This window comes from Anolis sagrei, chromosome 6, assembly GCF_037176765.1.
Source record: "Anolis sagrei isolate rAnoSag1 chromosome 6, rAnoSag1.mat, whole genome shotgun sequence".
Taxonomy (NCBI): Eukaryota; Metazoa; Chordata; class Lepidosauria; order Squamata; family Dactyloidae; genus Anolis; species Anolis sagrei.
Window position 1 is genome coordinate 52,163,632 of NC_090026.1, and position 575,086 is coordinate 52,738,717.

General features: G+C 41.4%; 9 protein-coding genes and 1 non-coding gene across 16 annotated transcripts; 4 read left to right on the forward strand and 6 right to left on the reverse strand.

The window, feature by feature from the left end:
* Positions 1–9,811: 9,811 nt before the first annotated feature.
* POLR1A (RNA polymerase I subunit A) lies at positions 9,812–77,093 on the reverse strand. The gene is made up of 34 exons (XM_067470116.1): positions 76,966–77,093; positions 72,800–73,004; positions 72,094–72,243; positions 71,927–72,025; positions 68,809–68,894; positions 66,878–66,987; positions 63,529–63,615; positions 61,379–61,481; positions 60,372–60,519; positions 53,996–54,169; positions 51,427–51,549; positions 49,379–49,606; positions 46,417–46,671; positions 44,415–44,606; positions 42,140–42,289; positions 41,015–41,198; positions 38,338–38,420; positions 38,082–38,240; positions 35,933–36,031; positions 34,210–34,362; positions 33,399–33,481; positions 30,610–30,775; positions 28,842–29,063; positions 27,478–27,692; positions 24,321–24,488; positions 23,722–23,857; positions 22,289–22,446; positions 20,805–20,940; positions 18,622–18,732; positions 16,795–17,043; positions 16,511–16,711; positions 15,357–15,474; positions 12,680–12,844; positions 9,812–10,082 (listed from the first exon to the last, which is right to left on the reverse strand). The coding sequence occupies exons 1-34, from the start codon at positions 77,037–77,039 to the stop codon at positions 9,982–9,984; spliced, it is 5,091 nt and encodes a 1,696-aa protein (XP_067326217.1). The 5' UTR covers positions 77,040–77,093; the 3' UTR covers positions 9,812–9,981.
* Positions 77,094–77,118: 25 nt separating this feature from the next.
* PTCD3 (pentatricopeptide repeat domain 3) lies at positions 77,119–119,114 on the forward strand. The gene is made up of 24 exons (XM_067470117.1): positions 77,119–77,245; positions 81,162–81,211; positions 81,875–81,914; positions 82,462–82,507; positions 84,263–84,331; positions 85,170–85,274; positions 87,264–87,387; positions 87,976–88,091; positions 88,542–88,615; positions 92,204–92,291; positions 92,385–92,445; positions 94,799–94,881; positions 96,260–96,404; positions 97,912–97,962; positions 102,770–102,859; positions 104,466–104,494; positions 106,751–106,857; positions 109,477–109,555; positions 109,656–109,746; positions 113,079–113,164; positions 113,650–113,798; positions 114,163–114,204; positions 118,409–118,567; positions 118,776–119,114. Exons 1-24 carry the CDS (start codon positions 77,145–77,147, stop codon positions 118,834–118,836), a joined length of 2,046 nt encoding a protein of 681 aa, XP_067326218.1. The 5' UTR covers positions 77,119–77,144; the 3' UTR covers positions 118,837–119,114.
* Positions 92,836–92,979, forward strand: LOC132769683 (small nucleolar RNA SNORD94). The gene has a single exon (XR_009631865.2). It is a non-coding gene; the product is annotated as a small nucleolar RNA SNORD94 (small nucleolar RNA).
* A 13,136-nt stretch (positions 119,115–132,250) lies between the features above and the next one.
* On the reverse strand, positions 132,251–163,506 carry IMMT (inner membrane mitochondrial protein). 2 transcript variants are annotated; one of them, XM_060781325.2, is made up of 15 exons: positions 163,371–163,506; positions 152,797–152,870; positions 152,261–152,450; positions 151,306–151,429; positions 149,293–149,424; positions 147,031–147,138; positions 146,566–146,702; positions 145,935–146,038; positions 145,069–145,204; positions 143,284–143,413; positions 142,099–142,113; positions 140,511–140,734; positions 139,169–139,300; positions 137,029–137,158; positions 132,251–133,218 (listed from the first exon to the last, which is right to left on the reverse strand). In XM_060781325.2, the coding sequence occupies exons 1-15, from the start codon at positions 163,410–163,412 to the stop codon at positions 132,611–132,613; spliced, it is 2,286 nt and encodes a 761-aa protein (XP_060637308.2). In that variant the 5' UTR covers positions 163,413–163,506; the 3' UTR covers positions 132,251–132,610. The 2 variants fall into 2 exon arrangements, with proteins under 2 accessions (XP_060637308.2, XP_060637309.2); XM_060781326.2 differs by lacking the exon at positions 142,099–142,113.
* Positions 163,507–163,686: 180 nt separating this feature from the next.
* MRPL35 (mitochondrial ribosomal protein L35) lies at positions 163,687–168,764 on the forward strand. The gene is made up of 4 exons (XM_060781328.2): positions 163,687–163,800; positions 166,831–167,005; positions 167,827–167,971; positions 168,416–168,764. Exons 1-4 carry the CDS (start codon positions 163,767–163,769, stop codon positions 168,602–168,604), a joined length of 543 nt encoding a protein of 180 aa, XP_060637311.2. The 5' UTR covers positions 163,687–163,766; the 3' UTR covers positions 168,605–168,764.
* A 9,752-nt stretch (positions 168,765–178,516) lies between these two features.
* On the reverse strand, positions 178,517–276,175 carry REEP1 (receptor accessory protein 1). Of its 2 annotated transcripts, XM_060781330.2 has the most exons (9): positions 276,014–276,175; positions 222,966–223,038; positions 218,213–218,289; positions 214,597–214,717; positions 212,233–212,346; positions 206,401–206,590; positions 201,402–201,437; positions 187,350–187,501; positions 178,517–179,989 (listed from the first exon to the last, which is right to left on the reverse strand). In XM_060781330.2, exons 1-9 carry the CDS (start codon positions 276,043–276,045, stop codon positions 179,918–179,920), a joined length of 867 nt encoding a protein of 288 aa, XP_060637313.2. In that variant the 5' UTR covers positions 276,046–276,175; the 3' UTR covers positions 178,517–179,917. The 2 variants fall into 2 exon arrangements, with proteins under 2 accessions (XP_060637313.2, XP_060637312.1); XM_060781329.2 differs by lacking the exons at positions 187,350–187,501; positions 201,402–201,437.
* Positions 276,176–279,639: 3,464 nt separating this feature from the next.
* LOC132778412 (charged multivesicular body protein 3) lies at positions 279,640–324,418 on the reverse strand. Of its 3 annotated transcripts, XM_060781333.2 has the most exons (8): positions 324,294–324,409; positions 323,367–323,641; positions 314,215–314,354; positions 287,981–288,041; positions 287,066–287,245; positions 285,227–285,348; positions 284,768–284,882; positions 279,640–280,140 (listed from the first exon to the last, which is right to left on the reverse strand). In XM_060781333.2, the coding sequence occupies exons 2-8, from the start codon at positions 323,590–323,592 to the stop codon at positions 279,995–279,997; spliced, it is 990 nt and encodes a 329-aa protein (XP_060637316.1). In that variant the 5' UTR covers positions 323,593–323,641; positions 324,294–324,409; the 3' UTR covers positions 279,640–279,994. The 3 variants fall into 3 exon arrangements, with proteins under 3 accessions (XP_060637316.1, XP_060637315.1, XP_060637314.2); XM_060781332.2 differs by lacking the exons at positions 314,215–314,354; positions 323,367–323,641; positions 324,294–324,409 and adding an exon at positions 292,169–292,298; XM_060781331.2 differs by lacking the exons at positions 279,640–280,140; positions 284,768–284,882; positions 285,227–285,348; positions 287,066–287,245; positions 287,981–288,041 and adding exons at positions 302,948–304,972; positions 307,226–307,341 and having other exon boundaries at positions 324,294–324,418.
* A 12,630-nt stretch (positions 324,419–337,048) lies between these two features.
* Positions 337,049–363,323, forward strand: RMND5A (required for meiotic nuclear division 5 homolog A). Its single transcript, XM_060781334.2, has 9 exons — positions 337,049–337,348; positions 346,835–346,977; positions 350,120–350,254; positions 350,405–350,505; positions 354,511–354,677; positions 355,572–355,737; positions 359,083–359,185; positions 360,580–360,734; positions 362,366–363,323. The coding sequence occupies exons 1-9, from the start codon at positions 337,207–337,209 to the stop codon at positions 362,427–362,429; spliced, it is 1,176 nt and encodes a 391-aa protein (XP_060637317.1). The 5' UTR covers positions 337,049–337,206; the 3' UTR covers positions 362,430–363,323.
* An 11,929-nt stretch (positions 363,324–375,252) lies between these two features.
* Positions 375,253–394,917, reverse strand: CD8A (CD8 subunit alpha). Its single transcript, XM_067470558.1, has 6 exons — positions 394,752–394,917; positions 391,379–391,720; positions 389,927–390,028; positions 383,097–383,204; positions 381,058–381,091; positions 375,253–377,323 (listed from the first exon to the last, which is right to left on the reverse strand). The coding sequence occupies exons 1-6, from the start codon at positions 394,915–394,917 to the stop codon at positions 377,281–377,283; spliced, it is 795 nt and encodes a 264-aa protein (XP_067326659.1). The 3' UTR covers positions 375,253–377,280.
* A 28,736-nt stretch (positions 394,918–423,653) lies between these two features.
* Positions 423,654–458,895, reverse strand: LOC132778416 (zinc finger matrin-type protein 1). 3 transcript variants are annotated; one of them, XM_060781335.2, is made up of 7 exons: positions 458,733–458,895; positions 436,073–436,179; positions 433,367–433,450; positions 431,092–431,239; positions 427,783–428,049; positions 426,416–426,515; positions 423,654–424,849 (listed from the first exon to the last, which is right to left on the reverse strand). In XM_060781335.2, the coding sequence occupies exons 1-7, from the start codon at positions 458,845–458,847 to the stop codon at positions 424,060–424,062; spliced, it is 1,611 nt and encodes a 536-aa protein (XP_060637318.2). In that variant the 5' UTR covers positions 458,848–458,895; the 3' UTR covers positions 423,654–424,059. The 3 variants fall into 3 exon arrangements, with proteins under 3 accessions (XP_060637318.2, XP_060637319.2, XP_067326219.1); XM_060781336.2 differs by lacking the exon at positions 433,367–433,450; XM_067470118.1 differs by lacking the exons at positions 433,367–433,450; positions 436,073–436,179 and having other exon boundaries at positions 458,733–458,810.
* Between the last annotated feature and the right edge of the window lie 116,191 nt (positions 458,896–575,086).

The following is a 575,086-nucleotide window of genomic DNA, read 5'->3' on the forward strand; positions in this document are numbered from 1 at the left end:
GACTAATCAGGCAGCAGCAGCAGCGACCAAGCAGGCAGAGGCGCCCCTTATGGGAAATGGCTCCTCACAAAGCCGCAGAACCAGAAATTCAAAGGACAAAGGTCCAAGAACAGCGTCAGGAAAAGAAGATCCGCGGGCGGCAACAGCAGGAGCCCCTCGTCCTCCCAAGGCAGAAGAGCCAACATTCATCACCCGCATGGCCCCAGGCCACAGAGGAGAAACATCTCTGTGCTGGGTTTGCCCACCGGCTGGCCAAGGTCGAAGAGGCTGAAGTAAGGAGGCAGCAGTCCTTGCTGCTAAAGCTGCCTCTGAATGGAGAACAGTGGAGCCCAGGGAAGATGATTCCCCTGCCTCGAGCAGGTCCATGGCCTCCTCCGGCTAAAACTTTATTGCCGTGTACTCCTGCCAGGCCAGTGCCCCAGCCTTGCCATGTACCAACCATGATCTGAACCGGATACATTGTGGACCATGATCACTCAGACCAATAGGCAACTCTCCGGTGGCAAAGTATCCATCTTAGCAAAAAGAGGCAATTTTGCTGTTACCAGCATAATCCCAATAGAAAACATCATTGCCAATCTTGCATCAGTGGTTGATCATCCCCGAGGAAGAAGCGGCAGAAGTTAGAGGGTAACAGCGAGGATCCTGAGAAAGCAAAACTTCCCTCCAGCTACAAAACAAGAAAATAAAGCAAAGCCATCAAAGACCTCAGTTCAGATCCAGAAACCATCCTTCTCCCAGCAGGCAAGAGGAATGCCATGGTAATCATTAAAACAGAATACGAAGAGAAAAAAAAAATCAGAACTCCTGGATCCTACAACATCCGCCCTGTCCTTTTTACATTTTTTGTGGGATAAATAAATAAAAAGTCTCCCCCGCCATGCAACAAGTTTGAGTGCTTCACATATTTATTTAGGACATGTGATTGGTGATGGAAATTGTGCAGAAGTTATTAATACTTTGCATGTTTTAAACTGTATATATATGTGTGTTTGGGTTAGCTACAGTAACACTGGAGCAGCCTATTTCAGAGAACCTCAGTCAGCGTTACCATGGAGACCAAGGCAAGCTGGCAGAAGGAGGAGTGGGAGGAGCCAAGTGAAGAGAGTTTTGAAAACAGACAGTTGGAGAGTCAGTTAGGAGTTGATTTTGTATCTGAGAGGAGTGAAAGAGTGGAAGTGAAGAGTAGAGTGTGAGAGTGAAGTGTGAAGCAAAGAATTGTGGCTTTGGGAAGCCTGAATAGCTACTGGAGGTTTCTCAGTCTAAGGAGGCTGAAAGGAGAAACATAGCCAGTTTTCTTTAGTCAAGGGAAAGGCTAAAGAATAAGCTTGTTAATTTATTTGATCAAGGAAAGATCAAATAGGGAAGATATTCCTGTACTGAAACATTGTTTAGTAATAAGAGCTTCACCTCAGTGAGATACTGTGTAACCTGGAAGAATGAAATGTTTAACTAACCAAGTATTATTCAAAGTTCTATAAATTAAGTTTCAACTTGTAACCACACGCTTTGTACTCAATAAACCAGTTATTTTTTTTGTTGGAGACAGTCTCATCTCCATCCATTCTGCGTCTGTATTGCCATATCTCACAGTAATACCTCATATCTCACGTTGGTGGCAGTTACCATAGATTACATATAACAATTGGACTCCACTATACCAGTTGGTGGCAGAATTCAGAGAAATAAACAATAAATCTCCCTCTACTCTGCTGTCACACGACAGCAGCGTGTGCTTTTTTGTCCACTCTGAACGCCTCCTCGCAGAAATATATTGCCAGAGTTTAATAAGGTGGAGGCTTTTAACAATTGGACCAGGCCTAAAACTAAGAAAGAAATCAGGACATTTCTAGGGGTAGTAGTATTTTATACACTTCTATTTGAGTGTTTCCAAAAGAGTAAACCTAATATAGTCTGGTGGAATGAGGAGCATACGAACTACTAAAGAACGCATTGATGGATAGACCGGTATTGAAGGTACCTAAATTCAATAAACCTTTTTTACTTACTACTGATGCATCAAAGACAGGTTTAGGAGCTGTATTAAGTCAAAAGGAAGCAAATTGAGATTTGAGGCCCATCTTATATCTAAGCAGGATGTTGATAGAAAGGGAACAGCATCTGGCAGTGATTGAAAGAGAATGTCTGGCCATAATTTGGGCTATTGATGTTAAAACTTTGGGGAAGGGAATTCTCAATATACACAGATCATTCCCCACTAAGATGGTTGAATCAAGTAAAGAGTACCAATAGCAAACTAATAAGATGGAGTTTAATGTTACAAGATTATCTATTTATTTAACATAAGTCACATTAGAGGGAAAGATAACATCGTAGCAGACGCACTATCCAGGATCCCAGGAGGAGACAACTGAATAAAAGGGAAAAAGGCAAATAATCCAAAGGAGGTAACAAATGGTAAAATATAAGGTATACAAGGTATATTTATGCATTATAGTTTTAATGTGTTACTGTTATTTGATGACTAATGACTAAGTAATGAATAAGATTGTTATGAACATGGTTATCAATGATGTTCCATATTGCTAATGATTAGTATTTTTTTCTCATCTCTAGCAATATTTTTAAGGGAAGGGGCATAATGTAGCGAAATGTCTAATTAAAATGTAAGTTTTAGATTTGTTTATTAATGTCAGCTGATGGGTGGCTTGAGCTAGGTCATTGCCTTGCGACACAGCTCCCTAGGCTGTGAAAGGGGAGGAGCCAACTGTCACTAAAAGAAAGAATGTTGGTTTGAAAAGGGTCAGTTGGTCAGTTAGCTGGAGTCAGTTAGGAGTTAGCTGAAGTCAGCTGGAGAGTTAGCTAGGGAATAGCTAAGGTAGTTGACTGATAGCAGGAAGCTAGTGACAGTAGAGAGGTTTTAAAGTACCAAGTGGTCTTTTTGCCATCGATTCTTACCATAACCACTAACGTATCCCATAATCCTCTCCTTTGCACCTAATCCCATATCCCATAACTTGGTCAACCCAAACCCTGTGGATACGGAGATCCAAATTATCTCCTTCACCTACGGGTCCTTTTGGCGTGCGTTTCCCTTGCTGAGAGGGGTCAGCTTGTCTGGATTTGCTTGCCTTCACGGGACCCTCGTGCGGACGTTTATCTTTCCTTTCCTATTATTTTTACCTTTCTTCCCCCATGGGTGCCCAAAGGGGTTTGGGTCCTTTCATTAGCCTCATGTGGCTCCTCACGTAGGTTTCCATATGTCTCTTGGGTGGAGGATCTCTGTGGATCAGGTCCCCCTCTCTCCTTGGGACCCCTTTTGTGTGTGTACGTTTAATTTCCTTATGCTTTATTTTATATAAAATTTTGAAGAACCAGCCATCATGGTGATCTTTCAAATTGGCATGTCTTCATTCAGAGACACCTTCAAGCCACCTCCCTGAGCTACATCTTGATAAACATTGGACTGAATCACCCAGCAATTGTAATCCATGCCCCAGGCTGCATGGAACAACAGACTGCAGATCCTTGGATATCATGTTGTCCTACGTCCTTCAGCCCTGCATCCTGTTCTTTCCTGTTCTCTTCCAAAACTGTCTCTCCTCTTGTCCTTGCACCTTTTCTATGGCAAAGGACAAGACTCTTCCTTAGGCTTTTATAGTTTTCAGCATTTTCCCAATAGGCACTAATAATTTCCTAATAAGCTCTATTCACCCCCTTCAACTATTTAGTAAATTACTATCCAGTTCACTATGGAAAAAGAAAAGGAAGGAAGACTGCCTTTTCTAGATGTCCTAGTGATCCGTAAACCAGATCAACAATTGGGTCACACCGTTTACAGAAAACCCACACACACAGATAGATATCTACATAAAAACTCCAACCATCACCCAAGTCAAAAAAGAAGCACCATTAAAGCCTTGGCAGACCGTGCAAAAAGAATCTGCGAACCCCACCTCCTCCAAGATGAACTGAACCACCTCAACTGGGCTCTCCAGGCCAATGGATACTCCACCTCAGACATCAGAAGAGCAGCAAGACCAAGAACAAGCCACGAGAGTCAAGATGAAGAACCACCCAGAGGAAAAGTGTTCCTGCCATACATCAAGGGAACCACTGGCCGCATAGGGAAGCTGATGAGGAAACACAACATACAAACTATCTACAGACCCACCAAGAAAATCCAACAAATGCTACATTCAGCAAAGGACAAGAGGGATCCTCTCACCTCTGCAGGAGTCTACCGTGTACCATGCAGCTGTGGACAAGTCTATATAGGGACCACCAAACGCAGCATTGCCCAAACACGCATCAAGGAACATGAAAGGCACTGCAGACTACTCCAACCAGAGAAATCAGCCATAGCAGAGCACCTGATGAACCAACCTGGACACAGCATTTTATTTGAGAACACAAAAATGCTGGACCACTCTCACAACCACCATGTCAGACTACACAGAGAAGCCACTGAAATCCACAAGCATGTGGACAATTTCAACAGAAAGGAAGAAACCATGAAAATGAACAAAATCTGGCTACCAGTATTAAAAAATTCTAAAATTGCAACAGCAAAAACAGCAGAGAGAAAAACAGGCAGGGACATCTAATCACCTTTCAAGAAGAGTTTGCTCCAGGCACAGTCAGCCCATTGTATGCTAATCAAGGTGGTCAGTTGAAAGATTCACACCTAGCCCAACTTACAAAAGCCATTTGTCTCACCCTGGTCATTCCACAGATATATAAACCCCTTTTTTTCCCAGCTCCAGCAGACCTCACCTCTGAGGATGCTTGCCATAGATGCAGGCGAAACGTCAGGAGAAATGCCTCTAGAACATGGCCATATAGCCCGAAAAAACCCACAAGAACTGAGTGATTCCAGCCATGAAAGTCTTCGACAATACTATTTGGTGTCTTCTAATCAAACCTATGACAATCAATATTAAAATAGTTTATATTTTGGTTGGATTGTGATGATCCTTAAGGATTGTTGTGCAAGGCAGAGTGGCAAATCTTTTATTATTTTCAGATTGCTCTTGTGATGCTCCTAAAACATAACACACCTCATAATGCCTGCAGTGTGTGATATTTAGCATGCAGCCCCTGTCCCCCCCCCCCCCCCAATCAAATTATCAATTTCTATGTACTTGTTGCTGTGGTGGAGGGTTCCGCAGATTAACATAGCTTTTGCTTTTGATCCAGAATTGTACTAGCATCTGGAGGTCTGGAGAGATCCTGCAGCAGCCACCAGCGCCCAGAGAACACCCTTGACCCCTTTTATTACATTTGAACTCTAATAAAATGAAGTTATCTTTATATTTTCTCTCTCTCTCTCCTTTCACCTTCATGGGCCTTTCTCCTTCACTTCAGCATTCCTCAGCTGTGCTGGCAACGGCCCGGGACACATGGCCCACAGCCCATTGCGGCCCTCCACAGCCCTCCAAGGCCCTGGGACAGGGCCAATTCATGACTTCATCGGATAGTCCCTCATAACCACCCCAAGCCCCATCGCCAGTTCTTAGCCACTTTGGGAACCCCTAGCAGGCTGCCAAGCCCCATTTTGCCTCCTTTTGCCATTCATTCCTATCATAACCACTAACCTATTTCATAATCCTCTCCCTTGCGCATAATCCCATATCCCATAACTTGGTCAACCCAAACCCCTGTGGATACAGAGACCCAAATTATCTCCTCCTTCACCCACGGGTGCTTTTGGCGTGCGTTTCCCTTCCTGAGGGGGGTCAGCCTATCTAGCCACTTCCTAGCCTCTTTGGGAACCTATATTGGGTTTCCTATATTGGGTTTGTGGCACGTTCTTGCTGGTATGACCATACCAAATCACCTTGTCTCTCTCCTGAGGAATCTGTATGATGACCAAGTAGCAACAGTAAGGACTGACCACGGAACAACAGACTGGTTTATTTTATATAAAACTTTGGCAAACCAGCCATCATGGTGATCTTTCAAATTGGCATGTCTTCACTCAGATACACCTTCAAGCCACCTCCCTGAGCTACATCTTGATAAACATTGGACATTTTGAATCGGGGTATAGGGTGGCTACCTGTGTTGGACGGGGTTACACTCCCCCTGAAGCCACAGGTCCGCAGTTTGGGAGTCCTCTTGGATTCATCGCTCACACTTGAGGCTCAGGTGTCAGCGGTGTCTGGGAGGGCCTTTGCACAATTGAGACTTGTGCGCCAGCTGCGACCGTACCTCGCGAAGGCTGATCTGGCCGGGGTGGTCCATGCCTTGGTCACCTCTAGAATGGATTACTGCAATGCGCTCTACGTAGGGCTGCCCTTGAAAACGGCTCGGAAACTCCAATTGGTCCAGAGGGCAGCAGCCAGGATGCTAACCGGGGCTCACTATAGAGAGAGGTCTACCCCTCTGTTTAAGGAGCTCCACTGGCTGCCATTTATTTTCCGAGCCCAATTTAAGGTGCAGGTGCTCACCTACAAAGCCCTGAACGGTTTGGGACCACCTTACCTGCGTGACCGCATCTCCGTCTACGAACCCACAAGCTCACTTCGGTCATCTGGAGAGGCCCTACTCGTGATCCCACCCGCGTCGCAAGCGCGCTTGGTGGGGACACGAGACAGGGCCTTTTCTGTGGCGGCCCCCGACTTTGGAACGCCCTCCCAAAAGATCTTAGACAGGCCCCTACTTTGGCAGTTTTCAGAAAGAACTTAAAAACTTGGCTGTTCCGATGTGCCTTCTCAGATTAGGAATCCCCATCACCAAGTCCTAGAAGCACTTTAGTAGAATTAAGATCGCTGCACACCGCACTTATTTTATAATCCTACATTCCTCCTGCCACTTCAGCACTTTTAATCCTGTACCCAATGCTCTGGCCGGCCCAGTTTTTAAAGTGTCCTGATGTATTGTTACTGTTGTTGTTTATTTTGCTTAACTATTTTGATTTGCTTCTGGTATTGCTGTTGTATTATGTTCTGTTGTACTGTGTTTTTGAGGCTTCGGCCTGTGTGAGCCACATCGAGTCCTTCGGGAGATGCTAGCAGGGTACAAATAAAGTTAATAATAATAATAATAATAATAATAATAATAATAATAATACTGTATAAACATGCTTGTTTTACCATGTATTTATCTCAGCTCATTTTGGCGGGATACCGCAGGCTCAGATCTCAACCATCTGATTGAATAAAATACTTTGGTGGCTTCAACTTGGTGACCATTATTTCGGAGCGACGGTTTCTCTTGTAGCTTGCCAGGCACATGGACTCACAAAATGGCTGTCAACCAGTACCAGCGGCCACTTAACAAACCTGGTATCCACACCTTTTGGTTCTGGTACCACGGCCCAGATCTCGCCATCCGTGACCATTTTAAATTGCTCTATTTCATGTGCAGTTATAAATGCATCAAGAGTACATTACCTGGTGCTGACATGTTGCTTTTATGGGAGACAGACTAGCCTAGTTATCTCTCCAAGCACTCCAGTTTGTAAGCTTTGGTCCCTTTTAAACATTTTTTACTGTTTCTGGGACAAGTTTGCAAACTTAACAATGCCCTTTCCAGATAAACAGCTTTGAGACAGAGAAGGCTGTGTTGTTGTCTCACAGAAAACACTGTGCTGGATTTGATGATATTGGAGAGAAAACAGGCCCAGTTTCCTTTTGTTTTCTTACAGCTTCTATTCTTATTGGCATGATCTGGCAATTTTACAACGACATATCATGGCAGATATTCTGCAGCTACATTGCTATTATTTCTCTGTTTCATTGATTTATCTTTCATTGATGTAACTGTGACATTTCACATTTTCTTTATGGCCCTGGTATTGTTTCTCTTTAATGGTGTTGGTTCTCTTTAATGAGAAGTGCCTTTCAGTCATAGGAGACATATTACAGAGATGTTTTTGGAAAAGTTACTGCTGATCTCCTAATCCAAAGAAAGATTTTAAAAATCTTAATTATTAGTCCTATTGACTTACATTGGGAAACTAAAATTCTACAAGTACACATCCCTGTGGGATAGTTTCAACATACTTCTTGGCAGTTAAAAAAAAAAAAGATAACCAAACCCACTTAGGAGCATTCGGGGCCAAGACTCACTTGAAAATACTGTATTTCTTTATAAGCCCAAAAATGCAGCTCCCATCAAGTTGGAATAATAACTAATGCTCTGGCCAGAGTGAAGACAGAGGGAAGCAGAAGACATTTCCATCCTGTCTTTACTAATAATACAGGGTTAGTCAAAATGAATAGGCCAATTCGGCTACAATTAATTTTCTTATTGGCCTATTCATTTTGACTAACCCTGTATAATATAGTATATTGTATATACATATATTTATATTATAATGTAATACAATATAATGCTAGTAGTAATAATACAATATTATAATTATATATTTATATTACATGTAATATTACTAATAACATTATAATATAATGGTAGTGTTGTAGTACAGCGTGATAGTAACGTTACTACTACTGGTAGAAGGGAGAAGAGGGCTGTGCAGGTGTTGGAGGAGCAGCAGCAGAAGCAGATTAGAGACATATTCATGGCTCCAACTGATTCTGAGTCCTTCGAGGGTTTCTCAGATTGTGAAATGGGGGAAGGAGAGGAAAGCAGGGGAGTTAAGCGGGCTACTCGAGAACAAGAATCAGATGAGGAGATCCAAAAGAAGCGTATCCGTGATATACTTAGCGCTCCAACAGAAGATGAAGACTTTGTGGGTTTTGAAAGGAGTGATGGGACTGGGAGTGACGATGGGGAGGAAGATGCTTTAGACTGGACCCGTGTGCAGGAGATTAGGGACATCTGTACTCAGCCTACATCCAGTGATGACTTTGAGGGGTTTGCAGAGGACTGGCAATCTGGGAACACTTGGGAAGACCTAAGTCTTGAAAGACTCTGGCAAAGGTGGAGGGATGGGCGTCAGTGCTCAGCTGCAGGTAATGGGGCAGCTGAAAGTGATGATGAAAGGGTGGGGAGCAGTTCATCCTCTGATGAGGAGTTATAGGATATAAGTTGGTTTGATTCAATGGGTCTTTGCAGAAGGCAAAGTGTCTTATCGGGTTTGGATCTTTGTTACTGCCATTACTCTCAAGTTTGGGTCCTTGGACTACAGATCTCTGTGTTTCCGCGACTTCTGGCTGGAACTCCGTATGTGCTGACTTCAACGTCCCCTTTGACCCTGGACTGTGTTTTGACGACGACTTCACTTTTTGGACTGCTTCATCTCATTTTGGACGTGCCTGGACTTCGGACTGTTTTTGAACTTCGATTTTGCATACTTGTTTTCTTGTGCTTTTTGGACCTTTTGAATTTCAAGCAGATTGCTGTAACTTTTTGTTATCCCAGATTATACTCCAGTATAATCCAGATTATATTTAAATTGGTTTTTTTGCTTAGCGGTTGCTATAGACTCTTAGTTTGTGCTAGAGGCACTGAGTTAAGTGTCTCTAAGCCTTTTTTGTGTTTAATAAACCTTTGTTTGGACCTTTTATACTGTGTTTGGCATTCTTGAGGCTTCTGGGTCTTGACAGGTATAGTGCAATATAGTAATATATAATACTGATATTGTACTATGCCAATAATATAATATATTGTAAGATAATATATCTTGTAAACCGCTCTGAGTCCCCTTCAGGGTGAGAAGGGCAGCATATAAATGCCATAAATAAATAAATAATGTAAAAAAAAAACCTTTGACGATCCTTATGTGACTCAACAGTAAAGCCTTGAGTATCAGGAGTTGTGTTTAGGCTTGACTTTTTTGTGTATACCTTTTCGGCACGTGCCAACAATCCAGACACACTTCTAATTTCACTATATCAATTGGGACAACTTCATAAGGAAACCCACTGGTCACAAAATAAGGAACAGGAATAACACAAGATATTTATTATTTAAATAAATTCCTGAAGATCCCAAGGCACGGGTGATTAATATATTCAAGAAGTATTTACATTCGAAGATTAGAAAACAAAAATCAAAAAGCAGCATGTTTATTTCTCAAAATAAACCAACTTTAAAAGTCTCAGGAACAAATTATTTAAGGGGTTGTTTGAGTTCAAACAAGCCAGTTCCTCCCTTGACAACTTTCCCTACAACCAGGCAGGCGGAAGGAGATTGAAGTTCATCATGTGAGCCTAGAACAAAAGAAATGGAAACGGTTTATTCATATTTTAAAATATACAAAGATATTTCACACAAAAGACTCATTTAATGTAATTGTCAGTATTGTGGCACTGAATGCATTCATGTTTTTAGAATATAAAAATGCAACATGTGTAGTGACTCTACTTCCAGTGAGGCCTATTTTAGACCTAGAAAAATGGTAGGCCCAAGGAGTCGGCAGCCATCTTAGAAGAAGGTGCTGAGGACTCCATTTTGGTGGCTCATTTTCCAGGAGGGGGCGCGTGTATTTAAATCAGCCTTTGGAGGGAAAATGAGAGAGGGATTTGATTGGCTGAGTCAGAGGAGGCGGAGCCTGGCTTGCCAAGAGGAAAAAACTTGCTTTTAAAAAGAAGTTTTTGAGATCCCTGAAGGAGTTGGAGTTTGGGGTTTGAAGAGAAAGGGTGTTTACTTGGATCTCTCCCCTAGAAGCGAGTCAAAGGAGATTACTAGGTTGGTCCGAATGGCCAACATACAGCGACTTGTTAATGAAGAAGGAAGGGAAAATACAACTAAAACCACAAGAGCAGATAACATCACAAAACAAAAACATATCCTGGTTCCAATTTTTACCAATAAAGGAACATTTCAGTAAAGACTCAAAGATAGGATTCACGGATAAGGATGATTTCTGGGAACCCCTGATAAAGAACGGAAAGACAATTATAACTAAGATCTATTCAAAACTACTACAATGGTCCACTGAGACCGAATTAATAAAGGAATGCATGATCAAATGGGCCAGAAACATTGGAAGACCGATACATTTAAGAGAATGGGGACAATTATGGAAATTGAAACTAAAATACACATGTGAAGTCTCGGCCTAGTATTATTTCCCCGTTTGCCTGTTGGACTGTTCCATTTTGCCAAGTTTAGGGGAGAAGCTTAGGTTCCCCCTAGAGGCCGAGCTTGGTTGGTGCAGCCCATTCTGACTCAGAGCCAGAATGGGCTGGTGATAGAACTTCTTATGGCATTCTTTGTTGGTCATAGCTTGAAGTTAGTTAGCCAGATAGTGTCTGGTCTGGCCTAGCAATTTGAACAGGCCATCCTTATCACATATTTGCCTTATAGAGAGTTCATAGATAATACATATTTGCCATAGAATAGTTATATTTGCCTTATAGATAGATAGTTTATATACATGTAATAGTTAATAGTTATATTTGCCAAAGTTTATAGATTTTAGATTAGAATATATTTGCCCCAGAGTTTATAGTTTGTTACCTCAGAGTTTATATTTCACTGTTCTAACTCTATCAAATTTGTTACCTCAGATTTACACCTCTGTATACTTTGTTTTATTTCACCCTGTTTATTCAGTAAACTCAATTTGGTTAATTTAGTCTTGTCTATAGAGTATCATTTTTGGGGGCATTAAAGTAATTTAGGGCATACCGATGGTCACTGGGAAAATAGCCAGACACATTTAGTTTCTCATTAGATCTTCCTGATCTGAAGAAGAACTGGTACAAAATGTTCTTTCGATGGCACATGACCCCTACAGGAGCTGGGCCTAATGTATAAAAATATCCAAAATAAATGCTGGAAGTGCCAAACACATGTAGGAACATTCTACCATATGGGGTGGACATGCCCCAGACCTAGAAAATACTGGAAAACAATCCAGGGAGCCTCTCAGAAGATATTACAAACAACAATGCAATTAATACCAGAATACTTCCTTCTAGGCATTACGGATGAAGACATTGCGTTTGAAAAAAATAAGGACAAACTGTTCACCTATCTGACAACAGCCGCAAGGATAATATATGCTAAGAAATGGAAACTAAAAGAACTGCCAACCAAAGAAGAATGGGAAACTAAAGTATCCGAAATCATGGACATGGACTTATTGACATTCTACCTAAAAGACCCGGGGGGCAAACCTATAAATCCAACAGATTGGACCCGGTATAAAATTATAAGGAATCACAACGAAGCCCACGAGGACTCGATACTTCCAAATGAGTACGAGATATATAACCTACCCCGGGAAGATAAAGGTGGAAGTCAACAAATAGAACCGACTTCAAATCTGAATTTTACTCGTTATGTATATTTCTCTCTCTTTCTCCTAACATTCCTTCTTTTTCTCTCTCTCTTTCTCCTTCTTCCTTTCCTCCTCTATCTTCGACTGTTTGCTTTTCCCCTCCACTCCCCAATACATCCTTAACCCCCTTATACCTAACCCCATCCTATCACCCTTTCCCATTGTGATCTTCTTTCTGCTTTTAACCTCAGTAACACAAACCTTAGGGCTGACACAATCACACTCTTTCACCTCATATAAGCCAAGGGCTTAATAGCACTGTGGAGTGGGTGTGTGCCAGTGATCTTTCAAAAGGGTTTTGTATTTGGCCAGGAAGAGAGTTGCCAGCTTTCTATATATCATATCAGCTTTTTGATTTTTGGGATTTTTGTTATCGAATAAATATTTCCCTGAATAAGTTCCCTACATCATGTGATAATTGGTGGAACAGCGTTGGGATTATTCTTCTTCCCTCAAGAATAAGTCTACTACTTATGATAATATGCAATAAAAACAAAGTGATATTGTGATAATAGTTACCCAGCATGGTTGCTTCCTTTAGAAACTTGTAGCTTGTCTCAAATGTCATTTGCTGCAAGGGGGATGAACTGGACTGTATTCCATGCCGATTGAGTGGTTTGTAAACACCTTCGAAACACATGTAGTCAGACACCAGAGAGAGATGTCGAGGATCTACAACAATTCCTGTTAGCAGAGAGAAGGAATATAGAGACTATGGCTATGGTGAGAGGTAAGGTGAACTTCAACAAAGCCTATCACCCCACATCTTCATTTAAATCTCATTAATAAAATATGAAATCCTGAGGTTACTGTATCATATGCTGGGAGGAAAAACCCAAAGCAGCCAATACCCATTATATGCTACTTTATGAGCACTATATCCCAGCAACAAAAGTGAGTCTTGATTACATCGAAGGTTGACAACTTTCTGAAGTTGGGAGCTTGCACTGGTTCTTCTCACAACCTGTATGGGGGTCACATCTTATTAAAGCAGTGGTTCTCAGCCTCCCTAGTGCCGCAACCCCTTAATACAGTTCTCTCATGTTGTGGTGACCCCCCAACCATAACATCATTTTTGTTGCTACATCACAACTGTAATTTTGCTGCTGTTATGAATCGTCATGCAAGTATCTGATATGCAGGATGTATTTCATTCACTGCACCAAATTCGGAACAAATGCCTGATACGCCCAAATTTGAATTCTACTGAGGTTGTTGGGGAGATTGATGCTGTCATGTGGGAGTTGTAGTTGCTGAGATTTGTAGTTCACATACAATCAAAGAGCATTCTGAACTCCACAACGACTGAACTGAACCAGTCTGGGCACACAGAACTCCTATGACCAATAGTAAATACTGGAAGGGTTAGATGGGCATTGACCTTGAGTTTTGGAGTTGTAGTTCACCTACATCCAGAGAGCACTGTGGACTCAAACAATGATGGATCTGGACCAAACTTGGCACAAATACTCAACATGCCCAAATGTGAACACTGGAGGAGGTTAGAGAAAAAAGAACTTGACATTTGGGAGTTGTAGTTGCAGGGATTTATAGTTCACCTACAACCAAAGAGAATTCTGAACTCCAACAATGAGAGAAATTTCCTACACGGAACCCCCATGACCAATAAATACTGTGTTTTTTGATGGTCTTTGGCGACCCCTCTGATACCCCCTCATGACCCCCCCCCCCCCAGGGATCCCGAACCCCAGGTTGAGAAACACTGTAATGAAGCTTCTGCTGGGAGGCACAATGCCCAAGGAATATACACATTGTTTTACAGCAGAATTGCTATTCTGACTGTTTACTGGACCCTGTTTTCAGAGGCTACAGTTTAGGCTATGAGACAGGTTTTGGTAACAATCGGGGATGCAGGCGCAATGCATGCAGCCCACAGCCATTTAACAGGAACAGTTTAAGCATTTGGGGCTGTGGAAGGGAAGTGGCTGATATGGTAGTATTAATCTTTCATGAGTAGTTAGCCTCTCCCCTCCCGACATCTCCGTTGCCTCGGCAATATAAGAGGGTTTCACGGGACCAGTCGCTCTCGTTGCAACGGTGTAGTAATGGTGAGGCCATAGACCATATTTTCATTCTAGCGGACCACTGATGGTCCTTGGACCGCAGGTTAGGAATCATTGTTCTAAGGCATATGTTCTCTATCTTATCTAAGAGTCATGAGGCAACACTAAGCCTGACACTCAGTTTGCACAAACACTATCAAAATATGTAAAACAGCCTGTGAAGCCTATGATCCCTTATATTACAGAATACAACACAAAGCCCTCTAATAATAAGGAGTCCAAAGTTTATTCTTAAACTCTTTGCTTGGTAGGCTGCAATTCATTGACACTAGAGGTTTTTTTGTGCCAGAAGCAACTTGAGAAACTGCAAATTGCTTCTGGTTTGAGAGAATTGGCCATCTGAAAGGATGTTGTCCAGGGGATGCCCAGATGACGGATGTCTTACCGTACTGTGGGAGGCTTCTCTCATGTCCCTGCATGAGAAGCTAGGGCTTGAAAGATGGGAGCTTACCCTGCCCCGGAGATTCAAACCGCCAAAATGTCAGTCGACCAGTCCTGCCGGCACAAGGGTTTAACCCAGTGTTTCCGAAATTTTTTTGTCTAGGGACCACTTTGACTGGGGACCTCTCCAGCATTAGTACCAAAAGGGTTACAAATCAGTTTTTGGTCAACTTTAGATTTGGTTCGCTTATCTGAGGTGCTGATTCAGAAAATTACATTGGATAGACCATATCAGCTCTAGTTTCTGATACAGAACATATGCCATGGTCAGTGATACGGAAGGAATGGCAGGTGGAGCAAAAGGAGTGGAAATAAAATAAAATGAATGAATGAATAAATAAAGAGGAAGGAGGCTCGCGGACCAGATTTTTGTTCTTACAGCCCACTGGTGGTCTGCGGCCCATAGATTAAGAACCACTGGTTTAACTCATTGTGCCACCAGCAGCTCCGACACTAGAGTGACTGCATAAGGATGAGACTGTGATTTCTCCCTTTGTTGATCCTGCATCTCATTGTGTACCACCCTCTTTTATGATCCTGCATCTCATTGTGTACTACCTTCTTTTAATTAAACAAAACAGAAAGCTGCATAAGAAGCAAATTCAAGTTTCTCCCAGCAGCCCGTGGTTTGAATTTTGAATTCGATCTCATCTGATTTACAACTGTCTTACCGTAAGCAGCAAAGACATCTTTAATCTCTTTCTCAAGGACTTTCAAGGCGGCTTCAATGCCATAGGTGCTGGACATTGCATGAATGTCATTACTATAAAGCTTGTTCACATCTATAATCTAAAATGAAAGGAGTAAAGAAGGTCACCGCTGAGTTAATGTCCATAATATCCCTCCCTAATGAATGATTTTTGTGAATAGATAAAAGTATGGTGAACAGAACATAAACATAAGAAACGTGTGCGATTTCTCTGCAAGCAAAACGTATAGCAAGGTAACGAGCAATGGGAATTTCCCTGTAACTGAGTGCCAAATTGTTTTCATGTTTGTATATTTGTAGATTTTAAATGATATTGAAATGCTTTTAATGTAAGCCATTTTGAGTCTCCTAGTGGAGAGAGAAAGTGGGGTATAAACAACAATAAGAACAACAAGAACAAGAATAACTCCCCCCACAGAAACCTTGATTCAGTTATTCAGAGCAGGAGAGGGGAAGCAGAATGAGAGGTGGGACATCGTAATGATTTATGATGACTACCTCAGGTCTGGAAACTGAACTTTTCATGTTCCAACCTTAAGAGATATTTGCAATCTGCCAGTTTGAATTTATCCCTTTTCTTCAACTTCAAGCTATATTACAGAGTATGAGCTGTACATAACTCCGAGAAAAAGGAAAAATAACACTACGTAACACAATTTTTGTTCCTGGGTTGTAAATATCATTTTCCAATTGGTCCTATCATAAAAAGATGGAAAAGGTTTATTAAACTGCAAAAACTTTGTTTTTACAGCACTCCCCACAGCACATTTTGCTATAGTTTTTCAATGCATATCTCACAGTCTCAACCAATTCAACAACGTTTGTGGCAGCCACAAAAATGGAGTGTCTACCGTATAACAACTATTCTCAAAGTAAGTACCACAAAATTAAACAGGAAATAACACTTTCAAACCAGGAACAGAACACTTTTCAAAAAGATAGTGTTAATACATTTAGGAAGTATTTTAAGCAGATGTTTCAATATTGTGAGTTACTGTCTGTGTTCATCAAACATTTTATGATGGCCTTTAAAAGCAGGAGTGGAAATGGCAGGTTCCATCACTGATTTTTCTCTTTGTCACTCTAATGGGAAACACAGAATTTATCATTACTTACATCAGCGTAGCGGAAAAGCTCTGGGAGATTTATTCCTTCAGTCTGTAAAGTGAGCACCACCTCTCCATTTCTATTGCTGGTTTCATTGAGGAGACACCGAGTAATCCCCTTTGTCTCATGGATAACAGTGTTATTGGCCAGAGATGTCACAAGTGAAGGAAGATCAAAGTACTCCTTTATCAGAGGAAGCTTCAGTGAGATCTAGATTCAAACACAAAGTTATTTTGCTCTTGTAGCCTGAGCACATCTATGTATACATTTTCCTCCCTTTTCCAGAGCCTTACCTCACACCACAGTTCATTATCAATGTCATATGTGTAGTTCTCTATAGCTTCGTGGCTCTCTAAAACAGCATTAATTCTTTGTTGTGCCAAATCATTTGGCTTCTTTTTTTTATGGCGAGTCCTTTGACAAGAGGAAGGAGCTGAAGGCTCATCTTGACTTTCAGACGCCTCTGGATTCAGTTCGTTCTCTTCTTCTTCTGGAATGTCCTCATCCTCTGCCTCATTATCATCATCACTCTCATAATCCACCTGTGACAGAAAGACTCAAATCATATGTATACTAGTGTAAAACAAAGCACATAGGGATTTTTTTGTAGTTATATATCCATTTATCATTTTATTGATGGCCTCCATAGTATGGTTTTATATACTTAACCCCTGAACCCCAGTATGAATGGAACAAATAAATATAGGACATCATCAAAGCATTCTCACCAAGAGTATCAAATTAAAAAAGATCTATTAAAAATGCAAAGTGCCCTTGGTATTCATAAGGGTTAAGTCATGCGATGTGCGAGGCTTGACGAATGCAAGGCTGGGGTGAAAATTGCTGGAAGAAACATTAACAACCTTAGATATGCAGATGACACCACATTGATGGCCGAAAGCGAGGAGGAGCTGAGGAACCTTCTAATCAAGGTGAAAGAAAAAAGTGCAAAAGCTGGGTTGCAGCTAAACATTAAAAAAAAAACCAAGATTATGGCAACAAGAATGATAGACAACTGGGAAATAGAGGAGAAAACATGGAGGCAGTGGCAGACTTTGTATTTCTAGGTGCAAAGATTACTGCAGACACAGACTGCAGCCAGGAAATCAGGAGATGCTTACTTCTTGGGAGGAGAGGATGACCAATCTTGATAAAATAGTAAAGAGTAGAGACATCACACTGGCAACAAAGATCCATATAGTCCAGTGGTTCTCAACCTGTGGGTCCCCAGGTGTTTTGGCCTTCAACTCCCAGAAATCCTAACAGCTGCTAAACTGGCTGGGATTTCTGGGAGTTGTAGGCCAAAAACATCTGGGGACCCCAGGTTGAGAACCACTGGCATAGTCAAAACAATGGTATTCCCCATAATCACCTACGGATGAGAGAGCTGGACCATAAGGAAGGCTGAACGGAGGAAGATAGATGCTTTTGAACTGTGGTGCTGAAGGAAAGTTCTGAGAGTGCCCTGGACAGCGAGAAGATCCAACCAGTCCATACTTCAAGAAATAAAGCCTTACTGCTCATTGGAGGGAAGGATAGTAGAGGCCAAGATGAAGTACTTTGGCCACATCATGAGAAGAAAGGAAAGCTTAGAGGAGACAATGATGCTGGGGGAAATGGAAGGAAAAAGGAAGAGGGGCCGACCAAGGGCAAGATGGATGGATGGCATCCTTGAAGTGACTGGATTGACCTTGAAGGAGCTGGGGGTGGTGACGACCGACAGAGAGCTCTGGCGTGGACTGGTACATAAAGTCACGAAGAGTCAGAAACGACTGAACGAATGAACAACAACAACTCTTTCAACATGGGAATAATGTCCTTCGAAAGTTACTTTTTTGGACTACAGTTCCTAAAATCACTCAGCCAGCACAGTATGCATGATTCTAGGAACAATACTTTAAAAATGTGCATCTTGCAAGCTTTTTCTTCAACTGAACCACAAATAGGACTTCCACTTAGCTAATAGTCACGAACAGTCCCATATATATACATTTTCCTCAGATCCCAATTCAAAACTGGATATATATGTAAATGGTATCAGAATTTCTGTCAAGGATTTTCTAAATGTCTCTTTGGCCGCATGAGGTCCTCAAGACCCAACTTCAACAGTATGTCATTACCTCCTCTTCCTGGTTAGCTTTTCTTTTTGCATCTGCTGCATCTGCATCCTCTTCACCTGTTTCACCATCTGGAACTCTTTCTTCTCCCTCAGGTTCTGCTTCATTGTCATCCTGTGCCAAAAGACAAAGGACTGAGTTCTGTTTGAATTCTGATCTTTTCATGGTGAAGATTGAAAGCAGCTTTAGTCAGCTAAAATCCTCCATTAAACAGACAACTACCTGTGCCAAACTTCCTTAATTTGAAGTGGCACTAATATTCAGAAGAGGAACGAAGAACATTTTTTTCAGTCTAAGTACCGTATATTCCAGCATACAAGACGACTGGGCATCTAAGATGACCCCCAATTTTTCCAGTTAAAATATAGAGTTTGGGATATACTCGCTGTATAAGACTACCCCTCTTCCAACGCACACCAAATAAAAATTTAAAAAGCATCACATTTGATTTCAATATGGTAATTTTCCTATTACTGTACCTCCTTCTCTGCCTCTCAGATCTCGCACATGTGCACCTGCACTGCTTCACTGCAGTCTTCAGGAGCGAGATCTGAGAGGCAGAGGAGGAGGTACGGTAATAGGATACAAGAGTGGGCCAGACAGGCAAAAGAGTTGTGTTTTTCTGGGCCCAGAGCCATTCTCTTTTTTCCATACCCTGGGCGCCCCGGACGCCCCGGACGCCCGCAGCTTGCTCTGCCCTTCACTTACACCTTCCTGGCGAGGCGCCCCTTCACCTCACCATCAGGACCGCATTAATGAATGGATTTTCTACTACCGTACTTGTACAGCGTCACCCTTAATGCTTTCATACAGTCGCTGCATACGGCAAGGACATGGCCACTGCCATTTTTGAGCTACCCCCACCGTATGTGGCAACCACAGATTCTCCAATCCGATTGGAAGTTTCAGCACCCGCTCTATAAGACTACTCCTGCGTATAAGAGTACTCCTGTGTATAAGAAGACTCCCATGTATAAGACTACTTCCATGTATAAGACTACTCCCACGTATAAGACGACCCCACGTATTAGACAACCCCTGACTTTTGAGAAGATTTTCTTGGGTTAAAAAGTAGTCTTATACACCAGAATATAAGGTAATGCATTCCTTTATTACAGGCAAACTCTGTGCAAAGAAAGGTATTTATCTAGTCCTGCAATTAGGCTTGAAAATTGGGCTTGTGTTTTGTTAGTGAAAGACTTCCCACTCCAGTCTAATTGCTGCATCCATATATATGAAGAAAGAGCTGTCGTGACAATTTATATAAATATGTGCAGAATAGAGGCCACAAACACCAATTTTCTGTCCTGTTTAGCAGCCAACTTATTGGATAGACTAACAGCTTATACAGGGTGAGGCAGCATAACTTCTTTTTTTAAAATGTGCGCCATTCAGTTGGTTGAAGATGTAGCGGAGCGCTAGTGTTATCGTTCGAGAGGCGGGATCATAAAGTTTTGTCCTGACACAGTTCATTCGCCATCATGCATTGGAACAGTGAGGAGCGTGCTTTTACCATTGAGGCCTACTTTTCGAGCGGATTTGGAGTGGCCAGCCTGCTCTCCAGATTTGGCCCCTTGTGATTTTTTTCTATGGGGTTTTTTGAAATCCCATGTTTATGTGAACCGTCCTAGGACCTTACAAAATTTGAAGACCAACATCCAGGAAGAAATTGCCAACATAACGCCTGCTATGCTGGCAAGAGTCATGACAAACGCCAGAAATCGGTTTACTCAGTGTATGGAGAATGGGGGACATCACCTACCTAATTTGATCTTCAAAACTACGTAAAACAAAACTTTAAGCATGTGCCTACATTATAATTTTTTTTTATTCATACAATGGGTTTTATTAAGTTTTGAAAAAAAGGAAGTTATGCTGCTGTACCCTGTAGTTGTTCTTTTCAACTACAATGCTAAGACACCAGCATTTTCTTTAATTACATTTTTAGCCTTGCATTTGTATGCTTCTGTAATATGCCAACAATAGCGCAAGACATTTTCAGGAGGAAGTGTATTAAAATATTTTGAAAATTTTATTGTCACCCATTCACAAACATTATTCCGAAATCAAATGGCATTTTATCAGTTCAAGACAGACAGAATGAGCCATGGATAAAATTATTCATAAATATTAAATAAATGCAGGCTATTCAGAACACTGCTTATTCAAGTGGACTAGACCTTTACCTGGTTTTCCTGAGAGGCATCATTTCCCACACCACCTTCTACGTCTCTCTGAACTGCTCTTCGAGTGCTGACAGTGTTGTATAATGCCAACTTTGAAGATTTCTTTTTAATTGTTTCCAGCAATGTTTTAAAGAATCTATGTGGAAGAAAGTAAGAAAACTGTGCAGATCTCAGTTGTTGAACTCCAGACTACATACAATCACAATCACAGCACAGTGTGTTCTCTTCTTGGCTCCACTGGACAAAGGAGGAAGAATCTTTGCGGCATCAGCCCTAATATCAGTATCACATTTATCACCAACCTTTAGGCTAGACAACTTTCAAAGCATCTCATTAAATAGTAACTTTACAGGATTGGCTAGGTTCACATTTTGTGTATCTACAGAATATAAAATCTAGTCTATTGATGGGCTGGTGAGAAAACATTGAAAGAGTTGTGGTGAATATAGAGTACTATATAAAAATTGAGCAAAATCGGGAATTCCTAGTGTAAATTCGAAATGAAGAAGGATAGTTTTCATCTCATTATCTCACTATTAGCTCCACTGGCTGCTGGTCTACTTCTGGGATAAATACAAAGTCCTGGTCATTACCTTTAAAGCTCTAAACAGCTCTGGTCCAGCCTATTTGGCTAATCACATCTACTCCTATAAACCAACTTGGGCACTGAGATCAGCAGTGGAGGCCCTGCTCTCGGTCCCACCCCCATCCCAAGTACGGTTGGTGGGAATGAGAGAGGGGGCCTTCTCCATGATCGCCCCCCCACCTCTGGAACTCCTTCCTGAAAGAACTGAAAACTGCCCTCCTTTCCTTTAAAAAACAACTAAAAACTTACTTTTGCTCATTAGCATATGAAAAGGAGGAGGATTAGATGATGAGAGACCATTACCAGACCTCAGATTGGAAACTATTATTATATTTGAGCTTCGTTAGACCATGTTAGCCCAGTTAACAATACCAATCACAAAACTAACCCACATATCTGAGTGAACCTTTGTTGCAAATTAATGTGGATGCTTGATATTTATATTTCGGTTTTATGTTAGATATAAGTTTTTTTTAGATAGGTTACATTTTATTTTATCTATACATATTATGTTATATGTTACTTTCAAATGTGGGGCTGTTTTGGGATATTGTCTACATTTGTTATTGAACCGAGGCATTTAATGTTTGCCTTTTTTGTTTGCTGGAATCTGCCCTGAGTCGCCTTTGGGAGATAGAGTGAAATATAAATAAAGTTTATTATTATTATTATTATTATTATCATTATTATTATTCTCTGATTAAATTTCCTATTATATTTCAATAGCTGGCAAACGAAAACTACAGTTTCGTGGTTAGGAGTCATACATCTATAATTTTGTGATTCAAGACTTCACTGAAACTTATAAAGGAACAGGCAATACCAAAAATGTTTTTTTAAAACTTCTGCAGCTTGACAGCAAAGTCTGGAGAAGAAATAAACATGAGTGGATACTGACCGTGACTCCATAAAGCGCAAAATGTCACTTGACTTCACATATTTCTCTTCCCGGTAGCATTCATATGGTAGAAAACTAAATCTGATGGTGTAGAGACGGTGCTTGCTATGCATTTCCTCCAAACGCAGAGACTCTTTGGTGTCAATCTTTTCTAATACCTGAAACAGTAAGAAGAACAAATAAATTCAGGTGAATGAAAACGGTGTCCTTACAAACACAAAAATACACTTTTCCTTCCTAATGCTTAAAAACTATGTCTTCGGCAATATTGGAAATGGATTCACTGTCCTACTGACATGTGAACCACTGCTGCCTAAATCTCCTTAAAGGCACACCAAGGATATACCATATATACTCAAGTATAAGCTGACCCGAATACAGGGTTAGTCAAAATGCATAGGCCAATAAGCCATTCAATTGAATGGCTTATTGGCCTATGCATTTTGACTAACCCTGTATAATCCGAGGCATCTAATTTTACCACAAAAAAATGAGAAAACAGATTGACTCGAGTATAAGCCGAGAGTGGGAAATGCAGCAGCTACTGGTAAATTGGAAAATAAAAATAGATACCAATTAAATTACATTAATAGAGGAATCAGTCAGTTATATATTTTTGAGTATTTACAAAAATGGTAATTTAAGATAATACTGTCCAACTCTGATTAAATGATTATTTACCTTCTTCAATGTAAATGTGCTTACGTATCCTTCCAATAATAATAAAGAGAGTAACATAATACATGTAATAACAACAACAATAATAAAAAGAGTAAAATAAGGAATGTAGCAATATCAACAATTATACAGTAAAATAATAAATTTATAATAGAGTAAAATGATAAATGTAATAATAATAATAATAATAATAATAATAATAATAATAATAATAAATGAAAATAATAATAATAACAACAACAACAGAGTAAAATAGTAAATAAACTTGACTCGAGTATAAGCCGAGGGGGACTTTTTCAACCTGAAAAAAGGACTGAAAAACTAGGCTTATACTCGAGTATATACAGTAACTAAAATGCCTTCCCAAGCCTCTCCTGAATGCTCGCTCTCTTACCCTATGAAACCTTAACAATACAGTAAAAATAAAGTTATGAGTTGGAAAATCCAGTCAATCGATGTTCCCAATTTAGCACCTACATGTCCTTGGGAAAAGGAATCAGCAGATATTCCTACCGATGTAATTGGTTATTCCTATTATTGTTATTAGATTTATATCACACTTCTCCTCTCCCACAGGAGACTCAATATGGCTGTGTTGTGTTGCAAGTACACAAGCAACAAAATGCCTCTATCTTGTTCTGTTCTAGATATATATGCAAACAAATACCTTTTCTCTTCAGAGTTCCTGTTATGGTAATTGGAGTGATTCTGATTAATCAATTCTATGAAATGGATTACTATGAACCGTGACTTACCTCCCCTAAATACACTCTTGTAAGCTGTTTCTTGAGCCGTTTTGCCCTCTTGTGAGCTTTCACAGTATTCAGTACAGGGACGCTCATCATTGGTGTTTTAATATTACCACTGGCCACCATCAGGACCTCCCTCAACCTATTGGAAAGAATTGTTGCACATTTATCTGCAAAGGATGCCAAACACTTTAACTCATATCAGACAAAGTTTCTGGTAAATGTAATGTTATTTGTTATTTATCTCATTATAGAGTTTTTTTTAAATATTTTATCCTGTTACTGAGATTGTGTTTATTGTAATGTTATTTTGTTACTGTATTCATATGCTTTTTTAAATGTAATTTTGATGATGTTGCTTGTTGTTTATGTTTTGGTTTTATTTTGCTGTAATATGTTGCCCAGGCTTGCCCCTATGTAAGCTGCTCCGAGTCCCCACTGGGGAGATGGTGGCAGGGTATAAATAAAGATTATTAATATTATTAATAATTTGCATAGCTAAGAAGAAATTTGATGTATCTGGGAGCAGCAAGATAGGGGAGGAAGAGAAGCTTTGTCATTTTCAAGAAGTAGGTGAAGCACACACAAAGCAGACATGATCTTACCTGGGGATACCAAGTGTGACATTCATTTCTCCTCTTCCAGCAAAGTGAAATGTGTTCAGAGTCATCTGTGTGGAGGGTTCCCCAATACTTTGGGCTGCAAGGAGACCCACGGCTTCTCCTGGATCACAGAGGGATTGTTGCCACTTTAAATGCAGCAAGTCCTTTAATCTGAAGAAACCAAGTAAAGAGTGAGTTGTTTATACAGTATAATACATTTATAAGATGCATTTTCGGATGAAATGAGTGGACGAGTGTGACAGGGGTCCTATTTGCATCCACTAAGCAGATCATACTCCCCAATTCAACCAAATGTAACCTATAGGTAGAGTACAACCTCCATATCTGCAGGGGGACATGTATCTGAATTTACTGTGGAAACAGGAAACTATGGATAATAGTGAAACAGGAAGTTATCAGACTGGCTCTGAAGGACCTAGAAGATTCCTAGAGAGGTATCTTCTCTAAGAATGTGCTAGGTTCTCCAACACAACTTTATGATTTTCTTGGGAAGAGGTATACCATAGAGTTACCTGGAGGATCTAGAACAGGGGTCCTCAAACTTGTTAAACAGAGGGCCCAGTCACAGTCCCTCAAACTGTTGGAGGGCCGGATTATAATTTGAAGAAAACATGAATGAATTCCTATGAACACTGCACATATCTTATTTGTAGTTCAAAAAACACTTAAAAATAATGCAATAATTAAAATGAAGAATAATATTAACAAATATAAACGTATTAATATTTCAATGGGAAGTGTGGGCCTGCTTTTGGCTGATGGGATAAGATTGTTATTGTTGTCGTATGCTTTCAAGTCATTTCAGACTTCGGTTGACCCTGAGCGCCCGTACCTTGGGAAGTCTGATCTGGCCACAGTGTTCCACGCTCTTGTTACATCCCGAATAGATTACTGTAACGCACTCTACGTGGGGTTGCCTTTGAAGACTGTTCGGAAACTTCAATTAGTCCAGCGGGCGGCAACCAGATTACTCACCGGAGCGTCATACAGGGAGCATACCACCTCTACTATGTCAGCTCCACTGGCTGCCGATCCAGTTCCGAACACAATTCAAAGACCTACAAAACCCTATACGGTTCTGGCCCAGCGTATCTGTCCGAACGCATCTCCTTCTACGTCCCGCCTCGGAGTTTAAGATCTTCTGGGGGGGCCCTGCTCTCGGCTCCACCTCTATCACAAGTGAGGTTGGTGGGGACGAGGAGCAGGGCCTTCTCGGTGGTGGCTCCTCACCTGTGGAATTCACTCCCTGCGGAAATTAGGACATCGACATCCCTCCTTTCCTTTAGAAGGAAATTAAAAACATGGATCTGGGATCAGGCTTTTGGGTAGTCTGGCAAAGGACAAAGGACAATAGACAAAGGACAAGCAACGACTAGACCTGATGGATTTGACAGACTCTGAGCTGAAATCATTGAGCACTAGACTGATTTTATGGATTATGATGTATAATGGAATGTTTTAATTGTTTTAATTACTGCTTATATGTTTTATTTTTATCTTATTGTTGTGCTGGCATCAAATTGTGCCTTTTGTAAGCTGCCCTGAGTCCCCCCTCGGGGGTTGAGAAGGGCGGGGTAGAAGTGCAATAAATAAATAAATAAATAAATAAATGAGCGAAGCCGGGTAAATGACCTTGGAGGGCCGTATTCGGCCCTCCGGAGTTAGTTTGAGGACCCCGATCTAGAAAATTCCAAGAGAGGACAGTTTTGTCAGATGCAGGTAGGAAAAACCACAGACACTGTTGATATAGTGCTACAACACAACACTAAAACGTTTCTGTCTTGCTAGCCTGCATTCACTATCCTGCTGTGAAGAAGTGTCGTTATTAAACTGCTGCCACCAATTGTAACGATGACCGTTTTAATGCCACCGAATACCACCAATTGTGAAGGTGCACGTGGTAAAACACCCACTGCCACCTAATCTATGAGGGAAGCCGGGCAACGATCAATATCAGCCTAGGAACTATTTTATAAAGGGACTGTTTCTGGCTGACTTTATTATTGCAGGCTGTTCAACTTAGAAGAAACTGTATCAGGCAAGGCTTGAGGAAAACAGCAACAAGTTTATTTTAACAGGAGTATAACAATGTATAACTGTTCTTCAAAAGAGGCATAAATCTTGATGGTTACATTGGAAAGGTTTCATGAGTAAACTCAGGCAAACACTTCATAAGGTTTCACAGCTGGCACAACAGGCTTAAACCCAGCCAAACCTTGATTCTTAATTCAGAATCAACAACCCCTGTACCGGGTCCTTCTCTGCAACCACTTTGGTCACCAATTGATTCCCTGAATCTCTAAGAGATTCAGTTTTTCCCTATAGCACACTGGCTACAGACACATTCCCTGAATCTCCCCCAAAGGATTCAGTGTCTTTTTCAGCAGCTCTCCGGCCACTGACTAATTCCCTATTTCTCCCACTAGAGAAATTAGTCTCTTCCTGTAGCTCACCGGCTACAGACTGGATTTTTAAAACACAGCTGCCCCTGAAGAGGCGGTTGGCTCCGCCCCCGTTGCTATGGCAACTTAGCTAACATCAAGCCACTCCCACAAAACATAACCTCCCATACTTACCATCCCTAAACCATTGTCCAAACTACACATAACCAAAGGAATAAAATTTACACATCGTCACACCTGCCAATGCTGAAAAAAATCCAGAGGGGCAGGAGAAAAAAAAAACAGCTCTGATTGGATATAAAAAGGCTTTGAAAAAGAAGCTTCTCTGTCACTGGCTTTGTTAACAGAGGTATGTTTGTATATTGTTTCAAGCGTTGAGAGGCAAACAGCCTTGTGAATCTCTGTATTAACTTGGAGATACCAACATGTATATGCTAAACCAGCCCTTTGAAAATTTAGGATTAGTATTGTAATTGTATTCTATCAATGAATCTAAGGAAATGGATGTAAGCCAATGCCTAAGTAAAGCTTTAGTCTTAAAGGTGGCTCAATACTCCTGTTTTTCTTCTTCTCCACTTCTTTTTACAACTGATTTTTTCCAAATCAACCAAGGTTTCTGTTGAGATTCTGCAACAGGATTTTCTCATGTCAAATAACAGAGACCCAAGGTACTATTCAATAAGTGTGTCAATCTGGGCCCCAACTAAGAAAGAAATGCCTATACTAAAAATTATTACCTCTGAGAAGAAAGTTCAGAACTGCCGCAGCTGTGGTCATTCTGGATGTCCCACTCTCCAGTAAAATTCTCTACTTTATTTTCAAATGTTTCTGATACAGAGCCAAAATGGATGTCTGGTCGCCAGACGGAAAGGCAAGGATCAGGGCATTTTGTTGTCTTTTTCAGATACTTCCCCCGACTCTTCTCATTGAGTTCATACCACATCTTCAACAACTGAAATTGACAACAGAATTTTAAAAGAGCAAAATAAGATCCTTTTTTTCCTCTCAGAAGTATTCTATCACAGTTCTAAGACCTGAATGTATAAAGATCTGCTTTTACTATTGGACATACAGTTTGTAAGCAACTAATTTTATGATTTAATGTGGTTTAATAGTTTTACTTCATAGTTATATGTTATTGTTATGTTATTGTCTCCAGAGTATATTCCCCACCTGTATGAAGGTCTATATTTATGACCCCGTTCCTTTATGAGTTTCTCCCCCACAAATAATCTGCTCATCCTGATTTTAGTATTTTTAGTATCTTTTATCTTGCACATGCGGCCCACTCATTGTTATGTTATGTTATTTTATTTTACTGTGTATGGTTTTGCTTTATCGTCTTTGTACTCATATGTTGTATGTATTTTACTTTGTTGTTATTGTGTTTTGGTTTTAGGTAAAGGTAAAGGTAGTCCCCTGACATTAAGTCCAGTCATGTCTGACTCTGGGGTGTGGTGTGCATCTCCATTTCTAAGCCGAAGAGCCAGCGTTGTCCGTAGACACCTCCAAGGTCATGTGGCCGGCATGACTGCATGGAGCAAAGTTACCTTCCCGCCGGAGCGGTACCTATTGATCTACTCACATTTGCATGTTTTCGAACTGCTAGGTTGGCAGAAGCTAGGGCTGACAGCGGAAGCTTACGCCGCTCCCCGGAATCGAACCTGCGACTTTTCGATCAACAAGCTCAGCAGCTCAGTGCTTTAATCCACTGCGCCACCGGGGGCTCCCATGGTTTCGGTTTTACCTTATTGTAATATGCTGTTGGGCTTGGCCTCATGTAAGCCCCCCTGAGTCCCCATTGAGGAGATGGTGGTGGGGTATTAAATAAACTTTATTATCATTATTATTATTATTATTATTATTATTAATTGTTGATTTTTTGTTTTGGTTTTTCACATGTATGTTTGGTATTAAATTTTTGCTGTGACTATGTTGGAAAGTGTTTTGAGTCCCCTCAAGGGTGAGGAAAGTGGTATATAAATACAGTAAATAAACAAAGAAATAAATAATTTTCCTGAAAATTACAGGACAGTTTATTTTCCCATAAACTTTCCATCTGTGAATTCAGGTACAAATTTTCCATTGCTTTTGGAATAACCTGTAGAGTTGCAGGATCTCGGCCATATACATGGTCTCCTGTAGGGATCTGTGCTCTTATACCAGCCGACTTTTTCCGACAGAACTGCAGAAAGCCCCCTTCTCTTTGCAATGGCATCTGATGCTTGGCTTGCCATCTCTTGATGCATCTGAAGTGTCCATTTGTTTGCTCAGGGTCCATTCTTGACAGAATTTCATCAAAATGCTTGGATTTCTCTATCACCTATGAGAATCGTACAAAATCAATAATTTGAAGTTTGAGAATTTTCTATTCTTCGGTAGAAAGATCAACAAGCATCAGTCTCCAACAAGGGACTCTGCTTATCTTGGAACAGGACATATTTATAAGGGAAAGGCTGGGTTTACTTTGCCAAAAATTAGAACATCTAGTACAATTGAAGTTGTAGCGCTACTACCACTGTAGGACCTTTCTAACTTAGCCAAATCAGCTTCACAAAGAGCAATTGTCATATCTGTGGCTCCCAAACATCCATTTCATGTATTCTGGATATGGTTCTGTAGAGATTCAATGCAGGATAAATGACTGATTATAGGAAGAACATGGGTGATGTTTCGATCCAATTCTGACCAAAGTGTTCTAAGTAAGTTGCCTCCTATTTGCCAGAAGGGAGATCAACACAAATCCCTGGACCAATTGATGGTAACAAGTTAGGAAGTGGGAGAAAGTATTGGCTGCTCAAAACAAAACACGAAGTAGGACTAACTGCCAATATACACCAAAATCAGCTTTTAACTTCTAAGTAAAAGAGGAGACACTGATCTAGAAAGGAAATGTTTATTATTGTCAGGAGTCAATTTCTGACGGCATGAAGACATCACAAATTCCCTCTGTGACATCCTGACTGAATCATCCTGGCTGCCTCAATTCTCTCTCTGTGACATTTTGAAGCCAACAGAGAGTGCTGGAAACCTTGTATTGGAACTTGTGAAGCAACAAGCTCTAATAAGGAAACTGAGAAGAGGGGGGAGTTGGGCAGGAAAGGTGTATAAAAGGAAGTGGTGGTGGGAAAAAGTCAGTAGTGTCTTTCTTTGCTGCAGAGATACAAGCAATATATCAATTTCAAAGCAAAACCGGCTTGTGAGTGGTCATTTAATATTGCTATATCGATCCTACAATCTTACAATTATGTGTGTAACTGATTAAGATGTTCTCTTGAACATTCCTTTGAAGGAACCTTTTTGAAAGGCAAGAGACATCAACAAAAATACAATTGCGCATTAGCTCTGCAATCATTCCTTTTGTATTTTACACAGACCCTCTTCCTAAAAGAATATGTCGTACATGCATCATTACAAAAGCTAGTGGATTCAAATGTGGAGTTTGTTTCTAAAAGGTACCAAATCCATCTGAACCAATTTTACAGAAATTAAAGAAAACTTGCTGAGGATATGCATTATTTTGCTATAAAATGCAATTTTCCAAGCCCTGTGCTGAAGTCATTCAATACATTTTGATAGTTTTGATCTGTATGCATCCTACTCCTAGCCAACAATGAGCTGCCACCTATAACACATTCTTTGATGTATTCATTTATTTTGGATTTTGTACTTTTTGGAAACAAACTCCGCAAATGAGGTGATACATCAGAAGAAGCAGGTGGACAAAGGATGAAGTCTTCTGCCTCCATCTCTAATGTGTTCTGCTGAAGGCAGCCTCAAGCCAGTACTTTATTATTTGATTTTGTTAAGAAACATTTTATTATTTCAAAAATGTATATCTAGAAGAAGATAATGCTTCACATTCCTACCTTGTGGTTTTCTGCAATGAAAGGAAACTGCTTGGGTTGTAAGAACTGTGTCTTGGGGATATCTAACCCATCTTCTCCATAGAGAAACTGAACTACGCTGCCATCGCTGTCTCGCACAGTCAGGTCATAATGGACGATCAGACCTTCCAAATGTTTTATGATACACCTGTGGGCAGATTAGCACATGTTAGTGAAGGACCATAAGAGCCCTTGGTGGCGCAATGGGTTAAACCCTTATGTCAGCAAGACTGAAGACCGACAGATCAAAGGTTCAAATCAAGGGAGAGCATGGATGAGCTCCTTCTGTCAGCTCCAGCTCCCCATGCAGGGACATGAGAGAAGCCTCCCATAAGGATAGTAAAACATCAAAACATCTGGGCGTCCACTGGGCAATGTCCTTGCAGATGGCCAATTTTCTCACATCAGAAGCGACTTGCAGTTTCTCAAGCCACTCCTGACATAAAAAAGTGAAGGACCATATTGGATATATGACATGTAGTCTTGTTCAAATAAATATTAAAAACCTCACAAGCCAATGTCTTGAAAAGTGTGACCAGGTTGTGGCGCAGCTGCTTGGGAGTCAGCTGCATTAAAATCACTACTGACCGAGAGGTCATGAGTTTGAAGGTAGCCCGGGTTGGAGTGAGCTTTCGGCTATTTGTCTAGCTTGCTGTCGACCTTTGCAGCCCGAAAGACAGTTGCATCTGTCAAGTAGAAAAATTAGGTACCGCTTCTGTGGGGAGGCTAATTTAACTAATTTACGACGCCATAAAACTCTCCAGCAGTGTGCAAAGAATGAGGAAGTATTCCATTGGTGTCAGAAGTGGATGGTGAAGCGACAGCTCCCCCAGTGACCGGAATTTAAAAAGCATACCCCCATGAAGCTGGAAAGTTAAATAGCCTCTGTGTCTCTATCTATATATGTTATGTGTCTGTGGCATTGAAAGTTTGCCATATATATGTGCATTGTGATCCATCCTGAGTCCCCTGCGGGGTGAGAAGGGCGGAATATAAATACTGGGAACAAATAATAAATAATTAGAAAAGGAGCAGTAACTGTTAAGGCCTGATCTAACGAGAAGAGGATCCTTTGGTGGTGGGGCCTTGTGCTCCTAAATTAAGAGTCTGAATTGGAGCCCACCACTCAAGAAGAAATTAGCTCTTCTCTGGATAGAAATTACCTCACAGACATATCTTCTTTTAGTGAGAATGCCAGAGGCTCTTCCTGGCGTTGGGTTGTTGCCTCTAACTCAGTGCCTCCAGTTTTGGATAGTACCAAGGAAAGGCAATTCAGGTTTTCCCAGCATTTGTAAGATAAGCAGGGGGATTCCAGGTGTTAGACTGATAGCATCTCCATGGGAATGAATTTGATTTCTTAAGTTAGCCCCTTGAGTTGCTCTGTGTGAGAGCAACTTTGAATTTCCAAGAGAAAGTCACCTTTTTCATGTGCTCTGGGATAGGAGCTTCTGGACTTGTTTCATGTCATGTTTTCTTGTTTGGTATTGGGGAATTGAGTATTGGATATAATTCTTTGTCTAAGTTATATGGATTTTTGGCTTTACTTTCAGTATTGGACTCTGTTGTTTGCTGCATCAAGAATATTATGACTGTAAAAATATTTTGGAATGATTTTTAAAGCCAGTATTTGGGATGTATTTCTGCTTTTGCCGTTTATGTATACCTTGGAAATACTTTTCTATTTTGTACTCTGGAATGTAATATTAAACTAGCTTTTTCTTTAGAATAACACTGTTCTACAAATTTTCAGTTTTTCTCAGTTACGGAAACGAAATGTGCCGTTTCTTAATAAATTTAACATGCTGAATTCAAATATAATAATTAAATGTGTTAATTGGCTCTGGTTTTTATGCAACAGCTATTTCAATTTTCTCCACAATAGGTAATTTGTTAATATTATGATAATGCGTCTAATCTTACTGCATGTATATAAACTGTGAATATTTACTAAATTTTAGTCAAATTATATTGCCAATAGTTTATACATGAGAAATATTTATTTAATTAGTCTATTGTTTATGTTTGTGCAGCAAGAAACTATATTAGTAGGCCTAATGCAGTTGAAAAGTCTGAAAGTTTAAATGTCGCTTTAATCGTGACTTTAGTTTATACCCTGTTTGCTTCTCTTGACTTTTCTTTTGTATTCAAGGAAAGGATTGTCTCTTACAATGCTCCAGCAGTAGTCTGACAGCATTGACGGAGTCCATTTGCCTTGATATCTTTTTTTCCATAGTGCTTTATTTACACACGTCCGAGGCATAACTACAGTCAAAAAAACAATGTAAAACGATGTTTAACGATAGTGTCTCAGTCTTCAACTGACTGACCCTCACCATTCAAAAGTCTGGCCTTATATAGGGCTTTCTGGCTTTTGCACACGGCACTAATACTGCGTCATCAAACTTTCTAGAGTATTCTAGAATCTTCCATAGTGCAAGTCGCAACATGCATTTTTTCAACCATACGTGATCACGTGATTGCTTATATCATAAAAACTAGAGCCAATATACATTTTTAAATGTCATTTTTGTTTTCAGCACCCCAAAATCATAAAAGAACAACTATTTTCAGGCTCAAAACTTTTTCTCCGTTGAACAGTGTAACCTTTTCTTTAATAAACAATAAATCAGTTGATTGACTCCTGTTGGCTGAGCTCTATTTGGACTAATTAGCTCTTATTTTGAGTGAAAAGGTGTCACATAGGTGACTGGCTAAAACAGTAACTCTCATTAGTCTGAAAATCAGAAAGACTGGAATAGAACCGCTCTTACCTTTGAAGGTATCCTGATCTGCTGGTTTTAACAGCCGTATCCACTAGACCCTCTCTACCGGCCATACAATGGAAGAAGAATTCCTAAAGCACAATTACAACTTCTGTGAGAAAATGATATGAGCTCCACCTAAGCATGCAACCACATGTGATTGCTCCAAAAATCCCATACTCCTAAAAGCAATTCCTTATATTCTCTATGGCGTTATACAAATGCATATTCAAGGAGGAAATAATTAATTTATATTGCTTTTTATATATGAATATCATGTTGTTGTTTATTCATTCAGTCGCTTCCGACTCTTCGTCACTTCATGAACCAGCCCATGCCAGAGCTCCCTGTTGGCCGTGGCCACCCCCAGCTCCTTCAAGGTCAAGCTAGTTAGTTCAAGGATACCATCCAATCCAATCCACTCCACCTTTATTGGCATATACATAGCAAAGAGGTATAAAATACAGTACAAATCATAGAAAAGGATACCATCCATCCATCATACCATCCATCGATTCATCTTGAATATCATATAATAATAATAATAATAATAATAATAATAATTTATATTCCGCTCTCTCTCCTCAAAGGGACTCAGGGCGGATTACAAATATAAAAGGCAAACATTCAATGCCCGAGTACAACAACAATACATCCATATTAACAAAATTTATACAACCCAACATATAAATACGAATTATAACTTAACAAACTAAAATTAAATAAAAAGCACAGCCTGTTGTAACAGACTTAAAACAAAACATCATCTTCTCTGAAATTAAGTAAATCCATACAGAAGTACTAAAGTAAACAAACTTACCGGAGGTTTGATACCAGTGAGAAATCGGCTTGCCACAAACCCCCCTGATTTGGGGGAAAAATCATAAGGCTGGAAACACGGCAACGATTTTCCAGATGGCATCAAGGGAGGCCTTCGACCTTCTAACTCAATCTGGCCCAGCAAGCAGGATATCTTTATGGAGCCGAGAGAAAAGTTGTAAGACGTAACCACTGGTAGAAAGGTAAGCAACACAGCTGAAACTAACCTAGCCTCTCAGTTAACACAATGAAGGTGGCTTGGTTCTCCACACAGAACAATAACCATTGAGAAATGGTTATTGACCATATTATTTCTGTTAAATCCTCATTAAGCATCATAGAATCATAGAATCAAAGAGTTGGAAGAGACCTCATGGGCCATCCAGTCCAACCCCCTGCCAAGAAGCAGGAATATTGCATTCAAATCACCCCTGACAGATGGCCATCCAGCCTCTGTTTAAAAGCTTCCAAAGAAGGAGCCTCCATCACACTCCGGGGCAGAGAGTTCCACTGCTGAACGGCTCTCACAGTCAGGAAGTTCTTCCTCATGTTCAGATGGAATCTCCTCTCTTGTAGTTTGAAGCCATTGTTCCGCGTCCTAGTCTCCAGGGAAGCAGAAATCAAGCTTGCTCCCTCCTCCCTGTGGCTTCCTCTCACATATTTATACATGGCTGTATTTAATCCTCAGTTGTGTGCAAAGATTTCCAGGGATCACCCTACTACAAGGGACAAAAATTATTCCAATTTCTTCTTTAAGTGCTGCCAAGAGGTAATGAAGAGTCAATGTGGCATTGAGTGCAGATGAAGTCTGCATTTACATTGTGGAATCAATGCAGTTTGACCCCACTTTAACTGCCATAGCTCAATACTATGGAATCATGGAAGTTGTAGCACTATTTGGAAGTGATTGTTAAAGATGCTATAAAGCTAAAAACCTCATTATTCAATAGTATTGTGCCCTGGGCCTTAAAGTGGGATCAAACTGCATTAATTCTACAGTGTAGATGTACTCAAAGTCTCTGAGAGATCAGAGTTTAAACTGTCACTGTGCAAAGAATATCCACCAAGTCACCTTGGCTCAGTCACATTTTCTTACGTCTCAAAGGAGGGTGATGGCAAATTTTACTAAGACAATCCAGTGACAGTCACAGGATCACCTTAGTGTTGCCATTATTCAAAAATGAATGGAAGGCAAAGAAGAAAGAGCAATGCAACTATAGGGGAACTGGTGATGGTGATTTTGAATAGTATAATGATGTCTAGCAACACGTTTTAACAAAAGGAATTACGAGCTTATAAGCAAATTTCTGTGACAACACTGCATTACTGCGAAATTGCTCATGTATGCTACAATAAGCTATTATTCGGCCTGAGACCTTGTACGGAGGTAGAGAAGATCAGGATTTAAAAGTTTTAAATAAATAAAATAAATAAATTGAAACTGCCATAGTATTCCTAATAATTAAATGTGCATGATATACAGAAACTCTCCACTCCCTTTTATACATTTAAAAACATTAGGAAATTCTACATAATTGCTGAATTTATTTATTTTTCCTCCCTGTGCCCTGAGAATTTTATTACAGTATGACCCATAAATAGCTTGGATCCAGCCCACTCATATTCAGAATAACCCATATTACCTATAATAATATGTCCCACTGAGACCAATGGGTCTACTACTTTTGGATTCAAATTATTTTCAGCACAAAACCACAACATACCTGCATAGTATTCACAGTAGAGCCTTTGGCTCCTGACTGCACCATCAACTGCAAGTTATTCTCTGGAAAACTCCAGTGAAGTCCAAGAGGCATACACACCTAGTTTTTGGAGGATTAAATACAGACATCATTTAAGATATGCAATGCCTACCTGGAGCAGTGAGGAAAATCCAAAGTCATTTTTTTCAATTTTGGAGTTCTGACATTGTAAAGATTTTGTCTAATAGATAAAAGGTATCGGGACTGTAGTGTAGGAAGGTCTGATGTCAATTTTGATCTATGAAGCTAGACAGTATTAAAAACAATGACAAGGGAGTTGCAGTGATTAAATGTTATTTTGTGTTATGTGACCTTGCATTCATGAAGGAAGGTTAAGACAGAGAAGGTTATTCATTTCCTAGCAAAGAGTTCTGGGAATTGCGGGCATTTAAAAAACATTGGGGTACTGTGTGGTTTCTGGGCTGTATGGCCGTGTTCTAGCACAATGCTCTTCTGACGTTTTGCCTGCATCTGTGGCTGGCATCTTCAGAGGCTATTCTAAAACTAAAGTACAGGCAGTCTCCAACATACAAACAAGATAGATTCTGTAGGTTTGCTCTTAAGTTAAATTTGTTTGTAAGTCAGAACAGATCCGGTAAATAATGCACTTTGTAATTTGGCCAAAAATATACACATCAGAGTTCCTGTATGCTTAGAATCCTTCTTCAACAAAACTCTAAAGCTTCCAAATAATTGAAAGGAAAATCACAGAAATAGATAACCCTTTCCTTCTGTTTATCCTGCCCAGCTTCTTTGGGGTGCACTTATGCTGTGGAGTGAATGTAGTTTGGCACCACTGTAACTGCCCTGGTTCATTGCTATGGGATCCTGGGAGCTGTAGTTTTACAAGGTTTTTAGCCTTCTCTGCAAATTAATATTATTGTCTCGCAAACTACAAATCCCAACATTGCATAGCATTGAGCAAGGGCAAATAAAAGTAGTGTCAGAAATAAAGGAAAGGAAAGGAAAGGCGGAGAAATACAAGGAGGGCAAAGGAGAGACTGATAGGAAGAAAAAAGGGGATTTGGAGAAATAGATAGGAAAAAAGAGGAAAAGGTTTTTGGAGAAATGGATAGCACAGTATATATACGGCAAACATTCAATGCCGGGACACAAATTCATAAACACATACATAAACATTAAAAACATTTATCATAATATTAAAATACACCATTTAAAACCGTCCTAGTCATCTGTGTCAAATCTAATTGGCCTGGTAATGTTTCCCATAGCTGCTTTACTGCCCTGTCCCAAAAGATTGGTCCCACAGCCAAGTTTTTACCATCCTTCTAAAGGACAGGAGGGAGGGGGCCGACCTGATCTCACCAGGAAGGGAGTTCCATAGCTAGGGAGCAATCACCAAGAAGGCCCTGACTCTCATCCTCACCAATCGTGCCTGTCACAATGGCGGGATAGAAAGCAGGGCCTCCCTGGAGGAGCTTAATCTCCGCGATAGTTCATAGGGGGAGATGCGTTCAGACAGGTAAATTGGGCTGGGGCCGTTTAGGGCTTTATAGGCCAAAGTCAGCACTTTAAATTGTGCCCGGTGGCAAACTGGCAGCCAGTGGAGCTGGTGTAACATGGGAGTTGTATGCTCCCTGTATGCCGCCCCAGTTATTAACCCGGCTGCCTCTCATTGGACTATTTGAAGCTTCCGAGCAGTCTTCAAAGGCAACCCCACGTAGTGTGCGTTGCAGTAGTCTATCCTAGATGTAACGAGAGCGTGGACCACCATGGCCAAGTCTGACTTCCCAAGGTACGGGCGCAGAAAAGAGAAAAGGAGTTTGGAGAGACTGATAGGAAAAACAAGAAAAGGGGTTTGGAGAGATCCATAGGAAGAAAGGGGAACATTGGTCTGGAGAGATATGTATAGGAAGAAAGAAGAAAAGGGGGTTGGGGAGATTCATGGGAAGAAAAGGCAGAAAAAGGAAAGAGGGTGGAGAGATACACACGCTTCGACTCCGCGCTAAAATGTCATGGCAGGGAAGGAGAGGAGAGGAGAGGCCTGTTCATAACTATGATTGTTCATAAGTCAGATGTTTGTAACTCAGGGGCTGCCTGTGTATGAATAAACAAATATGACAATAATATCACATCTCTTCAAACAAACCTTGTTAATGTCATTGCTGCAAAGGTTGACAACTTCTTTGAATTTCAGATCAACCATGTTAAAATCTCTTTGGTCTTTGTGAAGATGTGCATCTTGCCATTTGCTTCGGAGCTCCTCCTCTGGTGCAGTATGGGGCAAATTAAATGCATCTTGAATAGCCTAAGAGAAACAAGGTATTTTTAGCTGCCAACTCATTCATATAGTACAGGAGCCTTGGTGAAGAGATATACTTCAGTCCTTCAGAGTATAAGCTTACCTTTGTACCACAGTGGCCACTTTCTTTAATGATCTTGCACCTCTTGCGATCTGCATGGTGTTTGACCAAAATATCTTCAACTCCTAATAATGGAAAGACTGAGCACGTTAATTCCCTCAAGATTCACTTTTGACTTGTTCAACTTTGTTTTGCGATAAAATAATATTCTCACAAGTTCATGCACATTTTGTGTTATGGTTGGCTAAATAATTACTTTATTATGAACTCTCCAAAATTCAAAAAGTTATATCTTTCAAAAGGTTTATTAGCAGGGGAAAATCAGTATTAACAAATGTTGTCACAATCATTATTTATGGTCAACTTTTTACATTCTGTAACCATCTAAGTCAGGAATGGGCAACTGAGGCAGATCCAGAAACCAGCTTTCTGCCCATGGTATCTTCTGAGTGTTGTCTGGATTGCTATAAATATTTTAAAAACCAAAGAGTAAAGCCAGGAGAGCACAGAAGTCCACTTCGAATTTTGAAAAAGAAGCATTTTGAGTTGTCACACACAAGCGAGTGCCCCTTTAATCTATTAAAATGATGAAAAGCTATTCATCAGGACTTTTGGGCCACCAAAATGGCATCCAAGGAAGTCTGGAGTAATTGAGCACCACAAAAAAGAGGCTTCAAGGATCACATGTGTCATGAGGGCCACACTTTGCCGCATCCCTACTCTAAACAATATCCACTAACATCTCATTCCATTCTTAGAGAAGTAATTGTTAGCTGCCCACTCAGGCAATGCATTTACTATGAGTTCAACCCACAAAAACCCCTCCCACTGCATCATAAACAGAAGTGGCTGGAGTCCTTTCAAACTAAGGAATAGAGCTCTACTGTTTTGCAGCTCCCTACGAAGGGATACTGCAATCACAGTCATCTGACTCAACAGTTAGATAGTGACAGGGCTCCTGAGTATTGATGGCATGGAAAAAATCTGGGCAGATCATTTGAACTTATTAGTTGGGGGACCCTCCCCCCAGCACCAACTGCTGCTCTGGGCCAGAGTGAAGAGAGAGAGGGGACCAGAAGACAGTTCCACCTTGCCTCCTGTGCTATACTAATAATATAATATAGTATAATATAATATAATATAATATAATATAATATAATATATTGTATATACATATATATTTAATATTATAATGTAATACAATATGATAATAATGATAATTATAAGATATTATAATTATATATTTTATATTACATGTAATATATAATACTGATATTGTACTATGCTAATAATATAATATGTTGTATGCATATATATCTTGTAAGCCACTCTGAGTCCCCTTCGGGGTGGGAAGGGTGGCATATAAATGTTGTAAACAAATAAATAAATAAATATTGCTCTGCTGTGTAGCCAAGTACAATCATAGACTGAGCCCTGCATTTGTCAGAAAAATCCAGATGCAAACATAAGCTCTGACCAGTAAGTGAGATCACTCTACATAATTTCTTATCCAGCACTGGATCATAGCTTGGTAATATGTCATAGAATCATAGAATTGGAAGAGACCTCATGGGCCATCCAGTCCAACCTCCTGCCAAGAAGCAGGAATATTGCATTCAAATCACCCCTGACAGATGGCCATCCAGCCTCTGTTTAAAAGCTCCCAAAGAAGGAGCCTCCACCACACTCCGGGGCAGAGAGTTCCACTGCTGAACGGATCTCACAGTCAGGAAGTTCTTCCTCATGTTCAGATGGAATCTCCTCTCTTGCAGTTTGAAGCCATTGTTCCGCGTCCTAGTCTCCAAAGAAGCAGAAAACAAGCTTGCTCCCGCCTCCCTGTGGCTTTCTCTCACATATTTATACATGGCTATCATATCTCCTCTCAGCCTTCTCTTCTTCAGGCTAAACATGCCCAGCGCTTTAAGCCGCTCCTCATAGGACTTGTTCTCCAGACCCTTGATCATTTTAGTCGCCCTCCTCTGGACACATTCCAGCTTGTTAATATCTCTCTTCAATTGTGGTGCCCAGAATTGGACACAATATTCCAGGTGTGGTCTAACCAAAGCGGAATAGAGGGGTAGCATGACTTCCCTAGATCTAGACACTATGCTCCTATTGATGCAGGCCAAAATCCTATTGGCTTTTTTTGCCGCCACATCACATTGTTGGCTCATGTTTAACTTGTTGTCCACGAGGACTCCAAGATCTTTTTCACACGTACTGCTCTCGAGCCAGGCGTCCCCCATTCTGTATCTTTGCATTTCGTTTTTCCTGCCAAAGTGGAGTACCTTGCATTTGTCCCTATTGAACTTCATTTTGTTAGTTTTGGCCCATCTCTCAAATCTATCAAGGTTGTTTTGAGTCCTGCTCCTGTCCTCTGGAGTATTGGCTATTCCTCCCAATTTGGTGTCGTCTGCAAACTTGATGATCTTGCCTTCTAGCCCTTCATCTAAGTCATTAATAAAAATGTTGAACAGGACCGGGCCCAGGACGGGACCCTGCGGCACTCCGCTCGTCACTTCTTTCCAGGATGAAGAGGAAGCATTGTCATGTTTCAAGATACTGTATCTCCATCTACCTTTCCAGCTTCCAGCAGCTATGCTGACTATGAGCTGTAATCACACACAGCTACATTGGCCAAGTTTTGCCTCTGTGATGTTGAACAATTATGCGTTTTATTTTTTGCCTGAGGTCCAGGAAAGTAAACTGTCTCACTCACCCATTGTAAAACCCTTGTAGAACTGCAAGTAGGCAGTGAAGAGCCGAGCCAGCGCTGTCAGCACCTTTCCACCAGTCTCCCCACCATAAACCTCATGGCAGCAGTGGACTAAACCGTAGGCAGAGCTCCCGTACTGAGCTTTATCCAAGACCCCACAAAGCAACTCCCCATTTCGAATGATAACCTGGTGGGTACCAAAAAAATAGTATAAGTCAGTAGAGTTAGATCTTTTTTTTTTTTAATTCTTAAGACCTTTATTAAGAGATGCTTGCAGTTTGACTTGAAAAAATCAGGTTGTACATTTCATACAAATTAAAAATGAGCTTTCTTAAAAATTCCCAACTTTTCTGACCAGATATATATATATGAAACAATTTAAAAACCTTGAAAGGTGTGTATTGAGAAAAAACAGGCCTTTGAGTTTTTCTTGGGTATCCATTAAAAAACATGTTGCGGCGGCTCCACCAAAGGGAGCGGTCACGGCCGGAGATACGAAAAAATAAATAAATTAATAATAATAATAAAAATCCCATGCTGCATAGATAGAGACAATCTATCATACATAGATAGAGACAATCATAGATAGAGGGGCTGCCGGGCAGGGGGAGATCCCCGAGGGAGCCGACAAGCAGGGGTCCGGAGAGCAGGGCCACCCCGTCCGGCAGAACATGTATCTGCCGGTACATGTTCTGTACCGCAGGGCCCCCCCACTGCAGGGCCCCACCATGCCAGCGCCAGCCCCGGGAGGAAGGCACCAATGAGGAGGACAAGGAAAACCAGGGGGAAGAGGCCAGGCTGGGCCAGCAGACCCCACAGCGCTGCTACTGCTGCAACTTCAACTACCGGCGCAGACGCCCCGATAACCCCTGGCCCCAGTAGAGTTAGATCTTGATAGGAATCGTTCCTGTTCATAACACTTGGAATACATACACAAGGGAAGCATATCTGCAGGGATAATTCCCACTTTTACCCTCAAGCAAAAACTCAAGATTGTCCTTTTCCTCCAAGCAACTATGACATTGAATAATATGAACTTTTCTAAGTAAGGCTGCAACAACCACACACATAAAAATAAAATAAATAGGTTGCCTAGACTGACTGAAAATTTTAACAATTGAACTATACCTCAGATTCACACATAAAGTCAACATTTGTTCTGTAATTTTTATGGGAGGAATGCTTGATCCAGGCTTTTGCACCAATCTTAGCTTTTCCAGACAAATTCAGTGGAATGTGATCCTCTGGGATTACATTTATTAACAATGTAGAAACAACCTGAGATAAAGACAAGATGGAAGAAAACTTAAGGAATGAAATTGATCCTTTCATGACAGTTACCTTTCCTTATATGTCTCAAATGATTATTTCTCTAATGCATAATATATTGAACCATGCGAACACATCAGAAAACTTATTTTGGCATTATTTAGTATCATTAGAACCACCACAATTATAAATTATGTATTTTTTTTAAAATCTAACATGCAACTGGTGCTGTACATAGAATAGAACACATATGTTTTGCTCTCAAGAACCCAAATCTAATATAAAACTAAGGCCTCTTCTACACTTCTATAAAAATACATATTATTTGCTTTGAACCGGGTTATACAGCAGTGTGGACTCATATAATCCAGTTCAAAGCAGATAGTGTTCCTTATCTGATTTGATTATATGACAGTGTCGATCCAGCCTTAAACAAAGAAAAGGGGAGTTTAGGAAGAGTTATATAGGAGTAACATATGAATGTAAGACAAATAAGAATGCGTAAGAGATGGCAGAGAAGCAATAATGAGAGGAAACTGGATCAAAAGAGACAAAGTGGGTTTAACTGAAGGAAGAGAAGAAAATGAAACCAGCAAGAGAAAGAATAAAACAAGACATGAAGCAGACGAATTATTAGAATATAAAACTAAATTAGGACAATATGAGAGACGTATAGAAAAACAAAGACTGAGTGAACTTCTACCAGTAAGGCCAACTTGTTGTTCATTTGTTCAGTTGCTTCCGACTCTTCGTGACCTCATGTACCATCTCACGCCAGAGCGCCCTATCGGCCGTCACCACCCCCAGCTCCTTCAGAGTCAAGCCAGTCACTTCAAGAATACCATCCATCCATCTAGCCCTCGGTTGGCCCCTCTTCCTTTTTCCTTCCATTTCCCCCAGCATCATTGTCTTCTCTAAGCTTTCCTGTCTCCTCATGATGTGGCCAAAGTACTGCATCTTGGCCTCTTCTATTCTTCCCTCCAATGAGCAGTCGGGATTTATTTCCTGAAGTATGTATTGGTTGGATCTTCTTGCAGTCCAAGGCACTCTCAGAACTTTCCTCCAGCCCCACAGTTCAAAAGCATCTATCTTCCTTTGCTCAGCTTTCCCTATGGTCCAGCTCTCACATCCGTAGGTGATTACGGGAAATACCATTGCTATAACTATGTGGATCTTTGTTGCCAGTGTGATGTCTCTACTCTTCACTAATTTATTGAGATTGGTCATTGCTCTCTTCCCAAGAAGTAAGTGCCTCCTGATTTCCTGGCTGCAATCGGCATCTGCAGTAATCTTTGCATCTAGAAATACAAAGTCTGTCACTGCCTCCACGTTTTCTCCCTCTATTTCTCAGTTATCAGTCAGTCTTGCCATAATCTTGGTTTTTTTTATGTTTAACTGCAACCCAGCTTTTGCACTTTCTTCTTTCACCTTGATTAGAAGGCTCCTCAGCTCCTCCTCGCTTTTGGCCATCAAAGTGGTGTCATCTGCATTTCTAAGGTTGTTAATGTTTCTTCCAGCAATTTTCACCCCAGCCTTGCATTCGTCAAGCCCTGCACATCGCATTATGTGTTCTTCATACAAGTTGAATAGGTTGAGGAGAGTATACAACCCTGTCGTACACCAGTCTCTTGTTCCATGGTCAGTTCTTAGTTGCTACTTGGTCCTTATACAGATTCCTCAGGTGAGAGACAAGGTGATTTGGTATGCCCATGCCACCAAGAACTTGCCAGAATTTATTATGATCCACACAGTCAAAGGCTTTAAAATAGTCAATAAAAGAGGCCTATACAGTAAGGCCTATATACAGTCAATAAAAAAGAAGCAACTGTGATTGCAACAAAATGCATGAAGATGAAATATTTCTAGTCTCCAAATTCAAGTGAAAATTTTCTGACTAGGATAGTATATAGTGACTAGCAATGTTTTCTCTTTCACGCTATAACAAACTGATCTCATGCCTTTTTCAGCAAATTAATTGATGACAAATCACTTTCAAACTGTGATGGATAAACGATATTTAGATAAATAGAACGTCATTAAAATGATCTTCACTGTGAGAACAAACTTTGACTAAACCATGATGCTCAACTTTGAGTAGATTTTCTATGTAAAAAAGTGTAGTAAACGGATCTACCTGCTTTCCAGTCCACAAACGTCGCGGTTTTAAAATGGAAGGAGGAAGGAGTTTCACTTTCCCCTTTTTGTCTGTCAGCCCTTGATATACGAGTTCTGCATATTGCTCACGAGTGAAGAAGCAGCCCCTTGTAGTCATGCTGGTACCAGAAACCATGTGATCTTGGATCAAACCTGCCAATGGGGTCCCATCCTGGGAAATATACCACAAAGACAGAAAATAAAACATCACAAGATGTGTCACCCACCCTGATGGGAAATCCTGCAGCTTCTCCAAACACTATGGTTAAAGGATAGCTGACAAAATAGTTTGAAAGCCATCTTGGATACAATCAGCCATCAAATATAAAAGGATACCAGTATATATTAAATCAGGAATTAAAAGCTAACTCAACCACCTGACAGAAGTCATAATTCATACAGAAGTAGAGAAAGGAGACTCTTGAAAGTGGAGCCAGGACAAACACAGAAACCACAATACAATTAGTGTAAACTTAAAGCCTTCATAAAACTTACTAATAGATTTTTAAAATCAAATTTTAAATACAATATAATTCCATTTTCAGGGTGAGTGCTATTTTGCAAGGTGGAAATAAACTCAAGAGATTGGAAAAGTTCCTTTTTTGGATGATACATTCCAGAATCCTTCAGCCAGGATGACTATCGGAAGTGCTGCAAATTTTTCAAGTTGTGGCAACAGCATAATGGGAAAGAAAAAACCCAGCCTCTGCTCAAAATCATAACAGCCAGCAATAGGTCTCTCTTCCTGTCTCCAATAACAATACAGATAGAGAAAATAAGTTTTATTTATAACTTATGTATTATTTTAAAAGATCAATATAGTCAACTTCACATTGCTGGTTGGGATGAAATTATGGCCTCATCTATACTGACCACTTAAATCAGTTTCAAATTACCCCGCATTTTCCGGCATATAAGACAACTGGGAGTATAAGACGACCCCCAACTTTTCCAGTTAAAATATAGAGTTTGAGATACACTCGCCGTATAAGACTACCCCTCTTCCTACGCACACCAAATAAAATTTTTAAAAGTATCAGATTTCATTTCAATATGGTAATTTTCCTATTACTGTACCTCCTTCTCTGTCTCTCAGATCTCGCACATGCGCACGTGCACCGCTTCACTGTAGTCTTCAGGAGTGAGATCTGAGAGGCAGAGGAGGAGGTATGGCAATAGGATACAAGGGTGGGCCAGACAGGTAAAAGAGGTGTGTTTTTCTGGTCTCAGAGCCACTCTATATCTTTTTTTCCATACCCCGGGCACCTTGGATGCCTGCAGCTTGCTCCGCCCTTCACTTACACCTTCCTGGTGAGGTGCCCCTTCACCTAACCATCGGGACGGCATTAAGTCCACTAATCCTGATGAATGGATTTTCTTCTACCATACTTGTACAGTGTCGCCCTTAATGCTTTCATATAGTCGCTGCATATGGCAGGGACGCGGCTACTGCCATTTTTGAGCTCCCCCTACAATATGCAGCAACCACAGATTCTCCAATCCGGATTGGAAGTTTTAGTACCCGCTCTATAAGATGACTCCCGGCGTATAAGACTACTCCCGGCGTATAAGACGACCCCTGACTTTTGAGAAGATTTTCTTGGGTTAAAGAGTAGTCTTATATGCCAGAAAATACGGTAGTATTGAAGAAAGTGGCTTTGTTGTGCAAATCACTACATAGGAAATCCTGGAACTAGTTTGAGGTCTGAATGGTGATAGCCAAACCACAGAGAAATTATGCACATTAAGGGCCTTCTTTCACCCACTTTTATGGGTGTTTGTTGTCTGGCCACTTCCGCTTGAATCCGGCTTCAAACTGCGTTAAATGGTCAACAACCATGCAATGTAGCACAACGTCTATACAGCAGGTCAGAAGCAAGGCTGAGGCAGTAATGTCGTGTTGTCAATTCAAAACCACTAAATTGTTGAAAACAGAAAACACAAGGGAAGAGCTCCATTGGATCCTCGGTTGAGTGACTCACCTTAGGGACAAGGTACTGTTCATCGGTACAGGCCAATATATAAGCTTCAGCTCGGCCCAGCTCATTCTGAGGAAAGTGCGCATTCATTTCATCACCATCAAAATCTGCATTGTAGGCTTTGCAATTGGCATAGTGGAGCCTCAGAACCTTCTCTCCAGGGAGGATCCTTGCTCGATGGGCTTGGATGGAGGGCCTGTGAAGGGTAGGCTGCCGGTTCAGCAGAAGGACATCTCCGTTTTTAATGTGCCTGCAGACCTGGGAAAGATTGAAGTTTATCCATATGAGATGCTTTCTTTCCAAGAAAACTCACAATTGCCACAAGTTTAAAAAATGGAATTGTTGGAATGTTTTGATGGAAGAAAGGCACTACATTTTCAGTGGCATAGTGTCAGTGTTCTTTGTATTTTGTTATTATTTATTTATTTATTTTGCTGCATAGCCAACACAGCCTAAATGCATTAAGGGTATGTAAGGTTTCTTTTTTAAAAAAAATATTTGAGAAGAGAAAATACAATTATAGACATATACTTTACATTTACCTCTCTTTTATTTACATTCAACCCTGTGCTCCCCTTCTCCAGAGCCATCTCTTTTCCTAAAGTCCCACCAAAAAATCAGTTCTTCATTTGGAGGTAAATTCCCATCTTCTTTTTCCAATAATTTTTCTAGAAATTTTCTCCAGATACTTTCAAAGTCATTTTTTACATAATCCCTTCTTTACTTTTAAGTTTGATGATAGCTTATCATTCAATGCCATTTTCCAGATTTCTTTATACCATTTATTAATCTGTATTTTCATTGCCCCTTTCCAATATTTTGAAATTAATAGTCTAGCTGCTAATAGCATGTCTATTAAATTCCCCCCCCCTTATCTTTCCCAATATTTATATTTGTATCTGATAGTCTCAAACAATTCAACAAGTTCGTGGCAGCCACAAAATGAAGCTTCTAGAGTATAACAACTACTTTCCAAGTAAGTACCACACAATTAAGCAGGAAATAATACAGGGTGAAGCAGCATAACTTCCTTTTTTAAAATGCGTGACATTCAGTCGGTTGAAGACGTAGCGGAGCGCTAGTGGTCTCGTTCGAGAGGCGGGAGTATGAAGTTTTGTCCTGACACGGTTCAGTCTCCATCATGCGTTGGAACAGTGAGGAGCATGCTTTTGCCGTTGAGGCCTACTTTTCAAGCGGATCTGGATTGGCCCCTTGTGATTTTTTTCTATGGTTTTTTTTTTAAATCCCGTGTTTATGTGAACCGTCCAAGGACCTACAAGATTTGAAGACCAACATGCAGGAAGAAATTGCCAACATAACGCCTGCTATGCTGGCAAGAGTCATGACAAACGCCAGAAATCGGTTTACTCAGTGTATGGAGAATGGAGAATGGGGGACATCACCTACCTAATTTGATCTTCAAAACTACGTAAAACAAAATTTTAGGTATATGCCTACATTATATATATATAAAAAAACTCTGATTCATACAATGGGTTTTATTAAGTTTTGAAAAAAGAAAGCCATGCTGCCTCACCCTGTACTTTCAAATCAAGGACAGATTTTTCCCCCAAAATTTTGTTACATAGTGTAATATGAAGTAATAGAAAAAAGGGATGTCTCGGTCATCTGGAGGAGATGAAAACCTCGCGCTCCTGCTTTTAGATCTTAGCAATGTTCGTTAAGGACAGGGAAAATATACACAGAAATATATATATAGAAAGATTGTGAAACCAGGTGAACACTAGTGCATCAATATCCTAAATTATGGTTGGAATACTTCCAAAGAGTTCATGGGACTTCCTCCCTCCCTAAAGAGATCAGGCAAACACCTACCTTATCCACCTTCCGTAAGGATTTAAAAATCTGGATGGTCCGTTGTGCCTTTGATTAGGTAGTTCACTAGAGAATTAGTTCGACCTTATTTATGTTCCTGCACTTTAGTTTTACCCACCCACCTCTGATTCTCAACACTTTATGGCCAGAGGTATTCCCTCTAGTTTGATATACCTGAACTTTTGCACTTTCCCCCCAGCTCTACATAGGAATTCATTGCACTTACTTGAGCCTGGACCCAGTTCTGATTCTGTTTCAACCATTATATTGTTTTTATGATGTTTTATGATGTTGTTGTAGTTGTAACTGTGATATGTTTCTATTTGACTGATTTTAATACTGTTATTTTATCTGTGATTTTGGGCTTCTCCCCATGTAGGCCGCCATGAGTCCCCTTGGGGAGATGGTGGCAGGGTATAAAAAAAAAGTTACTGGTTATTAGTTATGGGCCAAATTACCACCCTCAGGGCCTACACATATCTTGATATAATAACCATAAACGTAACTTTCAAACTGCTAATTACCTAAAAATGCAAATACCAAAACATCTCAGGGAGGTATTCACTCGAGCCAGATTTGATCAGCTCGAGACAATGGTTAGATACGGGAGATTTAACAGCATCCCTTATAATGAACGGAGTTGTATCTGCGGGGCACCTGAAATTGAGGATATGGCACACATATTGTTTGATTGCAAATTGTATCAAAAGGTGAGAGACTTCCACCTTGGTCCATATATCAAACGGACAATGTATTGGGATTCTCACATCAGAACAACATATTTTATGTGTGGCCAAGACCCAAAAATAACGTATAAAACAGCTCTGTACTTAAGCAAAACAATACGTCTGAGAACCACATATGTAGGGCTGATTGGGGTAAATTGTAGGGGTGATAATGAAATATGATGTATATACTCAGGTTGATCAGTTTATCAGTTTTATCATGTCTTATCATATGTATTTACTGTATTATTAGAAGTGTCTTATTTTAACTTTCTACGTGGAGTGTGATCAGGTCTTGTCAGGCCTTGTTGTTCTGTTTCTTATTGTGATATGGCCTAAGGGCTAATCAATAAACTATTCTGTTCTGTTCTGATATAATAACCATAGGTTTGGCCAGTACTCACAATTTTTATTCCTGGTTTTGGTGTCCCAGTTGAAGGAGTCAGGAGTTGCTTTGCTATGGCTTCCCTTTGGGTCTCATTGGCTGCGCTCAATATTGTGCGAGACCCATCTTCATTGATGATCATGGAAGCACCAGGATGCTGATTGGGACCATTGATAACAGCCTGCCTCAACTCCTGGACATTCCAGGGAGTTACAGGTTGAGGATAGGTCAATTTGGTAGCAAACACCTGCAAGAAAGAAAACACCAAAATCAAAGTACTATATATACTTGAGTATAAGCCTAGTTTTTCAGCCCCCTTTTTAGGCTTAAAAAGTTCCCCTTGGCTTATACTAGAATCAAGGTTATTTATTACTTTATTTTGTTATTAGTTATGTTTTAATTGCACTGACACTGTTTGATAATTGTACCATGTAAACCGCATTGAGTCGCCTGTTAAGGGCTGAAAAATGCGGTATAGAAATAAAGCCAATAAATAATAATAAATAATATCATTTTATTACATGAATTATTTAAATATATTTATTATTATTATTATATTTACAATATTTTACTCTACAGTATTATTATTTTATTACATTTATTATTTTACTCTATTTATTATTAGTATTATTATTTATTTACTCTTTATTATTGTTACATTTGTTATTTTACTTTATTTTGATTGTTACTGCATTTATAATTTTACTCCGTTATTACTGTTATTACATTTCCATTATTTTACTCTATGATGATGATGATGATGATGATGATTATCCTGACACAAAAACACAGTATGACACAGCAAATGAGGTATATATGCTGGATTTCATTATTATTATTATTATTATTATTATTATTTTATTCTATTATTATTGGAGGGATACATAAGCACACTTACACTGAAGATTAGAATAATGATTTAATCAGAGCTGGACAGTCTTATCTTAAATTACAGTTTTATGTAAATATTCAAAAACATTTAACCTATTGATGCCTCAATTAATGTAATTTTATTGATATCTAATTTTATTTTGAAATTTACCAATAACTGCTGCATTTCCCACCCTCGGCATATACTCAAGGCAATAAGTTTTCCCAGTTTTTTGTGGTAAAATTAGGTGCCTCGGCTTATAATTGGGTCAGCTTATACTCGAGTATATATGGTAAACACTTTCTTTGCATTTAACCCCTCACATCACAAAGTACCACCATTTCCTATCATCAGCCAATTTTACTACATTTACCCAGAATATATCCGTTTTACTAGAAAAAGAGAAAAATATTTAAAACACTGATCAATTTAAATTTAAATATTAAATTTAAATATTTAAAACACTGATCAATTTGTTATATTCAGATTAGTATAACAGTTGTCAAAACCTTTCCTTTGAACTATGTGGCAATGACAGCAATTAAAAATCTACTTGATTGAGGATCTAGATCAGCCAGTTAATCTGCACATAGTTCCAGGAAACATTCATGAAACCAACATAGTATGTCACAAAAAAAATGTCATGAATTATATTGGTTATTTCTGAAAGTGCAACCAATTTATTTATTTATTATTTATTATTAACTGCATTTCTATACCGCTTTTCTCACCCCTGGGGGGACTCAAAACAGTTTACAACATAATAAATGGCAAACTCAATGCTTCACATATCTACAAAAATATCACATATCCAAATCAATAACATATAACTGTAGAAAATAACCATCAAAACTATAAAAACATCAAACATATACACAAACATATTATTGCTGCAATATTATTGCTGCAATTCAGGCACAGATGTCTGGAAAACTCTTTATTTCATTACTATGCGGTACACAGAAGTGCATACCTTGCTATTTGGTTTCCTCAAGCAGATTTTATGCAAGGAGATTATGACTAAATGCAGGTCTATTAAATCACACATTCGTAACCTAACTGCTAGTATTTCTACATGATGAGAATACACTGGGTTCTGATTTCCACATGTTAGTGTCAACATCTACTGAACAAAGGATTATAAAGATACCAAATCAAATGCTTCCAAACATATACTGTCACAGACCCGTTCTTACCATAGGAATGCCAATTTCATTGGTTCGAATGTACATATCGGGGCAAATGACAGACCGAGCAGCATAATCCACGCGCTTTCCCATCATATGCTTACGGAACAAGCCATCTTTTTTCTCCAGAAACTTATGTTTCCCAAAAATAAAACAAGGACAATCATTTGAGAAAAACATGTCAATTTACTATTTGAAATATTTTTGTTTTCAACAAGGAAGTGCACAGAAATGTTCTTCACTTATACATACCATAAGTGCAATTATGTCTGAAGACACTCAGAAACTACAACTAGCTAAGACCATTTCATGTTCAAAGTACTGATGCTGACCAAAACTGTACATACTGCTTCTCTATTTAATTTCAGAGTATTTAACAAATCACAACTTCAGACAGTCCCCGAGTTACAAACAACTCCTAGTTACAAACTGATTATTTTTTTTGTGCCAGGAGCAACTTGAGAAGCTGTAAATCGCTTCTGGTGTGAGAGAATTGGCTGTCTACAAGAACGTTGATCAGGAGACGCCCAGAAGTTTTGATGTTTTAACCATCCTTGTGGGAGGCTCTACATGGGGTTGCCCTTGAAGACTGTTCGGAAACTTCAACTGGTCCAGTGAGCAGCAGCCAGAGTACTCACCGAAGCGTCATACAGGGAGCACACCACCCCCTTGCTACGTCAGCTCCACTGGCTGCCGGTTCAGTTCCGAGCACAATTCAAGGTGCTGGTTTTGACCTACAAAACCCTATACAGTTCCGGTCCAGTGTATCTGTCCGAATGTATCTCCTTCTACGTCCCACCCCGGAGTCTGAGATCATCTGGGGAGGCCCTGCTCTCGACCCCACCGCTATCACAAGTGAGGCTGGTGGGGACGAGGAGCAGGGCCTTCTCGGTGATGGCCCCCCACCTGTGGAACTCACTCCCGGGAGAAATTAGGACATCAACATCCCTCCTCTCCTTCAGGAGGAAAGTAAAGACGTGGTTGTGGGACCAGGCCTTTAGGCAATCTGACAACTAGATAAGGACAATCAAACGACTAGCACTGACAGGACTGACAATGTGGAATTGGAATTTGGACTATGAGATAGCGAACGCTGACCGTCTGTGAGGAGTAATTGGGTTTGTATTGTTTTATTGGTTTTATCGGTTTTAGGGTTGTAATGCAGGAATTGTTGTTTAACTGTTCAACTGTTTAATTGATGTTATTTTGTTTTACTACTGTTATGTGATGCTGGCATCAAATTGTGCCTTTGTAAGCCACCCTGACTCCCCTCCGGGGTGAGAAGGGAGGGGTAGAAGAAACCGAAATAAATAAATAAATAAATAAATAAATTTTCTCATGTCCCTATATGGGAAGCTGGAACTGACAGAGGGAGCTCATCCGCACTCTCCCCAGATTCGAACCTCTGACCTGTTGGTCTTCAGTCTTGCCGGCACAAGGGTTTAGCCCATTGTGCCACCAGGGGCTCCTATAAACTGTGATGAGACAACAAAAAGTGAGTGGAAATCTACCCCTAGGAAGGGAAATCCACTCTTATAAGTTACTAGCGGTCGCCTGCCACGCGTTGCTGTGGCCCAGTCTAGTGAACTGGAAAATAAACTAATGAAAGTGTGGGTTTCTAATATATGTAATTTCTCTATGCTTGTGGGTAAACAGTATTGTTTCTTTGTCAGTGTTGATGTGGAGACTGTCTGATTTGCCTACTCTGGAATATGCAACATATAATTGTCCATCTTTAGGGGTCTCTTTCAAATCTATGATAATATATCTGTGCGTGTTTGAATCATATATATCTATCTATATTTATGACTGGATGACTCTTTGTCAGGAGGGCTTTGACTACATTTTCTTACCCTGGTGAAGAGAGTTGGACTGGATGGCCTTAGTATTTTCTCTTGGTCATGGGGGTTCTGTGTAGGAAATTTGCCCCAATTCTGTCGTTGGTGGGGTTCAGAATGCTCTTTGATTGTAGGTGACTACAATTAAAGTAACTACAAATCCAAAATGTCAAGTTCTATTTCCCCAAACTCCATCTATGTTCATATTTGGGCATATGGAATATTTGTGCCAAGTTTGGTCCAGATCCATCGTTGTTTGAGTCCACAGTGCATTGGATGTAGGTGAACTACAACTCCCAAACTCAAGGTCAATGCCCACCAAACCCTTCTAGTGTTTTCTGTTGGTCATGGGAGTCCTGTATGCCACGTTTGGTTCAATTCCATAATTGGTGAAGTTCAGAATGCTCTTTGATTGTAGGTGAACTATAAATCCCAGCAACTACAACTCCCAAATGACAAAATCAATTCTTTTTGAGTGAAGGACATACATTGGGTTGTTACGTGTATGCTGTCCAAATTTGGTGTCAATTCACCCACTGCTTTTTGAGTTCTGTTAATCTCATTTATTTATATAGATAAGGAAAAGGTATCTCCCCTGAAGCGTTATTTTTTTTGCTCGTTATACTTATATGCCTTTTCTGACTTAGATACAAATTCGACTTAAGAACAAAGGTATGGAATCTACCTTGTTTGTAACGCGGGGACTACCTGTACTTAAGAAATACTTTTCCAGCTCTTACCTGACGCACGCCAGGGTATTTCTCTGTTATCACCTTATCCATGTCACTATCAAACACAATATTTACACGGCTCTGCAGACGAATCCAGATTGTGTAAAGCTTATCTGCAATAGTCTGTCCTGGGATGGTTTGTAGAAAGCTGCGGTCCAGAGGCTCTGAGGTCTGTTCTGTTTCCTGTGGAATATCAAATGAAGTCTCAGCAGAAGATACAGTGGGGGTCCTGGTTTCACTGAAGACATATAGAAACACCTTAAAAGTTATGGTTCAGTGATGAATTTAAAATGAGAAAAAGAGCTAAAGGGCTTGGGGAGAAGGACACACCCAGGGACTCTATTGTCCCAAACTTAGAAAGTGTTCCTTCTTTCTCAAAAGTACATGTGGCTGGGGAAAGGGGGGAACAGGCCTGAACCCAACGTTTAAAATACTGACTTGTTTACAAAATGACTTCATTTTGAAGACAGCCCACTATAATGTAGTTCACTGCACTAGCAGCCCTTTAATCGGCCCCCCTCTAACCTGCGGCCTATCCCCAGGTACATCTGTGACAGGCAACCAGTTTCCTCCCCTCCTACTCTGGTGTTAGTGAATGCTAGGTCCATAAGGAACAAAACTGCTACCATCAGGGACTTTCTTAATGATCAGGGAGCTGACCTAGTGTGTATTACAGAAACTTGGATCCAAGAGGGGGATGAGATCCTACTCCAGGAAATAACATCTCCAGGTTATGCAATCACTCACCAGAAGCGGACTGGGAGGCGGGGGGTGGGGTGAGGTGGCTATGCTCGCCCGAGAAAGTTTTTCTCTTAGGGCAGTTCCTGTGCCGAGCATCTCTGGCATTGGAAGTGTTGGCCTGGTGTGGGATTCCTGTGAGAGCATAGCCTTTCTGCTGGTGTACCGTGCGCCCAGCGCACCAGCGGACAGCCTATCCCAGCTGCTTGAGACTGTGTCGGAGTGGTCCCTGAGGTTCCCCAGACTTATCATCTTGGGGGATTTCAATATCCACGCTGATGCAGACTCTTGTTCATTAGCGGCTGTGGACCTAGTGTCTACCATGGAGACACTAGGACTCTCCCTCTGTACTACTGGGCACACGCATCGGGCGGGGCACACGTTAGATTTGATTTTCAGCGCAGGAATTCAAGTGACCCAAGCCTCCACAATAGAGGTTCCATGGTCGGATCACTGCGCCCTGAGAGTCCGGTTGGAGCATGCCTACCCACGCTACAAGGGCGCCGAGCCAATTTGGGCTCGCCCAAGGAGACTTATGGAACCCAGTAGGTTCCGGAATGCTCTGAGGGATCTGGAGCCAGCGACTCGATCGATGTGCAGGTGGACACATGGAACATCAGGCTATCCAATGCACTTGACGAGATCGCCCCTAGACGCCCTCTCAGACCCCGCCGAAATCGGTCTCCTTGGTTTACCGAGGAACTTCGACTGATGAAGCGGGAAAAGAGACAGCTGGAGGGCGTGTGGCGAGAACTCTGTGACGGAGCATCGAGATCAGCTTATGAGGCATTCAGGGAATCCTATGAGCATGCTATCACTGAGGCAAAGCGAGTATATTATTCTTCTTTGATAGCGTCTGCTAGCTCACGCCCGGCAAAATTGTTCAAAATAATTCGATCTCTAACGACGGTTCCTACCGTCCCAAAAAGTGGTAATCAGGCCCCTCCAGCCGAGGTTTTTCAGAGCTATTTTGCAGACAAGATCTCGCTACTTCGCCGGGACCTCCCCGCCACAATTGATACAGTGAGAGAACTTGAGACCCCGTGGCCACTTGCTGGGCCCATCCTCGAAAGGTTCATCCCGCTGGATGCAGGGACTGTCGATAGGCTCATAGCTGCAGCTAGACCGACCACTTGCTCCCTCGATCCGTGTCCCTCTTGGTTGGTGAAATCCTGCTTGGAGGGATTACGTGACCCTCTGTTGAAGATCATAAACAGCTCCCTTGAGCAAGGAGTCTTTCCAGAGGGTTTAAAAGAGGCGGTGGTCTCTCCTTTGCTGAAGAAACCAGATTTAGATCCCTCGGTTCCCTCCAGTTACCGCCCAGTTTCAAATCTCTTGCTCCTGGGCAAGGTGATTGAGAGGGCAGCAGTGGAGCAGTTGCAGGAATTCCTAGACGACACAGCCGGACTAGATCCCTTCCAATCCGGCTTCCGTGCGGGGCACGGGACAGAGACTGTACTGGTCTCCATCACGGATCACCTTCGATGCCAGCTTGACCAGGGCGGGTCAGCGCTGCTTGTGCTATTGGATCTCACAGCAGCATTTGACACAGTCGACCACAATCTCTTGACCCACTGCCTTGCTGTTGCTGGAATCAGGGGGACAGCTTTAAACTGGCTGTCCTCCTTTCTTCACAACCGTGGACAGCGAGTGGAGAGGGGAGGCCTGGTCTCTGAGAAGTCCCCTCTATCTTGTGGGGTTCCTCAGGGGGCCATTCTCTCCCCTCTGTTGTTTAACATTTATATGCGACCACTTGCTCAGCTGGTTCGAGGTTTTGGGCTTGAGTGTTATCAGTATGCCGATGACACTCAGCTGGTGCTGAAGATGGAAGGCCGACCGGACTCTGTACCCGATTGTTTCCATCAGTGCCTCGAGGCCGTTACTGGATGGCTGCGTGCCAGCAGGTTGAGGGTGAATCCAGCAAAGACGGAGATCCTATGGCTGGGTGGACCGGGCAGTGGGGACATCCATCTGCCCACCCTGGATGGCGAGGTGTTACGCCCATCATCATTGGTAAAGAGTCTGGGAGTCCTTTTGGACCCTCTGCTGACAATGGAGGCCCAGGTCTCCGCCGTGAGCAGAACCGCCTTCTTTCACCTGCGGCAGGCTAGACGGCTGGCCCCCTACCTGTCCAGGGACGACCTAGCTACAGTGATCCAGGCCACGGTCATCTCAAGACTGGACTACTGTAACGCCCTCTACATTGGCCTCCCTCTGTCGGTGATTTGGAAGCTCAAGTTGGTACAAAACGCAGCTGCTCGGCTTCTTGCGGGAATTCCGATGAGATGCCACATAACACCAATCTTACTACAGCTGCATTGGTTCCCAATTGAGCACCGGATCACTTTCAAAGTGATGGTACTCACCTTTAAGGCCTTGCATGGTCTGGGGCCAATGTATCTGAGGGATCGTCTCACCCCCTACCAACCCCAGAGATCCCTCCGTTCTGAGGACCAAGATCTATTGGAAGTCTCCAGTGTCAAGACCTTGCGTCTAACGGCAACCAGACGCAGAGCCTTTACAGCAGTGGCACCATCAGTCTGGAATGCTCTGCCACCTGAAGTTCGTGCCCTGCGGGACTTACCCGCTTTCCGCAGGGCATGTAAGACATACCTGTTCCAACAGGCTTTTAATGTTTGATACTGTTGTTTTTAAATTGCTTTTAAACTTTGTTAGATTTTAGCTATTCTTGTAAGCTGCTCCGAGCCCCAGGGGAGTGACGGCATATAAGTTTAAATAATAAATAAATAAATAAAATAATGTGGTGCTCAGCAGGAAAACAGAATAAGTTATTTAAAAATGTGATTGCACTCTCTCATTGGCAGAGGAAAAAAAAGGCAATAGACTATGGTTCCCCTATGAACCATCTAGGACAGTGGTTCTCAACCTGGGGTCCCCAGATGTTTTTGGCCTTCATCTCCCAGAAATCATAACAGCTGGTAAACTGGCTGGGATTTCTGGGAGTTGTAGGCCAAAACACCTGGGGACCCACAGGTTGAGAACCACTGATCTAGGAGGTTAAGATCATCTTGGGAGGCCCTGTTCTCGGTCCCACCTTCATCGGAAGTGCGGTTGGTAGGCATAAGACAGGGCCTTCTCAGTGGTGGCTCCTCGGTTGTGGAACTCCCTTCCTGCGATATTAGGACAGCCACCTATCTCCTGGTGTTTAGAAAGAGAGTCAAAGCCAGGTTCTGGGAGCAGGCACTTGAAAGATAGAGCACCACAGGAATATTCATTATGGAAACAAGTATTGACCACGGAATGACAGACTCTGACTTTGTATGATGTAATTGATTGATTGTATTTTAAACTATGATTATTAAAAATATGTTTAATTTTAATTTATGCTTTTAACTGATGTTTGTACATTTTTAAGCACCGTGGTGGTGCGATTGTAAGTTTCCTTGAGTCCCCCTCGGGGTGAAGAAAAGTGGGGTATAAATAAAGTAAGTAAATAAATAAGTAATTGCAAGCATCTTCTTAGTACTCCACTGTGAGCTCTCACTATGTTGAAAGAACAACAGTACTATTGCTTGGAAATCAGGGATTGCCTGAAGGCCTTTCAGCTGCTCTTTCTCCATCTTCATGGGAATAGAGATACCCAAAGAGGATGGAGACAGGTTGCTCAATTTTCTTTATTTCAGTTATATCCTACTTTTCCTCCAACATGCTCAAGGCAATATATAGTTTTCTTCCACTTAGTTTATCATCACAACCACTGTGTGACAGGTATAGTCAAACTAACTGGCCTTTAGTGACTTTCATGGCTGAGTAGGAACTTTAAACTGGATCTTCCAAGTCCAACACTTGAAACCAATATACAACACTGCCCTCCAAGGATCATACAAGGGAAAGACTTTATGTACTTGTAAATGTTAAAACAAACAGCAGTAAAAAGGCTCCTGGATATAAAGTAGGAGAAAAAATATTATATTGATAGCAAAACTACAAAAATCGGTGCTTGGCCGCTGTGTCGGTCTGGATGAGGGTGAACAGATTGAAACTAAATCCAGACAAGACAGAGGTACTCCTGGTTAGTCGAAAGGCCGAACAGGGGATAGGGTTACAGTCTGTGTTAGATGGGGTTATACTCCCCCTGAAGACATAGGTTCGCAGTTTGGGGGTGATCCTGGACTCATCGCTGAGCCTGGAACCCCAAGTCTCGGCGGTAGTCGGGAGAGCTTTTGCACAATTAAAACTTGTGCACCAGCTGCGCCTGTTCCTTGAGAAGTCTGACTTGGCCACAGTGGTCCATGCTCTTGTTACATCCAGAATAGACTACTGCAATGCACTCTACATGGGGCTGCCTTTGAAGACTGCCTGGAAACTTCAACTAGTCCAAAGGTCAGCAGCCAGTTTCTCAGGGACGTACAGGGAACATACAAATCCTTTGTTACGCCAATTCCACTACCTACCGATCAGCTTCCGAGCACAATTCAAAGTGCTGGTTTTAACCTTTAAAGCTCTAAATGGTTCCGGCCCTGACTACCTGTCCAAACGTATCTCCTGCCACAAACCATCATGAAGTTTAAGATCTTCAGGAGAGGCTCTGCTCTCGATCCCACCACTATCGTAAACACGGTTGATGGGGATGAGATACAGGGCCTTCTCAGCAGTGGCCTCCCGTCTATGGAACACCCTCCCTGAAGATATCAGATTGGCCACCTCCCTCTTGTCTTTCAGAAGGAAAATCAAGACCTGGTTATGGGACCAAGCGTTTGATCAGTGAGCAGCAAGTGGAAGAACTTATGGCAATGAATTGACTCAGACTGGTTTTTGGATATCGATTTTAATGGATGCGTATTAATTAATTGTTTTAATTGTTGTTTTAATTTTTAATATTTTGATTGTACTGTGGTTGTTTTTATGATGCTAGCCTCGTATGATGCTTTTGTTAGGCCGCCCTGAGTCCCCCTTCGGGAGGAGAAGGGCGGGGTATAAATATAGGAAATAAATTAATAAATTAATAAACAAAACTGACAAAAGAGAAGCTGGAAATCCACTTTTAAAACTAATGTATGTGTATTTTGCTAGTTTTAGAGTTATATGTAGAGTAGAGATGTTAAATAATAATTGTCTAAGTATGTGCATGTTTATGCACTAATGTATCATTACTTTTCTTTTTGTGTGTTTTTAATTGTCAAAAAATTTAATTAAAAACATTGGGGGGAGTATTTTTTTTTTACAACTGGGCCTTCTGGCTTAGAAGTACAACAAAAACAGCTTCACCTGGCTCTCTCTGAAATTAATGCTACAATACATAGGCCCCTTCTACAGTGCCATATAAAATCTACATTATCTTCTTTGAACTGGATTATATAGCAGTTTAGACTCATATAATCCAGTTCAAAGCAGATAATGTGGATTATAATCTGGATTCTATGGCAGTGTAGAAGGGTCCCCAGATGATTCATCCCATGCAGATAACATCACCACTGTTCAATGGTAATCTCCTTAAATATGGAGAAAACCTGCTAAGGCAACTGTGGCTCTTTGATTCTTTCCTTGCGCTATGAACAGAACTCACAAACACCATCTTGGCTTACAAACTGAAGTTCCACCCTGTGTTATATTTTTGGTCTTTAAACAAGTAGAGAAAGTGGATGCTTTTCCTGCTGGAAAAAGGGCTCATGAAACAAAATCTTACCTTCTTGAGATCTTCCATCTGACACTCTTCTTGAGCAATAATAGCCAGAACCTTCCGAGTCAGCTGAGCATCCTTCATGACAGCTTGAAGGTTCACTGTTTGACCATTTGCAAACATCTGGTCCCTCACACAACTCACAGGGCGGTACCTATGCAGAGCACACATTGATTATGCTGAGAAAAGCAGTAACTCTCTTTGTCACATTTGTTAAATCATTAAAACCTTTCAAGGTCATTTAGAATACAGTTGTCTTTCCACATTAACAGATTCTGCATCCATGGATTCAAACCCACTATAAATAAGATTGAAATGTTATATAAATAAAAATGTTCATTTGAGGGATTAACATAACTCAGAAATCACTGGACGAATTGACACAATTTTTTGACACAATACACCTAACACTCCGAGTGTTCATCACTCCTAAAAACACACACACACACAATCCAGCAGAACGGACTTAAAACCCCCAAAAGTACACCATGTATACATACACTCATATTCACATGCACACACACACACACACATATACCCAAGCACACACAAATATACACACAAATGCATATACATACTCACACATATATACATATACACACAAATGCACACATACATGTACACATATATACAGACAAATATGCATATAGACAAGCATGCACATGTACACAATATACATATACACATATAAACACACAAATATATACACACATATATACAGACAAATATGCATATAGACAAGCATGCACATGTACACAATATATATATACACATATAAACACACAAATATATATACACATCTACATATACACATATGCACACACATATATACACCCATATATATATAGAGAGAGAGAGAGACAGACAGACACACACACACACACAAATACACAAATATATACGCACATATAAACACATATATACACACACAGAACACATATATACAGACTGGGCTCAGCAACGTGTGATAGGGGTGGCTAATTGTGAAATAAAGTTCAGACACATTTCATTACCTCGCGGGAGGAACAACAATCTGGTCGAGGAAGAACATATCAGGATTGAAACTTGAATCACCAGCGATAGTCATACCGGAGAAAAGCTTAGACAAGAGAAATCCTGAAGAGAACAGAGAGCCATCAGAAAGTTTACTTAAGACAGAATCAAATTAAGTTCCAAGGAATTTAAAAAGGACAATCCAGTGACCCATAAATGTGTTTCTATATATCCATTAGTGATTTCATTGTGCATTTAAGGCTGCACTCCTAAGCAGCCAGTGACAAAATTTATATTCTCATAGTATGTTTTACAACGATTTATTAATATAGTTGCACTTCTAACAACACAATATATAATCTCAACCACAACCCGAGCAAATTCAACTCATAAGGCATTAATTCAATAAGGTGTTTTCTGGCTGACTTCTTAATCAAATGCACAAATCCCATCCATTTTAATTAAGCTTATTTGGGGAGACATTTCACTGGATTGGCCTCATGTTAGTTGATTTCCACTTCGCCACTCTCACAATTTGGCAGAGTCATGAGATATTGTGACATGATTCTGGATATAATATAATATAATAAAACTATATTTATATTCCGCTCTATCTCCCCAAAGGGCGGATATACGACACATTATTCCACTAGTAAGGTATATTTTAGAGTAAGGTGAATGAATTGTTTGGTTCTTCCCATCCTATAAAAACTAAATACCAGTGCCATGTATTTGGAATGGCAAATGGTATTTGGAACAGCAAATGTAGTGCCTCTCTGCTCAAATCTTACAATCTGTTCCTCCCACTACCCTCACAGGTATATACACTGATAATAGAGGAGACAGTCGTCTTAGGCCCCTTCTACATGCATATAATGCAGATAATTCACTTTATCTTCTTTGAACTGGATTATATGAGTCTACACTGCCATATAATGCAATTCAAAGCAGATGTGGATTTTATATCAAAGTGTAAGGTAGAAGGGGCCCAAGAAGGCTGTCTCTTGTATTATCACCATTAGCTCTTTTTTCTATTTTCTTTCCACTGCTGAACTGGATTATAAGAGTCTACACTAATATATAATCCAGTTCAAAGTAGATAATCTGGATTTTATATGGCAGTGTAGAATGGGCTTTAGAGTCTCTAGGGCCTCTTCCACACAGCTGAATATAATTTCCCACAATATCTGCTCTGAACTGGAATATATTTATTTTTTTACTAGCCATCCCCTGCCACGCGTTGCTGTGGCCGAGTCTGTGTATATGTATCTTTTGTGAGTATATATTTATGTATATGTGTGGTTTTGCACATGCACTGTAATTTATTTTTATTATTTGGCTTTTTAAGTTCCTTCCACAGTGTTTTTCATTATTTTTATGAATGATGGTCACTCGTTGGCCGGAGAGGTGTCTTGTGTTGAAATTTGGTGTCAATTCGCCTAGTGGTTTTTGAGTTATGTTAATCCCAGAAATGAACATTACATTTTTATTTATATAGATTTGCTATATTTATATACTGCCCCTCTCAGCCCGCAGGTGACTCGAGGCAGCAGGGTGGACTCAGATAATCCAATTCAGATAATCCAGTTCAAAGCAGGTATTGTGGGATTTTCTGCCTTGATATTCTGGGTTATGTGGCTGTGTGGAAGGGCCCTAGGTCCTCCAGCACAATTCTTCTAAAGAAACTTGACCATAGTCATCCTGAAGAACGAGAGATTATTAAAGAGGTATTCTCTCAGATAGAGGCCTACTCTATTCTTAACAAACTGAGGGCCTTTCCATACAACCCTTTATCAAGGCAGACGATCCCACAATATCTGCTTTGAACTGGGTTATCTGAGTCCACACTCAGAAAATGTGGGATCTTCTGAATTGATATAATGGGATATAGGGCTGTGTTGAAGGGCCGTGAGGCCCCTTCTACACAGCCGAATGAAAGCCCACATTATCTGCTTTGAACTGGAATATACAGCAGTGTGGACTCAGGTAACCCAGTTCAGAGAAGATATTTTGGGATTTTCTGCCTTGATATTCTGGGTTATATGGCTGTGTGGAAGGGCCCAGAGTCCATGGATTTGACCAAATACAACATACATCGTCAGGTGCAACATCACTAATGCAAAAGTTGGAGGGGTTGTTAAAAGGGGGTATAAATAACATTATTCATTACCATCATTTTTCCATAAAGCTTCAACATGTTGCTTGGCAGTCATAGGTGTCAAATAGCCTCGCTTTCCCAGGTGGGTTTCATCTACAACTAAAGAATTAAATTTTTGGAGAGATGAACAACAAAATCTGGATCAAGTCACTTGTGTAAAATTCTATACTAAAGAACTAAAAGGCTTGTTCAGTATCAGGAGCATGAAAGAAAAGCCAATTCCAGCACAATATTGCACACAACAGAGAAAGAAACACAGCATTGACAAAAAATGAATAGATATGTCACATAATTACATAATTGTCAGAATAGCATCAAGCTATTTTTAAATTAATAAAAAATTGCCAGGGCATAGTTGCGGCATACAACAAAGGTGTTCAATTCTTAGGTGTCTAAATGCACATTTTTTTCCCTCAGGGAAAACAGTAGGGCACATCATTGCCCAAAAATGAAAACGTAACTGGCCTGGGCTCATTTCACAACTATACTCAATTATAGTAGTAGGATCCGACTGAACAATTATGGCTTCATTTTATGAATTCCTAAAATTTGTAGAACGATGTGAATAAGGCTCATTCTCTCACACACAAAACTAAAAATCCTCAAGTTCCACAGGAGCAAGTATAGTATGAATAGACCTTGGAAATCTACTTCTGCTTTTGTTAAAACACTTCTGAGGCAAAAGAAAATGGAAGGGGCCTTACACCTTCTTTTGAAGAACTGTCACATCAAAATCAATATTTTTATCATAGGGCATCTCCATAAAGACTAAAAGTGACCTGTAGGCTATGTATTATTAACACTGCCGAGGCACACTGTCTACTAGAAATCAAAGAACTCATTATCAGATCAGTTGAAATCATAGTTGGCTCATACTCATTGGGGGATGCGTGGCTCGAGAGCAGCAGTATGTGTGAAAAAGATCTTGGGGTCATCATGGGCAACAAGTTAAACATGAGCCAACAATGTGATGCGGCGGCAAAAAAAGCCAATGGGATTTTGGCCTGCATCAATAGGAGTCTAGTGTCTAGATCCAAGGATTTATTTATTTATTTACTTATTTCTAATATTTTTACCCCGCCCTTCTCAACCCCCTGGGGTTGACTTCCAATTGGCAGCAATTCAATGCCTCAATATATACATAGTAAAAATAAACAATCAATAGTAAATAGTTAAAAACATTAAAACAATACAATTAAAATCTACTAAGAATTATCACTCTGGTGGCCATTTTTAGCCAAAAGCTGTGGTTGAATGCTCCATCAACTTATCCATAATCAGGGAAGTCATGCTACCCATGCTCTATTCTGCCTTGGTTAGACCACACCTGGAATATTGTGTCCAATTCTGGGCACCACAATTGAAGAGAGATATTGACAAGCTGGAATGTGTCCAGAGGAGGGCGACTAAAATGATCAAGGGTCTGGAGAACATGTCCTATGAGAAGCGGCTTAAAGAGTTGGGCATGTTTAGCCTGAAGAAGAGAAGGCTGAGAGGAGACATGATAGCCATGTATGTGAGAGGAAATCATAGGGAGGGAGCAAGCTTGTTTTCTGCTGTCCTGGAGACTAGGATGTGGAACAATGGTTTCAAATTACAAGAAAGGAGATTCCATCTGAACATCAGGAAGAACTTCCTGTGAGAACTGTTCAGCAGTGGAACTCTCTGCCCGGCGTGTGGTGGAGGCTCCTTATTTGGAGGCTTTTAAACAGAGGCTGGATGGCCATCTGTTGGGGTGCTTTGAATACGATTTTCCTGCTTCTTGGCAGGGGGTTGGATCAGCCAGCACGTCAACGGCTTAAATCAAGAAATAGTTTTCTTAGATCTATAGAGACACTCGCTGGAACACCTCAGCAAGCAAGAGTCCAAAAGTGGCAGGCTCAAACCCAGCACCTCAATCCGTGGGTGATACCAGATGAGAGACTCCCCCCTGGGCACACAGAAGACTGGACGACTTGGAAGGCGCTGAACAGACTGCGCTCTGGCACCACGAGATGCAGAGCCAATCTTAAGAAATGGGGCTACAAAGTGGAACCCACGACATGCGAGTGCAGAGAAGAGCAAACCACAGACCACCTGCTGCAATGCAACCTGAGCCCTGCTACATGCACAATGGAGGACCTTCTTGCGGCAACACCAGAGGCACTCCAAGTGGCCAGATACTGGTCAAAGGACATTTACTCAACTACCAAGTTTGCAAAATGTGTGGGTTTTTTTATCTGTTCGTTTGTTTTGTTCTGTTAGAAATGTAATACAATGGTATGGTTGCTGATGACATGATAAATAAATAGGGGGTTGGACTGGATGGCCCACGAGGTCTCTTCCAACTCTATGATTCTATGAATGAATGGCAACCAACAGCCCTGTCACCATTTTTCAGAATGGTATAATAATAATAATAATAATAATAATAATAATAATAATAATAAAACCTTTATTTATACCCCACTAACATCTCTCGAAGGACTCGGTGCGGCTTACAAGAGGCCAAGGCCAAATACATCAGTGAAACAACAACATAACAAATACAACAATCAATAAACTCATAAAAACAAAGCAATAAACACAAACCAATAACAATAAACATTACACAATAACATCACAACACAATTTAAAAACTATGGCCGGGCCAAATGTAGTGGTTAAAAGTTTTTTAAAATGCTGGACATTACCAGGTGAAATGGGTAGGTTTTTGGCAATAGGTGCAATGTGCAGACAATCTTAAATCTCTAGTAAAGTGCATGTGGGACATGATGCTTGGAGTTTCCTATTCTGGGAAGGCACACTGGAACAACCACGTCTTCAAGCTCTTCCTAAAGATAACAGCACAGAACTGGGCAAAATCTGACTTCGGCCCCTTCCACACAACTGTATAAAACACCACATTATCTGCTTTGAACTACTTTATATGGCAGTGAGGACGCAGATAATCCAATTCAAAGCAGACATTTTGAATTATCTTCCTTGATATTCTGGGTTATATGGATGTGTGGAAGGGCCCTGATTTCTGACCTTGTAATAATCAAATACACTATTTGGGCAATATTTTGCATATTTTATTTGGCTATGTGGCCGGGGCTGGGAGAAGACTAGCTTGCATAAAAATAAAAGATAGCAGAGTGTTTCACAAGCCCTTAGCATATTGGTTCAAAACTCCCCAGGAGTTTTGGCTTACAACTCCCAGAAATCCCAGCCAGTTTACCAGCTGTTAGGAATTCTGGGAGTTGAAGGCCAAAACATATGTGGAGCTACAGGTTGAGAACCACTGCTTTAACATATGACACCAGGTTTTCTGTGGTTTAATGTGGCATAATGTTTATTGGTGTGAAGTTTCTGTAAGATATCAGTAGAACATACATACTTGCTGCTTCTTCCACTATTTTCTTTTTGCCCGATTTCTGGATTATGACACTACAGTTTGTCACAGTGAGTTTGCTATTATGTTCTTTTCGGACAAGTGATCTTCCAGCTCTTGAAGACAGTAAAGGAGGAAAAGACAAAACCATTATTAATCCTCAATTTTCTCCTGTGGCACCCCAGATTTAGAGGCCTGTTTGGTGCCAATGCATATCAATGAAACTTTATAATCTGACTCCTTAATCAATGCTTTTGAAATCTAATCATTTTGTCCAAATCTGTTTGAAATCATTCTAATTTGTTTAACATGTTTTTAACAAATTTCAATGGTTATACTATTGAATTTTTTCTAAATTTTATTTTATACTGTAAAGCTATTTTGTAAATAAAGCGAAGCAATCAATTCACTTGAATCCAGTGTTTCTCAACCTTCCTAATGTCGCGACCCCTTAATACAGTTCCTCATGTTGTGGTGACCCCCAATCATACAATTAATTCTGTGGCTATTTCATAACTCTAATTTTGCTACCGTTATCAATCGTAATATAAATATCTGATATGCAGGATGCATTTTCATTCACTGGGGGGGGGGGGGGGGATTGATTTTGTCATTTGGGAGTTGTAGTTGCTGGGATTTATAGTTCACCTACAATCAAAGAACTCCACCGACGATGGAACCGAACCAAACTTGGCAAACAGAACTCCCATGACCATCAGAAAATACTGGAAGGGTTTGGTGAGGATTGACCTTGAGTTTTGGAGTTGTAGTTCACCGACATCCAGAGAGGACTGTGGACTCAAACAATGATTGCTCTGGACCAAACTCTACACCAGTGTTTCTCAACCTGGGGGTCGGGACCCCTGAGGGGGTCGCGAAGGCGTGTCAGAGGGGTCACCAAAGACCATCAGAAAACAGTATTTTCTGATGGTCATGGGGATTCCATGTGGGAAGTTTGAGCCAATTCTATCGTTGGTGGAGTTCAGAATGTTCTTTGATTGTAGTGAACTATAAATCCCAGCAACTACAACTCCCAAAAGTCAAAGTCTATTTTCCCCAAGCTCCACCAGTATTCACATTTGCGCATATTGAGTATTTGTGCCAGATCCACCATTGCATGAGTCCACAGTGCTCTCTGGATATAGGTGAACTACAACTCCCAAACTCAAGGTCAATACCCACCAAACCCTTCCAGTGTTTTCTGTTAGTCATGGGAGTTCTGTGTGGCAAATTAGGCTCAAATCCATCACTGGTGGAGTTCAGAATGCTCTTTGATTATAGGGGAACTATAAATCCCGGCAACTACAACTCCCAAATTACAAAATCAATCCTCCCCCGACCTCACTAGCATTTACATGTGGGTGCATTGGGTATTTGTGCCCAGTTTGGTCCAGTGAATGAAAATACATCTTGCATATCTGATATTTACATTATGATTTATAACAGTAGTAACATGACTGTTATGAAGTAGCAACGAAAACAATATTATGGTTGGGGGTCACCAAAACATGAGGGATTGTACTAAGGGGTCGCGGCATAAGTAAGTTGGAGAACCACTGCTCTACACTAATATTCAATATGCCCAAATGTGTACACTGGTGGAGTTTGGGGAAAACAGACCTTGACATTTGGGAGTTGTAATTGCTGAAATTTCTAGTTCACCTACAATCAAAAAGTTTTCTGAACCCCACTAACAACAGAATTGGACCAAACTTCTCACGCAGAACCCCCATGACTAACAGAAAATACTGTTTTTGATGGTCTTTGGTGACCCCTCTGACGCCCCCTTGCGACCCCTCCAGGGGTCCCAACCCCCAGGTTGAGAAACACTGCTTTAATCAATTCCAAAAAGTGAACAAAATTGTAACAGTATATCAGGCTTGGATTTGGATAAATAAAGGGAGATAATTTCTATAAAATGGCATGGTTATACTCACTTGCAATTTGGACATTTCTTTGAACTCATGTGCGATTTCCAAAACTGGGAGATAAGTTTACTTCTACATTCACATACTGTTTTTACCTTTAAGGGGTGAGAGGTAAAAAAAGGTTACAGAAGTTTAAAAAGCTATGTATTAATCGAATTAATTGTAAACATCAATTCCGAAAGCAGTATTAATAAAACACAGACCTATAATTATATTTTAGAATGTATATTTTCATTTGAGAATGTAATTTGTTTGTATTCTTGCTATAAAAGATTTCCCCCCTCAAATTAAATCCCGATGACTGAAGGAAAGGAACATGTTGGGACATAATGTAAAACTGAATTACAAGGGGCACATATTTCTTAAGAAGGTAAAGAAAACTATTAGCAGTCCCACATACATGGGCAAAGAAAAGTACAAATGAGTCCATTACATTACCTAATTCTATAGCACTTTTTGACCGTTCTAACAAAATATTTGCTGACCTTATCTTTTAACATTCAGTTCACATTTTATATCCGCTGTCCAAAGAGCACAACTGTTAAAAGTCGGGACAACTCACATGGATGAAAATGCATTATCCAAAGGCATAGCCACATTACAAATATTACTTGAGTAAACTAAAATTAGCCACATAATATTTGCAATATCCTCTTTTTAAAATGAACTTATATATTGCTTTATGGCATGGTGCCTTTTCCAATTTTGCTAATGTTTTATGCCTGTCAAACCTTGATTCTCCAGTCAGGAAGAACAAAATGTTACAGTAAAAACATCTATAAATCTTTTTATACAGATTTCAACTGAGAACACTGCTTGGCTGATTACAACTATAAATCTGCATATCTATTGTTTCCTTGGTATCAGCCCAACATCCTAAATATACTTTGTTGGACTACATAGCAATCTTGAAGTCTAACTCAACATTCAAAAGATTGTGATTTGGAAAAACATTTCTGTATTTGAAAAAACATTGAATATTATTTTATATTTATTCTCTTTTTTTGGCTTGATTTTTTATTTACAGTATTTATATTCCGCCCATCTCACCCCAAAGGGGACTCAGGGTAAATTACAATACGCATATACACGGCAAACATTCAATGCCGTTTTTTAGACGTACAGGCAGACGGAGGTATTTTTGGCATTTCCACTTTGGCGCCCGGAGGTTATGCTCTATTCTGGCCACAGAGGGTGCTGTCACTTCATCCACTATGACACCAAGTCATTTCGATTGTTCCACCTTGTCTCCTGTGCTATACTAATAATATAATATAATATATTGTATATATAATATTTATAATATGTGAAGTCTCGGGCGGGGAGTGTGAAGTCTCAGCCTGTTTAATTCCCTGTTTGCCTATTGGACTGTTCCATTTGCCAAGTTTAGGGGAGAAGCTTAGGTTCCCCCTAGAGGCCGAGCTCAGTTGGTGCAGCCCATTCTGACTCAGAGCCAGAATGGGCTGGTGATAGAACTTCTTATGGCATTCTTTGTTGGTCATAGCTTGAAGTTAGTTAGCCTGATAGTGTCTGGTCTGGACTAGCAATTTGAACAGGCCATCCTTATCACATATTTGCCTTATAGATAGAGAGTTCATAGATAATACATGTTTCATAGAATAGTTATATTTGCCAAAGTTTATAGATTTTAGATTAGAATATATTTGCCCCAGAGTTTATAGTTTGTTACCTCAGAGTTTATATTTCACTGTTCTAACTCTATCAAATTTGTTACCTCAGATTTACACCTCTGTATACCTTGTTTTATTTCACCCTGTTTATTCAGTAAACTCAATTTGGTTAATTTAGTCTTGTCTGTAGAGTATCATTTTGGGGGGCATTAAAGTAATTTAGGGCATACCAATGGTCACTGGGAAAATAGCCAGACACATTTAGTTTTCTCATTAGATCTTCCTGGTGTGCCATTATATAATATTTTAACATAATGCAATATAATACTAATAATAATACTGCAATATTATAATTACATATTTTATATTACATGTAATATTCCTAATAATATTACAATATAATGGTATAGTACAATATAGTAATATATGATACTGATATTGTGCTAGGCTAATAATATAATATATTGTATATACATATATCTTGAAAGCTGCTCTGAGTCCCCTTTGGGGTGAGAAGGATGGCATATAAATGTTGGAAATAAATAAATAAAACTTGATTTTTGCATATTTTTGTCCACTGAATAAACAACAATGCCAGTTTGCCTAAAATAACTAGACCAGGGGTCCCCAAACTATGGCCCGGGGGCCGGATACAGCCCTCCAAGGTCATTTACCCAGCCCTCATTCAGGGTCAACTTCGGTCTGAAACAACTTGAAAGCATACAACAGCAACAACAATCCTATCTCATCAGCCAAAAGCAGGCCCACAAATATAAACAAATAAGTTTATATTTCTTTAAATTGTTCTCCATTTTAATTTTTGTGTTGTTTTTAAGTGTTTTTGCACTACCAATAAGATATGTGCAGTGTTTATAGGAATTCATTCTTTTTTTTTTCTTCAAATTATGATCCAGCCCTCCAACAGTTTGAGGGACTGTGACCTGGCCCTCTGTTTAAAAAGTTTGAGGACCCCTGAACTAGACTGTCATTATATCAAGTTACTATGGTCATGGACGGTGGATAACAAGTGATGTCTGTTTCTGATTTGTGAGAGCTTTTCAAAAGGCTACCATTTTTATGTTTTGTGCAATTTCAATAAAAGTTCACATTCATTTATTTATTTAAAACATTTATATTCCGCCCTTCTCACCACGAAGGGGACTCAAGGCGGAGCACAGCATATATACGACAAACATTCAATGTCAGGACAAGAATTCATATACGCATACATATATCTCAATATTAAAACACACAATTTACAACTGTCCTGGTCATCAGCGTCAAATCTAATTGGCCTGGTAATCTGCTTTATTGTCCTGTCCTGAAAGCTTGGGACAGGGCAATAAAGAGGTAATAGTGTTTATACTATTAATTATGTCAAAATAACCAGACACTATAAGGAAAACTCTGGTAGTATTTCAGATATGGAAATGCAAGCAAATTGCTCATTTCAATCCATGCAAATAGTACTATGTAAAAATGATTTCCTCACTTACAGGTGCACCTTGATCTCTAAACTGGTTATTGTGGAGCACTTCTTCTACATGCAAGCGTAATGCCTCTTCAAAGTCACCATCTGGATTATCTTCTAAAAACTGAAAGAACAATATAATTAGACACTTTCAGGAAGCTCCCAAAACAAACCAAGAGAAAGAAAACTCACCCTGCTCAGTACTGCTTCCAGATCATGGGCTGCTTGAAGCAGCCCTACCTCCAGAAGCTTCAGCTGGTTAAACAGCAAATGAATCACAGCGCGAGGACACGTCAGATGGCAGCAGTTCAGACAGGAACCTCGAATCAGAAGGAATAATTTCTGAAAAAGATAATAATGAGGTGAATCACTACAATGTTGAATGTCCTTTTCGTACTTTGAAACGACACATGTTCACACAATATATAAATACTAATGCTTTTACATTTGTGGGGCTTGTTTCCAAAAGACATCAAACCTACCTGAACAAATTTTTCAGGAATTGAAAAAAACAACAATGCTGAGAGTATGCAATAGAAGTAATCTCAGTCATTCTCTGTTCATGTTATCTTTTCAGGCCAAACATTATATTTACATGTGTCACAAAGATGCTGTGCAATTTCTTGGCAGTTCACCCATTTAAAATCTGATCCTAGAATGTGAACTGTCCCAGCACTCTAAAATATACATATCAATTTTAAACCCTGAATACTTCAAACCACTCTGCAAACAGAAATTGAAACTGAATTCTCAAATGTAGATCTAATTCTTCTGAGCACCGAGACCCAATGGGGAGGATGGACAGAAACAAAATTTGACCCATTACACAATTCATCCCCCCTCCTAGAAAGCTTAGAACAAGAGATTGTATAATGATTAAAGCCATTAAAATACTTACATCAAAAAAGAGAGGGTTATAAACAGTCAAGGGCAATTCTATGTGACCAAAGTGACCTGGGCAGCTGTTGAAATCCTGCATACATGTGGCACATACTTCTTTATTGTCAAGGGGTCCCAACGACAAGTCATACAGTCCATTTGGTGAAGGAGTGCCCGCATTGTCCAGAAACACTGGGTTGGTTATAGATTTCACGCTCAGTTTCCTAATATGAAAAGAAAATCAGAAAACATTTCGATGAAGCCATGTGACTGAGGAATTTGTGTAGCAGTGTCAAGACCAGTGGTTCTCAACCTTCCTAATGCCGCAACCCCTTAATACAGTTTCTCATTTGTGGTGACTCCCCACCATATAATTGTTTTCATTGCTACTTCACAACTGTAATTTTGCTCCTCTTATAAATTGTAATGTAAAAATCTGATATGCAGGATGTATTTTCATTCACTGGACTAAATTTGGCACAAACACCCGATATGCCCAAATTTGAAATCGGGATTGGGGAGGGGTATTGATTTTTGTCATTTGGGAGTTGCAGTTGCTGGGATTTATAGTTCACCTACAATCAAAGAGTATTCCGAACTCCACCAATGATGGCATTGAACTAAACTTGGCACACAGAACTTCCAGGACCAACAGAAAATACTAGAAAGGTTTGGTGGGCATTGACCTTAAGTTTTGGAGTTGTAGTTCACCTACATGTAAAGAGCACTGCGGACTCAAACAATAATGGATCTGGACCAAACTTGGCAAGAATGCTCAATATGCCCTAATGTGAACACTGGTGGAGTTTGGGGAAAACAGATCTTGATATGTGGGAGTTGAAGTTGTTGGGATATATAATCAAAGAGCATTCTGAACCCCACCAACAATAGCATTGGGCCAAACTTCCCACACAGAACTCCCATGACCAACAGAAAATATTGGGCGCATTTGGTGGGCATTGATAATAATACCTTGGGAAGTCTGACTTGGCCACGGTAGTCCACGCTCTGGTTACATCCCGTTTAGACTACTGCAACGCTCTCTACGTGGGGTTGCCTTTGAAGACGGCCCGGAAGCTTCAATTAGTCCAACGTGCGGCAGCCATGTTACTTACAGGAGCCGGACGCAGGGAGCACACAACCCCCTTGTTTTACCAGCTCCACTGGCTGCCAATTTGCTACCGGGCCCAATTCAAGGTGCTGGCGTTGGCCTATAAAGCCTTAAACGGTTCTGGCCCAAGATACCTATCCGACTGCATCTCGGCCTACGAGCCTACCAGGACCTTTCCGGGGAGGCCCTGCTCTCGATCCCGCCTGCTTCACAAGCACGGCTGGCGGGGACGAGAGATAGGGCCTTCTCGGTGGTGGTCCCTCGGCTGTGGAACATCCTTCCCGTGGACATCAGACAGGCCCCTTCCCTGTTGATATTCCGCAGAAAATTAAAAACCTGGTTGTTCAAGAAGGCGTTCGAACACGAAGTGCAATGATTGGTAATGACTATAGGAATGGAATAACGGAAATGATATTGGATTGTGGTTTGGACGATGTTGACGACGCTGAATGGTTTCGTAGTAATGACAATGTTTGTATAATGTTTTTTGCATAATAGTTCGAGAATTGTTTTTATACTATGTTTTGTATTTTGTTCTTCCCATGTTGTACACCGCTGTGAGTCGCCCTTGGGCTGAGAACAGCGGTATAGGAGCAAAGTAAATAATAAATAATAATAATAATAATAATAATAATAAACCATCTACCCCCAGGGGCCCCTTGACTCTGGAAAGCAGAATGACCCCCTCCCTCTGTCCTTCCTGCGGTAGGCTAAAACCTTGTTATTGAGGCAGGCTTTTAAAGAAGGTTTTTGAGATTGTTGGGAGCAGCTGTGCTTTCAAATGCCTTTATGGTTTAACCTGAATTATTTTTAATATTGATGAAGTTTAAAACTGTTTCAATATTTGTATATTTTAAGTTGTATTGTAATGCGTTTTTTTTTATTGTGAGCTGAGCTTTCAGTCTCTCCATCTGGAGAGAAAAAGCAGGACATAAATAAACATAATAATAATAGCCTACAAAAGAGAAGGTTGAGAGGAGACATGATAGTAAAGGTAAAGCAAAGTAAAGGGGACAGTTCCATCTTGTCTCCTGCATATGTCATCAGTTAAGGACCCCCTCCCCCCAGCACTAACTGCCGCTCTGGGCCAAAGTGAAAAGAGAGGGGGCCAGAAGACAGTTCCACCTTGTCTCCTGCAAATGTCATCAGTTGGGGACCCCTCTCCCCAACACCAACTGCAGCTCCAAGCCAGAGTGAAGAGAGGGGGCCCAGGGGACAGTTCCACCTTGTCTCTTGTGCTATACTAATAATATAATATAATATATTGTATATACATATAATATTTATAATATTATAATGTAATGCAATATAATACTAATAATAATAATATGCTATAATTATATATTTATATTGCATGTAATATTACTAGTAATAGTATACAATATAATGGTATAGTACAACATAGTAATATTTAATACTGATATTGTACTATGCTAATAACAATATATTGTACGTATATATATCTTTTAAGCCGTTCTGAGTCCCCTTCGGGGTGAGATGGGCGACATGTAAATGTTGTAAATAAATAAATAAATGCTTTCCCCTGGCATTAAGTCCAGACGTGTTCGACTCTGGGGAGTGGTGCTCATCTCCATTTCTAAGCCAAAGAGCCGGTGTTGTCCACAGACACCTCCAAGGTCACATGGCGGCATGACTGCATGGAGCACCATTACCTTCCCGCCGGAGCGGTACCTATTGATCTACTCACATTTGCTTGTTTTGCACTACTAGGTTGACAGAAGCTGGGGCTGACAGCGGGAACTCACGCCGCTCCCCGGATTCAAACCTGCGACCTTTCGGTCAACAAGCTCAGCAGCTCAGCGCTTTAACCCACTGCGCCTCCAGGGGCTCCTTGAGACATGATAGGTAAAGATAGGTAGATTTTTCCCTGACATGAAGTTCAGTCGTGTCCGACTCTGGGGTGTGATGCTCATCTCCATTTCTAAGCCGAATAGCCGGCATTGTCCATAGACATCTCCAAGGTCAAGTGGCCAGCATGACCGCATGGAGCGGTACCTATTGATCTACTCACATTTGCATGTTTTCACACTGCTGACAGAAGCTGGGGCTAACAGCGGAAACGTACGTTGCTCCCCGGATTCGAACCTGTGACCTTTTGGTCAATAAGCTCAGTGCTTTAACCCACTGCACCACCGGGGGCTCCTGGAGACATGATAAAAGGTAAAGGTAGTCCCCTGACATTAAGTCCAGTCATGTCTGACTCTGGGGGTTGGTGCTCATCTCCATTTCTAAGCCGAATAACTGGCGTTGTCCGTAGACACCTCCAAGGTCATGTGGCCGGCACGACTGCATGGAGCGCTGTTAACTTCCCACCGGAGCGGTACCTATTGATCTACTCACATTTGCATGTTTTAGAACTGCTTTTTTTTTGTTGTGTCAGGAGCGACTTGAGAAACTGCAAGTCGCTTCTGGTGTGAGAGAATTGGCCGTCTGCGAGGACGTTGCCCAGGGGATGCCCGGATGATTTGATGTTTTTATCATCCTTGTGGGAGGCTTCCCTCATGTCCTCGCATGAGGAGCTGGAGCTGATAGAGGGAGCTCAACCGCCTCTTCCCGGATTTGAACCTGCGACCTGTCGGTCTTTAGTCCTGATGGCACAGGGGTTTAACCCACTGCGCCACCGGGGGCTCCTTTTGAACTGCTAGGTTGGCAGAAGCTGGGGCTAACAGCGGAAGCTCAGCACTTTAACCCACTGCGCCACTGGGGGCTCCTGAAGACATGATAGTCATGTATAAATATGCGAAAGGATGTCATAAGGAAGAGGGAGCAGGCTTGTTTTCTGCTGCTCTGGGAACTAGGACTCAAAGCAATGGGTTCAAATTACAAGAAAGGAGATTCCACTTAAACATTAGAAAAACTTCCTAAGCGCTGTTCAGCAGTGGAACTCTCTGCCTCTGAGTGTGATGGAAGCTCCTTCCTTGCAGGCTTTTAAACAGAGGCTGGATGGCTATCTGTCGGGGGTGCTTTGATTGTGGCTTTCCTGCATGGCAGGGGGATGGGCTAGAACAGATGGCCTCTTCCAAACCCCTTCTCTCCCTTGCCCGGTCTCTCACCGAATCTCCTCGGCCGTGTACATCCCGAAGGACAACCCCGCCAGGCGCCTCCAGGGAGCTTCCTTCGCCGCCATGGTCCTGAGCCTATTGCCAGGCGCCCAGGAAGCTCAACACGTGCAAAGGGAGGCGGGCCTTGCATCCCCCGAGTTCCGCTTCCGGCGCGTGCTGCTCATTCCAAGATGGCGGCTCGCTGGCTGCGCTTCAGCTGCGCTGGGCGCCGAGCTTTGCGGCGGAAAGGCCCGGTGTCCTTGGGAGCAGCAGCAGCAGAAGGGAGCGCCAGGTACAGTAAGGAATGGGGGGGCTGTTAGGCTCCGGCCCGAAAGAGGCGGAGAGGGCCTCGTGGCGGGAAGTCTCTTCCTTTCACCGCGCTGAAGAGGTCGCGCCGCATTCTCAAACTCCAATTCCCAGGTGCCTTTGCCAGCTTGTTCAATGCGAAGGCATTCTGGGAGTTGGAGGCCCAAGCTCGAGACTGGTTATAGAATAAATAAACACACAAAAACATTGCGACAACACTTCAAATACACACATTAAACCATGTTTCTATAAAAGCTACATATTAAAACATATTTCTATAAAATACTAGCTGTGCCCTGCCACGCGTTGCTGTGGCCTATAGTAAGAATTTTCGAAGTAGAGGTAGATATCTGGACTATTATGAAAGGACTACCTATTCCTTCCCTCCTTTTTCTTCCCCTTCCCCTCCTTCCTTCCTTCTCTATCTCTTTCTTTCATTCCTTCTTTCGCTCTTTGGTTTCATCCTTCTCTCTTTCCTTCCTTCCTTCCCTCCCCCTTTCTCTACTTCTTCCTTTGTCTCCTTTCTCCCCCCCCCCCCCCGTTTCCTTCCTTCTTTCACTTTTTTATTTCCTTTTCTCTTTCCTTCTTTCTTTACTTCTTTCCTGCATTTTCCTCCATTTTTCTTTCCTTTCTACTTTCTCATCTTCCTTCCTTCGGTACCTCATGCTTTCCTTCCTTCTCTCCTTCCTTCCCTCCTTCCTTCTTTCCGTCCCTCCTTCTCTCTTTCCTTCCTTCCCCTCCTTCATTCCTTCCCTTTTTCCCTCCCTCCTTTTTCTCTCCTTCCTTCCTGTCTGTTCTCCTCCAATCCATTCTAACTCTATTCTATGAGTCTATTTAATATAGTAATATATAGTAGTAACATTATATTATATAGTAGTATATATAACAATAATAAATATAATATATATGTACTATATAGCTCTCTCTCTCTATATATATATAAAGTATTGTAATTATATACACACACACCAACCAGTGATCCAACATCCATCCATGTGCGTGTACGTGATCCAACATCCATCCATGTGTGTGTGTGCGTGTACGTGTACGTGTGTGCATGTGTCTACACTGCCATATTATCCAGTCCTAAGTAACTAATCTGGCAGTGTGGAAGGGTTGACTTTGGGTGCATCTACACTGTAGTTTTAATAAAGGAGGATGAAGCTGGTGAGGGGAGGAGAAAAAGGAAGGAAGGAAGGAAAGGGAGGAAAGGAGAAGGAAGGGAAGTTGAGAAAGGGAGGGAGGGAAGGAAGGAGGGTAGGAGGGGGTTGGACCGGATGGCCTTTAGGGCTCCCTTTCAACTGGTTGGCCATCTGTTATGAGGGCTTTGATGGTGTTTTCCTTTACTGCCAAATGAGGTTGGGCTGGATGGTCTTTGGGGCTCCTTTCCAAGCAGTGTCCCTATGACCCCCATCATGGCACCTTCCTCCTTCCCTTGTGGTGTGGGAGTGTGTGTGTGGGAGATAGTCAGAGTGTGTGCACAGTGTGGCCTGCCTCCCTCTTTTTTTCCTCCCCCTCCTCCTTCTCCTCAGCCTCTGCCCTTTGATCCCTTGCCTTAGTGTTCCTTAGGGGCAGATGCTTTGGAACTTTCATTCTGTGTCCTCAACCTGAGGGGGAGGGGGCAGGGGAGGTGTGTTATTATCTTCCTTTTTTTAATTTAAAGGTGTTTTGTGGGGTTTTTTTCAGTGATGGTCACTCCTTGGATTGTGAGGAGTTTTATTGCCAAATTTGGGGTCATTTGGCCTCATAGTTTTTTTGTTTTTAAGCCACTCATTATGCACAGAGCATTTTTATATATATATATATATATATATATATATATATATATATATATTAAAATACACAAATAGAGATTTTAAAAAGGACACACATTTAAAATTAATGCTTACATTTCCAACATTTGTACCCCGTCCTTCTCAACCACCAAAGGGGGACTCAGGGCGGCTTACATTGCCAACAATTCGATGCCAACACATATAGCATACATCTTCTATCTATATAAATAAAAATGTAATGTTCGTTTGTGGGATTAACAGAACTCAAAAACCACTGGAGGAATTGACATCAAATTTGGACACAAGACACCTAACAACCCAATGTATGTCCTTCACTCAAAAAATTGATTTTGTCATTTGGGAGTTGTAGTTGCTGGGATTTATAGTTCACCTACAATCAAAGAGCATTCTGAACTCCACCAATTATGGCATTGAACCAAACGTGGCATACAGGACTCCCATGACCAACAGAAAACACTAGAAGGGTTTGACTTTGGGAGTTGTAGTTCACCCACATCCAGAGACCACTGTGGACTCAAACAATGATGGATCTGGACCAAACTAGGCACTGATACTCAAAATGCCCAAATATGAACACAGATGGAGTTTGGGGGGAAATACACCTTGACATTTGGGATTTGTTGTTACTGAGATTTATAGTTTACCTGGCTACGGTGATCCAGGCTACGGTTATCTCAAAACTGGACTACTGTAACGCCCTCTACATTGGCCTTCCTCTGTCGGTGATCCGGAAGCTCAAGTTGGTACAAAATGCAGCTGCTCGGCTTCTTGCAGGAATTCCGATAAGATGCCACATAACTCCAATCTTACTACAGCTGCATTGGTTACCAATTGAGCACCGGATCACTTTCAAAGTGATGGTACTCACCTTTAAGGCCTTGCCTGGTCTGGGGCCGATGTACCTGAGGGACCGCCTCACCCCCTACCAACCCCAGAGATCCCTCCGTTCTGAGGACCAAGATATATTGGAAATTCCCAGTGTCAAGACCTTGCGTCTAACAGCAACCAGATGCAGAGCCTTTACAGCAGTGGCACCATCACTCTGGAATACTCTGCCACCTGAAGTCCATGCCTTACAGGACTTATCAGCTTTCCGCAGGGCTTGTAAGACATACCTGTTTCGACAGGCCTTTGATTTTTAATATTGCTGTTTTTAAATTGTTTTTAAATTGTGTTAGATTTTAGCCATTCTTGTAAGCCGCTCCAAGCCCCAGGGGAGTGGCGGCATATAAGTTTGAATAATAAATAAATAAATAAATAAAAGAGCATTCTGAATTCCACAAACGACAGAATTGGGGCAAATTTCCCACACAGGACCCCCATGACCAACAGAAAATACTTCAGGCCATCCAGTATAACTCTCTTCACCAGCGCAAGAACATGTAATCAGAGCCCTCCTGATAAAGAGCCATCCAGTCATAAATATAGATAGATAGATATGATTCACACACAGAGACAGATATAGTATCATAGTTTGAAAGGGACCCCTAAAGAAGGACTATGATATGTTGCATATTCCAGAGTAGGAAAACCAGACAATCTCTACATAAACACTGACAAAGAAACAACAAGAAATACTGTTTACCCACAAGCATAAAAGAAATTACATATATTGGAAACCCAACATTTTCTCATTACTTTATTGTCCAGATCACCAGACTGGGCCACAGTAACGCGTGGCAGGGGACAGCTAGTATTTCTATAAAATACATATTAAAATACATAAATAAGAATTAAACAAAGGATATACATTTAAAATTAGTGCTTAAAGACTGTCTGGCTAGAATACAGTTGACCCTTTGGTCCGCAGACATTTGGTTATAGGACCTTAATGGATCAAAAAATCCATGGATGCTCAAGCCCCATTTATGCTATGTCTCACTACCTCTGAGGATGCGTGCCATGATGCAGGTGAAACATCAGGAGAGAATGCTTCTAGAACATGGCCATATAGCCCGAAAAACCTACAACAACCCAGTGATTCCAGCCATGAAAGCCTGTGGCAATACAATTATATTGTTGGTTCCAGTAAATCCTTTATATTATCTGCAGTGTCATGAAAACATTTGCATTACATTTGATTATTATGTTGGTTTGACTCTCTAGGCACTGTTCAGAACTTGCAGCTGTTCAAGAAAAATCTCCTGGCCTTCAAGGTACAATTTTATTGTTGTCTCTTCTGTACTCATAAAAAGTATAAGAAAAATATTTAATTGTAAGCATACTTACTTTGACAAACATTTCTATTTTAAAAGAACTTTGAATAAAAGTGAATAGAATAAAACTGTTGTTTGTTACAATTTGCAAAGTTTTGAATCAAAAAAACATTTCTTTAAAATTACTTAAGCTTAATCACCAACTTTCTGCAGAATTAGGACATTTATAGTCTCTAGACCAGGGGTCCCCAAATTTTTTAAACAGAAGGCCAGGTCAAAGTCCCTCAAACTGTTGGAGGGCTGGATTATAATTTGAAAAAAGCATGAATGAATTCCTATGTACATTGCACAGATCTTATTTGTAGTGCAAAAAAACACTTAAAATTATACAATAATTAAAATGAAGGACAATTTTAACAAATATAAACTTATTAGTATTTCAATGGGAAGTGTGGGCCTACTTTTGGCTAATGAGAGGATTGTTGTTGTTGCTGCATGCTTTCAAGTCATTTCAACCTAAGGTTGACGCTGAGTGAGGGCCGGGCAAATGACCTTGGTAAATGACCCTTGGGCCATAGTTTGGGGACCTCTTCTCTAGACAAATATCTTTTATAAATGTATTTTTAAAATTTGTATTTGTTTGTTGCTTTTTTTAAACCAAAGTTGCTGAAGAAGATATTATTCTCCCAAGAAAGAAAACTTGGTAAGAAGTTTTCTATTCAATGCCCTGTAAATCAATCATTTAGGCACATCCTGTCCTTCTACTGTAGTCATTGTGTTTAATTAAAATGGCATTCAAAATAGTGTATTTATAATGCAGATTGAGCATTCCTTAGCCAGAATTTTAACATACTCCAAAATCTAAAATTGTCCACATGAGTGGTTAAGATAGTGACACCTTTTCTTTCAGATGGTTTTGTGCACAAAAGTATAAAAAATACTGTATAAAATAACCATCAGATTATCTATATACATTGTGTATGAAAAATAAATGAATTTCAAGTTTAGATTTGAGTCCCACCTCCAAGATGGCAAAAACACCAAATGTTAAGGTATTTAGTTGAAGTTTCTCAGCACCAATTTCTGGAGATGAGAAGTCAAAAACTTTCATAATTTAAGGACAACTGCCTGTAAGCCCCATCCCAACCAGACTTTCCATGAGGATGCCACCATTACTGTTTCTAAATGAACTCATTTTAATTCATGATGATGTATGCTTTAAAAATTTAATGCGCCTTTCTTAACTTTAGGGATAAGTTAGCTGTTCTTCAGGCACTTGCTTCAACTGTAAAGAGGGTAAGTGCTTTTAAATAATTGTATTTCAAATGATGTACCCAATTTCAAAGTAGTATATTCCATGGTGGCAACATGGTACAAGTTACACAAACAGTTACAAATGGTTTAATGAGTGTTCAAATTTTTCTAACTATTTGGAGCCAAACAGAATAATTCATTAGGCTTGCCACCTTATGAATGACTGAGCCAAAGGCTGTTTGTACACTGGGAGAGGCATCTTGCGGTAAACTCTGCCCCATCCTTTCACATAGTAAAAAGTTTTTTTCATCGTATGTTCACAGTTGCAGAAATAGAACTATTTCAAATTGGGTCAATCTTTTTAAAACACCTTGTCTATTACATTACTCATCCCCCCCCCAATAAAACATTGCAACGGATTCAAAACAAGCATATTTTAAAGTTTTTGGTTACTTTTAATGTTCCCTCTTGATTGGATTGTGTTTGCATTATTCTGTACAAAGTGGAGAAAGCATACTCAGAATATCTTCCAAATTCATAACATAAAAACAATATGGTACTGTAGTTCATAATATTGTGTTCCTCCCCAAGACCTACAGTAGCTCATATTTGCCAGAATAGTGTTTATTAGCTTGGGAAACTCTTTGCGGCTTGAACATTGGAGTCAGTCTATGGAGACCCAAGTTCAGTACCTCACCTTGGGTGAATCACACACTCGTAGAGCCCTTCCACACAGCCATATAACCCAGAATATCAAGGCAGAAAATGTGGGATTTTATACAGCTGTGTGGAAGGGGCCTCAGTCCCAGTAAATCCTGTGATATATTTGCTTTTGTGTCTCCATAAATTAGAAACAACAACAAAGATACTGTGGTGATTAACCTAGAGCCCCCGGTGGCGCAGTGGGTTAAACCCCTGTGCCATCAAGACTGAAGACCAACAGGTCGCAGGTTCAAATCCGGGGAGAGGCGGATGAGCTCCCTCTATCAGCTCCAGCTCCTCATGCAGGGACATGAGAGAAGCCTCCCACAAGAATGATAAAAACATCAAATCATCCGGCCGTCCCCTGGGCAACGTCCTTGCAGACGGCAAATTCTCTCACACCAGAAGCGACTTGCAGTTTCTCAAGTCGCTCCTGACACGACAAAAAGAAAAAAAAACTCTGAAGCTTAGTGCAGTGTTTCATTGTTTCTGAAAATTCCCTCCAACATTGAGAGGAAATTATTGTAAAATTCATGGACACAATAATGTGGATCATCTTTTGCTCTTAATTTCAATATTGCCAAATTCAGAATTAGCAAACAGGAAAAATATTTCCACTTTTGAGTGGGCAGCTGTGCTGGGGTAGGAACCATCTTTTACCCTTTTGAGCCTTCTTGGGCTCAATTGGGGTTGCAAAAAAATTGGCAATTGTAAAAGCTTTCTGAATGTCACCTAGACATTTATACAAATCTGTTAGCAGCAGCATTCAGTTTTTACCATGGACTATACAGAATGTGTTTGAGCTGTGTTTCTTAAAAAGGAGAATTAGCCTGTTTAGCAAGCCTTGCAAACAGTGACTTATCAGTAAATGTTTGACTGTGAAAAAAGTTTAAGCTGGATCTACACTGCTCTGTATCCCAGGATCTGATTCCAGATTATCTGATTTGAACTGAATTATATGAGTCTCCACTGCCATATAATCTGGGATAAGCAGATAATCTGGGATCAAATCCTGGGATATAGGGAAGTGTTGAAAGAGCCTGAGAAGTCCTGATCTCTGTAGTTGCTGTATGTGTTGTGCTTTTTTTATTCCAGGATACTACAGCTGCTCCCTATATATTTCAAGATGACCCATATCTTATTCCTAGAACAAGTTCGGAGTTTGTAAGTAACATCTTTAAAATAGATCTTTTCACAAGTAAACAAACTGTTTGGAAACTTGGCTGGTATTCATAAGTAGATTTCTATGCAGGGAAAACTCCAGGAATCGGTAAATTGCAGTAAATGTGCTTTTTTCTGTTACCCAACAATTGGAGCTTAGCAGGGGGATGAGAAGTGAGTTGTGTGTTCAACTTGACTATCACTGCAGGGCCACTTTGTAGTCTCCTTTCCTGTGGCCAACCACCATTCTTTATAAAGCAAAACGTGCAACCTATAGTCTATAAATTGAAGCACAAGTTCGATTGATCCTATTTATTTGCCCAGTACCATATTTCATGTGCTTGTAAAATACTTTCAAGATTTTTTGTTTTTAAGTTATAGAAGAAATGAACTCTTTGTAATATCCTGCCAGCTCTTTAAATCTACCCCACAGTCCACTTCTCCATTATTTCCATTAAAACCTCATTACTTTCTCATTTAGTCTTATTTTATCACTGACTCCTGTTTGAAAGGCAATCTCTAGAGATTTGAATAGGGCCTTTTGGATTTTGCTGAAATAATAGGACTCTATTAATTGGAGACAGTTGTATTATGCCTTTCCATGTCATATGCTGTGTTAAGGGTGGCATGAAACAAGAATTGTATGATAGAATTGTATGATAGGAAGTACAGGTGTATAGTTGATTATTGGGAAAATATAAGTTATTGGAGCAATATCAAGGCTGATGCTTATGCAAACTTCCAAGAGAAGACCTGATTTAATAATACTAGAATTATAGAAAAGAAAGCTTTAAGGATATGGTTTCCCTCTGAGTTCTTAAGTAATGTTTTATTTTTACAGCGTTTGTTTTCCTTGTCAAAAGAATCTGGGAAAAATGCAGCCAAATATGTTGTTGACACACATCCTAAATATTTTAAGAAGGACATTGCTGAACCTCACATACCGGTAATCTCTTTGTCTTTTTATTTTATATACATTTGGTTTTGTCATGCGGGGGGGGGGGGGGGGGAGTGCCTAGATCCCAAAAGAATTTAGCAAAGTTAATCTTTTGCTTTGAACAGATTTTTTAAAAAAGTACTGAACTCATGTGAGTTCAAATAAGCCCTGACATTTTGGTTTGGGAGTCACAGCAGTCTCATAAAAGTGAAAAAACACAAATAATAAAAATTGTTTTTTTTAAACCTGGGAAAAGACATATCTAGGTCCTCCATTGTGACATTCTCTAGGAAATTCAAGATCTGGTAGTAGGACTTCGTGATCAATTTCCATCAGATGTTGGCCACAGGGTTATGTTGAAGGGCCTACAGATTTCTAGAGAGAACATTTAATCATGTCTGAATAATCTCACTCAGAAGAATCAAATCTGCATTTGATTCCTGAGAGCCAACTGTTCTCTGACTGAATGAAACAGTGATGACATTTGCAAGTTTCCTTTAAGATTAAAAAAATGCCTGGCAAAGGCTCGTAAGTAGCCAATTTCTAGAAATGAGAATTCAAGTACGAATGGATATATCAGTATGAGGATATCACACCGCTGTACCACCAGTTATGAGGAACCTGGGGGAAACTATACCAGCCGATTGTCACTAATTATAAGGAACTTAGCAGGGAATTTTAAAATAGCGAATCCCACAAGATGCCAACCAGATTATATCGGTGCAGAGGGATTTTCAAAACAGGAAAGAAGCAATTTGATATATATTTGAAATAAGCCTGAATTGGAGAGTTTGGGAACTGTTTCTTCAATTGTTTTTGCTGCCACCTTTTTGTTTGGTCATCAGGCCGAGTTGTATGTGGAGAGTATACTTAGTAACACCCTTTTGTGTTACAATAGTCTTTGTTTCCTTTAGAGGGTTTAAATCACAATGATGTTCACACCGAGGGTGTTATAAAGTGTTAACAATAATAAAACATTTATTTAACAGGCTTAAACTTATTCTGGTACAAATGCGTAGTGGTTTCCGTAAGTTACTGGTACATAAGCTTCTGGTTACGTTTGGTGTACAGTTCTTAGATGGGTTCTGGGTTTTCAAATCTTGATGTTAACAAAACAGGAGATTATCTCAGGAAATTAATTGCTGGTAATAATTCCAAACAAAATTCCCCATTCTGGAATCTAGCCAATAGCCTTTGGCCTAGCTTTCCTCCGGGACAAAGAACAGACCACAAACAAGGTCCTGTTCCACTATTTGTATTCTTGCTATCTATTTCTATAGCTCTTGAATATCACAAAAGATTAACCCAGCTCTCCTATCTAACACCAACCAACTGTTATCACCAACTGACAAACTCCCAACGGCCAATTTCCAACTGCCAACTCAGGCCTCAGTTCAAAAGGCTCCGCCCCCTATTTTCTAACCAATCCTGGCTGTGTAATCTCTGCTTCCTGGAGTAGGACATGCCCCCTCTAGAAAACCCATAACTTAAGATGGTGTCTCCTTGTTTCCCTATCCTAAGATGGCTGCCAGGGCTTCGCCAGGCCCACATTCCAGCTGCTTAAGGTAAGGGGTCCTTTACAATCAACCATCTTAATTTTTATTTTGACCTCTTTGAAAAATGTCTAGGAGAGCCTGTTCTGCTGATGGCATTTAGAGGCCTTATTTCCGGTGTGAATCACTGAATTAAGCCCAGATTCAATTAGTAGGTCATGACCATAAAATAAATAGGAACTTGTAAGTCAACAACTATGTTTGTTCCATTGATATATTAGGTCTGCTTTTGTGGCTTTAGACTGCAATAAAAAAACTGACAAGGGATCACAAGGACAGAAGAGCATCAGAAGAGCATTTATAATTTAATGCTTTTTAGAAGACACTTTTATAGGAGGGAATGTGTTACAGGTTTTCACTAACTCAAAGACTTGAAGGGAACACTAGCAAGTTTTCTCTCTTTAGGTGATGTAATAAGAACTGTATTCTTTCTCTTTTGTTTTAGAGTTTCATGCCAGAGGAGTTGGCACCTCAGCTTGAAGACGTGAGTGAGGATACACTTAAAAATCGAATCCACTTCAGAAAAGTAAAAGCTTCTGTAGACATGTATGATCAACTTCTGCAAGCAGGTATCAATCTAAAGCTGTAATCCTTTAAATCCCTGGTTAGTATGTGCCCAGCATTCTGTAGGTACGCTGACTTTGCACCAGCTGTTGAATCCAAGCTGTTAACATATTGGTATTTTCTAAAAAGAGCATCATTGAGGTTTGAGGAAAAGGAAGTGTCAGTCCTAGCTAAACTGGGCATTAATATATTGCATAGCAGTCCTTCTTTCATATGATAATTTTATCCACAAGATGCTGTCTGCACATTTGGCATCACTTTAGGCATTTTTTCTAGGTAGTTGAATAGAGATCCTATTAGTGAGCCTAATTAAAAATCACACCTATTGAATTTATTGTTCAATTGTGAGTCATTGCTTCTGAAAATCCCTTTGATTCAATGGGTCTACTCTTGTTGAAACTGCAATAGGGTTTAGATGATAGTGTGGTTAAAAAGACACATGTTTATCATTTGATAATGGCACATTTGAGAACGTACAACCACTTCTTCATCTTGGAGCTTAAAGATCAGCTCATAATATTATATTTGGTTAAGGCAATGTTTAGCTCAAAAACATCAAGGAATTAACAAGTCCATCTGTTTTTCATTTGCAGGAACCCCCATATCCTTGGAGACATCAAACAGACTTCTCGATCTTCTGTGTTTTTATGGAGATAGAGAATCAAATCAGGAGAATACTCACGGAGGTAACCGTGAAGTGGGAGACTTGGTAAGCAAGTGTGGGTGAGTAGTATATAGGTATATGGAGGTAGTTTGGCTTATAGATATTAGCCAGTATGTAAAAAAATTTTGAAAGGCTTTCAGTGCAGTGGATTAGTTACAGGACCCCTCAAAGATACAAAAAAGTGAATTCTCAAGTCCCTGTTTAGGGCAGCAGCTAGGTGGTGACAAGCCCTGGCTGCCAGGTTCACAACCAGTATGCCTTTTTTGGCCTTATGAAGCACATTCCGTCTTAATGCATTTCCATAACAGTTCTTAGTATTTTCTATTCGAAGATAGAATTAAAAATCTTGATTTTTAATTATTTTTTGTGTCTTGTTTCAATTAATTAGAATACATTAGTGTGCGTAAAATATATTTAGATCTCATTAATTTAAAGGGAACGTGTATTACGATACCCATGCCAGAAAATTTATACTGGTAACCTTATTTTTTCCAGGAAGAAACTCCTGAAGAAAATAGACAGAAAGGCAACTTTCAGAATACTGCTGATAGCTTTGGCATTAAATGGAGGTATCCGAATGTTGACAGCTCTTTCTTGAAGCATAAATCTGCACTCTATTAATGAATATTAGTATCTCCTGCCATTTGTCCCTATTAAGAGGTCTAGCCACATTGGAATAAGTGGCTTAACATAGCAAAGTCCTGTTTAATCTGTCTATAACTTCTGGATTTTTTAAAAAAAATCTATTTATTTATTTATTTATTTACAGTATTTATATTCTGCCCTTCTCACCCTGCAGGGGACTCAGGGCGGATTACAATGTACACATATATGGCAAACATTCAGTGCCAAAGACATACAACAGATAGAGACAAATAGTCAGAGGCTATTTAACTTTTTCTGGCTGCCAGGGGAGCTGTTGCTTTCATTGTCTATCTGCAACACAGATGAAGTACTTCCGCATTCCCCGCATGCTTTTGCTGGAGTGCTTTTCTGGAGTCTTTTTTTATGGCCTCGTAAATTTTGTTAAATTCGCCTCCCCACACATAGGTGGTACCTAATTTTCCTACTTGACAGATGCAACTGTCTTTCGGGTTGCAAAGGTCGACAACAAGCTACACAATTGGTCGAAAGCTCACTCCGACCCGGGCTGGCTTCGAACTCATGACCTTGTGGTCAGAAGTGATCTTAATGCAGCTGACACTCAAGACAGCTGCGCCAAAGTCTTAAATTTCTTAATTGTCAAGTACACTTCCAATGTGCAAAACATGTAAACTAAATGTCAGTGGGCAAGGAGAAATAAATTAACATATTTTTCGGCATACTAGATTATTGGGCGCATAAGATGACCCCCCCCCCCAACTTTTCAATTTAAATTTTCAATTTTTGGATATACTCACTGTATTAGAACACCCGTCTTGCCATCCCCTTCAGGCCCTGAGACCTCCTTTCCTGGGCCTTGAGGTGGCTTCTCCCCGCTACCAGCAGCCAGGCTCTGCCACAGCCAGCCAACCGCCGTGCTCATGACTTCCTGTTTGGGTCCAAATTATCACTTCCTGTTTTGGATCCAAACAAGATGGAGGCTCCTAACAGGCGAGGGAGGCGGGCAGCTGCCCTGCACCACTTGACTCCCACTGCCAGACTTCATCCTCATTGAAGTCTGGCTCTTCCATTTCATGCCAGCCTTGGTTGTCATGCGACGGAGGAGGAGGAGGGGGCTGGTTTAGAAGCAAAGGAGTGAGGGCCCCTGCCACTTCCAAAAAGCTGCTTAGCAACAGTTTCGGTGCTTCCATATGCACGAGGCTGAAGTGGGAGGGGAGAGGAGAGGGTGTGAATGAAAGCACCTTTCAGAGGAAGGTGCAAGTGGTGGGGAGAACAGATCCCCAGCTACTGTATTTCAGGGCTGCCTCACGCACGTCAGTCAGGTACACAATGGACCGAGGGGAGGGAGGGAGGAGAAGAGAACCTCCGTCTAATGGCACACAATGCACAGCCTGCATTGGCTGTTCCCTCGCCACCTTTCTCTGGGAGGCAAGCAGCTTTTTCTCCCTAAGAGCCGTAGCAAACTAGGATTTTGCGAGAGCAAACTAAGCCAGCACGAGCGATGCTCCGCCTCTTTCTCCGCCTATTTCCCTTTGCTAGGGCAGCGTTGCGAGCATACGCTCGTGCCGCAGCAAACTACTGGAATCTTGCACTCGGGCTTGCTCGGAAGCCCCGCCTTTTTTCCCCCCGAGGCTGCTCTCTCTCTTGCTAGCGTGCCTGTTTTCCATTGCAGAGGGCAGGGATGCGAGCGTACGCTCACAGTTGAATTCTGCCAACTGCGAGAGTACACTCGCATCGCTTCCCTAGCTAGGGAAAACAGGCACACTAGCAAGAGAGAGAGCAGCCTCGGGGGAAAAAAAGGCGGGGCTTCGGAGCGAGCTCGAGCACAAGCTCGCTCTCGCTTCCAGTAGTTTGCTACGGCTCTATGACCCGTCGCAAACTAGCCTCCTGTGGGAGCAAACCTTGCCAGCACGTCCCTGACGTCATGAGACTCCGCCTCTCGCCCTGCCCCTTTCTCAGCCTCTTTCTCCATGCCAGAGTGGTTTTTCCTTTGCTAGGGCAGCATTGCCAGCTTACTCTCTCAGTTGGCAGAATTCAACTGAGAGAATACGCTGGCAATGCTACCCTAGCAAAGGAAAAACCACTCTGGAACGGAGAAAGGGGCGGAGAAAGGGGTGGGGAGAGAGGCGCAGTCTCATGACGTCAGGGACGTGCTGGCAAGGTTTGCTCCCGCAGGAGGCTAGTTTGCGGCGGCTCTTACGTTGCTTGGCCAGTACCAGAGCCAGGCCACTCCCCCTTTTTGCCGAAGGGAGGGGGAAGAGGAGCAGGAACCGGGCTGGGCCAGGGAGTGCAATCGGGTGGTGCTCACACAAAAGTCGCTGGCGGCTGGAAGCAGTTGTGTTCCCTTCTCTCTCTGAGGACCTTATCTACCTCAAGGCAGCGCCACTTGGCTCCCGCTGCTGGGTTTCAGCCTCACTGAGAAACTGCTCCACTCCATGCCCGCCTCAGCTGTCAGTGCAGTGGAGGAGGAGGAGAAGGCCACGCAGCTGTCCGGCGAGTATATCGCCGCCTCCTCCACCGTACTGACAGCCGAGGTGGGCATGGAGTGGAAGAACCCCTTAGGGGGACTGAAGCCTGGAAGCGGGCGCTAAGCGGCACTGGAGGAGCGCAGCAGCTACTGTTGCTTCGGGTGCCCTGCTCCAGCACAGGGCAGCTACCCACCTCCCTCGCCTGTCTGGAGCCTCCATCTTGTTTTGGACCCAAATCAGAATGTGATTTTTTTTATACCCGACGTACTAGACAACCCCCAAGTTCAGCAAGGATTTTCCAGGCTTAAAAAGTTGTCTAATACACCGGAAAATACGATAGATCAGCCTCCAACAAAATGGAAGGCAACTTCTGGAATAATGCTAAATAGGGTCACGCACTTTCACAAAATTACAAGACTGAATTGATAGCTGACTGTGTTTCACAACAGCAACAACAGCAACAACATAATAATAGTAATAATAATAATAGTAATAAAAATTTATTTATACCCCGCTACCATCTCCCAAGGGACTCAGTGCGGCTTACATGAGGCCGAGCCCACAATACATCACAAGCAATACAAGTAATAACAATTACAAGGCGAAGCAAAATACGAATAGTAATACAAAGCAACTAAAATAAATCTCATACACAAATAGCATAAACATTGAACAGTGGCACAAAAAAATGTGGTGGAGATGCAGAATCATGCTTGTGTCCACATTTAATTGACTACATTTATATCATAGTGGCTAAAAATGCTACGTGCTTGCATATTTTTCACTGGCTACCTCCAGTGTTCAATCTTACCTTCTCTCTAAGTTATGAGGCTAACCATATACATTATGGCTTATGAGTGAATGAATAGGTTTACATGTGGTGATATGTGAACCGTGTGCTACATTAAGGACATAGCGATGTTTAATACAACTCGTGTTGAGAAAAAGGGGAGTATGAATAAACATCATAATAATGTGTGTCCATAAACGGTTTATATTTTATTTCAGTACATCTTCTGTCTACACATTTTACAAAACAAGTAAAAATGTATATTAATTTCAATCATGTTGTTTTCAAAATAACAGGGAGAACAACAACGCTGAGAGAATATTTAGCCTAATGCCAGAAAAAAACGCACATTCGTACTGTACAATGATCAGAGGGATGGTGAAGGTACAGTTGGAATCATTTTCATAGCACCTCTTCTGTTCTTTCCCCAGAGCAATAGACTAATATCAATTATTCATTTTCTTTTAATCCTTGCAGCATATGGCATATGCAAAGGCTTTTGATATGTACACTGACTTGCTGAATAATGGATTTAATGGTGAGTTTATGGCTGTTTGTTTTCCATTTTCTGTGCTATGTTACATATGGATTTGTGCTGAATGTAAATAGTCTGCTTCGAATGTGCTGACCCTTTCTCTGGGGTAGATATGGAATAATAATAATAATAATAATTAACAATTGGAGTAAATGGCTTACCGCATCTCCTTGTACGAACTTGCCTAGGTCCTTTGATCTTCAGGAAAGCCCTTCTCTCAATCCCACCTCCATCTCAAACATGGTTGGTGGGCCTTCCTTCTTGGTGGCTCCATGTGGAGAGAAAAAGCAGGATATAAACATAATAACAATAATAATAATAATGTCAGTGTGACATGTTTCCTTTGGTATTTGGATTACAACTTTACCTTTAGACAGTTTGGATATTCTGTTGGCAGCAATGATGATTGGCGCAGGGGTACGGACCTCAGCTAGATCATGGGAGCTGAGTGTGAGTTTTCAGTGTCTGGCGTCGCTGGCATGTGGCTTGCTTCCTGGACAGTAGCTCACACGAGAATGTTGCCTTTTGCTGAGCTGCCCTAGAAATACTGTATATACTCGAGTATAAGCCTAGTTTTCCAGCTCCTTTTTTAGGCTGAAAAGGCTCCCTTCGGCTTCCACCTGTCACTAAGGAGGCTGTTCAGGTCATGAACCGGTGCTTGGCCGCTGTCACGGACTGGATGAGGGACAACAGATTGAAACTAAATCCAGACAAGACAGAAGTACTCCTGGTCAGTCGTAAGACCGAACAGGGTACGGGGTTACAGCCTGTGCTGGACGGGGTCACACTCCCCCTAAAAGCACTGGTACGCAGTCTGGGAGTTCTCCTGGATTCATCGCTGAGCCTGGAACCCCAGGTTTTAGCGGTGGTCAGGGGAGCATTCGCACAATTAAAACTTGTGCGCCAGCTGCGTCCGTACCTTGGGAGGGCTGACTTGGCCACGGTAGTACACGCTTTGGTTACATCCCTCTTAGACTACTGCAACACTCTCTACGTGGGGTTGCCTCTGAAGACTGCCCGGAAGCTGCAGCAAGTACAATGCGCGGCAGCCAGATTACTAACGGGTGCGGGGTACAGGGAGCACACCACTCCGCTGTTACTCAAACTCAACTGGCTGCCAATTAGCTTCCGAGCACAATTCAAAGTGCTGGTGTTAACCTATAAAGCCCTAAACAACTCCGGCCCTGTTTACCTCTCCAAACGTATTCTCCCCTACGAACCATCAAGACCACTAAGATCGTCTGGAGGGGCCCATGCTCTTGTTCCCTCCGCCTGCACAAGCATGGCTGGTGGGGACGAGGGACAGGGCCTTCTCGATGGTGGCCTCTCGACTTTGGAGCTCCCTGCCATTAGAGATCAGAACTGCCCCCTCCCTCATGATGTTCAGGAAACTAACAAAGACCTGGTTGTGGAACGCGGCATTTGACAACCGATTTAATTCTTTGCCCACATGAAAGGAGGAGGATGAATGGGATTGTGATGGTGTCGGACGATTTGGCTCTTTTAACTGGGATGATAATGTTTTAACGTGTATAGCGCTGATATTTTAATCATGTAATTAAGTGGCATTGTGTTGTTATTGTATATTTTTTGTATGTTAACACATGTTGTGAACCTGTCCGAATCCCTCTTTGAAGGTGAGAGGGTCAGTATATAAAACCTCAAAATAAATAAATAAATAAATAAATAATACTGCAGTCAAGGTTATTTATTATTTTTCTCTGTTATCAGCATTATTTTATTACATTTATTTTACGCTATTATTACATTTACAGTATTTTACCCTATTATTATTACATTTATTATTTTACTCTATTTATTATTATCATTGCATTTATTAATTTACTTAATTATTGCATTTTTTATTTTACTCTATTATTATTGTTATAATTGCATTTCCATTATTTTACTCTATTATTATATTTATTATTTTACTCTCTTTATTATTGTTGGAAGGATACGTAAGTATGTTTACATTAAAGATGGTTAGAATAATTATTTAATCAGAGTTGGACAGTCTTATCTTAAATTACAGTCTTATGTAAATATTCAAAAACATTTCACCTCCTGATGCCTCAATTAATGTAATTTTATTGGTTATCTGTTTTTATTTTGAAACTTACCCATAGCGCCTGCATTTCCCACCCTCGGCTTAAACTCGAGTCAATACGTTTTCTCAGTTTTTTTGTGGTAAAATTAGGTGTCTCGGCTTATATTCGGATCGGCTTATACTCGAGTATATATGGCAATAAGTACAGTAGAGCTGCTTTGAGTCCCAAGGGCAGCAGATAAATGCAATAAATGAAAACAAATGAAGACATTGTATTCATCTAATTGACTTTTTCATTCTTTTCAGCTGATGTGTATACGTTCAATGCACTAATTTTAGCAGCTGCAGAAGTGAAAGAAAAATATACAGAAAGATGGGAGCTTGTTGAAGTAAGGAATTGTATACTGTACCAGGCTGTAATATATTTTTGCCTTTATCTTGTGGCTTTATATCCATCTTCATTATTGTCATACAGTATTTCTCAGATGAGCATTATGTTACCCAATTTTTATTAAACTGATAAAAAGTAAAGGTTTCCCCTTGACTTTAAGTCTAGTTGTGTCTGACTCGGGGGTGGTGGTGGGGTGGTGGTGCTTATCTCAATTTGTAAGCCGAAGAGTCGGTGTTCTCCGTAGACACCTCCAAGGTCATGTGGCTGGCATCTGATGTTACGAAATGGAGCAATTTCCTTACTGTATTAATGTTTTTATTAGGTTTTTCAAAAAGATACAAAAACCCATCCCTGTAACCCCAGCTTTTAAAAATAAAAATTAAAAAATACATAAAAGATATTAAAAGCACAGTTGATTGCTCCCCATTCAAACCATGGCATTAACAAAATGTTATACTGTAGTATTCTTTTTAAAAAATAATTTTTATTGATTAATATAAACAGAAAAAAATAAAGTATAGTTAAGGAGAAGAAAAAATGTATAGAAGGTTATATGTTTTCCCATGGAAAGTGGGAGAACAGTGCACTGATAAGATAGTAGGAAAAAGGAAGAGAGAAAAAATACATAGATAAAAAATAATATATGTGTGTGTGTGTGTGTATACCATAAAGTAAAATAAAAAAATGAGAAAAAAAGAGAAAAAAGTGTAGATTTGACTTCCATTCTTGTTCATAGCAGTTCATCATTTTATATATATATGTGTGTGTGTGTGTGTGTGTGTAAGTTAATCTTTCTCTCTTTTTATAGAGAGTGGCATCTTTCTTTTTTCTGTCCCTTGATTTTTATCCCCCCCCCCCCAATTCCATCTCATTCATCTTTCAATTCTTTTTTGAGATATTCTTCAAAAAGTTTCCCTTCTGTTTGTTTTATAAATCTTCCTGTATTTTTCCTTAAAAAGAAAGTTAATTTGTCCATGTCCTTTATCTCCACCTCTTTCTCGAGCCATTGTTCTTTCAACGGTATCTTCTCACTTTTCCAGTATTTTGCAAAGGCCATTCGTGTTGTTATAATGTACTATTCTAATTGTTTTTACTCTGCTAAATGTAAACACATGTGGTTAAAGTTAATACCTACGTGCAGGTGATATCAATACAAACAAATGTATTCACTAAAATTCAGTTCTTATAACTTCATTTTTTATTTCCCATCTCAATATCTTTACATTATTCATTATTATCTAGATTGACCTTACTGTATTTCAACAATTTCCCCTACAATGTTGGGAAAAGGGTTGGGATGGAAAGATACTGCATTTTGGTTTTTTGATTTTTAAAAAGTCAGCCTAGTGATATTTCTGATTTATCTTGGTTCAAAGGACTTGTTAAGACAGATGGCTCAACAGAAGATACAGCCAAACCTGTTAACTTTTAATTCTGTGCTGAAGGCACTGAGGCGATGTGGTTCTTTAGCCCGGAGTATGGCCCTCCAGACCCTTAGTGAAATGAAAGCACTAAATATAGGTAAGAATTTTCTACTGTCTGTTTAGATTATTTCACCATAACTTTCAAAGAGGCAAACATTTAGGGATGGGATGTATGACTCTTACAAGGTATATGATTGTGACATTCATATGTACAATTTTTTTTTGTCATGTCAGGAGCGACTTGAGAAACTTCAAGTCGCTTCTGGTGTGAGAGAATTGGCCGTCTGCAAGGACGTTGCCCAGGGGATGCCCGGATGATTTGATGTTTTTATCATCCTTGTGGGAGGCTTCTCTCATGTCCCCGCACGAGGAGCTGGAGCTCATAGAGGGAGCTCATCCTCCTCTCCCCGGATTTGAACCTGCGACCTGTCGGTCTTCAGTCCTGCTGGCACAGGGGTTTAACCCACTGCACCACCGGGGGCTCCTATATGTACAATTGAAACAATGCTGCTTATAAACATTGCACAACCAAAGTTGTGGAGCTATGTCTATCCTGTGCTCAGGACTAGAATTAAAATGCTGTTGAACTGTAAACATTTTATTACTGCTTTGCCTTCCACAGTATTCTTACAGAAATAGCTCGATATATTTTTCTTATGACCTGTTTCTATCATCCTCACATGTTTTGTTCTGGATTTTTCAGAACAAAAATGTGTCAGATGTGTCCGAAAATGTGTCAGATGGAAAGCAACCAAATATTTTTTCTCCAGAAAAAAAGCCCCTTCATGACCTTGAGTAAATGAGTACCACAACAGTGGATTTGCTGTTTTGTTAGTACTATACATGCTTTATTTACTTAGTATTTTGAACCAGGCTTTCCACCCGGTTAAATTGATGCAATGACATGATTTAGAATTGCTGTTCCAGGGGGGTGGGGGGAATGGGGGGAGAGGGGGGGTTGTTGGGCGATACATAATTAAGGAATGTATAGAATGTCATTTAAGGAAAAATTACTTTTGGAATAATGTTTATTGAAATAAGTCCTGTATGGCAAAAATTTTGTTGATTGTTGGGATGTATCAAAATTTTAAAAAACATGCTTTATTTACTCTATTTGTATTTTATTTTATTGTAATTTGTTGTTTGGGCTTGGTCTTATGTAAGCCGCCCTGAGTCCCCGTTGGTGGAGATGGTGGTGGGGTATAAATAAACATTATTATTATTATTATCATCACCATCATCATGATCATCATCCTATAGAACAGCAATTTTCTTATAGGATTCATTAGCTATGTTTTTTTTGGGGGGGGGGGGTGGGCAGGACAAACCCAAAGCTTCATAATTTGCATGGGAAGATTGACATATGCCAACAACATACTTAACCCTTCCAGTGCCCGTTCTTTACTACATATATTTTCTTTCTCTCTGGGGAATATTTAATCCTCCTTCTCCCAGCCCCATTATTAGGCTTTCACACAGATGTACTGCGTAACAGAGTTTTCTTAATAGATAACTTGTGTAACTGAAATATGGATTAATTCATGTCTGTTTGTGCTTGGGTAAATTTAAGATGAAATGATTCAAGAGATCTCTGTTTATTTCAGAACCCAGCCTTGCAACATTTGACCATCTCCTTGCAATATTTTACAGATCAGGTATGTAGTCTCTAGATCAACATAAAAATAGTCAACTTCTTTCCTTGGTCTTATAAAAGTCTCAGTTTGATTTTTTACTGTTAGAACAGCAGCTTTTCTCCTGCTTTACAGCTTATTCAATGAATATGAAAATCTTTCTACATGCTTTTCCTGAATATGGGCATGTCTTCTTGTGTGCCTTTCAAGCTGTTTCCTTCTTACGGTGAATCTAAAGTGAACCTATCACATGATTTTCTTGAGAATATATGACTTTCCTAAAGTCACCCAGTGGGTTTCTGTAGTCAAGAAGACTGGGGGGAAAAACCCTGGCTGTCAGGAATTTCTTATACCATGACATAATTATGTTAAATTAAAAAGGCATATGAGTCATGAGCCACAACCCCCGTTTTAATGAGGCCTCCTCCTCAAATAATCTGCTTCTCCTTTATCTCACCCGAGTTTTTAAATCAGCATTTAATTAGTTTTTCCTTTTAACTATTACATGTAACCCGCCCATTGTCACTGTGATTGTGTTTATTGTAATTTTATATCGCTGTGCATTTATATGTTTTATGCAATTATGATGTTGTTTATTGTTTGCGTTTTCAGTTTTATTCTGTGGTAATTTGTTGTTTGGGCTTGGCCTCACGTTCCGAGTCCCCATCGGGGAGATGGTGGCGGGGTATAAATAATAATAATAATAATAATAATAATAATAATAATAATAATTATTATTATTATTATTATCATGGTACAGTGTTTTGCTTTCTTAAAAATGAAGTGTTGCACTATTGAATTGTCATTCCTAGATTTTACAATATAGTAATTAGAATATTTTAGTTATAATTGCTCTTAGGACAAAAGTGAGTTTTCCCTGATGTCTCCTATTTCTTTTTAAACTCTGAAAGCCACTGTTAATATATAGATCGAATGATTGTTTCTAAAAATGCCACAAGAAATCTTAGCATTGCTGCCTTCTATAAAACCTTCCTAAACTTGTAAGGTAAATGACAGCCTAAACAGTCAGTGGCCACCAGCAATTACTGTGGTGTGAACAAATCCTCAATCAACATTCTGGGAAGGAAAATATATCTACTTGCCTTCATGGCCCCTATTCTGTGGCAATTCTTACTACAGACTAGTTTTGCTTCATGGAAGGTGGAGTCTAGCATGGGTTACCTTTGGCCCTCCAGAAACTGAACTATAATTTAGTTTAGAAGAAAAGCCAGAGTGTAAATAAATATCAGCCCATCAGTTCCTCTAAGATGCTATGGCAGATGGGGTTTGCAGTCCTATACCATCTGGGGTTTTTTTCTTTTGGGGGGGGGGGGGAGACTTGTCCCATGGAGTTCTTTAGCATTTATTCCTGCCTCCTTTTTTGTTTTTCATCTTTTTTTTAAAATAATCTTTATTCACATTTTTCATATACATATGATTAAAAGAGAGCAGTAGTTAAAAATAGATCAGTATAGAGGATCAGAAAAAGTAGGAGGGGAGTAGAAGAAAAATGAAGAGGAAAGGAGAGTGGTTGGGAGATAGACTTGGGGAAGTATGGGGTGGGTAAGAGTGAGGATATAAAAAAGTCAAAGAGGGGAAGTGTAGAAAGTGGATTAAAAGTAATAGAGACAAAAATCGGGGTTTCCCCCTTCCTTCGGCCTGTCTTCCGAGTATCCTTAGCGAGGAGTTTCCTTTTCTTTCCTTCTTGTTTTATTGCTTTCTTTTTTTTCCCTATTTGTTCAATTTCTCGCTTGAGTCTTGGAGATATATTTTCTCCCATCTTTAATTTCTGGATCATTTCTCTTTGAAGTATTCATCTATTCTTGTCCAATCTGTTTCTTTTTCTATTATTCCTTTGCTTTTCTGGATTAGATAACTTAGTCTGTCCATGTTCTTTACCTCCATAAGTTTCGTCTCCCATTCGTCAATTTCCGGTATCTCTTCCTTTCTCCAATATCTGGCGTAACATATTCTCGCCGCTGTTGTCGCCAAGAATAGTAATTTGTCTACATTCCTGTCCGTTTCCTCTTTTGTTATTCCCAGTAAGAATATTTCTGGGGAGAGTGGAATTTTAATTTTCATTATATGTTGTAATCTTTTCTGGATTTCTTTCCAAAATTTTTTGGCTTTTTTGCAGTTCCACCACATGTGGTAGTACGTGCCCGTTGTTTCCCCACATTTCCAGCATTTGGTGTTTAAGTTCTTATAAAATTTTCCCAACTTCTGGGGTGTTAAGTGCCACCTATAGAATAGAAGCAATAACAAAAAACATCCCCAAAAAGAATTTGGCTACAATTGAGAAGAAATGGAATATCAAAATAGCATCAAAAATAAAATATCTGGGAATTATTATCTCGCCAAATTACGCACAATTTCTTCAAAATAATTATACAAAAAAATGGAATGAAATCAAACGAGATCTGGAAAAATGGAAAAATCTAAAATTATCAATATTAGGCAGGATAGCATGTGTTAAAATGAATATACTACCAAAAATGTTATTCCTATTTCAAAATTTACCAATCATAAGGAACAAGAAAGGCATAAACCAATGGAATAAGGATATAAGGAAATTTATCTGGCAGAATAAGAAAAATAGAATAAGCTTTAAAAATATAACTGATGAGAAAAATAGAGGGGGATTGGCAATGCCGAACTTAGAGATATACGCAGAAGCATGTGCGCTAACATGGACACTCGATTGGATTAGGCTAGAAAATGAAAAACAGTTAAATTTGGAAGGCCACGACCTTAGGAAAGGGTGGCATGCATATATTTGGTACGGGAAAAGAAAAATAGAAAAGGGCTTTGGAAACCATTTCACCAGGTCGGCGATAATAAAAACGTGGGAGAAGTATAAAGAAAGAATTTACAATAAAACCCCGCTATGGGTATCACCCCTAGAAGCCTGTCAAAGAAGAGAGCTGGGATGGATAAAGTGGCCCTGCTACAGAGTAATAATGGAAAAAAAAGACCAGGAGATGCACCTAAAAACCCAAGAAGAAATAAAGAAATTATACCCAAACGTAACGTGGCTGCAATACAGACAATTAAAAGAATCTTTTATGTTGGATAAAAAAATTGGCTTCATGCAAGAAGACAACATTTGGGACAAAATCATAAGATCCAGGAAAAAACCAATATCTTTAATATACAAAAAATTATTGGAGTGGAATACGGAAGAAGAAAGAATAAAAGATTGTGTGGTGAAATGGGCCAGTAATATAGGGAGACCAATAAATTTGGCAGAATGGGAAACCATATGGAAAAAAAATTAAAATATACAAAAGCGTACGATCTAAAAGAAAATTGGCTTAAACTATTCTGTTTAGCATCTTTTTTAAAACTGTTGAGGACTGTTGGTAAGTGGTATGAAGTTTAGTGTCATCGGTATCTTCTTATCAAATCCCCCAAATGCTTTAGGGCTTTTTGATAACTAGATTGTGAATGTTACTGGAAGCTTAAGATTGGACTACCGCTGTTGAAGCTTTGATTACTTTCACATTAAACTATTGTGATATGCTTTAAATAGGTCTTTGATAATGGTTCGGAAGATTTTTGATTAGTGTAGGCTGTGTCAACCTACATGTTCTGGTTGGACTACTTTTCTCATATATAGTCTTTAAAAGCTTTAAAGGTTAGGATCCTGATTTTCTCAGGAAACCTCTGGCTTCTCAGAACTTTGTCTCTTTGTCTACTATGTAACATTTCAAGAGAAGTTTGGTCTCATTACTGCCACCTTTTCATATCTACTGAAGTTGACTTCTGCATTTTTTTAAAGTTCCACTGAAAGTTGGGGTATAAAAGTATTAAAATGTCCAGTGTTTTTGGGACCAGTTTTATTGATGGGTGTTGTGTGTACATTTTCTACTCTTACATTTTCATGTTGGTGTGACATACAGCAGCAAAGAAGTCAGCCACCATCTGCACTTGCATGAACAAGAACTACCGTATATTCTGGTGTAGAAGACTACTTTTAAACCCAAGAAAATATTCTCAAAAGTCAGGGGTTGTCTTATAGGCGGGGGTCATCTTATACACTGGAGTAGCCTTATGGATGGGAGTAGTCTTATACACTGGGAGTCTTATAGAGTGGGTGCTGAAACTTCCAATCCGGATTGGAGAATCTGTCGTTGCTGCATATTGTGGGGAGAGCTCAAAAATGGCAGTGGCCGCATCCCTGCCGTATGCAGCAACTGTATGAAAGCATTAAGGGTGACGCTGTACATGTACGGTAGAAGAAAATCCATTCATCAGGATTCGTGTACTTAATGTGGTCCCGATGGTGAGGTGAAGGGGCGCCTCACCGGGAAGGTGTAAGTGAAGACGGAGCAAGCTGCAGGTGTCCGGGGTGCCCGGGGCATGGGAAAAAGAGATAGAGTGGCTCTGGGCCCAGAAAAACACAACTCTTTTACCTGTCTGGCCCGCCCTTGTATCCTGTTACTGTACCTCCTCCTCTGCCTCTCAGATCTCGCTCCTGACTGCAGTGAAGTGGTGCAGGTGCACATGTGCAAGATCTGAGAGACAGAGAAGGAGGTACAGTAATAGGAAAATTACAATATTGAAATCAAATCTGATGCTTTAAAAAAATATTTGGTGTGTGTTGGAAGAGAGGTAGTCTTATACGGTGAGTATATCATAAACTATATTTTAACTGGAAAAGTTGGGGCTCATCTTATACGCACAGTCGTCTTATATGCCAGATTATACGGGTAAACAGAATAGTTGTGAAAATAACTTATGTCTTATTTTGCATTTTATCTGTTGCACCATAGGAGAAACACATTGATAGAAGGAAGATATAATCTCCTGTCTTTCTTTTATTTCACAGCCATGTCTTCTCGAGGCCAAACAGAAATTATCTATGAGGTGTTAGATGAAATTGAGGGAAAGAGTTTTTACCCTCAAGACCCAGATGATAGTATGTATTTCATTCTTTATTCTGTTCTACCTTTGTGATGTGCAGGAATAATATATATGGCAGAAAATAGCTTACTATAACTTAGTAGAAATGGAACAGTTTTTGGTAACATTCCTCAAAATCAAGATTATATATAGCATCATGACAGAACATGCTATTATTTGGTAATGTGAGAAAATATTTGCTGATGGGTAATGTGAGAGAATATTTGCTAGCTAGATTTACATGCTTCACTCTGCATGGTAACTGAAAACCTCCAGTTCAAAAGTATTAAAACTGTGTGTGGTTGCTTTGTGTATGTGGATAGGCATTATTAGCAATGGTTAACAATTAACTTACCTAACTTGAAACATGTTTGCATTACAAAAAAACCCCTTATTTTATCAAACCATAGGAGTCAGTACAGGTAGTCCCCAAGTTACAAACATCTGACTTACAAATGACTCCCAGTTAAGAATGGGATTGAGACAACAGGAAGTGAGAGAAATCTACCCCTAGGAAGCAAAATTCACTCCTGGGGAAGTTATCATGGGGAAAAGGTGTCTCAACGGAAGATTTATCACAAATCCTTGTTTCGACAACAAACCATTTTTCCAAAATCCAGTTGTCAAAAGAAGCAACACCACAGGGGTGTTAACCCTTCCCTATGCAATCCAAAGGTTACACTTAAAAACTTTATCTGTTCTGACATACAAACAAATTCAGCTTAAGAACAAACCTATAAAACCTTTCTTGTTTGTAACTTGGGGATTGCCATAAGTGTGGTGTTACTGTATATACTTGAGTATAAGCCTAGTTTTTCAGGCATTTTTATAGGCTGAAAAGTTCCTCTCGGCTTATACTTGGGTCAACGTTATTTAATATTTTACTCTGTTATTATTATTTTTATTATATGTATTATTTTACTCTATTTATTATTATTATTGCATTTATTATTTTACTCAATTATTATTACATTATTATTTTACTTTACCAAGGACGAGTGCATGAAGTCACAAAGAGTCGGAAACGACTGAATGAATGAACAACAACAATTATTTTACTTTATTATTGTTATTATTGCATTTATTATTTTGCTCTATTATTACTGTTATTATTACATTTCCATTATTTTACTCTATTATTATTATTATTATTACATTATGTTACTCTCTTTATTCTTATTGGAAGGATACATAAGCACATTTACGTTGAAGAAGGTTAGAATCAGAGTTGGACACTTTTATCTTAAATTACAGTGTTAGGTAAATATTCAAAAACATTTAACCTTCTGATGCCTCAATGAATGTAATTTTATTGGTATCTGTTTTTATTTTGAAACTGACCAATAGCTGCTGTATTTCCCACCCTAGGCTTATACTCGAGTCAATACATTTTCCCAGTTTTTGTGGTAAAATTATGTGCCTCGGTTTATATTCGGGTCGACATATACTCGAGTATATACGGTATTCTGGCTTGACTGTTTAATCAGAGTTGGATTGCTTGATTTGCTGTGTTGTTGAGCCCTGCAGACCTGTCTAAGTAATCTTTAGAAGCCTAACACATGTGTATCTTCTGAGTTGGTAGACATCTAAATTAACAGTGGCTGTTCTTTCCTCCTTTTCAGTTTACTTCTTCGCAAATGCTATGAGAATAGTAAGTGATTTTGATGTCTGCTATTTCATGCTTTAAATGTGAATGTATGTTTCCATAGCTTTCTAGTTACCTGTGATTTCTACAAACTTGTTGATCTGTTCTGCTCTTTGGAGCTGTAGCAACCCACTTCCATGCATAACTCCTTTTTTCCCCATCATCAGCTTTTGTTCCTTATAAATGATTACTGTGTCCTTCCCTAACTTGGTGGCCTCTAGATATTTTAGATTTTAATTCACATCAATCTCTGCTAAAAATACCAGTGGTTTGATTTTTTTTTATGTCAGAAGTGACTTGACAAACTGCAAGTTGCTTCTGGTGTGAGAGAATTGGCCGTCTGCAAGGATGTTGCCCAGGATGTTTTTGATGTTTTACCATCCTTGTGGGAGGCTTTTCTCATGTCCCCGAATTGGGAGCTGGAGCTGACAGAGGGAGCTCATCCATGCTCTCCCTGGATTCAAACCTACAACCTGTCAGTGTTCAGTCATGCCAGCACAAGCGTTTTACCCACTGTGCCACTGGAGGCTCCTTGGAAAATATTATCCAAGAAGATGGAATGGAAGTCATTTTTTAAAATTATTATTATTATTATTTTGTGTGTGTGTGTAGGCGTATTTTTGTAGAGTGTTTTTTAGGGTTTTAGAGTTTTTTCTATGCTTTCTTTTTCTTCGCTTTTCTATACCTTATTGTTCTCACTCTTTCATTGTAATCTATATGAAACTCAATAAAATTTCTTTTAAAAAAAGAAAGCATACAGTTTTGTATGGATAAAGAAGATACTAAGCTGCAGTCCTGAAACTAGTGTCGTAAATGAATTACAGTCTTGTACATCTTTCACTTTGGAGTTAAATAAATGTTGTCATACCGTATTTACTGAAATTGAATACAACAGAGCTGTAATCAAATCTGAGGCATGTTTCGTATTATGGAAATGCACAGGACTTGAGAATGAAAAGCCTTTCCCCCCAAATTAATCGAGTCTTACATTTTCATAGCATGGGTTTAATGCTGAATTCCTGCTAAAGTCTATTGTTGTCCTTGCGATATAAAGAATATTATATCAGAAAAGGCACAACTTTGTTTTTTTAAAGAAATCTTACCTTAATAGTTTTTATTTGAAATGGAGAACAAGGGGGTGTCTTGGTAATTTGTAATCGTCTGCAAAGCTCTGCATTAGAAATTACCTTTTATTGAAAATAAGGGTTGATTCATAAACAAAGAAACCACAATCCCTGAGGATGCTTGCCATAGATGCAGGCGAAACATCAGAAGAGAATGCCTCTAGAACAGTGGTTCTCAACCTGGGGGTCGGGACCCCTGGAGGGGTCATGAGGGAGTATCAGAGGGGTCACTAAAGACCACCAGAAAACACAGTATTTTCTGTTGGTCATGGGGGGTCTATGTGGGAAGTTTGGCCCAATTCTGTCATTGGTGGGGTTCAGAATGCTCTTTGATTGTAGGTGAGTTATAAATCCCAGCATCTACAAAATATCAAAATCTATTTCCCCCAAACTCCACCAGTGTTCACATTTGGGCATATTGAGTATTCGTGCCAAGTTTAGTCCAGATCCATCATTGTTTGAGTGTACAGCGCTCTCTGGATATAGATGAACTACAATTCCAAAACTCAAGGTCAATGCCCACCAAACCCTTCCAGTAATTTCTGTTGGTCATGGGAGTTCTGTGTGCCAAGTTTGGCCCAATTCCATCGCTGGTGGAGTTCAGAATGCTCTTTGATTGCAGGTGAACTATAAATCCCAGCAACTACAACTCCCAAATAACAACATCAATCCCCCCCCCCCCAACCCCACCAGTATTCCAATATGAGCATTTGGGTAATGGTGCCAAATTTGGTCCAGTGAATGAGAATTCATCCTGCACATCATATATTTACATTACGATTCATAACAGGAGCAAAATGACAGTTATGAGGTAGGAAGGAAAATAATTTTATGATTGGGGGTCACCACAACATGCGGAATTGTTAAGGGGTCACAGCATGAGGAAGGTTGAGAACCACTGCTCTAGAACATGGCCATATAGCCCGAAAAAACCTACAACAACCCAGTGATTCCGGCCATGAAAGCCTTCGACAATAAACCCATCTATTCATCCAAAGAAGATGTGCAAAGCTGCCAACAATAAAATACAAGCTTTTTAACAAGCCCTCTTGAAAAAAGAAAAGAGAAAGCTTTGTAAAGCCTTATACAGCATGGTGTATCTTGGACTCAGTGGTCATGTTTTTTGTCTTTATTGCAGTGCCTGGACCTGAAGGATATTCATCTTGCCTATCAGCTACATAGCGCTTTGGAGACACAAGGGAACAATAAAATGATAGGAGACATGATGCAGAAAACCTCTTACTAGTAATTATTGCTTTTTCCTCTTAATTTCTCCATTCTGTTGTCAGCACTTCCGTTTGAGGCATAATGTTATTGCCTGTAATGTTACTATAGTAGCAAGATGACAATGGTACTTGAGAAGATGTGCGAACCAATTGTACAGGTGTGGATGATTATGCAGGGAATTAATCTCAGGCCTCAATTGTGTATAAGAAAATATTATAGAGGAGGCCAATTATTACTTGTAAATTAAGATAACTGCCACCAATGTGAGGTATTTGAGGTACCACCGATGAGATCTGGCTCTACAGACGCAGGTTAGATGAGATGAGACGGTTTTTAACAAAAGATAAGTTTATTGTGTAAAAAGCGTATGGTTGCAGGCTGTTAAATAACTTATAGAACTTTGAATATCACTTGGTTTTAATACAGTCCACTCTTTCAGATAACACAGCTCGTGGCTAACTTTTACTGAGGTGAAGCTCTTTAGTGAACAATGTTTCCTACTATGAATAGCCTTCTAATTTGATCTTTCCTTGATCAAATCTCTGATCTCTAGTCCTTCCTTGACTAGGGATCTTAACAAGCTTCCTTTAGTCTTCCTTGACTAAAGAAACTGGCCAGGTTTCTCTCTTCAGCCCTTCTAGACTGAAAAACCTCCAGCTGCTCACACACACCTCTCTCCCAGGCTTTTCAAGCCTCCACACTCACTCACACACTCCCCTTTTTCCAAAGACGCACATAACTTCTTCTGCTTGGCTCCGCCCACTTCTCACTCTCCTGAGCTAGCCTGCCTGGTCTCCTTGGCAACGCTCACTGTGGATTCAAACCAGATAACTCTAGTTTTAGCTACTGTTACAAACACAAACATATACTCTAACATTTAAACACATACATAGTATCAATGACTTCGGCACAGTACTTGATTTTGATTTTGAAGCCAGAATATTTGGGGGAGTATTTATCAATATAGAAACCTGCACAACTGTGGAAAGGTCCCCAGTTTGCTTGATGGGCTTGTCCCCATGTAAGCTGCCCCGAGTCCCCTTGGGGAGATGGTGGTGGGGTATAAAAATAAAGTAGTAGTAGTAGTAGTAGTAGTAGTTATTATTATTATTTGAAACACAACAAGATGAGTACACAGCCAGCATGGTCACTATGCTGGCTGTTGTATTGGATCACACGTCAGACACTTCCCTATTATTATTATTATTATTATTATTATTATGTTTGTGTGTGAAAGGAAAGAGAGAAATATGAACTGGAACGGGAAGAGATTGTCAGAGTTTATTTTGAACCTCCCATTTTGGACTGATTTAAATCTGTGTCATCAGATTTTAAAAACAACAAAACATACTAGTTATATCAAGTTAGCAGGTTTTGAATTTGCTTCAGTTCTGAGAAGCAAACAAATTCTGGTTGTTGTATGCCCTTTACTGAAAATTTTCAAATTATGATGAACTGGCCGAACCCTGCCACTCGTTGCTGTGGCCCAGTCAGGTGATCTGGGAAATAAAGTAATGAGAAAGTGTTGATTTCTAATATATGTAATGTCTTTATGCTTGTGGGTAAACAGTATTTCTTGTTGTTTCTTTGTCAGTGTTGATGTGGAGATTGTCTGATTTGCCTACTCTGGAACATGCAACATATAATTGTCCTTCTTTAGGAGTCCCCTTCAAATCTAATACTATATCACTGTTAGTGTGAATCATATATATCTATCTATATCTAAGGCTGGATGGCTCTTTGTCAGGAGGGCTTTGATTAGATTTTCTTGCCCCGGTGAAGGGAGTTGGACTGGATGGCCTTAAGTATTTTCTGTTGGTCATGGGGGTTCTGTGTGGGAAGTTTGCCCCAATTCTGTCGTTGGTGGGGTCAGAATGCTCTTTGATTGTAGGTAAACCATAAATCCCAGTAACTACAACTCCCAAATGTCAAGGTCTATTTCCCCCAAACTCCATCTGTGTTCATATTTGGGCATATGGAATATTTGTGCCAAGTTTGGTCCAGATCCATCATTGTTTGAGTCCACAGTGCTTTCTGGATGTAGGTAAACTACAACTCCCAAACTCAAGGTCAATGCCCACCAAACCCTTCCAGTGTTTTCTGTTGGTCATGGGAGTCCTGTGTGCTAAGTTTGGTTCAATTCCATCATTGGTGGAGTTTAGAATGCTCTTCAATTGTAGGTTAACTATAAATCCCAGGACCTACAACTCCCAAATGAAAAAAAATCATTTTTTTTAGTCACTCCTTGGGTTAGTAGGTATCTTGTGGCCAAATTTGGTGTCAATTTGTCCAGTGGTTTTTGAGTTCTTTTAATCCCACAAACAAACATTACATTTTTATTTATATAGATTCTATTGTCAGCTACTTAGAGTTTATTGAGAAGTCATGACATAGATTCCATAAACCAACAGATTAAATGTTTATATTTGCTGGGGTTTTAATAATTTGCTATTTATTTATTTATTTACTTTATTTGTATACCGCAGTTCTCAGCCCTTAGGTGACTCACAGCGGTTAACACAAGAACAGCAAAAATTCAATGCTACAATAACACAGTATAAAAAACAGTTAACATCATAACACATTATACAATAATATACAATGAACAACAATAGCCTATTTCTTCCTTTGCTGCAGTGGAAGGTTTTTCACCTTGTTGTGCATGATGGAACAGCTGGATGTAGTACTGAAGTGGTATAAGGAACTGGCTCCTTCAGTAAGTATGTGTTAATATTTGTGTGAGAATGTGTTGGGAGGTTGCTGAATTGAAATGGTTGTGATCTAACTGCCTTCACCATCTTTACTTGTTCCATCAGATGTTTTACCCTAATTCTAAAGGGATGCAGGATCTTCTTCAAGCATTGGACACAGGCAGTCGTTTGGAAATGATTCCCCAGATCTGGAAAGGTTAATATTACTTTTGTCTTCTTATTATTGGCAGAGTTTATTATTTATTTGTTTATATTTATTGTGCATTTATTATTACACAGCCCCACAAAACAAAAATCTTGGTGTTTTGGTTTTTAGGCCTGTACCTGGGATTATTTGGGGCACTTGGATAGACGCATCAACTCTATTTTCTTAGATATGGTTATCATGGTTTTCTATGGGTGATCAGATGGCATATGTTCTGCATCTCCAAAGCTAAATTGAAATTGAATCCAGACAAGACAGAGGTACTCCTGGTCAGTCGCAAGGCCGAACAGGGTATAGGGTTACAGCCCGCGCTGGATGGGATCGCACTCCCCTTGAAGGCGCAGGTTCGCAGCTTGGGTGTGATCCTGGATTCATCGCTGAGCTTGGAGCCCCATGTCTCGGCGGTGACCAGGGGAGCATTTGCACAGCTTAGGCTCGTGCGCCAGCTGCGCCCGTATCTTGGGAAGTCTGACTTGGCCACGGTAGTCCACGCTCTGGTTACATCCCGCTTAGACTACTGCAACGCTCTCTACGTGGGGTTGCCTTTGAAGACGGCCCGGAAGCTCCAACTGGTCCAGCGTGCGGCAGCCATGATACTAACAGGAGTGGGACGTAGGGAGCATACAACCCCCCTGCTGTACCAGCTCCACTGGCTACCGATCTGCTACCGGGCTCAATTCAAGGTGCTGGCATTGGCCTATAAAGCCCTAAACGGTTCCGGCCCAAGATACCTAACTGACCGCCTCTTGGCCTATGAGCCCACGAGGACTTTGAGATCTTCCGGGGAGGCCCTGCTCTCGATCCCACCCGCCTCACAGGCACGGCTGGTGGGGACGAGAGATAGGGCCTTCTCGGTGGTGGCTCCTCGGCTGTGGAACACCCTTCCCGTGGACATCAGGCTAGCCCCCTCCTTGCTAATATTCCGCAGGAAGTTAAAGACCTGGCTATTTAAGAAGGCATTTGATCAAGAAGTGCAATGACTGGCAATTGACCATAGGAATGGAACAACGGAAATGACATCGGATTGTGGCTTGACGATGAGACGATTCAGAATGTAGTAGTAATTTTGTAGTAATGTTGTTGTTTTGATAAGATGTTTTAATGATTATGATGAATTGTAGATTGTTTTGCACTATGCTTTGTAGATTGCACTTGTTTTTTCATGTTGTACACCGCAATGAGTCGCCCTTGGGCTGAGAATTGCGGTATATAAGCGTGGTAAATAAATAAATACATAAATAAATAAAGCTGATAGGGGGAAATGGTGCCATTTTTGGAACCAACAGATCAACTATACCCAGAAACAGGGCTAACATTTGAGGCACCAAAAGTTGTGTTGGCCAGTGGTGTTTATAGTCTGCTTTTTTTCTCTTAAAAGAGACTCAAAGTAGATAACAATGTTTAAAATAACAACAATGAAGCAAGAGATCTTCCAAATTTAGTGAGGAAATGTTACATTGGTTAAGTTAACCTCTTTTGGGGTCATCAGATTTTGAACATTCATTAAGAACGTATTCACATTAATGCTACTAGGCTGAACCATGTATCAGGAGTGTTTGTTGTATACAACCTCACAGTATTGCTTAGCCTCAACGTTCTGTCATTAGAGTACGTCCCGTCCCCCCCTCGTGGGAAAGCTTGATTCCACAACCCCCGCTATAATGAGTCCTCCGCAAATAACCTGCTTCTCCTATCTCACCCGAGTTTTTAATTAGTTTTATTTTAATCATTACATGCAGCCCGCCCATTGTCATTGTGTTTGTGTTTATTGTAATTTTATATTGTTACGCATTTTCATGTTTTATGTAATTATGATGTTGTGGTTTATTTCTTGCATTTCCGTTTTGTGTTTTCGGTTTTATTTTGCTGTAATTCTGTTGTTTGGGCTTGGCCTCATGTAAGCCGCACTGAGACCCCATCGGGGAGATGGTGGCGGGGTATAAATAAAGATTGTTATTATTATTATTATTATTATTATTATTATTATTATTATTTGTTGTGCTGATGTATATCTGTGCTGTCATTGCACAGTCCTATACATATTAATATCAATGAAGAAAAATGCTGCTGCACGTACATACTAGTCCAGCATTAATAAGAAAACATGTAACTGGGTTGTTGTAGGTTTTTCCGGGCTATATGCCATGTCCTAGAGGCATTTTCTCCTGACGTTTCGCCTGCATCTATGGCAAGCATCCTCAGAGGTAGTGAGGTCTGTTGGAACTAGGAAAATGGGTTTATATATCTGTGGAATGGCCAGGGTGGGACAAAGGGCTTTTGTCTGCTGTAGCTGGATATGAATGTTTCAGCTGACCACCTTTAGCATTGATGGCCTGGCAGTTGTTTGGTGTGGCTTGGTGTGGTAAATAGAGACACCACATCAAAGCTGATCAGTTTGTCGTTGGTATTTAGCTTGAGATTTTTTCTATGAAGTGGGCTGTGTCCTTGATGTAGTGTGTAGTGAGCCCAATATGGCTTTGTAACTGTGCAGCAAGAAATGTGCAGCTGTGGACAAGTCTACATAGGGACCACCAAACGCAGCTTTGCCCAAACACGAATCAAAGAACATGAAAGGCACTGCAGACTACTTCAACCAGAGAAGTCAGCCATAGCAGAGCACCTGATGAACCAACCTGGACACAGCATATTATTTGAGAACACAGAAATGCTGGACCACTCTCACAACCTCCATGTCAGACTACACAGAGAAGCCATTGAAATACACAAGCATGTGGACAATTTCAACAGAAAGGAGGAAACCATGAAAATGAACAAAATCTGACTACCAGTATTAAAAAACTCAAAAATTACAACAGCAAAACAACAGAGAATAAACCAATCAGGCACATCAAATCACCCCTCTACAAGAGTTTTCCCCAGGCTTTTCCAAGCCATTAAATGCTAATCAAGGTGGTCAGCTGAAACATTCACACCCAGCTACAGCAGACAAAAGCCCTTTGTCCCACCCTGGCCATTCCACAGATATATAAACCCGTTTTCCTAGTTGCAACAGCCCTCACTACCTCTGAGGATGCTTGCCATAGATGCAGGCGAAACGTCAGGAGAAAATGCCTCTAGAACATGGCCATATAGCCCGGAAAAACCTACAACAACCCAGTGATTCCAGCCATGAAAGCCTTCGACAATACATGTAACTGTTTCTAACACTGGCACAACTTGTAGTTTTTCATTACCATCACACAGCAGTACTGTTAGTCTCAGGTTTCTTTGGGAAGTGGTATGCCACAATTTCTGACTGGAATAAAATTTGTTGGGTTTAACAAGTCATTGTTTATTTATATTTGCCTTTTCCTTGCCTATAGATGTCAAACAGTTTGGACACAGCCGTAGACCTGGCATCGTGGAAGAAGTTCTGGCTCTCATGGCCAGAGATAAACAGACTCCAGAGGTGAGTCTGGATGGTGCTTTGTTGCACAGAAAGTTGGTTCAGCTGGGCCATTAACACTCTTTTTTTTCTTAATACTTCTCCAGTGGTCAGTATGGATCTGGGAGAGCAGTGTTAATTACACAATCCATTATGAAGCTCACCTATCAGGAGTGTGTGTGTGTGTGTGTGTATAGATAGATAGATAGATAGATAGATATTTTGCTTTGTGAGTGGATTTATACAATTAATACATACATGTTGTCTATAACCACATTTCTGTACACCCTTCTATTATCCCCCACCTCCTTCATTCAATATTGTCCACTCACTTATCTAGTATGTCTTAGAGTTCATTCACTCTTTTGTTTTTGTTTTTGTTTTCTATCAGAAGTGCTTTGATTGTATTTTCTTATATGTCAGGGGATTGGACTGGATGGTTCATGCGGTCTCTTCTAACTCTGTGATTGTGAGCTATAAATTCTTTTATTGTCCTGAATCTTTTTCAGACTCAAGTGGCGTTTGCTGACTGTGCTGCAGAAATAAAATCTCTTTATGAGATACAAGAAAGAAGGCAAACTGTCTTAGAGTGGACGGCGACTTCTCTGGGTGACTGCACTGTGTTATTTGCCAGAGCTGGGAGAATGCCAGAAACCTGGTAAGCAAGACCAGGCTGTCTCCACTAACCTTTTTCATGTTGAAATTAAATTCTAAAATAAAATACCCCAAAACACATTTATGAAACAACTTTCATGACTCAGTGACGCCTTTGAGCTCCTGTTTTGACTTCAGTGTCTTATTTAAAGCAAGGAAGGGCAACTACAGAGGTTTGGGAGCAATTGTCTGTCCTCCATCCTTTCTGAACCAAAAGTGATGTTGCATCACTTACAGCAGTCATTTTGGCCATTCTGGAGGATTTCTTTTGGGGAAGAAATTAAACTGCACTTTTTGAATCCAAGGTCTGAAACTTTGTGCTTTCTTATTTATAAGAGCCAGTAATCTCTTTTAATCTCTCCCAATAGGAACATGCTGGAGCTTTTCAAAAAGTACAACCGAATCCCCAGGTAAATTCCTCTTTTGGTGCCATGTCCCAGTGTTGCTTTAGTTTTTATTGGGACAGCTTTTATAAATGGTTAAATCTTCTATTGTTCTGTTTGGTTTTCTTTGTTCTTCAGGCTGCGTATGAAGTTCTATTTAACCTATTCTTATCCCTCAAAGCAACATTTCTCTCAAACTAGTTCCTGTTGCTTTGCAAGTAACAGGCATTTGTGTATAGAGAGGCACAAACAGAAAACTAAATGCATTGGGTCAAAACGTAAAATCCTTCATCCTTCGTTGGAAAAAGATTTGGATATGAGATCATGACTTGGTGTTTATATGTGGTTTTCAATCTGTTTTGATAGATTGTTGTGAGTTTTATTGCTTACTAGCTTGGGGACCCGGCGTTGCCCGGGTTATTAGAGAAAGTGGGTAATGGCGGTTCTGTATGCCAAGTTTGGTCTTTATTGGTCTTTGGATAATGGCAGCATTATTTTCAGGGAGTGAAGGGACTTGAAGTCCCATCATCCATGGGCCATCCTCCTACAAACAGCAGCAGGATATAGAGTGGGTCATGGGGGCTCTGTGTGCCAAGTTTGGTCTTTATCAGTCATTAGATGAGGGTGGCAGTGGTGTCAGTAAGTGAGTGAAGGTACTGCAAGTCCCATCATCCAAAGTCCATCCCCTTTCAAACTGCAGCAGGATGTAGAGTGGATCATGGGGGCTCTGTGTGCCAAGTGTGGTCTTGATTGGTCATTAGAAGAGGGTTGCAGCAATCTTCGGAAGGGAGTGGAGGTACTTGAAGTCCCATCATCCATGGTCTGTTCTCCTCCAAACTGCAGCAGGATGTAGAGTGGGTCATTGGAGCTCCATGTGGCAAGTTTAGTCTTGATTAGTCATTGGCGAGGGTCTCAGTGGTCTCAGGAAGTGAGCAAAGGTACTGCAAGTCCCATCATCCATCTCCAAATTTTTCCAAACAACAACAGGACGTAAAGTGGGTCATGAGAGGTCTATGTGGCAAGTTTGGTCTTGATCCGTCATTGGATGAGGTTTGCAGAGGTCTCAGAATGTGAGTGAAGGTACTGGAAGTTCCATCATCCATGGTCCACCCTTCTCCAAAACTGCAGCAGGATGTAGAGTGGGTCATGGGGGCTCTGTGTTCCAACGTTGGTCTTGATTGGTCATTAGATGAGTTTTGCAGCAGTCTTGGGTAGTGTAGGTACTTGAAGTCCCATCATCCATGGTCTATCGTCCTCCAAAGTGCTCCAGGATGTAGAGTGGGTCATTGATGCTCCATGTGCCAAGTTTAGTCTTGATGAGTCATTGGCGAGGGTCTCAGTGGCCTCAGGAAGTGAGTGAAGTGACTGCAAGTCCCATCATCCATTGTCAAATTCTTCCAAACCGCACCAGGATGTAGAGTGAGTTATGCAGGCTCTCTGTGTAAATTGTGGTCCTGATCCATCATTGTTGGCAGTTATAATGGTCTTAGGAAGGGAGTGCAGGTATTGCAAGTCTCATCGTCCATGGTGCATCCTCCTTCAAACTGCCCCTGGATGTAGAGTGCGTCATGGAGACTCAGTGTGCCAAGTTTGGTTTTATTTGGTAATTGGATGAGGGTTGCAGTGGTCTGAAGAATGAGCAATGGTACTGCAAGTCCCATAATCCACGGTCCATCCCAAACCACACCAGGACGTAAAGTGGGTCGTGAGAGGTCTATGTGCCAAGTTTGGTCCTGATCAGTCATTGGATAAGGTTAAGAGCGGTCTCAGAATGTGAGTGGTGGTACTGCAAGTCCCATCATCCATGGTTCATGCTCCTCCAAACTGCAGTAGGATGTAGAGTGGGTGATGGGGGCTCTGTGTGCCTATTTCGGTCTGTATTGGGAGTGTTCTGACCCATCCCCCGGCCTTTCCTTTCCTCTCTTTGTCATCTCGGAATGTTGGGTTTGAGGCTGGCCAATCAGAGACCATATGCAAATTTCCTTCTGTCATGCCCCGTTTCTGCCATGAACCCTCTTCTCCACCAGGGGCTCCTATTGAAGCTGCCCAATCAGAGACCATATGCAAATAGCAGCATAGTGGCAGCCAATCAGAAAGCTAGCACAAACTCTTCTGCCCTACGTCCTCCCTCCGTCCTACCTCCATCCTCCCTCTGTCCTCCCACACATACAAACTTTGACTTTTATTATATATATAGATATAGATATGTGTAGATTGTTGATATTTTTATGAGATGTGTTATTGTTTACCTGTGCGGCATTGAAATTTTGCCAGATTTGTAAGCTGCCTTGAGTTCCCTCTCAGGTCAAGAAAGATGGGGTAGAAATAAAGTAGTAGTAGTAGTAGTATTAGTAATAATAATAATAATAATAATAATAATAATAATAATAATGGTGTCTATGAAATCTCACATATGGGTTATCTGCGCATGCACGGAGCAGTTCAGAACATTTGAGATCTCGTATATTGAAACATTTTGGCAGAGGCCCCACTCATTCCCAATACTGTGGGACAGGACTGAACCCCCGTTCCTTTTTTCCACTGCTGAGAGCAGCAGCTTGGAAACTCTTTTGTATCTCTTCATGCTCTTACTAACGGTTTCTTCCTAACGGCTTGAATCGGACTGTCTCTCAGTGCTCCCTGCTACTCTTTGTCTTGACTTAGACTTGCTTTCTGTGTGCCTCAACTTGGACCTCCCTGATGACGTATCCCGCTTCTCTCCCTGCCCCAACCCGGACCTACTTGATTAAGGCTTCAGGCTGGTCCTTATTTTAAAATGTCCATCATGTCTTCTTTAAAGAAACGTGGGGCCTGTGAAGGCAACCTCTCAGATTTGAATGGCCACAGCATGTGCTTGTTCTGCCTGAGTGAAGACCTTATTCCCTAATTGTGCAAAATTCTGCCAGGCCTTCACCCCTCAAGCGTGCCAGATTAGGGAGTTCCACCTCAAGGCTTTGTTGTACAAACAAGCTTTGGCTCCCCCAGCCTCCCACCTATCAAAGCGCCAAGCTTTTGAGGCGCCAACCTTCCTGCTGGAAGCACACGATCTTACCTCCTCCCATGATCAGGGAGTGAGGTCTCCTCTGTGCTATGAATAAAAGCAACGACATCTTGTCCCTCCTCCATTGCAACGGTGAAAGCCAAGGATGCTCTTAAAAAGGCAAAAAAAGGAAAGGTAACCTGTTGGTGGGAAGCCCTTGGGCCCTTTTCCCTCAGCACAGCCTTCTCTCTTGGCCTTGGCCATTGAACGGTCTCAGGTGGCTTCACCTGCCTCGCCAGCATCAGAAGAACCACCCCACCTCACACCAGTTGCCCCCTAGCAGCCACCAGCTCCTGAGAGCCCTGCTCCAGCCTCTCTGTCATCGGCCCCTCTAGCTCCTGTGGGCCTCAAGTCGCAACCTATCTTTCTCGGGTGACGCGCCCTCACATCCCTCCTGCATGGTGGAGCTCAGGCTCAAGGTCACAGTCATGGGGCCGCTCACCAGTTCTCCACCATTACTCCTTTTGCCGCTCAGCCCGCTGTAGATACTGCTCTCCATCAGTGGATGCATAGAGCTCCAGAAGCCCTTCCAAAGGTTCATATTGCTATTACCACTCCCACTCCTAATCTGAGGTATTCAGAAACCACCTAACCACTTTAGTCCGTACCTGGGAATCAACAATAGCGGATTCCTGAGTACTCAGTATTGTCCATTGGGGGCATGCCATTGGGTTTGTCTCATTTCCCCCAGCACTCCTTGAGGATCAGGGAGTGCTTTTTTCACATTCCTTCCTTGTCCCCAAAAGGGATGGTAGCTTACGTCCTATCCTGGATCAGCGCCGTGTCAATAGAGTCATTAAGTCACAGAAGTTTTGAATGGTCTGTCTCTCAGCCATCCCGCTTCTCCTAAGAAGAGGAGCGTGGTTTGCGACTATTGACCTACATGATGCCACATTTCCATTAGGAGCTGGCATCACAGATTCCTCAGCTTTGCATTTGGGCATCAGTTCTATTCCTTTATTGTTCTTCCCTTCAGTTTATGAACTGCTCTCTGCATGTACAGATAACCCATATGTGTGAGTTTCACAGATCACTACTCAAAGAAACATAGTTATTTATGGGTAAGCAGCTCGTTATTCTCAAGGTTGTTGGAATCATAATTGCACAGATGGAATTATATGTTAAATCAAAGTACACTGTGGAGTCCAATGGAGCTTTCATACTACTTCCACTTGGTTTTCTCATTTGCAGTGATTCGGTTATGAATGAAGTCTTGGACTGCATTAAGCAAAGCAACCAACCAGGGCAGGCACTTGACCTAGTAAAGTTGGCGTCAGACTTCAGTTTACAATCAACTTCTACACTTGCCAAGAGAGTTCAGGAAGAATTTCAACTTTCTGAAGAGCAAACGTGAGTTTCAGCAGATTCATGAATAGTGACGATCATTTATGTCCATACCAGCCATATAAATTGTCAAATATAATGTCCAGTGGGAGCATTTTTCTTCATGTTCCCTCTTCCATTCCTCCTGCTTCATCCTTTTTTAATAATATAACTTCTGCCACACTCACACTATACAGTGGCCTCCATGTGTCTTGTATTTTTTCTTTCCTTACAGGAGGAATCTTGCTGATATGACAGCAGAAAGCAGTGATGATAGTGGGAGCGACAGTGACTAGATGACAAGCAATCTCATCCTTTCCTAAAGAAAAGGTCCTGTCAAAACAGAGATATGTAACTGCTACAGCTACAGTTCTTGTGAGCACCTAAGCTCAAATTCAGTGATCAATAACATAAATTGGTATGAAACTCTGACCTGAAATGTTTTGAGACATTTTCCCTCTTTCACCTTACATTTCAGTCTGGGAAAACTAGAACTGATCATATGGACCATAAATATAATTATGTTATGTCTGACACAACATGTGTTAAAATACATTAAACCATGTGACCATTACATGTTCCATCTTATTTATTGCTCCTAATGTTCTTGCACTTAACCTGTCAGAATATGATAAGAGTGTAGTATTTGCAGTCTGTGAAGACTAACACTCTGATTTTCTATTTTAATGTTTTTGTTGTGTTTGAAGCTTCTGACTGGGAAAGAACATCCGGATAGAAATAATAGCACGTAGATCAGTGCTTATGTGGGTGTTGTTCGCTCACAGTCACTGTATGCACAAGCTTGTGCATTTTGACTGAACCTCGATCCATTTCTGCTGGCCAAATTTCAGTTGACCCCCAGATCTGTTTTTGAAGGCCTCCCAAAAACGGGTGGATAGCCAAATAGCCGATTTTGGTCTGCAGCCAAAAATTCAGCTAGATCCGACCCATTGGCAGCAATGGTGATGGTGGTGGGCTCCCGGGCTCCCCTTCCTGTCATTTTAGGGCTTTCGGGATGAAAATGACCACACTTGGAAAACACATCTACTACTGTTAGTCCTCCAAGTTTCATAACATTTGGGTCATTTCCTGACCTGTAACGTCTCCAGGAGGAGCAGCAGGGCACCATTCCTTCCTGCCAAATGTCAAAGATGCACTTCCACGTCACACAACCTAGTGCCCCACTATTACACTTTCATAGAATCATAGAATCAAAGAGTTGGAAGAGACCTCATGGGCCATCCAGTCCAACCCCCTGCCAAGAAGCAGGAATATTGCATTCAAATCACCCCTGACAGATGGCCATCCAGCCTCTGTTTAAAAGCTTCCAAAGAAGGAGCCTCCACCACATTCCGGGGCAGAGAGTTCCACTGCTGAACGGCTCTCACAGTCAGGAAGTTCTTCCTCATATTCAGATGGAATCTCCTCTCTTGTAGTTTGAAGCCATTGTTCCACGTCCTAATCTCCAGGGAAGCAGAAAACAAGCTTGCTCCGTCCTCCCTGTGGCTTCCTCTCACATATTTATACATGGCTATCATATCTCCTCTCAGCCTTCTCTTCTTCAGGCTAAACATGCCCAGCTCCTTAAGCCGCTCCTCATAGGGCTTGTTCTCCAGACCCTTGATCATTTTAGTCGCCCTCTTCTTTACTAATAAAAAACAGCAAGCAACTTCTTCCACAGCTTTTGCATTTCTTGTTCTCACAAAATACTGAAAGAGGCCAGCAGGAGCAAGTGAGCATTATTAGAAAAACACTCCTGTATTTTTTCCACTGGAGGGAAAAAACATTTTCAATATGTATTGTGGGAAATCTAGCCATATTTGGGGGGGGGGGGGTCATGTTTTGGAGCATATTATTTTAAGTCTTAGCAGTTCAGAGCAGATCATCAGGTCCACTGATTCAGAAAAGCGAGGCAGCAGCCCCCACAAAAAAGAGAAATAGAGGGATAAGGGGAGAAGGAAGACTTCGGGCCAGGGGTGGAGTGCTTGGCTCGCTACCCTTCCCCACAAAGAGCCAATCCGTCCCCAAAGAAGGAAAGGGGAGGAGCAGGGAGACCCCCATCACATCCAGCGGTCGGGGGTGTAGTGGTTGGCTGGCCGCCTCGCCCTTTCTAAGTCTAGCATCAGACCAAACAAGGGAAAAGGAGCTGGTGGCCTGTGTGGGGCAGGCGATGCAGGATTGACAAAAATATTCCCACCATAGAATCATAGAGTTGGAAGAGACCTCATGGACCATCCAGACCAACCCCCTTGCGAGAAGCAGGAATATTGCATTCAAATCACCCCTGACAGATGGCCATCCAGCCTCTGTTTAAAAGCTTCCAAAGAAGGAGCCTCCACCACACTCCGAGGCAGAGAGTTCCACTGCTGAACGGCTCTCACAGTCAGGAAGTTCTTCCTAATATTCAGATGGAATCTCCTTTCTTGTAGTTTGAAGTCATTGTTCTGTGTCCTAGTCTCCAGGGAAGCAGAAAACAAGCTAGCTCCCTCCGACCTGTGACTTCCTCTCACATACATGGCTATCATGTCTCCTTTCAGCCTTCTCTTTTTCAGGCTAAACATGCCCGGCTCTTTATAGGGCTTGTTCTCCAGACCCTTAATCATTTTAGTCGCCCTCCATGAGGAAGGTGAGCATGCAAAATAATCTTTGGATAGTGAGGGAGTCAGGGGAGGGGGTGAAAATGCTTGGGGTGGCAAGGAATACAATAAGGCTTTTGGGTACACTTTGAGAACCTTTCCTCTGCTCTATTGATGGCCTCGGTGACCCTGTGGATCCAGGATTTTCCTGCCTGGGATTACACCATTACCTCTTTGTGTTCCGTGTGATACTGAATATTTATTTCTTTATTTATTTCAGGCATTTCTGCCTCACCCTTCTCACCCCCTTGGGGGGACTCAGGGCAGCTTACATCCGGCACAATTCGATGCCAACAAGTACAATAAAAATTCAAATAACAATAAACACAATAGTTAAAAACATACAATTAATACAATATCAACTAAAAATCCGATCTACAGCACGCGTTTATCGAGTTCTAAAATCCGTCAATCCATTTAGCATTACCATAATCCTTTCCAACTCTAGTCATCATTACCTTGTTAGTCTGCCAGATTACCCAAACGCCTGGTCCCATATCCATGTCTTCAGCTTCCTTCTGAAGGAGAGGAGAGATGTTGACGACCTGATTTCTCCGGGGAGTGAATTCCACAGGCGAGGGGCCACCACTGAGAAGGCCCTGAATAGGAGAAGAGGAGCCATGACCGGCTGCTGCATGGCTCATTTTGACTGGAAAAAAACATGGCGGCTCAGCCCTTACCGTTACGGCCAGCTGAACAAGCTGGATTGGCCAAAGTGTACCAATCACATTGAATCTGTACTATGTAATGCTTGTGTCTGGATCGGTACAGGAAGAATGCAGAGGAGTTGGGAATGTGCTGACACCATGTCTGTGGTGCACCATGTCTTGTCAATGGCAGTCAGGGACCAGATCAGCAACATGATGGCAAGCAATCTGGAGGAGCCCTTCATGGCGGGTCAACACAGTGCTGTCCTGTTGGGTCAACGGAAAACGTAAGACATTCTTTTTTTTTAATGAAGTTTTATTAATCAGTTTGAAACATAAATACATGGAAAGAGGGGCAATATTCAGAAAGAAGATAGGAAAGTAGGAAATACAGTCGGTAAAAGTAAATACCAAAAAGAAGGAAAAAAAATACAAAAATCAAAAATAAGAATAAAATAAAATGACTTCCATTCCAATCTCAGGATCTTCTTATCTTTTATTTCATTATTATTTACCCCTTCTTTGTTCCTTTCTCTTTTCTATTCTTTTCATAGTCATAAAAAAGAACCTAGTCTGTCTTTTTTATAGATTTCCCGGTGTTTTTCTTTAGCAAAAAAGTTAATTCGTCCATGTGTCTTATTTCTTTGACCTTGTCCACCCATTCATCCATCGTGGGTATTTGTTCCTTTTTCCAAAGTTTTGCAAAAGTAATTCTAGCTGCTGTTGTAATAAAGGTTAATAGTTTGTCTTCATTTTCATCCAGTTGTAATTCCAAGTCAGTAAAGCCTAACAAATAATATTCTGGTTTTTTCTTAAACTTTTTGTTTAATTTTTTTTTTGTGTTTCCTAATGGATTAAAGACCAATATTTAGATGTTTCCTTACATGTCCACCACATATGATAGAATGTGCCTACTTCTTCACAACATTTCCAACATTTGTCAGATGTATTTTTATACATATGGCTTAATTTTTTTGGAGTGATATACCACCTGTGGAACATTTTAAACCAATTCTCCTTCAAATCCACAGCATAAGTGTATTTTAACTTTTTGTTCCACATTTGTTCCCACTCCCTAAATTGAATTGGTCTCCTTAGGTTTTCCACCCATTTAATCATACAGGACTTGACCTGTTATTTTTCCGTTAACCAAGTTAATAACTTGTTATAAATCATAATTATTTTCTTTTCCCTCTTCAAAATTTTATCCCATATATTTTCATCCCAGTCAAATCCTGTTTTTTTATCTTGTTTGTAATAGTCTTTAATTTGTAAATAATGAAGCCAAGTTAGACATTCTTCAAGGATTTCTGCCCTCCATATATATACAATCCTTCCCAACCAAGGAAGGATGTTGATCTATTTTCAGCTCTAATACCAAACGTTTGACTGGCAATGGAGCAGAAAAGGAGAGTTAATGGGCACCTGGATTTCCATTGTGTTGGTTAACCCTTTCCTCTTGGTCTGGGCTGGATTTTGAGATGTTCAAAGACCCATTGACAATTACAGTGGTTACAGGGCTTATATTCAAAGGCCCATTGACAATTATAATAGAGCTTTGCGCTTGAGATGCTTTAAGGTTGAACTTCCTGGAAAGGAAAGTCAAGGACCACTAAGCAAGATGAGGCATAGCGTACCCAATATGTTCTGTCCCGATCAAGGGCAAATCCATGATGTTCCTTGCAAGACGTTCCTTGGGATTACATTTTTTTCTAGATTTCCTAGTGAGAGGTCTATATAAAGAAGGCCAAATCAACCCTCACTAGTAGAGCCGATCCAAGAACCGGAAAGACCCTCACCATCGAAGCCACCATGAAATTTTCTGCCACTTTCCTTGCTTTTCTTCTGATCTGGTCTGTGATGACCATAGAAGAGACCTGGGCTAAGGACAATTCAGTGAGTATGTTTTCCCTTTCCACACAAAGTCCTGAAACATCACATTATAGGATGTGTTCATAATGATGGTCCTATTGCCACAACAAAAAGAGCCCTCCTGAACTCACCTTAAGAGCCGGCAGTTTGGAATCATGATGCAAGCTCTCTCCTGTTTGCAGGAATTATTGAACATCTGGAACAGATTACTTAGCAACCGCAGCACCAAATCAATACAGGACACTCTAATAATGCTCCTAACATATTTTAATTTTAAAAAATCTTGAGTGGAGAGAAAATCTGTTATGACCGACCAACACCAGGTTATTGGATAGCTTTGGCATGAAGTCATCTTCTACAGCAGTCTTTCTCAACCTTCCTAATGCAACGACCCCTTAATACGCTTCCTCATGTTATGGTGACCCCCCAACCATAAAAGTAGTTTCATTGCTACTTCATAACTCATTTTGCTGCTGTTATGAATAGTATCAGATTGGGGGAGGGTATTGATTTTGTCCTATGGGAGTTGTAATTGCTGGGATTTATAGTTCACCTACAATCAAAGAGCATTCTGAACTCCACCAACGATGGATTTAAACTGAACTTGGCACAAAGAACTCCCATGACGAACAGAAAACACTGGAAGGGTTTCGTGGGCATTGACCTTGAGTTTGAAAGTTGTAGTTCACCTATATCCAGAGGAGCACTGTGGACTCAAACAAGGATGGATCTGAACCAAACTTGGCAGAAATATTCAGTATGCCCAAATGTGAACACTGGTAGAGTCTGGGGAAAGGAGGTCTTGACATTTGGGAGTTGTAGTTTCTGGGATTTATAGTTCACTTACAATCAAAGAGCATTCTGAACTCGACCAACAATAGAATTGGGTCAAACTTCCCACACAGAATCCCAATGACCACCAGAAAATACTATGTTTTCTGATGGTCTTTGGCGACCCCTTTGACACCCCCTCACGACCCCCTCAGGGGTCCCGACCCCCAGGTTGAGAAACACTGTTCTACAGCCACCTTCTTATCCAGTTTCTGAAATTGGACTTTCGAGACTCAGAAGCACAGAAGTGTAACTCTTAACTCTCAGCAACTCTGTTCATTTCCCCCCCTTTTTTTTAAAACCAACACCCTTCTCCTTTTAGCACGAATCTGTCTCTTTTATGCTGCTTGTAGTAGGGTCCAGTGGCAAATAAATCTTCACCAGTATGATGAAGACATGTTTCATTTTGTTTCTCTGAAGGCCGAGCGTTCCCACATTAAGCAGAGTCTATGTTGTTGTTGTTCATTCGTTCAGTCGTCTCCGACTCTTCGTGACCTCATGGACCAGCCCACGCCAGAGCTCCCTGTCGGCCGTCACCACCCCCAGCTCCTTCAAGGTCAGTCCAGTCACTTCAAGGATGCCATCCATCCATCTTGCCCTTGGTCGGCCCCTCTTCCTTTTACCTTCCACTTTCCCCAGCATAATTGTCTTCTCTAGGCTTTGCTGTCTCCTCATGATGTGGCCAAAGTACTTCAGCTTTGTCTCTAGTATCCTTCCTTCCAGTGAGCAGTCGGGCTTTATTTCCTGGAGGATGGACTGGTTGGATCTTCTCGCAGTCCAAGGCACTCTCAGAACTTTCCTCCAACACCACAGCTCAAAAGCATCGATCTTCCTTCGCTCAGCCTTCCCTAAGGTCCAGCTCTCACATCCATAGGTTACTACAGGGAATACCATTGCTTTGACTATGCGGATCTTTGTTGCCAGTCTGATGTCTCTACTCTTTACTATTTTATCGAGACTGGACATTGCTCTCCTCCCAAGAAGTAAGCGTCTTCTGATTTCCTGGCCACAGTCTGCATCTGCAGTAATCTTTGCACCTAGAAATACAAACCCTGTCATGGCCTCCACATTTTCTCCCTCTATTTTCCAGTTGTCAATCATTCTTGTTGCCATAATCTTGGTTTTTTTGACGTTTAGCTGCAACCCAGCTTTTGCGCTTTCTTCTTTCACCTTGATTAGAAGGCTCCTCAGCTCCTCCTCACTTTCGGCCATCAGAGTGGTGTCATCTGCATATCTGAGGTTGTTAATGTTTCTTCCAGCAATTTTCACCCCAGCTTTGCATTCATCAAGCCCCGCACATCGCATGATGTGTTCTGCATACAAGTTAAAGAGGTTGGGTGAGAGTATGCAGTCTTGCCGTACGCCTTTCCCAATCTTGAACCAGTCTGTTGTTCCGTGGTCAGTTCTGACTGTTGCTCCTTGGTCCTTGTACAGATTCCTCAGGAGAGAGTCAAGGTGGCTTGGTATGCCCATCCCACCAAGAACTTGCCACAGTTTATTATGATCCACACAGTCAAAGGCTTTAGAATAGTCAATGAAGCAGAAATAGATGTTTTTCTGAAACTCCCTGCCTTTCTCCATTATCCAGCGGATATTGGCAATCTGGTCTCTCGTTCCTCTGCCTTTTCTAAACCCAGCTTGAACATCTGGCAGCTCTCGCTCCATGTATTGCTGGAGTCTTCCTTGCAGGATCTTGAGCATTACCTTACTGGCATGAGAAATAAGGGCCACTGTACGGAAGTTGGAGCAGTCTTTCGCATTTCCCTTTTTTGGTATGGGGATGTAAGTTGATTTTTTCCAGTCTGATGGCCATTCTTGTGTTTTCCATATTTGCTGGCATATGGCATGCATCACCTTGACAGCATCATCTTTTAAGATTTTAAACAGTTCAACTGGGATCCCGTCGTCTCCTGCTGCCTTGTTGTTAGCAATGCTTCTTAAGGCCCATTCAACCTCACTCCTCAGGATGTCTGGTTCTAATTCATTCACCACACCGTCAAAGCTATCCTCGATATTGTTATCCTTCCTATACAGATCTTCTGTATAGTCTCACCACCTTCTCTTGATCTCTTCAGCTTCTGTTAGGTCCCTGCCATCTTTGTTTCTTATCATACCAATTTTTGCCTGAAATTTACCTCCAATGTTTCTAATTTTCTGGAAGAGGTCTTGTGTTCTTCCTATTCTGTTGTCTTTTTCCACTTCCATGCATTGCTTGTTTAAAAATAGTTCCTTGTCTCTTCTGGCTAACCTCTGGAATTGCGCATTTAACTGGGCATATCTCCCCTTATCAGAGCAGAGTCTATACTGAGGTTTTATTCAGACTCCAGTGCAGTAACAAATAGGTTCATCGTTTTCTAATAGAAGTGCTAAAGTTCTGACTAAAATCTGGAGTGGATTTCACTGCCTCACCAGGGCATTGCATTAGAATATACTATAGTTTTTAATTCTTATTTTCCTGAATGCTACCTATAGTACCTGACTCTTATCTTCTCAATTCATTCATCCCCTTATTATTATTATTATTATTATTATTATTATTAATAATAATAATAATAAAATGGGGGGTCCTGCTCTCGGCCCCGCCTTTATCACATGTGCGACTGGTGAGGACGAGGGACAGGGCCTTCTCGGTGGTGGCCCCTCACCTGTGGAATTCACTCCCCAGGGAAATTTATTTATTTATTTATTTATTTACCTTACTTATATACCGCTGTTCTCAGCCCGAAGGCAACTCACAGTGGTTCACAACAAATACGAACAGCAAATATTCAGTGCTACAGTATAGAAACAGTCAACAACCTAACACATTTCACAATCAATAAACAGTTACTACAATACCCATTCACTGTCGTCTCGTCATCCAAAACATGCTCCAGATTCGTCATCCATTGTTCCAGTGTTCATTAACCAATCATTGCACTAATTATTGGAACGCCTGCTCAAACAGCCAGGTCTTCACTTTTTTGCGGAATACCATTAGAGATGGTGCTAGTCTAATGTCCGTAGGAAGGGCGTTCCACAGGCGAGGAGCCACCACCGAGAAGGTTCCATACAACATATAACAATTGACTTAACACATTATCCATAAATTACCAATAAGCAATTACAATGCACAATTATTACAAAAAACAACCGTACCCAATCTTCTCATCATCCAAGCGTAGTCCAGGTTCGTCGTCCATTGTTCCATTCCTATGTTCCATTACCAGATTGCACTAAATTACTCAAACGCCTGCACAAACATCCAGGTCTTCACCTTTTTGCGGAATACCATTAGAGATGGTGCTAGTCTAATGTCCGTAGGAAGGGTGTTCCAAACCGAGGAGCCACCACCGAGAAGGACCTATCTCTCGTCCCCGCCAGCCGAGCTTGAGAAGCAGGCGGGATCGAGAGCAGGGTCTCCCTGGAAGATCTCAAAGTCCTGGTGGGTTCATAGGCAGAGATGCGGTCAGATAGGTAGCTTGGGCCAGAACCGTTTAGGGCTTTAAAGGCCAACGCCAGCACTTTGAATTCAGCCCGGTAGCAGATCGGTAGCCAGTGGAGTTGGCGCAACAGGGGGGTTGTATGCTCCCTGCGCTCCGCTCCTGTTAAAATCATGGCTGCCGAGCGTTGGACTAGTTGGAGCTTCCGAGCTGTCTTCAAAGGCAACCCCACGTAGAGAGCGTTGCATTAGTCTAAACGGGATGTAACCAGAGCGTGGACTACCGTGGCCAAGTCAGACTTCCCAAGGTACGGGCGCAACTGGCGCACAAGCTTTAGCTGTGCAAATTAGGTCATCAACATCCCTCCTCTCTTTCAGAAGGAAGTTAAAAACCTGGATATGGGCAGGCGTTTGGGTAAGCTGGCAGATGGATAAAAGACAATGACGACCAGAGTAGGAAAGGACAATGACAATGCTGGATGGATTATGGATTTATGAATTGACGAACGTTGACCACATGATGATTTTATTGCTATAGTCGTTTTAATTTGACTGTTTTAATTAGTTATAAGTGTCGTTATAACTTGTATATTGTATTTTGTGAATTGTTGGGCATTGAATTGTGCCTTTTGTAAGTCGCCCCGAGTACCCCCTAGGGCAGTGTTTCTCAACCTGGGGGTCGGGACCCCTGTGGGGGTCGCGAGGGGGTGTCAGAGGGATCGCCAAAGACCATCAGAAAACATAGTATTTTCTGTTGGTCATGGGTGTTCTGTGTGGGAAGTTTGGTCCAATTCTATCGTTGATGGGGTTCAGAATGTTATTTCATTGTAGGTGAACTATAAATCCCAGCAACTACAACTCCCAAATGTCAAGGTCTATTTTTCCCAAACTCCTCCGGTGGTCACATTTCAGCATATTGAGTATTTGTGCCAAGTTTCGTCCAGATCCATCATTGTTTGAGTCCACAGTGTTCTCTGGATGTAGGTGAACTACAACTCTAAAAATTCAAGGTCAATGTCCACCAGATCCTCCCAGCATTTTCTCTTGGCCATGGGAGTTCTGTGTGCTAAGTTTGGTTCAAGTTCATCATTGGTGGTGTTCAGAATGCTCTTTGATTGTAGGTGAACTATAAATCCCAGCCACTACAGCTCCTAAATAACGAAATCAATCCCCCCCACAACCCCACCAGTATTCAAATTTGGGCATATTGGGTACTTGGGATTTGAAAATATATCCTGCATATCAGATATTTACATTACGATACATAGCTGTAGCAAAATTACAATTTCGAAGTAGCAATGAAAATGTTATGGTTGGGGGTCACCACAACGTGAGGAACTGTACTAAGGGGTCGCGGCATTAGGAAGGTTGAGAACCACTGCCCTAGGGGGTTGAGAAGGATGGGGTAGAAGCGCTAGAAATAAATAATAAATAAATATTCTGGGGTCTCTTCCAATGCTATGATTCTGTGACCTTGTCTTCCTTCTGACCCTCAGGAGAGACCAGAGGTCCGTGTACCCAGAGCCCCAGAGGACTATGGGGATGACACAGAGGGATACGTAGGTGATGATCCAAATAATTCCAATCCTCCAAGCTCTCCGCCTTGCAAGTTCTTCTGGAAGACCTATATGCCATGTTGAGGTTGCGCCAGTCCTTCCTTTAGCCTGGAAGGAGACAAGGCAACTGCTCCTCCTTCACTCTTGACTATGGGATGGGTACGACCTCCGTGGTCTTGAATAAAACTTATTTATTATACATAATCCTTAGCAATGTATTTACGACTGCAATTCTAGCTGTAGCCACAAGGGGAAATGTTGCACTCAACGACTGATCTATCGTCTAGATCAGGAATCCTCAAACTAAGGCCCAGGGGCCGGATACGGGTTCCAAGGTCATTTTCCCGGCCCTCGCTCAGGGTCAACCTAAGTCTGAAACTACTTGAAAGCACACAACAACACAATCCCATTTCTTCAGCCAAAAGCAGGCCCACACTTCCTATTGAAATACTAATAAGTTTATATTTGTTAAAATATAAACTGATCTGGCTGGGGTGGTCCATGCCTTATTCACCTCTAGACTGGACTACTGCAATGCGCTCTACGTGGGGCTACCCTTGAAAATGGCCCGGAAACTCCAATTGGTCCAGCGGGCAGCAGCCAGAATGTTAACTGGGGCCCATTACAGAGAGAGGTCAACCCTCCTGTTTAAGGAGCTCCACTGGCTGCCGTTTATTTTCCGAGCCCAATTTAAGGTGCAGGTGCTTACCTACAAAGCCCTGAACGGTTTGGGACCACCCTACCTGCGTGACCGCATCGCTGTCTACGAACCCACACGCTCACTCCGGTCATCTGGAGAGGCCCTGCTCGTGATCCCGCCCGCGTCACAAGCGCGCTTGGTGGGGACACAGGACAGGGCCTTCTCCGTGGTGGCCCCCCGCCTCTGGAACGCCCTTCCGAAAGACCTCAGACAAGCCCCTACACTGGCAGTCTTCAGAAAGAATTTGAAAACCTGGCTGTTCAAATGTGCCTTCTCAGACTAGGAACCCCATGTGCCTTCTCAGACTAGGAATCCCAGGACCAAATCCCAGAAGCACTTTAGTCAGAACCAAGACCATCTCACACTGCACATCGCACTTATATTATAATCCCATATCCCTCCGACACATCAGCACTTTTAATCCTGTACCCCTACTCCGGCCAGCTCAGTTTTAACAATGTCTTGTTGTATTGCTATTGTATTTTTTTTCCTGCTTAATCTGTTTTATTTGCTAGGTATTGTATTGTTGTATTGTGTGGGCTTCGGCCTGGTGTAAGCCGCATCGAATCTTTCGGGAGATGCTAGCGGGGTACAAATAAAGTTATAATAATAATAATAAAATTGTTCTTCATTTTATTGTATTGTTTTAAGAATTTTTTGCATTACAAATATGATATGCAGTGTGCATAGGAATTCATTCATTTTTTTTTCAAATTATAATCCGGCCTTCCCAACAGTTTGAGGGACTGTTACCTGGCCCTCTGTTTAAAAAATTCGAGAACCCCTAGTCTAGATCTTAAATTTGTATGCCACAGTGCCACCTAGAGGCAATTCAGCCTTATTGCATATGGAACTAAAAGAATAAGGATTAGATGGAATTGTGGATGCAGTGATTTTCCTGCAAAGGCCAAACAGATCTGAATATCCTTTCCAATAATCCACAATGCTGGTAGTTTCCCACCCGATTGGCTGAGACAGTGGCACCTTTGCGTACTAATGTTTTGCTGCAGCATAACTTTGTTCCATGCTAAAAAATTATTTAAAATATTGACGAATGCATTAATATTTTTCAATATTGAAAATATTCTGTATAAATGTATTGTCGAAGGCTTTCATGGCTGGAATCACTGGGTTGTTGTAGGTTTTTCTGGGCTATATGTCTATGTTCTAGAGGTTCACTTCGGTCATCTGGAGAGGCCCTGCTCGTGATCCCGCCTGCGTCGCAAGCACGTTTGGTGGGGACATGAGACAGGGCCTTTTCTGTGGTGGCCCCCCGACTCTGGAACACCCTCCCCAAAGATCTTAGACAGGCCCCTACACTGGCAGTCTTCAGAAAGAACTTGAAGACCTGGCTGTTCCGATGTGCCTTTCCAGAATAGGAAATCTCCAATACCAAGTCCCATAAGCACTTTATTAAAACTAAGATTGCTGCACACTGCACACTGCAATTGCCCTATAATCCTACATACCTCCTGTCACATCAGCACTTTTAATCCTGTATCCATTACTTTGGCCCGGCCCAGTTTTATTGTGTCTTAGTGTATTGTTTATTGTTTATATTGCTTTAATTGTTTTTAATTTGCCTTAGGTTTTGTATTGTTGTATTGTGTGTTGATGGCCTTTGTAAGTCGCATCGAGTCCTTCAGGAGATGCTAGCGGGGTACAAATAAAGTTTAATAATAATAATAATAACAATAATAATAATTTTCTCCTGACATTTCGCCTGCATCTATGGCAAGCATCCTCAGAGATAGTGAGGTCTGTTGGAATTAGGAAAATGGGTTTATATATCTGTGGAATGACCAGGGTGGGACAAAGGACTTTTGTCTGCTGGAGCTAGGTGTGAATGTTTCAACTGACCACCTTGATTAGCATTTAATGGCTTGGAAGTGCCTGGGGGGAATCTTTTGTTGAGAGTGATTTGATGTGCCTGATTGTTTCCTCTCTGTTGTTTTGCTGTTGTAGTTTTTGAGTTTTTAAATACTGGTACATTTTGTCATACGTTTTCTTTCCCATCTTTCTAAGTTTTAAGTAAACAATACCCAAGTCCTTTTTAAAACAGTTTTTATTTTAATTAGATCAAGTGCCAAATCAGTAATAGAGGTTATAAACATTATTTTGGTTGACTCGCAAGCCTGATCAGTGATACCTGGAAACTTAAATTTTGTTATAAGTTGCACCAAAAAAACTCAAAATCCAGACATGATAAATGGCTGAAGGTAAAAGGGATACAAATGCAACAGGTATAGGTGGTAAGTGTAATAGGAGACAGAATACCACGTGTCCAGTGACACCAAGGCTCTGGTGTGAAACGCTTCAGGCCTCTCTATTCTTTTCCCTCCAAAACTGTTATAAATCTTGCTTTCCATTTGATTAATTCTGAATTGTCTTGCATGACTGGCCCATTTCAGTCCACCTGAGTTGTCCCCAGCCCCACAGCGCTGGCATAGGCAGTGAGGATATCCACCACTTGTTTTGTCTCTAAGGTCATCCGTGCTTCATTTAACCAGTCCTGTGACACTCTCCTGGATTCTCCTCTCAGCTGATTGACAAATTTAGCTGCCAATTCTAGATCGCCATGCTCAATGCAATAGGATGCGTAAGAAAGCAACTTAAAGGTCTCCAGGTCTTCAGGGCCAAGCTCTGCAGGTGGCTTCAGCTGCTGGGGGTGAAACAAGAGGAGGGACTGCAGGTACGACAAGAAGTACTGGTACAAGCTATTTCTTGTTTCATCTATCAATGCCACTCTCTTAGCCAGCTTTTGGACATAATGGAACCGTGCTCTCAGGGCCTCTTCGGTGTACACCCCACGGTTGAGTGATTCCTGGGGAAGGGCAGCCGTCAAGGCTTTGGTGAAGGTGTTGTCAGAACAGCTGGCTTTGATGGCTTCTACGGCACCCTCCAAGGGCTCAGTGGGGCTGTCTCCAGAGGCCGTTTTCAAGCTTTGCTTTAGAGCGTCAACTGAAAGCCACAGTTGATGGGCCTTCCTGGCTTCTTCCTCAGCAACTGAGTGACCTGTTAACATAAAATCCCACGGTGTTAAATGGCAATAAGAGATTGATCAAAAATCATTGCATACTTTAATAGAGCAAACATTTAATCACTATTTTTATTTATTTAGTTATTTATTACTGCGCTTGTATACCGCTATTTCTCAGCCTAAATCGGCGACTCAACGCGGTTTACAACACTACAAAAATCAACAATATTCAGTTTAAAAGCATAAAAACACATATACAATACAAATTATTGGGCCACCAATAACAATCCAAATGCATCTCTTAACTGGAATCGCAATCCAATTTCAACGTCCATGAATCCAATCCTTTAATCGTCAAAGTTCATTGCACCGGGTTAACCGAATGCTTGTTCAAACATCCATGTCTTCAGTCTTTTTCGAAACACCATCAGCGAGGGGGCTGATCTTACCTCTATGGGGAGGGTGTTCCAAAGCCGAGGGGCCACCACAGAAAAGGCCCTGTCTCTCGTCCCCGCCAGCCGCACCTGTGAAGCTGGCGGGATAGAGAGCAGGGCCTCCCCAGAAGATCTTAGGGTCCTGGTGGGCTGATAGGCCGAGATATGTTCGGATAGATAAGTTGGGCCAGAACCGTTTAGGGCTTTAAAGGCCAACGCCAGCACTTTGAATTGAGCCCGGTAGCAGATCGGCAGCCAGTGGAGCTGGTGCAGCAGAGGAGTTGTATGCTCCCTGCGCTCCGCTCCTGTTAGTATCATGGTTGCCGCCCGTTGGACTAATTGGAGCTTCCGGGCCGTCTTCAAAGGCAACCCCACGTAGAGAGCGTTGCAGTAGTCAAGACGGGATGTAACCCCGTCTTTTTTTACACTGCTCCATCCATTTCATATATGTTATCTTATATCTTATATCTTGGCCTCATGTTAGCTGTCCTAAGTCCCCTTTGGAGAGATGGTGGTGTGATATAAATCAAGTTTATTATGTACTAGCCGTCCCCTGCCACTCGTTGCTGTGGCCCAGTCTGGTGATCTGGAAAATAAAGTATCGAGAAACTGTTGGTTTCTAATATATGTAATTTCTTTCTGCTTGTGGGTAAACAGTATTTCTTGCTGTATCTTTGTCAGTGTTGATATGGAGATTATCTGGTTTGCCTACTCTGGAATATGCAACATATAATTGTCCTTCTTTAGGGGTCCCTTTCAAATCTAGGATACTATATATGTGTGTGTGTGAATCATATCTATCTATCTATGGCTGGATGGCTGTTTGTCAGGAGGGCTTTGAGTACGTTTTCCTGCCCTGTTGAAGGGAGTTGGACTGGATGGCCTTAAGTATTTTCTGTTGGTCATGAGGGTTCTTTGTAGGAAGTTTGCCCCAATTCTGTCATTGGTGGGGTTCAGAATGCTCTGTGATCGTAAGTGAACTACATATCCCAGCAACTACAACTCCCAAATGTTATGCGTGTTCATATTTGGGCATATCGAGTATTCGTGTAGAGTTTGGTTCAGATCCATCCTTGTTTGAGTCCACAGTGCTCTCTGGATGTAGGTGAACTACAACTCCCAAACCAAAGGACACTGCCCACCAAACCCTTCCAGTATTTTCTGTTGGTCATGGGAGAACTATGTGCCAAGTTTGGTTCAATGCCATCACTGGTGGGGTTCAGAATGCTCTTTGATTGTAGATGAACTATAAATCCCAGCAACTACAACTCCCAAATGACAAAACCAATTTTTTTGAGTGGAGAAAATACATTGGGTTGTTAGGTATATCGTGTCCAAATTTGGTGCCAATTGCCCCAGTGGTTTTTGAGTTCCGTGAATACCACAAACGAACATTACATTTTTATTTATATAGATTGCCGAAGGCTTTCATGGCTGGAATCACTGGGTTGTTGTAGGTTTTTTCGGGCGATATGGCCATGGTCTAGAGGTATTCTCTCCTGATGTTTCACCTGCATCTATGGCAAGCATCCTCAGAGATAGTGAGGTCTGTTATTACTAGGGAAATGGGTTAATATATCTGTGGAATGACCAGGATAAGGCAAAAAAACTCTTGTCTGCTGGAGCTAGGTGTGAATGTTTCAACTGACCACCTTGATTAGCATTTGATGGCTTGGCAGTTGTTTGGTGTGGTTTGTTGGTGCCTGGGGCAATCTTTTGTTGAGAGGTGATTAGATGTCCCAGATTGTTTCCCCTCTGTTGTTTTGCTATTGTAATTTTAGAGTTTTTTTAATACTGGTAGCCAGATTTTGTTCATTTTCATGGTTTCCTCCTTTCTGTTGAAATTGTCCACATGCTTGTGGATTTCAATGGCTTCTCTGTGTAGTCTGACATGGTGGTTGTGAGAGCGCTCCAGCATTTCTGTGTTCTCAAATAATATGCTGTTCTACTTATGCGGAGCTAAGTGTTGAAAGGCTTGAAGCCTTCACAGAGAAGTGCACATTGGTAGACAGACAATAAACCTTTGCCTGCAGGTTGTAGGTTACCAGATGGCACATATCATGCTAGTTGAGCTGTCAGGTATTGGGATAAATTAAGAGCACAGAGTCCTAATTACCCGAACCAAATATCTGAAACAGGCACTTGTCCAAATTGGTAGCCAGTGATCAACATAACACTCCCACAACCTGTAGCAGTTCCCTATTGCCTGCACTCAGTAGGAGGATTTGTCAAAGAATCACTTTTGCATTTTGCCCCAAGACAATATAAGATGTACTTGTGTTGTAGTAGAGCCTGTGAGTAACGTTACAAACAGTAGTATGGGTACCAGAATGGGAAAAAGGGTTACTCGGGAGCAGGAATCTGATGATGAGCAGCACAGAAAGAGGATCCGGGACATATTTACAGCACCTACAGGTGAGGAGTCATTTGAGGGATTCTCTGGGGATGGGTCAATGAGTGAAGGAGAAGGAGGAGACACCATGGATTGGACTAAGATAAGAGAAGTTATTTGTGAGGAGCCAACAACTAGTGATACCTTTATGGGGTTCTCTGGGGGTGAAGACTGGCAATCAGGGGATCCAACTGAATCGTGGGGCGACCTAAGTCTTGACAGAAGATGGAGGACTTGGAGGGAAGGACAAGGGAATTCACGTGAAGAGCCGGGAGTAGCTGCGGGGGATTCTGATGGGGCGGTGGTCAGTTCATCTTCTCATGATGATTTGTAAATAAAAGTGGGTTCAGGGGTGAGGGGTCCTTGCAGAAGGCAAGGTGTTGATGAGCTTTCGTGTGTTGGGTGCTGTGTGGGAAAGGATTCTTGTGGACTTGTTGCTGCCTGTTTCGTGCTCGGCGTTGGTTTGGGATCTGCAGTTTGGATTTCCTGATCGTTTGCATGTTACTGACCCGGATTGGCTTCTCGTGAATGTGGACTACTCCCTTCCTGGACCGGTTTGGCAAAAGACGCTGCTTCTGCGGACACTGGAGCAGCGCTGTTTCGGATTTCTCCCGCTTCAACCCTTGCCTTCGGTTGATGCTTCTCTTCCTGCGGTCCCTCCTTTTTGTTAACCATTTGTGTACTGTGCCTTTTGTTTTGCCTCAGAGTGCTTTATTTGATTCGTTTCTTTTGCATCCAGTTTATCCGGATTATAATTCTGTCAACCTTTTTGGACCAGGTCTGGTTTGTTTCTTGAGTTTTGACCAGTGGCACTGCATTTAAGTACCTCTGCGTCCTTTTCCTTTTGTTTTAATAAATTCTGTTTTGAAGCCACTTTTGAGTCTGGCCCTTTAAGGTGTCTGTGATTCCAACAACTTGCATGCAGTAAATTAGACTGCGGTATCTCAACCATTGGTTCAGGACAGCTGGTCAACTAATGTGATTGAATACTATACCTTTGTCAAGCTACTCATACTCACTTTCAACTGCCTGCTCAATCCCCCTTAGCCTGGCATAGGCTGTGTTGATGTCCAGAGTGAAGTTGTCAAGTTGTTCCTGAGTGAGACGCTTATATTGCAATTCTTGTTCACTAAGTTTCTCTGCCAAGCCCTGAAACACAAAATAGATGTTGGGATTTTGTTTGGAGTTATTTGCCTTCAAATCAATTCCAATTTATGGCAGCTCTCCACAGGGTTTCATTGGCAAATTTCACTCAGTGTTTCTTGGCAAACATTCCTTCCTCAAACCTGCCAGTTAACACATAAAGCGCTAATGCTGCAGCTGCTAGAATGGTAGCAACAGATATGCTTCTCCCTCCAAGCAACAAACACCACAACAGAGATTAACCTAAGATAATGTCCGAAAAGTGAAATTTCTAAAAATGTCAGATTTATCAGTGTCTGTTTGAATGGATAAAAGATATTAAACATTACTTTAAAAAGGTCATCCTTTCTTTCTAAGGAATGTTTTAAAGCAATTATGAAAGATTAAATTAAATTAAATTTCATATGATAAAATCAGGATCCAACTCAATGCTAATAAATTAGAAAAAAATGGAATCCTAAGAACATCTATACCAAAAAAACTCAAGTGTGGAGTTATGTGCCCTAAACGGTTCTGGCCCAACTTACCTGTCCGAACCTATCTCCTCCTATGAACCAGCTAGGGTGTTAAGATCGGGTGGGGAGGCCCTGCTCTCGGTCCCGCCTGCATCACAAGTACGTTTGGCAGGGGTGAGAGACAGGGCCTTCTCAGTGGTGGCCCCTCGACTGGAACGCCCTTTCTACAGATATTAGATCGGCCCCCTCCCTGTTGACATTTTGGAGGAAAGTGAAAACCTGGTTGTTCGAGCAAGTATTTGAATAGGCAGTGTAATGAACATAGGAATATGGAACAATTGGTTGATGAGACTGGATTTTGATCTTAACTATGAGACGCGAATGATATGTTTTATTGATTTATATTGACTGTATGCTACTGTTTTAATTGTTTTAAACTGTTTTATGATGTTTTTGAGCATTGAATTTTGCTATTGTTAACCGCTCTGAGTCACTCAAGGGCTGAGAAGAGCGGTATACAAAAATAGTAAATAAATAAATGAGTTTGTAAAAATATTGTTTTGTGTTCCGCTTACATTTTAAGCTGTTAATGTATGTAAATAAAAAAATTAAAACAAGAAAAAAAGAAAAGGAAAACAATTGTCTATAACAATGATTAAATATGAACTTTAAAGAAGGCAACTTTCAGGGAGAGAAAACTCCAATAAAAACATTCCCAGGTCTAGAAGGATGTTAATGTCTACACAATCAAACACACTTGACCCCAAAGCAGAAAACACTAACAAAAGGTATTGTCGAAGGCTTTCATGGCTGGAATCACTAGGTTCTTGTGGGTTTTTTCGGGCTATAGGGCCAGGAAAAAATGCCTCTAGAACATGGCCCTATAGCCCGAAAAAACCCACAAGAACCTACTAACAAAAGGAATTCCCATGGACATTTGTGTTAGCACAACTTTCCCAAAACTGCTTAAAAGGGTATCCAATCCCTCCTTAAGAAAAAGTTTGGTTTGGCTGGCACCCATGTATATCTCCAGCACAAATGGTACAGACTGGCTGCAAGATAAAGGTAAGTTCTGCTGTGCTCAAGCATCTGGACTCTGAGTAAGCAAGTCCCATGAGGAGTTAAAATGTCTTTGGAAGTAAGTGTGTGTGAATTCACCCTTAAAGAAAGGATATGCTCAAATAGGGCCTCTGACAGAAAACACCATATGTAATACAAATACACAAAGTGTACCCTTTTACAGAGGGAGGTTTCCACATTCAAATAAATTCACACCCCTCCAGAAAAATTTCAACCTACCACAAATGGGGCCCACCTATTAACTAACCGGAGTAGGCCCCTTCAAATTTGCTGTATCATGATTTGTTTGTTTTTTTAAACAGTATTAAACTTTTTTAGTCTCAGTAAATTACTGTACGTTAGATGGTACAAATAAAGAAATGCCCTATAGGAAATCTTTCTCCCAGATATATTGTTTTGTTCATTTATAGGGGAAAATACTGTACATGGCAAGCACATGAAATCTGGAAACATTGTCAACCAACACAAAAAGTGCTCAAACCTGCTCAAACTCTAGCTTGAGTTCCTGCTCTTGAATCCGGAGAACATCTCTTAGATGATCAGTATGTGCAGCGGCCTGTCGACGGAGCTGAGTTCTCATTTCACCCTCCATAACTGCTTGGGCTTCTTCAACCTGCCAGAATAAAGTAGTAGTTGATTTTTTACAACTAACTAGCTGTCCCCAGCCACGCTTTGCTGTGGCCTCAGTCTGGTTCCTTCCTTTCCTACCTCTTTCCTTCCCACCCCTCCTTTTCTGTCCCTTCTTTCTCTTCTTCCTTCCTTCTCTACCTCTTTCTTTCCTTTTCTCTCTCCTTCCTTCCTTATTTCTCTCTCCTTCCTTCCTTATTTCTCTCCTTCCTTCCTTCTTTCATTCCTTCCCTTTTTTTTCCTTTTCTCCTTCCTTCCCTCTTTCTCTCCCTCCTTCTCTCCATCCTTTCCTATGTCTCTTTCCTTCTCTCCTTCCTTCCCTCCCGCTTTCATCCCTTCCCTCTTTTTCCTTTCCTTTTCTCCTTCCTTCCTTCTTTCCCTTCATCTTTCTCTCCTTTCTTCTCTACCTCTTTCTTTCCTCTCAAAGCTGGTATGGCCTGCTCTTTCCCTTGAGCAGGAAGGGGTGGGGTCAAGGGAGTTTCCATGCATGCACTGTATCATCATTTAGGTTTTTGGGGGTTTAAAGTCCCTTCCACTGTGTTTTTCAGTGTTTTTATGAGTGATGGTCACTTGTTGGCCCGTTAGGTGTCTTCTGGCCAAATATGGTGTCATTTTGTCCTGTGGTTTTTGAGTTATGTTAATCCCACAAACAAACATTACATTTTTATTTATATAGAAGTGCATGTATCTTACAGGAACAGATAGCCTTCTATCCAGTAAACCTGTTGTGGGTGACAGCAAATATAAGAAGCATATAGGACTTACTATGTAGTAGTTCTTCCATGAATTAGCAAATAATGATCAATCAATCATATAACTTAGTGAAGGGTCCCCAACATTTTGTAAAAGGCAGAAAACATATACAATCTGAAGAGTAACCAGAATATGAAAAAACCTCAGACTTGCTATTGGACAATCCGTAACACAATATCTGTCCAAAACCTGATACACTGCACCAAACCAGTTAATATCCACAGAGGATTTCTAGACAATACAAACTAAAAAATACCTATTATAAGCTGTGAGATAACAGGAACATAAGTGTTTGAAGTTCTATTGGTTTCTAGCCATATTATTAAGAAGGCATAAAAATCAACAAAATTGAGTATTCCACCATACACATCATGAAAATACGCTATGCATATGCATACAGAGTGATCAGCAAAATGCCAGGAAACTGAAAATATAATAGTGACCTTCTTTTCCTGTTCAATCTGGATTTCATTCTTATGATGCTCTAGTGCCTTTGCCACAGCTGATTCAAAAGCCTTTTTGTCTTCCAGTTTCTGTTTTTCCAGGGCTACCTCAATGTGTTGCTTTTCGCGGACTCTCAATTCCACCAGCTCTTTATTTAGCTGGTCTATACGTCGATGAGCATGAGCAATGAGAGAGTTCAAGTCATCTGTGGTCAGCTTGCCAGCTGAAAAGAGGAGACTCTTAGATACACAGCAAAGAGTACAAAGGACACAAGATCTTCATATGTTGTTTCTTTACATGAGCAAAGCCACATTTCTAAGAGGTCAGTTACAACATCATATCATACTGCATTCAGAATGCAAGCATACCTCTGTTAACAAAGTCTCTGACAAATTTCATGAACACATTTTATACCCAACCATCCCCCTTTTCTTTCTCATTCTCTCCCGATCTGGAGATTGGGTTTTTTAGGAGCAAAAGTATAGTAAAGACAGCAAAGGAAGGAAGAAGAAAAACAAACTTTCAGTGTCAGGTTGCCAGAGCATGACTGTAGTAAACAATGCAATACACAGAGCTTGAGCTATTAAAGAAAACTCTATGAACCTATCTACAACAAGCAAGGTAAACAGAAGCCAGTTCCAGAATTGTATTGTCGAAGGCTTTCATGGCTGGAATCACTAGGTTCTTGTGGGTTTTTTCGGGCTATAGAGCCATGTTCTAGAGGCATTTCTCCTGACGTTTCGCCTGCATCCAGAATTCCTCACTATCAGCAAGCATGATCAGCAAAACACATAAGGAGGAAGCTGATAAACCTGCTGACTAACTACTCCCCACATATTAAAAACACAGTTACATTTGGCTACCAAATGGAAATTATAGAAAAAACAGGACTGTTAAAGAAGCGATGCCCAGGAACCATGAGGGCGCTTCTAACTCCATGGTTCTAATTCAATTCTTATGTAACTCCTTTAGAAAGAGCACGCACATCCTCTTTCAGAGCACCTCAACATTTATGGGTGTCATTTATTCTTGGAACTATGTAATTAGTATACACTTCCAAAGAAAATCCGGATTATTTGATTTAAACTGGATTAGATGGCAGTGTAGACTCATATAATACAGTTCAAATCAGATAATCAGGATTATCTGCTTTGATAAAACAGATAATCTGGATTATATGATAGTGTAGAAAGGGCCTAAGGCAGACCATATCCCATTTTGAGCCAGATATGGATGGAGGATGATGAACAATGAGTTAGTGTGACGACTGACCATTGTAGTTATTGAATGTAATTGCTGTTTTAATGTTTTAGTGTAAAATGAATTATTATGTTTTTATTAACTGTATGAGATATTATGGTTGGAAACCTGTCTGAGTCCCTCAAGAGAGGTGAAAATGCCGGTGTATAAAACTTTTAAATAAATAAATAAATAAATTTTGTAGCACACTAAACCAAAAACCCCTTTCAGAAGTAAAGCATAACATGAAATAGAAAACCTAGCTGAGATGCAAGAACTATCCCATAATTTTGGAGAAAAGAGTGCACAAGCAACACAGTTTTTATGGAAAGCAAGCCAAGAACTCACCTAGATCAGTTATCTCTGCAAGAGAAATGAAGGTTTGGAAAAGTTAGCGTTTACAGAAGCAAATCAGGAACTGTTAAAAGCATTTATAAGACTGCAAAAGCACAGATAAAAAGTAGACAATTTGCACATTAATAAAAAGAACATGTCAAAGTGCAAGATAAAAGAGTGTAGTCAAAGAGAAGTGCAAGCATCTGACTCAAGCAAAGGCTTTTCCTGTTTGCAACTGCCCTCGATCCCTATTTTTGGTGAGCTTTAAAAAATAAATTGCAAAAACTAAATTGCAAACTATTTATTATATTTTCCTTGCAAGAAAAAGTAATCAAAGAGGGTATAATAAGGTAAGCTTAACCTATACCACATTTAATCACTAGCACATACACCTCAAAGGGGACAAGTAGTAAGTTAACAAAAAATCCTCTACCCAAGTCCCTGGAAAGGTTCTGTCATCAAACAGACAGTACAGGAGGAGAAAGTTCCATGTACTTAATATGAATGCACTTAACAGAAGTGAATGAAACAAATATTCTCATATAATAATGAATCACCCAATGAGAAGCCAAGTAGTAACTACCACTCCTTAATTTTGATGTTTCATATTAAGATCAGAAACATATTATTATTTAGGACTCAACAGACCGAAGATGTGTATATTCTTTACTTTCACTTTGATTCCCAAATACTAAACAAATCCTAGTCTACAAGTAAATTGAGGGATTACATATAGATGGCAAAAATGGACAAGGAACTAAAAAGAACAGGGAACTAATCCAAAAAGAGAAGCAGCACATCAGTAACCCAAAACTAAATGCCCAAATAATTGAGTAGTTATTGCTGAGATTTGTTTAAAAGTTAAAATACATGTTGAAATATATGTATTGGTAGAAAGAGTGGAAAACCAGGTTTGATTCCTCTTGGGGCATTATGCTCACTGCAAAACTGAACTGTAAAGAACTGCACCTTCTCACAGTTCAAGGTGAAGCCAATCATTTTATAAAAATACACAGCTTTTTGTCTACTTCAGGTTGGTAAGTGGGGGGCGGGTAAGTGACTTGTACAAAAGCTGAGCTCAAGACCTCTGCACCTGCTACACAAATGACCGGGCAATGGTGCTACATTGTAGGGCATCTTGGCCAATATTTGTCATAATGACAGCTAAATGTTAGTTCAGATAACCAGGTTACTTACTGAGACCTTTCCAACCAGGCTGAACTTCTGGAGTAACGCTATCAAGCTCCTTCTGAAATTCATCTCTTGCTTTAGCTACTAGCTCATGGTACTGAGTCACAATTTTAGCCTCTGACTGAGCAGCCTGGACCTACAAAAACCAAAGGGAGAGGATTAGTCTCAAAGCAAGTGTTTCCTCCCTTAACAGTATTTAATATTAATATCGGGCATCATTAAAATGTCTGCGGTAAAACAATGTGATCTTTCCAAGAACTTATCCAGTGTAATTTGTTGCTGTTGTCATTTACCATCAAGTCAACTCTCATTTACAGCAACCCTATGAATGAGAGACCCCTGGCCATTAACTATCCTGCTCAGATCTTGTAAACTCAGACTTAGGACTGTGGCTCCTTTGACTGGATCTCTCTTTTCCCAGTGTCTTCTATTTTATGAAACATTATCATTTCCAATTTGTCACTTCAGCCTCGGTTAATTCATTTTGCTTCTAATGAGAGTTCCAACTTGGTTTCCTCTAAGACAGTGTTTCTCAACCTGGGGGTCGTGAGGGGATGTCAGAGGGGTTACCAAAGACCATCAGAAAACACAGTATTTTCTGTTGGTCATGGGGGTTTCTGTTGATCATGTGGGAAGTTTGGCTCAATTCTGTCATTGGTGAGGTTCAGAATGCTCTTTGATTGTAGGCAATCCCAGCAACTACAACTCCCAAATGTCAAGTCTATTCCCCCCAAACTCCATCTGTGTTCACATTTGGGAATATTGAGTATTCGTGCCAAGTTTGGTCCAGATCCATCATTAATTGGTCCCCGGTGCTCTCTGGGTATAGGTGAACTACAACTCCAAAACTCAATGTCAATGCCCACCAGACCCTTTCAGTATTTTCTGTTGGTCATGGGAGTTTTCTGTGTGTCAAATTTGGTTCAATTCCATTGTTGGTGGAGTTCAGGGCTCTCTTTCATTGTAGGTGAACTATAAATCCCAGCAACTGCAACTACCAAATGACAAAATACACCCCAACCCTACCAGTATTCAATTTTTCGCATATCGGGTATTTGTGCCAAATTTGGTTCAGTGAATGAAAATATATCCTGAATATCAGACATTTTACATTACGATTCATAACAGTAGCAAAATTACAGTTCAGAAATGGCAACGAAAATAATTTTATGGTTGGGGGTCACCACAACATGAGGAACTGAATTAAGGAGTCGCGGTATTAGGAAGGTTGAGAATCACTGCTCTAAGACCCATTCAGTTATCTTTTTATAAGTCCATGGTACCCACATATTTTTTTTCCAGCACTCCATTTTTTTCTGTCATGTCATCCTCAGTTTATTCATTTTTTTCTTCAATGTCCAGTTTTCCCAATCAAAAAAATAAATTGTATATATAAAATATAGAATTGTATATAAAAATAAATTGTATCATATATTCAACTGGAATTAAAAGTAGAAATCCAATCACAGAAGCATGTCAGTTACTTAATGAAAGCAGGGATCAAAAGTTGAACATTATTTTTATAGAACGAATTTGCTTGAATGTGCTCTGTTCAGAACAGAAACATTTGATACTATTTAACCTAAGTGAACTAAATTAGGTGAGCTGCCTTAGTGCACTCAGTATTTTGACTGCACAAACAAATACATCTGATTTTAACAAAAGAAGTTATACATGAGAAAATAACAGCAAGACATTTTATCCATCCCTTGCCAGTAGCAGGACCATTCGTTATCTGCAGAATTAATAATACGAACTATTAACATGAAGCACAGTTTTGACTTATTTTACCTTCTTGACAACACTGTCCAGGTCAACTATCATATGATGAAGGCTCTCTTCTGCAGCCAGAATATGTGGTTTGGTCCCTGAAATCTGAGACTTCTTGGCACCATCAATCACCCCTTTCATTTTTTCCAGTTCTTCTCTAAACAAAGCCAGACATAATCCATTACCTATACCAATATTCACTATGTGTTCAACATCAGGAAAGGACAAATAAGACGTCACACTCCATCACTATGACAACCATCAAAAAGACTGCATGGTAAATCCTAGGTTGGTGTATTTAGATAAAAATGTAAAGGATTTCACATGAAATTCTAAGTAGTAAAAGCTCGGTTTCCTGAAGAAAATAAAATGATAAACATCAATCTTTTCCACAAAAGGGCAATAGCTTAACAAAAATGTGTGTGTTGGAATACCTAATTATGACTAGGACTGAAATATCATCTCAGTTGAACAATATGTATAAAACCAGCAAAATTCTCACCACCCTAAAAAGCAGACATTGTACAAAGGGTGATTCCAAATATCACCCAAGAAAGAGAGAGCAGCTGTATGAAAGTTACTATAATAGCCAATCTGTGAAGACTAGAGAACACAATAGATGGAGAAATATTTCCTCCAAATGCAAGCATGTCCTCAAGTGAAGCATTCTGTCATTAATTTCTATTGGGGAAAATAATTATTCATTTGTACAGTAGAAAGGAAAGGGTGTTGGTCTGATGGGAACATCACTGAACCTGTTGATCCCAGTCATGGAAATTCAAATATGACCTCATTTGCACATCCATTTCATCCATGTTTTCTTATATTTTGATAGAATCCTTTTACGATTTGTCAAAAAATGCAACGTGAAAGTTAAAATTATTTACTTGGCTTTTAAAAGGACATCGGCAGCTTCATCCACAGCTTTCCTACGATCCTTCAGTGCTTCCTCCAATGTTCGCCACTGAGTTGCCTTTCTGTCACTTGGAACCTAAAATTATATAACGATGCTAAATATCTCAGGTATATAATGATGCTAAATATCACTATGATAAAGGTAATAGACTACTCAATTAAAAATTAAATATAGATTACCAAAATTATGTAAGAAGCTACCCCTACAACACAAATTGTGTGTCAAGAAAAAGCATATAAAAATGTCAAATGAAATCAGAGGTAAATTCAAACATCTCTTTAAGGCAAACATGGTTATGTCTATAGGTAACAAAAGAATATGGTATAGCTGTTGAACCATGAAACCCTGACTGACTCATTCAGATGATATTCCACAGATTCTACAGGGGACACAGGATGTCTTTTAAAGTAACAGAATTTCTTTCACATCCTCTAACACTGTGTACCTTAATTTCCTATGAATCAAATCAACTTCAAAAACACTTTTCATTTCCACCATTAATTTTACCAGAGTAGCTTTCAAAAAACCGACAACAGAGAACAAAATAGAAATAAATCACATGCAATTTACAAATAATGCGAAGAATACAAATTAAAACGTACCTCAGATTCATCCATAGCCTCTTTTAGTTTCTGAGCATGAAGGTTAACAGCTTGCACAGCGGCTTCCTGGAGTGTAATTGCTTGCAAAGTGACACGTGCAGTATTATTCAGAGCACTTTCCAAGGTAGATGCAAGTGCTAAGGAGGAGAAAAAGATATGCTTTTCAGTATCCTCTGTCCCCAGAGTAGCTACTACATATGCACTGCAGAAGGCCGGTCCACAGCAGATTATAATAATCTCTCTCTGTGTATTTTTACACAACCTGAACTACTATAAGATATTACTGTGACCATGGTTGAGTGGAAAAAAAAATGGCTATAATAAAATATGTTTGTCCTCAATGCAAAGTTTTGAACTTATTATAGAACAACCACTCTTCAAAAAACATTTCTGAAACTTGCCCAGGTGATACTCTAATCGGTCTTGACTTTCTGATTGTCCGGGCAATACTGTTTGCCTGAATACCTGAAATTTTCGCTTGTTCCTCTTTATCTTGTTGTGCAAGACGCGCTGCAACCTCTTCAGGTGGCCTCTCTTTTACAACAGGCGAATCTTTGTGCATGTGTTCTTTCCCTAAGTATAGACATTTCATAATTAAAGTTTTGTTGAAAGTTGTGAAAGTATAACCAAGATTAACAAAAGTTGATCAATACACATTATTTCTCTGTTAAATGACAAAAGCAGTCTGTACATGGTGATGGTATTTGATCATACAGACTATCATTTCACAATGAAAACAAATTATCTAGGAAGAGCATCATAAATGTTGTTATATCTTGGAGATGGAGAGAAGGACTCATTTCAGGGGTGAGTTAAGTGTGTGTGGCTCCCAAAGCTGTTTTTGGGGCCACAACAGCCTTCAATTTTTTTAAAAAAATATGTGTGTGTGTGTGTGTGTGTGTGAGAGAGAGAGAGAGAGAGAGAGAGAGAGAGAGGGAGGGAGGGAGACAGAGAGAGCATGCATTGCACACACAAAATTTTATGATCACTGGGTGAGATTTTTCTCTTGGTCCCATTGTCAATACAGACCTATCTGTTCAAGACATGAGAGAGCACCTTCTTTGTGAGTTCTCAAATTCTGGAATGACATTCCACAGAAGGTGTGGGCTCCCTCTCACTCCTCAGTTTTCATCAGCAGGCAAACCCTTCCTTATTTAATTTTTCAAAAACATAAACAGGAGGCTCGGACAGTCCCTTCTCTGCACTTTTTTCACTAGCAGGCAAAGGCCTTTCATAGAATCATAGAGTTGGAAGAGACCTCGTGGGCCATCCAGTCCAACCCCCTGCCAAGAAGCAGGAAAATTGCATTCAAAGCACCCTGAGATGCCTTTCTACAGGGTGCAGCAGCATAACTGCCTTTTTTCAAAACGTAATAAAACCCATTGTATGAATCAGAAATTTTTTATAATGTAGGTGCATACCTAAAGTTTTGTTTTACATAGTTCTGAAGATCAAATTAGGCAGGTGACGTCCCCCATTCTCCATACACTGAGTAAACCGATTTCTGGCGTTTGTCATGACTCTTGCCAGCATAGCAGGTGTTATGTTGGCAATTTCTTCCTGGATGTTGGTCTTCAAATTTTGTAGGGTCCTTGGACGGTTCACATAAACACGGAATTTCAAAAAACCCCATAGAAAAAAATCACAAGGGGCCAAATCTGGAGAGCGGGCCGGCCACTCAAATGAAAATGGGCTTCATCACTAAAAAAAAAATATAGCGTCCTCAGGAATGACTTCGAGAAGAACCTCGCACGTGTTCCTCCGAGAGTGGAAGTCACATTCAGAAAGTTTCTGCACAATTGCCATCTTGTAAGGATGGAAATGAAGATCATTCTCCTCACAGAACGATCGGAAAGTCCAAGGGCAGACGCATGTTTGCGCGCAGAACGCGTGGTGATCTCAACATTGAAGCTCTCACTGCCTCAATGTTCTCAGGTGATCTAATGGGCCGAGGGACTCCAGTTCTTCGTCTTGTCGCACTTGCAGTTTGTCTGAATGTAGTGACCCATGTCACAATTGATTTCTGGTCTGGGACAGGGGCCAATGGGGCTAAATTGAAGCGATTCCGAAAGGCGCACTGGGTTGCAATCACAGAACATCCACTCAAAAAGTAGGCCTCAACGGCAAAAGGATGCTCCTCACTGTTCCAACGCATGATGGCGACTGAACTGTGTCAGGACAAAACTTTATACTCCCGCCTCTCGAACGAGACCACTAGCACTCCAATACATCTTCAACTGACTGAATGGCGCTCATTTAAAAAAAGGAAGTTATGCTGCTGCACCCTGTATTAAGGCAACCCTTTGGTTCTTAACTCATGAGACATAAAGATCTTTTAATGTGACCTGCAGTGCTGGTCATATACGTTTATAATTGTTTCAAATATCTTTTAAACCATTTTAACTTTGTTCTTTAAATATAATTTTAATTTAAATGTTTTTAAACATTTACAGTAAAAAGTTTCCACAGTACTTTGTTTGCTTTGAGTCCATTATCAGGAGAAAGCTGGGATACAAATTAAATAAATAAACAATTTTACATGAAAACATCATGCTGATGAAAGGATTATATGCATGTTTTAGGACAAAGCACTAAATGAAATCTTTAGCCAGATCCTGAATGAATATTTCTCCCAAAAATATAGAAGAATGAGTCCAAAACAGATCCAGCTTTAGGTTTGTAGAATTCTTTTGTCATCAGAAACTCTGTTTTTGTTACAGATACTACCTAAGTCGGAAGGCTTGTGTTTTTCTTCAGTATGAGCACGGGTTTTGCTTTGATCCTTTTCCTGTATCCCTGGAGCTGGAACTGACACAGCTTCACCAGTTGCTGAGATTATCTGTGCGACCTCAGAGTGGGCTGTGAACATAAGCAAACGGAAATTACAACCACAAAACACAATTATTCCAGAAATGGGAAAACAATCCCGATTGACTTCTGAATAGAAAGGAAATACTCAGTTCTTGTGGGTTTTTTCGGGCTATATGGCCATGTTCTAGAGGCATTTCTCCTGACGTTTCGCCTGCATCTATGGCAAGCTTCCTCAGAGGGTGAGGTCTGCTGGAGCTGGGAAAAAAGGGGTTTATATATCTGTGGAATGACCAGGGTGAGACAAAATGCTTTTGTAAGTTGGGCTAGGTGTGAATCTTTTCAACGGACCACCTTGATTAGCATACAATGGGCTGACTGTGCCTGGAGCAAACTCTTCTTGAAAGGTGATTAGATGTCCCTGCCTGTTTTTCTCTCTGCTGTTTTAATTTTAGAATTTTTTAATACTGGTAGCCAGACTTTGTTCATTTTCATGGTTTCTTCCTTTCTGTTGAAATTGTCCACATGTTTGTGGATTTCAATGGCTTCTCTGTGTAGTCTGACATGGTGGTTGTGAGAGTGGTCCAGCATTTTTGTGTTCTCAAATAAAATGCTGTGTCCAGGTTGGTTCATCAGGTGCTCTGCTATGGCTGATTTCTCTGGTTGGAGTAGTCTGCAGTGCCTTTCATGTTCCTGGATTCTTGTTTGGGCAATGCTGCGTTTGGTGGTCCCTATGTAGACTTGTCCACAGCTGCATGGTATACGGTAGACTCCTGCAGAGGTGAGAGGATCCCTCTTGTCCTTTGCTGAACGTAGCATTTGTTGGATTTTCTTGGTGGGTTTGTAGATTGTTTGTATGTTGTGTTTCCTCATCAGCTTTCCTATGCGATCAGTGGTTCCCTTGATGTATGGCAGGAACACTTTTCCTCTGGGTGGATCTTCATCTTTACTCTTGTGGCTTGTTCTTGGTCTTGCAGCTCTTCTGATGTCTGAGGTGTAGTATCCATTGGCCTGTAGAGCCCAGTTGAGGTGGTTCAGTTCATCTTGGAGGAGGTGGGGTTCGCAGATTCTTTTTGCACGGTCTGCCAAGGCTTTAATGGCGCTGTGGGTTTTCTGTAAACGGTGTGACCCAATTGTTGATCTGGTTTGCGGATGACTAGGACATCTAGAAAAGGCAGTCTTCCTTCCTTTTCTTTTTCCATAGTGAACTGGATGTTAGGGTGGATGCTGTTAAGATGTTCCAGGAACCTGTTGAGTTCTTCTTCTCCATGGCTCCAAATGGTGAAAGTGTCATCCACATATCTGAACCATATAGTGGGCTTTTTGGTTGCTGTTTCAAGAGCTTGTTTTTCAAATTGTTCCATGTAGAAGTTAGCTATGACTGGGCTGAGAGGGCTCCCCATAGCTACTCCATCTTTCTGTTCGTAGAATTCATTGTCCCACTGAAAATAGCTGGTGGTGAGGCAATGGTGAAACAGCGCCGTGATGTCTTCTGGGAACCTCTGGTTGATGAGTGCCATGGTGTCTGCAACTGGGACCATGGTAAATAGAGACACCACATCGAAGCTGATCAGTTTGTCATTTGTATTTAACTTGAGATTGCTGATTTTTTCAATGAAGTGGGCTGAGTCCTTGATGTAGTGTGTTGTGAGCCCAATGTGGCTTTGTAACTGTGCAGCAAGAAAGGAAATATTTTAAAGATTCTGACCTCCTGATTCAAGCATGCAATTCTTCTAATTTTGGTAACCTTTTCCCATATATACAATCTTAAGCATGTTTCTTAGTATTGTAAAACTTCCTTTCTATAAGGAACCCTTCTTGAATGAACTAGATTATTTGAAAACAGTTTATTTCAGAAAAATGCTTCATAAATAAGGTACGAATTTCCCACATAACATACATGAAAAAGGCACAATAATAACATCATGTTACCTTTTTTATCTTCACTAGCAGCTGAAGGTACCTCTGTTTTACTCTTTTGAGATTTGATAGCAGGTTGTTTAGATTCTTTCATTACCTCTGCTACAGAGGAAATTTTTAGTGGACCTGGTTGTATCTGTGGGAGAAAAACAAGTAAACATGGCAAACTACTAAAACGAGCATGGGTAAAGTATACAATTAAACAAATAAAATATTTCAGGCATTTGAAATAAGTGGGGGAAATGTTTGTTTTAATTAATATTTATATTTCAATACGAGGAACAACTTATTTGGAAGGCGTTACTTGGAAATGTTGCTTTTTCTTTACAAAATTTCTGAACACGGACCTAAAGTACTTAAAATATTTTGTCTCACTTATTAACTAACAGCTATTTATAAATAAGGCCCCCTCTTGGTGGCGCAGAGGGTTAACCCACTGAGCTGCAGAACTTACTGACTGAAAGGTCAGCGGTCCAAATCCAGGGAGTTGGGTGAGCTCCCGCTATTAGCCCTAGCTTCTGCCAACCTAGCAGTTTGAAAACATACAAATGTGAGTAGATCAATAGGTAGCACTTCAGTGGAAAGATAACGGCGCTGCATGCAGTCATGCTGGCCACATGTCTTAGGAGGTGTCTACAGACAACAATGGCTCATCGGCTTAGAAATGGTGATGAGCACCATCGCCTATCATTATATTGGTAAAGAGAGTTGCCATTTTTAGTGTCTTCTTCAGAATTTTTTCAAATTATTATTATAGTATGACATACAGTGTTACTGTTGTAAAACAGCTACCAAGAATTTAAAAAATCATACCATATTTTTTATGATCAATTAATCAGAGTCATTGCTGTAGTTATTATAAGAACTCAGACTCGACAACAAATAATTAAAAATGAGTTTCTTCCATCATACATCAAGGCTACAAAATCTAAATCACAATTTAAAATTGTGTGTGTTATTAACTTACCGGTTTCTTTGGTGTTGGAATACTGTAAGGAGGAGGACCCAGCACCATTTCAAAGACGTTATTGGAATAAGGGATGGTCTTCTCCACATTTTCCCGAAAGCGTGGATCATAGTTAGCATATAAAATTGTTCCACCTACTCCTCCACCAACAAACAAAACACTGGCACCAATAATTTTGCCTGCAGTGACACTGTTTAAAAAGAACATAAATAAGATTATTATTATTAATATGTTTATTTATACTCTATGACAAATATTCTATATGCCAAATACTATATACCAAATATTCTGAAATTATTACAATGCTGCATGCCTACATAACTGCCTAGAATTCACCCAACAGTTCAGATTCAGGCACCAATCCAAAGAGAAGTCCTGGTATAGGAGATGCTCTTGCACCTAATTTGACATGGGCTTTACTTCTTATGTTTTGTTTTTTTAATTGAATAAGAACATTAATATGAAAAGCAGAATTATTCTATTTTTACATAAATCTAACAACTGAGACATTTTTAAAAAGGCATGAATTGACATACCCAGATTCTCCAGATGTTGAATATCCACGATATAGACGTAAAGGACGGAGTGAACTTTTTCCACACAGACAATTCTGTTTTTTAAAAAAGAGCAAGTTATGAATAATAACATTTCAACTAATTTCATGTAAAAAATTTATAATACATCTCTGCATTCTTAAAAAAAAAATTGCAAATAACTAGCCCACAGCTTTTGGCTGTCTCCACTTGCCACCATTGTTTATGGTCCATTGTGTCACAGAGGAACCATGAAGCAAGAACTCTTATAGAGTAGAGAAGCTTGCCTGGTTAACTGGAAGTTCTCTCTTCTTTTTAAAAAATTAAACTACGTACAGTTTGTTCTTTAACCGAAAGGGCTCTGAAAACAGCATACAAAACACACAATATCATAATCTATTTGTTCAGGTTTACAATCTTAAATTTGATGTGTTATATTCAGAAAAGACTCCAGGTAAATTACAAATGACAAGTTTGTATTAAACTATGTTGAATCCTTGTCTGGAGAAACATAGATGATAATATAAAATAAAATATTAAAATCACAAATACAAACTAAATAGAATATTTCCCTAACAGATTAGAATCAAGCTAACTGTGTAACAATGTAACTGTGTAATAATACAAACTAAATTGAAGGTTTTCCTAACAGATTAGATTAAAATCAAGCTAACTGTGTAACAATGTAAGCCACTTTGAGTCTCCTTGTGGAGAGAAAAAGCGGGGTATAAATAAACATAATAATAGTCAAAATTATTAAAAATTAACTGGGTATTTTTGATCACAAAACTGTGACTCAAGCACTGAAAGAGTTAGTAGGCTGAAGCCTGTTAGTTAGTGGACCAAAGCTAGCATCACCCTGAGCAGAGTGAGTAGGTCAAAGCCTGTTAGTGTTAGTTTGCCTGAGTGAGGCAACTCCTCCGTCTGTGTGAGAGAAGCCTCAACCCAGGTTGAAGGCTGCTGCGTGCAAAGCTACTATGTATTTCTTTGTGTTGTGGAAACCTTGTTATTGTAAACCAAGGGGCCACAAACTTTTTAAACAGAGGGCCAGGTCACAGTCCCTCAAACTGTTGGAGGGCCAGATTATAATTTGAAAAACACATGAATGAATTCCTATGCACACTGCACATGTCTTATTTGTAGTGCAAAAAACACTTAAAACAATACAATAATTAAAATGAAGAACAATTTTAACAAATATAAACTTATTAGGATTTCAATGGGAAGTGTGGGCCTGCTTTTGGCTGATGAGATAGTATTGTTGTTGTTGTGTGCTTTCAGACTTAGGTTGACCCTGAGCAAGGGCCGGGTAAATAACCTTGGAGGGCCGTATCCGGCCCCCGGGCCTTAGTTTGAGGACCCCTGTTGTAAACAGTGCAACTATATTATTTTATTACAAAGAAAAGCCTCCCATGGAAGAGGTAACATTGGTCTGTGAGTTTTTGTTCTTTTCATCATTTTGGGCTACTGGTGATGAGTAATGCTGCTGCTAATAAGTTACTCTGTTGTACATTTATGAGGAGGGTCTTTTGTTGATAAGCCCACTAACCCAACAAAGGTTATGGGCCTAGTATAGCCCAGTTCAGACCATTGTGAAGCGGATGAAATATGGTGATGGTATTTCAAGCAAGTGGACTACCTTTTGAAAGGTTGAATGCTAGCAGTTATGCCACATGGTCATTTAAAATGAAAAAAATATATGTTAAAAGACAGTTTGTGGCAAGTAGTAGAGAATCCCCCAAATAAAGGAGGAGAATAAGATAATGACAAATTGAGGGCAGATCAGTGTGCAATGGCTTCTATTTTATTGGCATTACAGGACAGTCAACTGCTATATGTAAGGAATAATGTAACTGTGTAATAATACAAACTAAATAGATTTCCCTAACTGATTAGGAGTTTTTAAATCATTTTATGTACATGTGTCCCACTCTCTGTCATTATGTTTGGTTTCTATGTTTTGTGTATATTGTTTTATATGTTTTGATGGTTTTTACTTTAATGTTATGTTGTTTATTTTACTGCAATTTGTATTTTTATATTGTAATTTGTTGTTCGGGCTTGGCCCCATGTAAGCCGCTCCGAATCTCTGTTGGGGAGATGGTGGCGGGGTATAAATAAAGATTATTATTATTATTATTATCACCAAGATAACTGTGTAACAATGTAAGCCACTTTGAGTCCCCTTGTGAAAAAGCGGGTTATAAATAAACATAACAATAACGAAAACAACAAATCATTTCTCCCCCCTCCCCCAGATACTCTCGCTGAAAGCAAATTATCTTTTGCCCACCACTGCAAGACCTGTTTAACAGGCTACATATTTCTAGATGCTGCCACCTTCCAAAATTGTTTATTTGAATCTTATTTGATATTGAGGGGAAACAACATGTCCAATTATCTTCCATTATCCCATTGCAACATGTGTCATTCAAAGAAAATCCAACAGGCAAACTGACTCCTTTTAAACAATATTTATATACAGAAACGTGTAGCATATAATTACATTTTTCACTGGAATCAAAACATGGTTGGAGGATATACAGAGGAAACTTTTGAGAAATGGTACAATAATACTAATTTCCCACACGTTCCTCATGACAATTACTACAGGTCTTTTGGGACCAGGAAATTTTTCAGATTTTTTGTTTGTTTGTGTGAATACCTGTGTTTGCATATGCTTATTGCTCGAGGGATAAAAGGGCAAAGATTGCTAGTCACACAAAAACCGCTGGGTTTTTCCTCAAGGAGCCCTGGCTCAATTGCTGTCAGAAAATTGACAGAAGAGAAGAAGGGAAAGTGGGGAGTCATCCAGATTTTATTGAACCAGTCATAACTGGTTATTTTAGTTAAGGCTGATGCTGTCCAGTTCAAAACATGTGAAAGGTTGGAAAAGACTGCTTTAAAGTTCATTAAGCCCAGCCGTTAAGGTTTTAATGCCACTTACAGTGATGGAACCTAGAAACCAAATGGGAGTTAATGAAGCTGTTGTAAATTTGTTATATTTTATTTATTATTTATTTATGACATTTATATGCAGCCCTTCTCACCCTGAAGGGGACTCAGGGCGGCTTACAAGTAAATACAATATATTATATTATTACCATAGCACAATATTAATATTATATATTACATTGTTCTATAACATTATGCTGTGATATTATTAGTAATATTACATTTCATATAAAAGATATAATTATAATATCATATTATTAGTAGTAGTATATTGTATTACATTATAATATTATCAATATTATATATATATTGATAATCACAGGCGCGTTTGGCAGGGACGAGAGACAGGGCCTTCTCAGTGATTGCCCCCCAGTTATGGAACTCCCTCCCTGGCAATATTAGATCAGCCCCCTCTCACCTGTCCTTCAGAAGGATGGTGAAGACCTGGCTGTGGGACAAAACCTTTGGGGTAGTGCAATGAGGCAAAATGGTGTCCTGAGATAGTTTTTAAGCAAATTTTAACGTGATATAAGTGATATTTGTATATATTTATGGTTTTATGTCCCGGCATTGAATGTTAGCTGTATATATGTTGTACTCCACCCTGAGTCCCCTACGGTGTGAGAAGGGCGGAATATAAATGTGTGTGTGTGTGTGTGTGTATATATATACACACACACACACACACATACACACACACAAAATATATTATATTATAAGCACAGTGCAGGAGGCAAGATGGAACTGCCTTCCTGGCTCCTCTCTTCACTCTGATCTTATGAACTCATCTTAAATACATTAACATCTGGGGGAACAAATGTGTAACCCTTTAGTTTCCCAACATTTTTCACAAGCAGTACTATACAAACTTCATTCTAATGTATTATACTAAATGGTTTTGGCAGTACACCCACTAAGCACTGTGGAGTTTTTTTTTGAGTCATACAATTCTACTCCAATGCACAAATTACCATAACTAGATCATACTTTTCAAGGACATACAGCTGTCAACAAATTGCAATAATTTGGTGAAATGTGATCCTGTCTACAACACAATCTATGTATCTTCACACATCTCCAGTTCAAGCAGAAATAACCAAGACTGCAAAGAAAGTGCAATCTCATCCAACTGATGTAGATATGTAAAATTTAAAAAAATTAATTACAGAACCTCTGAAGATTCCAGCTACAGATGCAGGCAAAATGTTAAAAGAGAATGCTACTGGAACATGGCCATATAGCCCGAAATATCCACAGCAACCCAAATTACAGAACAATCATATTTTTAACTTCCCTGCATTCAATTACCGTTTCCTCACTTTAGTTCAGCCCATCACAAACTTCAAACACTAGTTCAAGCAGCTCCCTCATATCTCTAGGCCATGTTATACAAACAAGAAACAGCATGGAATATAAAACCATGTGGTATCCAAAATGAATGTCCTATATAGATCAACAGTGATATCAGTATCAATGAGGTGCAAAATATAATTATATATTTCATATTACATGTAATATTACCAATAATATTACAGAATAGTGGTATGGTACAATATAGTAATATGTAATACTAATATTGTGCTGTGCTAATAATATATTGTGTACACATATATTAATAATATTATAATGTAATATTATAATGTAATGTATAATGTAATTATAATGTATAATGTATAATGTAAGAATGATTGACAACTGGAAAATAGAGGGAGAAACCGTGGAGGCCATGACAGACTTTGTATTTCTAGGTGCAAAGATTACTGCAGATGCAGACTGTGGCCAGGAAATCAGAAGACGCTTACTTCTTGGGAGGAAAGCAATGTCCAGTCTCGATAAAATAGTAAAGAGTAGAGACATCAGACTGGCAACAAAGATCCGCCTAGTCAAAGCCATGGTATTCCCTGTAGTCACCTACGGATGTGAGAGCTGGACCTTAGGGAAGGCTGAGCGAAGGAAGATAGATGCTTTTGAGCTGTGGTGTTGGAGGAAAGTGCTGAGAGTGCGAGAAGATCCAACCAGTCCATCCTCCAGGAAATAAAGCCCGACTGCTCACTGGAGGGAAAGATACTAGAGACAAAGTTGAAGTACTTTGGCCACATCATGAGGAGACAGCAAAGCCTAGAGAAGACAATTATGCTGGGGAAAGTGGAAGGCAAAAGGAAGAGGGGCCGACCAAGGGCAAGATGGATGGATGGCATCCTTGAAGTGACTGGACTGACCTTGAGGGAGCTGGGGGTGGTAACGGCCGACAGGGAGCTCTGGCGTGGGCTGGTCCATGAGGTCACGAAGAGTCGGAGACGACTGAACGAATGAACAACAACAACAACAATGTAATACAACATAATACTACTAATAATACAATATAATAATTTTATATTTCATATTACATGTAGTATTACTAATAAGATTACAGTATAGTGGTATAGTACAATATAATAATATATAATACTAATATTGTGCTGTGCTAATAATATAATATATTGTGCACACATATATTAATATTATAATGTAATACAATATAATACTAATAATAATACAATATAAAATGTTATATTTCATAATACATGTAATATTACTAATAATATTACAGTATAGTGGTATAGTACAATATAGTAATATATAATACTAATATTGTGCTATGCTAATAACATAATATATTGTATGTACATATAACTTTTAAGCCGGTCTGAGTCCCCTTTGGGGTGAGAAGGATGGCATATAAATGTCGTAAATAAATACATGTGTTACTGTATGACTTCAAGCCATTTCCGACATATTGCAATACTAACACCTGATTTTCTGGGCAAGATTTGTTAGGGGATTGATTGGGATTGCTTTCCTCAGAGACTGGGAGTCTGTTTTGCATGCTATAACTCTAAGATCTTTCAACTTTCAAACAGCAAAAATGAGGCACCCCATCATCCTGACAGAGCTGATGAAATATCACATTTATGTGTTTGTATTACCTTTTGGCTTTCATAATCATTTCTTTTGATTTGTAGTGAATATATTTTTCTGTAATCGTTCTTCTGCCTGAGTGAAGATTGTAATTCTGTTCTAACTATAAACCGTTTGAATATCTCTGATTTTCTAAGGAAAAGGGGAGATGCCCAAACTTTTTATTAAGCAATATGTCAAAACCACAAGTAGCTTTCTTTAGAAGTCTGAATTTTATAACAGGCCTTAAACTCAGATTTTCCATGATTTAGAAACATAAACTTAGATTTTCCATAATTTAGAAACACTGAAAAATGCCAAATGAACATGCATCCAAAACTTTAGCTTTTACTCTCAAAGCTTGGGCGTTTTAAGAAACAGACTGTAACAGGTTTTTGAAGTATGTAATTTAGTATATATGCTAAATTGTTATTTAATATCTTGCTTTTTCAGGCTCAAGAAAAAAGTCTGAGACAGCACTATATTCTCTGCATGTTGAGATGTATTTGAAGTCTTCATTTCTCCATTCACTCTCCACACTTCTACTGAACACTTTCCAGTACAAGATCCATTTGTTACAGTTCTGTGCATTCAAGTCAGTTCCAACTGATGGCAACCTCATTATATGAATTTCTTTGCAGACTTTATTCTGACAATGTTTTGTCATCGTCTTCCTCTTAGGCTATGAGGGTATGACTTGCACAGCATTACCCAGTTTCCATAGCTGGTGGGGATACAGCTTCTAGCCTACTGGAGAATAAGTCCAGCATGCAGATCAATACAACATATTATAATCCATATAATAAATTTATTTTCAATATAACATATGTTATAAACATTTGAGAATTATGTATTAGTTTTAAATAGATTCTCAATTATTTTGAATTTACAGGAAGTAGTAAAAACCACTAGTAAAGGCAGTGGCATTTATTATTATTATTATTATTATTATTATTATTTAATTATAAGGAAACGTGCACAGAATTGCACTTTCAATCTGTGTCAGAATGTGGGCATATTAACAAGCAAATAATTGGGTTTCTAGCAGAAATGTTGGTTTTTCTCTTTCAAACTTTCCAGAGGAACAGCATAAACAAAGTCAAATTGATGTAATTTAAGATATCACAACCAAAATAATTTAAATTTAATCTTTCTTCAGAAATCCAAAATAATTAACACAGTGAGGATACACTCATATTGATGTTGTGCTCAGAAGTCCCCCAGACTTCAGAAATAATTACTTCCAAGTATGTGTATATTGCTGTTGTGTGCCTTCAAGTTGTTTGCAACTTATGGAAACCCTAATGGTAGCATATCACAGGGTTTTCTGAGCAATATATGTCAGAACTGGTTTGCTTTTGCCTTCTTCTGCGGCTGAGGATCCTTCCATACAGCCCTATATCCCAGAATATTAAGGCAGAAAATCCCACTATATCTGCTTTGAACTGGAATATATGGCAGTGTGGACTCAGATAGCCCAGGACCCCTCCACACAGCCCTATATCCCAGACTATCAAGGCAGAAAATCCCACTATGTCCGCTTTGAACTGGGCTATCTGAGTCCACACTCAGATAATGTGGGATTTTCTGCCTTGATATTCTGAGATATAGGGCTATGTGGAAGGGCCCTAGTTCAAAGGAGATATTGTGAGATATTCCGCCTTGATATTCTGGGATATAGGCCTGTGTGGAAGGGCCCTGAGATAGTGATTTGCCCAAAATTATACAGTGGGTTTTCATGGGATTCACACCCTGGTCATAATAGTGGTAGGTTAAGGCCCCTTCCACATAGCCCTATATCCCAGGATCTGATCCCAGATTATCTTCTTGTCCCAGATTATCTGGCAGTGGATACCTATATAATTCAGTTTTAAAATAGATAATCTGGGATCATGTCATGGGATATAGGGCTATGTGGAAGGGACCTAACACTCAAGCTAAACATGCTGACTCATACACACAGAGACACATAATTTCATTCTTACAGAACAGACCTATATATCAGGGTTTCAGAAGTATGGTCCTCAAATTTTCTTGACTCCCTCAGATCATGCTTTTTCTAGTAAAAAAATGCAGTCTCTTTTTCAAGCCCACTGGGAATAACATTTTAAAAAGGAAGGCCAGAAAAAGAGGTGGGTGGGTCCCTGCTCTGTTCAATGTTTCAAAAACGTTTTTTCAAAACCAAAAGATATCTAGCCATTGCTATTTTTGTTTCCTTGGGGCCCTATTTGGCACTCCAACCAACCTCATGAAGGAGTCAGAGCAGAAAACTAACCCCGGGCCTATCAAAATTCATTTTCTCAAGAAGTTATATTCCACTAAAGCACCGTTTCTCAACCTGGGGGTCGGGACCCCTGGGAGGGTCGCAAGGGGGTGTCAGGGGGGTCGCCAAAGACCATAAGAAAACACAGTATTTTCATTGGACATGGGGATTCTGTGTGAAAAGTTTGGCCCAATTCTATCGTTGGTGGGGTTCAGAATGCTCTTTGATTGTAGGTGAACTATAAATCCCAGCAACTACCACTTCCAAATGTCAAGGTCTATTTTCCCCAAACTCCACAAGTGTTCACGTTTGGGCATATTGCGTATCCGTGCCAAATTTGGTCCAGATTCATTATTTATTTGAGTCCACAGTGCTCTATGGATATAAGTGAACTACAACTCCAAAACTCAAGGTCAATGCCCACCAAACCCTTCCAGTATTTTCTGTTGGTCATGGGAGTTCTGTGTGCCAAGTTTGGTTCAATTCCATTGTTGATGGAGTTCAGAATGCTCTTTGATTGTAGATGAACTATAAATCCTAGTGACTACAACTCCCAAAGGACCAAATCAATCCCACCCAACCTCCCCACCAGTACTAAAATTTGGGTGTATTGGGTATTTGTGCTAAATTTGGTCTAATGAATGGAAATACATCCTGCATATCAGATAGTTACACTATAATCTATATAAATAAAAATGTAATGTTCGTTTGTGATATTCACAGAACTCAAAAACCACTGGGGGAATTGACACCAAATTTGGACACAAGACACCTAACAACCCAATGTATGTCTTTCACTAAAAAAAATGATTTTGTCATTTGGGAGTTGTAGTTGCTGGGATTTATAGTTCACCTACAATCAAAGAGCATTCTGAACCCCACCAACAATGGAATTGAACCAAACTTGGCACACAGTTCTCCTACAACCAACAGAAAATACTGGAAGGGTTTGGTGGGCAGTGTCCTTTGGTTTTGGAGTTGTAGTTCACCTACATCCAGAGAGAACTGTGGACTCAAACAATGATGGAGATAGACCAAACTTGGCACGAATACTCAATATTTATTTATTTATTTTATTTTATTTCAAAGTTTTGTATACCGACCTTCTCACCTCATTGAGGGACTCAGCCCGGTTTCCAACCATAAAAACACATACAATCAGTAAAATATCATAGTTCACAATTACAGTAACACATTTAAAATAACAATATATTTAAAACTACGGTGGTCAATCGTCATATCAAAATCAAATATACATCATCTTCCATCCAAAATCCTAGGGTGTTGTCTCATTCATCAAAAGCCTGTCTCCACAACCACGTCTTCACCCGTTTCCTAAATGTCAGGATAGATGGGGCGGTTCTGACCTCCGGTGGGAGAGAGTTCCAGAGTCGCGGGGCCACCACTGAGAAGGCCCTGTCCCTCGTCCCCACCAGGCGGACCTGTGCGGCCAGTGGGACCGAGAGCAGGGCCTCTCCAGACGATCTTAATAATCTTGATGGTTTGTAAGGGAGAATATGTTCGGAGAGGTAAACAGGGCCGGAGTCGTTTATGCCCAAATGTGAACACCGGCAAAGTTTGGGGGAAATAGACCTTGACATTTGGGAGTGGTAGTTGATGGGATTTATAGTTCACCTACAATAAGAGCAGTGATAGATTGGGCCAAACTTCCCATACAGAACCCCCATGACCAACAGAAAATACTGTGGTTTCTGATGGTCTTTGGTGACCCCTCTGACACCCTCTCATGACCCCCCCCCCAGGGGTCCGGACCCCTAAGTTGAGAAACACGGAAATCAGGGATTATTATTATTATTATTATTATTATGAGGAACTGTATTAAGAAGCATTAGGAAGGTTGAGAAACACTGGTCCAGAGTAAATGGTAAGTGCTTGGAAACCACTTCATATTCTGGGACACAAGGTTGTGTGGACGGGGCCTTGGATAAACAGAAAACTTGGGAGCGGTTCCTGAGATATAGGGCCTGGCTGGAAGGGCCCTGCAACCAGAGGGTTGTTTGGGGCCTGCCCAGCTCCCTCACGCGAGAACCAAGAGGCAGAGGGAAAGGCGTGCTCTTCCTCCGCTTTAGAGGTGACACCAAGGAGCCCGCCGGCTGCCCTTCTTCTTCCGGTGACCCTTAACGAACGCGTGACTGAGGCGTTCTCACGAGTAATTGACCACTCACAAGGGCGACCCCGCCCTCGCGAGAAAAAAACAACAAACACACCACCAGGCTGGGGAGGCTCCGCGAGGCGACATCCCTCCCCGCAAGGCATGACGGGACTTGGAGGCTGCCTTGAAAAAAGCCACCGCGCGCGAGGCGCCCCTTCCCGCTTCTCCCCTCAGGGGGAGGGCCCTTCCCCCGCTCCGCCGCCCACCCTTGTCCGCCTCACCCTCCGCGGCGGTCCCTCCAGGCCTCACCTGAGCCGCGGTGCTCCCCGCGCGCTGACAGGCCCGCAGCATGGTCTCTCCTCGGCTGAAGGAAGGAAGGAGACCAAGAGGAGCTCGACCCTCAGCTCGTCATAGGCCGCCGCCGCCGCCTTCTCCCCCCTCCTCCCCTCAGCGCGCAACCGCTGCCCCCGCCCCGAGAGGCGGAGCTTGTGTCCACCAATCAGGAAAGAAAGAAGGTGCGTATGCAAATAATCCGCTGTGCCTACGACAGCAAATCGAGGCTGCCAATCCGCACAAGGAAACCTAGAACGAGGAAACGGGAAAGAGTAATCTATTTGCACCCTCTTCCGTTTTTGGCTGCATTTTGACCCTCGCCGGCTGCCGTAGCGAAAAGAAAAGGTGGGCGGGAAGAACTGAAAAAGGAAGATGGCGGCCGTCGGAGCGTTGCGGAGGTTCTCAGGTCAGAGACCGACGGCCCAAAGTACCACATTATCTGCTTTGAACTGGGATATATAGCAGTTTGGACTCAGAAAACCCGGTTCAAAACAGATATTGTGGGATTTTATGCCTTGATGTTCTTTTTTTTTCTGTCGTGTCAGGAGTGACTTGAGAAACTGCAAGTCACTTCTGGTGTGAGATAATTGGCCGTCTGCAAGGACGTTGCCCAAGGGACGCCCGGATGACTTTGATGTTTTTATCATCCTTGTGGGAGGCTTCTCTCATGTTCCCGCATGAGGAGCTGGAGCTGATAGAGGGAGCTCATCCGCCTCTCCCCGGATTCAAACCTGCGACCTGTCGGGTCTTCAGTCCTGCCCGCACAGGGGTTTAACCCACTGCGCCACTGATGTTCTGAATTATATGGCTGTGTGGGAGGCGATCAAATAATCCAGGATCTTCCAGACAGGCCCTATATCCCAGGATCTGATACCAGGTTTTCTGCCTTAAACTGGATCATATGTCCCCACTGATAAATAATCCGGTATAAACAGAAAAACTGGGATCATATCCTGGGATATAGGGGATTTTCTGCCTTGATTATCTGTGTTATATGGCTGTGTGGAAGATTCCTGAGAGGGAATAAGGCAGAACTGTTATGGAGGGCCTTCTCGGTGATGGCCCCCCGCCTCTGGAACTCACTTCCCAAGGATATCAGCCATGCCCCAACTCTAGCAGTCTTTAAGAGCCGTAGCAAACTACTGGAAGCGAGAGCGAGCTTGTGCTCGAGCTCGCTCCGAAGAGCTCGCTCCCCCCCCCCCCCCCAGGCTGCTCTCTCTCTTGCTAGTGTGCCTGTTTTCCCTTGCTAGAGAAGCGATGCGAGTGTACTCTCGCAGTTGGCAGAATTCAACTGTGAGCGTACGCTCGCATCCCTGCCCTCTGCAATGGAAAACAGGCACGCTAGCAAGAGAGAGAGCAGCCTCGGGGGAAAAAAGGCAGGGCTTCGAAGCAAGCCCGAGCACAAGCTTCCTGTAGTTTGCTCGCAACGCTGCCCTAGCAAAGGGAAATAGGCGGAGAAAGAGGCGGAGCATCGCTGGTGCTGGCTTACTTTGCTCTCGCAAAATCCTAATTTGCTACGGCTCTAAGAGGAGCCTGAAAACGTGGTTGTTCCAGTGTGCCTTCCCAGAATAAGGAAAACTCTCACCAATATGCCCTCAAAATGCACTTCGCCACTGATTTAGGATTGACTGCGTTCCCTCAGCTCTCTTTGAAAACTCTACACCAGTTATATCCTACCTTAGAATCATAGAATCAAAGACTTGGAAGAGACTTCATGGGCCATCCAGTCCAACCCCCTGCCGAGAAGCAGGAATATTGCATTCAAAGCACACCTGACAGATGGCCATCCAGCCTCTGTTTAAAAGCTTCCAAAGAAGCTTTTAAACAGCTTCCAAAGAAGCTTTTAAACACCACACTCTGGGGCAGAGAGTTCCACTTCTGAACGGCTCTCACAGTCAGGAAGTTCTTCCTCATGTTCAGATGGAATCTCCTTTCTTGTAGTTTGAAGCCATTGTTCCGTGTCCTAGTCTCCAAGGAAGCAGAAAACAAGCTTGCTCCCTCCTCCCTGTGGCTTCCTCTCACGTATTTATACATGGCTGTCATGTCTCCTCTCAGCCTTCTCTTCTTCAGGCTAAACATTTCAGCATTATTTTTCATACCCAGCATTATTTTGTTCATGCCCAGCATTATTTTTCAAAATTTTAACTATTACATTTGGCCCGGCCATAGGTTTTTAAATGCTTGTGTGTTACTGTTTACTGTTTATTGTTTAATTTGTTTATGTGATTTATATTAATTGTATTGTATTGATTGTTTTTGTTATTGCTTTTGTTTATTGATGCACTGCAGGCTTGGCCTCATGTAAGCCACACAGAGTCCCTTGGGGAGATTATTTATTTATCGTGTCAGTGCAACCAGTTGATTATATTACATTTCTAACAGAACAAAGCAAACAAACAGACAAAATACAAAATTTGTGAGTTTGGTAGTTGATTAAATGTCCTTTGACCAGTATCTGGCCACTTGGAGTGCTTCTGGTGTTGCTGCAAGAAGGTCCTCCATTGTGCATGTGGAAGGGCTCAGGTTGCATTGCAGCAGGTGGTCAGTGGTTTGTTCTTCTCCGCACTCGCATGTCGAGGATTCCACTTTGTGGCCCCATTTCTGAAGGTTGGCTCTGCATCTCGTGGTGCCAGAGCGCAGTCTGTTCAGCGCCTTCCAAGTTGCCCAGTCCTCTGTGTGCCCAGGGGGGAGTCTCTCATCTGGTATCACCCACGGATTGAGGTTCTGGGTTTGAGCCTGTCACTTTTGGACTCTTGCTTGCTGAGGTGTTCCAGCGAGTGTCTCTGTAGATCTTAGAAAACTATTTCTTGATTTAAGTCGTTGACGTGCTGGCTGATACCCAAACAGGGGATGAGTTGGAGATGTCTCTGCCTTGGTCCTTTCACTATTGGCTGCTACTTCCCAGTGGATGTCAGGTGGGGAATACCGGCTAAGCAGTGTAATTTCTCCAGTGGTGTAGGGCTCAGATAACCCAGTTCAAAGCAGATAATGTGGGATTTTCTGCCTTGATATTCTGGGATATAGAGCTGTGTGGAAGGGCCCTGGATTCAAATGTAAGGGCCTTTCTACACTACCATATAATCCAGAATTTCAAGGCAGATAATCTACATTATGTGCTTTGAACTGGATTATCTGAATGTACATTGCCATATAATCCAGTTCAAAACAGGTAATCTGGATTTTATACAGCTTTGTAGAAGCGGCCTAAGGCTACGCAGGATAGTGATTGCTTATATTGATCTACTGAATGAAGATGAGTGAAGGTAATTGAGGAGCAAGTCCCAGGATGATTGCTAGTTCCAGTAAAACCAAAATTGTAATACATTCTGACACTCTAATCAAACAAATCCAATGTTTCCTAACAAGGCCACACAAGGAGAAGCTGTATCTGCCTTTGGTGCCTTTGTTGTATCTTACTGTGTTTTCTTTTCCTTAGGTATTTTACGATCCTTCTCTTCTTTAGCCCCTTCTGCCTATCATGGTACTTGCAGTATCAGCTCCATTTCCCGACTGTCTTTATTTCATGGGCAGGGGTCAACAGTCACTTTCACAAGACCTCTTCTGTCTTTTGGCAGTACTTCCTTTGGGCATCCAGTCTCCATAGTAAATAGGTAAGCATACCTATTAAATGTTTGACATTTTTCTGATGTGCAAAATGGTTTGGATCCAGGTTGTGCCTTCTGGAGATGAAATGACTGCACTCTAGTTCCTAACCTATCACAGAAGGAGTGGTTTCCTGTGTGTAGGAAAGTTTGTTTACATAATTCCATATACAAAGTTAGGAATTGGGGTTAATGGAAAAATCAACATTGAATATAAGTGAAAATTAGGGTTAGAAAATTAGTGTTTTGTGAAAATTATCTTAAGAAGGTGATTGTGTGTTGTGAATGACAGTGGCAAAAGATAACTTTTTGGAAGGATCTGAACTTGAAAATCATGTAGGATTGATGTATTGTCGAAGGCTTTCATGGCTGGAATCACGCAGTTCTTGTGGGGTTTTTCGGGCTATATGGCCATGTTCTAGAGGCATTTCTCCTGACGTTTCGCCTGCATCTATGGCAAGCATCCTCAAGAACTGCATGTAGGATTGATTTTATCAAAGGGGTCTAAATAATTAATCTAAGCCAGTAGAACTCTGATTTGCCATCAAGACTTCTCCACATGATTTAAAAAGTAGTGTAGTTATGCTCAGTTGAAAATTTTATAATGTAACGAAGAGTTTTATGCAGTTAGGTAATTTATTTCAATTACCTAAAATTAAAATTTACATGTTACATTTCTATTTTGCAGTTGTAGTGATCTCTTGTGTTACTGGTTATAGTTGCTGCCTTTATTTAAAAAAATCCTTTTTTGAATGTTACTAACAGCACATTCTTACATTGTAGAACTAGCTCTCGAATTTCTTGTCTTTTTGCTTTGTCATAACTTTCAGTGTAACACCTCTGCTTCCAAGTATATTTCATCAGCAAACAAGGACTGTCATCCAATTTAGCTTGCGGAAAGGAAAACGGAAAACAGTAAAAGCTGTTGTTCATAGATTTCTCCGATTGCATAGTGGCCTTTGGCTAAGGAGAAAGGTAAGAACAGTTTTTTTAACTAATACTGGATTGTATAAACTGTCTAATATGTGGTTGGGAGAGTGTCAAACTTGGAACAATTACAAAATGACAGACATTGAGGGCAAAGATAGCTTTTTATATGGTTGCTTACCTATTATTATGCTTATTATACCCCGCTTTTTCTCTTTATAAGGAGACTCAAAGCAGCTTACATTAAAAGCATTACAATACAGTTTTAAATCTAAAAATATACAAACATTAAAACAGAATTAAATATCATTGGTGTTAAAAATTCAGTTCAAATCTATCAAAACCTAATTAAAACTAAAAACCACACAGCAGTCCCTGACTTGAATAAAAAGGTTTTAGTCTGCCACCAGAAGGATAGCAGGGAGGGGGGCCTACTTATTAAATGGTTAGCTATATATGTTTTATTACTGAAATTGATTTGTTTTTTGGCAGGCTGGTTACAAGAAAAGATTGTGGAAAAAAAGTGCTAAGCGAATAAAGCGCTTGAGGGAACATGTGTTCTGCAACAAAACACAGTCTAAGCTCCTTGACAAAATGACCACGTCCTTCTGGAGGAGAAGAAACTGGTATGCCAATGATCCCTATCAGAAATACCACGACCGTACAAATATTCCCTGGTGAATTGCCGAATTCACATCTCCTATAGCAACCCAGACAGTCTGTATGCCAGTTACGAAATTAATGGTTCATATTGATAATATTTCCATACATGTATAATAAACAAATACAAAGATCTTATTAAACCTATGCTGAAAAATAAAAAAATAAACATTTGATTAAAGATTTTGGCACTGATTAATCCATTTGATGAACAAGCCTTGACGGCTGTAGAAATTGTATGAAAAATATTTGGTCACAGCCTTATTTATTTATTTATTTATTTACTTTGCTTATATACCGCTGTATCTCAAGCCCGAAGGCGACTCACAGCGGTTCACAAACAGTAAAAACAGTAGAAACAGCAGTGGTTCCATACAACATGTAACAATTGACTTAACACATTATCCATAAATTACCAATAAGCAATTACACTGCACAATTATTACAAAAAACAACCGTACCCAATCTTCTCATCATCCAAGCGTAGTCCAGGTTCGTCGTCCATTGTTCCATTCCTATGTTCCATTACCAGATTGCACTAAATTACTCAAACGCCTGCACAAACATCCAGGTCTTCACCTTTTTGCGGAATACCATTAGAGATGGTGCTAGTCTAATGTCCGTAGGAAGGGCGTTCCACAGCCGAGGAGCCACCACCGAGAAGGCCCTATCTCTCGTCCCCGCCAGCTGAGCTTGAGAAGCAGGCGGGATCGAGAGCAGGGTCTCCCCGGAAGATCTCAAACTCCTGGTGGGTTCATAGGCAGAGATGCGGTCAGATAGGTAGCTTGGGCCGGAACCGTTTAGGGCTTTAAAGGCCAACGCCAGCACCTTGAATTCAGCCCGGTAGCAGATCTGTAGCCAGTGGAGTTGGCGCAACAGGGGGGTTGTATGCTCCCTGCGCTCCGCTCCTGTTAAAATCATGGCTGCCGAGCGTTGGATTAGTTGGAGCTTATGACCGGAAATATATACAGTATTGCTCAGAACAGTGAATTACTTTCTGTATTTTCTGCTACTGAAAAGAATTGCATGCATCAAGTATGTGGATGGCCTTATCAAAGACAGTGGACGAAGCCTTCAAAGAGTCATAGCTTATTTGTACTCTTAATACTTACTGTGAATATTTCTTTGACATAGCAAGATGCATACTGTGAGTTCAATCATAGATATTCTAAAACATTTCATTTGGAGTTGTTGTAGGTTTTTTCGAGCTATATGGCCATGTTCTAGAGACATTCTCTCTTGACGTTTTGCCTGCATCTATAGCAAGCATCCTCACAGGTAGTGAGGTCTTTTGGAACTAGGAAAATGGGTTTATGTATCGGTGGAATGACCAAGGTGGGACAAAGAACTCTTGTCTGTTAGAGCTAGGTGTGAATGTTTCAACTGACCACCATGATTAGCATTTGATGGCCTGGCAGTGCCTGGGGCAATCTTTTATTTATTTATTTATTTATTTATTTATTTACCTTACTTATATACCGCTGTTCTCAGCCCGAAGGCGACTCACAGCGGTTCACAACAAATACGAACAGCAAAAATTCAGTGCTACAGTAGAGAAACAGTTAACAACCTAACACATTACACAATTAATAAACCCATTCACTGTCTCGTCATCAAAAACATGTTCCAGATTCGTCATCCATTGTTCCATTCCAGTGTTCATTAACCAATCATTGCACTAATTATTGGAACGCCTGCTCAAACAGCCAGGTCTTCACTTTTTTGTGCCTGGGGCAATCATTTTGATGGTTGTTTCATTTCCAGACTTTTGCTTACTTTATGTTTGGTATTCGCTTTTAGTTGATATACCAGAAATAGTTACCATTCAAGAGATTTTAGTTGCTTAGATAATCATATCAGCATAAGTTCTTCTTATATAAGAAGCTCTCATAACTACATATGTCAATCAATCAATAAATGATTTATTACGGTCTTTGACCAGCACAGTATAAAATGGGGCACAGGTGCCCAAGGAAGGGAATCGCAGTTCCCAAGTAGGTCAAAGACTGTAATAAATCATTGATTGATTGATATGTCATATAGCAGTGGTTCTCAACCTGGGGTCCCCAGATGTTTTTGGCCTACAACTCCCAGAAATCCCAGCCAGTTTGCCAGCTGTTAGGATTTCTGGGAGTTGAAGGCCAAAAACATCTGGGGACCCCAGGTTGAGAACCACTGTCATATAGGAACAAGCCATTTCTATTTAGTATAGCATTCTGATCATAGAGTGATGCCTGTGGCACATCCACAAACTAAACAAGGGTAACAAGAGCCTTCCACTTATGTTCTCCATAATATTGTATACAGAGGCATCACCTCTCATACTGGAAGTAATGATAGCCATATTTTAATATTTGAAAGGGTGTCACATTGAGGAGGAAGCAAGCATGCTTTCTGCTGTTCCAAAGACGAGGACACGGAGTAATGGATTCAAATTACGGGGGGGGGGGGGGGGGGTGTCCACTTAAACATTTGGAATAACTTCCTGAGGGTAAGAGCTGTTTGACAGAGGAATATGCTGCTTGGGATGTGGTGGAGTGTCCTTCCCTGGAGGCTTTGAAGCAAAAGGTGGATGGCCATTTGTTGGAGATGCTTTGATTGTGCCTTTGCTGCATGGCAGGAGGTTGAACTGAATGGCTCTTGTGGTCTATGATTTTATTATTCAAATAGATTTATTATTCAAATAGATAGCCAACATGAACCGCCGTGAGTCACCTAAGGGCTGAGAACAGCGGTATACAAATAAAGTAAATAAATAATAAATAAACATGACCAATAACCATTGGTAATTTTCACCTCTGTTTTAATCCCCTTTTGCTATTTTCTCTTACATTACCTGTGTCTTCCATTATTCAGTTCTCATGTTGTGCTGTTAAGAGGGAAAAAATCTACTTTGACATGATACTATTGTTTTAGATTTTATCATAATACTACTTGCTTGATTTCTTTTTTTCTAAGTGAAGCATCACCAATTTTTTAATGTTTCCTCATGGGAAATGAATCTAGTGTACTTTGGATTAATTTAGTTGTTGGTTTCTTTCATTTCCCTTTTCATCAAGATGGTTATCTATATAAATAAAAATGTAATGTTCGTTTGTGGGATTAACATAACTCAAAAACCACTGGATGAATTGACACCAAATTTGGACACAATACACCTATCAGGCCAACAAGTGACCATCACTCATAAAAACACTGAAAAACACAACAGAAGAGACTTAAAAAGCAAAAAAATACGTTATAACACAATTGCAAAACCACACATATGCTCATATACACAAATATGTACACACACATATATATACACACACAAAAAAAAACATATACACAGACTGGGCCACAGCAACGTGTGGCAGGGGATGGCTAGGGGATGGCTGATCTGGCCGGGGTGGTCCATGCCTTGGTCACCTCTAGATTGGACTACTGTAATGCGCTCTACGTGGGGCTGCCCTTGAAAACGGCTTGGAAATTCCAACTGGTCCAACGGGCAGCAGCCAGGATGTTAACTGGGGCTCTTTACAGAGAGAGGTCAACCCTCCTGTTCAAGGAGCTCCACCGGCTGCCATTTATTTTCCGAGCCCAATTTAAGGTGCAGGTGCTTACCTACAAAGCCCTAAACGGTTTGGGACCATCCTACCTGCGTGACCGTATCTCCGTTTACGAACCCACGCGCTCACTTCGTCCATCCGGAGACGCCCTGCTCGTGATCCCGTCAGCGTTGCAGGCGCGTTTGGTGGGGACGCGAGACAGGGCCTTTTCTGTGGTGGCCCCCCGACTCTGGAACACCCTCCCAAAAGATCTTAGACAGGCCCCTACATTGGCAGTCTTTAGAAAGAACTTGAAGACCTGGCTGTTCCGATGTGCCTTTCCAGAATAGGAATCTCCAATAACAAGTCCCAGAAGCACTTTATTAGAACTAAGATTGCTGCACACCGCACACTGCACTTATCCTATAATCCTTACATATCACCTGTCACATCAGCACTTTTAATCCTGTACCCATTACTCTGGCCCGGCCCAGTTTTATAGTGTATTGATGTATTGCTTATTGCTTGTTGTTTAATATTGCTTTAATTGTTTTTAATTTGCTTTAGGTGTTGTATTGTTACGTTGTGTTTTGAGGCCTTGGCCTTTGTAAGCCGCATCGAGTCCTTCGGGAGATGCTAGCGGGGTACAAATAAAGATAATAATAATAATAATAATAATAATAATAATACTTTACTCATATATTTAATCTTAATATGAGGTGTTCAGGATCACATACATGATTCATGTCCAATGCACCCACACTGAAGTAGACGGGTAGGATTCCAAGTTGCCTACTGAGCTTTATGACTGACGGAGCAATTTGAACCATTCCAGCTCTGTCAATTCAGCCACTACAAGCAAATATTTATTTATTTATTTATTTACTTTGCTTATATACCGCTGTATCTCAAGCCCGAAGGCGACTCACGGCGGTTCACAAACAGTAAAAACAGTAGAAACAGCAGTGGTTCCATACAACATATAACAATTGACTTAACACATTATCCATAAATTACCAATAAGCAATTACAATGCACAATTATTACGAAAAACAACCGTACCCAATCTTCTCATCATCCAAGCGTAGTCCAGGTTCGTCGTCCATTGTTCCATTCCTATATTCCATTACCAGAATGCACTAAATTACTCAAACGCCTGCACAAACATCCAGGTCTTCACCTTTTTGCGGAATACCATTAGAGATGGTGCTAGTCTAATGTCCGTAGGAAGGGCGTTCCACAGCCGAGGAGCCACCACCGAGAAGGCCCTATCTCTCGTCCCCGCCAGCCGAGCTTGAGAAGCAGGCGGGATCGAGAGCAGGGTCTCCCCGGAAGATCTCAAAGTCCTGGTGGGTTCATAGGCAGAGATGCGGTCAGATAGGTAGCTTGGGCCAGAACCGTTTAGGGCTTTAAAGGCCAACGCCAGCACTTTGAATTCAGCCCGGTAGCAGATCGGTAGCCAGTGGAGTTGGCGCAACAGGGGGGTTGTATGCTCCCTGCGCTCCGCTCCTGTTAAAATCATGGCTGCCGAGCGTTGGACTAGTTGGAGCTTCCGAGCTGTCTTCAAAGGCAACCCCACATAGAGAGCGTTGCAATAGTCTAAACGGGATGTAACCAGAGCGTGGACTACCGTGGCCAAGTCAGACTTCCCAAGGTACGGGCGCAGCTGGCGCACAAGCTTTAGCTGTGCAAATGCTCCCCTGGTCACCGCCGAAACCTGGGGTTCCAGGCTCAGCGATGAGTCCAGGGTCACACCCAAGCTGCGAACCAATGTATTCAAAGAGGACTGATGAGATTCCATCAGGAATAAGTAACTTTTTTTAAAGTTTAGTATTAAAAGAAATTAGGATCATTTGGCTTATAAAGAACACAATGGTCACTCTTGTTTTTTTAAAGAAAAGTTTAAGACTTTATTGTCATGATGTATTTCAAGCAATATAACAAAACATCGACCTTTGGAATACTGTTGTCGTCTTGAGCCTTGCAACGCATTCTCAAGTGTTCTAGTCTAACATCTCTGCTATAAATCACTGGAAAGAAACCATTTTTAAGTGCACAGATACCGACCTCAGACATTGGCCATTTGTGTAACTTTGCAAAATACAGTGTTATCAACAATTTCAAAGAGTGTGCTCGGTGCAAAACATACTGACAAAAAAAACCAAGCGAGACTAATTAACAAGCATTTAGGCACAAGTACAATTATCAACTACTGAACACATTTATCTTGCAGAGCACAGCTTGAAGGTAGCAGGCTGTTTGCAACTGGCCAGAGAGAATCCCAGTGTTCCATGTGGCATTTCTTCCTGTCTTAATTTTGAAGATACCATGATTATTTATTTTATATCATAATTTCTTCTTAGACATTTAATAAAAATTTTAACTCCATTTTAATAGGTTTTTTTTCTTTTAATATTAAGTAATCCTTATTATCTAGCAAGCATTCTTAATACCAGCTCAAACTATTTGTCCTTGTAGCCCAGTGTTTTCAACTCTGGCTGTAATTCTGCAGAATATCTAACAGAGGATTTTCCAACGGTGTTTTGGCTGATCCTTATAATCGTACATCACAAGGATTTCATAGTCTGTGTCCAACTAACAGTGGCCCCTTCACCTAAACCAGGGGTCCTCAAACTAAGGCCAGATATGGCTCTCCAAGGTCATTTACCCGGCCCTCGCTCAGGGTCAACTTAAATCTGAAACTACTTGAAAGCACACAACAAGAATAACAATTGGATCTCATCAGCCAAAAGCAAGTCCACACTTCCCATTGAAATACTAATAAGTTTATATTTGTCAAAATTGTTCTTCATTTTGATTATTGTATTGTTTTTAAGTGTTTTTTTTGCACTACAAATAAGATATGTGCAGTGTGCATAGGAATTCATTCATGCTTTTTTCAAATTATAATCTGGCCCTCCTACAGTTTGAGGGACTGTGACCTGGCCCTCTATTTAAAAGGTTTGAGGACCCCTGACCTAAACTATGGAGCCCCCGGTGGTGCACTGGGTTAAACACCAGGACTGAAAACCGACAGGTTGCAGGTACAAGTCTAGGGAAAGGGCGGATGAGCTCTCTCTGTAAGCTCCAGCTCCTCATGCGGGGACATGAGAGAAGCCTCCCACAAGGATGGTAAAAACATCAAAACATCCAGGCATCCCCTGGGCAACTTACAGTTTCTGAAGTTGCTCCTGATGACAAAAAAAACCAACCTAAACTATGGAAGTGAAATCAGTTTTGCTATGTGAGTGAAGGCTATGAAGTCAATTCACTTCTAAAATAATAGAAGATCTGCATTGATGGTTAGAAGTGTTATAATTTTGTAAACATTTAAAACTCGTGTTTCAATTTATTGTGCTAGAGTTTTAGTTGCAGGGGAAGTGTGGTGCGCTAGAGCAGGGCTTCTAAAAGTTCAATTTGTGACCCTTTTTGGCTCAAGGCATTTTTATGTGACCCTGGCTATATACAGAGGCGACCCTAGGTAATTTTCAACAGTAAGCAAACAGTATTTTGGTGCCCCCTTCCCCAACCAATCATTGATATATATTTTCTGTTCGTCATGGGAGTTCTGTGTGCCATATTTGGCTCAATTCCATCATTGGTGGAGTTCAGAATGCTCTTTGATTATAAGTGAACTATATATTCCAGTAACTACAACTCGCATATGTCAAGGTCTATTTTCCCCCAAGAGCGCCTGAAGAGCGCTCCTGGGCAAAATCAACTATACTGCAAATGCTTACTTTGCGTAATGGGTTGAGCCGCCCCTGGCTAATAGGTATATAAAGTAGCTATGAAACCCAAACATTTACTGGTTAACAGATCAGCATTTGCAAGGCTTGCTAAACAGGTTGATAGGTTTACAGTAGACAGCTGAAGCATCTTCTGCAGTCCACTGTAAACACTGCACAACAGATTTCTGTAAACGGTCACAAGATTATGTCCACAAAAAATTTTGGGACCCCAACATTGAGCAAATGGGATTGGAACCCACAGTTTAAGAAGCAGTGCACTAAAGAACACAAGACCTATATTCTTTGAGTTACATGCTGCTGTTTCCCCATCTGCAATGCAACAAGCATCACAAGTGTTGAGTAGTGTGGAAGTTGCAGTTGGCTGTTCTTGGATGAACATCTGACTCCTAACTGTTGGTCCAAGGTGAGAAGATTACGGAATTGAAGCAAAACAGCAGGGAATATCAGTCTCAAACAATATATGTAGTGCTTACAAACTTGTCCACTAAAAATAAGTCACTAGAATAGGAGTCCTCAAACTACGGCCCAGGGGCCGAATACGGCCCTCCAAGGTCATTTACCCGGCCCTCGCTCAGGGTCAACCTAAGTCTGAAATGACTTGAAAGCACACAACAACAACAACCCTATCTCATCAGCGAAAAGCAGGCCCACACTTCCCAATGAAATACTAATAAGTTTATATTTGTTAAAATTGTTCTACATATTAATTATTGTATTGTTCTAAAGTGTTTTTTGCACTACAAATAAGATACGTGCACTGTGCATAGGAATTCATTCATTTCCCCCCAATTATAATCCGGCCCTCCAACAGTTTGAGGGACTATGACCTGGCCCTCTGTTTAAAACGTTTGTGGACCCCTGCACTAGATAAGGGAATCTTCTCCTGAAAGAAGCTCCAGTCATTTTGCAGCAAATATGTGCCATAGGCATTCCAATTGGTCAATGCTAATGTGGTTTATTGGAAAAATATGAAAACTAGTGGCAGTTGCCATAGCCAGCTTTCCTTAAACAACCTGCTTCCTTTGTAATATAAATTAAAAATGCATTAAAGTTAACTATATGCCTATTTTGCGTTTATGCTTTTTGATAAACTATACACACATCTACAGTTTGGCTGATAAGTTTGTACATTTGCCAGAAACAACTCTTTTTTTTTCTTTAACAGTGAATTGATTTGAAAGATAAGGCAGTTCAATAGTTTCACTTCAGCACTTAACAAAAAGAAGTCCAGAACAGTCATATTTTGAATAAAACAGCACGTCAAATGGACATTGCTTAGCTTTAACTCAAATGAGTGCTAACGTAGCAGTATGTGGATAAATTTACAAATGTATCTTTTTGGCATAGCTGAATACATTTTTTCAGCTTTTAATTTGATTTCATCACATATAATAGCATGGTGGCAAACCACTGATCTGCTTGCAAGATAACGTAACTTCTGCTAATGTGGAAATTTTGAATAGTATGCTGAAGAGTAAGGTATATAGAACATATATGGGCTACACGTTTATTTAATAAATAATTCAATTATTTTAAAGACATCTGATCTGAATAAATCTTTTCTAGCTGCCATCCAAATTCTTCGGATATTGATTGAAATGGCAGTAGATCTTAAATGTGTTTTATCTATGGGAAGCATTTGTTCTGTTATTCTAATACACAGCACTAACCATGCTTACACATGGTTACTGATCGCATACTTATGCAATGTTGGGGTTTTAAGGCTTTTCAAAAACATTAGGCTGCTTCAAAATACGAGGGGTATTTTTTAAGTAAGGTCCGTTTTGTTGTAGACACTAGTAGTTTGCGCGCATACCGCAACGAGCATGTGCGCCGTGTACCGGCATGCCTCGGGAACAACTGTGCTCAGTTTCCGCTCTGTAGCTAACCTGTACGGTTCTGTTCTGTGCTTTAAAAATGTTTAAGACTATCAACTCACCCTCCGCATGTGATACAGTTTTTGTCAGCAAGGAACCTGCCTGCTGCAGAAATTCATCGACAGGTGATACTGTTATGAGTGAAAGCAAAGTGCGTAAGTGGGTACGACAATTCAAAGATGGCCGTGACAACGTCCATGATGAGGAACGCTCTTGTCGCCCTTCTTTGATTATAGATAATTTGGTGGCTTCAGTTGAAGCGAGGATTCGTGAGAACAGGCACTTCACAATAACAGGTCTCTCAAACGAATTTTTTGACGTGTTGAGATCAGTGCTTTACAACATTGTTTCTGAACACCTAAAGTTTAGGAAACTGTGCTCCCGTTGGGTCCCGAAACTCCTAACAGAGGACCACAAAAACCAAAGATTTGAGTGTGCGAGCAAATCAAATCGTCTGTAATCAAAGAAGAGCAACCGGAGTGGTCCTCATCATAGATGTTGTCACAGCCATCTTTGAATTGTCGTACCCACTTACGCAGTTTGTTTTCACTCATAACAGTATCACCATACACTTAACAAATCTGTCTATGAATTTCTGCAGCAGGCAGGTTCCTTGCTGACAAAAACCGTATCACTGAGCGAACCTCACATGGGGCGGGTGAGTTGATAGTCTTAAACATTTTTAAAGCACAGAACAGAACCGTACAGGTTAGCTAGAGAGCGGAAACTGAGCACAGTTGTTCCCAAGGCATGCCGGTACATGACGTATGTGCTCGTTGCGGTACGCGTGAACTACTAGTGTCTACAACAAAACGGACCTTACTTAAAAAATACCCCTCGTAACATTTAGAAAGCACTGGGGCAAAGACTAACATGTGGATCTTTAAATCCAAGAGCGCAGTTTTAAAAAGCCTTTTTATATTTTGGAGCCTGAGAGCCATCTTAAGTCACTGCCTATATGTGAAGTAGGTTGGTAGTATTCTTTTTTATCTACCCATCTGTTCTCAATGACGAGATCTTTAATGTTCTACAACGTTAAATGTTTTCTACTTAACAAGATAGATCCAAGAGTAAAAACAGATGTCTACAGTTTTAACTTCTAGGTTTCACATGCTTTACACTTAAAAGAGACATCAATCTGAAGCACAAATATACAAGTCCTAGTACATTTTCCTCAATTTGTACTTCTCTATATTACAAATGCACTGTCCAACCTAAGACAACTATGATTTATACCGGAATCTATACTACAAACAAAATCTGTGAATTACACACAAAGGAGATGAGCTATTGTGATCTACTTACTATCCTTTGGAAAATGAAATGTGTACATACACTCTGGGAAAATATTAGAAGAACCCAGACAAAGTTGACTCGCATCTAAACCAATATTGTTAATGTGATTCTGACCTACCTCCTAGCTTTTGTTATTATTACAAACATGCCTTGGAAAGGTTGTACAACTTCCCATTCAAATCATCAAGTTTTATAACAATTCTTGATTTTTTTTTCATTTTATACACATGACACTTTTTTACAATATTGTTTGAATCCTGTATACTTAGGGGCACTGTCCAAATGATTTTGTGACACAAACATGCACTGTAACAGATCTACAGTAAATGAAATATAGAGAAGAAATTGTGATGTAGCTCAGATTTGCTATTAAGTCTTCAAAGCTCAAAATAATGCTTTCTCACATCATTCACAGTCTTGCTATACAAATAAGATGGATACAGTTTGGGTAGAAAACCTGTGGCCCCTGCAAGTCTACTTTATACACTTGGAAATCCCAAATAAATATTATTCCAGATATTAAGATTAAATGAACAATTCTTTTCTTCAATCGCATTCATAGAATTAAAATAAAGTGATGTAACAAGTAATTACAAATATACAGCCTCAGCATTAGAGCTGAAAAAAATTGCTATTTTGCAAATAAATCCGAAGGGGTAGCAAGAAGCATTGCTTTTGCCTACCAGGTTGCAATGTACACAGATGGTCATAGAACAAACAGCATATGAAAAAGAAAGCATGACAGGCCATGTTTACAATGCTGCAATGTCACAAGCACATCCATCTCACCACTGGGTTTTTTTTCTACATTATTAACGAAGTAGATCTTTTAAGGCAGAAGAGAGACATTCTGTAGATCTCGGTGCTAATGGCTCATCACACTTACATGGTTTCAGTGGTAGACGATGAGGTACTTTTTTTCCTGAAACGAGGTCTAAGGCTCCTAGGCGGTGCCTGTTGGAAACAAAACACATTGTACTGATTGGACTTTTCGTTTCTTTAGCCAGCACTGAGGAATTAATGATTTTGTAGATAGTTATCAAGTAAAGTCTTCCAACTACAGAATACACCAAAAAATCTAGAAAAACTCATTGGAGCAAAAGCAAGATTTCATGTTTGGCACGAATACTATCTTCTGCTATGGTGTGACATATCCACTTACTGTATATACTCAAGTATAAGCCTAGTTTTTCAACCCTTGTTTTAGGCTGAAAAAGCTTCCCTCATGTTGAGGCTCAGCGTCCTGGCAGTGAAACTACTACCAGTTGTAGGAGGAGAAGGAGTGATGCTGAATTAGAGGAGGAACAGCATCAGCTGAAACGCATTCGGGAGATTATTTTGGCACCTAGTGACTCTGAGGACTTTGCAGGATTTGGACCCGAAGACTTAGAGGAAATAGATTACAGGGGAGTAAAGCGCTTGGCCAGTGAGTCTGACAGTGATGAGGAAGTAATGAGCAAACGGCTTAAAGATATAGCCGACAATTGCAGTTCGGATGAACAGGGATCCAGTGATGGGGAAATGGAAGAGGGGGGCGGACTGGACTCGTGTTAGAGAAATTCAGGACATATGTAAATAGCCCATGTCTAGCGACGGGTTTGAGGGGTTCCAAGGCAGGCAGATACGTCTTGGGAGGATTCTAGACAAGATCAACGTTGGCAACGCTGGCGAAGTAATGAGCCAGCAGCTGAAGATAATAATCCAGGTGTAAGTGATGATAGTCAATCCAGCGATAGCGACTGCTAATAAAATGAGGGCTTTGGGATGGGTAGTTTTGCAGAGGACAAAGCGTTGTATCGGGTGTTTTGTGTTGCCTTATCTCCTGTGTGGGTACTGGGAATACAGCTACCGTGTTACCATGTGCCTCGACTCTGGACTGGACTACATGAGTGACTTCGTCTTGCCCTTGACTACAGAACGTTTCTTGACCACGACATCTGCCTTTCGGACCCTTCTTGCTGCCTTACTCCGTGTTTGACCTAGGACTGTTGCTTTTGCCATCGCTAGTTTTGCTCCAGCTTTCCTTTTTGAGTTATTGTGTTCTGGGAAAATCCGGCTTTTCCCCTCCTTTGTTTACCTGCTTGAAGGCCTTTTTGTGTTGCTAATTAGTACTGCAGTTTAAGTGCTATTAGCCTTGTTAAAGACCCATTAAAGACTCTGTTAACCCCTTATTTGCTGTGTTGGACAATCTTTGGGCTCTGGGTCGCGACACCTCAGCTTATACTCGAGTCAAAGTTATTTATTATTCTACTCTGTCATTATTATTATTACTAGCTGTCCCCTGCCACACGTTGCTGTGGCCCAGTTTGATGATCTGGAGAATGAAGTAATTAGAAAGTGTTGGTTTCTAATATATGTAATTTCGTTATGCTTGTGGGTAAACAGTATTTCTTGCAGTTTCTTTGTCAGTGTTGATGTCGAGATTGTCTGGTTTTCCTACTCTGGAACATGCAACATATCATTGTCCTTCTTTAGGGGTCCCTTTCAAATCTATGGTACTATATCTAAATCATGGCTGGATGGCTCTTTGTCAGGAGGGCTTTGATGATGTTTTCTTGCCGTGGTGAAGGGAGTTAGACTGGGTGGCCTAAAGTATTTTCTATTGGTCATGGGGGTTCTGTGTGGGAAGTTTGCCCCAATTCTGTCATTGGTGGGGTTCAGAATGCGCTTTGATTGTGGATTTACTATAATTCCCAGTAACTGCAACTCCCAAATGTCAAGGTCTCCATCTGTGTTCATATTTGGGCATATGGAATATTTGTGCCAAGTTTGGTCCGGATCCATCATTGTTTGAGTTCACAATGCTCTCTGGATGTAGGTGAACTACAACTAAAACTCAAGGTCAATGCCCACCAAACCCTTCCAGTATTTTCCGCTGGTTGTGAGAGTCCTGCGTGCCAAGTTTGGTTCAATTCCATCATTGGTGGGGTTCAGAATGCTCTTTTGATTGTAGATGTACTATAAATCTCAGCAACTACAACTCGCAAATGACAAAATTAATTTTTTGGAGTAATGGTTGCTCCTTGGGTTAATAGGTGTCTTGTGGCCAAATTTGATGTCAATCCATCCAGTAGTTTTCGAGTTATGTTAATCCCACAAACGAACATTACATTTTATTTATATAGATTATTATTATTATATTACATTTATTATTTTACTCTATTATTATTATCATTTGACTTTATTATTATCATTACATTTATTATTTTATTTTATAATTGTTATAATTATATTTATTACTTTACTCTAAGATTGCTATTATTACATTTATTATTTCAATCTATTATTATTAATTCACTTATTATTTTACTGTTTTGATTATTATTGGAAGGATAGGTAAGCACATTTACATTGAAGAAGGTTAGAATGATGGTTTTATCAGAGTTGGGTAGTCTTATCTTAAATTATATTTTTATGTAAATATTCAAAAACATTTAACCTATTGATGCAGCAATTAATATCATTTTATTGGTATCTATTTTAATTTTGAAATTGACCAGTAGCTGCTGCATTTCTCACCCTCGGCTTATACTCAAGTCAATCCATTTCCCCAGTTTTTGTGGTAAAATTACGTGGCTCAGCTTATATTCGGGTTGGCTTATACTCGAATATATCCGGTATGTCAGGAAGACACAGATGCAAATAATGTGTTCCCATTGCAATACCAATATGGATGGTAGCAGTAGTAACCAGACATGGAAGTAGATGAAGGTAGGGCAGGAGCTTTCTTAGAAACATTAAATTAGTGATATAAAAGTACACAAGAGAAAAGGATGGGGAGTTGATTTAATATCATACTGAAGTGAATCGGGTGTTGCAGAAAATCCATGTTGTCCCAACTCGCCCAATCACAAAAGATAAAAATGCTTCAAATAAGATTGACTAATATTAGCAGAGAATCCAGTACAATGAATGTCTCATCCTTACAGTCCATACAGTTCAACTACTTTTAAGCTCTTACTTACCTAATTCACTTGCTTTTTTCATTGTTCTTCAGGAACATGTATACACAATATCTACCTTCATACACTTGCTAAAGTAGCCATTTGCTTTTTAATACTCATATCACAACTTGTTAGAATTGCTACTATATATACTTATGTAGAAGTCTAAAAACACTCAAAAAGCCTAGGTCAATGTAAGTACTACATCTTTCATTGTTACAAATTCAACATAATTAAAGCAAGGGAGCAAGGTGGGTGAGGGCTCCTTCATGCAAGGCCAGGCTTGCCTCGCACCCTTGCTGGCCGGCGAGAGCGCGAGGCAGGCTTCGCATAAGGTCAGGTCTAGTGCGAAGGAGCCCTCGCCTGCCTTGCGCCCTTGCCGGCTGGCGGGAGCGTGAGGCAGGCGAGGGAGGCTTCGAGAGTGGCCTGACCTTGCACGAAGGAGCCCCCCCTGCCTCGCACTCTTGGTGGCTGGCGAGAGCGCGAGGCAGGCTTCGTGCGAGGCCAGGCTTAGCGCGAAGGAGCCCTCACATGCGCGAGGCCCTTGCTGCCTGGCGAGAGCACGAGGCTGGCGAGGGAGGCTTCGTGCGAGGCCAGGCCTTGCTCAAAGAAGCCCTCGCCTGCTTCGAGCCCTTGCTGGCCGGCGAGAGTTCAAGGCAGGTGAGGGAGGCTTCATGTGAGAACAGGCCTTGTGTGAAGGAACCCTTGTCTGTCTCACACCCTTGGTGGTCGGCAAGAGCGCAAGGCAGGTGAGGAAGGCTTTGTGCGAGGCTAGGGCTTGCTCGAAGGAGCCCTCGCCTGGCTCTCGCCCTTGCTGGCTGGTGAGAGTGAGACAGGTGAGGGAGCCTTCCACTCGACCCCCACCCATTCCGAGCTCGGCAGGGGGGGAGGGCCAAGCACAAATGTTCCCTGGAGGTCCAGGCCAAATGGGGAGCCTTCCGCTTGACCCCGCCCCTTCCAGCAATTATTTTGTGGAGGCGGAGGGGGCGGGGCCAACCAAGACGCCTTTGCGATCCCCAGATAATGGTCCAGCGACCCCCCTGGGGATTGAGACCCCTAGGATGAGTACTGCTGGACTAGATGGTCCATGTGGCCTCTTCCAACTCTATTATTTTATGATTCTATGAAAAGATATACAGTTATATGTTTTAGCTGTGTATTTGTGTATACATACGAGGGGTATTTTTGAAGTAAGGTCTGTGTTGTTGTAGACACTAGTAGTTCGCGCTCATACCGCAACGAGCGCGTGTGTCATGTACCAGCATGCCTCGGGAACAACTGTGCTCAGTTTCCGCTCTGTAGCTAACCTGTACGGTTCTGTTCTGTGCTTTAAAAATGTTTAAGACTATCAACTCACCCGACGCATGTGAGGTTCACTCAGTGATACGGTTTTTGTCAGCAAGGAACCTGCCTGCTGCAGAAATTCATCAACAGATTTGTGAAGTGTACTGTGATACTGTTATGAGTGAAAGCAAAGTGCGTAAGTGGGTATGACAATTCAAAGATGGCCGTGACAACATCCATGATGAGGACTGCTCCGGTCGCCCTTCTTTGATTACAGGCAGCAAGTTTTTATGAAGAGGGTATTTTAAAATTGGTTCAAAGGTATGATAAGTGTTTGAACAAACTTGGCAACTATGTCGAAAAATAGAGTGAAGTACGTACTTTCTGAAAATAAATTTACTTTTTTGAAATAAACTTTCATTGTGTACTTATGTTCCAACGGACTTTACTTAAAAAATACCCCTCATAGATAGGCAGTCAGATGTGTTCATGTCAGTAACCCAAATGCCATTGTATCTCCCATTCTACAGAAATAGATCGAGGCTCAATGAGAAAAAGTCCAGGTCTAGGTCCGTGAAAAGAAAGGCTATATGGGCTCTTACCTCCAGTGCCACATATGCACTTGTTCCTACGCTATTGTTGTTATCTGGCCAATAGGATCTTGGCTTAAGTTACTAAGTAGTAAAATATGTATGACTGCCTATATTGGTTACCCAGCATAGAATATAAATGAGGAGTTGCAACAAACTCTATGTTTTTGTGGATGGACCCGATTTGAAATAGCTATATCTCTGCAACCACGAATCACCCATGAATGAGACTCTTGTCACTTGAAACGGCACAGAGTTTCAAATGATTGTTACTAGTTGCCTCTCCCAGTACATGAACAGCTCCTAGCTTCAGCCATTTGTAAGATAGCAAACCATAACATAAAGCCTAATCAGATGTTTGCCATTTGTGAAGTTTTTTTAAAGATTTGTTTCTGGCTCAAAATGGTTAGTAAAACTTGATAACCCATTAAACTACATGCAACTTCTTGTGTAATTACAACATGTTGTCATTGTGAAGTACACTGCTTTGAAACTGGGTCCATCATCTTGGAACACCCTTGTTGGGGTTCAGCCTGTGTGTGAACCTGAACCTGATTCTCTGATTGTATTTCCTGATGCCAATGAAGATGTTGATTCAGAAGGCAATGTAGAAGATGACAGTTTGTGTAGTGAAACTCCTGCATCCTTGGAAAGTGAAAGTCCAAATTCCCATGAGAATATTTCAGAGCCAAGCAATGAACTTTCACTCCCTTTTCCTCCCAGTATTAGCTCTTCAGAGAATCTGACACCTGGTCTCTCTAATGAGGATAGGAGAGGACAGATTTGGCAGAGCAGGGGAGAATCTCAAAGTTTACAAAGGTCAGCTAGACTGAGAGAAATGCAAACAAAGCCAGCAGGCGTGTCACGTAATAGATTTCTCGGCCTTAAGAACCTCGCGCCTGGATGCATCTTCAGACCAGGCATCGTTCCAGATTCAAGCATCATCCTTGGCAGGTCTCCTGATTCCAGTGGCCTTATTCCTAAGAGACTTCCTAGTTGTTTCAAGTACGGTTAGTGGATTGTTAACAGGTTCCAGGATTTAACAGTGTTACTGTGGGTTTTTGATCTTGTTCATGGACATTTCTTGTTGCTGATTTTTACTGTGGCTTTTTACTTTGCATTTTTCCTCTATTTTTGTACTCATCTTTCTTCAGTAAAAAAGGGTTGTTTTTCCTGAAGACAAGTGTGGTGGATTATTGTCTGAGGGTCCAGTTTCCTGCTCTGGGTTGCAACAACCCTGTATATTTTCTCAAAAAGACAGAGGTACTCCTGGTCAGTCGCAAGGCCGAACAGGGTATAGGGTTACAGCCCGTGCTGGATGGGGTCGCACTCCCCTTGAAGGCGCAGGTCCGCAGCTTAGGTGTGATCCTGGATTCATCGCTGAGCCTGGAGCCCCAGGTCTCGGCGGTGACCAGGGGAGCATTTGCACAGCTTAGGCTCGTGCGCCAGCTGCGCCCGTACCTTGGGAAGTCTGACTTGGCCACGGTAGTCCACGCTCTGGTTACATCCCGCTTAGACTACTGCAACGCTCTCTACGTGGGGTTGCCCTTGAAGACGGCCCGGAAGCTCCAATTGGTCCAACGTGCGGCAGCCATGATACTTACAGGAGCGGGACGCAGGGAGCATACAACTCCCCTGCTGTACCAGCTCCACTGGTTGCCGATCTGCTACCGGGCTCAATTCAAGGTGCTGGAATTGGCCTATAAAGCCCTAAACGGTTCCGGCCCAAGATACCTAACTGACCGCATCTCGGCCTATGAGCCCACGAGGACTTTGAGATCTTCCGGGGAGGCCCTGCTCTCGATCCCGCCTGCGTCACAGGCACGGCTGGCGGGGACGAGAGATAGGGCCTTCTCGGTGATGGCTCCTCGGCTGTGGAACACCCTCCCAGTGGACATCAGGCTAGCTCCCACCCTATTGATATTCCGCAGGAAGTTAAAGACCTGGCTGTTTAGGAAGGCATTTGATCAAGAAGTGCAATAACTGGCAATTTGACCATAGGAATGGAACAACGGAAATGATATTGGATTGTGGGATTGGCGATGAGACGACTCGGAATGGCTTTTGTAATTGATGTTTTGATGAGATGTTTTTCTGATAATGATGAATTGTGGATTATTTTATACTGTGGATTGTAATTTGCACTTGTTTCTATGTTGTACACCGCAATGAGTCGCCCTTGGGCTAAGAATTGTGGTATATAAACTCCGTAAATAAATAATAAATAAATAAAAAGGATTCTCTTAAATATAGTGACAGCTGATACCTGTTAAAGACTTCTATTACTATTGTTCTTAATGGACATTTCTTTCCCATCATTAAAGGGACATGCCTCAGTTTGGGAGGGACGTTCCTATGATGACACAACAACAGTTTTACATGAAACAACCCATTAAGCTGATGAGGGTCAGCTTTAGCAAATTTTCATTGCAAACGTGTTCAACAATGTTAGAGGTCTACTAGTGTTTTTTAAGCCTGTTTCCCTTGTGGAAGTACCTCAATGACTGCATTCTTTGCCTGAGGTTTTTTAGCCTTGGCTGTACAATCCAACAAGTCCTTCTCATCATCATCTGAGAAGACAACATCAGTTGGTTCACTGTTTGACTCAGGTGGGTTTTCAGTTTCTGCCTCACCCTCTAGTTCAACCACTTAGAACAGCCATTTAAGATCTAAATGGTGAAGAGAAATAAGAAATAGAAAGGTCAGAGAACTTGGCGTCACCCGCAAACTGACTCACACCTGCTATTGCCTGGCCCATGCGTTTCCCAAAAAGGTTAATACTATCAGTTGGGTTAAAAGGCACAATCCAGTAGCAATTACTTTGCCATTAATAATTTAGTTGCCAGTTTGGGAAGCAGTCTGACAATCTTTGATGCAAGGCTATTTTTTAGAAGTCTGCTTGCTTTTAATTGGTCCTCTGATTATATGAAGCAAGCCAGTCTAAAGAGGTGCTGAGCACCGTTTTTTGTTTTGTTTTTTTGTCGTGTCAAGAGCAACTTGAGAAACTGCAAATCACTTCTGGTGTGAGAGAATTAGCCGTCTGCAAGGACGTTGCCCAGGGGACGCCCGGATGATTTGATGTTTTTATCATCCTTGCAGGAGGCTTCTCTCATGTCCCCATATGAGGAGCTGGAGCTGATAGAGGGAGCTCATCCACCTCTCCCTGGATTCGAATCTGCAACCTGTCTGTCTTGAATCCTGCCGGCACAGAGGTTTAACCCACTGCACCACCGAGGGCACAAGGGGTTAAACCCTTGTGCCAGCAGGACTGAAGACCGACAAGTCGGAGGTTCAAATCCTTGGAGAGCGCAGATGAGCTCCCTCTGTCAGCTCCAGCTCCCGATGAGGGGACATGAGAGAAGCCTCCCACAAGGATGGTAGAATGGCCAATTCTCTCACACCAGAAGTGACTTTCAGTTTCTCAAGTTGCTTCTGACACACACACACACAAACCCTAAGTGATGTCTTCCTGATACTCCACGAGTTGCATGTTAAACTGGGTTAATCCAGCTTTGCCCCCATTTCAAAAAAGGTTGGGGTGCTCCAAAGTTTGCTTTAAATTCTAAAGCAGTGGTTCTCAACCTGGGGTCCCCAGATGTTTTTGGCCTACAATTCCCAGAAATCCCAGCCAGTTTACCAGCTGTTAGAATTTCTGGGAGTTGAAGGCCAAAAACATCTGGGGACCCCAGGTTGAGAACCACTGCTCTAGAGTATCCTGTGCCTTCAGTGTAAACAGCTGGATCGGGTACGATTTAAACTGGCCACAATAATCTCTATCTTACATTATTCAGCATGGAAAAAAATACACATTGTGCTCTCCTTCTTCCCGGTCACTTGAGCACCTCTGCTATTGTTGTACGGGGTACCTGCAATGGTCAGGAGCTCTGTGGCTACTTATGGACAGTGACAGCAATAAGAAAAGGGAAGTCTCAACTAGGGTGGACCATGTAAGCTCCAATCTACCACTGCAGTGGGCCCAGGACAGTGTGTGTATCAGGGTGTGGGGGAGAGGGGGCTTCTACACAGGCCCTAAAATGCAGAAGAAACCAGAATAAAAGGAGAAGAGCTAGATGACTTTTGCTGAAAATACATGCTGGATTGCATTAACAGCTGAAAAACACATGTTTAAAAAGTGCAATTAAAATCCGATCTCAGCCAAAAAATGTGCAGTCAAGAAAAACACGTGATTTTGTTGTCATACACTAGTGTGCACTGCTCCAGTGCATGTGCACATTTTAAAATCCAGAAACGGCTGATGAGGGTTGTAAACAAATAGAGCCACAGACACACAGGTGGCTAAATGGAAGCACAATTGGAAAGCAATTCTCATGAGAACTCTCTGTAAGCATTCCTTGGTTTTCATGTTTATGAAATTAAACAGAGCTTAAATTTACACAGTGGGCACCAAGATGGCAGGCCAATGACCCCAAAAGGAAACGGGGTTAAAGAAGGAAAAAATAAAGGGAGCAGGAAGGTGATGAGAGATAATGACAAGAAATCTGCTTGTGCACGTTCAGATATCTGCATCAGAGCTTATGAGGTTCAGCGCATCTCGGAGTGTTAATAAAATTTTTTAAAAGAACACTTCCGGTGAAATGTCCTGTGTCTATCTTGTGGATTTCTAAAATCTGCTACAACTGGACCTGTCAGGATGCTGGGCGACCATTTACTAGAACTGACAGCTCAGTGTCTGGACTCCTTAAGGTCCCAGGGTTTTTAAACTCATTTATTTGTATGGATTATGAGGCTGTTGGGCCTTGGGTGCCTCTAGGGTCAGTCCAGAACATTTCTGCTACTGAATGCCTCCAGGTTTAGCAGCCACTGTAGATGTGGCTCTAGATTATTAGGGCACCTTATGTAATCTATACTGTATTTTTTTTAAAGAAATCAAAAAGTATACCTCTGCCCTTTCTCACTGATCAGAGAAGTGCAAAGCACTTAACACTGATGAAAGAAGCGAGATAGCATTAATTTTATCTTCCTCATTAGCAAGTTGGTAAATAGATAGTCAAAAGCTGGAAAGTATTGCCTTTGTCTTTGGTGTCCTAAAACTTAATGGTGTAACATTAGAAAATGTTGATCATTTCCGCTACCTTGACAGCCACCTCTCCACCAAAGTCAACATCAACACTGAAATACAACACTGCCTGAGCTCTGCGAGTGCAGCATTTTTCCCAATGGAGCAGAGAGTGTTTGAGGACCGGGACATCCGTAGGGATACCAAGGTGCTTGTTTATAAAGCTATTGTCCTCCCAACCCTGCTCTATGCCTGCGAGACATGGACTGTCTACAGACGCCACATGCAACTCCTGGAACAATTCCATCAGCGCTGCCTCCGGAAAATCCTGCAAATCTCTTGGGAAGACAGGCAGACAAACGTCAGCATGCTGGAAGAAGCAAAGACCACCAGCATTGAAGTGATGGTCCTCCGCCATCAACTCCGCTGGACCGGCCACGTTGTCCGGATGCCTGACCACCGTTTCCCAAAGCAGTTGCTCTACTCTGAACTCAAGAACGGAAAACGGAATGTTGGTGGACAGGAAAAGAGATTTAAAGATGGGGTCAAAGCCAGCCTTAAAAACTCTGGCATAGACACTGGGAACTGGGAAGCCCTGGCCCTTGACCACTCCAGCTGGAAGTCAACTGTGACCAGCAGTGCTGCAGAATTTGAAGAGGCATGAATGGAGGGCGAAAGGGAGAAGCGTGCCAAGAGGAAGGCGCGTCAAGCCAACCCCGATCGAGACCGCCTTCCACCTGGAAACCAATGCCCTCACTGCGGAAGAAGATGCAGGTCAAGAATAGGGCTCCACAGCCACATACGGACCCACAAGAACACTGGAAGACAATCATCCTCAGAAAAGCAGGGATTGCCTAAATAAGTAAAGGTGTCCTAAAGAAATGAAGGCAACTCTTTCTGGAAACAGTCAATGTCTCACACTTCTGTAAGAGTTCCCAATGGCCCAGTTTTACAAGTACTGATTAATTAAACTTCATCATTTCTATTTATTAAAACCCCAGCTATTTAAGGAAGATGAGAGTTCAGGCTGATTTAATTACAGAGATCCGATCTCTCAGACAGTTTCCTTTCTGCACGACTCATGCCCTTCTTCCACCAGTTTCCCCAGCATATCAGTATAGCTGAAAGATATACTGGCCAGAAAATTAAAAAATTCCATATACTAATTTGGCCTTCTTCATACTTTGCAGTATTGCTGTTTTCTGCTTACTCTAGTAAAATGTATTCCATCTCACAGGGATTTAGGAATAGTTTTATTTTTGTCTTTAGTAGTAGTTCAGTAAATTGTAAATTTCGGGATTGAGTTCTGTCCATGCTTGGAAGCTACACAACAAAAGGTTGTATCTGGCGGAAGACATCTGGGAGGAAAACAGGAAGGATGGGAATTTTGGAGATTTCTTCTTTGCTTGACAGAAAATCATAGGCTCAAGATAAGATAAAAGTGAATGGAAATAGTAGGAAAGCAGGACACAGCCTCCATGGTGTGAACTGATTCGATATTCTAAAGTCCCATACAGAACTATGAAGAGAATTGACTGGCTGAGATAAAGAGCACCAGGATTGTGGTGCAGCTGGCTGAGTGTCAGCTGCATTAAGATCACTCTGACCAAAAGGTCATGAGTTCGAAGCCAGCCCGGGTTGGAATGGGTTTCCAACCAATTGTGTGTAGCCTGTTGTCGACCTTTGCAACCCGAAAGACAGTTGCATCTGTTAAGTAGGAAAATTAGGTACCACCTTAAAGTGTGGGGAGGCTAAATTAACTGATTTATGAGGCCATAAAGAAGACTCCAGCAAAGCATTCCAGCGGGGAAGCATGCGAGGAATGCGGAAGTGCTTCATCAGCGTCACAGATGGACGATGAAAGCGACAGCTCCCCTGGTGGCCAGAAAAAAGTTAAATAGCCTCTGTGTATGTCTGTATATGTTTGTATGTCAAAAATTGGCATGGAATGTTTGTCATATATGTGTACACTGTAATCCCCTGCGGGGTGAGAAGCGCGGAATATAAAAAAGCTGTAAATTAAAAAAAATGATTCTATGATTCTGTTTACATGATTGAAACTCCTTCTTTGGAAGCTTTTTAACAGAGGCTGGATGGCTACATGTCAGGGGTACTTTGGCTGGCTTTTCCTGCCTGGCAGGAGGTTGGACTAGATGGCCCATGTGGTGTCTTCCAAGTCTGTGATTCTATGATATATGTACTGTAATTTTAATGTAAAATAACATTTATTCAATTTTTTGCCAGTTGCTTGAGTTCCAGTTAACAGGATCTATATATAGAAGGGAATTGTAAGAATTACACAAGCAACATCTGTGACCACTAGATGGCGATGTTCCATGGCTACAGCTAAGATTCTGTATCCTCTTGCTTTGTTTTAGGGAAGATCCTTAAAAAATCCTGATCTCCACTAAAAGCCAATTCGGTTTGAATAACATATAAGTCATTAAGATGATTTTTTTCTAAGTAAGTGTTACACTGAAGCCGAGCATGCCCCCCCCCACCAATAAGGGGTGGTAACTTATAGTTCTGTAAAGGGCAAGGGCACCAGACTGCACAATAGGGGTTAAGTCTTGGTCAATTTGCCAAGACACTAACAACAGCAAGGACCCCAGGAGGCTTTCAGGGAGCAGATTGGTCCCTGGGCTCCAGCCCTTGGAAAGAGTTACAGTTTTCCAAGGGCCAAGGACAAGTCTCAACCTCAACGCTGCAGGACTCCCTTGACTGGCTCAGTGAAATCTTTTGGACCTTTCCTCATGAATTTCATGCTTTTAATCATTCCCCATGAACCCTTTTGTTTCCCTTTCAAAAACATACTTCTATATGGACCTTTCCTGTTATGAATTATAAGCATATGGTTCCTGCAACATCAACCTTATATATATTTTCCTTTGTGCTAGTGGCCTTCCCTTGACCTTTTTCATTCCCTTCCAAGGACACACACATTTTTGAACTCTTCCCATTATGGACTATGGACTTGTGATATATATTTTCATGATTTTCCTTGTGGCTGAGGCTTTCCCCTTGACCTTTTTTTCCTTCCCTTTCCTTATGATGAAATCCCACCAGGAAATTGCAAAGCCCAAAACATTCACAAAGAACCTAATCCATAAATCTCTTGCATGGACAAGAACAAAGGCGACAATCCTTGCCCTCGGAGTCCGCCCAGCGGGAGGTCGCCCCATGGCAGACTTTTAATCACTTATCCCAGAGGAAAAGTGTTCCTGCCATACATCAAGGGAACCACGGATCGCATAGGGAAGCTGATAAGGAAACACAACATACAAACAATCTACAAACCCACCAAGAAAATCCAACAAATGCTACGTTCAGCAAAGGACAAGAGGGATCTTCTCACCTCTGCAGGAGTCTACCGTATACCATGCAGCTGTGGACAAGTCTACATAGGGACCACCAAACGCAGCGCCCAGACACGCATCAAGGAACATGAAAGGCACTGCAGATGACTTCAACCAGAGAAGTCAGCCATAGCAGAGCACCTGATGAACCAGCCTGGACACAGCATATTATTTGAGAACACAGAAATGCTGGACCACACCAACAACCACCATGTCAGACTACACAGAGAAGCCATTGAAATCCACAAGCATGTGGACAATTTCAACAGAAAGGAAGAGACTATGAAAATGAACAAAATCTGGCTACCAGTATTAAAAAAACTCTAAAATTATAACAGCTAAACAACAGAGAGGAAAAAACCAGGCACAGATTAACACCTCCCAGCAACAGATTTTCCCAGGCTCAGGCAGGCCTTCAAATGCTAATGAAGATGATCAGCTAAACATTCACACCTAACTGCAGCAGGGAAGAGCTCCTTGCCCCACCCCAGCCATTCCACAGATATATAAACCCATTTTTCCCACTTCCAACAGACCTCACAACCTCTGAAGATGCTTGCCATAGATGCAGGCGAAACGTCAGGAAAAATGCCTCTAGAACATGGCTCTATAGCCCGAAAAAACCCACAAGAACCTAATCACTTATCTCCTTGGGAGACAGGGGTGCCTGTTGCTTCATTCAACCATCCACAAAAAAACCCCAAAACATTCCTTCAGTATCACCCCTTTTGTCCTTCTGTTTTGCTGCCTTAAAAGATCCAGTTCTTTCTTGTTTATGTTTACTCACACCAATTACACAACAATAGAATTGCCTGACTGGCAGGCTCTATAGAGACTCATGAGGCACCCGGCACTTCCTGATTATGCAATCCATCCATAAGTCCCATTGTGCCTTCTCGTCCCACCTCCCTCTCTCCTGATTCGCCGCCGCCGCAAGGCAGCAGAAGCTTCCCAATTGGTTCCAGTGCACCGCAAAAGCTTTCTGATTGGCCCTGATGTGCGCTGGAGGCGGGAGGGCCACCTCCCAGCTGTTGGCTCATCGACCAATCACGACGAAGGCAGGGAGGCAGAGGTGGGAGTTTTCCCTATAAATATGGCTGTATTGATGTATTTCCTCATGCTCTGTAGGTGAATTATGCTACATTGCATCCTTTTCAGCTGAATCGCTAATAAAAACACCTCGGCGCCGCTTCTTCAACTTTGGTGAGGTTTATTTCGAATTTTTAATTTAATAAAATTGCTGAAATCAGGCTTCTCTAGCTCGCCAAAGTAGCGATCCCTCTTTGGTGGGGTCCCAGGGTCCCTCCTCCTGGGGAAGACCCTCCTAAAGTTCCCATCGGCTTCAACACTATAGTGGGCACATAGAAAACTGGGCGATTTGGAAGGCGCTGAACAGACTGCGCTCTGGAACCACGAGATGCAGAGCCAATGTTAAGAAATGGGGCTACAAAGTGGAATCCTCGACATATGAGTGTGGAGAAGAGCAAACTACAGACCACCTGCTGCAATGCAACCTGAGCCCTGCCACATGCACAATGGAGGATCTTCTTATAGTAACACCAGAGGCACTCCAAGTGGCCAGCTACTGGTCAAAGGGCATGTAATCAGCTACCAAGCTTGCAAACTTTGTGTTTTGTATGTATGTATGTATGTATGTATGTTTCTTTGTTAAAAAATGCAATACAACTGTTTGGTTTGCCCCTGACACGATAAATAAATAAGGGATTAGCAGCAAATTGAATTAACATTACAGACGGTCTGTAAGCATTATAGCAGTCGGATTTAAAGATATGATGCAACCTCATTTGAAATACGTCTGGTCACTTCTTCTCAATAAGAATATGGCACACCTAGGAAAGTTAAAAAGTTCACCTTTGCAACCAAAATGATCTTGTAAGATTCCTTGAGGTAATCACTTGGCCAGAGTTGGTACCAAAATCTTGGAGTAATCTGGTTTTTAAGTATTATGGCTCTTCTTAGACACTTATTAAATGCATAGTACGTACCTGTGTGTGACTAATAGGATTATTATACCTAATGAGATCAGACTTCGCATCATTAGTTCACATTAACTGCAAAGAGAGTGCATTTGGAGCTGGTTGTGTATTCTATATGTATTACTGTGAAGGAAAGTCACATCAAAATTGTCTTACATTTTCTATGTTTTGGTTATAAACAAAGCAGGGCAAATTAGTCAGCAAAATATACCAAATGCAGCAAACATTTTAGGACTTGAAATGCCTTAAATACCGCAATAGACACCTTGGTCAGAAGAAAAGCAAACAAGTTGTGTGTTAACATCAGAGGTAGGAAAAATGTGGCCTTCCAAATGTTATGGCACTATGGTTTGCAGCTATAGTTTACTACTATCTATTCTGGGTAAGGCTGTTGGAAGCTACACATCAGCCACATTTGGAGGGCCACGTGATTTCCACCCCTAAACTTCAGCCACCCTATCAGTGCCAAGAAGCTGGCAAACACTGCCATATGCACCACACACGGCACACTCAGATCTAAACAAATTGAGTTAGGAGGCTCAATCATTACATTAAAATGCAGAAAATTCACAACAGAATGCAAATCATCCTGCAGTGCAGTCCTATCTACGCATGTTTACATGGAAGCAAGTCTATTCATGCAAAACACTTACATCAGTGTCCGAAAATATTTACATAAAGAAGAAAAGAAAGAAAAACAGTGAACAGAAGGCACATGATGGGGAAAATTAAATCCTGAGCTCAGCAAATTGTTTTTATCTGAAGCATAATTGTTGAAGTATTTAAACTTCAACACAGTTCAATTTTATTATTTTAGCTTCTGGCCATTACTAAATTTTGTAGTTGTAGTTGCTACAGTGTTTTGTTGCTTAAAATATCTTGAAACAACACAAAACACAGACAGTTAGTAAAAGCGCTAACATTATTGAACAAGAACTACTAGAAGATTCAAAACCATTACACAGAATTATTAGGTTTGGTGAAAACAAAAAACAAAAACAATACTTTGAAGATCCATGATCTGTACATGATCTGTAGAGATCACAACCTTATAATGCACCAGGATTGTGGCGAAGTTGGCTGAGTGTCAGCTGCATTAGGATCACTCTGACCAAAAAGGTCATGCGTTCGAAGCCAGCCCGGGTTGAAGTGGGTTTCCAACCAATTGTGTGTAACCTGTTGTCGACCTTTGCAACCCGAAAGACAGTTGCATCTGTCAAGTAGGAAAATAAGGTACCACCTTAAAGTGTGGGGAGGCTAAATTAACTGATTTATGAGGCCATAAAAAAGACTCCAGCAAAGCATTCCAGCATGTGGGGAATGCGGAAGTGCTTCATCAGCGTCGCAGATGGACGAGGAAAGCGACAGCTCCCCTGGCAGCCAGAAAAAGTTAAGTAGCCTCTGTGTATGTCTGTATATATTTGTATGTCAAAAATTGGCATTGAATGTTTGCCATATATGTGTACACTGTAATCCGCCCTGAGTCCCCTGCGGGGTGAGAAGGGCGGAATATAAAAGCTGTAAATAAATAAATAATACATAATATGTAAATATCTGCTTACTAGACAAAACAAACTAAGCAAATACTAAAATATGAAGTATAAAGAAACTGATTCAATATTGTGATAATATTTACTTTTAAAATGAACCTTGTCAAATTTTCATTCCCAAATAATAATAATCTAAAAAAAATATCGTACTGACAAATTACAAAAAAAGTCTGACGTTTCTTCTAAAATCAAAAGGGAAATAGATTGGCTTTGAAACTGACTTATTAGTCCACCAAACAGAACAGAACAATACTTTGATAGCAGAAAAGAATCTCAACATAAATTCAACCTGAACCTTCACAAAATAATAGAACAGTCAAACAGATATTGGAACTACAGCAAGCCTTATTCTGTCAAACAATTCAGAATCAATGAGAGTAACATGCCATTGTTAATAGAAGCACTAGCAGAATTCGCTGCAAGATGTTTGTTAAATTTCATTGAACAATACAATCATAAAGTTTGAAGGGACCACAAGAGCCATTCCATCTAGTCCTTGCCATGAAGGAATAACACAATCAAATTTGGTCCATGCATTCTACTTCTAGTGTCCCAACAATGACTAATTGTCCTTAACTTTCAGTTCATGATTTACAGTTGGATGGACAAAAGGCACCCTACATCAACTTTTGAAAGTTGTGGAAATCAGCCATTCTATGCCTACAATTCAATCCAAGACTTGTTTTATGTAACAAGAGGCTATGTGTTCTTTTCTAGTGACTATTGGATCATCTTGAGCGATGTTCAGAAGAGCCCTTGCTTAAGCTATGATTATAATGGAGTATGTGGTTTGCCATGTTTCCCAAGAGCAGCTTCCCATGTCTCTACATGCTGCAGGAGAAGAACTAGATCAGTGTTTCTCAACCTGGGGGTCGGGACCCCTAGGGGGGGTCATGAGAGGGTGTCAGAGGGGTCACCAAAGACCATCGGAAACCACAGTATTTTCTGTTGGTCACGGGGGTTCCGTGTGGGAAGTTTGGCCCAATTTTATCATTGGCAGGGTTCAGAATGCTCTTTGATTGTAGGTGAACTATAAATCCCATCAACTACCACTCCCAAATGTCAAGGTCTATTTTCTCCAAACTTTGCCAGTGTTCACATTTGGGCACATTGAGTATTTGTGCCAAGTTTGGTCCAGATCCATCATTGTTTGAGCCTACAGTGTTCCCCGGATGTAGGTAAACTACAACTCCAAAACTCAAAGCCAATGCCCACCAAACCCTTCCAGTATTTTCTGTTGGTCATGAGAGTTTTGTGTGTCAAGTCTGGTTCAATTCCATCGCTGGTGGAGTTGAGAATGCTCTTTGGATGTGGGTGACCTATAAATCCCAGCAACTACAACTCCCAAATGACAAAATTCCACTCCACCAGTATTCAAATTTGGGCATATCGGGTATTTGTGCCAAATTTGGTCCAGTGAATGAAAATTACATCCTGCATATCAGATATTTACATGACGATTCATAACAGTAGCAAAATTACTGTTATGAAGTAGCAACAAAAATAATTTTATGGTTGGGGGTCACCACAACATGAGGAACTGTATTAAGGGGTCGCAACATTAGGAATGTTGAGAAACACCAAACTAGATCTTTCATTTCCAATTTGAGATCTAAGAAGGCTTCTTGCAGTGACTTGAAGGCAACACTGAATCGCCATTCTTACCTTCCCCTCTCGTCCTTGGCTTATCAGTAACCACCAGGTTCAAAACTGTTGGTTGCCATCACTCATCGCATTCACTGATGCTGACCCAAGTGACAGAGCTATGTGAGAGAGGGGCGGGGAGGAGGAATCGATCCTTCCTTTCCTTCCTCCCATTTCCGATTGCTCCGTTTCTTCCAACAGTGTCAATGGATGCGATGAGTGGTGTCCACCACCAGTTTTGTGCCTGGTGGTCACCACTAAGCCAAGGAAAGGAGGGTGAAGGTAAGGATGATCCCTTCCCTCAGGCTGCTTAAGCCTGGAGAAAGCAGAGTGACTGTGTAAACAGTCATAGCTGCATCAGTAGCACAACTGTTCACACCACCACAAAGTGTGGGCAAACTCCAAAGCTTCAGGAATGCTCTCAAGCATCCCACATTTTTATTACATGGGGCAATGTCATGCTAAGTGGCCTTGGTAGCTGTTACGGCAAATGGACAAATGGACCCCATGAGTCATCTGGATGCCACAGAGTCCATTCAGCCTCACCCTGACTTGGCCTGTGTATATGGATCCTAGTGCTTCTCTCCCAATCATAGAATACAAACCTGATGCAAAACAAGTCATACGTAACATTCCCCTTTCATACAAATTCGTAGTCCTCCCCTTTCCCACTATCAACCCATTCCACCTTGTTTCATCTATCTTGGTCAGATATGACTCTGCTTCCTTCTCTGTATTCATGGCTTCTGAGCCATAACCATCCTTAGACCATGTGTTCTAGCATAGCACATGTTCCCGACCAAACAAAAGCTCACAAATAAACTTCTAAACAGTTTGGCCAAGCAACCAGACTTAACACAAGCTTTCCCCCCCTGTCTCCTTCACCAATCCCAAGTAATTGATTTTCGGTAATTTTCCAAGTCATTGCATACAAGTGCCATTAACAAGAAGTGTATTAATTTTAACGGCTTGTTACTAAAGTGGTTTGAAAGATGATACAAAACCAAGGCCACATCCTGACCTAGAATCTAGCCAGTACTGCCACAAATTCCCCTTCTACACTGTCCTTGTATCCCAGGATCTGATCTGCTTTGGATTATATGAGTGCCCTTCTACACTATGCTAAAACCCAAGAGGAAGTGGGTTAAAACAATCTACTTCATCTCAGGTTCTGGTTCTCACCCCCGACCCAAACCCTGAACTTTCCTGGGAGGGGTGGCCAGATGGCATTCTGGGTCAAACAAAGGTTAAGTTGGGATGCCATCCAGCCCTCCTCCAGCCCCCCATTTCACCCCTAAAACTTACTGGAGGGGCCTATATACAGTGACACAAGAAAATTAAACATAAGAAGGTGGGGACAGGGAGGAGGGAAATCCCTCCTCTCTCCCCTCTCTTCCTGATATGCCATTTTTTTCACATGAGGGTTAGAGAGGAGGAGGTGGGCTTTTGGAAGCCCAAAGAAGTGGGATGGCTGTGGGTCAGCCCACACAGGGACCTCATCTCTAAAGACCCATACCTTAGTTTAAGGTCTGGATCTTTAGAAGTGTTTAATTAATGTGGAGTAAACTGGGAAAACCCGGTTTACTCTGCATTAATTTGCTTTTACCTGAGGTATAGTTTGGATGCCTCAGGTAAAAAATGAGACAGGTCCTGAGTGTTGAGACTCAGCCTGTGTTTGAGCCTGAATCTGTTATAGTATTTCCCCCTTCTAATGTTTCTGAGTCTGACTTGAATGGTGAACCTGATGTAATCAATGTCAATGCGGATGAGATGCAAGACAATACACTTTGGACAATAAGGTTACTACAGACTCTGATCGAGAAGAGTCAGGGGAAAGGTTAAGTTCTCATGAGAAAGTTCCTGCCACGGGAAGGCAGGAAAGTTTACTCCCTTCTCCAGGCTCGAGTTTGCAAGAGAGTTTCACACCTGCTGCAGCTAATGAAGAGATAGATAAGACCAATTGCCGTCTGGAAATCAGCCAGAGCCTTAGAGAGGCCCAATGTTTACGTAGGTCAGAAAGAATTCAGCAGTTAAGGTCAAAGACGGGGTGGGGGGAGGGAGTAGAAATCAGTTTTTGGGACTTAAATTGAGCTCTTAGGGAATTTCCTTTAGACCAGGCATCGTTTGGTTTCAAGTCAAGTCTCCTGGATATTCTGGTTTTCATGTGGCCTTGTCTCCAAGGTTTCCTGGCTTTTCAAGTGGATTAACAGTGGTTCATGGTTTTATATTGAAGGCTTTTGGCATTTCATTGCATCTGGATTCTCTTCTTTCATCCAAGATGTGGTGTAATTAATGATTAGAGGGTCCTGTTCCTGCTCTAGGATGCAACACTGAGTTTGAACCTGTGTGGAAGGGCCCTGAGTCTCCACTGCTCTATAATATGGGATAAGCAGATAATCTAGGACCAACATTATCTGCTTTGAACTGGAATATATGGCAGTGTGGACTCAGATAATCCAATTCAAGGCAAATATTGTGGGATTTTCTGCCTTGATATTCTGGGTTATATGACTGTGTGGAAAGGCCCTGGGATGAAATCCTGGGATATAGGGCAGTGCAGGTGGGGCCTGAAAAATGATCCCTAAAATTGAACTTTTCTAAAATCTGAGAAGTACATAATTCAGACTAGTAATTTTAGCTCCCACTGGGCAATGTGCTACCTATATATGTTGTCTTTACTCCTTAAGGAGTACTCACTTAATTTTAGTGAGAAAATCCATCAACATGCTGAATTTAAATATTAAATGTATTAGTAAAACGTTTTTGTACAAATGTGAAAACAGATCACTCCAGTCTTGACCACACAGGTTAGTACACAGCTCACTACAATGGATAGCTATCAAAACTGCATGCAGCTATGCATCGTAAACCTGTGACTTTGTTGTTAGTGTTACAAAACCGAGTTTGTGCACAACAATCACAAGGCATAGGGACTCATATTCACCAAGGAAACATGGTTCACAGAAAAGGAATCTAGGACTCACCTTGGACAACTTGGCAAACTGTACAACATGCACACTCTGGAAAAGGAGGAACATTAAGAACTGATCATGCCATACAAAGGTGGGTGTAGCTTAAAGTGTAGTAGCCATTAGATATCCTCAAGGGAGACTGGGAAATGGATACTCTGAACCAGAATAAAAATCAATTCTATGTTCTACCCATATATGCAGTTACACGTCGCTCAGGCCCCTTCTACACTGCCATATAAAATACACATTATCGGCATTGAACTGGATTATATGGCAGTGTAGACTCGAGTCCCTGAGTAGAGATGGTGGCGGATTATAAATAAAGTTTAATAATAATAATAATAATAATAATAACAACAACAACAACAAAGCAGATAATATGGATCATTTACTTCAATAAAATGGATTATATGGCAGTGAAGAAGGGGGCTCAGATGTATATGATCTGCCCTGTTTGCTGGAGAGGAAATAATAAATTGCACCCATAAGCTGCTTCTTATCAGAAAGAAAATAATGAAGTTGGAGTTTGAAAATAACATATTTCAAGTGACAACTTTACCTGTAATGCGTTACTTTGTGGTCAAGGAGAACATAAAGACACTCCTTTTGCAAATAAGGTAACATCTCATAATGGTAATACCATTTTCCAGGAATCAGTAACATTGTTACTTGTTATAATGTCCAGAAACATATTCTGTAGACCTTCAACCTACATAATATTTTTAAAAGCCTCCATTAAGAGAAGTGGGGAACCTATAATCATTCAGATGCTGATGAATTCATAGTCTCATACCAGGCTAGCTTACTGTTATGGAAACTGGGAGCCAACAACATCAGAAGAGTTTCAAACTGCCTTGCATTGTTGTATAAGATTTATTAAGGCTGCAGTCCTGTAAACACTAAACTGGACATAAATCCCTTTGAACTCATTAGGACTCAAATCTGAGTAGACATGAGTAGGATTCTGCTTGGGTTGGCTTCTCTGTTACTACAGTCTACATATATATGTACCGTATATTCCGGCATAAGACGACTGGGCGTATAAGATGACCTCCAACTTTTCCAGTTAAAATATAGAGTTTGGGATATATTTGCCGTATTAGACTACCCCTCTTTCAATGCACACCAAATAAAAAATTTAAAAGCATCAGATTTAATTTCAATATGGTAATTTTCCTATTACTGTACCTCATTCTCTGCCTCTCAGATCTCGCACATGCGCACCTGCACCACTTCACTGAGAGGCAGAGGAGGAGGTATGGTAATAGGATACAAAGGCAGGCCAGACAGGTAAAAAAAGGTATGTTTTTCTGAGCCCAGAGCCATCTCTTTTTACCATACCCCGGGCGCCCCGGGCGCCTGTAGCTTGCTATGCCCTTCACTTACATCTTCCCCATGAGGCACCCCTTCACCGCACCATTGGGACCGCATTAAGTCCACATATCCTCATGAATGGATTTTCTACTACCATACTTGTACAGCGTCGCCCTTAATGCTTTCATACAGTCACTGCATTCGGCAAGGACGCGGCCACTGCCATTTTTGAGCTCCCCCCACCATATGCGGCAACCACAGATTCTCCAATCCGATTGGAAGTTTCAGCACCTGCTCTATAAGACGACTCCCGGCGTATAAGACTACTCCCGCATATAAGATGACCCCCACGTATAAGGCTATTCCTGAGTATAAGTCTACCCCCGTGTATAAGACTACCCCTGCGTATAAGACTACCCCATGTATAAGACTACCCCTCGTATAAGACTACTCCTGCGTATAAGACTACCCCCATGTATAAGATGATCCCTGAAATTTGAGAAGATTTTCTTGGGTTAAAAAGTAGTCTTATACACCAGAATATACGGTATATCTGTGTGTGTGTGTGCGTGCACACATACGTGCACAAACACACTTGATAAAATTGTGGCCATGAATATTTCTTAGGTTTGCTCAAAATCTTCACAAGTAAGTTTGTTACTGATTTTTTTATCAATCTTGACTTACATAAGAAAAAGAAGGTAAGAAGAAACTGATCAAAGTTGCAATAGAATATATAATTCAGTTCAGGGAAAGGGGGTGGATCATGGTCATTATACTCCATAACAAGTGTTCTGGGTCTATTTGTTGTTAGTATTGCAGAAGCCTGCTGTTCCCAAAGCGGTGCTCAAGACTGCTCTGGAGCTCTTACTGTTCTTTGATTTACAGGTCACTGAGGCCTCTGTAATGCTTAAGTGGAATTTAGTCTGGTCCAATGCAAAAGACACAATAACTTTGCACAAAGGCAAGAGGAAAAAGAACAGAAAATTCTACTCTTGTCAGCAGAGTCAAAACATAAACTTGCAGTGTTGCATACAAAATAAACAGTGCGACAAACTTGTCAGAATATGTGTGTTTTGATTAAGTGTATTGTAGTTTTCAAAGTTAGTGTTTGTGTGCTTAGAAATGTAATGCAATGTGCTGGAGTGTAATTCCTGTGTGGAAAGAGTTAACTGTATCATGAAGAGGAGAGGCATTCCTAGAGAGTCATAAATCGTAGTGTGGAGAGGTATGAGCACTGCGTAATATGTCATCACGTCACTGTGGAATGTAAGGAGTTGCTAAAGTATAGATAACAATGTGTAGATGAATCATGTAGCCGTGAGAGATGGAAGCAAGTTTTGTTCTGCTTAGCTTCTAGTGTAAATATTATTTTGTGTTTAATAAATTAGCTTTTAGACAAGAAGATGTGTTTCAGTGCCTTGCTGTACTGAGATCATTACAATGACAAAACTTACATAGTTCTTAAAAGAATTACAGAATGCAAAGAGCATCTTCTTTCAAATGAGCAGTGCAAATGGTTAGGAAGAATTCTGTGAGCATAAGCTCCTCAGAGCAAAAGCTGAACTATATTCTAAAATCCATACAGTTATACCCCACCAGGTGTGGTCCAAACTTACTAGTTGACCTACATTAGCAGCTGCACATAATAATCAACAGTATAAGGTTTTCTTTAACACACACACATACTTGATCCTGTTACGACTTACTGTAACAGCCCCTTCTACACTTAATCCAATTAATCTGCTTTGAACTGGATTTTATGGCAGTGTAGACACATATAATCCAGTTCAAAGCAGATAATGTGGATTATCTGCTTTGATAATTTGGATTATATAGCAGTGCAGAAGGATTCTAAGAGAGCAGTATGTGAGATAGGCCTACTTAAGGCAAGAACAACCATTATTATGTTTGGGTGATGCCTTGGTTTCATTTTTCAAGTATGAAATGAGCATCATAGGGGCAAAAGCAAGGCAAAATGACTGAATTTGTGAATCAGCATTCAAAGCATTCAGAAGTTCACTGTTCCAAAGGCAGTGAAGGGTGGCAGAGGTCACCCACAGAGGAAAAACTATAATGACACTTGTTTACAGGTATGCTTGAAATATGTACTCTGTGTGTAGTTGTATACTGAGCAAACCATTTAAAGGCTCTAAGACAGCTGCAGTCAGCCTAGTCAGCAGATTGCCATGGCTCTGAATAGATTAACACAGAAGGGAGAGGGATATGTGACAGTGACTTTTGACATCTGCTTTTAGAAATGAAATCTACCTTCATCACTACTGCATAATCTTCAGTACTATCAGCTTGTCTGCTCATATTTCTCTGATTTTGTAAGTACTTCCTAAAATGAGCAGTTTTTGCAGAAAAATGAATTTCTGAAACTCATCTACCTTTAGACTGTTAGTTACACTGACTTTAAAAACAATCTGACATTAACATGGAGCTATGGCCAATGCAGTTCACATTACAAAAGCAAAGCCACCGGTTACATTTATTTTGGTAAACAATTTAGTACCAAATTGCTCAATTAATAATGTATTTATTTTATTTATTTACGACATTTATATGCCGCCCTTCTCACCCCGAAGGGGACTCAGAGCGGTTTACAAGTAAAAAGTAAATACAATATTATTATTATTATTATTATTATTATTATTATTATTATTATCATAGCATAATATTAATATTATATATTACATGGCACTATAACCTTATACTGTAATATTATTAGTAATATTACATTTAATATAAAATCTATATAAATAAAAATGTAATGTTTGTTTGTGGGATTAACAGAACTCAAAAACCACTGGGGGAATTGACACAAAATTTGGACACATGACACCTAACAACCTAATATATGTCCTTTACTCATAAAAACACTGAAAAACACAGCAGAAGGGACTTAAAAAGCCCCCAAAAGCTAAATGACGAAAGGCTAAAGGACAATACAGAAAAAGGGAAGAAAGAGGGAGGGAAGGGGAAGAAAAGAAAGAAAAAAAAGAAAAGAAAAGAAAGAGGGAGGGTGGGTGGGAGAGAAAGAAAGAAGGAAAGGGATGAGGAAGCATGGAAGCAAAGAGAGAAGGAAAGAAAGAAAGAAGTAGAGAAGGAAGAACGGAGAGAAAGAGGGAGGGAAAGAAAAAGGGAGAAGGAAGGAAAGTTAGAGAAGGAAGGAAGGAGAGAAGAAAAGAAAAAAGGGAAAGAAGGAAGGAAAGAGGGAGCGAAGGAAGGGGAGAAGATGTAGAGAAAGAGGGAGCGAAGGAAAGAAGGAAAGAGAGAAGGAAGAAAAGAGAGTCAGCAGAAGAGAAAGAAAAAGGGGGAAGGAAGTAAAGAGACAGAGAAGGATGGAAGAAGAGAAGGAAAGACAAGAAGGAAGGAAGGAAGGAAAGAGGATGTGACGGAAGGAGGGAAAGAAGGAGAGAAAGAACCCCCATGTGGGCCACAGCAACGCGTGGCGGGTACAGTTAGTATATAATAATATCATTTTATTAATAGTAGTAGTACATTGTATTACATTATAATATCAATATTATATGTATATACAATACAATACAATATATTATATTATATTATATTATATTATATTATATTATATTATATTATATTATATTATAAGCACAGTGCAGGAGACAAGATGGAACTGCCTTAACTTGGGAGAGTGAAAAAGATAACAAAATGCAGCCATTGTACTGACCTGAGCGTCCAATATTATCCGAAGAGCTTTTGGATGCTTTCGACCGGCTCTCCTTGCTGCTTGATCGTACCGAACCTGATGGCGCAGGAGGCGGCGGCGATGGAGTCACTGTGCTACTAGTCTCTCCTCTAATTGTTGTGAGATCTTGCATACTGAAGCTCCGAAGTCTCTCTGACAAAGCTCCTTGGCTCTGAGGAAAGAGGCAGAGAGATCGTACACCTTTTGAGTCATCCATTTATCATATTAGAGAAGTCTTCTAAAGGTGTTCAAAGACCTATAAACTTATACTGAAGCAAACCACTGATGCTGCTGTTCCTGCTTTTTTAATGAAACTGTAGTCTTCTGTTCTGGAAGATGATATATGTTGTGCACATAGATATATCTACATGTATGAGTCTCTCTCTCTCTCTCTCTCTATATATATATATATATACACACACACACGAGGAGTATTTTTTAAGTAAAGTCCGTTTTGTTGTAGACACTAGTAGTTCGTGTGCATATCAAAACGAGCGCGTGCGTCGTGTACCGCTCTGTAGCTAACCTGTACGGTTCTGTTCTGTGCTTTAAAAATGTTTAAGACTATCAACTCACCCGCCGCATGTGAGGTTCGCTCAGTGATATGGTTTTTATCAGCAAGGAACCTACCTGCTGCAGAAATTCATCGACAGATTTGTGAAGTGTACGGTGATACTGCTATGAGTGAAAGCAAAGTGCGTAAGTGGGTACGACAATTCAAAGATGGCCGTGACAACGTCCATGATGAGGACCGCTCCGGTCGCCCTTCTTTGATTACAGACGATTTCGTGGCTTCAGTTGAAGCGAGCGAACCTCACATGCGGAGGGTGAGTTGATAGTAAATAAATATATCAATAATAATGATGGCCGGGGTGGTGATGATGTTATTTTATTTATTTATTTATTTGCGATATTTATAGCCCGCCTTTCTCAGCCAAGACGGGCTACAGATTGGCACAATTTGATGTCAGGCATTCATAAAAGTGCCATTAAAAACAATCAACATTACAGTATAAAACATAAATAAAAACCGTTAAAGCATATAATCATCGGTGTCATCTTGTTAAAAACGTTATCTATTCCATGTTCATCACTCATAGTTCCGTGTTATCTATTCCGCTGCATTCTTAAAAGCTTGCTCAAAAGAGCCAGGTCTTTACCTTTTTTCAAAAAGTCAGGAGAGAGAGGGCCGATCTAATATCCCTGGGGAGGGAGTTCCATAGCTGGGGGACCACCACTGAGAAGGTTCTGTCCTTCGTCTCTGCCAATCGCACTTGCGAGACAGGCAGGATCGAGAGCTGGGCCTCCCTCAGATTATCTTAAGGCATCTCCTAAACAGTCGCTTACCAATGGCATTTAATTCTACAGTGCAGATGCATCCTTCATGTATTTTATATCATCCAGACATTGTTCTTATAATATTAATTTTCAGAAAATCGGGTGGAGAATTTTTTTGTTCATTTAAAATTATTAATTATTTTTAAACTATAGATAGATAGATAGATAGATATAGATATAGATATAGATATGGATATGGGACTCTCTAAATGTCTGTTGAAAAATAACAAGTTAGGGATAACAAATTACTATTTAAAAACTACATCCCAAGCTCTGCTAAAGTACACATTGCTCCTGTAAGGAGGCTTCCTTGTTGAATTCAGTACTAAGAACTAGAGCCACCTCTGGAACCCTATATTAAACCACATTTATTTTTGCTGCTCAATCCTAATTAGACTTTAAAGCTGAACACACAAAAGCCTTAAAACAGAAATCAAACAAAGATCAGTAGTCCACAGGTTAGTCCCAGTGGTGACTGTGGGTACTTTGTTTAGTACTAAATACTCAAATATCAAACAAGCTAGTCTTTTATTTTATTATTTATTTATTTTTTGAAATTCCGGGGGTTAGTTCAGGTGTTAACAGAAACACTGACAGGGTTACCTGCCATTCTGTCAGGTCCACATACAAGAGAAAATGAAGGAACTGTGTGATCTATTAGGTGAAAAAGAAATTCCATTGTGGCAATGCATGATAAAGAGCAAGTTGGAGTAAGCTCTAGAGCAGCGGTGATGAGGAATTTCATTCCTTCTGATGTGCTTGTCTACGGTCCCATTTACATTGCCATATAATCTCATTTCAGAATGCAGATTAATTGCATTGAACGGAATTATATGTCAATGTTGACTCATATAATCCAGTTCAATAATAATAATAATAATAATAATAATCTTTATTTATACCCTGCCACCATCTCCCCAAGGGAACTCGGGGCGGCTTACATAAGGCCAAGCCCAACAATACAATACATTAGTAAAAACAACACAACAATAAAATAAAATAAAAATAAAATACAAAACATTATAAATAAATATTTAAAACACAAGGATCCAACTCTGTGGGCAGGGCCAAATCTAATAGATTAAAAATTTAAAATATTGGGTGTGGACAATTAAGGTCAATATGCATTATATGAATCTACACCAGTGGTTCTCAACCTTGCTAATGCCGTGACCCCTTAATGCTATTCCATATGTTGTGGTGACCCCCAACCATAATACTGTTTTCGTTGCTACTTGATACTTGTCATTTTAGTACGGTTATAAATCGTAAAGTAAATATCCGATATGCAGGATATATTTTCATTCACTGGACTAAATTGAGCACAAATACCCAATATGCCCAAATGTGAATGCTAGTGGGGTAAGGGGGGATTGATTTTGTCATTTGGGAGTTGTAGTTGCTGGGATTTATAGTTCACCTATAATCAAAAAGCATTCTGAACTCCACCAGTGATGGATTTAAACCGAACTTGGCACAAAGAACTCCATGACCAACAAAAACACTGGAAGGGTTTTGTGGGCATTGACCTTGAGTTTGGGAGTTGTGGTTCACCTATATCCAGAGGAGCACTGTGGACTCAAACAAGGATGGATCTGGACCAAACTTGGCACAAATACTCAGTATGCCCAAATGTGAACACTAGTAGAGTCTGGGGAAAATAGACCTTGACATTTGGGAGTTGTAGTTGCTGGGATTTATAGTTCACTTACAATCAAAGAGCATTCTGAACTCGACCAAAAATAGAATTGGGTCAAACTTCCCACACAGAATCACAATGACTACCAGAAAATACTATGTTTTCTGATGGTCTTTGGCGACCCTTTTGACACCCCCTCATGACCCCCAGGTTGAGAAACACTGGTCTACACTGACCATTATAATGCAGTTAAAACTGGATCATACGGCTGTGTGGATGCGGACAGCAACTCCCACAATCTTTTACCATTACTCATACTGATCTGAGTTATAAGCCAAAACATTTTGAAGGCCAAAGGTTCCACAGATATGGATGAAATTACAGCTCGACCTGGCAGCTGAAGAGCTAGGTGTCATGTGCAAGGTCTTGAGGCTTTCATTTCAAATAGACTGAGAACCCAATGTAGGGAGAATGCTATACATGGAGCAACATGACATTTTCATGGGTTACATGACAGTCAAATATCTATATAAGTATGTTTCATGTTCTAATACAGTGCAACATATTACACATATAGAGTGTAATTTTGAAACCTTCAGCTATAAGAAAGAATTAATCAATTTATGAGTAAAAAAAATGGATAGATTACGTAGATGCCAATAGAGTCCAATCCGATCTACCCATGTTATTTGGCCTGTGTAATGGGCCAAAAGTATCAAATGGTAAATCCATAATAAACATATAGGTTCTACACCCAATAACACCTAGGGCTAACTAACCTGATCAGTAGGCTACAACAACAACAACAACAACAATAATAATAATACTTTATTTATACCCCGCCACCATCTCCCCAAGGAACTCGGAGCGGCTTACATGTTGCCAAGCCCAACAACACATCAATAAAAACAGCAAGCAATAAACAAAATAAACTATACAATTTGTATAACTCACACGTAGACAATAACACACAAGAATTTAAAAACCTATGGCCGGGCCAAATGTAATAGTTAAAACTTTAAAAATAAATTCTGGACATGAACAGGGAATGAATGTGTCCTCTGGTCTTCTGTCTAGAAGTAGTTCTGTTTTTTTTACTAAATGTGATTCAAATTGTGTGTGTACTTTTTTAAAAAAAGAACTCAAGTTCTTTAATAGCTTTGTTGTAATTTTGCAGAACAATGAGTTTTTAATTACTCAAATTAAGATGCTAATTTGATAAGGAGCATTCTTGGAACTTTTATTATCTGTGTTCAGGTAATGGTTTTATGTTACTATGACTATTTTTAAAAGATGATGTGAGCTGCCTTGGGTTCGCTTGGGAGAAATGTGGCATAGAAATCTCCAAATAAATAAATAACACTGGAGCACTAATTCATTCATGTAAATTGATTCACTGTTTAGAATTTTCTTAACTCATTGTTTGTTATTTGTTATTTATTTATTTATTTACCATATTTATATACCGCCCTTCTCAGCCCACAGGCAACTCGGAGCGGTTCACAAATGGGCAACAATTTGATGCCTCAACAATTATAACAAATAAAACAATCATAAAATTATGTTAAAAACAATAGCATATGATATAAAAATATAAAAATCATACAAAGCCGTAAAACTTTATTGTGAGCGTCTCCATGTCAAATCATTATTCTATTGCGTTATCAAGTAGTTTCAGAATTCCGTATAGCTATGCCGTATTTGAGAAAAAGCCATGGTTTCACCTTTTTTTGAAAAGTCAGGAGGGAGGGAGCTGATCTTATATCTCTAGGCAAGGTGTTCTACAGTTGAGGGGCCACAGCTGAGAAGGCCCTGTCTCTCATCCCCGCCAAACCCATCTGCGAAGAAGATGGGACCGAGAGCAGGGCCTCCCCAGAAGATCTTAACATCCTAGATGGTTTATAAGGAGAGATACATTTGGATAGGTAAGTTGCCTTGGAGCAAAACCATTTAGGGCTTTATAGTGCTAAGGCCAGCACTTTGAATTGTGCCCGGAAGCAAACAGGCAAACAGTAGAGCTGGCGCAACAGAGGAGTTGTGTGCTCCCTGAGTGCCGCTCCTGTTGGCAACCTGGCTGCTGCTCATTGGACCATTTGCAGTTTCCAAACAGTCTTCAAAGGCAACCCCACATAGAGTGTGTTGCAGTAGTCTTTACGGGATGTAACCAGAGCATGGAATACCGTGGCCATAGATACTCAAGTTATCACAGATACTCGTGTTATCATAGATATAATGTATAAGTGATATCATAGATAAAATGTATAAGTGAATAAGTTAAGCTCATGTATGAATCAAGTTTAATTTTGGGGCCAAAATGATAGATTTTGATATGACCTATGGATAAATTGTGAGTTATTCTGTGGACAGAGGAAAGCAACAGCACCAACTTAGAGGATTTTGGTCCCCAAATCTGCTCTGAAGTATATACACGATGTCAACTTATATACGAGTATATGTGGTATATGCAGCAATCGTGCAATTCTGTATAATACAATACTTATTACAGAATATCTTTTGGCATAAAGCAACATTATCATTCAAAAGGTGTCTGTTGTATTGTGTTTTCGAAGAGAACATAATACATACTGTTGCCTTGCTTTAAGAAAGTCAGTCAGTGGGAGTCTTGATTACAACTGCTGGATGTTTGGATGTCTACATTTACATTAAGACTGGACACTTTCAGATATCTACAGATGTATCGATCACAAGATGACTTTATCCAGAAAAATGTGAAATAATCCAAACATTATCTATGGAGCACTGATTGCCACTAGCTATGGACGCTTCATTGTGATGTTAATCTCACCACCATATTCCTGAATTATTATATTGGTTACCTTGGAAGCTGCCATCACAGCAGCTGTGGCCGCGACATTTAAGCCCCGCTTCCCAAAGTGTACGAGGGCATCGTAGCTTCGATCTTTCGCTTGGACTAGGCAGTCATCTATTTCCTGTCACAAAAAGGTAAAGCAAAAAATCAAAATAAACACAATTACTTTCAAAAGACAACTTCCAGTTACTGAACTCTTCTGTTACATGTCATATTTTCACACCAAAAATGATGTGCAAGTGAAGGGACATGAACCATCTTCTTTTCCATCTTCTGTTATTGCAATTACCGTTTAAGGGACAGGTAAGGTGGGGGAAAATTCTCTCTTTTTCTCATGCATATTTTTTTAATATATTTTATTCAGGTTATATAAGATATTCTCAGATACTTAGAATAGGAAGAGGAGTAGGGGTGGGGGATATTAGAAAGATTTACATGTAAAGTAGGAGAACAATGGAATGATAGAAAAGTAGGAAAGGCTTGTGCAGTCTATCTAGAAAAAAGAGAAAAATTAGAAAAATAAAAAATATAGTAATAATAATAATAATGATAATAATAATAATAATAAAAGTCTGTTGACTTCCATCTAGCCTTTTGCGGCTTTATCATTGTTGTAGCTTGAGTGTATCTTTTCATGGTATTTCAAAAATAAAATAAAGTATCTTTTGATGTCACTACATAGGGCTGAATTAGAATAATCATCTATATAAATAAAAATGTAGTGTTCATTTGTGGGATTAACATAACTCAAAAACCACTGGATGAAATGACACAAAATTTGGACCCTAACAGACCAATGAGTGACTATCACTCATAACCCCCCCCCCCAAAAAAAAACAACAGTGGAAAGGACTTTAAAACCCCAAAAGAACGGAAGTCAAACTTTATTTTTAGTTTTAGTTTTTTAATTTTTTAATTTTTCTCTTCCCCCCCCCCGCCCCTTTTTTTGGATGGACTATCACTTTTCTTCTGGATACACACACACACACATATACTGGACTACACATTGTTTCTGTAACTTATATCCTATATTTTGTGCTATCTTACGCTATTCTATGCTATTCTGTATGATTAATAAAAACTATTTTTAAAAAACCCCAAAAGCTAAATGACGAAAAGCTAAATGACGATACAGAAAAAAAGGGAAGGAAAAGCGAGGGAGGGAAGGAGAGAAAGAAAGAAAGAAAGAAAGAAAGAAGCATGGAAGCAAAGAGTGAAGGAAGGAGGGAAAGAGGTAGAGAAGGAAGAAAGGAGAGAAAGAGGAAAAGAAAAGGGGGAAGGAAAGAAAGGGGTAGAGAAGGAAGGAAGGAGAGAAGGAAAGAAAAAAGGAAAGAGGGAGCAAAGGAAGAAGGGAAAGAGGTAGAGAAGGAAGAAAGGAGAAAAAGACGGAGGGAAGGAAGGAAAGAAGGAAAGACAGAAGGAAGGATGGAAGCAAAAAGTGAAGGAAGGAAAGATGTAGAGAAGAAAGAAAGGAGAGAAAGGGAAGGAAAAGAAAAAGGGGGAGGGAAGGAAAGAGGTAGAGAAGGACGGAAGGAGAGAAGGAAAGAAAAAAGGGATGGATGGAAGGAAAGGGGGAGTGAAGGAACAAGGGAAAGAAGGAGAGAAAGAGGGAGGGAAGGTTGACCACAGCAATGCGTGGCAGGTACGGCTAGTAGAATCATAAAATAAGACACCACATGGGCATCTAGTCCAACCCCCACCACACAGGAAAAGCACAAAGTATCCCTGATAGATGGCCATGCAGCCTCTGTTTAAAAAGCTGCCAGGAAGGAGCTTCCACCACACTCCGAGGCAGAGAGTTCCACTGTTGAACAGCTCTAATGTTCAATAAGTTCTTCCTAATGTTCTCAAGTCTCTCCTGACATGACTATATATATATATATATATATATATATATATATATATATGGATTTAATATAAAGTTCCAGCCTTAGCAACCCTTGCTATGAAAAAACCCCAAAAGGTACCCATAAGACTGTCTGAAGAAAAACATAAATATTGTGAAATGATGGCAAATAATAAAAGAATTTATTATAAACAGTGCAGTCACGTACACAGCTACACTGGATAAGGTTGCCAATGTGAATGCTGGAGAGCACTCCTATTATCTTGGTTTTGTAAGAGTGAATTTCAACAAATCTTGTTTGTCACTCAAGCAGGTAACAAGCAACGTCAGATGAATCTGTTCCTTCTAAACAACCATTAAGAGCCATAACTGAATTGTCTCTCTGGCAGCTCTCACCTTGAAGCAAATCTATCTGAGTTCAATAGAGCTAACTCCAACACAAGCATGAGTTCAAGTACAGCTTATATCATTTAAAATTTACTCTAATAATCCTTGTTGAAGTAGCAAAAAAATACTTGCAATTACCTTTTCTTTTGAAGACAATGTTGGGTGTACAAATTTTCTATAAAGGAGGCTGGAGCCCTTTGTGTACGGAGACAACAACCAAGCTACAAAAGCTATTTTGAGTTCATAATAAAATGGAAACCTATAGGAAAACAAAATGACATACTTACTTCTGACAGCAATATAAAGCCATTTTCCTACCCTTTACAAATACAGGGTTTCCCCTCCATTATTCTTGGATGGATATCAAGAACACCAGTGACACATATCCCACACAAAAATAAGAAGTATATTGCATTGTTTAAGAAATATTAAAAGGTCAGACTGCATCTCCCAAAAAGCAAAGCATTGAATATTGGTGCCAGCTAAGAATTTATTTATTTATTTATTTATTTACAATATTTATATTACGCCCTTCTCACCCCGCAGGGGACTCAGGGCAGATTACAATGTATATATACATAGCAAACATTCAATGCCATAGACACACAACATATATAGACAGACACACAGAGGCTATTTAATATTCCAGCATTTTCATGACGGTATTCTGGCCACCAGGGAAGCTGTCGCTTCACCGTCCTATTGTGACACTGATGAAGTACTTCCTCATTCTTTGCATGCTTGCTGGAGATTTTTATGCCGTCGTAAATTAGCCTCCCCGCATAAGTGGCACCTAAATTTCCTACTTGACAGATACAACTGTATTTTGGGCTACAAAGGTCGACAGTAAGCTACAGAAATTGGTCAGAAGCTCACTCTGACCCAGGCTGGCTTCGAACTCATGAGCTTTTGATCAGCCAGCTGCACCACAGTCCCAATGCAAGAAGCCCTATAAGTTCCTTTGTTTATGCTGAATGTTTATGGAAGCTCTCTGGAAACAAACAAAATTGAAATATTGGAGTGCAGTTTAGGGCAGATGAGGATAGTTGTTGCATATATCTATGGCTAAGCTACATTGGTTTTAAGTTGATAAATTCCTATATATTTGTATTCTATTTTAATAGGACCTGACGTATATTGTATGTTGTGTTTGCACTGTCTGTTTTTGATAAGGCCAACTGGCTAATCAATAAAAATTGTTGTTGTTGTTGAAATAAACAAAAAAAGACCAATGTGGAATGGCATTAAAGAGCAAACTTGGTTGTTTTGGGGAGGAGCTTATTCCATTCCATCTCAGATCACAGGATGCTGCCTATTACTTATTTACTGCAGAATCTCCAGATAGTACTCACAAATGGAAGACAAGTAGGTTGCTTAAATTTGGACTTGTTTATCTGTTGGGTAAGCAGAACGGGGAAGATTTAATACGTGAACACGCGATTAACCCATTTCCATGTACTCTCGTGCACAATGAAAACATCACAGCATAAACAAAAGTCAGACCTTGCAAAAGACTAAGTCTTCCAGAATTTCCTTCCAGTATAGCCATTGATTATGCTGACTGAAAGACTCTGGAAACTGTGCTCCAAAAGTAACATTTCCAAGCTTTTTCCAAATTGAATTGAGTTGTATCTTCTTCCAAACTAGCTCTTCTGCTTCCTCTTGATAACAGATGAGCAGGAAGCGACATTTTGTTCACCTTTGAGTTGCTGAACCAACTGTTTCCTTTACTCTACCCATAAATGCATCACTATCTGTTGCAGAAGGAAAATGGTACAAAGAGCTTACTTAAATATGTATAGACTAATGATAGAGCCAGTATGGTGTAATGGGTTGATTAGTTTGATTGACTTATAGGTTTGTCAGAGAAGGGCAAATATTATATGCTTAGGCAGGGTATTAAAAACTAATTTGTTTGTGGCATCTCTGCTCTGACTTCAATTTAAGCACAAGTTGAAAGGTAAATGACATCTCCAGCACTCTTTCTCAAAAAGTGCTTAGGTAGAAAATACAAATCCATTATTAATTTTGATTTGTCTTGCTCAACTGGCAGATATTAGGTTTCACCAATAACATCCCTTTTTGTTACGGTTATGGAGCCCTGGTTGCGCAGTGGGTTAAACTGCTGAGTTGCTAAACTTGTTGACCAAAAGGTCGCAGGTTCGAATCCGGGGAGCGGCGTGAGCTCCCACTGTCAGCCCCAGCTTCGGCCAACCTAGCAGTTCAAAAACATGCCAATGTGAACAGATCAATAGGTACCGCTTCGGCGGGCAGGTAAAGACTCTCCCTCTGAACAACTCAAGTCGTCAAATTCAACCAGTTGGAACTTGTATTATGAATGGGCCTTGACTTGATTTAACATGCCCAACTCCTGCCGTAACCACCACAGATCACATTTGGAGATGTATGAGAAACCAAGGGTCCCTTCTACGCTGCCATATAAAATCTAGGTTATCTGTTTTGAACTGGATTATATGGCAGTGTAGAGTCATATAATCCAGTTCAACGCAGATCCTGTGAATTATCTGATTTGATAATATCGACTATGTGACAGTGTAGAAGGGGCCAAGGTCTCCTTGGCCAATATGGAGCCATTAGTATCAATGATGCTCTCTTATGCTACATTTTGATAAGAACTCACTATCTAATCAGGGGGTCCTCAAACTTTTTAAACAGAGGGCCAGGTCACAGTCCCTCAAACTGTTGGAGGGCCGGATTATAATTTGGGAAAAAATTGAATGAATTCCTATGCACATATCTTATTTGTAGTGTAAAAAATACTTTTAAACAATACAATAATTAAAATGAAGAACAATTTTAACAATTTTAACGAACTTATTAGTATTTCAATGGGACGTGTGGGCCTGTTTTTGGATGATGAGATAGGATTGTTGGTGTTGTTGTGTGCTTTCAAGTCATTTCAGACTTAGGTTGACTCTGAGCGAGGGCCCGGTAAATGACCTTGGAGGGCCGTATCCGGCCCCCAGGCCTTAGTTTGAGGACCCCTGATCTAATCTGTATAGGAGGAAAGGCCCTGTGTCCAAGGAACAGACAGTGAATCTCAATCCTCTTCACCACCACTTCTCTTTTGAGAAGTATCTGTTTAGCTTGGTATTCTTGGTCAAGATGAATAAGGCTCTCTTGAAAGTAAGATGGCTACAAGTTGCGTATGACCATCCTTCGGGAATGTCAGTCAGATTGCTGCCTTATGAATTATGAAGTTAGGAAACAAAGGACATTTCTGTGCTGCCCCATAGCATCTGTTTACTAACATTTATTGACTTCTTTCATTCCCATTATCTCTTGCTGTCTTCTGTCAATTAATATTTTACCCATGGAACAAGACTCAGCCTCAGATAGAAATAGATGTAATGTTATCATTATATTGAGTAGCACATTTTTACCTTGTCTTCGGAATACCTGAAAGCCTTTCCGAAATAGCCCCACTGTACTTTGATGACTATTTACCAGAATTGCAGCAGCTGGCTTCACAAGTTTCCAGCCATAACCACAGTCCAAAGCGTAAAACACTTTGCAGCTGTTTTTCCCAGCACAGCATTTTCCATCCCGCTGATATTGTATTTCCTCACTGTGCTACCCAAATCAGGCATTTCCAACCAGGGAAACGCCCAGTATCCACCAGTACACCATGCACCTGGTGTTATTGTGCTTTCCTCTCGAAATGTACACCCACCCCACCCATTTCTGTTTTAGTGATGAACAAAAGAAAGAACTGTCTGAACTGGATACCAACCAGCAAAGAAAAATGTCGGTGAACGTCTCTGCCGTTGTGAAGAGTGCAAATATAATCCAGTACATCATCCATTTTACCTAGAAAGGAAACACAGATTGGTTATGTGTGAATCTTCATTTGCCTCTTAGTGGACTCACTCATCAGGAGACTGGCAGTATTTGTTCCAATAGCTCTCAGGGATGGTGGTCGCGCTTTTTTTTTTTTTAAAGTATGAATTACATATAGTTCTGTACTGACATTGACTTATGGATAAGTCAACCAAGATTTTTTGGGTCAAATGTTTTACTCAAATTTCTTAACTTGTAAATGAGTATTTGTTTATTTATGATATTTATAGCTCGCCTTTCTCAGCCATATGGCGACTCAAGGTGGGTTACAGATTGGTACAATGCAATGTTAGGCATTCATAAAAGTGCCATTAAAAACAATCAACGTTACAATATAAAACATAAATAAAAACAGTTAAAGCATATAATCATTGGTGTCATCTTGTTTTGTTTTTTTAAAAGAAAATGTTATTTAGTTATTTAATTAATATACTAAAAAAAAGAAACAACGAAAGAGTGGGAACAATATAATAGTAAGAAAGTTAGAAAAGAAGAAAAAGAAAGAAAAATAATAAAATAATAAAAATTGACTTCCTTTCCATCTTCTTGGTTAACATCAATTCTTTTGTTCTAATCCAAGAGGTCCTCAAACTTTTTAAACAGAGGGCCAGGTCACAGTCCCTCAAACTGTTGGAGGGCCGGATTATAATTTGAAAAAAACATGAATGAATTCCTATGCACACTGCACATACATTATCTGTAGTGCAAAAAAAAAAACCCACTTAAAAACAATACAATAATTAACACGAAGAACAATTTTAACAAACATAAACTTATTTGTAGTTCAATAGGAAGTGTGAGTCTGCTTTTGGCTGATGAGATAGAATTGTTGTTGTTGTTGTGTGCTTTCAAGTCGTTTCAGATTTAGGTTAATTCTGAGCGAGGGCCGGGTAAATGACCTTGGAGCTTGGAGGCCGTATCTGGCCCCCGGGCCTTAGTTTGAGGACCCCTGTTCTAATCCTTTAGAATTCTTATGTTTAGTTATGCTAAAAATGTTAAGGTCCTTCAGATAGTCTTGAAATGGGCCCCAGTTTCTCCTTTTTAAACTATTTCCCATATTCTTCTTCAATAAAAAAGTCAATTCGTCCATAGAGGTACTCCTGGTCAGTCAAAAGGCCGAACAGGGCATAGGGTTACAGCTTGTGCTAGACGGGGTTACACTCCCCCTGAAGGCACAGGTTCACAGTTTGGGAGTTCTCCTAGATTCACCTGAGCCCCAGGTGGTCCACGCTTTGGTTACATCCCGTTTAGACTACTGCAATGCTCTCTACGTGGGGTTGCCTCTGAAGACTGCCCGGAAGCTGCAGCTAGTCCAACGCTCGGCAGCCAGACTACTAACGGGTGCTGGGTACAGGGAGCACACCACTCCGCTGTTACACCAGCTCCACTGGCTGCCAATTAGCTTCCGAGCACAATTCAAAGTGCTGGTGTTAACCTATAAAGCCCTAAACGACTCCGGCCCTGTTTACCTCTCCGAATGTATTCTCCCCTATGAACCATCAAGCTTATTAAGATCGTCTGGAGGGGCCCTGCTCTCAGTCCCACAGCCTCGCAAGCGCGTCTGGTGGGGACGAGGGACAGGGCCTTCTCGGTGGTGGCCCCTCGGCTCTGGAACTCTCTCCCACTGGAGGTCAGAACCGCCCTTTCTATCCTGACGTTTAGGAAACAGGTGAAGACTTGGCTATGGAGACAGGCATTCGACGAGTGAGTCAACACCCTGAGATATGGAAGGAGGATGATGAGTAACGATTTTAGTGTGATGACTGACCATTGTAGTTATTGATTGTAATTGCTGTTTTAATGTTTTACTGTAATATGAATTATGATGTTTTATTGATTGTCTGTGATATTATGGTTGGAAACCGGTCTGAGTCCCTCAAGAGAGGTGAGAAGGCCGGTATATAAAACTTTAAAATAAATAAATAAATATCCTTTATTTCTTTCATTTTATCCACCCACAATTCAATGGGTGGGTTTTGTTCTTGTTTCCATCCCTTCGCAAAAACAATTCTAGCAGCCATCATAATAAATGTAAAAAAATTATCTTCATCTTCGTTTAACTGTAAGTCTGAGTCGGTGAAACCTAAGAGATAATATTCTGGGGTTTTTTTTTTAAAAGTTCCTTTTTAAGATCTTTTTTTGTTTCATCATGACCAATACCTCGAGGCTACCTTACAAGTCCACATTGGTGTCATCTTGTTAAAAAAGTTATCCAGTAACATCGTCTGGCCATTGCATGTCCATCATTCATAGTTCCGTGTTATCTATTCTGCTGCATTTTCAAAAGTTTGCTCAAAGAGCCAGGTCTTTACTTTTTTCAGAAAGTCAGGAGGGAAGGGGCTGATCTAATATCCCTGAGGAGGCAGTTCCATGGCCGCGGGGCCACCACTGAGATAGCCCTGTCCTTCGTTTCTGCCAATTGCACTTGCGAGGCAGGCGGGATTGAGAACAGGGCTTCCCCAGACATAATGTACAAATCCATTATTAATTTAATAAAATATTTAATTTAATAAAATTAAATATATAGTAGCATTCTTAAATTAATGCTGGCCTCAATCCAGTTTCACCTAGAATAGATCCACTAGAACAGATAAAACTATAAAACTCTTCATAAAATGCCAAAATATTTAATGTCTGCCAAGCACATTTGACCATGTGGATCACTAGATGGAGACATACTTGACCATTTCTGGACTTCAAAAGCTGTATAAGCATCTGGGACTATCTTTATATTTAGCCCATGCAGACGGAAGAAGAAAAGGGTGTTCACTCTGCATCTGTGTGTTCAGACAGCACAAATAAGGCTTTCAAGGTGAAGAAGGCTATAGCCAATTCTCCTCTCTCTATGGGATGCTTACAGAGAGGGGTTAACTGTTATAGCTTTGATTTATGTCACAGGTGATCCAGTGCTCAGTGCTGTATATTCTGTGTGCACTGATATGCTGGAATGTGTCATATAACCCTGATTAACCCCATGCTTCTCTGGTAATGGAACTATGCAGAAGTTACAAGTGACATCCTTATATTACATAAGACCTTCTATTTATGTGTCTCTGTGTTGCATGATCCCCTCCTGTACAGTACAGGGATTTTTTTTAGCTCTTATCAATTTCAGCTTGGCTGTCTGGTATCCATCTGTCTTTGCCTTGTCAATATCACCATCACGTTCGCAGGGACACCCTCTGTATATGCTTTGTGTCACTATTCCAAGGTTATTTTTTTTTATCAGCTCTAGTTCAGAAAACACGCAGTTCCATAAACTATCATTTAAAATGTCACCTTGCATGGAAAATAACTATAAAATTAAATGTTTCTATTCAATGGGTGCTTTCTGCGACAGATGAAGGTTAAAAGGTGACAATATAATTCTCACTGCAAATAAGTGAGGTTCACAATGAATCTTTTAAAATATTCATATATTTAGCCACCTTGGGTCCCTATGAGGGGAAAGGCAGAAATAAAGTTAATAAATAATAATAATAATAATAATAATAATAATAATGCTACTACTATTAATAATACTATTTTAATATTTAATATTTCAATATTTTAATAAATATTTAATTATTTAATAATTATTTAACAATTATTTAATGATTTAATAATTAATAATACTATTAATAATAATAAAACTACTCTGGGACTTCCGAATTCAGACTGACAGAGTTTTGGAGCACAATACTCCTGACCTCAAGGTTGTGTTAAAAAACAAAGTATGGATCATTGATGTTGCAATTCCAGGCAACAGCAGGATTGAAGAAAAAAAAAACTGGAAAAGCTGACACGATATGAGGATTTAAAGATCAAACTGAAAAGACTCTGGCACAAGCCAGTCAAAGTGGTACCAGTGGTGATCGGCACTCTGGGTGCAGTGCCTAAAGACCTTGGCCTTCACTTAAACACAATCAGCGCTGACAAAATTACCATCTGCCAGCTGTAGAAGGCCACCTTACTGGGATCTGCACGCATTATTTGCCGATATATCACACAGTCCTAGACACTTGGGAAGTGTCCAACGTGTGATCCAATACAACAGCCAGCAGAGTGTCTGCTGTGGACTCATCTTGTTGTGTTTCAAATAATAATAATAATAATAATAATAATAATAATAATAATGCAAAGAGGTTGGAAGTGAACCAGAGAGTGGATTAGGAATAGAGGCATTGTCTGCTATGAGAGTCTCTGTCCTTCCCTCATTGCACCTGAGTCATGAGATCTTCCTTCCCTATTATTTATCGGGCCATTTCCCAACTTGCCCATCTAGATATTCCACTACTTAGGAAAAAAATAACTTTACATAACAAGATCAACATTTAGTCTTCCAGATGTTATGGAATAATCCATGGGAAAGTGGACATGTACACATTTTTTCATATGTGTGTTAGAATCACTTGTTTGTTAGCTAATACAGAAATTATTATTGGAAAGGATTTTTTTTCAGATGCACCATATTCAGGGTACAATGCAGAAGATGTTATTTGGCAATAAGAAAAATGCACAATTTAACATCTGGAACTGAAGCATTCACATTATTTTTTTCTAAATTTCCCAGTGAAATTCATTAAATGGCATCTTGCAAACAGAAGCTTAGATTCATCTTAATCCTATGGCTTCTGCCACGGGATATTCCCAGAAATATTACTTACATATTCTTTAATATCCTTTGACTTTACAGCTTTGTAAGAGTAATACGCAGGATACAGAGTGCCAAATATGAGCCTGGAAGAAAAACAAAAACAAAGGAAAATAGAAATTATTTTCTGTCACAGAAAAAAAACTTTTACTACAGTAAAGTATCCCCCCCCCCCCCTTTCCTGTCCTTGCCGTGCTTTGGGAGCATTGGATCAGAAAAATATTCAGTTTTGTTCTCAATGAAAGGAGCAATGCAAGATGCCACTTAGCCCCCTTCCCCCCCCCCCAATAATATCAGCAAAATTTAAGTAATATATCCTCCTGATTTCAACAAAGACCAAATACAATTGACATAGATGAACTCCTACACATGTTTTGCATTTATTTTATAGATTCACTACATTCTTGGTTTTTAGGCTGCAACAGTAAACAAACTGTAAACATACAGTAAACTGACCATGGAACAATAGACTGGTTCAAGATTGGGAAAAGCATATGGCAGGGTTGTATACTCTCCCCCAATTTATTCAATTTGTATGCAGAACACATCATCGATGTGCAGGGCTTGATGAATGCAAGGCTGGGGTGAAAATTGCTGGAAGAAACATTAACAACCTTAGATATGCAGATGACACCACTCTGATGGCCGAAAGCGAGGAGGAGCCTTCTAATCAAGGTGAAAGAAGAAAGCACAAAAGCTGGGTTGCAGTTAAACATCAAAAAAACCAAGATTATGGCAACAAGAATGATTGACAACTGGGAAATAGAGGGAGAAAACATGGAGGCAGTGACAGACTTTGTATTTCTAGATGCAAAGATTACTGCAGACGCCGACTGCAGTCAGGAAATCAGGAGACGCTTACTTCTTGGGAGGAGAGCAATGACCAATCTTGATAAAATACTGAAGAGTAGAGACATCACACTGGCAACAAAGATCCGCATAGTTAAAGCAATGGTATTCCCCATAGTCACCTATGGATGTGAGAGCTGGACCATGGGGAAGGCTGAGGGAAGGAAGATAGACGCTTTTGAAATGTGGGGCTGGAGGAAAGTTCTGAGAGTGCCTTGGACTGCGAGAAGATCCAAGCAGTCCATCCTCCAGGAAATAAAGCCCGACCGCTCATTGGAGGGAAGAATAGTGGAGGCCAAGATGAAGTACTTTGGCCACATCATAAAAAGAAAGAAAAGCTTAGAGAAGACAATGATGCTGGGGGAAATGGAAGGAAAAAGCCAACCAAGGGCAAGATGGATGGATGGTATCCTTGAAGTGACTGGCTTGACTTTGAAGGAGCTGGGGGTGGTGACGACTGACAGGGAACTCTGGCGTTGGGCTGATCCATGAAGTCACAAAGAGTCGGAAACGACTGAACGAATGAACAACAGTAAACAAACACAAATACAATACAAGAACAGAAATCCTTTTAAAATAACATCCTAGTTCAATAATCCAATCTTCCAACTAACTTGGGAATGAGGCCCATTGAATTCAAGCAAACTTGCATTGGAACATGCTGTCAGTTTGGCTCCAGCCTGTAAACAGCTGTCATAAAAGAGGCATACAAAACATCAACATACTGGTATGTCTGAAAATAGGTCACCAAGAATTGTATTGAAGAATGATTTTAGAAGATGTGGCTTGTTCTAATTCCTGCAACCTCCTGCCATGGCATTCAATCCAAATTTCTTATTTACACATTTGTTGAAAGGGGAAGATTCTAACATCACTGATGGGGCTTGCCCATCTCAACATTTAGCCACAATATAATTTAACTATGTTTTTCAAGAAGTATACTACAACTACCTGTCAGAAATAAAACATCTCTGTTTCTTTTTTATAATCAACTAATTGTTGTTGTTGTTCATTCGTTCAGTCACTTCCGACTCATTGTGACCTCATGGACCAGCCTACGCCAGAGTTCCCTGTCAGCCGTCACCACCCCCAGCTCCTTCAAGGTCAATCCAGTCACTTCAAGGATGCCATCCATCCATCTTGCCCTTGGTCGGCCCCTCTTCCTTTTTCCTTCCATTTTCCCCAACATAATTGTCTTCCTTAAGCTTTCCTGTCTTCTCATGATGTGTCCAAAATACTTCATCTTTGCCTCTAATATCCTTCCCTCCAATGAGCAGTCGGGCTTTATTTCCTGAAGTATCAACTAATGCAATGGGTAAAATGTAAGAAAGAGTAATACATAATCTTGAAAATCAGCCTCAAGAATACTTTAAAGCTATCTTACTCTAATAATATGAGGAGAAATGAAGGCATTCTAGATGACCATTTGGATAGTCAAAACATACTGATTCTCAGCTTTTGTTTTTTCAAAACCTCTAGTTGGATTCCTCTTGTGACTATTCACTGGGTGAATTATTCAAACCATAGTATTTTTTCAGAGATTGTACAAGTTGTTATACCTATTTTTCTGCAATGTTACAGCAGTATCTATGCTACTCTAACCTTAAATACTGTGGCATAGACACCAAGAACTGGGAAGACTTGGCCCTTGAGTGCTCTAGCTGGAGGTCAGCTATGACCAGCAGTGCTGTAGAATTTGAAGAGGCACAAATGGAGGGTGAAAGAGAGAAACGTGCCAAGAGGAAGGCACGTCAAGATCGGAACCGCCTTCCACCTGGAAACCAATCCCCTCACTGCGGGAGAACATGCACATCAAGAATAGGGCTCCACAGCCACGTACATATCCACCACCAAGACACATCACTTGGAGGACCACCATCTTCAGACTACGAGTGATCGTCTACGTAAGCTACTCTAGTGTTGTTTGGTGATTACTGGGGTCTTCTATCTCCGGAGAGTGGCAAGTTCAATTCAAAATCTACAGCCACCTACATATCCACCACCAAGACACATCACTTGGAGGACCATCATCTTCAGACTACAAGTGATTGCCTAAGTAAACTACTCTAGTGTTTGGTGATTACTGGGGTCTTCTATGTCCGGAGAGTGGCAAGTTCAATTCAAAATCTACAGCCACCTACATATCCACCACCAAGACACATCACTTGGAGGAGCATCATCTTCAGACTATGAGTGATCACCTAAATAAGCTACTCTAGTGTTGTTCGGTGATTACTGGGGTCTTCCATGTCCGGAGAGTGGCAAGTTCAATTCAAAATCTACTTCATCTTTAAGGAGCTATCAAAGGTTCTGAACCCTGGCCCCTAAATAGGTTCAGAACCTTGGATAGCTCTCTCAACATTCAGATGAATAGCTGTAGTGGATTTATCATTCTGCTTAACTGGAAACCACCAGCTGTCACTGGTAATGCTAAATGTTATATAGAATCTCATCTTGCTTTATGTAAGGAATGTAATGGAGGGGAACTATGACTTGCTTACAGCAGCAGCACACATTATTAAAATAGTGGTTGTGTTATACGTGTATTGCAATTAGCTTTAAGAACATTTCTAAGTTTTACTTTCTCTTTCTCTCTGGAGGCATAGTTATGTTCACACTGATATTATCCATGTTCAAGGGGAGAAAAGAGACACAGAAAGAATGGAGGGTTTAAATAATAGGTAGAAAGATACCATCACACAGGACTCTTACTCACAGAGAAATAATAAGGGGTTGATATGTAAACTTTCCATAAACTTGGCACATCTTACATCTTTGGCACTCATTATTCATTACATCTACCAGAAGTGACACTACTATGTCAAGAAATCAGAAGAAATCTAGAGCTTAGAAGGGCATCTAAGAAGGAACTGGACAAAATCCTTGAATGCAAAGATATATTATTGAACAGTGAAATGCACACCACTGCATTTCTGATTTCTATTTTAATGTTGTAATTGTTAAACAGTGAAAAAAGCTGATCGGAAGAGAATCACTGCATTTTAAGTGGTGCTTTGGAAGAGAGTTTTATGGATGCTGTGAACTGACAAAATGACTAATAAATGTAAGAGAAAACAAGGTGTAATGGTTTTGGTGTTGGACTAGGACCCTGGAGACCAGGATTCAAATCCTTCCTCAGTCCCTGGAAACCTACTAGGTGACCTTAGGCAAGTCATACTCTCTCAGTCCCAGAGGAAGACATGGGCAACCCTACAAAAATCCCCTCAATTCACTAGGTTTACTTGAAGGTTGCCATAAATCAGAAACAACTAGAAGCGTAAAACAACAATAACACAGGAGGTAAACAGAAAACAAAGGAGACAACACTATAAGTGAATTGAATCAATCTATCAATCAAGCCACAGCTCTAGGCAGAACCCGACCATAACTGTTAATGATAGGGAGCCTTAGAGACCTGTCATTCATAAAGTCAGCGTAAATTGAAGTGAACTAGACAGCAATAAACAACATATTCCAATTACAAAATATAATATGTAACAAAAGCACCTGTAGGTACTGTTGCAAGTGTAATAAAGTACCATGATCTAAACCAGGGGTCCTCAAACTACAGCCCATGGGCCACATCTGGCCCACCAAGGGCACTTATCTGGCCCGTGGAGGAGGCCTCCCCCTCAGTGCTGCTCCCCTCGCCTGGTTCACGCTATCCGCCAGGCCCAACGGGCAGCATGAGCCAGGCAAGGGAAGTCTGATCTGGCCACAGTGGTCTACGCTCTTGTTACATCCTGAAAAGATTACTGCAACGCATTCTACGTGGGGTTGCCTTTGAAGACTGTTCGGAAACTTCAACTAGTCCAACAGGCGGCAGCCAGACTAATCACTGGAGCGTCATACAGGGAGCACACCACTCCTCTGCTACGTCAGCTCCACTAGCTGCCGATCCAGTTCCGAGCACAATTCAAAGTGCTGGTTTTGACCTATAAAACCCTATACGGCACCAGCCCAGCGTACCTGTCCGAATGTATCTCCTTCTATGTCCCACCGTGGAGTTTAAGATCTTCTGGGGAGGCCCTGCTCTCGGCCCCATCTTTATCACAAGTGAGGCTGGTGGGGACGAGGGACAGGGCCTTCTCAGTGGTGGCCCCTGACCTGTGGAATTTGCTCCCCGGGGAAATCAGGTCATCAACATCCCTCCTCTCCTTCAGAAGGAAGCTGAAGACATGGATATGGGACCAGGCATTTGGGTAATCTGGCAGATTAACAAGGTAATGATGACTAGAGTTGAAAAGGACCATGGTAATGCTAAATAGATGACGGATTTTAGAACTCAATGAACGTGTGCTATAGAGAGGTTTTTAGTGATATTGTATTCAATGTATGTTTTTAACTATTGTGCTTATTGTTATTGCATTTTTATTGTAATTGTTAGCATCGAGTTGTGCCGGATGTAAGCCGCCCTGAGTCCCCCCTAGGGGTGAGAAGGGTGGGGTAGAAATGCCCGAAATAAATAAATAAATAAAGCATTGTTGAGGGTATGAGAGGAAAGAAGTAGTTCCCCACCGTCACCAAATTCTTGAATTTTTCTTGGTACCTGTGCTAAATATAAGCTTGCAACAATCAAATAAGTACTATAAATAATAAAACAGGAAATGCACGTATGCAGTACAGCTGTGCGAAGTAAAGTAGGTAGCAAAGAATCCTAGTGAACACAGGAGAGTGAAAGCACGAACAGCAAAAGCAACCCACTCTTCCCTCTTCAAGCTGCTTTAGACTAACTCTGCTGCCAATTAGAATACATCCAAAGCACTTCAAAAACCTTTGCCAGAAAGCTCATTATTCAGATTAAAGAGTGCCTGGCATAATACTGTTGCGGTCTGGCCTCATATTGTGCACAAAAAGGGGAATGCGAATGTTGAGAACAACAGAGGAAAGACACTGACTTAAAAAAGAGCACATTGCACAAATAATCAAAATACATAATGACTGCCTGGATACACCTGAAATACTTGACTGCATCATCTATCCATCTATCTATCTATCTATCTATCTATCTATCTATCTATCTATCTATCTATCTATCTATCTATCTCCCTGTTGTGCCATCTCTACAAATTTCTGGAGAGAATTATTTTACATAGAATTATGGAAAAAATAGACCCTGTCTGATCCCACAGCAAGCTGGCTTCAGGAAAGGCAAAAGCTGCACATCGCAAGTGCTGAAGCTGACTCAGCACATAGAAGATGGCTTTGAAAGGCAGCAGATCACAGGAGCTGTCTTCATAGACTTGTCAGCAGCCTATGATACTGTGAACTACCGCCTCCTCCTGAGAAAAATATATAATATCACAAAGGATTACCACCTCACCCGCCTCATAGGAAACCTGCTACAAAACAGGAGCTTTTTTGTTGAGTTCCAGGGCCAGAGAAGCAGATGGCGGAAACAGAAGAACGGCCTGCCTCAGGGGAGCGTGCTCGCTCCATCCATGTTCAACATTTACACAAATGACCAGCCACTGCCAGAAGGGACAGAGAGTTTCATCTATGCTGATGATCGTGCCATTACCGCTCAAGCAGGGAGCTTTGAGATGGTTGAACAGAAGCTCTCCAAAGCTCTAGGTGCTCTTACTGCCTATTACAGGGAAAACCAGCTGATCCCTAATCCATCTAAAACACAGACATGTGCTTTTCATCTCAAGAACAGACAAGCATCCCGAGCTCTGAGGATTCCCTGCGACGGAATTCCACTGGAGCACACAAAAAAACCTGGTAGTCACTCTGGACCGTGCTCTGACCTACAAGAAGCACTGCCTGAACATCAAGCAAAAAGTGGGTGCTAGAAACAATATCATACGAAAGCTGACTGGCACAACCTGGAAATCACGACGAGACACAGTGAAGACATCTGCCCTTGTGCTATGCTACTCTGCTGCTGAGTATGCATGCCCAGTGTGGAACACATCTCAACACACTAAAACAGTGGATGTGGCTCTTAATGAGACATGCCACATTATCACGGGGTGTCTGCACCCTACACCACTGGAGAAATTACACCACAATAACATTCACCATCTTATATAAATAAAAATGTAATATTCTTTTGTGGGATTAACAGAACTCAGAAACCACTGGACGAATTGACACCAAATTTGGACACAAGACACCTAACAACCCAATGTATGTCCTTCACAAATAAAAATGATTTTGTCATTTGGGAGTTGTAGTTGCTGGGATTTATATTTTCACCTACAATCAAAGAGCATTCTGAACCCCACCAATGATGGAATTGAGCCAAACTTGGCACACAGTTCTCCCATGACCAACAGAAAATACTGGAAGGGTTTGGTGGGCAGTGTCCTTTGGTTTTGGAGTTGTAGCTCACTTACATCCAGAGAACTCTGTGGACTCAAACAATGATGGATCCGGACCAAACTTGGCACGAATACTCAATATTCCCAAATGTGAACACTGGTGGAGTTTGGGGAAAATAGAATCTTGACATTTGGGAGTTGTAGTTGCTAGGATTCATAGTACACCTACAATCACAGAGCATTCTGAACTCCACCAGTAATAGAATTGGGCCAAACCTCCCACACAGAACCCCCATGTGGGCCACAGCAACACGTGGCAGGGGACGGCTAGTAGGTCATAAATTACTTGATTGCATACAACAGCAACAACACAATTGTCATAGAATGAATGTGGCGCGAGTGCAGTAGAAAAGTGACTTTCCCCAATCTTTCCCAGTTAAATGCCTGTTGGGTTGTTGTAGGTTTTTTCGGACTATAAGACCATGTTGTAGAAGCATTCTCTCCTGACGTTTCACCTGCATCTATGGCAAGCATCCTCAGAGGTAGTGAGGTTTGTTGGAAATAGGAAAATGAGTTTATATATCTGTGACTAGACAAGAGTCCTTTGCCCCACCCTGGTCATTCCACAGATATATAAACCCATTTTCCTATTTCCAACAGACCTCACTACCTCTGAGGATGCTTGCCATAGATGCAGGCGAAATATCAGGAGAGAATGCCTCTAGAACATGGCCATATTGCCCAAAAAAACCTACAACAACCCAGTGATTCCGGCCATTAAACCCTTCGACAATACATTAAATGCCTGTTGCTTGTAAAGATGGGGTATCAAACTGTTATTAATTACTTCCATAGTCATCAATCTGAAACAACAGAATGTAAAAAATGTAGGGCCCTATGAGTGCTATTGACCAGACACAGAATCTTTGTGACAAAGCACACATTTACAAAGAATCCCGAGCGGAAATATTGACCCAAAAAGTTTACTGTTGAATCCTGAATCCCAAATAAGGTTTCTAAAAAGTGTGACTATGTTTTCTCCAGAATAACAACTCTACACAATCTTTCAATCTCTGGGACTTTATTTACAATTCAACCACACTTTTTTCCACTTGATTTTTTCCTGCTTGCTATCTCACGTTCCTCGTTCCCTGCAAAACAGACCTCAGCTTTTGACATTTGCGTCCTCCGTTTATCCTAACAACAGAAACTAACTTGGCATTACAGAGGAAGATGAATTTGCAAGTCTAGAAGAACATGGCTATACATGGCAAGGCCTTGGACTATTTCCAATGGGAGAAGCAGGAGGAGCGCTCTCTCTTTTGTTTATGTATGTTTCTAAGAGTCAAACTACATGTTCCCCTGGAATCCTGTGATTGGAACTTGCAGAGTAGCTTCCCTTTATTTTAGTTTAAATTAAGATTGGCTTTTTCACAGACATCAAATGAAGTATGGTATCAAAGAGGATAGCTAAAGTAGATCAGAAATACAAACATTGTAAGAGACACAAAGATCTTGGAGGTATTTTTTCATACACTTATCAAAAATTAAGGGGAAAAGTGTGGCATGCATTTAGTCCAATAACAGTAATGGGGAGAGAGACAGACTGAGCATAGAATCATATAGTTTGAAGCAGGGGTGGCTCAACCCATGACGCAAAGTAAGCATTTGCAGTATAGTTGATTTTGCCCAGGGGCGCTCTTGTGGCACTCTTGGGGGGAAATAGGCCTTGACATATGCGAGTTGTAGTTACTGGAATGTATAGTTCAATCAAAGAGCATTCTGAACTCCACCAGTGATGGAATTGAACCAAATATGGCACACAGAACTCCCACGACGAACAGAAAATATATATCAGTGATTGGTTGGGGGGGGGGGGAGGGCGCCAAAATACTGTTTGCTTACCGCTGAAAATTACCTGGGGCCGCCTCTGGTTGGAAGAGACCTCATGGGCCATCCAGTCCAACCCCCTGCCAAGAAGCAGGAAAACTGCATTCAAAGCACCACTGACAGATAACCATCCAGCCTCTGTTTAAAACCTTCCGGAGAAGGAGCCTCCACCACACTCCAGGGCAGAGAGTTCCACTGCTGAATAGCTCTCACAGTCAGGAAGTTCTTCCTAATGTTCAGATGGAATCTCCTTTCTTGCAGTTTGAAGCCACTGTTCTGTGCCCTAGTCTCCAGGGCAGCAGAAAACAAGCTTGCTCCCTCCTCTCTAGGACTTCCTCTCACATATTTCTACATGGCTATCATGTCTCCTCTCAGCCTTCTCTTCTTCAGGCTAAGCATGCCCAGCTCTTTAAGCCGCTCCTCATAGGGGTTGTTCTCCAGACCCTTGATCATTTTAGTCGCCCTCCTCTGGACACATTCCAGCTTGTCAACATCTCTCTTCAATTGTGGTGCCCAGAATTGGACACAATATTCCAGATGGCAGAATAGAGGGGAAGCATGACTTCCCTGGATCTAGACACTATACCCCTATTGATGCAGGCCAAAATCCCATTGGCTTTTTTGCCGCCACATGACATTGTTGGTTCATGTTTAACTTGTTGTCCACGAGGACCCCAAGATCTTATTCACACGTACTGCTCTCGAGCCACGCGTCCCCCATTCTGTATCTTTGCATTTCGTTTTTTTCTGCCTAAGTGGAGTATCTTGCATTTGTCCCTGTTGAACTTCATTTTGTTAGTTTTGGCCCATCTCTCTAATCTGTTAAGATCACACTGAGGCTTAATGGCAAATTTAAAAATATCTTGAAATCTAATAAATATGCTGTGGCATATACATTTTAAGAATCCAACAGAATCTCCCCCGCTCCATCTTATATATATATACTAGCCGTCCCCTGCCACGTGTTGCTGTGGCCCAGTCTGGTGATCTGGAAAATAAAGTAATGAGAAAGTGTTGGTTTCTAATATATGTAATTTCTTGATTATTGTGGGTAAACAGTATTTCTTGCTGTTTCTTTGTCAGTGTTGATGTAGAAATTGTCTGGTTTGCCCACTCTGGAACACGCAACACATCATTGTCCTTCTTTAGGGGTCCCTTTCAAATCTATGATACTATGTGTGTGTGTGAATCATATTTATCTATATCTATGGCTGGATGGCTCTTTGACAGGAGGGCTTTGATTACCGCCCTGGTGAAGGGAGTTGGACTGGATGGCCTTAAGTATTTTCTGTTGGTCATGGGGGTTCTGTGTGGGAAATTTGTCCCAATTCTGTCATTGATGGGGTTCAGAATGCTCTCTGATTGTAGGTGAACTATAAATCCGAGCAACTACAACTCCCAAATGTCATTCTATTTTCCCCAAACTCCACCAGTGTTCACATTTAGGCATACTGAGTCTTCGTGTAGAGTTTGGTCCAGACTCATCATTGTTTGAGTCCACAGTAATCTCTGGATGTAGGTGAACTACAACTCCAAAATCGAAGGACACTGCCCACCAAACCCTTCCAGTATTTTCTGTTGGTCATGGAAGAACTGTGTGCCAAGTTTGGTACAATTGAATCGTTGGTGGTGTTCAGAATGCTCTTTGATTGTAGGTGAACTATAAATGCCAATAACTACAACTCCCAAATGTCAAGGTCTATTTCCCCCAAACTCCATCTGTGTTCATATTTGGGCATATGGAATATTTGTGCCAAGTTTGGTCCAGATCCATCATTGTTTGAGTCCATGGTAGTCTCTGGATGTAGGTGAACTACAACTCCCAAACTCAAGGTCAATGCTCACCAAACCCTTCTAGTGTTTTCTGTTGGTTATGGGAGTCCTGTATGCCCTGGTTGGTTCAATTCTATCATGCTATTTGATTGTAGGTAAACTATAAATCCAAGCAACTACAACTCCCAAATGACAAAATCAATTTTTTTGAGTGAAGGACATACATTGGGTTGTTAGGTGTCTTGTGTCCAAATTTGGTGCCAATTGCCCCAGTGGTTTTTGAGTTCTGTGAATAGCACAAACGAACATTACATTTTTATTTATATATATTTCATAACAATCTCTTAAGAGGGCTAGTCCTCACATGGTGTCTTATAAAACATGAGACACTCTCCGGGACATATGATCTGAAAGGTCATTGTGGAGGACATCCACGCAGAATCTTATTCAGCTTATATTGATATGACTGGCATATGGAGTACTATAACTGACAATGTCTCGTTTCAACATAAATCATGAGGCCATTTAAGGAGGAACTGTCCTAGAATTCTGAGTGTATGATTTGGGTTCGCTGAAACATTAGGTTAAGGTAAACACTTCAGTTTTTGAAACCATATTCTAGCATTTATGCATTTTCTACCAGAGAAGGAACTCAAGAGTCATGTACTTGAGCCCCAGATCTGCTCTCAGGAAAGTTCTGAAAGGAGCCTGCAACAACAAGTGGTTAAACACAATTACAGCTGTTTATATAACTGGAACAATGATTGTGTAGAGTTCCTAGGTACACCAGACATTTGCAGTGATTGAATAGAACTGTCTCTGTGAATACTGTCTGGATCAAAATATTTTTAACCAACTGTACTCGCTATGCCTGTGGCCAACCTTCCCTCCCTCTTTCTCTTTTTTTCTTTCCTTCTCTACTTCCTTCCTTCTCTTCCCTTCCTTCCCCCCTTTTCTTTCCCTTCCTCTTTCTCCCCTTTCTTCCTTCTCTACCTATTATTGGACTGCAACTCCCAGCAGTCCTCCTGATTGATCTATCTACCTAACTATCTCTATCTAATCTAACTATCTGGAGGATCGCTGGGAGTTGCAGTTCAGGAATAGGAAATTGGAAATATGCAGGGATTGGGATGCTCTCAAAGAAATCCAAGGGGAAGAAAGCTTGCATCTTGGAAGCAGTGCATTTGGATCATCCTCCTCTCCTAAAGGGCCTAGTCTAGGGGATGCTGGGAGCTGTAGTCTGGGAGAAAGTGTGGATATGTTATTGTGTGTGTGTGTTTTGGCCAGGGGCAGGCCCGTAGCCAGGATTTTGTTTCGGGGGGAGCTGAGTTTGATTCAGGGGGGGGGGGGTGAGTCTGAGTGAAAGAGGGTCTACCCTAGCAAACCTTTTGTATTGTTACCCCAATACCCCCATGCATATGGGATATATTGAGCATGGTGATCAGATCATGATATGAATAACATAACAGTTTAAATAATGTACCAGTAAGGCCTTCTCGTGGAACACCATGAGAATTTGGGGGCTGAAGCCCCCCAAGCCCCCCCCTGCCTGGCCAGGGAGAGTCATTTCTGTGCATGCACTGTAGCATCTTTTTGCTTTTTTTGGCTTTTTAAGCCCTTTCTTCTGTGTTTTTCAGTGTTTTTATGAGTGATGGTCACTCATTGGCCTGATAGGTCTATTGTGTCCAAATTTGGTGTCAATTCGTCCAGTGTTTTTTTAGTTATGTTAATCCCACAAATTAACATTACAATTTTATTTATATAGACTAGCTGTCCCCTGCCACGTGTCGCTGTGGCCCAGTCTGGTGATCTGGAAAATAAAGTAATGGTTTCTAATTTATGGAATTTCTTTATGCTTGTGGGTAAACAGTATTTCATATTGTTTCTTTGTCAGTGTTGATGTAGAGTGTCTGGTTTGCCTACTCTGGAATATGCAACATATTGTCCTTTCAAATCTATGATATTATATCTGTGTGTGTGTGAATCATATCTATCTATACCTATGGCTGATGGCTCTTTGTCAGGAGGGCTTTGATTAGATTTTCTTGCCCTGGTGAAGAGAGTTGGACTGGATGGCCTTAAGTATTTTCTGTTGGTCATGGGGGTTCTGTGTGGGAAATTTGCCCCAACTCTGTCATTGGTGGGGTTCAGAATTGTAGGTGAACTATAAATCCCAGTAACTACAACTCCCAAATGTCAAGGTCTATTTCCCCCAAACTTCATCTGTGTTCATATTTGGGCACATGGAATATTTGTGCCAAGTTAGGTCCAGATCCATCATTGTTTGAGTCCACAGTGCTCTCTGGATGTAGGTGAACTACAACTCCCAAACTCAAGGTCAATGCCCACCAAACCCATCTAGTGTTTTCTGTTGGTCATGGGAGTCCTGTGTGCCACGTTTAGTTCAATTCCATCGTTGGTGGAGTTCAGAATGATCTTTGATTGTAGGTGAACTATAAATCCCAGTAACTACAACTCCCAAATGTCAAGGTCTATATCCCCCAAACTTCATCTGTGTTCATATTTGGGCACATGTTATATTTGTGCCAAGTTAGGGACCAGATCCATAATTGTTTGAGTCCACAGTGCTCTCTGGATGTAGGTGAACTACAACTCCCAAACTCAAGGTCAATGCCCACCAAACCCATCTAGTGTTTTCTGTTGGTCATGGGAGTCCTGTGTGCCATGTTTGGTTCAATTCCATCATTGGTGGAGTTCAGAATGATCTTTGATTGTAGGTGAACTATAAATCCCAGTAACTACAACTCCCAAATGTCAAGGTCTATTTCCGCCAAACTTCATCTGTGTTCATATTTGGGCACATGGAATATTTGTGCCAAGTTAGGTCCAGATCCATCATTGTTTGGGTCCACAGTGCTCTCTGGATGTAGGTGAACTACAACTCCCAAACTCAAGGTCAATGGCCACCAAACCCATCTAGTGTTTTCTGTTGGTCATGGGAGTCCTGTGTGCCACGTTTGGTTCAATTCAGTTCAGAATGATCTTTGATTGTAGGTGAACTATAAATCCCAAGAACTACAACTCCCAAATGACAAAATCAATTTTTTGAGTGAAGGACATACATTGGGTTGTTAGGTGTCTTGTGGCCAATTGGTGTCAATTCGTCCAGTCGTTTTTGAGTTATGCTAATCCCACAAACGAACATTACATTTTTATTTATATAGATTGAAAAGAATTCTTGTGTATTTTGAAGGACGTGAACCCCTTAAGTCATGAAAGCATACAGTATAGAGTAGTCCACAGCTTACATCATGGTTCAGAGGTATATAAATGTCACTTCTTGGTTCAAGCTTTTTGTTCAGATTCCTTTTGTACTTACATGGGAACAAGAAGCTAGAAATGAATAACACAATTCAACAAAACAAAACCTTGCTGTCTTGGTTTTTAGATTTTGTTCATGGGGCGATTGGAGGCACTGATTCAGAAAACTGCCCTGGAAAGACTGCATCTAGCTGGGAAGAGAAGCTAATACATAGATTGTGGCTGTGCATCTGACCCAAAATCAGGAACATGGTGGAAAAAGTAAGAATGGCAAGAGGCAGGTCCTTCAGTACTTTGGACAGATCACAGGAAATACATGACTTGTTTTGATGGCATCCTACATACCATTGATTGCTTCCATACAGGACTAAACTTCCTAAACTCCTTTACCTTCCTTTGAAATTGAAAGTCTTGGATGAGCAGCCCCGTGCCATTAGCAACTCTATTTTCTTCCACAAATATTATTTAGACTGAAAATATAAAAATTGCCTCCCTTCATTTGAATCCATGAAATTCATGAAGGTGCCAAAAGTCAATAGGTGGCTTGAAAACACACGTTTTAATAATTACACTATGTAACAAAATCTGAAAAAGTTTCTGTTCCTGGTTTGAAAGTGTTATTCCTGTTTAATTGTGCGGCACTTACTTTGAAAGTAGTTGTTCTATTCCAAAAACTTCGTTTTTGTAGCTGCCACAAACTATGTTGAATTGGTTGAGACTCTATGAGATATTCATTGAAAAACTATAGCAAAATATGCTACAGGATGTTCCGCAAAAACTTTTTTTTGCAGTTTAATGAACTTTTTCCATGTTTTTATGATAGAACCAATTAGGAAATGATATTTATAACCCAGGGACAAAAATAGTGTTACATAGTGTTATTCTCTCTTCCGTCTTCTCACCCTCCCTCTTTGCAACCGCCCACCGCAAGTGTCATAGCTCCATTGGATCCTCTCCTTTGTTCCTAGCAATTAATCACACCCATCGAATTCTTGTTATCTAACCTCTCCTACACCAGGTTCACTTCTGTACTGTTTAGATTATAAGCCTGAGGGCAGGGACAGTCTCATTAATTATCTTTGCAAAACACTCTTTTTAAGGGTAAAGTAGAAGCACTTCAGTTGAGTTAACAAAATACACAGATAAAACCTTGCTTCTAGGAGTTCTGCTCTTTCTCTTTCCCTTTCTTTCTCTTGGTCTCTCTCAGACACATCAGTAATTATTAGATGTGGTTAAGACTTGGTTGGAATCTTCGTAATTCGGAATAAATTTGGAAAGATTTCCTTTTTGAAGCGATTTCGGAGTTTTTAAGGAAACTGGACGTCTCTTTGGCCTTCCAAAGCTTTTCCCGCCATTTCTCTTACGAATCAATGATTCAACTTTCCCCCGCTTCTGTTCTCTGGCCTTGGTTCAAGCCAGAGAAGCATTCTAAACCAGTGTGGATGGATTCCCTTCCTTTCCTTTCCCTTCTGCATCAGTCTTAAACGAGAGAAGCAGTTTTAACCAGTGTGGATGGATTCCCTTCCTTTCCTTTCCCTCCCGCGTCAGTCTTAAGCAAGAGAAGCGGTTTTAACCAGTGTGGATGGATTCCCTTCCTTTCCTTTACCTCCTGCATCAGTCTTAAGCGAGAGTAGCGGTTTTAACTAGTGTGGATTCCTTTCCCTCCTGCATCAGTCTTAAGCGAGAGTTTTAACCAGTGTGGGTGGATCCACATCAGTTTAAAACCAGTGTTAATGGATTCCCTTCCTTTCCTTTCCCTCTCGCGTCAGTCTTAAGCGAGAGAAGCAGTTTTAACCAGCGTGGATGGATTCCCTTCCTTCCCTTCCCCTCCTGCGTCAGTTTTAACCAATGTAGATGGATTCCCTTCCTTCCCCCCCCCCTCCTGTGTCAATTTAAACCAGTGTGGATGGATTTTCCTTCCTTTCCTTTCCCTCTCACGTCAATCTTAAGTGTGAGAAGTGGATTTAACCAGTGTGGATGGATCCATGTCAGTTTAAACCAGTGTAGATGGATTCTCTTCCTTTCCTTACCCTCCTGCTTCAGTCTTAAGCAAGAGAAGTGGTTTTAACCAGAGTGGGTGGATTTCTTCCCTTTGCTTCCCCCCCCCCCCCGCTTCTGGAGTAAAACAACTACTTTCAAAGTAAAAACTACCTAACAAAACAGGAAATAACACTTTGAAACCATTAATGAAGGATTCGGAAGTCTCTGAAGTTTCAAAAAGTTTTGAACATTTTTTTCTGTGAAAATTGGAATTGACTTTAGATCCGAACCACCAATGCCCCTTACATCCGAAACGGGTTTTGAACCATTTTTTTTTAATCAAACATGTCTAGTAACTATTCCAGTTTTATGTTGAGGGGTCACAATTTACATATCAACCCTAAATTCATCCCTTTAATCCAAGGAATAGGAACACAGCAAACAAATTCACAGAATGGTTATTCTGGAATTACTACATTTATTGTATCTATTTTGAAATGAGATTACAACCGGAAGTGAACCCAAATGCACTCACTGGTAACTGGAGAATCAGAATTTTATTTAGCAGACAAATGGTAAACTGAGCACTACAGACTAGTTCACAAATCTTTTTTTCCATTTGTTTTCTTTCCCATATTAACCATTGCTTAGCATTCAATATAGATTCCAACTCCCTATTCACACATAGCTGGGAATTAAAAACACTAAGCTATGGTTCATAAGTAGCCTAGATCATTGCTTCTTAAGATGTGCATCCTGACCCCTAATGGGGTCCCCTTAGCTCCTTATGTTTCTGAATGCCACCCATAGGCAAAAATTTGTTAGCCACAACATGCAGCACCGGGATTGTGGCGCAGCTGGCTGAGTGTCAGCTGCATTAAGATCACTCTGACCAAAAAGGTCATGAGTTCAAAGCCAGTCCGGGTTGGAGTGGGTTTCCAACCAATTGTGTGTAGCCTGTTGTCGACCTTTGCAACCCGAAAAACAGTTGCATCTGTCAAGTAGGAAAATAAGGTACCGCCTTAAAGTGTGGGGAGGCTAAATTAACTGATTTATGAGGCCATAAAGAAGACTCCAGAAAAGCATTCCAGAGGGGAAGCATGCGGGGAATGCGGAAGTGCTTCATCAGTGTCACAGATGGACGATGAAAGCGACAGCTCCCCTGGCGGCCAGAAAAAGTTAAATAGCCTCTGTGTATGTCTGTACATGTTTGTATGTCAAAAATTGGCATTGAATGTTTGCCATATATGTGTACACTGTAATCTGCCCTGAGTCCCCTGCAGGGTGAGAAGGGCGGAATATAAAAGCTGTAAATAAATAAATAAATAAATAATAAATACAGTGGACTCTGAAGAAAATGCTTTACTTGTAATCCAGAAAGAGGAAAATCAGTCTGTTTAACAAGCCTCGCAAATGCTGGTTTATTGTCAGTAAATGTTTGAATTTTATGCCTATTTTATATACCTACACAACTGGGATCATGTAAAAAAAAACTCTTGGTAGAAAGGGATCACAAATGGAAAAAGTTTAGGAAGCCCCAGCCTAGATGATGACGAACCGAATTAGTCTACTTCACATCCCTAAAAGTGGGTTTAAAAATTCAGTGGTTTTATTATCATGTTTTCCACCTGACCTTAAAACCCCATGCTTTCTTCTTTTGTACACAAAGACATGTTTGCACAAATGCAGATTCATGAACACGGCGACACCTCCTTAGTTCTTATTGTGCGATGGAATCTTCAGCAATATAAACAACATTCTTTAACTCGTGCCAAACAAGAAAATGGCAAAGTCACTGCCCTGCAGTGTTATGAAAAAAGACCAGCCAGTAGATCCTGAAATGTAGCTGAGAAAGAAGAGGTGGGTGACATTAAATTCCAAATAAAGGTGCCGTAAGAGGATTTCCAGTTTGGAACACTTCTCTTACAGCTTATTCTGTATGGTGTAGTCCGACTGATGGAATCTGATTTACCCATTTGGGGAAAAATGCATTTCACAGATTTTCTAATGACATCACAATCCACTTGAGCTTTGCTTTTCTGGTTGCCATGGTGGAACCTCTTGGTTCTTATGCCTCTGAGAGCCCCCTAAGATAACACTGTTGGTACAATAAATTCTTCATACATATTCTGGCAAGCAATTCTGTTTCCACAAAACCAGCACTGAGATATCATGCTTAGAAAATTATCATTAAACAAGCAGAAATACTGCTGAATATTTTCATCCTCACAGCTTAATGTTCTGGAGGGCATGTGCCGCTCAAAACTGTTAGCAGCAGCCACAGCCAAGTCGTATCCCTGCCAGGAGTCCCTGCTTCCTATGAATGGCAACACTGCTTTTGATGTGTTGATGCGTTAAATGTGCAGCTTGCATTCTGACAGCACAGAAATTCCTCCCCATCCAGCTCTACCCTCTTTTTAAAAAGCATTTGAAGCAGGAATCCGCACACTTTCTGTTTTGTTGCATGAGTGGCATGCTCTTATTTACTGTTGTTACTGTATATTTCATTTATTTATTTAAAACTTTTATATCACAATCTTCTCTACTTCCGCAGAGGGACTCAGACCGGCTAACAGCAGAAATTCAATGCACAAATACAACTAAAAACATCATAAAATCATAATAAGTTAAAATACAAACAGAATAAATACATATAAGCCAAATCGTCAAGATAGAATCAAGTTCAACTCAATCCGCAAATGTGGTCAGTAGTTATTAGGTTATTGCTGGACTCAACCAATTATTCTGGGAATGCTATGTCCCAGAGCCAGGATTTCACTAGCTTTCTGAAGGTCAGGAGGGAAGGGGCAGATCTGATCTCCATCAAGAGAGAGTTCCACAACCGAGGGGCCACCACCGAGAAGGCCCTGTCTCTCGTCCCCACCAGACGCAATTGTGAATTGAGCAAAACAATGCAAACCACAAAGCCCAACAACTAGCAAGGCGTCGGCGGTGTCTGGGAGGGCTTTCGCACAACTGAGACTCGTGCGCCAACTGCGACCGTACCTCGCGAAGGCGGATCAGGCCGGAGTGGTCCATGCCTTGGTCACCTCCAGATTGGACTACTGCAATGTGCTCTACATGGGGCTGCCCTTGAAGACGGCTTGGAAGTCTATTCCGAACCCAATTTAAGGTGCAGGTGCTTACCTACAAAGCCCTGAACGGTTTGGGACCAGCCTACCTGCGTGACCGCATTTCCATCTATGAACTCACACGTTCACTTCGGTCATCTGTAGAGGCCCTGCTCGTGATCCCACCTGTGTCGCAAGCGCGCTTGGTGGGGACGCGGGACAGGGCCTTTTCCGTGGTGGCCCCCGACTCTGGAACACCCTCCCCAAAGATCTTAGACAGGCCCCTACATTGGCAGTCTTCAGAAAGAACTTGAAGACCTGGCTGTTCCGATGCGCCTTCCCAGATTAGGAAATCTCCACTACCAAGTCCCATAAGCACTTTACTAGAACCAATGATTGCTGCACATCGCACATCGCACTTGCCCTAGAAGCCTCATATACACCTCCTGTCACATCAGCACTTTTAATCCTTGTACCCATTACTCTGGCCCGGCCCAGTTTTATTGTGTTTTAGTGTATTATTTATTGCTTGTTGTTCATTTTGCTTATTCTGTTTTTAACTGTTTGATTTGCTTAGATTGTATTGTTATCTTGTGTGTTGAGGCCTCGGCCTATGTAAGCCGCATCGAGTCCTCCGGGAGATGCTAGCGGGGTACAAATAAAGTTTATTAATAATAATAATAATTTTATTATTATTATTTAAAGACAAGCAACTTCCTAGCTTTGCTGACAGCAAGTATATAGATATGACACAGCTCTGCCCCGACAAGCATCATTCACTCTTGAAAAATATTTGGCATTCTTACCCTGGAGTTGCCGAGTTGGCCGTAAAACATTCAGACTCCAAAGAATTAAGTAATGTTGTGGTATTAAAGATTAGTCAGTCCAATTAACTTGCTTCTTGATCAAAATGATGGCCTTCACTAATTCGGGCAGTGATTGTGATATAGCTTATTGAGTTGCAGAGGATTCTTCCGGGGAAAAAAAATTGCTGTGAGGGAGAAGAGTAGATACATGTTCCCAATCCAGGTTGTGTGATTTCTGTTTCGAAACATTTGCATTTTTTTTTTCATTGTGGCTTGAGAGAGGGGTCTGTGGCAGCTTTGAGAACTCGGATTGATTTGGATATTCAGCCAGTTATCTTACATACATACATCTCAGCCTTAGCAATGAAGTGCCCTTCCACACAGCCACATAACCCAGAATATCCAGGCAGATAATCCACAATATCTGCTTTGAACTGGATTATCTGAGTCCACACTGCCATATATCCCAGTTCAATGTGGATTTTATACAGCTGTGTGAAAGGTGCCGAAGTCACACTATTCTACTTGCTCCTTCATCCTCTTCCTGGCCCAAATCTTGCATTCAACTGTACGCAGAAGCCTTGTTCAACATTTAGTTCAATTAATTTGTCAATGCTCCAGAAAATAAAATACAGTGAACTTTTAAATGTTCCAGCAAATAAAATAAAACAAACATTCCTCACATAAAAAGAGATCCAAGTTATTAAAAGCCTTCTGTTTTTGCCGATTTTTAAAAATCTGTTCATCTGCTGCATGACCACATTTGCACTCACATGTTCTTCTATAATTTGGTGGGGACAGTTGCAGCTAAGCAGTCTGAAGAGGCTTTTGTTTCCATTTTATTTTTTGTTTTAGCACTTTTATTTATATTTATCTTATCAGAAGCGAAGCGAGTGTACAGTGGTAATATATCTAGGTAAAGGTTTTCCCCTGACATGAGGTCCAGTCGTGTCCGACTCTGGGGTGTGGTGCTCATCTCCATTTCTAAGCCGAAGAGCCGGTGTTGTCCTTAGACACCTCCAAGGTCATGTGGCCAGCATGACTGCATGGAGCGCCCTTACCTTCCTGCCAGAGCGGTACTAATTGATCTACTCACATTTGCATGTTTTCGAACTGCTAGGTTAGAAGAAGCTGGGGCTGACAGCAGAAGCTCATGCCGCTCTGCAGATTCGAACCTGTGACTTTTCGGTCAACAAGCTCAGCAGCTCAGCGCTTTAACCCACTGCGCCAATGTATCTAAAAAACTTGGCATTATACTAGATGTCCTTTGACCAGTATCTGGCTACTTGGAGTGCCTCTGTTGTTGCTATAAGAAGGTCCTCCATTGTGCATGTGGCAGGGCTCAGACTACATTGTAATAGGTGGTCTGTGGTTTGCTCTTCTCCACGCTTGCATGTCTTGGACTCCGCGTTGTTGCCCCATTTCTTAAGGTTGGCTCTGCATCTCGTGGTGCCAGAGTGGAGTCTGTTCCAAGTCTCCCAGTGTTCTGTGTGCCCAGGAGAGAGTCTCTCATTCAGTATCAGCCATGGCTTGAGCTTCCGGGTTTTAGTCTGCCATTTTTGGACTCGCACTTGCTGAGGTGTTCCTGCAAGTATCTCTATAGATCTTAGAAAACTGTTTCTTGATTTGAGGCATTGGCATACTGGCTGATATCCGAACAGGAGATGGGCCGGAGATGTCACTGCCTTGGTCCTTTCATTATTGGCTGTTACTTCCCGGCAGATGTTAGGTGGTGCAATACCGGATAATTTCTCCAATGGTGTAGGGCGTAGGGCGTAGACATCCTGTGATAATGCGGCATGTCTCATTAAGAGCCACATCCACTGTTTTAGCGTAGATCTACAAGCCACTACAAGCCACTTTAAACACCTTCGCAGAAGCATACAAGAAGCTCGGCCTGTCATTGAACATCGAGAAAACCAAAGTGCTCTTTCAGCAGTCACCAGGCAATCCCTCTCCAATGCCAGAGATACAGCTTAATGGTGTAACATTAGATAATGCTGACCATTTCCACTACTTTGGCAGTCACCTCTCCACCAAAGTCAACATCGACAGCAAAATACAACACCGTCTGAGCTCTGCGAGTGCAGCATTTTTCTAAATGAAGCATAGAGTGTTTGAGGACCGGGACATCCGTAGGGGTACTAAGGTGCTTGTTTATATAGCTATTGTCCTCCCAACCCTGCTATATCCCTGCGATACGTGGAAAGACCACCAGCATTGAAGCAATGGTCCTCCGCCATCAACTCCGCTGGATCGGCCACATTGTCTGGATGGCTGACCACCGTCTTCCAAAGCAATTGCTCTACTCCAAACTCAAGAACAGAAAACAGAATGTTGGTGGGCAAGAAAAGAGATTTAAAGATGGGCTCAAAGCCAACCTTAAAAACTCTGGAATAGACACTGAGAACTGGGAAGCCTTGGCCCTTGAGCGCTCCAGCTGGAGGTCAGCTGTGACCAGCAGTGCTGTAGAATTTGAAGAGGCACGAATGGGGGCAAAAGAGCAACATGCCAAGAATAAGGTGCATCAAACCAAACATCAGGACTGCCTTCCACCTGGAAACCAATGCCCTCACTGCGGGAGAAGATGCAGATCAAGAATAGGGCTCCACAGTCACATACGGACCCACCAGAAGACTATCCTACTCGGCCAACGAGGGATCGCCTAAGTAAGTAAGTAAGTTTAGCGTGGTGAGATGTGTTCCACATCGCGCGTGCATACTCAGCAGCAGAGTAGCAAAACACAAGGGCAGATGTCTTCACACATCTGGGTGTCTCCTGGGCAATGTCTTTATATACAGCTGATTCTCTCACACCTGAAGCAACTTGCAACATATCTAGCATTGGAATATGAAGATTCCAATAAAGTTATTTTATTTTGCTTTAAAAGTTTGTGTGGGTATGTGTTGATTTGTCATGCCTCTCTTGGAGATGTAACTTTGCAAAAGAGAAAAAAGAAATAAAAGAAACCGAAACTGAATCATTTTTAGTTCAAGTTCTAAAGTAAATCAAACATGTAAAGTTGAGTTTTGACCATAAACTGTGAAATTAATATGCAAGGACCTAGAGAACAACCAATTGATAGTTTGATTAAAATTCTAATGGTTTCATGTTTCATTAATCATCTTTCAGCACTGAATTTTTTTAAAAGTAAAAAAAAGTAATGTAAAGAGTTATAAAACATTCACACCTAGCTCCAACAGACAAGAGTTCTTTGTCCTATTCTGCTCATTCCACAGATATATAAACACATTTTCCTAGTTCCAACATACCCCACTACCTCTGAGGATGCTTGCCACAGATGCAGGCGAAATGTCAGGAGAGAATGCCTCTAGAACATGGCCATATAGCCCGAAAAAACCTACAACAACCCAGTTATAAAGCAATTTGTGCATGGCAAAGAATGCTATACGTTAGAGAAAAACTGCAAGATAATTATCCAGAGCATTAGCAACCAAACCTTCCTAGCAGTTAGAGATGTACATTTTCCCATTTTTGGGGTCTCATATGCAGGAACAAATAATTTTGAATATCTTCTCCTAGCTAAAGCAGATTATGAGAGTTTTTGTACATTTTGCAATTACACCTTGGGCCTTTTTTGGTGCAAAATGCAAATGCCTCAGTTTTGTAAACAAAGTAACACTGCACAAAACCAAACCACACTGGTGATTGCACAAAAAATGTAGCACTTCGGGTGTGTTTGTTGAAAGTGAAAATATATTCTCATGACATTAATCATTTTTCACAGTGTGCTGATATTTTGACACTTCCTGTCTCGCCACATATGAAAATGTCACTTTGTATACAAGTCGTAATATAATGTAAGTTGCAAAAAAAAAAACTGCTAGAGGAAGTTTAGCAAAGCCCTGAAAAGAATACAAAACTAAACGTGAATTTACGTATTCAATCCCCCAACTTTTTACTGATCAATAAGGAAAATGCTTTGTGAAAGTCTGAATCGACAAGTATGTCTAGTGGACCTTGTCACACTGGATATAATCCGTTTATATCAGTATGCATCCCACATTATTTTAGGACTGGATGCATACTATAAAGCCTATAAAGCCCTAAACGGTTCCGGCCCAGCTTATCTTATCTTCCTATGAACCTTCCAGGAAGTTGAGATCATCTGAGGAGGCCCTGCTCTCGATTCCACCTGCTTCACAGGCACGTCTGGCGGGGACGAGAGACAGGGCCTTCTCTGTGGTGGCCCCTTGGCTGTGGAACTCCCTGCCTAGGGATATTAGATCAGCCCCCTCCCTCCTGAGCTTTCAAATAAGAGTGAAAACATATCTCTTTGAGCAAGCATTTGGAACTTCAGCATGACCAAATAAACTCAAATTGGAATATGAACTAGGAACGGCTAAAACGATGAAACAGCTGAGGATTTGAACAAGAAGACATAGTATTTATAATTTTTATTGTTATTGCTTTTAAGGTTTTTAAATGTATTGTAATGTGATTTTTTTGCTTTTAACCAATGTATGTATTTTTATATGGCATCTAATTGTGCCGATTTGTACGCCGCCCTGAGTCACCTTCGGGCTTATATAGACAGGATAAAAGTGACGTAAATAGTAATAATAATAATAATGCTGTATTGAGATGAAATGCATACTTTCCTCATCACATCTAATTATCATGATTCTTATTATTCGAAAATATTGTGCGTTGACTCTTCACATCACAGAAGGCTGGCCCCTCCCAATACATTCAAAGCACCCGCTCCATCCCTCTATGACAGTGTTTCTCAACCTTCCTAATGCCGAGACCCCTTGACACAGTGCATCATGTTGTGGTGACCCCCAACCTTAAAATTATTTTCATTGCTACTTCGTAACTGTAATTTTGCTACTGTTCTTAATCGTAATGTAAATATCTAAGACGCAGGACCAAATCTGGCACAAATCTGAATACTGGTGGGGTTGGGAGGGAATTGATAGGACATGGTAGGTATTTTGCAACAGTATAATAATAATAATAATAATAATAATAATAATAATAATAATAATAATCTATATAAATAAAAATGTAATGTTCGTTTGTGGGATTAACAGAACTCAAAAACCACTGGACAAATTGACACCAAACTTAGACACAAGACACCTAACAACCCAATGTATGTACTTCACTAAAAAAATTGATTTCGTCATTTGAGAGTTGCAGTTGCTGGGATTTGTAGTTCACCCACAATTAAAGAGCACTCATTACTCCACCAACAATGGAATTGAACAAACTTGGCATACAGAACTCTCACAACAAACAGAAAATACTGGAAGGGTTTGGTGCATATTGACCTTGAGTTTTGGATTTGTAGTTCACTTGCATCCAGAGAGCACTGTCGACTCAAACAATGATGGATCTGAACCAAGCTTGGCATGAATACTCAATATGCCCAAATGTGAACACTGGTGAAGTTTGGGGAAAATAGACCTTGACATTTGGGAGTTGTAATTGCTGGGATTTATAGTTCACTCACAATCAAAGAGCCCCTTAACGCCACCAATTATAGAATTGGGCCAAACTTCCCACACGGAATCCCCATGACCAACAGAAAAAACTGGTGGTCTTTGGTGACCCCTCTGACACCCCCTCGCGACTCCTCCAGGTTGAGAAATGCTGCTCAACCTGCAGGTTGAGAAACACTGCTCAACCTTTTAAAAAGTGTAATTGCTGATGGGATGCATACAGATTTTCCTATCACACACACACAAAGTGCGCTTCAGCAACAGAAAAATCCATAGTATTTCAAAAAACACAATTAGAATTCTGTCTGCTAATAATCAACTTCTGCAATGCTTTGCAGACTGATCCCAATGGAATACTGATGGGATGGGGCAAACATCATGTGATGGGACCCGTTCAAAATCATTCTCCAACAGTCTCAGAAACTGAGTATCTCCTAATGTGATCAAGTCCTAAGTCACTTTGACTGATACCCCAGAGAGCTTGAAGTTCAAATATCTTTCTAATTTAAGCAGACCTGCCCTACTTGAGGCAAGGTCTGCCTCCTGCCAGGGAACTCTGTATTGCTTTGGTTTGAGTGACTGGACACCAGTTGCTGGATGTTGGCGAGCAGAGGAGGGATTCTCCCATAGAGACCATTGAAGGGGAAATGACCTTATGCTACCCTGCTCTTCTCAAATGTGTTGGAGAGCCAAGCTCTCGTCTTAACTGTCACCCTTATCCCACCTTTCATGCAGGACAGAGAATTGAATTACTCTTGACCAGAATCACACGTACTTGAAACAAACTGAATGAAGAGTTCTTTGCTTCCAATTGAAGTTGACCACTATGAAATTACACTAATCTTCTCGGCCATCCATTTCAGATATTTATATACCAGTTCTGATCACATTTTAAAGTCTGACTGAACAAGCAAACATTTTGAATTAAGGGTGCCGAGATTTCTCTGAAATAAATGGCAACTCTGCTTGATTACAATACTTCTAATAACTCAGTGTCTGAAATTTTATTATATTTCCAGGCAGAACCTTCCCAAGGAATAAACAAGAAGCAAATTTAGAACAGACATAAAGTTTAGAAGATTAAATATCAGTAAAAGAAGGACCGTTTTTTCCTCCTGGCAAACTGCATCGCTTAATAAATGCTACTCTTACATAGTATTTTATACTGTATTTTACTTATACTTTAGAGTGTCTATATTCACATAAGAAATCTATCTAAATAAAAATGTAATGTTTGCTTGAGGGATTAACATAACTCAAAAACTACTGGACTAATTGCTGCCAAATTTGGCCACAAGACACCTACTAACCCAAGGAGTGACCATCACTCAAAAAAATTGATTTTGTCATACAGGAGTTGTAGTCGCTGGGATTCATAGTTAATCTATAGTCAAAGAGCATTCCGAACTCCACAAATGATGGAATTGAACCCAACTTGGCACACAGAACTCCGGGGACCAACAGAAAATGCTAGAAGGGTTTGGTGGGCATTAACCTGGAGTTTGGGTGTTGTAGTTCACCTACATCCAGAGAGCACTGTTGACTCAAACAATAATGGATCTGGACCAAACTTGGCACGAATACTCCATATGCCCAAATATGGAAACAGATGGAATTTGGGGAAAATAGATCTTGACATTTGGGAGTTGTAGTTACTGGGATTTATAGTTCACATAAATTCAAAGAGCATTCTGAATTCCACAAACGACTGAATTGGGGCAAACTTCCCACACAGAACCCCCCATGACCAACAGAAAATACAAGGCCATCCAGTCCAATTCTCTTCACCAGGGCAAGAAAATGGAACCAGAGCCCTCCTGACAAAGAGCCATCCAGCCATAGATATAGATAGATAGATATGATTCACATACACAGAGAGATATAGTATCATAGATTTGAAAGGGACCTCTAAAGAAGGACTATGATATGTTGCATATTCCAGAGTAGGCAAACCAGACACTCTCCACATCAACACTGACAAAGAAACAACAAGAAATACTGTTTACCCACAAGCAGAAAGACATTACATATATTAGAAATCAACACTTTCTCATTACTGTATTTTCCAGATCACCACACTGGGCCACAGCAACGTGTGGCCTGGGACAGCTAATAATAATAATAATAATAATATATGTGAAAGGCAGTCAAGAACCAACATTGAGGGAAGTCAATAGTAGTAAACTGCTTGAAGTGCAAAAGACAAAGAGTAAATACCATAAAAATATAATCCAGAGCAGGAGAGAAAACTGGCAAAAGAAGGCTCTCCATGGACAGTTCCTGGGGAAAATTGAGAGCCAAATTGACAAAGAAAAAATATGGCTGTGGCTCACAAATGGAACTCTGAAAAAGGAGACGGAGGGCCTGATTCTGGCAGCCCAAGAACAAGCCATTCGAACCAATGCCATCAAAGCCAGAATTGAAAAGTCAACAACAGATCCCAAATGTAGACTCTGCAAGGAAGCAGATAAAACAATAGATCACATCCTCAGCTGCTGCAAGAAGATCATGAAGACAGACTACAAGCAAAGGCATAACATCATTGCTCAGATGATTCATTGGAACTTATGCACAACTAACTGGTGGGATCATAAGCTGGAAAAAGTTACAGAGAATGAACACCCCAAACTCCTCTGGGACTTCAGGATTCAGGCAGACAGAGTTTTGGAGCATAATACTCCTGACCTCATAATCGTGTTAAAAAACAAAATATGGATAGTCGATGTCGCAATCCCAGGTGACAGCAAGATTGCAGAGAAACAACTGGAAAAGCTGGCATGATATGAGGATTTAAAAATCAAACTACAAACACTCAGGAAATAGCCTGTCAAGGTGGTACCAGTGGTGATCGGCACACTGGGTGCAGTGCCTAAAGACCTTGGCCTGCACTTAATCACAATCGGCACTGACAAAATTACCATCTGCCAGCTGCAGAAGGCAACCTTACTGGGATCTGCATGCATTATTCGCTGATACATCACACAGTCCTAGACACTTGGGAAGTGTCCAACGTGTGATCCAATTCAACAGCCAGCAGAGTGTCTGCTGTGGACCCATCTTGTTGTGTTTCAAATAATAATAATAAGAAGAAGAATGATAATAATAATAATAATGTAAAGGTGGTCCCAGTGGTGATTGGCACACTGGGTGCAGTGCCTAAAGACCTTGGCCTACACTTAAACACAATCAGTGTTGACAAAATTACCATCTGCCAGCTGCAGAAGGCCATCATACTGGGATCTGCATGCATTATTTGCCAATACATCACACAGTCCTAGACACTTGGGAAGTGTCCAACGTGTGATCCAATACAACAGCCAGCAGAGTGATCTTGTCTGCTGTGGACTCGTTGTGTTTCAAATAATTATAACAACAACAACAACAACAACAACTTTATTTTTATACCCATCCACCATCTCAGTATAGCTTACATATGGGTCAAAATATCCTTAAGACATAAAAGAGAGATAAGATCAGCCACCTCGCTGATGGCATTTCGGAAAAAAATGAAAACATGGATGTTTGAGCAAGCATTCGGCTAATCCGATGCGACGAAGTTTCTGATCAAGGACTGCAATCACAGACAACGAAATTGGATTACGATTTTAATTAAGAGATGCATTGGTCTGTATTGGTGGCCCAATACTGTGTATTGTATATGTATGTGTTTTATATTTTTAATCGGAATTATTGTTGTTTTTAAATGTTGTAAACCGCAATGAGTCGCCGTTTTAGGCTGAGATATTAGCGGTATACAAGTGCACTAAATAAATAAATAAATAAATAAATAAAAGCAAAATAATCAATTAAAGCAAAAACACAATTAAAATAAAAGCATAATAAAATATAACAATTCAGATAAAAACACAATTAAATAAAATGTAAGAAAATAAAACAACAGCATTGAAACTCAAAACAATGCTCCAAAAAAACCAAGAACCAGTAATACAATGGACATGTAGCATACGTATATCTGTAAGCTGAAAAATAGTGACACGTATTCAAATAAACAAATGAGCAACTTTTTGCAATTTACTTAAGCAATCATTAATCACTGTTATAATTAAATTTACTATCAATTCTGTAAAACGGTTTCCTTAAATTCAATTGTTATCCTAACTAGAACAAACCGATTTTATCAATTTCAAAGATGTAAGTCAATACTAATCTAATGTATTCAATGAGCTTAAACTAACTGGGACTAGCAACTAGACATATGAAATTTTAGAAGGCCCAATGTATTCTGAGAGGAATAATCAGTTTCCAACTTATTACATTCAACAAATAAAAAAACCCACACCACACATCATGGTAATGTAATTATATAAGTGCTGCCATTTTCCAGACAGAGGGAAATTAATTAAATTACTGGTAAGAATTTAAACTGAAATTGAAATATTAAGACTGTTTAGTGAACATTTAAAATTAATTAAAATTGAGAAGATTCTTATTTTATACCATCACTATCACCTTTATAGTGATGTGTATGATTTCGCCCCAACGTTGCATTCCTAGGGAATGAGTTCCACTGAACTGAATGAGACTTCATAGGAGACGTGCACAGGAATACGCTGGACTGTACATTTCAAGTACAGTGTGATTTTGTCATGTATCCAATGAGATGATAAGGTCACGGAACATCTCTGAGGAGTTACAATCACCTTCGAGAAAGTATTAAACCTGTCAACACTTGATACCCAATAACTTATCTGCAACTCTGCCAAGTAAAGGGTTCAATGGACCCATGGACTGGAATCCTTAGAGCTCTACCTTTTCTATGGTCCTACAGTGATGGCAAGAGAAGGCAGACAAGAACTATCAGCTCCAAGTAGCTTGTTTCTCCAGAAACTTAGTTTATGGATGTTGACTTTTTTCTGTTACCTATAGCAATATAGTTACACTAGCACACTGCATCCTTAGTATTTCAGCCATGAAGAGAAATAGTTTTGTCCCAGATAATTTCCCCGGGGAGTGAGTTCCACAAGCGAGGGGTCACCAATGAGAAGGCCCTGTCCCTCGTCCCCACCAGCCTCACTTGTGATAGAGGTGAGGCCGAGAGCAGGGCCTCCCCAGAAGATCTTAAACTCCGAGGTGGGACATAGAAGGAGATACATTTGGACAGGTATGCTGGGCCAGAGCTGTATAACCGTTTAGCAGCGTTTCTCAACCTGGGGGTCGGGATTCCTGGGGGGGTCGTGAGGGGGTGTCAGAGGGGTCACTAAAGACCATCAGAAAACACAGTATTTCTGTTGGTCATGGGGGTTCTGTGTGGGAAGTTTGGCCCAATTCTGTCATTGGTGGGATTCAGAATGTTCTGTGATTGTAGGTGAACTATAAATCCCAGCAACTACAACTCCCAAATGTCAAGGTCTATTTCCCCCAAACTCCACCAGTTTTCACATTTGGGCATATTGAGTATTTGTGCCAAGTTTGGTTCAGATCTATCATTGTTTGAGTCCACAGTCCTCTCTGGATGTAGGTGAACTACAACTCCAAAACTCAAGATCAATTCCCACCAAACCCTTCCAGCATTTTCTGTTGGTCATGGAAGTTCTGTGTGCCAAGTTTGGTTCTATTCCATCTTTGGTGTTCAGAATGCTCCTTGATTGTAGGTGAACTATAAATCCCAGCAACTACAACTCTCAATGACAATTTTTTTTTTGAGTGATGGTCGCCCCAATTTGTCCAGTGGTTTTTGAGTTCTGTTAATCCCACAAACGAACATTACATTTTTATTTATGTAGATTTGTTATTTATAAAGTACATTTTCTCATTAAAAACATGCAACAAAAAATTGGGGTAACAAAAAACACGTAACAAAAAATTCAGGGAACCAGAACGGATTAATAGCATTTTGATAGGGAAATTTGCTTTGAGATAAGAGTGTTTTGAGTTAAGAGCGCAGTCACGGAACAAGTTAAACTCTTAAGTCAAGGACAAGCATACATTGACTTTTATTTATGTAGAGACTAAAAATGGGTTTGGTTTAATTCCATCATTGGTGGCGTTCAGAATGCTCTTTGATTGTAGGTGAACTATAAATCCCAGCAACTACAACTCTCAAATTACAAAATCAATCCCCCATCCCCAACCCGACCAGTGTTTAAACTTGGGCGTAACGGGTATTTGTGCCAAATTTGGCCCAGTGAAAGAAAATACATCCTGCAGATCAGATATTTACATGATGATTAAGAAAAGTAGCATACTTACAGTTATGAAGTAGCAACGAAAATAATTTTATGGTTGGGGGTCACCACAACATGAGGACCTGTATCAAGGGGTCATGGCATTAGGAAGGTTGTGAAACACTGCCGTATAGGGTTTTTTTCTGATATTATCTCATATTAACTTTTTTTAAAATGTTATAGATTAATTTATTTTGAACAAGCTGGCTTTTTTCTCCTCACCTCTGAAGCCGGGGATCCTGGTGAGCACAAAAAAAAAAAAATCACACACAACAATACACAGAAACACTCACGCACTGCATGAGCTTTTTCAAAATTATAGCCTTCTCCAGAATTGAATTGCTCGTTGCCTTTTTGTCTCTTGAACTCTGCAACAAGGAGAGCAAATCTTGCGATCAATTACAGACCGTTCCTTTCTTCGCCGTGACTTCCAGTAAAGCTGCTCTAAGAGCCTCCATTTACAATCACTAATGCTGTGCAAGAGCAGCATCACTAATATGAGATCATAAGCAATAAATTAAGTTCAGTCCCTTTTTACATAGATATCATTTTCTCTTAAGATATCACCGCAGGATTGGGATTAAAGCTAGGTAATTACTAAAAGGCAAAGGTTAGAAAGATCAAGTCATAGAAAATGATTTTTTTTCTTTTGTTTCACTGGCAAATGGTAATGTCTGGGGAAATAAAGTACTGTATAGTCTGTACAAATGTCTGGTCTTTAGAGAAAAGTGTCGTGCTTTGATGGAAATCTAGATTTTGTTTTGCTGCTGGCACCGAGTCGATTAGTACCAGGGAAAGCAGATGGAGAAAATATGGGAAGGCAACGACAGTTACCTACTAATGCCCACTTGAAAACTTGTTCCGGTGCCAAGCATGTACTTCTCAAATTTATATGCCCAGACAGGCCTCGCTTTCGGCAGCATCAGTCAGACAACTCAGGCAGTAATAACTGGAGGGATGGTAGCCAGGTGGTGAGCGAACAGGATTAAGATATTGGCGGAAGAGTGTTTAGTGTTTTGCTACATGGACTGCCCTGAGGCAAATTATGGTTGCTGCCCTGAGATGAAGAGGAAAAGCTGTCTGCTCAGCAGTCTCAAAGTTGTTCAAATTGGCTTCTGCGCATGGAATGTGGGCAAGGCATACAAGGGATAAGTTAACCTTATGTGTTTCACGTCGCAAGTGCTGAACCTGACTCAATACACAGAAGATGGCTTTGAAAGGCAGCAGATCACAGGAGCTGTCTTCATAGACCTGTCAGCAGCTTATGATACTGTAAACCACCGCCTCCTCCTGAGAAAAATGTATAATATCACAAAAGACTATCATCTCACCCGCCTCATAGGAATCCTGCTACAAAACAGGAGCTTTTTTGTTGAGTTCCAGGGCCTAAGAAGCAGATGGCGGAAACAGAAGAACAGCCTGCCTCAGGGAAGCGTGCTTGCTCCATCCATGTTCAACATTTACACAAATGACCAGTCACTGCCAGAAGGGACAGAGAGCTTCATCTATGCTGATGATCGTGCCATTATTGCTCAAGCAGGGAGCTTTGAGATGGTTGAACAGAAGCTCTCCAAAGCTCTAGGTGCTCTTACTGCCTATTACAGGGAAAACCAGCTGATCCCTAATCCATCTAAAACACAGATATGTACCTTTCACCTTAAGAACAGACAAGCATCCCGAGCTCTGAGGATTACCTAGGAGGGAATCCCACTGGAGCATTGCAGCGCACCCAAATACCTGGAAGTCACTCTGGACCGTGCTCTGACCTAAAAGAAGAACTGCCTGAATATCAAGCAAAAGGTGGGTGCTAGAAACAACATCATATGAAAGCTGACTGGCACAACCTGGGAATCACAACCAGACACAGTGAAGACATCTGCCCTTGCGCTATGCTACTCTGCTGCTGAGTATGCATGCCCAGTGTGGAACACATCTCACCACACTAAAACAGTGGATGTGGCTCTTAATGAGACATGCCGCATTATCACGGGGTGTCTGTGCCCTATACCACTGGAGAAATTACACTGTCTAGCCGATATTGCACCACCTGACATCCGCTGGGAAGTAGCAGCCAATAATGAAAGGACCAAGGCAGTGACATCTCCAGCTCATCCCTTGTTTGGGTATCAGCCAGCACATCAACGACTTAAATCAAGGAATAGTTTTCTAAGATCTACAGAGACACTTGCTAGAACACCCCAGCAAGCGAGAGTCCAAAAGTGGCAGGCTCAAATCCAGAACCTCCCCCCTGAGCACAGAGAAAACTGGGCAACTTGGAAGGCGCTAAACAGACTGCACTCGGGCACCATGAGATGCAGAGCCAACCTTAAGAAATGGGGCTACAAAGTGGAACGTGGATTCCATGACATGCGAGTGTGGAGAAGAGCAAACCACTGACCACCTGCTGCAATGCAACCTGAGCCCTGCCACATGCACAATGGAGGACCTTCTTGCATCAACACCAGAGGCACACCAAGTGGCCAGCTACTGGTCAAAGGACATTTAATAGAATACCAAGTTTGCAAACTTTGAGTTTTGTTTGTTTGTTTTGTCTGTTTTTTAATGCAGTACAACTGTTTTGGTTCGCTCCTGACGTGATAAATAAATAAATCATGCCTTTGACAATAAGCAGATGAAAAGCCCCCCCCCCCTCCATCCCAACTGCCACTGCCCTGGTCTCAGGAAAAGAGAGAAGAAGAATCAGACACAGTATCATAATGCCTTTGACAATAAGCAGATGAAAAGCCCTCCCTCCATCCCAACTGCCACTGCCCTGTCTCAAAGATAAGAGGCAGTAATTATTCTGTTATGCCTAGAAAGTAAGCAAATGAAAGCTCCTGTGTCCATCTCAACTGCCACTGCCCTAGTCTTGGAGACAGGGAAGATACAGGTAAAGTACCATCATGTTTGTTTATTTGTTCAGTTGCTTCCGACTCTTCATGATCTCATGGACCAGCCCACACCAGAGCTCCCTGTCAGTCGTCACAACCCACAAGTCCTTCAAAGTCAAGCCAGTCACTTCAAGGATACCAGCCATCTATCTTGCCTAGACAATAAGTCGATGAAAGGCCCTCCATCCATCCCATCTGCCTCTGCCCTGGCCTCAAAAGGGAAGAAGAGGCAGACACAGGTCCATCACGCCTAGACAATAATCAAATGAAAAGGCTTCTTCTATCCAACTGCCACTGCCCTGGCCTCAGAGAGGAAGAAAAGGCAGGCAGATGGTCATCATGCCTTGGGCCAGAAATACATGGAAAGCCTTCCCTAAATCCCAAATGCTACTGATCTGGTTTCAGAGGGAAAGAAAAATGGGCAGTATCTGCTAGACTTTACCCGCTTCTACATTATCATTTCCTTTTCCTTGTATGTCTTGTCCTATTTAGACTGTAAGCTGGAGAAAATACAATATAACACAACAACACAACAGAAAATCAGAATATAAAATAATATAAAATATAAAATGTAAATATGCAGCATAACAATATAAAATCAAAACATTAAACCACTAAAAATGATCACAGTGGGCAGTGCCAGTTCAAGGATTAAAATTTTAAAACACTGGGAGATAAGGCAGTGTAAAATATCAGAAAGGAGATCTGGGGGATAAGGTAGGAGTTCATTGCACAAACCAGAGAATAAAGTGCTTCTGAGGACATTTTATACAGAGTTTGGTCAGGAATTATCATACATTCAGTAATTGAAGGCACATTGAAGCAGACAGGTTTTGAGGCTCCTCCTAAAGATTTCCAGGGTGGGGGCTTGCCTAATATCTCTGGGGAGCAAATTCCAAAACTGCGGGGCCACCACAGAGAAGGTCCTCTCTCTTGTCCCCATAAGTCACGCTTGTAATGAAGGCGGGAGTGAGAGAAGGGCCTCTCAGGAAGATCGAAGAGGTCACGTGGGTTCGGATTACCTCTCCCAGCGGTTTCATGTAGATGTTAAAAAGCATGGGGCACAGAATGGAACCTTGCAGGACCCCACAGGTCAAAGGCCAGGGGTCCGAGCAGGTATCCCCCAGCTTCACCAACTGGGAGCGGCCCTCCAGGAAGGACTGGAGCAACGACAGAGCCGTGGCCCCGAGACCCATCCTGGAGAGCCAGCCCAGGAGGATACAATGGTCGATAGTATCGAAAGCCGCTGAGATGTCCAAGAGAACCAGCAGGGTCACACTCCCCCTGTCCAGCTCTCTTAATAAATGAGAAAATAAGTTTTGGTTAGTTAGCTAACTGCAAATTTCACAATGCAGATGCCTTTGACAAAATCAGATCCTTTGATTTTTCCCTTTGCAGTTGGCTTTGTCCATAACAAGCTTTGTAAATTGGGACTTCGGATTTCTTTCTTTATCTGCATTCCCACCCCATCTTCTCTCTCTGACAAAGACCCTCAATATTTCATGGTTCCTTAAGAATACTATTTTGAGCTATTTCTTTTATCTTACAATGTTTTAACTGTTATTTATTTATAATTTTATTATTAATTATTAATTATTAATTTATAATAATAATAAGGAACCCCCGGTGACACAGTTAAACCCTTGTGCCAGCAGGACTGAAGACCGACAGGTCACAGGTTCGAACCCGGGGAGAGCATGGATGAGCTCCCTCTGTCAGCTCCAGCTCCCCATGCGGGGACATGAGAGAAGCCTCCCATAAGGATGGTAAAACATCAAAACATCCTGGGCGTCCCCTGGGCAGCGTCCTTGCAGATGGCCAATTCTCTCACACCAGAAGCAACTTGCAGTTTCTCAAGTCGCTCCTGACACCAAAAAAATAGTAAAATTATTATTATTGTAAAATAATAATTGTAATAAGAATTAATATACTTTTGCCTCTCCAAGGAAATCCCACCCATTTCTCTGTAGGTGGCCCTGTTTTGCTTCTACGCTGACAGATGGAAAACCAACAAAATTAGACATAGGAAGGACAAAGTAGGAACGCATGACACAGTGTGAAATACTTTCTACTGACAGCGTGGGAGAAGGATTTCTACTACTAGAGTGGTGAGGAAGGCCAATTTTGGTCTTTCTTATGCTCTTTAAACCTCCCCTCTATATCCTATATAAGAGTATGAAGCTCAGTTAGAGATAAATATAACAAAGATGGTCAGCAAAGTTTCAATGTTCCAACTACAATGATGGCCTCCAAAAGGGCAGAAGTGAAAGCAGAAGAATATAGGTTACTGATGCTATGTCCCTTGCACACAGTTGTAGTGCTGTAACTCCAATTTAACTACCATGGCAACATCCTATGACGTCCTTGGGATTTGCAGTTTAGAGGAAGGATATTTAAATTTCTCAGCTAGAGAGCTCTAATGCATCACAAGACTATAAGATTCAGATTTCATAAGATGGAGCTATGTCAGCAAAGTGGAACCATAACTGCTGTAATTGTGTAGCGTGAAAAGGCTTCAAATCGAAAGTGGAGCTAATAAAAGATTGGTGGAATCTCCCCTCTTCTTTTCTAGCCAACAGACTAATCAGTTTCAATGTGTTTCAGCCTGACCCTTAAAGGCATTATCCAAGATATTGGTAAATAGGATTTAGCACCGTGGATAGCTCCTTCAAAGCTCTGACTATGATCTGAAGACACCCCTTGGCCTGGTTTGTTTTATATCTGATACACAGAGATATACATAAACACTTTTCTTGATAGTATTTTATCTATTACTAGCCGTCCCCTGCCACGCATTGCTGTGGCCCAGTCTGGTGATCTGGAAAATAAAGTAATGCCAAAGTGTTGGTTTCTAATATATGCAATTTCTTTATGCTTGTGGGTAAACAGCACTTCTTGCTGTTTCTTTGTCAGTATTGATGTGGAGATTGTCTGGTTTGCCTACTCTGGAACACGGAACATATTATTGTCCTTCTTTAGGGGTCTCTTTCAAATCTATGATACTATATCTCTCTATGTGTGAATCATATATATCTACCTATATCTATGGTTGGATGGCTCTTTGTCAGGAGGGCTTTGATTATGTTTTCTTGTCCTGGTGAAGGAAGTTGGACTGGGTGGCCTTAAGTATTTTCTTTTGGTCATGGGGGTTCTGTGTGGGAAGTTTGCCCCAATTCTGTAGTTGGTGGGGTTCAGAATGCTCTTTGATTGTAGGTTAACTATAAATCTCAGTAACTACAACTCCCAAATGTCAAAGTCTATTTTCCCCAAACTCCATCTGAGTTCACATTTGGGCATATGGAGTATTCATGCCAAGTTTGGTCCAGATCCATCCTTGTTTGAGTCCACTGTGCTCTCTGGATGTAGGTGAACTACAACTCCCAAACTCAAGGTCAATGCCCACCAAACCCTTCTAGTGTTTTCTGTTGGTCATGGGAGTCCTGTGTGTCACCTTTGGTTCAATTCCATCATTGGTGGAGTTCAGAATGCTCTTTGATTGTAAGTGAACTATAAATCCCAAGAACTACAACTCCCAAATGACAAAATCAAAAATTTTGAGTGAAGGACATACATTGAGTTGTTAGGTGTATGCTGTCCAAATTTGGTGTCAATTCGCCCACTGGTTTTTGAGTTCTGTTAATCCCACAAACGAAAATTACATTTTTATTTATATAGATTCTTTGAGCTTTTGTAGTCACACTATGAAAAGAAAAAACTAATTTGGAAAGTGATAAAATGTTATCTATTTGGGCATTTAGTCCAGAAGCTTCAATTGGTCCAACGGCCAGGTTGCTAACTGGAGTGGCTCTCAGGGAGCATACAGGGAGCATACCTGTTGCGCCAGATCCACTGGCTGCCAGTCTGCTACTGGGCACAATTCAAAGTGCTGGCTTTAGCCTATAAAGCCCTAAACGGTTCTGGCCCAACTTACCTATCTGAACGAATCTCCCCTTACGAACCTGTGAGGACCTTAAGATCGTCTGGAGAAGCCCTGCTCTCAGTCCCGCCATCATCATAAGTACGGCTGACAGGGATGAGAGACAGGGCCTTCTCAGTGGTGGCCCCTCGGCTATGGAACACCCTTCCTAGGGAGATCCGATCGACTTCTTCGCTCCTAGCATTTTGGAAGAGTCTTAAGACATGGCTATTTGAGCAGGCATTTGCGAATACTGAGTAACGGACATAATAACGGAACAACTACATGAAGGGACTGGAATTTTTTTTATTGAGTATTGATTGAAGTATGTTTTATTATAATGTTATGATTTTACTGTTGTTGACATTTTATACTGTATATTGTATCTATGTTTTTGGTGGCATTGAATTTTTGCCTTGTAAACCGGCTTGAGTTGCCAGAAGGCTGAGAGAGGCAGTATACAAATATACTAAATAAATAAATATTACCCACACAACGGGTAAACAACAATTAGGCCTCTGGATGCTTCCATCATCCTTTCACATTGGTTGTGCTCATTGGGGCTGATGGGTTTAGGAGTCTAACATCATCTAAAGCAGTGCTTTTCTGACTATCTGATGTGAGGGACCAATTATTTATTATTTTATTTTATTTAAAACATTTATATTCCACCCTTCTCACCCCGAAGGGGACTCAGAGCGGAGCACAGCATATACACGGCAAACATTCAATGCCTGGATGCAATACATAAACATTAAAAAAAATATAACAAAATATTAAAATACATCGTTTAAAACCATCCTAGCCATCCACATCAAATCCAATTGGCCCTGACATCTTTCCTATTGTCACTTCATTGCCCTGTCCTGAAAGCTTGGTCCCACAGCCAAGTTTTTACCATCCTTCTAAAGGACGGGGGGGGGGGGGGGTGACCTGATCTCACCAGGAAGTGAGTTCCATAGCCGGGGAGCTATCACCGAGAAGGCCCTGTCTCTCATCCCCACCAATCGCGCCTGTGACAATGGCGGGATGGAAAGCAGGGTCTCCCTGGAGGATCTTAATCTCCGTGATGGTTCATAGGGGGAGATGTTTTCGGACAGGAAATTTGGGCCAGGGCTGTTTACACAACCTAACCAAAAAAAAAGTTGTAGTGTCTTGGTTTTTAGGCTTCCTCCTGGTATTATTTGGGCGGGGGCGGGGGGAGGATGATTCAGAAAATTGTATTGGATAGACCACATGAGCTCTTATTTCTTAGATGTGGCTATCATGGTTTCCTATGAGCAAGAAGATGGTGAGTGGAAGATGACACACATTCTGTATCTCAAAAACTAGAGCTGGTAGGGGGAAAAGGGTGCCATTTTTTTAATCGGGGCTCCCTCCTGTTCAAGGAGTTCCACTGGCTGCCAGTCATCTACCGGACCCAATTCAAGGTTCAGGTTCTTACCTATAAAGCCCTGAACAGTTTGGGACCTGCCTACCTACGTGACCGCATCTCCATATACGAACCCACACAATCCCTTCGATCTTCTGGAGAGGCCCTGCTCTCGATCCCACCAGCATCGCAGCCGCGTTTGGTGGGGACGAGGGAGAGGGCCTTTTCGGTGGTGGCCCCTTGACTCTGGAACTCACTCCGTAAAGACATCAGACAGGCCCCAATCCTGGCAGTCCTCAGGAGGAGCTTGAAGACTTGGCTGTTCCAGTGTGCCTTCCCGGAATAATGAATCCCATAGCACTTTGTCCTCCAAAGCACTTTACATTTCCCTGAGTCTGCTTGTATGCCCTCCACAAACACCAGTGTCACCTCTCGTTTATGGCCCAGCATCATTTCCAATTTTAACCTTACATTTGGCCTTCCCACTGTTGTAATTATGTGTTGCTTTTTTGATAATGTTGTTTATTTTATTGTCCATGTTTTAAATTGCTTGTATTGATGTTTTATTGCTTTTGCTGTTGTGTTTGGGCTCGGCCTCATGTAAGCCGCACCGAGTCCCTTGGGGAGATGGTAGCGGCGTACAAATAAAGTTAATAAATAAATAAATACATAAATAAATAAATATACCCAGAAACAGAGTGAATATTTGAGGCATCAAAATATGTATTGGCCAATTTCTAAAATACAAGGGACTGCCTCTAAATGCATGCACACTGGGTATAACTACCTTCCAGGAACCAGCAACCAATGGCCAGGGACAGGCATCAGTCCAGAGACCACCACTGATCTGGACCACCCAAGTTCCACCGCCTCTGATTTACACCGACAAGGCCATCCTAGACATTTCAGTAATTGAAACTACATCCTTTTCAAGCAGAGAATGAGTCATGCTGCTAAACTATGGCTGTTTTCCCAAAATATTGCCCAAATAATGTATGAGGTTTTTCAGAGAAGAGGAGACAATGTGTCTGAGATGCAATCACTCCCTCTAGCATCTTATTTTTCTGACAGCTCTGAGCAGGAGGTCACCAGCAATGGTCCATTCCTCCCAATGGCAATTTTAATGCTGTTAAACCAGCTCTCCATAAAGGATATGCCATTGTCCACTCACATCCCAAACACAGCCTTTTGGTTAGGAGAGAAGGTAGCTAACATGTCTTTTGTGTGGATCTTCAGCAGGCTTAGATGGCTGGACACACAAAAGAAAGCTCGGTTCCCACCCCTTTGTCCTTTCACCTTCTCGTCCGCTCATCTATCATGGAGGTTTTTGCTAAACAGACAATAAAAAGCGTGATCTGGATGAGAAAAATCTCAAAAGGAACAAAGGACAGTAAACAACCAGACACACATGTCTGGCTGTGAAACTGAATTCAGGCATCCGGGAAAACACTGAAGCTGAGGTCAGAAATCACAGGAAGCCCCAGGAAACATTTGGTTGAGGACTTTATACCCTTTTATTACCTACACTGAAGAGCTAATGAGCAAAGCATTTTAGATTTAGGAGTGAGGGTATCTTTTGAGGGCTTTATAAGAGACAATAGGCTTGATTCCCTTTTTGTATATTATGGGATATTAGAAGATGTTGGGTAAACACAACTGGGCATGGCGAAGCCTGTCTTGTTCTATTCTGTTATAATAAAAAAGAGCCCCAAGGGGACTTGATCCATGCCATCCATCAGTGCCACATGGGAAGGCAAATGCCATCCCTCCATGAAAAAGACAGTCGTCACAAAGCACCCTTAAGCAATCTGCAATCCTTAGAAAGGCAGAGCGTCGAAGGAGACCAACAAAGCAAAAATAAATTGTAGACACATAGTGGAGAAATGATTCCCCTTCATCTGTCAACTAGCATTTCTCAATAAACATACAGCTACATTGTTGAGTGGCTAGAAATCTAGGGGAGCAAGACTGGGCCTTAAAGCATGTGGTGTGCATTAAAAATTAAATCAATACACAAAGAAAGAGACAGCTGAATGGAACAGGGCTTAGATTGCCCTACATTTTCTTGGAGCATCTTTCCGAGAATCAAACAACATAGATATCAAGACAAAGGAGAAGCTTTGCCTGTTTTTTAAAAAGGAGAACAGGCGGCACATGATTCTATATAAATATGATTAATTACAAGGGCAATTAATACCGAAACCAGCCAAATTCAGTGGGAACTTAGGGGGAAGGGTGTCATGCCTTGACATATTATTCATCCTACATCCTAAATTTTTGGTCTTCCAGATGTCTTGTACTACTGTGCTCAGAATATCTGACTACTCTCGATGCTCGTGGAAGCTGAAGTTCAAAAAACATCAAGGGAAGAAGATAAATGTTGAGTATCACTCCAACTCAGTTTTGTTTCTAGTGTCTTTGTTAGGAAAATAATAATAAATGTAACACTGCTTTCCTTCCAAGTTTCTTCAAGGCTCTCCAAAGGATGTGGACTGGTGCAAGTAGTTTAAAGGGGGATCAGTGCTCTCAGTTATTATCTATATATATACAAATGCTCTGTGCGTCGTGAGTGCATTAAAAACAAAAATACTACGGCTCCAAATGACCCCAAATTTGGCAACAAAACTCCTCGCAATCCAAGGTGTGACCATCACTGGAAAAAACCCCCACAAAAACAACAAAAACACCTTTAAAACTCAAAATTTATATATATATGTGTGTGTGTGTGTGTGTGTTGTTAAATATATATTACTACTAGCTGTCCCCTGCCACGCATTGCTGTGGCCAAGTCTGTTGCTCTGGAAAATAAAGTAATGAGAAAGTGTTGGTTTCTAATATATGTAATTTCTTTATGCTTGTGAGTGAACAATATTTCTTGGTGTTTCATTGTCAGTGTTGATGTGGTTTACCCACCCTGGAACATGCAATATATCATTGTCCTTCTTTAAGTCTCCCTTTCAAATCTATGATACTATATCTGTGTGTGTGAATCATATCTATCTATCTCTCTATATCGATGGCTGGATGGCTCTTTGTCAGGAGAACTTTGATTACGTTTTCTTGCCCTGATGAAGGGAGTTGGATTTCATGGCCTTAAGTATTTTCTGTTGGTCATGGGGGTTCTATGTGGGAAGTCTGCCCCAATTCTGTCGTTTGTGGGGTTCAGAATGCTCTTTGATTGTAGGTGAACTATACATCCCAGTAACTACAACTCCTAAATGTCAAGGTCTGTTTTCCCCCAAACTCCATCAGTGTTCATATTTGGGCGTATTGAGTGCTTGTGCCAAGTTTGGTCCAGATCCATCATTATTTGAGTCCACAGTGCTCTCTGGATGTAGGTGAACTACAACTCCAAAACTCAAGGTCAGTGCCCACCAAACCCTTCCAGTATTTTCTGTTGGTCATGGGAGTTCTGTGTGCCAAATTTGGTTCAATTCCATCATCGATGGAGTTCAGGATGCTTTTTGATTGTAGGTGAACTATAAATCCCAGCAACTACAACTCCCAAATGACAAAATCGTATTTTTTTTTGAGTAATGGTCACTCCTTGTGTTGTGAGACATTTTGTTGCCAAATTAGGTGTGATTTCATTCATTGGTTCTTTTGTTTTTAAGGTACTCATTATGAACAGAGCATTTTTATATAGATAGATATAATATAATGTTACAATTATATATTACTATATTAAGTAGACTCATAGAATAGAGTTAGAAGGGACTCTACCATGGTATTGGGGGAGAACAGACAGGAAGGAAGAAGAAAGGAGGGAGGGAAAGAAGGAAGGAGGGAAGGTAAGAGGGAAGAAAGAGAGAGAAGGAAGGAAAGAAAGAAAAACGTAATGATGGAAGGAAGAAGAGAAAGTAGAAAAGAAAGAAAAAAGGGAGGAAAGGCAGGAAAAAGGTAAAAAAGGAAGGAAGGAGAAAAAGTAATAAAAAGTGAAAGAAGGAAAGAAACAGGGAGGGAAGAAAGGAGATAAAAGAAGAAGTAGAGAAAGGGGGAGGGAAGAAAGGAAAGAGGGAAGGAAGGATGAAACCAAAGAGTGAAAGAAGGAATAAAAGAAAGAGGTAGAGAAGGAAGGAAGGGGAAGAGGAAGAAAAGGGGGAAAAGGAATAGGTAGGTAGGTACCTCTCTTTCATAATAATCCAGATAGCTACCTCTACTTTGAAAATTCTTACTATAGGCCACAGCAACGCATGGCAGGGCACAGCTAGTCATTTGATAAAATGTTGTTAACCTTTCATCCTTTGTTCGTTCACTCTGTTATTGAACACTGGAGCTGGAAGTTTCAATTTAGCCATTTAGCTTGTGTGCATCCTACATCCTTCTCATCCTCCTTTCTCCAATGCCTGCTGATTCACTGTGTGTTGTTTCCTGAGTGTGAAATTATTGGGGGGGGGGGGGGCTGTTTAGATGAACTAACATTGCTTCCTTTGTTTTTTGTGTTTCTCTGAGGAGCAATAACTTTGGAAATGTTCCTGCCTCAAGCGTTCAAGTCATCAGGAGTCCTGAGCATTTTAAACACATTCCCTTTCCCTCTTCTTTGGAACTTTCTGTGCTTCCTTTAAATAAGCATGCCCTGAACTGGCATATATATGTATTTCAATAAACTCAGATCATAGCTATCGGAGGCGTTAGATCAGTGGTTCTCAACCTTCCTAATGCCATGACCCCTTAATACAGTTCCTCATGTTGTGGTGACCCCCAACCATAACATTATTTTTATTGCTACTTCATAACTGTAATTTTGCTACTGTTATGAATTGTAATGTAAATATCTGATATGCAGGATGGATTTTCATTCACTGGACCAAATTTGGTGCAAATACCTCATATGCCCCAATTTGAATACTGATGGGGTTGGCAGGGGATTGATGTTGTCATTTGGGAGTTGTAGTTGCTGGGATTTATAGTTCACCTACAATCAAAGAGCATTCTGAACTCCACCAACAATGGAATTGAACTGATCTTACCACACAGAACTCCCTTGACTAACGGAAAATACTGGAAGGGTTTGGTGGGCATTGACCTTGACTTTTGGAGTTGTAGTTCACCTACATCCAGAGAGCACTATGGACTCACACAATGATGGATCTGGACCAAATTTGCCATGAATACTCAATATGCCCCAATGTGAATGAACACTGGTGGAGTTTGGGGAAAATAGACCTTGGCATCTGGAAGTTGTAGTTGCTGGGATTTATAGTTCACCTACAATCAAAGATCATTCTGATCCCCACCAATGATAGAATTGGGCCAAACTTCCCACACAGAACCCCTATGATCAATAGAAAAAACTGTCTTTTCTGAGTAGTGGTGAGGTTGGGGAGATTGATTTTGTCATTTGGAAGTTGTAGTTGCTGGGATTTATAGTTCACCTACAATTAAAAAGTATTCTGAACACCACCAACGATAGAATTGGGCCAAACTTCTCACACAGAATTCCTATGCCTTGAAGGGACTCCCTGGTGTGAGCCTCCCTCCAGCCTTGCACACTCTCCCTCACCTGCACATGCACAGATGCCCACCACGCTGCCCTGTGATGAGCACGCCTGCTCTCCCCTCCCAGCTTGAAGTCTCAGAAACACCCCTTCCCTTGGCTGGGTGGCCAGCCAAACACATTAGAGGAGGGCTTTTGGTGGGAGGATTCACAGCCTGTTTCCAGTAAGGGAGAGAAGAACAGGCAGAAAGATCTTCAGCGTACTCTGCCAAAGGGGTTTCTAAGACCATCAGAAATATATTTTTCTTATGGTCTTTGGCGACCCCTCTGAAACCCCCTCGTGACCCCCCCCCCAAGGGTCCTGACCCCCAGGTTGAGAAACACTGCACTAGATGCTTTTGGTAAATTTTAAGGGATAGTTTTGATCGAGTTTATTTTCCAGTCTCTGCGTGAAGTGTTGTCTTTATATCCAAATCTAAATCCACTTTAACACCCCATCGACAACATAGCCCAAAAACTTCATTAGGAAGTATCTACAAAAAAAACTCTATTAAACATTGCCCCCCAAGTAAAGGTTCTGCCATAAAAAAGCAAAATTTTCCTTTGGTTGTCCACATGCTCAACAGTTTTAAGGTACTACAGAGGTACAAATTTAATAGAGGAGTGGGATTAATTTTTATTTGAGCTTTCAATTTACCTCTTTTGCCTCATTCAGTACAACAGATGGATGAAGGGTATTCTGCACAAGGTTGATGGGAAATAAACTTTTTTGTCTGTGGACTTACGCAAAAAAACAATTACAGTACAGAGACACTCAAACTGAGTATTTTCCCTAGAAGATCCCTGTAACGGTACAGTAATGACATCACTTTATCATCTTTCCTTGCATTGCCTTTGTTGCTCAAAACTACAGTATCCATTAATATTATTCCGAAGAGGTTGAACATGAGGGAAGCAAGCAAAGAAATCTATATAAATAAAAATGTAATGTCCGTTTGTGGGATTAACAGAACTCAAAAACCACTGGACGAATTTACACCAAATTTGGACACAAGACACCTAGCAACCCAATGCATGTCCTTCACTAAAAAAATTGATTTTGTCATTTGGGAGTTGTAGTTGCTGGGATTTATAGTTCATCTAAGGAGGCTGTTCAGGTCCAGAACCGGTGCTTGGCCGCTGTGACGGTCTGGATGAGGACGAACAAATTGAAATTAAATCCAGACAAGACAGAGGTACTCCTGGTCAGTCACAAGGCCGAACAGGGCATAGGGTTACAGCCTGTGTTGGATGGGGCCGCACTCCCCCTGAAGACGCAGGTTCGCAGCTTGGGTGTGACCCTGGACTCATCGCTGAGCCTGGAACCCCAGGTTTCGGCGGTGACCAGGGGAGCATTTGCACAGCTAAAGCTTGTGCGCCAGCTGCGCCCGTACCTTGGGAAGTCTGACTTGGCCACAGTAGTCCACGCTCTGGTTACATCCCGTTTAGACTACTGCAACGCTCTCTACGTGGGGTTGCCTTTGAAGACAGCTCGGAAGCTCCAACTAGTCCAACGCTCGGCAGCCATGATTTTAACAGGAGCGAAGCGCAGGGAGCATACAACCCCCCTGTTGCGCCAACTCCACTGGCTACCGATCTGCTACCGGGCTGAATTCAAAGTGCTGGCGTTGGCCTTTAAAGCCCTAAACGGTTCCGGCCCAAGCTACCTTTCTGACCGCATCTCTGCTTATGAACCCACCAGGACTTTGAGATCTTCCGGGGAGACCCTGCTCTCGATCCCACCTGCTTCTCAAGCTCGGCTGGCGGGGACGAGAGATAGGGCCTTCTCGGTGGTGGCTCCTCGGCTGTGGAACGCCCTTCCTACGGACATTAGACTAGCACCATCTCTAATGGTATTCCGCAAAAAGGTGAAGACCTGGATGTTTGTGCAGGCGTTTGAGTAATTTAGTGCAATCTGGTAATGGAACATAGGAATGGAACAATGGACGACGAACCTGGACTACGCTTGGATGATGAGAAGATTGGGTACGGTTGTTTTTTTGTAATAATTGTGCATTGTAATTGCTTATTGGTAATTTATGGATAATGTGTTAAGTCAATTGTTATATGTTGTATGGAACCACTGCTGTTTCTACTGTTTTTACTGTTTGTGAACCGCTGTGAGTCGCCTTCGGGCTTGAGATACAGCGGTATATAAGCAAAGTAAATAAATAAATAAATAAATATCTACAATCAGAGAGCATTCTGAACCCCACCAACGATGGAATTGAACCAAACTTGGCACACAGTTCTCCCATGACCAACAGAAAATACTGGAAGGGTTTGGTGGGCAGTGTCCTTTGGTTTTGGCGTTGTAGTTCACCTACATCCAGAGATCACTGTGGACTCAAACAATGATGAATCTGTACCAAACTCTATATGAATACTCAGTATGCCCAAATGTGAACACTGGTGGAGTTTGGGGGAAATAAACCTTGACATTTGGGAGTTGTAGTCACTGGGATTCACAGTTCACCTACAATCAAAGAGCGTTCTGAACCCCACGAATGACAGAATCGGGGCAAACTTCCCACACAGAACCCCCATGACCAACAGAAAATACTTAAGGCCATCTAATCCAACTCCCCTCATCAGGGCAAGAAAACGTAATAAAAGTCCTCCTGACAAAGAGCCATCCAGCCATAGATAGATAGATAGATAGATAGACAGATAGAGACAGACAGACAGACAGATAGATAGAATTCAGTACAACACTATATACATGCAGATGAATGAAGGATATTCTGCACAACGTTGACGAGAAATAAACTTTTCTGTCTGTGGACTTACGCAAAAAAACAATTACAGTACAGAGACACTCAAACTGAGTATTTTCCCTAGAAGATCCCTGTAACGGTACAGTAATGACATCACTTTATCATCTTTCCTTGCGTTGCCTTTGTTGCTCAGAACTACAGTATCCATTAATATTATTCCGAAGAGGTTGAACATGAGGGAAGCAAGCCAAGAAATAAACATATATACTATTTGATGTTTCAAAAATGAATTTGTGTTGAAAAAAATAAAAGGAGAAGCGGGACATAATTGTGACAGATGCCTAGAAGAGTGGAATGGTGTTTTCCAATCATGATTTAAAAGCTATTGTTTACAACACTCCAGGGACCTCATGGAAAAAAGGAAAAATCCGAAAGCATTATCTCCAGAGGATCAGCAAGACCCACATATTGTTTGCAAAGAACTCGTATAATATTTAACGCAGTTTGATCTAATATAGCCGAGGCCGAACCGCTGCCAGTGACAGCTGCAAGATTGATTAGAGGCAAAGAGCTGTCCGCCTTGGCTTCACACCCCTGGAAATGCTTTGTCACTTAAGTGTATGATCTATCATCAAGAGGATTTTGGTTGTTACAAAGCGGAAACTACAAAAATCAATCCCACTCTCTTCCTGTCTTCGGATCTGTTGGATGAGACAGAAGGCAGGAAGGTTCGACAAGACACCCGGGACATCTCCATCCACCTATACAACATGAAAACCAGCTTAAGCATCCCAGAATCAGTGGCCTAAGGAACAGTATTAGCATCAGATGGATCACCCCATTTCCTGGAACACTTGCTAGAAGCAGCCTCTATGAGGATGGGGGGGGGGGGGGGCTTGTTGCTGGCTTAGCCGTAGGCAGACATACTCTTTCTCTCTGACTCCCTTCCCAGAAGCAACCCTTCACAGATTCAGATGCTCACGCAAAGGGGCTCTATTGTTTCCTTCCTCGAGAGGCTGTCTTGAGGCATTCCTGCACACGCCTCGCAGCGTGGCTCCAGCTCTCCATGACATGCAAGGGGAGTCCACCCAACACAAGGTGTAGAAGCCCAACCAGTGGCCAACCGGGTCTAAAAAGAGGCAAAGGAGGCCCACCCACAACTATAAGGCTATCACTGAATTTTCATAAGAATTTTAAAAAAAACAAAACACATAAGTGGGGAAAATGTACAATTAAAATAATAGTGAAATCAATTGATATTATTTATTAATTACAGTGTACATAAATTGTGCATATGACCAACAGTATAGAGTAGATACTAGATGTAAATACAATAACATTTAAAGGGGCCCACTTGCCATTGGGCCAGTTTGCCACTGGGCCCATCCTCCCACCTCAAGGGATACACTTTAGTGGGGTGATTATTATATTATATTATATTATATTATATTAGATATCCATAAAATCTATTAACCAATTAAATGGTAAAAGGTAAAGAGACTTTCTGAACACCCTCATATTATATTACATTAGTATATATTAGTATATATTATTTTATACTAGGTGTTCATAAAGTCTCTTTACCATTTAAATAGTAAATAAATATATATGATAAAGGAACTATATGGATGCCTAATATAATAATATTATATTATACACCTAATATAATTATATTATATCATATATTATAATACAATATTATATATAATTATTATATATAATTATATTAGATTAGACAGGGTGTCCATAAAGTCTCTTTACCATTTAAATATATGTGGTAAAGGGACTATATGGATGCCTTATATAATAATATAATATTATACACTAATATATCATAGCATATATTATAATACCATCTATATAAATAGAAATGTAATGTTCGTTTGTGGGATTAACATAACTCAAAAACCGCTAGATGAATTGCCACTAATTTTGGACACAATACACCTAGTATTATATATAATTATTATATATAAATACATTCGATTAGACAGGGTGTCCATAAAGTCTCTTTACCATTTAAATAGTAAATAAATATATATGGTAGAGGGACTATGTGGATGCCTAATATAATAATATTATATTATACACCTAATATAATTATATTATATCCTTTATTATAATACAATATTATATATAATTATTATATATAATTATATTAGATTAGACAGAGTGTCCATAAAGTCTATTTACCGTTTAAATAGTAAATAAATATATATTGTAGAGGGACTATATGGATGCATAATATAATATAATATAATATAATATAATATAATATAATATAATATTACACCTAATATAATTATATTATATCATTTATTATCATACAATATTATATATAATTACTATATATAAATATATTTGCTTAGACAGGGTGTCCATAAAGCCTCTTTACCATTTAAATAGTAAATAAATAGAAATGGCAAAAAGACTTTATAGACACCTTATATTATATTATATTATATTATATTATATTATATTATAATATATTATCCAGAGCACCCATAAAGTCTCTTTACCATTTAAACAGTAAATAAATTGAAATGGACACCCTGTATTATATCATATCATAATACTATATTATATATAATTATTATATATAATAATTATTATATATAATTATATTATATTATGCCCATAAAGTCTCTTTACGATTTAAACAGTAAATAAATTGAAATAGACACCCTGTATCATATCATAATACTATATTATATATAATTTTTATACATAATTATTATTATATTATATTATGTTCATAAAGTCTCTTTACCATTTCAATAGTAAATAAAGAGAAATGGTAAAGAGACTTTATGGACACCCTATATTATATTATATCATATCATATCATATCATATCATATCATATCATATTATCCAGGGTACCCAAAAAGGCTCTTTACAATTTAAACAGTAAATAAATTGAAATGGACACCCTGTATCATATCATATCATATCATAATACTATATTATTATTATTATTATTATTATTATTATATAAATATTATATTATATTGTGTCCATAAAGTCTCTTTACCATTTGAATGGTAAATAAATAGAAATGGTAAAGAGACTTTATGGACACCTTGTATCACATCATATCATATCTATCATATCACAGTACTATATTATATATAATTATTATATTAGATCATTATTATATTATATAATTATTATATTGGATGAGATCAGCATGGATGGCGATGCCTTATAATATCATATCATATCATTTCATATCATATCATAGTACTATATTATATATAATTATTATATTAGATCATTATTATATTATATAATTATTATATTGTATGAGATCAGCATGGGTGGAGTAATGCCTTATAATATCATATCATATCATTTCATATCATAGTACTATATTATATAGAATTATTATATTAGATTATTATTATATTAGATCATTATTATATTGTATGGGATCAGCATGGGTGGAGCAATGCCTTATAATATCATATCATATCATTTCATATCATAGTACTATATTATATATAATAATTATATAAGATCATTATTATATTAGATAACATTTTATGATATGAGCTCATAAATTATTACATTAGATCATTATTATATTATCTAAGTATTATATTGTATGAGATTAGCATGGATGGGGCGATGCCTTATAATATCATATCATATCATTTCATATCATAGTGCTATATTATATATAATTATTATATTAGATCATTATTATATTAGATCATTATATTAGATAACATTTTATGATATGAGCTCATAAATTATTATATTAGATCATTATTATATTATATAATTATTATATTGTATGAGATCAGCATGGGTGGAGCAATGCCTTATAATATAATATATCATATCATATCACAGTACTATATTATATATATAATTATTATATTAGATCATTATTATATTATCTAATTATTATATTGTATGAGATCAGCATGGATGGGGTGATGCCTTATAATATCATATCATATCATTTCATATCATAGTACTATATTATATATAATTATTATATTAGATGATTATAATATTAGATAACATTTTATGATATGAGCTCATAAATTATTACATTAGATCATTATTATATTATATAATTATTATATTGTATGAGATCAGCATGGGTGCCTTATAATATCATATCATATTATTTCATATCATAGTACTACATTATATATAATTATTATATTAGATCATTATTATATTAGATGATTATATTAGATAACATTTTATGATATGAGCTCATAAATTATTACATTAGATCATTACTATATTATATCATTATTATATTGGATGAGATCAGCATGGGTGGAGCAATGCCTTATAATATCATATCATATCATTTCATATCATAGTACTATATTATATATAATTATGATATTAGATCATTATAATATTAGATAATTATGTTAGATAACATTTTATGATATGAGCTCATAAATTATTATGTTTGATCATTATTGTATGAGATCTGCATGGGTGGGGTGATGCCTTATAATATAATATAATATCATATCATAGTACTATATTATATAGAATTATTATATTCGATCATTATTATATTATATCATTATTATTGCATGAGATCAGCATGGATGGGGTGATGCCTTATAATATCATATCATCATTTCATATCATAGTACTATATTAGATATAATTATTATATTATATTAGATGATTATATGAGATAACATTTTATGGGCGGGGAGATGCCTTCCAAGGGGCCCTCCCCTCCCCGTTCCCCTTGCACCTTCCATGAGCCCCCCCCCCCCCCCTTGGGAAGGACCTCCTTCCTCTGCTCGCCCCCACCCTTGGGAAGGGCTCCCGGCAGCGCCCCCTGGCGAGTCTCAGGTGGAAGCGCGCCTCAGCAATAACAAAGCGGGGCGAGCGTCTCTCCTATTTCTAAGGCTCCTTGGGCCAGCCTGAGGAAAACGAACAGCAGCACCCACTGTCACGCCGAGCAGGCTTTCAGAATCCTAGCTGAGGAGCCGCCATTCCCAACCCACCGTTGGGTTTGGAAAAACGGCTGCAGCAGCGGTGTCCAAAGGCTAAATATAGCCCTGCTGTCCAGCCAGAGCGGGTATTCTTAGCCGGGGAGGGGAAGGAGGGAGGGGGGCTGCGGTACTCACACCACTAGCCTGGAGATGATCCAGGAGACCATGGCTGGGCTGCGGGGGTTCCTTCCTGCCTTCCTTCCTTCTGAGGCGTCCTCCTGCCTGCTGCCTTCGCTCGACTGAGCCGGGCAGGCGCCCCAGCCATTGGCATGCCAGCCTCTCCGCGCGCAGGCGCACTGGGAAGAAGCGGGAGCGCGCGGCACGTGGGATGAAAGAAGGCAGGCAGGAGGGTAAGAGGACAGGGCGGGCTCCTCAAGCATCAAAGGAGCCATTCCTTGCAAAGTGCCATCTAGCCTATCCCTCCATTGCTGTGCAACATTTGGTCCCTGGGTTGCTGTGAGTTTTTCAGGCTGGATGGCCATCTTCCAGCAGCATGCTCTCCTGACCATTCGCCTCCATCTGGGGCAGACATAATTATAGAGTCATAGAATCAAAGAGTTGGAAGAGACCTCATGGGCCATCCAGTCCAACCCCCTGCCAAGAAGCAGGAATATTGCATTCAAATCACCCCTGATAGATGGCCATCCAGCCTCTGTTTCAAAGCTTCCAAAGAAGGAGCCTCCACCACACTCTGGGGCAGAGAGTTCCACGGCTGAACGGCTCTCACAGTCAGGAAGTTCTTCCTCATGTTCAGATGGAATCTCCTCTCGTAGTTTGAAGCGTCCTAGTCCTAGTCTCCAAGGAAGCTGAAAACAAGCTTGTTCTCTCCTCCCTGTGACTTCCTCTCACATATTTATACATGGCTACCATATCTCCTCTCAGCCTTCTCTTCTTCAGGCTAAACATGCGCAGCTCCTTAAGCCGCTCCTCATAGGGCTTGTTCTCCAGACCCTTGATCATTTTAGTTGCCCTCCTCTGGACACATTCCAGCTTGTCAATATCTCTCTCGAATTGTGTTGCCCAGAATTGGACACAATATTCCAGGTGTGATCTAACCAAGGCGGAATAGAGGGGTAGCATTACTTCCCTAGATCTAGACCAGGAGTCCACAAACTTTTTAAACAGAGGGCCAGGTCACAGTCCCTCAAACTGTTGGAGGGCCGGATTATAATTTGAAAGAAAAAAAAATGAATGAATTCCTATGCACGCTGCACATATCTTATTTGTAGTGCAAAAAACACTTATACACAATACAATCATTAAAATGAGGAACAATGTTAATAAATATAAACTTATTAGTATTTCAATGGGAAATGTGGGCCTGTTTTTGGCCAATGAGATAGGATTGTTGTTGTTGTGTGCTTTTAAGTAGTTTCAGACTTAGGGTGACCCTGATCGAGGGCCGGGTAAATGACTTTGGGGGGCCGCATCTGGCCCCCGGGCCTTAGTTTGAGGACCCCTGATCTAGGCACTATGCTCCTATTGATGCAGGCCAAAATCCCATTGGCTTTTTTTGCTGCCACATCACATTGTTGGCTCATGTTTAACTTGTTGTCCACGAGGACTCCAAGATCTTTTTCGCACGTACTGCCCTCGAGCCAGGCATTGTCCCCCATGATGTATCTTTGCATTTCTGTGCAACATTTGGTCCCTGGGTTGGTGTGAGTTTTTCAGGCTGTATGGCCATCTTCCAGCAGCATGCTCTCCTGACCTTATAATAATAATAATAATAATAATAATAATACTTGGGTTGTTGTAGGTTTTTCCAGGCTATATGGCCATGTTCTAGAGGCATTTTCTCCTGACGTTTCGCCTGCATCTATGGCCAGCATCCTCAGAGGTAGTGAGGTCTGTTGGAAGTAGGAAAATGGGTTTATATATCTGTGGAATGACCAGGGTGGGACAAAAGACTTTTGTCTGCTGGAGCTAGGTGTGAATGTTTCAACTGGCCACCTTGATTAGCATTTAATGGCTTGGAAGTGCCTGGGGGGGGGGGGGGGGGGGAGGATCTACATAGGGACCACCAAATGCAGCATTGCCCAAACACGAATCAAGAAACATGAAGTCAGCCATAGCCAGGGGCAGCTCAATCCATTACGCAAAGTAAGCATTTGCAGTATAGTTGATATTGCCCAGGGGCGCTCTTGAGGCGTTCTTGGGGGAAAATAGACCTTGACATATGTGAGTTGTAGTTACTGGGATGTATAATTCACCTACAATCAAAGAGCATTCTGAACTCCACCAATGATGGAATTGAACCAAATATGGCACACAGAACTCCCACAACGAACAGAAAATATATATCAGTGATTGGCTGGGAGGGAGGGTGCCAAAATACTGTTTGCTTACCGTTGAAAATTACCTAGGGCCGCCTCTGGCCATAGCAGAGCACCTGATGAACCAACCTGGGCACAGCATATTATTTGAGAACACAGAAATGCTGGACCACTCTCACAACCACCATGTCAGACTACACAGAGAAGCCACTGAAATCCACAAGCATGTGGACAATTTCAACAGAAAAGAAGAAACCATGAAAATGAACAAAATCTGGTTACCAGTATTTAAAAAACTCAAAAATGACAACAGCAAAACAACAGAGAGTAAACAATCAGGCACATCAAATCACTCTCAACAAAAGATTCCCCCCAGGCACTTCCAAGCCATTAAATGCTAATCAAGGTGGTCAGTTGAAACATTCACACCTAGCTCCAGCAGACAAAAGTCCTTTGTCCCACCCTGGTCATTCCACAGATATATAAACCCATTTTCCTACTTCCAACAGACCTCACTACCTCTGAGGATGCTTGCCATAGATGCAGGCAAAACGTCAGGAGAAAATGCCTCTAGAACATGGCCATATAGCCCGAAAAAACCTACAGCAACTCAGTATATAAGCATATCGACTGAAGTAATGATTCAAAAATAACTCTATTATTCCCTTTCCATCTGCCTGTAAATACCTGGATATGCAATAGACATAATACAGCACTGTGGCTATCTTATTTTCCCCATTCCCCATTAAGCATTTTCTCTCCTTCATTCCGGCTTGACATACTCCATAAACTCCTAAATAAGAATATTTATTGACTCAATTTTATTTTCAAGGTTTAGTTTAGATTCAGAGCTGTTTCTTATGCTTGATCAAAGAAATACCTTGCACAAAAATGGTTCTGATCTTTCTAAACAATACAACATAGACCATGATGTCTGCCAGTCCGTGCCATAGGTTTCTGGTGCCAGTGGAAAGAGAATGCTGAATTTAGTAGACCCTTGGCCCGAGCCACCATGGCTACTCCTATGCTACATCTGATATTTCTTCCTAATTTCTTTACACTCTTGAGAAGTTTGAAAAAGCAGCTTGTATATTTTCCCCTAAGCTATAATATCATGTGTCGGAGTCTCATGATTTTACAGCTTAGGAAATAGTACAGCCCAGGAGCTACATATTATCCACAAAGCTGTTTTTGCGACTCCCAAATTTTTCCTCCCAAAAATAAACCCCCCTCTCCTGGAAGCTTCTAGGAGTGGATTTTTTAAAAATAGATTTGACTCTTACAACTCAGAGAGATAAACTGTGTCTTTAGAAATAAAAATGGACTCTGGCCAATTCCAGATATTTTTTTAGAAGGGGTGAAAATTTGTGTGGCACCCAAAGGCTCCCAAAAGGCCAAAACCATGAATTGCCAACTCCCGTTAACTACGTAGTATACATGTTCATGTACTTGTAAGAAATACCAGCTTATCAGAGACTACGAAGAAAGTGTTAAAAGCTGTTTATTAAAATCCAGTTAGTGTTTCAGAAATGTACATAAGGTATTGCAGTAGTTTCAGCCTGCAGAAATGCCTTTGAGAAGATGAGTTCATAAACCGCAGACTCTTTCAAAATGTTTATTAGTTGAGTATACATATATAGCATCTTCTCTCCATTCCACCAGAGCTGTTTAAAGCTGACAAAGGTTGACAGAAAAAAGTTAAAAATAATATCTCCCAAGGCAAACCCACAAAAAATATATATCGGAATATATACAGGAAACATTTTTCATAAGGAGTTTTACATTGTAAAGGCAGAACAGCCCATGGCAAAATAAATCAAGTTATAACAGTGTTCTATGGCTAACTACGAAGAGTAGCTAACCGTGACTGCATAGCTTCAATATCTTCCTCTTCCTCATCATCAACCACAGCGGCTGCTGTAGCTCCTTCCGGCTCGTGTTCTGGAAGGGCATCCATGACTTTACTAGGCGCTTTACCCAGAGCTCCTGAAAGAAAGCAAAGCAAAAGGACGCAAGCCAGCTGTTAAAAGGAAGCAGCCAAACCGAGATACTATGTGGTGTTTTTACAAGCCTTCAATATGATTATTGAAATCCTGTACAAATTATGCCATGTAAAACCATATTAATCCCATTCTGCCTTTTTTTGGATCATTTCAACTGAACTGCTCTCCACTAGAGATTTATTCAGGGAGATCAGAACCTGGACATTTTATTTTATGAGAATACAGGCAGTTCCCAAATTACGAACAAAATAGGTTCTGCAGGTTTCGATACCATCGATCATGGTATCTTTCTGGTCGGCTCTCTGGTATGGGTCTTGGGGGTACTGCATTGCAGTGGCTCCAGTCCTTTCTGGAGGGCCGCACCCAGTTGGTGAAGCTGGGGGATACCTGCTTGGACCCCTGACCCTTGACCTGTGGCGTCCCACAAGGTTCTATTATTTCCCCCATGCTCTTTAATATCTACCCAACTCCAAAACTCCGGATGACCTCGCCCAGCGGTTTCATGTAGATGTTAAAAAGCATGGGAGACAAAATGGAACCTTGCGGGACCCCACAGGTCAAAGGCCAGGGGTCTGAGCAGGTGTCTCCCAGCTTCACCATCTGGGATCGACCCTCCAGGAAGGACCGGAGCCACGACAGAGCCGTACCTCCAAGGCCCATCCCGGAGAGGCGTCCCAGAAGGATACCATGATCGATGGTATTGAAAGCCGCTGAGATGTCCAAAAGAACCAACAGGGTCACACTCCCCCTGTCCAGCTCCCTACGGAGATCATCCACCAAGGCGACCAAAGCCGTCTTGGTGCCATGGCCAGGCCTGAAGCCAGACTGTGACTGGCCCAGGTAGCTGATGTCATCAAGGAAGCCCTGGAGCTGAGCAGCGACCACCTGCTCTAACACCTTGCCCAGAAAAGGGAGGTTTGAGATTGGTCTATAGTTATTCAAGACCGTGGAATCAAGGGAAGTCTTTTTCAGGAGTGGTCTGACCACAGCTTGTTTTAAGCCTGATGGAAAAATTCCTTGCTCCAATGATGTATTAATGATTAACATAAACCAATCAATCAGACCATGCTTGGCCGATTTAATTAGCCAAGACGGGCAGGAGTCCAGAGCCGATGTAGTGGCTCTCACTGCCCCAAGGGCCACCTCCACATCCTCAGAACAAATAAGCCAGAAGGAATCCCACAAAACCGGACAAGCAGATGCCCTCGGTCACCTCTCTACTCCTTTCCACCAAAATCCAAGGAAGCCCCTTGGGTCCTGGACCAGTACCTGGCCGCTGTGATGGGCCGGATGAGGGCCATCAGGTTGAAATCGAATTCTGACAAGACAGAGGTCCTCTAGGTTAGTCGCTTGGCTGAACGGGCTAAAGGGTGACAACCTGTGTTTGACGGGGTTGTACTCTCCCTGAAGACACAGGTCCGCAGTCTGGGGGTCCTCCTGGACTCAGTACTGACGCTTGATGCTCAGGTTTCGGCGGTGGTCAGGAGGGCTTTTGCACAGTTAAAACTTGTGCACCAGCTGCAACCGTATCTCAAGAAGTCTGACTTGACCATGGTGGTCCATACCTTAGTTACCTCAAGATTGGACTACTGTAATGCTCTCTACGTAGGGCTGCCCTTGAAGGCGGTTTGGAAACTACAGCTGGTGCAAAGGTCGGCGGCTTGGTTTTTAACTGGAGCAAGTTACAGAGAGCAGACAACCCACCTGTTTAAACAGCTCCACTGGCTGCCGATAATATTTTATTTATTTATTTATTTACAGCTTTTATATTCCGCCCTTCTCACCCCGCAGGGGACTCAGGGCGGATTACAGTGTACACATATACGGCAAACATTCAATGCCAATTTTGACATACAACATATACAGACATAGACAGAGGCTATTTAACTTTTTCTGGCCGCTAGGGGAGCTGTTGCTTTCATTGTTCATCTGCGACGCTGATGAAGCACTTCCGCATTCCCCGCATGCTTCCCCGCTGGAATGCTTTGCTGGAGTCTTCTTTATGGCCTCATAAATCAGTTAATTTAGCCTCCCCACCCTTTAAGGTGGTACCTAATTTTCCTACTTGACAGATGCAACTGTTTTTCGGGTTGCAAAGGTCAACAACAGGCTACACACAATTGGTTGGAAACCCACTCTAACCTGGGCTGGATTCGAACTCATGACCTTTCGGTCAGAGTGATCTTAATGCAGCTGACACTCAGCCAGCTGCGCCACAATCCCAGGTAGAAAAATAAAGTTCTTCTTAAGTTGCATTTGTTTGTAAGCCAGAACAGGTACATTTTTAATTGTAACACCATCTATCTATCTATCTATCTATCTATCTATCTATCTATCTAAAATATTTGGAGAACAAAGGGAATGCAACATTTGTTTTGCTGTCTGCACCCCTGTTCAGATGATTTCACCTCACTTTCTGTCCCTGTGATAATTGGATTTTGAAAGAAGTGGCTTGTTGTGGAAACAAGGATTGGTGAGAAAGCTTCAGTGGAGACCATTTCCCCCATAACTCTTCCAGGAACAAATTACCCTTCCTAGTGATAGATTTCTCTCATTCCTGTTGCCTCAGCTCCATTTGTAACTATGAATCATTTGTAATTCGAGGACTGCCTGTATAACTCCTAGAATCCCCATTTGTTGTGCTGACTGCTGTTATTCACACAATCCAAGACGTTCTAATGAAATTTGAAAATCTCTTCCTTATTACACAAAAAGTTGCTACTCCGTTTGCACTTTAATGCAACTCACAGTGCTTAAATTTACATTCAAAGCTTCAGCAAAAGGAATATATGCCCTCCATGAGAAAAACCTTTCAGGTGATTTGAGTCATCTAATCAAGCTTGAGATGTGTCATCTGGTTAATCTTGAATCTGAATATTTCTTGGATTAACCCATGTTACAGAATCTTCCCCTGCCATGGAAGCCCATAGGTAGCTAAAAATGTTAAAACAGCACTCATCAGGTCTCATCCAATCCTACTCCATCATACAGGATGCGGCAGCATAGCTTCCTTTTTTAAAATGTGCACCATTGAAGACATAGCGGAGCGCTAGTGGTCTTGTTCGAGAGGCGGGAGTATAAAGTTTTGTCCTGACACAGTTCAGTCGCCATCATGCGTTGGAACAGTGAGGAGCATGCTTTTGCCGTTGAGGCCTACTTTTCAAGTGGATGTTCTGTGATCGCAACCCAGCACGCCTTTCGGAATCGCTTTAATTTAGCCCCATTGGCCCCTGTCCCGGACCAGAAATCAATTGTGATGTGGGTCACTACATTCAGACAAACTGTAAGTGTGACAAGACGAAGAACTGGAGTCCCTCGGCCCATTAGATCACCTGAGAACATTGAGGCAGCGAGAGCTTCAATGTTGCAATCACCATGGTGTCCTTGCGTCTGCCCATGGGCTTTCCGATCTGTGAGGAGAATTCTTCATGATGATCTTCATTTCCATCCTTACAAGATGGCGATTGTGCAGAAACTTTCTGAACGTTGACTTCAATTCTTGGAGGAACGCGTGTGAGGTTCTTCTCGAAGTCGTTCCTGAAGATGCTATTTTTTTTTTAGTGATGAAGCCCATTTTTATTTGTGTGGATCCGTCAACAAACAAAACATGTGCTACTGGGCTGACAACAATCCTCGAGAATTGCATCAAAGGCCTTTGCATTCACCTAAAAGGATACTGTGGTGTGCAATTTCCTCATCTGGAATTATTGGTCCCTGGTTCTTTGAGGAAAACGAAGTCGCAGTGACAGTGAATTCGGACCGGTATGTAAACATGTTACAGGAATTTTTTCCCATGGCTAGATGGGTTGGACTTAGGGGACATTTGGTTCCAACTAGACGGTGCAACTGCACACACTTCAAGAGCATCTATGGCTGTTTTGAGGGAACACTTCCCAGACTGCCTCATCTCAATTAGGGGGGATTTGGAGTGGCCGGCCCGCTCTCCAGATTTGGCCCCTTGTGATTTTTTTCTATGGGCTTTTTTGAAATCCCATGTTTATGTGAACCGTCCAAAGACCCTACAAGGTTTGAAGACCAACATCCAAGAAGAAATTGCCAACATAACGCCTGCTATTCTGGCAAGAGTCATGATAAACACCAGAAATCGGTTTACTCAGTGTATGGAGAATGGGGGACGTCACCTACCTAATTTGATCTTAAAACTACGTAAAACAAAACATTAGGTATGCGCCTACATTATAAAAAAATATTTTCTGATTCATACAATGGGTTTTATTAAGTTTTGAAAAAAGGAAGTTATGCTGCTACACCCTGTATTACGTGCCATTTCCAAAATGCCAAAACATAAAGAAAATCCAATAAGATAGCGCTGGTAAAATGCTTTAAACCAAATTTAATAAAGAAAATAATGTTTAAAACCTAGGTGGAGGAATTAACATAATGCTAGAGAACATAGTATAAAACTCTTGTATCTCTCATGCTCTGCAGTATTTGTAAGATTTAAGCCTGCCCTTTCAAAATAAGAAAATCAGTACTACAAAGCAAGATGGCTACTTTCACCATTAACTGGTGGAAAGGAGGTGGGAATAGCAGTGGAATAAGAGGAGATATACTTCTATTGGTATATAAGCATGTATATTTCCACTTACCAGCTGTAATTTCAAATAAAATTTTATCAATCTCCATCTCTGCCTCTTCTTCCATTTCCTCTTGGTCTTCCATACTTTCAAAGGTATCCTCCAGCATGTCTTCTATGATCCCGGCCTAAAGAAGATACAGAAATTACAGTATTGTTCAGTTTATACATACAGAACAAGACAACAGAGTTGCAATTACAACGATCAGGTCCCATTCTCATTCTCATTTTAAACAAATATACAACTGTGTGGAACCAGCAGACTTTCAAACTCAGAGATGGGAAAAATACAGTGACTGATTTGCTTTGAAATGATTCAACAACTGCCATATCTGACAAGAGGAAGAGAAAATGCAGATATAAGAACAACCGATCATCATTTACTAATAAGATAGCTTTCCTTGCTACAAGTTACACGTCCACGTTATGGAAGAAGCAAAGGAGAAAAAAATGGAGATATTGTTAATCTTACCTTCATCATTTCTTTGGATAAATCCCTCATTGTAGCCTGAATTTCAGGGATTTTTACTAAATTCTGCATGGCTTTCATGACTTCTGTGCTCTTCTGTAATGAGCCAGCTACCCTCAGGACAGCTGCCAAGAGAAGACATGGGAAGCTTTTAGATCAAGTTCAAACAAGTGAAATATCTTTGGCAATAAGAATACTTTCAACCAGCAGGGCAAATTGGCTTTTCTATTCAGACAGTGGAAGGGATGCTCAAAACTGCAAGATGTCTGCCTCTTTTTCATCTTGTAATCTTAGATAAAAGAGCATAAAAATAAATAAAAAGGAATAAAGGCAGTCCCCAAGTTACAAACATCCGATTTACAAACGACTCATAGTTAAGAACAGGGCTGAGACAAAAGGAAGTGAGAGAAATCTACCCCTTGGAGGGGAAATTCATGACTGAATGAGTTATCATGGGGGAAAATTGCCTCCACCTAAGTTTTAGAGCCGATCCTCATTTCCACAATTAGCCAATTTTTTTCAAAAATCCAATTATCACAGGGATAGAGAGTGAAGTGAAATCTTCTGAAATGGGGAACAGTCACCAAAACAAACACCACAGAGGTGTTAACCCTTTTCCTATGCTATCCAAAGCTCTCTCTCTCTATATATATACTAGCCGTCCCCTGCCACACATTGCTGTGGCCCACAGATATATAAAACCATTTTCCTACTTCCAACTGACCTCACTACCTCTGAGGATGCTTGCCATAGATGCAGGCGAAACGTCAGGAGAAAATGCATCTAGAACATGGCCATATAGCCCGGAAAACCTACAACAACCCAGTGATTCTGGCCACGAAAGCCTTCGACAATACATTATTATTATTATTATTATTATTATTATTATTATTATTATTATTATATCCAAACCCTCTTAAAATCTAACTTTAAAAGAGGACATAGTGTCTATCTGAGTTCACCATACTGTGCTCATGTATACAGCTGTGTCCAGATATCTTTTCCTTTGGCATGGGTGATGTTTCCTGTTTCTCCTGATTTTGAAAGGTTTTTGAAAATAAAATTATATAAATTAACTAGGAAAATAGGAAAAAGCTGATTTCCAGTGCCATCTTCATTTCCAAGAATGTTCATGTCTCATGAGATGAAAACAAAGAAAGGAGTAAAAAGCTAAAAATAAAAGACTCATTCCCTAAAACAAATCCAATGTGAAAGAATAAATGGGGTATGAAAAGGCTGTAGAACAGGGATACAGACACTTTTATGACTATAATTCCTAAAAATACTCATTGGCTAGAGCTAGTGGGTGTTCCAGTCCAAATAATCTAGAGCACGCCTTTTTAAACTGCGGGTCCTCACCCGAACTGGGGTTCCCTTAGCTCAATGTTGGGTCATGAGAAATTTGGCATGAATGAGTTTCTCAAAGCCACTCATTTGCAAAAATCTGTCAGCCACAACGTACAGTTGACTCTGCCAAAATGCTTCAGCTGTACTCCACAAAAAGGAAAATCACTATGCTTTCAACGCCTTGCAAATATTGATTTATTACCAGTATATGTTCAATTTTATACCTATTTTATATATACACCTATATACCCTGAGGTCACATTAAAAGTCTTGGGAGGAAAGGGGTCACAAGTGGAAAAAGCGTAGGAAGTCTCGATTATGAGGGCCCCATTTGTCTCTACTTGCCATTTTACTGGACAGCATAATACAGGAATAAATTTATGATAGTAAAATGTTTGAATTCAAAAGTTTGTTTGCTGAGGCAATACAGTCATATGGACATGGTATCAATAAGTCTGTCAAACTCTATTCTGAAATAATTATATTGTATCATACCCAGCTGATTCTTCATCCCCATCAGCACTGAATTCATGTGGGCTTTGGAAGCATACAGTTTGCTCACAGCCTTTCGTGAACGGATCATCTCCTTGGCCAAAACCACACACACATCTTTTTGGCCCTTTTTAGCAGCATCTTTGATTGATCTTTTTACTTTCTCCTCTTCTCGCTGAATATCTGGATTTGGGAGGAAACACAAACAAGAGTAAATAGCAACAGTTTCACCTGATTTCATGCAACTGGAAGAATTATTTTGAGCAAGAATTATCCTTAGGATGTCATCATCTTACTCAGGGAAGAATGAGTGAGACGCAGCTCAGGTTCATGTCTATAGCTCTCATAATGCAGGTATTTTGGTGGTAACAAATGACAAGCCAAATCTGTAGTGTTATCACTGTGCATTCTTTTCAGGTGTGTTATTTTCACTCAACTATCCTTTAGTTGGGTGAAAGGGCCCTCTGGTGGCGGAGCCGGGTTAAACCACTGAGCTGCTAAACTTGCTGACCCAAAGGTTGGCAGTTCAAATCTGAGGCGCAGTGTGAGCTCCCACTGTTAGCCCCAACTTCTGCCAACCTAGCAGTATGAAAACATGCAAATGTGAGTAGATCAATAAGTACTGATTCTGCGGAAAGGTAATGGCACTCCATGCAGGCCACATAATCTTGGAGGTGTCTATGGGCAGTGCCGGCTCTTTGGCTTAGAAATGGAGATGAGCACCACCCCCCAGAGTCGGACATGACTGGACCTAATGTCAGGGGAAACCTTTACCTTTACTTACCTTTTATTTTCAGTGTTTAGAAGCATATACTGGATATAGCAGTGTATGCTTTGTGACGAGGTTGCAACATTTTATCGTTGCACAATTAGACTATATGAAAGAACACTTCAGAGAAAACATGTGAAAATACAAACCTCTGATCTGCCTATCAATCACTCTCATTTCTTTTCGGATCTTCAATGACCATTCATTGATCTGTAAAAAGAAAATACCGTTAAGTCTGAATGCAAGAGTTAGATCTTTAAAAGAAATGAACACTGGACACACTACTTGAAGATTTCCTTCAGTGAAATTTCAGTTTCCAAATGGCAGCCTTCCCCACCTATGCCTCTCTAGATGAGAGAGACCTAAACCTAAAATCTCTGGCACTTAAACTATCTCATGATTTTAAAAGCCACTTTAGAAAAAGTCTTACAATTTGTCCAAAACAGGCGACTTCCCTGAGAATGTTCTGGTCTATCCAGTTTTGTTCTCTTGGCATAGGAAGATTTCTAAGCTTCAGATTGCAGAAAACTATACTTCCTTTAGCCTTAGTTTAATTTTTGTGGTGTGAAATTTTACCTTGGCATTTTAATGATGATATTTTAAATTATCTTTTAACTTAATCAAGTTTGAATGTATGTTAGTTCACTATTATGGGAGTATTAGGATAGTGATTATTGTCTATTTGTGCATGTTTCTGTTTTTGTTTTAAATGTTGATACGGTCAATGGACTAATCAATAAACTTTGCTTGTTTGCTCATACTTCCTTTAGCAACAGTTAACAGCAACATATTAGCAAACTCAGTTCCTGCACACTTGATATTTCAATACTTGGGGTAGTTATCCCAGAATGTATACATTTTGCGTGACAAATTAAATATGGGAAAAGAATCCTCCATTCTAGTACAATGGCCTGTATTTCAAAGTGGTTTCATGTAGATGTTAAACAACATCGGGGACAGAACTGAACCCTGTGGGACTCCACACAACAAAGGTTGTGGGGCCGAACAGGAGTCACCCAGTAACACCTTCTGGGACCGTCCCTCAAGAAAGGACTGGAGCCACTGCAAGGCAGTACCCCCAAGTCCCATGTCTGCGAGGCGTCCCAAAAGGACAAGCAGGGAGCTTTGAGATGGTAGAACAGAAGCTTTCCAAAACTCTAGGTGCTCTTACTGCCTATTACAGGGAAAACCAGCTGATCCCCAACCCATCTAAAACACAGACATGTGCCTTTCATCTCAAGAACAGAGAAGCATCCCAAGCTCTGAGGATCACCTGGGAAGGAATCCCACTGGAGCATTGCAGCGCACCCAAATACCTGGGAGTCACTTTGGACCGTGCTCTTACCTACAAGAAGCACTGCCTGAACATCAAGCAAAAAGTGGGTGCTAGAAACAATAGCATACGAAAGCTGACTGGCACAACCTGGGGATCACAACCAGATACAGTGAAGACATCTGCCCTTGCGCTATGCTACTCTGCTGCTGAGTATGCATGCCCAGTGTGGAACACATCTCACCACACTAAAGCAGTGGATGTGGCTCTTAATGAGACATGCCGCATTATCACGGGGTGTCTGCGCCCTACACCACTGGAGAAATTACACTGCTTAGCCGGTATTGCACCACCTGACATCTGCCGGGAAGTAGCAGCTAATAGTGAAAGGACCAAGGCAGAGACATTTATTTATTTCGGTTACTTCTACCCCACCCTTCTCACCCCGAAGGGGACTCAGGGCGGCTTACAAAAGCACAATTTGATGCCAGCATCATATAACATTAGTAAACAAATAGCAGCAATTAACAATTAAACAACAGTTCCTGCATTACAACAATAAAACCAATACAAACCCAATTACTCCTCATTGACGGTCAGCGTTCGCTATCTCATAGTCCAAATTCCAATTCCACATTGTCAGTCCTGTCAGTCCTAATTGTCTGATTGTCCTTATTTAGTTGTCAGATTTCCCAAAGGCCTGGTCCCACCACCACGTCCTCACTTTCCTCCTGAAGGAGAGGAAGGATGTTGATGCCCTAATTTCCCCCGGGAGTGAGTTCCACAGGTGAGGGGCCACCACTGAGAAGGCCCTGCTTCTCGTCCCCACCAACCTCACATCTCCAGATCATCACCTGTTTGGGTATCAGCCATCACGTCAACGACTTAAATCTAGAAACAGTTTTCTAAGATCTACTGAGACATTTGCTGGAACACCTCAGCAAGCGAGAGTCCAAAAGTGGCAGGCTCAAACCCAGAACCTCAACCAATGGCTGATACCAAATGAGAGACTCCCCCCTGGGCACACAGAGGACTGGGCGACTTGGAAGGCGCTGAACAGACTGCTCTCTGGCATCACGAGATGCAGAGCCAACCATCAGAAATGGGGCTACAAAGTGGAATCCTCGACATGTGAATGTGGAAAGGAGCAAACCACTGACCACCTGCTGCAATGCAACCTGAGCCCTACCACATGCACAATGGAGGACCTTCTTGCAGCAACACCAGAAGCACTCCAAGTGGCCAGCTACTGGTCAAAGGACATTTAATCAACTACCAAACTCACAATTTTTTTTATTTTGTCTGTTTGTTTGCTTTGTTCTGTTAGAAATGTAATATAATTTGACTGGTTGTCCTGACACGACAAATAAATGTCAAGAGAAGAAAAGTAGGTATATAGTATATGTAATGAACTGCCCACTTCTGTAGAACCTCTCTTAAAGTTATTGAATTTAGCAACACTTCACACAAGTATTACCATACCATTGATTCTCTATTCATTTAACATAACAATATTGACAGAAAGGGAATTTGAAACAACAAAACAGTTTCACTACAGACTTGATAATGTTCTCAAGTGTTCCCGAAGCTCTAAATCAAATTACTAACACACTCTTAACATCAAGATATACATTCTAGTAACGCTTTACACCAGTATTATTATACAAAAGTGGCAGTAGTTCAAGTTCTCCATATGAGTAATGTCAAAGTCGAGTTGCTCTTGAATGAGTTCCTTCTCACTGTGTAACAGTGTAGTTGTTACAGTCCTTTATCAATGTTTATCAAAGTTGTGATTTCTGGATAACAGGGATGGCCAAGAAATCGGTAATGCCGGGGCGAGTACAACTGGTTTCCCGGGTACAGGCCAGTTTCGATACTTCTTCAGGTAGTCTCCCTGTTTGCTTGGCTCTGCCTTCTTATTCCTTCTTGTACATATAAAAATATAAAGGAAAACTTCTAGTATACTAAGCAGTACAGTTGAACTAATATATACCATACTAAAAATAGACATGTAGAAAACACCCCAAACTGATGTATATAATAATGAATGATCTTAGTATTATGGTCATAACTTACATGCCCATGCAGCATCTTTACATGTGGTGTTCTTTAATCAGTTGCGAGCACTCTGATGTATTACAGCAGGTTCTTAAGTACTGGAGGATCATTCATTATTATATACATCAATTTGGGTTTTTTTCTACATGTCTATTTTTAGTATGGTATATATTAGTAATATATATTAGTTCAACTGTACTGCTTAGTATACTAGTAGTTTTCCTTTATTTCTGATTGAGAACATTATCAAGTCTGTAGTGAAACTGTGTTTTGTTGTTTCAAATTCCCTTTCTGTCAATATTGTTATGTTAAATGAATAGAGAATCAATGGTATGGTAATACTTGTGTGAAGTGTTGCTAAATTCAATAACTTTAAGAGAGGTTCTACAGAAGTGGGCAGTTCATTACATATACTTTGTACCTACCTTTCATCTCTTGACATATTATAGACATCTGTGTATTTAGTAACGACAAATAAATGCCCCAAAAGGATACTGCGGTCGACGGTATCGAAGGCCTCTGAGAGGTCCAGCAAAACTAACAGGGACACACTCCCCTTGTCCAGCTCCCGGCGAAGATCATCTACCAAAGGGCCTGAGTGTACACGGCCATATAATGCAGTTCAAAGCAGACACTCTGGCTTTTATATGGCAGGGTAGAGACAGTGGCAGGAAAGGATACAGGTGGAGGGTTCTTCTTTGGAAGCTTTTAAACAGAGGCTGGATGGCCATCTGTCAGGGGTGATTTGAATGCAATATTTCTGCTTCTTGGCAGGGGGTTGGACTGGATGGCCCATGAGGTCTCTTCCAACTCTAGGATTCTAGGTGTGTGGCGAAGAGCTCCTTCAGAAACGGAGCCCAAGCTCCTCTTGCCTGAGGCTGCCTGCACACAGCCGCCATTGGAGCCCTCCTCCACTCCTTGGGCCAAGCCGGCCAGGCTCTTCCTCACACAGAAAGGCCAGGGGGGCGCCCCTCTCCCTTCCCCCCTGGCTCCCTGCCGGCGTTACCAGCTCCTTGGGCGGCTTCTCTGGGGTCTTCCCGAACAAGCCCATCTCCGGCCCGCCGTCCTCGCGCTCCTCTTCCGGCTTCCGTCTCTCCCTCGCTGCCTCTCCCAGGGAAACCAGGAAGTGAGAGGCACCATAGACGCAGCCAGGCGGAAGTAGAGCGACGGCCAGGCGCGCGCCGCTCCGCCTTCTCTTTTCTGCTCTGGTCTCCCTCCCTGAATGTTCTTGGGGTCTTTCAGTACCCGCGCAGGCGCACTTCGCTGCAGTGGAAGTGAGGCAGAGAACGAGTTGAAAGCAACCTTTCACATGGCCATAGCTGTGTTCCTTCTCCACTCTATGGCGGTCTAATGCAAGAGTGAAGCTACTCTTGTCATTTTCTCCTCCTTGAAAAGGGGACTTGCTTTGACATTGCCTGCCCTCTAGTGGACGCTCCTGGGAATAATAATAATAATAATAATAATAATAATTATTATTATTATTATTATTATTATTATTATTATCTGATGGCCGAAAGCGAGGAGGAGCTGAGGAGCCTTCAAATCAAGGTGAAAGAAGAAAGTGCAAAAGCTGGGTTGCAGCTAAACATTAAAAAAAACCCCAAGATTATGGCAACAAGAATGATTGACAACTGGAAAATAGAGGGAGAAAATGTGGAGGCCGTGACAGACTTTGTATTTCTAGGTCAAAGATTACTGCAGATGCAGACTGTGGCCAGGAAATCAGAAGACGCTTACTTCTTCGGAGGAGAGCAATGTCCAGTCTCGATAAAATAGTAAAGGGTAGAGACATCACACTCGCAACAAAGATCCGCCTAGTCAAAGCTATGCTATTCCCTGTAGTTACCTACGGATGTGAGAGCTGGACCTTAGGGAAGGCTGAGCGAAGGAAGATAGATGCTTTTGAACTCTGGTGTTGGAGGAAAGTTCTGAGAGTGCCTTGGACCGCGAGAAGATCCAACCAGTCCATCCTCCAGGAAATAAAGCCCGACTGCTCATTGGAGGGAAGGATACTAGAGACAAAGTTGAAGTACTTTGGCCACATCATGAGGAGACAGCAAAGCCTAGAGAAGACAATGATGCTGGGGAAAGTGGAAGGCAAAAGGAAGAGGGGCCGACCAAGGGCAAGATGGATGGATGGCATCCTTGAAGTGACTGGACTGACCTTGAAGGAGCTGGGGGTGGTGACAGCCGACAGGGAGCTCTGGCGTAGGCTGGTCCATGAGGTCACGAAGAGTCGGAGACGACTGAACAAATGAACAACAACATTATTTGTGTGGATCATAATAAATTGTGGCAAGTTCTTGGTGGTATGGGCATACCAAATCACTTATCTCTCTCCTGAGGAATCTGTATAAGGACCAAGTAGCAACAGTAATTTATTATTTATTAATTTATTTATTTACTTCACTTGTATACCGCTCTTCTCAGCCCTCAGGCGACTCAGAGCGGTTAACAACCAATTCAACAGTACAAAACAGATCATTAGTCAATTAAAACAGCAATATCAAATAATTAGCATCAAAACATCAGTATGACAATACAACAAAATAACAATCCATCGCATCTCATCAATAGAATCAGCATCCACTCTCATTGTCCATTAATCCATATTCCAATAGTCAATCAATTGCACTGCTTAGTTGAAAGCCTATTCGAAGAGCCAGGTCTTCACTCTCTTCCGGAATGCCAGATAGGAGGGGGCCGATCTGATGTCTGTAGGAAGGGTGTTCCACAGCCGAGGGGCCACTACTGAGAAGGCCCTGTCTCTCGTCCTCGCCAGGCGTGCTCGTGAGGCCAGCGGGACTGAGAGCAGGGCCTGCCCAGATGATCTTAACATCCTAACTGGTTCATAGGAGGAGATGCATGCTTTATTTCCTGGAGGATGGACTGGTTGGATCTTCTCGCAGTCCAAGGCACTCTCAGCACTTTCCTCCAACACCACAGCTCAAAAGCATCTATCTTCCTTCGCTCAGCCTTCCCTAAGGTCCAGCTCTCACATCCGTAGGTTACTACAGGGAATACCATTTGGCCCGACCTAAATGGTAGGTCGGGCCAGAACCATTTAGGGCTTTAAAGGCTAAAGCCAGCACTTTTGAATTATGCCCGGTAGCAAATTGGCAGCCAGTGGAGCTGGCGCAACAGAGGAGTTGTATGCTCTCTGAGTGCCGCTCCTGTTAGCAACCTGGCTGCCGATCGTTGGACTATTTGAAGCTTCCGAGCAGTCTTCAGAGGCAACCCCACATAGAGAGCGTTGCAGTAGTCTATACGGGATGTAACTAGAGCATGGACTACCGTGGCCAAGTCAGACTTCTCAAGGTACGGGCGCAGCTGGCGCACAAGTTTTAGCCGTGCGAATACTCCCCTGGTCACCGCTGAAACCTGGGACTGACCATGGAACAACAGACTGGTTCAAGATTGGGAAAGGCGTAGGCAGGGTTGTATCCTCTCACCCAACCTATTCAACTTATATGCAGAATACATCATGCGACGTGCGGGGCTTGATGAATGCAAGGCTGGGGTGCATATTGCTGGAAGAAACATTAACAACCTTAGATATGCAGATGGCACCACTTTGATGGCCGAAAGCGAGGAGGAGCTGAGGAGCCTTCTAATCAAGGTGAAAGAAGAAAGCGCAAAAGCTGGGTTGCAGTTAAACATAAAAAACCCAAGATTATGGCAGCAAGAATGATTGACAACTGGGAAATAGAGGGAGAAAACGTGGAGGCAGTGACAGACTTTGTATTTCTAGGCACAAAGATTACTGCAGACACAGACTGCAGCCAGGAACACTCTGTGCTTCATACTCACACCTAGCTCCAGCAGACAAGAGTCCTTTGTCATTCCACAGATATATGAACCCTTTTTCCTAATTCCAACAGACCTCTCTACCTCTGAGGATGTTTGCCATAGATGCAGGCGAAATATCAGGAGAGAATGCCTCTAGACCATGGCCATATAGCCTGAAAAAACCTACAACAACCCACTCTCTGCTTCATTCAAAAAAATGCTACACTCGCAGAGCTCAGGCGGTGTTGTATTTCGGTGTCGATGTTGACTTTGGTGGAGAGGTGGCTCCCAAGGTAGCAGAAATGGTCAACATTTTCTAAAGTTACAACATTAAGTTATATTTCTGGGATTGGTGAGGGATTGGCTGGTGACTGCTGGAAGAGCACTTTGGTTTTCTCGATGTTCAATGACAGGCCGAGCTTCTCGTATGCTTCTCCGAAGGTGTTTAGAGTGGTTTATAGGTCTAGTGGCTTTTAGGTTTTCTTCTGAATAGAACTCCAATATGCTGATGACAACATCATCTGTGCGCATTCAGAAGACCTACAAGCCACTCTATCTATCTATCTATCTATCTATCTATCTATCTATCTATCCACTGTGTCTTTGATGAGTGGGTATGCAGTTTCACATGACTGTTTAGATTAAAGTTCTGTCATTGGAGTAGATATCTCCCCCTTGTGGGAAAGCTTGACTCCACAACCCCCGCCATAATGAGTACTACTCTGCATATTATCTGCTTCTCTCTTTTATCTTGTCTGAGTTTTTAATTACTTTTAATTTGTTTTTTGTAATCATTACATGTAGCCCGCCCGTTGTCTCTGTGCCTGTGTCTATTGTAATTCTTACATTGTTATGAATTCATATGTTTTATGTAATTATGATGTTGTTTATTGTTTGCGTTTTAGGTTGTGTTTCGGTTTTCTTATTGTAATTGTTGTTCAGGCCTGGCCCCATGTAAGCCGCTCCGAGTCCCCATTGGGGAGATGGTGGCGGGGTATAAAGTCTATTATTATTATTATTATTATTACTATTATTATTATTATTATCTACATATCTGGCCAAAGTGGTCCACGCCTTAGTCACCTCTAGACTGGATTACTGCAATGCACTCTACGTGGGGCTGCCCTTGAAAACGGCCCAGAAATTTCAGATGATCCAACAGGCAGCAGCCAGGTTTTTAACTGGGGCGCCTTACAGGGAGCGGTCAACCCTCCTGTTCAAGGATCTCCACTGGCTGCCATTCATTTACGAGACCCAATTCAAGGTGCAGATTCTTACCTACAAAGCCCTGAACGGTTTGGGACCCACCTACCTAAGTGACCACATCCCTGTATACGAACCCACACAATCCCTTCAATCATCCGGAGAGGCCCTGCTCTCAATCCCACCAGCATCGCAGGCGCGATTGGTAGGGATGAGAGAGAGGGCCTTTTCAGTTGTGGCCCCTCTGGAACTCACTCCCTAAAGACATCAGACAGGCCCCAACTTTGGCAGTCTTTAGGAGGAGCTTGAAGACATCATTCCAGTGTGCCTTCCCGGAATAATTGATTCTATAGCACTTTGTCCTCCAAAGCACTTTACATTTTTTAGGTCTGCTTGTATGCCCTTCCACAAACGCCACTATCACCTTCTCATCCACATCCCAGCATTACTTCCAATTTTAATTTTACATTTGGCCTTCCCACTGTTTTAATTGTGTGTTGTCTTATTGATAATGTTGTATATTTTATTGTCTATGTTTTATTTTAATTTGCTTGTACTGTTGTTATTGCTTGTATTGTAGTATTCGGCCTCGGCCTCATGTAAGCCCTTGGGGAGATGGTAGCGGGGTACAAATAAAGTGTTATTATTATTATTATTATTATTATTATTATTATTATTATTATTATATCTATCTAATGGGGTACTTGGCCTGTGAAGACTCACTTCTGGGTAGTCTCGGTACTACCCAGGGGTGAGTTTCAATTGCCATCCGAACCTTTTGGTCTCCTGATACATTAGGAGACTAGGGGAGGGGGAGGAAAGATTTTCCTCCCCACCCCCATCTACTTCGCATGTCAATTTTTCATGCCAGGAGGATGCGAGGAGGGAACTCATGGAAGCCTGGTAACTTTTACTTAATTTTTAGGGGGAAATTGGAGGGTCTTTGAGATGACTACATCGGGATGGCATGTAGCCACTCCTCCCAGGAAAAGCCCAGTTTTGCGGGGACAGTGGAGACAGAAACCCATGCTGAAACAGGTTTTTAAAACCCACTTCAGAACAGGTTTTGGCACTGTCTGGAAGTGCCCTTGGGGAACTTGGTATGTTTAGCTTGAAGAAGGGAAGGTTAAGAGGGAACATGACAACCATGTTTAAACATTTCAAAGGATGACATATTGAGGAGATCATAAACTTGGGTTTTTTTAATGGATATACATAGCTAGGACTCAGCAATGAATTCAAATTGCAGGAATAAAGATTCCATCTAAACATCAGGAAGAACCTCCTGACAGTAAGATGTGTGTTGACTGGATTATGTTGCCTGGGGGTATGGTGGAGTCTTCTTCCCTGGAGGCTTTTGGGAGGACTTTGTCTATTCCTGCATGGCAAGGGGTTAAACCGGATATCCTTTGTGGTCTCTTTCAACTTTATGATTCTATGATAGGCAGCTAGGAGCACCTTGCAATGCAACTATAAAACAGCCATGGCATCATGTCAAATTTCCAGGGTTTCACTCAGATTTCGATGAGATTGATTCCTAGAGATTTTAGGTGAAAGCTGAAGGGTTGGCAACGTCACTGTGGGCTGATACGGCTATGTAAAAATATCACAGTCAAAATGCACACGTGGTAAGGAGCTTTCATTTTAATTAGATCTGAAAAAAATGTAGTTTTGAACAATGGGAAATCATTACAAAATTCCCTTCTAGGATACTTGTGAGGGCTTTACTTGCTCTAGGTTGAGACTTGGTTCAACTCTGTTGTTTTCACACTATTTTGCTGCCATAGTTGTTTTCAAACTGTCATAGATCGATTTACCCAATCTTTTCCTTTTAACAACTGAGTAAAATGAACTTGTTCTGTCGCGCACTGGGCCTGTAAAGAATTTCCTTTAGAACAGGACGTGCAACCTTTGCCCAGCGGGAAGCCAGGGGGCCCAAAGAGAAGTTCTCAGAGGTTTTCACCACAAACAGCCTTTAAAGGGCTTGTGAAACATAACAAAGTCCTTTATTAATGAACAATCAAACAGAAAATTCTCTTGTCTTCAGTAAAGTTAAGCAAATGATTCCAAGCTTTTAGGTAACTGGTGAATTCCTAATCTTGCCCACGAAGGACAGGCAACTGTCTTCAATAACTTCTTCTTTAAAGGAAAATCCCCGTTTTAACTTCTCCCAGGCTGACTGTAATCTAACCCTTACTGATGTGGGCTCCGCTACCGGGTCGAACTGCTTCTCGAATGCCGAGTGGACCTACCAGCAAAGGCTTAGATGTTCTCCAGATGGAATTCTTTGGTCTTTAGGGCTGTTTCCCTGGAAATCTTTGGGTGCTCTTAAGACTGTTCTCCCCTGGAAGGTCTTAAGGGTTGAAGCTTTTGTACAAGGGGAAACTTTCACACGTCCTGTACATTAGCTTTCTTTGCTGAGACTAACTTCCCAATTGCCCTGAGCAAAGGGCGGAACCAAAACTTAACGATGATGGACAGGTGCCCTGCCCTATGATTGCAAAACAGATAACAGAAGGAAAATAAAGCTGGAGCTCTTGTTACAGCCGTACCAGCACATAACTTATCGCACTGCCTCTTTATGTTTTTGGCAGCAGGTATCAAATATTTATAGCTTTTCTGCACCTCTGAATTCATCCTTAAATAGACTCAACATGCTTTCTGTTACAAGGATAAGCAGTGGCATTTTGCTGCGATTACTTCAATCAAGAGATTTATTTCAGCTGCAGCTATGTTATAAAAATCATTACATGCACAACTCAAATGTTTAACATAATGCTGTAGCTATTTCCCATCCACTCCATATCCACATCTCTCCCACTCTCTGTCCCAACTGTCACTCCGCTGTGTTCATCTCTCTGGCAACCAGTCGCACTCCATTGCCTCCTACCTGACCACTCCCACGCTAGCTGAAGATCTCAGCAATGATTATCACTACTGGAGGTAGGACATTCAGAAAAGCTCCATGACTCTAATCATCCTCATTAGAACGAACAGATACCTCTTTCCATGCTTTTGATGTTTTCTGTGCCTTGAACCCAAAGGGAACTTTCCCAAAGCAGGGTCACAGTTTGCATTTTGCAGAAAATAAACAAGAGATCTTTGGGTTGCTTGAATGATTGCAAGGAATCCACAGTTCAATTTGAAGATTTGCCAAGAATGTTTCAATGACTAAGCTCTTTGATTGTGAATTTTACCCTGCTTTGGACTAAAAGAGATGCCTGTGAAGCTTTCCAAATGAAGTATATGGATCTGCCAAAGAGCAAAACATTTTAGTTCCATATGCAAAGTGAACTTATACCATCTTACAGACCAAATCAGAAAAGATGAAAATAGAACGTTTTACAGACCAGGGCATCTTAAACCTTTTTACTCACAACCCCCTATACCTGAGAAAATTTACGTAACCCTGGATTTATAAGCATATAAAAATAAAACATTTATTGACAACAAATCAGCATTTGCAAGGCTTGTTAAACGGAGTGATTTTTCTTTGTAGGAAATATTGTTGAAGCATCTTCTGCAAAATCTGTAAACACCGTATAACAGCTTTCTCAAAAGGCCAATTTGAAAGGGCAGGGATTATTTAATGCTTTGCCAGGTTACTGATAAAGTAAATACTTTCGTACAGGGTGAGGCAGCATAACTTCCTTTTTTAAAATGCGCGCCATTCAGTCGGTTGAAGACGTAGCTGAGCGCTAGTGGTCTCGTTCGAGAGGCTGAAGTATAAAGTTTTGTCCTGACACAGTTCAGTCACCATCATGCGTTGGGACAGTGAGGAGCATGCTTTTACCGTTGAGGCTTACTTTTTGGAGTGGCTGGCCCGCTCTCCAGATTTGGCCCCTTGTGATTTTTTTCTATGGGTTTTTTTGAAATCCCGTGTTTATGTGAACCGTCCAAGGACCCTACAAGATTTGACGACCAACATCCAGGAAGACATTGCCAACATAACGCCTGCTATGCTGGTAAGAGTCATGACAAACGCCAGAAATCAGTTTACTCAGTGTATGGAGAATGGGGGACGTCACCTACCTAATTTGATCTTCAAAACTACATAAAACAAAACTTTAGGTATGCGCCTACATTATAAAAAAAAAATCTGATTCATACAATGGGTTTTATTAAGTTTTGAAAAAAGGAAGTTATGCTGCCTCACCCTGTATAAATAGTAGTTCAATTTCAAATCTAGTTGCTATTTTTATACTATACAATTCTGTTTTAAATTGTTGCTTTGCTTTTATGGCACAAGTTTTATTGGGTTTATTCTTTATATTAATTTTCAGATGTTGCTATAATAAAAAGAAAACTATACATTAAATAAATGCCTTTCTTCATAGCAGAGATGATGACCTGATTATGTACTTTCCTTTTTACTTAGTTGTCCAGGCAAAGCTTCAAAGCTCTGCTTTTCTGCCTTTTGTCTTTAAACTGAGATTGCATTAATAGCTCTTCAAACAGAGGGTATTTTTATGAAACAACTATCCAGTACAGTGTGTAGTAGTTTGAGCATTGGATGAGAATTCTGGAGATCGGGGTTCAAATCCCTGCTCAGCCATAAAATGCATTTAGGCAAGTAATTCATCTAGTGTCAGAGGAAGGCAATGGCAAATGTCTTCTGAACAAATCTTGCCAAGAAAACCCTGTGATAAATTTTCCTTCGGGTAGCTATGGGTCAAAAACAACCCGAAACAACACAGTTAACAGTGCAAATGCTTGGATAGCTCCTGGAACAGAAGAACATATGATCATCTACAATTTTTTATTTTTGTATTGTAGAGCTTAAAAAAATCACTTTTGAAAGTCTGCATTCAAAAAGATGTCCCATTAAAATATTAATCAGCTGTCGAATTTGATGAGATGATTTCTAGTTTCATAATCTTTTCACATAAGGGAAATTTAGGTCTACTTTGGAATGTCCCACTAAAGCAGTTTCATTTTGTACCAATGACACCGATGCTTGTAAGTCTTGTTCATCTGCAACAAACTAGGTGTGGTTACATCATATCACACATAGAACATTGCAACTGCAGCAGCTAAGTGGGAAATGTTGTACTCCACCCACAATGTTGAGTTCAGAGGGAAATAAAAGCAGAAAGTGGTTGTGAGCAATGTTGATGCTACTTGGTTCCTTGTGCTGTTTTTATTTCTGGTTTTGTCAAAGTAACTTCACCACTGGCTAGGATAGGATCAGTATAATACCTAAAAAGCATAAGGAGGCAAAGTAATACAACGTAACAGTAGGTCCCCTGTATCCACACTTTTCGTTATCCATGACTTGAAAACATAAAAAAAAAAATCAAACCCCCCAAAACACCTTTTAATTTTGTCATTTTATATAAGCGACATCATTTTATTATGCTTTTGTATAAAAATATTTATTTTATTTATCGTGTCATCAGCAACCGGACATTTGTATTACATTTTTAACAAAAACAAACAAACAAACAAACAAAACACAGAATTTGCAAGCTTGGTAGTTGATTAAATGTCCTTTGACCAGTATCTGGCCCCTTCGAGTGCCTCTGGTGTTGCCGCAAGAAGGTTCTCCCTTGTGCATGTAGGTTGCATTGCAGCAGGTGGTCTGTGGTTTGCTCTTCTCCACACTTGCATGTTGTGGATTAAACTTTGTAGCCCCATTTCTTAAGATTGGCTCTTAAGGCACTTCCAAGTCACCCAGTTTTCTGTGGGACCAGGGGGGAGTCTCTCATTTGGTATCAGCCATTGATTGAAGTTCTGGGTTTGAGCCTGCCACTTTTGGACTCTCGCTTTCTGGGGTGTTCCAGCGAATGTCTCTGTAGATCTTAGAAAACTATTTCTAGATTTAAGTCGTTGACGTGCTGGCTGATACCCAAACAAGGGATGGGCTGGAGATGTCACTGCCTTGGTCATTTCACTATTGGCTACTACTTCCCGGCGGATGTAAGGTGGTGCAATCCCAGCTAGACAGTGTAATTTCTCCAGTGGTGTAGGACGCAGACACCCCGTGATAATGCGGCATGTCTCATTAAGAGCCACATCTACTGTTTTAGCATGGTGAGATGTGTTCCACACTGGGCATGCATACTCAGTAGCAGAGTAGCATAGCGCAAGGACAGATGTCTTCACTGTGTCTGGTTATGATCCCCAGCTTGTACCAGTCAGCTCTTCGTATGATATTGTTTCTAGCACCCACTTTTTGCTTGATGTTCAGGCACCGCTTCTTGTAGGTCAGAGCACGGTCCAGAGTGACTCCCAGGTATTTGGGTGCACTGCAATGCTCCAGTGGGATTCTTTCTCAGGTGATCCTCAGAGCTCGGGATGCTTGTCTGTTCCTAAGATGAAAGGCGCATGTCTGTGTTTTAGATGGATTAGGGATCAGCTGGTTTTCCCTGTAATAGGCAGTAAGGGCACCTAGAGCTTCGGAGAGCTTCTGTTCTACCATCTCAAAGCTCCCTGCTTGAGCAGTAATGGCACGATAATCAGCATAGATGAAGCTCTCTGTCCCTTCTGGCATTATTATTGTATAATAATAAAAATAATAATAATGTGACTTGAGCACTCAGAGATTTTGTTATCCATACTGGGTCCTGAAACCAAGCCCCAACAAATGTCAAGAGTCCACTATATTTACATTAGTTTTATTTAGCTCAGAAACATGATCTTCCTATGTATTTAGTGAGAGACTGCAGCATTTCGAGATGCAATGATGTTATTTGTTGCTGTGTACGAATATTGCTAATGGAAATAGTTTTTGAACAGGAGACAGAGAAACAGACCGGTACAAAATAATAATTAATAACACAAACTGCTAATCTTCTTTTAAAATAATTTATTTGCATGGATTTGTTTTTTTAAATGTATTTTCACAGACCATACATTATTCAACAGAGATGTGCAGAACAAAGCTAAAAGAAGAAACATTTAAATAAAACAATTATTCTGTGTTAAAATTTCCATGTTCACTCAAAGCCTATCCTGTTAAACATTCGCTGAAATATACTTTTATTGACAAATGTTTGATTTTTGTGCTTGCGAAAAAAGGCAAACCAAAAAACAAATGTTAACTATTGAATGCCCACATGTTGTAAAAAAAAGGATGTAATTGTACAATACGTATTCATTATTTCAACATACAAGGCAACCAAATGATTCTGTCATTGACGTTAGCATTGTTTATTTTACTCCACTGCACTAACATTTAAACTAAAACTTCAAACCACAGGGTCTGTTTGTGACTAACATTTAAATGGCAAGCAGTAAATATGTAGGAAGATTACAAAGGACGGTATTAGCACACAGCTAAGATGGACTGTGGTTTGACAAAAGCTGAGGATGCGTGTATGGCTTCTTTTTCTTATAAGAGGCCCACCGACAGACAGGGCAGCAATGTCGCCCCCCAACTAACCACATTACAATGCAATTCTGGTGGAAGACATGGCCGCATGGTAAGCCCATTAATAGGCACCCGTTTTTGAAATTTTCGAGACACACAACACATTCTGTACAGTGTAACATACCCACAGGCCAAACAGACCAGTCAGGCTCCATATCTTCTGTAGCATTGGACGATCCATATGACCTGGCTTTGGCACACGAACAGGTCTCAGAATTGCACGAAGGTTCTCCCTCACAGGGATGTTGAAGGGTGCTTTGCTCATCCTCCGAGACTTCTCTGCTGTGACTTGGGACATCCCTGCATTCACTGTCTGAGTCACTTTCGCTTTGAGAGATTTCCATCATTTCCTCTTCAGATTGCCCACCAAGGCATCTAAACCTCCACATGGGTAAGTTCTTTATGTAATCTGTTGGTATCAGAGGGTGCAGCCACAAATCAGGGAAAGCTAAGCGCTCGAGAAAGAGATCTGGGTCTTCATCCCAATCGGATTCAAAGGGGAAATGGTGGAACGAAGTTATGGGATGGAACAGATAGCTAGTGTACCAGTCCCAAAGACTTGACAGCCACTCGAGGTTATTGGCATTTATTTCATCGCTGTTGCTATTGTGCCGTCTTTTTTTCTCAAAATAATCTATTAATAAGCCATGACCCAGATAAGTGCTGAGAAACAAAGCTGGGTGTGAAGAGTAAAACATCCAGTCAGCTCTTACCCACGAAGCCAAGGTTGTTGTGTTTGAATATCGGAATAGTTTTAAACTATATTCATAGAAGCTGTCTAAATAAGGTAACTGTAAAAAACCCAAGACTGGTAGCCAAGAGATAATTAAGAGAGAGTTGTAAGTCCCTAAAGTGCTTATAAGTACAACAAAGCGCTTTATAGTAGCACCTTGAGTGATAAAGAGGTCCATCCAAGCCATTAAGTTAACTAAAACCAGGCTTAAAACAAATAAATCATTAACTTCTGGTTGCAAGGAACGTAAGAAGGAGTCCATGGCACGGAGGGAAATAAATTCACCGGTGTTATTCCCATACTTGTACGTTCCTTCAGGAGTTCTAAGTATATAAGATGGGGTCTTATCGATGCCCAGCTCTGCTATCTGGCTTTTATTGTCCCAGTTTTCTACATTCACAAAAATAAATTCCACTCTGCCAGTAAATTTTACACTTAGAGCAGAGAAGAAAGCTGGTGGCTGATCTAAATTAGCAAACAAGTATATTTTCACTCTATATTGATAACTTTTATTCCATTCTTCTTTCAAGTGTTCTGATTTGAAGATTGTTTTTATCCGGGAAGCAGCGTGGGCTGTTATCCATTGGAAAATATGTTCTGTCTCAATTTTCCGTCCACCATATTCTTTGAGCATCACTTTCCCTTTGGATGTGCTAGTCTGTGGAACTGACATAATTAATGTGGATCTTACCCAACCTCTTCTCCTGCAGTATCTACAAAGAAAAGATTAAATTAAATTAAATCAAAAGCAGAACATAATTATTCCTTAAACCACAAGGGTTGCAGTTTGCACAGGCAATTATTTATGCTTCTGAAAATAGATTCATTTTGTGCGCAGGAACATAAAAGTACCCAAAATCTTCTCTAGCTTCCCAATGTTATCAGAACATTACTCCCCAAATACACTCCAGATAGAATGTCTTTTTGCTAAAATATGTTGAAGTGTAAGATAAGAAAAATACAGTTTTAGAAATATTCCTTCATCCAATATATTGAAAAATGGATTAGAATCTTACAATTCTAACTAAACTATGTGTAATTTTAGTGAAATTGGAAATTCTACATTCCAAAATTTCACACATCATAGCAATTCTTTCCATGTATTGTCGAAGGCTTTCATGGCTGGAATCACTGGGTTGTTGTAGTTTTTTTCGGGCTATATGGCCATGTTCTAGAGGCATTTCTCCTGACGTTTTGCCTGCATTTATGGCAAGCGTCCTCAGAGGTAGTGAGATCTGTTGGAACTAGGAAAAAGGGGTTTATATATCTGTGGAATGACCAGGGTGAGACAAAGGTCTCTTGTCTGCTGGAGCTAGGTGATGTTTCAATTGACCACCTTGATTAGTATTTGATTGCCTGGCAGTGCCTGGAGCAATCTTTTGTTGAGAGGTGATTAGATGTCCTTGTTTGTTTCTTCTCTGTTGTTGTGCTGTTCTGATTTTAGAGTTTTTTTAATACTGGTAGCCAGATTTTGTTCATCTTCATGGTTTCCTCCTTTCTGTTGAAATTGTCCACATGCTTGTGGATTTCAGTGGCTTCTCTGTGTAGTCTGACATGGCGGTTGTGAGAGTGGTCCAGCATTTCTGTGTTCTCGAATAATATGCTGTGTCCAGGTTGGTTCATCAGGTGCTCTGCTATGGGTGACTTCTCTGGTTGAAGTAGTCTGCGGTGCCTTTCATGTTCCTTGATTTGTGTTTGGGCGCTGCATTTGGTAGTCCCTATGTACACTTGTCCACAGCTGCATGGTATATGGTAGACTCCTGCAGAAGCAAGAGGATCCCTCTTGTTCTTTGCTGAACGAAGCATTTGTTGGATTTTCTTGGTGGGTCTGTAGATAGTTTGTATGTTGTGTTTCCTCATCAGCTTCCCTATGCGGTCAAGCATGTGGACAATTTCAACAGGAAGGAGGAAACCATGAAAATGAACAAAATTTGGCTACCAGTATTAAAAAACTCTAAAATCAGAACAGCACAACAGAGAGGAAACAAACAAGGACATCTAATCACCTCTCAACAAAAGATTGCTCCACGCACTGCCAGGCAATCAAATACTAATCAAGGTTGTCAATTGAAACATTATCACCTAGCTCCAGCAGACAAGAGTCCTTTGTTTCACCCTGGTCATTCCACAGATATATAAACCCCTTTTTCCTAGTTCCAACAAACCTCACTACCTCTGAGGATGCTTGCCACAGATACAGGCGAAACGTCAGGAGAAATGCCTCTAGAACATGGCCATATAGCCCGAAAAAACCTACAACAACCCAATTCTTTACATATATTTGTGTTTGCGTGTGGCGCTATTCTTTTTTCTTTAAAAAACTAGGTCACATTTTCACAAACAACAGTGAAGTGGAGAAAGTCAGAAAACAGCAGTGAAAGAAAGGACAAAAGTTCAGTCCTGGTTAAGATAAAACATAATAAATATTGACATATGCTGACTTGTTTCAGAATACCTTCTTTCAAAAGCAGTGCTGGATACATGGCATCAGCTACAAATCTAATAGCAGATTAGTTCACAAATGCAAACTATTTGTTTACATGTGTGACTCTAAATATATGCTGGTTGAATCACATATGCAGAACAAAAGTGGGACCCAATTATGACTTGAAAGATGGGAATGTAGTAGCTGTATCTAACTTGTCCTTAAATATAAAACAAAAGGCTAATGGCAAAGGTATCCCGGCTCATAAACATAACCCATAAAGCTGCCAAATACCAGTATAGCACATGAATTTAGACAGACACAAAGGGAGACATATGACTCCTCCATTCACACATGGTCTACAAGCACAGAAACGTGTGGACTGTTGTATTCCCTTTTGCCATTTCTGACAAAAACACAAAGGAGATTTCATTGAATCTAAGTATGATGTTATCTCTCATGACAGTATTTATTTGTTCATTATATCTCAACTGTATTCCACAAAGTTACCACAATTACAAAGGCTACTACAGGAACATACCTTGGGTCACTGGAGCAATTAAAAGTGCCTGTCCGTATTCCAAATCTTGATACCTTTTTCACCATTTTCTCCCAATGAACTCTCCCCATTAAAGGGCTTCTGTCATTTGCTATGACCTGTTGGATGGATGTTAGGAAACATTTGAGTGAGCTGATACATACTTAAAAGACTTTGCTCAGATTGTAGAAAACTGATTTTAAAATACACACACACCTTATCCCCGTTTCACTTCATGTTAAGGCTGTAACAAACTGGTTTATGATTAAATCCAGATTTATATTTTACCCTCCCCCCCAAACTCTAATATTCATCACCATATTTTAAGTATTATTTAATACATTTAACATGGGTTTGCACCCCACTGTGAAACCAAACAATCCATTGAGCATTACTGCATTGCGCTCAGTGGATTAAAACAATTGCTTTATTGTGCTAGAAAGTCTGGAATTCTGATCACTGGCAATAGCTTTCCATCAGGTCCAAGACTCTGAAAAAGTCAAGCAAACAGCGTACTAGAAACCACGTCAAAAATAGTTTCTAGCACTCTGTTTACTTGACAGAATGATTCCTGGGAAATTACTGTACTTTTATAGTTAAGATGTGCTTGTGAATATGATCATCCATGCAGGGTTTTTGTAGGGTGGTCATGTCACTTTAGCTTGTCTCTTAATCTTGTTAGAACTCTTCAAATTGTATGAATGAATAACTCATGTATACTTTAAAGGAACTCAAAATATTATATACTGCCTTAGAGCAGGTACACTCCTGATTTATAACTGATTGGTGTCAAAACCACTAAGTAAATAACTGTATAAACTGAATCAGCTAGGATAAAAATTCTGTTTTCAACCTGACTGCAAATGTTTACAATTCCAAACTTATAAGGAACAATAAAGTCATAAAGAGCACAAATAAGCAAAATGCAGTCATATCAAAAAGCCAGAGCAGGTCAAAAATCCTGGATTGCATATGCCCCAACCCCTTTCTTCTGCCCCATGGCTGAACTATAGTAGAAGTGATGCATGTCACTTCTAAGTTACCAGCAATGCGCAGGGGCAGACCTCTGGGTGGGGTGGTGAAGACAGGTTCCTCCCAGAGCCGTGACCAACTCCCTAGTTAAACATTGTGGTTATTATGTGTTGTCGAAGGCTTTCATGGCCATAATCACTGGGTTGCTGTACATTTTTTGGGCTGTATGGCCATGTTCCAGAAGGATTCTCTCCTGATGTTTCACCTCAATCTATGCATTGCAATTTATGCATTGCAGTGCACCCAAATACCTGGGAGTCACTCTGGACCGTGCCCTGACCTACAAGAAGCACTGCCTGAATACCAAGCAAAAAGTGGGTGCTAGAAACAATATCATACGTAAGCTTACTGGCACAACCTGGAGATCACAACCAGACACAGTGAAGACATCCACCCTTGCGCTATGCTACTCTGCTGCTGAGTATGCATGCCCAGTGTGGAACACATCTCACCACACTAAAACAGTGGATGTGGCTCTTAATGAGACATGCCGCATTATCACAGGGTGTCCGCACCCTACACCACTGGGGAAATTAAACTGCTTAGCCAGTATTGCACCACCTGACATCCACCGGGAAGTAGCAGCCAATAGTGAAAGGATCAAGGCAGTGACATCTCCAGCTCATCCCTTGTTTGGATATCAGTCAGCACGTCAACGACTTAAATCAAGAAATAGTTTTCTAAGATCTACAGAGACACTCGCTGGAACACCTCAGCAAGCGAGAGTCCAAAAGTGGCAGGTTCAAACCCAGAGTCTCAATCAATGGCTGATACCAAATGAGAGACTCCCTTCTGGGTACACAGAAAACTGGGTGACTTGGAAGGCGCTGAACAGACTGCGCTCTGGCACCACGAGATGCAGAGCCAACCTTCAGAAATGGGGCTACAAAGTGGAATCCACAACATGCAAGTGTGGAGAAGAGCAAACCACAGACCACCTGCTGCAATGCAACCTGAGTCGTGCTACATGCACAATGGAGGACCTTCTTGCAGAAACACCAGAGGCACTCCAAGTGGCCAGATACTGGTCAAAGGACATTTAATCAACTACCAAGCTTGCAAACTCTACCGTTTCCCTTCTTCTCAAGAAAGTGATAGACTTGGGGGATAAACTGTGGGAAGTGAGTAACCTTTTGCCAGTGTGACTTAACCTCTGAGAGGATGTGAGCCTAAGTAAGAAATAAAAGGCTCCCACCTCTAGCTTAAAACCACAAAGTGGGCCTTTGTGATCTCCTTTGGACACTGCCCACAGAAAATAGAGAAGAGCTTCAAAACCCAAGAATGACTGTAGATTATATCCCAACTCTCCCCTAGTACCACATTAATATGTATGAGGAGGATAAGCCATTTGGGGAATGAGGATTGATAGAAGCACGAGGGAAGAAGAGAGAGGAGTTTGCTTTGCCTGACAGGCAATTTTAAATGCCACGATTGATCAAGCATGACTCACTGTGCCCTGCAGTTTCTACATACTCTGATTATTTTAGGAATGTCTCATGTGACTATATGCTAAGTGGCTGACAAATTATTTCAGCCCTACATTTCAGATCTCTCATCTGATGCAGAGAGATGCCAGTCCCAACCTTGCAAAGCATCCTCGTAGATGAATTGGCGCCTTTGCTCCATGAAGATAGCCAAACAGAAATAAGGAATATGAACTAGAATAGCATACAATGAATCAGATGGCCAGAAACAATATAATTAAGGGAAGACCCAAACATCAGATTAAAAACAAACCAACACACAGTCTGTTTTTTTGGGATTAACATAACTCAAAAACCACTGGATGAATTGCCGCTAAATTTGGTCACAAGACACCTACTAACCCAAGGAGTGACCATAACTCAAAAAATGAGTTTGTCATTTGGGAGTTTTAGTTGCTGGGATTTATAGTTAACCTACAATCAAAGAGCATTCTGAACTCCACCAATGATGGAACTGAACCAAATGTGGCACACAGGACTTCCTTGACCAATAGAAAATACTAGAAGGGTTTGGTGGGCATTGATGTTGAGTTTGGGGGTTGTAGTACACCTACATCCAGAGAGCACTGTGGACTCAAACAATGAGGGATCTGGACCAAACTTGGCACGAATATTCCACATACTCAACTAGGAACACAAATGGAGCTTGAGGGAAATAGACCTTGACATTTGAGAGTTGTAGTTACTGGAATTTATAGTTCACCTACAATCAAAGAGCATTCTGAACCCCACGAATGATAGAATTGGGGCAAACTTCCCACACAGAACCCCTATGATCAATAGAAAATACTTAAGGCCATCCAGGCCAACTCCAGGGCGAGAAAACATAATCAAATACTGTTTACCCACAAGCATAAAGAAAATACATCTTTTAGAAACCAACACTTTCTCATTACTTTATTTTCCAGATCACCAGACTGGGCCACAGCAACGCGTGTCAGGGGACGGCTAGTGTTATCAAAAAGAGAAACACAGTTTGCTTTTTCTGCCTAGATGTTGACATCCAGAATATCTATCATTCTGCAGTGTGCTCAGCTGTCATTGTGTGAACAAAATACCTTTGCATTTTGATAATTGGTACTGAGCAAAGTTTTCTAACATAGATGCATTATTTATAAATGGGAACAACTGCTTTGTATTTCAGTACTTGATCATTCTCTTAGGAAGCAACAATATTCAGAGTATATGCTATTAGGTAGTAAAGACATCATAATAATTTCCACTTTTCTAGATTGTTACTTTGTATGCTTTCTGGAAAAGTTATTTAGAATTGGAAGATGCTACTAACTTTAATTTTAAAATAACTTGAATGGCAATGTGCCATACAGTGAATTACAAGCAAAGCACTGGTATCAAGGAGATTCTGCTACTTAGTGCATGGAAGACAGCATTAAAATGCATTTCAACAGAACAGTATATCCTATGCATAATTGTACCACTAATAAACAGCACCATAAATGTGAGCTTCCACAATATATATCCCTCCCTACCTAACAGTGGTACTGTTGTTCAGGACTTTTATCAGCCTAGAACAGCAGCTTCAAAATGGGAAGAAAGTTTGGGAGAAAGAAAAAGTACAAAGAAGAGGTGGGAAAAATGTAGCCCAGGGATCGGCAAACTAAAGCCTGTGGGCCAACACGGCCTGCTAAGGTTTTTTCCTCAGCCCCTACAGCCGTGCTCACATGCATGCAGCAACAGCAAGTGTGTGTGTGAGATGGCAAGCATGTGGCACCTGCACACAATTAAAGTCCACCCCCCACCAACAATCTGAGGGCCTGTGAACCAGCCCTCCTATTTGTTTGGGGACCCCTGGTGCCGCCAGAATGCTCCCCTAGTGGATCAAGCATCTAAGTACCATATGCCATTCCTGTTCACATGGGTAACAGAACTGAGATTCTATGACGAATGTCCATTACCCTGCAATCTCTCATCAACAAACTGAAAATTATCCATATCAGGGGTTCTCAAACTAAGGCCCAAGGCCTGATACGGCCCTCCAAGGTCATTTACCTGGCCCTTGCTCAGGGTCAACCTAAGTCTGAAATGGCTTGAAAGCACACATCAACAACAACAACAACAACCGTATCTCATCAGCCAAAAGCAGGCCCACACTTCCCATTAAAATACTTGTTAAAAACAAATATATTTGTTAAAATTGTTCTTCATTTTAATTATTGTATTGTTTTTATGTGTTTTTGCACTACAAATAAGATATGTGCAGTGTGCATAGGAATTCATTCATGCTTTTTTCAAATTATAATCTGGCCCTCCAACAGTCTGAGGCACGGGTCCTCAAACTAAGGCCCAGGGGCCGGATATGGCCTTCCTGGGTCATTTACCCGGCCCTTGCTCAGGGTCAACCTAATTCTGAAAGGACTTGAAAGCACCCAACAACAACAACAATCCTATCTCATCAGCCAAAAGCAGGCCCACACTTCCCACTGAAATACTAATAAGTTTATATTTGTTAAAATTGTTCTTCATTTTAATTATTATATTGTTTTACGTGTTTTTTGCACTACAAATAAGATATGTGCAGTGTACATAGAAATTCATTCATGTTTTTTTTTTCAAATTATAATCTGGCCCTCCAATAGTGTGAGGGACTTCGACCTGGCCCTCTGTTTAAAAAAATTGAGGACCCCTGATCTATATAGAGCAGGCATCTACAAGCAGATCAAGAGTAAAGGAGCACAAATCCACAGCAATGGGAACTTTTCTGGCTATAATCACCCCTTATATATGTTTAGTAAGGAAAAAAGATGGTGAAGAATGATTCTAAACTAAAACCGGGATTGTGGTGCAGCTGACTTGAGTGTCAGCTGCACTAAGATCACTCTGACCAAAAGGTCATGAGTTCGAAGTCAGCCCGTTGGAGTGGGTTTCCAACCAATTGTGTGTAGCCTGTTGTCGACCTTTGCAACCCAAAAGACCGTTGCATCTGTCAAGTAGGAAAATAAGGTACCACCTTAAAATGTGTGTGTGTGTGGGGGGGGGCTAACCGGAAATGCGGAAGTGCTTCATCAGCGTCACAGATGGACGATTAAAGCAACAGCTTTGCTGGCAGCCAGAAAAAGTTAAATAGCCTCTGTGTATGTCTGTATATGTTGTAAGTTAAAATTGCCATTGAATGTTTGCCATATATGTGTACACTGTAATCCGCCCTGAGTCCCCTGCGGGGTGAGAAGGGCGGAATAGAAAAGCTGTAAATAAATAATAATAAATAAATAAAATGCGTAACTAGGAGAGTGCAATGAAGCACAAACAGCAAAAGCAAACTGTAGAAAAAATACAATTAATAGCTCTAGTTGGAGAGTGTGATTGTTTTCCAATCCCAGGATTTCCTGGTGATTGCATAAGTCCTTTGAAATGAGGTGGACACCACCCCTTATAAAATCGTAAAAGTTGGAAGAGACCATAAGGGCCATCCAGGATAATCTCCTGCTATGCGGGAATATATTTTTGAAACATTCCTGATAGTTGGCCATCCAGCCTCTGTTGAAAAACCTCCAAGGAAAAAAGACTCTACCACACTCCAAAGCAATATATATTCCACTGTCCAATCGCCCTTTTCATCACAAGCTTCTTCCAAATGTATAGGTGGGATTTCTTTTCCTACAATTTGAATCCACTGCTCCATGACCAAGTTTCTGGTTCAAACTAAAACATAACACAACAAAAATGTGATATGCCCTAAATAAATGATTTCCTCAATTTTGTGGCAGTAGTAGAAATGCTCTTCAGCCACAAAATATGCCTGTGGGCTGCATGATGGCACACTTGGATTCAACTAATAAAGAGTCTGAATGCCTGTACATACTTTTCCAAGGATAAAAGTCATGAGATTAAATGGGATTTATTACTGCTTTCACTAGTAACAACTTGATAAGAGACACAAAGATGAAGAGCACATACTATACTTATTCAAATGGAAATCATTACTCTTGTGGTCTAGTCATAACCATGTCCACATAGAGTTTAAAGGGACTGTGGGTAAATGGATAGTCTTCCCAGTTAGTAAGTTTAGACTGGGGAATTCATTATGCAATAACACTATGTAACAAAATTTGAAACACTTGTCTGTTCCTGGTTTGAAAGTGCTATTTCCTGTTTTATTGTGCAGTCCTTACTTTGAAAGTAGCTCTTATACTGCAGAAACTTTGTTTTTGTGGCTGTCACAAATTATGTTGAATTAGTTGAGACTCTATGAGATATCCATTGAAAACTATAGCAAAATGTGCTGCAGAATGTCCAGCAAAAACAAAGTTTTTGCAGTTTAATAAACTTTGCCCATGTTTTTTTAATGAAAGAACCAATTAGAAAATTACATTTGGAACCCAGAAACAAAAATCGTGTTACATATTGTTATGTACAATGGTTGTGTACAAAAGCTCAGAGCATTTTATTCAGACCTTAGCATGCAGCTTCAAACATGAACTGATTCTGAGATGGTTTTTACTTTCAAAAGGGATATACCTGTACTAGCCAGATGCCATCCTTTGTATCTTCCACCAACTCATAAAAGTGCATTTCACCACTGAAGTTTGTGCTAGAAACAGATTCAGAAGCTTCCTCTTCCTTGAGGGCAGAGTAAAGTTCACCCTCCATGAGGTCTCCTAAGTGAAAAAAAAATAAAGAATCAACAATTATATTGATCTCCAAAGGTCAAAGAAGCAGATGAGGTGCTGGCTGAGATCATAAATTGCTTTTGCAAGAGCTAAGCAAATTAGACTCATAATGACATGTTATTCTCTGTTATGAAAAACCAAAAGTACCTGAGACTATTCCTTTTTTACATTGATTGAAATGTGGAATTTTATTCTATAACAAAAACAAAGGTCATTTGAAAGACGATTACTTAAAATATCCATCTCAACTATGTTGTTATGAGTTTTGGTGGTTTTAAAAATATGTTTACAAGTTTACATTAAAAAATCTAAAGCTTTACAGGCAGCATGTGGGGAAAAGTACCTTTTGTAACATGTAACTCTATCTGTGAAAGACCAAGCAATACCAGAAAGAGCAATAAAATGATTTGTTTTCTACACTATAAAGCTTAATAGCAGGTATTAACAGGTAGGCATGAAAGTCCAAAATTCAAATCTTACCCGAAGCATGAATTGAAACACTCAATGTCCACAAGTACAACAATGTTAATAGTTTGAATTACAGGATTGTTAGTAATGATTACAAGGTTACTGTATGTGAAGTGAATCAAATGCTTGAATGATGAATATACATGTAAACTATGATTAAGCAACACACTGTAAGAAACCTTACAGTTCATTAATAAAATGTCATTTATAGTTTTGCTGCTATTTGTGAATTACACAGGTTCAGCAGCATAATCTCAGATGCCTCATATATTTTTGAAAACATTTTATTGGGTTTTTTAAATATAATAAGTCACGCATTGTTGTGCATATCACAAATATAGTTACACAGACAGTCCAGTAAAACCTGACCAAAAAAATCCCCAGGACTGAGTTACTATGTCATCCAAAATAACACGTTTCAATGGAGGTCCATGGACAACGTTCATTTCTGAAATAAATATGGTAAAAGGATAATACTTATATAACTTCAAAAATGTTTAGTTTCAGTCTGTATCTGCTGGGTGTACTTGATCCATCTAAAATCTTATGAAACAAATCTACTAGTCCATATTTTTGCCTGATTGGTTGACTGTAATAAAATTATTATTACTCAAGCCCATTGGGAGTAGTAATAGGAAGCACTATCTTTGCTATGATTCAACTTTGCAATGCTCACAAATGATATTTTTTTCTGTATATAGGTTCCATAACATTCCCTTCCTACCAAGGAATTAATCCATCTTTTCACGTAAAACAGTCTGAAAAACAATATGATCTGTAAATGCTGATTAGATAGGCTCACAAAAGGAAGAAACTCGCTGATATCAAAATGCTCCGAGCATTTTCTTACTACTGTAATAACATGGTAATGTGGAGGTTCCTTTTTCATCAGGTTACCATCAGTCGACTTGAAGACAGTTAACATTCACAAAATCCTTTAAACTTTCCTGAACCTTTAGCTATCTTCTACTTTTAAAATGTACATTGTTGGTTTGACTATTTAAGGACTATAACCTTGAAAACTAAGTTTATTAAAATTAAGTATTATTATAAAAGTCATAAAAATGCAGATCTACAAGCCAGTAAAAAGCAATTACTATAAAAGTATTATTCCAAAAATGTGCTTGTTAGTTCTAATCAGAGCAAATCCATTGCATCAGTGGGAACTTGGTAAGTGAATATTTATGTTGCAGTTATTCAAAGTGATTACAGTAGCCAAGGGCTAGGAACTTGAATCAGTTCTTACATGCCTATTAATCTGAGCTATTCCATTATTGTCCTTGATTTTTGCTGGGGTTTGGTTCCAGGACCAACCTATGGATGCCCAAGTCCCATTTCCAGTGGCATAGTAATATGGTGTCTCTTATATAAAATGGCAAAATCAAGGTTTGCTTTTGGGGATTTAAAAAAATAGTTTCAAACTGAATGGTTGAAACTGTCTATTCAAAGCCTGTGGATATGGAAGGGTGACTGTACATTTTATAAATGTCAGTGGATAAATCCCAAGTGAAATGTGTTCTGCAGTAGGAAAAAGTGCTAGAGCACCTACATGATTAAATATATTACCCCAACATGAGGGGCTTTGTTTTTCTTGGGTTTTTTTTTCCTTTTGTACGATGAACAATCACAGGCCACATAGAAAACATTAATTAAAATAGGGTCCAAAGGAGTAATGCACAGCCAGAGCTTCACAAGTTTCACCAAAGCTACTCCTGCAATAGTATACTCTGGCTTTTTTCATTTGACAGTGAATCTAGGGCCACTGAGAGATTGTTCTTGTCACCTCTCAGCAAAGTCATTGTAAGGGGAAGACCAAGTAATAATAATAATAATAATAATAATAATAATAATAATAATCACTTTATTTGTACCCCGCTACCATCTCCCCAAGGGACTCGGTGCGGCTTACATGAGGCCGAGCCCAAATACAACAATACACACAATAATAACAACAATACAAGCCATTAAATTTAAAAAAAAAACATGGACAATAAGATATGCAACATTAACTATAAGACAGCACACAATTAAAACTGTGGGAAGGCCAAATGTAAAATTAAAATTGAAAATAATGCTGGAGCATGGGCGAAAAGGTGGTAGTGGCGTTTGTGGAAAACGTACAAGCAGACCTAAAATGTAAAGTGCTTCGGAGGACAAGGTGCTATGGGATCAACCAAAGAATGCAGCACTGCTGTAGTCCCTATCCCATTTCTTTCGCTATAGAGACAGTATATACAGTACAGTATATGATTATGGGTCTACAGGCAGAGACTGCTTAATTGTTCATTATAAGTTAAGCATTTTGAAAACATTAAGCTTTTGGTGAGTTATAGTGCTCCTTGGTGGTTATTGCTGCTAAAGAAGACACCGGCAGGAAGACACAGCATCAGAAATAGGGCTATATCCTATTTACTCAAATCTAATGCTCACCTTTTAAAGGCTAAATTGCCTCACCAAAATTAGGGTGAACATTAGTCACATAATACATAATAGTAATCTTAATGCTGAGCCAAAGCAAATGGGGAAGCTGCTTCAGAAGCACCTGGAACTCCTATTTAAGGGATGTCACCTCACTTTTAATGGCCACAGCTCAATGCTATGTAATCCTGGGATTTGTAGTTTGGTGAGTCATCAGCATTATTTGGCAGAGAAAGCTCAAGAACTTGTAAAACCACATGATTTCATACCACTGACCCAGAGCAGTTAAAGTGGATTCATTCTACAGCATACATGCACCCCAAGTTTTTATTTTTCATTGCAGGAAGCTTTCGTGCTCGAACATATTTGTTTTTAAAGAAGCAATTCTAAGCACGTCGCAACGGCAATGTACCTTTTTGGCCAAATTACAAAGAGTGCAATTTTTGCCGCTGTGCATTATATTCAGCAGCAAATTTTGTTTTAGTTTCAGGCAGGCATGTAGCCGGGGGGGGGGGGGGGGATTGAGGGGCTTCATCCCCCCCCCCCCGAAATTCGCATGGTGGTCCGCGAGAAGGCCTTACTGGTACATTATTTAAACTTTTATGTTTATTCATATCATGATCTGATCACCATGCTCAATATATCCCATATGCATGGGGGTATTGGGGTAACGATACAAAAGGTTTGCTAGGATAGACCCTCTTTCAATCAGACTCTGCCCCCCCCCCCCGAATCAAACTCAGCTCCCCCTCCCCCCCAATCAAAATCCTGGCTACGGGCCTGGTTTCAGGGTTTTGAAAATTGAATTGCGAATTAGATTTGATGGTGCATTAGTCTCGAGTAAATATGATATTTTCCATAAAAATAAAAATGTGACTCTTCTATTTCAATCCACATATCTTCTATTTCAATCCACATATTTATCCACTAATCCAACGTTTGACTGAAAATACATATTCCACTAAGTTTAATGGCACACCTTTAAATCTAAGTTTATATATTCCAGGTACCCAACACTTTAGTGCCTTTTCTGCTAAATTTAGTTTTAGGTTAAATTTAATTATGTGTAAATTGTCTCTCGGTTATTTTACACACTAGACTTTCCTGTTTTATTTAAATTATATCACTCATTCTCTGACTTACTCCCTGAACCCACTTCACAGCTTAACAAGTTCCACAAAGGGAGCTATTTTGCATTTGATCCTCTAATTCCGAAATTAGTTCCATTTCAGAATTCTTGTATGGACTTGCCTACAACTCAGTAGATTAACACTAATGCTCTATATCACCATTTTCCAGGGTATTCAGCAGATCTTAAAGGAACTGCCAGTGCATGCCTATTAGGGATGAGCATTTTTTTCATTAGTCGTTGTAAGTCACATTAAATTTGTTAAATTTTTACTTGCAATGTGATATCCAACATGCGGGCATAGCCCGTGTGAAAAACTTAAGAACTGAAACTTATCCAATACTTTTTTTGTTTGAATTTTGTAAATCTTGGAAGCTTCCTAAAGTCAGTTTCATTTTCAGAACAAGGAAGCAAACCCAAAAAAGCTGCAATTCCTTTTAAAATTAGTAGCCTCTTGCCATTAGGCAAGGTAAGCAGCAGGGCAGGGAGAAAGCAGAGTTTGCTGGGAAAGAGACTAAGGAAGCACAGAATTCTGGGAAATATAGTTTGGGAAGGTGAGGAGCCCTATGTCAGAGAATGCACAAGGCTCTGCCTTAAACTACATTTCCCAGAATTCTGCTCAGCATCAGAAAGCCCCGATCAGGAGAGGAGAGAGGTATTTCCCTTCATAGCAGCAGCCAGCCAGAGTTCAAGAAATTGTTGAATCTTCAAAGAGAAGGACTAACCAACATTTCTAATAAGTAAATCTTTGTGCTAAGCTGGGAAGAAATCTCTAAATGGAATTGGTTAATATGAAAGACATTCAATGAGATGGCTGTTGTGACCCCAAACATTTTTGTCAAAACTTTTTTTAAATCCCTAAAATTAGTAGATGTATGAGTATTTCTTAAAATTGGGGGGGGGGGGGGGGGATGATCCCCTGTTATCTTGTGTCATTGTATAGAAAATTCAAGGAGATAGCTCTTGTAGTATTGGCTAGAAAACCTGCCAGAGCAGGTTTTTGGGGAGTATAGAGTGGCAGGTGGGAGAGGAGGGGGAGCACATCTATACTAACCACCTAATATAGGTTGCTTTGGAACTGATTTGAGAAAAACTGTTTTTTTTCTGTGCTAATGATTAGACTGACAAATCTGTAATAAGTTTGAGGCCAAGGAGGTGATTACATTAACCACAGAAGGTGGCCTCAAATCACTTCCAGAATCTGCAGTATCCCATTGGAGAATGTATCCCATTGGAAAATGTATCCCCCGCCTCTCTTCATTTCCAGTTGAGAAGGTGAGAATGCCAGATGTGTGACATTTAAGAGTGAAGGTAATCAATTACCTGTCCAAGGGGGTCAATTATCTCCTTGCTGCCTAGCTATAGCTCTGGGGTGTTTTTGAAGTTCCCAGAATTTTAAAATGTGCTCCAGTAAGGGTGGATGTCTATAAAGAGCTTCACAATCTGCAGAGCTGTTTTTGTCATGCTATGTGGTTTAGATTTAGGTCTCAGTGAAGCGCATTAATTATATTATTAGTGTAGATATGCCCAAGAAAGTTTCACTGAAAACAAAAAACATAATGTTGAATTTAGTCCTAAGATTCATTTCTGGAACAGGTAGGCTGTTAAACTTATCATCTGTCAGTACTGTGATTCAGTTTCAAGACAGGAGATAAAACATGAGCTGCTTTGAACACTAACTGGCAGTTAAAGAAACATCTATTTTTAAATTGTACTAAATTTTAGATCAAAAAGGAAATTTCAAAATAAGCAATAACTAAGCAAGAACAAAACTTAAGAGTGTGAGGAATCTTTATTTTTATTAACATACAAATATAAAATTTAAGTTTAAAATTTCATTTAAAACTAATTTCCAAAACCAATCACATTTTATTGTTGACCACATAATAGTATTGGGATAAGACTAGATTTTAGAGTTGCCAAGAAGAAACAGAGTTTAGCCTTTAAGTCCAGACAACTAGTTTGCTCACATCTATCACAACATTTGCATCCTCAAATCAACTAAATTGATTCCAGTTTGTTTAACTGTTCAAATTATTCAGTGGCATGGAGCCATCCATTTTTTCATAACAAACAATACTATCATGCAGAGGATCATCTGACATGAGGCATTCAGCTTTTGTGGGCGGTCTTGTGCTCTTAACCTCCATGAAAACTACATATTTTTTAAAAAAGGAATTTTTAAAAACCCGAAGAACATCTCTCTGGGAATCTCTATGTCCTCCAGAGCCATTCTGTGCACAAATTGATAACATATTAATCAAATCCACAAGTAAACCTCAGAAGTTAAAACCGCAAATGTGAAGAATTTACTATGTTCTGTCACTGTTAACAACCATAGTATGACTATATGAATTTGAAAATACTGATTTTCAAGATTCTACAGCCATATTATGGAATGTGTGAACCTGTACATCATATTCTACTCTTTTCTACTCTAACTGCCACAAGTGCAGACTCTTGAAGGAGCACTTCAAAAATCTGTTACACAAGTATATCGTAGTCTCAACTTCTTTGTGTTTCCCTGTCTTTTGAACAGTCCCCCTGACCAATTTCCAATTCTCTGACTTTCTAGAAAGTGGCAATCCTAGTGTGAAAGGCAGACCAATGGCCTGGTTCATTATAAGGCACTTCCCTATGTTCATAATAAAATGATTAAGCCACCCAAGATGTATGCAGGGGCTGAGAGCCAGGATTGCTATTTACACAATTCAAGTTTTAAGGAATTATTATATGAACAGACAGAGAATCGTTATGTACTTGCATGCTTTTTTAACAGCTCAGTGCATCTATGGACATGAAGTCATTACTCAGTCATATTAATTTATCTCATCTGACTATTACTGTTGGTAGGCAAACATTTACATGACCAAACTATTATTTATTGCATTTGTGGGCATCGATTTATTACACCTAAGTGTTCACAGTCAGTTTGAAAGTATGCTTAGAAGAGGATTTCAAAAAGATGTTTAAACAACTACACCTCTGACACACCTCACTTTGCAAACAAATCTTAACAACCAAGGAAACTGTTACATATAATTTCTCTGAAAATGCTTCCATTTCCTAATTGTACTGAACAGTATGTTATATTGAGATGACTTATCTTACTACTGAGCAAGACCCACTTCTGTGCAAATATGCTGAAGTCTGCACTGAAAAAGATCAACAGTGTGAACACTTACTTATATGGAGGTCAACAGGATCTACTGTAAATTGCAAGTAAACGTGCAAGGAATTAGACTGCAAGTAGTCTTATAATGCTACTACTTAGGCTTAGCATAATGGTTACATTTTCTGAGCAGAAACCAAAATCAAAGTAGGCAATAATGAAGATAAGTCACAGTAATAATCAATTTAAGGTTTAGAACAGGTGGCAATTCTATTTTATAATTTTTCCTGGTGCTGTTCAGATAGCACCAGATGATGTTGTCATACTCCTTGATCATTTTCATTTGCACATGGAATTTGTTTTTTCTGTACTGCTGTGAAGAATGTCAGTCATATTCCAGCAATTCTCCATGAAGAATCTGGGTGCATTTCAACCTTTGAGCTCATTCCTGCTATTACTAGGAATCTTAATCTAGCATTACTCCCTACTGAGCTTTCTTCAAGTACTTGATATTATGTGATAAAAGCATTTGTGCATATTCTGCTACAGTTAAGTAGTTTTACACACTGGACTTAATAGCCTTACCACCTACTCACATACAGAGCTTACTTATTTCAAAATGGTACGCCATGCCTGATGCATTTCAGGATTCTTCTGCTCTTTTAGCCAAGTGCACTAACATTTTATAGGAGAGCTCTCCAAACTGAGTGTCGCGAGACATTAGTGTATTGGTTGCAGTGTGTAGGTGTCGCACGAATGAAACAAGAAATCTCTGAGTCTGTGTGAAATAAGTGATACTAACTTGCATACACATTTATGCAGGAAAGGTGTTGATTAGTATTAGCAATGTTATTAATCATAGAATAGTAGAATCATAGAGTTCGCAGAGACCATAAATTTATTTATTTATTTGCTTTATTTTTATACCGCATTTTTCAGCCTAGATTAGGCGACTCAATAAAGGCCAGTCCAACTACCTGTCATGCAGGAAAAAAAACAATCAAAGTACTTATGACAAATGGCCATCCAGCCTCTGCTTAAAAACCTCCGGAGAATGAGACTCTTATTTAGAGTTTTATTTCTAAATGGCAAAAATCTTTGACATAGATATTATTATCTTACAAATCATATATTTAAATATATATACATAAAAGTTTTCATGAGACATGTTGTATCCCCATACTTTTTGTTACTACAATTTATGTATGTATCCATGCCTCTTGTTAGAGGTTGGTTTAACCTTCAGTTTGCTGAAAAACTGAATTACTGTGTCGCAAAATGATGTATGTCTAAAAATGTGTCAAAGAGTATGACATATCATCTAATTCTAATGTTTCCGGAGATGTCCCACTAAGAATTATAAAATGAAATGTGTCATTTGTTCTAAACCTTACATGGATCATGACTGTGACTTATCTTCATTATTGCGAACTTTCATTTTAGTCTCTGCTCAAAATATGCAAGCATTATGCTAAGTCCAAGCAACAGCATAATAAACCTACTTGCAACTAATTTCTTGAACCAAAAGGAAAACCTAACAGAGGCTCTAAGGTCCAACTGCCAAAAAGTCCGGATTATCAAAGTAGAGGATCACTATTATCTGCTTTGAACTGGATTATATGAGGCCCCTTCCACACAGCTGAATAAAATCCCACATTATCTGCTTTGAACTGGAATATATGGCCGTGGCTATATGGCTGTATGGAAGGGTCCTGAGTCTATACTGCCATATAATCCAGTTCAAAGCAGATAATCTGGATTTTATATGGTAATGTATAAGGGCCAAGAGAAGGAATCAGCAATGCAAATAAACAATAAAAGGTGGGGGAGGAGAGAACACGAGCAGAATGCTGACAAATGGATATTTCCTTACCTGACTTCTCGACCAGTTCCCTGACATCCTTCTTCTCCAGAAGCCCAGAATAGCCAAGCCCCCGGCACTCCAGGATGGTCTTCAGCTTCTTGAAGCTCAGGGCCACGGGGTCCACCAACTGCGTGGCAAAGAAGCCCGTCTCGTACCACACAATGGCCTCAAAAAACCTGGCCAGGATGAAGAGGACCAAAAAATACAGCAGCAAGAAAAACAGCTTGAGCCACATCTTGGCTGGAGGGTTTCTCTCTTGACTCTCTGGGGAGAGTCAATCAATCCTACAAAAGAGACAGAGAGAAATGTCCCGATGGAGATGGAGGAGACAAAAAGTGGAAAGGATTCATAACAACGCCCAGGGTCTCTTTTAAAAGATCCTAATAGGGAAAACTAAGGAGAAAAGGCTAGGGGACATTTCAGACCCACTGGGGGTGTGGGCAGGCACAAAAATGCGAGTAAATTCCTCTCTTGGGCATTGCCAAACGAATGAGAAAGGAGAGAGAACTCTAGTAGCGGGATGAAAGTGGGAGGCAAGGTGTGGACCCTGAAAGAAGAGGGGGGCTGTCATTGAAGGAGGAGGAGAGGTTGGAAAAGGGGAAAACCCTGAGGGAAAGGAAGGCTCTTGAAGAGAGAGAGAGAGACCAGAGACTCGTCGCCTTCGTCGTCGCAGAGCCCCAGTCGAAGGAGACACAACAAGTGACGTCTATCGCCGGCGACAAGCAGAGAGGGGAGGGGGGAGAGAGAGGGGAAAAGCAAGGCCGCAGCCTCAGGAAAAGGCGTGAGGGGTAAAAAAAGGGAAGGCCGCACTCCCTTCTCACTGAAGAGTTTTGTCTAGAGACTGAGGGGGGGAGTCCTTTTTCTGGGGACTCCCATTCCCAGAATTCCCATTCCCAGAAAAGGGACTCACTCCCCCTCAGGTTTTCGTTAGCCTACCTATTCCCTCATCTTCCAAAGTCTTCTCAGGCCGCAGGCCGCCGCCTCTCTCGAGTTGCCTGGCTGCCTTCGGACGCGCTTCCGGCAACTCTGCCTCCTTCCTTGAAGCCCCGCCCCTTCCATTGAGCGAAGAGGGAGGGAAAGGGGGAGGAGCCAGAGAAGGCTGAATGAATGCAGTTTGTGATACTCCTTGGACTGCCCTGGCTCAATGCTAGGGAATCCTAGGAGATCTAGTTCTCCTACGCCTTGAGCTTTCCCTGCCAAGAAGTGTTGGCACCTTAGCAAACTACAAAGCCCAGGGTTCTCTAGCGTTGAGTCATGACAGTCAAGATTGGCGTCAAACTTCATTCCTACTACATAGAACTACTACTACTCTTGCACTTTATCTTGCACTTTATTGGACAGATGGCAAACTATTTAACCTCAGCATACTGAAAGCCAAAACCAAGGTTACAACAACATCTGTTATAGAACTCCAATATGCTGATGACAACATCATCTGTGTGCATTCAGAAGAAGACCTACAAGCCACTCTAAACACCTTCGCAGAATCTTGGTCTGTCATTGAACATCAAGAAAACCAAAGCGCTCTTCCTGCAGTCACCAGCCAATCTCTCCCCTCTGTTGTTTAACATTTATATGCGACCACTTGCTCAGCTGGTTTGAGGTTTTGGGCTGGAGTGTTACCAGTATGCTGATGACACTCAGCTGGTGCTGAGGATGGAGGGCAGACCAGACTCTGTACCCGATTATTTTCATCAGTGCCTCGAGGCCGTTACTGGATGGCTGCGTGTCAGCAGGTTGTGGGTGAATCCAGCAAAGACGGAGATCCTATGGCTGGGTCAACCGGGCAGTGGGGACATCCAGCTGCCTACCCTGGATGGATGGAGCCCCCGGTGGTGCAGTGGGTTAAAGCACTGTGCTGACAGGACTGAAGACGGACAGGTCGCAGGTTCGAATCCAGGGAGAGGCGGATGAGCTCCCTCTATTAGCTCCAGCTCCTTATGCGGGGACATGAGAGAAGCCTCCCACGAGGATGATAAAACATCAAAAAATCATCCAGGCATCCCCTGGGCAACATCCTTGCAGACGGCCAATTCTCTCACAACAGGAGCGGTTGCTCCCGACTGGACAAAAAAAAAAAACCTGGATGGTGAGGCACTACGTCTGTCATCATTGGTAAAGAGTCTGGGAGTCCTTTTGGACCCTCTGCTGACAATGGAGGCCCAGGTCTCCGCCGTTAGCAGAACCGCCTTTTTTTATCTGCGGCAGGCTAGACGGCTGGCCCCCTACCTGTCCAGGGACGACCTAGCTATGGTGATCCAGGCTACGGTCATCTCAAGACTGGACTACTGTAATGCCCTCTACATCGGCCTTCCTCTATCGGTGATCCGGAAGCTCAAGTTGGTACAAAATGCAGCTGCTCGGCTTCTTGCGGGAATTCCGATGAGATGCCACATAACACCAATCTTACTACAGCTGCATTGGTTACCAATTGAGCACCGGATCACTTTCAAAGTGATGGTACTCATCTTTAAGGCCTTGCATGGTCTGGGGCCGATGTACCTGAGGGACCGCCTCACCCCCTACCAACCCCAGAGATCCCTCCGTTCTGAGGACCAAGATCTATTGGAAATTCCCAGTGTCAAGACCTTGCGTCTAACAGCAACCAGACGCAGAGCCTTTACAGCAGTGGCACCATCGCTCTGGAATACTCTGCCACCTGAAGTCTGTGCCTTGTGGGACCAATCAGCTTTCCGCAGGGCATGTAAGACATATCTGTTTCGACAGGCCTTTGATCTCTGATATTGTTGTTTTTAAATTGTTTTATATTGTTTTAAATTGTTTTTAAATTGTGTTAGATTTTAGACTGTTCTTGTAAGCCGCTCCAAGCCCCAGGGAAGTGGCGGCATATAAATTTGAATTATAAATAAATAAATAAATCCTACTCCAATGCCAGAAATGCAGCTTAATGGTGTAACATTAGAAAATGTTGATAATTTCTGCTACCTTGGCAGCCACCTCTCCACAAAAGTCAACATTGACACTGAAATACAACACTGCCTGAGCTCTGCGAGTGCAGCTTTTTTCCGAATAAAGCAGAGGGTGTTTGAGGACTGGGACATCTGTAGGGAGACTTGTTTGATTATAATGCTGTTGTCCTCCCAACCCTGCTATATGCCTGCGAGATATGAACTGTCTATAGACATCACATGCAACCCCTGGAATTATTCCATCAGCGCTGCCTCCCTGTGGCCGGTCCAGCAGACCAAAGCCCCCTAAACTCAGAAAAAAAGAAAAGAACTCACCCGGCCTCCCTAGAACGGCTGCCAGAGTTCTCCTGGTGCGTACAAATGACGCGCCAGGAGAAAGAGTGGAGGAGCGATTTTCTTTGCGCACCCCTCCTTTCTCCTGGTGCGTCATTTGGCTTCCAGGGAGGGGGGGGGGGTTAGTGTCCCAATGTTGTATTGGGAAGTCCCAGAACAACAACTGGACACCCACCACAGAAAGCACGTGCTTTCTGGAGTGGGTGTAGACAGCCTCCTAGGGACATCCACGTTTATTAAACGTGGATGCTCCTGGGATAAAAGCATACTTGAATCCGTCCCCACTTTTTAAGCTACTTTAAAAAATGTCAGTCTACAGGGTATTATAGTTTTACAAGGTCTTTAGCCTTCTCTATGAAATAGTGCTGCTGCCTCGCAAAACTATGGGCCCTTCCACACAGCCATATAACTCAGAACATCAAGGCAGATAATCTACAATATCTTCTTTGAGCTGGAGTCCCTTCCACGCAGCTGTATAAAATCCACATAGAACTAGATTAAACACCAAGGTGGATTCAACCCAGTTCAAAGGCAGGATTACTTGCCTTGATAATTCTGGGTGATATGGCTGTGTGTGTGGGCCCTTCCAGAGAGGTCCTATATCTCAAGATCTGATTCCAGATTTTCTGTTTATCCCAGACTATCTGGCAGAGCAGGCTCATATAATCTAATTTAAAGCAAAAAACCCGGGATCAGATCCTGGATATAGGGCCTGTCTAAATCCACTCTGCCATATAATCCAGTTCAAAGCAGATAATGTGGGATTTTATACAGCTGTCTATAAAATGTACAACTCACAGGATTTCATAGCATTGAGCCAATTAAAGTAGTTTCAAACTGCATTAATTCTTAAGTGTCAATCAATCCCAAGTTTCAACTTCTTCCACTTTGTTGCTTTTCCTTCAGCTTATTTCAACTGGTGCAAACCTATTCAAAGTGCAAAAGTAGTTTGCACAATTTGGCCTCTTCTATACTGCCATATAAAATCTAGATTATCTGCTTTTGAAATACAGCAATTTAAAGCAACCATAGATAGTGAGATCTGAGCCATTGAGAGCGAAACCTGAAGCGTGGATACCAAGTCCTGATCAGCAGTTACCAGTACCGGCAGTGCGCTGCCCTGTAGGTCTGTTCACCTGGCAAAATGAAGAAGCTAAATCAATGTTCCTAATAAAGAAATCTCACCAAGTTGAAGAAGCCACCAAGGTTTTTTATTCAAGTCAGCTGAAGTGGATGCTAATTCGCGGTAGTTTACCAAGCTGAATACCACTGCAATGTCAAACATACATTTTTATAGACAGAAAACCTTTTAATTTCCGGCACCTGCCCCAGCTGGAATCAGCTTCACTGTGATTGGCAGAGGCCCACTGATGTCACAATCAGCTGGGTGGGATTCCCTGATGAGGCAGGACTGCAGCGCTAACCAGCCAATTGGAGAGCATTCCCTGCTTCCAATACAGATTCCCACTATCCAATGGCTGGGGGGGGGGGGGAGGGCAGACAGGTTTGGGAGACAAAGGATTGTCAAGTACTTTGAATTAATCACCATTGTCGCACCAAGGGACAGAAAAAAGAGGGGCTATCAAGTCCCATGAATTTTGTGAAAGTCTTTTGTGAATATGAGTGACCCAATAAGGTGTGTCTGGCACCCACAGTGCCCATGTCCATTGTTTCTCCTGCAGAGTATTGTCCAAAGTGATGGGATTAAGAATCCAGGCCTGGGAAAATGGTGCATGACTTTCTAATTGTTGGGATGGTCATGCCAGGGGATAGATGTCTTTGTAATGTCCAAGTAGCTGCACAAAGGACAGGTGGCCTAAACTCCGGATTCCTGTTGCCTTCTGCACAGCTGGATTTATGGGGCCAGTAGAGGTGGACTGGCCCCGAGGGTGATTGAGTCCTTTATTTGATGCGATGGTGCCCAGGAAAACTGCTGGAAGGAGTTCCTGTGTCATGAAGTGCTGACGAAAGATCACCAAAAGGTCTTGGTCGGTGGCATACTTTTCCAAAAAAGAAGTTTCATATAAGGATATAAAATATATACATTAAACATGTACAGAATAAAGATCCATGGGGGCGGGGGCTGGTAGAGTCGTTCAGGGAGACATAAGGGTGGTCAATATGGGAAAAAGAGAGAGAACAAGCCCCTTAACGGGGGGCGAGGTCGTCTTGGGGCCACGTGGGCCCCATGGCTCTTTGGCCACCAGAGCTGGCTGTGGAAGGCAAAAGGAAGAAGACTCGGGACGCAAAAAAAGATACAAAGAAGCAAAAGTAGAGGATAACGCACTAGGATGCATGTTTATTAGGGGTTAGGGAGCAATATAACTACCAAAGAGGAAAAGATTGTTTCAAAAAGCATCCTGCCGCAGTCCCAGCGAGAGAATAGCTACCGCTGGGCAAAACAGGAATATATTATTTATGTACTTAATTTATATCCCATCCTTCTCAATCCTGCAGGGGACTCAGGGCGGTTTACAACAAAGGCACAATTTGATGCCACTTAAAACAATCTTTTTATTCAATTACATAAAATAAAAAGGGGGGTATCAGGAGGGATTGAGGTGGAAAAAGTAATAGGGTAAGAAGGGAAATGGAGGGGGAGTATAAGGGGGGAGTCAAGGAGAAAGGGGTGATTGAAAAAAGAAAGAAGTAGAAAGATGGGGTCCAGGAAAAAAGGGAAAGGGTGAAAGGATTTTAGCTCCCTATCTTCTAATTTCTGGGATATACCCTCTCCTTTCCGCTCTTCTTATACACTACATCCTCTTCTTCCGAAGTTGTGGGGGTGAGTACTCTTCTCCCCATAGCATTTATATCCAAATTTAATTTTTTTCTTCTCCAAGCTGCTGTTGTTTTATTTTGATTACATCTAAGTTGTTGTGTCAAGCTGTCTATGTTTCTAACTTCTATCATTTTGGTTAACCATTCTTTTAAACTAGGGGTTTCTTTTATCCTCCAATATCGAGCATAGACTATTTTAGCTGCTGATGTTAAATAACTAAATAGCACCTCTTTATTTCTGTCTCAGTCAACATCTAAAATACCCAGTAGGAAATACTCTGGTTTGATGCCACTTTTAACATAAAATAAAACATATAAAGTCAGTAATTTAAAACACATAATCTTGAAAAAATGTTATATCAAAAACCACGCAGTCCAAAAGCATATTCCAAGAGCTGTTCCATAAATTGCACTATTCAATAAGGTTCTTGCCAGCTGCAGCTTGTCCCTGCCGCAGTCCCAGCGAGATAATTTAATTATTTTAATGGCCCAGGGGAGTTTGGGGGGTGTTTTACGTTTGACTATTCTTTGAACTGGATTCTATCGCAGTGTAGACTCAGATAATCCAGTTGAAAGCAGATCATGTAGATGATCTGCTTTGATAATCTGGATTATATGGCAGTGTAAAAGGAGCCGAAGTGGACAGGTGGTACTGCCTGGTTTTCAAAACAGCAGGACAGTCAATATTCATGATATGCAGGGGTAACAATCAGGAAGCGAATACGAACAAAAGCCTGTATATTCATGTATATTGTCAAAAATATATGATTTGTAAGATAATAACTTCTATTTCCAAATTGTTATTATTAACTTTATTTGTACCCCGCTAGCATCTCCCGAAAGACCTGATGCGGCTTACAAAGGCCAAGGCCTCAAAACACAACATAACAATACACAACCTAAAGCAAATTAAAAACAGTTAAAGCAATATTAAACAACAAGCAATAAACAATACACCAAGACACAATAAAACTGGGCCGGGCCAGAGTAATGGGTACAGATTAAAAGTGCTGATGTGGCAGGTGATATGTAAGGATTATAGGGTAAATGCAGTGTGCCAGCAATCTTAATTTCTAATAAAGTGCTTATGGGACTTGGTATTGGAGATTTCCTATTCTGGAAAGGCACATCGGAACAGCCAGGTCTTCAAATTCTTTCTGAAGAAAGCCAACGTAGGGGCCTGTCTAAGATCTTTGGGGAGGGTATTCCAGAGTCGGGGGGCCACCACAGAAAAGGCCCTGTCTCACGTCCCCACCAAACGGACCTGCAACGCAGGCAGAATCACGAGCGGGGCCTCTCCGGATGAACGAAGTGAGTGCGTGAGTTCATAAACAGAGATTTCCAAACAATGTGATGCGGCGGGGAAAAAGCCAATGGGATTTTGACCTGCAATAGTATAGTGTCGAGATCCAGGGAAGTCATGCTACCCCTCTATTCTGTCTTGGTTAGACCACATCTGGCATACTGTGTGCAATTCTGGGCACCACAATTCAAGAGAGATATTGACAAGCTGGAATGTGTCCAGAGGAGGGCGACTAAAATGATCAAGGGTCTGGAGAACAAGTCCTATGAGGTGTGGCTTAAAGAGCTGGGCATGTTTAGCCTGAAGAGAAGGCTGAGAGAAGACATGATAGCCATGTATGTGAGAGAAACCAACTGATCCCTAACCCATCTAAAACACAGACGTGCGCCTTTCACCTCAAGAACAGACAAGCATCCCGAGCTCTGAGGATTACCTGGGAAGGAATCCCACTGGAGCATTGCAACACATCCAAATACCTGGGAGTCACTTTGGACCGTGCTCTGACCTACAAGAAGAGCTGCCTGAACATCAAACAAAAAGTGGGCACTAGAAACAACATCATACGAAAGCTGACTGGCACAACCTGGGGATCACAACCAGACACAGTGAAGACATCTGCCCTTGCGCTATGCTACTCTGCTGCTGAGTACGCATGCCCAGTGTGGAACACATCTCACCACACTAAAACAGTAGATGTGGCTCTTAATGAGACATGCTGCATTATCACAGGGTGTCTGCGCCCCACACCACTGAAGAAATTACACTGTTTAGCCGGTATTGCACCACCTGACATCTGCCAGGAAGTTGCAGCCAATAGTGAAAGGACCAAAGCAGAGACATCTCCAGCTCATCCCGTTTGGGTATCAGCCAGCACGTCAACGACTTAAATCAAGACATAGTTTTCTTAGATCTACAGAGACACTCGCTGGAACACCCCAGCAAGCGAGAGTCCAAAAGTGGCAGGCCTAAACCCAGCACCTCAATTCATGGGTGATACCAGATGAGAGACTCCCCCCTGGACACACAGAAGACTGGGCGACTTGGAAGGCGCTGAACAGACTGTGCTCTGGCACCACGAGATGCAGAGCCAACCTTCAGAAATGGGGCTACAGGGTGGAATCCTCGGCATGTGAGTGCGGAGAAGAACAAACCACTGACCACCTGCTGCAATGCACCCTGTGCCCTGCCACATGCACAATGGAGGACCTTCTTGCGGCAACCCCAGAGGCACTCCAAGTGGCCAGATACTGGTCAAAGAACATTTAACCAAATACCAAATTTGCAAAATCTGTGTGGTTTTTTTTCTCCTTTTTCTTTTTCCTTTTTCTTTTTAATCTGTGTGTTTGTTTTGCTCTGTTAGAATTGTAATACAATGGTTGCTGATGACACGATAAATAAATAAAATGTGAGAGGAAATCATAGGGAGGAGGGAGCAAGCTTGTTTTCTACTTCCTTGGAGACTAGGATGCAGACAATGGCTTCAAACTACAAGAAAGGAGATTCCATCTGAACATTAGGAAGAACATCTTAACTGTGAGACCTGTTTAGCAGTGGAACTCCCTGCCCTGGAGTGTGGTGGAGGCTCCTTCTTTGGAAGCTTTTAAACAGAGGCTGGATGGCCATCTGTCAGGGGTGATTTAAATGCAATTTTCCTGCTTCTTGGCAGGGGGTTGGACTGGATGGCTCATGAGATCTCTTCCGATTCTATTTGTGTAAATTTGGGCCTATATATAATCCACATTGAACTCGATTATATGGTACTGTGGACTCAGATAACCTTGTTCAAAACAGACATTGTGGGATTTTCTGCCTTGATATTATGGGTTATATGGCTATGTGAGAAGATCAGAAGTTGAGGTCGAGTATCCGCTTTTTCAATTGTGAGGCCCACAAGCTGTTTTTCTATCGCTAGCCAGCAAGCGACGGAAGTTAAACCAATGGCGGGAAGACCCCGAGGAGTCACTTCCGCTTTCCAGCCTGTGTTTACTCATTAGACCTCACATATAAACAAACAACACCCCCCCCCCCCTTTTTCCCACACTGTCTGTCAAAGCTCTTGACGCAAAAAGTCCGAAATGGGCAGGCAATGAGGGACTCCAATTGGAGGCCAGTCTTAGGTGCCTGAGTTAATGCCTGACTTGAATACGCAGAGATGTGTTTATCTAGTGTAGAACAATAGACTGAAGTGTAGATTCACACACAGTTCTCCACTTTTGGGTTCATTGAAAGGACTTTCCAACTGAAATTATCCTACACTTTGGGATTTCCCTGATATGGGCAAACTTCTGCCCTCCGGGTGTTTTGGACTTCTAGATTATTGATGTGGCCATACCAGGTGACAGTTGCATTGAGGAAAACCTCATCCGTTATCAGGACCTCAATATTGAACTGCAAAGGCTCTGGCATAAACCAGTACGGGTGGTCCCAGTGGTCACTGGCGCACTGGGTGCCATGCCAAAAGATCTCAGACGGCATTTGGAAACAATTAACATCGACAAAATCACGATCTTTCAACTGCAAAAGGCCACCTTACTTGGATCTGCGTGCATCATTCGGCAATACATCACACAGTCCTAGATGCTTGGAAAGTGTTCGACTTGTGATTTTGAGATACGAAATCCAGCATATAGATCTCGTTTGCTGTGACATACTGTGCTTTTGTGTCAGTATAATAATAATAATAATAATATTTATTTATACCCCGCCACCATCTCCCCAAAGGGACGGCTTACATGAGGCCAAGCCCAATAATACAATTACAATAAAATGGGTTGTAGGTTTTTTCGGGCTGCATGGCCATGGTCTAGAGGCATTCTCTCCTGACGTTTCGCCTGCATCTATGGCAAGCATCCTCAGATAATGTTTTAATGTGTATGGTGCTGATATTTTAATCGTGTAATGAAGTGGCATTGTGTTGTTATTGTATATTTTTTGTATGTTAACACATGTTGTGAACCGGTCCGAATCCCTCTTTGAAGGTGAGAGGGTTGGTATATAAAACCTCGAAATAAATAATAATAAATCAGAGGTAGTGAGGTCTGTTGGAACTAGGAAAAGGGGTTTATATCTGTGTGGAATGACCAGGGTGAGACGAAGGACACTTGTCTGCTGGAGCTAGGTGTGAATGTTTCAACTAACCACCTTGATTAGCATACAATGGGCTGACTGTGCCTCGAGCAAACTTTTGTTGAGAGGTAATTAGATGTCCCTGCCTGCTTCCTCTCTGTTGTTGTGCTGTTTCAATTTTAGAGTTTTTTAATACTAGTAGCCAGATTGTGTTCATTTTCATGGTTTCCTCCTTTCTGTTGAAATTGTCCACATGCCAATAATACAATTACAATAAAATGAATACAAAACTGCAAAAATTGTTGTTGTTGTTCATTCGTTCAGTCATCTCCGACTCTTTGTGACCTCATGGACCAGCCCACGCTAGAGCTCCCTGTCGGCCGTCACCACCCCCAGCTCCTTCAAGGTCAGCCCAATCACTTCAAAGATGCCATGCATCCATCTTGCTCTTGGTCGGCCCCTCTTCCTTTTGCCTTCCACTTTCCCAGGCATAATTGTCTTCTCTAAGCTTTGCTGTCTCCTCATGATGTGGCCAGAGTACATCAACTTTGTCTCTAGTATCCTTCCCTCCAATGAGCAGTCGGGCTTTATTTCCTGGAGGATGGACTGGTTGGATCTTCTCGCAGTCCAAGGCACTCTCAGAACTTTCCTCCAACACCACAGCTCAAAAGCATCGATCTTCCTTCGCTCAGCCTTCCCTAAGGTCCAGCTCTCACATCCGTAGGTTACTACAGGGAATACCATTGCTTTAACTATGCGGATCTTCGTTGCCAGTGTGATGTCTCTACTCTTTACTATTTTATTGAGATTGGACATTGCTCTCCTCCCAAGAAGTAAATGTCTTCTGATTTCCTGGCTACAGTCTGCATCTGCAGTAATATTTGCACTTAGAAATACAAAGTCTGCCACTGCCCCCACGTTTTCTCCCTCTATTTCCCAGTTGTCAATCATGCTTGTTGCCATAATCGTTTTTTTAATGTTTAGCTGCAACCCAGCTTTTGCGCTTTCTTTTTTCACCTTGATTAGAAGGCTCCTCAGCTCCTCTTCTCTTCTGGCTATCAAAGTGTTATCATCTGCATATCTAAGGTTGTTAATGGGTTGTTGTAGGTTTTTCGGGCTATATGGCCATGTTCTAGAGGCATTCTCTCCTGACGTTTTGCCTGCATCTATGGCAAGCATCCTCAGAGATAGTGAGGTCTTTTGTAACTAGGAAAATGTGTTTATATATATGTGGAATGAGCAGGGTGGGACAAAGAACTCTTGTCTGTTGGAGCTAGGTGTGAATGTTTCAACTGACCACCTTGATTAGCATTTGATGGCCTGGCAGTTGTTTGGTGTGGCTTGTTGGTGCCCGGGGCAATCTTTTGTTGAGAGGTGATTAGATGTCCCTGATTGCTTCCCTTTATTGTTTTGCTGTTGTAATTTTAGTGTTTTTTAATACTGGTAGCCAGATTTTGTTCATTTTCATGGTTTCCTCCTTGAACTAAATCTGGCTACCAGTATTAAAAAAACTCTAAAATTACCACTGCAAAACAACAGAGGGAAAACAATATCACCTCTCAACAAAAGATTGCCCCCAGGCACCAACAAGCCACACCAAACAATACAATAATTAAAATGAAGAACAATTTTAACAAATATAAACTTATTAGTATTTCAATGGGAAGTGTGGGCCAGCTTTTGGCTGATGAGATAGGATTGTTGTTGTGTGCTTTCAGGTCATTTCAGACTTAGGTTGACCCTGAGCGAGGGCCGGGTAAATGACCTTGGAGGGCCGTATTCGACACCCGGGCCTTAGTTTGAGGACCCCTGCTCTAGAACATGGCCATACATCCCGAAAAGACCTACAACAACCTCGTGATTCCGGCCATGAAAGCCTTCGAAAGTAAGGTTAATGTTTCTTCCAGCAATTTTAACCCCAGCCTTGCATTCCTCAAGCCCCGCACATTGCATGATATGTTCTTGCTATAAGTTGAATAGGTTGGGTGAGAGTATACAACCCTGCCGTACCATGGTCAGTTCGTATTGTTGCTACTTGGTCCTTATAAACGTCCCCGGCCCAAATTACCTGTCCAAACGAATCTCCCTCTATGTACCATCGCGGAGAATAAGATCCTTCGGGGAGGCCCTGCTTTCCATCCCGCCATTGTCACAGGCGTGATTGGTGGGGACGAGAGACAGGGCCTTCTCGGTGATAGCTCCCCCGCCAATGGAACTCCCTTCCTTGTGAGATCAGGTCAGCCCCCTCCCTCCTGTCCTTTAGAAGGATGGTAAAAACTTGGCTGTGGGACCAAGCTTTCGGGACAGGGCAATGAAGCAACAATGGGAAAGATGACAGGGCCAGTTGGATTTGATGCGGATGGCTAGGACGGTTTTAAAATGTGTTATTTTAAATGGTGTATTTTAATATTTGTTGATGTTCATTCGTTCAGTCGTCTCCGACTCTTCGTGACCTCATGGACCAGCCCACGCCAGAGCTCCCTGTCGGCCGTTACCACCCCCTCAAGGTCAGTCCAGTCACTTCAAGGATGCCATCCATCCATCTTGCCCTTGGTCGGCCCCTCTTCCTTTTGCCTTCCACTTTCCCCAACATAATTGTCTTCTCTAGGCTTTCCTGTCTCCTCATGATGTGGCCAAAGTACTTCAACTTTGTCTCTAGTATCTTTCCCTCCAGTGAGCAGTCGGGCTTTATTTCCTGGAGGATGGACTGGTTGGATCTTCTCGCAGTCCAAGGCACTCAAGCTCCAGCGCCCCGGCAAGGCGGTGATCCTTTGCTGGAGATTTTAATATTTAGATAAATGATATTTAGATAAATGTTTTTTAATGTTTATGTATTGTATCCAGGCATTGAATGTTTGCCATGTATATGCTGTGCTCCACTCTGAGTCCCCTTTGGGGTGAGAAGGGCAGAATATAAATGTTTTAAATTGATAATAATAAATTATACAGATTCCTCAGGAGAGAGACAAGGTGATTCGGTATGCCCATACCACCAAGAACTTGTCACAAATGTATTATGATCCACATAGTCAAAGGCTTTAGAATAGCCAATAAAACAGAAATAGATGTTTTTCTGAAACTCCCTTCCTTTCTCCATTATTCAGTGAATATTGGCAATTTGGTCTCTCGTTCCATAAACAGTGCCCATAAGCAGTGGGAAAAATACTCCAAATACACCCGGAAGCATTCTCTGTGAGCTAAGCAATGCGTTTCTCTACAACTTCCTAGATCTATGAGTCAGCGTCCAATCAAACAGCACGGCTGAGGAACTCGGGGTTGTTTTTCGGCGCCGCCTGTGACGCAGCGCCAGCCCTGCTCGGGAAAGGACCCCGCTCGTCTATTGCGCTGCCTGCAAAAACAACCCCCACCACCAGCCCGGGTTGGCCTCGGGGTCTGTTTGCGGGAGCTCCGTGGGCCGGAGCGGCGGGAAAAAGTGGCCATGGACCAGTGCGTGACGGTGGAGCGCGAGCTGGAGAAGGTGCTGCAGAAGTTCTCGGGCTACGGGCAGCTCTGCGAGCGGAGCCTGGAGGAGCTGATCCAGTACGTGGCCGGACTGCGCCGCGAGATCCTCCAAAGCGAGAGTAGGTGCCCCCTCCCCTCCTCCCCCCCTCCGGTTGCCCTTGGCAACGAGGCCTACCTGTGGTCAGTCTCTCCTGGGAGCCCGGCGTTTGCGCTTCACTTGGTCAACGTGTCTTTGAAGAGAGGTTGGCGGGAAGGAAACTTCACTTATGGCTCGTTTGCATCAGCCTTCAAAGGGCCCTCAACTAGACTATACTTTTTGTCCATAGTGGTCAGTTCTCTTTAGTTTTGACCCAGTTTGCGTCCCCAGGTGTTTTTGAAGGCTAATTCCCATCCCTTTACATCAGTGTTTCTCAACCTGGGGGTCGGGACCCCTGAGGGGGTCGCGAGGGGGTGTCAGAGGGGTCGCCAAAGACCATAAGAAAACACAGTATTTTCTGATGGTCATGGGGATTCCATGTGGGAAGTTTGAGCCAATTCTATGGTTGATGGAGTTCAGAATGTTCTTTGATTGAAATGAACTATAAATCCCAGCAACTACAACTCCCAAATGTCAAGATCTATTTTCCCCGGACTCCACCAGTGTTCACATTTGGGCATATTGAGTATTCATGCCAAGTTTGGTCCAGATCCACCATTGCATGAGTCCACAGTGCTCTCTGGATATAGGTGAACTACAACTCCCAAATTCAAGGTCAATGCCCATCATAGAATCATAGAATCTAAGAGTTGGAAGAGACCTCATTGGCCATCCAGTCCAACCCCCTGCCAAGAAGCAGGAACATCGCATTCAAATAACCCCCGACAGATGGCCATCCAGCCTCTGTTTAAAAGCTTCCAAAGAAGGAGCCTCCACCACACTCTGGGGCAGAGAGTTCCACTGCTGAACGGCTCTCACAGTCAGGAAGTTCTTCCTCATCTTCAGATGGAATCTCCTCTCTTGTAGTTTGAAGCCATTGTTCCGCGTCCCAGTCTCCAGGGAAGTAGAAAACAAGCTTGCTCCCTCCTCCCTGTGGCTTCCTCTCACATATTTATACATGGCTATCATATCCCCTCTCAGCCTTCTCTTCTTCAGGCTAAACATGCCCAGCTCCTTAAGCCGTTCCTCCTAGGGCTTGTTCTCCAGACCTTTTATCATTTTAGTCGCTCTCCTCTGGATACATTCCAGCTTGTCAATATCTCTCTTCAATTGTGGGGCCCAGAATTGGACACAATATTCCAGGTGTGGTCTAACCAAAGCGGAATAGAGGGGTAGCATTACTTCCTTAGATCTAGACACTATGCTCCTATTGATGCAGGCCAAAATCCCATTGGCTTTTTTTGCCGCCACATCACATTGTTGGCTCATGTTTAACTTGTTGTCCACAAGGACTCCAAGATCTTTTTCACACGTACTGCTCTCGAGCCAGGCATCCCCCATTCTGTATCTCTATCAAACCCTTCCAATGTTATTCATTGGTCATGGGAGTCAAGTTTGGTTCAAATCCATCGCTGGTGGAGTTCGGAATGTTCTTTGATTATAAGTGAACTATAAATCCTAGCAACTACAACTACCAAATTACAAAATCAATCCTCGCCCAACCCCACTAGCATTCACATTTGGGTGTATTGGGTATTTGTGCCCAGTTTGGTCCAGTGAATGAAAATGCATCCTGCATATCAGATATTTACATTATGATTGATAACAGTAGTAAAATGACTTATGAAGTAGCAATGAAAACAATATTATGGTTGAGGGTCACCAGAACATGGGGGACTGGATTAAGGGGTCACGCCATTAGGAAGGTTGAGAACCACTGCTTTACATTGTCCGCCATACAGACTGAGGAGAATGGGAATTGCAACCCAACAACACTTGTGGCTGTGCGGTTAGGGGGAAAGGTCAGAGGACATTTTAAAGCCCAGCATCATTTTTACTATTTACTAGCCATCCCCTGCCACGCATTGCTGTGGCGGCCCACATCGGGGTTCTGTGTGGGAAGTTTGGCCCAATTCTATTGTTGGTGGGGTTCAGAATGCTCTGTGATTGAAGGTGGACTATAAATCCCAGCAGCTAGAACTCCCAAATGTCAAGATTCTATTTTCCCCAAACTCCACCAGTGTTCACATTTGGGCATATTGAGTATTCGTGTAGAGCAGGGATCCACGAACTTTTAAAACAGAGGGCCAGGTCACAGTCCCTCAGACTGTGGATGGCCGGATTATAATTTGGAAAAAAAGAATGAATTCCTATGCACACTGCACGTATCTTATTTGTAGTGCAAAAAACACTTTAGAACAGGGGTCCTCAAACTAAGGCCCGGGGGCCAGATGCGGCCCTCCAAGGTCATTTACCCAGCCCTCGCTGAGGGTCAACCTAAGTCTGAAACGACTTGAAAGCACACAACAACAACAATCCTATTTCATCAACCAAAAGCTGGCCCACACTTCCCATTGAAATACTAATAAGTTTATATTTGTTAAGATTGTTCATTTTAATTATTGTATTGGTTTCTAATTGTTTTTTTGCACTACAAATAAGATATGTGCAGTATGCATAGGAAGTCATTCATGTTTTTTCAAATTATAATCCGGCCCTCCAACAGTTTGAGGGACTATGACCTGGCCCTCTGTTTAAAAAGTTTGGGGACCCCTGCTTTAGAACAATACAATAATTAAAATGAAGAACAATTTTAACAAATATAAACCTATTAGTATTTCATTAGGAAGCGTGGGCCTGTTATTGGCTGATGAGATAGGATTGTTGTTGTTGTTGTGGTTGTGTGCTTTCAAGTCGTTTCAGACTTAGGTTGACCCTGAATGAGGTAAATGACCTTGGAGGGCCGTATTCGGCCCCCGGGCCGTAGTTTGAGGACCCCTGGTGTAGAGCTTGGTCCAGATCAATCATTGTTTGAGTCCACAGTGATCTCTGAATGTAGGTGAACTACAACTTCAAAACCAAAGGACACTGCCCACCAAACCCTTCCAGTATTTTCTTTTGAACATGGGAGAACCGTGTGCCAAGTTTGGTTCAATTCCATCGTTGGTGGGGTTCAGAATGTTCTTTGATTGTAGGTGAACTATAAATCCCAGCAACTACAACTCCCAAATGACAAAATCAATTTTTATGAGTGAAGGACATACATTGGGTTGTTAGGTGTCTTGTGTCCAAATTTGGTGTCAATTCGTCCGGTGGTTTTTGGGTTCTGTTAATCCCACAATCAAACATTACATTTTTATTTATATAGATTTATTGTATTTTTACTCCGCTCTATCTCAGCCCCGACGGGGACTCGGAGCAGCTTCCTAATTGTCAACAGTTCAGTGCCCCATTAAAACATAAAACATACAAAATACATAATGCATTAAAATCATAAAAACAGAGACATATAAATACAGGGTGCAGCAGCATAACTTCCTTTTTTCAAAACTTAATAAAACCCATTGTATGAATCAGGATTTTTTAAATAATGTAAGCGCATTATATAATGCAGACGCAGACTGCAGCCAGGAAATCAGGAGCAGGGGGGGCTCAACCATTACACAAAGTAAGCATTCGCAGTATAGTTGATTTTGCCCAGAGGCGCTCTTGAGATGCCCTTCCGGGAAAATAGACCTTGACATATGCGAGTTGTAGTTACTGGGATGTATAGTTCACCTACAATCAGAGAGCATTCTGAACTCCACCAATGATGGAATTGAACCAAATATGGCACACAGAACTCCCACGACGAACAGAAAATATATATCAGTGATTGGCGGGGGGCGTACCAAAATACTATTTGCTTACCGTTGAAAATTACCAAGGGCCGTCTCTGATCAGGAGACACTTCTTGGGAGGAGAGCAATGACAAATCTTGATAAAATAGTGAAGATTAGAGACATCACACTGGCAGCAAAGATCCGCATAGTCAAAGCAATGGTATTCCCCGTAGTAACCTACGGAAGATAGATGCTTTTGAACTGTGGTGTTGGAGGAAAGTGCTGAGAGTGCCTTGGACTGCAAGAAGATCCAACCAGTCCATACTTCAGGAAATATAGCCTGACTGCTCATTGGAGGGAAGAATAGTAGAGGCCAAGATGAAGTACTTTGGCCACATAATGAGAAGACAGGAAAGCTCAGAGAAGACAATGATGCTGGGGGAAATGGAAGGAAAAAAGAAGAGGGGCCAACCAAGGGCAAGATGGATGGATGGTATCCTTGAAGTGACTGGATTGAAGGAGCTGGGGGTGGTGATGATCGACAGGGAGCTCTGGCATGGACTGGTCCATGAAGTCACAAATATTCGGAAACAACTGAACAACAGGCACATACCTAAAGTTTTGTTTTACGTAGTTTTGAAGATCAAATTAGGTAGGGGACGTCCCCCATTCTCCATACACTGAATAAACCGATTTCTGGCGTTTGTCATGACTCTTGCCAGCATAGCAGGCATTATGTTGGCAATTTCTTCCTGGATGTTGGTTTTCAAATCTTGTAGGGTCCTTGGACGGTTCACATAAACACGGGCTTCACGGTTAGCGTGTTGTAGTTCTTTGAGCATTGGACTGATGCTGCTGGTGGTCACAGAAACCCATTGGATGGCCTTGAAGAAGTCAAATTCTCTTAGAGAAAGGCAAAAGCAAACCTTGTCTGAACAAATCTTGCAATGATAGGATTGCCTGAGGATCTCCATAACCCAGGAAGGCAAAAATCACAGGGTCCACACAGCCATATAACCCAGAAAATCAAGGCAGATAATCCACAAAATGCAAATGGGGAGATGCTCTCTTTCTCTTGCACTTCTCAGAGTAGTATTTGGTTTAATATGACCTTAGCTTTCTACGAGGTAACTTACTAAACTGTTCCTCTTCAAACGCTTTGTTATTTATATCAATGGCTTATTACAGTGGCACTTATAAGAGCTGTAACATCGGTGTCTCTCCTTGTGTTCCTATTGGCATTATAGAAATGATCAGTGATGTGAAACATGTGTTTTATCACATTTGGAAGCTAGTGGAGAGGGCTGTATTGCTCTCTCTTCAAAACGAAACAAAACAAACAAGAAAGTAGAAGGGAGAAAAGCATCAGAAATAAATGTGGCAAATCACATAGTGTTAAATAGATATATCATGTAATTTGCCAGGATATGACTCACTGGCTTCAGCTTCTTCTCACAAATTCTGCAACCCTGAGTAGCAGTTCTCCTGCAGGGCTTTTTTGAGAAGTGAGTAAAGGATGATGGTGTGGCCTAGTTTTTATTTATTGTGTCAGAAACGAATTTAGAATACAGTTATAATGTATTAAAAAAAATCACAAACGTTCCTCATTATCATTTCCAAAAATTACTTCAGAACAGTGGGTTGTTGTAGGTTTTTTGGGGCTATATGGCTATGTTCTATAGGCATTCTCTCCTGACGTTTCGCCTGCATCTATGGCAAGCATCCTCAAAGGTAGTGAGGTGGATGCTTGCCATAGATGCAGGCAAAACGTCAGGAGAGAATGCCTCTAGAACATGGCCATATAGCCCAAAAAAACCTTCAGCAACCCAGTGATTCTGGCCATGAAAGCCTTCGACAATACTTCAGAACACTTTATAGGTTTTGTTGTCTCAAATGCCCCATTTGCCATGCAGTTTTTGTCTTTTGTCTACCAAAAATAAAGTCTGGTTCATATTATCTAAGAACTAGATTTTGCCCAAGGATTGTCATTTACTGAACTGTACACACATTCACCAGAGGGTATTTAACATGGACAGTGGAACTGCTTCTCTACTTTGACCAGTGTTTGTCAGATTTAAAAACATGATGAAGACAAAGCTTATATTTTTCTGATGTTGAACGTTGTTGTTAACTGCCTTCAAGTTTATTTCGACTTATGTCAACCCTATGAATGCAAGACCTCCAAGCTGCCCTGTCCTCAACAGCCCTGCTCACGTCTTGTGGACTCAGAGCCATTGCTTCTCTGATTATGTCTATCTATCTGGAATATGGTCTTCTGTTTTCTTTCCTCTTTTCCATTTTACCAAGCAATATTATATTTTCTAGTGAGTCATCTCTTCTAATGATATGGCCAAAGTACAACATCTTCTGGCTTTTAGGGAGAATGTGGACCTGACTTGCCCCAGGACCCATTTATTTGTGTTTTGAACAGTCAACGATACGTCTGAAATTTTCTTCCTATTAGCCTTTTTAAAAAGACAGTCAACCCTCCACATTCTCTAGAATTAGGATACAGGAACTAAGCAAAAGTAGGAAACTGTACTTTTAAAACTGTATTTTTTAACCGAAAGAACACCTCTCTAGGAACTTCCAGTGTGACACTGTGATCAACTTCTGGTGAAGTTGACCAAGTTCTGTTGAAACACCTAGAGACCACACAATCTACGAAAGCTAACCCCACAAATATGGAGGGCTGACAGTATCGCTCCCCAGTGTTTAACAACAGTTATACTATATATAAATGTGTGACTTCAGGAGGAAAAAAGAGAAATGAGTGCAAAGTAATATTGTAAGCTAATTTAATGTTCAGAATAGATAATAGCTTGAAGATGGGCTTTGACTTTTGAAAGGAAATGACAAAAGGTCTCTCTATTATTAGCATTTTAAATAAAATTGATTTTGGCAATAGGGTTGCAGCTATTGTTACTGAGTTCAAGGACCATATTGTTATTTGGCAAATGAAATTGTCATTTAGAGAGTAAATCTAACGGAATCAAAAAGCCAAAGTGACTGCATAGCCTTATCTTTGAGATGTAGAAGACAATATTTTGTTTTGACTTCTAGCGTTGAGAGAGTTGGGTATCAACCTTAGTAATCTTTTGCCTCTTCTAATCATGTGTTCATGAGTTTAAAAAAGGCACAATATTTTATTTCCACATAAGCACGTAGACATATTATTTACTCATTCAAACGGTGTAATAATGGATTGAGTCACTGGTGGTTCCTGAAAGAATAAACCATAGAGTCAGCAAAGGTAAATGGAGAGCCACAATAACAGGTTTGCTGACTTTCCAAAGTGCATTCTAACACGCAGTAGGCATATCAGTGCATGTGTGTGCAGTGATGCATACATACACAGAGGGTCTTTTTGAATGACTGGAACTGTGTATCTCTGTGCAATATTTTAGAGAGGCACTTCAGGGTTAGGTATTTTGTTTAAATATTGGTTTTATGGCCACTTAATTATTAGCAATTAGCAATTATTTGGGTTTATGTCCAATATTTTTCATGTGGTTTTAAAGCAGAATTTAAATATTATTGTCAGACTCCAATGATTGGGAGCTGAATTTAAGTACAATTCTTATAATTATTTATTATTATTTATTTATTTCGGGTATTTCTACCCCGCCCTTCTCAACCCCCGAAGGGGGACTCAGGGCGGCTTCCAACTGGCATACGTTGATGCCTACAATTCACACAGTAAAATACATAGTAACAATAAATTATAACAGTTATTATACATTAATATAATAAACATACAATAAAAATCCAGCCTGGTGGCCATCGTTTTGCCAAGTCTGTAATTAATAAATTCATTCCGCTTATCATAGTTCGTTTCCAAAGCTTTAGTCATTATTGTCCATTGTCAGTCTGCCAGATTATCCAAAGGCCTGGTCCCATATCCATGTTTTTAATTTCTTTCTGAAAGAGAGGAGGGATGATGATGATCTAATTGCCCTGGGGAGTGAATTCCACAGGTGGGGGGGGGGGCCACCACTGAGAAGGCTCTGTCCCTCGTCCCCGCCAACCTCGTTTGTGACAAGGGTGGGGCTGAGAGCAGGGCCCCTCCAGAAGATCTTAAATTCCTAGGCGGGACTTAGACGGAGATACGTTTGCACAGGTACGCTGGGCCGGAGCCGTATATCATTATTGCCAATGATATTTAGAGAGTATAATATGCACAAAATTCTAATTCACACATTTAACTGCTTCCATATGAAATCTTCTGAGCATTTTCCTCATGGCTACTCAGATTCTGGCAGGAGTTTTATTTACTTATTTAAGGTATTTGTTTATTGTCCATTGACCTCCCAGAACCTTAGGAATTGCCTGGCTGCAGCAGTTGTATAGCTTTGCTACTGATCTAAATTCAGACAGTCCCCGAGTTACAAATATCCAATTTACAAGCGACATAGTTAAGATTGAAGGTGACACAACAGGAAGTGAGAGAAATCTACTCCTAGGAAGGGAAATATGCTCCTGGAAGAGTTATTGTGGGGGAAATACATCTCCACTGAAGCTTTATTACCAATCCCTGTTTCCACAACAAGCCATTTTTTAAAAAAATCCAGTTATCACAGGGACAGAAAGTGCGGTGAAATCTTTTGAATAGGAGCACTGATAGCAAAAGAAATACCACGGAGATCTTAATCATTCATCAGCCATCATTTTGGCTGATGTTACACTTAAAAATGTACCTGTTCCAACTTACAAACAAATTCAGCTGAAGAAATAACTGTATTGTTCGTAAGTTGGGGACTGCCTGTATATGCACAGACACTCTCATGAATGGTACCTCACTTGTGTCAGCTTGCTGCTCAGGACCCATCTACACTGTTAAACTGCATTATGAAACTGTATTATATGGAAGTGTAGACGAGACCTCAGTTTCTGATCTTGAGAGTATTTGTACTTGAATAAAACTAAATTATATTTCTCATTAATATGCCACACTACAATTATGAGTGCTGATTAATTACATTATAGTTTGACTCCAGACTTTGTGAGTTGAATTTGACTTTCATTGAAATCAGTGGACAAATCAAACATGATTGAACTCCTGTTACCCTGATTGTAAACTGTCCTTTATATGTGTGTACACCGCCATGAGTCGCCCTAAAGGGCTGAGAATGGCGGTTAATAAATGCATCAAATAAATAAATAAATAAATAAATTGTACCTTATTGCTTGAACATTAAGCTACACCAAATGGTGCTTGGACTGTTTATTTCTCAGAACAGGTATATTGCTTGTTTCCATGATTGTACATAATTCTTAAATACTGTCATATTTTCTGGCATTGCCTAAATTCATGCAGAGGGCTGAAGTTTGTTATTGGTTGGACAGAACTTCTCAGAGAAGAAATTCAAGGCCCTTAATTGTCCCAAATTCTACCCAAGTGACCTAGGCTACCAAGCCAATTTGCATTTCTTTTGTCCTTGCAAGCCTTGAGAAATTTATAACAAATAAACTTGGAGGTTCATTTATCTGATAATCTCACAGTTATTTGTTTAGTTGTGCTGTGTTGTTCCACTAATGGCTGTTTGTGTGTACAGTACTTGACTAATTGGAAGAGCTGTTTTTTTCAGGTAAGGAACCATTTACTAGTATTCTGAATTAAAACACTAAATATTTACAGGATTGCAATTTCATATTGTTTTAGCTTTCCGTGTTACAAATGCTAGCAAGCTAGTCAAACCTATATAAGTACATTCCACTATACTTACAGTTCCTCCTCCCACAGTGTAACTCTTTGAAATTTAAATGAGAGGCTGAGGCTTGGGATTTTTATTTCAGGAATTTTGCAGCGTTGGAAATGTCCTTGGTGGTTCATAGTGCAATTATGTCTTTTCCTGCATTTTCTCTAGATCAAGATGGCGATCTATCAGGAACCATATCACTTGTTATGACTCAGTGTTGCAAGCGAATAAAGGACACCGTTCAGAAATTGGCCTCAGATCACAAGGATATCCACAGTAGTGTTTCTCGTGTTGGGAAAGCTATTGACAAGGTACTTTTAATATTAATCTTTTAATATTAATATCAATATAGCTATGATTTTCAATCTTTGCTTTGCTATACTTAGTCCTGCTTACTTTAGGGCTGCTGAAATCAACCAGTAATTTGTGACTGACATGAGCTCATTAGTTTAAGTGTGTCTTTTTCAAGTATGATTAAAAGTGGGATCCCATCCTTGTGTTCAAAACTTAGTTGATATTATTATTATTATTATTATTATTATTATTATTATTAAACATTTATATTCTGCCCTTCTCACCCCGAAGCATATACACGGCAAACATTCAATGCTGGGACACAAATTCACATACAATAAACATTAAAAAAACATTTATCAAAATATTAAAATACACCATTTAAAACCGTCCTAGCCATCCACATCAAATCCAATTGGCCCTGTCATCTTTCCCACTGTCGCTTCATCCCCCTGTCCCTAAAGCTTGGTCCCACAGCCATGTTTTTACCATCCTTCTAAAGGACAGGAGGGAGGGGGTCGACCTGATCTCACCAGGAAGGGAGTTCCATAGCTGGGGAGCAATCACCAAGAAGGCCCTGTCTCTCGTCCCCACCAATCGTGCCTGTGACAATGGCAGGACAGAAAGCAGTACCTCCCCGGAGGATCTTAATCTCCGTGATGGTTCATAGGGGGAGATGCGTTCAGACAGGTAATTGGGACCGGGACCGTTTAGGGCTTTATAGGCCAAAGCCAGCCTTTGAATTTAATTGTTATTAACCTGGCTGCCTCTTGTTGGACTATTTGAAGCTTCCGAGCAGTCTTCAAAGGCAACCCCATGTAGATTGCGTTGCAGTAGTCTATCCTAGATGTAACCAGTGCAAGGACCACCGTGGCCAAGTCTGACTTCCCAAGATATGGGCACAGCTGGCGCACAAGTTTTAATTGTGCGAATACTCCCCTGAATACTCCCCTGCTTTCATGTGTCCATAGGAATTCTGGTAACATATTCCTTATGGATATAGTAACTGTATTGAATAGTACTTTACTAATCGTAAGCTATGATCTCACAAGTGAGGTAGGCATGTAAGTGCCTTGCAGTAAAATCTGCAAAGAGTTTGAGAAGCTTTCTTTGGTGTATGTTTTTATGCATTTCAATCTGTACACTTCATATGATTAATTGAATAGACTGATAATTCTCAAAGTAGTTGTTGGATCGAATCAGAATAAACTTCCTAGAGACATTAGATCAGCTCCCTCCCTTTTGACTTTCTGAAAAAAAAAAGTCAAAACCTGGCTGTTCGAGTAACGGCCATAGGAATATGGAATAATCGGATTATGAGATCGGATTACGTTTTTATCTTGGAGACGAAATGATTTGCTTTTATTAATGTGTTATGGTATTAACTGATATGTAAATGATTTTAAATGTTTTAAATGTTTTTGTGATATTTTTGGCATTGAATTGTTGCCTTGTGAACCGCCTCAAGTCACCTGCGGGCTGAGAGGGGCGGTATAAAAATGTAGCAAATAAATAACTAAATAAATAACAAGAATTTATAAAAAAAACAACCAAATTTCTCATTTGAATGGAGAAAAAATACTTTTCAAATTCATTACTAATCAGTTCATCTGTGGGTAGATATCTGTATACATAGGCAGGTGATTGGGCCCTGCTTGTGAAATATTAATTTCTCTGTTCAGTCTGGTTTTTTTGTTTAAAACTCCACCCACAAAGAGTCATGCAGTTTTAAAACTATCTCTTAGATTTGGATTAGCTCAGAGATCGGGATTATTGGACTTTCCAGATATCGCTGGACTGCTGCTCCCAGTATTTCTTACCATTAGCTATGCTGTTTATGACTTGGACATTTAACCACTGGATTAGTTTAACACTTTTCATCCATGTATATGTTATTTCATGTATTGGTGCTAAGATCTTATCTTCCAGTGACTTTATTATTTGACCACTGTAAATGTAATGCATTTTTCCATCATCTATTTGGAAAGGTGTCTAATAAATAGCAGGTAGATTGGTAGATTGATGGAAAAGGAGTTGAGCACAACGAAGAAGGGTTTGTTTTTTTAAAAATTCAGATGGGGTGAAGTAAGAAAGGCATTGGGTGCTAGATAGGGCTCTTCAATCTAGAGAATTGCATTTGGGACAGGGCAAAAAGAGATATTGGTGGCCTATCTTCTTGCTGGGAGAAAGATTCAATGCTATTGTCAGGTAGGGTTGTTTCTTTAGAGCTATCTTGGCAGCATATATAAGATTCTGTTTGGATGAGAAAAGACCATTTAGGTATTTAGAGAGGTAATTTAATCATTTGCCTCTAAGGCACATGTGCCAGATGGAGAGCAAAATCTGGCCCTTCCTATCATTTAATTAGATGCTGGACTACAACTCCTGAATTTCTTATTAGATATGACTAGAGCTGATGGTAGTTGCGATACAGTAACATCTGGAAGTCTGCAGTTTGTACTGTTTAGTCAGGAGGGTGGGGTTGAATTTAGATAAAAGGCCAATGAAGATGATATCTGACTTTAAAATGTCCTTTAATAATAATAATAATAATAATAATAATCTTTATTTATACCCCGCCACCATCTCCCCTATGGCAGTGGTTCTCAACCTGAGGTCCCCAGATGTTTTTGGCCTTCAACTCCCAGAAATCCTAACAGGTGGTAAACTGGCTGGGATTTCTGGGAGTTGTAAGCCAAAAACATCTGGGGACCCCAGGTTGAGAACCACTGCCCTATGGGTACTTGGAGCGGCTTACATGAGGCCAAGCCCAAACAACAATTATAATAAAGAAAAACCAAAAACACAAACCAAAAACGCAACCAATAAACAGTGACATAAAACAAATGAATACATAACAATATACAAATTACAATATGCACAGGCTCAGTAACAATGTACCGTTGTGTTGCAATTCCCATTATCCCCAGTCCCATGGCAGATAATCAGAAGGGTTGGGAGCTGTCATTCAAAAACATGAGTACTCAGACTGGGTAAAAAGTAAAGAGCATAGACCACTATGTAAAATATTATTGTTGGCACTATGTATCATTGGAAGTCCTTGAGGGTGTGGTTACTGATGCTTCTTTCAATTAATACAATTATCAAAAGAGAAAAACTTGTTTCACTCAAAATTAACTGACAAATTTTCCTTCACAGAATTTTGACTCTGACATCAGCAGTGTGGGAATAGATGGATGTTGGCAGGCTGATAGCCAGCGAATTTTGAATGAGGTGATGGTAGAACACTTTTTTCGGCAAGGAATGCTAGATGTAGCGGAAGAGCTTTGTCAGGTAATTGCAGCTAGAATTCCTCATATTGTGAGGCAATATAAATCATCGATCTGACATTCTAACAGGAATTATTTTTGTCTATCTGGTGGTTTTGTTTTGTTTTTGTGTTTTTTGAAAAATCACTAATGTGTGTGTGGCTTTGTTTTTCAGGAATCTGGGCTTTCAATAGACCAAAGTCAAAAGCAACCATTTGTGGAGCTGAACCGAATACTGGAAGCACTTAAAGTTAGAGTTTTGAGACCTGCATTAGAGTGAGTTACTCTTCTGTCTTAGAAATCTTCTGATACAATTTAGAATTTTCTTCTTTAACAGATTCTTTTACATTGGGTTTCACAGGTGAATAAATAATTTGCTACTTTTTCCAGGTGAGCAAAGATCCTGAGACTAATTTGTGACAGGGCTTGTCCAGTAGCTGGACACATTAATTCAACTCCCAAGTTAGGCAGATTTTGCGCCTGGAACATCACTTATCTGGTGGATAAGAATCTCTTCCTACATTCCACATGTTTCTGTCCCCCACCCTGAAAACTCCCTTTCTTTGCCTGGCTGAAACAGACATTCATGGCACACAGGAAGCGAAAGATTATCTAGCTCTGTGGGGTAAGTGAAGTGGATCCAGTTCCTCTTCTACTTGCTTTCTGATGACTTGCTCTTTCAACAAGTTCCATTAATTTGACAAGGAGTCTTCTTGCTTATAATGCTCGCTTGAGAGTGTTTGCATGTATGTTCGAAATCCCAGTGCTTGAATACAGAAAGAACAGATTCCTCCTTGCATCACTTTCGATTTCACACTTTTAGCTTTCTCATGGATTCAGATCTTAAATGCGATGTGATATATTTATGGTTGTTTTTTTTTTTAGCATTTGCAAGCTGAAATAACTAGGGTTCCACTTTTTTTACCAGTTCCACTTTCTGACAGTGCTTCAGTCCGTAACTCCTCAGATAAGTGGGGACTTCCTCTACTACAACGTTTCTCAACCTGGGGGTCGGGACCACTGTGGGGTCGCGAGGGAGCGTCAGAGGGGTCGCCAAAGACCATCAGAAAACACATTATTTTCTGTTGGTCATGTGGTTCTTTGTGCCAAGTTTGGCCCAATTCTATCATTGGTGGAGTTCAGAATACTCTTTGATTTCTGTAGTGCAGCACAGACTGTGCATGTCTCACAGGGAATACTCATCCCAATCACAGCTGCTCATCCCAATCTAGAATCTTTTGTGAACTTTTCACTGTCACATTCTTATAATCTGCTTATACAGAAAATAAAAGAAAAGTGTATTTCCACCTCAGTTATATGATCCATGAAATAGTGTGTGGAAGCAGTTTCAGTCAGAACAGGACACTTTAGCATCAGTTGCTCTGTTCCCATAGCCTGTAATTCCACTAGATTTCTTGGTCTAAACTGTAAACTACCTTTGATTTGTCTGTGCCTTTGTTTCTCCTTGGTGAAGAATTACCTCAATTTGCCATTTTCACTTCTTTGGAGTTTCTAGGAGAAGGATACCTTTGATTGGATTAAATATACTGAATTAAAAGCAGCAGGCTGCTCAAATTGGTAAAATATCGATGTTATACTGGGAACAAGTTATATATGTTTATATTTATGCATTTATTTATCGTGTCAGGAGCAAACCAAACAGTTGTATTGCATTTTTTAACAAACAAACAAACAAAACAAAGTTTGCAAGCTTGGTAGTTGATTAAATGTCCTCTGACCAGTAGCTGGCCACTTGGAGTGCCTCTGGTGTTACTATAAGAAGGTCCTTCATTGTGCATGTGGCAGGGCTCAGGTTGCATTGCAGCAGATGGTCTATAGTTTGCTCTTCTCAACACTAATGTCGTGGATTCCAGCCCCATTTCTTAAGGTTGGCTCTGCATCTCGTGGTACCAGAGCGCAGTCTGTTTAATGCCTTCCAAGTCGCCCAGTTTTCTGTGTGCCCGGGGGGAGTCTCTCATTTGGTATCAGCCATTGATTGTGGTTCTGGGTTTGAGCCTGCCACTTTTGGACTCTCGCTTGCTGAGGTGTTCCAGCGAGTGTATCTGTAGATTTCTTGATTTAAGTTGTTGACGTGCTGGCTGATACCCAAACAGGGGATGAGCTGGAAATGTCACTGCCTTGGTCCTTTCACTGTTGGCTGCTATTTCCCGGCGAATGTGGCGCAATACTGGCTAAACAGTGTAATTTCTTCAGTGGTGTAGGGTGCAGACACCCCATGATAATGTGGCATGTCTCATTAAGGGCCACACCCACTGTTTTAGCATGGTGGGATATGAGAGAAGCCTCCTTGCAGGATTGCAAGACATCCGGGCGTCCCCTGGGCAGTGTCTTCATAGACGGCTGATTCTCTCACTCCAGACGCGACCAGAAGCTACTTGCAACATATATAATAATAAAGTTGAATGATAAAAACGCATGCTTAGGAATCTTCTGTTTAGCTTTTGGTACTGAACAAAAAGCAAAATAGGATTAGTGGCTTGCAGGAAAACTTTTTCTGTTTTTCTTTCTGCTTGTTGATCAGTAACTTCCTTGCCTTTTCTCAGTTGTTTTGGATCTGACGTACAGGTTTGTGGTCCTGGGTGCACTTGTATAAATGGATTTAGTTACACGAAAATTGGTATGACTTGAACATCAATCATACTATCTTTAGCTTCATACTTTTGATCATTGCTCCAACTAAGCAGGAAGTGCTTCCTGGATGTGAGATGAATAGCATTGGTATAATTAATAGTTAATGACAGGCTGTTAGTAAGTATCTATTGGTTACAAAATAATTGGGATATTTTAAGATAGACTTTCAAGTAATTCTGACCCCTCTCCCCAATTATTTATTTATTTATTTATTTATTTGTCGTGTCAGGGGCAGACCAAACAGTTGCACTGTATTTTTTTTAACAAACAAACAAAACACAAAGTTTGCAAGCTTGGTAGTTGATTAAATGTCCGTTGACCAGTAGCTGGCCACTTGGAGTGCCTCTGGTGTTGTTTCAAGAAGGTCCTCCATTGTGCATGTGGCAGGGCTCAGGTTGCATTGCAGCAGGTGATCTGTATTATTATTATTAATAAACTTTGTTTGTATATCACCCTATCTCCCCAAAGGGACTCAGTGCGGTTTCCAATATGTAGGCAAACATTCAATTGCCAGAAAGAAACCATATTTACCAGTTACCTTTGAACTATATGAAAGCGTTTTGTTACAGTGGACAAGAACAACATTTCTAGCTTCTGCTGTTCTATGGAAATATCTTCACCTTGTTGCTTAACAACAACTCTTATATGGCCTAGGAATGTAGCTGGTGATTATTTCCAAGTACTATAAAAGGATTTTCTCTGGCAGTTATGACCTTGTTGAATCTGATGACATTTAGTGACAGTTGTGTTAGTTTCTCTCAAGATCCGTTAGGCCACAACCCCTGAGAAATCTGTGGATTTTTAAAGTCTGAAATGCATACAGTGGTGTGAACATTAATTCTGAACATCTGCTGATAGAGAAAATAGTGATGATTTATTGATATGATTAGCCAAACTGGTCAGAAGCTGGCTGTGTTTAGAGAAAGAGTAATATTCTACATCCAGGGTGGAGTTTGTTATTGGGTTGCATGGTTTCAAGTTATTCCTGACTTATGGCTACCCCGTCATGGTGTTTTCTTGGCAAGGTTTGTTCAAATGGACTTGCCTTTGCCTTCCTCTGAAGCTATGTGTGTAACTTGCTCAAGGTCACCCAGTGGGAATCCATAGCTGAATAGAGTTTCAAAGACTTGTCTCCAATTCTTTAATCACTGTACCATGCTGGCTCAAGAGTGCAATCCTTGAAACTACAGGGTATTCCAATTTCAAAGAACTGTATTTCACAGTGGCAACCTTAAGAAGTTACAAACAATTTAACAAGTTATTAAGTTTTACTAACTATTTTGAACTAGAAACAAATCTAAAGATTTACTGCAAAGGGAGAATATCTCATTTGACCTTATGTTGTAGAGTCACCATCTTTGGGATGACTGAGGCTACGGGGCTGTTTGTCCACTGGAAGAGGCCTCTAGTAGTGATCATTTGAAACGCTGTGCCCCATTATTTCAAGGGGAAAAGTTTCATCCATAGTGGTTTGTGGTTGGAGTTACAACGATTTCAAATTGAGTCCATGTTCACAAAACACTATGCACATTAAAGGTCTTACAGTAAATGTGGCTATTTTTACGGACTTACCTAAATGTTAAATTTTAACATATTTTTTGTCATTTTCTTTGCCCCATTTTCTTTTAGGTGGGCTGTATCGAATAGAGAAATGCTTATGGCACAGAATAGCTCATTAGAGTTTAAACTACACCGATTATATTTTATTAGTTTATTAATGGGTGGAACTTCAAACCAGAGAGAAGCTTTGCAATATGCTAAAAATTTTCAACCTTTCGCTCTTAACCATCAAAAAGGTAAGCTACAAAAAAGATGTAGGATAAAATCCACAAAACTCAGAACTGTGAATGTTGAGGAATGATTGACTGTATATTAAAATTCCCATTCGTTCAGAAAATGCTTCCAGTTGACTATGCATTCTTAAAAAATTGTTCTGTGTTAAGGACAAATTTTTACTATGTTTTGCTGAAAGGAACTAACTTCATAATCTATGGAAGTTAGTTTGATTCAAACAAACTGTAGTTAAGGTTAGTCCCAGTTGCAGTTCGATATACCATGTTAAACCATTGCTTATTGTGTCTTTGGATTTCAACTATTCATAAAGATTCTGACCACTCTTAAATTGTAAACTGGAAAAAAAACTTTTCAGTTCCCTTTGAACACTTGGAGGTATTCTTTAGTATCTAAAGTTTCATATAAATGTCATTGCTATTTTATATTGAATTCCTGGCTATTGCTAACTCTCTAGTGCGGGGGTCCTCAAACTAAGGCCCGGGGGCCAGATATGACCCTCCAAGGTTATTTACCTGGCCCTTGCTCAAGGTCAACCTAAGTCTGAAATGATTTGAAAGCACACAACAACAGCATCCTATCTCATCAGCCAAAAGCAGGCCCTCACTTTCCATTGAAATACTAATAAGTTTATATTTGTTAAAATTGTTCTTCATTATAATTATTGTATTGTTTTAAAGTGTTTTTGTACTACAAATAAGATATGTGCAGTGTGCATAGGAATTCATTCGTGTCCCCCCCCCCAAATTATAATCCAGCCATCCAACAGTTTGAGGGACTGTGACCTGGCCCTCTGTTTAAAAAAATTGAGGACCCCTGATCTAGTGTAATGGATCAATGGCCAAATTTGTTTTCCATAGGATGCAATTTATAAACTACAACTATGTTGTCTTTCACAGATATTCAAGTTTTAATGGGAAGCCTAGTCTACCTTAGGCAAGGAATAGAAAATTCCCCATATGTTCATTTATTGGATGCAAACCAATGGGCAGACATCTGTGACATCTTTACAAGGGATGCTTGTGCTCTCCTGGGACTCTCAGTTGAATCACCTCTTAGTGTTAGGTATGGCTACACTCACATTACATGCTTTCTAAAGCTCAATTGTAGTTAGAAATATTGTTTTGCCTTATTTTTTCAATAGAAACCCTAGCATTATTTATTTATTTATTTATTTATTTATTTGCAGCATTTATATTTTTATTTATTTATTGGGAAGCCATCATTCCCCTCACCTCACACTATCCCCATCCCTTCACTACCCCATTAGCACTGTGCTCACCACCTTCCTCCCTCGTAGGGAAGCGGGTAGATATATGTGTAAGCAAGACGGCTACAGACTTCGTTTTGCAGGGATGCATTCGGATACATATTGTTATACCAGCTCCCCGCCCTCCCCCCTCCTTCCCCCCCTCCCAACCCTCTCCGATACCTTTTAAATGTTGTTTGTACAATTTTCAAAACTTTAATAAAAATTTAAATAAATATTTGCAGCATTTATATGCCGCCCTTCTCACCCCAAAGTGGCTTGCAAGATATATTTTCATACAATATATTATATTATTAGCATAGTACAATATGAGTATTATATATTACTATATTGCACTATACCATTATATTGTAATATTATTAGTAATATTACAAGTAATGTAAATATATAATTAGAATTTTAATATTGTATTATTACTACTAGTATTATATTGTATTACATTATAATATTTTAAATACGAGGGGTATTTTTAAAGTAAAGTCCGTTTGAACATAAGTACACAAGGAAAGTTTATTTCAAAAAAGTAAATTTATTTTCAGAAAGTGCATACTTCACTCTATTTTTCGACATAGTTGCCAAGTTTGTTCAAACACTTATCATACCTCTGAACCAATTTAAAATACCCTCTTCATAAAAACTTGCCGCCTGCTCCGATAACCAAGAGTTCACTGTAATCAAAGAAGGGCGACTGGAGCGGTCCTCATCATGGACGTTGTCACGGCTATCTTTGAATTGTCGTACCCACTTACGCACTTTGCTTTCGCTCATAACAGTATCACCGTACACTTCACAAATCTGTCGATGAATTTCTGCAGCAGGCAGGTTTCTTGCTGATAAAAACCATATCACTGAGCAAACCTCACATGCGGAGGGTGAGTTGATAGTCTTAAACATTTTTAAAGCACAGAACAGAACCGTACAGGTTAGCTACAGAGCGGAAACTGAGCACAGTTGTTCCCGAGGCATGCTGGTACACGATGCATGCGCTCGCTGCGGTATGCGCGCGAACTACTAGTGTCTACAACAAAACGGACCTTACTTAAAAAATACCCTTTGTATTATATGTATACACAATATACTATATTATATTATTAGTAAAGACAATATGGAACTGTCTTCAGCTCCCCTCTGTCTTCACTCTGGCCAGAGCAGCAGTTGTTGCCAGAGGAGGGGATTGTACTTATGTAGTGCCTGGAAATGGATAGTGTTCATAGTGATTCACTATTGTAGGGATATCTCAGTTAACAAACCTCTAAAGAAGTTTTTTTTTTGCATTTTTGTATGCCTCCTTATCCCCTTTTTAGCTAGAAGGTTTCTTTTTATATTGCTATGCAGTATATTAAACCATGAGAGCCATCATGGTGCAGTGGTTTGAGTGTTGGACATGATACAGTAAGAAAAGGGCATGGGAGTGTGTCAAGGAATGAAGTCCAATAGGTATTGCCTCTTCTCTCTCACTGAAGCCACAGGGCAATGGCAGTTGGGAGAGCCTTTTATCTGCTTCTGTGTCTAGACATAATTAGACAATGACACCCTATCTTAGTAACCATATCATATTATAGGAATGGTATTGTGGTCTGCTTGAGATTGTTTCATCATACACACACAAACACTTTTCTGAGCTGAACAAAACAAGTTTAATGCAAAGTCTGACTTCTTTTTACTGGGAAATTTTAATCAGTAGTTTTCTTTACTTGCCTTTTTATTCTAAATAATATCTGATTTTTATATTTCAAAAATATCAATAATTAATGTAGAAGGCAGACTAAACATAAGCAATTAACACTTATCTCACTAATAATAACTATATATTTCTGGGCTGTTTTAAAGGTAAGCTGATAATTAGAGATGCATGTAGGCAGTGCCCCCCCACCTTTCCTGTCCCCTCCTCCTTCAATAAGACTTTTGTTTAGACTTTGGAAAATCCAAAAAAATGTGAGTTTTGAGAAAGTTCAAAACATTGGAAGACGGGTATCATTGTCATAAAACATATTTCTATCTCCCTCTATGCTTTGTATAATGTACTCTGGAGGACTCTGTTAGGGTAAGAGTTGTTTATTGTGTATATTGGTACATTGAGTTAAAAAGCTGATGTGCTGTTTTCTACTATACTATACTTGATTTTAGTTCTTTTTTAAAAATTGTTTCGGGAGCCTCCTTGGATCCCATTCTGGGAGACAGCAGGATACAAATGCAATAAATAAAAAAATACATTTGGCCAGAAGAGAAGTGAAATTGCAACCTATCGTATATACTCGAGTATAAGCCAACCCGAATATAAGCCGAGGCATCTAATTTTACCACAGAAAACTGGGAAAACCTATTGACTCGAGTATAAGCCGAGGGTGAGAAATGAAGCCGCTACCGGTAAATTTCAAAATAAAAATAGATACCAATAAAATTACATTAATTGAGGCATCAGGAGGTGAAATGGTGCTGAATATTTACATAAAATTGTAATTTGAGATAAGACTGCCCAACTCTGATTAAATTATTATTCTAACCTTCTTCAATGTAAATGTATTTACGTATCCTTCCAACAATAATGAAGACAGTAAAATAATGAATGTAATAATGTAATAATAATAATAATAATAATAATAATAATAATAAAGTAGAATAATGGTAATACAATAACTAATAATAGAGTTAAATACATTTATAATCATAAGTATAATAATAGAGTAAAATACTGTAAATATAATAAAATAATACATGAAATAAAAATACTAATAACAGAATAAAATAATAAATAACCTTGACTCGAGTATAAGCCGACAGGAGCTTTTTCAGCCTAAAAAAGGGGGCTGAAACACTAGGCTTATACTCGAGTATATACAGTAATTACATTTTTTCAAGGCTTACTTTCTTTCTGTAGAGTGCTTATAAAACTAGATGTGATCTTGCCCTTCACTTGGGACCTTTATAAGAAGCAATATATATGAAATACAATGAAGCCCCATAATAAATGCATTCAGTTCTATGTTGCCTGGCTTTTCCAAGTTTAATGGTTATGTGTTATTTTGACAGTGTTGTCAATTTAAAATTACATTAAGAAAAGTAAGACTATTGCGTTGTGCTGTACTTACTACTGAAATAGAGCCCATATTTAATACTAACTTTCTGCTCTGTATCTACAGCTTTTCAGCAGGTTGTGTAGCATTGCCAGCTCTAATTAATATAAAAGCTGTGATTGAACAGAGACAGTGCACTGGTGTTTGGAATCAGAAAGATGAATTACCGGTGAGTAGTTTTGTGTGATAACTGTTAAAACAAGTCCCCATCTACTAATATTATACTAGATCATAATATAGCCACAGGTGATGTAACTTTGTGGAATACCGCACATAGGGGTGTGTATTTTAAGAGATGCTACATCTGTTCAAGATAATGCTGTATTCACTCTGACACAGTCGGATTTTAAATATAGCCACCCTTCCGTTTTATGGGTACAACCCTCCCCTATGGAAATGGCTCTTTGGATAATGAAATGTATTTAAAAGTAACCAGCCACTTACTTTCATTCTGCAGTGTTTTGACATTCATTTACAGATAAGCAGTGTTTGGAAATCTTGGGAGTTATTTGTAGCTTAATTGTGTCTGATCGATATAATTTAACAGATTTGATTTATAAATGGGATGTTCCTGATAAAATAGAAGCCCAGTTCACAGATGGTGATGTTTTATTGGAAATACCCTTCATGCTGACATGGTATTGCTGTGGAAGACATTTTGATAAGGGATTATGTAGGATTTCTTTGCAGATGACTTAAGAAGGCATTGAATGATTTATTGTTAAAATTTATTTTATAAATATTGTAAAATGGTTTCAAGAAGATTGACTATTTTAGTGTTATAGTATGTATGACACCTTATAAGTGTAGAAAAGTATGGGCTCTATATTATTGTTATTACTACTATTATTATGAGCCCCCGGTGGCGCAGTGGATTAAACCCCTGTGCCGGCAGGACTGAAGACCGTCAGGTCGCAGGTTCGAATCCAGGGAGAGGCAGATGAGCTCCCTCTATCAGCTCCAGCTCCTCATATGGGGACATGAGAGAAGCCTCCCACAAGGATGACAAAAAACATCAAATCATCCGGGTGTCCCCTGGGCAACGTGTTTGCAGATGGCCAATTCTCTCACACCAGAAGCAACTTGCAGTTTCTCAAGTTGCTCCTGACACGACTAAAATAAAATAAAATATTATTATTATTAACTTTATTTATACCCTGCCTTTCTCCCTGTGGGGACTCAAGGCAGGTAACAATTTACATTAGACAAGTTTAAAAAGTGCAATACAAAAGTTTTAAAAGTTCTAGGAACTTTCAAACTGAAATTCAACATGGTGAAGAAAACAAAGGCAAGGGAATGAAAACAAAAAAGAGGCTGTGAAGCAAGTCATTCAGATACATACTTTTGTTCATATGCCCAGGAAAATAAGATTTCTAGTTACGAGAAATAATGGCAGTGGTGCTACAATATCTCAACTCCATATATCACTTGGATCAGAAAGAGAGTATGAGAGGAAGAGAAGGGGAGAAGAAAGCAGAGCTCTGGCCCTTTTCTAACAAATATGCCTACAGATACCTGAGTATGTTCCTGATCTAAAGAGTGGCAATGCTTTTTTTTGTACAGATTGAAGTGGACCTTGGGAAAAAGTGCTGGTACCATTCAATATTTGCCTGTCCCATCCTTCGTCAGCAAACAACAGATAATAACCCACCTATGAAGTTGGTTTGCGGTCATATTATATCAAGAGATGCTCTAAATAAAATGTTTAATGGCAGCAAGTAAGTAACCATCTTTAATGTTTAGCACAGTGGTTCTCAACCTGGTGTCCCCAGATGTTTTTGGACTTCAACTCCCAGAAATTCTAACAGCTGGTAAACTGGCTGGGATTCCTGGGAGTTGTAGGCCAAAGCACCTGGGAACACACAGGTTGAGAACCACTGGTTTAGCATATTTAATTTCTTTTGCATCTAACAGGCATTTTAAAATGACGGTGAAATATGACTACTAAAAGAACATATTAATTGTACAGGTTGAGGGTCCCTTATACAAAATTTTTCGAAACAGAATTTGGAAGTTTCTGAATTTTGAAAACTTTTTCTATATTTGTACATTATGACATATTGGGAGGAGAGCAATGTCCAATCTCGATAAAATAGTGAAGAGTAGAGACATCACACTGGCAACGAAGATCCGCATAGTTAAAGCAATGGCATTCCCCATACTCACCTACGGGTGTGAGAGCTGGGCCATAGGGAAGGCTGAGCGAAGGAAGATAGATGCTTTTGAACTGTGGTTTTGGAGGAAAGTTCTGAGAGTGCCTTGGACCACCAGAAGATCCAACCAGTCCATACTTCAGGAAATAAAGTCAGACTGCTCATTGGAGGGAAGGATACTAGAGGCAAAGATGAAGTACTTTGGCCACATCATGAGAAGAAAGGGAAGCTTAGAGAAGAAAATGATGCTGGGGAAAATGGAAGGAAAAAAGAAGAGACCAAGGGCAAGATGGATGGGTGGCATCCTTGAAGTGACTGGCTTGACCTTGAAGGTGCTGGGGATGGTGACGGCCAACAAAGAGCTCTGGCGTGGGCTGGTCCATGAGGTCACGAAGATTCAGAAACGTCTGAACGAATAAACAACAACAACAACATTATGATATACCTTGAAGGCAGAATCCAAGTTTAAACATATTTATAATACACATACACATACACATAGGTAATTTACTACAATATTTTAAATAATTCCATGCTTTAACCCTTCAAAATGAAGAATGGGCATCACTGTGTGGACGTCCATTGTCCTGCAACAGCACAACACCCTAGAAAAGCACTACTCTGTGTTTTGATCAGATTTTAGGCTTAAACTCTTCAGTGAGCATCTCACTGTAATAAGTACTGTTGATGGAACCTTTTGCGCTGCATGCTGCTCTTCTTTCCTGCAAATCACAAAACATCCCAGCAGTGACTGGGGAGACAGTGACTTCACACCGGAAGCACTGATAAGACAGTGCAACCTAAAGAAGCTTTAATAGAACCAGAGTGTGGATAGTTTTTGACTCACCCTCATATAAGTGCTATTGAAGCAAAACAAATCTCTTGTGTACTAGAATAATATTTCAGAATATTTTGTATTGTCGAAGGCTTTCATGGCCGGAATCACTGGGTTATTGTAGGTTTTTTCGGGCTATATGGCCATGTTCTAGAGGTATTCTCTCCTGACGTTTCGCCTGCATCTATAGCAAGCATCCTCAGAGGTGGTGAGGTCTGTTGGAACTAGGAAAAAGGGTTTATATATCTGTGGAATGACCAGGGTGGGACAAAGGACTCTTGTCTTTTGGAGCTAGGTGTGAATGTTTCAACTGACCACCTTGATTAGCATTTACTTCAACTTGCCTTTTTTTTCTTTTCAGGTTAAAATGTCCTTATTGTCCTATGGAACAGAGCCCTGGAGATGCCAAACAGATATTCTTCTGAGGACACAATTCACTCTAGTTTATGCGTGTGTTTTGGGAGACTGAAACAAGCAAATGCTCCATTTTATGCTGTACAGACCAAGGAGGACTTCTGTGTTTTGTATAAGCCTAATGCTCCAGAAAAAATTGCCAACATTTAGTGCAGACATACCTATTGGAAAACCTGCCGAAATAATATCTGTTCTAGGGTTTTCACTCTACCCTTGGTCTCCATAACCGATCAAGGTACAACACCAGCAATTGTCATTCAATGCAGGGTTTTGTACTTAATTGTGTGGTGACTTCATTTTTTAAAGACAGACAGAAGCCAGTCAGCATATAGGTCTACTGTTTGTCCTGCTTTTATCGCCCTGATTGAGAAATGTCACCATGAAGAATGTGTGAGGAGAGTTTTTATTTCCTTAGCATGTAAATAATTAAGAGAGGACTTCAGGAAAACGCGTTTGATAAATTTAATAGTGGTTATAGACATATTTGTATTTCTGTTGCTATTGTTTTTCCCAATCCAAAGCTGTGATATTTTGAGGGTTTTTTTTTTCTGCTGAACATTTCCCCCAGCTTTTAAACAGAATTCCAGTTGAATGTGCTTATATATAAACTACATAAATATATAACAAAAGTTCAAAACCATTTCTAATTTAGAAAGACAGCAATTGAATGAGGACTCGTAGAACCGGGAATCCCGTTCAGTTGATTTCATGATTGAGAGCTCTTTGTGTAGCCGAGAGTATTCAATAAAGTAGAGCTCGGTTTTGGAAAGAAAAAATTGTCAATGCATAATTGCTCTCCAGCTTTTTTAGTCATAATCAAAACTTTGTACTTAAGATCAGTGTCATGTACAGTTTGCTAGACATGATAGTTGCATTATTTATAAAGTTATCAGAACCAAATAAAATGTTGATAATGTCCATTATTAAAGTGGGTGGGGGGGGGGTGTACACGCTTCAGTTATCTCAATGATCCAGTGGCCACTTCATTGCAAGACTGAACTGCCATCATTTTAGCAGCTAATATGTACGAGGGGTATTTTTAAAGTAAGGTCCGTTTGAACATAAGTACACAACGAAAGTTTATTTCAAAAAAGTAAATTTATTTTCAGAAAGTACATACTTCACTCTATTTTTCGACATAGTTGCCAAGTTTGTTCAAACACTTATCATACCTCTGAACCAATTTTAAAATACCCTCTTCATAAAAACTTGCCGCCTGCTCCGATAACCAAGAGTTCACTGCCGTTTTCACGTCGTCGAAGGGCGTCCGGAGCGGTCCCCATCATGGACGTTGTCACGGCCATCTTTGAATTGTCGTACCCATTTACGCACTTTGCTTTCACTCATAACAGTATCACCGAACACTTCACAAATCTGTCTATGAATTTCTGCAGCAGGCAGGTTCCTTGCTGACAAAAACCGTATCACTGAGTGAACCTCACATGCAGCGGGTGAGTTGATAGTCTTAAACATTTTTAAAGCACAGAACAGAACCGTACAGGTTAGCTACAGAGCGGAAACTGAGCACAGTTGTTCCCAAGGCATGCCGATACACGACGCATGCGCTCGTTGCAGTATGCGCGCAAACTACTAGTGTTTACAACAAAACGGACCTTACTTAAAAAATACCCCTCGTATTTTGCAATTGAGAGTGTTATTTTTGTGATTTTATTATTCTTAGTACCTCAAAAGCTCTTAAAATTTGCTAAACTTGGTGACAAATAACATGTCTAGACTAGAGATTTAAATTGGTGTTGACAGTCATTCTCTTCCCAGTTAATCCAAAAATCAAAGCCTACAACAGGAGGCATTAGGGTCTCCTCCATATTCTTGCCAACTTACAGTGTCTAGAATTTTTTCTGGTGAAAGCTGTGATAGACAAACCAATTTGTGTATTTACTACAGATAATATTCAAAAGGAAGATATGAGTCTAGGTTTGAGGCACATTAAATGCAGATTTGCGGTGCTGTTTTGCCCCCGGTGGCGCAGTTGGTTAAAGCACTGAGCTGCTGAGCTTGTTGATTGAAAGGTCGCAGGTTCGATTCCGGGGAGCGGCGTGAGCTTCCGCTGTCAGCCCTAGCTTCTGCCAACCTAGCAGTTCGAAAACATGCAAATGTGAGTAGATCAATAGGTACCGCTCCGGCGGGAAGGTAACGGCGCTCCATGCAGTCATGCCGGCCACATGACCTTGGAGGTGTCTATGGACAATGCTGGCTCTTCGGCTTAGAAATGGAGATGAGCACTACACCCCAGAGTCAGACATGACTGGACTTAATGTCAGGGGACTACCTACCTACCTTTGGAAAAGGAAAAAGAACGACAAGGTATGCTACAATATATGGCATAACCAATTTGATGTGGTTACAAATGGATTTATACTAAAATATAGCTATATACTAAAATATGAGTTAAATACATTTTATACAGAAAAATAGTGATGAAAGGTTTCTGTGCTGTTAGCTCTTGGATTCAAGTAAATGGTCAGAACCGTTAATAATATACTAATGCATACCGCTCAAACAGAAAAGCAGATGCTTTAAATCAGAGAACACTTGTGCTGTGGTTTTATAAAGAGATATATCTCTGCCACATGTCAAAATAAGTCCCATAGGAGTAATGATAAATGACTGGAAATACTTTCGAAGTTTTGGTGAAGTTGGATTTAATAAGAAAGGGAATTGTGTATCTTTGAACTTCAGTGAACCAAATGTGTATTTGTCTTAAAAAGGAAACTTTCACAAAACCGGAAGTGTAACTTGCCATTCTGCCCATGAGCATCCCAATGCAGGAATATCGACAGACTTATTGCATGCGTGTGGCCCATTGATATCATTGGGAACCTACACATTCAGGCTGACAGCCAGTGAGTTCTTTATCATCCTTTTAGCCCAAGAGATGATGCTGGTTTGCCTTCATTTACTTAAGAATACAAAGACTAAGATTTCATACCAAAATATAAGGACTGACATGATATAAAGAGTACTTAAAACTGACATAGTTTCAATGTATTGTCAAAGGCTTTCATGGCTGGAATCACTAAGTTCTTGTGGGTTTTTTTGGGCTATATGGCCATGTTCTAGAGGCATTTCTCCTGACGTTTTGCCTGCATCTATGGCAAGCATCCTCAGAGGTGAGGTCTGTTGGAACTGTGAAAAGGGGTTTATATATCTGTGGAATGACCAGCGTGAGACAAAGGACTTTTGTCAGTTGGGCTAGGTGTGAATGTTTCAACTGACCACCTTGATTAGCATACAATGGGCTGACTGTGCCTGGAGCAAACCCTTCTTGAAAGGTAATTAGATGTCCCTGCCTGTTTCCTCTCTGCTGTTTTTGCTGTTGCCATTTTTGAATTTTTTAATACTGGTAGCCAGATCTTGTTCATTTTCATGGTTTCCTCCTTTCTGTTGAAATTGTCCACATGTTTGTGTATTTCAATGGCTTCTCTGTGTAGTCTGGCATGGTGGTTGTGAGAGTGGTCCAGCATTTTTGTGTTCTCAAATAAAATGCTGTGTCCAGGTTGGTTCATCAGGTGCTCTGCTAAACAAAAGATTCCCCCCAGGCACTTCCAGGCCATTGAATGCTAATCTGTGGAATGGCTGGGGTGGGGCAAAGAGCTCTTCTCTGCTGGAGCTAGGTGTGAATGTTTCAACTGATCACCTTGATTAGCATTTGAAGGCCTGGCTGAGCCTGGGAAAATCTTTTGTTGAGAGGTGTTAAGATGTGCCTGGTTGTTTCCTCTCTGTTGTTTTGCTGTAGTAATTTTTGAGTTTTTTAATACTGTTAGCCAGATTTTGTTCATTTTCATGGTTTCCTCCTTTCTGTTGAAATTGTCCACATGCTTGTGGATTTCAGTGGCTTCTCTGTGTAGTCTGACATGGTGGTTGTGAGAGTGGTCCAGCATTTCTGTGTTCTCAAATAATATCCTGTGTCCAGGCTGGTTCATCAGGTGCTCTACTATGGCTGACTTCTCTGGTTGAAGTAGTCTGCAGTGCCTTTCATGTTCCTTGATTCTTGTTTGGGTGCTACTTGTTTGGACAAGTCTACATAGGGACCACCAAACGCAGCTCCAGGCACAGTCAGCCCATTGTATGCTAATCAAGGTGGTCAGTTGAAACAATCACACCTAGCTCAACGGACAAAAGTCCTTTGTCTCACGCTGGTCATTCCACAGATATATAAACCCTTTTTCCCAGTTCCAACAGACTTCACCTCTGAGGATGCTTGCCATAGATGCAGGCGAAACGTCAGGAGAAATGCCTCTAGAACATGGCCATATAGCCCGAAAAACCCCACAAGAACTTAGTGACATAGTTTCCTCTTCCTCACACTTGTGATGAACATACTTGTTGTTAGCCATCCAATTCTAGGGGGGATGCTGATGGATAACCGCACTATTTAAAAATCCTTGTAGTGGTATAGCATGAAGGATGTGAGTTGCTTTTCCATGTCATTGCGGGAATGTACTTGTATACTTTAAAGCGTCCCTAGGCATTTATGAATGATGTGTTTTTGGTATCATATTGAACACATATTGAATTCTGTGTGCTTGGACTAGCCCCTGTTTTCTGATCCATTGATTCTCAATGAGAAGAAGAATTATTGGGCCTTTTTATTCCTTCAGGACTACCATGTGTCTTTCCTTTTATCTTTCTTGAAAATGCGGCAGTATAATACCTAATAACTATATAAAATTCAGATACCTCCTTTCACAATGACAAGCCCACTTGGTTTGTGATAGCTCGAATTTCAGTGTAGCATATGTTTAAATTATTTTACTATTTCTAATCTTATAAGCCATGTTATGAATCTACTTGAAAATTATACCTATTGTTTCAGTTGCAGATTCTGGTCTAGGCATTAATTAATTTATTTAGAGATTGGCTGCCATATTCTCAAAAGCAAGAGTGATTCCCAAGAATGCGATCTAGCATGGTGTAATGGTTTAAGTGTTGAACTGGTGCTCTGAGAGGCCAAAACTTGAATGTCTTTGTATTGTCGAAGGCTTTCATGGCTGGAATCACTGGGTTGTTGTAGGTTTTTTCAGGCTATATGGCCATGTTCTAGAGGCATTTTCTCTTTCTCAACAGAAAGGAAAAAAACCATGAAAATGAACAAAATCTGGCTTCCAGTATTAAAAAAAACCTCAAAAATTACTACAGCAAAACAACAGAGAGTAAACAATCAGGCACATCACATCACCTCTCAACAAAAGATTCCCCCAGGCACTTCCAAGCCATTAAATGCTAATCAATGTGGCCAGTTGAAACATTCACACCTAGCTCCAGCAGACAAAAGTCCTTTGTCCCACCCTGGTCATTCCACAGATATATAAACCCATTTTCCTAGTTCCAACAGACCTCACTACCTCTGAGGATGCTTGCCATAAATGCAGGCGAAACATCAGGAGAAAATGCCTCTAGAACATGGCCATATAGCCCTTGAATGTCTTTTCTACTAGATGATCTTGGGCAAGTCACACGCTCTCAGACTCAGCAGTGGCAAATCTCCTCTGAAAAAATCTTGCCAAGAAAACCCTATGCTAGGTTTGCCTTAAGTCGGAGTTTTCTGGAAGGGACATAATACCAAACAGCGTTAAGAATTTGTAGTTTCTTTTCAGCAAACCTTTCCCCATTGCTTTGAGAGTGAGGAAATACCATCATCGCTTAAGGAAACATTCACTTGTGTTGACAAGGAAATATGAATTTAACAATGTAGAAATGGATAATTGACATTACAAGAAAAATTGTACATATGAACATGTTCAGTGCGTGTAATATGTTCATGTGAACCGTGGTGTGCTTTAATAGGCACTATAAAGAATTCTGTGTTCAGCATGGAAACTAAGACTCCATTTTGGCAGCTCTCTGCTTATGAAAATGTGTGATGCATTCCTGATTATGGGAATTATACAGTAGGCAGAACTTCACTAGACCTACAATCTTTACAGTGATGTATTATGTTCTACTGACACTGTAATGAGTAAAAATATTTGGTAACGTTTCTGGTTTGCTTTCATTGTCTCCTTATATTTTGGGTAAAATACAAAATGGTCGTTTAAGGGGAAGGATAAGGGGTTTGAGAAAGTTTGATTTGCATACAGCTCACTGATTTCATGACAGTCCTTATATTTTAGGTATCACACATTTCTGGTAAAAAAAAAAAAGACACGGAGTCAGTTGTGTGCGAAACAAAAGAAAGGATTTTACTTACCTTCTGTGTTTACCTTTTGGTGGTAAATTTGTGGTCAGCCATTTCAGGCGTAGCACTATGTAACACAATTTTTGTTCCTGGCTTGTAAACGTCATTTCCTAATTGGTTCTATCATAAAAGAGGCGGTGGTCTCTCCCCTGCTGAAGAAACCAGACTTAGATTGTTCGGTTCCCTCCACTTACTGCCCAGTTTCGAATCTCTTGTTCCTGGGCAAGGTGATTGAGAGGGCAGCAGCGGAGCAGTTGCAGCAATTCCTAGATGACACAGCCGGACTAGATCCCTTCCAGTCCAGCTTCCGTGAGGGGCACGGGACAGAGACTGTGCTGGTCTCCATCACGGATCACCTTCAATGCCAGTTTGACCAGGGCGGGTCAGCGCTGCTTGTGTTATTGGATCTCACAGCAGCATTTGACACAGTCGATCACAATCTTTTGACCGACCGCCTTGCTGCTGTTGGAGTCAGGGGGACAGCTTTAAATTGGCTGTCCTCCTTTCTTCACAACCGTGGACAGCGAGTGGAGAGGGGAGGCCTGGTCTCTGAGAGGTCCCCTCTATCTTGTGGGGTTCCTAAGGAGGCCATTCCTTCCCCTCCGTTTAACATCTATATGCGACCACTTGCTCAGCTGGTTCGAGGCTTTGGGCTTGAGTGTTACCAGTACGCTGATGACACTCAGCTGGTGCTGAAGATGGAAGACCGACCGGAATCTGTACCGGATTATTTCCATCAGCGCCTCGAGGCTGTTACTGGATGGCTGTGTGCCAGCAGGTTGAGGGTGAATCCAGCAAAGACGGAGATCCTATGGCTGGGTCAACTGGGCAGTGGGGATATCCAGTTGCCTACCCTGGATGGCGAGGCGCTACGCCCATCATCATTGGTTAAGAGTCTGGGAGTCCTCTGCTGACGATGGAGGCCTAGGTCTCCGCCATCAGCAGAACCGCCTTTTTTCACCAGCGGCAGGCTAGACGGCTGGCCCCCTCTCTGTCCAGGGACGACCTAGCTACAGTGATCCAGGCTACGGTCATCTCAAGACTGGACTACTGTAACGCCCTCTACATTGGCCTTCCTCTGTCGGTGATCCGGAAGCTCAAGCTGGTACAAAATGCAGCTGCTCTGCTTCTTGCAGGAATTCTGATGAGATGCCACATAACAAAGAAGAGTAACACTAGAATCTACCTGTCTCAAGGCAACCTGTTCAGGAGGACCTCTGTCTTATATGGATTCAGCTTCAATTTGTTCACCCTCATCCAGACCGTCACAGTGAACAACCTCCTTAGCATCTGGTGGAAAGGAGTAATAGAGTTGGACATCATCTGTGTACAGATGGCATTGAACTCCAAAACTCTGGATGATCTCACCCAATGGCTTCATGTAGATGTTCAACAACATGGGGGACTATACTGAACCCTGCAAGACCCCATAGGACAATTGCTGCGGGGCAGGTGTCCCCCAACAACACCATCTGGGTATGATCCTCCAAGAAGGACTGGAGCCATTGCAGAACAGTACCTCCAAGGCCCATCCTCGCGAGGCAATCCAGAAGCATCCCAAGCTCTGAGGATTACCTGGGAAGGAATCCCACTGGAGCATTGCAGCACACTCAAATACCTGGGAGTGACTCTGGACCGTGCTCTGACCTACAAGAAGCACTGCCTGAATATCAAGCAAAACGTGGGCACTAGAAACAATATCATACAAAAGCTGACTGGCACAACCTGGGGATAACAACTAGACACAGTGAAGACATCTGCCCTTGTGCTTTGCTACTTTGCTGTTGAGTATGCATGCCCAGTGTGGAATGCATCTCACCACGCTAAAACAGTAGATGTGGCTCTTAATGAGACATGTCGCATTATCACGGGCATGTGAAAGGACCAAGGCAGCGACATCTCCAGCTCATCCCGTTTGGGTATCAGCCAGCACATCAACGACTTAAATCAAGAAGTAGTTTTCTAAGATCTACAGAGACACTCGCTGGAACACCTCAGCAAGTGAGAGTCCAAAAGTGGCAGGCTCAAACCCAGAACCTCAATCAATGGCTGATACCAAATGAGAGACTCCCCCCTGGGCACACAGAAAACTGGGCGACTTGGAAGGCGCTGAACAGACTGTGCTCTGGCACCACGAGATGTAGAGGCAACCTGAAGAAATGGGGCTACAAAGTGGAATCCACGACATGCGAGTGTGGAGAGGAGCAAACCACTGACCACCTGCTGCAATGCAACCTGAGCCCTGCTACATGCACAATGGAGGACCTTGTTATAGTAACACCAGAGGCACTCCAAGTGGCCAGATACTGGTCAAAGGACATTTAGTCAACTACCAAGCTTGCAAACTTTGTGTTTTGTTTGTTTGTTAAAAAATGCAATACAACTGTTTGGTTTGCTTCTGACACGATAAATAAATAAATAAATAAATAAATATTGAATTGTTAGTTCTGACAGTACATCAAACTGTGTATCTAGCTATGCCACGTAGTAACGAAATTTTCCAACCTCTACCAATTCTAAAGTGGAAGGGTCTGCAGTTTAATCCTTGAATCTTCTCTTGAAGATCAAAGCCTGTTTAAGAAAGCAAGTTGTGCTGCATATGGACAGCAGAGGGCACTCTAAGCTCAACATGGCCGTTCAGTTGTATTTATCTCAAAGGTCGTCAAAAAGAAAAAAGAATACTTGTGATTTTGAGAAATAAATGCTCATTGATACTTTGTACAGATAAAACAGCATTATGGACAGCGAGTCACTTGTATGTCAAAATAATTGTGCTTTCCTGTGTTCTGGATGGAGTGGCATTTCCCTGAAATACTCAGAAGTACTGTTAGCTTCTCTTCAATCCTTGAAGAAAACATGGACTTCAGGGATCCATACTCCAAAACTTCCAGGTGTTATGGCAATTTGCATTGGATTTACCTTAAGGTTGTCTGCAAGATTTGAATCTTAATAGATCCCAATTATCTGAAGAATGGCATAAATAATAACTGACTGTGAGACCATCATCAGAAGCCCTTCTTCATGTGCCAAGTGTGAGCAAAGTGGAGTGAATTACTACCAGAGAACAGAGGTTTCTGATACATGTTGGATACTCCTGATACAATTTAGTTATGTGTTGTTCATTCGTTCAGTCGTTTCCAACTCTTCGTGACCTCATGGACCAGCCCACGCCAGAGCTCCCTGTCGGCTGTCACCACCCCCAGCTCCTTCAAGGTCAATCCAGTTACTTCAAGGATCCCATCCATTCATCTTGCCCTTGGTCGGCCCCTCTTCCTTTTTACTTCCATTTTCCCCAGCATCATTGTCTTCAGAGGCGGCCCTAGGTAAGCAAACAGTATTTTGGCACCCCCCCCCCAACCAGTCATTGATATGGAACAGGAACGAGAGGGGCTAGGCGAGGCTCAAGGGCCCGGCCCCTTCGGGAAGAGGATTGCCCAGCAGTGAGGCAAGGAAGCCGAGGCTCCCCCCGGACTGCTAGGGCTGTTGTGAGCTAAGTGGCCGCTCCTCAAGTGGCACCTCAGGGCCCCTAGCAAAAAAAAGTGTACCGCAACCTCTTACTTTGCGTATTGGATGAGCCGTCCCTGATTGTCTTCTCTAAGCTTTCCTGTCTCCTCATGATGTGGCCAAAGTACTTCAACTTTGCTTCTACTATCCTTCCCTCCAATGACCAGTCAGGCTTTATTTCCTGAAGTATGGACTGGTTTGATCTTCTCGCAGTCCAAGGCACTCTCAGAACTTTCCTCCAACACCACAGTTCAAAAGCATCAATCTTCTTTCGCTCAGCCTTCCCTATAGTCCAGCTCTCACATCTGTAGATGACTATGGGGAATACCATTGCTTTAACGATGCGGATCTTTGTTGTCAGTGTGATGTCTTTACTCTTTACTATTTTATTGAGATTGGACATTGCTCTCCTCCCAAGAAGTAAGCGTCTCCTGGCTGCAGTCTGCATCTGCAGTAATCTTTGCACTTAGAAATACAAAGTCTGTCAACGCCTCTACATTTCCCCCCTCTATTTCCCAGTTGTCAATCATTCTTGTTGCCATAACCTTGGTTTTTTTATGTTTAGTTGCAACCCAGCTTTTGTGCTTTCTTCTTTCACCTTGATTAGAAGGCTCCTCAGCCCCTCCTTGCTTTCGGCCATCAAGGTGGTATCATCTGCATATCTAAGGTTGTTAATGCTTCTTCCAGCAATTTTCACCACAGCCTTGCATTCGTCAAGCCCTGCACATCGTATGTGTTCTGCATACAAGTTGAATAGGTTGGGTGAGAGTAGACAACCCTGCCGTACGCTTTTCCCAACCCTGAACCAGTCTGTTGTTCCATGGTCAGTTCTTACTGTTGCTACTTGGTCCTTATACAGATTCCTCAGGAGAGATATAAGGTGATTTGGTATGCCCATACCACCAAGAACTTGCCAGAATTTATTATGATCCACACTTCAGCTATATATCTTTGCAATTCAGTAGCTGGGTTGTTTGGTGCCTCTGTTACTTAGATATGTGCAAATTTACATCATGTGCCTGGGCTTAGGATCCTGGTTGATATTTGCAACCAAAATGAATAATCATTAAAAATAAAAAAAATACAGAACAGAATACCACAAACGGCAAGAAAAACAAAAATATGCACAGAGTACTATCAAAAGTGATTTTAGCAATAGGACAGAAAAATTAAAACACAAAAAAACCCCAAAGAAAGTCAAAACAGAATAAATGTAATCATATGAATTTGCAGATATAAAAACCTTGGGATGAGTTAGAAACGTCTTGAAGGCATATAATAGCAAAAGTATAATCTGTGTATTGTCGAAGGCTTTCATGGCTGGAATCACTCAATTCTTGTGGGTTTTTTCGGGCTATATGGCCATGTTCTAGAGGCATTTCTCCTGACGTTTCGCCTGCATCTATGGCAAGCATCCTCAGTCTCAGACCTCACCTCTGAGGATGCTTGCCATAGATGCAGGCGAAACATCAGGAGAAATGCCTCTAGAACATGGCCATATAGCCCGAAAAAACCCACAAGAACTGAGTATAATCTGTGTTTGTGGAACGAGTTCTGGTCAGGGACATAAATCATGATAAAAAACTCGAAGGTCTGAAGATATTGAAACAACAATATAAACTAAGAGTATACGCCGATGATGTAGTCTGCATTATAGAAAATCCTCTGACTAATATTAATCTATGGTTTAACAAAATTGAAACTTTTGGGAAACTTGCAGGATTCAAACTAAACAAACAAAAATCCAAAATGTTAGTGAAAAACATTGATGGCAAAGCAAACAAAATCGGAAATAAAAATAGAAAATAAAATAACATACTCAGGGGTGACAATAACCCAAAGCAATACAAAATTACTAAAAAATAATTACGAATCACAATGGAAAAAAATCCAAAAAGAATTGGAGAAATGGAAATATAAAAATATATCCCTAATAGGCCGCATTGCCATAATAAAAATGACTATCCCATTATGGGTACCTCCAATTGAGGCGAGACACAAAAGGGAACTAGCGGAAGTTATGTACTTTGAACAGAAAATAATCATACAAGTGATACTTAGTATTGTATTCTGGATTGCGCTCATATTCCAGCTTTTTTCTACATTTATTTTCTACATTCATATATGGTTATCACACACCCAAATACATATCTTTTTCCACTATGTCAACCCTAATAGAAAAGTACTTAACAGAAAATAAAATAAATGGACACAATTGATTTAAAATGGGAACTTTACCTTGTCATATATTTAAGCATATTTAAAAATATCAAATCAGCTAAAGGATGAAGGCACACTCTTGCAAATCATTAGAATCTTTATGTAATCTCAGCTAAGCATGGAAGTAATTTCCATTAATGTTTGTTCCAAGTCTTTTTTAAAAAAACTGAGCTTTTGACAGGAATAATAAACTTGAAAGAATAATAAATCTTCTTGCCATATGTGAGCATCCCAAACCTCTGTGGAGGAATGATTTTGTATAGAAAAACATGGTTTATGTGAAAACCTGTTTTCTGTACAAAAACTACTTTAGTGCGAAAAACAACAACAAAGAAACCCGCTATTTTGTACAAAAACACGCATATGGCTCCTTTGCAATACCCAAGGACATTGAAACACAGGGAGAAGACTGCAAAGGATTTTTTTATATCCTGTATCAAGGGGGAAAATACTGTAACTTTTCATTACTTCTTGCACCGGAGCCCCCGGTGGCGCGGTGGGTTAAAACCCTGTGTTGGCAGGACTGAAGACCGACAGGTCGCAGGTTCGAATCCGGGGAGAGGTGGATGAGCTCCCTCTATCAGCTCCAGCTCCTCATGCGGGACATGAGAGAAGCCTCCCACAAGGATGATAAAAACATCAAATCATCCAGGCATCCCCTGGGCAACGTCCTTGCAGACAGCCAATTCTCTCACACCAGAAGTGACTTGCAGTTTCTCAAGTCATTCCTGACATGACAAAAAAATTACTTCTTGCAAGAATGAAACCTTGAAGATTTATGTTGCTAAACTGCCAAAAGGATAAAATTCAGATGGACTTTGTGTAAATCCAGTTGGGCTTGAAAGCATAGGACACCTGCCCTTCAGCTCAAACGTTTACAACTGCTGTAAATCCAATTTTCATATGTAATATTTGTCCTATAAGAAAAAAAATACCTTGACTTTATCTTAAATAGAATTCTCAGGACTTATAGTACTACAATGCTGAAATCTACCTAAATATTAAAAGCATGCACGGCTTTGTAATCTATATGATATAGTAGCCCTTGATGGATAAAATAATAAGAAAGAAATGTTTTAATGTGTTGATCTGAACATCTGACCAGGAAGAGTTCCTCTTTTATATCCTGTTCAAGGAGTTCCACTGGCTGCCATTCATTTACTGGACCTAATTCAACGTGCAGGTTCTTACCTACAAAGCCCTGAACGGTTTGGGACCCGCCTACCTGCGTGACTGCATCTCCATATACGAACCCACACGATCCCTTCGATCATAAGGAGAGGCCCTGCTCTCGATCCCACCAGCATCGCAGGCGCAATTGGTGGGGACGAGAGAGAGGGCCTTTTCAGTGGTGGCCCCTCGACTCTGCAACGCACTCCCTAAAGACATCAGACAGGCCCCAACTTTGGCAGTCTTCAGGAGGAGCTTGAAGACGTGGCTGTTTCAGTGTGCCTTCCCGGAATAATGATCCTATAGCACTTTGTCCTCCAAAGCACTTTACATTTCTTTAGGTCTGCTCGTATGCCCTTCCGCAAACACCACTATCTCCTTTTCGTCTATGTCCCATCATTATTTCCAATTTTAACTGTACATTTGGCCTTCCCACTGTTTTTAATTGTGTGTTGTCTTATTGATAATGTTGTATATTTTTATTGTCTATGTTTTTTTATTTTTAATTGCTTGTACTGTTGTTTATTGTCTGTATTGTTGTATTTGGGCTCGGCCTCATGTAAGCCGCACTGAGTCCCTTGGGGAGATGGTAGCGGGGTACAAATAAAGTATTATTATTATTATTATTATTATTATTATTATTATTATCTTTTTATAGTCCACCGCTCTCCACATTTGGTTCCTATCTAGCCTTTAGGAAATAATTTGAGGGTACAGTTTCAACATTTTCTTAGTGTATGCACACAAACACCCCTCCAAAGCATAGATTGCTAGAAGTTAAAGACAGGGGAGAAACTCTAATATGCAAAAAAGGATAGCAAATGGCATTCTTTGCTATATAACATTAACTAATGCACAGCTTTCCTTAACAATCTTACATTAAAAAAAAAGAAAACAAGGAAACTGTTCTACAGTCAGAGCTCCACATTGGTTAGTATTAAGAGCACAAGACCCCCATGAAAGTGAAAAACAAGCCCTATGAGGAGCGGCTTAAGGAGCTGGGCATGTTTAGCCTGAAGAAGAAAAGGCTGAGAGGAGATATGATAGCTATGTATAAATATGTGAGAGGAAGCCACAGCGAGGAGGGAGCAAGCTTGTTTTCTGCTTCCTTGGAGACTAGGATGCAATGGAGCAATGGCTTCAAACTACAAGAAAGGAGATTCCATCTGAACATGAGGAAGAAGTTCCTGACTGTGAGAGCCGTTCAGCAGTGGAACTCTCTGCCCCAGAGTGAGGTGGAGGCTCCTTCTTTGGAAACTTTTAAACAGAGGCTGGATGGCCATCTGTCAGGGGTGATTTGAATGCAATATTCCTGCTTCTTGGCAGGGCTTGGACTGGATGACCCATGAGGTCTCTTCCAACTCTTTGATTCTATGATTCTATGAAATAAAAATAGTAATTTCTAAAATCTAAGAAAACATCACTCCAGGAATTTCTAGGTCTTCCAGCACAACTCTTATGGTTAACATTTGCTGGAAGCCGACTGTAGAATGACCACATAGGGAGATCCTTTTTAGTCAGATTTACAAAAGTCAAACTTACAAATGTGGTGGACTGACTGTAGTTAGTTTCTGGTGCAATAATGCAGGAGAATAAATTGCAGAGTAAATACAACACACATCAGGGAGAGATTAATTTTCCACAGTTTGGTGTGAAGGATTTCTGATTTTGCATGCAAGTGCAGAATAATCACAAACCCATGAGTCTCTGTTTATAATGTGGGGGAATGAGAGGCAAATGAATGAGAAGGCTCCAATCTGTTTTGTACTCTAGTGCGGCAAAGCGTGAGCTCCGTTGGTTCCATTCATAAGCCTAGAAAGAAAAAGGAAAATCTAAGCATATGTCATGCTATCAATATAAAGTAAAAACACAGACATGTGCTTTTCACCTTAAGAACAGACAAGCATCCCGAGCTCTGAGGATTACCTGGGAAGGAATCCCACTGGAGCATTGCAGCACACCCAAATACTTGGGAGTCACTCTGGACCGTGCTCTGACCTACAAGAAGCACTGCCTGAATATCAAGCAAAAAGTGGACGCTAGAAACAATATCATACGAAAGCTGACTGGCACAACCTGGGGATCACAACCAGACATAGTGACGACATCTGCCCTTGCGCTATGCTACTCTGCTGCTGAGTACGCATACCCAGTGTGGAACACATCTCACCACACTAAAACAGTGGATGTGGCTCTAAATGAGACATGCCATATTATCACGGGGTGTCTGCGCCCTACACCACTGGAGAAATTACACTGTATATTTATTTATTTAAAACTTTTCTCACCTCCAACGAGGGACTCAGGCCAGTTTACAACAAAGGAATTCATACACAATTGTTTAAAACATCACATCCAATAATACACGAATATAAACACATTAAAGTACTATCATATAATTATATAAGGCCAAGTCGTTAGCATAAAATCACTATTCATCCCCATCCGTCCATGTGGTCAAGAGTTATTGCCTCACTCATCAAATGCCAGATTCGAGAGCCAGGTTTTCACCAACTTTCTAAAGGTCAGGAGGGAAAGGGCAGTTCTAATTTCCAATGGGAGAGAGTTCCAGAGCTGAGGGGCCACCACCGAGAAGGCCCTGCTCCTCGTCCCCACCAGCCGCGATTGTGAGGGTGGTGGGACCCCTACGGAAGGTCTTAGTAACCTTGATGGTTCATAGGGGAGAATCCGTTCGGACAGGTAAACTGGGCCGGAGTCGTTTAGGGATTTATAGGTCAACACCAGCACTTTGAATTGTGCTCGGAAGCTAATTGGCAGCCATTGGAGCTGGCGCAACAGAGGAGTAGTATGCTCCCTGTACCCCGCTCCTGTTAGTAATCTGGCTGCCGCTCGTTGGACTAATTGCAGCTTCCGGGCAGTCTTCAGAGGCAACCCCATGTAGAGAGCGTTGCAGTAGTCTATACAGGATGTAACCAGAGCGTAGTTTTACAAGGTCTTTAACCATCTCTGCCTCATCAAACTACAAATCCTAGGATACCTCTCTAGGCATCACTAGATCCTCCAGTACCACTCCATAATCAACTTCCAGTGGAAGCATGTTAACAGAAGACCTAGAAAATGTCTAGAGAAGATATATTTTGTCAGACATAGATAAATTAAAATGTGGGTTTTGGTCCTGCTGATCCTGGGGGCTGCCCCAGCGTGTGGTGGAGGCTCCTTCTTTGGAAGCTTTTAAACAGAGGCTGGATGGCCATCTGTCAGGGGTGCTTTGAATGCAATATTCCTGCTTCTAGGCAGGGGGTTGGACTGGATGGCCCATGAGGTCTCTTCCAACTCTATGATTCTATGATACTGGGGGTATATTGGGGGCTCCCGCCTTCTTCGCAAGCGCGACTTGTCGGGACGAGAGAGAGGGCCTTCTCTGTGGTGGCCCCTCGGCTCTGGAATTCGCTCCCCAGAGATATTAGGCAAACTCCCACCTTGGAAATCTTTAGGAGGAGCCTGAAAACTTGGCTGTTTCAATGTGCCTTTAATGACTGAATGTATTTTAATCCCTGACCAAACTCTGCATAAAACGTCCTCAGAAGCACTTTATTCTCTGGTTTGTGCAATGAACTCCTACCTTATCTCCCGAATCCCCTTCCTGATATTTTACACTGTCCTATCTCCCAGGGTTTTGAAATTTTAATTTTTGTGCTGGCCCTACCCATTGTGTTCATTTTTAGTGGTTTAATGTTTTGATTTTATATTGTTGTGCTGTATATTTACATTTTGTATTTTACGTTATTTTATTTTCTGTTGTGTTTTTGTGTTATATTGTGTTTCTGTATTGATGGGTGTGGCCTCATGTAAGCCGCCCCGAGTCCCCATAGAGGAGATGGTGGTGGGGGATAAATAACGTTTATTATTATTATTATTATTATTATTATTAGTATTATTATTATCCTCCCAACCCTGCTATATGCCTGTGAGATGTGGACTGTCTACAGATGCCACATGCAATTCCTGGAACGATTCCATCAGCGCTGCCTCCGGAAAATCCTGCAAATCTCTTGGGAAGACAGGTGGACAAACGTCAGCGTGCTGGAAGAAGCAAAGACTACCAGCATTGAAGCGATGGTCCTTCGTTATCAACTCCACTCCATGTTGTCCGGATGCCCGACCAACATCTCCCAAAACAGTTGTTCTACTCCGAACTTAAGAACGGAAAACGGAATGTTGGTGGACAGGAAAAGAGATTTAAAGATGGGCTCAAAGCCAACCTTAAAAACTCTGGCATCGACACTGAGAACTGGGAAGCCCTGGCCCTTGACCGCTCCAGCTGGAGGTCAGCTGTGACCAGCAGTGCTGCAGAATTTGAAGAGGCACGAATGGAGGGCGAAAGGGAAAGGCGTGCCAAGAGGAAGGCGCGTCAAGCCAACCCCGATGAGACCGCCTTCCGCCTGGAAACCAATGCCCTCACTGCGGAAGAAGATGCAGAGCAAGAATAGGACTCCACAGCCACATACGGACCCACAAGAATACTGGAAGAAAATCCTCCTCGGAAAACAAGGGATCGCCTAAGTAAGTAAGTATTATTATTATTGTTGTTGTTGTTGTTGTTGTAAAAGAAAAATGAATGTTGTTGTTGTTCATTCGTTCAGTCGTCTCCGACTCTTCGTGACCTCATGGACCAGCCCACGCCAGAGCTCCCTGTCGGCCGTCACCACCCCCAGCTCCTTCAAGGTCAGTCCAGTCACTTCAAGGATGCCATCCATCCATCTTGCCCTTGGTCGGCCCCTCTTCCTTTTGCCTTCCACTTTCCCCAGCATCATTGTCTTCTCTAGGCTTTGCTGTCTCCTCATGATGTGGCCAAAGTACTTCAACTTTGTCTCTAGTATCCTTCCCTCCAGTGAGCAGTCGGGCTTTATTTCCTGGAGGATGGACTGGTTGGATCTTCTCGCAGTCCAAGGCACTCTCAGAACTTTCCTCCAACACCACAGCTCAAAAGCATCGATCTTCCTTCTCTCAGCCTTCCCTAAGGTCCAGCTCTCACATCCGTAGGTGACTACAGGGAATTCCATGGCTTTGACTAGGCGGATCTTTGTTGTCAGTCTGATGTCTCTACTCTTCACTATTTTATCGAGACTGGACATTGCTCTCCTCCCAAGAAGTAAGCGTCTTCTGATTTCCTGGCCACAGTCTGCATCTGCAGCAATCTTTGCACCTAGAAATACAAAGTCTGTCACGGCCTCCACATTTTCTCCCTCTATTTTCCAGTTGTCAATCATTCTTGTTGCCATAATCTTGGTTTTTTTGATGTTTAGCTGCAACCCAGCTTTTGCGCTTTCTTCTTTCACCTTGAAAATGAATACTGCTAGTTTAATTATTATTTTTGATTGTTTTTTCTTAAGCTTTGTCCCCCAAAAGTTCTCCTGGACACTCTTTTATAAAATGTATATTTTCCAAAATGCGTAAGATTTTTTTCAAAAGACTTTGCTTTCATAATACATATGGGTGGAAAAATTAACAACATAGAAAAAATCATTGTTGGTGAGATTTAATAGCATTCACTGGAAAAGAGGAGTGCAAACAGAAAGACTCACCTTTTACATTTGCATCGCCGTCTTCTTCTGCGACCTTCAATTCATTTTTATAGTATGGGAGAGAGAAGAATAGATGGTTTTATTAGCACTTACTGTGTTGCACTGCTTTGCTGTTATTTACCTTTTCTCTTTTCGTTCACAACGGTCTTGGGCATATCACACTACGTAACACATTTTGAAAAATTTTGTTACGTAGAGGAGTTGTGTGCTCCCTGAGCACTGATCCCATTAGTAACCTGGCTGCCACCCACTGGACCATTTGAAGCTTCCGAACAGTCTTCAAAGGCAACCCCACGTACAGCGCACTGCAGTAGTCTATACAGGATGTAACCATAGTGTGGACTACTGTGTCCAAGTCAGACTTTGGGGCTTTAAGAACCTCATCAGATGGGCCGATTTCCCTGTCGTACATCCCTTGCTCTCCCCTTTCACTATGGAGCCCATTACACAATGCACAGGGACTCCTGGCCGGGCTGTGAAGCAAAACGGCTGTGTTACCTTTGAAAGAAAGCGGGGAAGCCGGGTGGTGGATGTTATCCCCGCGTGAGATGCGGGCAGAGATAAGTTATGCAATGCAGGGCATGGAGCTATGAGTTCTCCACACCACCTGCCAGGACCTCATGGATTCACCATGATGTGTGATGAATTCATAAGCCCTTGTGATGAAGTCCTAGAAAAATTCCCAACTCTTTTGGGGCAGTTCCTGGCACTCGTTACAATATTTAATTACTAACGTGAATTGGTTTATTTTAAACTCTGTGATCATAGAATCATAGTATCATAGAGTTGGAAGAGACCTCATGGGCCATCCAGTCCAACCCCCTGCCAAGAAGCAGGAATACTGCACTCAAAGCACCCCTGACAGATGGCCATCCAGCCTTTGTTTAAAAACCACCAAAGAAGGAGCCTCTACCACACTCCGGGCAGAGAGTTCCACTGTTGAACGGCTCTCACAGTCAGGAAGTTCTTCCTCATGTTCAGATGGAATCTCCTTTCTTGTAGTTTGAAGTCATTGTTCCGCGTCCTAGTCTCCAGGGAAGCAGAAAACAAGCTTTCTCCCTCCTCCCTATGACTTCCTCTCACATATTTATACATGGCTATCATGTCTTCTCTCAGCCTTCTCCAGGATAAACATGCCCAGCTCCTTAAGCCGCTCCTCATAGGGCTTGTTCTCCAGACCCTTGATCATTTTAGTCGCCGTCCAGCTTGTCAACATCTCTCTTGAATTGTGGTGCCCAGAATTGGACACAAGATTCCAGGTCTAACCAAGGTGGAATAGAGGGGTAGCATGACTTCCCTAGATCGAGACATTATGCTCCTATTGATGCAGGCCAAAATCCCATTGGCTTTTTTTTGTCGCCACATCACATTGTTGGTTCATGTTTAACTTGTTGTCCACAGGGACTCCAAGATCTTTTTCACACATGTTTTGATAAAACAAAACAAAACAAAAACCCCTATTCTTTTCATTAAAAAAATTAGATTAACAATTTTTTTGTCTTGTCAGGAGCGATCTGAGAAACTGCAAGTTGCTTCTGGTGTGAGAGAATTGGTTGTCTGCAAGGACGTTGCCCAAGGGACGCCCGGATGATTTGATGTTTTATCATCCTTGTGGGAGGCTTCTCTCATGTCCCTGCATGAGGAGCTGGAGCTGATAGAGGGAGCTCATCTGCCTCTCCCCGGATTCGAACCTGCGACCTGTTGATCTTCAGTCCTGCTGGCACAGGGGTTTAACCCAATGGGCCACCGGTGGCTAATTAACAATACTAGTATAGTATAGTATAGTATTAATATAGTATAGTATTAACAATACTATATGGTGCATTGGTAAAATGACATTCTGCACTATAAATCTAATATTTTTTTAAAAAATCAGAGAGGAAAATACTTGTGATCACTTCACCAAACCATGCAAAGATGAGCTTTCCTTTTTTAGACACCAAGTCATTTGATTACACTATTTAAGTAATGAAATATACACCATATTTTATGTTAATCTCCCTCCATGCCATCCTAGGAATTAGATGAAATCCACTTACCACAGCACACTATGGTGATCACCAAGCTTATCGACAGAATGAAACAACTGCCAACTAAAGGGATCCAGATATAGATCTCACAGGGGAACACTGGATCCAAACCCTCACCTGCAGAAAAAAATAATAAAAATTGTTGAGATTAATTTCACAATTCAGCAGCAGATCAGTTGCACAACTTCAGCGCTTTCAAATAGCTTCTTCCTTCACAGTATTTTCAGTCAACTGCTCCCACAAACTGCAGTCACTCTGGAATTCTTTTACAGACACTTGAGCACATGCCCGGCCATTGTCAGTTTTACCATTGTCTTTTCCCCAGTCTAGATGACATTACAAATTTACCACAGCACACAGTTATATCTTGTCTTAGCAGACAGGTTCTTTTAATCAATTACATAGAGCCTTCGACGAACAGCATCACAGCACAAGGAGAAAGAATACACTGTACATGACTTCCTTATATACAATTCTGTACATTTTCACATAGCAATCTCTGATTGGTTCCCAACTCATTAACTTAACTCAGACCCAGGATTGCATCATTCACAATCACCTGGACTAGGCCAGAACACATTCCCCAAATGATTCCCTATATACAGTTAATGCATGACTCAGCATTTCCAATAGAAGCCTATTAGCAGTGCATGACTCAGCTATATTACATTACAATACATTGTAAAACCTGACAAAAATGAGCTCTGAGAACAATAACCAATACACAATCAATAGGAACGCCACTTTGCTTTCTATGCTCATTCTGTAGCACTCGCCTGTGTTTTGGTGACACTGCACAATTATAATGCTACGATCCCACTTGGAAATGTATGGGGACACAATGTATCTCATGGAAAGATTTCATTTATATTCTTTAAAAATATACGATTTGTAAGATAATAATATACATTTCCAATATTTTTGTCATTTCCCATTACATCTGCGTGACACACATACCTGCACATTGCAGCTGCTGACACATTAATGTGTTGTGACACAGTTTGGAAAGCTCTGTTTTAGAGTTACAGTTTTTAAGACAGTTTTCCATCCTTAGTGACAAAAACAGCATCTTAAATAACACAAGACTGTTGATTTTGTACCAACAGACTAAGATGGCTATCTATTCCCCTGATTAAGTACGATATATATGTTCAGAAATCTAGAAAAATGGATTTGACCCAGAATAAGTGCACAGTTCTTATGAGGAAACTAGACCTATATAGGAAAATTACTCACCATAACAAGTCTTGCTGTTATCAAATTTCATCCCTTTTAGTCTAATTCATCTACTTTTTTTATAGTAGCAGTGAAAAACATATATTTTGAGATGCCAACTCAAAATATTTTGAGATGCAAACAACAGGACTTCCCTGTTGTTTGTCAGAAGCACAGGATTCTCAAAACAAACCGCCTTTGTACAAGGAGGGGTTTTATCTATTGCAGTTGATCGTTGGTACTTATCTATTTTGAGTCTCCTTGTGGAGAGAAAAAGAGGAGTACAAATAAACATAAACATAACAACAACAACCTTTATTTATACCCCACCACCATCTCCCCAATAGGGGACTCGGGGCGGCCAAGCCCAAAAATACAATACAACACAATAAAATACAGAATACAGAAAAACAAAAGTTACAAAACAACAACAACAACCATGAAGTCCTCCATGGCACACCTAGTTTTAATGCCATCTAATCTAGTGCCACTCTTCAAATTTTGCAGAAGTGATTTCTATTTCATAGTTAGGTAATTTGTGAACAGCACTGGGTGCACAAAACAACCATACATTAGAGAGCACAAAGATATCTGCTGATATGTAAGGGTAATAATGAGGACTGAGAGGACTGTCAGTGATAGCACCAGTCACACAGTATCCAGGAAAACTGGAAGAAAGAAAACGCCCGTCTGTTTGTATACAGGAAAGGACTAAAAGCAGCACTTAAACATTAGCTGTAATGGAAGGTAAAAACAAGCTAGGAAGTCAGCCATCTTGTTGCATATGAGCATTACCGTATATTCCGGCATATAAGACGACTGGGCGTATAAGACAACCCCCAACTTTTCCAGTTAAAATATAGAGTTTGGGATATATTCACCGTATAAGACTGCCCCTCGTCCAACGCACACCAAATAAAAATTTAAAAAGCATCAGATTTGATTTCAATATGGGTAATTTTCTATTAGTGTACCTCCTTCTCTGCCTCTCAGATCTCGCACATGCGCACCTGCACCGCTTCACTGCAGTCTTCAGGAGCGAGATCTGAGAGGCAGAGGTGGAAATACGGTAATAGGAAACAAGGCCGGGCCAGACAGAGAAAAGATGTGTGTTTTTCTGGGCCCAGAGCCACTCTTTTTTCCATACCCCGAGAGCCCCGGACGCCTGCAGCTTGCTCCGCCCTTCACTTACACCTTACTGGTGGGGTGCCTCTTCACCTCACCATCGGCACCGCATTAAGTCCACGAATCCTGATGAATGGATTTTCTTCTACCGTACTTGTACAGCGTCACCCTTCATGCTTTCATACAGTTGCTGCATACGGCAGGGATGCGGCCATTGCCATTTTTGAGCTCCCCCCACAATATGCAGCAACCACAGATTCTCCAATCTGATTGGAAGTTTTAGCACCCGCTCTATAAGACGACTCCCACATATAAGACGACCCCTGACTTTTGAGAAGATTTTCTTGGGTTAAAAAGTAGTCTTATACACCAGAATATACAGTATTTATTTATTTGTAGTATTTATTATCCCATTAAACATTAAAATAGAATTCAATATAGGATGATTAGAACAGTTAAAATCAAGAAAACTATGAAATAAATCTATTCAACTACATAAAACCTGCCTGAAAAGAAAGGCTTTAGCCTTAGTTGCATTGGAAGCGCCCCAACAAATGAAAGAAATTATTTCTATGTTTGTTTTTGTTGTCTGAATGCAGGTCTTTCTTCTTCAATAGGCTTGTTTGCCACCCAACAGACAAGGGAAGGAACCACAGTTTTCTTATTTGTTGGTAAAGAAAGGAAAGCACCTGCATTTGAACAACACAATGATCCAGCCGCAGATCAAAGCTGCATGGTTTGTTAGCTGCTCAAAACGGAGTGACTGAACAATGTACACCAGCACATTGCTCATAGCCAAGAAGCCAGAGGTTTGGCAATTACTGTGCTATCAAACCCACCCAACATCAAATAAGAAGATATCAGCCAAGGAAACCCACTAGATGTCCTTGGGCAGGTTGAGCTCTCTCAGCCTCAGAAGAAGGCAGAAGCAAATTTCCCATGAACAAACCTCACAGTAGGTTTAATTCATTGCTGCCATAAATTGGAAGTGGCACGAAGGCACACAACAACTGCAAAAGTTCTGGGTACACAATTAAACACAACCAGACCTCTGAGGATGCTTGCCAGAGATGCAGGCGAAATGTCAGGAAAGGATGCTATTGGAACACGGCCATACAGCCCAAAAAGCTCACAGCAAACCAAAGCAGGAGTTGTTTTCACTAGCTCATATTACAGCTTACCTAAAATTATTTCCCATACAGGAAGCAATTCAAAATGGGCAAATTTGTCAACTCCCATCCCAAGTGTTTTTTGCCGTTTTCTCCAGCAAAAACCTCAGAAGATGATATCTGCCTGTCTTATCCTCCCATCTTTAAGGACTTGTGACACTTTACATAGTTATCTCCCTGTTTTCAAAGTGTCTGTCTAGACCTGGAGTGGAAGGCAGTGTGAGATAATGTCCTGGGAATGACCTTAAGGTACACAAGCCTGGGGAGCCTCTTCAGTAGTATGTGTCCTTCTCCCTCTCTTACTTCTGTTCCCCTGGCATTTCGTCTATCTCAGAAGACGTCTGTAACTGGGCTGCATCTTCTTCTAGCTCCAGTTATTTACTCCTTTGGATCAGTAGTCGTAGGGAAGGATGTTCTTGTGCTTTGAATTGGACTCTACTGTCCATCATATCCTATCCCCTGAAACATGTACCTAATACACTGTGTTGTCATATAAAGAGCTCCATCATTTGGGGATACTTTGGAAAGTTGATTTCCATTTTCTTTTTAAATTCGTAGGCCTAACTGATACCCAGTATTTTTTGCTGAACTATAGGAGATATGAGTATATCATGCATATGTTTGCTTATTTATATACTACATACATCTCCAAACCCTCCTTAATAATGGAACTTGAGGGTTCTCCTGTGGTCTCTCATCACAAGGTTTTGACAGTTGATGTGCCCTTCCCACTCCTAAATTTTAGAGAACATATGTTGTTGTTCTTCGCTCAGCCTTCCCTAAGATCCAGCTCTCACATCCGTAGGTTACTACAGGGAATACCATGGCTTTGACTAGGCGGATCTTTGTTGCCAGTGTGATGTTTCTACTCTTTACTATTTTATCGAGACTGGACATTGCTCTCCTCCCAAGAAGTAAGCGTCTTCTGATTTCCTGGCCACAGTCTGCATCTGCAGTAATCTTTGCGCCTAGGAATACAAAGTCTGTCACGGCCTCTACATTTTCTCCCTCTATTTTCCAGTTGTCAATCATTCTTGTTGCCATAATCTTGGTTTTTTTATGTTTAGCTGCAACCCAACTTTTGCGCTTTCTTCTTTCACCTTGAGTAGAAGGCTCCTCAGCTCCTCCTCGCTTTCGGCCATCAGAGTGGTATCATCTGCATATCTGAGGTTGTTAATGTTAATGAGGTTGTTAATGTTGTTAATGCTTTGGAACTGTGGTGTTGGAGGAAAGTTCTGAGAGTGCCTTGGACTGCGAGAAGATCCAACCAGTCCATCCTCCAGGAAACAAAGCCTGACTGCTCATTGGAGGGAAGGATACTAGAGACAAAGTTGAAGTACTTTGGACACATCATGAGGAGACAGCAAAGCCTGGAGAAGACAATTATGCTGGGGAAAGTGGAAGGCAAAAGGAAGAGGGGCCGACCAAGGGCAAGATGGATGGATGGCATCCTTGAAATGACTGGACTGACCTTGAAGGAGCTGCGGGTGGTGATGGCCGACAGGGAGCTCTGGCGTGGGCTGGTCCATGAGGTCACAAAGAGTCGGAGACGACTGAACGAATGAACAACAACAATGTTGTTGTTGTTGTTGTTGTTGTTGTTGTTGTGTGTGTGTGTCTTTAAGCAATTTCCAACACATGACAACTCTATGACAAAACTATCATAGATTTGTCTTGACAAGATTTATTCCAGAATATGTTTGTCCTTGTTTACTTCTTGGACTTGGGACTTCATCCCACAGGGGGTTGGAGGAAATCATCTTCATAGTGTGGTGTTTAATGTCAGTCCATCTCCAAAGGATCTGGAGAACTTACTTAACCACATCACACGTGTTTTTGTTCTCCCTTTTCTATATAAATCATCCATTTGCTTTGCCATCACATGGTAGAGTGCAAGCTTCTCCCAGTTCTTCCCCTTTGTGTGTGTGTGTGTGTGTGTGTGTATGTGTGTGTGTGTTTTACAATAGGGCTGGGCGGTTTCGTTCGTTAATTTCGTAATTCGTTAAAAATTCGTTATTTTTTTTATAACGAAGCGATAACGAACCATTCAGGAGCATCTAAAAAACGAAACGAATTTTTCAATTCGTTTCGTAATTGCTTCATATTCGTTTCGTATTCGTTTTGTATTCGTTTCGTTATTATTTCCGCATGTCTGGGGCATGTTTTATAGTTGCTGTTTGTTTAATCAGTGAAAAAAATTATAAATATCACACCAACAGTCAACAACAGAGGGAGAGGGAAGCTTCAGAAGTTCCCCCTGTCCCATTTGGAGGTTTTTTAGCGTATTGCGCGGTCGCGTCCACCATTAACGAATCGATTCGTAATTGTTTTGTATTTGTTTCGTAATTGTTTCGTAATTTCTGAAATTTCGTAAATATCGAACTTTTTTAAAGAAAAATTTCGGAATTCTTTTAAAAATCGAAATGCAAAAATCCCCTAAAAACGAATCGATTTTAGAAACAAATTTTTCCGTGGTTGCCCAGCCCTATTTTACAATACTGCTTTAAATACACTGGAAAATAATTAGCCAACCCCAACCACCCCCAAGCAATTTGGGCTGTACTGAAGAACTAAAAGTTCCCTATACAGCAAAGTAGCATTACACCGGCATTTTGAATATTCACTGGTAATAAAACAATATTAATATAAGAATTTACCAATCTGTGATAACTGGGTGATAACTGTATCTCTGGGGTGCATAGTACACAGCACAAAACATGTGCGACATGAAAAAAGGTAACAATTCCCACCACATTTCATTTTCACCGTTTTAACCCGTCTCTATGCATAGAGAACCACCTGGAGTCGATTCCTTGGAATCTTAAACCCTTGCATGTCCAAACACTTCAGAAACGAGCTCAAACAGGGAACCCATCTTCTCATGGGCTCTGTGGGGCTCCATGTTTTTAAATGTCTAGAAATGCTTGGAGAAACACTGTGGGATGAAGCCCTTAGAGCAGGGATCCTCAAACTGTTGGAGGGCCAGATTATAATTAGAAGAAAAAAAAACATGAATGAATTCCAATGCACACTGGACATATTTATTTGTAGTGCAAAAAACACTTAAAAACAATACAATAATTAAAATGAAGAACAATTTTAACAAATATAAACTTATTAGTATTTCAATGGGAAGTGTGGGCCTGCTTTTGGCTGATGAGATAGGATTGTTGTTGTTGTGTGCTTTCAAGTCATTTCAGACTTAGGTTGACCCTGAGCGAGGGCCGGGTAAATGACCTTGGAGGGCCGTATTTGGCCTTGGTTTGAGGACCCCTGCCTTATACAGTCCCTTAAGGAAGTAAACTCATAAGAAGGTGAAGGAAAACGTACCAGGGTCTGTTAGATTTGGACACTCCATGGCTTTGTCCTTTGTCTGCCTTTTGGTTGTAGTTGAAATCTGGTGTGGGATGGTGGGAGGCTGGGTGGTTGTCTCTGTAAACAAAACGATGAAAGAATTTTGACTTATCTAACACGCTTCATGCATTATACACTGAGGAAGGGACTCTACAATAATCTTCTATCCACTGAACTTGATGGAATAGTGGAAGAGGAAGCAATTTATCAGAGCACCTGCCCCAGCTTTTGAAGCCTCAGGTGAGAAAGGTCAGCATACCAACTTCTCATTTTTAAAACTATTGTAGAGAGCACCTGCTCTAGAACCGAATCCAGAATGGCAGGTAGACCAACCAAGCTCATTTCCCAAATGGAAAATCAGGAATACTTTGGGTGTACAGTATACAGTGGAAATATGGATGATCTGAGAGTGATTGGGAGTGAGCAGAGGCAGCCCTAGGTAATTTTCAACGGTAAGCAAACAGTATTTTGGCGCGCCCCCCCCCCCCCACCAACCAATCACTGATATATATTTTCTGTTCGTCGTGGGAGTTCTGTGTTCTCATTTGGGCATAGTGAGTATTCATGCCAAATTTGGTTCAGATCCATCATTATTTGAGTCCACAATGCTCTCTGGATGTAGGTGAACTACAACTCCAAAACTCAAGGTCAATGCCCACCAAACCATTCTAGTATTTTCTGTTGGTCTTGGGAGTTCTGTGTGCTAAGTTTGGTTCAATTCCATCATGAGTGGAGTTCAGAATGCTCCTTGATTGTAGGTGAACTATAAATCCCAGCAACTACAACTCCCAAATGTCAAGGTCTATTTTCCCCAAACTTCACAAGTGTTCACATTTGAGCATATTGAGTATTCATGCCAAGTTTGGTCCAGATCCTTCATTGTTTGAGACCACAGTGCTCTCTGGTTATAGATGAACTACAACTCCAAAACTCAAGGTGCGAACCAAACCAAGTATTTCTGTTGGTTGTGGGAGTTCTGTATGTAGAGGCAGTCCTAGGTACTTTTCAACAGTAAGCAAACAGTATCCCCCCCCCTTCACTGATATATATTTTCTGTTCGTCGTGGGAGTTCTGTGTGCCATATTTGGTTCAATTCCATCATTGGTGGAGTTCAGAATGCTCTTTGATTGTAGGTGAACTATACATCCCAGTAACTACAACTCGCATATGTCAAGGTCTATTTTCCCCCAAGAGCGCCTCAAGAGTGCCCCTGGGCAAAATCAACTATACTGCAAATGCTTACTTTGTGTAATCAGTTGAGCCGCCCCTGGGAGTGATCAACCATCTGGATCAACCATTAGCTCCTGGCAGCAAATCAAGGGAAGCTCTCTAACTCACTCCAAAGAGGGTGGCAGGACAACAATTCATTCAGACACAACCCATATGCAACAACCATGGTGTCCATGAAAGGTTTGTGACAGAGCTTACCTGGCAGGTAGACCGGGAGGCCTGGACTGAAGATCAGGTTCTGATTCTGGAGATTGACACAATAATACATGCCCTGATTGTCCTTTTGGAAACGCTGAATAATTAAGTGATAGTTGTTGCTACTTTTACTTGCACCATAGTTAGCTACGGAGTCTGGTTTTACAAGGCCCCTTGTAGAGACATAGAAAATGAATCGCATGTCGTTGTTGCTTTGCTGAAATATCCAATACATCCCATTATCCGCCTTGCTGGTTTCACACTTCAATTCTACACTGGTTCCAAAACCTTGGGGTGATGTGATCATTTTGACTTTGATACTGTCACTTTGGGATTTGCAGCAACCTAAGAAAAGAAAAAAAGCCTAGTTAGTTTGTTTACTAACACGTTTCTGAAGCATATTCTGTCCTGAGGTGGAGAGAACATTTTTACTCTGTTGACTGACGTTGCCTGAAATACGACATTGTATGAGGAGGGTGGGGTAAGTCCAAACTGGTGGCGTGGATACCAAGGTTGTTTTTTAAGCTCTCAGAACAGCTAGACTCCCCTGAATGACCTCTTTTGTTAAACAAGAGGTGAAAATCTCTTGGAAGAGTCCAATGGTGACCATTCACCATTTATTGAGGTTGTGCCCCAACCGCTTAGCATTAAAAACAAAAACAAACAAACAAAAAACAGCCGTTTTTATAATCCAGAAGTACTCTTTTGGACTTTAGAAATGGCAGTGTCTTTTTAAGGACATTTTTCCAATTTGAATGGCATCTCTAGGACCCCGAGAGGGGATTATACTCCACAGTTAGAGATAGGAAAGTTAGGAAGGGTTTAATGCTATTAATTAATTGTATAGGTTAGAGAAGTCATTAAATTATGTTGACATGAGAAGAGGAAATATCTAGCCATTATGTTTATGTTAAAGTGCACTCCCCATTCTATTGTCTTTTTTTAATTGGGGGGGGGACGACTTTACTTACCATGGATTTCAAGTGTTTCTACACCTTTTGGAACTCCTCCAAATTATATTGATGCAAAGAAATATCTATTTTCAGTGCAGATTGAGTATCCCTTAGCTTAGCTGATATACTTAGGACCAGAAGTATTCCATATTTTTTAGGGTTTTAACAAAAATATTTTGGAATATTTGTATATACATGATGAGATATCTTGGAGAGAAAGTGTAAACATAAAGAATTCATTTATGTTTCAAACGTTCCTTATACGCTTAGTCTGAAGGTAGCAGTATAAACAATACTTTTAAAACAATTTTGGCCTGAATCAAGGTTTGTGTACATTGAACCATCGGAAAGGTCTCATGTTCTCAGTCACTCCTTGTGAACAATTTCAAACAACAACAACAACAAACAATTTTGGAGTATTTCAGATTACAGAATAAGGGATATTCAACCTGTAATATTAATCCTTTACTATGTCTGTCTAGACCTGGAGTGGAAGGCAGTGTGAGATAATGTCCTGGGAATGACCTTAAGGTACACAAGCCTGGGGAGCCTCTTCAGTAGTATTTGTCCTTCTCCCTCTCTTACTTCTGTTCCCCTGGAATTTCGTATATCTCAGAAGACGTCTGTAACTGGGCTGCATCTTCTTCTAGCTCCAGTTATTTCCTCCTTTGGATCAGTAGTCGTAGGGAAGGATGTTCTTGTGCTTTGAATTGGACTCTACTGTCCATCATATCCTATCCCCTGAAACATGTACCTAATACAACTGTGCTGTCATATAAAGAGCTCCATCATTTGGGGATACTTTGGAAAGTTGCTTTCCATTTTCTTTTTAAATTCGTAGGCCTAACTGATACCCAGTATTTTTTGCTGAACTATAGGAGATATGAGTATATCATGCAAATGTTTGCTTATTTATATACTACATACATCTCCAAACCCTCCTTAATAATGGAACTTGAGGGTTCTCCTGTGGTCTCTCATCACAAGGTTTTGACAGTTGATGTGCCCTTCCCACTCCTAAATTTTAGAGAACATATGTTGTTGTTGTTGTTGTTGTTGTTGTTGTTGTTGTTGTGTGTGTCTTTAAGCAATTTCCAACACATGACAACTCTACGACAAAACTATCATAGATTTGTCTTGACAAGATTTATTCCAGAATATGTTTGTCCTTGTTTACTTCTTGGACTTGGGACTTCATCCCACAGGGGGCTGGAGGAAATCATCTTCATAGTGTGGTGTTTAATGTCAGTCCATCTCCAAAGGATCTGGAGAACTTACTTAACCACATCACACGTGTTTTCATTCTCCCTTTTCTATATAAATCATCCATTTGCTTTGCCAATAGGCCAGGTTGATCAGCAACAGACTATTAACTTCAGAAACTCTAAATACAATTCATCTCACTGGATCTACTCTTAAGTAATCCGATCCCTTTGGCCAAGACATTGAAATTTCCCATCTGTGAAAGACTAACAAAAAATAAGAGACTGGGTATTTTTTAATCCAGACTTTCCTTTTGGTTAAATAATCAGCTAGACAATGCACAATTTGCAGGCTGTCTAGAATAGTTTCTCTATTATTATTATTATTATTATTATTATTATTATTATTATTATCGGCAGCCAATGGAGCTCTTTGAACAGGAGGGTTGACCTCTCTCTGTAGGGAGCACCAGTTAACATCCTGGCCGCCGCCCGTTGGACCAATTGAAATTTCCGAGCCATTTTCAAGGGCAGCCCCACGTAGAGCGCATTACAGTAGTCCAATCTAGAGGTGACCAAGGCATGGACCACCCCGGCCAGATCAGCCTTTGCGAGGTGCAGTCGCAGTTGGCGCACAAGTCTCAATTGTGCAAAAGCCCTCCCGGACACCGCCGACGCCTGAGCCTCAAGCGTAAGTGATGAATCCAAGAGGACACCCAAACTACGGACCTGTGGCTTCAGGGGGAGTGTAACCCTGTCCAACACAGGTTGCCACCCTATACCCCGATCAGGTTTGCAATCGATCAGGAGGACCTCTGTCTTGTCGGGATTGATCTTCAGCTTGTTTAGAGAATAATTAGCATAATAAGTTAATTCTAGAGTCAAGTTAATTCTGAAGTTGAAACATATCAATTTACTAAGTTAAAAATAAATTTAAATAAGCTACCCCCTTTTGTTAGAAAATGTTAGAAAATATCCGAATAAATGTACTTCTACGAAAATAAACCACCATTTAAGAAACAACTCTGATTTTAAAAGTTAGTTTTCATCACTATCTGGACTTACTATCTGGATATTACTGTTGCAAAGATACTAAGTTTAAATAGATTGGCAATGTGGTACATGGCTTAGATCAGCAGTTCTCAACCTGGGGATCGCGACCCCCAGGGGGGTTGCTGGTCCATTTTCTGGGATTCATGAAGACGCCTTGGTTTGCCCCACCCCACTCAAAATGGCTGCGTGAGGCCTCCCTCGCATTCCTCATGCTCCCTCCGGCCAGCAGGAGCACGGGCCAGGCGAGGGTCCCTTGGTGCAAGGCCTTGCCTTGCCTGAGGCCTCCCTCGCGCTCCCGCCAGCCGGGAGGGGCACGGGGCAGGCGAGGGCCCATTGCTGCAAGGCCTTGCCTTGCACGAGGCCTCCCTCGTGTCCCTCGTGTTCCTGCCGGCCGGCAGGGACGCAGGGCAGGTGAAGGCCACTTGGTGCAACACCTCCCTTGCATCCCTCGTGCTCCCACCGGCCAGCAAGGGTGTGGGGCAAGCGAGGGCCCCTTGGTGCAAGGCCTTGCCTTGCCCGAGGCCTCCCTTGTGTCCCTCGCGCTCTCACCAGCCGGCAGAAGCGCGGGGCAGGCGAGAACCCCTTGGTGCAAGGCTTTGCCTTGCCCGAGGCCTCCCTTGCGTCCCTCGTGCTCCCGCCAAAAAAGTCTGAAAAAGGCTGAAAAAGTCCCCCTTGGCTTATACTCGAGACAAGGTTATTATTTTACTTTGTTATTATTATTTTATTTTGTTATTATTACTATTTTCATTTCATTTATTATTTTATTCTATTTATTATTATTACATTTATCATTTTACTCTATTATTACACATTTATTATTAATAATTGTTGTTATTGCTACATTCATTATTTTACTCTTTTAATTATTGTTATTACATTTATTATGTTACTCTATTATTATTGGAAGGATACGTAAGCACATTTACATTGAAGAAGGTAAATAATCATTTAATCCAGTGCTTCTCAACCTTCCTAATACAGCGACCCCTTTATACAGTTCCCCATGTTGGGGTGACCCCCCCCCCCCACCATAAAATAATATTCGTTGCTACTTCATAACTGTAATGTTGCTCCTGTTATGAACTATCATGTAAATATCTGATATGCAGGATGTATTATCATTCACTGGACCAAATTTGGCACAAATACCCAATATGCCCAAATTTGAATACTGGTGGGGTTTGCAGGGAGAATTGATTTTGTCATTTGGGATTTGTAGTTGCTGGGATTTATAGTTCACCTACAATCAAAGAGCATTCTGAACCCCACTAACAATGGAATTGAACCCAACTTGGCAGACAGAATTCCCACGACCAACAAAAAATACTGGAAGGGACACTGACCATGAGTTTGGGAGTTGTAGTTCACCTACATCCAGAGAGCACCATGGACTCAAACAATGATGGATCTGGACCAAACTTGCCATGAATACTTAATATGGCCAAATGTGAACACTGAGGAAAATAGACCTTGACATTTGGGAGTTGTAGTTGCTGGGATTTATAGTTAACCTACAATAAAAGAACACTCTGAACCCAGTCCATGATGAATCTGCATCAAACATGGCACACTACCTACATGTCCAACATTGAATACTGGTGGGGTTGGGGGGATGTTTTTGAATTCTGGGAGTTGTAGTTCCCCAACACCAAAAAGGAAGAGAAAGACAGGCGGAGAGATCTTTGGCCTTCTCTGCCAAAGGTTTCCTAAGACCATCAGAAATATGTGTTTTCCGATGGTCTTTGGTGACCCCTCTGAAACCCCCCTCGCGACCCCTCCAGGGGTCCCGACCCCTAGGTTGAGAAACACTGATTTAATCAGAGTTGGACAGTCTTATGTTAAATTACCATTTTTGTAAATATTCAAAAATATATAACCTACTGATTCCTCAATTACTGTAATTTAATTGGTATCTATTTTTATTTTGCAATTTACCCGTAGCGGCTGCATTTCCCACCCTCGGCTTATACTTGAGTCAATCCGTTTTCTCAGTTTTTTGTGGTAAAATTAGGTGCCTCGGCTTATATTCGGGTCGGCTTATACTTGAGTATATACAGTAAGTTAAAAGGTAATTAGGAATATCATCATTAAAATGCCAAGGCAAAATTTCAAACCACAAAAATTAAAAACGAAGGTTAAAACAAAGGTTGAAATAGACCAGTTATTACACAATCCCAAGCCAGTTCAAATATCTGCGTCATCTCTAAAGTTTACTCCAATCGCCTCCAGATACGCAGTTCTCAGCTGCGTTGCTTTATTTAGTATTTATTTATTTACTTCATTTATATACCGCTTTTCTCAGCCCTCAGGCGACTCCAAGCGGTTAACAACAGCAAAATTCAATGCAAAACATCATAAAACGATTATGGGACAGTTAAAACAATAGCATCATCAACAATTAAACATCAATATAACAATCATTAGCGTCTCATCAGTAAAATCAGAATCCAATCTCATCATCCGTTAATCCGTGTTCATTACATTACATTCATTACACTGCTTAATCGAATGCTTGTTCGAACTGCCAGGTCTTCACTTTCCTCCGAAACGCCAATAGGGATGGAGTCGATCTGCTATCTATAGGAAGAGCGTTCCACAGCCGAGGGGCCACCACTAAGAAGGCCCTGTCTCTCGTTCCCGCCAGGCATGCCTGTGATGCAGGCGGGACTGAGAGCAGGGCCTCCCCAGATGGTCTTAATGTCCTAGTTCAGTGGTTCTCAACCTTTCTAATGCCGCGACCCCTTAATACAGTTCCTCATGTGGAGGTGACCCCCGACCATAACATTACTTTCGTTGCTACTTCATAACTGTCATTTTGCTATTGTTATCTGATATGCAGGGTCTATTTTCATTCACTGGATCAATCTGGGCACAAATACCCGATACACCCAAATCTGAATACTGGTGAGGTTGTGGGTGATTGATTTTGTCATTTGGTAATGCTGGAGTTGCTGGGATTTATAGTTCACCTTATTTATAGTTCATCAAAGAGCCTTCTGAACTCCATCAATGATGGAATTGAATCAAACATGGCACACAGAATTCCCATGACCAAGAGAAAATACTGGGAAGGCCTGGTGGACATTGACCTTGAGTTTTTGGAGTTGTAGTTCACCTACATCCAGAGGACACTGTGGACTCAAGCAGTGATGGATCTGGATCAAACTTGGCACAAATACTCAATATGCTCAAATGTGAACACTGGTAGAGTTTGGAGAAAATAGACCTTGCTATTTGGGAGTTGTAGTTGTTGGGATTTATAGTTTACCCACAATGAAATAGCATTCTGAACCCCAGCAATGATAAAATTGGACCAAACTTTCCACACAGAACCCCCCTGACCAACAGAAAATACTATGTTTTCTGATGGTCTTTAGCGACCCCTCTAACACCCCCTCACGACCCCCACAGGGGTCCCGACCCCCAGGTTGAGAAACACTGTCCTAGTTGGTTCATAGAAGGAGATGCCTTCGGAGAGGTAAGTAGGACCAGAACTGTTAGGGCTTTATAGGCTCACGCCAGCACTTTGAATTGTGCCCGGTAGCAAACTGGCAGTCAGTGGAGCTGGCGCAACAGAGGAGTTGTATGCTCCCTGAGTGCCGCTCCTGTTAGTAACCTGACTGCCGAGCCTTGGACCATTTGAAGTTTCCGAGCAGTCTTCAAAGGCAACCCCACGTAGAGAGCGTTGCAGTAGTCTATACGGGATGTAACCAGAGCGTGGAAAGAAGAGAGGCAAAAATTGGGGCCGTATGCCTCCTGATCTTCATTTCCCAACAAGAATTAACATTCTCCACTCGCCCACTTAGATATTTGTATATAAGAGACAGGACTTGCAAATATCTCCAGGGGATTTAATTTCCCCTGAACTGGTGGTGGGATGGGAAACCTCACTTTCAAGGATGTTTGTGCGGATTCCTGCACCTGTAATGCAGGTGGCTGCTCTATTCCCTGACCATATCACAGCAGCAGCGTGAAGGCAGAAATGGGGCGAGTGAACGAAAGATACATTATGCTGTGCTCCAAAACACTGAGGATTATATATATATGGAAGATTGTTATATGGACAAACAGTCCATGCTCTAAAATGCCTATAAACCAATTGCTGTAAAAGTACTTAATTAGACTGTAATAGCAAGTCTACAGGATCAGGGCAAAGGCTTCTTTAGTCCAGCATGTCGTTTTTGTAACTGAAAAGTAAGATGGGAGTGTGATATTCTTCGTTTACTTGTACTCCCCGACTCCCGAGACCCAGAAATATATTGCCTGTAGTATCTGAGGGTATTCCTGTTAGGACAGGGAGGAGGGAGCAAGCTTGTTTTCTGCTTCCTTGGAGACTAGGACGCGGAACAATGGCTTCAAACTACAAGAGAGGAGATTCCATCTGAACATTAGGAAGAACTTCCTGACTGTGAGAGCCGTTCAGCAGTGGAACTCTCTGCCCCGGAGTGTGGTGGAGGCTCCTTCTTTGGAAGCTTTTAAGCAGAGGCTGGATGGCCATTTGTCAGGGGTGATTTGAATGCAATATTCCTGCTTCTTGGCAGGGGGTTGGACTGGATGGCCCATGAGGTCTCTTCCAACTCTTTGATTCTATGATTCTATGACTGGTAGATACCAATTAATCATACTAAATAAAACACATCCAAAGACCTATCTCTTGTAGCATGAATTTTAAACTAACGTCTTGTGTTTAATAATAATAATAATAATAATCATCATCATCATCATCATCATCTTTATTTGTAGCCCACCCTATCTCCCCAGATGGACCCTTTCTTCTGTGTATTTTAATATGCATTTTGTAGAAATACATTTTAATATACGTATAGAATGTGCATCTATATAAATAAAAATGTAATGTTCAATGTATTGTCGAAGGCTTTCATGGCTGGAATCACTAGGTTCTTGTGGGTTTTTTCGGGCTATAGGGCCATGTTCTAGAGGCATTTGTCCTGACGTTTCGCCTGCATCTATGGCAAGCATCCTCAGAGGTAGTGAGGTCTGTTGGAATTAGGGCAATGGGTTTATATATCTGTGGAATGGCTGGGGTGGGGCAAAGAGTTCTTCTCTGCTGGAGCTAGGTGTGAATGTTTCAACTGACCACCTTCATTAGCATTTGAAGGCCTGGCTGAGCCTGGGAATGTAATGTTCATTTGTGGGATTAACATTACTCAAAAACCACTGGACAAATTGACACCAAATTTAGACAGCACACACCTAACAACCCAATGTATGTATTTCACTAAAAAAAATGTATGTCTTTCACTCAAAAAAATTGATTTTGTCATTTTGGAGTTGTAGTTGCTGGGATTTATAGTTCATCTACAATCAAAGAACATTCTGAACTCCTCCAGTTATGGAATTGAACCAAACGTGGCACACAGGACTCCCATGACCACCAGAAAACACTAGAAGGGTTTGGTGGACATTGACCTTTAGTTTGGGAGTTGTAGTTCATCTACATCCAGAGATCACTATGGACTCAAACAATGATGGATCTGGGCCAAACTTGCCACGAATCCTCCATATGCCGAAATACGAACACAGATGGAGTTTGGGAGGAATAGACCTTGACATTTGGGAGAGCATTCTGAACTCCACCAATGATGGGATTTAACCAAACATGGTATACAGAGTTCCCATGACCAACAGAAAACACTAGAAGGGTTTGGTGGACATTGACCTTGAGTTTGTGAGTTGTAGTTCACCTACATCCAGAGAGCACTGTGGACTCAAACAATGATGGATCTGGACCAAACTTGGCACAAATATTCCATATGCCCTAATATGAACATGGAGTTTGGAGAAAACAGACATTAATATTTGGGAGTTGTAGTTACTGGGATGTATATTTCACCTACAATCAAAGAGCATGCTGAACCCCACAAATGACAGAATTGGGGCAAACTTCCCACACAGAACCCCCATGACCAACAGAAAATACTTAAGGCCATCCAGTCCAACTCCCTTCACCAGGACAAGAAAACATAATCAAAGCTCTCCTGACAAAGAGCCATCCAGCCATAAAGATAGATAGATAGATATGATTCACACACAAAGAGAGATATAGTATCATAGATTTGAAAGGGACTCCTAAAGAAGGACAATTATGTGTTGCATGTTCCAGAGTAGGCAAACCAGACAATCTCCATATCAATACTGACAAAGAAACAAGAAATACTGTTTACCCACAAGCATAAAGAAATTATATTTATTAGAAACCAAAACTTTCTCATTATTTTATTTTCCAGATCACCAGACTGGGCCACAGCAACGCATGGCAGGGGACGGCTAGTAGAATAATATGTATATAGAATGTCTACAACGATTATGTGTTTTTAGCTATGTTGTAACCCTTGAGCCATGAGTAGAGGTGGGTAAGAAACAAAATTATATTTATTTTATTATTATTATTATTATTATTATTATTATTATTATTATTATTATTAGAAACACAAGATGGGCCCACAGCAGACAAGATCACTCTGCTGGCTGTTGTTGTTGTTGTTGTTGTTGTTATTTCAAGTTGCCTAGAATTGGTCTAATTCCTTTTAAAGCTGCCTAATTTGGTGGCCATTCCGTATCTTCCCATCCTGAATTTCATATTTGAACTATGTGCCTTTATAGTTTCATTGATGCATCCCAGATTCCATATTTTAAATGTGTTGTTGTTTTTTTGCCTTGAAGTTGACTTTGATTTATAGCAATCCTATTTATTTATTTAACGTGTCAGGACCAAACCAAACAGTTGTATTGCATTTTTAAACAAACGAACAAACAAACAAACAAACAAACAAAACACAAAGTTTGCAAGCTTGGTAGTTGACTAGATGTCCTTTGACCAGTAGCTGGCCACTTGGAGTGCCTCTGGTGTTGCTGCAAGAAGGTCCTCCATTGTGCATGTAGCAGGGCTCAGGTTGCATTGCAGCAGGTGGTCAGTGGTTTGCTCTTCTCCACACTCGCATGCCATGAATTCCACTTTGTAGCCCCATTTCCTAAGGTTGGGTCTGCATCTCGTGGTGCCAGAGCGCAGTCTGTTCAGCGCCTTCCAAGTTTCCCAGTTTTCTGTGTGCCCAGGGGGGAGTCTCTCATTTGGTATCAGCCATTGATTGAGGTTCTGAGTTTGAGCCTGCCACTTTTGGACTCTCGCTTGCTGAGGTGTTCCAGCGAGTGTCTTATGAATAAAGAGGTCCCTCTGAATACTATTCATCAACTGCCATGTTCAGGACTCTGTCTTCCACAGTTGAATCAATCATCTGTAACATGGCCTTCTTTTTTTGCTGCCGCCTTTCACTTTGCCAATCCTTACTATCTTTCCAATGAGCCGTATTATCTCATGATGTGTCCAATTATGACAGCCTCAGTTTATCTTGGATTTTACTGAGAGTGTTGGCCTGATTTGCTACAGTCAACAGTCATGACTTGACAACAAACACAATCAGAATGCTATTTCATTCCTGACCATTCAGACATGTTTTTGCTTGTGAATGGGCCTATAATTCCAAATTGCCTTCACTGATTGGCATACTCACTACTTGATTACAATATAGGTTGAATTCTTAAGATATTTGATATATGAATTTTTGGAGAACTAAACTGTGCAGAATTAAGTACGCTGAACGCTACTGATTTCAATGAACTTTGGCATGTCTAACTTTGCATTGATTTGCATACACCAAATATCAGACAGATAAATCCTTACAGTTAGGATGGAATATTCTTTCTCTGGGGACATGCCATTCCATTAAGCAAGACTTTAATTTTTGAAATCTTCTTGATCTAGAGCAGGCTCCTCAAACTTTTTAAACAGAGGGCCAGGTCAGAGTCCCTCAAACTGTTGGAGGGCTGGATTATAATTTGCAAAAAACATAAATGAATTCCTATGTACACTGCACATATCTTATTTGTAGTGCAAAAAATACTTAAAAACAACATAATAATTAAAATGAAAAACAATTTTAACAAATATAAACTTATTAGTATTTCAATGAGAAGTGTGGGCCTGCTTTTGGCTGATGAGATAGGATTGTTGTTGTTGTGTGCTTTCAAGTCATTTCAGACTTAGTTGACCCTGAGCGAGGCCCAGGTTAATGACCTTGGAGGGCTGTATTCGGCCCCCGGGCATTAATTTGTGGACCCCTGATTTAAGGCTTTAGTGTTCAAGTATTGGGAAGGTTAGCCAATACTCCAGAGGACAGGAGCAGGATTCAAAACAATCTTGACAGATTAGAGAGATGGGCCAAAACTAACAAAATGAAGTTCAACAGAGACAAATGCAAGATACTCCACTTTGGCAGGAAAAACGAAATGCAAAGATACAGAATGGGGGACGATGCCTGGCTCGAGAGCAGTACATGTGAAAAAGATCGTGGAGTCCACGTGGACAACAAGTTAAGCATGAGTCAACAATGTGATGCAGTGGCAAATATAATAACATACTAGCTGTCTCCTGCCACTGTGCTGTGGCCCAGTATGTTGATCTGGGAAATAAAGTAATGAGGAATTGTTGGTTTCTAATATATGTGATGCTTGTGGGTAAACAGTATTTCTTCCTGTTTCTTTGTCAGTGTTAATGTGGAGAGTGTCTTCTTTGCCCACCCTGGAACATACAACATATCATTGTCCGTCTTTAAGGGTCCCTTTCAAATCTATGATACTATATCTGTGTGTGTGTGAATCATATCTATCTATCTATCTATCTATCTCTATGGCTGGATGGCTCTTTGTCAGGAGAACTTGCCCTGATGAAGGGAGTTGGACTGGATGGCCTTAAGTATTTTCTGTTGGTCATGGGGGTTCTGTGTGGGAAGTTTGCCCCGATTCTGTTGTTCGTGGGTTCAGAATGCTCTTTGATTGTAGATGAACTATGAATCCCTGTGACTACAACTCCCAAATGTCAAGGTCTATTTTCTCCAAACTCCATCTGTGTTCATATTTGGGTGTATTGAATGCTTGTGCCAAGTTTCGTCCCATTCCATCATTGTTTGAGTCCACTGTGCTCTCTGGATGTAGGTGAACTACAACTCCACAACTCAAGATCAATGGCCACCAAACCCTTCCAGTATTTTCTGCTGGTCATGGGAGTTCTGTGTGCCAAGCTTGGTTCAATTCCATCGTTGATGGAGTTCAGAATGCTCTTTGAGTGTAGGTGAACTATAAATCCCAGCAACTACAACTCCCAAATGACAAAATCCTAATTTTTTGAGTGATGGTCACTCCTTGTGTTGTGAGATGTTTTGTTGCCAAGTTTGGCATGATTTCCTTCATTGGTTCTTTTGTTTTTAAGGCACTCATTATGCACAGAGCATTTTTATATATATAGATAATATAATACAATATAATAATGCTGTGAGCCAATATGATTATTCTTTATCCAGACAGCAAATTAATATATTGTAAAATATTAATAATAATAATAATACTAATAATAATAACCCTGCCTTTATCCTTTTCCAAACTCAGTTCATCTTACAACAAATTTAAAACATAGCTATTGTCTTCTTTTTTTGTATATTGTTCACATGGCCGCAGGGCACCAATGGGACCTTTGGTTCCGTTGCTTTTAGAAATTACGTTTTAAAAAAGGCTTTAATTTCCAGAAGAGTAATCATATTGCAGACCACAACAACAAACTATTTGCTAAATTTTAATTTTAATATACTCAGTCTATTTAGTAGTCTTTTCCTTTTTTCCTTTTCTTTCTTTCTTGTTTGGCTAGTTGGTTAGTTTGAGCTTTTTACCAACTCTACGAGGTTGGACTATTGCAACGCCTTATATGTCGGCCTTCCGAAGTCAACAACCCAGAAGATTCGGATGGTCCAAAATGCAGCAGCCAGGCTGCTAGCAGGATCATCTATAAGATCCCATATTACACCGATTCTGCAACAACTGCATTGGCTACCAATAGAACATCGGATCTCTTACAAGATACTGATCCTGACATTTAGAGCTCAAAATGGCCAAGAACCTTTATATCTTAGGGACCGCCTCATTCCTTTTCTCCATCCGTGGTCACCTCGATCCACCCAGGAAAATCTCCTATACATACCGGGCCCTAGGGAGGTACACCTGGAAGCTACAAGCCGCATTTCCATCTACGAACCCACATGTTCACTTCGGTCATCTGGAGAGGCACTGCTCGTGATCCCACCTTCGTCGCAAGCGCGCTTGGTGGGGACGCGGGACAGGGTCTTTTCCGTGGTGGCCCCCCGACTCTGGAACACCCTCCCCAAAGACCTTAGACAGGCCCCTACATTGGCTGTCTTCAGAAAGAACCTGAAGACCTGGCTTTTCCGATGCGCCTTCCCAGATTAGGAAATCTCCACTACCAAGTCCCATAAGCACTTTACCGGAACCAATGATTACTGCACATCGCACATTGCACTTGCCCCAGAAGCCTTATATTCACCTCCTGTCACATCAGCACTTTTTAATTCCTGTACCCATTACTCTGGCCCGGCCCAGTTTTATTGTGTTTTAGTGTATTGTGCCTGTTGTTCACTTTGCTTTATTCTGTTTTAATTGTTTGATTTGCTTAGATTGTATTGTTATGTTGTGTGTTGAGGCCTCGGCCTGTGTAAGCCGCATCGAATCCTTCGGGAGATGCTAGCGGGGTACAAATAAAGTTTAATAATAATAATAATAATAATAATAATAATAAAGACATAGGGCTTTTTCGACCTATGCTCCAATTCTGTGGAACTCATTGCCTCCATACATTAGAGTAATGTCAGAGTTGCGACCTTTTGTAAAGGCACTCAAGACTTGGCTGTTTGGTTGTGCATTTAAGTAATCAGATCTAATTTGCCAAATAGTCACTGTTGAATGTTTTTATGTTGAATGTTTTTATATTGTGTAAATGCTATTTTAGATTGTAAGTCGCTTGGAGCACCTTGGTGGAGAGCGACGAATTAAGAAATAAAGTGAAGTGAAGTGAAGCTCTGTTAGAGTTATGTACTAAATTTCAAATTTTGCCCCCAATTCAAGATCTACCATAATTCCCCCTTAAAGTTTTGAACTTTTACAGGTATTTCAAAACATTTAAAATACAGCTTGTAGATTTGGTATTGAAAGAAAGGAGAAAGCTTTGTGCTCAAATCACATTCACACAAGATAGTATTATTATGTTTCCAATTATGGACTATTCCAATTATGAAGAAAATAAAGCCTAAAATAGTCATTTGATACTCACATATAATCAGTCCCAAAAGACAAAGAATAGAAGATTTTCTGGCCATTTTCTCCTTTTTGGGGGACAAGGGGGGGACCGTCTTCTGAGAAGGCAAAAGCGGAAGATCTGTCTGATGGTTGATGTGGCTGGACCTTCTTTCTGCGAAGGATATGATGTCAGTTGCCCCTCTGGTAGAAGTGGGGTGTTCTTTGAAGCGGAAAAGAATGGAACAAGAGCAACCATGAAAAAGTCTTTTGTGTCCAGATTTTATCCCCAGTTATTGTTTTTCAGTCTTCCAGTGAGCAAGGTTTAAAATTATAATGTCTAAACAAGTATTATCAGTGCCAGGTTGCTTTATCTTGCATTCATCCTAGGAGATCAGGCAGCACATAAAGAGAGAAAAAACATCCTTCTTCTGCAAGGCACAGAAGTTATCTGACCTCGGAGAAAAGGAACCAGCAAGCTGGTAGACTAGATACCTGCAGGGAGGGATCTGCAAAAGCAGGAACAGACCCACAACTGCTAAGTTAGTCAAAGAAAGAACTATGAAGTGGTCTGCAAGTGTTTGTAGGTGTCCAAGAATAGTAGAACAGTTTATTTATTATTTATTTTAATATTAACTTTATTTATACCCCGCTAACATCTCCCGAAGGACTCAAACTAAGGCCCGAGGGCCGAATACGACCCTCCAGGGTCATTTACCCGCCCTCGCTCAGGGTCAAGCTAAGTCTGAAATGACTTGAAAGCACACAACAACAATCCTATCTCATCAGCCAAAAGCAGGCCCACACTTCCCATTGAAATACTAATTATTATTATTATTATTATTATTATCTTTATTTATACCCCGCTAACATCTCCCGAAGGACTCAAACTAAGGCCGAGGGCTGAATATGACCCTCCAAGGTCATTTACCCGGCCCTCGCTCAGGGTCAACCTAAGTCTGAAATGACTTGAAAGCATACAACAACAACAATCCTATCTCATCAGCCAAAACCTGGCCTACACTTCCAATTGAAATACTTATTATTATTATTATTATTATTATTATTATTATCTTTATTTATACCCCACTAACATCTCCCAAAGGACTCAAACTAAGGCCCGAGGGCTGAATATGACCCTCCAAGGTCATTTACCCGCCCTCGCTCAGGGTCAACCTAAGTCTGAAATGACTTGAAAGCATACAACAACAACAATCCTATCTCATCAGCCAAAACCAGGCCCACACTTCCCATTGAAATACTAATTATTATTATTATTATTATTATTATTATTAACTTTATTTATACCCCGCTAACATCTCCCGAAGGACTCGGTGCGGCTTACAAGAGGCCAAGGCCCAACACATCAATAAAACAACAGCATAACAAATGCAACAATAAATAAACTTATAAAGCAAAACAATAAACATTAAAACAATAGCAATAAACATTAGACAATGACACCACGACGCATTTAAAAACTGAGGCCGGGCCAAATGTAATGAATAAAATTAAAAATAAAAATGCTGGACATGTACAGGTGAAATGGATAAGTTTTTGGAGATAGGTGCGGTGTGCAGACAATCTTAAATCTCTAATAAAGTGCATTTGGGACATGATGCCAGACATCACGATTGTGGAAAAGAAAAAAGTTTGGATTATTGATGTCGCCATACCGGGTGATAGTCGCATTGAGGAAAAACAACAGGAAAAACTCAGCCATTATCAGGACCTCAAAATCGAACTGCAAAGGCTCTGGCATAAACCAGTCCAGGTGGTCCCAGTGGTTATCGGCACACTGGGTGCCATGCCAAAATATCTCAGCCGGCATTTGGAAACAATAAACATTGACAGAAACACGATCTGTCAACTGCAAAAGGCCACCTTACTTGGATCTGCACGCATAATTTGAAAATACATCACACAGTTCTACACGCTTGGGAAGTGCTCAACTTGTGATTTTGTAATACGAAATATAGATCTTGTTTGCTGTGTCATACTATGTTTTGTGTCAGTAAAATAATAATAATAATAATAATAATAATAATAATAATAATAATGATGATGATGACAATGACAATATCGGAAAATGCAGGGATAGGATATGATGGCTCTGGAGCCTGGATAATTCCATAATGGGACAGGATAACTGCACAATAAATTATTTGCTTGGAAACAGTCACTATCTAGGCTGTCAGTCAAGTATTTTGAGATGGCAGCATATTGCACTGAAACTGTCTATAACATAAAACTTTATACCATAATAAGCAACTACGCATGCATAACACATATTGTACTGATTTTATAGTTACAGTAGTTTATTGCAACAGTAAGAACTGACCATGGAACAACAGACTGGTTCAAGATTGGGAAAGGCGTACGGCAAGGCTGCATACTCTCACCTAACCTTTTTAACTTGTATGCAGAACACATCATGCGAGGATGTGCGAGGCTTGAGGAATGCAAAGCTGGGGTGAAAATTGCTGGAATAAACATTAACAACCTCAGATATGCAGATGACACCACTCTGATGGCTGAAAGCGAGGAGGGGCTGAGGAGCCTTCTAATCAAGGTGAAAGAAGAAAGCGCAAAAGCTGGGTTGCAGCTAAACATCAAAAAAACCAAGATTATGGCAACAAGAATGATTGACAACTGGAAAATAGAGGGAGAAAATGTGAAGGCCGCGACAGACTTTGTATTTCTAGGTGCAAAGATTACTGCAGATGCAGACTGTAGCCAGGAAATCAGAAGACGCTTACTTCTTGGGAGGAGAGCAATGTCCAATCTCGATAAAATAATGAAGAGTAGAGACATCACACTGGCAACAAAGATCCGCATAGTCAAAGCCATGGTATTCCCTGTAGTAACCTACGGATGTGAGAGCTGGACCTTAGGGAAGGCTGAGCGAAGGAAGATCGATGCTTTTGAGCTGTGGTGTTGGAGGAAAGTTCTGAGAGTGCCTTGGACTGCGAGAAGGTCCAACCAATCCACCCTCCAGGAAATAAAGCCCGACTGCTCATTGGAGGGAAGGATACTAGAGACAAAGTTGAAGTATTTTGGCCACATCATGAGGAGACAGCAAAGCCTAGAGAAGACAATTATGCTGGGGAAAGTGAAAGGTAAAAGGAAGAGGGGTCGACCAAGGGCAAGATGGATGGATGGTATTCTTGAAGTGGCTGGACTGACCTTGAAGGAGCTGGGGGTGGTGACGGCCGACAGGGAGCTCTGGCGTGGGCTGTTCCATGAGGTCACGAAGAGTCGGAGACGACTGAACGAATGAACAATAGTTTATTGCTGTAACAGAATGGAAAAAAAAAAAAAAGATCAGATTCCAGAGATGACATTTCTGATGTATGGTGACCCCAAGAACCTATTGTGGGATTTTATTGATGGGATTTCTCTCTGCTTTCCTCTGAGGCTGAGACTTGTCCAAGTTCATTCAGTGGGTTTCCATGACCATAATGGGGATTTCAACCCTGGCCTAATGCTTAGCCTACTACCAGAGGCGGTCCTAGGTAATTTTCAATGGTAAGCAAACAGTATTTTGGCACCCACCCCCCAACCAATCATTGACATATAATTTCTGTTCGTCATGGGAGTTCTGTGTGCCATATTTGGTTCAATTCCATCATTGGTGGAGTTCAGAATGCTCTTTGATTTTAGGTGAACTATACATTCCAGTAACTACAACTCGCATATGTCAAGGTCTATTTTCCTCCAAGAGTGCCTCAAGAGCACCCCTGGGCAAAATCAACTATACTGTGAATGCTTACTTTGCATAATGGGTTGAGCCGCCCCTGCCTACTACACCATGATGGTTCTTAGTTGCAGTAGGACTATTGCACTATAAATTCAATCAAGGAAATCACTTTCACATATTGCACTCCAGAGACAAACCTGCAGCAAAAACTCTGATTTCAATTTTCCTCAACACTTTTTCTGGAAGCAAGTAACATTGGTTTCTTTAAGTGGGATATTAAATTTGAGAGAATTCAACATATAATTCATTAATAACAAGTGTGAGTGGTCTGTGGGATTGTAAAGGATGTTGCATTAAAATAAGAAGCTATTAATAGATTATTTCCATTGCTGGTGGCAGGCTATCTCAAAAGTGAAATATAAAGGAAGTTTCGTTCTGAGTAACCAAGCTGCCAAGTTTACTGTAAACTCATATTTGGATCATAAGGAAACTTTTTTGGCAATGGATCATTTTTTAAAATAATCCTGAAAATTTATTTTATATTATATATGTATGTAGGTATACTTTGGTTAATGAAGCAGCTTGTTCCTGCGGATTACTTTTTTAACAGTAAATTTGATTCTAGGGGCAGCAATAACATGGAAATATTAGGGACAATTTTCCTAATCAATAGTACACAAAATCGCAGCAAAACCAACCTCACGCAAGTGGAGTGTTCTATATTCAGGAAAAGAGCAGGTCTGGACTTCGCTCGGCTCTTCTCTCTTCCAAAACACCAACTTCTGAAAGTTCGAGCATGGGATGATCAGGGTTGGAAACGAGAAGGGAAGGGAAGGGGAAGGGGAAGGGAAGGGGAAGGGGAAGGGAAAAAGAAAAAGGGAAAGGGAGAAAGGGAAAGGGAGAAAAGGGAAAAGGAAAAGGGGAAAGGGGGAAAGGGAAAGGGAGAAAGGGAAAGGGAGAAAGGGAAAAGGGAAAAAGGACCAACCAAAGTTGACCATTGGGACAGTGGCATTTACACGACCATCGGCTGACCGTTCGAGGGTTGGAAACATTGGGCCTGCCCTCAATGGAGGAACCATTTGGATCCCTTTTGTGCATCTCTTTTGTCTCAGACTACACTCAAAACATCCCAGCATCGTCTTTATCCAACACTTGTATTTATATTTTGCATACATACATCTATCTATACATCATGCAATATTGATAGGTCTGTAGATAACTTTCCTGGGTGTCTTTGGGTCTTCTTGTTTGCAATTTCAGAAGACGGAAAGCAAAGCGGGGGCCACAGGGAGGGACCGGGGGGGGGGGGGGGTGTCGGTGTGAGCATGTCGTTGCAACTCTATGTTTATTCTCCTGCCGTAACTTTTATTAAAAACGTGTCATGGAAAAAAAAAATAGTACACAAAATCGCAACTAATTTTTTATTAAAACTAATGAACTGAACATGTTATGGGAGTCTTGTATAAGTTGGGGCTGCGGTTAGCACAGTGGGTTAAACAGACAGACAAGCCGCGGGTTGGGGTGAGCTCCCGCTGTCAGCCCTAGCTTCTGCTTACCTAGCAGTTCGAAAACAGCAATGTGAGTAGATAAACAGGTACCGCTGTGGTGAGGAGGTAAAAGGTGCCCCTGAAGACATGCTGGCAATTTGGTCAGGAAGGCGTACATGGACAACAGGTTCCTCGGTGTGGAAAAATGGAACAACAGCACCTTTCCATGCCCGAGTCGAGCACAGCCTCCAGATGTCGGAAATGAAAAAGAGGGAAGCTTTGCATCTGTCTATGTATAGTCTGTCTTTGTTAATTGCATAACAGCATTGAGTGTTTGTCATATACATATTGTGGCGCAGCTGGCTGAGTGTCAGCTGCATTAAGATCACTCTGACCAAAAGGTCATGAGTTCGAAGCTAGCCCGGATTGGAGTGGGTTTCCAACCAATTGTGTAGCCTGTTGCCGACCTTTGCAACCCGAAAAACAGTTGCATCTGTCAAGTAGGAAAATTAGATACCACCTTAAAAGTGTGGGGAGGCTAAATTAACTAATTTATGAGGCCATAAAAATGACTCCAGCAGGCACTCCGGCGAAAAGCATGCGGGGAATGCGGAAGTACTTCATCAGTGTCGCAGATGGACGATGAAAGCAACAGCTCCCCTGGCGGCCAGAAAAAGTTAAATCGCCTCTGTCTATGTCTGTATGTGTTGTATGTTAAAATTGGCATTGAATGTTTGCCATATATGTGTACACTGTGATCCGCCCTGAGTACCCTGCGGGGTGAGAAGGGCGGAATATAAAAGCTGTAAATAAATAATAATAAATAAATAATAAATATACAGTATGTATTTTGTAATCTGCCCTGAGGCCCCTTGGGGAGAAAGAGCAGTGTGTAAGTACTGATCTGGTCCATGAGGTCACGACGAGTCGGAAGCGAATAAACAACCGCATATAAGTACACAAAAATATTTAAAACCTATAAGTCACTTGATAGCTTTTTTCATAATGTATCCCTGAATGATTATATTTTTCTTTCCCCAGCCTCCAGTTTATTATTTCTATTATGTATTACAAATTGATATACAAGGTGTAGCAGGTGTATTTATCCCCTTTTATCAAAACAATTTTATTGATTAGCCAAGTGGCCTTATCAAAACAGGTAATATAAACACAACATACAGTATATATCTAGTCTGAGTAAAATTATAGCACCCTTTATCTATTTATTTAGTTTTACCGGTTATTAATGGATTCCAGAGGCACCTTACTTTTGTCTATTATAGTTGGAATTAAAAATAGGTTCCCTTGCCATGCATCAAGAAAACCACTAACCGCATTGGGAAGCTGATGAAGAAACACAACATACAAACTATCTACAGACCCACTAAGAAAATCCAACAAATGCTACATTCAGCAAAGGACAAGAGGGATCCTATCACTTCTGCAAGAATCTACCGTATACCATTCAGCTGTGGACAAGTCTACATAGGGACCACCAAACACAGCATTGCCCAAACACAAATCAAGCAACATGATGGCTCTGTATTGTCGAAGGCTTTCATGGCCGGAATCACTGGGTTGTTGTAGGTTTTTCCGGACTATATGGCCATGTTCTAGAGGAATTTTATCCTGATGTTTCGCCTGCATCTATGGCAAGCATCCTTAGAGGTAGTGAGGTCTGTTGGAAGTTGTAAAATGGGTTTATATATCTGTGGAATGACCAGGGTGGGACAAAGGACTTTTGTCTGCTGGAGCTAGGTGTGAATGTTTCAACTGACCACCTTGATTAGCATTTAATGGCTTGGAGGTGCCTGGGGGGAATCTTTTGTTGAGAGTGATTTGATGTTCCTGATTGTTTACTCTCTGTTTTGCTGTTGTAATTTTTGAGTTTTTCATGGTTTCTTCCTTTCTGTTGAAATTGTCCACATGCTTGTGGATTTCAATGGCTTCTCTGTGTAGTCTGACATGGTGGTTATGAGAGTGGTCCAGCAGTTCTGTGTTCTCAAATAATATGCTGTGTCCAGGCTGGTTCATCAGGTGCTCTGCTATGGCTGACTTCTCTGGTTGAAGTTTGCAGTGCCTTTCATGTTCCTTGATTCGTGTTTGGGCAATGTTGCGTTTGGTGGTCCCTATGTAGACTTGTCCACAGCTGCATGGAATACCGCCATTGAAATCCACAGCAAAAGATTCCCCCCAGGCACTTCCAAGCCATTAAATGCTAATCAAGGTGGTCAGTTGAAACATTCACACCTAGGTCCAGCAGACAAGAGTCCTTTGTCTCACCCTGGTCATTCCACAGATATATAAACCCATTTTCCTACTTCCAACAGACCTCACTACCTCTGAGGATGCTTGCCATAGATGCAGGCAAAACATCAGGAGAAAATGCCTCTAGAACATGGCCATATAGCCCGGAAAAACCTACAACAACCCAACGAAAGGCACTGCAGACTACTTGGACCAGAGAAGTCAGCCATAGCAGAGCACCTGATGGACCAACCTGGACACAGCTTATTATTTGAGAACACAGAAATGCTGGACCACTCTCACAACCACCATGTCAGACTACACAGAGAAGCCATTGAAATCCACAAGCATGTGGACAATTTCAACAGAAAGGAAGAAAATACAGATGCGGTTTAGAATGGGATATTTTCCACTTTTTATATATAGAAGAATACATAGGCAGTGACAGACTTTGTATTTCTAGGTGCAAAGATTACTGGAGACGCAGACTGCAGCCAGGAAATCAGGAGACACTTACTTCTTGGGAGGAGAGTAATGTACAATCTCGATAAAATAGTGAAGAGTAGAGACATCACACTGGCAACGAAGATCCGCATAGTTAAAGCAATGGTATTCCCCATAGTCACCTATGGATGTGAGAGGTGGACCATAGGGAAGATTGAGCGAAGGAAGATAGATGCTTTTGAACTGTGGTGCTGGAGGAAAGTTCTGAGAGTGCCTTGGACCGTGAGAAGATCTAATCAGTCCATACTTCAAGAAATAAAGCCCGACTGCTCATTGGAGGGAAGAATAGTAGAGGCCAAGATGAAGTACTTTGGCCACATCATGAGAAGAAAGGAAAGCTTAGAGAAGACAATGATGCTGGGCAGGCCCGCAGCCAGGATTTTGTTTTTTTTTGGGGGGGGGGGGCTGAGTTTGGTTCGGGGGGGGGGGGGGGCTGAGTCCGAGTGAAAGAAGGTCTACCCTAGCAAAACTTTTGTATCATTATCCCAATACCCCCATGCATATGGGATATATTGAGCATGGTGATCAGATCATGATATGAATAAACATAACAGTTTAAATAATGTACCAGTAAGGCCTTCTCGCAGACCACCATGAGAATTTGGGGGGGGGGGGCTGAAGCCCCCCAAGCCCCCCCCCCCCCGGCTACATGCCTGATGCTGGGGAAAATGGAAGGAAAAAAGAAGAGGGGCTGACCAAGGGCAAGATGGATGGATGGCATCCTTGAAGTGACTGGCTTGACCTTGAAGGAGCTGGGGGTGGTGACGGCCGAGAGGGAACTCTGGTGTGGGCTGGTCCATGAGGTCACGAAGAGTCGGAAACGACTGAACAAATGAACAACAACCACAACACACAGATCACTTCTCCAATGAATACAATATTAAGATCCATAGCACAGCACGGGAGAACCACCTGCTTTGTGCATTCAACTGTCAGAAACCCCAGCGATATGAAGTAGGCGGCTGTGGTTAGATTGTGGTTCCTTTGTGCTTCTGAAAGCAGTAAAGTAGAAGATATGAGAAAATAAAACTAACTTGAAATTCCTGGACCTAATCGAGCCTACAGACATGGGAATTGGAAATTTGCAAGACTAGATTTTGACCAAGTCCTTTTTATCACAGATCCACTGAAATCAATTGATCTGCTGTTGCCCAGAATTTGACTCATGTAATTAAGATGCTGAAGATGTGGCTGGATTGGGTTTTGAGGGGAAAGAAAACCCATCTAATTCTTTAAGAACTGGTGTAATACAGACCCATGAAAATGAAGCATTCTGAATTTGTTGACCACTAACTGTTGTATGTCAGTCACTAGGGCTGATGGTTTGACTGTGGTTTTCGACCTGTGGGTCCCCGGGTGTTTTGGCCTTCAGCTCTGAGAAATCCTAGCTAGTTTACCAGCTGTTGGGATTTATGGGAGTTGGGGGCCGGGGGCATCTGGGGCCCACGGATTGAAAACTACTGGTTTAACTGATGATTTAGAGAGGATTGTGATCTTTCCTGTGGCACAAAGTGATGGGCCCTCAAGTCTGGGAAATGATGGTTCTCTCTGTAAGAAAACTGTTTTGGAAAGTGCCGGGCCTCAAGGGGATACAGGGGAGTCAGAAGTAGCAACAGCAGATAAGGAATCAAGTGAAGAGCTGAGTGATACTGAGGGTTCCCATGAGAACCTGCAGCTATGGAGATCAACAAAAATCTTCATTTAGAATCATAGCTGAAAATAGATTGTGTCATTCAGTGAGAGAATGTGGGAAAGTCTTGTTACATCCCGAATAGATTACTGCAATGCACTCTACGTGGGGTTGCCTTTGAAGACTGTTCGGAAACTTCAATTAGTCCAGCGGGCGGCGGCCAGATTACTCACCGGAGCGTCATACAGGGAGCATACCACCTCTCTGTTATGTCAGCTCCACTGGCTGCCGATCCAGTTCCGAGCACAATTCAAAGTGCTGGTTTTGACCTACAAAACCCTATACGGCTCTGGCCCAGCATACCTGTCTGAACGCATCTCCTTATATGTCCCACCTCAGAGTTTAAGATCTTCTGGGGAGGCCCTGCTCTCGGCCCCACCTCTATCACAAGTGATATTGGTGAGGACGAGGAGCAGGGCCTTCTCGGTGGTGGCCCCTCGCCTATGGAATTCACTTCCCGGGGAAATCAGGTCATCGACATCCCTCCTCTCTTTCAGAAGGAAACTAAAAACATGGATATGGGACCAGGCCTTTGGGTAGTCTAGCAGATAGACAAAGGATAATGACGACCAAAATTGATAGGATTTGACAATGTGGAATGAACCTACGGATTCTGACCTGGCGAACGTTGAATATTAGATTGGTTTTATTGATTGTGATATATATCTTGCTTGTTTTAATTGTTTATAATGGCAATTGATACATGTTTTTATCTTATTGTTTGTTGTTAACATCGAATTGTGCCTTTTGTAAGCTGCCCTGAGTCCCCCCTCGGGGGTTGAGAAGGGCGGGGTAGAAATGCACAAAATAAATAAATAAATAAAGTTGTGAAAGAAATTCACAGGAGACGTAATGCTTTCTTTCTTTTTTTTTTTTTTTTAAAAAAGAATTTGTCGTTTAATTTTGCCAAGGCTGACATTTCTGCAGCTGTGCATCACACTCATCCGAATATATCCTAGATCAGGGGTCCTCAAACATTTTAAACAGAGGGCCAGGTCACAGTCCCTTGAATTGTTGGAGGGCCGGATTATAATTTGAAAAAAAAAATGAATGAATTCCTATGCACACTGCACATATCTTATTTATAGTGCAAAAACACTTTAAAACAATACAATAATTAAAATGAAGAATTTTAACAAATATAAACTTGTATTGTCAAAGGCTTTCATGGCCGGGATCACTGGGTTGTTGTAGGTTTTTCCGGGCTATAGGGCCATATTCTAGAGACAATTTTTCTCCTGACGTTTCGCCTGCATCTATGGAAAGCATCCTCAGAGGTAGTGAGGTCTGTTGGAAGTAGGAAAAATGGGTTTATATATCTTTGGAATGACCAGGGTAATGTTTCAGCTGATCACCTTGATTTGCATTCAATGGCCTGGAAGCACCTGGGGGGAATCTCTAGTTGAGAGTGAATTGATGTGCTTGATTGTTTCCCCTCTGTTGTTTTGCTGTTGTAATTTTTGAGTTTTTTAATACTGGGAGCCAGATTTTGTTCCATCTTCATGGTTTCCTCCTTTCTGCTGAAATTGTCCACATGCTTGTGGATTTCAATGGCTTCTCTGTGTAGTCTGACATGGTGGTTGTGAGAGTGGTCCAGCACTTCTGTGTTCTCAAATAATATGCTGTGTCCAGGTTGGTTCATCAGGTGCTCTGCTATGGCTGATTTCTCTGGTTGGAGTAGTCTGCAGTGCCTTTCATGTTCCTTGATGCGTCTCTGGGCAATGCTGCGTTTGGTGGTCCCTATGTAGACTTGTCCACAGCTGCATGGTACACGGTAGACTCCTGCAGAGGTGAGAGGATCCCTCTTGTCCTTTGCTGAACGTAGCATTTGTTGGATTTTCTTGGTGGGTCTGTAAGTGGTTTGTATGTTGTGTTTCCTCATCAGTTTCCCTATGCGGCCAGTGGTTCCCTTGATGTATGGCAAGAACACTTTTCCTCTGGGTAAATACTAAACTTATTAGTATTTCAATGGGAAGGGTGGGCCTGCTTTTGGCTGATGAGATAGGATTGTTGTTGTTGTTGTGTGCTTTCAAGTCATTTCAGACTTAAGTTGACCCTGAGCGAGGGCCGGGTAAATGACCATGGAGGGCCGTATCCGGTCCTCGGGCCTTTGTTTGAGGACCCTGTCCTAGATCCTGGGGAAAAATACTTTTTTCAGAGGATTTAGAGTTCAAAAAGCAATACAACTAAGCTTTCTTACATATAATATAAACCACTTAAAAGCAAATCTAAGTTTAGTAGTTTGAAGGGAATGTCATCTTTCAGTTATGGTATATTGAATTTTGTTTTTGGTGATCTAAAGTGAATTATTTTAACTAGTCTGTCATTGCTCCTACAGTGATGTTAAATATGATGCCACATGCCATTAAACAAAGATCTCGAGTAGATGTGAAACGTATTTCTTAGCATCTAAAACAGTGTTTCTCAACCTTCCAAATGCCACGACCCCTTAATACAGTTCCTCATGTGGTGGTGACCCCCAACCATCACATTATTTTAGTTGCCACTTCACAACTGAAGTTTTGCTCCTGTTATGAATCGTCATGTAAATATATGATGTATGTTCATTAACTGGACCAAATTGGGCACAGATATCCAATAAGCTCAAATCTAAATACTGGTGGGATTGAGGGGGTGATTTTGTCATTTGGGAGTTGTATTTGCTGGGATTTATAGTTCACCTACAATCAAAGAGCATTCTGAACCTCCACCAATGATGGAATTGAACCAAACTTGGCACTCAGCACTCCTATGACCAACATAAAATACGGGAAGGGTTTGGTGGGCATTGACCTTGAGTTTGGGAGTTGTAGTTCACCTACACCCAAAGAGCACTGTAGACTGGATGGATCTGAACCAAACTTGGCACGGATACTCAATATGCCCTAATGTAAATACTGGTGGAGTTTGGGCAAAATAGACCTTGACATTTGGGAGTTGTAGTTGCTGGGAGTTATAGTTCATCTACAATTAAAGAGCATGCTGAACCCCACGAATGATAGAATTGCACCTCAATTCCCACACAGAGACCCCCATGACCAACAGAGAATACTGTTTTCTGATTGTCTTTGGTGACCCCTCCGTCACCTCCTCATGACCCCCCCCCCCGAGGGGTCCCGACCCCCAGGTTGAGAAACACTGATCTAAAATGACTGTCCTTGAATGGCCGTGCATCACAGGCAAGATTCTAGCCTGGATGCAAATCATTTTCATCTTTAAGTGTTCTTAAAAATGCCCCCAGCGTGTTGGTTCTTCTACTCTAGATTTGGAGAGGTAGTAAGACAGACAGGAAGCTTTCAAAATAACAGGAAACCTCAGATACAGTTAGGGGGTCTGACAAACCCACCAAGACTGAGAAATATAAGCAGATCCCATCACACAATTACCCAGGTGTTGCTATGTTGGATTTCACGCCTTACCACAAGCTTTGCAAACTGAGCACAAAAAATATCAGTTCTTACTCAATGCAGAGAGGTTTACTTAGGAACAAGGAGGTATGAAAACCAGGGTAGGGGGAAAAAAAGACACTGTCAGAGGCTCAAGAATGATGCATCCACATGGGATAAAATCTGCCATCAGATAAATGAGCCGGAAGATCCTTTCATGCCCACTGCAGAGTAACAGACAAATACCAACACCCCCAGTACTCATTCGCATGCGTAATGGAACTACTGAAACAAACTGATGAAAGTTAGTACTTGAGGTCAAAAGACATAGCAAACTTCCTGATGCTGGAGTTGTGAGTTACTTTGTGCAGGTGCCCTTTCATAGAATCATAGAATCAAAGAGTTGGAAGAGACCTCATGGGCCATCCAGTCCAACCCCCTGCCAAGAAGCAGGAATATTGCATTCAAATCACCCCTGACAAATGGCCATCCAGCCTCTGCTTAAAAGCTTCCAAAGAAGGAGCCTCCACCACACTCTGGGGCAGAGAGTTCCACTGCTGAACGGCTCTCACAGTCAGGAAGTTCTTCCTAATGTTCAGATGGAATCTCCTCTCTTGTAGTTTGAAGCCATTGTTCCGCGTCCTAGTCTCCAAGGAAGCAGAAAACAAGCTTGCTCCCTCCTCCCTGTGGCTTCCTCTCACATATTTATACATGGCTATCATATCTCCTCTCAGCCTTCTCTTCTTCAGGCTAAACATGCCCAGTTCCCTAAGCCGCTCCTCATAGGGCTTGTTCTCCAGACCCTTGATCATTTTAGTCGCCCTCCTCTGGACACATTCCAGCTTGTCAATATCTCTCTTGAATTGTGGTGCCCAGAATTGGACACAATATTCCAGATGTGGTCTAACCAAAGCAGAATAGAGGGGTAGCATTACTTCCTTAGATCTAGACACTATGCTCCTATTGATGCAGGCCAAAATCCCATTGGCTTTTTTTGCCGCCACATCACATTGTTGGCTCATGTTTAACTTGTTGTCCACGAGGACTCCAAGATCTTTTTCACACGTACTGCTCTCGAGCCAGGCATCGTCCCCCATTCTGTATCTTTGCATTTCGTTTTTCCTGCCAAAGTGGAGTATCTTGCATTTGTCACTGTTGAACTTCATTTTGTTAGTTTTGGCCCATCTCTCTAATCTGTCAAGATCGTTTTGAATTCTGCTCCTGTCCTCTGGACTATTGGCTATCCCTCCCAATTTGGTGTCGTCTGCAAACTTGATGATCATGCCTTCTAGCCCTTCATCTAAGTCATTAATAAAGATCCTGAACAGGACCGGGCCCAGGACGGAACCCTGCGGCACTCCACTTGTCACTTCTTTCCAAGATGAAGAGGAAGCCCTGTATTAGCATAACATCTAAATATATTTCTCTTTGCTCATGTACATTCTGAAAAAATAGATATCATTATAACACCCCTCCCAATAAAACATTAATGAGGAGTATTTGCATGTGGGAGAGATGAAGGAGGACAAGGGATACATTTACACTGTACAATAAATGCCGAGCCAAATTCAAAGTGCAGGTTATGACCTATAAAGCACTAAACAGGCCTTGCCTATTTTTGCGATCACATCTCCCTCTATGAACCAGCACAAACTATAAAATCTTCCGGGGAGGCCATGCCTTTGCTTCCACCACCGTCACAAGCACGGTTGGTGGGGACGAGAGAGGGCCTTCTCGGTGGTGGCCCCCTGCCTCTGGAATGGCCTTCCTAGAGGAATAAGACAGGCCCCATCCCATCCCTCCTTTCGCAAGAGCCTGAAGACCTGGTGGTTTAAACCAGCCTTTGAGGACGACTAGTTCTAGCTCAGCCCCAGATACTGTTGAACATGGCCATATCTTTTTCTACCAATTACCCAGGTTACTTCCTCCTATTAGGCCCTGGAAATGAACTCTACCTAATTCTCTGGGCCCTCTACAAATGGCACTAGCCTCGGCCCAGCCTTTTAAATTGCCTTGAATTGGCAAGATTATTTTAAATATATATGTGCTATTGTGATTTGCACCGGGATTGTGGTGCAGCTGGCTGAGTGTCAACTACATTAAGATCACTCTGACCAAAAGGTCATGAGTTCGAAGCCAGCCCGGGTTGGAGTGGGCTTCCAACCAATTGTGTAGCCTGTTGTCGACCTTTGCAACCCGAAAGACAGTTGCATCTGTCAAGTAGGAAAATTAGGTACCACCTTAAAGTGTGGGGAGGCTAAATTAACTAATTTATGAGGCCATAAAAAAGACTCCAGCAAAGCATGCGGGGAATGTGGAAGTAGTCGCAGATGGACGATGAAAGCAACAGCTTCCCTGGCGGGCAGAAAAAGTTAAATAGCCTGTGTATGTCTGTATACGTTGTATGTCAAATTGGCATTGAATGTTTGCCATATATGTGTACATTGTAATCCGCCCTGAGTTCCCTGCGGGGTGAGAAGGGCGGAATATAAATACTGTAAACAAACAAACAAACAAATTTTTATGCTTATATTGTCTTGTTAATTTTGTTTATGCTGTTTTCTTTGTATGTTTTGATGTTACTTGGAAACAGTTCTGAGTCCCCTCGGGGAGATAGAACGGTATATAAATAAAGTTTTGTTGTTGTTGTAAATGCAGTTTTACACCACGTTAACTTCATGGCTGAATGCTATGGAATAATGGGAGTTGTGGTTTCACAAGGTCTTTAGCCTTCTCTGTCACAGTGCTGTTGTCTCACCAAACTACTACCCCTAACTCCACATGCACAAAACAACATGTGCTCACTTAAGTTGTTTTGGGTCATATAGGCAGAGTAAATACCCTGAAAAGAACTATACTGTATGTAGTCTGATGCCAAAAAGGTGTCCAGGAACCAGAAAAGGGTGACTGCTGGCATGGAAGGCACCCTTAGAGAATACTGTTCTAATGTGATGAGAAATCTAGCAGCAATAAGAGTGTGTTTAGCTGTATTAGTAGTTCATGTTCAGGAAAAAGCTAAAGGTAGTAGTTTGGTGAGACACCTCTCAGACCCTTTTAGCAGCTCACATGTGGCTCTTAATGAGACATGCCGCATTATCACAGGGTGTCTGCGCCCTACACCACTGGAGAAATTACACTGTCTAGCCGGTATCGCACCACCTGACATCCGCTGGGAAGTGGCAGCCAATAGTGAAAGGATCAAGGCAGAGACATCTCCAGCTCATCCCGTTTGGGTATCAGCCAGCACGTCAACGACTTAAATCCAGACATAGTTTCTAAGATCTACAGAGGCACTCGCTGGAACACCTCAGCAAGCGAGAGTCCAAAAGTGGCAGGCTCAAACCCAGAACCTCAACCAATGGCTGATACCAAATGAGAAACTCCCTCCTGGGTGACTTGGAAGGCACTGAACAGACTGCGATCTGGCACCACAAGATGCAGAGCCAACCTTCAGAAATGGGGCTACAAAGTGGAATCCTCAACATGCGAGTGCGGAGAGGAGCAAACCACTGACCACCTGCTGCAATGCAACCTGAGCCCTGCCACATGCACAATGGAGGACCTTCTTGCAGCAACACCAGAAGCACTCCAAGTGGCCAGATACTGGTCAAAGGACATTTAATCAACTACCAAACTCACACATTTTGTATTTTCTCTGTTTGCTTGCTTTGTTCTGTTAGAAATGTAATATAATTGACTGGCTGCCCTGACACGAGAAATAAATAGCAGCTCACATGGCCATGATTTGCCCACAATGGTTTGGGACTACCTATATGCCCAAGATTTAACAATAGCTGTGACTCTATGGCCCCTCTACTTTGTATGTTCTGATTTAAAAAAACCGGCACTCCAAGCAGTCATGCTGGCGACATGACCTTGGAGGGGTCCAATTGGAGCAAACTAGGGAGCACACAACACCCCTATTAAAACAGCGTCACTGGCTGCCAATAAGTTGCTGTGCCAAATTCAAGGTGCGGGTTATGACCTATAAAACCCTATCTCTGCGATCGCATCTCCTTCTATGAACCGGTGTTGGGAGTCGCTTTCTTATTGCATTTGATAAAGCATGGCCCATTATTTTATCCTTGAGCTATTATTAGTATTATTATTATTATAAAATAATATATTAGGCCTAATATTTATTTATTTATTTATTGTATTGTCGAAGGTTTTCATGGCTGGAATCACTAGGTTCTTGTGGGTTTTTTCGGGCTATAGAGCCATGTTCTAGAGGCATTTCTCCTGACGTTTCGCCTGCATCTATGGCAAGCATCCTCAGAGGTAGAGGTCTGTTGGAATGCTAATGAAGGTGATCAGCTAAACATTCACACCCAACTGCAGCAGGGAAGAGCTCCTTGCCCCACCCCAGCCATTCCACAGATATATAAACCCATTGTCCTAATTCCAACAGACCTCTACCTCTGAGGATGCTTGCCATAGATGCAGGCGAAACGTCAGGAGAAATGCCTCTAGAACATGGCTCTATAGCCCGAAAAAAACCACAAGAACCTATTTATTTATTATTTGAACTTATATGCCGCCACCCCCCTGGGGCTCGGAGCGGCTTACAAGAATGGCTAAAATCTAACAAAATTTAAAAGCAATTTAAAACAATTTAAACACAGCAGTATCAAACATTAAAAGCCTGTCGAAACAGGTATGTCTTACATGCCCTGCGGAAAGCTGGTAAGTCCCGCAAGGCATGGATTTCAGGTGGCATAGTATTCCAGAGTGATGGTGCCACTGCTGTGAAGGCTCTGCGCCTGGTTGCTGTTAGACGCAAGGTCTTGACACTGGGAATTTCCAATAGATCTTGGTCCTCAGAACGGAGGGATCTCTGGTGTTGGTAGGGGGTGAGGCGGTCCCTCAGGTACATCGGCCCCAGTGGAACAAAAATTCAAGAGATGAGTTCTTATAAGTTTAATGGGCTCTTTCATTTTTTAAAATGTTCAGTACTGTAAACAAGAATTTCAATAAGCCCTAGCGCTCTCCCATACGTTTAATATGTAAAGCTTTTGACAATACAGGTATCACCTGGACATACTGCAATTAACAATTTCACTTGCTATTGGAAAAATATTTTAATACTATCTTGTGCAAAAAGTCATCCTACAAGAAGCAGTCAATTACACATTAGGTATGTTACAAAATTTCCGTTCAAATCCTTCCCAAGGATTTTGTTAAGAATCTTCATACTCGATACCTCATTATTGCCAAAGGGCCAATTATAAATACAAACAGTGATGAAACATAAAAGTGCACAATGTTTTAGATCACAAACAAACACAAAAAATAATCGGAAGGCGCTCTGTTAGAATCCCAGGATAGATTCATTCCACAGCATGTCTTCCTCTGTTGGTCCATTGGCTTCTGCCTTCTTTTTTTCCTTCTTATGTTTTTTGCTCTCCTTTTCAGAACCTTCTTTATGGCCTTTCTCTTTACTAAGCTTCGATTTTCCCTCACTTGCTGAATCTATTCCGTCTTTCTTTTTCTTTTTCTTCTCAACATCACTTCCCAAGTCTGTCTCTTCTTCATTGTATTTTCTCTTCTGTTGCTGAGGATTCCCCTCTCCCTCCCCCATTTGTTTTTTCTCCTCTTTAGACATTTTTGGCAGTTTCTGACTTCTCTCGTAAGAGCTAGTGATATCATCTGAAGGCACATGCTTGTAACTATCACCAAATTCAGCTGGTGGCAAATTGTGATAGTAATCCTTGCAGATGGCCAAGTGAGGCACTTGTTTTTCTGAATATTTTTCTGAGCTGTCTTGAGGCACGAGTGCATTTTCTAGTTTTAATGGTTCCCTGCCAGGTGGAGATTGACGTACCAATCGGCCTTCAAAATAAGGGTCTGAGAAAAAAATGGAATGTTGGTCGGGTTCATAACTATCACGGCAAAACTGATCTCGCTGAAAAGCAGTGGTCTTTTTATGACCATTCATGGCTTCATATCCTTCATTTCGAAACTCTTCTCTTGGCTTTCTAAAATTAGTTTTTGGTTCTAGGCCTCTAGCTTTTTGTACTTTAATATAATCTGCCAGTTCGTCTTGAAAAGAATCATATGTTTTCTTTGTGTTGGTCATCAGATTGGCAATCATGTTCTCTCTGCAAAAATAAAGAGAAATTGTAAATCAAATGAATGGTAAAAGATTAGAGAAGAATCATAACAATGGCTACGATTAGAACAAAATTACCTCTAATCAATTTGGTTTCATATCAACAATAGGTAAGACCAGGGGTTCTCAAACTAAGACCCGGGGGCTGGATACGGCCCTCCAAGGTCATTTACCCGGCCCTCGCTCAGGGTCAACCTAAGTCTGAAACGACTTGAAAGCACACAACAACAACAATCCTATCTCATCAGCCAAAATCAGGCCCACACTTCCCATTGAAATACTAATAAGTTTATATTTGTTAAAATTGTTTTTCATTTTAATTATTGTATTGTTTTTAAGTGTTTTTTGCACTACAAATAAGATATGTGCAGTGTGCATAGAAATTAATTCATGGTTTTTTTTCCTTCAAATTATAATCTGGCCCTCCAACAGTTTGAGGGACCGTGACCTGGCCCTCTGTTTAAAAAGTACGAGGACCCCTGGGTAAGACAGTCAATTCCTACATATAGTCACTGTTATATAAGTCTGAGTCAATGTGATTTAAACCCCAATACAAATTCCTAAAACTGTAACAATGAAATCAATGTTTGACAGTTTAGATCAGGTGTCCCCAAACTTTTTAAACAGAGGGCCAGATCACAGTCCCCCAAACTGTTGGAGGGCCGGATTACAATTTGAAAAAAAATGAATGAATTCCTATCCACAGTGCACATATCTTATTTGTAATGCAAAAACACTTTAAAATAATACAATAATTAAAATTAAAATAATTAAAAAGAACAATTTTAACAAGGATAAACTTATTAGTATTTCAGTGGGAAGTGTGGGCCTGCTTTTGGCTGATGAGATAGGGTTGTTGTTGTTGTTGTTGTGTACTTTCAAGTCATTTCAGACTTAGGTTGACCTTGAGTGAGGGCCCAAACCCAGAACCTCAACCAATGGCTGATACCAAATGAGAGACTCCCCCCTGGGCACACAGAAAACTGGGTAACTTGGAAGGCGCTGAACAGACTGTGCTCTGACACCACGAGATGCAGAGCCAACCTCAAGAAATGGGGCTACAAAGTGGAATCCACGACATACGAATGTATTGACCACCTGCTGCAATGCAACCTGAGCCCTGCCACATGCACAATAGAGGACCTTCTTGCGGCAACACCAGAAGCACTCCAAGCGGCCAGCTACTAGTCAAAGGACATTTAATCCACTATCAAACTCACAAATTTTGTATTTTGTCTGTTTGTTTGCTTTGTTCTGTTAGAAATGTAAAATAATTGACTGGTTGCCCTGACACGACAAATAAATACTCTGTTAACTTCAAGAATCATTCTCTGTAAATATGTTGTTTTCAACCAGTTCCTATCAGCAACTTTTTATTACAGTTCAGCACTTCATGAATTCTTCACCTCCTTCTGTAGTTTTCTCAGAATAGTGTCTTCAACCTTATATAGGACTCAACCATACTCCAATCATATAATTTTATTCAATCCACTCATTACAACCTGATTGGGCCACCCACAACTTTAGAATCAAGGATACTTAGGAAAATACTTACTTAATCTGATGCTTATTTCCTTGCATGTGAGACTGGTACATCTCTATGGATGTAAGGCTGATGTTGCAGATGGGACATATGTAGTTACCCACTCCAACTGCTAAAAGAACAGAATTTCACAGGTTAGAAGCTGCAATGGAAATAACCTCCACCTTGTCATAACACTGTCTAGTCACTTTGTGTAGTCCAGTTTTTCTCAACCTTCCTAAACCGTGACCCCTTAATACAGTTCCTCATGTTGTGGTGACCCCCAACCAGAAAATTATTTTCGTCGCTACTTCATAACTGTATGTTTGCTACTGTTATGAATCGTAATGTAAATATCTGATATGCAGGATGCATTTTCATTCACTGGACCAAATTTGGTACAAATACCCAATATGTCCAAATTCGAATACTTGTGAGGTTGGGTGGGGGGTTGATTTTGTCATTTGGGAGTTGTAGTTGCTAGGATTTATAGTTCACCTACAATCAAAGAGCATTCTGAACTCCACCAACGATGGAATTGAACCGGTCTTGGCACACAGAACTCCCATGACCAACAGAAAATACTACAAGGGTTTGGTGGGCAATGTTCTTGAATTTTGGAGTTGTTGTTCACCTACATCCAGGGAGCACTGTGGACTCAAACAATGATAGATCTGGACCAAATTTGGCTTGAATATTCAATATGCCCAAATGTGAACCCTGGTGGAGTTTGGGGGAAAATAGACCTTTATATTACATTATATACATTATTATATTATATTATATTATATTATATTATATTATATTATATTAGAGTTGTAGTTGCTGGGATTTATAGTTCACCTACAATCAAAGAGCATTCTGAACCCCACCAACGAGAGAATTAGGCCAAACTTCCCACAAAGAACCCATGATCAACAGAAAATATTGTGTTTTCTGATGGCCTTTGGTGACCCCTCTGACATCTCCTCGTGACCCCTCCGGGGGTCCCGACCCCCAGGTTGAGAAACGTTGATGTAGTCCCTTTGACAACCACTTTGAGAATAAAAGCACAGATGTATATGATACATGTAACACTCAAAGGAAGCAACATTATACTAGTACTGGCGGGTGGAAGATTATAATTTACACTTTTCTTGAGAACATACCTGAATGAAAGAAAATGCACAACACAATGAATGGAAAGGGTAGAGAATGGGATCTTTGAATGTTCAAGATGGCCCATATTACCCTACACTCCAACCCATCTTCTAGACATCTTGGTATCCTATAGGAGGGTTTTCTTTTTGAAAAATATAGATAAACTAGCAAATTAAGCACCTGCAATGTGAACTAGTGAGAGCCAGTTGATTTATGAGCGTCTATTTTGAATTAATATGAGGAGTATGCTGCTTGATTACCATTAGGCTTAGCTTCCACAGGGACAGCCGTAGTTCCCATCTCCGCTAGCAGCTTCTTACGTGCTTCATTCCGCGTGTGCTTTTTGCCCACATAGTGCTGCCGGGACATTAGGGGATTATTAAAGGAGGCTGAGCAGAGTTTGCAAAACTTTTCTGGATCATCCATATCCAAAGTAGTTGCACATGATGAAGACGGATCTTCAGTGTCACAATCCTGTGAAGTCTTTTCAAGAGATGGTTCTTGTGAGGTTGGAATCACAGAGGGACCTGGCACAAAGGGCAATGAAAAAGGTCAGGCCCCTTCTACACCGCCATATAATCCAGATTATCAAAGCAGAAAATCCACATTATCTGTTTTGAACTGGATTATGTGAGTCTACACTGTCATATAAGCAGGTAATCAAACCAGGTAATGTAGAAGGAGCCTTGGTTTCTCACTGAAACAGGAAAAAAGAAAGAGAAGGAAGAAAGAAACAGAATCAGCAGACCTGCAATTTTCAGGATACATTAAGATAGGATACATATTTAGGGGTAGCTATGTGCCCATTATTTATTTATTTATTTACTTACTGTATTTGTATATCGCCTTTCTCAGCCAATCGGCGACTCAAGGCGGTTTCCAACAAAACAGTATACATAATATCATACTACAAATTAAAACAGCATAAAACACAAGGCAATAAAAACAACAGCATTAGTGTCTCCTTATTATCAAGCATTGCCCAGTTCCATCATCAAACCATCAGATTTCCTATATCAGTTACCTATATCCGTTACTCTGCATTTGTGAATGCTTGCTCAAATAGCCATGTTTTAACTTGCTTCCGAAATGTTAAGAGGGAGGGAGCAGATCTAATCTCTCTAGGGAGGGTGTTCCATAGCCGAGGGGCCACCACTGAGAAGGCCCTGTCTCTTGTCGCCGCCAGACGTACTTGTGACAAAGGCAGGACCGAGAGCAGGGCCTCCCCGGATGATCTCAAGGTCCTTGATGGTTTGTAAAGGGAGATGCATTCGGACAGGTAAGTTGGGCCAGAACCGTTTAGGGCTTTATAGGCCAAAGCCAGCACTTTGAATTAGGTCCGGTAGCAAACCGGCAGCCAGTGGAGCTGGCGCAACAAGGGGGTTGTGTGCTCCCTGAGAGCCGTTCCTGTTAGCAATCTGGCTGCCGTTCGTTGGACTAGTTGAAGCTTCCGGACCGTCTTCAAAGGCAACCCCACGTAGAGCACGTTGCAGTAGTCTAAACGGGATGTAACCAGAGCATGGACTACCGTGGCCAAGTCAGACTTCCCAAGGTACGGGCGCAGCTGGCGCACAAGCTTTAACTGTGCAAATGCTCCCCTGGTCACTGCTGAAACCTGAGGTTCCAGGCTCAGCAATGAGTCCAGGATCACACCCAAGTTGCGAACCTGCATTTTTAGGGGGAGTGTAACCCCATCCAACACAGGCTGTAACCCTATGCCCTGTTCGGCCTTGCGACTGACCAGGAATACCTCTGTCTTGTCTCGATTCAGTTTCAATTTGTTCGTCCTCATCCAGATTGTCACAGCTGCCAAACACCGGTTCAGGACCTGAACAGCCTCCTTAGTAGCAGGTGGGAAGGAGTGACAGAGTTGGACATCATCCGCGTACAGATGACACCGCACCCCGAAACTCCGGATGATCTCCCCCAGCGGCTTCATGTAGATGTTAAACAACATGGGGGACAGTATAGAACCCTGAGGAACCCCACAAGACAATGGTTGAGGGGTTGAACAGTAACACCATCTGGGTACAACCCTCCAGAAAGGACCGGAGCCACTGCAAAACAGTACCCCGAGGCCCATTCCAGCGAGGCGTCCCAGAAGGATACCATGGTCAATGGTATCAAAGGCTGCTGAGAGGTCCAGCAGAACCAACAGGGACACACTCCCCCTGTCTAGCTCCCGGCGCAGATCATCAACTAAGGCGACCAAGGCTGTCTTGGTGGCTTCAATCTTATTTCCAAGGTCAGTCAAAATGGATCAGAGAGATATCAAGGCAAGTAATGAACAGCATTTAAACTTCATTAGCAACAAAAAAATTCCTTGAGATACAAGCTGCCCATGTCCTGTGCAAAGTTAACTACCCCTTTATTAAGTAGAGGATATCGAATTTATCTATCAGTCCATGTACTGCTACATCTGGAAAACCTTTTGACACTGTTTAGGGAAAATTTGCCAAATGCCCTTTGTTGGATATCTATATATAAAAAATGTAATGTTTGTTTGTGGGATTAACATAACTAAAAAACCACTGGACAATTTGACATCAAATTTGAACACAGTACACCTATCAGGCCAACAAATGACCATCACTCATAAAACACTGAAAAACACAGCAGAAGAGACTTACAATGCCAAAAAGCAAAAAGGTGATACAGTGCATGTGCAAAAAACGACTCCCCTTAGCAAACAAAACACACAATAGCATATCCAGACTACAACTCCCAGCATCCCCTAGACCAGGCCTTTTAGGAGACGAGGATAATCCAAATGCACTGCTTCCTAGCTGCAAGTATTCTTCTCCTTGGATTTATTTGAGAGCATCCCAATCCCTGCATGTTTCCAATTTCCTATTCCTAGATGACAACTCCCAGCAATCCTCCAGATAGATAGATTAGATAGAGATAGAGGTAGAGGTAGAGAGATAGCTAGATAGCTAGATAGATAGATAGATAGATAGATAGATAGATAGAGAGAGAGAGAGATCAGGAGTATTACTGGGAGTTGCAGTCCAAGAATAGGTAGAGAAGTAAGAAAGGGGAGAAAGAGGAAGGGAAAGGAAAGATGGGGGGATGGAAGGGAAGAAGAAGAGAAGGAAGGAAGAAGAGAAAGAAAGAAAGGAAGGAAGGAAGGAAGGAAGGAAGGAAGGAAGGAAGGAAGGGGAGAAAGTAGAGAAAGAGGGAGGGAAGGTTGGCCACAGCAACGTGTGGCGGGTACAGCTAGTAAAAAATATAAAAGAATTACGTCCCAAACCATTGTTTTTGTTAAGGTTTTCCCTGTTGCTGTCAAAAATCTGCTATCTTCAAATACCGAAAACATGGAGCAAAATACAAAATTTCTGCATTTTGGCTGGCCAATAAAGGTATCATTCTGTTGTGGGTTTTGGATAAAGAAAGAATGCAATATTTGTGGCCGTCCAGTATTATCAAATAAACTCCTGAAGTTAGATCCTTCAGCATCCAACATCCCCACTGGCCTAGTTTTATCCTAGACCACAACACGTCTCTGATAAAAATGGCACACATTTCACTATCTCATTCTGACAAACAACACAGTGCTAAGTTTTCACCAGGTTCTGGCTGAGTGCTCTGATCTGATAACAGTTTCAACTTTTTGGAGTGCATCTTTCCCAGGTAGTGTGACTGGGCAACCACTGGAGATGAGAACACTATGCTGCAAAGTCTGCAGCAGGAATTGTTGTCAGCATTTGACTCCATCTGAAATAAAAAGACAAAGATACTGAATCACGTAATGCTCAAGGGATGGTTCAATCTCTCTCTGAACAGAGTACAGGAAAAGAAATTAGCATATATGATAAAAACTAAACTTCAGGTTGGGTTCAAAAAGTACACTCCACATCAGATAAGGGTAATTATTCTGCCTTCTAATGGTTTGTTATGAAAAGTTACAACTAAGAGGGAAAGTCAAGTGGAAGCTGTATCCTATGCTGCTGGATTGAGCTAGATATAAATGTGGCTTGTGATACAGGGCTCTCTTTGCCATTCCACCCCTTCCTTATGACTCAAAGTCCTTTCACACTAAACACTTATAGTGCTATGATTCTTCTTCACTCCCATGCTTCCATTCTATTTAATCCTGCAGTTTGTAGTTTGGTGAGTCCCTAGTGCCGACAGAGAATTCTAAGTATTTCTCCTAAAATGCAGGTCTACAGGACGACATTGTGACAGCTGAAGTGGAATCAGATTGCTATAATTGTGTAACATGAACACATACACACATGTTATTTCTCATAGAGTTGGGATTGTGGTGCAGCTGGCTGAGTGTCAGCTGCATTAAGATCACTCTGACCAAAAAGGTCATGAGTTTGAAGCCAGCCTGGGTTGGAGTGGGTTTCCAACCAATTGTGTGTAGCCTGTTGTCGACCTTTGCAACCCGAAAGACAGTTGCATCTGTCAAGTAGGAAAATAAGGTACCACCTTAAAGTGTGGGGAGGCTAAATTAACTGATTTATGAGGCCATAAGAAGACTCCAGCAAAGCATTCCAGCAGGGAAGCATGCGGGGAATGCGGAAGTGCTTCATCAGCGTCGCAGATGGACAATGAAAGCGACAGCTCCCCTGGCAGCCAGAAAAAGTTAAATAGCCTCTGTGTATGTCTGTATATGTTTGTATGTCAAAAATTGCCATTGAATGTTTGCTATATATGTATACACTGTAATCCGCCTTGAGTTCCCTGCGGGGTGAGAAGGGCGGAATATAAAAGCTGCACATAAATAAATAAATAAATAGGAAGAGACCTCATGGGCCATCCAGTCCAACCCCCTGCCAAGAAGCAGGAATATTGCATTCAAAGTACCCCTGACAGATGGCCATCCAGCCTCTGTTTAAAGCTTCCAAAGAAGGAGTCTCCACCACCCTCCAGGGCAGAGAGTTCCATTGCGGAACGGCTCTCATAGTCAGGCCTCTGTTCTTCCCCATGTTCAGATGGAATCTCCTTTCTTGTAGTTTGAAGCCATTGTTCCGCGTCCTAGTCTCCAGGGAAGCAGAAAACAAGCTTGCTCCCTCCTCCCTATGACTTCCTCTCACATATTTATACATGGCCCTCATCATGTCTCCTCTCAGCCTTCTCTTCTTCAGGCTAAACATGCCCAGCTCCTTAAGCTGTTCCTCATAGGGCTTGACCCTTGATCATTTTAGTCGCCCTCCTCTGGACACATTCCATCTTGTCAATATCTCTCTTCAATTGTGGTGCCCAGAATTGGACACAATATTCCAAGTGTGGTCTAACCAAGGCGGAATAGAGGGGTAACATGACTTCCCTAGATCTAGACACTATGCTCCTATTGATGCAGGCCAAAATCCCATTGGCTTTTTTTGCCACCACATCACATTGTTGGCTCATGTTTAACTTGTTGTCCACGAAGATCTTTTTCACACGTACTGCTCTCAAGCCAGGCATTGTCCCCCATTCTGTATCTTTGCATTTCGTTTTTCCTGCCAAAGTGGAATATCTTGCATTTGTCCCTGTTGAACTTCATTTTGTTAGTTTTGGCCCATCTCTTTAATCTGTCAAGATTGTTTTGAATCCTGCGCCTGTCCTTTGGAGAATTGGCTATCCCTCCCAATTTGGTGTCATCTGCAAACTTGATAATCATGCCTTCTAACCCTTCATCTAAGTCATTAATAAAGATGTTGAACAGGACCGGGCCCATGTCTACAAACAAAGAAACTGAAGAAGTGGGAAGAGACCCAAAGAGTTAAGAGTGGGGCTAGAGTATCTGGGGGGCTAGATGATACTACTGACTATATGAATTTCAAATGAAGCCCACAGGTTTTCCAGCCCTGAGATAAAGAATTAGCAATGGCACAGACAAGGCATCTTCACCTGGTGCGTCTCTTGCTTGCTGGGCTCCTTTTGTTCAGCATTTATTTGCAAATAAAGTCTGACTTTCTGTGCATGTTTTTTGCCCTGGAAAACAGAAGGTTCATCTTTATATAAGGATGAATTCTGGGAGGGAAAATGAGTATGATGAGCTATAAATTACCTCCAAAAATATTTATAAAAATGTAATTTGGCACCTGAGATTTTAAGACACCAGATACTGCAGGACACTGTGTATCAAGCATTATGTTGGCAATCTTTTTAGAAAATGTCCTTTAGGCATATGCTTTCATGACATCCAGACTGGCTTATGTATACTCTACATGCAACTACCTTGAATAGTATTGTGGAACTTGGTACAGAATACAGCATTGAAGGCCATGATAGGACATGGTAGGTATTTTGCAACAGAATAATAATAATAATATTAATATTAATCATCATCATCATTATTTATATCCCACCACCATCTCCCCAACGGGGACTCGAGGCGGCTTACATGAGGCCAAGCCCGGACAACATATTACAACAAAATAGAACCAAAGCATAAGCAACAAGCAAAAGCATCAAAACTACATTTAAAAAAACATATGAATACAGTAACAAAATAACATTACAATAAACACAATCACAGTGACAATGGGCGGGCCACATATGCAGGATAAAATGTTAAAAAACTTGAATGAGATAAGAAGAGGAGCAAGTTATTTGCAGGGAGCTCACAAAGAAACACAGGGTTGTGAAACCAAACTTCCCATTAGGGGGGCGTATACTCCAGTAACATAAGCGTTGAGGGGAGTAGTAGTGTCATGTTGTGCACCTACTCGCCAAAGGCGAAGCAGAAGAGCCAGGTTTTAAGGTTCTTTTTAAAAGTTTCTAGTGTAGGGGCTTTCCTGATCTCTCCAGGTAATGAGTTCCAGAGTCGGGGAGCCACAGAGGAGAAGGCTCTCTCTCTTGTGCCCACAAGACGAGCCTGTGAGATTGGCAGGGGCAAAAGGAGGGCCTCCCCCGAAGATCGAAGGGTCCGGGTTGGTTCATGGAGATACCGTCATGAAGGTAGGCGGGTCACAAACCGTTTAGGGCTTTATAGGTGATAACTAGTACCTTGAATTGGGCCGGAAAATAAACGGTAGCCAGTGGAGCTCCTTAAACAGGGGGGTCGACTGCTCCCTGTAACTAGCCCCAGTTATTAATCTGGCTGCCGAACATTGGACAAGTGGTAGTTTCCGGGCCGTCTTCAAGGGCAGTCCCACATAGAGTGCATTGCAGTATCTGAAGAATGGCTTGCCCATTAATTTTTCAGAGTATATTCAAAACATTGGTGATTACATTTCGGTTGCTCAGGTCCAAGTGGTATCTAAGAGGCCCTTTCATCTTTTCCCAGTCTGCTGCTCCCTCAAATCTGCTGGAAAGATTCATCTCTTGTTTTTCTTTTATGCAGCTATATTTAAATTGTGGAACTCCTTATTGCAGCAGGTCAATTTGGCCCCATTTTAAAAAATTTCTGCTGCTTTGCCATGGTGGTTCTGTTTTTGATAAATTTGATTTGGTGGACAAATGATGGTTTTATGACTAACTTCTGTGTTTTTAGATTTTTTTCTGTTATACCTATTATCTTTGCTTTAATTTTGACATACCTTGTTGGTTTTTTTTTTAAAAAAGGTAAAGGTTGTCCCCTGACATTAAGTCCAGTCGTGTCCAACTATGGGGTGTGGTGCTCATCTCCATTTCTAAGCCAAAGAGCCGGCGTTGTCCGTAGACACCTCCAAGATCATGTGGCTGGCATGACTGTATGGAGCACCGTTACCTTCCTGCTGGAGCGGTACCTATTGATCTACTCACATTTGCATGTTTTCAAACTGCTAGGTTGGCAGAAGCTGGGGCTGACAGCGGAAGCTCACGCCACTCCCCAGATTCGAACCTGTGACCTTTCGGTCAACAAGCTCAGCAGCTCAGCGCTTTAACGCACTGCACCACCAGGTTTTTTTTTAAAAAAAGAAAGCTGCATATTTGTCTATGGACAAAGTAGAAGGATGGAACTTGCTTATTTATCGGAAATAAATAACGAAATCTGCAATAGCATTACATCTGGATTTCATGCTCATAATGTTCTGATACCACTTGCTACAGTAATTGAATTAAAAACCTAATAAGAAAAATCTTTAGAGTTTGCTTAGTGTGTGTCCATTTCAAAAATCTTAACTCTAGCCACATATCAAAAGGGCAGAGATGCATTTTACACAGAATAGGGTTTATAGGACAAAATCAGCCTTCTGAATTGTGCCCAGAAAAGATTTGGCAGCCAATGGAGCCAAAATCTTAATCTTAATCCTAACCTGGCTGCCACTCTATGGACCAACTGAAGTTTCTGAGCACTTTCAAAGGCAGCCCCATGTAGACTGCATTATAGAAATCCAAATGGGATGTAACCAAGGCATGCATTACTGTGGTATATCTGACTTCCCCAGGGATAAGTACAACTGTGCAAATCACTTCTGAATACTGCTGAAACCTGGGCCCCTAGGTTCAGAGTTGAATCCAGGAGTAGCCTCAAGCTAACATAGACTGAATACCTATTCCCAGGTCTAAGATCTGTATTATTATTTCTTACCAAGAAAAGTGACCCTGTAGTGGCAAACACTGAATTTACCCCTGATAACGAACAGGGAACCATGAAAAACAACTGATGTGTTCTATGCCCAATCTTACCTCATAATGTGCTACTCTTTGGGATTCAAACTTCAGCACAGCCCCACAAACTTTACAGTAAGTATCTGTACAAAGTTCTTTTCTGGTGACTTCATCCAAAGTATAATCTAAAGTGAATGGTTAAGGATATAGTGTCAGTTACCAGAACACAGAGAACCATTTATTTATAAGAGCTTAACCAAAAAGCCTAAATGAATGATAACACTATGTAATAACATTTGAAAGCTTTTCTGTTCCTGGTTTGAAAGTGTTATTTCCTGTTTAATTGTGCAGTTCGTATTTTGAAAGTAGTTAACTTCAAAAACTTCATTTTTTGTGGCTGCCACAAACTATGTTGAATTGGTTGGGACTCTATATTAATTGAAAAACTTTAGCAAAATGTGCCGAAGGATGTCCTTTTTGCAGTTTAATAAAGTTTTCCATGTTTTTCTGATAGAACCAATTAGGAAATGATATTTATAAACCAGGAACAAAAATTGTGTTACCCAGTGTAATATAAACAGGCTCACCCACTACATACAATATGTACTTCCAATATCTATCTTGGGTCTTTCAAAGCTACGTGAGACATTTGGATTCTGCCGGGAATAGTCTCTTTCTGGTAGGGGAAAACCCCTGTGCCGGCAGGACTGAAGACCGACAGGTCGCAGGTTCGAATCTGGGGAGAGGCGGATGAGCTCCCTCTATCAGCTCCAGCTCCTCATGCGGGGACATGAGAGAAGCCTCCCACAAGGATGATAAAAACATCAAATCATCCGGGCGTCCCCTGGGCAACGTCCTTGCAGACGGCCAATTCTCTCACACCAGAAGCGACTTGCAGTTTCTCAGGTTGCTCCTGACACGACAAAAAAAAAAAAGAAGAAAAAAAAGGGGGAAACCTGTATGAAATTCCTAGCTTCAGAGTAAGTTACTTGTAAGATACCTGAATGCTACAAAAACAATAACATTTTATTGAACTTCTCTTCTGAGAGATAATCACAGCTACACAGTAGGATATAACTGTAATAAAACTGCCATTTATTCTTTGTCCTCAAAAATAAGTATAGTTGCTGTGATTCCCTTTAATTCTTGCATAGTATAAAATTACACCAGTGTTGTTTTGCTGAAGTTACATTTGCAGGCTGTAAGGCATCATTCATATACAATCTCACAAAAGCATAGTCACTTGCACAAGAGTCAAGGCAGTGCAACAACACTTATGCATCTCTGGTTATGCACCTCTTATGCAATATTCAGAAAAACAGAAGAATCTAAAGCAAATGGACTGGTATCTGCTGAGAGTATTAACATGAACGAAGGTGAATAAAGTTCATTCTAGATTAAAATTACACTGTAAATTGGGAGTCCTAGCTCTGACTCTGAACTTAATTTAGCTCAAGCTTTAGATCCAATTCTGAATATGGGCATGTTGCCTCAGAAAGATCTGGTGCACAGTTCAAAGGTCCTCTCATGTAGATACAGGTAGCTGTTTAATGTCAAATTTTCCCTTGGTCTGTGTACTTCAAGGAAAGCAAGAAAAACTGAAATTGTTTGGTAGAAGAAAATTTTTTCGTCATTCTTGTTCAAGTTAAGATCAGTCATTCCTAACAGGAAGTATTCTGGTTTAAATTCATAATTTAACTGAAGGATTTCTCCTAATTTTCTATACACCTCATACCAGAATTTTTTAATGGCTTTGCACTCCCACCAAATATGTTTGAACGTACCCACTTTCTTCTCGCATCTCCAACATTTTTTGTCAATCATACCTTTGCTATATTTTGCTAATTTTTCTGGGGTATGGTACCATAAGTAAAACATTTTAAACCAGTTTTCCTTGATTTCTGTCGCGTATGCATATTTCAATTTCTTTGTCCAGACCTCCTCCCATTCTATAATGTTAATCGTGTGTCCTATTAATTTGGCCCACTTGATCATGACTGTTTTTACTTGTTCTTCTTCAGTTGCCAGGTTAAAAGTTGTTGATACAGCCTTTTAATCAATTTGTTATTCATTTTAATAATTTTGTCCCACGGACTTTCTTTCAATTCAAATCCTATCTTTCTATCCTCTTTATAATTTTCATTAACCTGCCAGAGCTGGAACCAGGAAAATTTAGGATCTATTAATTTATCTCCTCCAATGTTTTCATTCTTATTCCTTGACTGCTTACATTAAGCAGTTGCCTGTATGTCAGCCATCCATCGCGGGATATTTCCCTTCTCTGATATGCCTCATTCGGGGAAAACCACATTGGAGTCTTAGTGTACCACTTCCTTTTGTATTTATTCCATATTTTTATCAATGATGCTCTTACGAAAAGATTATTGAACTTTCTCTCTACAGCGACTTTTCCCTTCCATAAGTAACTTCTACCTAACGACAGCAGCAAGGATTAGTATAGCTAGAAAATGGAAAAATAAGGATACAGCAACTTTTAACTCTTGGATTAATAAGGCCATGGACATTATGAATATGGACTTGTTGACTCAGAAACTAAGATATAACAGAGTAACAACTAATAATACGGACTGGAACAAATTTATCAACTTCTTAAAAAAACATAATGACAAATATGGGAAGGAAGGAAGAATCCCAAGGGCCACGCTACAGCAGGTTACGGGATAACCTGTATAACTAAGATCGGATATGAATGAAGAAATATACATTGTCGCTTGGAAGTCAAGGGGAATATATATGTATATGTACTCGACTGTATGGATATGGATGGATGTTTTTGTTGGGTTTTTGTTTGTTTGTTTGTTAGGTAGGTATGTATGTAATAGATCCAATAGAACATCGGATCTCTTACAAGATACTGATCCTGACATTTAGAGATCAAAATGGCCAAGGACCTTTATATCTTAGGGACCGCCTCATTCCTTTTCCCCATCAGTGGTCACCTTGATCCACCCAGGAAAATCTCCTCTACATACCGGGTCCTAGGGAGGCACATTTGGAAGCTACAAGGCGTAGAGCTTTTTCGATCAATGCTCCAATTCTGTGGAACTCATTGCCTCCATATATTAGAGCAATGTCGGAGTTGCGACCTTTTGCAAAGGCACTCAAGACTTGGCTGTTTGGTTGTGCATTTACGTAACCGGATCAAATTTTGCCATAGTCACTGCTGAATGTTTTTATGTTGAATGTTTTATGTTGAATGTTTTTATATTGAATGTTTTTATATTGAATGTTTTATATTGTGTATAAACTGTTTTAAATTGTAAGTCGCTCGGAGCACCTTGGTGGAGAGCGACTAATTAAGAAATAAAGTGATGATGATGATGATGATGATGATGTATAGAGACAGTAAAGAATAATGTATGCAAAATCACATATACACATGTATATACAATTCTACATGTAGAGGGAATGTTAACTGGGGCTGTCATTGTATATTTGTGTATTTGTATACTTGTCTGATTGTCTTGTTTGATCTTCTTCAATAAAAATGATTCATAAAAAAACCCTGAAATTGTTTGGTAAGTTTGAGTGGGAAATATACATCTAAGACATTTTTACATCTGTGTATTTTATTAGAATCTTAAGATTCTTCATGTATTCAAATTATGATCAGCCTAACAAGATAAATAGAAGTATATTTTAACATTTGTATCTGAAATAACTCCCAGTGTAAGGGTAAAAATACACACACACCATAGATTGCTTAACTATTAATAACAAATTCCTAACGATAAGATTATGTGAGACAAAATCCACAGAATATTAAAAATATAGCCGGATGAATGATGAGTTAATTGTGGAAAAGAGAAACCTACCTAACAAAAATTAGAAGACACAGCCAAGATTTAGCATGATAACAAAAAATCAAGAAATCTATATATATATAAATGCTCTGTGCACAATGAGTACCTTAAAAACAAAAGAACCAATGAACGAAATCACACCAAATTTGGCAACAAAACCTCTCACGACACAAGGAGTGACCATCACTCAAAAAATTATGATTTTGTCATTTGGGAGTTGTAGTTGCTGGGATTTATAGTTCACCCAAAATCAAAGAGCATTCTGAACTCCATCAACGATGGAATTGAACCAAACTTGGCACACAGAACTCCCATGACCAACAGAAAATACTGGAAGGGTTTGGTGGGCATTGACCTTGAGTTTGGGAGTTGTAGTTCACCTACATCCAGAAAGCACTGTGGACTCAAACAATGATGGATCTGGATCAAACTTGGCACAAATATTCCATATGCCCAAATATGAACACAGATGGAGTTTGGGGGAAATAGACCTTGACATTTGGGAGTTGTAGTTACTGGGATTTATAGTTCACCTACAATCAAAGAGCATTCTGAACCCCATGAATGACAGAATTGGGGCAAACTTCCCACACAGAATCCCCATGACCAACAGAAAATACTTAAGACCATCCAGTCCAACTCCCTTCACAAGAACAAGAAAACGTAATCAAAGTCCTCCTGACAAAGAGCCATCCAGCCATAGATATAGATGGATAGATAGATATGATTCACACACACACAGATATAGTATCATAGATTTGAAAGGGACCCCTAAAGAAGGACAATTATATGTTGCATGTTCCAGGGTGGGCAAACCAGACAATCTCTACATCAACACTGACAAAGAAACAGCAAGAAATACTGTTTACCCACAAGAATAAAGAAATTATAAATATTAGAAACCAACACTTTCTCATTACTTTATTTTCCAGATCAGCAGAATGGGCCACAGCAGCGTGTGGCAGGGGACGGCTAGTATTCTCTAAATTATAGACATTGTAAACACACCAGAAACTAAGAATGTTTGGACAACAATTAATGCATTGGTAGCCGCATTTAACTGAAGTCTATTAACTGAAGTCCATCAACACATTTTTTTGGTCAAAAAGGATTCCACAGAATATAATTTAAAGATAAATTCTAGAATAGCATTTTAGAGCTGGAGATTAGATTTTGTAATCACTCATTACACTAGAAAAGGCTGCAGACCTGATGCCTGAGTGGGAAGTCCTGCCCTCTAGAGGCAAAAAACTGGAACTATTTGGATATTATAAAGGACATTTTTAAGGGGGGGGGGTTCCTTTCTCTATTATGAGCAATAAAGATCTGGCAAACTATCTTGAATATTCTTCGCCTGAGGAAATCCTATAAAAAATATATAGAGTCACCACAACTTGATAGGCAACTTGAAAGCACATGTGCATGGATCCATATTGGATTTTTGTCATACAAAAACCAGGATATTTCTGCAGAAAATAGAATTTGGTGTTTGCTCTTTGCTGCCCAGAAAATGTTTTCTGTCCCCATCTTCACAGAATAAGTCCGAAACTGTGATGAGTCTATCAACCCAGAATTTTTATTAGGTTTTTCCATGGAATTGCTGATTTAGAGATCAAAATGAGTCTTTTACAAAAATCTGACAAATGTGTACTTATCTTATGTATACCAGATAGTTATATAGAATTAGAGGATGATCACAACAATTTGGCAGTAAAGAAGGCATGTGAACGCAGTAGCTGTATAGGTCTATTGCCTCAAGGCAATGTTGTCTCTTAGGGCTCTTCTACACATGTCTAAAAACCCACAAGGAACCGGGATTTTTTTAAAAAAAGGGTGGGGTGCGGCTAGATGACATTTTGGGGAAAGTGCAGTTAGAATTGGGTTAACGGCTGAAAAGCACGTGTTTAAATGTGCACTTAAAACCTAATTCCACCCAAAATATACACAGCTTTGCATGACTACATATCCCTGAAATCATGGAAAACACATACTTCCTTCCTAGCCCTGTGTGGTCTGCTCCAGTGGATGGCCATAAGGTTTTAATTCTCTGTGTTATTGTTTATATGTGAGTTATATTAATTGTACTGTTTTATTTGCTTGCTGTTTTGTTTTTACTGATGTGTTGTTGGGCTTGGCCTCATGTAAGCCACCCTGAGTCCCCTTGGGGAGATGGTGGTGGAGTATAAATAAATAAATAATTAATAATAATAATAATAATAATAATAATAATAATTATTATGTGTGCTCCTTAAAATCTTGAAACAGCTGATTGGGCTGCCAAAAACTGGAGCCACCAACACACAGGTGACTCAATTTAAGAACAGTTGGAAAGCAATTAGAATAATTCCTTTGTTCTAACATTTATATTATTAAACGGAGCTTGAATTTAGAATTGGGTAAAGAGAGAGAATAAGAAATCTGCTTGTGTGTACATTAGGATCTCTGCATGAATGCATATGAAGTCCAGCGCATCTTGAAGTGAATTAAAAAAAACTTCTGCTGGCTGTCTCCCATTTTGTGGATTCATAAAATCCGCTTCTAAGAAAGATGTGAGGATGGCGAGGAAGCATTTCCCAAGACTGACAGGTCTGTGTGTGGACTTGCTGTCAGGTCCTGGGATTTTTTGTCCTACTTTTAAAACCACATTTTGATGCTGCCCAGAAGCATCTGAATATTCGGTATGTGTCTATGTAAGTGCAATGTTTTACCTATGTTGGAAACCACCCTTAATCCCCTCGGGGAGATAAAGCGGTATATAAATAAATAAATAATAAAACTTTATTTATATACCGCTCCATCTCCCCGAGGGGACTCAGAGCAGTTCCCAGGTAACATCACAAAACATCCAAAATAAAAAACAACATAACCATAAGATTAACAAAACAATATAAGCATAAATATTGTTGCTATAACACACATATATTAAAAGTAATCCTGCCTGTTCAAGGCAATTAAAAAATTTATAAGGCCGGGCCAAGATTTGAGGAAGCCCAAAAATTCAAGGGGGCCCGGGAATTAAGTGCAATGCTATGGCATGCAACAATAATATTAGGTATGGGTCTGTGGCTGTTTATTGCGGGGCCGATTAGAGGAAAGAATCTGGGTAATTGGTAGGAAGAATAAGGCCGCATTTGACAATGTGTAAGACTGTTAGAACTGGTCATTTTCAAAGGCTTGTTGAAACCACCAGGTCTTCAAGCTCTTACGAAAGGAGGGGAGGGATGGGACCTGTCTTATTTCCCTTGGAAGGGCATTCCAGAGGCAGGGGGCCACCACCGAGAAGGCCCTCTCTCTTGTTCCCACCAACCGTGCTTGAGGTGGTAGTGGGACTGAGAGGAGGGCCTCCCCAGAAGATCTTAAGAGTTTGTGCCGGTTCATAGAAGGAGAGGTGATCGCGGAGATAAGCGGGGCCCGAACCATTTAGGGCTTTATAGGTCATGACCTGCACCTTGAATTTGGCTCGGCAACTAATCGGCAGCCAATGAAGCTGTTTTAATAGGGGTGTTGTATGCTCCCTATAGTTTGCTCCAGTAAGGAGTCTGGCTGCCACTCGTTGTACCAGTTGAAACTTCTGGGCTGTCTTCAAGGGCAGCTCCACGTAGAGTGCATTGCAATAGTCCAGTTTGGATGTTACCAAGGCGTGGACCACCCTGGCCAAGTCAGACTTCATGAGGTATGGTTGCAGCTGGCGCACAAGTTTGAGTTGTGCAAAGGCCCTCCCGGCCACCGCTGACACCTGAGCATTAAGCGACAGCGTTGAGTCCAGGAGGACCCCCAAGCTTTATTTATTTATTTATTAGCACCCACATTCTAAAATGGTTCAGCTGAGATAGTAGAAAGGACATAGGAGAGTCTGGTTAGTGGTTAACTTTGTCTGTTCAGTTTTTGATCAGTCTGTTTGAGACTAAAGCAGGATAAAACTGAAAACAGCTTTCCTAAATGGACATAGTTCTGGCAAACAACGCCCGTCATTTCTACATCACTGGCCATGTTACCTTGGCTGATGAGCAATGTAGCTGAAAACTTCTGGAGTTCATTAGTTTTGAGAAGGATAGGCTAAAAGTCATAGTTTGGGGATGCTTGTAGATACAGCTTTGTCAATGAACACTGAGAAGACATTGGTGGTATGGAACATCTTTTACCACTTGAGGCTGATGACCTAATTCCAACTTCTCTTTGACAGAAGTAAGTCTGGAAATTGTTTTCCAAATAGTCTTATGCTAAGGCAATGCAAATTGAGGTCCTTTAGATGAATGCTAATAACCTTATGCTATGGTTCAAAATATAGCTATGAGATTGTGATTGATTCTTGGCAACATATCTCACTTTTGTTTAAAGAGAACTCGTTGGTGGCGGGTTCTTTTCCATGTCAATTCGCAAAGTGCTGGTGTTTATATTTAAAGCTCTATATAACATTAAGAGCTGTTTGCTTGAAGAATGATCTGCTTGCACTGCAACCAGCCCATACATTCAGAGCACCTCCAGAGGTATTTCCCTGGGTCTCTACTTCATCTAACATGAGGTAGGTGTGTGGCAACTGGGAAAATGACTTCATTGAGGGTATTCCTTTGAGGGATGAACGACAGATTCCCATACCTTGACCAAATTGAGCACAAAATGCCTATTGATGCACTTTATCTCACCCTTTAGTGAAATTAAACCCCATTGTTTGTCCCATCTGAAACTCCCACCAGATAAACTACCCTATTCAACTCATCTAGGGTTTTAAAATTTTTATCCTTTGCAATTGGCCCTGCCCACTCTGTTCACTTTTTGTTATTTCATGTTATATCCTGTGTTTATCTTGTATTATTTCTCTTTTGTTATATTTTAATTATATTTTTATTTGATGTATACTTGTATGTTTGATTTCTCTCTGCTTTCTTGTAATTGTTGGGCTTGGCCTCATGTTAGCCGCCCAAGTCCTCTTGGGGAGATGGAGGCGGGGTATAATAAAGATTATTATTATTATTATTATTATTATTATTATTATTATTATTCCATTTCTTAATGTCCATCTCCAGAGAGGCTTGACAGCTTTTGACTTTAAAGAACTAAGCAGAAACCCTTTCCTCATCAGGAATATATAGTTCCTCTACTGTTTATTATTTTATCTATTGTTGATATTAGTTTCTATTTTTTATCTTCAAAACCATTCTGACATTATATATTGAAGGATGCTGTATAAAACTACAAAAGTTTAAAGAGACAGACAACAAGTTAGAAATGAAACATAGCTCAACCGATACCACACATTTCTCATCCTAAATATTTAAGTTTCCTCTCTTGCTTAGATGTGTATAGTAGGCCTGTGCGGTTTCGTTCGTTAATTCGTTATTTCGTAATTAAATCGTTATTTTTACCATATCCGACGCGATTTCAAAACACATTTTCAAACCCGGAAGGGTTTAAAAATATCGAAACAGCAGCCCCATATATTTTACGAGCTTCAGCTCGTGTCGTTAATGGGATGGAGGTGGCTGAGTGCTGCTGGTGCTTGGGAGCCAATCCGGCGCTCCCAAGCACCCCAGCAGTGCACCGTGGCAGGAGCCGGAGCCGATTGGATGGCGCGCGCGCGCTCACCCTTACAACCGGCCTCCGCGCGCCATCCAATCGGCTCCGGCTCCTGCGCCCTCCTCCTCCTCCTCCTCCTCCTCCTCCTCCTGACACTTCCTGCAACACAGCTGGGAGGAGGAGGAGGAGGGCGCAGGAGCCGGAGCCGATTGGATGGCGCGCGGAGGCCGGTTGTAAGGGTGAGCGCGCGCGCGAGGAGGAGGAGGAGGCATGCTGTGGTCTTCTCATTCGCAGAATTGAGTCAAAAATCAGATTCGTTGTTGCAATGATTTCCCAGAACAAAGAGAGCAAGGACGGTGTTGTTGTGAGTTTTCCGGGCTGTCTGGCCATGTCCCAGAAGCATTCTCTCCTGACATTTTGCCCACATCTATGGCAGGCATCCTCAGAGGTCTGTTGGAAACTAGGCAAATGGAGTTTAAAAAATGTTTTGTAAATATTTACGAAATTTCGTAAATAACAAAACATTTTTTTTGGAAAGTTTTGTAAATATTTTAAATAACGAAACAAAAAAACACCCCAATTACAAATCGATTTTAGAAACAAATTTTTTCTTGATCAAACAGGCCTAGTGTATAGGATTGAATACCTAAGCCTCATTTCTTCTGTTATGTGTATATTACCAAATACACTGGGGAACTGCAGAGCACATACTGATGACCTATTGATGCAATTGGCAAGACAACAGCTGATCCGCAAGATAGGAACATTCACTTCATTTAATCAGTTAATTAGAATTTTTGATCAGATAAAAAGCTGATTCTAATTAGGCAGCATATTTTCCAAGAATGCATTAAAGAAGCACAACTTCTCTTCCACCTCACCCTCAACACAACAGGAAACGCCTTTTATAAGAGGATGCCTGCAGAAAAGTGTACGCATAATTTAGAAATGAAATGGGATTATCTTTAAGCGTATTGCATTTATTCATATGCAAGTTTGTGCAGATTTTGCATAACCATACAATTAACTATAATTTCTTTAATTGGTAAATAGGGTAAGCTCTACTTAATCAGCTGTGCTTTGGAAAAAGGGATACAGAGGACCAGTTCATGCCTCTGGAATGCATATAGTATTAAACTTCTGGCCAGACAGCACTTGTGCTTGGGCACTATTTGTGTGAATAGCTGCCATCACGCAAATGCAACGTGAGCAAACTCTGCAATGGCACTGTTAAGAACTGCTGCCAAAACTAAACCTTTTATGTGTACAATGGGAATCTGGAGAGATTGATGTATGCAAACAACATGGCACAACTACAAAGCCATTTGTTTTTTTGCTCCTAAAGTAATAGCATGGGTATGCTGTTGTGTAAAACTGACTTAACATGAACGTATACTGTACAACCCCCATATCTACAAAGGATGCGTTTCCAGATCCCTCATAAAACCATAGACAAAAGAAAACCTATATTTTGACTATGTTTGAGCTGGAGAACTGAGGGATGCCTATAAACACTTCCAGGAGGTAATATTTTTTCGGACTGTGGGGAGGTGAAATTTTGGATATTGAGTCTGTGGACAAGAGGGTCAGTCTCTGACACGCTTCTATATATACATATTAGTCAGCTGTGATCAAGATGTTTGTGTTATCAATCTGAATCATTTCTCAAAACATATGTGTACACTTTTTCTTCACAAAAGTGTACATCTGTGCTTACACTGCACAGATTTAAACTTGAGGTACGTAAACTGGGCAAAGATTTGCCATGGATTAACCCAGAAATGTTCTCAATATGCAAGGTATTAGATAACTTTTCATTCAGTCCAAAACCTTGGCAAAATGTCACTGGATAGGTAGATCACTTGTCTCCAATGCTGCACTTTTTAAACATACTGCCTTACATATATTTTGAAAAATGTGAAAATATTTGGGAATTAGCTAACTTGTATAAGCTTTTGCACCTTTGGTTTATTTCACCGGGATTGTGGCGCAGCTGGCTGAGTGTCAGCTGCATTAAGATCACTCTGACCAAAAGGTCATGAATTCGAAGCCAGCCCAGGTTGGAGTGGGTTTCCAACCAATTGTGTGTAGCCTGTTGTCGACCTTTGCAACCCGAAAGACAGTTGCATCTGTCAAGTGGGAAAATTAGGTACCACCTTAAAGTGTGGGGAGGCTAAATTAACTGATTTATGAGACCATAAAGAAGACTCCAGCAAAGCATTCCAGCGGGGAAGCATGCGGGAAATGCGGAAGTGCTTCATCAGTGTCGCAGATGGACGATGAAAGCAACAGCTCCCCTGGTGGCCAGAAAAAGTTAAATAGCCTCTGTATATGTTTGTATGTCAAAAATTGGCATTGAATGTTTGCCATATATGTATACACTGTAATCCGCCCTGAGTCCCCTGCGGGGTGAGAAGGGCGGAATATAAAAGCTGTAAATAAATAAAATAAATAAATTTCTATACTATATAATGCACCTAAGAAGTCTTATAATGTACATAATGTATGTATAATGTATTATGGTATATAATGTACATAAGAAGACTGCAGATGCAGACTGTGGCCAGGAAATCAGAAGATGCTTACTTCTTGGGAGGAGAGCAATGTCCAATCTCGATAAAATAGTAAAGAGTAGAGACATCACACTGGCAACAAAGATCTGCATAGTCAAAGTCATGGTATTCCCTGTAGTAACCTATGGATGTGAGAGCTGGACCTTAGGGAAGGCTAAGCGAAGGAAGATAGATGCTTTTGAACTGTGGTGTTGGGAGGAAAGTTCTGAGAGTGCCTTGGACCGTGAGAAGATCCAACCAGTCCATCCTCCAGGAAATAAAGCCCGACTGCTCATTGGAGGGAAGGATACTAGAGACAAAGTTGAAGTACTTTGGCCACATCATGAGGAGACAGCAAAGCCTAGAGAAGACAATTATGCTGGGGACAGTGGAAGGTAACAGGAAGAGGGGTCGACCAAGGGCAAGATGGATGGATGGCATCCTTGAAGTGACTGGACTGACCTTGAAGGAGCTGGGGGTGGTGACGGCCGACAGGGAGCTCTGGCGTGGGCTGGTCCATGAGGTCACGAAGCGTCGGAGACGACTGAACGAATTAACAACAACAAAGAAGTCTTGATTCTTTGAGCATATTGAGAGAGATGGAAACTTGCTTGCGATAGTGATGCCACTTTTCCAAACAGAAAAATTACTAGTTTTTCTGATCAAGGAAAGGATGGTGGGGGTGGTGGCTATACTTTAGTAAGAGACTTTGCATGAATAAGGTCCCAGGTTCTGTTTCTTTCTTTTCCAATGAACTGATCTTAGATAGCAGGTTTGGAACCTCTTGTTCAGAGTAAACAATCCTGGGCCAGATGAACCAACAATTTAGCAGATTCATACATAAAAATTTTATTTCACTGTGAAATGTAAAACCTTAAAACACAGCAAATGATCTAGTACTCAATCAAAACCTATTCTTTTGATATGTACAATAAAGTACGAATCCTGAACTGAAGACTGCTCAATTCAGATATATAACACGGCTGGAATAAAACTTCAAAATGGGACAGGTTCACTCCTTCATTCTCACTTCCATTACCACTTACAGCTTTATATAAGACGTGACAGCACGTAACTCAGAATGACTGATTAAATAAGATGTTGTAAGGATGTTCCTGTCACTACCCCATTCCCTTGGGACGCAATTAACACGTGCCAACTGCACTCACATGAATCTTTAAAATGCATTAAAAGAAAGGGAGTAACCCTGTCCCTGTGACAGTGAGTCCAATTTTACCTCTCCCAGAACCACCATATAGGACAGGAGGGAAACCCTCCTCCCTACCAGAAATAGCTAGGGTGGATGTTCCTTGGGACTATGAAGCATTTAGAAAGAGTTCAACACGTCCCCATATGGCAGTGGTTCTCAACCTTCCTAATATCATGACCCCTTAATACCGTCCCTCATGTTGTGGTGACCGCCAACCATAAAATTATTTTTGTTGCTACTTCATAACTGTAATTTTGCTAGTTATGAATCATAATGTAAATATCTGATACGCAGGATGTATTTTCATTCACTGGACCAAAATTGGCAAAAATACCCCCTATGCCCTAATTTGAATACTGGTAGGATTGGGGGAGGGCTGGTTTTGTCATTTGGGAATTGGAGTTGCTGGGATTTAAACAGTACTTAACCTGCAATCAATGAGAATTCTGAACTCCACCAAGGATGGAACTGAATTCCCATGAACAACAGAAAATACTGGAAGGGTTTGGTGGACATTGACCTTGAGTTTGGGAGTTGTAGTTAGTTCAACTACATCCAGAGAGCACTGTAGACTCAAGCAATGACGAATCTGGACCAAACTTGGCACGGATACTCAATATGCCCAAATGTGAACGCTGGTCGAGTTTGGAGAAACAAATCTTGGCATTTGGGGGTTGTTGTTGGATTTATAGTTCACCTACAATCAAAGAGCATTCTGATCGCTACCAATTATAGAATTGGGCCAAACTTCCAGCACAGAACCCTTATGACCAACGGAAAATACTGTTTTCTGGTGGTCTTTGGCGACCCCTCTGACACTCCCTCACGACCCCCCCCCCAGGGGTCCTGATCCCCAGGTTGAGAAACACTGCCATATGGGAACCATGTGACAGTCCTGCATTTTCGACAAGATTTTGTGCAATCATGTGGCACATTTTAATTATGTAATATAGCCCTTTAAAATTATTGAACATATCTGCTTAGAGATATATTAGTAATATACAACACAGAATGTTCTACTATAGGACTGAAATGTATAAAAAAGGGGGCCGTTACAGTGGATATAAGGCAGTCCTTTGATATATAAAAAGAGCCTATATATACAGGAAAACCACACCTGAAGGATCAGTTTGCTCATCCTTACAATAGATTTGAGAAACGTGTAGAAGCAACTCTTTGGCAGAAAAGACTAAAGACTTTGTAAAACTGCAATATCAATGATTCCATGACATTGAGTGGAATGGCTTCGATCTAAAGTTAGAAAAAGAGAAATACACAGCTCTGCTCTATGTGATTTACTTTCCCTTATCATGAAATTAAATTAAGCCTGTCAATGGCTCTATATAACAGTTGAAACATGTGTGGGTTTTTTTGTTCACATTTGATTGTGATGTAAAAAATACATATAAAAAGAAAAAAAAACTCAGCATCCGAAAACTGTTCTCCCATGTCTTGTGTCAAAAAATCTCTGCTAGTTCCATGTTGCAACTGTTGTGTGCCTCCAAGCGGCTTCTGATTATTTCCAAACTTTCCTCTGACTGACTGACCTGCCTTGGAGTGGTTTGCTCATTTTCAGAATGTGTAGTAATTATGCAAACAGACTTGAAACCCTGCCTGAGCCACTTGTTAGCATCTCATTAGATTTAATAACAGAATGAGTAAGTTTTAAAGACAGTCTATGTTGTAACCTTGGTGAACGCTGCTCGAGCTGCTGAGTATAAGAATGCACTACTGATCCTGGGGTGCCCAGAAAACAGGACTACCTGAACTATACTTTTCTTTAAGCACAAAATCTATCAACTTTGGTCATAAAACGGGGCCTAAAAACATAGTTTTTAAATTAAAGGACTGGGTAGCTCCACTTCATCACACTAGGAAAAAAAATCCACTTAAAATGTAGGAATTTATTTCCAATGCAGGAACTAGACTGAAGCCAGTTTTTTCATACAGAAGTTCTGCCCAATTTGTCTTCACTTTTGTATCTTAACTAAGGCCTTGTTGACACTGCCACATAATCCAGTTTCTGAATCCAGGATTATTGGCTTTGAACTGGATTATATGGCAGTGTAAACTCATATAATCCATTTCAAAGCAGATAATTTTATAGCTAACAGTAAAAGAGAAGTTACCTCCAAAGATAAGAGAATATATTTACATATGAAACAAGGATAATGGTATAGAGAAAAACACTTTTTTGTTTTTGTAAATGCACTAATCACAATGCCTGATTTTGTAGTCTCGTTTTTGTTTTTGTGATTTTGCTCCAGAAAGCCTTCAAATGCATCCTAGGGTTTATGCGGGATATCAGGGTATTTCAACCATGTCCCCCCAGTTCCATCCTCAAAACCACAGCTTGCAGCACCTTGCATTAATGGGAAGTATCCCATCCAAATCTTAACCAGGGCTGAAACTGCTAAGGCATCAAGCTCAGACAAGATCTGGTGCCTTTATGGTATTTGGACTATCCCTAGATGTGTTTAAAGCAATTTTTCCCAGGAGGTATAACTTTCCAAGGGGGGATAATGCAGCCTCCTAGACTTCTTCAGTTGCTTGTCCTTGGACTAGCGAGGCATGAAGTCTACAAACTGAGGTCTAAGAAAAATAAATTTTAGTGGAAAACAGGGTAGACATTTATTTTGTCTGTATCTTATTCATGATATGTGCCTTGAATAATGGTTTAGCGCCTAATTATGACTGCCCAACCCTAGTTATGGTTTTGATTTCCCAGCACTTTACTTCTGGCCCAGCCCTACAGCTGTGCGTTCCACAAGCCTTGCCCTGCCTGATCAATCCTGAAGATGCCCATTTTTCCCGGCTACTGGTTATGATGTCGGTTGAGGTTTTAAAGATGTTTTTATTGTTTTAATTATTTTTACTGTTATATCTTTTAAGTATGTTACTTTGTAATCCATGGTTATGCTGGGCTTGGTCCCCATTTAAGCTGCCCTGAGTCCCTTCGGGGAGATGGTGTTGGGATATAAGAATAAAGTTATTATTATAGGGGTGTTAAATTCATTTTCATGTTGGGCCACATCAGCCTTATGGTTGCCTTCAAATGGCCACTGAATCCATGAACAGAGAATCCATGGATACAGGGGGCCAACTATAACTTTTTTTTAATATAGTAGTATTTAGTTATTACACAGTTTGGGTCCTCAGATGTTACTGAACAACAATTCCCATCACTTATGATTATCTGCCAGGTGGACTGGGGATAATGGGGATTGCAGCACAATAGCAGTTATGGCTCTGAGGTTGGGGAAAAGTTAAAGGACATTTTAAAGTATGGCATCATATCTATAAGCCTTGTATTTAAATTCAAATCCCATTATCCTGACTACACAGAAAGAGCTGTAGCCTTCCAGGTGTTACTGTACTGCAACTCCCATCAGCTCTAGTCATGATGCCTAATGACGAGGAACATGGGAGTTGCAGGCAAGTATCTAGAGAGCAACAAAATGACATAGAGAACTAGATTCAGCCTGCAGGCCATTAGTTGGACACATGTGCCTTACGATACAAGCAATTTTAATTTATTATTTACAAATTGATTATTTGCTTCTTAATAGATATTAACTTGAATATAGTGAATCTAGACTGTAATGTAAACTTTGATTCTTAGATCTTTGGAAATTACTTGGATCTTTGCAATGCCTATGATATATGATTTAAAGCCTTCCAGAAATCAAGGATTTAAATCGATTACAATTTTTAATCTGGTTGCTCATACTGAAAGGAAAATAGGGTTTCTTAGCTTTTAAAAGTTTATTTTAATTTGAATTATTTTATAAATAACTGTTTTCCTAAATACGCTGCAGAGAAATCACTATGAATTTTCACATATGCAGTAAGTTAGGGAACAAACTGTCTGAGTGACATGAAATTAAAACCCACAAAATGAGCACAAGGAGCCATATAGTACAGATTGTTTCCTAAAGAACAGCAGATCTGCAACCAGAACATTTACGCCCCATGCTGATAGATGTGTTGAACAACTTCCAATCAGTATAGCCAGTTCAGAGATTCTGAGACTTGTAAACCAACCCATCTGAAGAATAGAAGGCTCCCATAGACCTTTAAGAGTTGAGCTGATCTACTCTTGTCAGGTTTAGGATAAGGGTAGGATTAATGCAGCTCTGAAGTTGCAAGAGCAACCGTCTCTTACCATTTGTTATGCTGGCTAGCGCTGATGGAATATATAATCAAATATATTCTAAAGGGTAGTTACAGTTCTTACTTCTGATGATTTAAGCAATAGATTTATTATTTTAAAGAATAAAATCCAAATGACATTACAGTTATATAAGCATGCCCAATTCTACCTGGTGAAAGAAAGTGTACTTAAGTTGAAAACTGAATTTGGTCAGCTTGGTTAAGTGAACATTCCGTTTTCTGTCACCTTCATATTTTATTGCCATGTGTCCCTATTACTATTAACGATTAAGGAGATAGTCTGCCTAAATGCCACTTTTCTCTTGAGGTTATGGAGCCTAAATATCTCCACAAAGTTATCCCCTTGAACAGACTGGTGCACACAACCATTAAAATAATAGAACAGAAAGCCTTGTGTAGTTTACTAGTTGACATAGTGAATTAATCGGTCCCCAGTTCAAATCTTATACCCTATAGCTAAATTAAGTGTGCTTAACCCACAAAGGCTGCCATTTGGAAAGAATGGAAGTGATGTTGTGCCACTCTTAGTTACTTTTTGGATGTAACCTCCAGCTCTTACCATACTGGGATAACCTCCCTGAATAGCATTATTTGGTCCAATGTCTTTAATCCAAGTATTTGTTTAGTCATCCTGAGGTGGGGGGAGGATGGTGAGGCTCCATGTCTCTAAATCAGTGATTCTCAACCTGTGGGTCCCCAGATGTTTTGGCCTTCAACTCCCAGAAATCCTAACAGCTGGTAAACTGGCTGGGATTTCTGGGAATTGTAGGCCAAAGCACCTGGGGACCCACAGGTTGAGAACCACTGCCATAGAGACTTATTATCTCACTGGTTGTATTGCAGTGGTTCCCGACCTGTGGGTCCCCAGGTGCTTTGGTCTACAATTCCCAGAAACCCCAGCCAGTTTACCAGCTGTTAGGATTTCTGGGAGTTGAAGGCCAAAACATCTGGGGACCCACAGGTTGAGAATCACTGATTTTACCTTTTATAAACCATCTTGAGTCCCAGACTGAGAAAAAAGTGGGATATAAATATTATAATAATTTGTGATAGCATACCCAGAAATAAGGAACAATGTACATAGATTGTTAAGGAGGCACAGTTAAACCTTTGTGCCAGCTGAACAGCTGACCAAAAGGGTGGCGGTTCGAACCTGTGAGACGGGATGAGCTCCTGTCTGTCAGTTCCAGTTTCCCATATGGGGACAGGAGAGAAGCCTCCAACACGATGGTAAAACATCCAGGTGTCACCTGGACAACGTCCCTGCTAATTCTCTCACACCAGAAGTGACTTGCAGTTTCTCAAGTCACTTCTGACACACACACACGCACAACCAAAACCCTAGGCTGTTAATATACATTTGCCCTGTTTGCCAAACAAACAACCTGCAGTTGCATGTAAAAATTACAAAAAAATAGGAGTGAATTTCAAATCCAGTTTGTGGGGTGGTGACTGTGTGAACATAGATTTAAAGTGGCCTCTTGCATACCTAAACTTGTCCAGTCCCCATCCATGCAGTTAGCTACCTTCAAAAAGAGAATTATATTCATTTGGAAAAAAGAACTTGTCTGTCTATTCCAAAGTCCCATTATTTCAATGGACCTTCTCCCAGGCAATGTGTCTAAAATGTCAGCCTTTATCATCTTGTGCCTAGCAATACTGAATTCAACCCAAGCTACGGAAAAGATAGCTGGGGAATAAGAATGAACTTTTTATTCTGGTGACAGAGTTATTTTTCCTTGCTTCTGCATTTTCATGTTAAATAATATACATTGCACGCAAAAGAAATGTTAAATAAACCTCTAGATAGGCATTCTTCTGAGTTCTGTTGGACTGTGAACAATTTATACACAGTGAGTTCGAATGAATAGGAGTTTGAATTTATCATTGCAACTTCTCCCTTGCAAGTTTAAACCATACACTAAACTACATAACTCAAATTTGCACCTGCTACAATTTGTACAAAGGAACTTTCTATCAGATATGCATCTTTTGAGATCAAGACTAATTTCATTTTAAGACTAAATGAAATTCAAAAGGTGGAGATCAGTCATCAAAATGGAGAGGGTACATGCACAGGCAAAGTGTATACTTTGCCTGCAAGAGATTCAGGTTCAATCTGTGGCATTTTTAGTTTAAAGGCACTTCAATAACAGAGCTGGAAAATAATGTAGGGATGTGTTTTTAGTCAGATTAGTGGCTCTCCCACATTCTGCTCAGCTGTAAATCTCACTACTTTTCCTTTTGGATATGCTAGCCAGGGCTGCTTGGAATCAACACTTAACTTCACTAGGAAACCACACAAGTTGTCCACTCCATAGTTAAAGCATTATCAAGTTACTTTATACAATGAAATACCTTCCTCCACCTCACAGGGGTGGATTTTAGGATGTTTTTCTGTTTCTTGCTTGTTGAAGGGGTTTGCTTTTGTGTGTGCATTGACAATTTCACTCACTGTTACTGGATTTCTCACCCAATTCCTCATAGGCTGAAAGTCCTTGACATTTTTACTACATAGTTCTGGGTACATTTTCCCAGCAGTGTCCAATGAGCATTGTCTGTGAATCTCAACACCCATTGGACACACCGAGGAAGTGTAGTGAGGTTTGTTAATCCCTTCACACAAACTAACTCAATGCAGTTCCTACCACAAATAAATGTTTTCTTGATTTCAAACTCACGACTTCGTTGTACTTTATTATACTTTAAGGTGTATGCGATTTTGAGTGTTTGCCAGAAATGTGGGACACAAAATTGAGAATAACTTGAACTTGAAAGGAAAAAAACAAACAGACTCCCCTTCTCCCCTGTGATGTTAGAGCTCCTACAGGGCTAAATTCAATGTTAATTCTAACTAGAACTGGCCCACAGGAATCCATCGAACCTTCGCTACTTTTGACCACGGGAAGAAATCTAGAACTGCTCCACATTTTGTTGGATCACAATTCTTAGCATATTTGTAATGCATTTTAGCTACTCAGTTTTTTTATTACGTTGGTAAATGTGCATAATGTAACATATTTAAGTTTTTACTTTTTGGTTATTGTTGTTAGTCATTCTAAGTTTATATTGTTTTATTTATTGTGTTGATTTCTTGTTTATATGTTTTATTATGACACTGAATGTTTGCCACTTTTACTGGAAACTTCCCCGAGTCCCCTTGGGGAGATAGGGTGGGTTACAAATAGTCTTATTATTATATTAGCCGTCCCCTACCATGCGTTGCTGTAGCCTAGTCTGTGTATATGTGTGTTGTGTGTGTATATTTGTGTGTTTTTGTGTATATGTGTTTTTGTGCATGTGTTGTAATGTATTTTTAAAAACTTTTTGGCTTTTTAAGTTCCTTCTGATGTGTTTTTCAGTGTGTTTATGAGTGATGGTCACTCGTTGGCCTGATAGGTGTATTGTGTCCAAATTTGGTGTCAATTTGTCCAGTGGTTTTTGAGTTATGTAAATCCACAAACGAACATTACATTTTTATTTATATAGATCAGGGGTCCTCAAACGTTTTAAACAGAGGGCCTGGTCACAGTCCTTCAAACTGTTGGAGGGCCGGATTATAATTTGAAAAAAAGCAAACACCCATGAATGAATTCCTATGGACACTCCACATATCTTATTTGTAGTGCAAAAAAAACACTTAAATGCAATACAATAATTAAAATGAAGAACAACTTTAACAAATATAAACATTATTATTTCAATGGGAAGTGTCGGCCTGCTTTTGGCTGATGAGATAGGATTGATGTTGTTGCTGTGTGCTTTCAAGTTGTTTCAGATTTAGGTTGACCCTGAGTGAGGGCCGGGTAATTGACCTTGGAGGACCGTATCCGGCACCCGGGCCTTAGTTTGAGGACCCTTGGTGTACTGTGTCCAGATTTGGTGTCAATTTGTCCAGTGGTTTTTGAGTTATGTAAATTCCATGAACGAACATTACATTTTATTTATATAGATTATTATTGGCTTCCACTGTTAGCTACGAACCCACTGCCAAGACCTTACACTTGGAAAGTCATCCTACTCAAACACAAGTGATTGCTGATGATGACACACACCCTGAAGGATAGAACATTTTCAACAAGGGTGCAAATGAAGCACACTTTTTTTTTAGTGCTGACTGTGTTTGCGTTTGAATAGGTGCATATTTGTGTATTTTAAATTGTATACAAATACAAAGATAGAACATTTTCAACAAGGGTGTAAATGAAGCACACTTTTTTTTAGTGCTGATTGTGTTTGCGTTTGAATAGGTGCATATTTGTGTATTTTAAACTGTATACAAATACAAAGATAGAACATTTTCAACAAGGGTGTAAATGAAGCACACTTTTTTTTAGTGCTGATTGTGTTTGAATAGGTGCATATTTGTGCATTTTAAATTGTATACAAAGATAGAATATTTTCAACAAGGGTGTAAATGAAGGACACTTTTTAGTGCTGACTGTGTTTACGTTTGAATAGGTGCATATTTGTGTATTTTAAATTGTATACAAATACAAAGACAGAACATTTTCAGCAAGGGTGTAAATGAAGCACACTTTTTTAGTTCTGATTGTGTTTGTTTGAATAGGTGGATATTTGTGTATTTTAAATTGTATACAAATACAATGATAGAACATTTTCAACAAGGGTGTAAATGAAGCACACTTTTTTTAGTGCTGATTGTGTTTGAATAGGTGCATATTTGTGTATTTTAGATTGTATACAAATACAAAGATCGAACGTTTTCAACAAGGGTGTAAACGAAGCACACTTTTTTTTAGTGCTGATTGTGTTTGAATAGGTGCATATTTATTTTAAATTGTATGCAAATACTTTTATGTCAAGCTGTTTTGAGTTTGGGGAGATAAAGTGGGTATAAATATTATAACAATAATCGACGTTGGTGTGTGCTGAACCACCAAAAAGCAAAAATGTCCCTCACTGACCCACACAGATCAGCAAATTTGGGAGTATTTCAGGATTCTGTTTATGGGATGCACCCCCTAGACAAGTGGTTCTCAACCTGTGAATCCCTAGATGTTTTGGCCTACAACTCCCAGAAATCTCAGCCAGTTTACTAGTTGTTAGGATCTCTGGGAGTTGAAGGCCAAAACATCTGGGGACCCACAGGTTGAGAACCACTGCCCTAGATTCAAAGTGGGTCTGACCAAGTCATGGGCAAACTGCGGCCCTCCAGGTGTTTTGGACTTCAACTCCTACAATTCCTAACAAGTTATTAGGAATTGTAGGAGTTGAAGTCCAAAACACCTGGAGGAACACATGCTTGCCCCTTCTTTATCATCCTCGCCTGGACCTAGGTGTGTGCGGCCTAGTGCTGGAGGAGCAGGCGCTCTACCTGAGCAGGAGTCACTCCTCACTGTTGCCCCTCCGCGTCACTTCCGCCCTGGGCCCTCAGCAGCGGAGGGCTCTCCTTCTGCCTGGCCGGGCTCCTTCCTTTTCCCCCTCCTCACTCACTCACTCACCTGCTCTTTGGCCGCGGGGGGGTGTCGGCCCCGCGGGGGAAGGGGCGCCCCCTCCCCCCTCTGCCCTCTCCCGCCCCGCAGCAAAGGCAGGCGCAGCAGCAGGTGCCGCCGCCATGACTGCGGGAGCGGAGCGGAGCAGGCCCCGCCCACTACGCGCGAGAGGCCAGAGAGGCGACGCAGGAACCCGGATGTAGGAAGTCGCAGCCGCTCTCCCTCGGGTCTACTTTCAAACCGTCTCCTCCCCACTTTTCTGATTGGTGCGTGATTTCCAGCAGTCACCGCGCGTTGTCCAATCAGCGGTGTCTCCTCGCTCTGTGCTACCGCCTCGGATTCTATTTGCGGCAAGGCTCAGTTTGCTTTGGGAGGCTTTGCTTTGGGAGTGGGATCTGGGAAAGGTCTGGAGAATTGGATTGCCTTTTCTTGTAACGGGGGTACGAGAGCTGGAATTGAAATGGAGTTCCAATGTATGCCTGGGAGTCCCCGGTGGCTCAGTGGGTTAAACCCCTTTGCTGGCAGGACTGAAGACCGACAGGTCACAGATTCGAATTCGGGGAGAGGTGGATGAGCTCCCTCTGTCAGCTCCAGCTCCCCAAGCGGGAACATGAGAGAAGCCTCCCACAAGGATAATAAAAACATCAAATCATCCGGGCGTCCCCTGGGCAACATCCTTGCAGATGGCCAATTCTCTCACACCAGAAGCGACTTGCAGTTTCTTAAGTCTCTCCTGACACACAAAAAAATGTATGCCTCACTGTACCGTTTTATGGGGGTTCTGTGTGGGGGTTTGGCCCAATTCTGTCATTGGTGAGGTTCAGAATATTCTTTGATTGTAGGTGAACTATACATCCTAGCAACTACAACTCCCAAATGTCAAGATTTTATTTTCCCCAAATTCTACCAGTGTTCACATTTGGGCATATTGAGCATTCGTGTAGAGTTTGGACCAAATCCATCATTTGAGAACACAGAAATGCTGGACCACACCAACAACCACCATGTCAGACTACACAGAGAAGCCATTGAAATCCACAAGCATGTGGACAATTTCAACAGAAAGGAAGAGACCATGAAAATGAACAAAATCTGGCTACCAGTATTAAAAAACTAAAATTATAACAGCTAAACAACAGAGAGGAAAAAACCAGGCACAGATTAACACCTCCCAGCAACAGATTTTCCCAGGCGCAGGCAGGCCTTCAAATGCTAATGAAGGTGATCAGCTGAACATTCACGCCTAACTGCAGCAGGGAAGAGCTCCTTGCCCCACCCCAGCCATTCCACAGATATATATAAACTCCTTGTCCTAATTCCAACAGACCTCTACCTCTGAGGATGCTTGCCATAGATGCAGGCGAAACGTCAGGAGAAATGCCTCTAGAACATGGCTCTATAGCCCGAAAAAACCCACAAGAACCTAGTAAATCCATCATTGTTTGAGTCCACAGTGCTGTCTGGATGTAGGTGAACTACAACTCCAAAGCCAAAGGACACTGCCCACCAAACCCTTCCAGTATTTTCTGTTGGTCATGGGAAAACTGTGTGCCAAGTTTGGCCCAATTCTATCGTTGGTGGGATTCAGAATGCTCTTTGATCCCACCTGCATCACAAGCATGATTGGTGGGGACAAGGGACAGGGCCTTCTCTGTGGTGGCCCCTCGACTCTGGAATTCACTCCCCAAGGATATCAGGCATGCCCCGACGCTAGCAGTCTTTAGGAGGAGTTTGAAAACGTGGCTGTTCCAGTGTGCCTTCCCAGAATAGGAAACCCCAAAGCACTTTGTCCCAAATGTACGTTACTAGAAATCTAGGATTGTCTGCACGCCAAATCTTCTCCAAAAATACCTATCCATTTTACCCGGTCATGCCCAGTTTTTAAATTTTTTAATCCATTACAACTGGCCCTGACACTGATTTTAAATTGCGTTGTGCTGTTTAACGTCTATTGCTTGAGTTATTTATTGATGTATTATTGTTGTGTTGTTTATTGATGTATTGGGTCTCGGCCTCTTGTACGCTGCATTGAGTCCTTCGGGAGATGGTAGTGGATTATAAATAAAGGATTATTATTATTATTATTATTATTATTATTATTATTATTATTAATAGGTAAAGTATAAATTCCAGCAACTACAACTTCCAAATGACAAAATCATACATTGGGTTGTTAGTTGTATTGGGCCCAAATTTGGTGTGATTTTGTTCATTGGTTCTTTTTTTTAAGGTACTCATTATGCACAGAGCATTTTTATATATATAGATATAGATAATAATAATAATAATAATAATAATGATCGGCACACTGGGTGCAGTGCCTCAAGACCTTGGCCTGCACTTAAATACAATTGTCGCTGACAAAACTACCACCTGCCAGCTGCAGAAGCCACCTTACTGGGATTTGCATGCATTATTTATTTATTTAGTTATTTCAGATATTTCTATCCCGCCCTTCTCCCCACAAGGGGGGCTCAGAGCGGCCTTACATAAGCATCAAAACATGCTAGCAGCATAAATACCATACAAATACAATCTATATAAATAAAAATGTAATGTTCGTTTGTGGTATTCACAGAACTCGAAAACCACTGGGGGAATTGACACCAAATTTGGACAGCATACACCCAACAACCCAATGTATGTCCTTCACTCAAAAAAATTTGATTTTGTCATTTGGGAGTTGTAGTTGCTGGGATTTATAGCTCACTTACAATCAAAGAGCCTTCTGAACTACACCAATTATGGCATTGAACCAAACGTGGCATACAGGACTCCCATGACCAACAGAAAACAGAGATAAAAGGAGCAGATTATTTGCAAGGGAGAACCCATAGAGAAGCGGGGCAGTAAACAGGCATTCGTACCCTCACCCTTTCACACCTCAATGATCACCATGTGAATTGTGAATGTCAGTCAATGAGTGGAGCAGGCACCAAGGGAGTCCCATCCCTTGGGGATACAACACCCTCCATAAACAATGGTTCTCAGCCCAGAGAACGGGGCAGAGAACCATACTGTGAACCGCCCTGTGTCTCCTTCGGAGTTGGGAAAGGTCGTATACAAACACCGCCAATCTATATAAATAAAAATGTAATGTTCGTTTGTGGGATTAAAAGAACTCAAAAACCACTGGACGAATTGACACCAAATTTGGACACAAGATACCTAACAACCTGATGTATGTCCTTCACTCAAAAATTGATTTTGTCATTTGGGAGTTGTAGTTGATGGGGTTTATAGTTCACCTATAATCAAAGATGTGAGAGCTGGACCTTAGGGAAGGCTGAGCGAAGGAAGATCGATGCTTTTGAACTGTGGTGTTGGAGGAAAGTTCTGAGAGTGCCTTGGACTGCGAGAAGATCCAACCAGTCCATCCTCCAGGAAATAAAGCCCGACTGCTCACTAGAGGGAAAGATACTAGAGACAAAGTTGAAGTACTTTGGCCACATCATGAGGAGACAGGAAAGCCTAGAGAAGACAATTATGCTGGGGAAAGTGGAAGGCAAAAGGAAGAGGGGCCGACCAAGGGCAAGATGGATGGATGGCATCCTTGAAGTGACTGGACTGACCTTGAGGGAGCTGTGGGTGGTAACGGCCGACAGGGAGCTCTGGCGTGAGCTGGTCCATGAGGTCACAAAGAGTCGGAGACGACTGAACGAATGAACAACAACAACAACATAATCAAAGAGCATTCTGAACTCCACCAATCATGGCATTGAACCAAACGTGGCATACGGGACTCCCATGACCAACAGAAAACACTAGAAGCGTTTGGTAGGCATTGACCTTGAGTTTGGGAGTTGCAGTTCACCTACATCCAGAGAGCACTGTAGACTCAAACAATGAAGGTTCTGGACCAAACTTGGCACAAATATTCCATATGCCCAAATATGAACACAGATGAAGATTGTGGAAAATAGACCTTGACATTTGGGAGTTGTAGTTACTGGGATTTATAGTTCACCTACAGTCAAAGAGCGTTCTGAACCCCACCATCTACAGAATTGGGGCAAACTTCCCACGTTAATCCATGACTAACAGAAAACACTTAAGGACATCCAGCCCACTCCCTTCACCAGGGCAAGAAAACATAATCAAAGCCCTTCTCACAAAGAGCCATCCAGCCATAGATATGGATAGATATATATGATTCACACAGAGATATAGTATCATAGATTTGAAAGGGACCCCTAAAGAAGGACAATGATATGTTGCATGTTCCAGAGGAGGCAACCCAGACAATCACCACATCAACACTGACAAAGAAACAGCAAGAAATACTGTTTACCCACAAGCAGAAAGAAATTACATATATTAGAAGCCAACACTTTCTCATTACTTTATTTTCCAGATCACCAGACTGGGCCACAGCAACACATGGCAGGGGACGGCTAGTCTATATAAATAGAAATGTAATGTTCGTTTGTGGGATTAGCATAACTCAGAAACCACTGGATGAATTGACATGAAATTTTGAGGCAATACACCTAACAGTTCAACAATTCTTCATTACCCCTCAAAATACAAAAAACCCTCAGCAGAACTGACTTAAAACCCCCCCAGATACACCATACACATACACATGCACATACATATATATATACTCAAGCACACACAGATATGCACACACATAAATCTACACACAAATATATACATGCGCACATAAATATACACATGCACACATACATACACATATATAAACACAAATATGCATAAAGACAAGCATACACATATACACAATATACATATGCACTTATAAACACAGAAATATATACACACATATATACACATCTACACACACACATATGCACACACAGATATACACCCACATACCCCCCCCCACACACATACATATCGATCTATATCTATATATATAGATATATATACACACACAAACACACATATATACAAAGATACACAAATATAAACACACATATAAACACATATACACACACACACAAAACACATATATACAGACTGGGCCACAGCAACGTGTGGCAGGGGATGGCTAGTTAACAACAAAATCGTTTTAAAACATTATATAACATCACCAATAAATTTAACAATAAATTAACGTGCCAGTTAAACCAAAAACCAAGCCGGGAGAATCCATGTTGCAAAACCCAAAATTCCTTTTCCTATTGCTGCTGGCCTCTAATCAAACGCCTGGCCACAGAGCCAGGTCTTCACTTGTCTTCTAAAGGACAGGAGGGAGGTGGCCAACCTGATGTCCTTAGGGAGAGAGTTTCACAGACGGGGGGCCACTGCCGAGAAGGCCCTGTCTCTCGTCCCCACTAACTGCATTTGCGAGAATGGTGGGATAGAGAGCAGGGCCTCTCCTGATGATCTTAAGCTTCGTGATGGTTCATAGCAGGAGATATGTTCAGACAGGTAATCTGGGCCAGAACTGTTCAGGGCTTTGAATTGTGCCCAGAAGCTGATTGGCAGCCAGTGGAGCTGGCGCAACAAAGGAGAGGTATGCTCCCTGTACGCCACTCTGGTTAACAACCTGGCTGCCGATTGTTGGACTAATGGGAGCTTCTGAGAAGTTTTCAGAGGCAGCCCCACGTAGAGAGCATTGCAGTAGTCTATTCGGGATGTAACCTGAACGTGGACCACCGTGACCAAGTCAGACTTCCCAAGGAATGGGTGCAGTTGGCGCACAAATTTTAGTTGTGCAAAAGCTGTCCCGGCCACCGCCGAGACCTGGCGGCGGATATACTGTAACTGTTGGATATGCAGCAAAAGTAAGCCGAGCTGCTGCTAGCTCCTCTAGAAATATATTATATTACAAACACATTAAAAAATTAATACCAAGATAAACATTTAAAAATACATTAAAATACACTAAAAGCAGTGTAAAACAATTTTAGAATCCAATTTGAAAACAGTTAAAAAGTGGCCCCACAAGACTGAATAATGTCTCCCAGTGATAGAACAGTTTATTCTGAAATGATTTTCAAGCAATTTATTCCATTTTCATCTTTGCATGTTAAGTGTAACTGCAACAAACAGGTTAATCAACTAAAGGTTTCTTCTAAAATTGAACAAGAAGGTTGAATGCGAAACTTTACCACAAGGTGGTATTACAAGCTAAGGTGTAAGTTGATAACAATACAATATTTAACATGTAGAACAATTTTAACCAACATAAACTTACCATTATTTCAATGGGAAGTGTGGGCCTACTTTTGGCTGATGTGGGAATCTTCTTTCTTGTAATTCGAATTCATTGCTTTGGTTCCCATGGTCACAAATTTATTTTATAGTTATACACCAGGATCTTTTACAGGAGGCACATGATCCAAATAAGGTTTGTAGAATTCATTGCATACCTGCTGTTTTTCATATAACCGTTTATTGGGTTCATAGCAAGCATCACGCAGGTTCGCAGCTTGGGTGTGATCCTGGACTCATCGCTGAGCCTGGAACCTCAGGTCTCGGCGGTGACCAGGGGAGCATTTGCACAGTTAAAACTTGTACGCCAGCTGCGCCAGCTGCGCCAGCTGCGCCTGTACCTTGGGAAGTCTGACTTGGCCATGGTAGTTCACACTCTAGTTACATCCTGTATAGACTACTGCAACGCTCTCTACGTGGGGTTGCCTTTGAAGATGGTCCGGAAGCTTCAACTAGTCCAACGAACGGCAGCCAAATTATTAACAAGAGCGGCGCTCAGGGAGCATACAACCCCCTTGTTGCACCAGCTCCACTGGCTGCCAGTTTGCTACCGGGCCCAATTCAAAGTGCTGGCTTTGGCCTATAAAGCCCTAAACGGTTCTGGCTCAACTTACCTGTCCGAACGTATCTCCCCTTACAAACCACTGAGGACTTTAAGATCATCTGGGGAGGCCCTGCTCTCGGTCCTGCCTTTGTCATAAGCACGTTAGGCGGGGATGAGAGACAGGGCCTTCTCAGTGGTGGCCCCTCGGCTATGGAATGCCCTCCCTATGTGCAATGGCTTAGACGATCTGCCAGGCTTTGACAGAAAACAATAACAAAGCCTCAACTAAAGAGAAACCAATCTCTGACTGCTAGTGACCTAGCTAACGTGGAAATAAAAGTCTCAAGTTTGGGGTGTGTAGTCAGATGAAGCATCATTTAGAATCACACCAAGTTCTTGCCTTTGTTTTATAGAAAACATGCTTTGAAGTTTCATGCTAAGATATTTCTTGTTCATGGTTTTGGATTCCTGGATTTCATGACTGCTTACCCAAGCCTTGGATCAATGTATTCCTGATTTTCCGGATTGTATTGGAGATGTGTGGACTTCGCTTTTATGGATGTTGCTGAACTCAACCTTGGACTAATTTGTTCCTGCTTATCTTCTTACCTATTTGGATTTACTTATTTCTTTAAAGTGTTGCTTTTTTACTTATCTTCAATAAAAGGATTGTTTTTTCCTATTCAATGTGTGTTTTTTAAAGTCAGAGGATTATTCCTGTTCTGGAGTGCAACAGTCAAATTAATAGTTTTTCACTTTCACAGGGGTCCTGTGCCTCTAACTCCCACAAATGTGGAGAGCCGACTAATGTTTATGCAACGTACACTCTCAGTACCTCATCATATTAGGAAATATTCTCAGTGATGTAGGGAGTTTTTCAACCTGATTGGGAATAGGCAACCTTTGGTGATGTGATGGAACAAAGCACAGCATTTTCTGAAGGCAAGAATCATAGAATTTGGGTGTGATGGGGGTCAGAATGCATCCTGTCTGAATTCAGTATGCATTCAGACAGGAAAACCTACAGGGTGCATACTGTTGTGGCTCAGCTGGAGCCAGAGCAGGAAGAGGATGGTGGGTTTCAGATTCCTGAACATATTCCTGTTGTTGATACAGACGATGTTGATGCTGAAGACAAGGAGTTGCAGTTTCCCATGAGAAGGGATGTTGTCTTAGAAGATGTTTCTGATCTTAGTGAAACTTCACAGGTGCAGGTGGAGCAGGCGAGCTGGCCTGTGAGCTCTCTGCCTGCCAATTCTCAGCCTGCGGATTCCCATCTCCAGGAAAATGAGTTATTTGACCTTGAAGGCTTTGCAGATTTAGATAGGGAGGATCGCTTGCAATTCAGGGTTCGCCATAGTACAAGGCTTGCAAACAAGAGAGATGTTAGAGGTCAAAGGAATGCTTTCATGCTGGGAAAGTATATTTAGTGAGCCGATTGAAGGCAACCTTTTGTCAGTGCAACTTCAGCAAACACCCTGATAACTTCTCTGGATTGCCTTGCCTTTTGGGCAATGCTTTTGGCTTCTTGGGACTTTGATTTGGATCTTAGCTTCTTGGGACTCTGTCATGCTGCCATGGAATCTTGTTTGATCAGTGCTTATGGAATATGCTTCATGTTATTTGCCTCTGGACTTTGGAAACTCTGCCTTTGCGTTTAAGACTCTGTTTGGCTAATGAACTTTTGTAACTTTACTTTTGTGTTTAAGACTTTACCTTTTCTTTAATAAACTACAAAACCTACAGCCTTGGTGTGTGTGGTGTTCTGAGTAAGGTGAATCTATCCTAAGGTGTGACACATACTGATAGAAATGGAGTATAATGTGATAAGGTCCTGTCACTTAATACCTATTCCTTTCCCAAACACAGCCATTGATGGATTCAAAACGAGGGTCCCTTGTGCCTTTTGTGTGATCTTTCTTAACCTGTCTATTGTGTACTGTTCAGGCACTTTTCACCAAGGATAAGCAGACCTACATGAAAAGGAAATGATACATAAGGCTCTGGACTTTGGAAACTCTGCCTTTGCATTTAAGACTCTGGCTAATGAACTTTTGCAACTTTACTTTTGTGTTTAAGACTTTACCTTTCTTTAATAAGCTACAAAACCTACAGCCTTGGTGTGTGTGGTGTTCTGAGTAAGGTGAATCTATCCTAAGGTGTGACACATACTGATAGAAATGGAGTATAATGTGATAAGGTCCTGGCACTTAATACCTATTCCTTTGTGCTGTCCACTTTTCCAAACACAACCATTGATGGATTCAAAATGAGGGTCCCTTGTGCCTTTTGTGTGATCTTTCTTAACCTGTTTATTGTGTACTGTTCAGGCACTTTTCACCAAGCATAAGCAGGCCTACATGAAAAGGAAACGATACATAAGGCTCCACCTATATCCACAATTATGCATTTCCAGAATATGAAAATTAGATTTGAACTTACAAACTAGGCATTCTTGAGGAATGCAAATCCAATCTGCAATCAGATCTATGGGAATCTCATGCCCCTTTCAACTTTCCAGACTGATTTTATCAGAACCTTCCTGTTCCTTCCATGCACTTTGATGACTAAAAGGGTTGAAGATCTAACATGGGAAAGGCTTCCTCCCTTCAGAACATCCTCTGCTCGAGGGAGTTGCCAGTTGCCACATCCTACCCTTACAGACATGCCTTAAGACACCAAGCATGGAAGCATATGCAGGCAATTAATGCTAAAAATTATGGGCCACACCAATTTCTGATTGCATATTGAGCTAGTTATGAGTTCAAAACAATCAGTTAGCATATTTGTGTTACAAGTTTGTTGGTATGGTTGTTCTCCAGACTAAATTAAGGGGACTGGGAAGTGGGTCCCAAAACTGTTCTGAAGAGTCCAACGAAAGCTATCCTCTATAACTCCTTTTCACCTGCTGCTAAGTTGGCTGTTCAGGTCCTGAACTGGTGCTTGGCAGCTGTGACAGTCTGGATGAGGGCGAAAAAATTGAAATTGAATCCAGAGAAGACAGAGGTACTCCTGGTCAGTCGAAAGGCTGAATAGGTTATAGGGTTACAGCCTGTGCTGGATGGGGTTACACTCCCCCTGAAGTCACAGGTTCGCAGCTTGGGAGTTCTCCTGGATTCATCACTGAGCCTGGAACCTCAGGTCTCAGCAGTGGCCCAATTAAAACTTGTGCGCCAGTTGCGCCTGTACCTTGAGAAGTCAGACTTAGCCACGGTGGTTCATGCTCTCATTACATCTCAAATAGACTACTGCAACACACTCTATGTGGGGTTGCCTTTGAAGACTGCCTGGAAGTGTCAAGTAATCCAACAGGTGGCAGCCAGGTTCCTTACTGGAGCAGTATGCAGGGCTCATACAACCCTCCTGCTGCTCCAGCTCCGCGAGCTGCCAATCCGTTACCGAGCACAATTCAAACTGCTGGCTTTAGCCTATAAAGCCCTAAATGGTTCTGGTCCAGTTTACCTGTCTGAACATATCTCCCTTTATGAACCAATTCGAGTGTTAAGATTGGCAGGCGAGGACCTGTTCTTGGTCCTGCTGCCTTTGCAAGTGCAATTGGTGGGGATGAGAGACAGGGCCTTCTCGGTGGTGGAACTCCTTCCCTAGTGAGATTAGATCAGGCTCCTCCTTCTTGGTGTTGAGGAAAACGCTTAAAACTTGGCTGTGCATACAGGCATTTGATGGGTGATAATATTGCAGTATAATGCCTATCATGATATAGCCATAAATAAAGCAGCTAAATGACGACAATGGGAATGGTACAATGTTAATATGCTCTATGTTTTATGTGATAGTGTTTTATGTATAGAGTTCTAATGATTTAATTCACATTTATATGTTACTAGCTGTACCCGCCACGCGTTGCTGTGGCAAACCTTCCTTCCCTCTTTCTCCTCCTTCTTTTTCTCCCTCCTTCCTTCCTTCCCTCTTTCCTTCTTTCCCTCTTTTTCTTTCTCTTCTTCTTTCTTTCTTCTCTACCTGTTTCTTTTCTCGCTTTCTTTGCTGTTTGGTTTCATCCTTCCTTGTCTCCTTCCTTCCTTCCCTCTTTCCCTCCTTCTCTCCTTCCTTCCTTCTTTCACTTTTTTATTTCCTTCTCTCTTTCCTTCCTTCTCTACCTTTCTTTCTTTCCTTCTCTCCTTCTTTCCCTCCTCCTCTGTCTTCCTTTCTTTCTTTCCTTTTCTCCTTCTTTCCCTGCTTTCCCCTTCCTTCCTTCTCTACCCTGCTTTCTTTCTTTCCTTCCCTCCTTCTTTCCCTCTTTCTCTCCCTCCTTTCTTCTCTTTCTTTCTTTCTTTCTTTCTTTCTTTCTTTCTCTCCTTCCCTCCTTCTTTCCCTTTTTCTCTCCCTCCTGTTTCGTGTCGTTTTAGTTGCCCTCGGCGCCCCCCCCCCCCGCAGCTCCCATGCCCTCCCCGAGCGTGAGTGCTTACATTGGTCTGGTGGGCTTTCTCAGGCTGGGCTCGTGTAGAGGGAGGCAGGCAGACGGCAGTGCGCATGCGGAGGGAGATTTGGGCGTGGGGAAGCTGGGAAATGGAGTCCTTCCTCATCGTATTCCTCCCGCGGCAGTGCGCATGCGGAGGGAGATTTGGGCGTGGGGGAAGCTGGGAAATTGAGTCCTTCCTCATTGTTTTCCTTCCTCATTTCCTTTCCTCCTCTGCGCATGCTCCGTGTTTTTCGGGTATTGTGCGTTTGTGTTGTTGCGTATTGGTATTTTGAGGGTTGTTGGTCATACCTCGGGGGAAGAGGTATTAGCAGGGCAAATGTGGTGAGATTTCGTCCAGTGGTTTAGCCATTTTTCACCGCCTAATTACGACCTTAAGGTTCTTATATATATAGATTGATTTTAGTTGACGTTATGTATTATATGTATACCGGCGGCATTGAATTTTGCCATGTTGTATACAGCTCTCAGAGAGAGCAATACAGAAATGCAGTAAATAAAACAAACAAATAAACAAATAAATAAATAAATACTGGACTAGTGAGATTTTAAATCTTTTATTTCCCAATTAAGTCCTTATAATTCTCCAAATGGTTTATTTTTGTATTTAAAAGTATGCTTGGAAGCTCAGTGAGGAAAACTTACTATGCTTACTATGCATTTTGGGAGCTTTATTTCAAAAACTAACTCTCTCAAACTCTGCCTTTATTTTCCCCCTCTTCCCATTTCTCCATTGTGTTGTAGCTCAGCAGCCAGGAATGGAACTCTTCTCTGTGCACACAACTTTTTTGAATATGTGTCCCTAGAAGAAGAATGGTCTTTCCAGCAGAATGAGAGATAGATGTAAGTTGCTTTCATGTGGACATTTTTCATAGTGTAATTTCATAGAGATTTATATTATTTGCAGGTATTTATTTATTTATTTACTTACTCAAAACATTTATATTCTCAGGGCAGAGCACAACATAAAAACAGCAAACATTCAGTGGTGGGACGTAAATAAATTATACACATACATAAGCATTAAAATTATTTATCTCGACATTAAAATCCTCTATATAAAATTGTCTATCAAATGATGTTAAATCATATTTGTGAGTGATACACATGATGGAAATGTTAATTTCTGAATCACTGTTACATGATGACACAAGACTACATGTGTCTCACTCTGCTTTTTTATCCTTTAGTTTTCAGTTGCTTTGTCTCGTAATGGCACTGAGTTGAATCGGTTTTCTAGATAAGTGCTTCTCAAGTTAATTGACTTGGCATTTTTTTCAAATGTGTTAGGGGCTAGTACCATATTTATGTTAGGTTCTTGTGGGTTTTTTTGGGCTATAGAGCCATGTTCTAGAGGCATTTCTCCTGACGTTTCGCCTGCATCTATGGCAAGCATCCTCAGGCTCAGCCAGGCCTTCAAATGCTAATGAAGGTGGTCAGTTGAAACATCCACACCTAGCTCCAGCAGAGAAAAGCTCTTTGCCCCACCCCAGCCATTCCACAGATATATAAACCCATTGTCCTAATTCCAACAGACCTCACTACCTCTGAGGATGCTTGCCATAGATGCAGGCGAAACGTCAGGAGAAATGCCTCTAGAACATGGCTCTATAGCCGGAAAAAACCCACAAGAACCTAGTGATTCCAGCCATGAAAGCCTTCGACAATATATATTTATGTTATTTTTTTTGGAATATTTTTTTATTAAACATTTTAAACATCAACACACAGAAAATAGTGTACTCAATATTTATGATATTGAGTACACTATATATCACAATTTTTGTTCCTGTGTTATACGTGTCATTTTCTTAATGGTTCTATCATTAAAACATGGAAAAAGTGTATTAAACTACAAAAAAATTGTTTTTGTGGGGCATCTGCAACATATTTTGCTATAGTTTTTCAATGAATATCTGACAGAGTCTCAACCAGTTTAACATAGTTTTTGGAAGCCACAAAACCTGTTGTCATGGAGTCTTCAAGTAGTGAAACTACTGGGAGTATTAGGAGGAGAAGAAAGACTACTCGTGAGTAAGACTCCGATGAGGAGCAGCAGAGAAAGCGGATCAGGGAAATACTTATGGAATCCAGTGATGATGAATCATTTGAGGGCTTCGCAGGGAATAATGGGTCTGAGACTGAGGAGAGTGATATGACAAGTTCAGAGGATGGAGAAATGGACTGGACTAAAGTGCAGGAGGTTCAGAACATTTGTAAAATAATCTTTATTGGGGTTTTAACATACAGGTATGCTTATAGGTAAAAGGACAAAAAAGAAGAGAAAAAAAAGAATATATACATATATATATATTTATATACATATATATATATATAGGGGTGGAAGAGGGGTTAAGTGTAAAGGTAGGGAGGAACTAGAGAAAGTGGGTAAAGGGGGGGGGGCAAGAAAAAAAAGAACATTTGTGAAGAGCCCACAAGTAGCTACACATTTATGGGGTTCTCTTGTTGGCACAGTGGGGATCTGGCTGAGTCTTGGGGAGTTATGGTCTGGATAGAAGATGGAGAGATTGGAGGGATCCGCAATGGGCTTCAGCTGAAAGGAGGTCTGGTGGGCATTGTCTGATTCCAGTTCTGAGGAGGAATTGGGGCAAGGGGTTTCAGCTGGTAACAGGGTGTTGGCTGGTTCCAGTTCGGAGGATGATTTGTGAATAAAAGTGGGGTTGGGAGATGGGGTTCCTTGCAGTCGGCAAGGTGTTGATGGGCGTCCTTGAGAGCTGTTTGAGAAGACTTCTGTGGACGTAAATTTAATCTGGATTATCCATGGCTGTGGGGGTTGGAACTGTCTTTCTCTGGACTGCCTTTGTGTTGATCTTATGCATTAGCTGCTGCGCTGCCGTTCTTCGTTTTGGCTCTGTGTATGACCTGGACTGGATTATAGTGTTTGCCGCCTTCTTCCTTGACATGGATTGGATTCGCAACAACGATTACATCACATTTGGATTGACTTGGTAGACGACTTCGGCCTTGCTGTTCGACCTTTCGTATTCCCTGACATCCTGCTGCGGATTGGAGTGCCGTTTTTCCTGCTGATTGCATAGCTTTAAGTTTAAACCGGATTATATTCCTGTTTAATCTGGGTTATTTTCCTGTCCTGTTTTTGGGGTTAACTGTGGGTAATACAGGGTTAGTCAAAATACATAGGCCAATAAGCCATTCAATTGAATGGCTTATTGGCCTATGCATTTTGACTAACCCTGTACTGTGTTTCACACTGAAGAATAAGTGTTTTGAGCCTTTTTGGTTTGTTTTTGGACTCTCTTGGTTGTGAACTAATAAACTTTACTTTTACTAAATACTGGTCTGGCGCTTTAAGGGCTCTGTCTTGCAACAAAACAGAAGTTTCTGGAGTAGAACAACTACTTTCAAAGTAAGTCCCGCACAAAAAAACCAGGAAATAACACTTTCAAACCAGAAACAGATTTTTTTCCCTCAAATTTTGTTACATATTGTTATGGCTGTTTCTTTCTTTCCTAGAAATTCCTAAAATTTTCAGGAAATTCAGTAGCCAATGGCTGGTTGACTGGTAGTACTCTGTGCACTACTCCTCTGAATAGTGCTTTTCTAGACCTTACTAAAGTAGCAGCTCAGCAGGCAAAGGCCTTTTTATTTAGGCAAGCGTTTGGGGTTGTTTTTTTTTGAAGTAATTTTTATTAGATTATTCACATAGGTATATATAAAACAATGATACAACAACAAAAAAGAAAAAGAAAAATATAAAACAGTTAGTGAACATTTACAGGGAAAGTGGGAGAACATTAAATTATAGAAAAGTAGGAAAATTAAGTATAAAAAGAGAGGAAAAAATATACTTGTTGACCTCCATTCTGTGTCTCTGCCTATAATATGTAATTTTCTTATTCAATTATGTTCGTCTCTTCTATTACCTTCTCAGGAAATATTGTTATTATACATGACTGAAGAGAGGCATTTCCAAATATTTCATATATCTCTATCATAAATCTCTTACAGGGATATATTTGTCAGTTATTATTTTCCTGCCTCTTTTCTTTAAAATATTTTTCCAAAAATGACCAGTTTGTCGCTCTTATTGGATTTCCCAAACCTTTTTGCAAAAGAAAAGTTAGTTTTTCAGTGTCTTTAATTTCTTGAATCTTATTTATCCAGTCCTCTACCTCTGGTATTCTATCCATTTTCCAAATCTTCGCATATATTATCCTAGCAGCGGTTACTATATAAGTAAATAAAATGTCTTTGTTTAGGTCCAGGGTAATGTCCAAATCAGTAACATTTAGTAGATAATACTCCGGTTTTCTTGGGAATGAAATTCCCAATATTTTTTGTGTTTCTTCATGAATGTTCTTCCAATATTCTTGGGCTTTCTTACATGTCCACCACATATGAAAAAACTACCATCAACCTCATGACATTTCCAACATTTTTTGTCCATATTTTTATACATTAAACCTATTTTTTTGTGTAGTAGGCAAGCATTTGGTTGACTTTTTTTTTGTCGTGTCAGGAGTGAGAGAAACTGCAAGTCACTTCTGGTGGGAGAGAATTGGCCGTCTGCAAGGACGTTGCCCAGGGGACGCCCGGATGATTTGATGTTTTTATCATCCTTGTGGGAGACTTCTTTCGTGTCCCCGCATGAGGAGCTGGAGCTGATAGAGGTAGCTCATCCGCCTCTGGTTGACTGGTGTCATGGGAGTGCTATGTTCCTATTTATTATATTTTAAATAAAGTTTAAACACTGTTTTTAACTTAAATATTAAAAACAAATTTGCAATTTGAGTTGTAATTGTTTTAATTGTATACCAAAATATTTTTATCTGTACTGTGTTTGGAAATGATTGAAAGCAGCTTTGAATCTAGGAGAAAGGCAGGATAAAAGCAATTAACTAAATAAATGAAGTAGACCAAAAAGTTAATACTACGAAAATTGGCCACCACATGACAGCTTCCTCCCCCCCCCCCCCCGCATCCCGGTGAGTAAAGTGGGTGTCACCATCTCTATTGCAAAATCAGCATTATTGTTAATTATCTTACAGCTTCATGCCATGGGCCTTGTTCCAAACCACAATTCCTTAAAGAGGTGTAAAAACCGACAGGAAGGAAGTAAGCTACCTGCATCATAGCTTGGAGGCTGTGGAGGGCTGACTCATCTTTAGTTCAAATAATTTTTTTAGAAATGGGCTTCATTACTCCGTTCACCAATCTTTTAGTATTTTGTCGATTTGCCTTGAAACTAAAGCCCCAGGACACACATTAGGAATCCTTAAATGATGCCTTGGTGAATAGCACATTGCTAAAACAGCAACCAACAGACCAACCTCGGCACACGCACCCTTTCACAATACAGAGTTATACCACCACAATCCCACTCTAAACGCAATAGCAATATGTTATACATAAAAGCCGTTTGCCAAGACAAAAACATGTCCAACTCAGTCTGTATATTCAGTCCATGTATTGTGGTCAATACTTTGGTTGATTACCAGTCTTACCCATCATTCTGCAAAGGCCTCGTTCCACAGCCAGGATTTTACTAGCTTCCAAAAGGTCAGGAGGGAGGGGGCAGATCTAATTTCATTCAGGAGGGAATTCCATAGCTGGGGAGCCACCACAGAAAAGGTCCTGTCTCTTGTTCCCATCAGACGTGACTGCGAAAGTGGCGGGACCAAGAGCAGGGCCTCTCCACACAATCTTAACACTCTTGATGGTTCATAGGGGAGAATACGTTCAGACAGGTCAACTGGGCCGGAACTCTATAGGGTTTTGTCATTTAAAATCAGCACTTTGAATTGTGCTCTGAAGCTAATTGGCACCCCGTGAAGCTGGCACAACAAGGGAGTTGTGTGCACCCTGTACCATGCTCCCGTTAGTAGCCTGGCTGCAGAGGGTTGGACTAATTGACCAGGAGTACCTCTGCTCAAGATCCTGCAAGGAAGACTCCAGCAATACATGGAGCGAGAGTTGCCAGATGTTCAAGCTGGGTTTAGAAAAGGTAGAGGAACGAGAGACCAAATTGCCAATATCCGCTGGATAATGGAGAAAGGCAGGGAGTTTCAGAAAAACATCTACTTCTGCTTCATTGACTATTCTAAAGCCTTTGACTGTGTGGATCATAATAAATTGTGGCAAGTTCTTAGTGGGATGGGCATCCCAAGCCACCTTGTCTCTCTCCTGAGGAATCTGTACAAGGACCAAGTAGCAACAGTCAGAACTGACCACGGAACAACAGACTGGTTCAAGATTGGGAAAGGCGTACGGCAAGGCTGCATACTCTCCCCCAACCTTTTTAACCTGTATGCAGAACACATCATGCGATGTGCGGGGCTGGATGAATGCAAAGCTGGGGTGAAAATTGCTGGAAGAAACATTAACAACCTCAGATATGCAGATGACACCACTCTGATGGCCGAAAGCGAGGAGGAGCTGAGGAGCCTTTTAATCAAGGTGAAAGAAGAAAGCGCAAAAGCCGGGTTGCAGCTAAACATAAAAAACACCAAGATTATGGCAACAAGAATGATTGACAACTGGAAAATAGAGGGAGAAACCGTGGAGGCCATGACAGACTTTGTATTTCTAGGTGCAAAGATTACTGCAGATGCAGACTGTGGCCAAGAAATCAGAAGACGCTTACTTCTTGGGAGGAGAGCAATGTCCAATCTCGATAAAATAGTAAAGAGTAGAGACATCAGACTGGCAACAAAGATCCACCTAGTCAAAGCCATGGTATTCCCTGTAGTAACCTACGGATGTGAGAGCTGGACCTTAGGGAAGGCCGAGTGAAGGAAGATCGATGCTTTTGAGCTGTGGTGTTGGAGGAAAGTTCTGAGAGTGCCTTGGACTGCGAGAAGATCCAACCAGTCCATCCTCCAGGAAATAAAGCCCGACTGCTCACTGGAGAGAAAGATACTAGAGACAAAGTTGAAGTACTTTGGCCACATCATGAGGAGACAGGAAAGCCTAGAGAAGACAATTATGCTGGGGAAAGTGGAAGGCAAAAGGAAGAGGGGCCGACCAAGGGCAAGATGGATGGAGGGCATCCTTGAAGTGACTGGACTGACCTTGAGGGAGCTGGGGGTGGTAACGGCCGACAGGGAGCTCTGGCGTGGGCTGGTCCATGAGGTCACGAAGAGTCGGAGACGACTGAACGAATGAACAACAACAACCTCTGTCTTGTCTGGATTTAGTTTCAATTTGTGATGTTCCCCTTTTTGTCTTTGTAATCAATATAGCTATTATAAAACTAGTACTGGGTCTGCGTGTCTGCTTCTCTCTCTGAAACTTCCTAATGCAATCTGTCCTGTTGAAAATGGATTAAAGAACATTTTTAAGGTTCAAAAAGTATTCATGACATACGCATGACAAGAAGTAATAAAAATCTGTCAAATGACTAGACATACATTGATATGGTGAATATGTGCACACAGTATAAGCATCCTCTTGTGCCAACAGGACTGGATGAAGGGGGCCCCATGTAACTTTCCGAATTGATTTAAATTAAAACAGGAGCATATATTAATAAAGAAGACAATCTGGGGCAGTAAACTATACCGCCCTCCTGGAGATTCAGCCTGTGTAAGCAGGAGAAGGAGCATACTTCAGTTCCAGTGCTAAAAGCCTGGGCTCGGAATGCATTCACGATATGCTATTTCAAATAAATAAATAAATGCCCTTTCCACATTTTAGAGAAGGGGAGGGACATCATTGCCTGTGTCAAAAAAAAAAATTCATCATCTGGCATCTTATTTGGCATAAGAGTTCATCATAAATGCAAGATACTCCACTCTGGCAGGAAAAACAAAATGCAAAGATACAGAATGGGGGACAATGCCTGGCTCGAGAGCAGTACGTGTGAAAAAGATCTTGGAGTCCTCGTGGACAACAAGTTAAACATGAGCCAACAATGTGATGTGACGGCAAAAAAAGCCAATGGGATTTTGGCCTGCATCAATAGGAGCATAGTGTCTAGATCTAGGGAAGTCATGCTACCCCTCTATTCCGCTTTGGTTAGACCACACCTGGAATATTGTGTCCAATTCTGGGCACCACAATTGAAGAGAGATATTGACAAGCTGGAATGTGTCCAGAGGAGGGCAACTAAAATGATCAAGGGTCTGGAGAACAAGCCCTATGAGGAGTGGCTTTAGGAGCTGGGCATGTTTAGCCTGAAGAAGAGAAGGCTGAGACGAGGTATGATCATGTATAAATATGTGAGAGGAAGCCACAGGGAGGAGGGAGCAAGCTTGTTTTCTGCTTCCTTGGAGACTAGGACGCGGAACAATGGCTTCAAACTACAAGAGAGGAGATTCCATCTGAACATGAGGAAAAACTTCCTGACTGTGCGAGCCGTTCAGCAGTGGAACTCTCTGCCCCAGAGTGTGGTGGAGGCTCCTTCTTTGGAAGCTTTTAAACAGAGGCTAGATGGCCATCTGTCAGGGGTGATTTGAATGCAATATTCCTGCTTCTTGGCAGGGAGTTGGACTGGATGGCCCATGAGGTCTCTTCCAACTCTTTGATTCTATGATTCTATGGGAAATAGGTTACAGTCTTAGGTTCCATCTACACTGCCAAATAAAATCCGGATTATCTGTTTTAAACTGGATTATATTAGTCTACACTGCAATATAATCCAGTTCAAAGCAAATAATCTGGATCTATGATTCTATTGGAAATAGGTTACAGTCTTAGGTTCCATCTACACTGCCATATAAAATCCAGATTATCTGTTTTAAACTGGATTATATTAGTCTACACTGCAATATAATCCAGTTCAAAGCAAATAATCTGGATTTTATACGGCAATGTACATAGGGCCTGAGAAATCTCAGATAAATGAAATTAGGGTGCCAGAAGACTCATGGATATCTCCCTCGCTTGTCCTAATATGGTTTTTCAGTAACTTTACAGGACTGTCTTTGCAGGACTGACCTGCATTAATTTAGGGGAAGCTTGCCATTGCTTTCCTCTGGGGATCACAGAATTTGATGGTGGGTTTTCCATGGCTATGTGGGAATTCGAACTTTTGTGCCGCAGAATCTTGCTACATCATGCTGGCTGCTACGTCATGCTGATTTTTACAGATCAGTGATTTTAAACTTTATTCTCATTGTCTGGCCACCTTACAGGAAGAAGCAACTGAAAAAACAACTTGCTCTGTAACTGTGGCAACCTTTGCATCTGGGAAACAAGTGTCCCAGAAGCCAAGTGGGACTTCTTGCTCAGCTTCATATCTGCTTAATGCTTACAAGTGAATGGGCCACATTCCTCTTCAAAGCACCTGCCTGGTATTTGGAGCAGGCTGGTCTCAACAGGTTCCTCCCCAGACTTCAAACTGGAGTAATGTGTCAAGTAATTAAGTGGGTGACTAAGCACTTGTGAATGCACTCGCATGGGGACGGTATTGACAGATAAGAGAGTCATATCCTTATGAATGCCGTACCTTGCACCTACTTTCTCTGAAATCTATCATCAAAAGACATTTATCACACAGATCTTGTGTCTACTAAAGTCCCCTTGTCTGCCCAATCCATCACAGATTCTGCGAGATTTGGCTCGTAACTCCCAGCAATCCTACCTGAGTGAGCTTCTGTGAGAGATCATGGAAGATGCTGTCCAAATTAGCATGGAAGGATACAGTTTCCCAACTTGGTGCTAGACAACCTGGACATGGTTCCTGTTAGTCTGGGGTGACCAGAGGCGGCCCTAGGTAATTTTCAACAGTAAGCAAACAGTATTTTGGCGCCCCCCCTCCCCAACCAATCATTGATATATATTTTCTGTTTATCGGGGGAGTTCTGTGTGCCATATTTGGTTCAATTCCATCATTGGTGGAGTTCAGAATGCTCTTTGATTGTAGGTGAACTATACATTCCAGTAACTACAACTCGCATATGTCAAGGTCTATTTCCCCCCAAGAGCGCCTCAAGAGCGCCCCTGGACAAAATCAACTATACTGCAAATGCTTACTTTGCGTAATGGGTTGAGCTGCCCCTGGGGGGAGGTCAAGCAGCACCCCTCCCCCCCTCTCTGTCTCCCCCTTCCTTCCCCATAAGGGAAAGGGGGAGAAGCAGGTCAAGCAGCACCCTCCCCCCTCTCTGTCTCTCTCTCTCTCCCCCTCCCATCCCCTTAAGGGGGGGTCAAGCAGTACCCCCCTCTCTTTCTGTCTCTCTCTCCTCCTCCCCTCCCCATAAGGGAAAGGGGGAGGAGATAAAGCAGCACCCACTCCCTCTGTGTCTCTCTCCCCCTCCCCTCCCCTCCGAGGCGCACTACCCTTTTGTCGCCCCTTCCCTTCTCCTTTGATAGGCTGGCCCCAAGCACCCAGTGTGTGCACGTGCAGGCATCCATTCGCCCGCCCACCCACCCACACGCTCCACCTGCCTCGCGCTCCTCTCCTCTCCCAATTCTGAGAGAGAGGGAGGGAGGGAGGGAGGGAGAGAGAGAGCCCCTCCGGCTGGAGGTATCTCCCACCTCCACTCCCTCCTTTGTTTTTATGCCTACCTTCAGGAAAGGTGGGCATCTCCGCCTCTCTCTCTCTCTCTCTTGGTCCCAATGGCTGAGGAGAAAGTCAGGAGAAGAGGCGACTTTTGGTGTGCACGCCGGGGTCTTCAGACACACCTCCGGACCTGAAGTGGGCCAGGCAAGGGAGCAAGTGTGGCGCAGCAGCTCCGTCCCTTGGCCCACTTGTGGATTGGGGAGAGGAGAGGAGTGTGAGGCACCCAGTGGCTGGGTGGAGCAGGAATGAGAGGGGCTAGACGAGGCTCCAGGGCCTGCCCCCTTTGGGAAGAGGATCACTTGGCAGTGAGGCAAGGAAGCCGAGGCTCCTCCTGGACTGCAAGGGCTGTTGAGGGGCATTTACAGGGGAATTTAACATTTACAGGGGCATTTAAGTGATGTTTGAGGGGCATTTACAGAGGCGCCTCTGCGCCCCTGGCAAAAAAAGTGTACCGCAATTGCTTACTTTGCGTAATGGACGAGCCGCCCCTGGGGGTGACAGTGTTGGGGTAAAATCAAAATTAAAGATTCAGCTGATGTGTTGTAGTGAGCCTGAAAAATTCCGTTTTGACAATAGTTGACATCTCCCCATGCTCTCCATTGTTTTGCTAAGCTCTGTCATTTGTGTTATGCTAGAAATGTTGTAACTACAATATTATGTGTCTAGGGTCAACAACCATATGTTATGGCCACATATAGTGCCAGACCCTGAGAAATATCATCATCTTCAAGAGTCCTAGAAATAGTCTGTACTGGTCCACATATGCATTGAATCACCAGGTCCCAACTGTGTTCTGTAGAACTATAGGATTCTGCAAAATCATCAAAGGAGTGCTGCAAAAAATCTTAAAAATCAAATTTTAAACGGATTTTAAAGTAAAACCACATGAGGCCAACTATTTGATATACAGTCTTCATAATAGATATTTTGTACTACAGCTATTGCTATCAGATATATATAGTTACTGCCAACATTTTATTTGCCATCTATACCATAGTGATTCACGTGGAGTCAATTTTTCACATTGAGTTCACATTTCCTTCTAACACTTTTTGAGATGACCGACATTTGGGATATTGGGTTATTATTCAAAATATCAAGAATAACATTTAATTTAGCATTTTAATATGTGCGTTTGCAGAATTTTATAGTATTTCTGTGTTTTTGACTGTGCTGTGATCCGCCTTAAGCCATGGGAAGGGATGGGTAAGAAATAACAATAACAACAACAGCAACAACAACAACAATACAGGAAACTGGGAAACATATTTTAATTAATATTTTGTTTTCGTGTCAGGAATGACTTGAGAAACTGCATGTTTCTGGTGTGAGAGAGTTGGCCGTCTTCAAGGACATTGCCCAGGGGATGTCTGGATGTTTTGATGTTTTACCATCCTTGTGGGAGGCTTCTCTCATGTCCACACATGGGGAGCCGGAGCTGACAGAGGGAGCTCATCCGTGCTCTCCCCGGATTCGAACTTAGGACCTGTTGGTCTTCAGTCCTGCCAGCACAAGGGTTTAACCCCTTGCACCACTGGGAGTTACTGAATTAAAATTAAAATGATTATATATATATATATTAAACAAATCAGGGGTATCTTCTGAAGGGTTACATGACCCCAAAAGGCTGGGGATCACTACATTACATATTGCTCATGCATACTTGGCTATTTGCTGTGTAATTCTGAAATTCTACAAACTACTGAGGCTTGGAATGAACTTTATCTATTTTGGCTAGTGCTGTGAATAGTTTAGACTGAAACCAGTACTCAGCTGGTAAATTCTTTGGCCAAAGTTATTGTTTGTTGTCTGTTTGCCTTCCTGTTCAGTTTCAGGGCTCATCCTAGTTTCGTGTCTCATGAAGGAGAGACAACAGGGTTGATATTTTAGATCCTAACCAACAACATGGAAGAGGAGGTAGGGGTATGGTCCAAAGAAAGCAGAAGGATACACCAAGACACATAGGATTAAAAGGCAAACATAAGCAAGTAAATGCTGCATGCAAGGTCTTGCTTGACAATTTTCAGCTGGGGGAGGGAATTTTGGCTTCTCCAGAACAAGAAAATTGATTATGCAACAGGACTGGGTTTTATGATAGGGAACTGATAAATCTGATCTGTATTTTATTTCAAACCTATCCAAGGTGCTGAACATATTTTGGAGACAAGGTTCAGTACCTAGGATATCTATTTTAAAGTTCAGACTAAAACCCGCAGTTGATTTGTCCACTCCTTTACATAGAACTCCCATCAACCATCCCTGATATGTGGCTGTGGAGTCCTATTCTTGATCCGCATGTTCTCCCACAGTGAGGACATCGGTTTCCAGGTGGAAGGCGGTCCTGGGTCAGGGTTGGCTTGACATGCCTGCCTCTGGGCACATTTATCCCTTTAATCCTCCATTCACCCACACGTTTTCAATGAGCTGGTGGAGTTGTTGTATCAGCTCAGGTCCATTGTCTTTCAAGATTTCAGCAGAGATCCCATCAGGTCCACTGACTTTGTTATTTTTTGTTGGCTGATGTCATTGCTTACTTCTTCCAAACTAGGCAGTGCTTCAAGTTCATCCCTAGTTTGGCCACATTGGAGCTGTGATTCAGGAGGCTTTGGCAGTTCTCTTTCGAATGTAGTGCAATGTAGTGAAGTTTGATTCTAATCTGATGAGCGTAGAGGGTGTATGCCATGGTTTCTTGGTCCGTATATGACCTTTTTGGCTTAAAAGAATCCCTGAGCATCATGGGTATCTGCAAAGTGTTGGATTTCTTCAGACTTCTTTGTCCACCAGATGTTCTTGAGTTCTCTGGTCCTTCTTTGGACCTCAGCTTTTGCACTAACATAGATCTTTTTCTTAGCAGCGCAGTTGGTGTCCCACTGTCATGTTTGAAAGGCTTTCCTTTTCTTTTCACTGTGGGATCTCATTGTCATTTTCATCAAACTAATCTTGATGTTTCTTGATTTGATATCCAGTGGTTTCTTCGTAGGCTGTGATGATAGAGGTCTGTAGTTTGTTCCAATGTTCCTCAACATTTTAAGGGTGTTCAATGAGTAGATAATCCTTGAGTGTTGGTTGGAGAAGGGCTCATTTGGAGGACTCCTGAAGGGCTTGGGTGTTTATTTTGTGCCTTATCTTTCTTCCCTAGAGCCTTCATTTGGGAGCGATCTTGATAGCCATTGTGAATTGGATTAACCTGTGGTCTGTCCAACAGTCTTTAGCACCTGTCAATGGTCTTGTGAGAAGCACATCATGGCGGTCTCTGGCATGTGTAATTACATAGTCTAAGAGGTGCCAATGCTTTGACCGGGAGTTCTTCCATAATGTCCTGAGCTTGTTTTTCTGGTGGAAGAGCATGATGATGATGACAAGGTTGTGTTCTGCACATTTGGTGAGAAGCAGGATGCCATTCGAGTTGCTGTTTCCAACCCCATCTTTTCCTATTGTTCCTGGCCACAGGTCGAAGTCTCACCCGACTCTTATATTAAAATCCCCCAGAAGGATGATTTTGCCCTCCTTGGGTATCTCTGATAGGATGGTGTCCAGCTGACAGTAAAAATTTTCCTTGATGTCTTCATCAGCATCTAGTTTTGGTGCATATGCACTTATGATGGTTGCCTGTTGGTTTTTGGCAAGGATAATTCAGACAGTTGAGAGTCGTTTGTTAATGCCAATGGGTGCTTCGGTCAGGTGCTTCACCAGGTCATTTCTGATAGCAAAGCCAACATGTATTCTTCATACTTCTTCAGGCAGTCTCTTCCAGAAGAAGGTGTAGCCTCCTTTTTCTTCCTTCAGCTGTCCCTCTTCTGCTCTCTGGGTCTCCTGAAGCACTGCTATGTTGATGTTAAAGTGTCCCAGATCCCTTGAATGATAGCACTCCTGTGTTCAGGGCATTCACTGTCAATGTTGTCCAACAGTGTCCATACGTTCCATGTTCCAAAGTTCATTTTTCTTTTTTGGCCACAGGCTGGTGACCCCTCTGGATGCAGCAGTCCAGTCAAGGATAATAGAGGCAGACCTTTTCTAGCCCCTTACCCATGTGGGGTGAGCAGAGTGGATCCTAAAAAGGGCTGCTCAGTCATGGATACAGATGCCAAACTACTCAACTGCCTCAGACCTTGAGGTAGAATGACTGAATCCATATCCACCGCCTATGTGCCAGTCTGTGACTAGGGGCTTCCAGATTTCACAGTCCTGCCCTGTCGCCACTCACTGATTGTCATGGGAGTTTTGTTGGTTTGTTTTTATTTTTCTTGGAAGACGCCTGTGTGTAATTTTTTTTTAATGTGTGGAGGTCAGTGCACAGCCGATCAACACATAGTCTTCACAGAGTGAGGTCCCAGGCAGTGGCATGATTAACACAACAACAGTGGCTTCTCAATCTGTTGCAGCCTTCTTCCGTCTTCACAGCCATTGTAATTTGAACCATGTTATCTGCTGCCTTCTCCACCATTGAGGTTTTTGGGTCTTCGGATTGTTCATGGTCTGGATCCTCCCCTGCGGTCCCTCCTAGGAGTACATGACTCTGGTGGTTGCACCCACAGGTTCACTGGAACACACAAGTCTCCTCATCACGACAAGGTGACAATCCATCGAAGGTAACAACAACAGCAACAACTACTGCCATGAATAGAAGTGAGGAATTTCCTCTTGGCAGTCACTGGTTAGCAGACACAATGCTGAATTGACAACTTAAAAAGAAATTATTGAAAGAAATTTAATGATTACAGTAAAAAAAAGAAAGAAATGATATAAAGATGGGAATGTGAAGGAAAAGGGGAAGGGGAAGAGGGAAAGAAAAAGAAAAAGAGGGGGGAAGGGAAAGGGGTGGTAGTGAATAAGGGAGGGGGAATACAAATTTCTTGACTTCCGTTCTTCTTCCTTTCGTTCCATTCTATTAATTTTCATTTTATAGCAATGATATTCTTTCCCTTATTTCAACTAATCCAAATAAATAAAGTTTTGTTGTTGAACCATCCACAGTGCAGGTGAGGAGGACAAGGTAAAGGAAGATCTTTGTCACAGACAAAGATTAGGCCCATCTAAGCCTCATCCGACATGCATCCTACCCCTGGTCTGAATGCTATAACACGTTTGTGCTCATATCTGATACAAGTTACCAATAGATGGCAGCATTCAACACTAAACCTGAAAAAAGATGTTATGTTAACTGATGGGAGGGGACATGTCAACCCAGTTTTTTAGACCTGTGTCCCTCAAATTTGAGTGGTAGACTGATAACTTCCCGTCCTCATGTGCCAAAGGCACTGGTCCATGCACCATCATTCCAAATGTTTAATGGGCAGAGGGACATCAAAATATTTTTTGATGCAAAGACAGGGCAGGCTAGCTAAGGCCATGTTAGCTAAATATTTAGCCCATGCAAAGAGCCCAAGGGCTAAACTAACAACCTTATCATAAAGGCCCATGGATTTGCCCCACATTGTAGTAAATCCTTGGTCTCCCAGTGTGTGGTGCGGAGAAGCCATTGCTCCATGTCCTCATTGTGCAAATTGGCTTGCCCCTCATCCCATAGGGAAGCATCGCCGCCCAGCTTCCCGCCATTGCTGGGAAGGCAACATAGTGGTGTGTGCTGCTTCCTCTCCTCTTTTGGCATGGAGTCCGGAAGGAACACATAGGAAGTGACTATGTGTTGTTGATGGACTCCATGCTGAAAGTTTGTTGTTGTTGTTGTTGTTGTTGTTGTTGTTGTTGTTGTTGTTGTTGTTATAGTTGTTGATGTTGTTGTTAAAGGCACAGGCATTAAATTCTAACTTCTGTCTCTGGAGGCAGGGCACAGCCCTATATCCCAGAATACCAAGGCAGAAAATCACACTTTATTTATTTATTTATTTATTTATTTGACTTGTATACCGCCACTCCCAATTTGGCTCAGAGCGGTTTACAGCAGTAGATTAAAGCAATACAATTAACTTTAAAATACAATAAAACAAGAACAGACATAGTCCCGAGTTATTCACCCATCGAAAGCTTTTCGGGAGAGAAAGGTTTTACAGGCTTTCCGAAAAGCAAGTAGGTCTCGGATAGATCGGGTTTCAACTGGCAAGGCATTCCATAAATAAGGGGCCACAATCGAGAAGGCTCTCTGCCTAGTAGAAGACAGATGATAAGTCCGGATGTTGGGGACTTCAAGCAAATTTTGGTCTTCGGACCGAAGTAATCCCTGGGGTTGGTAGGGGGATAAGCAGGCCCTCAGGTATGCCGGCCCCAGACTATATAAGGCCTTAAAGGTTAGTACCAGCACCTTGAAAGTGATCCGGTGCTCAATCTGTAGCCAGTGCAGCTGTTGTAGAACTGGGGTGATACGACACCTCGCCAGCACCCCGGCAAGAAGACGAGCCGCCGCATTTTGCACCAGCTTCAGTTTCTGGATCACTGACAAAGGAAGGCCAATGTAGAGGGTGTTACAGTAGTCAAGCCTTGAGATGACCGTCGCCTGGATCACCGTAGCCAGGTCGTTCCTAGATAGGTAGGGAGCCAGTTGCCTAGCCTGACGTAGATGGAAAAACGCAGATCTGCTCACAGCAGAGACCTGGACCTCCATTGTGAGCAGCAGGTCCAATAAGACACCAAGACTTTTTACAGAAGGTGACAGAAGTAGTGTCTCGCCATCCAGGGTAGGCAGCTGGATCTCCCTCCCACCCGGACGGCCCAGCCAAAGGATCTCCGTCTACGCTGGATTCACCCTCAACCTGCTGGCACGCAACCATTCAGTAATGGCCTCAAGGCACTGATGGCAATTTTCGGGTACAGAGTCTGACCGGCCCTCCATCCTCAGAATGAGCTGAGTATGGACTCAGATAACCCAGTTCAAAGCAGATATTGTGGGATTTTCTGCCTTGATATTCTGGGATATAGAGCTGTGTGAAAGGGCCCTTAGAGAAATTGAGATTAAGCATTCCTTCTAACAAAACATACTGTGGGTTTGCCTTTCTTCTCTTCATATGAGAATACTAATAGCTTAAATCAGGTGTAGGCAACTTGCCAAAGCTTTGGCTTTTCCAGAGACTTTGGAAACCTGAAAGGTTCTTGAACATTAATGCCCATTAATGTCCTCTAGAATATCTGGGGAAACATTTTCTCCATGTTTCTGAGCCATCTTAGGACAAGATGAGACCTTTACACTACACAGGCAATCACTTCCAAGTCAAGAGTTACTTCCTGGAAAAATACTTTCTGGGTTTAAAATAGTCTGTGAAAGGAAACATGGAGAAATTGTTTCTTGCCTCATAGGAAGTATCTGGAGTCATTTGACCACAAACCGAGGTCCATGAAAACAGTCCAGCAAACTGCATGCCATCCATTCTCACACTTCCTCCAGTCTTGACCTAAATCTTATAGACAGACTTGAGTGGAGTAGACGTACTGAATCAATGAGATTTACTTATGTGTTGACTCACCATTTAGTAATCCATTGAATGGATCTAGTTGAGACTAATAAACAGTGGAATAACAAAATGGCTCTCTGGCGTACCTAACAAGCTCTGTGTTTAGTTTTGAAAGAATGTAATTAATTCTTGGTAGGCCATGCAATTAAAATGAATTTATCTCCATAAAAATAAATTGAGCTTTATCTTACAAATATTTAGGCAAGTTCCACTTTGTGATTCATTAGTGACCTTGTAACTTAAATATAGGCAGTCCCCAAGTTACAAACATCTGATTTACAAATGATTCATCGTTAAGAACAGGGATGAGACAACAGGAAGTAAGAGAAATCTACCCCCAGGAAGATAAATTCATCCCTGGAAGAGTTATCATGGGGAAAAGGTGTTTCCATTGAAGCCGTGTCACCAATCCTTGTTTCCACAAGAAGCCAAATTTTTCAAAGTCCAATGATCACTTGGACGGAAAATGAGGTGAAATCTTCTGAACGGGCACAGGCAGCAAAACAAACACCACAGGGATGTTAACCCTTCCCTTTGCTATCCAAAGTGCGTATATGTCTGTCCGTCTGTCCGTCCGTCCGTCCGTCCGTTCATCCATCCATCCTTCCATCCATCCATCCATCCATCCATCCATCCATCCATCCATCTATCTATCTATCTATCTATCTATCTATCTATCTATCTATCTCTCTATCTACCTATGAGGGTTGAATGAAAAGTAATGCCTCCACCTTCGTTACTTGGGTTTGGATGGAAATATTTTAATAAATTAAACACAGAAATAATCCTTAGAATGTGCTCTTTAACTACCACTATTTACTTTCCCACATAATCACCAGACAATTGGATACATTTCTGTCAATGATGAACAAATTTTCTGAAGCTGTCACGGAAGAAGTAAGCACTTTGTTTCCGCAACCTGTGTCTCACAGTTCTCGCAACGTGTTTATCAGAAGCATTATGCTGTCCCCGCAGATATGCTTTCATTATCAGGAACAGATGGAAGTCAGACGGTGCTAAATCTGGACTGTATGGAGGATGCCGTACGGTGGTGAGATCCAGTTTCTGAAGTTCTGTTGTGGCACGTGAAGTGTGTGGTCTCAGGCCTGTAGCGAGGGGGTGGTTTTAGGGGTTCAAACCCCCCCGAAATGTTTCAGATTTTTTTAAAAAAACTAGTTTACTCATGAATTTTAACTGGTTAACCAAATCCCCCTCCTGGTAAGTCTATGAGATGCAAAAAATTAAGAGTCCCTCCAGAGCTGTAAGCACTATCTCAAGCAAATATTGACAATTTATTCACACTGTCATTACTTGCAGCAATAGCCGATGTAGTGAAGCAACCAAGTGGGGTGTGTGTGTGTGTGTTGAATGCTCTCATTAAGGAGGCCAGACTTGGTGGAGGTGGTTGACCGGGGTGGAGCTGCAGGCTATTAAAGGTTGCTCTGCCCCCTGCTGTGCGCTTTGCTTCAGCATGAGCTAGGAGGCAGGTTTCAACCCCCCCCCCCCAATTTTCAACCCTCCCCGAAATTCCCCCCCCCCCCCGAAATTTTAACCCCCCCCCCCGAAATTGTCAACCCTCCCCGAAATTTTTTTCTGGCTACGGCCCTGTGTGGTCTGGCATTGTCATGCTGCAGGAAAACATTTCCCTTTCCCTTTTTGACCCTTGTTAGCCGTCGTTTCAAAGTTCACAGCGTTGTGATGTAATGCTCTGAATTTATTGTTGTTTTACGTTCAAGGAAATCAACATGGATAACACCATCTGTATCCCAGAACACTGTTGCCATTATTTTTCCAGCTGAGGGCTGTGTCTTTAATTTCTTTTTCTGGAGCGAGTCTTTGTGTCCGTAGACTGACACCTCATCTCCAGGTCGTAAATGTGTACCCACATTTCGTCTCCTGTCTCAATTGAATGGAGAAAGGCATCACCTTCATTCTCGTAACGTGAGAGGAGTTCCTGGCAAATTTCAAGTCTGTGTGCTTTTATTTCAGGTGTCAGCATCCTGGGTACCCATCGTTCACAGATCTTCCGATAGCCAAGCAAAGCAGTAATGTGACCCACACGTTCTTATGAAATGTCGATTATGCTTGAAATTTCTCTCTGAGTGATATGACGATCGTCCTGAATCAATCTGTCAATGTTTTGCTTGTGAAACTTGGTGGTTGCTGTCACAGGACGTCCAACTCTTTGTTTGTCATTCTGGGTACCCATCGTGCACAGATCTTCCGATAGCCAAACAAAGCAGTAATGTGACCCACACGTTCTTATGAAATGCCGATTATGCTTGAAATTTCTCTCTGAGTGATATGACGATCGTCCTGAATCAATCTGTCAACGCTTTGCTTGTGAAACTTGGTGGTTGCTGTCACAGGACGTCCAACTCTTTGTTTGTCATTCTGGGTACCCATCGTGCACAGATCTTCCGATAGCCAAGCAAAGCAGTAATGTGACCCACACGTTCTTATGAAATGTCGATTATGCTTGAAATTTCTCTCTGAGTGATATGACGATCGTCCTGAATCAATCTGTCAATGTTTTGCTTGTGAAACTATGTCCAACTCTTTGTTTGTCACCAAGTCAGATGTTCTCACCTCAACATTTTTCAACTTACTCGGCCAACGACGCACAGTACTCACATAAACACAATCACTATAAACAGCTTGCCTTCTCTGATGCATCTCATTTGGGGTGACACCTTCTGCTGTCAAGAATTCAATGACTGCACGTTGCTTAAGTCGCATTGACCGACCATCTGTGCAGGGTTCCATACTTTGCACTTTAACAACACAACCGTTCAATGTTAAGGCTTCCAACCAAAATGGAACTGTAGAGGAGAGTCTACTGAACAAGCCAGTACCTGCTGCATACCAGTACTGCCGGAGCTCCGGGTGGCGCAGTGGGTTAAACCCCTGTGCCGGCAGGACAGGTCGCAGGTTCGAATCCAGGGAGAGGTGGATGAGCTCCCTCTATCAGCTCCAGCTCCTCATGCGGGGATATGAGAGAAGCCTCCCACAAGGATGATAAAAACATCAAATCATCCGGGCGTCCCCTGGGCAACGTCCTTGCAGACGGCCAATTCTCTCATACCAGAAGTGACTTGCAGTTTCTCAAGTCGCTCCTGACACGATAATAAAAATCAGTACTGCCATCTGTTTAGGAGTTCTATCCTATTAATCTCTCTATCTATCTATCTATCTATCTATCTATCTATCTATCTATCCATCTTGTGTTACACTTGAGAAATGCACCTGTTCCAACTTACAGACAAATTTAGCTTAAGAACAAACCTATAGCCCTTTCTTGTTCATAACTTGGGGACTGTTTTTCTTTGCCCAAATGCACAAGAGCTTTTTGTTTTCTTCCCAGCATGGATGGTGGTGAAATTATTGTCACCTGCTGCCTCTGACATAATTCCTGAGCTACCCACAATTAACGGGTACCGTCTCCTGATTTGCTCAGTGAATTGGCAGCTTTGTGCAATCCTAATAACTGTACCAGTTCCAGTATTTGGCCAACAGTAGGCACAGTGAATGAGACTGAAGATTGCCCTGAATTGCATCACTTGAATCAGGCGCAGGGTCATGTTACCTCCTTGGTAGTAATTTTCCAGTTCCTTGTGTAGGTTTGGAACTGGGGGTAAGGTTGGTGTGACTTAGCCTGCAGCATTTCTTTCCCAATGTGGGAAACAATCAGAAGTGAAGATGTTGCATTAGCATTTCACACCTGTGACAAGTGCAGATAACAAATATGATTCTGCTACGAAATAATGTTAATAGTGATAAATTAATGCATAGCTACACATCGCCTACATTTGGATTCTTCATTGCAATGGAAACACCTTCAGGCTTCTCTTGCCACAAAGATGCAGGAAGGTGGAAATATATTTGATTGCTATCATAACAGTTGAAGTGGCAAAAGATATGCCAGCTAGGCTGTAAGATAAGGGAACTTACATATTTGGATGCAGTAGATCTATGATTACCAGATACTGAAAGCAAATAACAGGCAGAAGCTGATAACTTTTCAGTTGGTTATGGGAATCTGAATGCTCAGCTACTGTTTCCTCATCATCAGCTTCAGGGTATACTTGCAGGATATTTGTCACCTAACTTTTAATGACATAGGACCAATGTGTCATCTGAATCATCACCAGTGAGCTCCCGCATCCAATAATAGGGGCACTGTGCTATTGCATAGCTGTTGCTAGAGAACTGGCCTGGTATTGCATTGATATCCTTTTTGTGGGTTTCTGTTGGGCATCTAATTGGGTCACTGAGGCAACAGAATGCTGGGCTAAATTGTTCCTATTTTTTATTTATTTATGACATTTATATGCTGCCCTTCTCACCCCAAAGGGGACTCACAGTGTCATCGAGGGCAGCGGAGGCCCCTGCCTTCAAATTGGTCTGACCCGCAGCGGAGAGTTCCGCAGTTCCTGGAAGCCACAATTGGGACAAACTGATGAAATGTGCCCCAACAGATAGCTCAAACAGGGACTGCACACAGCCTCTATGCCTTTCTATTAGGGCTGGGCGGTTTCGTTCGTTAATTTCGTAATTTGTTATTAATTCGTTATTTTTTTGGATAACGAAGCGATATTGAACCATTCAGGAGCAACTAAAAATCGAAACGAATTTTTCAATTTGTTTCGTAATTGTTTCGTAATTGTTTCGAAATCGTTTCGTAATCGTTTCGAAATCATTTCGTTATTATTTCTGCATGTCTGGTGCAAGTTTTATAGTTGTTGTTTGTTTTATCAGTGAAAAAAATATATAATTATCACACCAACAGTCAACAACAGAGGGAGAGGGAAGCTTCAGAAGTTCCCCCTGTCCCATTTGGAGGTTTTTTTAGCATATTGCACGGTTGTGTCCGCCATTAATGAATCGATTCGTAATTGTTTCGTAATTGTTTCGTAATTTCCGAAATTTCGTAAATTTCGAACTTTTTTAAAGAAAAATTTCAGAATTCTTTTAAAAATCGAAACGCAAAAACCCCCTAAAAACGAATCGAGTTTAGAAACAAATTTTTCCGTGGTTGCCCAGCCCTACTTTCTATCACTTTCCCCCAAGCCCTAACTTTGTAACCATTTCCCTAATAAAGGTACTTGAGATTGCAACTTTTTATCTCTCTGGCTGGATACTTTGTGTCGCTTCTTGCCTGAACTAACTAACTGCATGAATTCAACCTTTTCCAGGCCGTGGGAGACTGTGAGCCTGTCTGGAATCCCTCCCTGGCGTTCCGGGGACGCCGGATCCGCGCCGCTTGAAACCGCGGATATGGAATCTCTCCTTTCAGATCTCTGTATCCACAAAATGGCGGATCGGCTCCATTTTAATGACTTATTTTTCTACACACTGAATTCTAACCCTATCTGCCATCTCGCTTTTTTCATTATGGATCCCTACGCTCAGGAAATAACCTCTCAAGTTTTGAGAATATATTTTATTAGAAACAGCTGATTGTCAAAAGTGCTGGTTCCATTGCTGCTGCTTCATTGCGCCTCGCTGCCCCTCGTCTCTGCCAAGCTCCGGACCCGGGGACTTGATGCGGTTCCCCCATGGGACTTCGGGGAAGAGCCTGGCCAAGGGGCCCTGATCCTTGGGAGGAGATTCTAGTTTCCCAAGGACTGAATCAACTGCAGCACTGCTGGGGTTTCATTCTGCCAGCCTTCACTAGGATCAAGAACTTTCTGTTGCCTGTTTAGAACTTCAGAAAACACCATTTCCCCATGAACTTTCTCCAAAGGCTCTGCGTCTGGTTGCTGTTAGATGCAAGGTCTTGACATTGGGAATTTCCAACAAATCTTGGTCCTCAGAACGGAGGGATCTCTGGGGTTGGTAGGGGGTGAGGCGGTCCCTCAGGTACATCGGCCCCAGACCATGCAAGGCCTTCAAGGTGAGTACCATCACTTTGAAAGTGATCCGGTGCTCAATTGGTAACCAATGCAGCTGCAGTAAGATTATGTTATGTGACATCTCATTGGAGTTCCCACAAGTAGCCCTGTAGCTGCATTTTGTACCAACTTGAGCTTCTGGATCACTGACAGAGGAAGGCCAATGTAGAGGGCATTACAGTAGTCCAGTCTTGAGATGACCGTAGCCTGGATCACCGTAGCTAGGTCGTCCCTGGACAGGTAGGGGGCCAGCCGTCTGGCCTGCCGCAGATGAAAAAAGGCGGTTCTGCTAACGGTGGAGAGCTGGGCCTCCATCGTCAGCAGAGGGTCCAGTGATGACGGCCATATGAGCTACAGGGTACTCCAGGTAGGTCATTGAGGCGAAAATGTCATAAGAGGGAACAATGAGAACACGGGAGGCTTCTCATTGAGAAGAACAGGGGGAAGCCAGGCAGTGATGCTTCCCTCCATGGGATAGGTAAGGGGTGATGTGAGTGTTGCAGGGTGCGGCCATGTTTCTTATCCTGCCTGCCAGATTTGCCACAATGTATGTTGAATCCCCTACTATTGCCCACTATGTGGGCGTCAATGTGATGATTGGGTTAAACCCCTGTGCTGGCAGGACTGAAGACTAACAGGTCGCAGGTTCGAATCAGGGGAGAGCATTGATGAGCTCCCTCTGTCAGCTCCAGCTCCTCATGCGGGGACATGAGAGAAGCCTCCCACAAGGATGATAAAACATCAAAACATCCGGGCATCCCCTGAGCAATATCCTTGCAGATAGCCAATTCTCTCATACCAGAAGCAACTTGCAGTTTCTTAAGTCGCTCCTGACACGACAAAAATAAATAAATGTGACGATACTTTCCAAGTGTTCCAGTTTGGCAGCCCTGTTAGCTCTCTACCATCTCATTTTTCTCTCCTGCCTTTAAAATGTCTTGATTTATTCCTGGATTGTTTCACTAGCTACTGAGTTCAACTCACAAAAGTAGGTAGTACTATCTATATCAGGGGTCCTCAAACTTTTTAAACCAGGGGCCAGTTCACTGTCCCTCAGACCGTTGGAGGGCCAGACTATAGTTTTTTTAAAAAAACAAATCAATAAAAAATTCCTCTGCACATTGCACATATCTTATTTTGCTGTGTGGAAGGGCCCTTAGAGGGGGTTCTTTCTAGCCCTCTTTAGGCAGTAATTCCAGGAGCAGAGAATGGGAAATCTTCCTATTTCTAGTCTGAACAAAATCTGGCTACCAGTATTAAAAAAACTCTAAAATTATAACTGTAAATAAAGAACAACACTCAAACACAGGGGAACTCCAGACAAGAAACAATCAGGGCCAGCTAATCACCTCTCAACAAAGGATTCTCCCTAAAAACTGTCAGGCTATGAAATGGTAATCAAGGTAGCCAAATGAAACATTCATACCTACCTCCAACAGACAAGAGTTCTTTCTCCCACCCTGGATCTTCCACAATTTTCCTAGTTAAAGGTTTTCCTCTGACATGAAGTCCAGTCGTGTCTGACTCTGGGGTGTGGTGCTCATCTGCATTTCTAAGTCGAAGAGCCGGCATTGTCCCTAGACACCTCCAAGATCATGTGGCCGGCATGACTGCATGGAGCACCGGGGCAGCCTCCCTTGGCTGGCTCACGCTGCCCATCGGGCCTGACGGATAGCGTGAGCCAGCCAAGGGAGGGGCACTGTGTGTGTGTGTGTGTGTGGGGGGGGGACGCTCCTCCTCCGTGGGCCAGATAAGTGCCCTTGGAGGGCCAGAAGTGGCCCGCGGGCCGTAGTTTGAGGACCCCTGATCTATATAGTCATGTATAGCACAACAAATGTTGGTCAAAAAATCAGGGTCAATCTCTTTTTTTCTCACAGATGCAAGAATTCCCTCCAGCACTAGCTCTAATTTCCTTAAAATATGATCAATATTAAAGTGAAGCATTCCTGGTTTGATTCCCCCTCACCTTCAGCTTTGATTTTTGCTTGTTTTTGAGAATTTTATACATTTTATATTTTAAAGTCTAGCTTTATCATTTTCTTCTTTCTGTTCAATTTTATCTGCTATGGCTGCACAATACCACGGGGAATAAACTATAACTCGCAGAGGTCAAACACTGGGTAGGATATTACTGTCTGCTTACTTTCAGGGAGGTTTTCTTCCTTCTGTGGAGCAATGTTCTGTTTTCATTAACAATTAAATCATACACATAATCTACATAGATGTTAGTCCCAATGAATTCAGTGAAACTGACTTCTAGGCAATTGTGTAAAGGATTGTGGCTTGAGACATTTTCAAGGCTCATTCCAATGTATGAAATTCTTTATGGCAATCATGTTTTTCCCAACGTTATCTTTTTAAACTAAATACTTTTCATTTATTCCTGGAGTTAACAATAGTGTACTTTTTTCCCATATTCCCACCCTATGTTTATTGTAAGAGCAATAATGTCAAGTTACTTAGGCTGAGAAACAATTATTGACTCATGGCGACTACATGGCTATTTTATTATGAGGAAACTGGGATTTGACCCGATCTATAATGTGCAATAAGCTGGGATCAGGCATGTAGCCGGGGGGGGGGGGGGGGTGGTGGTGGTGGTGGTGGTGGTGGTGGTGGTGGCTTGAGGGGCTTCAGCCCCCCTCCCCCAAATTCTCATGGTGGTTTGCGAAAAGGCCTTACTGGTGCATTATTTAAACTGTTATGTTTATTCATTTCATGATCTGATCACCATGCTCAATATATTCCATATGCATGGGGGTATTGGGGTAACGATACAGAAGGTTTGCTATGGTAGACCCTCTTTCACTCAGATTCAGCCCCCCCCCCCCGAAACAAACTCAGCCCCCCCCCCCCCCCCCGAATCGAAATCCTGGCTACGGGCCTGGCTGGGATGGATGCATATAGATACAAAGTTACACGGGGAATTTGAAATTTGATTTAGAGCTGGTCTGATAGAAGGATTTGGGTTTTACAATCTATATAAATAAAAATGTAATGTTCATTTGTGGGATTAACATAACTCAAAAACCACTGGATGAATTGACACCAAATTTGGACAGAAGACACTTATAAGGCCAATGAGTGACGATCACTCATAAAAACACTGAAAAACACAACAGAAGAGATTAAAAATCCAAAAATAAAAAATACATTAGAATGCATATGCAAAACATATATATATATGCGCAAACACACATATATAGTATACACATACACACACACACACACACACACGAAATACATATACACAGACTGGGCCACAGCAACGCGTGGCAGGGGATGGCTAGTCTATATAAATAAAAATGTAATGTTCGTTTGTGGGATTAACATAGCTCAAAAACCACTGGACGAATTGACACCAAATTTGACACAATACACCTATCAGGCCAATGAGTGACAATCACTCATAAAAACACAGAAAAACACAGCAGAAGAGACCTTAGAAGCCAAAAAAAAATACATTACAATGCATGCACAAAACCATATATATACATATATACACAAACATATACACACACAAAACACAAAATACATATACATGGACTGGGCCACAGCAATGCGTGGCAGGGGACAGCTAGTAATCTTCTATAGAAATAAAAATGTAATGTTTGTTTGTAGGATTAACATAACTAAAAAACCACTGGACGAATTGCTGCCAAATTTGACCACAAGACACCTACTAAGCCAAGGAGTGACCATCACTCAAAAAAAAAAAGAGTTTGTCATTTGGGAGTTGTAGTTGATGGGATTTATAGTACACCTACAATCAAAGAGCATTCTGAACTTCACCAAATGTGGCACACAGGACTCCCATGACCAACAGAAAACACTAGAAGGGTTTGGTGGGCATTGACCTTGAGTTTGGGAGTTGTAGATCACCTACATCCAGAGAGCGCTTTGGACTCAAACAATGATGGATCTGGACCAAACATGGCACGAATATTCCATATACCCAAATATGAACACAGATGGAGTTTGGGGGAAATAGACTCTGACATTTGGGAGTTACTGGGATTTACAGTTCACCTACAATCAAAGAACCCCACCAATGACAGAATTGGGCAAACTTCCCACACAGAACCCCCAGGACCAACAGAAAATCCTTAAGGCAATCCAGTCCAACTCCTTTTACCAGGGCAAGAAAACGTAATCAAAGCCCTCCTGACAAAGAGCCATCCAGCCATAGATATAGATCGATATATATGATTCACACACATACAGATATAGTATCATAGACTTGAAAGGGACTCCTAAAGAAGGACAACTATATGTTGCATGTTCCAGAGTAGGCAAACCAGACAATCTCCACATCAACACTGACATAGAAACAGCAAGAAATACTGTTTATCCACTAGCATAAAGAAATTACGAATATTAGAAACCAACACTTTCTTATTACTTTATTTTCTGGATCACCAGATTGGGCCACAGCATGTGGCAGGGGATGGCTAGTTTCTATACAAATAAAAATGTAATGTTCATTTGTGGGATTAACATAACTCAAAAACCACTGGACAAATAGACACCAAATTTGGACACAATACACCTATCCCGCCATTGAATGACCATCACTCATAAAAACAGTGAAAAACACTACGGAAGAGATTTAAAAAGCCAAATAATAATAATAAAAACATTACGACGCATGAACAGTTTTAAATTTTGGACTATTTTGGAGGTCTGTAGAAATTTCTCAGTGACATTTTCTGTAACATTGCAGACTGCCATCCTAACCAGCAGAGGGTGTCCATGCATCCCTTTTTTCTACCTTCATGTGCTCCTATGGTTCATGTAGGGTTACTGAAAATACTATTACATGTCTATATCTAGACTCAGTACATAGCATGGCATGAGCTGGCAGCCCATTGTTGAGACTGAGGTTTACTTTGAGATCTCACAAGGCCTCATCCATGAATCACAGGCTGGTACTCTCACATGTGTGTTTGTACATGAAGAAAACACTGTTCTCTAGGCAGTTCTGGAAGTCCAGGAGTGTATATTATATTACAGGTCTATCTTTTTTCAAGGGTGAAAAAGCTGGCATGAACTAGTAGTTTATAAAATATGTGGATTCAGATGTCATCCCAACACTGCATGCAAAACTCATAGCAAATACACCAGCACACTAAGATTAGACATAGAATCATAGAATCAAAGAGTTGGAAGAGACCTCATGGGCCATCCAGTCCAACCCCCTGCCAAGAAGCAGGAATATTGCATTCAAATCACCCCTGACAGATGTCCATCCAGCTCCTGTTTAGAAGCTTCCAAAGAAGGAGCCTCCACCACACTCCGGGGCAGAGAGTTCCACTGCTGAACGGCTCTCACAGTCAGGAACTTCTTCCTCATGTTCAGATGGAATCTCCTCTCTTGTAGTTTGAAGCCATTGTTCCGCGTCCTAGTCTCCAAGGAAGCAGAAAACAAGCTTGCTCCCTCCTCCCTGTGGCTTCCTCTCACATATTTATACATGGCTATCATATCTCCTCTCAGCCTTCTCTTCTTCTGGCTAAACATGCCCAGCTCCTTAAGCCGCTCCTCATAGGGCTTGTTCTCCAGACCCTTGATCGTTTTAGTTGCCCCCCTATGGAAACCTCTGTTTATTCCAGAACTTTATCTTTCAGGTGCCAATTAAAAGGATATATGTTTGTAGATATATGGGTGAATAAGCATATGTACGTTAATTTACTGTGTTTATCTGACCTAGTGGCTAGCAGATTTCATGTATAGCAGGATTGTTAACAACAACAACAACAACAACAACAACAACACTTTATTTGTACCCCGCTACCATCTCCCGAGGGACCTAGTGGCTAGCAGATTTCATGTATAGCAGGATTGTTAATAATAATAACAACAACACTTTATTTGTACCCCGCTACCATCTCCCGAGGGACCTAGTGGCTAGCAGATTTCATGTATAGCAGGATTGTTAATAATAATAACAACAACACTTTATTTGTACCCCGCTACCATCTCCCGAGGGACTCGGTGCGTCTTACATGAGGCCGAGCCCACAACACAACAATAAACAATTACAGCAATAATACAAAAACAATACATAAACCCATAAGCAAAATAAGCAAAAAACAATAACAATAACACGACGCATTTAAAAACCTATGACTGGGCCAAATGTAATAATTAAAATTTTTAAAAATAATGCTGGGCATAAACAGGTAACATGTAATTGAGATAGAGGTTTTGGAGAGGGAAGAAATGTGCAGACAAACTAAAGTCATTATTAAAGTGCATTTAAGGACATCTTGCAGGGAGTTTCCTTATTCTGGAAAGGCACACTGAAACAGCCACCTTTTCAGGCTCCTCCTAAAGGGTGCCAGAGTTGAGGCTTGCCTAATGTCCCTGGGGAGTGAGTTCCAGAGTCGAGGGACCACCCCCAAGAAGGCCCTCTCCCTCGTCCCCACCAATCGCGCTTGCGATGGTGGTGGGAGTGTGAGCAGGCCCTCTCCAGATTATCGAAGAGATCGTGTAGGTTCGTACACAGAGATGCGGTCACGCAGGTAGGCGGGTCCCAAACGGTTTAGGGCTTTGTAGGTAAGTACCTGCACCTTGAATTGGGACCAGTAAATAAATGGCAGCCAATGGAGCTCCTTAAACAGGAGGGTTGACCGCTCCCTGTAAGGAGCTCCAGTTAGCAACCTGGCCGCCGCTCTTTGAACCAGTTGGAATTTCCGAGCCGTTTTCCACGTAGAGTGCATTACAGCAATCCAATCTGGAGGTGACTAAGGCATGGACCACCCTGGCCAGATCCACCTTCACGAGGTACAGTTGCAGTTGGTGCATGAGTCTTAATTGTGCAAAGGCCCTCCTGGCCACCGCCGACGCCTGAGCTTCAAGCGTAAGTGATGAGTCCAGGAGGACACCCAGACTGCGGACCTGTGACTTCAGGGGGAGTGTAACCCCGTCCAACACAGGTTGCCACCCTATACCCCGATCTGGTTTGCGATCTACCAAGAGGACCTCTGTCTTGTCGGGATTGATCCTCAGCTTGTTCCTCCTCATCCAGACAGTCACAGCAGCCAGGCAATCGTCCAGCACCCGAGGGGCTTCCTTGTAATTAGATGGAAAAGAGTAGTAGAGTTGCACGTCATCTGTGTAGAGATGTCACCCAACTCCAAAACCCATTAAACCCATTTTCAATGAGGGCAACATCAACCTTATGGTTGTCCTCAAGAGTCATTGAATCCATGGATGGAGATCTATAATTTTTCACATTGTCATTGGTGCTCTTTAGTTTTTATCCAAATATGGTTCCCCACATGTTACTGAATGACAATTCCCATCCCTTTTGATTATCTGCCATATGGACTGGGGATAATGGGAATTGCAACCCAATGGTTGGGTAAAGGTTAAAGGTTAAAGGACATTTTAAAGTTAGACGTAGCCACAAGCTATCTAAATTCAACCTTACTATGCTGAATAAACAAAACAAACTATAGTAGTGGTTCTCACCCTGGGGTTCCCAGATGTTTTTGGCCTTCAACTCCCAGAAATCCCAACAGCTGGTAAACTGGCTGGGATTTCTGGGAGTTGTAGGCCAAAAACATCTGGGGAGCCCAGGTTGAGAACCACTGAACTATAGCCTTCTAGATATTAATATGTAACAACTCCTATCAGTGTATTGTCGAAGGCTTTCTTGGCCAGAATCACCGGGTTGTTGTAGGTTTTTTCGGGCTATATGGCCATGGTCTAGAGGCATTCTCTCCTGACGTTTCACCTGCATCTATGGCAAGCATCCTCAGAGATAATGAGGTCTACCTCTGAGGATGCTTACCACAGATGCAGGCGAAATGTTAGGGAGAGAATCCCTCTAGACCTACAACAACCCAACTTCTATCAGATCTAGTCATGATGTTTAATGATGAAGAATATAGGACTTATAGTCCATCATTTGGAGGACTACGTAAAATGACATCATAAGTTTTGGGTCTGATACATGTGGATTACATCTGGATTTCAGTCTGAAGATTAAAGGAGCTATCCAAAGTGCTGAATTGTGTTGCAAAAGAGCTCTGGCACCTAGATTCAGCACCTTGGAGAGTCTCTTTAATAGATTTTGTGCCCCCCCTCCACCATTTTTTTACAGGGAAGCCACAATACCTAATGTGCCTGTATTGTTCTTGTTGTGTTTACGAATTTAGTAGATACTTGCGCTTCATAATTTTGGAGATTTGTGATTTTAACTGTATGCTTTCATGTAGCCTATTAGCCACCTCTGACAATTACAGTACTAGAAAAAATTAGATATAACTCAAATTAGTAACAACTACAACTATCTATGGCAACCTTTTAAGATGAAATGTGATACCTTTGTACCAAGTCAGAGGGCTACACAGCTGCTCCTTCAGTGTTGAACTTTTTTTACCCTGGAAATTTGCCAAACCTGAACTCATTCCTCCTTCCTTTTGGTCGTGTCAAGAGTGACTTTGAGAAACTGTGAGAGAATTGGCCATCTGCAAGGACGTTGCTCAGGGGATGCCCAGATGTTTTGATATGCTTGGAGCAGCTTACAAGAACAGGCTAAAATCTAACACAATTTAAAAACAATTAAAAACAATTTAAAAACAACAATATCAGAGATCAAAGGCCTGTCAAAACAGATATGTCTTACATGCCCTGCAGAAAGCTGATTGGTCCCGCAAGGCACAGACTTCAGGTGGCAGAGTATTCCAGAGTGATGGTGCCACTGCTATAAAGGCTCTGCATCTGGTTGCTGTTAGACGCAAGGTCTTGACATTGGGAATTTCCAATAGATTTTGGTCCTCAGAAAGGAGGGATCTCTGGGGTTGGTAGGGGGTGAGGTGGTCCCTCAGGTACATCTGTCCCAGACCATGCAAGGCCTTAAAGGTGAGTACCATCACTTTGAAAGTGATCCAGTGCTCAATTGGTAACCAATGCAGCTGTAGTAAGATTGGTGTTATGTGGCATCTCATCGGAATTCCTGCAAGAAGCCGAGCAGCTGCATTTTGTACCAACTTGAGCTTCCGGATCACCAACAGAGGAAGGCCAATGTAGAGGACATTACAGTAGTCCAGTCTTCAGATGACCGTAGCCTGGATCACCGTAGCTAGGTGGTCCCTGGACAAGTAGGGGGCCAGCCGTCTAGCCTGCCACAGATGAAAAAAAGCGGTTCTGCTAACGGCGGAGACCTGGGCCTCCATCGTCAGCAGAGGGTCCAAAAGGACTCCCAGACTCTTTACCAGTGATGACGGGCATAGTGCCTCGCCACCCAGGGTAGGCAGCTGAATATCCCCACTGTCCGGTTGACCCAGCCATAGGATCTCCGTCTTTGCTGGATTCACTGTCAACCTGCTGGCACGCAGCCATCCAGTAATGGCCTCGAGGCACTGATGGAAATAATCGGGTACAGAGTCTGGTCTGCCCTCCATCCTCAGCACCAGCTGAGTGTCATCAGCGTACTGGTAACACTCCAGCCCAAAACCTCGAACTAGCTGACACAAAAGCACAGTACGTCACAGCAGATGAGATCTATATGCTGGATTTTGTATCACAAAATCACAAGTCGAACACTACCCAAGTGTCTAGGGCTGTGTGATGTATTTTCGAATGATGTGTGCAGATCCAAGTAAGGTGGCCTTTTGCAGTTGACAGATCATGATTTTGCTGATGTTTATTATTTCCAAATGCCAGCTGAGATCTTTTGGCATGGCACCCAGTGTGCCAGTGACCACTGGGACCACGTGTACCGGTTTATGCCAGAGCCTTTGCAGTTCAATTTTGAGATCTTGATAGCGGCTGAGTTTTTCCTGTTGTTTTTCCTCAATGCGACTGTCACCTGGTCTGGCGACATCAATAATCCACCCGATGGGTACCACCTTGTCATGGTGGGGGGCTTAACTGCTCCAAGGATACTGAGAGCTGTGCGGGCGGTAGTGTAACTACCAGCAGGTCCAACCAAGCCAGAGAGGTCTCAGCTGAGGAGTGGAACCAAGAGCACCTAACCTATATATATATATATTTGTTGTGTCAGGAGCGACTTGAGAAGCTGCAAGTCTCTTCTGGTGTGAGAGAATTGGCCGTCTGCAAGGATGTTGCCCAGGGGACGCCTGGATGATTTTTGATGCTTTTATCATTCTTATGGGAGGCTTCTCTCATGTCCCCGCATGGGGAACTGGAGCTGATAGAGGGAGCTCATCTGCCCCTCCCCAGATTCGAACCTGCGACCTATCGGTCTTCAGTCCTGCCGGCACAGGGGTTTAACCCACCGGAGGCTCTACCTAACCTATTAGCATAATGGAGATGCAAACCAAAATGAAGTCTATACTGGCTCAGTCGATGCCCAGGATAAAAAGGACCACGGTGGATGCTGCTGATCCATCCATCGACAAGTGGGCTACAGAATCAAAATACAAATGAGCAATCACAGAAGCGGCAGAAATATACAATGCCAGAAAACCACACTATTATTATTATTATTATTATTATTATTATTATTATTATTATTTATAAAGCTACAACTCCTGTGATTCGATAACATCGAGCCATGACAGTTAAAGTGGTGTCAAATTGCATTAATTCTACATTGTAGATGCACCCTAGGTTAAATTTCATACTTGCTCATCAGATATTTTGTACAGTGTTGGCTTACACCTGTGTATGCCACTAGCACGTTGCCAACTATATCTTCTGTCTGTGACATACCGAGACACACAAGTAATCAATAGGACAACCCATAATAAACTTGTTGGGCTTTTAGTGGCAGAGAAAGAGACACAACAATGGGATGAAGTCACCCCACTGAGTATCAGACAGAAGCACCATGAACTCCAGTTCCCCTTTGGTGACTTTCCATTGTCTGCTTCCATTGAATGGTGGGAACACAGCCAATGGATGGCTCACCATATCAGCGAATGCAATCTGACCCTCCCATGGTAATGACTACCTTTGCTTATGAGTAGGAGGCTAATTGTTCCAGCCATGACATCTAATCTTCTTGGCACTGGAAATAAATGATTTTAAACCTTCAAACCTCAAGTTTTAATGTCATTGTAATGCACCTGTGCTTTCTGCAGATGTACTCCAAGTGTATCTATACTAGAGTTAAGCTATAACATGATATTTATTACACAACCCAACAAAAAAATTGTAGGTGTCTTGGTTTTTAGGCTGGTTCCTGGGTTATTTTAGGGCTTTGATTCAAAGAATTGCATTGGATAGATTACATCAGTGCAACTTTCTTAGATATAGTTATTATGATTTTCTATAGATGAGCAGATGAAAACTGGTATACAGCATATGTTTTGTATCTCAAAAACTAGATTCAAAAGTGGAAAACTAGTGTCATTTTTGGAATCAGCAGGTCAAGTTATACCCAGAAACAGATCTAATATTTGAGGCACCAAAAGGTATGTTGGCAAGTATTATACATATATGGGGCTTCCAAGTATGCTCCTCCCCATTGTTTTTATACTGTGTAAATGCTATTTTAAATTGTAAGTCGCTCGGAGCACCTTGGTGGAGAGCGACTAATTAAGAAATAAAGTGAAGTGAAGTGAAGTGAAGTGAAGTGAAGCCCACCAATGATGGAATTGAACCAAACTTGGCACACAGTCTGGTGGAACAGAAAATACTGGAAGGGTTTGGTGGGCAGTGTCCTTTGGTTTTGGAGTTATAGTTCACCTACATCCAGGGGCGGCTCAACCCATTACGCAAAGTAAGCATTTGCAGTATAGTTGATTTTGCCCAGGGGTGCTCTTGAGGCGCTCTTGGGGGGAAATAGACCTTGACATATGCGATTTGTAGTTACTGAGATGTATAGATCACCTACGATCAAAGAGCATTCTGAACTCCACCAAGGATGGAATTGAACCAAACATGGCACACAGAACTCCCATGATGAACAGAAAATATTTATCAGTGATTGGTTGGGGAGGGCGCCAAAATACTGTTTGCTTACCGTTGAAAATTACCTAGGGCCGCCTCTGTCTACATCCAAAGATGACTGTGGACTCAAACAATGATGGATCTGGACCAAACTCTACAAGAATACTCAATATGCCCAAATGTGAACACTGGTGGAATTTGGGGGAAATAGAATATTGACATTTGGGAGTTGTAGTTGCTGGGATTTATAGTTCACCTACAGTCAAACAACATTCTAAACCCCACCAACTATAGAATTGGGTCAAACCTCCCACACAGATCCCCCATGTAGGCCACAGCAACACGTGGCAGGGGACGGCTAGGCTATACAAATAAAAATGTAATATTCGTTTGTGGGATTAACAGAACTCAAAAACCACTGGATGAATTGCCACCAAATTTGGCCACAAGACACCTACTAACCCAAGGAGTGACCATCACTCAAAAAAATGATTTTGTCATTTGGGAGGTGTAGTTGCTGGGATTTATCGTTCACCTACAATCAAAGAGCATTCTGAACCCCACCAACGATGGAATTGAACCAAACTTGGCACAGAGTTCTCCCATCACCAACAGAAAATACTGGAAGGGTTTGGTGGACAGTGTCCTTTGGTTTTGGAGTTGATCACTGTGGACTCAAACAATGATGGATCTGGACCAAACTTGCCACAAATCCTCCATATGCCCAAATACGAACACAGATGGAGTTTAGAAGGAATAGACCTTGACATTTGGGAGTTGTAGTTGCTGGGATTTATAGTTCACCTACAATCAAAGAGCATTCTAAACCCCACCAACGTTAGAATTGAGCCAAACTTTCCACACAGAACCAAAAAAAAAATACTGTATTTTCTGATGGTCTTTGGTGACCCCCCTAACACCCCTTTATGACCTCCACAGGGGTCCCAACCCCCAGGTTGAGAAATGGTGCCTTAAGGCCATCCAGTTGAAAACATAACCAAAGCCCTCCTGACAAAGAGCCATCCAGCCATAGAGTCCAGGAGGACTCCCAAGCTGCGGACCTGTGGCTTCAGGGGGAGTGTAACCCCGTCCAGCACAGGTTGCCACCCTATACCCCGGTCTGGTTTGTGATCGACCAGGAGGACCTCTGTCTTGTCGGGATTGATCTTCAGCTTGTTCGTCCTCATCCAGATGGACACAGCGGCCAGGCACTCGTCCAACACCCGAGAGACCTCCTTGGAATTAGGTGGAAAAGAGTAATAGAGTTGTGCGTCATCTGCATAGAGATGGCACCCAACTCCAAAACTCCGGTTGTTAGGTGTCTTGTGTCCAAATTTGGTGTCAATTCGTCCAGTGGTTTTTGAGTTCTGTTAATCCCACAAACGAACATTACATTTTTATTTATATAGATTACCGTGAGCCACCTTGTGTCTAATATTTTAAAAGAAAAAACAATAAATGGTCCAGGAGTGTCGCCCTCTCTGATCTTTCTTATGGCTTGAACAGCTAGAAATCCTGTCATATTAGTGAATGTACTCCTTCCCATTCGTACTTAGGTATACTTGTAACCTGTGACCTGATTACTGCACCTATTGCAACTGATTGCTCTATTTATTTTAAAGGCGTGGGCTAGTAACCACAGACTAACATTTAACATCCACCAGGAAAAAGTCTTTTCCTCACTTAATCAAACAAGAAAGGATGCAATATTTGCCAACACCCAGTGAGAATTGAAACTTCTTTCAGTTCTGGAATGCGGACGATTTCAACATGACAACTTGAACTTGTATGAACTAGTGCGGAAAGGGAAATCTTTGTTATCACCCCCCTTCCCCATATTCTGACGGTGTCTGTCTAAAACATTAATGTGAAATTTACTAAAACTGATGTCATTATTTCAGTGTGCTTGCCTTGTCAGAGCTGCATATTGCATTATTTTCTTTCCACTGTTGGCTCATCTACATATGATATAATTGGATCTTCCATCATCTTGAACAATATATAAGGTCAGTGGTTCTCAACCTTCCTAATGCCACGACCCCTTAATACAGTTCCTTATGTTGTGGTGATCCCCAACCATCACATTATTTGCGACTTCACAACTCTAATTGTGCTCTTATTATGAATCGTAATATAAACATCTGATATGCAGGATATATTTCCATTCACTGGACCAAACTGGGCACAAATATCCAATAATACAACCAAATTTGAATACTGGTGGGGTTGTGGAGAGGATTGATTTTGTCATTTGGGAGTTGTAGTTGCTGGGATTTATAGTTTACCTACAATCAAAGAGCATCCTGAACTCCACCAATGATGGAATTGGGCCAAACTTGGCACACAGGGCTCCCATGACCAACAGAAAAAACTGGAAGGGTTTGGTGGACATTGACCTTGAGTTTGGGAGTTGTAGTTCACCTACATCCAGAGAGCACTGTGGACTCAAACAATGATGGAGCTGGACCAAACTTGACACAAATATTCCATATGCCCAAATATGAACACAGATGGAGTTGGGAGGAAATAGACATTTGGGATTTGTAGTTACTGGGATTTATAGTTCACTACAATTAAAGAGCATTCTGAACTCCACCAATGATTGAATTGAACCAAACATGACATACAGGACTTCCATGACCAACAGAACACACTGGAAGGGTTTGGTGGGCATTGACCTTGAGTTTGGGAGTTGTAGTTCACCTACATCCAGAGAGCACTGTGGACTCATGATTGATCTGGACCAAACTTGACACAAAAATTCCATATGCCTAAATATGAACACAGATGGAGGAAATAGACCTTGACATTTGGGATTTGTAGTTACTGGGATTTATAGTTCACTACAATTAAAGAGCATTCTGAAACCCACAAACGACAGAAATGCGGCCAACTTCCCACACAGAACCCCCATGACCAACAGAAAATACTTAAGGCCATCCAGTCCAACTCTCTTCACCAGGGCAAGAAAATGTAATCAGAGCCCTCCTGACAAAGAGCCATTCAGTCATAAATATAGATAGATAGATATGATTCTCTCTCACACATACAGATATAATATCATAGATTTGAAAGACACCCTTAAAGAAGGACTATGATATGTTGCATATTCCAGAGTAGGCAAACCAGACACTTTCCACATCAACACTGACAAAGAAACAAGAAATACTGTTTACTCACAAGCATAAAGGAATTACATATATTAGAAACCAACACTTTCTCATTACTTTATTTTCCAGATCACCAGACTGGGCCACAGCAATGCGTGGCAGGGGACAGCTAGTATGATATAATTAGATCTTCCATCATCTTGAAAAATATATTAGGAAAATAGTGATTTGGTGCTAATGTCATCTGTAGGGTCCTTTCAGACTGCAGAGTGTATACTGCTATAATCCCATTTTAACTGTCGTGGAAACATCCTATGGAATCTTGGGATTGGTAGTTTAGGGAGCATACTGAGATTTCTGAGAATGATGGTGTCTTATCAAACTGCAAGTCCCAGGATTCCAGAGGATGTAGCCATGGCAGTTACGGTATGATCACAATGCTATAATTGTATCGTGTGGAATGTTCTGTAGATGTTCCTATCAAAAATTAATAAGTATGACAGTCTGGCAGAAAACAGCTTACACTAAAGCATTTGTGGAAGGAAGTATATTGTTTGGGTTGTTGTGGGTTTTTTCGGGCTATATGGCCATGTTCTAGAGGCATTCTCTCCTGACATTTCGCCTGCATCTATGGCAAGCATCCTCAGAGGTAGTGAGGTCTGTTGGAACTAGGAAAATGGGTTTATATATCTGTGGAAAAACCAGGGTGGGACCAAGAACTCTTGTCTGTTGGAGCTAGGTGTGAATGTTTCAACTGACCACCTTGATTAGCATTTGATGGCCTGGCAGTGCTTGGGGCAATCTTCTGTTGAGAGGTGATTCGATGTCCCAGATTGTTTTCTCTCTGTTGTTTTGCTATTGTGATTTTAGTTTTTTAATACTGGTAGCCAGATTTGTTTCTTTTTCATGGTTTCCTCCTTTCTGTTGAAATTGTCCACATGCTTGTGGATTTCAATGGCTTCTCTGTGTAGTCTGACATGGTGGTTGTTAGAGTGGTCCCGCATTTCTGTGTTCTCAAATAATATGCTGTGTCCAGGTTCGTTCATCAGGCGCTCTGCTATGGCTGACTTCTCTGGTTGAAGTAGTTAACCAGATGTTCCTTGACTCGTGTTTGGGCAATGCTGTGTTTGGTGGTCCTTATGTAGACTTGTCCACAGCTGCATGGTATACGGTAGACTCCTGCAGAGGTGAGAGGACCCCTCTTGTCCTTTGCTGAACGTAGCATTTGTTGGATTTTCTTGGTGGGTCTGTAGATAGTTTGTATGTTGTGTTTCCTCATCAGCTTCCCTATGCGGTAAGTGGTTCTCTTGATGTATGGCAAGAACACTTTTCCTCTGAGTGGATCTTTGTCTTTACTCTCATGGCTTGTTCTCGGTCTTGCAGCTCTTCTGATGTCTGAGGTGGAGTATCCATTGGCCTGTAGAGCCCAGTTTATGTGGTTCAGTTCATCTTGGAGGAGGTGGGCTTCGCAGATCCTTTTTGCACGGTCTGCCAAGGCTTTAATGGTGCTTCTTTTTTGACTTGGGTGATGTTTGGAGTTTTTATGTAGATATCTATCTGTGCAGGCATGTAGCCGGGGGGGGGGGGGGGGGGGAGGCTCGGGGGGCTTCAGCCCCCCCGAAATTTTCATGGTGGTTTGCGAAAAGGCCTTATTGGTGCATTATTTAAATTGTTATGTTTATTCATATCATGATCTGATCACCATACTCAATATATCCCATATGCATGGGGGTATTGGGGTAATGATACAAAAGGTTTGCTAGGCTAGACCCTCTTTCACTCAGACTCAGCCCCCCCGAAACTCAGCCCCCCCCGAAACCCCCCTTGAAAAAAATTCACCCCCCCCCCCGAAGGAAATCCTGGCTACGGGCCTGTATCTGTGTATGTGGGTTTTATGTAAACGGTGTGACCCAATTGTTGATCTGGTTTACAAATGACTAGGACATCTAGAAAAGGCAGTCTTCCTTCACTTTCTTTTTCCATGGTGAACTGGATGTTTGGGTGGATGCTGTTAAGATGGTCCAGGAACCTGTTTAGTTCTTCTTCTCCATGGCTCCAAATTGTGAAAGTGTCATCCACAGTATATTGTTTATTATGTATATTGTATATAAAGTATATTGTTTATTATGATTTTTTATTATCGAATGTGGTTGGGTTTTAAATGCTATGTATTCAGTTGTATCTGTCTGTATGTACTTGTTGGCATTGAGTATTTTCCTTTTATGTTGTCAGCTGCTCTGAGTACTGTATTGGGAGATGGGGCAGGATAAAAATAAAGTTTTATATTATATTATACTAGCTGTACCCGCCATACGTTGCTGTGACCAATCTTCCCTCCTTCTTTTTCCCCTCCCTCCCTCCCTCCCTCCCTTCCTTCTTTCCTTCTCTTCTTCTTCTTCCCTTCTATCCCCCATCTTTTCTTTCCCTTCCTCTTTCTCCCCTTTCTTCCTTCTCTACCTATTCTTGGATTGAAACTCCCAGCAGTCCTCCCAATCAATCTACCTACCTACCTACCTATTGCTATCTAATCTATCTATCTGGAAGATTGCTGGGAGTTGCAGTCCAGGAATAGGAAATTGTAAACATGCAGGGATTGGGAAGCTCTCAAAGAAATCCAAGGAGAGGAAAGCTTGCAACTTGGAAGCAGTGCATTTGGATCATCCTCCTCTCCTAAAGGGCCTGGTCTAGGGGATGCTGGGAGCTGTAGTCCGGAAGAGAGTGTGGATAGGCTATTGTGTGTTTTGTTTGCCGGAGGGAGTCATTTTTGAGCATGCGCTCAAGTCCCTTCTGCTGTGTTTTTCAGTGTTTTTATGGGTGACAGTCACTCGTTGGCCTGAAAGGTGTATTGTATCCAGATTTGGTGTCAATTCGTCCAGTGATTTTTGAGTTATGTTAATCCCACAAACTAACATTACATTTTATTTATATGGATTACTCACTAATTGAGCATATGTTTTGCATATAGAAGGCTTGAGGTCCAGTTCCTGGCATTTCCAGGTAGGGCACGAAATCCTGGAAAGCTGATGCCAGCCAGGTTCCACAATACTGGTCTAGACAGATCAGTGTCTTGACTCAGTGTAAGGCAGCTTCCTAAACCTGCTACCTTAGCCCAGGACTTGTTATTGTTGCTGTAGAAGCAGACAAAATATACAATTGGCCACCCACATTTGTGAGTGTGACAAATGCAGATTCCACATTTATGGATTTGATTAAATGTTCTCTCCAGGAACCCTTAGTTCCTCCGATGTGAATCTATGCCCAGCTTCTCCTAGTGGAGCTAGCTATTCCCAGGGAGAACAACACCTCTCTAGGAAAACGTCGGAATTCCAACACATTTCAAAAATACAGTAGAGTCTCACTTATCCAATATAAAGGGGCCGGCAAAATGTTGGATAAGTGAAAATGTTGGATAATAAGGAGGGATTAAGGAAAAACCTATTAAATGTCAAATTACATTATAATTTTACAAATTAAGTACCAAAACATCATGTTTTACAACAAATCAACAGAAAAGACAGTTCAATATATGGTAACTTTATGTTGTAATTACTGAATTGGTGCAATGGTAGCCAGTGGAGTGCTTGATGTATCTTGACTCCTATATGCAATGTGTGTCAACTGCAGTTATCTGGACTTTAGTTAGGAAGAGCTGGTGTATGACAGGAGTGCTCAATGTGCATTGTAAGTCTTTTATATATATCAGAAGTGACCAATGCATACCACAAGTGCTCAATGAGAATGAGAAGTGCCTTATGCTCACCTGGAGTGCCTGATGTACATTGGAATCAACTAATGGTTCCCAGAAATACACTGTCAATCTATGAAGCTATTTTTATGCAAATAAAACATGTGCTTTTTTTGCAGAAAAAAATCCCATTTTTTTCTGCATAGAAAACAAATTTTCTGTGCAAGAATTAATATTTTTTCATTGAAATATCATTTTCCATGCAGAAAATGCTGTTTTCTGTACAAAAAAAAATCATGTACAAATTTTGTGCAGAAAAAGTTCTGAACTTTGAAGATTCTTGTCAGTACAGAAAGAATTTCATCAGAATTTCTAAAAAAAATCTATTTTTACAATATTTCAAATGTTTCCAAACATCCCTCCCATTCCCAAGCTGGAGTGTTGGTAGCCTCTTGTTGAGGAGCAACAAAAAGCAGTCCAGAATGCCATTTGCAATTCCTTGTTAGAAATAAGTTGTGCAAATAGCCGAGACTGACAGTCAAATCACGGTAGAGGTATTATATATACAAGATCCTTTCTCTCTCGTTCTCATGCCACACATTTAGGAACAACACACATGTACAGTAAAACATAATTGGAAATTACATTGTTTGGCCACCCGTAGGGATTCCCAGAAGTCATTCGAAAGAACAAATAATCCAGCAACCCTCCCACAGCCTCCAGTCAATCTCAGTTTTTGGAATGGCATTCCATTGCCTAATTTCTGATTATGTAGATCTGAGGGAGAACAGTGGTAACACCCTCTCAGCGACAATAGAAAAGGGTGTGAGAAAAAAGTACATGGAAGTATATTGCTGATGACCCTTTCCTTGATGATTAATATTTTCCAAGCCAAGTGAGGGTGGAGAAAAATTGAAATGCTCCCTCCATTTTTGCCACACTTTTTGCATAATGTGAAGCAGGAGGAAGAATTCCAGTAGCGATAGATGGCAAAGAGGTGGGGGAATATGGCTTCCTTAAACCTTATGACTGCCTGGATCTCCGGTTTCATACTGTTGCATGCAATGGTTTATATTTAGGTCTTTAAAAAGTGCAATGTGATCCAAGTTTGAAATGTGATCCAAGTTTGAAATGTTAACCTTTCATAAGTTTAGTTTTTCACAGGCAAGAAAAAATAATTTCTCCAGTTTTCTATTACCTGTGAGAAGGTAATAGAAATAATTGCAATTTGACATTTATTCTACAGGGTAAAAGCATGTGAAAATAGAAAATAGAGGGAGAAAATGTGGAGGCCGTGACAGACTTTGTATTTCTAGGTGCAAAGATTACCGCAGATGCAGACTGTGGCCAGGAAATCAGAAGACGCTTACTTCTTGGGAGGAGAGCAATGTCCAATCTCGATAAAATAGTAAAGAGTAGAGACATCACACTGGCAACAAAGATCCGCCTAGTCAAAGCCATGGTATTCCCTGTAGACACCTACGGATGTGAGAGCTGGACCTTAGGGAAGGCTGAGCGAAGGAAGATCGATGCTTTTGAGCTGTGGTGTTGGAGGAAAGTTCTGAGAGTGCCTTGGACTGCGAGAAGATCCAACCAGTCCATCCTCCAGGAAATAAAGCCCGACTGCTCACTGGAGGGAAAGATACTAGAGACAAAGTTGAAGTACTTTGGCCACATCATGAGGAGACAGCAAAGCCTAGAGAAGACAATTATGCTGGGGAAAGTGGAAGGCAAAAGGAAGAGGGGCCGACCAAGGGCAAGATGGATGGATGGCATCCTTGAAGTGACTGGACTGACCTTGAGGGAGCTGGGGGTGGTAACGGCCGACAGGGAGCTCTGGCGTGGGCTGGTCCATGAGGTCACGAAGAGTCGGAGACGACTGAACGAATGAACAACAACAAAAGCATGTGAAAATTATTTTTCTGTGCCAAAATTTTACAGAAAGTGCTGTTTTCATTGAAGAAAGCTCACATTGATATACGAGGGGTATTTTTTTTAAGTAAGGTCCATTTTGTTGTAGACACTAGTAGTTTGCACATACCGCAACGAGTGCGTGCGTCGTGTACCGGCATGCCTCGGGAACAACTGTGCTCAGTTTCCGCTCTGTAGCTAACCTGTACGGTTCTGTTCTGTGCTTTAAAAATGTTTAAGACTATCAACTCACCCTCCACATGTGAGGTTCGCTCAGTGATATGGTTTTTGTCAGCAAGAAACCTGCCTGCTGCAGAAATTCATTGACAGATTTGTGAAGTGTACGGTGATACTGTTATGAGTGAAAGCAAAGTGCGTAAGTGGGTACGACAATTCAAAGATGGCCGTGACAACGTCCATGATGAGGACCGCTCCGGTCGCCCTTCTTTGATTACAGACAATTTGGTTATCGGAGCAGGCGGCAAGTTTTTATGAAGAGGGTATTTTAAAATTGGTTCAGAGGTATGATAAGTGTTTGAACAAACTTGGCAACTATGTCGAAAACTAGAGTGAAGTATGTCCTTTCTGAAAATAAATTTACTTTTTTGAAATAAACTTTCGTTGTGTACTTATGTTCAAACGGACCTTACTTAAAAAATACCCCTCATATATTGTGCAGAATAAGTGCCAAATTTCCTGTCTACACTTTTCATTATCAAGTTTTTTTTTGAAATGTGAGAAAAATATTTCAAATATTTTTGATTATTCATTCAAGAACTTTCCTAGCACAGCCTAATACACATTCTTCCAAGCCCTTGGAAGCATTTCAAGCCAAGTAGCTGGGCAACCTGGCCAGAAGAGGATGCTGTTGGTCAGTTTTCTGCCTCACTGGGGCAACACTGCTATAAGCAGAGAGGGTAGCCTCTGAGCTAAAGGTCACATTAAAACTTAATATGCTACTCAAGCTTAACAATTGAGTTTAACTATTGTTTGGTATGTCTAACGTGACCACTAAGGCACAAGCAAATTTGAAAATCTGGTGTTGCACCTAAAGTTTATGGTGGTTCTGGGTGTTGGATAGACTGACAAAAGATGAAGCTAGAGGCAGCTCAGAGTGCATCCTAGGTCACACAATTCCCATTGTACACCACAAACCACCATGAAGAATTGATTGTAGTTGTACAGCAAGAGTGGGAACTGTGTGACCTCTAGACTAGCGGTTCTCAAACTGTGCTCTGAGCTCCCCCCCCCCCCTTTGAAGTGTGCTAGAGATGGAGAAGGAGGCATTGGTTGGCTGGTTGCTCCCCTACCACCGAAGCACCAGAAGAACATGCCACTAGAAGCACCACTGCTGAAGTGCACATCACCAGAGCACTGCCGTCAGAAGCACCACAATCAAAAGCGGGGTGGCAAAAAGGGTGAGAGCCACGTTGGTGGCAGGGAAAGGGGGGCAGGTAGTGGACCCAGAAAGGCAGCACCACCACTGCCAGTAAGGCTTTCCGCTAAGACCAGCTTGGCAGTGGCAGCAACAGGGGTCCTGTAGAGTGAGGGCTGGGGGCATGGAGGAGTACAGCCTCTAGGTCCTGCATACTGGGGGGGGGGGGGAAGCCCAGCGCTGGCCACAGGGACTTTTCTGGAGGGAGCGGGTCCTTGTCTACCAAGGATTCGATGAAGAAGAAGCACTTGGACCCTGCCACCGCTGCCATCTCTACCGACGGCTGGAACATGCTGAGCCTGGCAACCCCAGCCGCAAAGGGATTTTGGCCCTCCCTAGCCTTCCTTAGCCTTCCGTTCCCTTTTTATTCCCCTTCCTTACTATCTTCCTTTTCTTCCTTCCTTCCCTCTCCATGCAGACCTTTCCCCCTGCACTTTCCTTGCTTCCAGAACCATTTTCCCGCATAGCAGAAAGTGGGTTGGACAGGATGGCCCATGGGGTCTTCTACTGAAATACTGTTAAGTTTATGTTGGTTAAAATAGTAAATATTTTAATTTTAAATATTGTATTGTTCTTTCTTTCTTTCTTTCTTTCTTTGTACTACAAATGAAACATGTGCAGTGTGCATAGAAAAATGTTCATGTTTTTTTCAGTTAGTTCACACAAACATTTTCTATCCACCTGCCGCTGGCCCAGTCTGTTTGCCAAATTTTAAAACACAATGCGGCAACTGTGTCCAAAAGTTTGCCTATGCCTGATATATATACATAATATACAATATATAAACATTTCTTGGGGTTCCACAAGAAACTTTTCCTTCAAAAAGGGCTCAGTGACTGAAAAAAATTGACAACCCTCTTCTAGACTGGAGGGCCACTCCCAGCAACCCTAGTTAATAGGATGAATTGCAGGAGTTGTGGTTGAACAAAATTAGAAGGGCCCCACAATTCTCAGCCCTTCTGCACAATTTTTTTTGTTGTGTCAGGAACGACTTGAGAAACTGCAAGTCGCTTCTGGTGTGAGAGAATTGGCCGTCTGCAAGGACGTTGCCCAGGGGACACCCAGATGTTTTGATGTTTGGGAGGCTTTATCCTTGTGGGAGGCTTCTTTCATGTCCCTGCATGAGGAGCTGGAGCTGACAGAGGGAGCTCATCCGCACTCTCCCCAGATTCGAACCTGTGACCTTTCGGTCTTCAGTCCTGCTGGCACAAGGGTTCAACCCACTGTGCCACTGGGAGCTCCTGCACAATGTCCTGCAGTCTTCAAGGGGATTGGAATAGTATTTATTGGGGAGTGCATAGTGTTAACAGAGGGCTTCCAGATAGGGATTGGAATAGTACATCACCGAAACATACAAAGTAAACAGCATAACATAAAATTAACAAAACAACATAAGCATAAAATTATGTTTTATGGCCATGCTTACTCCAAATGCAGAGAAAATTGATTAAAAAATTAAGAAATAAGAAGGAAATAGGAAAAGTTGTGTGTATGTCTTTGAGTCACCTGTCAATGTATGACTTTAATATAGTTTTCTTAGGCAAGGAAGACTTGGAGGTGGTTTGCTAGTTCCTTCCTTTGAAATATCACCTACAACACCTGGTAATCATTTATTGCTTTACTGCTTTGTAATCACTTGTTTATATTTTAAGTAGAAAGTCAGCATGGTGTAGTAGACTGAATGTTAGGACTTCATAACATGAAGGTTCGGTCTCTGTCCTAGGAAACTTCCTGGAAGCATCCTAGGATGGAGCCCAGAGAACACGAGAGGCTTCCTATGTTCTCACTTAGTAAGCTGGGAAAGTGTGGGGGGAAGTTGGGCAGTGACGATTTTCCTCGTGGTATAGGGAAGGGGGCGCTGTGGATGATGCAGGTGTGGGATGACGGTTTCCTCTTGCTGCCCGCCAGATTTGCCCCACTGCCCCAAGGATGCCCCCTCTATCCTCCAGCTTGAGGACCTCTATTATTCTTATTTCATAACAGGGTGCCCATGGAGGCCAAGAACTCACACAAAGCACTGCATCTAGCTGGTAGTGGTGGTGGTGACATTTTGGAGGTTGAGGTCCCAGTCCAGAGGGTCTGATGTTGTCTCGGCCTAGTGGGTCTTGTGGATGCCAACATTGCACTGCAGTGGGTTTGGGGTCAGACCATCCATGGATTTAGTGTCAGTGTAGACTCACCAAATTTCAGTTCTATGACTGTAACATCACCCCTTTTCTTCTCCTATATGATTTTTAAAATATTTGACTGATGAAGAAGCCAATAAAGCTCTGAAAGTGTGCCTCATGTATGTTCTGTGTTTTGTCTGGTCAATACAGTATAGGTATTATTCTTTTGTAGATTTTGGATTTTGTTGTATTTTTCATCAGTATGAATTCTTTCTCTCTGGGCGAGTCTACACTGTAGAATTAATATAGTTTGATTCCGTTTTCACTGCCACGGCTCAAAGCCATGAAATCACGAGAATTGTAGTTTGGCTCCCTCTTTAACCATCTTTGTCAAAGTGCTATTTCTTTAAGGTAAAGGTTTTTCCCTGACATTAAGTTCAGTTGTGTCCGACTCTGGGGTGTGGTGCTCATCTCCATTTCTAAGCCGAAGAGCCGGCGTTGTCCGTAGACACCTCCAAGGTCATGTGGCCAGCATGACTGCATGGAGTGCCATTACCTTCCCGCCGGAGCAGTACCTATTGATCTATTATTTATTTATTTATTGGTTTAGAGCATATATGCAAATACAATAATATACAACAACAACAAAGTGCAACATCATTACAGATTAAAATAGTACAGTAAAAACAACTCTATTACTCTTTTCCACCCAATTCCAAGGAGGCCTCTCGGGTGCTGGACGAGTGCCTGGCCGCTGTGTCCATCTGGATGAGGACGAACAAGCTGAAGATCAATCCCGACAAGACAGAGGTCCTCCTGGTCGATCGTAAACCAGATCGGGGTATAGGATGGCAACCTGTGTTGGACGGGGTTACACTCCCCCTGAAGCGACAGGTCCGTAGCTTGGGAGTCCTCCTGGATTCATCGCTCACGCTTGAGGCTCAGGCTTCGGCGGTGACCGGGAGGGCCTTTGCACAATTGAGACTTGTGCGCCAGCTACGTCCGTACCTCGCTAAGGCTGATCTGGCCGGGGTGGTCCATGCCCTAGTCACCTCTAGACTGGATTACTGCAATGCGCTCTACGTGGGGCTGCCCTTGAAAACAGCTCGGAAAATCCAATTGGTCCAACGGGCAGCAGCCAGGATGTTAACTGGGGCCCATTACAGAGAGAGGTCAACCCTCCTGTTTAAGGAGCTCCACTGGCTACCGTTTATTTTCCGAGCCCAATTTAAGGTGCAGGTGCTTACCTACAAAGCCCTGAACGGTTTGGGACCACCCTACCTGCGTGACCGCATCGCTGTCTATGAGAGGCCCTGCTCGTGATCCCGCCTGCGTCACAAGCGTGCTTGGTGGGGACGCGAGACAGGGCCTTCTCCGTAGTGGCCCCCCCGCCTCTGGAACACCCTCCCGAAAGATCTCAGACAAGCCCCTACACTGGCAGTTTTCAGAAAGAATTTGAAAACCTGGCTGTTCCAATGTGCCTTTTCATATTAGGAATCTCCCAGGACCAAATCCCAGAAGCACTTTAGTTACCAAGATCACCGCACACTGCACACCGCACTTTTATTATAATCCCACACTCCTCCGACACGTCAGCCCTTTTAACCCTGTACCCTACTTCGGCCGACTCAGTTTTTAATAATGTCTTGTCGTGTTGCTATTGTCATTGTTTTTGCTTGACTGTTTTATTTGCTATGTATTGTATTGTTGTATTGTTTTTGGGCTTCGGCCTGCTGTAAGCCGCATCGAATCCTTCGGGAGATGCTAGCGGGGTACAAATAAAGTTATAATAATAATAATAATTACATTACCCAAACCAAGTCGTCAATACAATCACAGTCATAGTCACATTTGCATGTTTTCGAACTGCTAGGTTGGCAGAAGCTGGGGCTGACAGTGGAAGCTCACGCCGCTCCCCGGAATCGAACCTGCAACCTTTCGGTCAACAAGTTCAGCAGCTCAGCGCTTTAACCCACTGCACCACCGAGGGCTGTTTCTTTACCAAACTACAATTCCTGGGATTTTATAGCTTTGAGCCATGGCAGATAAGGGGTGTCAGCCTACATTCATTTCACAGTGTAGACACACCCTCTGTCTGGATTAAATTTGAAGCTGAAGTGAAATCTACTGTCCCTTCTGAGTCCAAAATTTCCACTTTCTGCCCCTGAAGACCAGGAGGAACTATCAAGAGGGCGAATGCATATGTTTAAGCAGAACTAGAGTGTTTCAGAACGGAAGGTGTGCTACTTCTCATAACTCTTGTTGAAAAGGCTGATCAGGAATGTTTGCCTTTGCACACAGTCTCATCCCTAATCAGGATCAAATTAGATGATACACAAAATGAATATGCCCTGTGATTAACCTATTTTCTCTCCCACAGTGAGATTTCAGCAATCTGACTTCCAAATTAAGTCTGCATGTATTTTATAATGACCAATCTCAAAACAAAGCATTGACAACACAAGATAGGGATGTCAAGAAAAATCACATGCTATGACAAACAGACATCTTTCATCATAGGAAAGAGCATCTCTTCTAAATATCCCACTTAACATATCATTTACTTTGAGATTTATCCTTTTGCTTTTGTTCCTTGCAGTTATTTATGCATTTTGGTTACTTGCTACCATAATGCAGGATTATATCCTTCTGTCTTTACCAAATGCTGATCTTTCCCACCCTTTGTTGCATTCTGTCATCTAAAAATGATTAGACACTGTGTTTTTCTGGCTTCGTGTAGTACAATGTCTTGGAGAAACTTAATTGGGAGTTTCCTGATTCCCATGCCAGGCACCTTCTTTCCATGTATGTCCCAATTACTATCAGGAAACATCATTCTAGCCTTTATTATAGCCTGATGAGAAAAAAAAAATCCGGCCATGAAATGAAACCTACATTATCGTGACCTCATGCCGATGTGAACTAAAGATGAACCTGTTCAGCAAGAATAACTGGAGATGGTCAGATACTAGTTACTCGGAAAAAGCTGCAGGGTGCAAACAGAGCCAGGTTTCTGCTTTGTCAAAATGCCACTGTTAAGCTGGATTCTGTTTCTCAGATGAAAAGATTGTTAGATTCTTTGAAATCCAAAGGATTTTGCTCTGATGCAGGGACGAGATTCAGAATAAAGGACTTAAGTACTTTTAAATGGACACATTTTGCTCAGTGCAATTCTGGCTGAAAGTTAAATTTAGTTTCTGAGAACGTTCGCATGAAATCGAAATATCTTTAATTAATTAATTACATTTATATAGTGTTTTTCTCACCCCCGAAGGGACTCAAAGCAGTTTCCAACATAGTAATGGCAAAATTCAATGCTGGACATACATGTGGAAACCAGAGCATAATATCTAGACAATAATATATACCGTATATTCCGGGGTACTAGACGACTTTTTAGGCATGTAAAACCTTATAAAATTTTGGGGGTCGTCTAGTATGCTGGGTATAAAATTAAAATAATAATAAAATTACAAACTACAGCTCCCAGAATGCCTCGGGGAGCCCATCCCAGGCATGCCACAGCCCTTGGGGGTCTCTCTCTCTCTCCTCCTCCTCCTCCTCCTCCTCCTCCACCTCCTCCTCACTGGTAGAGCCTCTTGGTGTGGAGTGCCTTGACCATGGGCTCCCCTCCTCCTTCGCCTCCTCTTCCTCCGTTTTCTTGGCTCATGGCAGCCTCCCTGGCAGGCTCCCTGTCCTTCCTCTCTTCCTGGCTGCCGTGCTGCTCAGGCCACTGTCCTTCTTCCTGGCCAGGCCTGGTGAGAAGCGCCTCTTCTCCCGTGAGACAATATTGTCTCGCTAGAGAAGAGGCGCTTCTCGCCAGGCCTGGCCAGGAAGAAGGAGAGTGGCTTGAGCAGAAGGGCCTCCCGCGCTGCTCAGGCCACTCTCCTTCTTCCTGGCCAGGCCTCGTGAGAAGCACCTCTTCTCCCGCGAGACAATGTTGTCCCACTAGATAAGAGGCGCTTTTCGTGAGGCCTGGCCAGGAAGAAGGAGAGCAGCCTGAGCAGAAGGGCCTCCCACGGAAGAAGAGGTGCTTCTCGCGAGGCTTGACGGCACTGGGAGGCAGAGACGCCATGACTGCGGAGTGGGGGCAGAAAGAAGGAGAGCGGCCTGAGCAGTGCGGGAGGCCCTTCTGCTCAGGCCGCTCTCCTTCTTCCTGGCCAGGCCTGGAGGCGGCACAGGAAGCAGCCCAGAGGCCCAGGGGCAACCACACGCCAGGTGTAGAGGACCGAAACTACCTGGCTTAGAGGACAAAAAAACAAAAAAAAAAATCAAACATCCGGTTGTCCCCTGGGCAACGTCCTTATAGACGACCAATTCTCTCACACCAGAAGCAGCTTGCCATTTCTCAAGTCATTCCACACACACATGCACACACACACACTCAAAGCCCATCAACTTGTTTACCCCACTCCTCTTCTTTCCAATCCACATTCCCTCTATAATTGGCCCTTCTAAACCCCTTGGAACCCTGGAACCTTGAACCTTTGGACTGGCTTTTGACTACGGTGTAGACTCTTGATCCCTGGACTGTTATTGAACTCTCGGCATTTGACCATTGGACTGGACCCTTTTGACTACGAACTTATTTTTGCTATCAGTTTTTGTTTATTCTGTAGCTGAGTGCTATCTTTGTGTTTTATATTATGGACTATAAAAACAGCCAGCAAGTAAGTGCTGTTTTAATTAAACTGTTTGTTAAAACTGGGAGTTTTGATTCATCTCTATCTAAACAAGGTAGAGCCCTAGCAACGTGATATTACTCCCAGATCTCCCTCAATCTCCTATCATTCCAACAGTGCCAACCAGATTTTAAACCTGTTTTTAATCACTTTTTCTTCTTATTTATTTATTTATTTAACTTGTATACCGCTACTCCCAATTTGGCTCGGAGCGGTTTACAGAAGCAGATTAAAACAATACAATTAGCTTTAAAAATAACAATAACAAAACAATAGGCGGCGAGAACAGGCATAGTCCGGGTTGTTCACCCGTCAAAAGCTTGCCGGAAAATAAAAGTTTTACAGGCTTTCCGAAAAGCAAGTAGGTCTCGGATGGTTTGAGTTTCAACTGGTAAGGCATTCCATAAATAAGGGGCCACGATCGAAAAAGCTCTATGCATAGTAGATGACAAATGATAAGTCCGGATGTTGGGGACTGCAAGCAAATTTTGGTCTTCGGACCGGAGTAATCTCTGAGGTTGGTAGGGGGATAAGCGGGCCCTCAGGTACGCCGGCCCTAGACCATGTAAGGCCTTAAAGGTTAGTACCAGCACCTTGAAAGTGATCCGGTACTCGTTCGGAAGCCAGTGCAGCTGTTGGAGGATTGAGGTGATACGACACCTTGCTGGCACTCCGGCGAAAAGACAAGCCGCTGCATTTTGCACCAGCTTCCATTTCCGGATCACTGACAAAGGAAGGCCAATGTAGAGGGTGTTACAGTAGTCAAGCCTCGAGGTGACCGTCACCTGGATCACCGTAGCCAGGTCATTCCTAGATAGGTAGGGAGCCAGTCGCCTATCCTGATGTAGATTGAAAAATGCAGATCTGCTCACAGCAGAGACCTGGGCCTCCATTGTGAGCAGAAGGTCCAATAAGACACCAAGGCTTTTTACAGAAGATGACGGACATAGTGTCTTACCATCCAGGGTAGGCAGCTGGATCTCCCTCCCACCCGGACAGCCCAGCCAAAGGGTCTCCGTCTTTGCTGGATTCACCCTCAACCTGCTGGCACGCAACCATCCACTAACGGCCTCAAGGTACTGATGGAAATTTTCAGGTACGGAAATTCTTAATGCATCTTCCCTCAATCTGAATCTTGGACAGAAAGGGGCTTAAAATCTTGCTGATTCTGTTGAAGGACATGGAATTGAGGGAAGGTGAATTGGGAGGAAGAGGCCTGAAGTAAGAAAGCTGATGTGCTGGAAAGGGGTTTTAAATATATATTGCTCATGGGGATCGATTTACAGTTTACCTATTTCACAGGGGTCTTGTGCTCCTAACCCAGCAAATGGGGGGTTCCGATTATATATCTAAACCAATAAATCAGTTTAACAGCCAAGCTGACATTACAACCACAGAGAGCAGAAGCAATCCCACATTTAAAATCAAGTTAGACACAACCACTTTAAAATCTTATTTGCAAAACTGAACAAAGTTTGAGACAGTCTTGCCTCTACAGAAGAAAAGTTAACAAGCTAGCCTAGAAATATTCAGATCTAATGTACCGTATATACTCAAGTATAAGCTGACCCGAATATAAGCTGAGGTACCTAATTTTACCACAAAAAACTGGGAAAATGGATTGAGCTGAGTATATGCCTTGGCGTAGGAAATGCAGCAGCTATTGGTAAATTTCAAAATAAAAATAGATATAAATAAAATAACATTAATTGAGGCATTAAGAGATTAAATGTTTTTGAATATTTAAGATAAGACTGCCCAACTCTGATTAAATCATTCTGACCTTCTTCAATGTAAATGTGCTTGTGTAAACTTCCAATTAAAACCAATAGATTAAAATAATAAAGGTAATAATAATAGAGAAATATAATGGAAATGTAATATTAACAACAACAATAATAAATAGAGTAAAACAATAAATGCAATAATAACAACAATAATAAAGTAAGATAATAAATGTAATAATAATAATGCATTTATTATCTATATAAATAAAAATGTAATGTTCGTTTGTGATACCATCAGAACTCAAAAACCGTTGGACGAATTGACACCAAATTTGGACACAAGACACCTAACAACCCAATGTATGTCCTTCACTCAAAAAAAAATTGAGTTTGTCATTTGGGAGTTGTAGTTGCTGGGATTTATAGTTCCCCTACAATCAAAGAGCATTCTGAACTCCACCAGTGATGGAATTGAACCAATCTTGGGACACAGGACTCTCATGACCAACTGAAAATACTAGAAGGGTTTGCTGGGCACTGATCTTGAGTTTGGGAGTTGTAGTTCACCTACATCCAGAGAGCACTGCGTACTCAAACAATGATGGATCTGGACCAAACTTGGCACAAATATTCCATATGCCCAAATATGAACACAGATGAAATTTAGGGGAAATAGACTTTGTCATTTGGGATTTATAGTTCACCTACAATCAAAGAGCATTCTGAACCCCACCAATGACAGAATTGGGGCAAATTCCCCACACAGAACCCCCATGACCAACAGAAAATATTTAAGGCCATCCAGTCCAACTCTCTTCCAGACCAGGGCAAGAAAACGTAAGCAAAGCCCTCCTGACAAAGAGCCATCCAGCCATAGATATAGATAGATAGATATGATTCACACAAACACAGATATGTCATCATAGATTTGAAAGGGACCCCTAAAGAAGGACTATGATATGTTGTATATTCCAGAGTAGGCAAACCAGACACTCTCCACATCAACACTGACAAAGAAACAACAATAAATACTGTTTACCCACACACATAAAGAAATTACATATATTAGAAACCAACACTTTCTCATTACTTTATTTTCCATATCACCAGACTGGGCCACAGCAACACGTGGCAGGGGACAGCTAGTGTATTTTAACAGAGTAAAATAATAGATAACTTTGACTTGAGTATAAGCCGAGGGAGGCTTTTTCATCCTAAAAAAAGGTCTGAAAAACTAGGCTTATACTCGAGTATATACAGTAATCTTTAAGTATTTGCATGTTTTGGGAGAAGGTGATGTCAGGTTGATTACAAGTTCTTTCTTAGCTCTACACAGGTAGTTGCATGAAACAAACATCTGGTGGAGAGGCAAAGGCTGAGATCTTCTTTGAAGGAGTGCAAGACTGCTTGTTCTGGAAAGTAATAATTGTGATGAATGGAAACGAAGCTTCTTCCAGTGTGTGTATAAACAATATTTGGGTCAGGGGAAGACCTCCCTCCAGAAGATGACCAGGTAATGTTGTACAACATGGAGCAAACCATTGCATTAGGAGGTAATGGGCACCTCCTTGTGCAAATTCTTAAAAAGCATTTACACTTGTGCAAGCTCATGTTACACAAGTATAAGTTACCATGAGGATTCCAGCCTTCATGCACTTAGAAAGCTCCCATGATCGGGAATCCTGATAAAGCAAGGTTCCATCATGGGAACTTTGTAAGTGCATTCCAGTGAACACGCTTGCGCAAAACCCTTTCCAGATCTCAACAAATATCTCAACAGTAGCCAAGTGTGTGCAGAAATTGGAGGAAGGACCTTTGCGAGCACGTGCACTCTCTCCCTACAGAGGCCTGCTTGAACTGCATGTGAACACTGCTATAAATATTTTAACTTCATGTGACATTTTTTCAGAGGCTAAGTACAACTGGGGATTTAGCTGTTGCCCTCTGGATCTAAAGATACACATCTTTAGTTCACTTAAATACTTTCTTCAATCAGGGCTTTTTGTACCGAATCTACCAAAGCTGCCCAGCCAACATTTTTTTTCCAGTTGAGAAACTGCAAGTCGCTTCTGGTGTGAGAGAATTGGCTGTCTGCAAGGATGTTGCCCAGGGGACGCCCGGATGTTTTGATGTTTTACCAACCTTGTGGGAGGCTTCTCTCATGTCCCCGCATGGGAAGCTGGAGCTGACAGAGGGAGCTCATCCACACTCTCCCCAGATTCAAACCTGCGATCTGTCAGTCTTCAATCCTGCCGGCACAAGGGTTTAACCCACTGCACCACCGAGGGCTCCCCCCCACCCCCCAGCCAACTGGCAATGCTGAAGGGAGGGCTTGTGCAAGCTTTAGTCCAAAATTTACTTCCCCAAGTTGTGGTTTCAGTCTTATCAGTAGAAGCACAGCATTTACTCTGTCATTGGTCCTTTGATATCTATTATTTTTAAAAATAGACTGGGGAATCTGTTCCCTATAGTCAGAGTTGTTAGAGCCCAGCCAAATTACAGAGATGGAGATCGCAGATCGGATTAAGAGAAAAAAAATCAGAGATAGTCATGTTGAACTGGGACAATACAGAAATGGATCTTGTAGGTTCTTTGGGACCAATTGAAAGACAACCTTTTCCAGACCATCTGAATCTTCAGATTTTTTTTGTCGTGTAAGGAGTGACTTGAGAAACTGCAAGTCGCTTCTGGTGTGAGAAAATTGGCCCAGGGGATGCTCAGATGAATTGATGTTTTTATCATCCTTGTGGGAGGCTTCTCTCATGTCCCCGCATGAGAAGCTGGAGCTGATAGTGGGAGCTCATCCGCCTCTCCTTGGATTCGAACCTGCGACCTGTCGGTCTTCAGTCCTGCCAGCACAGCGGTTTAACCCACTGCGCCACCGAGGGCTCCGATTCTTCAGATGTATAGAGTGAAGTGCCTGGAAACAAACATTTATACCTATGAAAAAAAGCAGGTTGTGTGTGTGATTAGCAAAAGAAATGCAAAACCTGTTTGTATGGTCATGAGGTGACAAATTCAGCAATAATAATAATAATAATAATAATAATAATAATAATAAATATGAGGATTTAAAGATTGAACTGCAAAAACTCTGGCACAAGCCAGTAAAGGTGGTCCCAGTGGTGATCGGCACACTAAGTGCAATGGCAGAGGTGGTCCACGCTCTGGTTACATCCCGTATAGACTACTGCAACACTCTCTACATGGGTTGCCTCTGAAGACCGCCCGGAAGCTGCAATTAGTCCAACGAACGGCAGCCAGATTACTAACAGGAATGGGGTACAGGGAGCATACTACTCCTCTGTTGCGCCAGCTCCACTGGCTGCCAATTAGCTTCCGAGCACAATTCAAAGTGCTGGTGTTGACCTATAAATCCCTAAATGACTCCAGCCCAGTTTACCTGTCTGAACGGATTCTCCCCTATGAACCATCAAGGTTGTTAAGATCTTCTGGAGGGGCCTTGCTCTTGGTCCCACCACCCTCACAATCGCGTCTGGTGGGGACGAGGGATCGAGCCTTCTCGGTGGTGGCCCCTCAGCTCTGGAACTCTCTCCCACTGGAGATTAGAACTGCCCCTTCTCTCCTGACTTTTAGAAAACTGGTGAAAACTTGGCTCTGGAATTTAGCATTTGATGAGTGAGTCAATAACTCTTGACCACACGGACAGATAATGATGAATTGTGACTTCATTCTGATGAGTTGGCCTGATGTAATTATATGATTGTACTTTAATGTATTTTATGTATTAGTGTATTATGGGATGGGATGTTTTTAATCTATTGTTTATGAATCTTTTGTTGTGAACCGGCCTGAGTCCCTCTTTGGAGGTCGAGAAGATCGGTATATAAAAGTTTTAAATAAATAAATAAATAATAAAGACCTTGGCCTGCACTTAAACACAATCAGCTCTGACAAAATTACCATTTGCCAGCTGCAGAAGGCCACCTTACTGGGATTTGCACGCACCATTTGCCAATACATCACACAGTCCTAGACACTTGGGAAGCGTCCAACGTGGGATCCAATACAACAGCCAGCAGAGTGATCTTGTCTGCTATGGACTCATCTTGTTGTGTTTCTAATAATAATAATAATAATAATAATAATAATAATAATAATAATTCGTAAATACATAATAATCAAAACCATGGGTGGAAGTGGAAGGACGACTGTATTCCAATTTACAATGCCTGATTTATGTGCATTTATCCTCTGGTGCAGACTGGCCTGTTTACCCAATGTAGAGTGTTGAAAGGCATTGATGACAGAGGATGGCATATATCACATTAGATGATGAGCAAGTGAAAGTTTTAATATTATGGGTGATTAGATCCTGTGATGACACTTCCCAAGTAGATGTGTGGGAAGAATTGACATCTGAGTTTGTGGAAAGGTCTTGCACCCGTTTCCCCATCCATGTTGTGTATCTTCCTATAGGTAAGTAACTCGGAGATTGTTGGGAAATAAAGACCTGCTACCAAGAGCCTATGAGAAAGTAGCATTATTCTCCAGAATATGTTGCTGTTCATTGGTGGTATGTCTGAAGTTGAATCTACACTGCCTTATATCCCAGGATCTGATCCTAGATTATCTGCTTGAACTGATTATATGAGTCTACACTGACAGATAATTTGGGATTAGATCCTGGGATATAGAATCATAGAATCATAGAATCAAAGAGTTGGAAGAGACCTCATGGGCCATCCAGTCCAACCCCCTGCCAAGAAGCAGGAATATTGCATTCAAATCACCCCTGACAAATGGCCATCCAGCCTCTGCTTAAAAGCTTCCAAAGAAGGAGCCTCCACCACACTCCGGGGCAGAGAGTTCCACTGCTGAACGGCTCCCACAGTCAGGAAGTTCTTCCTAATGTTCAGATGGAATCTCAGTGTGGAAGGGGGCTGAGTGATCTAAGTTGGGAGCTATGTGTGATCACTGAGTATGTGTGTGCAGTATTGCCTGTCTTTTTTTCTATTGCCCAGAATGGCTTCCACCCTTCCAGAGGAACAATGCATAAAGAATCATAGAACCATAGAGTTGGAAGAGACCTCATGGACCATCCAGTCCAACCCCCTGCCAAGAAGCAGGAATATTGCATTCAAAGCAGATGGCCATCCAGCCTCTGTTTAAAAGCCTCCAAAGAAGGAGCCTCCACCACACTCCGGGGCAAAGAGTTCCACTGCTGAACAGCTCTCGCAGTCAGGAAATTCTTCCTCGTGTTCAGATGGCATCTCCTTTCTTGTAGTTTGAAGCCATTGTTCCACGTCCTAGTCTCCAGGGAAGCAGAAACAAGCTTGCTCCCTCCTCCCTGTGGCTTCCTCTCACATATTTATACATGGCTATCATATCTCCTCTCAGCCTTCTCTTCTTCAGGCTAAACATGCCCAGCTCCTTAAGCCGCTCCTCATAGGGCTTGTTCTCCAGACCCTTGATCATTTTAGTCGCCCTCCTCTGGACACATTCCAACTTGTCAATATCTCTCTTGAATTGTGGTGCCCAGGCGAAACGTCAGGAGAAATGCCTCTAGAACAGTGGTTCTCAACCTGGGGTCCCCAGATGTTTTTGGCCTACAACTCCCAGAAATCCCAGCCAGTTTACCAGCTGTTAGGATTTCTGGGAGTTGAAGGCCAAAAACATCTGGGGACCCCAGGTTGAGAACCACTGCTCTAGAACATGGCCATATAGCCCGAAAAAACCCACAAGAACCTAAAAGTAAGCTTGTTTGATCTTCTTTCCTATTAACTTTTGAATTTTTGACTACACTCTGATGTTGCTTGACCACATGTAACCCAGTTTTCAACTGTGAAATGTTGGGTGGTATGTTCTGTGACCTTTTTACTTTTTAAATTGCTTATTTTCATACCTTGAATTATGTTGCTGACCCGAGAATTAGCACCTACTAAGCTTAAATAAAACTCCACCCCTATCCTACCTAGGACTCACCATTAAGCTGGAAATACTATACCTATAGCACAACATGGGCACAGAAGTTCATAGTAATGGTGAGAAAAGTCATCTCTTGTTTTCCAAAAGTTATTTTAGGAGTCAGGTTACATCACAGCCTGCCAATCAGGAGCCAAAGCACGATCCATTTAGGAATCTACTTGTTAGTGGCTAAGCCTGGAGGCAAATTAAGAGACTTGATGGGCAAAACAAGCCATGCCACAGCCTCAGTGGAGCCATCCCGTTTGCTTAACCAGGCAGTGAAGCTTTCTCAGCCAGGCCAGGTAAACTGGGTGGCTCCGCGGAGGCTGAGGAATTCCTTGCATCTTGGTTCTATTGATTTTGAAAGGAATAGGTGGAAAATGGCAAGATATGGAGGTAATTAAAAAGTCTCCTAGACCTCTCTCGGAATAAAATGGACGATTCCTCCTTACCTACAACAAATCAACAAAATAATTTGAGTTATGGTGCAAACATCATATGTATCCCTGATATGGGATACTGTGAACCTCTGAATTTCCATTTCATGATTTCCCACCGGTCAGCTGTGCCCAGGTTCAGCCCTGCCATCCAGTATGGTAGAGCAATGCCAGAACTTAGAAAAAAAAATACTTTTTAGGACCTTAACTTCAAGAGCCTCCAGCAAGGCTAGCCAGTGGCTTGGAGACTGACTAAGTTCTAGTCCAAAATAGCCTACTTCAGGCAGCACTTATTGAGAGAGGGATAGATGAAGCCAGGAATTGGCGTAGTTGGACATTAAAAAGTAGGACTTTTTAAACAGCTGACTTTTGTGTATGGAAAGGTAGCAGTGGCCTACTTAAGTAATAAAAACAAATCCTGTATTAGTATTAACTGTGACTGCAGCAGCAATAAATCTGCTGCTATTGAGAAGGAGATAGCTCTCTGGTGCTGGAGAGCACAGAAAAAAGGCAAGCGCCACTTACAACTGGATAGATATAGATACAGATACACACACACACACAGTTTCCCTAACAATCTTATTTGCTGTAATATAAACAAGGCCTCAGAATTATAGACATTTGGGAGTAGGAAAGCAGAGGGAGAATTTCCTTCGAGGATTTTTTCTAAATATTTTTGTACTTCTGTAAATTTTGGAATTCTTTCACCCTTGTAGATACCTCCTTCTTGCAGCTGTCTTGTTGTTAATTTTGGTTGAAATCCTGCATTAAGCAAATCACATTTCTTATGAAGCTATATCTCCAGGTGCTACCCCTCAACTTACCTTGTATGCTGTTCAACCTTTCCCCTGGTCATTTCCCCTGGTCATTTCTAGGTTGTTCAAGATCAGTGGTGATGTTGGGGTTCAGCCTGAGTTTGAACTTGAACCTGATTCTCTGTTTGTTCCTCCTGATGCTAATGAAAGTATATTTACTGATGCTAATGGAAATGTACCTTTTGATGCCAATGCTCTTGAAATTAGTGAGGAAGGAACTTCTGTAAATTTGGAAAATGAAAGTACCAGTGTTCATGAGAATGTTTCAGAGGGAGACTTTGAACTTTCCCTCCCTTCTGCACCTGTTAAATGTAATGACAACAGAAGGGGCCAAATTTGGGAAGACAGAAGTAAATCACTCAGTTTGCGTCGATCCTCCCGAATTCAAGAATTAAAAACATTGGCTTCAAAAAAGAAGGGCGGTTCACGGAACCAATTCCTGACTTTTAATTGCCTTACGCCGGGCTGACTGTCTCAGTTCAGGCATCGTTTCAGAATTGATGAAGACCTTGGCAGTTCTCCCGGTTCCCTAGCCATAGTTTGGGAAGATTTCTAGGATATCAAGTACGGTTAGTGGATTGCTAATAGGTTCCAGCATTTCCCAGTGAGGCTTTTGGTTTTGCTTTGTCCATTTAAATTCATGTTTGCTGATTTTGCTGTGGCTTTTGACTTGCATTTTTCCTTTATTTTGTAACCATTTTTCTTCAATAAAAAAGGATTATTTTTCACAGCCAAGTGTGGTGGATAGTTATCTTAGGGCCTCGTTCCCTGCTCTGGATTGCAACAGGTGACATATCCAGCTATTTTCCAATTACTGGATATTTCATCAGAAGCACCTACCAAGACCTCTGTTTTGTTTTTGTGGATTTTTTTTTCCAGCAGCAATACTTCAGCTGATACTAGGGGCGTGCAATTCGGATAACCCCTGTTTGGTTTTCAGTATCCGGATTTTGGTGAAGCCTCTCAAATTTGGCTGGGGGCAGGGGTAATCAATTTTTCTATCCAGTAACCAGAAGATCCAGGAAGATTGAGCTCATTGGCAAAACTAAGGAAGCTCCCCTTTCTCCTTGGACTTTTTTTACAGGTGCCATTGGTGGTAGCTGTTGGGGTTCAGGATGTGTGTGAACCTGAACCTGATTCTCTGATTGCATTTCCTGATGCCAATGAAGATGTTGATTCTGAGGTCAATGTAGAAGATGACGGTTTGTGTAGTGAAACTCCTGCAGTCTTGGAAAGTGAAAGACCAAATTCCCATGAGAATATTTCAGAGCCAAGCGGTGAACTTTCACTCCCTTTTCCTCCCAGGCTTATCTCTCCAGAGAATCTGACACCTGGGTTCTCTAATGAGGATAGGAGAGAGCAGATTTGGCAGAGCAGGGGAGAATCTCAAAGTTTACGAAGGTCAGCTAGACTGAGAGAAGTGCAAACAAAGCCTTCAGGCATGTCACGTAATAGATTTCTCGGCCTTAAGTACCTCTCGCCTGGATGCATCTTCAGACCAGGCATCGTTTCAGATTCATGCATCACCTTTGGCAGGTCTCCTGATTCCAGTGGCCTTATTCCTAAGAGGCTTCCTAGTTGCTTCAAGTACAGTTAGTGGATTGCTAACAGGTTCCAGGATTTAGCAGTGTTACTGTGGGTTTTTTGATATTGTTCATGGACATTTCTTGTTGCTGAGTTTTACTGTGGCTTTTTACCTTGCATTTTTCCTCTATTTTTGTACTCATCTTTCATCAATAAAAAGGATTGTTTTTCCTGAAGTCAAGTGTGGTGGATTGTTGTCTTAGGGTCCAGTTTCCTGCTCTGGGTTGCAACAGTAGCCACACGAAACCTGCACCATCCAGGCTTCCCCCTCACCCCCCTTTATCAAATGCAGGGAAACCTAAGCCTCAGTAAGCTCTCCTCAGGATGACACTAGCTTTGGCCCACTGACTCTAACTGGCTTCGGCCTACTCGCTCTCCTCAGGACGACACTAGCTTTGGCCCACTGACTCTAACAGGCTTCGGCCTACTCGCTCTCCTCAGGACGACACTAGCTTTGGCCCACTGACTCTAACTGGCTTCGGCCTCCTCGCTCTCCTCAGGACAACACTAGCTTTGGCCCACTGACTCTAACTGGCTTCGGCCTACTCGCTCTCCTCAGGACGACACTAGCTTTGGCCCACTGACTCTAACAGGCTTCGGCCTACTCGCTCTCCTCAGGACGACACTAGTTTGGCCCACTGACTCTAACTGGCTTCGGCCTACTCGCTCTCCTCAGGACGACACTAGTTTGGCCCACTGACTCTAACAGGCTTCGGCCTACTCGCTCTCCTCAGGACGACACTAGCTTTGGCCCACTGACTCTAACTGGCTTCGGCCTACTCGCTCTCCTCAGGACGACACTAGCTTTGGCCCACTGACTCTAACTGGCTTCGGCCTACTCGCTCTCCTCAGGACGACACTACCTTTGGCCCACTGACTCTAACAGGCTTCGGCCTACTCGCTCTCCTCAGGACGACACTAGTTTGGCCCACTGACTCTAACTGGCTTCGGCCTACTCGCTCTCCTCAGGACGACACTAGCTTTGGCCCACTGACTCTAACAGGCTTCGGCCTACTCGCTCTCCTCAGGACGACACTAGTTTGGCCCACTGACTCTAACAGGCTTCGGCCTACTCGCTCTCCTCAGGACGACACTAGCTTTGGCCCACTGACTCTAACTGGCTTCGGCCTACTCGCTCTCCTCAGGACGACACTAGCTTTGGCCCACTGACTCTAACTGGCTTCGGCCTACTCGCTCTCCTCAGGACGACACTACCTTTGGCCCACTGACTCTAACAGGCTTCGGCCTACTCGCTCTCCTCAGGACGACACTAGTTTGGCCCACTGACTCTAACTGGCTTCGGCCTACTCGCTCTCCTCAGGACGACACTAGCTTTGGCCCACTGACTCTAACAGGCTTCGGCCTACTAACTCTTTCAGTTAATTTTTTCAATATTTCTGACACACCTTCTATTTTTTATTACAAAGAATCCCAAAATTAAAGCATACATATTTCTGACAGTATGTGGGCCCTTGTCAAGATTGGTGGGTGTTGGCAGCTTTTCTGTGACTGCAGAAGACATATTTTGTGGCATTGCAACAAATAACTTATCTGTTATTCAAAGTCTTTCAATAAACGTTGCTGCAAGGAGTACATAAAGAATCTCAACAATACTAAACTGAAATAAATGGGTGTGCACTAGGAACATATGGGTGGTTTTCTAAGTAAATCTATAGCACTCCTAAAAGTAGTACATATTTTTGGAAATGTTTTTCGGGCCACCGTTAGGGTAGACTCCCTTCTGGTGCTTTTGAGGAATGAGACATCCAATGACATGGTAAGGGGATCTAGTAATGTCTTTATTTTGAGATGAAATTAGAAGCCAGTGACTAGTTTGTTTTGTCTGATAATACCTGTAATTAGTGTACAAAGTAACAAGGTGGATCTTAAGTATTTGCTCTTTCATGAGTATTGAGGGACAGTTTATGGGAAGAAAATTATGAGAGGAATGGTGTCAGGGAACAGCTGTCTGGGAGGATTCTGAATTGGAAATGACATGTTGTTGTTGTTCATTCGTTCAGTCGTCTCCGACTCTTTGTGACCTCACGGACCAGCCCACGCCAGAGCTCCCTGTCGGCAGTCACCACCCCCAGCTCCTTCAAGGTCAGTCCAGTCACTTCAAGGATGCCATCCATCCATCTTGCCCGTGGTCGGCCCCTCTTCCTTTTCCCTTCCACTTTCCCCAGCATAATTGTCTTCTCCAGGCTTTGCTGTCTCCTCATGATGTGGCCAAAGTACTTCAACTTTGTCTCTAGTATCATTTTCTCCAATGAGCAGTCGGGCTTTATTTCCTGGAGGATGGACTGGTTGGATCTTCTCGCAGTCCAAGGCACTCTCAGAACTTTCCTCCAGCACCACAGCTCAAAAGCATCGATCTTCCTTCGCTCAGCCTTCCCTAAGGTCCAGCTCTCACATCCGTAGGTTACTACAGGGAACACCATGGCTTTGACTATGCGGATCTTTGTTGCCAGTGTGATGTCTCTACTCTTTACTATTTTATCGAGATTGGACATTGCTCTCCTCCCAAGAAGTAAGCGTCTTCTGATTTCCTGGCCACAGTCTGCATCTGCAGTAATCTTTGCATCCAGAAATACAAAGTCTGTCACGGCCTCCACATTTTCTCCCTCTATTTTCCAGTTGTCAATCATTCTTGTTGCCATAATCTTGGTTTTTTTTATGTTTAGCTGCAACCCAGCTTTTGCGCTTTCTTCTTTCAACTTGATTAGAAGGCTCCTCAGCTCCTCCTCGCTTTCGGCCATCAGAGTGGTGTCATCTGCATATCTGAGGTTGTTAATGTTTCTTCCAGCAATTTTCACCCCAGCTTTGCATTCATCAAGCCCCGCACATCGCATGATGTGTTCTGCATACAAGTTAAAAAGGTTGGGTGAGAGTATGCAGCCTTGCCGTACGCCTTTCCCAATCTTGAACCAGTCTGTTGTTCTGTGGTCAGTTCTTACTGTTGCTACTTGGTCCTTGTACAGATTCCTCAGGAGAGAGACAAGGTGGCTTGGTATGCCCATCCCACCAAGAACTTGCCACAATTTATTATGATCCACACAGTCAAAGGCTTTAGAATAGTCAATGAAGCAGAAGTAGATGTTTTTCTGAAATTCTCTGCCTTTCTCCATTATCCAGCGGATATTGGCAATCTGGTCTCTCATTCCTCTGCCTTTTCTAAACCCAGCTTGAACATCTGGCAACTCTCTCTCCATGTATTGCTGGAGTCTTCCTTGCAGGATCTTGAGCATTACCTTACTGGCATGAGAAATAAGGGCCACTGTACGGAAGTTGGAGCAGTCTTTCGCATTTCCCTTTTTTGGTATGAGGATATAAGTTGATTTTTTCCAGTCTGATGGCCATTCTCGTGTTTTCCATATTTTCTGGCATATGGCATGCATCACCTTGACAGCATCATCTTTTAAAATTTTAAACAGTTCAGCTGGGATCCCGTCGTCTCCTGCTGCCTTGTTGTTAGCAATGCTTCTTAAGGCAATGACATACCTTTATTCATCATCATCATCATCATCATCATTATCATCGTCATCTGATACCTTCTCCAATATTGTGCTCTGACTAAAGTAATGTTAAGGTGAGTAAAATAAGAACAATAATGCATATCAACTATTCAAAAATTATTAGAAAAACATTTCCAAGAGGGATCGCTAAGTGCCCCCTTTATTCACTTTTAGGGGACTTTTCGCAAATATCAGCTGAAGAAAAATGTCTTCACAAAAGTGAGGAAAGGAAGGGCACAAATCCCATTGATGTACCTAACTACAATAGACCCACTGAAACTGTGGGAACTTGAGTCTATAAATTATAATAATTGAATGTAGTTATTCTCTTTGGACCTAGCAGTTCGATTTAGGCTAGAGATGGGAATTAAATTATTCTCTAAATGTGGTTGACTTATATCTCTGCATATTCCTGACCATTGGGTGGGATCGTGGACTCACCGCTGAGCCTGGAACTTCAGGTCTCGGTGGTGACCAGGGGAACATTCGCACTGTTAAACTTGTGCACAAGCTGCTCCCGTACCTTGGGAAGTCTGACTTGTCCACAGTAGTCCATGCTCTTGTTATATCCTGTATAGACTACTGCAACATTCTCTATGAGGGGTTGCCTTTGAAGACTGTCCTGAAGCTTCAACTGGTCCAGCGGACGGCAGCCAGGCTGCTAACTGGAGCAGCTCTCAGCTCCACTGGCTGCCGTTCTGCTACCGGGCACAATTCAAAATGCTGCCTTTAGCCTATAAAGCCCTAAACAGTTCTGGCCCAACTTACCTGTCTGAACGAATCTCCCCTTATGAACCTTCAAGGACTTTAACATCGTTTAGAGAGGCCCTGCTCTCAGTCCCACCATCATCACAAGCATGGCTGGCGGGGACGAGAGACAGGGCCTTCTCAGTGGTGGCCCCTCGGCTATGGAACGCCCCTCCTAGGGAGATCAGATCAGCTTCTTCGCTTCTAGTATTCCGGAAGAAACTTAAGACATGGATATTCGAGCAGGCATTTGCAAATGATGAGTAACGGACATAAGAATGGAACAACTACATGATGGGACTGGACATTGTTTTAATGAGTATTTATTGAATTATGTTTTATTACAGTGTTATGATTTTATTGATGTTAACGTTTTTATATTGTAATTGTGTTTTTGGTGGCATTGAATTTTGCCTTGTAAACTGCCTCGAGTCGCCGGAAGGCTGAGAGGGGCGGTATACAAATATAGTAAATAAATAAATAAATAAATAAATAAATAGATTATATTGCCAAGGGCTCAGGGAATTTGTAGTCCAACAACACCTGAAGGTCCTCGTGATTTCCATCCCTTTAAAAAAATGCCCAAATGACACAACCAATTATCTTTGCTAAGGCAAATTCTAGTATGTATAGACTGATCATTCAAAATGTTCCATCTCAGATAATGGACTGTTATCTTTCCCTATCATATATTTTTATTGGTCAAAAATCTCTGCTATCACCACTACTAAAAGAAATAAGAAAATATGTCACATAAATAGAATAGGTTGTTTAACACAGCTTCCACACTCACATGTGCCTTTGGTTCTCTTTATTTCCCCCAGCAAAGGCGCATCCGGACAGTCCCTATAATGCTGGCGTTCCCAAAATTAAAAGGTGGCTGTCCAGATGATGTCCTAGACAAACCCAAATTCATTTGCCATAAACCAGGAAAACCCTGGTTTGTGGCAAATTAATTTGTTAGTGGGTTTATTCCATGCCTTCTTGGAAAGCGCAGGACAAACCCCCTTCTTCCGGTATCTGGACTGTAGACCAGACACCATTCCCACAGTTTTCTGGGCCAAATTAGCCGGGAGAACTGTGGGAACCTCAACCCCACCCTTTCTCCTGGCGTGTCATTTCTACGTTCCAGGAAAGCTGCAGCAGTAGGGCTGGGCAATTCGTTTCGTTAATTCATAATTCGTTAAAAAATTCGTTAATTTTTGAATTACGAAACGATTACAAAACTTTTTTTTTAACCTGGAAGTGTTTTTAAATATCGAAACGGCAGGCGCCAAAAATTTTTGTATTTCCGTCCATTTCGGAAATACGTAAGATGGCTGCCTGCCGATGCTTGCTGGGAGCTCTCCTCTCTCGGCGCCGGCTGAGCAAGCGAGCGAGAGGGCGAGCGAGAGGGGCGAGCAAGCGGCGAGCGAGAGGGGCGAGCGAGCGGCGAGCGAGCGGCGAGCGAGAGGGCCCGCCAGAGTGAGTGCCTGCCTTCCCTCCTTAATAATAATTTTAATTTCTCCTCCCTATTCTACTAAATTAATAATTAAATTTAAAAAATATTGAAAAATATTGGAAAAAAAAGGGCGCCATCTTTACAAAATGTTTTGTAAATATTTACGAAATTTCGTAAATACCGAACCTTTTTTTTGGAAAATTTTGTAATTATTTTAAATATCGAAACAAAAAAAAACCCCAATTACAAATCGATTTTAGAAACAAATTTTTGCGTTGTTACCCAGGCCTATGCAGCAGCTCTCCAATGGAAACTGGCAAGTACTTTTAATTTTTAAAGGAGGGTTTAGGGCTTTTGGGGAGGGGGATAGAGTCTCCAGGTGTTCTTCCGGGCCAGTCCCAGAAGAACATCTGGACACCCACCACAGAAAGCACACTCTTTATGGGGTAAGTGTGGCCAGGGCCCCAGGAACGCAGATGCTCCTGGGATAAAGCCCTGTCTGGAAGGGCCCCAAGTTACTCTTTCAGGGTGCTTCCAGACATGCACCAAAGTGGGTTAAGAAACCCACTTTTGCATGGGTTTAAGTCCAGACACCTGTTGGGGTTCAGCCTGCGTGTGAACCTGAACCTGATTGTATTTCCTGAGGCAACTGAACAGGCTACTGAACATGCATTTTTCCCTGATGGTTTGGAAACTTGATTCTGAGGTCAGTGGCTTGGAAAGTGAAACTGCACATCCTGATGAGAATGTTTCAGAATCAAGCGGTGATAACTCTCCAGAGGAGCTAGCACCTGCCTTTTTTTAATGAGGATAGAAAAGGACAGATTTGGAAAAACAGGAGTGAGTCGCAGAGTCTGCGAAGGTCGAGCAGATTAAGGGAAAGGGAGGCTCAGGCTTTAAAGCCTGGAGGCATGTCCTGAAACAGTTTCTTTAGTTTTAAGTGTCTCTCCCTGGGCTCTCTTGTTAGATCAAGCTTCGTTTAGACTGAGGCATTACCTTGGCAGACTTCCCGTTTACCATGGCCTGCATTCCCAGAGGCTTCTAGTTTCCAAGTACGGTTAGTGAAATGCTAACAGGTTCCAGGTTTTTATAGTGTTGCTTTTGGAATTTTGATCTAGTTCAGAGATATTCCTGACTGCTGAGCTTTACTGTGGCTTTCTGACTTTGTATTTTCCTCTATTTTGTAACCATTTTTTCATCAATAAAAAGGATTGTTTTTTTCCCACAGTCAAGTGTGGTGGATTAATCTTATGGTCTCGTTTCCTGATCTGGGTTGCAACAACACCTACCCCCCAAACCTGGGGTTTCCTGGGGGCCTGTCCCCATTCTAGCGCAGTAAGTACCATGCTGGAATGGGGTGACCCCAACCTCCCCCAAAAGCTTAAAAAAACTTTACCGGGTCACCATTAGGTCTCTCTACTCTTAAAGGGACAGTCACCGATGCTTTCCCCTCTCAGTGTGATTAGGTCACCTTGGTTGAACTTACTGTGAAAGTAGAAAACTATAGATATTAATAGAAAATATAAATGAACAACTTCCTCTGGACATTATGAAAGTGTTGTACTGTAGGTAATTGCTTGTTTCATCACCCAGAATTGTATATTCCCCATGGATACAGGACTTTTAATGTATGTGGAAAAATGCTAGTATTTGATGTGTTTCCTCTCCATAGCTTCTGGGCTCCCAGTGAAAGGAAAGATTGGAAGAAAGAAAACATACTACACGTACATCAACCAAAATATACTGCAGTAGTCCATCTTTTATATTTCAGGGAGCCAAAGTGTGTAATTCATGTGCTCTGATCTGTCAAGAAATAATATTGTTTTCTGCACAAACTGTGCTCTTCTAAATGGCTAACATGAGGTGCAGAAGAAATAGGAGTAGAAGTGCCAAATCCCAAAGAAAGTTAATGTGTCAGTGATGCAGACACAATACAACAAGGAAACTGAAAAAAGTGAATAACCGTATTATGAGCCATGTCACTACTGCCTGCGTCATGGAATACTCCTCCACAGAAAGCAAAACAATAGATCAATGCCAGTTTACACATTCAGGGCTTGTGCTGAAATATTGTGGAAATCCAAACCAATTATCCCCACCCCTACAAATAAAAATACCAGATGCCAGAGTGGGCAGGGAAAGTATGAATGTATTGAATTAAAAGCAGTATTGGAAATATGGCAAGAATGGCTAATTGATCAATGAGGTCATTTCTAAGGAGAATGGCAACTAGAGAAGCCATCTCTGTAAGAAGCCTTCTTTGCGTGCAAGATGCATACGTATAGAAATAAGTCAGACTTGCAAAACGAATGACCTGGGAGCTAGATGCAGCCCTCAGAAGATTTTGATGCAGCCCACAGAGGCTCTGGGCCATAGCCATAGCCCAAGGGTCCACCCAGACAGGCCCAAAACTGGGTTTCCTTGGTTTGATTTGAATTAATTAGATCTGGGCCTTCTTGAAAGTTCTGGTATAATGAGGTATTGGACCTGTGGGGACTCATTCCTGAGACTACCCAGGGGTCAATCGCCACAGCCATCTCGCATCTTTTGGGCTCCTGGAGTCCAAATGTACGGGAGAATGCCCACCCCTTCCCCCAAGCCACAAATTTAGCCCCAAAAACTTACTTAAAAGTCCTTGGCTCCCATAAAAGTTCTTTATACCATCCCGATTTGTCTCAGGATGTCATGTAGCCACTCCCCTGGGAAAGCCCAGGTTTGGGTGAGTAGATGCAGACAGAAACCCGCCCCAAAGTGGATTATTTAAACCCAATTTAGTGCGGGTTTTGATGCTGTCTGGAAGTACTCTTGGAGGTTACATTCAATGTTACAGCAGAGTAGCAAGCAGAACCCGCCATTCCCTCCTCCAAATGTTTGGTTTAGGACACCTGCAATCCGAATCCTGCCCACCATGATGTTTGGCAACAACTCCTATATTTCTCATCATTAGACACCATGACTGGAGCTGATGGGAGCTGATGGTTCACAACCTGTGGGTCCCCAGGTGTTATGACCTTCAACTCGCAGAAATCCCAACAGCTGGTAAACTGGTTGGGATTTCTGGGAGTTGTAGACCAAAACACCTGAGGACCCACAAGTTGAGAACCACTGCTGTAACCTCTGGAAGACCTCACTTTGTTCTGTTTAGTCAGGAGAGTGGGGTTTAAATTTAGATACAATGCTTGACAGGCATGTAGCCGAGGGGGGGTGGGGCTTGAGGGGCTTCAGCCCCCCCCCCCCCGAAATTTTCATGGTGGTTCGTGAAAAGGCCTTACTGGTGCATTATTTAAACTGTTATGTTTATTCATATCATGATCTGATCACCATACTCAATATATCCCATATGCATGAGGGTATTGGGGTAATGATACAAAAGGTTTGCTAAGCTAGACCCTCTTTCACTCAGACTCAGCCCCCCCCGAAACTCAGCCCCCCCGAACCCCCCCTGAAAAAAATTAACCCCCCCCCCCGAAACAAAATCCTGGCTACGGGCCTGCTTGTGAATATGAAAATATTAAAAATTCTTCAACCTTCCTCCCAACTTCAGAAGCACAAGTGCTGTTGGGTTGCAATTCCCTTCACCTCCAGTCAAAATTGATGGGAATTGTTGTTCAGTAACATCTGGGAACCCAAACTTGGTAAAAAAAGAGCATTGACCACAATGCAATATATATATATATAGTTGGCCTTTCTCCACGGATTCTCCATCCATGGATTTACTAGCCATAAGGCTGTTGTGGTCCTCAAAGAAAATGAGTTTGACACCCTAGCTGCAGGTTTGACCTATATCTATACATATGTATCTTGCATCCAGATTTCTATACATATGTATCTTGCATCCAGATATCGAGATAAACTGCATTGATCTAATTGATCAATGCAGTTTAACTTATATGGCAGTATAGATGAGGCCAATGCCTCTTCTTTGAATGGGTGGTGGCTACATTCAGCTTTCAACATGACGCCTCCATGCTTCACTATCAGAGGAAATTATGATAGAAATACATAAACATTATGTTTTCAACTAAATTATATGCCATTTATATTCCAAATTAATAAAAGGGTGATATTTGCTTTCCTTAAATAACCTTTTGTTGACTTGTAGTACTTATACACAACTGTTACACCCCAACCTCTTGACTTTGCTTATTAAAGGAATGTGAGAACAAAGGGAGTGCTCACTAGTACAAAATGTTGTAATGGAAGTAGCACATAATGTTATATGAAAAGAAGGACAGGAGTGATTATGATTTACCAAGAGACTGAACAAAAATAAACCATGAATCAAGTTGGACTAAAAATGTGACATTGACATCTACAGCAATCTACTCACATGAAAAAGGAAAGCTATGACTTCAGAAAAAAATAAGTCAGCACAGAGCTTGACCGATGAAGTAGATATTAAAAGAGGAAAGAACATACATTAAAATCCATATACCTCCAAAATAGGGTAGCCTTATAAAACAAAAAAACAGGCACCATTATTAATTTGTAGAGGTTAAGCCTTGCTACATTGCATGTTTGTTGTTCATTCGTTCAGTCGTCTCCGACTCTTCGTGACCTCATGGACCAGCCCACGCCAGAGCTCCCTGTCGGCTGTCACCACCCCCAGCTCCTTCAAGGTCAGTCCAGTCACTTCAAGGATGCCATCCATCCATCTTGCCCTTGGTCGGCCCCTCTTCCTTTTGCCTTCCACTTTCCCCAGCATAATTGTCTTCTCTAGGCTTTGCTGTCTCCTCATGATGTGGCCAAAGTACTTCAACTTTGTCTCTAGTATCCTTCCCTCCAATGAGCAGTCGGGCTTTATTTCCTGGAGGATGGACTGGTTGGATCTTCTCGCAGTCCAAGGCACTCTCAGAACTTTCCTCCAACACCACAGTTCAAAAGCATCGATCTTCCTTCGCTCAGCCTGTAGTAAAACTGTATTTTCTCATTTTATATATATTTATGTGTGGCAACACACTATGTCCATTACACATGGTTAGAAAATATTGAACACCTCTTCACCTGTTTCTCCTCTTTAATTACTCATCACAGGTCTATTTTTTAAAAATGTATTGGTACCAATGCAAATCCCTCCCCCCTTCTTAACCCTGATATATGTTTGCATTAGATATATGGGGATCTTGTATAAAAGCACTGGAGGGGGGCAGATTTAACAATTTTGAAAGAAGTCTAGGCATGGTTGGAGACTAAGGACTTTATCACACAAGGCAAGCAAACCGACATTGCAGCTGGATTGTCACCTTTGTTGATGGTTCCTATCATGACTCTAAGTTTATCTTCCTACTAGTTTGCTTTCCCCACTTTGATTCTCCCATACGTAGCTACTGGTTGATAAAACCCATCAATAGCTTCCAAACCCACAACATTACTATGACTTATCTTATTACAATGGATGCCTTCTGCTTCAGTACCAGCGTGTTGGCAGTAATGTGACATCAGGGAGTAAGATTCTCCTCCTCTCCCCGTTCCACCTCACGTTTTCCAAGTTGACTTTTTTCTATTTATTTTATACTAATACTAGCTTTCCCTGCCACGCGTTGCTGTGGCCCGCCTTACCTCCCTCTTTCTCTCCTTCTTTCCCTCATTCCCTTTTCTTCTTTCCTTCTCTCCTTCCTTTCTTCTCTTCCTCTTTCCTTCTTCCTTTTTTCTTTTCTTTCCCTTTCCCTTTCTTCCTTCTCTGCCTCTTTCCTTCCTTCCTTCCTTTGGTTTTTGTTTCCATTCTTCCTTTTGTCTGTCCTTCCTTCCCCCCTCTTTCTCTTTCTTTCTCATCTTCCTTCGCTCCTCTTTCCTTCCTTTTCTTTCCTTATCTCCTTCCTTCTTTCTCTACCCATTTCTTTCCATCCCTCTTCTTTTCCTCTTTCTCTCTTTTCTTCCTTCTCTACCTCTTTCCTTCCTTCCTTCGCTCTTTGCTTCCATGTTTCCTTCTCTGTTTCCTTCCTTCCTTCGATGTTTTTCCTCTTCCTTGATTGGGCCTGCTGCCTAGGAGGCTGCAACCACCGCGTCGCTCGGCGAGGCCTTGGTTGTTATGGCGGTTCTGCCGGAAGTGCTGGGAGCAAGACTGACAGGCGAGGGAGCGGAAGTGTGGGAAGGGATGGAGGGTGAAGGAAGGGGGCGTGACTTCCTGGAGGGGGCGTGGGAGGAGGGAAGGATTGAGTCAGGGCGGGAAAGGGCAGGGCGGTGAAGGGAGGGGGCGTGGCTTCCGTGGAGGGGGCGTGGTCAGCGGCAGAGGGGGAGGTGGAGGTGGAGGAGGGAAAGAATTGAGTCAGGGCGGGTAGGGGCGGGGCGGCAAAGGGAGCAGGCATGGTTTGAGGCGAGGGAGCGTTGTCCGTAAATGTGCGCGCGGCGGGGGACTCGCACCGGGGCGCCTCTGCGCATGCTCCCTTTGTTTTTGAAATTGTGGGTTTGTTGAAATGTTGTTTACTATTTTGTTGAGAGTTGTGCATACCTTGTGGGTTGAGGTATGTGCGCGCCAAGTTTGGGGAGTTTTGGTCCAGGGGTTTTCGCGTTTTGCTGTCCCGTTGAATGCCCTTTCTCTTTTTATATATATAGATTTGCCTTTTTCGGTTTTTAATGTTGAAATTATGCAATTGAGCTAAAATGGATTTTTTTTTAAAAAATTGAGGAAATGCAGTAGTGCAGGATGGTGGGGTTATGAGTATGATTGCAGGACCATGGAAAGTTGAATTGGTGCAATTGCATTTTTGAAGGGAGTTGTGCTATTGCAGGAGCTCATATGTGCCTTCAAGTAGATTGTTGATTTATGGTGATCCCATGAATTTCCCAAGGTTTTCTTAGGTAAGGAATAACCAGAGGTGATTTTGCCAGTTTGTTCCTCTGATATATGACCTACAGCACCTGATATTCCTTGGCAGTCTTCAATCCAAGTACTAACCAGTGTTGCTGACCCACCTTAGTTTCTAAGATCAGATAGGATCTAGTCCACTTAAGAGTTTTTAGCCCAACACACATGCGTAGGGGGTGTGATTTGAATCATATTCCTGCAACACTTGTGCGTATGGAGAAACAAAGTGTCTATCAGAAGCAGCCTGTAGTTACCTTCATTGTGAAGGAGAAATGCACGATTCCTTAAAAACCTTTTTTAAAAGCCTTGCTGAATTATGCCAATCTGGTTACAGAAGACATAATCTTGAAAAAAAAAGGCTTTGGATAAACTTTGGGATACTCTTTTGGGATTATAATTTATTCCCCAACTACTTGTAGTTTCCAAGCCGTGCTTATAAGAAGACTACGTGGCCATATAATCTAGATTATCAAATCAGATAATCCACATTATCTTCTTTGAACTGGATTATATGAGTCTACACTGCCATATAATCCAGTTTATTTATTTATTTATTTAGTTACAGCATTTATATTCTGCCTTTCTCACCCCGCAGGGGACTCAGGGCGGATTACAGTGTACACATATATAGCAAACATTCAATGCCAATTTGACTTACAACATATACAGACATACACAGAGGCTATTTAACTTTTTCTGGCCACCAGGGGAGCTGTCGCTTTCATTGTCCATCTGCGACACTGATGAAGTACTTCCGCATTCCCCGCATGCTTCCCCGCTGGAATGCTTTGCTGGAGTCTTCTTTATGGCCTCATAAATTAGTTAATTTAGCCTCCCCGTACTTTAAGGTGGTACCTAATTTTCCTACTTGACAGATGCAACTGTCTTTCAGGTTGCAAAGGTCGACAACAGGCTACACAATTGGTTGGAAACCCACTCCAACCCGGGCTGGCTTCGAACTCATGACCTTTTGGTCAGAGTGATCTTAATGCATCTGACTCTCAGCCAGCTGCGCCACAATCCCAGTTCAAAGCAGATAATCTGGATGTTATATGTCAATGTAGAATGGGCCTCAGGTAATATGATGTGAGGGACCAATAATATATTGCAGTGTACTGGGGACCAATACCCTTATTATACTCATTGTTTACAATTGTTTGTTTCCTTCTGATGAACTTTTCAAAGATTGGCTGTTAGTTGAGAATGGACTGGCATCAGTCCAGGGACTATTTTAAATAATACTGGTAAAAAATTACTACTATATTTAATATTTGAAAATGCTCAAACCACAAATCTCTCTTGACTCCCCCCCCCCCCCCGAAAGTACAGGTCTCCTTTAAAAAATATCCAAAACATGAAGTTCACCTCACCCCATCTGTATGTCTGAAGTTGGTAAGAGTAATCACAGGAATATTTTGCAGATCTCTAACTCATGTGAATTTTCAAACAGCTCTCCTTTGATCTTCATTACATATTTCAACCTTCTGCTATAAAGATTTCATAGCCATAACTTTTGGTTTTGAAGTGGTAGTTGTATGACAACTCTCAATTAACAATACATTTCAGAATCCTATATTAGAAGCTTCAGTCAGATATTGATCTGGATTGCCAGATGATTGCATGTAAATGTACAGATTAATTAGCTGTCAAGACTGACTGAATATTCCATGAGAACATTCCATTATTACTCTAGGCTCTGGGTTCTGGAGACAATAAGTAATGTAGAATGAATGGATGTAGAAAGAGAGCTGACAGGATGAAGATGAACTTAGTTGAAATGTGAGACTGAGGTGCTAGAGGAATTCTGTGGATACCATGAACCCTGAAAAGATAAATCAAGGAGTCCTAAACCAAATAAAGACTAAATTCTCACTAGAAACCAAACTGGCCAAGCTGTGGCTGCCATACTTTGGACACATCATGAGACAACGGGACATATTGGAAAAAGGGTAGTGCTCAATAGTGGAAGACAATAGGAAATGCAGAAGGATTGATTGAGGACCTCATCACATTGAGGTCCACATGGTGAGCGATAAGAGGGAGGATTTGCTATGCAGTGTGGCAAATCTGGTGGGCAGTGGTGTTGCACTCCAGGACAGGAAAAGCCCTCTGGTTTTAAACACCACACGTTGAATAGGTAAAAACAATCCCTTTATTGAAGTTAATTAAAAAAGCAGAAAAATACGAAGCACTTTAAAGAAATAGGTAAATCCAATTAGGTAAGAAGATAAGCAGGAACAAAAGAATCCAAGGTACAGTTCAGCAAAGTCAATGAAAACAAAGTCCACACTTCTCTAATATAATCCAAAAAAACCCAGGAAAAATTAATCCAAGGCATGAGTATGCAATCATAAAATATAGGAATCAAACTCATGAAGCAAGAAATGCTTAATATGAAACTTCCAAGCAGGTTTCATATGAAACAGCAACCAAAAAGCCCACTATATGGTTCAGATATGTGGATGACACTTTCACCATTTGGAGCCATGGAGAAGAAGAACTCAACAGGTTCCTGGAACATCTTAACAGCATCCACCCTAACATCCAGTTCACTATGGAAAAAGAAAAGGAAGGAAGATTGCCTTTTCTAGATGTCCTAGTCATCCGTAACCCAGATCAACAATTGGGTCACACCGTTTACAGAAAACCCACACACACAGACAGATATCTACATAAAAACTCCAACCATCACCCAAGTCAAAAAAGAAGCACCATTAAAGCCTTGGCAGACCGTGCAAAAAGAATCTGTGAACCCCACCTCCTCCAAGATGAACTGAACCACCTCAACTGGGCTCTACAGGCCAATGGATACTCCACCTCAGACATCAGAAGAGCTGAAAGACCAAGAACAAGCCACAAGAGTAAAGATGAAGATCCACCCAGAGGATCTGGAGGGCCGCACTCAGAAGGTGTTACTGGGGGACTCCTGTTCAACGCCACAGCCGTTGACATGTGGCGTTCCTCAGGGTTCCATCTTGTCCCCCTTGCTGTTTAACATCTACATGAAGCCGCTGGGTGAGATCATCCGGAGTTTCGGGGTGCGGTGTCACCTGTACGCAGATGACGTCCAACTCTGTCACTCCTTCCCACCTGCTACTAAGGAGGCCGTCGAAGTCCTGAACCGGTGCCTGGCCGCTGTAATGGTCTGGATGAGGGCGAACAAACTGAAACTAAATCCAGACAAGACAGAGGTACTCCTGGTCAGTCGTAAGGCCGAACAGGGTATAGGGTTACAGCCTGTGCTGGACGGGGTCGCACTCCCCTTGAAGGCGCAGGTTCGCAGCTTGGGTGTGACCCTGGATTCATCCCTGAGCCTGGAGCCTCAGGTTTCAGCGGTGACCAGGGGAGCATTTGCACAGCTTCGGCTCGTGCGCCAGCTGCGCCCGTATCTTGGGAAGTCTGACTTGGCCACGGTGGTACATGCTTTGGTCACATCCCGCCTCGACTACTGCAACGCTCTCTACGTGGGGCTGCCCTTGAAGACGGCCCGGAAGCTCCAGCTAGTCCAACGCGCGGCAGCCATGTTGTTAACGGGAGCAGGACGCAGAGAGCGTACAACGCCCCTGCTGTCCCAGCTCCACTGGCTGCCGATTCGCTACCGGGCCCAATTTAAGGTGCTGGTGTTATCCTACAAAGCCCTAAACGGTTCCGGCCCAAAGTACCTTACGGACCGCATCTCGGCCTACGAGCCCACGAGGGCCTTGAGATCTTCCGGGGAGGCCCTTCTCTCGGTCCCGCCTGCCTCACAGGCACGTCTGGCGGGGACGAGAGAGCGGGCCTTCTCGGTGGTGGCCCCCCGGCTGTGGAACACCCTCCCTGCTGAAGTTAGACAGGCGCCCTCCTTGATGGCCTTTCGCAGGGGCCTGAAAACATGGCTCTTCGAGCAGGCCTTCAATTGAGTGTATCGTGAAACGACTCAGGAATGAACTAGGACTATGAATCTCGGCTATGACCCCAGGACCTGACGAAGCGGATTTTTAGTATAAGTATATGTTATGTTGTATTTGTCTGGTTTGTATTGTCATTATTCACTGTACACTGTCTTTTTGTTGTTGTTCACCGCCCCGAGTCGCCCCTAGGGCTGAGAGGGGCGGTCAATAAATGCAAGAAATAAATAAATAAAAAATAAATAAAAGTGTTCCTGCCATACATCAAGGGAACCACTGATCGCATAGGAAAGCTGATGAGGAAACACAACATACAAACAATCTACAAACCCACCAAGAAAATCCAACAAATGCTACGTTCAGCAAAGGACAAGAGGGATCCTCTCACCTCTGCAGGAGTCTACCGTATACCATGCAGCTGTGGACAAGTCTACATAGGGACCACCAAACACAGCGCCCAAACAAGAATCCAGGAACATGAAAGGCACTGCAGACTACTTCAACCAGAGAAATCAGCCATAGCAGAGCACCTGATGAACCAACCTGGACACAGCATTTTATTTGAGAACACAAAAATGCTGGACCACTCTCACAACCACCATGTCAGACTACACAGAGAAGCCATTGAAATCCACAAACATGTGGACAATTTCAACAGAAAGGAAGAAACCATGAAAATGAACAAAATCTGGCTACCAGTATTAAAAAATTCTAAAATTAAAACAGCAGAGAGAAAAACAGGCAGGGACATCTAAGCACCTTTCATTAAGAGTTTGCTCCAGGCACAGTCAGCCCATTGTATGCTAATCAAGGTGGTCAGTTGAAAAGATTCACACCTAGCCCAACTTACAAAAGCCTTTTGTCTCACCCTGGTCAGTCCACAGATATATAAACCCCTTTTTTCCCAGCTCCAGCAGACTTCTGAGGAAGCCTGCCATAGATGCAGGCGAAACGTCAGGAGAAATGCCTCTAGAACATGGCCATATAGCCCGAAAAAACCCACAAGAACTGAGTGATTCCGGCCATGAAAGCCTTCGACAATACACTTCCAAGCAAGGTTTCCTTGAAACAAGGATGAGAACTTAACTTGATTCTAGACAATGCTTCATCTGACTACATTTCCCATACTTGGAACTTTTATCCCCTCGTTAAGCTATTCCACGCACTCAGAAATTGGTTTCACTTTAATTGAGACTCCCTTACCTTTTTCTGTCGGAGCCTGGCAGAACGCCAAAGGTACTGTTCGGCCTGTCTGTTTAGACTAATTTCCTGCCTTCTATCTATTTGCTCATTAACGTCTGCAGGTGCCGAGTTGTTTTCAAGCCCCAAATCCTGGGAACTCTCTGGTAGCAATTCAGGGAGTACACCATCTTCAGGGACATTCTCATGGGAAACTATGAACAGGGGTCTCCAGGTCATTCTCTGCATCAGTCTTACTGACTAAACAATTGCCATCTTGAGACTCATTGACATCACTCCCCACATCCACAGCACCCTGATCCTGAAACATAATCACAGGCTGAGCTCCAACAAGTTTTCATGCCCCAAATCCTGGGAACTCTCTGGTAGCAATTCAGGGAGTACACCATCTTCAGGGACATTCTCATGGGAAACTACACTTTGAACAGGGGTCTCAAGGTCATTCTCTGCATCAGTCTCACTAACTAAACAATTGCCATCTTGAGACTCATTGACATCACTCCCCACATCCACAGCACCCTGATCCTGAAACATAATCACAGGCTGAGCTCCAACAAGTGGGGTGAAACTGTTGCCTTGGGCCCCTCATCACCACTTATCCATCCTATGGGCGGAAGTGTTGCTGCACTTGCCCCGTTCTTCCCCCAGCATCCTTCTGTGAACACAGGAAGCTTCTCATTGCTCCCTCTTACCAAGATTTCACCACAGTCCAGGGGCGATAGATGTATGTTGTTTCAGGGGATCCAGCGGGCTCCAGTCCTCAACTGTGGTGATAGTGTTGTACAATGGATAAATTTATCCATGTGATGAGGTCATCAATCAAGAAAAGCTTAGGTCTGAATTTGCATATTCTGAACATTGCTGTTGATCACCAAGGTTCAGGAGGGTATCTCATTCACAAAATTACAAAAAAAAAAATTGACTCCAATTTGATGTCAAAGATGAATTACAAAAAGAAGTCTTCACATCCTAACTATTTGCATTGATATGAAACAGGAGTGATAATAATCTGGTCTTTGAATTATATACTCACCATTGGCTTTGCTGGCTGAGGTTGATGGGAGATGCAGGTCAATAAAGAGCCGCAGGATTCCTACCTTAGATTTAACATTTAGAGGTTACATCATCCAGCATACGGCATCCCCATAAGTGACCTTATCCTTCATATAAAACAGCATTCACTCCCACCCCCCACCCCCAGAAAAAATCTCCATGCTAAGTTTATGAGATGCAAAAAATTAAGAGTCCCTCCAGAACTGCAAGCACTATCTCAGGCAAATATTGACAATTTATTCGCACTGTTTGGGACCTGCCTACCTGTGTGACCGCATCTCTGTGTACGAACCCACACGATCTCTTCGTTCATCTGGAGAGGCCCTACTCACAATCCCACCTGCATCACAAGTGCAATTGGCGGGGACGAGGGATAGGGCTTTCTCGGTAGTGGCCCCTCGACTCTGGAACTCTCTCCCTTAGGACATCAGGCAAGCCCCAGCCAGGATAACTGCATGCCTATCACCCTCCAAACACCTACCCTTTTCACCTGGTCATGCCCAGCACTTTTTAATTTTAATTATTACATTTGGCCCTGCCACAGATTTTAATTGCGTCATGGTGTGTTGTTAATGTTATTGCCTTGTTTTTTAGTTATTTTGCTGTATTGTTGTTGTTTTTACTGTTGTATTTGGGCTCGGTCTCTTGTAAGCCGCACCGAGTCTTCCGGGAGGTGGTAGCGGGGTACAAATAAAGGATTATTATTATTATTATTGTCATTGTGGGGTGTGTGTGTTGAATGCTCTCATTAAGGAGGCCAGACTTGGTGGAGGTGGTTGACAGGGGCGGAGCTGCAGACAATCGAAGGCTGCTCTGCCCCCTGCTTTGCTCTTTGCTTCAGCGTGAGCTAGGAGGCAGGTTTCAACCTCCCCCCCCGTGAAATTTTCAACCCCCCCCCCCGAAAATTTCAACCCCTCCCGAATTTTTTTTTTCTGGCTACAGGCCTGGAGCTGCGACTGGCATGTTAGGTTTGCATTGCAGGTGTATTTTGTGCTAGCAAAGCCAACAAAGAGTCAAGAACGCTCCATAGGGTTGAAGAATAATGGGTTTAGATGGTGCGAGAAACCTAAAGTGTCTTTCCTATTTTGTCTACCTATCCTGACCCATCTGTGACATAAACAGATGCTCACCTTGATTTTCCCCACATCTCTTCTTTCTTTCCTATCCCAGCTCTACTCTAGAAAGCAGCAATATTATTTAAGTGCCTTTTAAATCATAAAATGGAGTCCCTATAGTCATTTCTTTGCTCTGTTTCTATAGGCAGTTGGTGTCTTTGCTCCTTAATTGGGGTCTTTGATTACTCTGTGCATTTTTTTCCTTATTTTGCTCCACTCAGCAGATGATGTCCTAAAGGCAGAATTTTGTTTACTCCTTCTTTCCTTATCTAATGTGCAGATAAGCATATGAGCAGTATTCAGAGACTGCTGGGTGCGATCTTTATTCAGGCTATATTATTCAGTGTAATTTGCATCTCCCTAAAGAGGCCTAGGAAGATTCTTGGGATGGAAGGAACGATTATAGCAATTGACCTGCCTATTAATTTATCTTGTTTTTGTGTATCCTTTCCTCTTAGGGTTCTACCACATCACACAATTGTACCACCATGACTGCAACATTCTATGGAATTTTGGGATTTGTAGTTTGGTGGGGTACAAGCGCTCGCTGATTGAAAGTTCCTCCCTCAACCCATAAACTGCAAAGGATTCCATTGGATATATCCATGGTAGTTAAAATGGAATCATAGGTCCCTTCTACACTATTGTATAAAATCCAGATTATCTGCTTTAAACTGGATTATATGGCATTGTAGAAGGGGCCATAGACATGTAATTCTAGTCCCTTCTACACTGCCATATAATCCAGATTATCAAAGGAGATAATCCACATTATATGAGTCTACACTACCATATAATTCAGTTCAAAGCAGATAATCTGGATTTTATATGGCAGTGTATATGGCTTTGTTGCATGAAAGGCCAACTAGATGACTTATCCAATGTATATCCTTTTAATGCATCTTGGCAGTATTTGATTTAGTCAAAGAAAGTTTAGTTCTCAGGAAGCCTAAAAGATACAACTATGGACCTCATCAGACAGGGTGAAACAGCATCCAAGGACACTTTCACCCCATCTGGGGGATGAAGGCCCACGTCAGACATCACACGACATTGTGTGACCTCCATCATAGGCCTTGCCCTTAATTGGGGTGAAAGCGTAGCCAGACACTTTCATTTTAACATGGGAGGCTTCCCATGTTGTGCTAGCATATGAGGGGACACTTTCCCCATGTGATGAAGAAAACATCACTAAGAGGGAGCTGCGTGTGGGGTGAGAGATTCACCCTGCTGCTCCCTCTTCCCTCTTCAGAAGCTAGATGAAATGGGACACTTTCTGATAAGATCATAAGGGAATTTCAAGTTTCCAATCAGGAAAAAAAATCCAGTTCTCTCTTTGGTGTTGTAATAACCTTCAAAATATCATACCAGACCTTTATAAATCAGACTTAGGATGATTGAACATACTGTACCACAGTTTTCTGTCTAAGATTAGGCATGTGTAAGTTGGAACTGTAGCAGCCTGATAGGAGAGATATTATCAAGAGAGATCCTTTCAGGAGAAAGGTGGTCAGGGGAGCTTTTGCACAATTAAAACTCGTGCGCCAGCTGCGCCCGTACCTTGGGAAGTCTGACTTGGCCACGGTAGTCCACGCTCTGGTTACATCCCGTTTAGACTACTGCAACGCTCTCTACGTGGGGTTGCCTCTGAAGACTGCCCGGAAGCTTCAATCAGTCCAATGTGCGGCAGCCAGATTGTTAACAGGAGCAGGGTACAGAGAGCACACGACCCCTCTGTTACGCCAGCTCCACTGGCTGCCGATCAGCTTCCGGGCACAATTCAAAGTGCTGGTGTTGACCTATAAAGCCCTAAACGGCTCTGGCCCAGTTTACCTGTCCGAACGGATTCTACCCTATGAGCCATCAAGGCTACTAAGATCTTCCGGGGGGGGGGGGCCCTGCTCTCGGTCCCACCACCCTCTCAATCACGGTTGGTGGGGACGAGAGACAGGGCCTTCTCGGTGGTGGCTCCCCGGCTTTGGAACTCCCTCCCACTAGAGGTTAGATCTGCCCCCTCCCTCTTGACGTTCAGGAAATCATTAAAAACATGGCTCTGGAATGCGGCATTCAAAGACTGAACCTGGAACCTTCCCTGTGATGAATTATGATGAACTGCGACTATGAATATGATTATGACCATGACTGGATTGGCGATTTGGCATAGGAAACTGTAATGATTTAATGATGTGATTTTTATTGTACTGAGTTGTACTATTTTAATATGTAATGAGTTGTATTTGCTGTTTTATCTGATTGTATTTGATATGTATTGTAAACCGACCTGAGTCCCTCGTCGAGGGTGAGAAGGCCGGTATAGAAATCTTCTAAATAAATAAATAAAAGTATGTTTATTTCCAGCTGGGACCCTGGAGTGGAGCTGTGTCCAAAAGCAACCAGAGTGTCCGATAAAGGTGTTGACTGCCTTTTATACACTTCAAATGCAGGCAAACAAAGAAACATGCTTCTACATTTATTTATTTAGCAGTTTTGTATACCGGTCTTCTCACCTCCGTTCGAGGGACTGTCTCTTGTCCCCACCAGCCGCGCCTGTGAGGCTGGTGGGATCGAGAGCAGGGTCCCTCCAGATGATCTTAGCAATCTTGATGGTTCATAGGGGAGGATACGTTCGGACAGGTAAATTGGGCATCACCATTGACATCATTCACTGCATCACTTTAGCATCACAGAAATATCAAATTCTATCTTCCAACATACAAAAGGCATGTCTCTGTATTTCTTTCTAAAGAGCAGCATACAGCTTACAGCTTACATTCATCAATCAAGGGGCCTACTTGTCTGGAGGGAGGGGGATTGGAGGGAGGAGGGAGGGGGATTGGCTCCTTACTTTTTACTTATCTCTGTTGCTACTAGGACGGGCTTATCTCCCCGCTTCCTGGAATGTTCATCCCCCTCCTGCCCGTACCTTGGACACAGATCTCCTTCAGTATTCTTTCTAATACAGAGAGAGAACCTGATTTTTCTATACATTTCAGTGCTTGTAAAGTACATACAATTTATACATAAATAAATATCTATTTTTCCAATATTTCCCCATCAGAACAACTTCTGATGGGGAAATATTGGAAAAATAGATATTTATTTATTTATTTATTAAAAAAAACTTTGTTTTTTTTTAAAAAAAAACCACTGAGTACAACCATAAATCTAAAATAACTGAGTACAAGCAAAAAGCCTCTGACAGTAGCAGATTTTACTCCTCCTTAGCTTCCCCCTTTTCTCCATGTTTTCTGTTTTTCTTGACAATTTTAAAACACATTGGATTTTGGAAGATAGTGAACGAGGACTGGAGGAATAATGTTTTGGCATCAATCTGCAGCATCTGCACTAAACAAAGCCATGACAGGGAAAAAGAAAGGTTTTACTACCATTGTAGCTACGTACACCTACCTATGCCTACCTACAAGGTAAGCAGCATCTGCCCCCAGAATTTGTGTACAGCAATACAGAGAGATTAGGGGAGAGCAGATAATGCCTGTCTTACCAGTTTCCCCCAACATGTCAAAAAGACAATAAAGCTCCATAGAGCTATAACTTTGGTCACCAAAAGAAAAGCGAAGGCTTCCTGGATGCATTTTGCAATGACCTGTGCAGCATTTATCTGAGTAGTTGTTTCATTTCACATATAGAAACTTGTTAGCTTCCAATGAAAAGTTAAATGGCTAATTTTTATGGAGTTCAAAATTATCTCTTTTTCTGTTATTTCTGCCTCTGAAACTAAATTTTCTGTCAAAGACATAATGCTCAGTAATATATTTACTTCTTTTGCTGAGGTATACTTGTAATACAGTACTTTCCTTTAACTACATTTCTTTTATGTTCTGTCAGTACAAAATCAAATGTGATGGTCTTATAAAAACACAATTTAGAAATGATGGTCTCAACAGCTAGTTGCCACTACCTTTGATATTCAAACTTTACTGAGGGCCCTTCCATACTGCCATATAACTTAGAATATCAAGGCAGAAAATGACACAATGTTTGCTTTCAACTGAGTTCTCTGAGGGCACTTTCACACAGCCCCATATTCCAGAATACCAAGGAAGAAAATCCCACAGTCGAAGACACTTAGCACCTGATTTGTTCAGCAAAGCAATGGACTTAGCCTTAGGGCATCATCATAAAGGCTAGATGAAGTGTCCTGCTTTGCCTGGAATCCTGAAGGAAAGAGAGGGTCAGTGGGCAGTGGAGCAAATCTGTTGCCCTGTGCGTAGCTCCCTCTCAGCAACCCATCACATGGGGAAAGCATTGCCTTCCTGGCAAGGCCCTGGATTGGCACAACACGGAAAAACTCCTGTTCTGCCCCCACACTATCTTAAGTACTTGGAAGGTGAACTGGCTGTGCAGGGAACAGATTGGAAACTATATAGTTGAATCAAACATGAATTTATTAACTAACAAGAATTTTAGACTTTCTCTCCTCCTGAGTCTCACTACAAAGTCTTTATGAGGAGATAAACACAGTTCTGGTTGAACTGATGCTCTTGTATCTTTATTTCTTCTTATTGTGTCTTTCTTGTATGGTGTTCAGCTGTCTCTAAGATGGACTCAATATTTAACTCCGACTAGACTTGAATACTTGAATAGACTTGAGGAGCCTTCTAATCAAGGTGAAAGAAGAAAGTGCAAAAGCTGGTCTGCAGCTAAACATAAAAAAAAAACCAAGAATGATTGACAACTGGAAAATAGAGGGAGAAAATGTGGAGTCCATGACAGACTTTGTATTTCTAGGTGCAAAGATTACTGCAGACGCAGACTGTGGCCAGGAAATGAGAAGACGCTTACTTCTTGGGAGGAGACCAATGGCCAATCTCGATAAAATAGTGAAGAGTAGAGACATCACACTGGCAACAAAGATCCGCCTAGTTAAAGCCATGGTATTCCCTGTAGTAACCTACGGATGTGAGAGCTGGACCTTAGGGACGGCTGAGCGAAGGAAGATAGATGCTTTTGAACTGTGGTGTTGGAGGAAAGTTCTGAGAGTGCCTTGGACTGTGAGAAGATCCAACCAGTCCATCCTCCAGGAAATAAAGCACGACTGCTCATTGGAGGGAAGGATACTAGAGACCAAGTTGAAGTACTTTGGCCACATCATGAGGAGACAGCAAAGCCTAGAGAAGACAATTATGCTGGGGAAAGTGGAAGGTAAAAGAAAGAGGGGCCGACCAAGGGCAAGATGGATGGATGGCATCCTTGAAGTGACTGGACTGACCTTGAAGGAACTGGGGGTGGTCACGGCCGACAGGGAGCTCTGGCATGGGCTGGTCCATGAGGTCACAAAGAGTCGGAGATGACTGAACGAATGAACAACAACAGACTTGAATACAGCTCATACAGCTCTGACTGGACGTGCTATTTTGTAGACTTTCCAGCCTTCCTCTCTCTTCACCTTCTAGTCACAAAAAAGGTGGATTTTCCAAGATCCAGATGTTTCTTACCTGAGACTCCACCACTAAGGGGATTCTTAAAGGGGCAGGGTGACTGAGGCTTCAAATGCAAAGAGGCTGTCTAGACCAGTGGTTCTCAACTTGGGGTCCCCAGATGTTTTTGACCTTCAACTCCCAGAAGTCCTAACAGCTGGTAAATTGACTTGGATTTCTGGGAATTGTAGGCCAAAAACATCTGGGGACCCCAGGTTGGGAACCACTGGTCTAGACCAGTGTTTCTCAACCATCCTAATGCTGCGACCCCTTAATGCAGTTCCTCATTTTCTGGTGACCCCCAACAATAAAATTATTTTCCTTGCTACTTCATAATTGTAATTTTGCTACTGTTATGAATCATTATGTAAATATCTGATATGCAGGATGTATTATCATTCACTGGACCCAATTTGGCACAAATACCCAATACAACCAAATTTGAATACTGGTGGGTTTCAGGCAAATTGATTTTGGGAGTTTTAGTTGCTGGGATTGATAGTCCACCTACAATCAAAGAGCACTCTGAACTCCACCAACAATGGAATTGAACTAAACTTGGCACACAGAACTCCCATGACCAACAGGAACGGTTTGGTGTGAGTTGACCTTGAATTTGGAGTTGTAGTTCACCTACACCCAGAGAGCACTGTGAACTCAAACAATGATGGATCTGGCCCAAATGTGAATACTGGTGGGGTTTGGGGAAAATAGAGCTTGATATTTGAGAGTTGTAGTTGCTGGGATTTATAGTTCACCTACAATCAAAGAGCATTCTAAACCCCACCAACGATAGAATTGGGCCAAACTTCCCACACAGAACCCACATGACCAACAGAAAATACTGTGTTTTCTAATAGTCTTTGGCGACCCCTCTGACACACTCTCATGACCCCCACAGGGGTCCCGACCCCCAGGTTGAGAAACTCTGGTCTAGACTAACCCCCCAGAAACTGTACATGAAATATTAATCCCTCTAACTACAATGGGTTTAACTAGGGGTAAACAGTGAGGGTGTTCATGGAGCAAGACATCTCCCATTTTGGGGGAAATGCTTCCAGGAGGGCCTATGCCAGAAGTCACATTAGACAGGAAGCTCAATTCACCCGGCCTGATGAGGTCCTATGTCTAGTTGCAGGTGGTAGAGTGAGATTCTTCTTGTGTTTATATATGTAGTAAAGTTAAACCTCTATAGTTCTGACCGGAGAGCCTTTTCTTTGATAAAGGGTTAATCGCTGGGTGTGTATTCATAACTTAGGAGGTAACAATGCCTAAAAGGAGGTGTCTTCTTTTGTTCTCTTTAATGACTCATTCTTCAGGAGTGTGGTAATGCTTATGTACATTTTTGTTAGTAAAGAGAAACACCTGTATCATGTAACACTGGTTTGGTGAGAGCCTGTTAAAATTCCCTGGCACTCGTCTCTCTTTCTCTTTCTGAGAAAGAGATAGAAGAAACCACAAAATGCCATGCTCACTTCTAAAATCTGACATAGGGTCCATTGACGCTACAATATTATAGCTGTATGATTCTACTTTAGCTACCATGGTTTAGCTACCATGGTTGCATTTGCATGTTGTCTGGGTAGCTACTAGAACTCTCTGGCTGACATTTCTAAATATCCCTCCATGAACTGCAGATCCCTGAATTTGAAAGTGGAACACAGATTATAATTATATACAGTATAGCCCCCATACCTACAGGGGATATGTTCCAGAACTTACTGTGGAAACAGGAAACCATGTATAATAATGAACCCTATTAAGTCAAATGATTTAACCTAGAAGTTATCATAGAACCTAGAAATTCCTATAGAAGTGTCCTCTCTAGGGATTTACTAGGACCTCCAGGGTGACAATATGGTAATTTCTGGCAGAAGCATAACATAGAACTGCCCGGAGGACCTAGAAAATTCCTCGAGAGGATATATTTTACCATATGTCAGTAGGTGAAACTGCAGATACATGGGTTGTATCACAGTCCCATGTACAGAGTTGCTAGTTCAGGATCATTCCAGACCCTGAATTTTTAAAGTCAAAAGCCTTGGACTAGGGATGGTTCTTAGTGGTGCCATTAAGTGTTATGTATTAACTTCAATTGCTCATATATTTGGAGAGACAAGATACTGGTCGTTCATTTGTTTCTACTGATAAAGTGAATACCAAGCATATTGGAGGTTGCGCTTTCATTCTGCAACAAAGGAGGAAACTGTAGACACAGGCCCTTTCTACACTGTCATGGCCATCTTTATTTTATTTTATTTACTCCATTTATATACTGCTTTTCTCAGCCCTCGCTTTTCTCAACCTCCATGAACCCTTTACATCTACTGAATTGGACATGACTCTCAATAAATGTAAAAATGGCAAAGCAGCTCGCCTGGATGATCTACGGATGGAACAAATCAAGAACTTTGGTCCAAAAGCAAGACGCTGACTGTTGGAGCTGATGAATAACTGCACTGCATCCTGTCAGATCCCCAAAATCTGGAAGAAAGCAAGAGTCATCGTCATCTTGAAGCCAGGCAAAGACCGTAATGACCCAAAAAGCTACAGACCAATCTCCCTGTGGTGCCACCTCTACAAAGTTCTGGAGAGACTTATTTTGCATAGAATTATGGAAAAAATAGACCCCTGTCTGATTCCACAGCAAGCTGGCTTCAGGAAAGGCAAAAGCTGCACATCGCAAGTGCTGAACCTAACTCAGCCCATAGAAGATGGCTTTGAAACGCAGCAGATCACAGGAGCTGTCTTCATAGACCTGTCAGCAACCTATGATACTGTGAACCATCACCTCCTCCTGAGAAAAATGTATAATATCACAAAGGACTACCACCTCACCTACCTCATAGGAAACCTGCTACAAAACAGGAGCTTTTTTGTTGAGTTCCAGGGCCAGAGAAGCAGATGGCGGAAACAGAAGAACGGCCTGCCTCAGGGGAGTGTGCTTGCTCCATCCATGTTCAACATCTACTGTTCAACAGCCACTGCCAGAAGAGACAGAGAGTTTCATCTATGCTGATGATCGTGTCATTACTGCTCAAGCAGGGAGCTTTGAGATGGTAGAACAGAAGCTTTCTGAAGCTCTAGGTGCTCTTACTGCCTATTACAGGGAAAACCAGCTGATCCCCAACCCATCTAAAACACAGACATGTGCCTTTCATCTCAAGAACAGAGAAGCATCTCGAGCTCTGAAGATCACCTGGGAAGGAATCCCACTGGAGCATTGCAGCGCACCCAAATACCTGGGAGTCACTCTGAACTGTGCTCTTACCTACAAGAAGCACTGCCTGAACATCAAGCAAAAAGTGGGTGCTATATAATACGAAAGCTGACTGGCACAACCTGGGGATCACAACCAGATACAGTGAAGACATCTGCCTTTGCGCTGTGCTACTCTGCTGCTGAGTATGCATGCCCAGTGTGGAACACATCTCAGCACACTAAAACAGTGGATGTGGCTCTTAATGAGACTCAGATAATACAGTTCAATACAGTGTAGACTCAGATAATACAGTTCAAAGCAGATAATGTGGATTATTTGCTTTGATATTCTGGATTATATACAGTGTAGAATGCCCCCCCCCCCCACACATACACCCATATGTAGACACACACACACATTTATAGTAACGAATCAATCATTGTAAAGTTTAGCAGACTACTGCTGTACTACCTGAAATGTGTGTATGCTAATCTGAATTGAATGCTGGTCTTTTGAACTGTCCTTGGTAGTTTCAAATCCTGAAAACCACACTTGCTCCAGCACTTGCAACCTTCTCTTAACAACTTCTGGAAGAAACAAAAAGCTGTTTTTCTTCTTTAGCCATCAGATGGCAGGGCAGAGCACTTTACATTCATTTTTGGTGCAACAAATGTCTTTTGCAGCATCAGATTAAGATGTCGACTTCACTAGAATTTAGTTACACAACCTCATTATGTATGGCAGCATGCGCCGGTTAAGCCCTAGGTCATCTATGGAGCCCACTGGCTCTTATCAAATGACACAGGTGCACTTCCAGTGGGGCTCCATGGATATTCTAGGGCAGAGCCAGTACATGCCGCTGTGTTACCATAGGAAGCAATGGAGGGAAGTTATGTGGTCGACACTTCCCCTCATGGGATCAGCTTCCTCATGAGCTGGGTGATGCGGGGCATGAAGCACCAGATTCGCCACGACATGTGGCGATTCCAGCAGCCGTGTGATGAGGTTGTAAGCAGGGACGGCTCAACCCATTACGCAAAGTAAGCATTTGCAGTATAGTTGATTTTGCCCAGGGGCGCTCTTGGGGGAAAATAGACTTTGACATATGCGAGTTGTAGTTACTGAGATGTATAGTTCAAAGAGCATTCTGAACTCCACCAATGATGGAATTGAACCAAATATGACACACAGAACTCCCACAACGAACAGAAAATATATATCAGTGATTGGTTGGATGGGTGGGGGGTGCCAAAATACTGTTTGCTTAGCGTTGAAAATTACCTAGGGCCGCCTTTGGTTGTAAGTGGCATATGTCTGCCATGAAAGCAAAATACACACAGACATGGATGATGGGGACTATTATAAGGAACAATTATTTAAACATTAGCTAAAAATCAAAAAGTTATAACTGCATTTTTTTTCTGCACATGATGAAGTCTGCTAGTATTTCAGTTTCTTGGATAAGTGCCTTCGGGTCACCTATAGACTTATGGTATCCCATGAATTTCAGAGGGTTAGGCAAGGGATAGTTAGAGATATTTTTGTCAATTGATTTCTCTGCTCAGTTTGCATCAAAGTCACATTAAACACAAGAAGACAGGTCTGAATAATGGATACGGACCATACAATAGTCGAGAGACTTTGGCTCCATCTATACTGCTACATAATGCAGTTTGAACAGGATTATATTTGTCAGTGTAGACGTGTAATGCAGATTGAACCGCATTGAACTGGATTATATGAGTCTGTTGTTGTTTATTTGTTAAGTCACTTCCAACTCTTCACGACCTCATGGACCAGCCCACGCCAGAGCTCCCTGTCGACTGTCATTATCCCCAGCTCCTTCAGAATCAAGCCAGTCACTTCAAGGATGCCATCCATCCATCTTGCCCTTGGTCGGCCCCTCTTCCCTTTTCCTTCCATTTCCCCCAGCATCATTGTCTTCTCTAAGCTTTCCTTTCTTCTCATGATGTGGCCAAAGTACTTCATCTTTGTCTCTACTATCCTTCCCTCCAATGAGCAGTCAGGCTTTATTTCCTGAAGTATGGACTGGTTGGATCTTCTCACGGTCCAAGGCACTCTCAAAACTTTCCTCCAACACCACAGTTCAAAAGCATCTCTCTTCCTTTGCTCAGCCTTCCTTATGGTCCAGCTCTCACATCTCCTAACTGCAACCCGGCTTTTGCACTTTCTCCTTTCACCTTGATTAGAAGGCTTCTCAGCTCCTCCTCGTTTTCGATCATCAAAGTGGTATCATCGGCATGTCTAAGGTTGTTAATGTTTCTTCCATGTAATCTAGTTCACTGCCATATAATCTAGTTCAATGCATTTCATCTGCATTCTGAAACTGGATTATATGGCAGTATAGATGGGGCCTTAAAAACACAGAATTTCCCATGTTTTCCTATGGCTGAACCTTCTCAGATCTCCTGAGATCAGTTTTAAATTTTTAGATTTTGAAACAAACAATACAAAAAGCACCAACAAATCAATCCATCCTACAACATGTTACTTCATTATCTTTCTCGTAAAGCAATGGAATTGGAATGGATTGTCAAAGCCTTTCATGTCCAGAATCACTGGGCGTTGTGTGGTTTCCAGGCTATATGGCCATGTTCTAGCAGCATATTCTTTTGACATTTCGCTTGCATCTGTGGCTGGCATCTTCAGAGGATCATGATCCTCTGAAGATTTATTTATCGTGTCAAGGCAACCACTTGATTATATTACATTTCTAACAGAACAAAGCAAACAAACAGACAAAATACAAAATTTGTGAGTTTGGTAGTTGATTAAATGTCCTTTGATCTGGCCACTTGGAGTGCTTCTGGTGTTGCTGCAAGGAGGTCCTCCATTGTGCATGTGGCAGGGCTCAGGTTGCATTGCAGCAGGTGGTCAGTGGTTTGCTCTTCTCCACACTCGCATGTCGAGGATTCCACTTTGTGGCCCCATTTCTGAAGGTTGGCTCTGCATCTTGTGGTGCCAGAGCGCAGTCTGTTCAGCGCCTTCCAAGTCGCCCAGTCCTCTGTGTGCCCAGGGGGGAGTCTCTCATTTGGTATCAGCCATTGGTTGAGGTTCTGGGTTTGAGCCTGCCACTTTTGGACTCTCGCTTGCTGAGGTGTTCCAGCGAGTGTCTCTGTAGATCTAAGAAAACTATTTCTAGATTTAAGTAGTTGACGTGCTGGCTGATACCGAAACAGGGGATGAGCTGGAGATGTCTCTGCCTTGGTCCTTTCACTATTGGCTGCTACTTCCCGATGGATGTCAGGTAGTGCAATACTGGCTAAGCAGTGTAATTTCTCCAGTGGTATAGGGCGCAGACACCCTATGATAATGCGGCATGTCTCATTAAGAGCCACATCCACTGTTTTAGTGTAGTGAGATGTGTTCCACACTGGGCATGCATACTCAGCAGCAGAGTAGCACAGTCAAGGGCAGATGTCTTCACTGTATCTGGTTGTGATCCCCAGGTTGTGCCAGTCAGCTTTCGTATGATATTGTTTCTAGCACCCACTTTTTGCTTGATGTTCAGGCAGTGCCCTCTGAAGATGCCAGTCGCAGATCCGGGTCAAACATTAGGAGAAAATGCTGCTAGAACACAGCCATATAGCCTGGAAACCACACAACGCCCCATGAAACTGGAATGCCTTTTTAAAAAGTTAACTATTATTAGAAGTTGTAGCTGCAGATCAACAAAAAGTATCCTTTCCCCTCCTCCTCACACTTTCCATGGTGGTTTCTTTAAAAAGGAGGATTTGGATAGAAATATATCATTTTCCCCCAAGAAATTTGGAGATACACTGCCTGCGTCTATGCAAACAATTTTTTGATTCAGGCCTCTCTGCCTTGAATACATTTTGGGAAATGTGATCAAGTTGTGTTTACTATAAGAGGGCTACAGTGTGACAGATGTTGAACTGTAACTCCAAACATTCTCCATCCTTTTGCTATGTGGCATAGGAATTCCAGTCTGGAGAGCTGTTGCATTCTCATCCTTGGTAGCCCCTTGGATTTGGGTCCGGGACCCCAATTCAAAGATTTCAAACATCCTAAGGACTTTATCACAAGAGGTGGGCAAACTGACATTGCAGCTGGACCATCCCTATTACATACATCATATGCATTCTATTATTAGTTTGCACCAGAATGATCCCATCCCTAGCCTTTGACAGGTAAAACCCACCAATGTCCCCTGTGCTGTCGCGCGCTGGGCCTATGACAATGTCTGTTTACAGGACGTGCTTTCTGTATGCCCAACGGGACGCCGGGGTGCCTCAGCTAAAGGGTCCCATAGGTTTCCCAACACAAAGTTCTGTAGAGACTCAAAATAGGTTCAGCAAAGTTCTTTATTAAGGCTTAAATCTTTGAACAAATAAATTAAATGCTATATAATCTTGAAAAACTAGTAGCTTTCTCGATCTGCCAACAAGGGAAAGGCAACTGCTTGATAAACTGTTCCGATTTTCTTTAGGGAAACCTTCCGACCCCTCCTTGGGCAATTTTTCTTTACCCTGTTGGCGTGAGGCCACAACTCCCGGCTCCAAGCTGCATTATGAATAGCCTGAGTGGTCCCTTACCAGGCAATGGTTGCTGTAGATCTGCCAAGCTGGTGTTCTGTAGATATGCCCCACAAAGGCCATGGAACCATTCCTTTATTTTCCAGCAAAGCTGGCTGTATTCCCCCAGCAAAGCTGTGGAACTGTAATTTTACTCCCCAGCAAAACTGTAGAGATTTTCCTTTCCCCCTAGCAAAAGCTTTCTGTAGATCTGTTTCTTTAACCCTAGCAAAGCTGTAAGAAGTGAAGCTTTTTGCAGGTGGGACAGAAAAAGCCCACACGTCCTGCTGTAAGGCTCCAAACTGTGAGACTGAACTAAAAGTCCCCTTTCCCCTCCAAAACTGGGGAAAGGGGTGGATTTAAAGGCTCTAACGATGATTGCTAAGTTGTTGGCCCTATGACTGCAACCTGGGGAAAGCTACCCAATTGCAAAATGCATGGCCCAAATGGAGCCGTGCCAGCACATCCCCAAATCCTGTTATATTCCCATCACTGACCTTATTGCAATGGGTCTTTTTTTACTTCTGACAGTACGCTGACAGTAATTGTGACTTACGGGGCAGGATTTCCCATCTCTTTCCCTCTCCTTCATTATTCTCAAACTTGTTGTTTTCCTTATATTTTAAATATATCTTTGTCTATTTAGTTTTCAATGCTTAAATTGCACAATTATGCTAACAACACTAACAGTAATAATAATTAGGGAACCCTTGTATGGGGCCGTGGTGGTGCAATGGTTTAAATCCTTGTGCTCCTGAACTGCTGATCTAAAGATCGGCAGTTCAAATCCACGAGATGGGGTGAGCTCCCAACTGTCAGCTCCAGCTCCTGCTAACCTAGCAGTTTGAAAACATGCAAATTTGACTAGATAAATAGATACCAGTTTGGCAGGAAAAGGCAAAGAGATGGCCCAAGCAATCTTGCTGGCCACACAACCCGGAGGCGACAACACAGGATCCTTGGCTTGAAAATGGAGCAAGCACCTCTCCAGAGCCAGAGATGGGCACCACCTCCAGAAGCTGGAATAAAAGGAGAAGCCTTTGCCTTTGTTTCTGTTTGTGTGTTTTCATTGTAAGTGACTGTAAAGGCATTGAATGTTTGCCTATGTATGTAAATGCTCTGAATCCCCTAGGGGAGATGGGTGGAATATAAATAAAGTGTATTATTATTAAAGTATATTATTGCACAAGGTTACAAGGATGTGTTGGAGTATGATTGTGGGGCCACAGATTAGCAAATCAGTGTAATTACTCTACTGAAGAGAAATGAAATATTGAAGATGCTCATCGTGGGATGTATCCATTATGTATGTATGCTAACTGTAATGGAATAGTGGATTTGTGTGATCAAATCCTGAATCAGTCTTTTTCAGGACTGAGGCTGGATCTACACTACCCTATATCCCAGGATCTGATCCCAGATTATCTGCTTTGAACTGGATAATATGAGTCTTCACTGTCAGATAATCTGGGATTATCCGATCCCAGATTATGTGCTTTGAACTGAATAATATGAGTCTAAACTGTCAGATAATCTGGGATAAGATCCTAGAATATAACATAGTGTATATCCAGCCTAAGTCTATGCATATTATGTGACTAGCTGTCCCCTGCCACGCGTTGCTGTGGCCCAGTCTGTTGATCTGGATAATAAAGTAATGAGAAAGTGTTGGTTTCTAATATATGTAATGTCTTTATGCTTGTGGGTAAACAGTATTTCTTGCTGTTTCTTTGTCAGTGTTGATGTGGAGAGTGTCTGGTTTGCCCACCCTGGAACATGCAACATATCATTGTTCTTCTTTAAGGGTCCCTTTCAAATCTATGATACTCTATCTGTGTGTGTGAATCATATCTATCTATCTATATCTATCTATCTATCTATCTGTCTGTCTGTCTGTCTGTCTGTCTGTCTGTCTGTCTATCTATCTATCTATCTATCTATCTATGGCTGGATGGCTCTTTGTCAGGAGGACTTTGATTACATTTTCTTGCCCTGATGAAGGGAGTGGGATTGGATGGCCTTAAGTATTTTCTGTTGGTCATGGGGATTCAGTGTGGGAAGTTTGCCCCGATTCTGTCGTTCATGGGGTTCAGAAAGCTCTTTGATTGTAGGTGAACTGTGAATCCCAGTGACTACAACCCCCAAAGGTCAAGGTCTACCCCCCCCCCAAAAAAAACTCCATCTGTGTTCATATTTGGGCGTATTGAGTGCTTGTGCCAAGTTTGGTCCAGATCCATCATTGTTTGAGTCCACAATGCTGGATGTAGGTGAACTACAACTCCAAAACTCAAGGTCAATGCCCACCAAACCCTTCCAGTATTTTCTGTTGGTCATGCGAGTTCTGTGTGCCAAGTTTGGTTCAATTCCATCATTGATGGAGTTCAGAATGCTCTTTGATTGTAGTTGAACTATAAATCCCAGCAACTACTACTTCCAAATGTCAAAATCATATTTTTTTGAGTGATGGTCAATCCTTGTGTTGTGAGATGCTTTGTTGCCAAATTTGGCGTGATTTCGTTCATTGGTTCTTTTGTTTTTAAGGTACTCATTATGCACAGAGCATTTTTATATATATAGATTGTCTCCAAAATGTGTTCCAATGTAAATATGAACCTGTCTACTCAAAGGTACACCTGAAATGTTTAATTTCTAGATGTTCGGTAGTTTTTTAAAGTGCTATATGAACAGATATTTCACTGAGAAAACAGCAGTTGTTACATGTATTTTAAAAGGAAGCAGGAATTGGTTAGAGAGGCAGTCATGGATTTTCCCTCTAGACAGAAGTTACTGAGCTAGTTCCTCAGGAATTCATTATGGGATTTATCTTATACAATATTTTAATTAATAGCCTTGGCATCAAAGACAGGAGTATGTTAATGAAATTTCCTGATGCCACAAAGTTGGCATGTATCACCAGAACGGGTGATTATAAGACTGATATACAGAAGGAACTGGGTAACTTTGTAGACTTAAATACTGGAAATAGAATGAAGTGAAACAACTGAAGAAATTACATTGCAGGGCTATCTTTTTTTTAAAAAGAATTGAAAATTGGGGTTAAATTATGTGAAGGGAAGACAAGCCTGTTTAAAATTGGGAGGGTTTGAATGGACCATCTAATGCAGGGGTCCTCAAACTTTTTAAACAGAGGGCCAGGTCACAGTCCCTCAAACTGTTGGTGGGCCAGATTATAATTCGAAAAAAACATGAATGAATTCCTATGTACACTGCACATATCTTATTTGTAATCGAAAAGACACTTTAAAAATACAATAATTAAAATGAAGAACAATTTTAACAAGTATAAACTTATTAGTGTTTCAATGGGGAGTGTGGGCCTGCTTTTGGCTGATGAGATAGGATTGTTGTTGTTGTGTGCTTTCTAGTCGTTTCAGACTTAGGTTGACCCTGAGCAAGGGCCGGGTAAATGATCTTGGAGGACCGTATTCAGCCCTCGGGCCTTAGTTTGAGGACCCCTGATCTAATGTATATACTAGGGCTGGGCAACCACGGAAAAATTTGTTTCTAAACTCGTTTTTGCGTTTCGATTTTTAAAAGAATTCCAAAATTTTTCTTTAAAAAAGTTCGAAATTTACGAAATTTCGGAAATTACGAAACAATTACGAATCGATTCGTTAATGGCGGACTCGACCGCGCAATACGCTAAAAAAACCTCCAAATGGGACAGGGGGAACTTCTGAAGCTTCCCTCTCCCTCTGTTGTTGACTGTTGGTGTGATAATTATATATTTTTTTCACTGATAAAACAAACAACAACTATAAAACTTGCACCAGACATGCGGAAATAATAGCGAAACGATTTCGAAACGATTTCGAAACAATTTCAAAACAATTACGAAACGAATTGAAAAATTCATTTCGATTTTTAGTAGCTCCTGAACTTCGTTATAAAAAAAAAAACGAATTAATAACGAATTACGAAATTAACGAACGAAACCGCCCAGCCCTAGTATATAACTGTCATGCAAAAATACATTGCTAAAGCATTTTTGAAAACTGTTCATCCAATAACTGTTTAAAGACCCCCAGAGAAGGAAAGTCTACACCATCTGAGACAGTCTGATGAACAGTTCTTACAGTAAATCATAGAATCACAGAGTTGGAAGAGACCTCATGGGCCATCCAGTCCAACCCCCTGCCAAGAAGCAGGAATATTGCATTCAAAGCACCCCTGACAGATGGCCATCCAGCCTCTGTTTAAAAGCCTCCAAAGAAGGAGCCTCCACCACACTCCGGGGCAGAGAGTTCCACTGCTGAACAGTTCTCACAGTCAGGAAGTTCTTCCTAATGTTCAGATGGAATCTCCTTATGTACCTCCTAATTGTTAGGTTGGGATCTCTTATCTTAACATTGGAATCCATTGGTTTATGTTCAGGTCTGCAGAGCTGAAAATAAAACAAGCTGGCGCCATCTTTTACATGCAAAGGGATTTTGTAGCATCTTACAGGTTGCGGCTCCTTCTGCACTGCCATATAATCCACATTATCTGCTTTGAACAGGATTATGTGAATTTCTACTGCCATATAATCTGGGATAAAGAGATGATCTGGGATCAGATCTTGGGATATAAGGACCGTGTAGAAAGGACCTGAGAGAATGAAGTCTTGTAGCACCTTCATCTTTAAGGTGCTACAAAAACCCTTTTCTTATTGATATACCAGACAAACGCAACCATGTCTTTTCATTCTTTTTCTATTTTCTATATCGCTGCCAGGCATGTAGCCGGGGGAGGGGGGGGGGCTTGAGGGGCTTCAGCCCCCCCCCCCCCGAAATTCTCATGGTGGTTCATGAAAAGGCCTTACTGGTGCATTATTTAAACATGATCACCATACTCAATATATCCCATATGCATGGGGGGTATTTGGGTAATGATACAAAAGGTTTGCTAGGCTAGACCCTCTTTCACTCAGACTCAGCCCCCCCAAAACTCAACTCCCCCGAAACCCCCCCTGAAAAAAATTCAGCCCGCCCCGAAATGAAATCCTGGCTACGGGCCTGATCACTGCTATGGATCCTGATCCCAAATGGGGTCCTTTGAGGTCAATGGGCACAAAAAATTATAACAATAAAAAGTTTCTGAACACCACCCATTTACACAAATCTCTTAGAAGCAACGTACAGTGTTTACAATGGCAGCAGAAAATGCCTTCAAAAAGGAAAATCAGCCTGCTTAGCAAGCCTTGGAAATCCTGATTTATTTTCAGTAAACATTGGGATTTTTAAAACCTATTTTATATACCTATATACCTGGGACCATGTAAAAAATTCAGGTGGAAAGAGGTCACGAGTGAAAAAAGTTGCATAAGCCTTGTTCTACATGACTATCATTCCAAGTATCTGAAAATGTCTACAATATCACTTCTCTTACTTTTCTCTCCCCCCTAAGTTTAGCTTTTGAGAAAAAGTCATAGGAGATTCAGTTCTTGTGGGTTCTTTCGGGCTATATGGCCATGTTGTAGAAGCATTTCTCCTGACGTTTCGCCTGCATCTATGGCAAGCTTCCTCAGAGGTGAGGTCACCTCTGAGGAAGCTTGCCATAGATGCAGGCGAAACGTCAGGAGAAATGCTTCTAGAACATGGCCATATAGCCCGAAAAAACCCACAAGAACTGAGTGATTCCAGCCATGAAAGCCTTCGACAATTCATAGGAGATTTTTAGCAAAACATTCTCATTAGAACAGAATGATCCAATGAATCTCTCTTTCCTAGTTTGGGCAAGAAGATTCAAGGATGATAATTTTAACAACTGGAGGAAGAAGAACAAAGGAAAAGGCTTACAGAGGTCTAAAAACCTCCTATGATGACAGTTTGCTCCAGATTCTCAGGAGAACTCTGGAGCAACGTACAATTTTGCAGTTCAAGGTCACATTAAGCAATCTAGGTTCACTTTAATCAAATCAGCCCCATGCATTGTGTAGCTGCCACAGAGCTGACCCCCCCTCCCCCCTCTTTTCAGGGTTAAGTGTCCATGGAGATGCGCTCTGTTGGCCACTGGACTGATGGGAGTAATAAGGGAAAAGTTCTATCGGGTCCACCACCCAAATACATTCATGATGACTGTGTTCTGTTAGTATCAGACTCCAAGAAAGAAAGCACATTCTAAACTTGAAAAGTCTGCCTCTTTAGCCAGATTGGCACACTTTAAAGGAGAGGCACTCTCAAGCCGGTAGCATCGTGTGACCAAAACAGACAGTGGGAGGAGGAGAACTATTATTTCTAAATGCTATTTGTGGCTTCCCTGAGACAATCCTGTTGACACATTGAATTAAGCAGCCCATATTCTGTTTTTCCTGTTCGACTTGCTCTTTCAAGAGAGGGCTGGTGCACCATTGTATTACAGTGTCATTCTGATGAGATGCAGGGTGAGACTACCAAGCAAACTGGTAAGAAGTCTCAGGATAATGGCTCTGGGGAAGTTTCAGTCCACCGTTCTTGTAACTCCTTCAGCTTCACTACAGGGAGGAATGGTCCCACTTGGGCATTTTTCTTACAGTGGAAGTTCTTCTAGACCAGGGGTCCTCAAGCTTTTGAAACAGATGGCCAGGTCACAGTCCCTCAAACTATTGGAGGGTCGGATTATAGTTTTTAAAAAACATGAATGAATTCCTACACACACTGCACATGTCGTATTTGTAGTGCAAAAACACTTTAAAACAATACAATATTTAAAATGAAGAACAATTTAAACAAATATAAACTTATTAGTATTTCAATAGGAAGTGTTGGACTGCTCTTGGCTGATGAGATAGGATTGTTGTTATTGTTGTGTGTTTTCAAGTCATTTTAGACTTGGGTTGACCCTGAGCGAGGGCTGGGTAAATGACCTTGGAGGGCCGTATCCGGCCCTCGGGCCTTAGTTTGAGGACCCCTGATCTAATGTATATACCTGTCATGCAAAAATACATTGCTAAAGCATTTTTGAAAAATGTTCATCCAATAACTGTTTAAAGACCCCCAGAGAAGGAAAATCTACACCATCTGAGACAGTCTGTTGAACAGTTCTTACAGTAAATCATAGAATCACAGAATTGGAAGAGACCTCATGGGCCATCCAGTCCAACCCCCTGCCAAGAAGCAGGAATATTGCATTCAAAGCACCCCTGACAGATGGCCATCCAGCCTCTGATTAAAAGCCTCCAAAGAAGGAGCCTCCACCACACCCCGGGGCAGAGAGTTCCACTGCTGAACAGTTCTCACAGTCAGGAAGTTCTTCCTAATGTTCAGATGGAATCTCCTTATGTACTTCCTAATTGTTAGGTTGGGATCTCTTATCTTAACATTGGAATCCATTGGTTTATGCTTTTGGCTGATGAGATAGGATTGTTGTAATTGTTGTGTGTTTTCAAGTCGTTTTAGACTTGGGTTGACCCTGAGCAAGGGCTGGGTAAATGACCTTGGAGGGCCGTATCCGGCCCCCGGGCCGTAGTTTGAGGACCCCTATTCTAGACAAACCCCCTTGAAATAAATGGGAGCTGGACAGGAGGAAATATCCTTCTAGGCTTCTTTGCCTTATTTGTTATCCCATTTTCCTCGTTCATTGCAGTTTTTATTGACTAAGTGAAAAGCTAATTACACTGAAATTGGGCAAAGTCAGTAAGATGTTTAAGGAAACAGAAACATTCAGGTCCCTTACTCAAACTAGGAAGTTTATCCCATGAGGACGGCGAAGTGCAACTACAGCAGGACAATAGTGTCTTTGCTCTGGACATACCACCTGACATTATAATTCCTTTCCCACCAGACTCCTGATGAGAGATAGTTAGATGGTGTTTCTTTTACAAAAGGAGGTCATTATTGGATTATCTATATTTGTAAAAGATGTATCTTTTAAAAGATACACTGAAGACATCTGCCCTTGCGCTGTGCTGCTCTGCTGCTGAGTATGCATGCCCAGTGTGGAACACATCTCACCACACTAAAACAGTGGATGTGGCTCTTAATGAGACATGCCGCATTATCACGGGGTGTCTGCGCCCTACACCACTGGAGAAATTACACTGTTTAGCCGGTATTGCACCACCTGACATCAGCCAGGAAGTAGCAGCCAATAGTGAAAGGACCAAGGCAGAGACATCTCCAGCTCATCCCTTGTTTGGGTATCAGCCAGCACCTCAACGACTTAAATCAAGAAATAGTTTTCTTAGATCTATAGAGACACTCGCTGGAACACCTCAGCAAGCGAGAGTTCAAAAGTGGCAGGCTCAAACCCAGCACCTCAATCCGTGGGTGATACCAGATGAGAAACTCCCCCCTGGGCACACAGAAGACTGGGCGACTTGGAAGGCGCTGAACAGACTGCGCTCTGGCACCACGAGATGCAGAGCCAACCTTCAGAAATGGGGCTACAAAGTGGAATCCACGACATGCGAGTGTGGAGAAGAGCAAACCACTGACCACCTGCTGCAATGCAACCTGAGCCCTGCCACATGCACGATGGAGGACCTCCTTGCGGCAACACCAGAGGCACTCCAAGTGGCCAGATACTGGTCAAAGGACATTTAATCTGCTACCAAGTTTGCAAAATTTGTTTTTTTTATCTGTTTGTTTGTTTTGTTCTGTTAGAAATGTAATACAATGTTCTGGTTGCGGATGACACGATAAATAAATAAATAAATTTGTAAAAGATGTGTTCCTGGCTATTTCCTACTGGGAGAGCAGTGAGAGAGGAGCAATGTAATGTGACAAATTCACAGTCTTGTCCTGCTGTAATCGTGATTTATGTGATAAATCATGATTACTACCTTATATGATAAACTCCTAAGACATAGCCTCACTGTCTGAAGTAAAATTGGGTTTAGAAATCACCATCAACTCTCAAGTTCCCTTATGGACACTGACATAAAGCACACTTGCACTATAAATGGATCGAGCAATTATCTCCCTTTCCTCACCCTTCTGAATCCAGAAAACAGAGGAGAAAGAGCGTGAGTAACTAGGAACTTTAGTACCCTCACTAAATAAGGCAAGCATGGGGATTCTTCAGAGTAAGTTGTGACAGGTGAACTGATATAAAATCAATGTGGGGTTTGTCATTTCAATATATGACCCTAGTGTTGTTGTGCAAGGCACTGATTGAGAAGACCACAATAATTCAGAGTTAACAAATGCCAGCTAGCAATAAAAAAAGTTAATTCGTCTGTGGTTCTATTTGTATAAAAAAA

Bases quoted from the DNA above. Each gene is read 5' to 3' on its own strand.
- MRPL35 (XM_060781328.2), top strand. From the start codon at position 163,767: ATGGCGGCCGTCGGAGCGTTGCGGAGGTTCTCAG. The intron at 163,801-166,830 runs GTCAGAGACCGA...TCTTTTCCTTAG, and splicing joins AGCGTTGCGGAGGTTCTCAG to GTATTTTACGATCCTTCTCT. The intron at 167,972-168,415 runs GTAAGAACAGTT...GTTTTTTGGCAG, and splicing joins GCCTTTGGCTAAGGAGAAAG to GCTGGTTACAAGAAAAGATT.
- PTCD3 (XM_067470117.1), top strand. From the start codon at position 77,145: ATGGCGGCTCGCTGGCTGCGCTTCAGCTGCGCTGGGCGCCGAGCTTTG. The intron at 81,212-81,874 runs GTACAATTTTAT...TTTAAACCAAAG, and splicing joins AAAATCTCCTGGCCTTCAAG to TTGCTGAAGAAGATATTATT. The intron at 94,882-96,259 runs GTAAGGAATTGT...CTTGGTTCAAAG, and splicing joins AAAGATGGGAGCTTGTTGAA to GACTTGTTAAGACAGATGGC.
- RMND5A (XM_060781334.2), top strand. From the start codon at position 337,207: ATGGACCAGTGCGTGACGGTGGAGCGCGAGCTGGAGAAGGTGCTGCAG. The intron at 350,255-350,404 runs GTAATTGCAGCT...TTTGTTTTTCAG, and splicing joins TAGCGGAAGAGCTTTGTCAG to GAATCTGGGCTTTCAATAGA. The intron at 355,738-359,082 runs GTATGGCTACAC...CTGTATCTACAG, and splicing joins GAATCACCTCTTAGTGTTAG to CTTTTCAGCAGGTTGTGTAG.
- POLR1A (XM_067470116.1), bottom strand. From the start codon at position 77,039: ATGGCGGCGAAGGAAGCTCCCTGGAGGCGCCTGGCGGGGTTGTCCTTC. The intron at 51,550-53,995 runs GTAAGAGCTGGA...GGGAAACATAAG, and splicing joins AATACCCTGGCGTGCGTCAG to TTTCTGGAGAAAAAAGATGG. The intron at 18,733-20,804 runs GTAAAGGTCTAG...CTTTTGGCACAG, and splicing joins ATGCCTCTCAGGAAAACCAG to GATGACAATGAAGCAGAACC.
- LOC132778416 (XM_060781335.2), bottom strand. From the start codon at position 458,847: ATGGCGGCGGCACCTGCTGCTGCGCCTGCCTTTGCTGCGGGGCGGGAG. The intron at 436,180-458,732 runs GTGAGTGAGTGA...CATTCACTTTAG, and splicing joins CCCCCGCGGCCAAAGAGCAG to ATTATACTTTGGATGAAGTC. The intron at 433,451-436,072 runs GTAAGATTGGGC...TCTGTTTTCCAG, and splicing joins AAAGAGTAGCACATTATGAG to GGCAAAAAACATGCACAGAA.
- CD8A (XM_067470558.1), bottom strand. From the start codon at position 394,917: ATGGGCCCTCGCCTGCCCCGTGCCCCTCCCGGCTGGCGGGAGCGCGAG. The intron at 391,721-394,751 runs GTGGGGCAAACC...TTCTTTTCTTAG, and splicing joins ACGCAGCCATTTTGAGTGGG to GTTGCTGCAAATCCCAAAGT. The intron at 381,092-383,096 runs GTAAGTGGATTT...AATGAATTGAAG, and splicing joins GATCACCATAGTGTGCTGTG to GTCGCAGAAGAAGACGGCGA.
- REEP1 (XM_060781330.2), bottom strand. From the start codon at position 276,045: ATGGTCTCCTGGATCATCTCCAGGCTAGTGGT. The intron at 223,039-276,013 runs GTGAGTACCGCA...TTTTTCTTCCAG, and splicing joins ATCATCTCCAGGCTAGTGGT to GCTCATATTTGGCACTCTGT. The intron at 214,718-218,212 runs GTTGGTATCCAG...GTTTTCCTATAG, and splicing joins ACCGACATTTTTCTTTGCTG to GTTTCCATTTTATTATGAAC.
- LOC132778412 (XM_060781331.2), bottom strand. From the start codon at position 323,592: ATGTGGCTCAAGCTGTTTTTCTTGCTGCTGTATTTTTTGGTCCTCTTC. The intron at 314,355-323,366 runs GTAAGGAAATAT...TTTTTCACTTAG, and splicing joins GGAACTGGTCGAGAAGTCAG to GAGACCTCATGGAGGGTGAA. The intron at 307,342-314,214 runs GTATATCCCTTT...TCCATCCAACAG, and splicing joins ATGGCATCTGGCTAGTACAG to GTCATAGCAAATGACAGAAG.
- IMMT (XM_060781325.2), bottom strand. From the start codon at position 163,412: ATGCTGCGGGCCTGTCAGCGCGCGGGGAGCACCGCGGCTCAG. The intron at 145,205-145,934 runs GTAAATAATTTT...GGCTTTGTTTAG, and splicing joins GATGTCCTTTTAAAAGCCAA to AGAAGAACTGGAAAAAATGA. The intron at 139,301-140,510 runs GTCACTATTATA...TTATTCTGGCAG, and splicing joins AGATTGAACAGGAAAAGAAG to GTTGAAGAAGCCCAAGCAGT.